The sequence below is a fragment of the Lycorma delicatula genome, chromosome 12, assembly GCF_047948215.1.
Source record: "Lycorma delicatula isolate Av1 chromosome 12, ASM4794821v1, whole genome shotgun sequence".
NCBI classification, from domain to species: Eukaryota; Metazoa; Arthropoda; class Insecta; order Hemiptera; family Fulgoridae; genus Lycorma; species Lycorma delicatula.
Window position 1 is genome coordinate 22029042 of NC_134466.1, and position 438888 is coordinate 22467929.

General features: G+C 31.9%; 2 protein-coding genes and 1 non-coding gene across 6 annotated transcripts in view; all 3 read left to right on the plus strand.

Annotated features, from left to right (window-relative positions):
- Positions 1-32762, plus strand: part of Abcd3 (ATP binding cassette subfamily D member Pmp70) — a 166556-nt gene extending 133794 nt beyond the window's left edge. Inside the window, exons 8-16 of the mRNA XM_075379646.1 lie at positions 193-405; positions 2862-2931; positions 8039-8136; positions 12630-12846; positions 16508-16719; positions 24697-24798; positions 27847-28020; positions 30242-30403; positions 32511-32762. Of these exons, the coding sequence (XP_075235761.1) occupies positions 193-405; positions 2862-2931; positions 8039-8136; positions 12630-12846; positions 16508-16719; positions 24697-24798; positions 27847-28020; positions 30242-30403; positions 32511-32588 (1326 nt within the window). The 3' untranslated portion in view covers positions 32589-32762. The remainder of the gene's footprint in view (positions 1-192; positions 406-2861; positions 2932-8038; positions 8137-12629; positions 12847-16507; positions 16720-24696; positions 24799-27846; positions 28021-30241; positions 30404-32510) is intronic.
- Positions 32763-48654: 15892 nt separating this feature from the next.
- Positions 48655-405519, plus strand: LOC142333004 (uncharacterized). 4 transcript variants are annotated; one of them, XM_075379771.1, is made up of 18 exons: positions 48655-48914; positions 134049-134130; positions 216552-216781; positions 220944-221245; positions 242597-243203; positions 251791-252351; positions 348581-348687; positions 352109-352238; positions 355842-355945; positions 359600-359780; positions 360940-361183; positions 363756-363812; positions 372880-373057; positions 376857-376983; positions 378118-378282; positions 381266-381348; positions 385549-385591; positions 403438-403573. In XM_075379771.1, the coding sequence occupies exons 3-17, from the start codon at positions 216599-216601 to the stop codon at positions 385568-385570; spliced, it is 3051 nt and encodes a 1016-aa protein (XP_075235886.1). In that variant the 5' UTR covers positions 48655-48914; positions 134049-134130; positions 216552-216598; the 3' UTR covers positions 385571-385591; positions 403438-403573. The 4 variants fall into 4 exon arrangements, with proteins under 4 accessions (XP_075235886.1, XP_075235883.1, XP_075235885.1 ...); XM_075379768.1 differs by lacking the exon at positions 385549-385591 and having other exon boundaries at positions 48656-48914; positions 403438-405519; XM_075379770.1 differs by lacking the exons at positions 363756-363812; positions 385549-385591 and having other exon boundaries at positions 48656-48914; positions 403438-405519.
- On the plus strand, positions 209082-209276 carry LOC142333523 (U2 spliceosomal RNA). The gene has a single exon (XR_012758624.1). It is a non-coding gene; the product is annotated as a U2 spliceosomal RNA (small nuclear RNA).
- Positions 405520-438888: the final 33369 nt, after the last annotated feature.

The window sequence follows — 438888 nt, forward strand, 5'->3', positions numbered from 1 at the left end:
TTTCATCCTGATATTTTTATAAAATTTTAAAATATAGAATACAAAGATAAAAACATATTCCATATACAATGTTCTGAAAAGATAAAATTAGTACCTGACATTCATTTTTTATTATGTATTTCTGTGTGCACTTTAAAGAAATTAAATTATTAATTATTGCATAACTTTATACATTTTTATATTCTGTTTCAGACACCAGGTTTAATGATGATTTATTTGGTTTTTGCTGGTATTTTCTTAACTTATCTTCGTCGTCCGGCTGGAAGGATGACAGTTGTAGAACAGAAATTAGAAGGTGAATTCCGTTATATTAATTCAAGATTAATTGCCAATTCTGAAGAAGTTGCTTTCTATCAAGGAAATAATAGGGAAAAATTAACCGTTCTTGCTGCATTCCAGAAGCTGGTAATTATTAATATTTCTTATTTTTGTTATATCTTTAAGTAAAGAAATTGTTGTTTTTATTTGTTGTTAGTTAATACATAAAAATAATATTTCTGTCAAATTTTTTTTTTTTTTTTTCTTTTTTTTTTTAAGTTTTCAGGCTCAATATTACTTGAGTGTGTACTTTTATTATTTCTGTTAACATCTAAGTTTAATATGGTCTCTATGTCATCAGTGCAACAAAGAATATTGAGAGATTATACATATTAAAATTTTTACTAATACCGTATTTGCCCAAATATAGTACAAGGTTTTTCCTACATTTTCTTCTATAAAATGGCGATTCGACCTATATGTTGGGTCGACTTATGTTTGGATTCGATTGGGCTCTTAAATTGTTCATAGTTTATTTTTGTTTCTATGTTCGTGATGGGGCACTTATTACAATTTACAAGTATATTAACAGTAATAACTACTTTCATTTATTATTATTACCTATTAAGTACCTAATTATTTTCTTATTTTCATAAAAATGTTGGATTTTTATAAGTCATTTTAAAACATAAAATAATTACACTTTAAAGAAAAGAAATTAACTTTTAAAGAAAAGTGATAATTAAATGACTCTAACTAGCGAGTGTTTTTAATTTTCCTAGCATGAAACCATGTCTTTTAATTTTATTTATTTTAAGTTCTTCTTGAATAATAGTTAAACATTAAATAAGTACGTATAATATTATAATAAAATACTAATATAAGAGTATAAGATATATATATATATATATCACACAGGTTCCCAATGGCATAAATTGATTACAAAATCTCTTCGATTCCAAGTACTTGCATCAGTAAATAATACTGACATAAAAGAGTCAAATCTAGAAAGAAGGATGATCACCTATCACAAAAGCTAAATCCAACTCCTTTAACCATTCATGCCCAGCTTCACTTACACTGTTCAAACAGCCAGTCCCCCAGAAAAGGCATGCAAAGGGCAATTATTAACTATATGTTCTACAGTTTGAGTATCAGCTCTGCAATCACATGGTTGATTACATGTCAGTTTCCATAATTTCCATGTCTTTTAATTTTATTTATTTTAATTTTTTCTTCAAATATAGTTAAATATGTATAACAATATAAAATATTATTATAAATTACTAATATAATAGTATTATATATATACCACTCTGGTTCCCAATTGAATAAATTGTGAGCATAACTGCTTATGCCGATTCAGATTTGGAAACTATTCATTACTTTCAAGGAAAGTTCATTCCACCTATTTCAATCATTGATTCAGAGACTAAAAATTTATTCCGTCCATCGAACATATCCCAGGGCGATGTACAGCTGGCTTTAGGTGAAAAATCTCTGTTTCAATCAATCGGCTGACCTCAAGGTGGGTTGCTTGACTTGAGCCATCCTTCTTTTAGCGGATGTCCTGAGGAATTTCTTGACCTGAGCCATCCTTCTTGGAGACAGATGTCCTGAGGAATGGGGAGATGCGGATAACATCTAATTATGTTGTGCTCTGAGCAGTGCTTCTTTGCATCGAATTTCAGGTGTAGCTATGTTACACAACACTGGGAGCTGTGGGAGAAACGTTGATCTCTGTAACATGAGCACTATTTAACCACATGGGAGCACAGTATTCAGTACAGAAATAAACCAAGTACAAAGCTGTGATATGCAGGATTTTAGCATCGATTACCCAAGTTGATCCAGTAAGATGCTGTACAATATTGGAACTGGTTTTTAACTTCACTGCAGTTTTTGAAGGTGGCCTCTAAATGTTAGAGAGTGATCTAGAGTAACCCCCATGTGCTGTGAGTATTGTCTATATTTAAGCCTTACACCATCAAAACAGTTAAGTTTGTAATTGAAAGAATCTTATTTCCATTTGTATCGGGTTGGATTTGTAGTCAGTTGCGTTAATAGTTTAATAAAAAGTATGTGTATGTAATTTTGTATAATATAGATTTCAAAAGTAATTTGTTACTAGTAGTAAAATTTTATTTGGTGGAAAAAAATAATTTTTACCAACTTTTTTTCTTAGAATTAAATTTAAAAATGGGGGGTTGATGTATATTCAAGCAAATACGGTATGTTATTTATTTATTCTTTATTATCTTACTAATTATAGAATAAGTAAATTACAATTCTCAAACAATAATTCTGATCTTGTAACAAAATTTACAATAACTGATGTAAATTAATACAAAATTATAACATTATGACTGTGAGATTTTACAGTTACAAAATTTATATTAAACTTTAAATCTAATTTCTTCCATTTATCCATTTTATCTATTTTTTCTCATTATTCCAAATTCCTAGACAAGATTTATTTAAACCTCATTTATTTATTTGTTTAGTGATACATTTATTATCTTTTTAATATTTTAATCTTTTTTTTTGTTATTTTTGAATGACCTGTTCTCTATTTATATTTTATTTTTGGCTTTCTTTTACAGACTGATCATTTGAGAAAGTTCCTAGAATTCAGAGTGTTAATGGGTACTGTAGACAACATAGTTGCTAAATGTGAGTGAAATTATTTATATATGTATTTTTTTTTCTTTTAGTTACAAAAATACATGTTTTTGTACCTCGTGTTAGAAGGCTCAGGAACATGTAGGATGAGGATAGATTGCTAGAATTGATGACGAGGTCTTGTAGTATGTTATCCTTTCCACTATATCTTTAGTATCAACACTACTTCTGACAGTCCTTGTAGTTCTTCTGCATACTGAAATGACTATGTTCTTTAGATTTTGACAAGTAAAACACATATACACATATTTATATACTGTGTGAGGAAGTTAAATCCAAACTGAATCAGTTCAGACTGCAGTTAATTTGATTGTCACCTTTAATATTTCTGCCATGGTTGCTACTACTTGCGACACTATTGGTTGTATATGTTACTACTCTCATCTGTTATCAGTTGTAAACTGTTCATGCTTCAGTTCAGCACAGTATCGGTTTTTGCAGTTTTAAAATGCCTTATTCGTTCAATGAAAGGGTTGCAGTAGTAGAAGCTTATGTGTTTTCTGGATGCTTTCAAAAAATCTATTCACGGAAAAATCGCTGAAGCCAATATCTCAGAAAAGAGTAGAATACATGTTAAAAAATGACATACAACCAAGTCTGTCAAACACAAAATGAAATAGGCCACTTTTCATTAGGACCACCTGAGGCCGTAGCCGAAGATCTAAGAATTTTTGCCAGTACAAAAAATCTATATTAAGTTATCACAGCAAAGCGATGTAAAATACACATCTTGCTGTAAGATTCTTCATGATTTAAATTTGAAACCAGATCATATTGCAGTTGTGCAATAAATTAAAACAACACACAAACCGAATTGTCTAAATTGTTGCGACCAGCTTCTGAAAAACATTGATGGACAAATTGTTGCGATTATTAGATGAGATGTGGTTTCATTTACTGGGTATGTTAAATTGCACAACTCCAGATATCGGATGACTAAAAATACTCTCCAGATGTTTGAGCATCCACTTAATTATGAGAAAATCAGTGTGCGCTGAGTCGTTTCTAGGATTCATACAGTAAGGGCCATTATCTTTTAACTGGACTGTCAAAAAATGTTTTTTTTTTGAAAAATTCTATTTTCAGTGTGTGAAAAAAAGTACGGCTTTTACCAACAAAATAAAGCGTAGTGTCACACATTAAAAGAATCACTAACGTGCATTCATACAGACTTTACGGAACCACAAACTGTCTGCAGAGGGCGGTGGCCTCTATGTTACCCAGATTTATCTAATTGTAATTTTTTCTGTACGGGCTATTTGAAGAACAGAGTTTATGAATCAAATCTCCACACTATGAATGAACTGAAGGTGAATGTTGAACAAAAAATCATTGGCATTGACAATGTTTTACAATATGATCTCTCAAGCACAAAAATTCTCTACTATGTAGGGCACCTACTTCAAACGTCATTTGTAAAAGTATGATAAATATGTAAACTTTTGCTAAGTGTAATTATAGAATTTAATTTTATTTTTATTTTCATTTCATTCATAAAATTTTAAATATTTAAAATTTTACATGTACCATATTTTAAAAAAAAAAACTGAAATTTTGTATTGATAAATGAATCAAAAGATTTATATGATTATGATGAATCAGAAGAACATTTTTTTTTTATTATTTGTCCTTAGACATAACAGGAAGATGAGATGAATGAAAAAAATACTAGATTTTAACTGGGGATCAAACGTGCCAAATGATCTAGAAGCTAGCTTGCTAATCATCACTATTCAACTGCTAATAAGAAAAAATATTGTAACAGATCAATATGTAATGTTTTTTACATTATTTAATGTTCTCAGAGTTCAAAAATGTAAATAAAAGTTTGGGGCAATTGTTGTGTGTGTGTGCGCGCGCACGCGTAATTAAACTCTTGCACAAAACTTTATGTAAGAATTATTTACTTTTAATATTTAAAGTATTTTATTACCGGAATTCGAACCCAGGACCTCCAAATGAAAGGCCGAGATTCTATCACACGTGCCACAGAGACCGGCAGCCTTCATGGCAGCTTCTTGTACTTAACCACAGACAACACTATCTCAAAACTGTTTGTCTGTGCTTACACGGATGGGCGGCAGTGATGAGACACCGGAACTCTCTCATCCCTTTGAAAAAAAGACCGAGATCTGGTGTGAGTGCCATACACAGGATGCTCTCACTAGAGGCATTGGCGTCAAGACCGAGTCCTGACTTCTGGAGTGGGGTCCAGGAACAACATAGTCGGGCTTGGATACCTTGCATTAGAGGTTAGAGGCAAATAATGAAAATATCTAATCGGCGGATTGATCTGTCGGACTAGACTTATGACCGGCGGACGGGGAGGCTCGTTTGAGTAGACAACCTCTGGGCTGCACTTTGTTGTGTATCCAGCCTGGAGAATAGGGTGGAAAAAATAAAAACACTATCCCAAAACGAAACACTCATGACGAAATCATTCATTTGTTTGTTACTGCATACTCCTCCAATTGCTCCTGTTCACTCCCTTCACATTTATCACAAACTGTACACATATTTATTGCACACAGTATTGAGCTGAAGTTCACTGGTCCTTGGCAGTACTTATACCTCCAGGCCTAGGGCTTGAGCTGTTGTAACAGCAGCCAACCCACCCTTTTGTTCATTCAGGTGTAGTGATTTCTGTTGTCCGCATCTTACACGGTTTTCTATAAATTCTTTCCAGAAAACATTTTTTTGGTTCTTCTAGATTTTTCCATTTTGTTCTGAAAAAAAAAAATATATATATATTACAGGGTGATAATAAAATATAGAAATATTTAAACAAGTTTTCAACAATTAAACATAGAAAAATTAAATTAAATAAATCTTCCTGCCTTGAAACTTTCCATGCTTTTGGTGTAAAATATATTGATATAAAAATTTAATACTTTTTGACTACCATTTTGTTTAGGAATTTTGTCACTTAGAAGCGTTTTATATCAATTTTTTTGTTTTTCAATACTCTTTAAAATATGTCATAGTCCTAAGCTTTTCAATACAATTTTTTAAGTTTCTCTCATAAAAAATAGTGATTGTATTGAGACAGGTGCACTTGCTAAATTTCATTTCTTCAGGTTTAACTGTTTGAAAGTTATTTAATGGTTCTCATATTTTTTTAAAAATGGGTGTATACGCACGCACGTGCATGGTTATGGGCGTGCAAGAAAATGCTCATACTCATTAGTAGATTTTTTATATCGTTCCTTTACTTTCCATTTCTTATTTTTATCAAAATGTTGGTTTCTCACCTGTGTTTTTTTTTTTAAAGTGGCTTTACCCATGTTTGAGATAAGAATTAATAATTTTAGATAAGATAAAAATTAAATTTAAAAAAATTATTTTGTAAATTAAAAGGCATTCTATAATGTAGACTGGAATAAAATGTTCAGCATTTTAAATAAATTAGGGTTCAAATATAGAGATAGGAGAACAATTGCTAACGTTTACAGGAACCAAATAGCAACCGTAATAATTGAAGAACATAAGAAAGAAGCCGTAATAAGAAAGGGAGTCCGACAAGGATGTTCCCTATTCCCGTTACTTTTTAATCTTTTCATAGAACTAGCAGTTAATGATGTTAAAGAACAATTTAGATCCGGGGTAACAGTAACAGTAAAAGATGCTACGATTTGCTGATGATATAGTAATTCTAGCCGAGAATAAAAGGGATTTAGAAGAAACAATGAATGGCATGGATGAAGTCCTACGCAAGAACTACCGCATGAAAATAAACAAGAACAAAACGAAAGTAATGAAATGTAGTAGAAATAACAAAGATAAATCACTGAATGTGAAAATAGGAGGAGAAAAGATTATGGAGGCAGAAGAATTTTGTTATTTCGGAAGTAGAATTACTAAAGATGGACGAAGCAGGAGCGATATAAAATGCCAAATAGCACAGGCAAAATGAGCCTTCAGTCAGAAATATAATTTGTTTACATCAAAAATTAATTTAAATGTCAGGAAAAGATTTTTGAAAGTATATGTTTGTATTTTTTGAAAGTTTATATGGAAGTGAAACTTGAATGATCGGAGTACCTGAGAAGAAAAGATTAGAAGCTTTTGAAATGCGTTACTATTGGAGAATGTTAAAAATCAGATGGATGGATAAAGTGACAAATGAAGAGGTGATGAAGAAAATAGATGAAGAAAGAAGCATTTGGAAAAATATAGCTAAAAGAAGAGAGAGACTTATAGGCCACATATTAAGGCATCTTGGAATAATCGCTTTAATATTGGAGGGACAGGTAGAAGGAAAAAATTGTGTAGGCAGGCCACGTTTGAAATATGCAAAACAAATTGTTAGGGATGTAGGATGTAGGGGGTACACCGAAATGAAACGACTAGCACTAGATAGGGAATCTTGGAGAGCTGCATCAAACCAGTCAAATGACTGAAGACAAAAAAAAAGTAAATTAAAACTTAAAACCAAATAAATTAAAAATAATTAAAACAGACTTTAAAAAATGAATTTCAAATCTAAAATGAATTTCTTTATAACAAAACTTTTTGAAATATGCCCTGGATTAAGATTTAGTTTGTTGGGGATAGATAAAAGTCAAAACTAAAAAAAAAATTGAAGAAGTATTTCAAAAAAGTACTTTTTTGAATTATTTTATTTATATCTTATGTTAAAATTTTAACTTTGGATTGTGTTTTTTTTTTAATTTTATTATTTCAAGTAATAAGAGTTTGCAACCATTTCCTAACAATTTATCATGTATTGTTTTACATTAATTAAAAGAATTATTTGTCTATAAGTTGCTATTTACTGTATAGTAAATGTTGGAGGTTGATAGTTTAAAGCTTGTTTAAACCATTTAATTTTAATGTTAATGACGCCTTAATACTGTTCCCAGCAACCTTTCTATTGTTCAGTTGTAATTATTAAAACATTCTGATCTGGTGATTTATGTACGTAATTCGCTATTGATACATTCATTGAACACAGAAATGGATCTCATATCAAGAATGTTACTGTAGATATTTGGAGAGTTCAGAATTTTACAAATTCATCATTCAAAAATGTTTTTAGGAACTACTTTGAATTAATCTTAGGATAAAGTTTAATTTTATAAAACTTATTTTATTTCAGATTTAGCTACAATTGTTGGATTTTATGCAGTTAGTATGCCTTTTATGGACCCGTCTCATATAGTTTTATCTGTTGCAAATAAGAATGAAAGGTTTAAGGTATGTATATAATCATTGTGTTTTTTTGTTTTTTTTATTGAATGCATGTATGTGTTGGTTATTTAAAAAGTCATTTAATATTTGTTTTAATCTTATGATTTCTTCATTATTACAATAATCAAATCTCATCAGTTGTTTAATTACATTTTTTACTCCTCCTTAATCCTTATAAACTATATAAAGTGTTTCAAACCAGTGCTTTCAACTGTTTCTATAGATAATCTCTTTTTCAAATGTACAAGATGTATTAAAAACAAAAAGACCATATTTTTGTAATAGTTAGTCGACCAATGGACAGAGTGAGTTCAAACAAGTGGTGCTAGTTAGTGGCACCTTTCAGAAACTCATCTTTGTTTGATACATCGCACTACCGTTATTAATGTTTAAGCTACAACAGTTAAACATGTGAACTAGTCTCTTATACTTTTAACAGACTGAAAAATTTTGCTTAAAACTCTGTAAAACATTCATTGAGACATTTAAAATTCTTCATTAACCATTTAGGGAAGACTATATAAGCAGATTACAATGCTATAAATGGTTCAATCATTTAATAGGGGATAGAACATTGACTGATAAATTTTCAGATCTGGATAATTTTCTGCATCAATAAGTGATGATAACATTGACGTAGTTCATGCTATGGTTTTTGAAGATTACCACTTAATTGTCCAAGAGATTGTTGAGAACCAGACATCAGTATAAGATCATGCCATACAATATGCGTGCATTCCATACTGCTGCATACAGCTACAAAGGGAAGGTATAGCCATTGGCCAAAAATTTTGGGTATCAGGGTTTTTGCAAATGTCTATGTTTCAAGACCCCCTTAGACAAAAAACAAAAAAATAGTAACAGAAATTTCAAAAATGTATATTGTGTGTTGGCTCATATTTTGGTTAATAGCTTTGGACTGGCTCAACATTAATTCATCAAAAATTACTCAAAAAATTTGTTTATTTCAGAGGGGGGCACTTATGAAGCTTCATTATATTACACAAGTATTATTGAAGACTATGTCGATGAGTTGTTTGATGGCAAAGTTATTGGAAAGCGAGGAGATAGTAGAAATGCCACTTAGATTACCAGAACTAAGGATATTAGTTTTTCGGTATACTTATCCCCTTAACAGTTCTTTATTTTAGCAGATAATCACATTATTATTATGCCCTTTTTTTTCACTAAACCTTTTTTATTTTGCCCATTTTTTTTTTACATTTTTTTTTATCTATGCAATGAAATATGACAAAAGCTAATTTAAGGACCTATTAGGGTAAGTCAATTATTATCCGCAATTTAGTTATATTTTTATTTATGTTGGTAGTACTGTTGTGTTGCGTACATGACACATGCGTGGTTTAATTGTTGTTATGTCTGTGCAGGTTTGATGCTGCTAGGTTAGTTCCATTATCGTTGACCTGTCGTTAACCATGGCTGCTCCGCTTTCTGTTTGCACCAAAGAAGAGTGACGTTCAGCAATTCGTTTTTTGTGGTCGGAAGGTGTATCAGGGGCTGAAATTCATTGCTTTTGATACAGTACGGGAACAGTGTGTTGTCGCAATGAAGTGTCAACAAATGGATTGAAAAATTCAGAAACGGTCGCACAAGTGTTACGCACGATGAAGGAACCGGACGACCGTTTACCGCCACAAATGAGGAAAACATTGAGCGTGCATGTGACATGGTTTTCTTAGACAGACAAGTAACTATTGATGAAGCGGCACATCGTCTGCAAATTAGTCACGGTTCTGCCTACGAAATCATCCGCAATAGACTTGGGTTTCATAAAGTCTATGCAAGATGGATCCCAAAATAACTCACACAGTCGCATAATCAAGCGCACTTGGACATCTGCCAAAAATATTTTGGATCACTATGGTAACGAATGGGACATCTTCTTAGACAGAATCATCACCGGTGACGAAATATGGATCCTTCATTATGAGCTGGAGAGTAAATGGCAGAATATGGAATAGAAATATCCAACTTCGCCATGCAAAAAAAAGTTCAAGACCCAACTGTCCGCAGGAAAACTGATGCTTACAGTTTTTTGGGACTCATAAGGCCCAATACTGGAACATGAGGAAAGGGGCATGACAATAAACACTGCGCATTACACTGAAATGCTTACTGCTAAGCTGAAGCCTGCAATTCGAAGCAAACGCCAAGGACTGCTGTCGAAAGGTGTTGTGTTGTTGCACAATAACGCCTGTCCACATACTGCTGCCTACACTGCTGAAACACTCCAGAAACTCAACTTTGAAGTACCAGCTTGTCCTCCGTATAGTCCTGATCTTGCTCCTTCTGACTACCACTTGTTTGGTCCACTCAAACAGGCATTAAGGGGCCGTCGGTTTACCTCGGACGAAACAGTGAAAGAAGCAGTGCATTCCTGGCTCACAACTCAACCGAAAATCTGCTTTTATGAGGGGATCAGGAAGCTTGTGCAACGATGGACCAAGTGCGTTGAAATGCAAGGGGACTATGTTGAAAAATGATGTATATGTAAGTTTCCTATTTGTAAATAAAATAGTTTCCTAATTATAAATAAAATTTATAACTACATTGTGGATAATAATTGACTTACCTAGTATTTATGTTCTATTCTGATCATGCAATGTAAAAAATAATAATAATTAAAAGTTGAATTATGTCACTATCATTTACACGTGATGAACAGGTCATTTGTACTATTGTACCATTATTATCATATCAGTAATAGTGTAAAACACTAGTAAGTAATTCAAGTAAGAACATGAATATCATTTACTCTCATAAAAAAATGACTAAAGTTAGGTAATAGTAAACAACTCTCTTATTTCTTATTTTTTGTGTTCGATCACATGCACAGACACAAACAGTTGGAAATAAAATTGTGACTAAAAATTAAGCGAAAATAATAGTAAAATTATGAAAAAAATGATAAAAGAAAACAATAAATACCAAACAGAAAAAATAAAACTAATTTATATGCAACTTAAGAACAATCAAAACAACAAAAACAAATGCATGGTAATAGCTGTTCAGAAAGAACAGATGATGTTAACTCATCATCTCAAATCAGCTGATTTCGAAGTTGAGAATTCTAAGGTTCAAATCCTAGTAAAGGCATTTACATTTATATGGATTTCTATACTAGATCATGGATTCTGATGTTTTTTGGTGGTTGGATTTCAATTAACCACACATCTCAGGAACAGTTAACCTGAGACTATAAAAGACTACACTTCATTTACATTCATACATATCATCCTGTAAAGTGTTACCTTACAGTGGTTCTGGAGGCTAAACAGAAAAAAAGAAGGATGTATAAAACAAGACATATAAAATAGAGAACCGATATGCTACTAACGCTTCATCATTAAATTAGAATAAACATGGAACTTGACTTACACACATTGCATTAACTTGTCAAAAAAATAAATAAAACTGGTCAATTCATGATGACAAATTATTTCATCACAGGCACTTTTTAGCTAAAAAGTGGATGACGAATTATATTGTCAAGGACAATTTTTATCAAGGTTAATGATGAGTTATCTTCTCAAAAACTGGTACAGGGTTAAAGATAAAGTTGTACCACAAATTCAGAAACAGTTAAGGACTTTATTTCTCATTTCATTCTGTACTGTTTTTTCTAATAAGCTTTTCTTTTAACAAGCTTTACACTCTTTCTAATAAGCATTTGGGTAGTGGTTGTTGGACTTTTGAAGATTGGTTGAAGTTGATTTTTTCAGGTGAAATGTATTTCTTTGCAGAAGTGAAGTATCTGCATTTTGTTCAAAGATGATCGGGACGATGTAATTCTTTCAAACATATCATTCAATCGTTTTTCTGACTTTTCTAAAAAAAAAATTCAATCAAATTTTTTATGTTTTTCTGTTGAAGGGTCTCATCGTCTTATTTCTATCAAAGGAATTATGAATGAATAAAGAAAAATATGTATAGTTGTTTTGAAACATAAAATTCTGCTTCTTGTGGAAATAAAAATATTCCATCAAATGATCTCACTCCCCGTCATTCATTAAAAGTGGTAAAAAAGATTACGAGACAATCATCCATTTGCTAAGCTGTGCAGGAAATTTACCTGATCTCACTTTCATTGAAAATTTATGGACTGTATGCAAGAGTGAGATGAGGAAGCTAGACTTGGACAACGAACAAGAAAATTGTTAACTCTGTTAATTGGTTTTGGGATAAAAGATTTTAGGAACAATATGTAAAACTAATTCAATTTGTACCAAAAAGATGATAAACGGTGTATATAATTCATATTAAAAAAATTGTACAATGGAAACAAATGTAAGTAAAATATTAAATTTGTTAACATTTAGAACTCCATTAATTTGCAAAACACTGTATTTATCATCCGATTGAAGAATTTGTTTTTTCCAATTAAGATGTTCTAATCATTGTGATTTAATTTAATTTTTCAGTTTATAATAAATATTATTTTTATTTTAATAAATTTCTGTATTATTTACCTTTAACAGCAATACTATTCATCAGGTCGTATGCTTGTGAAACTAGCAGAAGCGATAGGTAGATTGGTGTTAGCTGGACGAGAAATGACACGACTTGCTGGATTTACTGCTAGAGTAACAGAAATTATTACAGTACTTAAAGATATCAATCAGGGTCATTATCAAAGAACTATGGTTAATAAACCGATTGAAAATGGTAAATCATCAACTGAAAACGGGGAAGCAGGTAATATTTTTTTTTTTTTAATCATACTTGTACAGTGTGACCCAATAAAATGTGCGGCCGTCCAGAGCCAACTGTTATACCCAAGTTATACGCTAACCACAGTATTTTAAAGATAAAGAAATAATTTAAAAAATGCCAGTTGTGCTATGTTTTCTAAAATACAGGGTGACTTACAGGAAATGGATGTTTTCTGAACAGCCAGTGCAATTTTTTTACAGGTGGTGGGGTGATTGAGGTTAGGTAATTCACTTGACTGCCTACCATTTTAGTCACAATGGAGAAGTGGACGATACAGCATCGTGTTTTTGCATACGATACTTTTATTCGAAATAATGAGTCTATTGTCACAACACAGCGGATCTTTTATCACCACTTCAACATCGGTCAGAATGTCACAGTTCCAAGTCGAAACATGTTGTTAAGATGTATTGAAGCGTTCAGAACAACAGGGACAATAACAAAAAAAAAAACCACCAGGCCCTGCAAGAACCACAAGGATGTCCGAAAACATCACCAGAGTAAGAGTGAATGGGTATTAATCAGGAGTCCGAGTAGATCTGCATGCAGACATGCATGAGAACTAAACATGAGCCATGATTGTGGGAGGAAGATTTTACAACTTGATTTGAGATTCCATCCGTATAAAATGCAGGTGGTCCAACAACTCAAAATAGGGGATATAAACAAAAGAAAAGGCTTTTCACAGTGCATGTTCAAGTGTTGTTTAATGATAACCCTAACGCAATACTGTTAATGAGCGATGTAAATCATTTTCACCTAAACAGCTCAGTAAACAAACAGAACTCGTTACTGGGTCCCTCAAAATACCTGTAATGTTCATGAAAAACCTCTCCACTCTCCAAAAGTTACTATTTGGTGTGTGATTGCCTGTTTTGAAGTAATCAGGCCGTATTTTTTCGGGGAAAATGGTGTCATGGTGACAGTGAACTCAAAATACTATGTTCGCATGTTGAATACATTTTTCAGACCAGAACTACAGAGGTGAGGATTAAACATGAGAAACATTTATTTCCAACAGGATGGTGCCACAGCGCCCACTGCCCGCACATTGATGGCAGTGGTGAGAAACATGTTTCCTGGCCAGCTGATTTCGCGTTTTGGTGACATACCGTGGCTGCCACTGGATTTGTCTTCCTGTGACTATTTCCTGAGGATATTTGAAAGAACGTGTTTATGCTCACAAACCCCGTAATTTAATATACTTGAAAGATGCAATTACAGAAGAAGAGGTGCATTTGATTGAACAAGACATGTTGACCCGAATTGAGATTGACTTTCTAAAGAGGTTGGAAACCTGCATTCAAATGGATGGCCACCACATGAGTGACATAATTTTCAAAAAATGATTGTTTTTAATCAAATTGTATGTTTTGATGTTTATTTGTGTAACAGTAAAATAATATTATTTTTTAAATTAACTTTGTACTGCTCATTTGAAAACCATCCGTTTCCTATAAGTCACTTTTTATTACGAAATGTTGCAGTTAAAAATGAGAATATTATAGAATAAAATAAAATAAATAAAATTCAGTACTGCACAGTATTTATATTTTTATAGCTGGACTTATTTTCACGGTTTTTATCGGAACAGTAAATTACGGTAATTGTACAGACTTTTAATCACTTTCCTGTATATCCTAATTGAAAATTCAGTTCTGTAGTAATTGATTTGAATTGAAATTATCATAGAGATTTATTTTATTAAAACATATTACTACATTAACATAACACATCTTATTATAGATAATTTAATCCTTAGATTTAAGACAGTTATTTGAAAAAGTAGAATATTATTTTTGTTTGCTTGGAGTTCTTTTTTTTTAATTTTTATAGGATACTTAATATTCTGCAATATTCTGTGTAACAAATGAAAAAAAAATCACAATTGTTTTCACATCATTAAGCGATTTACATCGTTCAGAACATCACTTATTTTGAGTGCATTAACTGTAATAACCCTTGTTACGCATTAATTTTCTTTGTACGACATATCATTTCTTTGTGCAGTAACAGATTGAACAATTTCTTCATCAGTCATATAATATGCTACTTAGATTCTTCTTCAATCCTTATTTGGCTTACACCTTTGACCTAGATTTTGCATTGCAGTAATACCATTCACTAGATGCTTTAAGTCATAGCCATTGTTGTTTTGTGAACAGAATTTCAGGGCTTGAGTTTAAATAACGACCTCATAAATGGTATGCCTAACTTTATTAACAATTTTGAGCACTACTTTATTAGAACATATTACTACATTAATATAACGCATCTAAATATATGTAACTTAACACTTTAAGACACTGTGTAATCAAAAAAACACAATTATAACATTAAAAAATTCTGGGAGGATGAATATTTGTAGGAATATTATTGGCCTGTTTTTTGTTTGTCATCAAGAGACTGGATAGATCTATTTGGATAATATTTGCCATTGTAATGTCTATATATGGAGCGTAGGTGCCATTTAATTTTGATCACAATCAGTCAACGGGGCAAGAAGTACAGATCTCATTAGTACTACCATATCTCAATATTTTACGCAAAAGATAAATAACTCTTCTAACATAATTTAATGGTCTTTTATAATTTAGGTACTTTCTGATCGTGTTAGGTTTTATTCAAACACTCATAAACGGGTGGGGGGAAAAATGTTTTTTTTTCTTTTTTCTGGACTCAAAATCACATCACTTTGATTATATATGCTTGGATGATTTCATTAAGCATGGTAGATAATCACCATATTTTTTTTGGTTTTTGCTTTTTTCATTACTTATTTTTCTTAATATCTTCAGGGTAGATTAATCGATTCTTATGAACTCTGTATATTTTCTTCTAAATTAACTGGTCATTGATGCCAAGCAATTTTAATTTTTGTTATAATTGGTCAAGAGGGTAGGGAAATAAGTCAGCATGGATTTTGAATCTCAAAATTTGACTAAAAGACTAAAATAAATTTTTTGTATACAGTTCTTTACTTGATTATTTATTTAATTTAATGTTTATATTTAATTTTTGTTTCTAGTCATTGAGAATGAAAGCCTCAATAGAGACCCCAGCTCAAAACTGAAAAGTTATACAACTGTTTACCGTCTTTTTTTAATTAACTATTTTAATCTAAAGAATAAATTTTTCACACATTCATCTTGATATCATAAATTTTTCACGTTCTGAGATCTCTTTATAACTAATTTTGTTTTTTCCATTTCTTTTTATGCTGTTCAGTTTTATTTCTGTATCATTTTCTAGTCTTTTGTTATCAAAAAAGTAAAATAGAGAAACTTATCTGGTAAAACCTATAAAGGTAAAATTTATAGAATTTTTTTATATCAACCTCTTAAACCAAGATTATGTAAACATTACTTGTTTTTTGCTTGATGTATTAATTCACCACAAAAGCTTATGCTTGGACATAGGTATATGAAAATGTAATTTTGTAGCCTTACATATGAAAAATGTCATGCCTGACCAGGATTTGAACTAGGGATTCCTGGATGAGAGGCTGAGATACCACCGCTCTGATACGGAGATCGGCAAAATAAAAGATTACTTGTTTTTTAAAAAATATATTTAGTTCATGAATTTGAGAGATTCATATATAAAGAAAGATTATTTTGTATTTTTATTTTTTTTTTTGTAGGTAAAAGTCAAATATCTTTACCATTAATACCTGGAGCTGGTAAAATAGTATTTCAAGATAATATTATAAGATTCCATAAAGTGCCTCTAGTAACACCTAACGGTGATGTTCTTGTAAAGGAATTAAGTTTTGAAGTAAAATCTGGCATGAATGTACTTGTTTGTGGTCCTAATGGTTGTGGTAAATCTTCATTATTCAGAATATTGGGAGAGGTAAGGTTTATTTTGTATATTTGTAACTAAAATGTCCTATACTATTTTCATCAATTTTTCTGGTGAACATATTACTTTATAAAAAATCTTTTTGGACACTGTTTATTCTAGATATAATTCTCAACGGCTTTTAACATATTATTGTGCGTTTTCATATTATTTTAAATTGTTAAAATAATATGAAATCTAAGAACGAATCATGTTGATGCGATTACAATTACAACAATAATGAACATTATTCAGGGATTACTTATTTCTACTATTTACAAATGGAAACTAGTGTATTTAAAAAATGCTTATTTACAAACAGCTTCTCCTGCTTAACCACAAGAGAAAAAACCGTTGTACTTTTGTCGCAAAATGGAATAGACTCGTATACATTTTTCATATGCTCTGATTGTCATCGTACATAATTTTCCTGATTCAGCAAAGTCTAGAGGTTGTTGTACATAATTAACACATATTAAGCTGTTGCTTTGTTCATTCAAGGATAATAATGTTAAAAGAGAACGTCTATTGTCCCAAATATAATTTTATTTTCTAGAATTTTCTTTCTATTCTAATTCTAAATGTTGTTTTCACTCTTTCTTGAGTTTTCTTGATTTTTCTCTTTTTATATTTATTTGTCTGTTTACATTCTTCTTTTATTTTCTCAGTTTTTCTCATTTTTCTTTTACACTTTTCATTTCTACCCATCACAGAAAAGAAGTTTTTTTTTTCTACCCATCACAGTATATAAATCATATTATAAAATTAAGAGCATCTCCACAAAAATCTATATGTATATATATATATATATATACACGAGGTGTTACCCAAAAGTTCGGGGAATTTGAATTTCACATGCAAACCATTGCTGGTACGACCTGCTGCCGTTAGATGTGGCTAACAGTACTCTTTGTGAATCAGTGTTCCAACAGCTATGATGGTGAGAGGCTGCATTGTTGACTTTCATGCGATTGTGTTTTACTGCTTCAGCGAAGTTCTAAATGGCAGATTTTAAAGAGCAAAGAACCTGCATCAAATTTTGCTTCATGTTTAAAAAACCGGTGCAGAAACCCTTCAATGCTTGTGGAAGCATTTGGTGACAACGCTATGAGTAAAAGTAAAACGTTTTTGCGGTACAAACGATTCAAAGATGGACGAACGACAGTTGATGACGATGAGCGTTCAGGAAGACCATCAACAAGTGCAACACCGGAAAACATAGCAAAAGTGTGAGTGGCTATTGTTGCAGATCGTAGACAATCAATCCATGATGTTTATGCAATTGTATAAATGTCATACGGGTCTGTGCAACGCATCTTGTCGGACAATTTGAATGAGAACGTGTTCATTTGAACATGAGATGCATCGCTGCAAAATTCGTACCGAGGCTGTTGAACAGCGGCCAGAAACAAAATCGCATAGCTGTCTGTAGCGAATTGAAAAATTCAGCAAGAGATGACCCTAACTTCATCTCGAACATCAGAACCGGTGATGAGACATGGGTGTACGGGTATGACCCTGAAACTAAGCAGCAGTCATCGCAGTGGAAGTCACCAAGTTCACCGCAGCCAAAAAAAGCACGCCAAGTTCGCAGCAACATGAAGTCCATGATTGTTTTTTCGACATCAAAGACATTATCCGTAAGGAATTTGTTCCTCTTGGTCAAACTGTCAATGGGATATTCTATTGTGAAGTTTTGAAGCGGTTACCTGAAAGCATTAGGTGCAAACATTCAGATCTGTTGGATAACAACAGCTGGGTTCTGCACCATGACAACGCGTCCATGCACACATCAGAATTTCTTGGCTTCCAAAAAAAAGACACTAGTGATTCCCCACTCACCCTATTCGCCTAACCTTGCCCCGTGGGACTTTTTTCTCTTTCCTAAAATAAAATTTTAATTGAATGGTCGTTTTAACACAATTGAGGAGATTCAGGAAGAAACGCAGAACGTGCTTCGAACACTTACACCTTCAGATTTCCAGGGATGCATGGAATCAAGGGAAAAACGCTGAGATCACTGTATCAGTGCCCAAGGGGATTTGAAGAAGACAGTGGAAATTATACGTTATGGTAAAATTCCCCGAACTTTTGGGTAGCACCTCGTATATATAAAATAAAAATTATCATAAAAATGTCAAATTAGTACAAAAGCTTGATGTAAACTTAGCAATTTACATAAGGACTTTTTAAATCCATTTATTCAACATCATTTCTAAAAATTACAAAGCTAACCTTCTTATAACATAAAAATGTTAGTTCCTCATGCTTGACAAATATCTTTAGTGTATATATACAGAGTATTCTGGGATGTATTCACTAAACTTCAAAAACTGATTCAGAACACCAAAATGAACAAAAAAACTTCATATCGACTAAGTCCTATTTTGTTTTCCTTCTGGCTGCCATTTTGTGGTTATCAACAAAAAAATTATTTCTCAGGAATGGGTATACCTATTTTAATTTAATTTGGCAAAACTAAAACTAGTGTCATATTCTAAAAAATAAAAAATTTTGGAAACATCTCAACTTCAAAAATTTTAAAACAGCAGCCATCTTAATTCTTTAATCTTCAATATTTTTGTAATTATTTGTTTGATAAAATTTTTACTTATTGCGAAATTTATTAAGCTTTTTATTTTCAACAAAATATAACTTCACTTGTAAAAATCTGTTGACAAACAATCATTATTGCAGACAATTAACCCAGCAGTAAGTACCCTTGCTCACCATAATGCAAGGTGATAAATTTATGCCTGTTTTTATTCCCCCACTAAATGTAATAATAGTGAATTAATAATATTATTTACAGCACACTGGAAAACATCCGTAATAAAACAAATTCAAAAACTTATAATAATAATAATAAGGGTATATTTGTATATATAAATATGGTGCTTTTCAACAGTTATATGAAAAAAAAGAAGAAATTTAATGAATGCTGCTACAAGAAGCAACTAAAAAGTGTTGGAAAGGATTGTGGGATACCACTTTAAAGAACATTGAAAAACAAGCTTTTGACAAAAAAAAATGGCTAAAAAACAACCTTAACCAAAATGATGTCATTTAATATTTTCTATAGCTTGTTTCAAAAGTGGTTGCTTATAGTTCAGCCCAAGAATTGACCTCATACTATTTTTAAAAAAAATTATTTTCTGATCGGAGCATATGCTAAATTTTATTTTATTTTAGTGTTTCTTTGTTGAAAAGTAATTTAAGGGAAGCTATATTTTCTTTACACTATATATATATATATATATATATATCTCACAGAGAGGGTTCAAATACCTTTGTAACAATTTCAAAAGAAGTTTTTAATAATGCAGTATATGTGATCTGGTGTATGAATAATATAAATGTGTTTTACATTAGTATATCTGAGTTAACAATAGAAAGCAAGGGTAATAAAATTCTGTACTGGGAGGCCTTACAACCCTTTTTTTTCACTAGCATTTGTTATTTTAGATATAAAAATAATTTTAAAACATATTTCTGAAATGCTTTTTTAATAATTATTTCATAAGTGTAATATCAAACCTAATATAACAAACAAATGGAATTATTGGATAAAAATGATGCTTATAGTTCAAAGTTCAATTAGACATTTGTAAATATTATTCAGATTAGCCAGGCATTTCTTGAATTTTTAATAAACATTATTACAAACAAGCACTAATGTACAAACATCATGACATCCATTTATATTTATTTATCAATGTGTTGTATTTATGTGTTATATTTTATTTATGTATATAATAGTAACCACTTTATTTAAATAGAAAATATTTAATTATACAGAAAAATTGTATATACATATTCAGATTCAAGGAAATACTCTTTGTCATCAGACTGTTAGAATGAAGTACCTACCATAAGCAGAATAAAAACGAGTCCAAAATACATCTAATTAAAACAAATTTTTATACAAATAAAGAAAACATTAACAACTAAATTTCTTATTTATTGATATTGTCATGTGTTTGCAGTTCAACAAGGATATTGAGAGATAGCCTGTGTAAAGATTATTAAAAATACAATTTATTTACTCTTACATAAATTACTATGTATAAAATAAGTCAATTGTAAATCTAAAAACACAGTTCTGAAATTCTGATTTTGCTGTAAACTTTACAACTAATAACAGTCCTTGATAGTATAGAGTGATTTTTTAGTCCTGTTACGCAATTTTAAATGTAATTTAAGAAAGGGAAATTTAGGTCGAATAAAAAAATGTATTTTTTACTTACAAAAAAGATTTAATAAAAAGCTATTACTTACATAATTGTTAAAGAATATGTTCAAAATGCCCACCCCTTGCGGTTATACACACACGGACTCTTTTCAGCATATTAGCTAGCGAAACCTTTTTTAGAGTCGCATTGGAAATATTCATGATTAAGTCTGTAATATTGCCTTGTAGTTCATCAATAGTGTGAGGATTGTTTTTGAAGGCCTCGGGCTTTATATAGCCCCACAAAAAGCAGTCAGGAGATGTGAGGTCTGGGGACCTTGGAGACCATAAGCCCTTGTTTATTATTCGATCATCAAGGAACTCTTGCAGAAAATCCACGGTTTCTCGAGACATGTGGTATGTAGTTCCGTCTTGCTGAAACTGTTCTTGAAGTTCCAGGAGGGTCACAAATTGGGGCACAATATTGCTGTATACTTCACCGTTTTCTGTCTGTTCGAAGAATATGAATCCGACTATACTATGACGAGATATTGCACACCACACACCAGTTTTTTCAGGATGCAAAGATTTGTCTTGTAAAGCGTTATGATTTTCAACCGCCCAAATTCGACGGTTTTGACTGTTAGCATAACCGTCGAGATGGATCCAGGCTTCATCACTAAAGAACACTATGTTTAAAAATTTGATTCCGTTATCGTTTACGAGAGACCTAAACCGACGGCAATATTGCAATCGCTTGTTTAAATCTGGTGCCGAATGAAGCTCTTGGACTAATCGTACACGATACGGATAGAATTTCAATTCTTTAGCGACTTTCTGAACACTCGAATATGACAAACCGACTTGCGTAGAAAGTTTTCGTAAACTTTTCCGTGGAGAATTGAGCGATCTTGTTTTCACATTCTCTAAAACGTCATCTGTCAAGCGAGTCGGTCAACCGCTACGTTTTCTGTCGCAAACACTACCTGTCTCTCGAAATCGGTTTGCTAGCCTAGAAATTAACATTTTTTCTGGCGGAGGAACACCAACAAATTTTATTTGAAACGATTCTTTTACACTCTCTTACGATTTCGTAGCAAAATATTGTTCAAGAATGAAAACTCGTTCTACAGTAAAAGACATTCTGTTCGTAACACGACCGGAAATGGCACAAAAGTTTACACAGCTCAAGGAGAATCAACTCACACTGCCATATCTATACCGGTTGAGTAGTGCTACCAACTTTGTGTCACAAAACCAAATTTCCCTTTCTTAGAAAAAAATTACCAGACATTAACAATAGGGAAACAGGACTAAAAAATCACTCTGTATACCCCTGGGCCTAGGGCTTAACCTGCAGTGACAGCAGCTGACCCACCAGTTTGTTTGTTCAAGAGTAATGATTTCTGTTGTCTGAATCATCTACATTATTCTAGGAATTATTTTTTAGAAAGAATTTCTTTGTCGTTATTTCTTCCATTTTCCATTTTTTTCTCTCTTTTTTATTTTGGAACTTTCTGTTACCAAAACGTTACCCATTACAATATCTACACTTTCACGGTTCCTGACAATATTTACTCAAAAATGTCCAATTTATTGTACTGAAAAATCCCTTAATTCATTGACAGATAATATGTTTTTATTAAAGCATTTTAACTTGATTTCATATAATATTGGACAGATGACAATAAAATGTTTCACTTCTTTAAAATTACACAACTACACAAGTATAACAAACCTGTAAAAGAATACTAAAGTAAAGAATGGCCAAGTAAAGTATTAAGATGAATATGAGGGTTATTTTTAAGGTACAGTGTATTTCGAATTAGCCATTTATTTACGCAATGTATACAGATAGCGCTTGTGTGGCTCAGTTCTTTTAATCAATAGTTAGCTGTGAGTAATAATAATTGTGTTATTTGTGTATATTAATCCAGTTATGAATGTTACAATTCTTGATCATGTTAAGTGTGAAATACAAGGAGTAATCAAATTTTTGACGACAAAAAAATAACACCTGCAATTTACATGCAAATTTGTTATTGTATGAGCTGAATATTATGAATGATGCTAAAGTAAGATGTTGATGCCATTCATTTCAAGAAGGGTGAATGGAACATTCATGATGAAGAACGTAGTGGCCGGCCTTTGGTAATAATGGATAATTTGATTGAAAAGTTGATTAAAAAATTAGAGAAAACCAGCACTTCATCATGTCACAGTTCTCTTTGATGTTTCCTAACGTTTCATTATCCTTGATTAATGAAATTTTGACTGAAAAATTGGGCTATAAAAAATTACGTGCCGGATTTGTGCCAAAGATGTTAATTGACACATACAAGGAAAAACATTTTGCTGCAGCGCATGAAGTTTTGCAGCATTAGGAAAATGAAAGTGATAAATTGTTTGAATACATTGTTACTGGAGATGAAACCTAGATTTCTTATTCGACGTTGAGACCAAGTAGCAGCCGATGTTATGGTGGCATTCATCATCAGACTGAAGAAGTGAAAACAAAAACATTATTTGCTGAAGAAGCTTTATGGCTACTATTTTTTGGTACAAAAGCGTGTCTTGCTGATCGAATTTAGCGATCCTGGAACTATTGTGAATGCCAATACATACAGTAAAACATTAAAAATGTAAGACTTATAAAAACCAAACAACGTGGAATGGTATCGCCAGGATTTTATTTTTTTTTTATAACAGCATAGTTGGCCACACTTGGCACTTCAAACGGTGAAGCGATTGGAAAACTTTTGTTGGAAAATCTTCAACTGTCCACCCTATAGTGCTGACTTAACTTTCAGTGATTTTTTTTTCATTTTTACTTTAAATAGTTATAAAGGTTTGATGATGATGACAGATTGAAAAATATCATTCATTACTGCACGGTTTTAAGTCATCGGCATCAGAATTTCTTGAAGAGGAAATAAAGAAGCAGTTTTTTTTTTTTGTGAAAAATTTGTTGAAGTTGAAGGCAGCTATGTGGAAAAAAGATAGTAATAAATAAATGTAGTTTTTATGTATAAGTAATAAAGTTTATTAATATTTTTCAATTTTGTTTTTAGTTCAAAATAGACATTACTTTAAAAACACACCTTCTGTATGAATATATGTAAACAGAGTTCTTTTTAATGTTTCATCATTGGGAACTTATAAATAAGAAAAGCTGTGTAGAGAAGTTTCCTTTGTTTTCTGAGTGCATTAAAAATACCCACTTGGCATGTTTAAAATCTTTGCCACTTTTCCAATATGGCAGTCAACTTCATCTTTTTTAGATTGAAACAAATTTAATGGATATAGAATGAACCGTCAGTTAAAGAACATGCAACTTAATTCAAGCTCAGAAAATAAAATATGAAAGAAATATTTTTGTTTACAAAAAGAAACATTAAATTAAGCTAGCCTAAATAATTAATTGTGCATTATAAGATGCTTTTGATTATCTTATTCTATTGGAGAAATCAGACTGATATTAAGAAAATGTTAAAAAGAGGATTGAAAAGAGCGATCTGTGAAAGTATGGTAACGTAAACAATAAACATTACATACATTACCTATGGAATATATAACCTGATGAAAATATATTACAAGAATACAATATAAATAACCAGAACTAATGCATTACTTGCAAGAGTTCAGTGTGAAAATTGACAAAAAGTGGTATGTAACCTGGGTAGAAAAAAAAAATAATAATGGGGAAAATTTGGTTTATAATAATGATAATACTGTTTTTATATATATATACATACACATATATAATACATATATATATATATATATATATAAAGTTATTTTTTATAATTTTTTTTTAGCTCTGGCCATTATTTGGTGGTTGTGTCACAAAGCCTCCAAGAGGAAAATTATTTTACATTCCACAACGACCATATATGACATTAGGCACTCTACGAGACCAGGTAATTATAACCAAATTTTTTAATTCTGTTTTATTTTTCTATGTTTTAACTTTTATGGAATTTTTCTAAATAAATGAATAAAAAAACTGTCAATCTCTGCTGCAGAGTGATAGCCTCTCAGCCTTTCATCCAAAAATCCTAGGTTCGAATCCTGGTCAGGTATGATATTTTTCATATGCCACAAATTTCCATTTTCATAAGCTTCTGCGTAATTAATTTATCAGTAAAAAAAAAATTGTTATTTTAAAAGTGTATAGAATGAATTTATTAAGAGGAATACAGATTAAATAAACAATGTAAATATATATATATTATTATTATTATTATGCTTTTACGGCCAACATGGGACCACTTAAGTCAATTTTAGTTGGATCTTTTCTGAGAAAAGCATGTTATTTTACTCTTTCGAGCTGCCCAGTATTTCTTCATCCGTTCAGATCTTGCTTTCTTTTCTTCATCTGTAAACACCCTCTTCGTTGTATTTTGTAGTTTGTCTGTCTTTTGTTTAAATCTAATGCTCTTATCTTTTAGCTTTGTAATTTTTCCAGTTTTATTCTGTAAGTCAGTCAGGGAAATTCCCAATTCTTTCATATCTTCTCTAATTTCTTTGATCCATCCTACTTCTAGCTTTTGGAACCAGAGCTTTTCAATGATATTTCTTGACAGTCTTGTTTGCGGTGTCCTTATGAGATGACCGAAGAAAGAGATTCTTTTTTTCCGCATAGTATCAGTAACAGGCTCTATTTCTCGATACACCACCTCATTTGGCACAATCCACCATTGGCCTTCTTTTTGGTGTTTTTTATTGATACACGTTCTGACAATTCTCCTCTCTATTTTCAGAATTTTTTCAATTCGGTTTTTCTGAGTGATTTTGAAAAGGGTCTCGCTTCCGTAGGTGACTTCTGGCTGTACTACAGTTTTATAATGTTTAAGTTTTGTTTTAGCAGAAAGGCATTTTTTCTTATATGTTGACCAAGTTAATTTTTGGGATTTAATCATTTTATTTGTCCTGTTTTGCCATGTCACTTTTTCATTTAAATTATAAGTTATTATTTCCCCTAGATATTTAAATTGTTTTACTATTTTAATTTTCTGATTGTTTACCGTAATGTGCTCTATTACCAGAGGATCTATGGCCATTAGTTCAGTTTTTTCAAAAGAGATATGAAGCCCTATCTTTTGTGCTAGGTTTTGAAGGCTCATGATTTGTGTTTTGGCTTCTTGAATATTATTTGCTAAAAGAGCGAGGTCATCTGCAAATCCTAGGCAATTTAGTGTGATGGAGTTTTTCTTAGTACCCATTTTTATATTTTTGGGATTTATTTCATACCATTTTCTCATGACAAATTCGAGGGCGCAGTTAAAAAGGAGTGGTGAAAGGCCGTCTCCTTGCCTCAATCCAGTTTTTATGTAGAAGTAGTTTTTTATTTCATTTAAGGCTGCGAGAACTTCTTGAATTGTTGGCGGGTTGATATTTACTGGTGAAGTTTTAACTGGAGTTTCAGTGTCAATCTCAAAAAGCTCTGGGGGGTCGTCACAGTTGAGGAGTCTATTGAAGGTTTCTGCCAAAATTTCAGCTTTTTCTTTATTGGTGTGGGCCATATTTCCTTTTTTTCCTCTCAGCATAAGGGTGGGTGGTTCATATCTTTGAAGAGCCTGACCAAAAATTTTATAATAGTCTCGGAAATTAGTTTTCTTGGAACTTTCTTCTATTTGCTGAATCAAGTTTTTTTGGGCTTGTCGTTTGGTTCCTCTTATAATTTTCTGAGTTATTTTCCTTTGTTTGGTGAATTCATGGTTAGATTCTTCAGTTTTCTGGGTTTGGTGGTTGATCCAAGCCCGGTGTCGGTCTTTGACTGCTTTGTCACATTCTTCATTCCACCATTGGTGTTTTTTTCTTGGGTTTATAGGGGCTAGTTCTTCAGCTATTTCTTTCAGTTGGGATGTCAGTTCTTTTAAATTATTAGTTAATTTGATTTTTTTGTTTTTTCTTCAAAGATGGCATTGTTTATTAATTTATGTGGATCATAAGCTCTTTTGTTTTTAGGTTGGGATTTTTTCTTTTTATGCGGGGTGAATTTTATTTTAACTTTAATTAAGTAATGGTCCGATCCAGTATCTGTTCCTCTCAAGACTTTTACATTATAAATCTCCTTGTGATAATTTCGGTCCATGCAAACATGATCCAGTTGCCATTCTCCTTTTTTCCAATCTGGGTGTTTCCAAGTCTTCAATTTGTTTGGTTTTCTCATAAAATAGGTGGATTTTGAGATCATATTATGGTTTCTCCAAAATTCGACAAGTCTTTGGCTGTTCTTGTTAGTTTTCTTTTGGGCAGGCCATTTTCCGATAATATCACGATATCTTCGTTCTTTACCAAGTTGGGCATTAAAGTCCCCTATTAAAATCTTCGTGTGGGTCTTATTTATGTTGTTTGCAGTTTGGTCAAGAAGTTCCCAGAATTTGTCCATCTCTTCTCTATCTTTTTTAAGATTGTTTTTGTCATTGGTGGGAGCATGGACATTTATTATGGTGTAGAATTTATTGGCTGATTTTAGGGTTAAGGTTGAAATCCTGGGGGAGTAAGACTTAAATTCTACGACTGAGTCAATTATTTTAAGATTGATTCCAAATCCTGTTCCGAACTGTGGGCAATTCTTCATCACACGTTTCCCGGGGATTCCTTTGTAAATTCTGTAACCCTGAGATTCAAACGGCTCTCGATTGGTGTTTCTCATTTCTTGAAGTCCTGCGATTAGGATCCTAATCGCAGGACTTCAAGAAATGAGAAATTTGTCCTTTATGTCTGTCCATTATGTCTGTTAGAGTTTTTAGTTTGCCGGGTTGAGTTAGAGAATTAATGTTGTGAGTGGCAATGTAGTTTATTTGCTTGTGTCTTATCCTCAATTTTGAAGTTGTGTTGTTTTTGGGTGTTTCCAAACGCTCCGATTCATTGTTATCTTTTAAGCAAATATATATATGTTTTTTTTTAATTAGTGTTAATTGCATTAAAATAATTAATTTTTGTTTCATGAATTTTTCTAGGTTACTTATCCACACACAAAAGAAGAAATGTTAAGGCGTGGTAAAACAGATACTGACATAGCCAAACATTTAGAAAGAGTACAGTTGTCTTATTTACTACAAAGAGATAATGGCTGGGATACAATTGCTGACTGGATTGATGTTTTGTCAGGTGGTGAAAAGCAGCGTATTGCAGTAAGTTTTAAATCATATCATATCCCTTTTAATATGTTTTACGAGGTTATTTTTTTTTCAAGATCCGATCGGTCGCGAAATAAAAACCCACTCAAAAATCAGATGAACCTTTGCGGATATGTGTTGCGCAGCGTCTCTAGTATGGCCTTCAATCACACCGCGTTACTTCATTTAGTTCTGAACACTCAGTTAGCACATAAATATGTCTTCATCAATAGCATCTCCTGCCAAGTGTGAAGTGCGTGCGGTAATTTAATTTCTTCAGGCTGAGGGGTGTAATGCGGCTGAAATTCATCGACGAATAAGTAATGTGTACGGTGAAACTTTAATGAGTGACGGCAAAGTGCGACAATGGTGCAGGAACTTTAAAGCAAGACGTACAGATGTTCATGATGGAGGCGGTCAGGGAAGGAAATGAGTGTCAACCTATGATCTCGTTGAGCGAGAGGATGAGGCGATTCGAGAAAATCGTTGGTTCACAATTTCTGTATCGAGTGATTCGTTTCATGAAATTTCAAGGTCAGCTCTTTACACCATTGTGAGTAAGAGACTCCTACCGCAAATTGTGTGTGAGATGGGTTTCCAAGATGCTGTCTGACCATCACAAAACAATGAGAATGGACGCCTCCCTAACGTTTCTCCAGCGATACCGCAATGAAGGAGAAGATTTTTTGAACAAAATTGTCACAGGGGACGAGACATGGGTCTACTTCGAAACTATGAAACAAAAGAACAGTCCAAACAGTGGATGCATTCTCATTCTCCCAGTAAACCGAAGAAGTTCAAGCGAACCTTCTGCAACAGAAAACGTATGGCTACTGTATTCTGGGACCGGAATGGAGTTCTCTTGGTGGAATTCATGGAACGTGGCATGACCATCACTGCAGCCTCATACTGCGTGATTCTTCAACGTCTATGAAGAACGATTCAGAATAAGTGGAGATGAATGTTGTCATCAGGCATTGTCTTTCTCCATGACAATGCTTGGCCGCACACTGCAACTGTAACAAAGAAGCTCCTGCAGCGTTTTCATCGGGAAGTGTTTGATCACCCACCATACAGCCCGGACTTGGCTCCATCCGATTTTCACCTCTTTGCTCACATGAAACGCTGGCTAGGAGGATAACATTTTGGCACAGACATCGAGCTGCAGACCAGTGTAGAAACATGGCTGAAAACACAGGCGGCTCCATTCTATGACGAAGGTATTGGAAAGTTGGTACCCCATTACGACAAATGTCTAAATCGGAGTGGCGACTATTGTAAGTACTTGTTACAAATAAAAAATTTTAATTTTCACTGTGGTTTTAATTTCGTGACCGATCGGACCTTGAAAAAAATAACCCTCGTACTTTTTTTTATGTATATTCTCTCCATTATTATAATACAATTATTTGCACTAATAACACTTGGGAATTGCATGAATACCTTTAGAAAAAAATCTTTTAACTGGGACATTATCACTTTTGTGTCGCCTGTTTAGCTTTTCATCAGACATAAAAGATTTGACACCATTTGCCTTTTTAAGTAATCCAAATTCTTGATAATCATTGGCGGTGAGGTACAATGAATATGTTATAGGAAAATTACCGGCCAATTGGAAATTCTAAATATAATCTAACCAACAATCGCTTGTTAGTCAAGGTTAGCAAGCGTAGGTTAATTTTGGTTAAATTATATTTATAATTATAAGCAATAATGCTAATATATTATATTTCATTTTTCAGTTAGCCTGATTTTTTAATTCGTCTGTGACAAATACATAAGATGTGAAAGACTCTTGAAAGAAAGACAAATGGTAGTAACTGTTGAACATACAGAACAGTTGTTTGTTTCTGCAAACATTTTGTTTTTTGCGATCAACTTGCTTATTATCTTTCTTACAGATACTTTTGTTGAATTGCAGAATATCATAAATAAAATGTTATGCTGACCAATCAATTTGTACAGATGGGAAGATATTTAATTTAATGTTAAATGTTGATTTTCTTTCTCCATGGATTCAATTTTTGCTCTAGCAAACAGCATCACTTAACAGTAACTTAGTTTTCCTAAATATCTTTATATAAAATTACATACTACAGTATTCATATGTACAAGCTTTGCCCTTTTTAGAGCACACAGATACAGTAAAATATATTACGGTTAGAATTTGGTTTTATTTTAAAAATGAATTATACATAGATTTTTAGTTTTAATGCAATCTTGTGCTTTTTTTCAGATGGCAAGATTATTCTATCATTGTCCACAATTTGCAATTCTGGATGAATGTACAAGTGCTGTTAGTGTTGATGTTGAAGGTTCCATGTATCAATATTGTAGAGAAGTAGGAATTACATTGTTTACAGTTAGTCATAGAAAATCTCTTTGGAAACATCATGAGGTGGGTTTTTTAAATGAAGATTATTATTATTGATATATACTGATATTTAATTACATTTTGCTGTAATATTCATTAACTTAACTGGCTCAAGATGGAGAGCGCATACCTAACTTAGAAGTACCATGTACAGAAGGCACTTCTGTACATGGTGTATTCAAAAAAAAAAGTTGTATAATAAAAACTTTACTTATTTAGAACTTTATATAGCCTTGTGCCCATCAAAAAGTAGTCCCTGTTAATGGCAGAACACACAGTTTTCAACATTTCTTCTATTTCTGGAGCACGGCTCACAGTTGTTATATTTTTTCAGTTTTGTTTATGGTTTGAAAATAACATCATTTCTTTCAATATTACCTTCAATTTGGGAATCAAGTTAAAGTCTACTGGGGTAAAGTCTGAACAATAGTAGGGTGAGTGAAGTGCAGACACAGTAGCTGTCTTAAGTGCATTATTGTGCAACATCCAAATCTTTCTTCCCCGCACCTCAGGCCACTTTCTGTAATCGGAAACTCTTCAAATGTCATAAAACTTCTAAGTAGAACTCCTTATTTACTGTCTGACCATGTGAAACAGATCTATAAAGGACCAAAAATTTCCAGTTGAAAAAACCACCATCATCTTCATGTTTGACCTTGACATGCAGGCTTTTTTTGTCACTGAAACGATTGCATTGCAGTGGGAAGGTATGATTAAAAATGCTGTAGAAAAGGATAATGAAATCAGTGTAGGAAAAAGGAAAATTAATTGTATAAGGTCTCTGTAGAAATATTCATGGCACTCCCTTTTTCTAATTTTCCTTAAATGATCATTCGTTTCTTGGCAACTTCCTTTTAAATGTCACTGTCTTATTTGAGCAGCGTGTTTAGTAGGCCTCCCTTTATTTTAATTATATAATATATATATATAAATATTATATATATATATATACTAAAAATTGTGAATAGAATAATTTATAAAAAAATAAAAATATAAACCAACTTAGTATTTATAACAACAAATAACTATTTTTGTAGTCTGTGCCAGCCAACAAATTAAAATGTGATATACAAAAATGTGATATAAGAATATTTTATAGACGCTTAGATTCATATAATCACCAAGTATTTGCCTATTTTAGTATTTGCCTTAGTAAACTCAAAATGAGATATGATCGTGAGATGCTCTCTCTTATAAGTTCTTGAGATCACATTTTACATGTGGGAATCCTGTTTAGCCACCCAGTGATCTGGATTTTAAATGAATTATATATGGGGTGTTCAACTTAACCCCTTATCTCCCGCTGGTCACTATATTAACCACTGGTAATCAATTTTTCAAATTCAAATTTCTCACGAACCATTTAACATAGAAAAAAGATTTTTATATAGATTTAATCACATTGAATTATGAGAAAATGCAATAAGCGTAACAGTCATGTATAGTGTATATATTTCACAATGGATCAAACACATATGCAAAAAGAGGTTCATCCTATTTTTGCGCAGATTTTTATTTTGCGACCGATCGGACCTTGAAAAAAAAACCCTCGTAGTTTAGAAATTTTAGATATAAATAATAATTAACAGAGTAATTGATATATTAGAGAAATATTATATTAATAAATATGAAAATAAATACAGACTTATTAATAAACAAACTGAATATGATTTTTTGATTTACAAAAAAAAAAATTGGTCCGCTGATGATGGAGTAAAAACTTTGAAAGCACTACAGATAGGTCTAATTTTTTGTTTTATTGGATATCTTCAATATGGATTAATCAATTTTTATTGTACTACGATGTCTATAAATAAAACTTATTGATGCTATTTAATTTTGATTACCATCAATCAAGGGATTGAGAAAATAATCAAGGATTGAGAAGCGAAGGCGCAGAGCATAACATGCAACCCTGCTGACCTTTTTATTTGATTTTTATTAAAACTTTATTCTTATAATTTTACACCATCTATAAATGTTATTTTTACTAAATTAAAATAAGTTAAAGATTTTTATTATTTTCCATAATTTATCAGGAGTTTATTAAATATTATCATTAATTTTGTTTACTATTGTGCATGTTTTTAATTAATTATTCGACTTTTTCTTGATCTTTTGTTTCTTTCAGTTTTATTTACAAATGGATGGAAGAGGATCATTTGATTTTAAACAGATTGAAGCTGAAACAGAAGAATATGGATCTTAAATGATCGTTTAATGAAGTAATAATAAATAAATTTATTTGTGGTGTAATTAATTTTGTAATTACCACTACACTTACTATAAGAAAAAATAATAATTTTATTGTATATAGTGTTAAAACACTGTCTTGGTACTTGAATATTATTTGTACTTAATGAATATTATATATGTATTATAATAAATGTTGAATACATACATATATATATATATATATATATATATATATACATTTATATATACACATATTGATAAATATTTTATCAAAATACATCCTAGATGCAGAATAAATGAATTTTAAACACTTAACCCATTGCTTTTTTTTGTTACATTATTTCATCAATGACTTAAAATAACATTGTTGTAATTTATTTAAAAAAATTGGTACTTGTTTGTTATCACATCGCCACTTTTTTTTTTATACAACTTCTTCATATTTCATGAGGAAATGAATAACAACATTTATTTAAGACGGAAAAAGTACATTTTTTAATGAAAAATAAAAATGACAAAACACTACATTAGATTATATCGACTCCATGAAATGATGAATCGTATTTATATCTACATAACCTAACCAAACATAACCTATACTTCCCTCGCTGAGCTCATCTAATTAATGGAAATAAAGTTATAATGTGCTTATCTAATGTTAATTAGACAAGGTTATTAAACAAAACGAGCGTAGGTTAAATTGTAATACGTACGATTCGTCAGTACATGTTGTCAACATAATTTAAACAAGATTATGTTCGCTAACATACATCTTTTTTGTTTTAATACATGGTAACAAAACTTTTAATTCGTTGTTTTTTGACAAAAAAGTAATATCAAAAACAGTGGATGGTGAGATAACAAACAAGTACCGAAGTATTAATTATGAGTTAAGAGTATTAACACTCACTGTTATGTCTGATGTAAAATTTAATTAATTTAATTATTTACTTGACTTAATTTAAAATACATTAGCATTATTATTTTAACCGATACAACTTTTATTAAATAAATTTAAAAATTAAAAACTTTTATATTTTACACTTCGTACTTTTAATATTTAAAGAGAATTTCAACTTAATTAACACTATAAAAAACCTAACCTTTTATTAAATATGAGTAAAGAGCTGTGCTAAATGGTCTCTGAAATTGATTGGAAAATAGAATTACAAGGTGTGTTAGAAAAGTAATGAGACAGACTGACTTTTTACTTACCAAAGTTTTTATGTTTTTCATATAACAATATTATCCCCTTCAAAACAGTTCCCTGGGCAGCTATACATCGGTTGAGTTGTTCCTCCTGGTAGCAGCGCTAGAAGGCTTCAACTGGTAGAGCTTTTAACTGGTCAGTCACAGTCTTTTGAATAATCTCCAGAGTTCCAAAATGATGTCCTTTTAAGACATGTTTCAATTTTGGGAAAAGGGAAAAGTCACAAAGACTGAAATCAGCTGAATAGAGGGGATTGAGGAACCGTAGGAATGCGTTTTGAGGTCAAAAATTCCGTGATGGAAATGGCCATGTGACACGGGGCATTGTCATGATGAAGCATCCATGTGTCTGCAATGTCTGGTCTCACACGAATCACTCTTTTGCTGAGCCTTTCAAGAACACTTTTGCAAAACACTTGATCGACAGTTTGTCCTGGAAGAACAAATTCTTTACGCACAATACCCCTACTGTCAAACAAGCAAATCAGCATGGTTTTGATCTTTGATTTGCTCATTCAACATTTTTGCGGTCGAGGAGATGACGGAGTGTGCCACTCTTTGCTTTGCCGCTTTGTTTCAGGATCATACTCAAATATCCAGGATCATCGCCTGTGATCACACGATTGATAAATTCTTGGTCGTTGTCAATCCTCTCAAGAAGATCAATGCACACGTTTCTTTGATTGTCCTTCTGTTCTGTTGTGAGGTTTTCCAGCACCAATTTTGCACAAACCTTACGCATTTCGAAATCGTCTGTCAAAATTTGATGTATGGTGAAAGTGTTTAAATTTAACTGTTCACTCATTATCCTTATTGTTAAACGACGGTCTGATCTCACAAGAACTCTCACACACTCAACGTTTTCATCAGATTTTGAATTTGATGATCTCCCTGAGCGAGGTTGATCTTCAACGTGTTCTCGGCCTTGCAAAAATGATTTGTGCCAGCAGAAAACTTGTGCTCTTGATAAGCAATGTTCCCTGTAGGCCTGTTTCAACTTTTCATAGGTCACACTCGTGGATTCCCCAAGTTTAACACAAAACTTGATTGTACAACGTCGCTCTAAATTCTGATGCTCCATTTTCACACAACTTCACTGATGCCAAAACATTATTTTTGACAGCGCGTCAAAAATAATGTTTTGGCTGAACGGAGTTGAAACTCATACTGAGCATGTGGAAGGGATGAAAAAACCGGTCTAACACGGACCAGTAGACACAGCGTTGCCAGATCGATCGCAGTGTTACCAATCTCATTACTTTTCTTACACACCTCGTATGCTCAAAATATTGTATTCAAAAAATTTTAATTAGAAAGTAAATCTAAATGGCTGTTTGATAATTAAGTAATCAGTCATTACTAGAAAGTATTAAAAGTTGGTAAAGACATTTTTTTTTATAACATTTGCATCTTTGTCCTTAAGACAGATTTTTATTTCAAATTCATCATAAAATATTTTAATATTAATGACTGTATTATTATTCCACTATTGCTTGATTGCTAGTAAATACCAACATCATGCAAAGAAATTTTATCTATTCTTATTTAACTTCATTAATATATGTATTGATTTGTCAAATGATTTTATCTTTGCTTCACCCCTTTAATTTCCAGGATGTCATTCTCTGAGATGTTCCAGGTGTTGCATTACAGTTAGATTATAATGGATATGGTTTACTATCTTACCCAGGATAATTTTTTTCTCTTGTTTCATTCATTATTTTATTTTTTCATTCATTTAAACTCCAGAGCAGACAAGGATGGATAGCTAAAGACTGAAGTAAGCTTCAGAAAACAGTCCAGATGTATTTAAATGTATTTGAGAAAGATGGGTAGCGTGCTGTATAATAAGAAAATAGGTTAATAGGTGAAAGGAAAATTTTTGAAATTAAGATGAGGTTGAATATGATACATGGCTTGGAGGCATTGGTGGTGAGCCATCTACAACCAGTGAGTTTATTGGTAAAAAGACAAGATTATACAATGACATTATGGTTTTTACGTCATTGGAAAGCTACAGTGTGATGTTTGCTTTCAAGTCCTCTCCCAAAGAAAGCAGGCTATACTGATAAAAGTACACTTGAAGCATCTTATCTCATAGCATTACAAGTAGCTAAGGTATCCAAACCCTGTGCAATCGCAGAAAATCTCATATTGCTTGCTGCAGTTGATGTGGTCAGTGTTTTAATAGGCATGGAAGAAACAAGGAAAATTGAAGAAAATTTTGCTTTTTAATGACACAGTATTAAGGCGAATCAATGACATGGCTGCTGTTGTTTGTGACCAGATAATTCAACAAGTGAATTTTTTAGTATTCAGTTTGACGAATCAACAGATGTGGCAAACATTTCTCAGTTTACAACTGTTGTTTAGGGATAATTGTGAGCTATGATCTTGAGCACTTCTTTTAATGGATGACTGTGGAGAATCATCCAAATTCTTTAATATAAAATTTGTTTAATGTTATTAGAAGAAAACTAATGATATGTGAAATCAGGTACCTATTTGTTTGTAGGGAGCTAAAACTTGTATAATTAAGTTCTTAAGCGCAGAAATATAGTATTTAGTAGTTAAGCTGGTTAAAAATATTAATGAAAATCTAAGTAATATTATTTTAAATATGGTTCTACTGCATTACCGGATCGGGGCAAAAAATTAAATAAGTTAGAATGTACATAGACAATATTAAATAATATATCTCTTTCTGTAAGGACAATCATCAACTTAACATTTCAGTACTGTAAAGAATTTATGTAGTATTACCACTACACCGAATTTCAAGATCCCTATAAAAAGTTGTAGTTTTAAATACAGCAGCTATATTATAGCTTTTGCTAGGACAGTAAAAAAAAATATATATATATACATGAAAAACACTAAAATAAGCCTGGTTTTTAAAATAAGATAAAGTAAAAATAAAATATACAAATTGCTGTCGTTTTAAGGAAAACCAAAAAACTAAGCAAAGCAAAAAATTGAATCAGTTTAGATTACCCCTGAATTATAAGTTTTTAATTTAACCTAAATTTACCTTTTCTAATAAGATTGCCTAAAATGTCAGCATTTTGTATATATTTTTTTAAATTTTATTCTAAAAAACACTTGTTTTGTAAATACTGTTTAGTTGTCAATAGATTTTAAATAATTTTTTTTTAGGTATATTTATAAATAATTTTTTTTAAACTGCCTTTAGAAATTAATTTTGTTTTTTCAATTTGTAAAACCCCACTGGGCTAGTCTAATGGTAAATTTTTCGTAGCAAATCGCTTGTTTACTAGCTGATTTTCGAAGTCAAAGGTTCTCAGGTACAAATTCTTGTGAAAGTTGGTTATCTGTATATGGATTTGAATACTAGTGGATACCAATGTACTTTGATGGTTAGTATTTAATTAACCCATTAATGCCTCAGTTAATTTTTTGTAACACTTATTTTTTTTTATTTGACGCCATATATTTTTTTAATAAAATTTTCTACATACCTCTTTTTTAAAAGATTTAGAAGGTGAAATTTTCTCATTTGCGACAAATTCTTCGTCTGTAGAGTGAATAAACTGATTTATTGACAGAAATCAACCTCTCTTCTCATTGACCCGCACACAAATTCATTTCTTATATCAGAACTTATTTCCCAGTATCAACATTTTCCTGGCATTATATTGTAGTCAGAAACAATTAGTATACCAAGGAATACTTTTATTTCTTCCTTGGTAATGAAAGGATTTTGGTTATTTGTGAAAAGGGTGTAATGTTTAATCTCGGTTATCAATACATTTAGGACATCATCATTAAAAAATAATTTATAAAATGGGGGGCAGTTATAATTATCATTAATCAACTGTGAGTTATAGGTAAAACAGCTACAAAAGTTAAAGTAGATTATATTTTAAGCAGTGGGAGTCATAATTTTGGTTGTAAAAACTCAATCTTCTCCAACTGTTTACATAATTATAAACATCTTGCTATGTGTGTGTAGCAAACAGACCTATTATAATATTATTGTTGATTATTCTTGGTTCGTTTTGATTTTAAAATTTTGAATTTTAAAATTCAGAATTTTGATTTAAAATTGGGAAAAATGAGAATAAAATAAATGGCGTTAGTAATAATAACAATTGATAGTTTGTAATATACACTTATACACATCAAATTATTCATCATACTACTGGTAAGAAGAAGTAATATTTCCTTAATATTAAAATTAGAAAAGATTTTTTTATTGAAAAATTGAACTTTTCATTATAGAGTGAGCAACATAAAACCGAACCCACAACGTAACTGCAATCGGTAGGTTATGTTGAAATGAATTTTTATGGATGACAGATAAATTAAATAAGAAAAACATAAAGCGTAATTTAAATGTTGCATTTATTTACCTTTTTGTTACAAATAGATGTTAAAAATGACCACACTGGGCATTGTTGCCTAGGGTGTGTGTGTGTGTGTGTGTGTGTGTGTGTGTGTATATATACATAAATACACAAACACAAACAAGCACATAAAATAACATTCAGTCATGCAGAAAATAATATCTTTTACAGTTACTTTTTATATAAATAATAGACGTAGTTTTCATCATTTAGGTTACATTTTTACCATTGGTGGTTAGTTAGAAATTTACGTAAATTACATTTATGTAATTTATGTAAATTACATTAAAAATTGCATTTAATAAATTATATATAATCACTTATGGTTGAAATTTCAAAATTTCTGAGTAAACTTTTTATCAGAAACTGTAAAATGAACAAAAAAATATCAAAACATATTGAAGAAAAAATATATATTAAGTGAATTGTAATAAAAAGGAATGTAGCTATTTGAAATTTGAATTCAATAAACAATGTATAAATGTATAACTGAGAAGATAATAGAACCTAATAAATGATATCTTGCTATATTTTGTTCTAGCTGACACCAGAAGTTTCTGAAAATTGACAAAATAGTTATAAAATAATTATTAACTAAGTAATACCAAATTAAGCGAATGAAAGTCCTTGAATAAATATACTAATAGAAAAATTAAAATGTAAGTAAAAATTGTATTATCACGTAAATTTACAGGCAGTATGCTGTAAAATAACTTCCAAAAGATCTATATGGATTTATCTAAACCATCAACAACCAAAATAAAAAACAAAAAAAGCAAATGCTACACTTATATGTGATAATAATATATCCATTGGAAAAATATAATTCTTTTACAAGCGATAAACAAGATACAATCATAAAAAACATTAAAAATGAACAGTTGTCAATTCTTTGTTAAAGTACAGGTTGAAATGAAATGTATTTCATTAGAACTTATACAAAGTTTCCTTCATTAAAAGATGACAAATGTTTAATTATACAAGTATTCATTCATTTCTATGTAAATAGAATTTAATGATTACACATTTTTTATTTCTTATAAAAATTAAATAATGTATTATAAATAAATAAATTTTACCAAAAACAATGAAAAATATCACTCGTATTTAAATAAAAAATAATTTTAAAGTAAAAATAAAAGGCGACTTAAAAAAATAATAGTACTAAAAAGTTACAAATAATAATATTTTTATTTATTAAAAAATATAATTAATTACATCAAACTACTTTTGAAGTCTGTGCTGGCCAACAGAAGTTAAAAATAAAGTTACGAAAAATTAATAGCTTAACCGACGGCTGTAGACCATGGGTTTTTTTTGTTTATATAAACATGGGTCTGGAAACGCTTCGATAGCGAGTTACAGCTGGTGATTGATTTCACTATGATTCCTGGGCAAAGAGTGAAATAAAGCCAAACTGAAATTTTAGGAACCCAATTTAAAAGAGTAAGCGTGATAGTTTCTTATGGTTTTTGACCTAATTTAACAAAATAGGTTTCAGAACCATTTCTGTAAAAGTTTTTAAGAAAACTAGACTAGAACACAAATAATTGTGGTAAAAACCCCATTTTTTTATGTTTTATGAAAATAATAATGTTACATAGGTAATAAATACGTCAATACTTTGAAATACCTCGTAGAGAATTTAATTCTGAACTAAAATGATATAAGTAAACTCAACTACAAAATAAACACATGTTACAAAATATGAACTGTTATAATATCAAAATATCCAAAACGTGGCTGAAAAAATACATTAATTTTTAAACAGAAAAAATAATGTTTTTAACATTCGAAAATATGTAGAAATAAATTCATTTAACAAAAATAAAATCAACAGAAGAGAAGTAACATAAAACATCAGTTTAATAACCTTATCCACAGTTGTTGAAAAGAAAAAATATATTAATGGTAAAATAAATGTTTTTTTTTATTTCATAAGTTGGCAGTGTTAACAACAGCTGATCAACAATCACAATTTGTCTACACAAAAAAGTTTGATTTAAAAGTTGTAGTCCATTGTGCAGTGTGTGTGTGTGTGTATGAAGTTGAAGTGTGTGTTCCACGTTCTGAAAATGCCATTTCAGTTTTCAAATGAGGAATCACTGACATAATTTTTATTTTTGGTTATTGCAATGGTAACTTGGCTATAAAAATGCAATATCAAGAAAAATTTCCTAATCACAAATCCTTCACCCAGTTTTCTATTGTTTATGCATAAGTGATTCTTTTCCTACACATTCTTATACTGTTGAAAAACAAGAACAACATCGTGTCGCTTACGAGGAAAACATGATCAATGTAGTCTGGGGGCATTTGGATTTACTGGCATTTCTCCCGCCACCACCCAATTCAGGTGTTCTAATGTATTGATTCACACTAATGTATTGATTCACACTAATGTATTGATTCACAAACTTTTTTACTAAGATTTTCTAGCACCCCTCAAATTTTTAAAATTATTTATTAAAAATAATAATTGCAATTACTGTTTTTAAGATACGCTCTCAAAAACAACAATTAAAGGGTTTTGATCTAGCTTAATGACAAATTGTGAGGTCTGTAATGTAGCGTTGCAGTTTTTTCGATTTAGTTCATTTTGTGTACAGATATTGAAATCTTTAATGATTGAGACTATAACATGTTCTTAGGTTAAGCTGAAAGCGAATTATACATGTTGTGTATCTATTTTGACCATCCCTGAATCCATTTTGACTAGTATCTGCGTGACTGTACATATATATGTATGTATCTTGCATAACTCAAAAACGATTAGCCGTAAAATTTTGGATTTAGGAATGCTGTAACACCTAGTTGTGCACCTCCCCTTCTGATTGCAATCTACTAAACCAAAGGTGTCCAAACAAGCTCAAAATCAAAAAAAAAATCTGGATTTTGGATTTTTTCTAAACTACAGTAATAAGCCCTCATTGAGAATTTTTCAACGATATATCATAAGTGGTACTTATTTTCATCGGTTCCAGAGTTATAGCCAAATGAAGTTTTAATTAATGAAATATGAAATGGAAAATAGGGTTTCGAAGACAAAAAAAATCATACTTCCTTTAATAGGCGCAGTATTGAATTGGTTTAAAGTGGTAACAGCCCCTTTCGTCTGAAACAATTTTCAATAGGGATGGCCAAAATGTTGCTGGAAGTGTAAGAAGATGGGGCTTGTCGTATGCTAAAATAACACCTGAATTGTGACATTTTGTAATTATTTTTTATATTTAGTATTTTGATTCATTTATCTTAATATTATTTCACTTGTATATATTGTAAATAATTTATATATATATAAAATGTTGTTGTTTTTTCCAATCAGTTTTCCAGCTGCTACCAGGTCTGGGTGTGTGTGCATAGGTAATTGCAATTATCACTACCGGCTTGCCAGGCCTGATGTAGTGCAAATGTAAGTATAAATGTACTAGTAAACATGTAATCTGGAACAGATTCAGGTTAACTACTCCTGAAACATGTGGTTAATTGAAACCACAAAGAATACCGGTATCAGCAGTCCAGCATTCAAATCCATATAAAAGGAACTGCCTGTACAATGACTCAAACCTTAGAAATCTCAACTTTGAAAATCAGCTGGTTTTTGATTGGTTTTTGCCGGGTTAATCTAGTGGTTAAACTCAACCACTAGATTAACCCGGCGGGTTTTATATATATATATATATATATATATATATATGTTTAATCTCATAAATTTTTTATTTTATAAGAATTCTATTCTTTGATGCTTCTCTAATAAAGATTTTACCACAGTTTTGATGCGTACTGAGTGTAGAAACATTTTGATGCCAAGATAGCGGTTCTATCCTCACCCATCTCCACGCTAGGCACAAACATAAGTTACTTTTAGATCAAAATAGGACATTGATGAAATTAAATTTTGAACTTATTAATGGGATATTTATTCCCATTTAGAAATTAAAAATTTTAGTAGAGCCATAGTAGGATCTACAGTTTCGGTACAGCGCTATAAAAGTTGTTCACAGTACTGAAATTTTAAGTTGCTCATACTTAGAGGTGGGAATGTAACTACGAGTGCAATTATAATTAATACACCTATAACAAAATGAAAATGTGTATTAAGGAATTGTGGAAATCATTATGTTAGATAGAGATCAATGAAAATGATTGTTTTGAGACATATTTGCAGCTTACATGACAGGTTTAAAAATGAACCGATTACAGAGAAGATGAAACCCAAGAACATTCACATAATAGAATGTGCCAGGATATTAAATCAATGTCAACATATGAGGTATATCTGAAATGGAGACCATCCAAAGGAAGTTATATTGTTGCCCAAGACTTATGAAATCAAACACTTTGGAGCAATGTATAAATGACAAAAATTATTTTATAGGAATGAGGAAATGAATGTTTGGTTCAAAAAAATATTGCATTATATTTAACTTAAAAGAACTTTAAGTTGCATTATTAACTTAAAAGACTTTTCTGAAAAACAATAAAATAAAAAAATCTTAAAGATTTTTTTAATAAAATAATTAAATTAATATTATTAATTAATTATTATTTTATTATTATTAATAATTACAAATAATTAAATTAAAAAATCTTAAAGATTTTTTTTAAATTCACATCTTCAAAATTTTAGTTAACTTACATGTCTATCAATCGTCTATTTTCTATTCCTGTCTACTCACTGTCTATTCATTTTCAATTAATTTATGTTTACTTAAAAATTAATAGACAAAAATTTTGAAAAATAAACAAATAATATTAAGAAATTTACAGTCACTAAAACAGGACAATAAATTACAATCAGCAGTACACTCGATAAGTTGTCAAAATCATATTTATGCAATAATCAGTAATGAAATTCTTGCATTACACAAATTAAATAAAGAAATATGAAGTGCCAAATACTAACGCTTGTTTGATACTTTGGATATTATGGTCCATACTAAGTCGTTGCACTTGTTTTCACATATGTGCAGTGTCTGACTAAATGCAATGAAGTATCTTTGTCAGCAGTGCATATTGTTGAAATAGATCCAACAATCCTTTTATGTTGCATTAACAATGCCCAAAGTATTAAAAAAATCCCTGAATAATCGCCTTTATTCAGCGTCAATGTTAACATGTCCTTGTGGGATTTCCCAGACATACATAACTTCTTAGTTGTAAAATACAACTTTTAATACATATACTGGGTGGCCATAGTTGCTTTTAAGCGTTATTAGCAATCATCATACATTTTTACAGGATTAGTTGTGTAAAATATGAAAATGTCAAAGACATCTTAAAATATTCAGCTGCTTATAGCAGTTTCATTTATGTAAAAAATATTTTTTTTTATTTTTAGTGTATTTTATAGAAAATATGGCAATTCAAAAAAAAATTTCATATAAGTATTTTCTACAAATCTAAAGTTTGCCTTTTCTAATTTTGCGCCCTTATGATTCATGCACATGGAGTAATTTGCTCCGTGGTAGCCCTGGATTTTGTTTCCCTTTTAAACAATTGTACAATATCGTATTCTCTATAAGGAGTAAGTAACTTTACACATAAAATATTACCATCACCACAATTTTGCAAAATTATTAAGAATGATTTTTAGTGGAAAAAACAGATATAAAATTTCAAATTAATTTTGACAGAAAATCTCTACCATAATTTACTCAAATGCAACATTGACCCAAATCTATTACTTTTTTTATAATGATAACACAAACTTAAAACTGGTAAATGGGGTTTAGAATAGAAAATTTATTGGTTATGAAACATGCCAGATTTGACAGGGATTTGAAACCAGAGCCAGACGTATAGAATTTTTTTTTAAGTTAAAGGGATCCATCTCCACATTGAGGATGCAAATATTATTATGTTTAATTATTGTACATAACGATTAAAAATGTATCCCACACGAAACAAATAGATGTGAAATTACTGAGAGGTTTCAGATCATTTCTAGATGCTTTACACCTATGCTTATCAGGAAGATCTACCATCTCATTTGGAAACACCCCACCACAAATACGAAGAAATTTAGCCATAGAAGGCAAACAAAAGAAATAGACATCAAACTCTCGCTATCCTTTCTTTGTTCATGAAGAGCAACACATCTACCTAAGGTCAAGAAAGAGCTTTCTTCTTTTGTCAGAACCACTTCTTGTCTCTCTTGAGACATGAAGACATGGCAAAATCTACTTCCATAATTGCTTATGAACAGGCGCAACAAGATGCAAAACAAACCTTGTTAAGTAGGTATACATTGAAGGAAACAAGATGCCTCTGTGGATTCATCTAGGACTACAAACACCTCTCTCTGATGGATCACTCTTTTACCTACGACAATCTGAATAAATAAACAAGTCTATCTATGTAGGTGAATACTGGAAAGAATCAAATCTGTTGCTCTTTGTTCATGTAAACTATTAAAAACAATAGAAAACTTCATTTTATTGCTTGTTTTTTGATTAATTTATCATACTACTCAAAATTTCAGTTAGTACATGAGAGTATCTTCTAAAATTTGCTAATTAATCAAAACAAATAGGTTGACTAACTGATTTAAAGAACTGTAGTCACGATTTCTTTATGAATCCCTCATGTCTGCTAAGATTTAATACAGATGACTGTTTTGTTTGTAATTGCAAGTTGATTTATATTTTATTTGAAAAACAGAGATATTATGAAGAATCAAATAGTTTGTAAATTATGATTAATTCTGTTTTTCCTAAATGACATTATTGCTCTCATTTCAGGCCCTTTCAAATTTAATACCCAAGATAGTCAACTCAATTGCTATCCCTTAAGACTGGTTGTATTCTAAACTGGAGAAGCTTCTAAAGAAAAAGGCTGATATTTTACAATGTAAATATTACAGTGATAATTTTGAGTTTTCTAAAGAAATTTATCTTCACAAAAATAATAAATAAAGAAAATAAATAATTATTTAAATGTCACAGAATCAAAACTTTTTTATCATAAATCATTGAACATATAAATTATTTTTTTATGAATTGATTTACCACAGGAGCTTGCACCTGGAAAATGGAATTTTATAGCAAATGAAAAATGCCATGTCTAACTGGGATTCGAATTCAGAATTCAGGCCGAGAAGCTACCTCTCCTCCACGGAGATCGACAATTTAGTAAATTACATTGTTAATTTTATTCATACTAAAACAAAAAGGTGTATAAAAAATTATTTAATGTACAAAGATTCAATGAAATAGTTTTTTTCAAATATTTGAAAAAGCTAGTTAGTAAGCTATTTTAAATAGCTTACAATATATTAGCTTACTTTTTTCAGAAATGCTCCTGGAATAGACAGAATACCTGTAGAATTACTATGCAGTGCAGGTTAGGAAGCAATTGGCAGATTATACAAACTAGTGTGTAATATTTATGAAAAGGGGAAATTCCATCAGACTTCAAAAAAAAATGTTATAGTAATGATACCAAAGAAAGCAGGGGCAGATAAATGTGAAGAATACAGAACAATTAGTTTAACTAGTCATGCATCAAAAATCTTAACTAGAATTCTATACAGAAGAACTGAGGAGAGTGGAAGAAGTGTTAGGAGAAGATCGATTTGGTTTCAGGAAAAGTATAGGGACAACGGAAGCAATTTTAGGCCTCAGATTAATAGTAGAAGGAAGATTAAAGAAAAACAAACCGACATACTTGGCATTTATAGACCTAGAAAAGGCATTCAGTAACATAGACTGGAATAAATTGTTTAGCATTTTAAAAAAATTAGGGTTGAAATGCAGAGATAGAACAGTTGCTAACATTCACAGGAACCAAACAGCAACAGTAATAATTGAAGAACATAAGAAAGAAGCCGTAATAAGAAAGGGAGTCCGACAAGGATGTTCCCTATCCCCGTTACTTTTTAATCTTTACATAGAACTAGGAGTTAATGATGTTAAAGAATAATTTTGCTTTGGAGTAACAGTACAAGGTGAAAAGATAAAGATGCTAAAATTGGCTGATGATATAGTAATTCTAGCCGAGAGTAAAAAGGATTTAGAAGTAACAATGAATGGCACAGATGAAGTTCTATGCAAGAACTACCGCATGAAAATAAACAACAAAACGAAATTAATGAAAGTAGTAGAAATAACAAAGATGGACCACTGAATGTGAAAATAGGAGGAGAAAAGATTATGGAGGTAGAATAATTTTGTTATTTGGGAAGTAGAATTACTAAAGATGGACGAAGCAGTAGCGACATAAAATGCCGAATAGCACAGGCGAAACGAGCCTTCAGTCAGAAATATAATTTGTTTACATCAAAAATTAATTTAAACGTCAGGAAAAGATTTTTGAAAGTACACGTTTGGAACGTCGCTTTATACGGAAGTGAAACTTGGACGATCGGAGTACCTGAGAAGAAAAGATTAGAAGCTTTTGAAATGCGGTTCTATAGGAGAATGTTAAAAATCAGATCGGTGTATAAAGTGACAAACGAATAGGTGTTGCGGTAAATAGATGAGGAAAGAAGCACTTAGTAAAATATAGCTAAAAGAATAGACACTTATAGGCCACACATTAAGACATCCTGGAATAGTCGCTTAGTATTGGAGTATAGTATTGGAGGGGCAGGTAGAAGGAAAAAATTGTGTATGCAGGCAACGAATATGTAAAACAAATTGTTAGGGATGTAGGATGTAGGGAGTATACCGAAACAAATGACTAGCACTAGTTAGGGAATCTTGGAGAGCTGCATCAAACCAGTCAAATGACTGAAGACAAAAAAAAACTTTTTATGAAGTGTTTTGTTAATTTTATTAGATTAAAAAGAAACGAAAAACTATTACATGAAGATTTAAAGTAATTTGTTTTAAATAACCGGACAAAGTACCTTTGTAATGATTAAAAAAGAATAAAAAGTTTAATTTTGTTTAACAGTTTATGAATATTTAAAAATAATGGTCAAATGAACAGACTCAATGACATTTGTTTTAATAGATAGCGCAAATATATTATTCGAGCTTTTATTAAATTTTATTCGTAGTTCCTATTATTAGTTCAGATTTATTCGTCCAGATAGCGTTGACAGTATCAAATGTCTTACAGTATTACTGATTTGTTACAGACTGCAATATCGTATTTTGATCTTGTCGGACAGATCCCCGCTGGTTTCATGGAACAGCTACGCGCCATGTATCTTCTATTTTTAGCAGTCAGCATATGAGAGCTATTTGTTATATTTAATAAAAATTCTGCTTTCAATATTACATATGTATCTTTTGCTCCAGATTTGCGTAGTATAATCAAAAAAATTTTTAATAATTTTGTTAAAAACTTTCTTCAATTATACCGGCCAATATTAAATCTTTAATGTATTAAAAAAATTTTTCATATAACTTAATCGCATTTGTTTAATCACGTGATATATTTTTTAAATTATATTGTAGCAGTAAGTTTGAAATAAAAAAAAAAAAAAAATGGTATATTTTTATATGCATGTAAGAAAGTAAATATTTATTTTCAAATTTATAATTAAAAAAAAAAAAAAAATCAGCAAAATATTATTTTTACTGTACTCTTTCAAAATTAATAAATATTTCAGTAAAGAAAAACTATTTCTATAATTAAACTAAGAAATGCAAATTTATCTTACCTTCAAGTTTGTTCTTATTTACAGGAAATGTAACAAATTTTAAGTAGAATTTCATCTGGAAATAATTTCATAAAAACTGCAATTATATTACTCTAAAGATATTTTAACTTAATGAATAATGTAATATAAAATTGACAAGGGTTGTAGATTTATAAAAGGTATTATTAATTATAATATTAATTGTATATCTTAAAAGAGCGATAAAACTTTTTAATTTTATTTTCAGCTGCAGCTGATTTCCTTAGTGTACCTGCCTTGCTCAGTGTTGATATTAACTTAGCAGTTATTAAGTGCTAGTCTGTTTTAAGTGGATCTTCCCAGATAATTATTTATCCATCTAGAAAAACTGGTAGGAAAAAATAACAATATATTGGTTATCTTAGAGTAGATATTTTACTGTATATTATTTTGCTTGTAACTATTTTAGCTACAGTCTTGTTCACAATTAAAATCGATCGGTGGTTCGGTTTCTGTTACAAAAATTAATGAAAAGATAGCAAAATTTCAAGAACAAATCTGTGTTTAGCAAAGCATGTTATTATTTTTTGTTTCAAGGAAAAAAATGTTATTTTAGTTTTATAAAAGTGTATTTACAACGAATAACAATAATTAGAAGTTATTTCATAACGTAATCATTTTAAAACTGCTAGAGAAATAAACAAAAATTAATTTTATCATGATTGTTCAATGCCCTCCTGATTTTATACGAAGGTTAATTTATTATGGTTAAATACATACGGGAATGGGTTGCCTTCGTGTTTTTTTTAAAAGAATGCTGTTGCCGCTGGAATGTCACGTGACTTATAATTATCTGAATGTAGGCGGCTGCACTTCGGTTCCCCACTACTTCACCGCCAAACAAAATCCCCACTACATGCTGTTAGTAATAATAGGTCTTCTGCTATTTGCTCGTGTACTCCGTTTTGCTCTCGCAGTAGTTCTGTTTTGGTGCTAAATAACTACATTAATCTTTTAAGTGTGCCTTTTATTGGTTTATGTTAGTGTCTTTGAACAATTTTGTGCCTATCGGATTATTTTTTTGTAGTTTATATAACCTAGGCCTTGTTCTATATCGATTGAATTGTTTGAACGGAAGGACAGTTTTATCAAGCTGATATTTGTTTTGTCTGCTAAAATAATAGTTATCAAGGTAATAAATTTATTACTCTAAATTCTTAGTCTGTATAAAATTCACAGTTGCATTAATATTATTGTGATATTTGTAAATTTATTCGCGTATTGCGTTAATTGTCGTTAATATTATGTACTGTCATTTTTCGTAGGTTATAAACACGATAAAGATAACCTATTTGAACTTTATTCAGATTCTGCAAGTTTGTTTATTTCATATTATTATTTTGCTAATAAAGTCTATTTTTAAATCCGAGTGATAAGATTTTTTTTAGGTTATATCGTTTAATGTTCTGATAAATTATTATTTGATTTTTATTAATTTATATTTTAATTAAGATTTAGCGAAAAAGAGCACTTAACATTTTAAAAACAATTAGCACTCATCTTTAATTTTATTATCTTATATAACATTATTTTGTGTTAATGTTATCGGTTAGATTATAAGTGCAAAGTATTTTTTGTCATGATGTAACTTGTTATAATTGTATTAGTTCATAATCAAAAATAACTTGTTGCAGATCTTTGAATTGTTTTTTACTAATAAGTTTTGCAGTTAGATAATTTAATGTATAACAAGTGTGCGTGCAATTTTTTGGTTATTTTACATTTATTAATAATTGAAAATTAGATGCAATTTATTTCATTTTTTATATTTGTATAATTTGATTCATACTTACATTCCTTCTGTTTTCTGATTATATTTTAAATTCAACCTATTATTTTTATATCTATAGTTTTATGGTTTGCAGCTTTTGTTATTTATAAATTACTTTTTTTTTAACAATTTTTGTCATTTGATTTCACTCCAGAAAGAAATTAATTCCTGTAGATCGATTAATATAAGATCCATATTCTTGGTTATTTATTAATTAAATGTTTTATTCTGTTTAATTTTCAAAACTTCATTTTGAATATATCATTACTGAACATATTACGACCAGATTGTGTTCTAATAGATATCATTTTTTACTTCTCATCCCTTTTTTGCTACTATACCCCAAACAAACATTAAAAAAAAATTGTTATACTTCTTCAGTAGTTTTTGAAATCAGGACATTTCTGTGAATGTTGAAAAATATATTTTTTTACAAAAGAAAGCTTGTTAATATATAAAACTTATAAGCAGTTTTTTAATGATCTAAAATTACTCAGTTCCTTAATTATTTATAAGTAATAATCAGTTGTAAGTAGAAATTAAAAAAAAAATGTTTCATCCTCTTAATTATTATATAACATGACATCAATACCCATAATAATGAACAGTTTTTATAATTAATTTTTATTAATCAATGAAAATAACTATATTTATTCTAATTTGTTTGCTCTGTCTAAGTAATTATTAACTGTGAAAAAAAAAGATAATTTTTTTCATTTTTGTTCATTCTATCGATCTTGGAACTGAAATCATAATCTTCTAAAAATATTGTAATGTTAGAGCCTGATTCAAGGACAAAACTAGGTGAACTAGAACTAGATTTCAATTGTTAAGCAGTTTATTATTTTGGAATTAATAAGCTAAGCTAATTATTAATAAACTAAGTTACTGTAAAGTAATAAATTGACTAATTAATGGTATTGACAGTCAGATTGTAATTATGTAAATGCTGTGCCTTGCTGTAACTAATAACAACCTGTAAATCTGTAATCAGCGTACATAAGCAATACCCATTGTTGCCAAAATTATGTATATTTTATATATATATATATATGCGTGTGTATTGAATTTGTAATTTATTTACTATATATATATATATATATAAAATTGTATTTATAATTTATTTATTATATAAATTATGTAGTTCATTTGTTTTTGATTATACTTTATGATTACACTTGGAATTTTGTTCGCTATTGTTTTAGTTAGTTCTGTTGTGATTTGATAGGATATTAGAATATATACTGTAGATTGTGCTGCTTGGAAACTTAATATAAATATTTTTACCTGTATAAATAAATGATATATATATATATATATATATATATATATATATATATACATATGTGTGTGTATGTAATGTGTATGTTGAAAAATAAATAAATTATGAGTTTTAGATTGATTTTAGCTAAATTTGTCTGTTTTGTAAATATAGTCTTAAAAATTTGTGATGATCCACTGGTGGCAATGGGAGTTAGTCTCCCTTTCCTAATTACTAGGATTTTTTTATATAGTTTCCAAACATAATTGTTATTGTATTACAGCTGACTTTTATATTTTTCAAAGGATTTATTGTATGAGTTGAATTTTGTATTTCACATGAATTTTATTGAACATGTTGTCGTAGTGTGTTATAATTAATTATTAAAAAAAAAATTACCTCTCTTTTTCTGTTTAGTCTCCATAACCACCATCAAGTATTCCTTCAGAGGATGAATGAGGATTATATGTATGAATCTAAATGAAGTAAATCTTTACAGTCTTACGTCGATCATTCATGAGATGTGTGATTAATTGAAACCCAACCACCAAAGAACACCGGTATCCAAAATCTAATATTTAAATCCATATAAAAGTAATTGCCTTTACTAGGATTTGAACCTTAAAACTTAAAGACTTCAAATTTTGAAGTTTAAGATTTCAAAATTAGCTGATTTGCAAAGACAAGTACACAACTAGAACAGCCTGGTGGGATTAACTGCATGTGTCAGGAACAGTTGACCTAAGACTACAACATTACACTTCATTTACATTCATATATATTATCCTCTGAAGTAATACCGTATGGTGGTTCCTGAGGCTTGACAGGAAGAAAGAAAGTTGTCATGATCTAATGGTAACTAACTATCAGTTATTGATTCATTTAATTTAGATCATTTATATATATATGTCAATCAGGGTACAGTCATATTTAATCTATTTTAAAAAGTAGAATGAAATTGTTGGATGTTGATTAGTAAGCTACCTGTTTTTTTTGTAAGGCTTTACATGTTGACATGTAAAAATGTTTGGTTCTGAAAAAGTAATTCACTTTTTGTAGTATGCTTGGCATGAGATGATGTTGATGGCCATGCAGTTTGTGTGAGTGATTTCTCTCTTTTGTCATTACCTAGGTAATATGGTGTTCATATATATATATATATATACAGTATCTTTCATAAGTTTAAGGACAAGTTAAAAATAACCGAAAAATCAGTATTTCTTGACAAAATCTTTATTACAATCTTTATCTTTATATACAAGTAAATATTAAAAATAATACTTAACAATAACAGAGATAATGCTACATCATTTTTTAAATGTTTAGTATTTTGTATGACCTCCATACGATTTTAAGCATGCTGCTACTCTATCGGGCATTGATTCAATCGATTCCAGACATTTTTCTTTCGTCACCTGTTGCCACAGACTTGCGATTTGAAGTCGTAACTCAGCTTTATTTTTACGTTTTCGTTTAGCAAGTTGCAGTGCAATCCGATTCCATAAGTTCTCATCGGATTTAGGTCAGGACTACGAGCAGGCCAGTTCAAAAGTTCCACATCATTTGCATCAAAATGTGCCTTGGTAACTCATGATTTACGACAAGGTACGTTGTCTTGCTGGAAGATGAAATTCTCACCCGACAGGTTATGGACACTAGGAAGCGTGAATTCTTCCTTTGTTTTTATGTACTGTATGCTGTTCATTGTCCTATCCATTATTCTAAGGTGTCCAGCGCCCTCTAAAGTTATGCAACCTCACACCAAGACAGCATCTTCACCTTACACAGCAGGAATGATGCAGGCCGGTAGAAACTTTTCAGTTTTTGTTCGCCTGACCATAACTTTTCTGTTTGAATGCCACCGAAATCTGGTTTCATCAGAAAAGACAACCCTTCGCCGAGCTTTTTTCAACCGGTTCTTCGTTTGCTTGTAAAACTGACGACGTTTTGACTTGTGGACAGCGATTAAAAGAGGCTTTGCTAATGTGAAATGCAATTCCATTCCAGATTCTTTTAAACATCTAGAAAGAGCGGCAGTACTAACCTAAATTCCATGATTTTGTGCTACTTCTGTTCAGGCGAACTAGCAGACCGATAAAGTTTTGATACCTGTATAATTGCTCTATCTTGCTTCATTGACGTTTTTTGTGGTCAACCGGATCGTGGAAGATCAACGACAGTTTCTTGATTACGATATTTTTTAACAACTTGCTGTACACATGTTTTTGATATTTTTAATTATTCAGCAATGTCTATGTTTTATCTGCTCTTCAGAGACCGATTACTTGCTATTTTACTTCTATACTAACGCTTTTCTTACCTGTTGTTAATAAAAAACTTTTCACCGACCTAACCTCAAATAAATAAATGCTAATTCTTCACCATTTTGGTGGGAAACAGCTGATAATAGTGACAACTTGACATTTTTAATTACTGTTTGTATGCCTGACACTTTAAAGTGATTTGTAAATTTTTGAACATTACTCTCTTAAAAACATAAATTTCATGAAAATGTTAAAATCACTTAAGCCCTTTTAACTGAAAAAAAAAAAAATTATAATTTTTCTTATTACTCTATTGAAAAACTCTAAAACACAGCTTTAAAATGATAGCACACTCATTAGCCTAGGTTACATATTTTACGAGAAATAGTAATTTCTTTATAAAAAAAACAGGCTAATTTTAGTTCATTTAAAATATTTAAATGACTGCATAAAATTTGAAGCATCTAACTTAGAATAGAAGCTTGCAGTTTTCACCAAAAGATGTATTTTTTAAAGCTGTTTCTCTTACTTATATATATATAAGTAATATATATATATATATATATATATATATATATATATAAAGTATGAGTTAGTTAATGTAGAATGCAAAAAATAAACTTCAAATTAAAAATAATAAGACTGTTTTTGCTAAGAGTTTAAAAAAAAAATATATTATTTATTAGTTTTTAATTTTTCTCAATTAATAATTTATTTAATAAATGAAGTCATTGTACGTTATGAATGCGAGTATATATGTTCTATATCTCCTAAACCACAGGACCGATTTCAACCAAACTTGGGGACAATTATTACTTAGTTTAAATGAGCAAAAATACTGTGGGTGTTAGATATCCCTGTTGTAACGGCCGGTGGAGGGGTGAAAGGTGAGAACTCTATATTATATTACTATTATTTTTTAACGCTACTACATTTTTGGAAATTTGTAGAACTTCGTAAAAGTTTTTACAACATTTTCAAGCATTGTAGATCTTCTGAAACATTGTAGTACATTTTTTTAGCTGGAACTTCTAGAACAATCTGGAATTTTTTAAATGTTTATACTGAGCAACGCCGACCGATATACATTCATAAGTTAATATTTTATCCATCCCTGCTCTCAAATTTGTTATAGTTCTTGTTATTATTTATTTTAAATAAATTTTCCAATGTTATTTATTTTTAATTCTGGTGTTAATCAGTAAGTAACTGCTGATAAAGATTAACTTTCAAAATTAATTTGTAGCGTAATGTTTGTATTTGTTATATTAAATAGTTAATTTAAATCGGTCTGTTATTTTTATTTGTTCTTTCTTTTTCGTTATTGAACAAACATTTTATTGTCATAAAAATTATTTAATTTGTTTGCAGTAAGAAATTGCAATAGTAGAATTAAAATTGTTGAAGAAATTCCCTCATTATTCAACTGGCAAGAATTATAATAAGGAAGATGTGTTATTTTTTTTTTTTTTTTACAAGAGTCATAAGATAATTCTAATGTGTTTGTATTTATTTATTTATCAGGTTGGAAATCTACTAACCTGTTGGAATTAACATCTTTTATCTTGAAAGTTTTCTGTTTTATCCTGGAATAATGTGGTATTTGTATTTAATACCGTTATATTTTCATATACAATTTTCAAACTTAATCTGATGCATTAAATAATATTAAAAAAACTTACTTGCTAAGTAAAAATTTATATGAAAAGATAATTTAAAATTTGTATTGTAGAATATAAATGGGCGCATTTGTAGATTGTAAAATATAGTTAAAATTAAACCTAGCAGATTATGGATAAAATGGTAAACTGCTTCCTTTAGAATTGATATCAAATCATGAAACTTGTGTCAAGGAGTAATATACTGGAATTTGAAGGGTTTACAATTAAATTAAAATGCTAGTAGCTAAAATGATATTTAATAAATTGGTTTTTATAAAACATTGAAATTAAGCAGCGGTGACCGTTTTCACATCATATGCCAATACCATTTATTAATGGTTAATAACCGTATTAATCGATGGCACTTATTTATAATTAAAGAAATTAAAAATTTCGGTTGAATAGTGAAGTGACATACTGCTACATAAAAGTTGTCTAGATGGTTGGAGGGTGGAGATTATACAAGACTACACTTCATTTACATTCGTACATATCAACCTCTGAAGTAATACCTTATGGTGGTTCCAGAGGCTAAACAGAAAAAAAAAGAGTAGAGGTATTTACTGACTATCTAAAGATGAGTAAAATGTAAAATATCAGTCGATAGATATGTAGCTTGTAGTTGATACTGCCATTCATTTCTGTCGATGCTTTAAAAAAGCGGTGTAAGCCGTTGTTCTGGAAGCATGCCAGAGCAAGTTGACCGATAGCGAGAGTCCATATACGATTCTATTCCAGACTTTGGGGAATTTTAAACCTTTAAAATTAATACGTAAGAGCAGATTCATACATTTCTTGTAACAAGGATGAGTTTTCTCGATATTTAAATAGTTTTGGCCGCGGCCATTGATAAATCTTGTATCTGCAGAGGGATTGTCAGTTAAACAATCATTATGGTTTGAGGAATCTAGGGATTATATCAAGTCTGATCTTTTGTAGTCAAAAGAAAACTAATCTGTCATCAGTGGCAAAGTTTTGCGATGAAAACCAGAAGGTGGATGTGTCATGACATAACCTACAATAGATGTGCACACACATGTATAAGCGTAACTCATCCCTATAATCTAACTCTGAACTAAGGTATATTGATTTAGCTTGATTTATTCAATTATATTAGTTTTTCGACTTTATTCTCAATTGTAAGAGTGGCAAATGCATAATACAAGTAGGACTGAACAGGACTCTAATTTTTTTTACATTACGGTTTTATTTACTTTAATTGTAATAAATCAGTTGTTTTGCTAATTTAAATATTAGTTTCTATGTAACTGATGCTGGTCTTATGTCATTAGGCATCTAAGGGGGAGACTGATAGAAATCTGTTTTCAACAGTTGGGCACAGATCAGATTGTTACAAAAGGTCCACAGTTCTGCTATACATTATTATAATATAAATATAAAGAAATATTAATTTAGTGTAATAGTAATCTCCTTGATAACATGGTACCAATGCCAGGAAAAGATTTTTGAAAGTATATGATTGCAGCGTCGCTTTATATGGAAGTGAAACTTGGACGATCGGAGTACCTGAGAAGAAAAGATTAGAAGCTTTTGAAATGCGGTGTTATACTAGAATATTAAAAATCAGACGGTTGGATAGAGTGACAAATGAAGAGGTGTTGCGGCAAATCAACGAAGAAAGAAGGGTTTGGAAAAATATAGTTAAAAGAACAGACAGACTTATAGGTCACATATTAAGGCATCCTGGAATAGTCGCTTTAATATTGGAGGGACAGGTCGAAGGAAAAAATTGTGTAGGGAGGCAACGTTTGGAATATGTAAAACAAATTGTTAGGGATGTAGGATGTAGGGGGTATACCGAAATGAAACGACTAGCACTATATAGGGAATTTTGGAGAGCTGCATCAAACCAGACAAATGACTGAAGACACAACATGGTACCATCTGATTTCATTTTAATCCACCAGAGTACATATATTTTCCTTCAGTACACTGTTAGGACCAGACAGTCATGACTGTTTATACATTTTACCCTGTGATTTTTAAAATTTTGACATTAATGTAATATTTTTAATTCCTGATGATAGCTTATGTGCAAAGACCTCATCTCTAACTTTGGTCTCTGTGATACCATCTGTTGCTAAGATAGTCAACTTTCTTGTTTCTTATTCTTCACCGGTTCACAGGCAGTTAAAGTCTTCTACAAGAAATTGAGTGTGAATATGGAGATTTCTGTTATATAGCAATGTTTTATGGCTTAGTCAAGGTAAAGTTTTAATAGATTTATCTGTTTTCTTGAAGCTATACTAAGGTTTTTCTTGACGAAAAATAGAAAAATTTTCCTAAATTGAAAGATGAAAACCGATTGTTAAAATTGATGTTTCTGACTGACATAAACACACATTTAAATGAGCTGAATTTGAAATTACTCGGAGAGGGTCAAAAAGTACTTGATATTTTCTGCTGTTGGAAAGCATTTATAATGAAACTTCAAATTTTTTCACACGACATCAAAATCAAAGCGTTCAACTACTTCCCAAATGTGAAGAATCATTCAAATCAATTTGACATGTATGTAGATGAGAACTTCAGGAGTACATTGAAGCACCCAAAGCAAAATTTGATAAACTAAGTCAAGACTTCCAAATTCACGGAACCTTATTTTCATACTTCATTAAACTTGACATTCCTGATTTGACAATTACCCGATTGAAACTTTTTAGTTGATTAGATATTGGTGATTTTGAAATGCAACAGATTGAATTTTTAGGTCTTCAGAGTTATGGACATGAAAAATTTTTGAAGGCAGGAATTCGCTGGAAAATGAAAATTTAGAAAAAGTTCGCTACTATTTTCAACTTTTGGACATCCCTCCCGAGATCTTTCATCTGTTTGAAGAAAATTGTTTTTTTTTGCTCTTCTTTGAGCTTTTGGTTCAACTTATTTCTGTGAGCAAATTTTCTTTCATATGAAAACATTGTTAAGTCCACAACGAGGTTGCTTAACGCCTGAATATCTCGAAAATTGTGTAAATTTCAAAGTAACAAAGTATGTTGCTTGATATTGAGGAACTGGGTAAGACCATGCAACGGCAAGGCTCCCCTCCCATTAATAATAAACACTTAAAATCTTTTAAAAACAGTTTATTTCTTTCAATGTAGTTTAACTATTATTGTACTATATTGCTGTATAAATTATATTGTTGAACGGGTGTATGACATGGAATTGTATAAAAATACGAATGTTGTTGGCAGACCGAATGATTTTAAACCCTTAGTCGGCACACTGTTAGCAAAAGGTTGCCGACCTCTGCTCTATACTATTATATAAAAAGGAACAGGGGTTTTGTTTGTTCGGGATAAACAAAAAAACTACTCGATCAATCGCAACTAAATTTTTACCCGCTTTTCTTGGCATAACTGAGAAGGTTTTTACAAATATTTCATCTCGAAAAAATATATATGTCTATAGTACGGAATACCTGTAGAATTACTGCGCAGTGCAGGTGAGGAAGCAATTGATAGATTATACACACTGGTGTGTAATATTTATGAAAAAGGGGAATTTCCATCAGACTTCAAAAAAAGTGTTATAGTCATGATATCAAAGAAACCAGGGGCAGATAAATGGGAAGAATACAGAACAATTATTTTAAACAAGTGACGCATCAAAAATCTTAACTAGAATTCTATACAGAAGATTTCAGAGGAGAGTGGAAGAAGTGTTAGGAGAAGACCGATTAGGTTTCAGGAAAAGTATAGGGACAAGGGAAGCAATTTTAGGCCTCAGATTAATAGTAGAAGGAAGATTAAAGAAAAACAAACCGACATACTTGGCGTTTATAGACCTAGAAAAGGCATTCGATAACGTAGACTGGAATAAAATGTTCAGCATTTAAAAAAAATTAAAGTTCAAATACAGAGATAGAAGAACAATTGCTAACATGTACAGGAACCAAACAGCAACAGTAACAATTGAAGAACATAAGAAAGAAGTCGTAATAAGAAAGGGAGTCCCACAAGGATGTTCCCTATCTCCGTTACTTTTTAATCTTTACATGGAACTAGCAGTTAATGATATTAAAGAACAATTTAGATTCGGAGTAACAGTACAAGGTGAAAAGATAAAGATGCTACGATTTGCTGATATATAGTAAGGATTTAGAAGAAACAATGAACGGCATAGATGAAGTCCTACGCAACAACTATCGCGTAAAAATAAACAAGAACAAAACAAAAGTAATGAAATGTAGTAGAAATAACAAAGATGGACCGCTGAATGTGAAAATAGGAGGAGAAAAGATTACGGAGGTAGAAGAATTTTGTTATTTGGGAAGTAGAATTACTAAAGATGGACGAAGCAGGAGCGATATAAAATGCCGAATAGACAAACTAAACGAGCCTTCAGTAAGAAATATAATTTGTTTACATCAAAAATTAATTTAAATGTCAGGAAAAGATTTTTGAAAGTGTATGTTTGGAGTGTCGCTTTATATGGAAGTGATACTTGGACGATCGGAGTATCTGAGAAGAAAAGATTAGAAGCTTTTGAAATGCGGTGCTATAGGAGAATGTTAAAAATCAGACGGATGGATAAAGTGACAAATGAAATAGGTATTGCGGCAAATAGATGAAGAAAGAAGCGTTTGGTAAAATATAGTTAAAAGAAGAGACAGACTTATAGACCACATACTAAGGCATCCTGGAATAGTCGCTTTAATATTGGAAGGACAGGTAGAAGGAAAAAATTGTGTAGGCAGGCCACGTTTGGAATATGTAAAAGAAATTGTTAGGGATGTAGGATGTAGAGGGTATACCGAAATGAAACGACTAGCACTAGATAGGGAATCTTGGAGAGCTGCATCAAACCAGTCAAATGACTGAAGACAAAAAAAAAATAGTACTATAGATTTGCCGGTTAAAGGATAAACTTTTAATAAATTGTGAGTCTCTATCACTGTGTGAACTGGATTTGAACTGAATGATTCGATTCGATCGGAACGAATAATAATACAAAAATAGTTTAATTAAATTTACGTTAAGTAAAATAATATTAAGTAAATTAAAAAAATGTCTGTTTTAACGAAAATGGACTTTTCTTGGGGACTCCATGTGAGACTAGAGTGGAGAGGTATACGAGCACCTCGAGGGAGGCTAGACCGATCGACATCAAACGGGGTGCTCTTGGGACTGTTGTTTTGGGAGGTGCAGTGGGGTGCTCTTAAAATATCTCTGCAAATAGTCGTCCGATTTTCAAACTTCAACCGAGGTATTTGTTAGTAGGTTAAAGGCTAACTTTTGCACGCATCAGGTACACTTTGGATCTAACAGATCACGGTTATTCGAAAACGTATAAAGTTTGTTTGTTATCGCATCACGCGAGAACCAACCGACCGATTGCTTTGAAAATTCCAGGATACATTGGTATTATCCCAGGGAAGGTTTTAAGCCATCGATCGAGGCCCTAGCTCCTTTGAAGGTTAAGATATTAAAAATATTCATTATTTCTTCGCCCCCATGGAGGGTGAAGTTGTGAATTAAAGATATTCTTTAAGGAAAAAATAGATTAATTCTATTATTTCATTATTATATTTCTGCCCCCGCTGCAAAGAAATAAGTTATGAATTTTTCGCCGTCAAAGGTGTGTGTACTTTAGTTACCGAAGTTACTATTATTCTATTTTTTTTTTAATTTAGTTTCTTTTTCGGGTTTCTATAACGCCTGAATACTATAATTATTATTTATCAATATTATTCTCACATTCATGAGGATATCGTACGGTGCGGAGGTCCAGGGGGGGGTGGAGCCTTTTGGATAGATGGGAATGGCGATTGAAGCAAGCTCTGCGGGTGTCCAGGCAGCCGTTCTCCTTAGCAAATTGGAAATGGCGAGCGAAACGAGCTCTGCGGCCGTGGAGATAGGTTCCGAGGATTCCCCAAGTTGGCTCCGGGATTCGCCTGGGCTGACCTGTGCCCCGAAGGTCCACGTTTCGGCTAGATGGGCTGGGTTATAATAAAAATAAAAGGAAACTAAAAAAAATGTTTTACGGAAGTTTTCCTTGTATTACCGATAACCTTAAAAAACACAAGTTCATGAAAATGAAACGTATTAAATAATTACGTCTTGTTCCCCTCTTTATTCTACGGAATAAATAAATATTTTAAATATATAAAAATGTAATCGTGTGACATTGATTTCTTTACAAGGGTAAATAATACATTGAAATTTAAATCTCAATAGAAATTGTGCACGCAAACCTTAAATTTTTGCATTATTACGACCTCGGACATGAATTTACACGTGTGTTTTTATCGGGGTAAATAAGATTAATAAAATCGTCGGAAAAATATTTGCGTGACCCTTGCAAGGAAAATAGATATCCTAATTACAACGAGTGATATTGTTTAATAATAATAATATTAAATGAGTAATATTTATTTATGATATAAATAAATCGTAGAATTTGTTAGAAATATTTAAAGATTTTGAACTTTTTACCAGTGTATCTTATTAGATGTACAAACATTGCTTCTGTATGTTTTTGATTTACTTTTTACTGTTTTCAAGTAAAGTAAAAATAGCTGGCGGTACTGTTTTAATATATGCGTGCGATTAACAAATACCTATAACTTTTAATCTACGATAGATAATGCAAAAAACCAAATTGTCATCGATGAATTATACCTAAAGTAATAAGTTTTGGTAGATTTAAAAGAATTTTCTACATTTAGAAATAACATTTTTTCCCCTTACATTCCTGAACCGGTCATCCGATTAAGTATACACAGCCCAGGAGCGTGGCCATGCCGCATCCGAGTCTCCACGCCTATCGGCTGTATGTCCGGAATGCCAGGTCATCCCGGCGCAACTAGATCTTTTTAATTATTATTTCTTATAATTCCCTCACCCCTTTTTCTCTTCTTTGTTTTCCCATTTTTCTTTTGTTTCTTGTTCTTTTTTCCGTCTTCTTTTTCCCCACTACGTCTCACTAGGTCTCCCTTGGAGTCCCCAACCACTCAACGAAACCGACATGCGGTTCTCCTGGCTGGGGCTGACCAGTCCATACCCTACCTCGCGTCCTAGAAACCTTGTCGATGTTCTTTCTCAATCTTCCTTCTAAACATGGTTGCAGTAAAACCATCAACAACAAGCCAGTTGGATTCGGATGTTAGCGTGAAGCCAATCATATCGTCAGGCTGTAAACCAATCCCTTCGGTTTCCCTTAGTTGATCCCATAATTTACATATGAAGACGGAGCGTTCAACTGTGTCGATTTCCCGACAAAACAAGCATAACATATTACAGTATAATGTTGACTGGTCGAAGGTTTTTCACATTTATTTATCAAAGGCTGAAAATAAAAAAAACTCAAAAAATTGAAAAACTACACGAATATTTTCGTAAGGTGATTGATTATTTATGAATGTAATAAATTTTTCGTAGCAAAATTTATTGATGTTTTTTAAACGTTAGCGATTTTAAAATTTTCCAAAAAACCTATTTTGGAACTTACATTTAATACAAAAAACGGATCGTAACTTATTAAAATTTTACGAAATTAAATAGTTAGAAAAAATTATTTGCTTTTATTTGGTAATATCAGTTTTACGTAAATTTTAATTTTTGACTGAGTTTTCTGAGCACAATTTTTTTTTTTTAAATAGTCGGTGCGTACCAAACAGTGAAAAATAGCAATATAAATAAATGCTAGCAAAAAGTTAACATTTTTATGTTAATCTCGGAAAAAAATTATCCAGAAATATGAACTTTAACGAGTGTTAACCTTCGTTTTCATTCGTTTCATGATAAAAAAATTTAATTAAGTTAAAAAAAACTTTTTTTTTGTTTGTTTTCGATGTAACAATCACTCCCAAGTTCATGATCTGATGAAAATATTACTACAATTTTTTTTTGTGTAAAACTTTCCGTTGTACATCTTTTGTTTGAAATATTTTTCGATAAATTCAATATTTGTAACTAGTTAGTTACAACCGAAAAACGGGCCTACGACACGTTTACATCGATATAGAGGAGTGGGCCATTTTACTGGATCTACCCGGATATCTCAAAATTTATACAGATGTCGGAATGGTAGTGAGGCTCTAGACTTTTAGGACGTTAATTGAGTCATGCTTAGGAAACATTTCCACCTGTCTGATCGAAAGGAAAACTTTGCCTCTATATTCACGTTTTGAATCTAATGCTTCTACTCTAACGTCTCTATTGTTTCATTTATATTCAGTTACAGTATAAATTTGAAATACGAAATAACTATATTGATCGTGTAATAAATGTATTAGGTTAAAAGTTACGTTTTTGAATGTAGGTTGAGAATCGCTAATTATTATTTATATCACCGCTATTTTGGGTTTAGATTTACAAAATACAAAGTCGTAACTTTATATTTTGTGATTAAATCGAGGTTCCGGATATCCTAGGACTTTTCAAGATTTTACAAAATTAAAAAAGGTCTCTCTGTGGCTGCAGGGTTACAAAAAAATCCGGATTTTAAAGCTGTGTAATAATCTCTTAACCTTGATTTATAGTTTTTATTTGTCTTCAGTCAAAATGACTGGTTTGATGCAGCTCTCCAAGATTCCCTATCTAGTGCTAATCGTTTCATTTCAGTATACCCTCTACATCCTACATCCCTAACAATTTGTTTTACATATTCCAAACGTGGCCTGCCTACACAATTTTTCCCTTCTACCTGTCCTTCCAATATTAAAGCGACTATTCCAGGATACCTTAGTATGTGGCCTATAAGTCTGTCTCTTCTTTTAACTATATTTTTCCAAATGCTTGTTTCTTCATCTATTTGCCGCAATACCTCTTCATTTGTCGCTTTATCCACCCATCTGATTGTTAACATTCTCCTATAGCACCACATTTCAAAAGCTTCTAACCTTTTCTTCTCAGATACTCCGATCGTCCAAGTTTCACTTCCATATAAAGCGACGCTCCAAACATACACTTTCAAAAATCTTATCCTGACATTTAAATTAATTTTTGATGTAAACAAATTATATTTCTTACTGAAGGCTCGTTTAGCTTGTGCTATTCGGCATTTTATATCGCTCCTGCTTCGTCCATCTTTAGTAATTCTACTTCCCAAATAACAAAATTCTTCTACCTCCATAATCTTTTCTCCTCCTATTTTCACATTCAGTGGTCCATTTTTGTTATTTCTACTACATTTCATTACTTTTGTTTTCTTCTTGTTTATTTTCATGCGATAGTTCTTGCGTAGGACTTCATCTATGCCGTTCATTGTTTCTTCTAAATCCTTTTTACTCTCGGCTAGAATTACTATATCATCAACAAATCGTATCATCTTTATCTTTTCACCTTGTACTGTTACTCCGAATCTAAATTGTTCTTTAACATCATTAACTGCTAGTTCCATGTAAAGATTAAAAAGTAACAGGATAGGGGACATCCTTGTCGGACTCTCTTTCTTATGTTCTTCAATTTTTATTACTGTTGCTGTTTGGTTCCTGCACATGTTAGCAATTGTTCTTCTATCTCTGTACTTGAACCCTAATTTTTTTAAAATGCTGAACGTTTTATTCCAGTCTACGTTATCGAATGCCTTTTGTAGGTCTATAAACGCCAAGTATGTTACTTTGTTTTTCTTTAATCTTCCTTCTACTATTAATCTGAGGCCTAAAATTGCTTCCCTTGTCCCTATACTTTTCCTGAAACCAAATCGGTCTTCTCCTAACACTTCCTCCACTCTCCTCTCAATTCTTCTGTATAGAATTCTAGTTAAGATTTTTGATGCGTGACTAGTTAAACCAATTGTGCTGTATTCTTCATATTTATCTGCCCCTGATTTCTTTGGTATCATTACCATAACACTTTTTTTGAAGTCTGACGGAAATTCCCCTTTTTCATAAATATTACACACCAGTTTGTATAATCTATCAATCGCTTCCTCACCTGCACTGCGCAGCAATTCTACAGGTATTCCGTCTATTCCAGGAACCTTTCTGCCATTTAAATCTGTTAATGCTCTCTTAAATTTAGATCTCAGTATTGCTTCTCCTATTTCATCTTCCTCAACTTCCTCTTCTTCCTCTATAACACCATTTTCTAATTCATTTCCTCCGTATAACTCTTCAATATATTCCACCCATCTATCGACTTTACCTTTCGTATTATATATTGGTGTACCATCTTTGCTTAACACATTATTAGATTTTAATTTATGTACCCCAAAAATTTCCTTAACTTTCCTGTATCCTCCGTCTATTTTACCAATGTTCATTTCTCTTTCCACTTCTGATTTATAGTAATGGATCATAAATAAAATGAAAGAGTAATTCTTATAATGTTTTCCTGCAAGTGTTTCAACGTGGGCACTTTTCATCAGCCGGCACATATTCAGCCTATAGTAGGGTGCATCCTGTACCTTGGAATAATACAAGCAGTGATAATTGTTTCGATCCTGTATCTCAAATCGGGTAGATCAGTAAGAAGCAGTTTCTCATAAACAAGATCCTATATAAAATCTCAAAGGAAAAAATCACATAGGGGTCAGATCGGGTTATCTTTGAGCCTATCGCAAACAAGCTTTCTCAACGGGTAAATGCCGACCGATTCTAATCGTCATTTTCCCAAAGTTGTGGTTTCTTTCTTCGAAAAGCATCTCAGCCGACGAAGAACTGTTACGTATTACTATTTATTGACAATTTATCATTGAAGTGCATATTCGTGATTAACCGTGCCTTGATAATCAAAACATTCTGTCAGAATGAAGATCATCATGCTGTCGTAAATATTCATCACAATACTCCAGTCCATATATCAACATTTTTCCAGAAATTCTTCTTAACAAGACACGAATAAAGTCAAACTGTCAAATTCTTGATAAATCAAACAACTATAACCGGTTCCTTACTCAACAGACATGGCTTTCGGCAATTTTTTGGTTCTTTTCGCTTACTGTAGGAAAGAGATCAAAAGAAATGCGACCAGAGAACTTAGGATTTCACGAAAAATGATTTTGAAAATGCTTCCAACAATAGAAACATCGCTGGGCTAATTTTGTTACATCAGAAGGAAGCTTGTACTTTGAAGTGGACAAGTCATTGAACTAAATACACGAGGCATATTCATAAAGTAAGGGCCGTTTGGACATTAAAAATAATTAACTCGTGAGAAAAGATTTGTATTTACAGTTTTAGTTTACTATATATCTACTTTTCCACATAATCGCCATTCAGTTCTAAGCAATTTTCGTAACCAATTTCTTTAACCCCTCTTTGCATTGAAGTTCGCCGCATGGGAATTGAACCGGTTGTCAACGACAGTCTTTAGTTCCTCGTCGTTTAAAAACCTTTGTCCACAAAGTCACTTTTTCAAATATAAGAAGAGGAAATAGTCGCTAGGTGCAAGGTCGCAACTATATGCAGGGTGATCAAAAAGTGCCCAACGAAAATATTGAATCTTCTTCTTGGTTAAGGCAGCGATGTAAGGACGCGCGTTTTCGTGAAAGAGGATTATGCCGGACGATATTTTCCAACGTCTTCGATTTTGGATCGCACTTCTCAGTTTGGTGAGCGTTTTGCAGTACATTTCAGCTGTAATTGTTGGTTCACGTTTCATGAAATCAACCAAAAGTAGGCCCTTTTCGTCCCAAAAAAACGGTAGTCAACATTTTTCGACTCGAGTACGAGTTTTCGGTTTTGGGCAACTTGAATGACGCCATTGCATCGACTGTTGTTTCGATTCTGCGTTGGTATAGGATAGTCACGTCTCGTCGCTCGTAACAATATGGGAAAACAAATTATCTCCATCTTGTCGTTAGCGGCCCAATTACCGTCCGCTGCACGTTCTTTGCTCTTTGTGTTGGTCGGTGAGCATTTTTGGTTACCATTTTGCACACAATTTGTGATATCTGAGCTTTTCTGTGATAGTCGTGTAGATAGAGGTGCGTCCAACGTGCGAAAATTCTTTGATTTTCAAAGAATCATCGATTAGTCGAAATTGACTAATCGTCTATCGTCGATCACATCGCAGCTTTCGGTTCACATGTTCAACGATTTGGTCGATCTGAATACTGGGCCTTCCATTCCGCTCTTCGTCGTACACTTTTGTGCGGCCATTTTTTAAATCTAGACAACATTGTCTAACCTTTTCTTTACTCGTTACTGTAGGCCCATACACTAGGCACAACTCCCGATGAATTTCAGCAGCTGAAGATCTTGCACACAAAAAAATCGAATCACAGCGCGCAGTCACAACCGGCAAGAGAAACGATTGTCGTAGACAATCAAAACAACTTCAGTGACTTCTTAAATAGCCGATAGATGGCCCTGTAAGCGTGAAACTGTGTTCAGACCCGTCGACGGCCCTTACTTTATGAATATACCCACTATATATATTTATGAATATATCCACTCACTCACTCAAAATCTCTCTCTCTCTCTCTCTCTCTCTCTCTCTCTCTCTCTCTCTCTCTCTCTCTCTCTCTCTCTGGGTGTGTGTGTGTATTATGCAGTATAAGGTAATATTTATGGAAACAGCTTTATACTGCACACGGGAGAGGTATGTGGAGGGAGAAAAAAAATGGGGTTGAAATATCAGGAAAACATAATTTTTGCCTTTTTTTTAATCAACCATCGTCATCCTAGACGCCTGAACGCCCCCAATTTTCTGTCGGTCTTCTACCGCTTCCCTTGAAGGTCTCCAGCGCCCAAAAGGGGGCGTTATTGCCCAGTTTAAGAACGAATGATCTAAGGGGGCGGCAAATTTTAAATGAAAAATTTCCAAATCGCTGGATAGGTCGTAGTGAGTCGTAGAATGGCCTGCCACGTCCACAGACCTGTCTTCTCCGCGTTATTATTTTTTTTGGATTCCTGAAACATAATGTTTACAATCTGGACACATTGGTGAATCGAAAAAAAAAATTGACGTATCTGTTCGTTTAAACCGAAGTTATAAACAAATATTACTTGAGGTTAGCATACAGTAGAGGGGAAGCATTTTGAATATTTATTGTAGAACGGTTTGCTTTCAAAATTTATTTCGTTTGTAATTTACTATGGAAAACATTTATTTAAAATTTTAAAATAAATATTGTAATATTTAAAGTAAATAATATCGGTTGATATGGCCGTTTAATCTGTTGTTTTGTTATTATTATTAGTTATTGTTTATTATTATCAATATTGTAGCACTGTTTAAAGTTCGTTACTGTACGCATTATGAATGTAAAATGTAATCGCATTGTTCATACAGCGCGTTTTATCTTGTTTTAATGTAAACACCATTTTTCTGTCATTACAATTTTGAATGCTTATAACTGGATAACGAAGGCATTAACAAAAAAAACGCGTTGCACCATTGGGTTTCTTGTAAAATTTAAAATCTAAATCATGTGTCATATGTTCACCTTCCATTAAAAAAAATTAAATTTGATTCAATGTGGCGGACAAAAATTTAAAACACCGTAATGCAAGTTTTTTTTAACTATGTGGGACCCATTTTTTCTGCCTCCAAATAGTTCTCAGATATTTTGTATAAAGCTGTTTCCGTATTTAATTATATAAATATTAATCTAAGTTCGGATATTTTATTGATCAATCTTTTTTTGAATTTAACTTACTTTTATTAATTTTTGATGACTGCTAACTGATTGTTCGACATAACTCTTTCCTCTCTCTATTTGTGTTTGGATTTTTTATTTCCTTGTACGAAGTAAAGGAAGTATGTGATCGCAAAAAATTTCGGTTTTCAGATTTTGACGCAAATATTCATTTTGATATTATCCCTGAATTTTTGATTAGTTTCGATGGACGTCTGTAAGTACGTATGTATCTCGCATAACTTAAAAACAATTAGCCGTAGGATGTTGAAATTTTGGATTTAGGATTTTTGTAACATCTGCTTGTCCACCTCTACTGTTGATTGCAACCGAATGAACCAGAAGTATCCAAAAAAGTCCAAAATCCAAATCAATTTGCATTTTGGACTTTTTCTTAACTGCAGTAATAAGCTCTCATCAAGAGCTTTTCAACGATATATCGTATGTGTTACTTATTTTCGTTAGTTCCAGAGTTATAGCCAATTAATTAATGAAATATTTGGATCTTACAAGGGGAAGGCACGTCGGTTTGAATCAGACTTCAGCTCCTTTCTTTCTTTTTTAACTTAAATATATTGATTTATTAATAATTATTTACCTCTGGTTGTAAAAATATTTACGATAAATAATAATTCAAATTTTTTTGTTTTGTTTTCAGTCATTTGACTGGTTTGATGCAGCTGTCCAAGATTCCCTATCTAGTGCTAGTCGTTTCATTTCAGTATACCCTCTACATCCTACATCCCTAACAATTTGTTTTACATACTCCAAACGTGGCCTGCCTACACAATTTTTCCCTTCTACCTGTCCTTCCAATATTAAAGCGACTATTCCAGGATGCCTTAGTATGTGACCTATAAGTCTGTCTCTTCTTTTAACTATATTTTTCCAAACGCTTCTTTCTTCATCTATTTGCCGCAATACCTCTTCATTTGTCACTTTATCCACCCGTCTGATTTTTAACATTCTCCTATAGCACCCCATTTCAAAAGCTTCTAATCTTTTCTTCTCAGATCGTCCAACTTTCACTTCCATTTAAAGCGACGCTCCAAACATATACTTTCAAACATTTTTTCCTGACATTTAAATTAATTTTTGATGTAAACAAATTATATATCTTACTGAAGGCTCGTTTCGCTTGTGCTATTCGGCATTTTATATAGCTCCTGCTTCGTCCATCTTTAGTAATTCTACATCCCAAATAACAAAATTCTTCTACCTCCATAATCTTTTCTCCTCCGATTTTCACATTTAGTGGTCCATCTTTGTTATTTCTACTACTTTCATTACTTTCGTTTTGTTGTTTGTATGCGGTAGTTCTTGCATAGAACTTCATCTGTGCCGTTCATTGTTTCTTCTAAATTATTTTTACTCTCGGATAGAATTACTACATCAACAGCAAATCGTATCATCTTTATCTTTTCACCTTGTACTGTTACTCCGAATCTAAATTGTTCTTTAACATCATTAACTGCTAGTTCCATGTAAAGATTAAAAAGTAACGGAGATAGGGAACATCCTTGTCGGACTCCCTTTCTTATTACGGCTTCTTTGTTATGTTCTTCAATTTTTATTACTGTTGCTGTTTGGTTCCTGTAAATGTTAGCAATCGTTCTTCTATCTCTGTATTTGAAAATTTCAGTAATAATAACAAAAAATATGAAAAATTATTAGAAGTTATTAATGAAATCAAATTTAATGTACTGTTCATTTAAAAAAAATATGTATATTTAATTTAATAGGCGTAGAAGGAAGTCATATGGTGTCCAGATCAGATTTTTTTAAATGTAATTTTTTTCTCTTTTCTACTTTATCACGTGTTTCTGTAATGATCCATTTAAATCATTAAAAAGAGAATTTGATGTAAATGTTTTAATTTTTATGTTTTATTTTTAGCGAGTCTAGAATTTCAAGGTAATCCTCGTGTTACATTTAAAAGAGTAAAATCCGTTTTTACTTGATAATAAAAAAAAAAAAATTAAAAAAAAAATTTCCCAATCGATTAAATTTTTCTCTACTTACAGAAGTTTTATTGCATTGGTTAAAAAAAAACTCCTGCTCTAACCCTATTGTTGGTATAATAAGTTAGGTATCAGTTGTTGATTGGAGGGTTGATTGTATTGTAATGTTATATAAAAAGAACTGGTAGGGTATAGGGTATTCGACAGGGGGAATGTAGCGTGTCACGTGTGACTAATGGTGTGAAGTGGTAGAAGGCACAGAATTATCACACAACTTACAATTATTATCAGCCTCACACATCCCCTCTCTTACTGTATATACACACACACACACACACACACACACACACACACACACACAGACAAATCGATACAACGTACACATGTAGTACTTATATGTGTATTGAGCTCTAATTCCAAAGACATTTTACGAACACCGCTAACTACAAATAAACGTGATCATTTTAAATAACTTCCTTACACTCGAACAAAGACGGTTGTTTGCCTACACTCACACAGAAGTAGCTTGGGTAGTATTTCTATAGTGTATAATTAAGTAAATTTTTATCGTTTATGTAATAAATAATAATTTATTTTAGGAGTTTTTATTTAATTTTTCATCCTCTAAAATCATTTACTTTTCTAATCCCACCTACCTATTAGGTATTTCAGTATATACGGGTTGTCCCACGAAGAAAGGGAAAAACTTTCAGAACTTTTTCTACTGGTAAAAATAATGGAAAAAGTTCACATAAAAATAGGTCTGGAAACGCTTTGTTTTCCTGTTAACGGCTAGCGAAGGATTTCGCCCGGATTTCAACTGTACTAAAAGTTTTTACTTTTTATCGGCTGAATTGAAGTCCTACGCAAGAACTATTGCATGAAAATGAACAAAACAAAAGTAATGAAATGTAGTAGAAATAACAAAGATGGACCACTGAATGTGAAAATAGGAGGAGAAAAGATTATGGAGGTAGAAGAATTTTGTTATTTGGGATGTAGATTACTAAAGATGGACGAAGCAGGAGAGATATAAAATGCCGAATAGCACAAGCTAAACGAGCCTTCAGTAAGAAATATAATTTGTTTACATCAAAAATTAATTTAAATGTCAGGAAAATAGTTTTGAAAGTGTATGTTTGGAGTGTCGCTTTATATGGAAGTGAAACTTGGACGATCGGAGTATCTGAGAAGAAAAGATTAGAAGCTTTTGAAATGCGGTGCTATAGGAGAATGTTAAAAATCAGACGGGTGGATAAAGTGACAAATGAAGAGGTATTGCGGCAAATAGATGAAGAAAGAAGCGTTTGGAAAAATATAGTTAAAAGAAGAGACAGACTTATAGACCACATACTAAAGCATCCTGGAATAGTCGCTTTAATATTGGAAGGACAAGTAGAAGGAAATAATTGTGTAGGCAGGCCACGTTTGGAATATGTTAAAGAAATTGTTAGGGATGTAGGATGTAGAGGGTATACTGAAATGAAACGACTAGCACTAGATAGGGAATCTTTGAGAGCTGCATCAAACCAGTCAAATGACTGAAGACAAAACAAATAATCGGCTGAATTTACATTAATTTTCTCCGAATTAAATTTTCTACAATCTTCCGCACTTATTTGTCATTTAACAAAGCTTTTGTAATAAAATTAAAAAAAAAACTTTTTTTTCGACACCGAACTTTGTATTTTACGTCGGATATTTTAAAAACTACTGGAATTACAGGTTATTTTATCTTCTATTTCCCACCCCAACATCTAGGGGAAGACATCCGCCTTGTGATGCTTCCGGCCGGGCACACCACATCCCCCCCGTTCCTAGCCCTGATGGGTTTTAACGGGAGTTGTCTTTTGCCCATCTTTTACATCTCATAGTAATAAGCCTGGCCTTGTTCGGATGCCACCGATGCAAATGTCTCGGAAGACATTTGCATCGGTGATTTAATAACTCAGCTTATTGCCTTCGCTGTAGGTCTCGTCCGGACATCTTGAATGTCCTACGTCGTTTCCTTCTGAACTACCTAACCGAGTAAGCGGAAGCACGAATCCCGTCCCTAGTTCTACTTTTATTGAGTCCTTGTAAATGTCTCGAGATTGAAGGCAAATTTAACAACATATCACCAAAAAATGATATTCACAACAACGAAATTTAGTCCTAATCTTATTTCCCAGCTTTAACTTACATAAACCCACCGGGTTGGTCTAGTGGTAAACGCGTCTTCCCAAATCAGCTGATTTGGAAGTTGAGAGTTCCAGCGTTCAGGTCCTAGTAAAGCCAGCTATTTTTACACAGACTTGCATACTAGATCGTGGATACCGGTGTTCTTTGGTGGTTGGGTATCAATTAACCACACATCTCAGGTACGGTTGAACTGAGAATGTACAAGACTACACTTCATTCACACTCATACATATCATCCTCTGAAGTATTATCTGAACGGTAGTTACCGGAGGCTAAACAGGAAAAAGAAAGAAAGCTTTAATTACATAAGTAACCAAAAAATTTATTACTTAATTTTGGGTCCAAAAAATTACAGTAAAGCTTCTTTTTATTAGAAGAGCTGAAATCAGGGAGAAATATTACTGGAAAACCAAGCGTTTCCAGACCTAAGTTCCTATAAAATTTTTTCATTATTTTCACCAGTAGAACATGACCTGAAAGTTTCTCCGTTTGCTCGTGGGACAAGTTGTATAATAAAGGAAAATGGTGGTGATCCTCTAAAAGTTAACTTTCATAGGAACTTATGTTTCTTTGAAATAAGAAATTATGAAACATTGACTTTAATTTTTAAAAAAAAAACCTGGTTGTAAAAATTATGTATTATCTAATTTATTTACGCTTGGAACCGATTTAAAGATATCCACTGCGAGGATTAGTAAATATCGTGGGAGAAATACGACGCTTGCATAGCTCAAATTATTTCACTCGATAGTCAGCTGTTATCAGCAATAGTTTAGTCATTTGGTCTATGTTGTTTAGATTCATCCATTTTATAATGAGTGCTACAATTCATGAATAGCCGACATCTACTGTTCCACTAGGCATCAGAGCTCAGCGCCTTTTCTTAGCTCTGAATTACCATATTCTTTTTTTTCTGTTTAAAACTTTATAAGGTATTTTCATATTTAATATACGTTTCTGTGGTCGTTTTACTCTTTTATCTCCAGGACGGATTATACACAGTGAGCAACATAAAACCGAACCTATAATGAAACCGCTACCCAACACTATTTATGAAAGACTGTCACACCACTAGCGCGACTAGTGAATTTATATGTTACTATTGATTGTTGCTGCCGTTTGTCAGGTGGTTACGTGTCAATGCAGTATAAGTTTTGTTGCAGTACAGTTGTGTTTGTGTAAAATGTCTTATTCAGTCCAGTAGAGGATAGCTATAGTTGAGGGCTATATTTGTTCCGGATCGTTTGAAGAATCACGTCAAGTATTCCTAGGAAAATTTCCCAATGTTTGTATCCCAGCGAAGAGCAGCATACACGGTTTAGTTAAAAAATAGCGTGCAACAGTTTCGATTTCAAATGCCAAACGAAATAGGCAACCTTCCGTTAGGACTCCACAGGCCATTGCTGATATTGAAAGCAGAATTACTGCCGGTCCAAAAAAATCGCTACCCAAGTTATCCCAACAATCTGGTGTTAAATACACATCTTGTAAAATTCTTCACGAATTAATATGGAAACCGTACCGCATTACAACTAAAGGAGACAGATAAACCGGAACGACTTGGTTATTGCAATAAAAATAGCTGTTTTTAATTTTTACTAAATAAATTGTACTTTAAATAAAAATAGGTTTAGACATTTGAAAAGTAAAAATAATTTAAATTTACTTTTAAAAAATTCTTAATACAAATAATTCCTCGAAGATTCAACGATTGACATCGATGCACTTTTCAAGTCGTTTCCTTATATTTTCTGTCGTCAACCTAATGATATCTTCACGTTCCTTGATGAGGGCTCCCCTCATCAAGGAACTGCCGCTCTGGCAGTGAGAATACGAGCGATCAGTTCATCACGTGTCATTTACTTTTTGTTTGTGTACTTTGCATTCCATCCATCCCTATAAACAGTACTCTAATGGAATTAGGTCCGGTGATCTAGGTGGCCGTTGACAAAACTGCAGTTCTCTGGAACGATCACTAAGCTGGAACTTATTGAACACAACAAGGACGCTGTCCGTGAACATGTAATCTCTTTCGTACTGTACTTTGTGGAATGTTGGATCGTGTAGAAATCTTCGCGTGCTCGTGTAGGCGTAAGCTGTACCACCTGAAGAATTTTTTCCCTTTCATCGTCATCTACCGGTTGACGTTCAGATGAAACATCAGCGCTGGGAAGTATACCGTTCTAACGAAAGTTATTAAAAGTTCTGTAAGATACTTTACGTTTTGGAACTACTCATTCAGGATACCTTCGTCAGTATTCTCCCGCTGCAGCTTCAGCGCTTCAATCACAAAAACCGTACGGAAAAATCTTATCAGCATATTCTGCACTTCAGAGGATGAATGAGAATAATATGTGTGAATGCAAATGAAGTGTAGCCCTTGTACAATTTCGGGTTGACCGTTCCGAGATGTCTGGTTAATTGAAAGAACACGATATCTACGATCTACTATTCAAATCCGTATAAAAGTAACCGCCTTTGTCAAGATTTGAACCTTAGAACTATTTTTGTACGTCCTTTGGGGCTGATTCTTTTTAAATATAATATTTTACAACAGCTCGAATTAAAATTTTATCATTATTTCAGAAAACGTGAAAAAATTGTATGCTTCTTTCTTTTATCACAAACAAGCGAATAAACGGCACCCGTCTAAAATTTCACTGCACGCAATGTAATTTTCATACTTGACATATATATATTTATTTCTCCAACCAGATTTCCAGCTACTGACTGCCGGGTGTGCGTATAGGCAAATGCAATTACTGCTACCTGTTTTGCTTGTCTGATGTAACTGCAGATGTGGTGCAGTGTAAGAGAAAAATATACTGGCAAAACATGTAGTCTTGAATTGACTCATGTCGACCGCTTCTGAGACGCCTCGTTAATTGAAACTCAACCACCGAAGAACACCCGCATTCACAGTCTAGCAGTAAAGACATTCACAGTGATGTAAAGATTGCCTTTTTAAGGATTATATCCTTAGAATTCTCGATTTCGAAAATCAGCTGATTTTGCGATGAATAGTTTAACAGCTAGACTAACTCGGCGGATTTATACTTGAACAAATATTATTCCGTCATATTGCCCTTTGCGAGGTAGGCGCAGTTATCGTCTCATTATATCACAAGATCGATGAAGAATGGTTGTTAACTCGGCAAAAAATTACTATTAGCATTAAATATACGTCGGGTACCCTTGTACGCTGATAAAAAAAAATCTGATGTGGACACCACATGACTTCTTTGTACGACTATTAAATTACGTATACTCATTTTTAAAAAATGAAAAGTACATAAAATTTTATTTCATTAACTTATTGGATTCTATTTTTTTTTTTTTTTTTGTAATTAATCGTAAAAATGTCTTTACAATCAGAGGTTAATAATTATCAATAAATCAAACATGAACTTTATTTATACAATTAAGATTATTAGAATTGGTATACATTTATTGTAAATAATAATTTTTTAACATAGTTTTGCCTATATGTTAATAATGAATTAAATTGGACGATGAAGCGCATCGAACGAGTACTGCGATAGAATTTTACTCGACGAGAGAAGAAGACTAAGGAAAGAATAAAAAGATTAAGAGAGGATGATGAATATAAAGAGAGAGAAAATTTGAAAACTAGAGAACGAGTACACAAATTAAGATCAGAAGAATTATATCAAACCGATGATCGATTAAATGATCGGCAACAAAAAACAAATAAATGAAATGATGATTAACTCCGACTTAGAGAGAGAATATTGTCCGATAATATGAGAGGAGAAAGATAATAATTTTATTGCAATTTATTAAACATCGGGCGTGTGTGCCTCATTGTATATGTTCTTGTGAGAGTATTTTTGTTGTTACTTTGTAGTTAACTTTAATGTAGATAAAATTAAATAAAAACTAAACTAGAAAATCCAAACTTACTTTACTATTTCGTGTCCGAGTGATGAGACATTAAAACCTTTGCGACCGGATTGTGCCACCGAAACACCAGAAGCATTTCCTTGCCACAGATCTTCTAGTGTGCATTGGGTTGGGCAGAGGGTTCACCTTAGGAGATGTTCAGAGTCCTGAATCTCACCGCATTCGCAGTTCAGGTCGTTAGCCTCAATTTGACGCCATATAGCGCGGTTAACTTTGGTTGGTGCAACCCCAGTTCGAAGTCGGTTTAAAGTCACCCACGTTTGCCAAAAATAATACGATTATTACAATTGGTATACATTTGGATCGGTACAGAAAATCAAAAAATAATACGATTCTAAATTATAATTTTCAATTAATATTTAATAATCAGATTTTTCACCAAATCTATTATATATACATGTCGGAGAGGCGAGGAGATTTGTCAGGGATTCAACGTTTTGTGCTTCACTCATTCCCACCATTACAAGTGGAGAATATATAAGATTACAATAAAGTTCAATTAATAAAAATGAGTAGATAACTCGTACAATGAAATAATTACAAATGATAATTATCACTTATCAATAACTCAGTAGCACACGAATTACAATATAAGATTAATTCAATTTAGAATTCAAATAATATTAAAACAACTTGCGATAGATCGAGGCTCAGGGAAATAACGAATTCGCGATCACCAGGACGTCTGTTCGATCTGGGTTCCAAAGCAAGACTGCCTTTTCTCAATATTCTCAAATAATATGCCTACTGCATATTTCCTTTTCCTTATTAATTTTATGATACCCCTATCGTCCTGGGATCCCGACTACGTTGACAACCATGTGCCTACCTAGGCCTAAGCCTACCGCAATAAAACAATTTAAACCTTATTTTACAAAATATTACAAGTAATAGTACATTTCTTAAAACTACTAAAAATACAGATATTCTAAAGAATATTCTCATCGTTTTGTCGGAAGATACTCCACTGTATTTTATTCTCCGACATACATATATGTAATAATCCCTATCAAATTACATATACACATTTTTAAAAGTACATAAAATTTTATTTCACTAATAACTTCTGCTTTTTTCCTTTTTTTTATTGAATAATTATTTATTGTAAACGTTTTTTTTTACAGTAACGGGTTAGTAATTATTAACAAATCAATATGTTTAGTTAAAGTTAAAAAAAGATGAAGTCTGATTCAAATCGATGTGCGTTCCCGTTGAAAGATCCAAATATTTAATTAATTAAAATTTAATTTGGCTTATAACTCTGGAACCGATGAAAATAAGTACCACTAATATCGCTGCAAAGCTCTTAATGAGGGCTTATTACCGCAGTTAAGAAAAAGTCCAAAATCCAATTTTTTTGGATTTTGATCTTTTTGGACACTTTTGTTTCAATCGATTTCAATCAAAAGGGGTGGTGCATAACTAGATGTTACAACAGTTCTAATTCCAAAATTTCAACATCCTACGGCTAATCGTTTTTGAGTTATGCGAGATAATTATGTACAGACGTCACGTCGAAATTAGTTAAAATGGATTCAGGTATGATCAAATGGATATTTCCGTTGAAATCTAAATACAGAGATTTTTCGCGATCACAATGCATCCTTTACTTCGTACAAGGAAGTAAAAAGCGATTAATAAAATGAAAAATCCAATATTACAGTAACTGTCCTACATTTTTAATGTATTATGGGTTGATTGTAGTTCAATATATTACCGTTTTTGTCAACTTTTTAGCTGATATCTGTATCAGTTATTCAATAATTTACGCATTGTTTCGTGCCTTTTTGTTGAAAACAACACCTTTGTTTATATGATATTTTCTAATGTACGCTGATTGATTGATTTAATATAAATCAGAGATATCTCGTTGTTTATTCTGTAATAAAAATAAAAAATAATGTAAATTAATCATTGCGTTGAATACAGGAACACACTACTTATATAGGTTACATGCAGATTTATACTAGTTTCCAAACAATATATTAACTAACTAAAAAAGAAAAAGCCTATGTAAAAATGAACTAATTCGTGTGATACCATATACACATACATATATATATATATATATATATATATATATATATAGAGAGAGAGAGAGATTGTGTGAGAGGATTAGAGAGGACATAGCCTATTTACATACACACAAATAATACAAGACGTTCAGGTTTTTTAAAAATTCTTAAATACATGCTGTCTACGTCATTATGTCTATAAGATCTGGCAAAAGTTCAAAGTTATAACTGCTGGGTTTACCCACGTGTCTACTAAGCAGTTATATATCCATATATATATATATTTTTTTTTAAATATCTTCAGTGGCATATACGTGTAATTTAACCAACCAAAACACCCTTGGTTTATTTCGGAAACAAAAATTATTTAAAAATACTTTATTTTCTTAAACCCTTAAAATAATATCGATTATCTTGTACAATATTAAATAAAATAAAATATTCTGGTTATTTTGATGTCTGGCTTAAAAAATTTGATTGGGTTATAAAGATATGAAATTTTTTCTCTTCTTCTTTATGTAATTCTAAAATGTTCATCTAAAACATCTAAAATCTTCATTCTAATGGGAAATTAAAAATATTATTCGTAACATTCCTTTTCGAATGCAATTGTTGTTTTTCTTTGTTTGGCTGAACGTTCCCAGCATAGCCCTAGATTTATATTGCAAGAAGGTCAAAAATGGGGTGTGAGTGTTTATTACTCGACGTTTCATGACCCAGGAACCCTAAAAAAATAAAAAATAAATGGAGGGTAATGTTCGTACGTATGTTTGTGTGTTTGAAGCTTAATAAATTTTGAATGTATAAACTGCGTTTGATGAATATTTGTACTCGTGTATTTGAGACAATTTGTTGATAAAAATTTGTGGATAATATTTCCAGGGATTGGGGAAGGTTTTTGGGTTCAGTTTTCTCAAAATTGTACAAAATATAACGCCATTTTATATTACACTAAGCTCAATACATGCTTACTTTACCATTTTTAAAAAGCTTTCGGTACTTGCTGATTAAAAGGAGAAGTTTTCAGAAGGAAGAATGATATTTAAAAAAAAAAAAACTCAAACATTTGGTTAGATTATATATTTTTTCCTGTTTTGACTCCGGGAATCACCGTCAGGTGTTACGTCAGAGAATGAAAGAAGATGATATGTATGAATGTAAAGTGAAGTGTATATAATCTTGTACGGTCTCAGTTCGACCATTCGTGAGATGTGTGGTTAATCGAAACCCAACCCACCAAACACCGGTATCCACGATCTAGTATTCAGATCCGTATAAAAGTAACTGCCTTTACTAGGACTTGAACGCTGGAACTCTCGACTTCCAAATCAGCTGATTTGGGAAGACGCGTTTACCACTAGACCAACTCGGTGTGTTAGTTTATATTAATCTAATCAAATTTAACCTATTCTCGCTAACCTTCGCTCGCTAGTCAAGGTTAGTGAGCGAAGCGAGCGTAGGTTAACTTTGGTTAGATTATATTTATTTATTATATAAAAAAACTCAAACATGTCCCAACAGTATAGGCCTTTATTTATATCCTCAATCAAACAGTTGTAGCGTGTTTTGTTAGAATGGCCGCCTCCGTTTAATCAGAAACCACCAAACATTTTTCAAAAAAATTGTCCTCTTTTCCAGAAATCGAAAAAGGATTGTTTTATTTATTTATTGAATATTTTTTTTAACTGATCCGAAAAAAATACTAACATTTTTTTTTTAATTTTTAAAGAACGGTTTTGGTTTATTTAAACATGTAATGGTAATTTACAATAAAATTCATCGTAATTCACCTATCCCCGCACCACAAAAAAAGTAATTTTTATTGGTTGTGCATTTTTTTAGTGGAATTTATTCTAGTTTCTTCCATTTAACATAGTAATCGTAGAAAAATCAAAAACCTTTCTTGGTAGATGATTTTGGAGCTGGGGGAGGAGAAAAGAATAACGATTTTTGAATTTTAAATTTTTGTTGGTTAATTTCAACATATAATGAATGATAATTTTACAATAAAACTTCATCATAAATTATTCCTTCCCCAAAAAAGAAATCTTTGATAACTTTTTCAAATATCATTTCATCAGTACACAAAAAAATAATAACCGATGCCAGAAAAATATTACAACTTTGTCGTCAGATTTTTTTGAATGATCCGTTTGCTATTTTCACATTCTGTGTACGGTTTTTGACAGTGGTTATTTTTTCTGTATGAACGCTGTTATAGATTTCGTTGATGGGATATCGGGTGGCTTCCTTATTTTTATAAATCCTTTTTGACGTATTGATACAAAGCGTTACGTGCTTCGATAAGGTTATTCGTAATTCCGAGTGAGATTCTTAAAATAAGGAACATCCACACTCGTTCTATTCCATCCCGTAACTGTGATCGTCTAGATTTCCTGGAAAAAAGTTTTTCTTTATGGAAACGTTTGTTAGGTTTATGAACGTTACGGTAAAACGTTTATTAGGCAATTAGATAGAATATTCTGCCCGCTGACAGACAAAATTGGAGAGAAATTGAATCGTATCTAAAGTTATAGACTGGTATACCAGGTGTGTGAGAAAAGTAATGAGACTGACTTTTTCCTTACCAAAGTTTTTATTTTTTTCAAAGATCAATATTATCCCCTTCAAAGTAGTTCCCTTGGGCAGCTATACACCGGCGGAGTCGTTGTTTCCACTCCTGGTAGCAGCGATGGAAGGCTTCAACCGGTAGGGCTTTTAGCTAGTCGGTCACAGTCTTTTGAATGTTCTCCAGAGTTCCAAAATGACGTCCTTTTAAGACACGTTTCAATTTCGGGAAAAGGAAAAAGTCACAAGGACTCAAATCAGGTGAATAGGGGGAGTTGAGGAACCGTAGATATGCGTTTTGAGGTAAAAAATTCCGTGATGGAAATGGCCATGTGACACGGGGCATTGTCATGATGAAGCATCCACTTGTCTGCAGTTTCTGATCTCACGCGAATCACCGTTTTCCTTAGCCTTTCCTTGAAAGGCTAAGGAACATCTTTGTAAAGGAACACCTTTACACCTTTGTAAAACATTTGGTTGACAGTTTGTCTTGGAGGAACAAATTCTTTACGCACGATACCTCTACTGTCAAAAAAGCAAATCGGCACGGTTTTGATCATTGATTTGTGCATTCTACATTTTTTCGGTCGAGGAGATGACGGAGTGTGCCACTCTTCGCTTTGCCGCTTTGTTTCAGGATCGTACACAAATATCCAGGATTCGTCACCTGTGATCACACGATTGAAGAATTCTTGATCGTTGTCAATCCTCTCAAGAAGATCAACGCACATGTTTCTTCGATCGTCCTTCTATTCCGTTGTGAGGTTTTTCGGCACCGATTTCCCACAAACCTTTCGCATGTCCAAATCTACTGTCAAAATCTGATGTACGGTGAAAGCGTTTAAATTTAACCGTTCACTCATCATCCTTATTGTTAAACAACGGTCTGATTTCACAAGAACCCTCACATGCTTAAAGGTTTCGTCAGATTTTGAGGTTGAAGGTCTCCCTGAGCGAGGTTGATCTTGAACGTGTTCTTGGCCTACCAAAAATGATTTGTGCCGGCGGAAAACTTGTGCTCTTTATAAGTAATGTTCTCCGCAGGCCTGTTTTAACTTTTTAAAAGTCACATTCGCGGATTCTCCAAGTTTAACGCAAAACTTGATCGCACAACGTCACTTTAAATTCCGATGCTTCATTTTCGTAACGCACAACAAAAACACAACTTCACTGATGGCGCTGTCAAAAATAATATGTTGGCTGAACGGAGTTGAAACTCGTACTGAGCATGTGGAAGAGATGAACAAACCGGTCTAGCACAGACCGGTAGACACAGCGTTGCCAGATCGCTCGCAGTGTTACCAATCTCATTACTTTTCTCACACACCTTGTAACCGATTGATTTTTCCCCGTACATTTTTACGTTAAATTAGATGCAATAACCGGACAAATTTACGTGCGATAGTTGAATAATGTTTTATAGTTCTTGGATAGATCTGTAGGCAATTCTACTTATTGGCGGGGGGGGGGGGGGGAATACGAACAGAATTGTCGATTGTAATCGGTGGTGGGAAGTTTAACAAGTGCCAAAAATAATCTTACTCTGCGTTAGCTATATCGTACGTATTCTTTAAGGTAATATTTACGAAGTTATAAGTACAAAAAACATTTGCCAGGAGGTGATTCGGTGAGTGAGAGCTCCACGTAACTGTTGTATTTTTCTCCATTTAAACTGAAATTTTTGCGAAAAATTATTACACAATATATTTCAAAATTTCGTAAAAATTTGAGTAACTTCTCTAGCCGAAACTGCATCACGAAGATAACAAATAAATGAAATGGCAGAAGTTCGTATTAAATCACTTCTTTAATGATGTGTATATATTTCACTCCAGGTTCTAAAAGAAAAAAATTAAATGAAAAAAATAGCTTATCGAAATCTTTCTAGATCGTCTTAATACATTTTATTTAAAGTCGTGTAATTTTTATTCTTGGATGCAGCTGCGATAAAAATTTAGTTGAACAATTATTTTTAATCTATTAAAATTAAGTTTTTTATGTTGCAGCAGAATAGTGGCAGCGGTAATAGAATTCATGTCGAATTCCTTTTTTTTTCTTTATTACTACAAAATGTTTCGTTAAAAGAGTGAAAAGGTCAACTTTTAAATGACAGGTCGCGCTGTCAGTTTAAATCATTTTATACCTTTTTTTTAAAGTTACTTCGTTCTTTGTATGTTCTTACCTTTTTTTTTTTTTAATTTGAATTTTATTTTATTGTAACTGGTTTTTCTTTTTTTTTATCTGTTAACATATCAGTGGATCAAAAAACAGATTATTATTTATTTGAAAATAATTTCATCTACACAATAATAATTAATAACCAGTAACAAAAGTATTAACTGTGAATTACTGACAGAGAGATTTTTATCTTATAACATAAATATTGTAATTTTGAATTCAGATCGTTTAATATACGGAGTTTAATATAAGTATGGAAACAGCTTTATACTGTATGTTTGAGTAGTATTTAGTTGCAGAAAGAAATAGGATTCTACATAGTAAAAATGAATCTGTTTATGATTTTTGTCCGCCATTTTGGATCCGACATATTGAATTAAACTTATTTTTTTTAAATAGGAAGGTGGACTTATGACACGTGATTTTGATTTAAAATTTTACTAGAAAAACAACGATGAAACCCGTTTTTCTGTTAATGCTTTCGTTATCCATTTATAAGCATCAAAGTTGCAATGACGGAAAAATCCCGATTTTATTTACATGTAATACACATCACATTTACAGAAATAATACAATTATTATGATTATTCATTGTTTAATAAATAAAATCAGACCGGTAAGAGATTTGTAACAAATTTTTGTATTTTTTGTTTATTATTTTGAACGTTTAAACATTATTTATTATCTGTTATGGTATTTTTTTTTTGTCTTCAGTCATTTGACTGGTTTGATGCAGCTCTCCAAGATTCCCTATCTAGTGCTAGTCGTTTCATTTCGGTATACCCCCTACATCCTACATCCCTAACAATTTGTTTTACATATTCCAAACGTGGCCTGCTTACACAATTTTTTCCTTCTACCTGTCCCTCCAATATTAAAGCGACTATTCCAGGATGCCTTAGTATGTGGCCTATAAGTCTAACTCTTCTTTTAGCCATATTTTGACAAACGCTTCTTTCTTCATCTATTTGTCGTAATACCTCTTCATTTGTCACTTTATCCACCAGTTGATTTTTAACATTCTACTATAGTACCGCATTTCAAAAGCTTCTAATCTTTTTTTCTCAGGTACTCCGATCGTCCAAGTTTCACTTCCATATAAAGCGACGCTCCAAACGTATACTTTCAAAAATTTTTTCCTGACGTTTAAATTAATTTTTGATGTAAACAAATTATATTTCTTACTGAAGGATCGTTTCGCCTGTGCTGTTCGGCATTTTATATCCCTCCTGCTTCGTCCATCTTTAGTAATTCTACGTCCCAGATAACAAAATTCTTCTACCTTCGTAATCTTTTCTCCTCCTATTCTCATATTCAGTGGTTATTGTATATTTCGTATATGTATTGTCTATTACATATATTTAACATGAATTTTTTTTTAAAGAAAATTCTAAATTAATAACATTTTGATAATTGAAATGCAGTGTCTTACGTTTTTTCATATTAGTATCGTTTTGTTAAAAACAGTTCTTTTGTATTAACAGAAATTTTTGTTTTTTGAGCGGAAGAAATGATATCTCCGAGACTCTTACAATTTACAATTACAATTACAATTTACTTACAATTTCATCGTAATTTTTTTTTGGATACACTGCGTTTTGTTAGATTATTTTTTATTATTTTTATGAATTACTGATTATTATCTTATGGATTTATTATTAAAATTTATTGCGTTAGACAAATAAATTAAATTTCACGATCAATGTTTTGTTGATAGTCATATCATTCACTTGATACCGTATTTTTCCTTTTTTAATAAAACTAGTATAATGACCTTCACGAATCGAAGATCCGTGATGTATTATTGTACTGTAAGTGTTACCCTCGATTTTTATCGTTAAATTCGATTTATCAATCGGAAAAAAAAGTTTCGGAAACGTTTCGTAAGGAGTATTGGATGGTGAATAATTTCTCCCTGATTTCTGCGCTTTCGGTAAAATTTTCTAAACTATAATTGTTAGAACCCAAATTAAGGGGTAAATTTAGTATATGAATTCTGATCTGAAAAATTGAATAAAGATAAGTCCCAGATTTGTATTTTCGAGAAATCTGTGATAAGACACAAAAACTGGGAGTCGAAAAACACTTTTTTTTTTATTTTTGGCGTAAAGTAACGTTGTTAAACGGGTAATAAATAATAGTTTTAAAGAAAACTTGTAGAGAATTTGATTTTGAATAAAATGATAAGAAGAACGGTCACAGATACTAAGTATAAACATAAGAATTTCGAAGTTTATTAACAACAAAACATATTAAAACGGGGCAGATTTTAACTAGGTATTAAACGATTTAAACTTTAAATATTACAAAACAGAAGAGTATTAAATATTTTAGAAAAATAAACACTTAAAATTTAAATCGAATTAAAAATTAATTTTATCTAAATTTAGCGTTTCCGAATTTATGTTTTTTTTTTTTTTTATTTTTTATTTTCATCACTTCTGAAATTTATACTTTGTGAATCCTTTTGTTTATTCAAACTCCCAATCTGGTTACAAATACCTCAATTTCCCGGGGGACTGCGGGAAGAACGGATGTCTACTATCTTTTTAAAGGTGCATAAGGTATTATTTTTTTTGATAACACATTTCGTCTTGTGTCACGGTGGATTATCATTTTCTTTATATTTTTTTTCATTATACTACAACTTTTTTTTTCCCACTATTTCCTTGTGTGGTTTGTACATTAATTCCGTGTTAAAATTTACGGCAGTCCGGTTTATCTTTGTTTTATTGATATTTTTGTGGTTGTACGGTCGAGTTTTATATAAATTTTTATCCGGGATGTCTGTTTGTATATAATTTTTATAAAAAAACGCTCAACTTGGGGATGCAAATAGTTATCACTAACCGATCATCTAATTACTTATCATACGTACGAGTATATACATAGATACATACAAGGTAAACCGGTGGTGAAATGATATGGTTGCAAGAAACATATCCGCCTTTATTGTATGTTGCACATGTTATTATTAATAATTTAAAAAAATAAAATAAAATACTTGTTTGTATTTTTTTGCTTACGTGCGTAATTCCATATGGATTATTTTTAACCTCCCACGCGTAACTTGAAAATCTATAAATTGATTAATAATAAATAAATACAAAAGTATTTTTATTTTTTAAGTATTACTAGTGATCTCATGTTTGAAAAATGTAAAAGTTTGTTTACTGGAAAATAGAATAACCCTTTTGTGTAATGATTACAATATTTAAGTAAATTGACATGTTATGTGCCCTAAAATTGTTTAACATATTTAAAATTATAGAAAACTAGCAAACCCGGCAATGCTTCGCTATTGCTAGACCTGAGTATGTGTATATATATATATACGAGGTGTGATAAAAAAATACGATGAATGAATTTTTATAGCGGCAACTACCGACGCTACATCCATATGCTGTAATTTGTCCAATAGCGTGATCAACTGAGACAGGCAGGGACAAGTTGTAACACGTTCGAGCTTGCCAGTCAGCTGCCAGAGCCGCTAGAGTGAGGTTGTGTTTATCGTATCTGTCGCGCAACATGGATTTTCAAAATCGTGTGTCAATTTGCACGGAGTTGAAGGGTCGTCTTCATGCAGATCCGGACTTCATGTCCAAAATTGTAACGAGATGAAAGTTGGGTCTATGGCTATGACCCTGACACCAAAATGCAGAGTTCCCAATGGAAAACCGGTTCATCTACTCGCCCTAAAAAGGCACGTCAGTCAAAATCCAACATCAAGGTCATTTTTTTCGATAGTGAAGGCATAGTGCGATCAGAGTTCGTTCCAAGGGGAACAACTGTAAACTCTGAATTTTATAAGGGTGTACTGCAACGTTTGCGAAACGACGTACGAAGAAAGCGACCAGAAAAATGGACCGATGGCTTCCTTCTTCACTACGACAACGCGCCGTGTCACACCTCGCTTCTCATTCGCGAGTTTTTGCCCTAAAAAAGTGTTCTTGTCTGTCCACATTCGCCACACTCACCGGATTTAGCACCATGCGACTTTTGGCTGTACCCAAAAATTAAAACTGTGCTTAAAGGAAAACGTTTTGACACCGTTGCTGACATTGAGAGGGCCACGACCGAGCAGCTGAAAGCCCTTCCGAAAGACCCCTTCCAGATATGCATCCAGTCATGGAGTCAACGTTGGGATAAGTGCATTGCTAGATTCATTTTTATATATATATAGATGTTTTTAAGTTAATAATAATTACTTTTTGTAACGGTTACATTCGAATATAAACGTAGATTATTCGTTAAATAGCTGTGTCAAAAGAAACTCAAAAACGACTTAACCTCGAACAAATTCATTACAGCAAATAAATTATTTCAACGGGTTCGGAGAAATATGTAGAATAAAAGTGTACCCTAGCGGCTAGCGGACATGAGCGATTAACAATTTAATTTTGTTTGTCCAATAACGATTTTATTTTTAATCGCATACAAAAATAAAAAGCACCAATAGATAGCCGAGGAAATTTTGCATAAAAAACCTTTCGGGTACTTTTTTCTACGAGCAAAACTAAGGGCGCTAGCGAATTTTACAATAAGGACGAAAATCGCGGTATGGTAGAGTACCATGGAAACCGGATAACTTCTCGTATACACTAAGACTAAACGGATAAACTTATAATTTATCCATAATTTCTTAATTTTGCTCTAGATAAAAGTGTTGTGGAGCTTTTTTATCCAAAATTGTCTTATTTTACTACCTGTTGTATCTATTTTTTTGTAAGATTAAAAATAAAAAAAATATTGACGAAAGATTAGACATTTAAAAAAAATTTTTCCACGAAAAGCAAAATTAGCAAAATTTTATAAAATCAATCAAATCTAAGGTTAAATATTGATAGATTTGTATTTCTAAATATATCTACAAATTTGAATAAAAATATCTGTTTTCATTGATTTTTTATAGCGTCATTTTCATGTATTTACGAATGTACTACTTTTCGAAACTCATTTAAAAATTAAAGTGTTTGAAAAACCATTTCTGCCCCAAGTAGAGGATGATCAAAATAAAACCGAACCCAAAACCTAACCCCTGCAGAATCTGTAAGATATGTCGGAATAAAATTTTATGAATGATACGGATTAATTAAATAAAAAAACAAAAATGTAATTTAAACGTTGCATTTATTTACCTTATTGTTACAAAAGATGTTCAAAATGACCACCCTGGGTATCGATGCACTTTTCTCCTCGACTGATCATATTGAGAGTCATCTGACGCAATACATTAACAATTCCGTTGATTTCTTGTTGAATGTTCACTTTCAGTTCATCAATATTGTAGGGATTAGATGCATAAATTCTCTGCTTTAAGTAACCCAAAAGGAAAAAATCACAAGTAGACAACTCTGGGGAACGTGGAGGCCACCGTCCTGTGTTGACAGCCCCTTCATTCGTATGAACGCGATTCAGTGAACCGTTTGATGTGTGACACGTTGCTCAGTCTTGTTAGAAGAATCTGTATTCTTTTTCATTATCGGTTAATTGCGCGTTTTATTCTTCGAATATTGTGAGGTAAACTTGTGTATTGACAGTACCACTATAAGATTACCGGAAAAAGCACACCAAACACCAGTTTTCTCATCGTGAAGTGGGGGCTCGAATAACTCCTGAGTTTTCTTCGCCATCCAATTCCTGGTGTTCTGCGAATTAACATGGCCGGATAAATGAAACCGTCTCCCGTCTGATATGAAATACGACTGCGAGTTTATCTGACTACCAACAATTTTTTGAGAAGCCAGTTCCAATAATCAAATCGTTTCAGTTTGTCTTGTCTACTTCAGTTGCAACCCGGTACGGTTTCAATTTTAATTCTTAAATAATTTTACGACAAGGTGTTAAATTTTATTTAACACTAGATTGTTGGGATAACTGGGGTAGTGTTTTTTTGGACTGGCAGTAATTCTCCTTTCAATATCGGCAATGACCTGTGGGGTTCTAACGGAAGGTTGCCTATTTCGTTTTAAGTTTTGAATTTGAAACCGAACCTGTTGTACGCCATTATTTAACTAAATCGTGTACTCTTCACAGGTATTTCGGAAATTTTTCTACGAATATTCGACCTGATTTTTCAAACGAATATAGGCCTCAATGATAGCTATCCTCTCCTGGTCTGAATAAGGCATTTTACGCAAAAACAACTGCACTCACAATACTGTTCTGCAACAAAACGTACATAGTACTACACTGACACGTAATCCTGACAAACGGAAGCAACAATCATTAGTAAAATATACATCCACTAATCGCGCTAGTTGTGTGACAGAATGATAAATAGTGTTGGGTAGAGGTTTTATTTTACAGAGTGATTTTTTAGTCCTGTTACCCAATTTTAAATGTAATTTAAGAAAGGGAAATTGAGGTGTAATAAAAAAATGTATTTGTTATTTACAAAAGTGATAAAAAAATTAGCTATCACTTATATAATTGTTAAAGAATATGCTCAAAATGCCCACCCCTTGCGGTTATACACGCACGGACTCATTTCAGCATATTAGCAGAAACCTTTTTAAGAGTCGCATTGGAAATATTCGCGATTAAGTCTGTTAAGTTCTTCAATAGTGTGAGGATTGTTTTTGAAGGCCTCGGACTTAATATAGCCCCACAAAAACTAATCAGGAGATGTGAAGTCTGGGGACCTTGGAGGCCATAAGCCCTTGCTTATTATTATTATTATCAAAGAATTCTTGCAGAAAATCCACGGTTTCTCGAGACGTGTGGCATATAGCCCTGTCTTGCTGAAACCAGCAATACCGTTCTTGAGATTCCAGGAGGGACACAAATTGGCGCACAATATTCCTGTATACTTCACCGTTTACTGTCTGTTCGAAGAATTCGGGTCCGACTATACGATGACGAGATATCGCATACCACACACCAATTTTTTAAGGATGCAAAGATTTGTCTTGTTAAGCGTTATGATTTTCAACCGCCCAAATTCGACAGTTTTGACTGTTCGCATAACCGTCGAGATGGATCCGAGCTTCATCGCTAAAGAACGCCGTGTTTAAAAATTCGATTCCGTTATCGTTTACGAGTGACCTAAACCGACGGGAATATTGCAATCGCTTGTTTAAATCTGGAGGCTGAAGCTCTTGGACTAATCGTACGCGATACGGATACGATTTCAATTTTTTAGCGGCTTTCTGAACACTCGAATATGACAAACCGACTTGTGTGGAAAGTATTCGTTAACTTTTCGGTGGAGAATCGAGCGGTCTTGTTTTCACATGTCTGAAACGTCATCTGTCAAGCGAGTCGGTCGACCGGTACGTTTTCTGTCGCAAACACTACCTGTCTCTCGAAATCGGTTTGCTAGCCTAGAAATTGACTTTTTTTCTGGCGGAGGAGCACCCACATATGTAATTTGAAACGATTCTTTTACAGTGGCGTACGATTTCGTAGCAAAATAATGTTCAAGAATGAAAACTCGTTGTTCTACGGTAAAAGACATTCTTTTCGTAACACGACCGGAAACGGCACAAAGGTTTACACAGCTCAACTCATACTGCCGTATCTATACCGGTTCAGTATCGCTACAAATTTAGTCACAAAACAAAATTTCTCTTTCTTAGAAAAAAATTACCAGACATTAACAATTTGGTAACAGGACTAAAAAATCATCCTGTAGGTTCGGTTTTATGTGGCCCAATCTGTACATGTTTTCCCTTACAAATAACATTTAAAATATTTTTATATTTGAATAAAGCAGAATTAATACCAAAACATGCTTTTTCTAAAAAAATGTAATTTTCAGATGTCGATAAATAAGATATAGAAATATCCCTTTTGGAACGAGTAGGTAGAAAGCTCAAGAATAGAATTCTACATTGACGTTTTCATTTTATTCAATTTCTTGGTTTTTATCATCAACTTGTAAATTTCCATAGTAGATCCGTATTAACGGGCGATCAGAAATTAAAAATACTTTGAAAATTTGACTAATTTATAGCCTTGGGTCTTATGAATCCGTACATTTTTTGACTTTTTAATTATCTCTAATAGGAACAGAGTTATACGTGTCTATTTATTGCGCCCCGTTAAGTTACGCTATGTATGATAGCGCCCATTTCGGTGCTTATTGTAAAATTCGCTAGCACCCTTAGTTTTCCTCGTAGAAAAAAGTACCCGGTAGGTTTTTTATGCGATATTTCCTCAGATATTCATCGGTTCTTTTTGGTTTTATATGCGATTAAAAATAAAGCAACTATCAGCGAAAAGATATACATCGTTTCATAATTTGTTAATAAACAAATTAAATCGCTCACGTCCGCTAGAGCATACTTTTATTTTACATATTTTTCCCAACTCATTCTAATACTGTGATATAGTAAATTTTTTCGAGGTTAAAATATGTGACTCGCAAAAAAAAAAAATTAAATGAAAATGCACATTTTAGAATTTTCTACATTTTGCTGTTTAACAGTTTTGGATATTCCAAAAATGATCTAAGACAAACTTTAATTACTATTGTTATTTATTTATATATATAATCTTTAAATAAAATGATATCAACAAGCGGATAAAATGTTTTAACACAAATAAATAAATTGAGGTGATACGATATCGGAAATATTTACACTGCGAATAGAAGATATTGTTGAAAGCACCTTGACCTTGAGTTTTTGCAATAGATCCTTGATTAGGATATGACACAAAAAAAAAAACTGAAATCGATAAAGAAGGATGTGCTGGCTGTGCAATTTTTTTTTATTGTCCAAATAGCATAACATCGATCGGTTCGATTCTTGGAATTAATAAATTGCTGTACTGTCCCAGAAAAAACTTGTGTTTTTTTAGACCATCTAAAAAAACAAAATCCGATGTGTTTTTTTTTCTTTTTTTAATTGCTGATATAACAATATTTTCTACCGTTGAAAATTGTTTTTGTTGATGAACTGTGTGTAAACGGGGGTTTTTTTTTAATTGAATTAGTAGTAGCTGGATTTTTTGTATAATGAAATTTACGCGAAACGTTCAGAGTTATTACGCTTTCTCCGTTAAAAACTGCTCATGACGTCAAGACAACATAAAACTTGTGAGATCTTATTTTAGGTTTCCGTTAACGTTTATTTGCCGTGTTTTCACTTAATATAATTATTCCGATTTGTCTAATTAACATTATTTATTTACTAATCAGCAGAAAAGTAATCTAATCTATGCAAGTATCTTTTTAGATATTTTATTAAGTATCATTAATATTTTTTATTACCAAGTAGTAATTTATAGCGTTCATTATCATCGGTCGAAGTAATTATGTCATTTAACAGAAAATAGTTTTCTTGTTTGATGTTAATTATTATCGTAATTATAAATATCAATTTTTGTTTTTTATATACTAAAAATCGATATTTAAGTAATTTTTTATCGGTATTAAACTTTAGATCAGATTACGAGAATCTTCGGTAAGGTCGTTTTAGGTAAATTTCAAAAGAAAGCTACCTTTTGTAACGGGTACCGTGATTCGACTTCCGGAAAATTTCCACATATCTTTGCGTTTCAGCTCCCCCAGACCACAAAACCACCGTCAGTTCAAAAGTTTATATTTATCATATATATATATATATATATATATATATATACTTCACTTTCTTGTGGACATGATAACTGCCGTAATTTTTCGCCAATCACTTTCAAATTGATACGTAAAATATAAAGACCAAAATTCTTGGTCGAGTTTGTTAATGGGCAAAATCGGACCATGGGGGTGGAAATGGGAAGCTTTTTCGAAAAAAACAAAATATCGCTGTAACTTTCTTATCAAGTAAAATATCGAATTCGTTTAAAGTTCCTACTATTCTTTGGATAAGGGTCTAAAATGTATCTAAGTAAAGGTTTTTGACATCACCAACCACTGGCCCAAAAGGTGGTAAAAATGGGGTTTCGAACACCAAAAAATCATACTGTCCTTAATAGGCAAGTATCGAATCGGTTTAAATTAGTCGTTAATTCTGTAAAGATTACCAAAAACTTTTGTATGAAACAATTTTTGATATGACCAACCCTTACGGCAACGGATGACCAGAATGGTACTGAAATTGTAACAAGATAGGGCTTGTATGCTAAACGTATGAAACTTTTTTCACATGCAATCATTGTCGTATTGAGTATATTTGAAGTTTTTCTTAACTTTAAGGTGGAAATCTTTTTTTATTCCCTACTTAGCACCGGTGAAATCAACCTCCGCCTTCCGGCGTGTTGAAAAGGATTTTTATTGTTTTTATTTTCCTGTCATCATAGAGACATGCTAGAGATGTGCTGTGAGAAGTTAAGTATGGTAATCGGTTAAAAAAATTGGGTATGGGTTCTTTTTGCATTTTAGTACGTTGTAAAATCGTTTTTTAATGCGATCCACAGACGGTAAAAATGGAAAAAAACGATGAATCTATTTTATTTTACTTAAAAGCTTTAATCGGCATCAACTTCGATTGCCGTTAGTGCTTCTACTGTTAAAAAACTTTATACATGTGCGAGGCTCGGCTGATAAAGTTTGCAGATATATGCTTAGCATTGGAATGAAATAAAAAAATGAATAAAAGTACAATACCGTAGCTACAAAATGCAGTATTTATTTTTCAATGTAATCCACGTTTACACTGTGTGACAAGTTTTTGCATTCCTTCACTGAAATATTCTGGCGGTCTTTCTCGAATCGAGTGGCCACAGCTTCCTTCACCTCATCGTCGGTGGTGTAATGATTTATTACCCTTGAGATCCTCTTCAGATGTGAGAAGAAGTGGAAGTCGCACGGAGCCAAATCCGGCGAGTATGGTGGATGCGGAATAAGCTCAAATTCAACTTGCGGAGAGCCATCAGAGAGTTTGCACATTATCCATCGTGCACAGATTTTACGGTAACCCAATTGCTCGATAATACGGCCTACATGTAATTTAGATATACCTGAATGAATACCGATGCATTGCTGGGTGATTCGCCAGTCACTTTGAAATAAATCGTCCAACTACTTTCGATGTTTTTCGTCAGTTACAGAAACCGGTCGTTCGCTGCGAGGTGGGTCCTCAACGGTCGCTTTACCGGCTTTACATTTGCGAAATTTTAACGCCCACCGATTCACAGTACCCATGTCAACAGTTTCACTATCGTAAACCGCTTTTAAACGATGAAAAATATTCGTAGGATTCACATTTGCTGCTGTTAAAAATTCGATCGCTGAGCGTTGTTTTAACCGTGTTGAAATATTGGCCGTACTCGATTCCATTTTAACTTTTACTGAAAACAAACCGGTAAACTGATTTCAACGCATTTTTAGAGGACATTTTATCTATCATGGGCTGCCACGCCCGACTCGATAGTACCTTTTGTCTCCGTGTAGCACGCTAGTGTGCCAAATTTATCAGCCGAGGCCTCGTAAGTAGTATCCGATGAAACTGTTCCTATTTTTTAACTACGATGATAATTTTTTGTTTCACTTTAAGGTTATGCTGCGAGAATAAAACAAACAAAAGTGATGAAATGTAGTAGAAATATCAAAGATGGACCACTGCATGTGAAAATAGGAGGAGAAAAGATTATGGAGGTAGAAGAATTTTGTTATTTGGGATGTAGAATTACTAAAGATGGACGAAGCAGGAGCGATATAAAATGCCGAATAGCACAAGCTAAACGAGCCTTCAGTAAGAAATATAATTTGTTTACATCAAAAATTAATTTAAACGTCAGGAAAAGATTTTTGAAAGTGTATGTTTGGAGAGTCGCTTTATATGGAAGTGAAACTTGGACGATCGGAGTATCTGAGAAGAAAAGATTAGAAGCTTTTGAAATGCGGTGCTATAGGAGAATGTTAAAAATCAGACGGGTGGATAAAGTGACAAATGAAGAGGTATTGCGGCAAATAGATGAAGAAAGAAGCGTTTGGAAAAATATAGTTAAAAGAAGAGACAGACTTATGGCCACATACTAAGGCATCCTGGAATAGTCGCTTTAATATTGGAAGGACAGGTAGAAGGGAAAAATTGTGTAGGCAAACCATGTTTGGAATATCTAAAACAAATTGTTAGGGATGTAGGATGTAGAGGGTACACTGAAATGAAACGACTAGCACTAGATAGGGAATCTTAGAGAGCTGCATCAAACCAATCAAATGACTGAAGACAAATTGACTGAAGTCAAATGACAGAAAAAAAAGCGAGAATAAAAGTGTGGTAATCTGTCAAAAAATGTGATATGCGTGGGGGAGTAATGTTCATACGTATATACATGTGTTTGAAGCTTATTAAAGTTTGATTGGATAAACTGATATATTTACAGACAGGGAGAGAGAGAGAGAGAGAGTGAGAGAATGAGCGCGGGAGAGAGAGAGATTGCTTCCCTTGTCCCTGTTCTTTTTCTGAAACCAAATTGGTCTTCTCCTAACACTTCTTCCACTCTCTTCTCAATTCTTCTGTACAGAATTCTAGTTAAGATTTTTGATGCACGGCTAGTTCAGCTGATTGTTCTGTATTCTTTCATTTATTCGCTCCTGCTTTCTTTGGTATCATCACTATAACACTCTTTTTGAAGTCTGACGGAACTTACCCTTTTTTATAAATATTACACACCGGTTTGTATAATCTATCAATCGCTTCTTCACCTGCACTACGCAGTAATTCTACAGGTATTCCGTCTATTCCAGGAGCCTTCCTGCCATACAAATCTTTTAATGCTGTCTTAAATCTACGTCTCATTATTGTTTCTCCCCTTTCATCCTCTTCGATTTCCTCTTCTTCCTCTTTAACACCATTTTCTAATTCGTTTCCTTCGTATAACTCTTCAATATATTCCACCCGCCTATCGACTTTGCCTTTCGTATTATAAATCACCGTACCGAATTATTTATATATATATATATATATAAATGAATTTGTATGTTTGTTTGTTCCGTATGAGTTTCTACCGTTCATTCGATTGCGATGAAACTTTGGTGAGTTGTGCGCACGCTCGCGAAGGTTTCTAAATTAGGTTGGACCCGCTAGGTGGCGCCCGTGTCGAGATACTTACTAAACAAACAAATATACAAACAGACATTCTTCTTCTATAAATATAAAAGGTAATGTTCGTATGTGTGTCCGTTATAGACTAAAAAACTATTGGACCGATTTACACACGGGAAAAAGGGAAACAGGGAAAAGGGAAAAAGTGATAAGTGATAGCTTAAATTTTGTCACGTTCCCTATGTTCAGTTTTTTAATGTTTATCAAACTTTCAGTTGTGTTCATTTAATCTATACGTATACTCAAATCTAGTAATAGGGAACCATTGTCCAATCTGCTAATACTCTATAAATATCTCCTAGCGCTGGTGACGCCACTTGTTTTTGTTTCCAGGAAAAAACATTTAGAAAGAATAATACGATTTTCTGTCTGTTTTTTGGCATTTTGCTTCAATAAAAACCCGATTTAATAAAAAAGTTTTTTCTTTACTTTTTTTGGGGTTATTTACATTAGTTTTCTCAGAATTAAATTCTTCTAAGTTTTGTTAGTAGTAAATCTTCCGCATTTATTAGTCATTTAACAAAGCTATTGCAATAGAAACCTAAAAACAACTTTTTTGAACGCCAGTTTTGTATTTTACTTTGGTTATCTTAAAAACTACTGGAATTACAGCTGTTTTATTCTATTTCCCAGCTCAAATTTCATACGAAACTGTTTACTTTACTCCCTAATTTTTATCCCAAAAATTACAGTAGGGCCTTCTTTTTATTAGAAGAGTTGAAATCCGGGGGAAATCTTTTGCTAGCCGTAACTGAAAAACTTAGCGTTTCCTAGACCTATGTTTATATGAACTTTTATCTTTATTTTCACCAATAGAACGTCTCCTGTAAGATTTTCCCTTTCTTCGTGGTACAACTGTATTTTATATTTATTAATCGTTTGAAGTAATCTAAAAAAAAAAAAAAAAAAATAAATAAAAATAATGGAATTATTTAATTGAGGATATTTAAAGAATTGAAAATTTTAAAATTACTTACGTACATATTTTTTTGTCTGTTTTGTTTTTCTTAGAATTTAGGTCAAGGACGATTGTGTTTGCCAAATTATAAAAACATTCTAAGTAATCGGGAAGTGGGTCCTTTTGGCACGATTTGAGGACGTGAACTGGCAGCTCTAGGTACAATTATTATTGTTTTTAAAATGATTAATGATATATAGTGTTTCAGTAAGGGTTGTTACCCGTTCGTAACTCTTATTTATTTTGATGTTGCGGTTCGGAGAGGAAATATTCTTATTAGAGCTTGTTTTTACGTGTGAATTTGGAGTAATATAAATTGGTATCAACCCACATTTCATCCATCGGCATGTTCTTGTTCGTAGATAGATATTAACTTAAAGAAACTGCCCACAAATTATACTAGTTATGTATATCCTACGCTTACGCGAACGTAAGAGTTCTTGCATCTTTGTTCTAATATTTTTTTTCTCTAATTCTCTACTGTATGCGAGAGAGAGTGAGAGAAAGAGAAAGAATTTGTGTGCGCGCGTGCGTGTGTCTGGCCGGTCTGCACGCATTTTAAACGTAGTTGCGTGTTTTTATATAAGGAAACTGGTCCTTCTTTCGGTTGCTAGTTCAACCAGTTCAATTCGTTGAAGATATATATTCTTCTACGAGAAATTTTTTAGTATTGGTATTGCAGTAATGTCAATACAGTAATACTGTATTGTATTTTAGTAAATTATCAAAAAAAAAAAAAAAATTGTGTAACGAGAAAATAATTAAAGGTCATTGATTTTATTTCACGTGTTTAGTTTTATTTGTCCTACATAACTATGCAAAAGAGAGGGAGCGTGGTAAAGAGTCTATTTTTTTGATAAATATCTCTCTCAAAAAAAAAAATTCTATCTTATATACAGCCGATTCAAAGAAACGGGAAATTTAAAAAATTAAATAACATTAATGAAAAATATTTTTTTTTAGAAAATGAATTTTATTTCATGTAATTGTGCAAATGTTGCCATTTTAGGATACATACATTTTAGTTTATTTTCTAAAGATGACATCTTCCAGGTGACCTCCTCTTCTAAGTAAACACTCACGAAGTCTCTTCGTTAAATTGTTCACGGTTTGACGTAACATCTCAACTGGAATTTCCGCAATTGCTTCTCGGATCTCTTTGCCTTCGGTTCTTCCGCCGTAGCAGGTCTACTGCGGAACACTTTGCTTTTAAGGTGACCCCCACAAAAACTAATCGCAAGCTGAGAGATCAGGCGATCTGGGAGGCCATCAATGTCACCGTTTCGTGAAATGACACGTTGTCCAAACAATCGGCGTACAGCTGCCATCGATATTCGTGCAGTATGTAACGTTGCTCCGTCTTGTTGAAACCAGGCAGTGTTAAGAATCGGTGGAAATCTCTTTTGTTGTTCCACAACAAAGGTTTCAAGCACGGCTACGTATCGAGCCGACGTCATTGTTATCGCGAGGTGTCATCCTCAAAAAAATAAGGGCCTATAACACCGTAAGATGACATAGCACACCACACGGTCGCTTTCTGGCTGTGCAACGGACGCCGGTGTAGCTGCGTAGGATTTTCTTGCGCCCGGTATCTGAAATTTTGCTCGTTAACAAATCCGCTGAGATGGAAAAGCGCTTCGTCTGACATCCACAGTTCGTGAACAAACTCTTCGTTATAGTTTATCTTCTGAAGCATTACATTACAGAATTGTGCTCGCACAACTGCATCGTTCGATTTCAGTTCCTGGACGATCTGCAACTTGTACGGATGGTATTGCAAGTTCTACGCTAACGTTCTTCGAACGCTTGAACTATGCGATTGTAAAGATGCTGAGAGACGAGGGATTGACCGATGTAAACTTCGTGTGACAGCATCTTGTAAAGCTTGAACATTCTGTGGTTTGTGTACAGACGGTTCGCTCACGGCCTGGAGGTTTCTTTTTCATCGCCGAACCGGTTTCCTCAAAATTAGATATCCATGTTTTAATTGCACGTGTTGATGGAATATGGTCGTGTCGTCCCAGATTAAAACGGCGGCGAAATTCTGTACGCGCTCCCTCCACACTGTCATTGTTTTTGTAAAATGCTTTGATAGCAAATGCACGTTGCGCACCGCTCCAAGGATCCATTACAACTAAATGGCAGGTTAGATTAGAGAGGCTGGCGCCACTTATCAAGTGGTACCAATCGCCCACGGCTACCAACACAACTTTGAAAATTTCCCGTTTCTTTGAATCGCTCTGTATAAAAAAAAAGGTTTTTACGAGGAAAAACACCGGAAAAGTATTTAATAAAATTAAAACTAAACTGAATTTGTTTTACATTCAAATTTGTACCATTTTCTTAGAAAATATCAGATCTCGAAAAGAATTTCCGTTATTATAAAATGTTTTGTTTTTTAATATGTCGGCTACGCTTGAAGTAAAAAATATCCCTTTCGGCACGCCGAAAGGGATATTTTTTACTTCATATGAGGGATATTTTTCGGCATGCCGAAAGGCGGAAGTTGATGTCATCGGTGCTAAGTAGGGAATATAAAAGATTTCTATCTTAAAGTTAAGGAAAACTTCAAGTGTACTCAATACGATAATGGTTGCATATGACAAAAATTTTCACATGTTTACCATACGGTAAGTCCCATCTTCTTACAATTCCAGTAACATTTTAGTCATCCCTTGCTGTAAGGGTTAGTCATATCCAAAATTGTTTCAGATAAAGCTTTTAGGTAATGTTAGGAGGATTAACGACCACCGATTCGATACTGTGCCTATTAAGAGAGGTTTTTTTTGTCTTCGAAACCCCATTTTTTGCAGCTGGGCCAATGGTGGTGATATCAAACAATTTTACTTAGTTAAGTTTTAGACCCTTATCCAAAGAATGGTATGAACTTTAAACGAATTCGATATTTTACTTATTAAGAAAGTTACGGCGATATTTTGTTTTTTCGAAAAAGCCTCCCTCATTACCACCCCCGTGGTCCGATTTTGCCCGTTAACAAACTCGGACCGAGATTTTGGACGAGTTATTTTTAAGGAACAATTGAATTTTTAAGGAAAGTGATTGGCACAAAGTTACGGCAATTATCGTGTCCACAAGAAAGTGAAATATATATAGAAACATTTGGGTGTGGGGGGATGTGAAACGCGAATTTATGTCAAAATTTTCCGAAAGTCGAATCATGGTACCCGTTACAATTTATTACAAAAATCAGCGTGTAATATTTTTTTCTGAAGCTGTAAAACCGTTTAAAATTCGCTTACAGGTACTAAAATAGTACGGTAAAAAACGTATTTACAGTGGTAATTTATATAATTGATAAGTGGTTTTAGCTGTTCAAATCGGGAAGGACAAGTGTTCTTTTTTATCGTAATAAAAGACCGGTGGAAGTTTTGAATGGCGTTTTGCAAAATCGCTTTAATGATCTTATTTGCCCGTAAAAATTAGGGAAATCGCTGAAATTTGTAGTAAAAAGAATCTAAAACCACAAAATGTGCGGTTCAATCATACATATTGAAATGAGGTCGAGATCGGTGAATAAAATAGATTACTTCGTAGTTTACTTTTTGAAACAAATTGTTTTTTTTTTTTTTTACGCACGAATTTAATTATTGTAAGTAACCATTAATTTAGTTTTTCTTCCAATTTTGAATTCCATGTACGGAGTAAGTGAAGTATTGTGATCGTGAAAAATTTCGGTTTTCAGATTTCAACGGAAATATCCATTTTCATCATCCTTGAGTCCATTTTGACTAGTTTCGGCGTGACGTCTACACGTACGTATGTATCTCGCATAACTCAAAAACGATTACCCATCGGATATTGAAATTTTGGATTTAGGACTGTTGTAATACCTAGTTGTGCACCTTCCCTTCTGATTGCAATCGACTAAACCAAAGGTGTACAAACAAACCCAAAATCCAAAAAAATCTGGATTATGGACTTTTCCTTAACTGCAGTAAGCCCTCATTGAGAATTTTTCAACGATATATTATTATAAGTGGTACTTATTTTCATCGGTTCCAGAGTTTTAGCCAAATGAAGTTTTAATTAATGAAATATTTGGATCTTATAATGGGAAGACACATCGGTCAGAATCAGACTCATCTCCTTTTTTTAACTTTTTTTTTTTTGGTTTAAATATATCGATTTATTAATATCTTTCATAAAATAATTAACAACAATAGAAACAAAAGAAGTTATAAATATTATGTACTTTTAAAAATGTGTATATGTAATTTAATAGGCGTATATGGAAGTCATGTGGTGCCCGCATCAGATATTCTTTTAATTTGATGATGTTTGAAATATGAAGTATACTGTCAAAAAATAGAGTATTTATGTTTTAATTTTTTATTCGTCTCTCTAAGCCTCTTGCTCGCAAACTTAAAGCAGTTTGAATACAATAATCTTTCATTATAAAATGTAGGTGTCCCTTTAATTTTTTGAACTAGGGTAGTAGGTATTTAATTTTACTTTGAAAAATCAAGAAAGCATAGTTTTTGCCTTATTTTAAATTCAGCCATCGCCTTTCTAGACCGCCTGAACGCCCTCAATTTTCTGTGGGTCTTATACAGCTCCCCTGAAGGCCTCCAGCGCTCACAAGAGCGCCCACTTTGAGAACAAATGCTCTATGGCAGGGTCGGCAACGCGGGGCCCTCGATGAGATTTTTATACGCCCTCATTATATTACAAGCCCGATAACCGTATCGGCATCGCGCGTAAATAAGACAATATAATTGCGCATGCTCATTGTCAGCAAATAGCAATCAAGGTCGTACACTGACACAATTACTATTTAGCACGTAGGAATATTCCCGCTTCTGCTAAATTTGGTAGTATGTTACCGTATTCTGAACGCTACGTATTTTGAGTGTTATTGTTGACTGTATTTTATTATTTACTTATTATTAATAACCATATCTTTTGATTACAATCGACTGGACCAAAAGTGTCGAAAAAGTTCAAAAACCAAAAAAATTTGATTTTGGACTTTAACTGCATTAATAAGCCCTAATATAGAGGTTTTCAAACGTATATCATAAGTGTTACTTATTTTCATTTGTTCCACAGTTATAACCAAATAAAACTTTAGTTAATGAAATATTTGGATGTAAAGAAAGAATATATTGAAGAGTTATACGTAGGAAATGAATTAGAAAATGGTGTTATAGAGGAAGAAGAGGAAGTTGAAGAGGATGAAATTGAAGAAACAATACTGAGATCTGAATTTAAGAGAGCATTAAAAGATTTGAATGTCAGAAAGGCTGCTGGAATAGACTCGTGTAGAATTACTGCGCAGTGCAGGTGAGGAAGCGATTGATAGATTATACAAACTGGTGTGTAATATTTATGAAAAAGTGGACGTTCCGTCAGACTTCAAAAAAAGTGTTATAGTCATGATACCAAAGAAAGCAGGAGCACATTAATGTGAAGAATACAGAACAATTAGTTTAACTAGTCATGCATCAAAAATCTTAACTAGAATTCTACACAGAAGAATTGAGAGGAAAGTGGAACAAGTGTTAGGAGAAGACCGATTTGGTTTCAGGAAAAGTATAGGGACAAGGGAAGCAATTTTAGGCCTCAGATTAATATTAGAAGGAAGATTAAAGAAAAACAAACCAACACACTTGGCATTTATAGAACTAGAAAAGGCATTCGATAACGTAGACTGGAATAAAATGTTTAGCATTTTAAAAAAATTACGGTTCAAATACAGAGATAGAAGAACAATTGCTAACATTTACAGGAACCAAACAGCAACAATAATAATTGAAGAACATAAGAAAGAAGCCGTAGTAAGAAAGGGAGTCCGACAAGGATGTTCCCTATCCCCGTTACTTTTTAATCTTTACATGGAACTAGCAGTTAATGATGTTAAAGAACAATTTAGATCCGGAGTAACAGTACAAGGTGAAAAGATAAAGATGATACGATTTGCCGATGATATAGTAATTCTAGCCGAGAGTAAAAAGGATTTAGAAGAAACAATGAACGGCATAGATGAAGTCCTACGCAAGAACTATCGCATGAAAATAAAAAAGAACAAAACGAAAGTAATGAAATGTAGCAGAATTAATGTAGATTGACCACTGAATATAAAAATAGGGAGAGAAAAGATTAAGGAGGTAGAATAATTTTGTTATTTGGGAAGTAGAATTACTAAAGATGGACGAAGCAGGAGCGATATAAAATGCCGAATAGCACTAGCAAAACGAGCTTTCAGTCAGAAATATAATTTTTTTTGCATCAAAAATTTATTTAAATGTCAGGAAAAGATTTTTGCAAGTATATGTTTGGAGCGTCGCTTGATATGGAAGTGAAACTTGGACGATCGGAGTACCTGAGAAGAAAAGATTAGAAGCTTTTGAAATGCGGTGCTGTAGGAGAATGTTATAAATCAGACGGGTGGATAAAGTGACAAATGAAGAGGTGTTGCGGCAAATAGATGAAGAAAGAATAATTTTGAAAAATATAATTAAAAGAAGGGACAGACTTATAGGCTACATATTATCCTGGAATTGTCGCTTTAATATGGAAGGACGGGTAGAAGGAAAAAATTGTGTAGGCAGGCCACGTTTGGAATATGTAAAACAAATTGTTAGGGATGTGGGATGTAGAGGTATACCGAAATGAAACGACTAGCACTAGATAGGGAATCTTGGAGAGCTGCATCTTACCAGTCAAATGACTGGTAAGACAACAAAAAAGAAGGCACATCCGTTCGAATCCGACTTCATTTCCTTTTTTTTTTAATTTGTAATATATTGATTATTTAATAATTATTAACCTGTCATTGTAAAATAAAAAAAAAGTAATTCAATAATAACAATAAAAAAATATCAGAAGTTATTAATGAAATAAATCTCATGTACTTTTCATTAAAAAAAAAAAAAAAAAAAATATGCATATGTAATTTAATAGCCGTACAAGGAAGTCATGTGTTGCCCACATCAATTTTTTTCTTTTAAAAACATATTTACGTAATGAAATGAAATTTGATCGGTTAATAAATAAGTAACGATACGGTACAACTGTGTTTGTAGAAATAAACTCTTGGATTTTAAATCAATCCCGTTTAGAAACCAGGAAAATATACTTCTGGAAATAATTTCGTTTTCAAATGACAACCATTTCCATTGCTGTATATATATATATATATATTTTTTTATCAATATCAGTCTTGAGTTATACATTATTTTAATCGATTAACCGTAAATCTTGATTTTCCCCGTTATTTTTTCTTGATCTAATTTATTGCGAACTAGGCTGCTAAGTTGTAATTTCAGTTGCATGTTATATAAATTATTATATTAGGCCTGTAATAATTTCTCATCCCACATACAACTACTACTACTACCGTGAACTTCCTACCGTTTGATACAAGGTTATCATCATCAGTGCACCTTTTATATATTTCATATTTATTTTTCCTTTAAAATAAAAGTTAAAGTGTAAGCTATAATTTGTAAAATTTAATAATTTACATCCATTTTCTTATTTATTCGTTAATATAAACCTAAATTACGATATAAATAACATTATTTTTTCTGTTCATGTTTGCAACCTCTTTACCTCTTTTGTTTTCTTAATATTTCTTCATTTTTTCACTCTTGTTTTTCTTCCTCGGTCGACTTTCTTCCTGTAGTTCTCTTATCCTTCTCTGGAAACTTAGATTCTTTGATTAATTTTCTACGAGGGTAAGTCAATTATTATTCGCAATGTAGTTATAAATTTTATTGCAATACAAATAGGAAACTTACACGTACATCATTTTTCAACGTAGTCCCCTTTCATTTCAACGCACTTGGTCCATCGTTGCACAAGCTTCCTAATGCCCTCCTAAAAGAAGGTTTACGGTTGAACTGCGAGCCAGGAATGCACCGCTTCTTTCACTGTTTCGTCCGAGGTAAATCGACGGTCCCTTAATGCCTCTTTGAGTGGACCGAACAAGCGGTAGTCAGAAGGGACAAGATCAGGACTATACGGTGGATGAGCCGTTACTTCAAAGTCGAGTTTCTGGAGCGTTTCAGCAGTATGTGGACGGGTATTGTCGTGTAACAACACAATGCCTTTCGACAGCAGTGCTCGGCGTTTGCTTCGAATCGCAGGCTTCAGTTTGGGAGTAAGCATCTCACCGTAACGCGCACTGTTTATTGTCGTGCTCCTTTTCTCATAATGTTCCAGTACCGGGCCTTGTGAGTCCCAAAAAAATCGTAAGCATCAGTTTTCCTGCGGACGTTTGGGTCTTGAACTTTTTTTTCAGGGCGAATTTGGTTCTTTCCATTCCGTACTCTGCCGTTTATTCTCCGGTTCGTAATGATGGATCCGTGTTTCGTCACCGGTGATGATTCTGTCTAAGAAGATGTCCCGTTTGTTACCGTAGCGATCTAAATATTTTTGGCAGATGTCCAAGCGCGTGCGACTGTGCGAATTGTTTTTTGACCCACCTTGCACAAACTTTATGAAAGTCAAGTCTATTGTGGACGATTTCGTAGGCAGAACCGTGACTAATTTGCAGACGATGTGCCACTTCATCGATAGTTACTCATCTGTCTAAGAAAACCATGTCGAGTGCACGCTCAGTGTTTTCCTCGTTTGTGGTGGTAAACGGTCATCCGGCTCCTTCGTCATGCGTAACAGTTGCGCGACGGTTTTTCAATCCGTTCGTAGACGCTCCGTTGCGGTAACACACTGTTCCGGTACTGTACCGAAAGTGTTCGATGAATTTCGGTCCCTGATGCACCTTCCGACCACAAAAACGGATCGCTAAACGTTGCTCTTCTTTGGTGGAAACAAGGCCACGGTTAACGGCAGGGTAGCGATAATGGAACTAACACCGTGGATAACTAACATGGATAATGGAACTAGCAGCATATAACCTGCACAGACATAACCATAATTAAACCACGCATGCGTCATCTACGCAACACGACAGTACTACCAACATAAACAAAAATATAACTAAATTGCGGATAATAATTGACTTACCCTCATTAATTGGTCTCTATTTAAACAGGTTTCTTTGGAGATTTTTAAAGGTTTATGATCTTTTTCTACTTCTCTTTAAACCGATTACTTTTAATATTTCTACCGCTATAAAAGTTAAAAACTTGTTTCGTTAATCTGTTATTCTGTATAAAAGCCCGTAAATTTGGAATCATCTTCTCGTTACGGTCTTTTATATCTTGTGTAATTTTATAAATTTCTGTTTCACTTATTAGTTTAAAAATATCGTCCTGGTAATCGGGTTTCCTTTTATTTTTCTTAAAATTCTTTTTTTTATTTAAAAAAAACTTTATTCCAAAAATTTTGCAGACACTCAGCGCCATGTAACGCCTCCTAAAGAATAACTGTTTCGTAATATCGGAGTTTAGCGTTATTTGAAAACGATTTTTTTTGTTTAATTTAAATTTCGTGTAAGTTGAACGAACGATAATGCCATTTTCTGCGTTTGCCTTTTTAGCGCTTCATTTTCTAGAGCGTTTGTTACTGTTACTTCTCAGAGATATTTAAATTGTGATATCTTTTAATTTCCTGATTTTCGATAATGTTTGGTGTTTGTAATTTAGTTTATTTTTTATGTTGGAGAACCGTTCTGTTTCTCGAAAGAAATGTTTAAGCCTATTTTATTAGCATATTCGCTTAATTTCTGGAATTTAATTCGAGCTTCGTCTATGTCTTTTCCGAATATCGCGATATTATCTGCGAAGACTAATGAGGTTGGTTGCGTTTATAAATTTGTTTTTATATCCCGTTTTAACATTTTTTGTTATAGTTTTTCGAGTTCTTTCTCTATTTTCTAATTACTTTTTCTTGAGTGTAGTTAAAAAGGATCGAAGAAAGTCCGTCTCCTTGTCTGACGTTTGTTTTTATTTCGAACAGTTCAGTAAGATCTCCAAGAATTTTAACTTAAAATATTGTATTTGTAAGCGTTTCTTTAATAATGTTAATTTTTTTTTTCTATTTTAAATTCTTCTAATATATGAAATAAAGTCTCGCGATGTATGAAATCGTAGGCTTTTTAAAATCTATAAATATCGGTATTAATTTTGGGTTTCTAATTTTGTGGTAATGTAAAATTTGTTTCAAATTAAATTTGATTTTCCTTAATGCGATGAAAAAAAAACTTAAACGAACAAGCTTCATTTCCTTCTTATTTTAATTAATTTTCTTTATTTTAAAAGTACTACGCCGAGTAATGCTTTATATACATTTTAACGAGAGTATTAATTAGGCTTGATAAAATTGTAAGTAAAGAAATCTTTTTTCGGGAATCGTACACGATATCATTTAATAAATACTTTCCTATTCGTTTTAATGTTTTTAAAAAAAGTTTGAAAATTATATTTCCGTGATCCCTCCCACGATGTAATATTTTTATAATAGAAAATTATTTCCCCTTCTTAAGTCCCTGGAAAGTATTAAAATTTAGATGACAAATTTATTTGTGTATTTATTTTTTTTACCTTCTTTTTTTTAATTACTTAAAAAAACAAAAACAAAATGAATTCGATCCGTTTACTTACTGAATTTATTTTATTTTATTTCATCAGATTACGGTTATAATAATATAATTTTCTTATAAACACAGAATATTTTTAATTTAAAAAAAAAAAATATGCCTGTTTTAATTTTTTCATTTAATATTAGATTTCATTTTAATATTTCAGGTGGGGAATTTGCGATCATTTTTTATATTTCTTTCACGTTCGAATTAAGAAATCTGTTTTTAGATATTTACGTAAAAATTACACACATCTAATATAAAGTTGATACAGGGTGGTTTTTTAGTCCTGTTACCCGATTGTAAAGGTCTGGTAATTTTTTTCTAAGAAACGGAAATTTTGTTTCGTGACAAGAAGTTGGTATCGCTACTCATACCGGTATAGATTACGGCAGTGTGAGTCGATTCTCCTTGAGCTGTGTAAATTTTTGTGCCGTTTCCGGTCGTGTTACGAACAGAATGTCTTTTACCGTAGAACAACGAGTTTTCATTCTTGAACATTATTTTGCTACGAAATCGTACGCGAGTGGAAAATAATCGTTTTACATTGTCGGTGTTCCTCCGCCAGAAAAAATTTCAATTTCTAGGCTAGCAAACCGATTTCGGGAGACAGGTAGTGTTTGCGACAGAAAACGTAGCGGTCGACCGACTCGCTTGACACATGACGTTTTAGAGAATGTGAAAACAAGATCGCTCGATTATCCACGGAAATGTTTACGAAAACTTTCCACGCAAGTCGGTTTGTCGTATTCGAGTGTTAAGAAAGCCGCTAAAAAATTGAAATCGTATCCGTATCCCGTACGATTAGTCCAAGAGCTTTAACCTCCAGATTTAAACAAGCGATTGCAATATCGCCGTCGGTTTAGGTCTCTCGTAAACGATAACGGAATCGAACTTTTAAACACAATGTTCTTTAGCGATGAAGCTTGGATCCATCTCGATGGTTATGCGAACAGTCAAAACTCGAATTTGGGCGGCTGAAAATCCTAACGCTTTACAAGACAAATCATGGCATCCTGAAAAAATTGGTGTGTGGTGAGCGATATTTCGTCATCGTATAGTCGGACCCGTATTCTTCGAACAGACAGTAAACGGTGATGTATACAGGAATATTGTGCGCCAATTTGTGTTCCTCCTGGAACCTCGAGAACGGTATTGCTGGTTTCAGCAAGACGGCGCTATATGCCACACGTCTCGAGAAACCGTGGATTTTCTGCAAGAGTTCTTCGATGATCGAATATTAAGCAAGGGCTTATGGCCTCCAAGGTCCCCAGACCTCACATCTCCTGATTAGTTTTTGTGGGGCTAATATTAAGTCTGAGGCCTTCAAAAACAATCCTCACACTATTGATGAACTTAAAGTCAACATTACAGACGTAATCGCGAATATTTCCAATGCGACTCTTAAAAAAGGTTTCTGCTAATATGCTGAAAAGAGTCCGTGCGTGTATAACCGCAAGGGGTTATTCTTCGATGATCGAATATTAAGCAAGGGCTTATGGCCTCCAAGGTCCCCAGACCTCACATCTCCTGATTAGTTTTTGTGGGGCTATATTAAGTCCGAGGCCTTCAAAAACAATCCTCACACTATTGATGAACTTAAAGTCAATATTACAGACCTAATCGCGAATATTTCCAATGCGACTCTTAAAAAAGGTTTCTGCTAATATGCTGAAAAGAGTCCGTGCGTGTATAACCGCAAGGGGTGGGCATTTTGAGCATATTCTTTAACAATTATGTAAGTGATAGATTTTTATTAAATCTCGTTTGTAAGTAACAAATACATTTTTTATTCCACCTAAATTTCCCTTTCTTAAAGTATATTTCAAATTGGGTAACAGGACTAAAAAATCACTCTGTATCGAAATTAGTACACTATTTATTACCGAAAAATTAAAAAAAAAAAAATAAATTACATAGTTATTCCATTTTAATCATTTAACCTCAGAATTTCAAAATTTTTTTTTTCTGTTTATGTGCACTTACACCGTGCTGTCAGAACATGTATATAAAGTTTTTGCTAGACGTTAATGAGTCAGGGTATCTTATTTTATAGCTACTGATATGGAGTATTTACGTCTAGAATGTTAATAAGTAGGTATTATTATTATTATTACAGTTTTTGTAGAACGAATAATAATTGTTTTTAGCGATTATCAGATGAAACCGGTGTGAAATTTTCACGATTTTTATCATTAAATTGACGTTTTATAGAGACTGGTATTTCTTTATTTGTGTATCTTGATCCGTAATTTGATGTGAAAATATTTAGGCTTGTAGCCCATAGCCGTGTTTAGAGCTAGTTTAATATTTATTTCTTTCACTTTTTACATAGTTTGAGCTATTAGGTGAAATCTAGGAAAACAACCAAATCTAAACAGAAATAACGCTTTCTGTTGATTCGCAACATACACGTACGGAACGTTACACACGCGTACGCTCATACAAGAGCCGGTTCATTTTAAGAAATGTTCATTAATAACATAAATTTATTACAAAATATAAAAACAAGATAATAAAGTATACTCTTTAGTTTTTTATATATACACGCGCGCGCGCGTGCTATATGTAAAAACATATTTCGTTTTTAATTATTGCTATATTAAAAAAAATATATATATAATGGAAAATAAGGTCTTTTTTAATGCCATCATTATAGCATCGTCAATTCGTTCACCTTCCTTTCACATTCCACTGTTATCGTTTTCTTGTTATACATTTTCGTGTTTTTTTTTTTTTTTTTTTTTTTTTTTTTTTTTTTTTTTTTTTTTTTTTGTAAAATTACTAATATTTTGAATCCGGTTATATCAAAAGAACATTCTGTTCTTTTGATAGAAATGAATAAAGTATTAGAATAAATTGTAGTCGGCATCGGAATGGATTGGCTAATTACTTATACTTAAGAATAAAAAAAAGATAACGAAGTGTTACAAAAAGGAGACTCCCAGACTGCTCTTAAAGTCTAATGAAGTTCCCGAATGTAGGTCGAGGTCTTTTCTTACATTTTCTTTCGTAAAATGAGAGGTCGAATTATATGCGAAATTTTATTTAGATTTAAATTTGTATTATATTTTGATTCGACTCTTTAAGTTTTTCATATTCTATTTTTTTATATATATTCGGAACGGAACGCAAGAATGGCGGGAGTTTCAATATTTCTCCCTACAGATCGCAGAGCGTGGACGATGTCCCTTACTGCTGTATCTTTCTATTATCGGGCGGATTTCATCGGTTATTTATTGGCGGTTATAAATTTGGTAATTTGCGTTCCTATCCGTATGGACCATGGTGTAATTTATTTACCGGTTCTGACCGTGAGAGACTAAGCTTTCGAGCCTAGTAATCCCGGCGTGATTCCCCTATAGTCCATCCGCTGAAGTCCTTTCGGTACCAGCACCTATTGGCTAGCAGGAGTCCCCCTAACGGAGCCCTAGTTATTTGAAGGGAGAAATACGCCCCGTTCTCCGGAGTGAATCTATATTCTGACTAAATGAAATCGTGGTCTCTTCGTGGGGCGGTGTGGGGGGTTTTTTCTAGCTTTTTATAGTTTTAATAAAATTTAATTGGATAAACGGTCACTTTCGCGGCCGGAATTTTCGCGCGGTTTCCATTTATAGGTTACGCATATAAAGGCTCCTAAGCCTGGTTTATCTTATATATTCGTAACGGGGGACTTATTACAGTTTTTATTTATAGTAATAATTACCTTCAGTTATTATTATTATTAATATTAAAAGTACCTAATTAATGTTAAACGGATGAATCTTTGGTCAAAGATCGGCTAAAAATAAACCGGCTCATTAACTTAGGTCTTACAAAACACCGATCCGTGTTCGTATTAGATGCATTCAGGAGTCATTTAACAGAAAATATAAAATAGGAAGTAAAACAACTTAACACGGATTTAGTTATAAAATACATATTGGTATGATTTCACGGTTACGGGTTTTGGATGTAGTTGTAAACAAGGCTTTTAAAGATAATTTTAAAAAACTATAATTGTTGGATGCGAAGAGAAAATCATCGGCTAACTATTGCAGGAAGAATAAAAAGTTTTTTCACGAGCGTATTATGCGAGTGAATTATTACGCCGTCGAACTAGATAACACTAGTTAGAATTAGGCAAGGAATTAAACATTTTTCTATTAGCGATATATTAGATGGAACTGAAGTCTATATTCTGTGCGAAAAAGAATCAAATACGGTAGTACACATAACTTGCAGATGACAATAGTGGTGAAAATTGCATCGATTTAAGTGTTCATGTGTTGTGAGTGAATTTTTTTAATATAATTTCTTGTTCATGAAAATATAAAAACAGTTCAAATAAAAATTAAAAATTAACACTTATTTTTCTTTGAAAATATTTCTTACTAAAAATCTTGTACGCAATTTTACATTTTTGTAATGATGCTATGTAGATACAAAATTTAAGGTTGACTAATACAGGGTGAGCAAAATAAAACCTAATCCATAATGAAACCGTTACTCAACACGATGAAAGATTCTCACACAACTAGCGCGACTATTGGATGTATATGTTACTCTACTGATTGTTCCTGCCGTTTGTCAGGTGATTACGTGTCAGAGCAGAATACCTTTTTGTTGCAGTGCAGTATTGTGAGTGTAGTTGTGTTTGTGTAAAATGCCGAAAAGTTCGTGACGCTGTGTCACGAACAGAAAAGAGCGACACAGTGTCGCTTTTGGGGTGGGGGGGGGGGAGCGTGACTTCAGGGCCGGCGCCCGGAAATGAATCGTCGTATTTACTCTTATGATGACTTTAGGGTTTGTACAGCCCCGTCAAGGAGGTGAGCTGCTTACGTGTTCCACCCTCGATGATTGCCGAGGGACTCCTTTGTGGCTCGACAAAAGACCGTGTCCCGGCTGGCTGGAGGTAGTTTGAGGCGAGAGCAACTCAAAGCTGTGTTAGTGCTTAGTTGTATGTCAGGCTCCGGGGGGGGGGGGGGGGTAAGAGAATTATGCTCTCAAAAAAAGAAAAAAATGCTTTTCAATCCAGGAGAGATAGCTATATTCGTAATATGAGGCTTATATTTGTTCTGGATCCTTTCAAGAATCACGTATTATATTCATAGAAAAATTTCCGTTTACTTGTATTCCAGTGAAGAGTAGCGTACACGATTTAGTTACGAAATGGCTTACAACAGGTTCAGTTTCAAATGCGTAACGAAACGGGCAACCTTCCGTTAGGACTCCTCCATATTGCCGTTATTGAAAGGAGAATTACTGCCAGTCCAAAAAATCGCTACGAAAGTTATCCTAAAAATCTGGTATTAATACACATCTTTTTATAAAATTCTTCACGAGTTAAAATTGAAACCGTACCGCGTTACAAATGAAGAAGACAGACAAACCGAAACGATTTGATTATTGCAATAAAAATAGCTGTTTTTAATTTTTACTACTACAACTGGATTCTCAAAAACATCGTTGGTGGACAGATAGACCGGTTCTTTATTGATTTAAACAGTACATAACATTGTTTTATAACCGGTGGGATACATTTATTTAGGATTATCAATTAATCCTATCTATTAATTTTAGGATTAATTAAGGATGTATCAGGAAGTTCTCCTGGAACTTTCGTAACCTATTCTACTCGTGAAAATAATAGAAAAAGTTCATTTAAATATATACTTTCTAAATTGCTTCGTTTGCGTGTTACGGCTAGTGAAAGATTTCGCTCGAATTTCAGTTACCCCGGTGAAGTGAGATCTTACTGAAATTCCTAGGACGTTAATTAAGTAATTTCGTATGATTTTTGACTTGAAAAAATAAGATAGATCCCAGAACCATATCTGCAGTAGTTTTTCAGAAATGTCGGGTGAAAACAATAAATTGGCGCAAAAACCCTTTTTTTCTGTTTGACGTACAATAACTTTGTTAAACGGGTAATAAACACGTAAAACGTTTTTGGTTTTTATTTACATTAAATAAATAGTTTTCCTACATATATAATGGTGCTTCAAAATTCATGCAAGATTTGAATTTTCGCCATTTGTGCGGTAAAGTTTGCCAACAAAAAAACGATAGCGTGGCAACTGACAGTTCAGGATTATTAAAAATGGAGCGCTACACGAAAGAACAACGCGTTTTCATTGTTGAGCGATATTTTAAAAATAATGAAGGTTTGGCGGCTACAGTTGGAAAATTTCGTACAAAAATTGGACGGAATAGTGTGATTTAACTTCAGTTGTGAAGAGATTAATTAAAAAATTTGGGGTTCAGAAAATCCATGACAGTTGAGAAACAAATGCATCTACAATCACTGTTTGATACCGAATTTGGGCCGTAGGCATAATCGGACCATTCTTCTTCGAAAATGAGGCTGGTCAGGCAATAACAGTTTTTTGTACCTAAATTGTAAGATATGGTTGTGGACGACATGTGGTTTCAACAAGATGGTGCCGCATTCTATACAGCCCGAGAAACAATTCAATTACTGTACGAATCATTTCTTGGTCGTGTAATTTCTCGTTTTTTTAATTAGAATTGGCCGTCCAGATCATATGACTTAACGCCGTTGAACGTTTTTCTTTAGGATTTTTTGAAGTCTAAGGTTTATTCCAATAAGCCTACGAACATCCACGCCTTGAAGGAGGAAATTGAGCGCTGTATCAACGAAATTCAGTCATAATTATGCAAAACAATCATGGCAAATTTCGACAAAAAAGTGCGTATGTGCCAGCAAATTGATAAAAAGTTTTCAATTTTTAATTAAAAACCTATGTTTTCTATCAAAATTACTTCTTGCGTGAATTGTGAGATACCCTGTAGTAATTTTTCCTGTTTGTAAATAAAATTCTTTTTTTTTAACTTTTTTTGTGTTATTCAACTTACACCATTTTATTCTGAATGATATTTTCTACAAGTTTTCTTTAAAGGTTTTACCAGCTTATTATCCATTTAATAAAGTAATTGTACGTCAAACAAAAAGAAAACATGGTTTTTTACCCCTATTTAATAGTTTTCACCCCAAATTTATCAAAAACTGTTGCAGATGTGGTCCTGAAATCTCTTTTATTCGATTTTTCAGGTCAAAAACCATAGAAGTCACTATATCGGCCCCTTAATTAACAACAAAAAATTTCAGTACGATCTTATTTAACCGGGGTAGCTGAAATTCGAACGAATCTTTCACTAGCTGTAACTAGCAAACGAAGCATTTTAGAACATAAATGTACTTTTTCCATTAATTTTCACGAGTAGAATAGGTTATGAAATTCCCGGGAGAATTTCGAGTGACTGTATACTGGTTTTTTTTTCTCTTCAGTCATTTGACTGGTTTGATGCAGCTCTCCAAGATTCCCTATGTAGTGCTAGTCATTTCATTTCATTTCAGTATACCCTCTACATCCTGCATCCCTAACAATTTGTTTTACATATTCCAAACGTGGCCTGCCTACACAATTTTTCCTTTCTACCTGTCCTTCCAATATTAAAGCGACTATTCCAGGATGCCTTAGTATGTGGCCTATAAGTCTGTCTCTTCTTTAAACTATATTTTTCCAAACGCTTCTTTCTTCATCTATTTGCCGCAACACCTCTTCATTTGTCGCTTTATCCACCCGTCTGATTTTTAACATTCTCCTATAGCACCGCATTTCAAAAGCTTCTAATCTTTTCTTCTCAGATACTCCGATCGTCCAAGTTTCACTTCCATATAAAGCACACTTCAAACATATACTTTCAAAAATCTTTTCCTGAGATTTATATTAATTTTTGATGTAAACAAATTATATTTCTTACTGAAGGCTCGTTTCGCTTGTGCTATTCGGCATTTTATATTGCTCCTGCTTCGTCCATCTTTAGTAATTCTACATCCCAAATAACAAAATTCTTCTACCTCCATAATCTTTTCTCCTCCTATTTTCACATTCAGTATACTGGTATATTAGCTGAAATAAACCAAAGACCTCAAATCATATTTATTTTACATTCTTTGAGTGTAATGATTTTCAATTTTTATTGTTAACAAATTGAAGGTGTGCTTTTAAGGCTAAATCTACATCTTAATCAGCCCGATATCGTTGGTATAATTGTTACGCTTGAGAATGGGGTATGTTCTTTTTCGGGAATGTTTCATGGTAGGTTGCGTACAAGAATTAAGATTTTTTTGTTATTTAATATGCATGAAAATTTGCAGTTAAATTCTGTAGTGTAATTGGTTTTCATAATGTTTAACTCCAGTTTTTATTTTCGGTACGGATTCTGATTGTTTTTCTTTCAGTTGCGTTTCTTTTTCGTTAAACTATATAATTTCTTCCGTCATACTAGTTTTTATAATATATTTTCTATAAATTAGTAAGCAAATTTATTATTTGGAAATGTCACTTTATGTGTGTGTTCGCGCGCGCTCTCCTTTTTCTTTATATGTTTGTGTGTGTTTAGGTTTTTTTTTCTTTCAGCATATACCATATAATGTAAAGTAAGAATTTTGCTGTAAAATTCTAGAACAAAAAAAATATTGCTTTAACTTAGAACTGGGTCATTCTAGGTTTTTTTTTACGTCTAAATAATTTTTTTTAAGTAATTTATGACGAGCTTATTGCATTTTACTAATCAAGGATTTCTACTTACTGTAACTGTTGCAGACTTTGTTTATTTTAAAAAAAGTACGTAAATTAATTAATGAGATATTTGGTGGTATTTTTTAAAGTTCATTTTTACGAATAAAAAATGCAATAAATTTAACTTTTTTTACGTAATCATTTTTTTAATTTAAAAAAAAGAAATAAATAGGTTATTACAATAATAATTAGGCAAATATTGAATCGGGCTTAAATTAAAAATAATCCGATAACTCCTTCGGCCTCTCTGTAGGAGTAGTAGTGTAATTGCTTTTCGTTCGAAAGATTAATAATGTAACAAAACCTATATAACGGTCCTCAGTAACGGATTCCTGAAAATGAAGAAGAAAGTGATAGAAAATATAGTAATGGGAGGAATTTAGAAAGGGGCTAAGAAACCATTTTAGTAAAAGTGACAACAGGTCTGTTTAAACAATCGTCCTTTGTAATACTGCCCACTGACACACGTAAACAAGTTACCGGACCCAGGTTTGGAATTTCATGGGAAAATGTGAGATTGGACGATATTCTCACCCTTTGAGTTGGGTCCTGTCTTGTAGGTAATGAGGTAGGACTATAAATAATCCGGGGAAGATCAGTTGACAATCAGTCTGCGAGATAGTGCTAAGAAAGGAGTTATTATGCGAATTTGAAGCGAGAGTATTCTGTGAGGAGGTCAGTGCGTACACGTTTAACGCGATTAAGGTGATGTCACGAGTAATTCTAGCGTGAATAGTACATGAAAATAAGAAATGGTTCGATGAGTTACTGTAAGACGATAAGTGAAAGAGATAATGTACTAAATTTCATTCATAAACTGTTAATTAATAATTAAGAAATATAATTAATAATTTTTTTTGTCTTCAGTCATTTGACTGGTTTGATGCAGCTCTGCAAGATTCCCTATCTACTGCTAGTCGTTTCATTTCGGTATACCCCATACATCCTACATCCCTAACAATTTATTTTACATATTCCAAACGTGGCCTGCCTACACAATGTTTTCCTTCTACCTGAACCTTTAATATTAAAGCGACTATTCCAGGATGCCTTAATATGTGGCCTATAAGTCTTTCTCTTTTTTAGCTATATTTTTCCAAATGCTTCTTTCTTCATCTATTTTCCGCAACACCTCTTCATTTGTCACTTTATCCACCCGTCTGATTTTTAACATTCTCCTATAGCACCGCATTTCAAAAGCTTTTAATCTTTTCTTCTCAGATACTCCGATCGTCCAAATTTCACTTCCATATAAAGCAACGCTCCAAACATGTACTTTCAAAAATCTTTTCTGACGTTTAAATTAATTTTTGATGTAAACAAATTATATTTCTGATTGAAGGCTCGTTTCGCCTTTGCTATTCGGCATTTTATATCGCTCTTGCTTCGTACATCTTTTTGTAATTCTACTTCTCAAATAACAAAATTCTTCTACCTCCATAATCTTTTCTCCTCCTATTTTCACATTTAGTGGTCCATCTTTGTTATTTCTACTACATTTCATTACTTTCGTTTTCGTTTTACTTTCTATTTATTATTTTGTAATAATTAAAAATAATAATAAATTTAATTTATTTGGGTTTTATTTTATTTGGGTAATTTTATTTGTGAACAGTAAAGGTATTTGCAGTAAAAGAACTTTATACTTGGCTTATGTATTGTACTATTGTTGTTAACAATAGTAGTTAAAAGTGTTAAGATTAGCAATTTTGCTAATTCGTTTGTCAATAGGACTGAATTTTGGTTTTCAATATTTAACTACCTATGAATAAAAATCCTGGCGATTACATTAAATTCTGTTTTGTATGTAATCACTAGGTATCTTTTATTGTTATTGATGTTGTTGTGATTATTATTATTATTATTTCCTGTTGTCATTATTGTCGTTTATTATTCTTATTGTAATTGTTATTACTGATTTGTCTTATTTTATTTCCGTTCTTAAACTAATAAATTGTAATTATATAAATATTTTCAGTTTTCAGTCTCTCAATATTCTGATCGAGCCGCAATCACGCGACAGTAGTTTGAATTCCGATGTATAATTTCTTACACGAGACAAAATTAATTTTTCATTATAAAAATAACCGAGGTAAGGCAAATGTAATTAAGGTATAGCCTGTTACACGATGGAGGGAATAAAACATGTATTACAAAAAAGTAATTTACAAGTCAGAAAGTATATGTTTCTTAGCATGTTATAATAAAACACAAGACCTGCTGGACCGGCCTTTAATAATTTATTACTACTGTTTATAATATATTGGGTGTTTCATTTTAATCACTCCAGGCGATTTTCTCGTAAACTATGCACAATACAAAAAAAAAAAATGATTAAACAAAAGTTACTCAGATTGGACGGGGAGATCTCATATGGTGACCTTGGATTTTACCTTGAACTTGACCTTATTTCGAGTTTATATTGGTGTGTTGGCGTGTTTGAAGCTAATAAATTTTCACTGCATAATAGATTTTGATGAAATTTTGTTCAGAAAGTCGTATGTATGGGGCAATTTAATGGTAAAATTTTGAAGTCAATATTTTCAGGTGGTGAGGTATATAGCTTTTTGGGGTCAACTTTCTTAAAATTTAACACATATAATCCCATTTTACAATTAAGCTCCGTACAAAAAAAATTAACCCAAATTTCCCCTTTCCACAAAAATCGAAAAAGTGTTTTTATTTATTGCATATTTTTTAACCGAATTTTTTGTTTTTTTTATAGGCGTAATATTAGTGCAAGGAACCAAAAAAAAATTAAAAAAATTCGGGGCCATATTGTGGGTGAGGGAGCCGACCAGTGCTTAAAAATTTTGATTTTTTTTTAATTTTTAAAAAACGTTTTTGATTTATTTTCATTTGTAATTATTTTTCTATTATGTATGACTAAATAACCAATGCCAGGAAGGTACAGGCTGATTCAAAGAAACGGGAAATTTAAAAAATTAAATAATGTTAATGACAAATTTTTTTTAGAAAATTAACTTTATTTCATGTAATTGTACAAATGCTGCCATTTTAGGATACATACATTTTAGTTTATTTTTTAAAGATGACCTCCTCTTCTTCGTAAACACTCACGAAGTCTCTTCGTTAAATTGTTCACGGTTTGACGTAACATCTCAACCGGAATTTCCGCAATTGCTTCTCGGATCTTTGCCTTCAGTTCTTCTGTCGTAGCAGGTCTACTGCAGAACACTTTTCTTTTAAGGTGACCCCACAAAAATTAATCGCAAGCTGAGAGATCAGGCGATCTGGGAGGCCATCTAATGTCACCGTTTCGTGAAACGACACGTTGTCCAAACAATCGGCGTACAGCTGCCGTCGATATTCGTGCGGTATGTGATTTTGCTCCGTCTTGTTGAAACCAGGCTGTGTTAAGAATCGGTGGAAATCTCTTTTGTTGTTCCGCAACAAAGGTTTCAAGCACGGCTACGTAACGAACCGACGTCACTGTAATCGCGAGACCGTTGTCATCCTCAAACAAAAAGGGCCTATAACGCCGTAAGATGATATAGCACACAACACGGTCACTTTCTGACTGTGCAACGGATGCTGGTTTAGCTGCGTAGGATTTTCTTGTCCTTGGTATCTGAAATTTTGCTCGTTAACAAATCCGCTGAGGTGGAAATGCGCTTCGTCTGACATCCACAGTTCGTGAACAAACTCTTCGTTATCGTTTATCTTGTGAAGCATTACATTACAGAATTGTGCTCGCACAACTGCATCGTTCGATTTCAGTTCCTGGACGATCTGCAACTTGTACGGATGGTATTGCAAGTTCTTCGCTAACGTTCTTCGAACGCTTGAACTATGCCATTGTAAAGATGCTGAGAGACGAGGGATTGACCGATGTAAACTTCGTGTGACAGCATCTTGTAAAACTTCAACATTCTGTGGTTTGTGTACTGACGGTTCGCTCACGGCCTGGAGGTTTCTTTTTCATCGCCGAACCGGTTTCCTCAAAATTAGATATCCATGTTTTAAGTGCACGTGGTGATGGAACATGGTCGTGTCGTCCCAGATTAAAACGGCGGCGAAATTCTCTACGCGCTCCCTCCACACTGTCATTGTTTTTGTAAAATGCTTTGATAGCAAATGCACGTTGCGCACCACTCCAAGGATCCATTACAACTAAATGGCAGGTTAGTTTAGAGAGGCTGGCGCCACTTATCAAGTGGTACCAATCGCCCACGGCTACCAACACAAGTTTCAAAATTTCCCGTTTCTTTGAATTACCCCCTGTATATTCCGTAAAATTTTGATAGTAATTCTTTTGTAAAATATCATATTTTCGTGTTTTTTTTTTTTTTTATGTTGATCGTTGTTTACGTGATGATTTATTTTTTGTTTAAAAAAATAACATCCAACGATGTTACTCGGAAGTAATTTAATATGGAACTTCGTCCAAAAAAAAAAAAATAAAACGAAATCGGTGCATTTTGTGAAACGTAGATAAAAAAATAAAAATACTGTTGATTTGAGTTTAAACGTTTTTTCTTTCTGTCAATTAAATCGTTTAAATATTGATTTACTACGCGTAAAACATTAATTTTTTTTTTTTTTAATTGGGTATTACAGTTTTCTGTTATACCAGTACTAATAGGTGGTTTCTTTATCTTTCTAAAATAGAAGTACGTCAATTACTTTGTTTATTCAAATTTACGCTAATTTTATTTTATTTTATTTTTTGTCTGTCTTATTGTTTGTTCGGGATTACACCATCGATAATATAACTTGTTATAATAAAACTTGAAGTTTGAACTTATATTTTAAATAATCATTTTTCATTTTATAAGTTGTAAGTTTTAATTTTTTTGTTAAGTTTTTTAGTATTTCCATTATCCTCTTGAACTTTATTAATTTCTATTTTATTTAAATAAATATTATAAATATTTTATTTATAGCAATTTTCTATAAATTTCATTGACTTTAAAAAGGCATATGATTGTATTCATAGACCAACTTTTCTAGAGTCTTACGAAATTACGGGCTTCACCCAAAATTGGTGAAAATAATAGAATAAACATCAACAAACACACAGTCCAAGGTTAAATTTAGAGGGGAGATGTCTGAACCTTTCCCGATAAAGACCGGATTGAGACAAGGTTCTGGAGTTTCCCTACCCACTGCTATTCAATATTACACTGGACTACATAATTAAAATTTGGCAAAAGAAAAATCCCGTTAAAACAATGATAGGAACAGGTAAAAATTCAATAAAAACTAATTAATATATTAGGATTTGATGATGATTTGACCTTACTAGCAGTAACTATGGAAGAGGTTAAAAAGCAAATCATCAGTCTAGAAAAAATTTCCCAAAGGATTGGCCTTTTTTTTCTTCTTCCATCCTCTTCCCCTTGGGACCGAAGCTAGACCGGCGAAGCACGACTCAATCCCATGGGTGTCTTTGCCTCTAACCTCTCGAGTGACCATGCTGGACCCGGGTATGCCGTTCCCAGCACCGGATACCATCCGGTCGGATTGAAGTCCCCGTACACGGGACGTCCACCCGGGACTCTGGTTTTCCTTTATGCCTTGCCTCTAAGTGGAGGGATCCCTAGAGGATACTCCACTCGGGACTCTGGTCTTTTCATTTTAACCCCCTAAAAATTCCCCTGAAGTCCTCTTTCACTCATCGGCCGTGAGACACCTTGACATCCCACGCCTCCTGAAAAGGGCCATCCACCCGATCCCTAATAAAGGAGCGGCCTGAAAATTTCTTATGAAAAGACAGAAATAATGGCCATGGATTCCCTCTGTATAAGCAAATAAAGAAATAAAAATGGTTGAACAATTTAAATACTTAGGTGATATCATTCACTGCAGATTGAAGAACAAATGGCAAAACAGAATAACTAAAATTAAAAGAGCGCAAAATCTAACTTGGCAAACATACAATAAAAAATGTCTCGACAAAATCCAAAATTCACCATTATAACAGTAGTTCTTCCAGTGGCGATTTATGCTTGTGAGACTATCTTTCAGATTAAGAGTGATAGTAAAACGGACAATTACTTAAAGAAGAAAGGTGAATTATCAGAACTTTTTTAAATAAAAGTTACCAAAAGGACGGAGTCTGGGGAATTGCCACAAATGAAATAGTCTACAAAAAAGTCGAACCGATTCTCACTCAGTACAATGAAAAAACGAAGGATTTCCCCAATTTTTTTCACGTTTTAAGAATATTCGAGAACCGAATCCTAAAACAACCGGTCACAAGGAATATTAACAAAAAAACCCGGTGGAAAATACGTTTGAGAAATCCAAAGAGATCTTCAAGAAATTGGTTTGAGGATTGAGGACGCCTATGATAAATTGAAGATTAACTATGCAATTGAAAACAATAGATTCAACGTTAAAAAATTAAAAAGACATAACAAAGTGGAGGTCACAGACGTGGTCAGGAAGCAACGATTCGATACAATGAAGAAATACTGGGAAAATCAAAAGGCCAGACTAATACAGAAATTCAAAAGGAAGTGAAATACGGAGGACTAAAGTGGTCGAATGTGGCCTCAAAAAAAAAAAATTGTATTTTTACGATTATTTTTAATTCATATTTTACGGCTGTGATATTAGTTTTAAATTTTATTTAAGAGAAATTTTAGCTGTGATATTAGTTGTAATTTTTTTCTAGACCTATTCTATAAAATTTTATTCCGGGCGATAATAACGTCAAAGCGTTTTTCCCCCGTAAAAGAAAAACAACGGGTCTTTTTTTCAACAGAAAATATATTTTTGGATGTCTACTCGTTCAGGATCCACTTTATAAAAAAATTGGGTGTTTTTTAGCCACATTTTTTAATCGATGAAATTTTAATTAAATGAAATTCTATCTACTAAAATAAACGTTTTTGACATTTCATATAGGAATTTATTTCCCTAATTTACGTAGACTTTTGTTAGTGATTTATACGTTGTGGTTGAATTTTAGTCAAATATTTCAAGGGATTAGAATTAAAGAGTAAAATTGAAACGATTTTCGTACGATTTTTTGTTATTTAGATATTTCCCTTTCAAGAGGAAAGGGAAATAATTTGGGAACTGATTCTCAAATTATTTCCCTGAAAGCCTGTGCAACACATATGTCCGAAAACGCTTTATTATCGAGTTATCTGTAATGAAGATCTAAAAGCAATATTCTTGATTAAATGATTTTTTATTTATAAATAATTAAATATATATATATATATATATATATAAAATGTGTCCCAAGAAGAGCTATACGCCTTTCATTTAGTATCACTTGCCCATTCCCCCTTGAAACTTTACATACCTTTACACGAAGGTTCTAAAAGATTCTTTGAAAATTTCAACTTTCTAGGATTTATAGATTTATAGAAACAAAATGGCGGGTTTTTAATTAAAACATCAATTTCAGATAAACTACATGTTTTATTGGTTACAAAGTAGCTCGTAAAAAGAAATAAAACAATTACATATTTAGTCGTGGTTATGATTAATCAGTTTGAACTGCTGTTTAATACTTCATCTATTTTTAATCATTGTTACTAGATGCAGTAATAATTGAAGAAGATAAGCCCTAATAAAAAAGGGAGTCCGACAAGGATGTTCACTATTACCGTTACTCTTAATGTTTGGATAGAACTAGCAGTTAATGATGTTAAAGAACAGTTTAGATCCAGAGAAACAGTCCAAGGTGAAAAGATAAAAATGATACGATTTGCTGATGATATAGTATTTCTAGCAGAGAGTAAACACAATTTAGAAGAAACAATCAATGGCATGGATGAAGACCTACACAAGAATTAATGCATTAAAAAATAAACAAGAACAAAACGAAAGTTATGAAATGTAGTAGAAATAATGTAACCCACCGGGTTGGTCTAGTGGTTAACGCGTCTTTCCAAATCAGCTGATCTGGAAGTCGAGAGTTACAGCGTTCAAGTCCTAGTAAAGCCAGTTATTTTTACACGGATTTGAATACTAGATCGTGGATACCGGTGTTCTTTGGTGGTTGGGTTTCAATTAACCACACATCTCAGGTATGGTCGAACTGAGAATGTACAAGACTGACTACACTTCATTCACACTCATACATATCATCCTCATTCATCCTCTGAAGTATTATCTAAACGGTAGTTACCGGAGGCTAAACAGGAAAAAGAAAGATGTCACACCTAACCCACCGGGTTGGTCTAGTGGTGAACGCATCTTTCCAAATCAGCTGATTTGGAAGTCGAGAGTTACAGCGTTCAAGTCCTAGTAAAGCCAGTTATTTTTACACGGATTTGAATACTAGATCGTGGATACCGGTGTTCTTTGGCGGTTGGGTTTCAATTAACCACACCTCTCAGGAATGGTCGAACTGAGAATGTACAAGACTACACTTCATTTACACTCATACATATCATCCTCATTCATCCTCTGAAGAATTATCTAAACGGTAGTTACCGGAGGCTAAACAGGAAAAAAGAAAGTAGAAATAATGTAGATGGACCACTGAATATAAAAATAGGAAGCGAAAAGATTACGGAGGTAGAAGAATTTTGTTATTTGAGAAGTAGAATTACTAAAGATGAACGAAGCAAGAGCGATATAAAATGCCGAATAATACAGGTGAAACGAGCCTTCAGTTAGAAATATAATTTATTTAGATCAAAAATTAATTTAAACGTAAGGAAAAGATTTTTGAAAGTATTTGTTTGGAGCGTAGCTTTATATGGAAGTGAAACTTGGACGATCGGGGTACCTGAGAAAAAAAGATTAGAAGCTTTTGAGATGCGGTACTATAGGAGAATGTTAAAAATCAGACGGGTGGATAAAGCGACAAATGAAGAGGTGTTTCGCAAATTGGTGAAGAAATAAGAATTTGGAAAAATATAGCTAAAAGAAGAGACAGGCTTATAAGGCCACATCTTAAGGCATCCTGGAATAGTCGCTTTCATGTTGGAGGGACAGATAGATCGGAAAAATTGTACAGGCAGTTTTCTGGAATATATAAAACAAATTGTTAGGGATGTGGGATGTGGGGATATACCGAAATGAAATGAAATGAAAATGGGCACTAGGTAGGGAATCTTGGAGAGCTGCATCTAACCAGTCAATCAAAAATCATTTATGACTATGATCGGGTATAATTTTTCACCTAATCAAAATTTTACATTATGCAATATCTTAAAACGTCATTTATTCTTCCTTGGCATCAAAACTGTTTACCATTGCCGTAAGAAGGAAGGTATGATAATCAGACAAAAAATGGGGTATGGGTTTTTTCATTTCTCGACGTTCCACGATCAGGCGCCCCAAAAAACAAACAATGTAGGGGTAATATTCGTACTTAAGCATGTACGTACGTTGGCGTGTTTGAAATTAAATAACTTTTGTCTCTTTTTCCCTGTTTAGTCTCCATGAATTATCGTTCAGGTATTATTTCAGAGGGTGGTATGAGTGTAAGTGAAGTGTAGTCTTGTACAGTCTCAGTTCGACCGTTCCTGAGATGTGTGGTTAATTGAAACCCAACCACCAAAGAACACCGGTATCTACGATCGAGTATTCAAATCCGTATAAATGTAACTTCGACTTCCAAATCAGCCGATTTGGGAAGACGCGTTCTCCACTAGACCAACCCGTTGGGTAATAATAAATTTTAATTGGATAAACTGATTTTCATGAAATTTTGTACGGAAACTCGTGTATATGAGGCAGTATATTGGTGTCATTATATCCACGGGTGGCGGGGGGTTTTGGGGTTCAATTTTCTCAAAATTTTGCAAACAATATACTTTATATTAGGCCCAGACATTGTCCATGCTTATTTTACCATTTAAAAAAAAAACTTTTAGGGACAGCCAGATGGGAAAAATATTGCAGGCATAATTATATATTGGGAAGTTTGTGCGGGCATAAACGTTTGGAATATATAAGAAAAGATGTTAGGGATGTAGGGTATAGGGAGTATACCGAAAGTAAACGAGTGGAACTAGATAAGTAATCTTGGAGACGTGCATTAAACTAGACAAATGACTGAAAACAAAAAAAAAAATTATCAACTAATTTGTAATGAATAAAAAATTGGTTTATTTGAAAGCCGCCTTTGGTTTCTTTAAATCCTAGATGGTTAAAATTTTCAAAGAATATTTTTAGAACCTTCCTTTAAAGGTCTGTAGTTTCAATTGAAATGGTGGGGGAGTCATACTAAATCAAAAGCGTATACCTTTTGATTTTGTGGGACACTCTGTACACATATATATTTATATATATATTTTTTAATTTTTATTGAACGTTCTCTTTTGGATAATAAATAAAATTAGGTATCCGAAAGAAAACAGGGAGGAGTTTAGTTTGTACTGTAATAAACGAAATTATTGTAATTTTGGGTATCCCGTCTTATTTTCATTTTTAGACTTTTGTTAAGGTTTTCTAAGTACAAATGTGCAAAGCAAAAAGTTAAAGGCACAGTTTTGTACGTTTTTAACAAATTTGTTTCGTTGAGTTGTATATAGAGCATTTTGCTGTTAAATTATTATAAAAGTCGAACAAAAATTTGTGTTAGTTCCTCTAAACCATATTAGGGTTAAATACAACAAGGAAGAGTTGCCCTGGTTTTTCTTTTTTAATTCCATAACTTCGCAAATGTAAAAGAATTTGCATAATTAAAAAAATGGAAGGTAATTCTTAAATATCAACGAATTAAAAGAAAAAAAAAATGTTTATATATATATGCAAAATAAAGCGCAAACTAATTTTTTATATATTTTTTTAATTAAAAAATTGCTAAGTGGTATGATACAGTATTTAAAAATGAGTATAAAATAAAAATTAAAAAATAATTATTTTGTAAACAAATTTAAATAATAAATAAAATTAATATGTAATTTAAGGTTAAAGTACTTTACTGGAATAAAGGGCAAACCAATTCTGTCCACTGCCAAATTTGGAGCCAGAGCGATGACTATTCTTAGATCTTGTTTCTCTTTCTCACTCGTTTTCTCTTTCTCTGTCACTATCTCTCTCTGCTACTACTACTAACTGTCCTAAAAACATTCTGTGTTACTAATATTATTACCGTTGTAGGAACTATGTATTATATCGAACGGTGTACGCATTAACAACAGATTTACACATTTGCTGTGTACCCTAGATACAACGGATGTTAACGCACTGTTACTTTGTTTTGGCGTATTGACTATATCGTGTGATTTATTCAGTACAGCTTGCATAGAATATTATGTGTGATTATTTTACGTGCAACATTGGTGACGAGTTAGAAAATAAAGGCTAACCCTCTCTTCACTGCCTCCTACTTTCTCTCTCTCCCTCCCACCAATATCAAACCTATCAGTTATAAAAAAAATTGTTAACCTTATATTTTGTTTTTATTAAGTATTTACCTGTGATGTTGCTAAATCTGTCATTTATCTAATTAAAAATAACTCAAAACGGGTTTGCACCCCTAGGGTCATCAATCATTTAAAGTGTTAAAAGATTAAAATACACTTATATATAAAAAAAAACTTTATATTTTTCAGTTCTTTGTCTGTTTTTGAAATGGTTGAAATTATTAATGTTAATGTGAAAACTATTCGAAGGTATAAAATAAGCAGTTGTATTGATTAGTACATAAAAAAATGAGCACTCTCTTTGGTAAGTTAGGCGCATATCCGGATTAAACATCTTTTAAAAAGTTATAAATAATTAAATAAATTCAATCTTGTATTATCGCGACTGTCTTAAGTGAAAGTGAGCAGTAGTAGAAAAAGAATTAAAATATCAATTTAAATACGAAGGTTATTGTGAGGTGTTCAAAAGATGACGCAAACTTATGGGAAAATGGGTATGTTACAATTTAAAACGTGTTAAGTAATTGCAGCGACACATTCAGTTTCGTTCTGCGATTCGGGAACGGTGTGAGGATGAGTTTTATAAGCGGTATCCTTAAGGTATCCCATAAGAAAAAGTATGGAGGGGGTAAATCAGGAGACAGAGGGAGCCACAACCCCCTTCGAAATCGTTTATCCATGAAAATACTGATCCAAGAAAGTCATAGTGTTAGCAATGTCCTGCTGAAACCACGTGTACTCTATCCGATCTGAAGGTGTAGCGTTTACAAATTGTTACACTATGTGTATGTGGCGCTAGTTGTTCACTGTGCCGTGAAAGAATTTAATGAAGATTCGCCTACGTCACGTAGGCGAATCGCATACCAAAAACCCACTTTTATCCGTGCAAAGAAGACTCGTGCAGCTGATGTGAGTTTTTCGTACACCAAATGCGTGAATTTTTTACGTTCATGTATTTATCAAAGTGAAACCTTGCCTCGTTAGACCGAAATCAGTCATCGAGTTCTTCCCCGTTTGGCGTTACAGATGACATGAATCTCCGAGGGAAAGTTACACGTATTCCAGTCTCTGTTAGGTAACAATTCGTGAACAACAGGAATTCTGTACAGATGTATCTTTAAACACTTGCGCGATGCCGTGTGAGCATTACCAACAGAGAGGCCAGACCGGTAGATAGGCGTCGCATAGACTTTTTGGGACTAACCCAAAAAGTTTTGGTTGGTCTAGTGGTTAACGCGTCTTCCCAAATCAGCTGATTTGGAAGTCGAGAGTTATAGCGTTCAAGTCCTAGTAAACCAGTTATTAACGGATTTGAATACTAGATCGTGGATACCGGTGTTCTTTGGCGGTCGGGTTTTAATTAACCACACATCTCAGGAATAGTCGAACTAAGAATGTAGAAGACTACACTTCATTTACACTCGTACATATCATCCTCATTCATCCTCTGAAGAATTATCTAAACGGTAGTTACCGGAGGCTAAACAGGAAAAAGAAAAAGACTTTTTGGGACTGACTGATTTGGAAGTCGAGAGTTATAGCGTTCAAGTCCTAGTAAACCAGTTATTAACGGATTTGAATACTAGATCGTGGATACCGGTGTTCTTTGGCGGTCGGGTTTTAATTAACCACACATCTCAGGAATAGTCGAACTAAGAATGTAGAAGACTACACTTCATTTACACTCGTACATATCATCCTCATTCATCCTCTGAAGAATTATCTAAACGGTAGTTACCGGAGGCTAAACAGGAAAAAGAAAAAGACTTTTTGGGACTGACAAAATATGCAGCTTGCACGCCGATCAATTTTTTTGGTGTTGGCACTTTCGGTCGATCGCTTTTGGCTGCATGTGCCGCATTCTATTTTCTTGTAACTTCTCGTACAACCGCTTGATAGAGGATTTGTTTGGTGCATCCGTAACGTAGGATATAGTTTTCTCTATAGGCATACTGGGTCTGGGAATTATTGGCCCAGACTGTTCATTGGAGAATTAATATTTTCGCTGTATTGTGTAACCCATTTTTTCTCAATTAAAAAAGAAGGAAACTTTCTACCATCAGGTTGCATCACTCTTTGAACATCCTTAAAATTAAAGACAAATAGTTTTGGAGGTAAAACAGTCGGTATGAGGATTATGATACTTTCAGAAGTGTAGGTTGGTAACCTTGTAATTACTTTTGATCAGCTTTTTGAGTAAAATTGTTTTGTTTATAACCTCAAAATCTTATTTCACGATGGCGAGTCTTTTTGAAGTTTGCGATTTAGTTAAACAGCGCACAAAGATCGGATTTTTCTGCTTTCCGAAGGTGAGAAACCGGTTAAAATTTACTCTTCTACAACCAAACAATGCGCGTAGAAAAATTTAAAGACGGTCAAACTTCTTCAGTAACTGATGAACCACCGTTGTAGACGTCCAATTGAAGTTTCAACTTCACTGCTTGAAATTCACACGGACTTTCTCACGCAAACAGACTGATTACAGTTGACATTATAGCTTAAAAATTAAAATTGTTGTTACCAGTTCGTAATAATATCACCGAAAACCTCAAATATAGTAAAATACAGAAGATGGGTTCCCAGAATATGGTCAGATCATCGTAAAAAGATGAAACTTGTACACAGAGCACAACGATATCAGCAGGAAGATTATTGTTTTTTATAGTATTCTAACTCTCCTCTCAATTAACTTTCTCGAGAAAGTTAATTGAGAGGAGAGTTTTTAGGAAATTAATGGTTTTTTACATGATAAATTCAATAAAATAGGTTTTAGAACTGTATTTTTCATAATATCCGATAAAAAAATGAAAAATCTGTTGTCTGAAAACCTTTTTTTTATGTTTTCGGTACAATAACTTCTTGTTAAATGGGTAAAATTTATTAACAACACTTGTAGAGAATTTAATTCTAAAAAAAATTATTCTAATTAGTCTAATAAAAATCAAATAAACATTTAAAAAATCACTTTTTACTGAAGAAGAAGCAAAACAAAAAATAAATGAAATGACTTAAACAAAATAAAATTATTGTATTAATTTTGTTTTACTTTTTAAAATTTAATTTTCATACCTTGCACATACTTTTCAAAATGATCTTAATGGTTTGATAGTTTATGTAATAAATTTGGGAGACGTATAACATCTAAGGAATCTTTTCAGTCGTTCTTCAAACGCGTTTAAAATTCTTTTCCATAATTCTTCTTTCGAATTAAGTTTTTTTGCGTAAACATGTTTCTTTAAATGACCTTCAAAGGTAATAGTCCAAGGAATCAACGGACCTAGGAGGACAATTAATTGGCCCACTTAGACCGAAACATACTACCCGGACAAGTTTAACTGCTATCTAACGTCTTGTAAATAATGAAGTCGTGCACCGTCATGGTGAAACAACATTTGCTACCTTTTTTTTCTCAACAGGTGCATATTCTAGCAGAACTGGCAATTAATTTTGTAAAAAATCTTTGTTCAGAATTCCAGAAAGGAGATTTTGAAAAATAAACGGTCCAATTAATTTGTCCCGAATTAATGCAACATTTATCGAAAATCGGAAGTTTGACTAAATGCATTCGGATTTTCAGTTGACCACCTGTGACTACTTCAAATTTTTTATTCCGTTTCTTATAAAAATAGATCATCGGAGAATAAAATGAACTATTATTGTTTTATTAACTATGTTTATTATTATTTTTAACTGTCTCTTTTATACAAACGAATGAATTGTAAAGAAATAAGTCCAGAATAAGTCATTTCATTAAATTAAATTAAGTTAAATTCCCCACAATTTCTTTTAATAAATTTTACGCATATACGAGGTGTATGAGAAAAGTAATGAGACTGACTTTTTACTTACCAAAGTTTTTATTTTTTCAAACAACAATATTATCCCCGTCAAAGTAGTTCCCTTGGGAAGCTATACACCGGTGGAGTCGTTATTCCCACTCCTGGTAGCAGCGCTGGAAGGCTTCAACTGGTAGGGCTTTTAACCGGTCGGTCACAGTCTTTTGAATGTTCTCTACAGTTCCAAAATGACGTTCTTTTAAGACACGTTTCAATTTCGGGATAAGTAAAAATTCACAAGGATTCAAATCAGGTGAATAAAGGGGTTGAGGAACCGTAGGAATGCGTTTTGAGGTCAAAAATTCCCATATGGAAATGGATGTGTGACACGGGGCTTTGTCACGATGAAGCAACCACTTGACTGCAATGTCTGGTCTCACGCTAATCACTCTTCCTGAGCCTTTTAAGGACACCTTTGTAAAACACTTGGTCTACAGTTTGTCCTGGAGGAATAAATTCTTTATGCACGATACTTCTACTGTCAAAAAAGCAAATCGTCACGGTTTTGATCTTCGATTTGTTCATTCGACATTTTGTCGAAGAGATGGTCGAAGAGATGACGGAGTGTGCCACTCTTCGCTTTGCCGCTTTGTTTCAGGATTATACTCAAATATCTATGATTCATCACCTGTAATCCCACGATTGATGAATGCTTGGTCGTTGTCAATCCTCTGAAGAAGATCAACGCACACTTTTCGATCGTCCTTCTGTTTCGTTGTGAGGTTTTTCGGCACTGATTTCGCACAACCCTTTCGCATGTCCAAATCGTCTGTCAAAATTTGATGTACGGCGAAAACGTTTAAATTTAACCGTTCACTCATCATCCTTATCGTTAATCGACTGTTTGATCTCACAAGATCCGTCACACGCTCAACGTTTTTGTCAGATTTTGAAGTCGAAGGTCTCCCTGAGCGAGTTTGATCTTCAACGTGTTCTCGGCCTCCAAAAATGATTTGTGCGGGCGGAAAACTTGTGCCGTTGACAAGCAATGTTCCCCGTAGGCCTGTTTCAACTTTTCAAAGGTCACACTCGCGGATTCCCGAAATGTAACACATAACTTGATAGCACCAATTTACTAAATTCCGATGCTCCATTTTCGTAACACAACTTCACTGATGGCGCTGTCAAAAATAATATGTTGGCTGAACGGAGTTAAAACTCGTACTGAGCGTGTGGAAGGAATGAACAAACCGGTCTAGCACAGACAGTAGACACAGCGTTGCCAGATCGATCGCAGTGTTACCAATCTCATTATTTTTCTCACACACCTCGTATTCTTATTTATGAATGTAATAAGTTTTGTAGAGTCATGGCATTCAAAGACCGAGTCCCGGGTGCCTGGATGGTGTCTTGGGAAAGGCGTCAGCCGAGCTCAAGGTAACTGCCGAGGTAGTTTGAGGCGATGGAACACCCCAAATCTATGTTAATGCTTAGTTGCGGGTTTATCTCCGTATGGGGGGGGGGGGGTTAAATAAAAACGTAACTAAAAAAAAATCTTTCGAAAAAAATATATTTTCGTTTTTTAAATATTGGTAATTTTAAAATCATTATATTTCAAAAAGACGTATTTTGGGACCTTTCAATAAATCAGAAAAACCAATCGTAACTGATTAAAATTTTACGAAATTAAATATTAAATTGGGTGGATAAAGTGACAAATGAAGAGGTATTGCGGCAAATAGATGAAGAAAGAAGCATTTGGAAAAATATAGTTAAAAGAAGAGACACACTTATAGCCCACATACTAAGGCATCCTGGAATAGTCGCTTTAATATTGGAAGGACAGGTAGAAGGGAAAAATTGTGTAGGCAGGCCACGTTTGGAATATGTAAAACAAATTGTTAGGGATGTAGGATGTAGAGGGTATACTGAAATGAAACGACTAACACTAGATAGGGAATCTTGGAGCGCTGCATCAAACCAGTCAAATGACTGAAGACAAAAAAAAAAAAAAATTAAATAATAGCAACAGTTAGGCAAAAATATTTAATTTTAGTTGGTAATAACAGTTTTACATAAAATTTTAATTTTTTACTGAGTTTTGCGAGTTTTTATTTTTTTTTAAATGCGTCAACCCGCACCTGATAATGAAAATAGTAATATAAATAAATGTTTGTAAAAAGTTAACCAAAACGGACTTTTATGTTAAACTTGCTAAAATTTTCCAGAAGTATATACTTTAATTAACCTTAACCTTCGATTTCATTCTTTTTTTAAATTTTCAAAAAATCTAATAAGATAAAAACGAATTTTTTTGTTGTTTGTGTTGCAACTAATAGATCATTCCTACGTTCAATTATAATGCTATGATAGAAGGTTTTTATGTAAAACTTTCCGTTCTACAACTTTTGTTTGAAATATGTTTCGATAAATTTAATGTTTAACTAGTTACAACCGGAAAACCGAATTACGACACGTTTACATAGACAATATAATGGACCATTTTTCTAGATCCATCCGGATATCTTCCAAATTTTTTTTGGTTAGTCTGTCGACTTTTAGTCTGTTAATTGAGGCGTGTTTTGTTTGGGACCTTATCCACCTGGTCTGATCGACAAGGAAATTTTTGTCCTGTATTCATGTTTTAAATCTAATATTCCTACTGTATAGGCAGAACAGAAGAGAACAAAGAAACGGAACAGTAAAATTAGACAATTGATATAGGAATACTATTTACGTATATATTGTTTAAAAAATAACTGTTATTTTTCGTTGTTTAATATTTTTTTTTTTTTCAGGATTCGTGGAATAATTATAAAACAAATTTACAACTGTCAATCAACTGAAACGTGACTTTGTTTCAACAGATAAAATAATTACGTGAGTTTATTATGTAATTAATATTTATTTATTATTAATTTATTTATTTCAAACTTTTATTATTATCTAAATTTAATGATCACGCTTTATTATTTTATGTTTTTGTAACATTTGATGCTCCAATTCTGGAAATTCGACTGGAGAATTATATTATCTCTGGAAAGAAATAACATTAACGGATTTAAAAAAAAATCTCTTTCGGCACGATGGAAAACGGAGGTAGATTTCACCGGTGCTAAGTAGGGGATAAAAAAGATTTCCAGCTTAAAGTTAAGAAAAACTTCAAATTTACTCAATACGACAATGGTTACATGTGAAAAATAGTTTCACATGTTTTGCATACGACAAGCCGCCCCTTCTTCCTACAATTCCAGCAACATTTTGGACATCCCTTGCCGTAAAGGTAGGGCACTAAAAAAATTGTTTCATACAAAAGTTTTCGGTAATGCTTAGGGGACTAACGACGACTTTAAACCAATTCGATACTGTGTCTATTAAAGGAGGTATGATTTTTTTTTGTTTTCAAAACCCCATTTTTCCACCCCCTGGGCCAATAGTTGGTGATATCAAAAACCTTTACTTACATAGATTTTAGGCCCGTATCCGTAGAATAGTAGGAACTTTAAACGAATTCGATACTTTACTTAATAAGAAAGTTATAGTGATATTTTGTTTTTACTAAACCCTCCCCCCCATATCCATTCCCGTGGTTCGATTTTTGCCGTTAATGAACTCGACCGAGATTTTGGAACGAGTTATTTTTAAGGAACAATTTTAAAGTGATTGGTGCAAAATTACAGCAGTTACCGTTCCCACAAGAAAGTGTAATATATATATATATATAAATGTATGTATAAACTTTTGAGCTGGCGGTGGTTTTGGGGTCTGGGGATGTGAAACCCGAAAATATGTCGAAATTTTCTTGAATCCGAATCATGGTATCCAGTTTTCTTATGAAATCTTCCTAAAAAAGGAAAAATATTATGTTACTTTCGAAAACACATCCATAGTTTTATTTTCGTTTTAATCCCGCGTGACGAAATCTAAAACAAATTATGTAATCTTAAGTTTTTTGAGTCTTTATGGACCATGAAAGACGTGAATCAGTGCTTTCAACGACAACTCGGCGATTGAATGGACTTTTCTCCCTCAATCAAAGTTGATTTTCTCTCTAGAAATTGCTTTTCTATCCGGTAATAAATACAATATGGTTTTTTATTCAAAGAATTGGTCATAAAAAAAAATAATTGTATTTATTTTTTTGGAATATGTCTAAAGAGGTTACGGGCTGAGAAAAGGAAAACTTGTGGCAAAATTTTTAAAAAGCTCTATAATTCGGCCGGTATTTATATTAAGAATCCAGATTTATTTAATTTGATTCCAGAAGGAAGTGTGTACAGAGTTAAAATTACGACCAGATTTTTATTCCATTATTGTAAGTTAAGAAATAATTGCACCTACTACGTGTAAATTTTTGTTTCCTACTGTTGTTTAATAAAGGAAAAATAAGTATTTTTCCGACTTGAAAAAAAGAAAAACAGTATTACTTTCGGTCGGTAATGGTGGTAATGAAGGGTGAAAATGGATTTTCTTTACGTTATGTGGTATGAGCAGTACGAAAATACCATTCACTTAAATTGGGGTGTCCTTGCGCGTGTGCGCGCGCACACACACACATACGCATATATATATATATATATATATATATATATATATTTTATATATAAAAATTTGTGTCTCGAAAATCTCACATGTACTTGATTAATCTATTGAAATTTAAATATGTTCTACGGGTGTGTCAGAAAAGTAATGAGACTGACTTTTTACTTAACAAAGATTTTATTTTTTTCAAACAACAATATTATCCCTTTCAAAGTAGTTCCCTTGGGCAGCTACACACCGGCGGAGTCGTAGTTCTTACTCCTGGTAGCGGCGCTGGCTTTAAGTGGTAGGGCTTTTAACTGTCGGTCACAGTCTTTTGAATGTTTTCCAGAGTTCCAAAATGACGTCCTTTTAATACACGTTTCAATTTCGGGAAACGGAAAAAGTCACAAGGACTCAAATCAGGTCAATTGTGGGGGGAAGGTTTCAGAAACCGTAGGAATGCGTTTTGAGATAAAAAATTTCGTGATTGAAATGGCCGTGTGATACCGGGCATTGTCATGATAAAGGATCCACTTGACTGCAATGTCTGGTCTCACGGGAATCAAGCTTTTCCTGAGCCTTTCAAGGACACCTTTGTAAAACATTTGGTTGACGATACCCCTTCTGTCAAAAAAGCAAATCGACACGGTTTTAATCTTCGATTAGCTCATTCGACATTTATTTCGGTCGAGGAGATGACGGAGTGTGCCGCTCTTCGCTTTGCCGCTTTGTTTCAGGATCGTACTCAAATATCAAGGATTCATCACCTGTGATCACACGATTGAAGAATTCTTGATGGTAGTCAATCCTCTCAAGAAGATCAACGCACGCGTTTCTTCGATTATCCTTCATTCTGTTCCGTTGTGAGGTTTTTCGGCACCGATTTCGCACAAACCTTTCGCATGTCCAAATCGTCTGTCAAAATTTGATGTACGGTGAAACCGTTTAAATTTAACCGTTCACTCATCATCCTTATCGTTAAACGTCGGTCTGATCTCACAAGAACCCTCACACGCTCAACGTTTTCATCAGATTTTGAAGTCGAGTGTCTCCCTGAGCGAGGTTGATCTTCAACGTGTTCTCGGCCTTCCAAAAATGATTTGTGCCGGCGGTAAACTTGTGGTTTTGATATGCAATGTTCCCCATAGGCCTGTTTCAACTTTTCAAAGGTCACACTCGCGGAGTGTGACCCACACTCCCCAAGTTTAACACAAAACTTGACCGCATAACGTCGCTCTAAATTCCGATGCTCCATTTTTAGTAACACAACAAAAATACAACTTCACTGATGGCGCTGTTAAAAATAATGTGTTGGCTGAACGGAGTTGAAATTCGTACTGACCATGTGGAAGGGATGAACTAACCGGTCTACACAGACCAGTAGACGCAGCGTTGCCAATCTCATTACTTTTCTCATACACCTCGTATACTTGAAGTTGTGCGTCTGAAAATTTGTTGATAATCGGTCGTCATTCTTCAGTTACGTTAAACTGAAGATATGAAAATTTTATTGGTGGAATATCTCCAAAACTATTTGATTAATTTCATTAAAATCTAAATTTGCTGTAATAGTTTATCTGAATTTTTTTACGTAAAAATTTGATGAAAATTGTTTGTTTGAGTCGTTCTTGAGTTACGCTCAATCGTTGCAAAATATTTTCAAATTTGTGGCTTAAAAATTTCCAAAACTACTCGTTCGATTTCATCTAAATTTAATTACGCTGTAGTAATATATCTGAAATTGTGCGTGGTAGAATGTTTTATAGATTATTCAATTCGTTCTTCAGTTACGATTAATTTAAAGTCGATAGAATTTTAGCGGGTCATGTTAGAAGCGTGGCATCTTCATGATGCAGCAAGTTGGAACTTTGACGTTTCTTTATCTGCGGTATATGCTATCAATTTATTGTTCGGCGTATTCAGGTACCGTTTTCTATTTTGAGGATCAGAATAAACCTGGTGTGTTTTTTATCTAACGTTTTCGTATGTAGTGATGCATTTTTCATACGCGGTTATGCAGGGAGTCACGTTGTTGAGCGAATTTAATTCTGATGCTTATGTGTAAGGTCTACTGGTTAATCTAATATATGTAGTGCGTTGTAGTCTGAAAAATCAGCGCGTTTCTTATTGTGAAATAGTGATGGTATCGAAATTATCAACTTTTTACTGTTTTTCTTGTTACAATATATTAAAATTATTTTTTTAGTGTTATTTATATTTTTTTCTTGATTTTTTACTTATTTCTATGTCTTATTTATTTCTTAATTAGTTTTCTTTGTAAAATTTTATATTAGAATGAGTTGATACTTTTTTAAAAAAGAATCAAAATAAATAATGAACAGTCCGGCTTCTTGTAGATAATTATTTATCTAAAATTTATTATAAATTTTTTTTTTGTAGATAATTATTTACTTTTAAAAATATGAGAAATCTAATTATTTTGCTGAAAATTCATTAAAAATAGATGGAAATTTTGAAACGGTGAAAATATTTTTTTTTAGCTATAACTACTTCTTTTCTCCTTCCTTTTATTTTAATTTTTTAATGAAATTTTACCGTAATTATCTAGATGGCCTCTTATGAATTATTCGGATAATATCAGTTTTGTTAAATAATTTTTTTCTTTCCGTTGTGTTTTAATTTTTTTATTTTCAACTATGTTTATTACTATTTTTTTTTTAACTTCTTCAAGTTTTATTGCGGTGAATGACCAGGTAGGTCACCGCTGTTTATTTAAAAAAAAAAAAACTAGTTGGAAATTTTTGTTGTAGTTCCACTATATTTAATCGTACAAGTTTGTATAACTAGATTTTTTTCTCGTCTTAAATATTGTCATTTTAAATCTATTTTATAATTTGTATATATTATTACCTCGTTAAAAATATTTTAACTATTTATTATTTTTTTTGTTTTATTTATTTTGTAATTTAGTTAATTTATTTATAACGTTTCTTTCTTAATTTGTTATTCAATCTTTAATTACTTCACTAATTACTGGTAATATTTAAATATCTGAACGGTTATTATTTAAATGTATAATTGTCAATGTGTAAATGTTTTATGCTGTTTTATGAGTTTATCGTGTATCGCTCTTTTTATATGATAACAGTTTTTCTACTTTCAAAACATCCATTTCCTTCTTACATATTCTTAATGAACATATCAGAAATTTATATACCGATAAAATTTAAAATCCATGAAGGTCGTTTTGTAATTTAAGAGATAAATCGTTGTGGAAAAAATATTATTTATTCAATGACAATGAAATTTCCGTTACTTTTGAACGTAATATCTAATTATATTTGGGTTACTTGTCCATTTTTTATGTGAACTTTCTTCTTATTCTTTTTTTTTTTTTTTGTCTTCAGTCATTTGACAGGTTTTATGCAGCTCTCCAAGATTCCCTATCTAGTGCTAGCCGTTTCATTTCAGTATACCCTCTACATCCTACATCCCCAACAATTTGTTTTACATACTCCAAACGTGGCCTGCCTACACAATTTTTCCCTTCTACCTATCCTTCCAATATTAAAGCGACTATTCCATGATGCCTTATTATGTGTGGCCTTATAAGTCTGTCTCTTCTTTTAACTATATTTTTCCAAATGCTACTTTCTTCATCTATTTGCCGCAATACCTCTTCATTTGTCGCTTTATCCACCCATCTGATTTTTAACATTCTCCTATAGCACCGCATTTCAAAAGCTTCTAATCTTTTCTTCTCAGATACTCCGATCGTCCAAGTTTCACTTCCATATAAAGCGACGCTCCAAACATACACTTTCAAAAATCTTTTCCTGACATTTAAATTCATTTTTGATGTAAACAAATTATATTTCTTACTGAAGGCTCGTTTAGCTTGTGCTATTCGGCATTTTATATCGCTCCTGTTTCGTCCATCTTTAGTAATTTTACTTCCCAAATAACAAAATTCTTCTACCTCCATAATCTTTTCTCCTCCTATTTTCACATTCAGTGGTCCATCTTTGTTATTTCTACTACATTTCATTACTTTTGTTTTGTTCTTGTTTATTTTCATGCGATAGTTTTTGCGTAGGACTTCATCTATGCCGTTCATTGTTTCTTCTAAATCCTTTTTACTGTCGGCTAGAATTACTATGTCATCGGCAAATCGTAGCATCTTTATCTTTTCACCTTGTTCTGTTACTCCGAATCTAAATTGTTCTTTAACATCATTAACTGCTAGTTCCATATAAAGATTAAAAAGTAACGGAGATAGGGAACATCCTTGTCGGACTCCCTTTCTTATTAGGGCTTCTTTCTTATGTTCTTCAATTGTTATTGTTGCTGTTTGGTTCCTGTACATGTTAGCAATTGTTCTTCTATCTCTGTATTTGAACCCTAATCTTTTTTAAATGCTGAACATTTTATTCCAGTCTACGTTATCGAAAGCCTTTTCTAGGTCTATAAACGCCAAGTATGTCGGTTTGTTTTTCTTTAATCTTCCTTCTACTATTAATCTGAGGCCTAAAATTGCTTCCCTTGTCCCTATACTTTTCCTGAAACCAAATCGGTCTTCTCCTAACACTTCTTCTGTATAAAATTCTAGTTAAGATTTTTGATGCGTGACTAGTTAAACTAATTGTTCTGTATTCTTCACATTTATCTGCCCCTGCTTTCTTTGGTATCATGTTATCGTTGGATAACGATGCAATCTAATCTTTTACGATTTCTCAGGACCGTCCGTTCATATTCAAATATTTCAGTTTTCTGTAGCGTGTTTCACCTATTTATACCGTTTGACCTATAATAGATTGTAATTTTATCGTTTTAATTTAGGTTATTGATGTAATATTTGCATTGTGGTTTTATTTCACTGTGAGGTTTTAGGTTTTTAAATTAATTGTTCATTTATAATATTTATTGACGTACTATATGAATATCGTGTCCGGCCGTTGATAACGATAATTCGTTGTGCGCCCAGGAAAAAAATAATTGAAGTACATTTTAAATCATTTTTCTCTGCAATCCTTTCATCGTACCGGATTTTTCATTTTGGAATCGTGCATCCGTTCACCGATGTAATCTACCGAAAATGAATTTTTATATGATATATTTTTTGATGTCGGTTTTGAGAGAAATATTGGTTAGTTGTTATGTTGATTTCATGTAAATTACTCACTTTGGCGTCGATTTCAAATGTTAAAATAAAATAATTAAAAAAAAAAAAAAACAGTTTGTATGTTTTAATGACTTTTTAAAATCTCGATTTTGTTTTTTTAAACGATTCTGTTCACATTTTATTCTTAATTGATACCTTGATTTATTATTTTTGTTATTAAAGATAAATGTTTTTACGTAATGATAGGTTTTATATTATCGATTTCTTACTTGGATGTGGTTAACTTATTATCGCAAACTTTGACTCTGTAATAAATTTTACTTATTTTTTTATTCCTGTTTATTTTTAGTTAAATGGTTGCGGAAACATCGGAAATCCGAGTACTGTACGATTTCCTTTTCAAAAACAATAGTTTTTATTGAAACTAAAAAAAAAAAGTACTCTGCATACATTAATCACATTGTGGCGTTTGTGCACGCGCGATTATACCGGAAACTCTGGAACCGCTAGTTTGATCTGACTTGATTATTATCGTATTGAATTTAACTTCTTAAAGGGTTATAAGTATAAATTTATCAAAATAATTACCTTATTGAGTAATCAGTAATTTATATGAGAGCGTCTTGTATTTAATAAGAGTCATTTTGTTCAGTGATATTATAGCACGATGCTTAATGAGCTGCTCCGTGGTGGAATTTTCAAATGAATTAATTTTTTTTTACTTTTTCGTTTATAAAACCATAAATCGTTTTTGAAATAACAGCTGTTTAATAGAAAAACGTTACTATATATATATATATATATATATATATATATATATATATATATATATATATATATATATATATATATATATAGGCTGATTTTTTAGTCCTGTTACCCAATTATTAATGTCTGGTAATTATTTTCTAAAGAAGGGAAATTTTTCTTTTGTGACACGAAGTTGGTAGCGCTACTCAACCGGTGTAGATACGGCTGTGTGAGTCGATTCTCCTTGAGCTGTGTAAATTTTTGTACCGTTTCCGGTCGTGTTACGAACAGAATGTCTTTTACCGTAGAACAAGGAGATTTCATTCTTGAAGAATATTTTGCTACGAAATCGTACGCGAGTGTAAAAGAATCATTCCAAATTAAATTTGTCGGTGTTCCTCCGCCAGAAAAATGTCAATTTGTAGGCTAGCAAATCGATTTCGAGGGACAGTTAGTGTTTGCGACAGAAAACGTACCGGTCGACCGACTCGCTTGACAGATGACGTTTTAGAGAATGTGAAAACAAGATCGCTCGATTCTCCACGGAAAAGTTTACGAAAACTTTTCACGCGAGACGGTTTGTCATTTCGAGTGTTCAGAAAGTCGCTACAAAATTGAAATCTCATCCGTATCGCGTACGATTAGTCCAAGAGCTTCAGCCTCCAGATTTAAACAAGCGATTGCAATATTGCCGTCGGTTTAGGTCACTCGTAAACGATAACGGAATCTAATTTTTAAACACGGTGTTCTTCTTTAGCGATGAAGCTTGGATCCATCTCGACGGTTATGCGAACAGTTAAAACTGTCGAATTTGGGCGGTTGAAAATCCTAACGCTTTACAAGACAAATCTTTGCATCCATAAAAAAATCGGTGTGTGGTGTGCGATATCTCGTCGTCGTATAGTCGGACCCGTATTCTTGGAACAGACAGTAAACGGTGAAATATACAAGAATATTGTGCGCCAATTTGTGTCCCTCCTGGAACCTCAAGAACGGTATTGCCGATTTCAGCAAGAAGGCGCTACATGCCGCACGTCTCGAGAAACCGTGGATTTTCTGTAAGAGTTCTTCGATGATCGAATAATAAGCAAGGGCTTATGGCCTCCAAGGTTCCCAAACCTCACATCTCCTGACTGCTTTTTGTGGGCTATATTAAGTCCGAGGCCTTCAAAAACAATCCTCACACTATTGATGAAGTTAAAGTCAATATTACAGACTTAATCGCGAATATTTCCAATATAACTCTTAAAAAGGTTTCTGCTAATCTGCTGAAAAGAGTCCGTGCGTGTATAACCGCAAGGGGTGGGCATTTTGAGGACATTCTTTTACAATTATGTAAGTAATAACTTTTTATTAAATCTCTTTTGTAAGTAACAAATATATTTTTTTCCTTTTGTTAAATTGCATTTAAAATTGGGTAACAAGACTAAAAAATCACTCTGTGTGTATATATATATATATATATTATTTATATTATATTTGCTTATTATATATATTTACCCCCCCACACACACACACACACACAAATATATATATATATATATATATATATATATATATATATATATATATATATATATACCGAGAGAAAGAAAAAAGTCCCAGAACCAACAACCCCCATGGGGTGTTTTTTTGTTTACTTTTATTTATATATATATATGTATATATATATATATATATATATGTGTGTGTGTACACCGGGTGATATTTAAGCATGGAAACAGCTCTATACTGCATATCTGATAGGTATATGGAGACAGAAAGAAATAGGGTTCTACATACTTAAAAAAAAATCAGCGTTACGTTGAGTTTTAATTTTTGTCTGCCATATTGAATGAAACTTAGAAAAATGGACATATGACGCACGATTTCGATTTAAAATTTTACAAGAAAAACAACGGATAAATCCGTTTTTATGTTAATGCCTTCATTGTCGAGTTATAAACATTCAAAGTTGCAACGAACTTTGAAAAATCGTATTAACAATAAAACAAGGTAAAATATATTATATTCGTATTGCATGTAAAATAACAAACTGTGCTATAATATTCATAATTATAAACAACAACTAATAATTAACGATGCAACAACAAATTAAACGGCTATATCGACTGATATTATTTACTTTAAATATGAAAATATTTATTTTGAATTTTTAAATGAATATTTTCGTTCCTAAAATATTAATCAATTAATATTAATATTAATGAATCAAAAAAAAAAACCGAGGGACATTCGTCCCCTTTTGTTCTGCGGTTCAATTTTGAAAGCATACCGTTGTACAACAAATGTTTAAAACGCTTTCCCTCTACAGCTTGGCAGTGTGCTAACCTCCTCAAGTAATATCCGTTTATAACTTGTATCATGTCTGATGGTATACTGCAGACTCGTGAATGCCTGCAGGTTTTGTTTTGTAAACATTACGTTTCCGTACCCCCCAAAAAAATTAATCCAGAGGAGACAGGTCTGGAAACCTGGCAGGTCATTCTATAGCTCTTGTACAAACTATCTACCGATCTGAAAATTATTCAATTAAAACTTGCCGTGACGTTAAATAATATCAAGGTGGTGTTCCTCTCCTTTTCCTGTATAGCCTCCGGGAATTACCGTTCAGGTATTACTTCAGAGGATGATACGTACGAGTGAAGTGTAGTCTTGTACAGTCTCAGATCGATCATTTCTGAGATGTGTGGTTAATTGAAACCCAACCACCAAAGAACACCGGTATCTACCATCTAGTATTGAAATCCGTGTAAAAATAACCGACTTTACTAGGACTTGAACGCTGGAACTCTCGACTTCCAAATCAGCTGATTTTCGAAGACGCGTACACCACCATACCGACTCGGTGAGTTGAGGTGGTGTCCCATGTTGGTGAAACCGTACGTTATTATGTCATTTTTGTCCAACATTTTCCCAAATATTTGGTAAAATCATATCGGCTAAAAAGTCGCAGTAAGCATATCCTGTAAGATTGACATCTAAAATAAAAGGCCATACAATACAATGATCGATGATTTCCGCCGAAACGTTTACTTTCTGCTGTGTATAAGCTTCCGACATCCATCTGAGATTATTATCGCTTCATTATCGATAGTTTTGCTTTTTCACTTGGCCATTTAAGATAAAAGTTGGCTTCATCAGTATTATTGAATTAGATAAATTACGTGTACGTCTAATTTTTGCATTTAATATCTCAGTACTTAACTCGGGGGTCAAAACCATGTTTCACCAGGTGTAGCTTATAAGGGTGAAATTTATTTGTTTCATGAATTTTTTGAACTGAAAAATAACATGTCATGTTGGACAACAGCTTTCCGAATCGATGAATGAAGAATCATGGACAGACGTGTGCAATACATCTTAATGAATGACTCTAATGACTGACTTTGGTTGGATAGTTCTCTGTCTTCCGGTACGAGGACAATTCTTTACAGTATTGGTTTCTTCAAATCGCTTTCGGTTTACTGTCTTGATTACAGTTGATTTACCGATCACTTATTTATGTAGATGTAATAAATTACCTCATTTTTTGTTCACGATTTTTCCGTCATTGCAAATTTGAATGCTTATAACTCGATAACAAAGAGATTGACAGAAAAACGGGGTTTTCTTGTAAAATTTTGAATGGAAATCATGTGTCATTTGTCCATCTTCCTATTTAAAAGAATTCAATTCAGTTTCATTCAGTATAGCGGATCCACGATGGCGGACAAAAATTAAAAACCCACTATAATGTGCAAGTTCTTTTTCACTATGTAGAACTTCATTTCTTTCTTCCAAATATCTCTAAGATACACGGTATTAATGGATTGCCGTTGTATAATGAATTAATTATAAATATATAAATATATATATATATATATATTGTTACCTCATATTCGCCTAATTTAATATCGGCGGGCGAAAACGATAGCAACGGTGTGAGCTGGCGCACGGATGCGCAGATAAAAGCATAATTCCCATCGCGCAGTTCTCCCACCATAGCGGTGCTGCAGCCCCTCCACTCTCAGGCTCCAATAAAAGAGCGTGCGCAAGAATGAATTTTTCATTTCATCGTCGACGATCAGCTGGAGAAGACCAAGAATTAGAAGACGGAAGAAGTTCCCTGGCCGCCTGAGCGTAGGACCTCCCGGCGGATGCCAACATCCTCGCCGGAGTATCAGGCCTGGCCGGCCCGCCGACGGAGCCGCCGGACGCGGACGCTACCTTCCCGCTTCAGCTCCCGCTCGCCGGGCTTCAATCGCCGTGGCCGGCGGACTCAGCCGCAGGAGCCGGTCCAGCGTGGGATCGCTCGGGGAGAACGACCGACGCCGACCCGACACTGCGGGAATCTGGGGGCCACCACTGCTACGTTGTAATGGGGACCCAACTGCCGCTGAGGGAAAGCCCGGTCGGACTTCAATGGACGAGCCGTAACTCCCTGACTTCGCCGGAGACCGGCTTCCGGACCCAACAGCTCCTCTCAGAGCTAAATGAAAAAACGGCCCTTTTCAGGGTCACCACAAGGTTATGAATTACGAGCCGTCGAAACCATTCGACGACAACAGCCCTTATAGGGGCTACCATAAGGTTAGTTATTACAACGAGCTGTCGAAGCCAATCGACGAAAAAAACGGTCCTTTTCAGGGATACCATAAGGTTAGTAAGTGCTACGTGCCGTCGAAACAGTTCGGCGACATTATATAGAAGAGTACAAGCTGAATATTTCGATTTATTTTCATTACCTTGATCAGATCTATTTCTGTTTGTACGAAATTATCCACGAAACCTAAAAATAATCCACAAAACGTCCACCTTGCCTTGAGGAATCGTATTTAAACCTATCGAGGATATTTACGAAATTGAGATTTTTGTGGTTTTTTTTTAATTTTTCAATAAAAATATTTATCATAGTAGACCTTAATTAACTCAAAATTAATTTTTAGAATTTATATATTTAGAAAGCATAAAAAAATTTCGTTGAAATTATATTTCTATCAATTAAAATTTTTTTTTTTACTTTCTATTGTGCTTATATTCTACATTTTAAACAACTTCACTTACAAGTCTTCTTATTGATTTCTATTGGAAAAGTGTGAGGTTTTCCTTTGTTTTGTGAAAATCTTTTTTCGTATGATTTTATTTATTAGGATGAATTTTATCTCAATATTTCTAGCGATAATGTTAATGCGAACCGAATTTTAAAATACTTTAATGTTTTTTTTATTTTTTATTGCACTCAGGGAATTTCTTCTTTTATCTTACAAGAATATTATTTTCCATTCGTAGGGATGTATTTTCGTAAAATATTTCACAGGATACCGATTTTAATAAATTAACTTTGAAAATCTTTTTCCTGTGAAACTTCTCTGTGTTTTTAATTTTAACTAAGGATTAACACTCGATTAGGGCTTGCAAATACTTTTCGGATAAATATCTAAAAATCGTTTTCGGGTTTTTTGAATTTCGTTTTGTTAAGGGGTAGGACAGTGTACGGCGCGCCGGCACAACCATCACAATCGCTGTTACCGTTTGCTCAATGCGATTGGTTTCACCTACCTCCGGTTATTTGAATAAAAAACATAAGAAAAAACATTTTTTAATTTAAAAAAAGGAAAAATGAAGTACGGTCACTTCTTGGTGGTATTTATCCGGTCCGTTTGAGGCCTACGTGAAGGCGAAACTTGATTTATATTTTACTGATGCAAATGTCTGCCGAGGCATTCACATCGCTGGCATCCCGACCGAGGCCTGGCTGATGAATGTGCGATTTAAACAGTTACAGGGTCTAAAGACGACCTCCGGTAAAGCCTCTCAGGGCTCGGAACGGAGGGGGTGGTGTGTGACCGGTAAAGTCACAAGGTGGGTGTCTTCCCCCTATAGGGTTGGGATGATATTTATCGAGTAACGCTAAAAACCGGGTGAAACACTTTTTACCCGTATCAAGGACGGGTAACCAACTAAAACTACTATTTTTAAGATGGAGACCAACCGTTTTGAAACCAGTACTCTTCAGATCATTAAATGTTTCGGGTCCTGTATTGATCAATTTAAAATGGTCAGTAAATTCATCGGTAATTTAAATTACCGAGGGAAATTCCCCGCATCCTCGGTGGTGATAAGAATATACATATACATATGTACTAGACCGGCTCTTGTTATTTCTGCGAAGTATCAGTATACTTCATAAAATTTAATGTTATTCACCAATAATTTTGATTTTATTTCGTCATTACTGTTGTATATTCTATCCTCATCGTTACATTTCTTTTATTATTTTAGTTTTAATCTTATTTTATTAATATTTTTGTTATACTGGAAGGGGCCTTTTTTTGTTATAGTTTTGTCCCGGAGATGATAACGCGAAAGCGTTTTTCGCTCAAAAAAAAAAAATTACTGGCAAAAGTGTTGCGCTTAGAAATTACAACACGCAGTTCATTTTTATAAATACAACAGGCTTTAATTTTCATTTATCTTTATTATTCTTGCAAGGATGAATTTAATGAAATCAAGGTGGGGGGTCCAGGGGGACAGAACCCTGTACCTAGACGGGAAGGTCGAGTGAAACGAGGCCTGACTTGCTAGTGTAAAATAATACTTTTTTCTTTTTTTATGATTAATATACCACGTAAGTTCAAAGCTTTTGCGCAGTGGAAGATTTTCCATTTGACATATGAAATTGAAAGTTAATTAAAAATGATTCTACAATAGTATATGAATAAAAAATATTTTTAGGATAAAGAATAGGTTAGATGTAATGTCATCATTATCCGCTAACAAAAGCGCGAGGTAACTGTAGACTGTAATTACACTACACGATTTGGACGCGAAGTTGTTCGCGATGATGAGGTGTTCTGTATTGAAGCTAAACGATTTTTTTTATCATAATTTTGAAAGTGGGGAATGATATGCGGGTAGGTGATGAAAAAAGATAACCAATCATACTGGAGTATAGTCTGTCCTCTTTACTTTTTAGCATGTCTAATTTAGAAGAAGCAAGACTGACATTAATGGAAAATTTGGAGTGGATCAATTAAAACCAGAGGGAAACATTTTTAATTTTATTTGCTTATAACGTATGAAATTCTTTTGACAATAATAAAAAATGAGTTGGAAAAAATTTCAATTGTTATGGATAAATTTACAAGAAAGAAATCAAGTTAGAATAAAACAAAGATACATGACAGAAAAGGACAATGAGGAATTAAAAATTATGATAGGGTGTTGTAATAATCAGAATTGCAGAATTTTATCTTGCTAAACGAAGTTAGTTGTAAAACTAACTTTTACTCCTTATCTATGTTCTTCCAAACAAGGAAAAGTAAGTAAAATAAGATATCTTGGTGTCGGATAAACCCTCACCATAAATGGGACGCGCACATTAACAATATGTACAAAAGAATTAAACTCTTAATCCTTAAATTCCACCAAATTAATAAACTAAAGAACAACAGTATCGCTAGACTTGTATATTTTGCGTATGCCCAATCGATATTGCAGTATGGAATACGTTCATATTGTGGTGGGGTGGAAAACGTGCACTTTAATAAAGTGTATGCGCTTCAAAAACTCTTATAAAGGCAGCCTTAAATAGGTTCAAACGTTTTCCTACAATTGACTTACTCTGGGAATTTAACACGTTAACAACTCGTACGCCAAAAGCATTGTTTTAATATATTAACAAAAATAAAAAGTATCATCTCAATAAAAGTATCATCTTTACACCATGATGATAATGATGATGAGAGGAAGACACCCTCCAAGTGGCGGTTTCGGTTGCCACGCCCCCACCCCCTTTGTTCGTAGCCCTGATAGGCTTTACCAGAGGTCATCTTCAAAACCTTCGCAAAAGGCATCTCTCAGTCAGAATTCCATCGATGCGAATGCCACACGTGACATTCTCATCGGTATCGGTGGTATTACTACTTACTAAATAATCTTTAAAAATAGAACACAAGTCCAAGTCTCTAACAATGCTGGATAGACAACTAGAAGAGACTGAAATCACATCTACCTACCCGAAATAGCAAAAAAGTTGAGTTCAACACGCAACGTTAGTGCAAAACATAACAAGAAAACCAGAAACAATAACAAAATATAAAACCAAAAACAACAAAAACAGAAACCATACAAGACAAAAAAAAACCAAAACGAAACGTAGGATACGGCAGATCCAAGCGGAATCCTAAACTTCTTCGTCAATCTTTCCCTTTCAAGTAAATGATGAAATTCTTAACGATCGTCCATTCGGCCCGGTCTCCTCAAATTTACACGAGCTCTAACGCCGACCCGATAATATCGAGCCGGAAAATAGTCTCCGTGCGCTCGTTCTTAGGGCATACGTAAATACAATGATAGGCATCGTCCAGTTGTCCACATTGTGAACACATACCGGAGTCCAACAGGCCTTGTCTCAGTAATCTGTCCCTGAAAGCGCCATACCCAAAAGAAAATTGCGTCACGTAAACGGTATATCCAAGTGACTTTAATACCGCGATACGACCTATCGATCTGCAGAAGACGTTTCGTGTATATTTCTGCTAGACGAAGAATTAAAATCGGCCCGCCAACATGAAAGGAATCCGGCACGACGGTGCCTAGCAGCGAAGACAGCCTGAGTGAAGGAAGACTACAAACTTCAACTTCATCTCACCTGTCGTCCACCATCCTTTTTACCTAATTCTTACAATTATGGCCCCGGCCAGTACGTACGACTCCTTCCGGAAAGGGAGCCCGCATTACTTCCTTCAAACACTAGGGGCCCCGAAATGTATATTTGTATTAAGCCGAAAGGCGCTAGCATGGAATGGATTTCCGGGGTCGGACTGAAGGGGAATCACGACGAAGCTCATATACGCCTAGACTCCCACGATCAGACCCGTTTAATTATTTCTCATCGGTCTAAAGGATTGGAACGCAAATAACTCGGTCCATAAATAAAACGCAAAAATCTATAACCGCCATTAAGTAAATAATGAGCCGCCCGATAAACGAAAGACACAGCAGCTAGGGAGATTTGTCCAGGTTCTGGATTAGTAGAGAGGTAATAAACTCTCAGCTATCCTTGTGTTCCATTCCATCCCGTTTCTGGTAAAGTAATTCATTTTATTTCTGCTAATTTTATTTATAGAAGATTCGTTAAAGAAATAGATGAGTGGATAATGACAAATAATGTGTACCAATAATCACTATTTTAAACATGTTTTTCCCATCCTGTCTAAATGATACGTAATTAGTTAATCTTCTAATCCAGTCGTAATAATGTTTTGGTTTCTTTATATAAAAACGTATAACGGAGCTAATCAAAACTAAGGAAGGCAAACTTATTAAGGGTAAATTTATGATTATAATTACAGTCTTAATATTTATACTAAGATTATTCAGCATTATTTTTTATTATTTAATACCGTAAAAAAATTGTGTTAGCTGCATTACAGATATAACAACATTCATTTTACTCCAATTTATACAATTTACTAAGCATAAAAGTGTAAAATAATATAAATATTATTTACATCACCTTTATATTCTTAACTTCTTGATATTACTAAATCTAGAATGTTTTGAATTTTATTGCGTGGACGTTCGTTTGTTATAATTTTTTGGGGTAATAAGTATAACTTTTAATTGACCTCAGTATTTTTACAATTAATTGTTTTGTTTGTAAGAACTTCTATTTATTTATGTAGAAACTATTAGCTACTATTAATTTTAAAAATAATTTTACTTTTTATTCTTTTTTTAGAAATATTATATAAAGTGGCTCATACCTGCGCACAGGTTATCCTTAGCGGGTATTACGTTTCCTAATTATATTGTAACAAAACGGGTATAACGAACCTGACTAACGGATTCCTAATAATTAATAAAGAAGAAAGTAGTAGAAAATATAATAATTGGAGAAATCCAGAAAGGGGATAAAAGAAAATCTTTTAGTAAACGTAACAGGGTTAAACAATAATTTTTTGTAATACTGCTCACTGACACACCTAAACAGATGTTTCGTGAGAAGAATTACTAAACCGAGGTTAGGAATTTCACGGGAAAATGTGAGAGCGGTCGATCGTTCTCACGCTAAGAGTTAAGTCCGGTGCGGCAGGTAAAGAGGATAGGAATATAAATATTCCGGGGAAGACTAGTTGAAATCAGTTCTGAGAAATTAGTCTAAGCGAGAAACCCACCTGGTTGGTCTAGCTGGTGAACGCGTCTTCCCAAATCAGCTGATTTGGAAGTCGAGAGTTCCAGCATTCGAGTCCTAGTAAAGCCATATATTTTTACACGGATTTGAGTACTAGATCGTGGATACCGGTGTTCTTTGGTGGTTGGATTTCAGTTAACCACGCATCTCAGGAACGGTCAAACTGAGAATGTACAAGACTACACTTCATTTACACTCATTACATATCATCCTCTGAAGAATTATGTTAACGGTAGTTACCGGAGGCTAAATAGGAAAAGAGAGAGTCTAAGCGAGAGGTTAGTCTGCAAGGAGAGTCTGTGGGAGAGTTATTATGCGAGTTCGATGCGATTAAGGTGACGTCACAAGTAATTCCAGTACAAGAAAACAAGAAATAATTCGGTTAGTTACTGTAAGACTATAAGTGAAATATATAACGTTCTAAATTTCATCCGTAAGTGATTAGGATAGTTATATTTATGAACAGCAAAGGTATTTGCAGTTAAAGAACTTTGTACGTCTTATATATTGTACTATTGTTAATACGCGTACAAGACTAGCTGTTAAAAGTGTTAAGATTGGCGGTCTTGCTAATTGCTTTTGTCAATGGGACTGAATTCTGGTTTTCATTATTTATCTACCTGTGAATAAATCCTGAAGATTATTTTAAATTCTGTTTTTTGTGTAATTACTGTCTGTTATTATTATTGTTGTTGTTGTTGTGGTTGTGATTACTACGATTATTATTTGTTTATTAATGGCATTTAATCTTATTGTTGTTTGCTGTTGTCATTATTCTAATTATTATTGTGAGTTGTTTATTATTCTCATTATTATTATTATTATTATTATTATTATTATTATTATTATTATTTCCATTGTCATTATTATTGATTTGTCTTGTTTTACTTTCTCAATATACTGATCGAACCACGAGCACGCGACAATGTATTGTAATTATTTTTTATGTCATATTTTGTACCGGGGAATAAAGGTTCATTCATTTTACTATGTACGAGTATTCGTAGTTTAAATCCTGAGATTTCTTTTAATGCAACTTTATGTTGGTTTGAATTTCAAAATCTTTATGTGTATTTATTTTATATGCGTGTGCGTGACATGGGATTAATTTGATATCTTGTAAATAAATGTATATTTAATCGTTTCGATAACTAATTAACATAAATTAAAATATGCGATTAATTAAATTCATAACCATGCATATATATATATATATATATATATATATATATATATATATATATAGTACTATTTATTTGCTTTCTAAACCTAATTATTAAGTTGTTTGTTTTAATACCGGTTAGTATTATATTTTTAATTATGAATTAAAAGTCCAAAGTTATACACAAATAAAAAAAAAACGTTTGTATTAATAATAAAAATTTATATTTTTAGTTTATATACTCATTTGAAAATGTACTTATATTTTATAGATTATTATTGAAAACGTTGTAAAATCGATGACATTATGGTTTGAATATCCCGCTTTATAATTTTCGGAGCTTCAATTTATTAGAAAAATAATATTATTTCTTTCATTAGTATAAAAATTTTAAAACGTTTTAGATTTAATTTTTTTAAATTCTTGATTTTTTTCAAATTCTTCCGGGCGTTCACATCATTTGTGATATGGGTTTGTGTGCCGGCCTCAAAATCAAGCTGTCTTTAGTCTCAGTTTCTGGTATTTCGTTGATGTTTGTCCACCTAGCGATTTATGATATTCGATTAAGTTCATTCGAAACGTTTTTGAAGTTCTACCGACAAATCGTTTTTTTTATAGAATAAAGGATTGTGATAATTCCCGTTTTCCTACAGGCTTCTCATTAATTTTACAATCAGCATTATTGTTCATACATATTTATAATACACTAGATGATATCTTTATTAGATTTATTTCTATGTTCCCTAAGGTAATCGATAATGGATATACAAATAATGATGCTTCGTTTCCGAGTTACAGCTAGTGAAAACTCTCGCTCCGATTTCAGCTACTTCGATGAAGTAAGGCGTACTGAAATTTTTAATTATGGGACAGAATTAGTAATTTCTTATGGTTTTAGATCAAAAAAGTCGAATATAATAGATCCCAGAACCGTATCTGCAGTAGGCTTTAAAAAATCTGGGGTAAAAACCAATAAATTGGGGTAAAAGCCCCTGTTTTTTTATGGTTCATGTGTAATAACGTTGGTAATTGGTAATAAACACATAAAACTTTTAAACAAACTTGTAGAGATCTTAATTCTGAACAAAATGGTGTAAGATAAGTTGAATAAAACAAAGAAAAGTTAAAATATTCTAATTTTATTCAGATACAGTATATCAGTACATGTGTTAGAAAAGTACGTATTTAATGAAAACAAAAACCAAATTGCTTTTGGTTGATATAAACAAAGTTAAAAAAAAAAAAACAGAATTTTCTGTTAAAAAATAAAATATACGAGGTTTGTGAGACTGACTTTTTACTTACCAAAGTTTTTATTTTTTTCAAACAACAACATTATCCCCTTTAAAGTAGTTAACTTGGGCAGCTATACACTGGCGGAGTCGTTGTTTCCACTCCTGGTATCAGCGCTGGAAGGCTTCAACTGGTAGGGCTTTTAACCGGTCGGTCACAGTCTTTTGAATGTTCTCCAGAGTTCCAATATGACGTCCTTTTAAGACACATTTCAATTTCGGGAAAAGGAAAAAATCACAAGCACTCAAATCAGGTGAATAGGGGGTTTGAGGAACCGTAGAAATGAGGGCAAAAATTCCCTGATGAAAATGGCCGTGTGACACGGGGCATTGTCATGATGAAGCATCCACTTGTCTGCAATGTCTGGTCTCACGCGAATCACTATTTTCCTGAGCCTTTCAAGGACACTTTTGTAAAATAATTTGTTGACAGTTTGTCTTGGAGGAACAAATTCTTTACGCACGATACCCCTATTGTCAAAAAGCAAATCAACGTGGTTTTGATCTTTGATTTGCTTATTTGATATTTTTTCGGCCGAGGAGATGACGGACTGTGCCAGTCTTCACTTTGCCGCTTTATTTCAGGATCGTACTCAAATATCCAGGATTATCAATAGTGATCACACGATTGAAGAATTCTTGGTGGTATTCAATCCTCAAGAAGATCAACGCACGCGTTTCTTCGATTATCCTTACTTCTGTTCCGTTGTGAGGTTTTTCGGCACCGATTTCGCACAAACCTTGGCATGTCAAAATCGTCAAGTCAAAATTTGACGTACGGTGAAAGTGTTTAAATTTAACTGTTTACTCATCATCCTTAATGTTAAACGACGGTCTGATCTCACAAGAACCCTCTCACGTTCAACGTTTTCGTCAGATTTTGAAATCGAAGTTCTCCTTGAGCGAGGTTGATCTTCAACGTGTTCTCGGCCTTCCAAAATTGATTTTTCCCGGTGGAAATCTTGTGCTTTTGATAAGCAATTTTCCCCACGAAAAAACGTGGTTTTTCGGGTTTTTTCACCGGAAAAAATTGTTTTTCGTCTGTATTGCATTTGGAAAAGTTGTTAATCTCAAAAAAACAGACCACTTTTATTTAAACAATTTTCTTGTACGACTTACCGTTTTGAAGCTGTAGCTTGTGAAAGTGTGGAAATGTTGTGAATTGGGCACGTGCTCGAAACCAGTCTAGTCGTTTACAGCGTTTTTTACAACTTCAGCGCCACCTAGTATTTCAATTTCAAATTATACGGCATAACTTCAAAGGTATTAATTGTAGAGGAGAATGTCCTCTACATTTTTTGTTTGAAAAACGTTTCTCTTAAATGCATAGATTCAGAGAAAAACGCATTTCAAAAACTTTTCGAGTTTTTAAAAAATCTATGGGAGGGGGATGTTAAAAATCTGGAGTTAAGCTTCTCTCATCACCCCTAACGCCTGGACAAAAGATCAAACGGTAGGTAAGGATTTTCAAATACAGCCTATTTTGATAACAAATTGACTGTATAAATGATCATTAAGTATTTTTATTTCACCACTTTATTGGAGTTGGCAAGAAAGACATTCGGTTTTCATAAATAAATTACTTTACGTTTGTTTTGAAGGACTCCTTTCAATATTATGATTTTTTCCTTTTGGCATTTGTTAGGTGTCATTTTAAATATACTTTAGAAGCAAATTGCGTGTAGGTTTGCACCTATTATTTTATGGTCAATTTTAACATAGAGTGCGAAAACGAACATTTTCAAAATATTTTACTTTTTTATTTACGTAAAGTCAAGAAATGCTAAAGCTCACAAGGAGATATGAGAAATGTTGATCGCTTAACAGAATGCATGTGTCAGAATCGGTTTAGCAAACTACGTTATGAAGATTTTCGATGATGACCAAATCAAAAACCATAATTGAATCGGACCTTTATATAACTGTGCGAGAGATTGAAGCGAGGATAATTTATCACACGCAATTGAAATACATCGAATGTTTTTGGTTCGCTAAGAGGCCCGTTATTTGGATTCTCCATGAATCGAAAGAGATTTTAACACAACGAATCGATATCGATCGACCCCGTTTCTTGAAACGAATCATCACCGGTGATGAAAATTGGATCGCCAGAAATTACGTCACGGTCCAAGCGCGATGAACCGGAACAAGCAATATCAAAAGCTGAATCGTATCAAAAAAGATTATTATGTCAATCCGGTGGGATTACAAATGTGTTTATTTTCTTCCGAGGAATTAAACGGATCAATTTTAATGTTTACTGTCAACAATTAATGGAATTGGAGGGGAGGGTTTTCCTCAATCGAAGAAAAATTGTCAGAGTTGGCAAATCGCAAAGGAATCATATTCCACCAAGATGATGCAAGGTCTCACACATGTTCCCTGACATTATTGGAGCTCAGTAAAGGAAGTGATGTCTCATCCCCTATATAGTCTTGCATCATAAGATTTCCATTTATTTCGAAGTTCTCTTTGAACGGTAAAATTTTCACTAATGATGAAATCGCACTCTATACAATTTTTTTCTGATAAGGAACAGAGGTTCTATTTTCTAAAATCATAAAGTTGCCATAAAGATGGTAAAATGTTATCGGACAAAATGAAAAATATATAATCGATTAAAATTCATTCTTTGTATAAAAAAAAAAGATTGAGTTTTATTTCATACGACATAACCGAAATTATTTTTTTGTCAATTCAACATATACGTTATTTGTATTCATTCAGTAAGGTTGTTTTGAGGAAAATTGAGAAGAAGGATCGGACTGTTGAGGCGCATACATAAAAATAAAATAAAGGATCCTGATACGGGTACTCTTCTCACCCAAACGATCGAAAGTATGTAGTGGGGTTTGCTAAGTGGAGCAATAAGAGACATCGCGACATCCAATGGAAAGTTACTTGCTGAATTCATGTGGTGTCGTTAGACCGGAAACATGTAACAACAATCCTTTCTAGAAAATATTGATTGCTATAAAAGCGTATGACCGCCAGTAGTGAATATCGAATTAATTATGAAATTTATTTGTAGAAACAAATATGTTTGGGTGTGTGTACAAAAATATTTTTCAAATCTACAAACTTAATCTTAAAATGAGAATTAGTTCATGTGTTATAGTTAGCGCGTTTGGCTGGTCTAGTGGTAAACTCGTCGTCACAAATCCCTTTTTTAACGGTTCATTTTCAAGGTTCTCAGGTTTAAATCCAAGTAAAAGTTAGTTATTTTTATACGGATTTGAATACTAGATTGTGGATACCGGTGTATTTTGGTGGTCGGGGTACAATTAACCACAAATCTCAGGAAAGGTAAACTTGAATCTACAAGATTACACCTCATTTACATGTCATATACTCGTCTATATCATCCTCATCTAATCGGGTCATAGACGGGGGTTGTTTATTGTTCCCTAATAGAACAGATTACAACGTAACATTAAATATAGAAAAAGTGTTATACTTTTGAAATATGACGAAATAAAAGAGAAAGAAAACCCTTTTGCCTTCGGGCAGTAATGGAGTTCAGTTCCTTTCCATATTTTGTTTACTCAGTCTGGTTTGAAACTAACGTGACTTTTTTTTTGGGATAGTACACCGATAGAAATGTCACATGTTGCATTCGCATCGGTGGCATCCTAACTGAGGCAGGAACAAGGCTGAGAGATGCCCCGTTGCCGAGGTTTTGAAGATGAGCTCCGCTAAAGCCCATAAGGACTAGGTACGGAGAGGGCGGCGTGTGGCGACCGCAACTGTCACTTGGGGGTGTCTTCCCCTACGTGGTTTGGCAACTATTAACTTCCAACAGTTTTTAGGAAAAATTGGCTAACGTTGTTTTAACGGCGGTGGACTATGGGAACTGTTTTTATTTTAACATGAAAAAGATAATCGGCCTTTTACCTTTTTTTTTTAATACCCTTCAGTTTCTAGGTGTTACTCCGCTTGAAAGGTTCTAACCTTTCAGGTTCGTTTATCTGTTGTTAACGAACCATAACAGTTTAAAAGGACGTCGTTTACCGCCTTATTAGGATACAAAATGGCCAATTTACTTTCCTAAAATCAGAGCTCTACAGATCTGCTACATAAAGTAAAATGATTTTTTAAATTTTATTTTATTTATTTAGCGGTCTTTTTTTTACAGCCGTTACGCCCACTTCCTGGATCCTACTTTCCAAGCCTTCCTAACCTGGGTCACTTTGTCCAGCAAACCACGCTCCTCCATAGTCTTCACCACATCACATCATGACCCTCCCACATCCTCCGTGGCCTTCCTTTCTTTCTTCTGTTTGGTGACTGCCATTACCATACTATCTGGACCTATGCGCATACGACCATAATATAGCAGCCGTCTAACTGCTACATTCTTTATCAAAGATGATGTGACCATAGCTTCTGTTACTCTATCCTTCTGCTTAACTTGGCAACATCTCCTCTAGTACATCATCTGTACAGCCGTCAGTCTCTGTTCATCATTTCATGTAGAGTCCATAGCTTAGATCTAACCATAGTTTTAAAGATATTATGTGTAATTTCCACTATGGTTATTCCACCTATCTGTTTTCTAAGATATGCTAGTGTTATCCCAAAATATTTAAAATTCATCAGAACGCTTCACAGTATTTAACAACAATTATAAATCCTCTTCGTAATTCCTTAGGAAAGTATGGTAATCGGTCAGAAAATGGGGTATGGGTTTTTCTTTACTATTCTCAACGTTTCGTAATCCAGAAACCCCAAAACACAAAACAAAAAGTGGCGTAATGTTAGTACGTATGTTGGCGTATTTGAAGCTTAATAACTTTGGACTGGATTAACCGATTTTGATGAAATTAAAAACAGAAAATTTGTTGGTAAAAGTTTGCGGACGATATCTCCAGAGAAGAATTGAGAGGAGAGTGGAAGAAGTGTTAGGAGAAGACCGATTTGGTTTCAGAAAAAGTATAGGGACAAGGGAAGCAATTTTAGTCCTCATATTAATAGTACAAGGAAGATTAAAGAAAAACAAACCGATATATTTGGCATTTATTGACCTAGAAAAGGCATTCCATAAAGTAGACTGGAATAAAATGTTCAGCAATTAAAAAAAATTAGGATTCAAATACAGAGATAGAAGAACAATTGCTAACATTTACAGGAACCAAATAGCAACAGTAACAATTGAAAAACATAAGAAAGAAGACGTAATAAGAAAGGGAATCCGGCAAGAATGTTCCCTATCTCCGTTACTTTTTAATCTTTGCATGGAACTAGCAGTTAATGATGTTAAAGAACGATTTAGATTCGGAGTAACAGTACAAGGTGAAAAGATAAAGATGCTACGATTTGCCGATGATATAGTAATTCTAGCCGAGAGTAAAAAGGATTTACAAGAAAGAATGAATGGCACAGATGAAGTCCTACGCAAGAACTACCGCGTGAAAATAAACAAGAACAAAACGAATGTAATGAAATGTAGTAGAAATAACGAAGATGGACCACACTGAATGTGAAAATAGGAAGCGAAAAGATTACGAAGGTAGAAGAATTTTGTTATTTGGGAAGTAGAATTACTAGAGATGGAAGAAGCAGGAGCTACATAAAATGCCGAATAGCACAGGCGAAACGAGCCTTAATTCAGAAATATAATTTGTTTACATCAAAAATTAATTTAAACGTCAGGACAAGATTTTTGAAAGTGTTTGTTTGGAGCGTCGCTTTATATGGAAGTGAAACTTGGACGATCGGAGTATCTGAGAAAAAAAGATTAGAAGCTTTTGAAATGCGGTGCTGTAGGAGAATGTTAAAAATCAGATGGGTGGATAAAGTGACAAATGAAGAGGTATTGCGGCAAATAGATGGAAGAAAGAAGCATTTGGAAAAATATAGTTAAAAGTAGAGACAGACTTATAGGCCAAGTATTAAGGCGTCCTGGAATAGTCGCTTTAATATTGGAAGGACAGGTAGAAGGGAAAAATTGTGTAGGCAGGCCACGTTTAGAATATGTAAAACAAATTGTTAGGGATGTAGGATGTAGGGGGTATACCGAAATGAAACGACTAGCAGTAGTTAGGGAATCTTGGAGAGCTGCATCAAACCAGTCAAATGACTGAAGACAAAAAAAAAATTGTGGTAGGTAATTTTTTGTAATCGGTTTTCTCAAAAATATTGCAAACATAACCTTACTTTATATTTAGCTCAGCATATGCGTTTATGCTTATCTTATTATTTATTTAAAAAAATCCCAAAATTCCCTTCTTCTTTAAAATTGGAAAATTGTATTTCTACTTATTTAATATTTTTTAACCGAATTTTTTCAAATCTTCCTAGGCATAAAAGTAGCTCAAAAAATCGGGTGTGTGGAACCGATTAAAATTTAAAAATATCGATTTTTTTTAATTTTGCAAATTTTAGTTGGTTTATTTAAACCTTTTATCATAATATTACAATAACATTTCATCATAATTTACAATCCCTTTTCCAAAAAAAAAAAATAATAAATAAATTTTAGATAACGTTATTTTTTAATGGTGATTTTTTTTTTTTTAAAGATAAACGTAAAAATAATGAATCTTGGATGGTGATTTTGGAAATGGGGAGCAGAAAACTTTTTAGAAAATACCGATTATTTTAATTTTTAATAGTTTTTTTCGTAATAAAACTTTTTCATAAATTATACCCCCCCCCCCGATCCCTCAAAAATAAGTAGTAGGTAAATTTTTTCACGTATCGTTATTTTTCTTCTGCATAAGAATAAATAACCGATGCCAGGAAAATATAGCAAGTGTATTTATGTTCAGATTTTTATTTCATCGGATTGCGAAAGAAAATTATATTTTTATTTTTTTTTTTAATTTTCGATTTACAAATTAAAACTTCAGCCAAAAAAAAAAAAATATTTTGGAGAGCTTTAAGTTTAAATAATTTTATTATTACGTACTGTTATATTTCTTTTCTTTATTATAAAAAATTCCGTGTTGAAATTGCAGCATCTGATAACTATCCTTTCGGGTGCCTCTGTTACGTCTGCTGCTATTATTTTAGATAATTCTTTCAGATAGTTAGATACAATTGAAAGATGTCTTTTTGTTAGTGATGATGTGAGAGATGAGATGAGTTTATGAAGTCGGGCTGTACATGTTGTGGGTTAGGTTAAGTTAGGTTGGGCATAGAAATGGGAAAAGAGTTGTCCACCCTTTATTGTTTTGTTTATAATCAAGGTCGCCTTGTATAATTCCACTTAGTATACTTGTATGTGTGTGTGTGTGTGTGTATGCACACAGACAAGGCCATGAACAACCTGACAGATTGCTAGTATAATAAAAAAAGGTTAAAAAACATAACTACACTGCGTTTTGACTTTACCACCTACTCCTCCCACTATTAAAAAAAAAATTAAAAACAATAACATCAGTTAACTCTCCCTGTTTATTATTATTATTATTATTAAGATTCTGCCTGATAATACTTCTTTAATTATTATTGTTTTAATTTATCTCCTCCAATATTTTTAGATGAGCCTTGTTCATCCGAATTTCGATTTACGAGAATCATGGTTATCCTTGTACAAAGTAATAATCATTCAAAAGTTAATCAATATAATTATTCATTATACAGAGTAATTTTTGAGTCCTGTTACCCAATTTGAAATATACTTTAAGAAAGGGAAATTTAGGTGGAATAAAAAATGTATTTGCTACTTACAAATGAGATTTAATAAAAATCTATCACTTACATAATTGTTAAAGAATATGCTCAAAATGCCCACCCCTTGCGGTTATACACGCACGGACTCTTTTCAGCATATTAGCAGAAACCTTTATAAAAGTCGTATTGGAAATATTCGTGATTAAGTCTGTAAGATTGACTTTAACTTCATCAATAGCGTGAGGATTGTTTTTGAAAACCTCGGACTTAATATAACCCCACAAAAATAGTCAGGAGATGTGAGGTCTGGGGACCTTGGAGGCCATAAGCCCTTGCTTATTATTCGATCATCAAAGAACTCCACGGTTCTTTGCAGAAAATCCACGGTTTCTCAAGACGTGCGGCACGTTGTGCCGTCTTGCTGAAACCAGCAATACCGTTCTTGAGGTTCCAGGAGGGACACAAATGGGCGCACAATATTCCTCTATACTTCACCGTTTACTGTCTGTTCGAAGAATACGGGTCCGACTATACAATAACGAGATATCACTCACCACACACCAATTTTTTCAGGATGCAAAGATTTGTCTTGTAAAGCGTTATGATTTTCAACCGCCCAAATTCGACAGTTTTGACTGTTCACATAACGGTCGAGATGGATCCGAGCTTCACCGCTAAAGAACACCGCGTTTAAAAATTCGATTCCGTTATCGTTTACGAGAGACCTAAACCGACGGCGATATTGCAATCGCTTGTTTAAATCTGGAGGCTGTAGCTCTTGGACTAATCGTACACGATACGGATACAACTTCAAATTTTTAGCGGCTTTCTGAACACTCGAATATGACAAACCGACTTGCGTGGAAAGTTTTGGTAAACTTTTCCGTGGAGAATTGAGCGATCTTGTTTTCACATTCTCTAAAACGTCATGTGTCAAGCGAGTAGGTCGACCGGTATGTTTTCTGTCGCAAACACTAACTGTTCCTCGAAATCGATTTGCTAGCCTGGAAATTGACATTTTTTCTGGCGGAGGAACACCGACAAATTTAATTTGATTGATTCTTTTACACGCGCGTACGATTTCGTAGCAAAATATTGTTCAAGAATGAAAACTCGTTGTTCTGTGTTAAAAGGCATTCTGTTCGTAACACGACCGGAAACTGTACAAATGTTTACACAGCTCAAGGAGAATCAACTCACACTACCGTATCTATACCGGTTGAGTAGCGCTACCAACTTCGTGTCACAAAACAAAATTTCCCTTTCTTAGAAAAAAATTCCAGACATTAACAATCGGATAACAGGACTAAAAAATCATTCTGTATTATTTGAAGGCATAAGCGTCACTCTTCTTTTTTTTTCAAATAAATGAGCGTTCTCAGATAAACATTTTTACTTTCTCGGCTACGTGTTTTTACGAGTATATGCAGGATGTCTAACGAAAAAATGGAGAAACTTTCAGGACGTTCTACTTGTGAAAATAATAAAAAAAAGTTCATATAAACAATGGTCTGGAACGCTTTGTTTTCGAGTTAGGGCTACTGAAAGATTTCGTCCGGATTTCTGCTCTTCTAATAAAAAAAAGTCCTGGTGTACTTTTTCGGACCCAAATTAAGGAGTAAAGTTGTTTTGGTTTCTTATGTAATTTGATCTCGGGAAATAGGATAAGATTGGTTCTAGAACTGTTTGACACACCGAGCTGGTCTAGTGGTGAACGCGTCTTCCCAAATCAACTGATTTGGAAGTCGAGAGTTCCAGCGTTCAAGTCCTAGTAAAGGCAGTTACTTTTATACGGATTTGAATACTGGATACATCGTGGATACCGGTGTTCTTTGGTGGTTGGGGCTCAGTTAACCACATATTTCAGGAATAGTCAAACTGAGACTGTACTACATTTACACTCATACATATCATCCTCTGAAGTAATACCTGAACGGTAATTCCCGGAAGCTAAACAGGAAAAAAAGGTTCCAGAACTGTAACTTCAGTAGCCATTTTTAAGATATCCGACGTAAAACACAATATTCCTTGTTGAAAAAAAAGGTTTTGTTAGGTTTATAGTAACAATAAATTTGTTAAATGACTAATAAATGCGAAGGTTTGGTAACAAAACTTGTAAAGAATTTAATTCTTAGAAAATTAATGTAAATACAGCCGATAAAGAGTAAATAAATTTTTTTTTAAATCGGGTTTTAATGGAGTTTTCCCAAATATCAACATTTCGGGATTATTATTACACAATGAACATTAAATAAAAATTTTTCAATTGTAGGAATTCGACTGCTTTGTCCTTAAGAATGAATTTCTCCTGTTAACTGGGACAACGACAAGGTGCGTTATAAAACAAGACGAATAGAAGTTATATTCTACTACAGTCGATGAAGTTCAAGACGTTATTAATGATGTAATTATAGCCAGCAGCACACGCACAGATATAAACAATATTGAAACAGAATTATAATTCTGCGCTTTCATGTGCAAACATGCATTTGTTTCATCATGACGTAATTGTAATGTATATAAATAATAGTATATTGCTAGTTAATATAAAAATTTAAAACCAACAAATTATTTTACTTTTATTTACTTGGGGAGGGAGAAGAATTAATGCAAAACTCCTAAGTAGTTTTTAAAAACTTTGAAATGTTAATTATTTTCGCTGTAATTCTCGTAAAAAAAAAATAAAAAATATAATAATTTAGAAAATAATAATTGACGTCAAAAATAAATAGTATTAAAATGATATAAATAATTATATTTTTATTTGTTAAGTAAAAGTATTTACAACAAATAACTCTTCTTGACGTCGGTGCCAGCCGACAAAAGTTAAACAAAAAAATCTGATGTGGCACCACATGACTTCCTTGTACGCCTATTAAATCTTTTTTTTTGTCTTCAGTCATTTGACTGGTTTGATGCAGCTTTCCAAGATTCTCTATCTAGTGCTAGTCATTTCATTTCGGTATACCCCCTACATCCTACATCCGTAACAATTTGTTTTACATATTCCAAACGGTGCCTGCCTACACAATTTTTTCCTTCTACCTGTCCCTCCAATATTAAAGCGATTATTCTAGTATGCCTTAATATGTAGCCTATAAGGCTTTCCCTTCTTTTTAGCTATATTTTTCCAAATGCTTCTTTCTTCATCTATTTGCCGGAACAGCTTTTCATTTGTTACTTTATCCACCCGTCTGATATTTAACATTCTCCTATAGCACCGCATTTCAAAAGCTTCTAATTTTTTCTTCTCAGATATTTTGATCGTCCAAGTTTGACTTCCATATAAAGCGATGTTCCAAACGTATACATTCAAAAATCTTTTACTGACGTTTAAATTAATTTTTGATGTAAAGAAATTATATTTCTGACTGAAGGCTCGTTTCGCCTGTGCTATTCGGCATTTTATATCGCTCCTGCTTCGTCCATCTTTAGTAATTCTACTTCACAAATAACAAAATTCTTCTACCTCCATAATCTTTTCTCCTCCCATTTTCACATTCAGTGGTTCATCTTTGTTATTTCTACTACATTTCATTACTTTCGTTTTGTTCTTGTTTATTTTCATGCGGTAGTTCTTGCGTAGGACTTCATCCGCGCCGTTCATTCTTTCTTCTAAATCCTTTTTACTCTCGGCTACAATTACTATATCATCAGCAAATCGTATCACCTTTATCTTTTCATTTTGTACTGTTACTCCGGATCTAAATTGTTCTTTAACATCATTAACTGCTAGTTCCATGTAAAGATTAAAAAGTAACGGGGATAGGGAACATCCTTGTCGGACTCCCTTTTTTTATTACGGCTTCTTTCTTATGTTCTTCAATTATTCCTGTTGCCGTTTGGTTCCTGGAAAGGTTAGCAATTGTTCTTCTATCTTTGTATTTGAACCTTAATTTTTTTTCCTATTAAATTACATATACACAATTTTTTAAATGAAAAGTACATGAACTTTCATTAATAACTTCTGATATATAGTAACTGATACTTATTTTCATTGTTTCCAGAATTATAACCAAATAAACGTTCATTACTAAAATATTTAGATCTTACGAGAGGAAGGCACACTCGGTTCGAATCAGGTTTCATCTCCTTTTTTAAGTTTTTTTATTTAAATTTCAATATATTGATTTATTATTAATTATTAACCTCTCATTATAAAAAAAAATTTACGATGAAAAAAATTATAAATTATCAGAAGTTTTTAATAAAATAAAATTTTACGTAAAAATATGTAAATATAATTTAATAGTCGTACAAGGAATTCATGTGGTGTTCAAATCAGATTTTTTTATTTCTTTATAATTTTATAAAATCTCCTCCTTTTTTCTGTGCGAGCGGTCAGCGACTATGGGTGTGGTCGGATTTGGTTAAAATTTATAGGGGACCATTCCAAAAGTATACTGTTTCGTTTAAAAAAAAAATTATCAAAATCGGTTTACGAACATCGGAGATATTTCGTAACATACGTTAAAAAGGAAAAACATATTGTCGAATTGATAACCTCATTTTTTGAAGTGTGTTAAAAACAGAAAATATTAACTAGTACATTGATGGATTATTATTTTTTATTTATTTATTTTTTATTTTTTTACTTTTGATTTGTTGTTGTGGCTAATTACATGAAATAGTTGTCTGTCGAACTTATATGGATAATGGTTTTCTCAGCAGCCAATCATAAAAGGTTATATTATCCTGACAATTTCTTATATAATAAATGTCATGTCAATTAATTTTTTTTTTTCACTTAACGCAGTTGTAATATTTTATCTACATTTTTGTTTTAAAAATAAATTTATTATTACAGTTTTTTTTTTTTTTTTTTTTTTTTTTTAGAAATATGTCCTCCACTATTTTTTATTTATTACTAATTTGTTGAATATTAAAAAAAATGCGTTTCTTTTTTGTTAAAGAATCATTATGAGTAGTGATTATATAATTTTTTTATAACCAAAATTGGAATTCTGTTTAAACCAGTTCGATTTAAATGAAAACAAAAAAAGTAGTTTTTCCCTTTAATATATTATGAAAATTTTTTTTTTTGTTTTTTTACGTATTATGAATATATGAAAATTTTTCTTTATTTTTGTCATTAGAGGCTGTCCTGAAAGTTTGTTGCATTCTTCGTGAATCATTCTGTATGTATTGTTGTTTTCTGCGATCAGTTTTACAGTTACTGTCGGGTCTGGGTGTGTGTATCGACAAATACAATTATTTCTAACGGCTTGCCAAGCTTTATATAGCCGCAGTGTAATTGTAAATTTGCCGGTAAACATATACGAGGTGCGACAATAAAGTAATGAGACTGATGCAAAAAAAATGTTGCTTACCGTTTAAGTCATGTTTAGTGTTGTCTCCTTCAAAGTAGTTCCCCTCTGATTGCACACACTTATTCCAGCGCTTCTGCCATTGACGGTAACATTTCTGGAACTCATCTTCTGTAATATCCTCCAAGACCCTCGTCACAACTTTTTTGACATCTTGTGTTGTTTGAAAATGGTGTCCCTTGACCGCCATTTTGACTCTTGGAAATAGAAAAAAGTCGCACGGAGCGATATCTGGTGAATAAAAAGGTGGCTGCAGTAGTATACTGAAATTTGTTTTGAGGTTAAAAATTGTTGTACAGACAGAGCAGTATGGGATGGCGCATTATCTTGATGCAGAATCCAATTATCAGCAATGTTGGCACGGACACGAAGAACTCGTTTACGAAGTCTTTCTAAAATTTCTTTGTAGAAATATTGGTTAACCGTTTGTCCAGGAGGCACCCACTCTTTATGAACAATTCCCTTGATGCATTTCACTTTTGACTTTGACATGCGAGCTTTTTTTGGTCTGGGTGATCCCTTTGATCACCATTGCGAACTTTGGCGTTTTGTCTCTGGATCGTATTGAAAAAACCGACCTTCATCACCAGTGATAACACGGCTCAACAAATCTGGATCGATTTCCGTTTGCTCTAACAGATCTGCTGCCACATTTTTCCGTATTTCTCGCTGTTGTGTGAGATTTTTGGGGACCATTTTTGCACAAATCTTTCTCGTACCAAGATCTTCAGTTAATATTAGACGAACCGTTTCTCGATCGATGTCGAGTTCTTCTGCGATCATTTTCACGGATAATCTTCGATCAGATCGTACGATTTCACGCACCCTGGTCAAGTTGACATCTGTCCGTGAGGTTGACGGTCGTCCACTGCGGTCTTCATCTTCAACATTCGTTCTGCCTTCGCTAAAAACTTTATGCCGCCGAAAAACTTGAGCTCTTGACATAACCTCCTCTCCGAAAGCCTTCTGAAGTTTACCGTAAGTTGTCGTCGCGTTTTCACCCGATTTAACCCAAAAAGAAACGGCATACCGTCGCGCAATATTTTGCGGTTTCATTTCTGTGGCGAGAGACACAAACACGTGTTCACTTATTACAGCACGACTCATGACTGAGCAGTTGCATCAATATGCCGCTTGGACTAGAAGTAGCATAGACCAAGGTCAAAGATGGTGTGCCTATGCAAGCTGCAGGGTTGCCACATGTTGCAAAGAAAAATCAGTCTCATTACTTTATTGTCGCACCCCGTATATAGTCTGGATCAGATCAAGTGACCACTCCTGAGATGTATGATTAATTGAAACGCAACCGTTAAAGAACATCGTTATCCACAATCTAGCATTCCTATTCATATAAAAGTAATTGTCTGTTTAAAGACTTGACCTTGTAAATCTATATATTTCAAAATAAATATAGCTAAACGAATATTAAAAAATAATAAATGGGGATCGGTGCTGTTTCCATTAATAGTTCTCGACGTTATTTTAAAACTTAAAAATTTATAAAAACTCGTTGAAGACGTTTTTATTAGCGATGGTTTTTACTGCAAAAATTTCTAAATTATGGAAAATTTGGCGTGACGGAACAAAAATTAAAATAAGCCAATAGAAATTTTGTGCTCGAAAAAATTTACTACGAAAAATAAATTACTAGAATGGTTCGGAAAAAATATGTAGAATAAAAGTGTTCCCCAGCGGAAATGAGCGATTAACTATTTAATTTGTTAATAAATTAAGGGAAAATCCTTAGTTTTTCGCCAATCGCATGTAAAAATAAAAAGAATCAACAGTTAGGTGAGGAAATTTCGCATAAATAACACCTTCCGAGTATTTTTTACTCGAGCAAAACTAAGGGCGCTAGCGAATTTTACAATAAAGTAAAATACTATAGCTATAGTTATCCTTTCTTTCTTTTTCTGTTTAGCCTCAGGAACCACCGTAAAGTATTACTTCAGAGGATGATATGTATGAATCTAAATGAAATGTAGTCTTGTACAGTCTCTTGTCGACCGTTCCTGAGATGTGTGATTAATTGAAACGCAATCACTGAAGACCACCGGTAGCCACGATCTAGTATTCAAATCCGTAGTAAAAACAACTGTTTTTACTAGAATTTGAACCTTAGAATTCTCGACTTCGAAATCAGCTGATTTGCGATGACGAGTTAACCGCTAGACTACCCCGGTTGGCTGCGTTATAGCTATCCATACATAAGTAGCGTAACTTCGAGGGCGCGCTATAAATGAACTTTGTTAACTCTTTTCCTATTAGAAATAATTAGTAAATTCAAAAAGATATGGATTCATAAGACTCAAGAGTCTGATTTAATTAGTCCAATTTTCGAAGTATTTTTAATTTCTGATCTCCGGATCTTCTGAAAAAATTTGTTGGTTGTTGATAAAACGCCCCTAACAAGAAAATAAATTGCAAAAAATGAAAAAGTCAATATAGCGTTCTGTTGTTGAGCTTACTACTTACGTTTTTCGTAAGGGCTATCTATGTACCTTTTTTATCGACATCTGAAAATGCATTTTTTTTTTTTAGAAAAAAATGAGTTGGGGAAGAAAAAAAAACTATATATATATATATATATATATATATATAAAATTTAAAACATTTTTTGATTTATTTAAACATGCAATGACAATTTTACATTAATACTTCATCATAAATTACCCCCGCCCCCAAAAAATAGATTTTTGGTAAATTTTTTCGTATATTAATTATTTTTCCACTACATAAGAAAAATAACCAATGAGGGGAAAGTATTACAACATTGTTAAATTTTTTAAATGCTACAAAATTGATAAATAAATGGCAAAATGAAAAATTAACTGTATTTTTATTAAGGTATTTATTTATTATTTCTTTTTTTTTTTTTTGTTGATAATATGAATTGAATTAAATTTAACCTGTTAAAGTATTATACCGTGTTACGTACGTTAAGTTTCGACCTTCGACAAAAATAACCGCGATAAATAAAATTTTATAGGTCTGCTTTTTTTAAAAATAAATATATATATATATATATATGCTTGCAATTTTTTCTCATGTTTATTTGTTCACGTGTTGGATTCTAGTTGCAATAGTAACGTATTTGTGTGTGACATTTGTGAGGGATAAAATGTGTTTTCTCTTCATTTATTACATGTCGCCGATTTAGTGTGCATATTACTGTGCAAGTTTTTAAAGATGATTTTACGCACAATATGTAATAATAGCAAAAATATTTTAGCGCATGCGCAGACATACTCGTTTTACTACGTCCAAAGAGATATTTTCCGTTGTTTATAAACTACATGGTGTACCGTAATTTTCTATATATAGAAAAATAAATATTTTTATGAAAATGATAAAAAAGTATAATGTTTGTAAATATTTAATTAATTTAATTAAGACCATAATGTATCACTTTAGTTCATTTTTTTTTTTTTTTTTGGCAAGTACTTTCTTTTCTTGCTGATTTGTTGTTTTTCAGCTTTTCTTTTTTGCCAGTAATTTCTAAGGGTTTCAGATCTTCTTGTCCTTTCTTGTTCAGAGTACACCCGGCTTATTGTTTTCTTGGGTTTTGATAGGAATCTTGTTTCCTTTATTTTTTAATTTCTCATAGTTTCCGGTTTTCGTATTTAGGTTTTCACGGGTTACGTCTAATTCCTCCACGTCTTTCTGTACTTCGTATAACCGGTTCGGTCTGCTTTTCTTGTTCCAGAAAAGTTCGATTATCCGTCTGATAAGTCTGGTCTCTTTCGTTCTGAAAATATGTCCTGGAAAGGAAATTCTCTTCTTTCTAAATTTATTAGTTATCGGGATGATAGTTTTGTAAATCTCTTCGTTTGGAATAATTCTCCAAATGCCGTCTTTTTTTAATGATTTTCCCGATGCATCGTCGTAGTATCTGTCTTTCAATCTTTTCCAGTTTGTCGGTAAACCTTGTCTGGTACGGTCCAAATACGGTTTTGCATCCGTAAAGTATTTCCGGTCGGATAACCGAGTTATAACGTCTTATTTTTGTGTTTATGGACATGCATTTTTTGTTATAGATGTTTCGTGTTTTTATTGCGGCTTTGATGAGTTTATTTATTCTTTCATTCCAGTTTGGATTTTCTTGGAGGTTGTGTGCGATGTTTTCCCCCAAATATTTAAAGTTTTCTACTAGTTCTATGTCATTATTGTTTTTTTTACTTTGCTTATGCGTAGCGGGTCTCTCACCATAATTTTGGTTTTTTTGTATGAAATTTTTAGACCAATTTTTCCAGCAATCTGTTCCACTGTTGACAGTTGGTACCTGGCCTCTTCTATATTTTGGGCTAGTATGGCTAACTCGTCCGCAAAGCCTAGGCGATTTAATGAGATATCTTTTCCTATTTTAATGTTATCTTTAATTAATTTTTTCCAATCCCGTATTATAAATTCAAGGGCACAGTTGAATGGTGACAGTCCATCTTCTTGTCTCGGTCCTGTTGTGATGTCGGATGGATCAGATATTCTCCCCTGAATTTAACCTTGGATTTGGTATCCGTTAGTGTTAGTCCGATGATTTTGACTAGTTTTGGGTGAAGCCCTAAATTTCTCAGGATCTTTAGCAGGGATTCTCGATGTACACAATCATATGCTTTCTTGAAATCAATAAAAGTCACTACATTATATTTATTTATAAAATAATTTATTTAATATTTTTAGTTTCCCTTTGTTTAACTCTCCTGGAGCCGGATTCGCAACATTTATTAACTTATTTTTTATTTTTATTTATTTATATAATGTAATATTTATTTGTTATGAAAATAATTTTTATTTATTTAATATACTCTACATAACTACTACATTTCCTTGAAGACACATTTCCTTTTCCTTGCGTGTACTCTACTGCTGAAAAACACGTAACCATACAAGTTTCCATATATTGGAAAAATAAACGTGTTTTTATGAAGGCAGTGGTGTATGAGGAAACTATACATAAGATAAATCATCTCGAGGAATGTATCCTTAAGATGATTTATTTTTTTGTATCTTTTTCATGTCCTTAAAAAAATATTTATTTTCCTATGTATTGGGACAACTTAACGGGATATTCTGTATATCAATATTATTTATCTGGAAACCTTTCTTTCAATTTCAAACATCTTCTACTGGAAAAATAATGATTTTATAATATTAAACTTCGTACTTTTACGTTTACGTATTAAAAATTTCAATCTGAAGAAAAATTTATAAGAAAATGTATTTCGTTTCGTGGTAGTTCAATTTCAGTATCTAATAATTTTAGGGGTAATAGATTTCACCTTTCGCTACAGCTTTGACGTAGCGTTTTAAGATTTTTTTGTTAGAAAATTTTTACAAAATCGGTTCACTATGATGGGTATTTGTAGAAAAAAAGAATATTTTGTCTCTCTAACGGTAACAATTTTTGTCTAGTCTTTTTTTTATTGAACTGCAATGAAACTTAAATTGTTGTAAAAATGATCAGTCTGTTATCACTTAAAAATTCCCTTTACTTATCTGTTGATTATTATCACACAAAACTTAATATATTTATTAAACACATTTTTTTTTTATTTTTTTTTTTACTTCTAAAACCGCAAAGGACCACTTTAGTCAGAATAATTCAAGTCTTTTTGCCGATCTTTTGGCTTTTAAGTTCTTAAAACAAATTTTAATTTTTCGGATTTATTAAGTAAATCTTCGTAAGTCAAATTTAATTCTCGCATGTCTTCTTTAATTTCTTTGATTCAAAACGGCGGATTTTTAAAAGACCAAAATCGATCGATAATTCTCTTAGTAATCCTATCCTAAGGTAATCATAACGAGTGTGCGCAGAAAGAAATTCGCTTCTTTTTCATAGTATCGATTAATGATTCCAAGTTTTTGTACAGAAATTTATTACGCGATAATCTGTACCGATTTTCGTGTTTATATTTTTCGTTTATGCAGGTTCTAAGAATCCTGCGTTCAACTTTAAGCAAAGGTTCAGTCCTATTTTTCTGATTTAATCTAAATAAAGTAATTACCGGTTTAACCACAGTTTTGTAATGTCTAATTTTAGTGTTATCGAGAGGGATTTTTTGTTGTAAGTATTTTTGGTTACTTTTAGCACTTTAAATAGAGCCACCGGGTTGGTCTAGTGGTTAACGCGCCTTCCCAAATCAGCTGATTTGGAAGTCGAGTGTTCCAGCGTTCAAGTCCTAGTAAAGCCAGTTATTTTTACACTGATTTTAATACTAGAACGTGGATACCGGTGTTCTTTGGTGGGTTGGGTTTCAATTAACCACACATCTCAGGAATGGTCGAACTGAGACTGTACAAGACTACACTTCATTTACACTCATACATATCATCCTCATTCATCCTCTGAAGAATTATCTAAACGGTAGTTACCGGAGGCTAAATAGGAAAAAGAAAGAAAAGCACTACAAATAATTTATTAAGTCTTTCGGGCCGATTTTGTTTTTCGTTACAAGTAATGATCTCTCCAAGGTATTTAAATTTTTCTACAATTTCTACTTTGTTTCCGTTAATATTCACAGAATTAATAACAAAAGGATCTATAGCCATCATTTTAGTCTTTTCGTATGAAATTTTAAGTCCGATTTTATTCGCTAGTTCTTCTATACTTGTTATTTGTATTCTGGCTTCTGCGATACTATTAGCTAATAAAGCTAAGTCGTCGGCAAATCCTAGGCGATTTAAATTTAAGTTATCTCTTTTGTATCCTATGTGAATATTTTTTGGATTAATTTTAAACCGTTCGCGCATCAGAAATTCTTGTACACGATTAAATAATAAAGGCGAAATTCCGTCGACTTGTTTCAGTGCGGATTTTATGTAAAAAGGTTCGGAAAGTTCGCCACGAAACTTCACTTTAGATTTTCTATTTGTCAATGTTAAACCGATCATATTTACCAATTTTGGATCCAATCCGAGATTTCCCAGAATTTTTATCATCGCTTTTTTGAAATAGATAAAAGAAATAATCATCTGTTTTTGCTTTCTATTATAAATATAAGTAATTTCAAAGTAATAATTTGATCTGGACAACTGCGCCAAGGCCGAAAACCAACTTTGTAATCGCCTAGCTCGCTTTCTAGTCGGTCCTTAATTCTATTGTAAATAATTCTAGATAAAATTTTATACGTACAATCCAATAACGAAATTCCGCGATAATTGTCCGGATTTGTCTTGTCGCCTTTTTTTGTGTAAAGGATGTTTAATAGCTGTCGTCCAATGTTCTGGAAGTTTTTCGGATTCCCAAATTTTAACCAGAGAATTATGCAAAGATTTCTTAACCGATTCTCCTGCATTTTTCCAAATTTCTGCAACTGTTTGCTCTTCTCCGCTTGTTTTATTATTTTTAAGTTCTTTAAGTGCATTTTCTATTTCTTTATAATTAAATACATTTATATTATTTTTATTTATTAAACATAGGTTCCAAAATCACTCAGACGTTACCCGAGGCGAAGTGGTAGCAGCTCAGCCTTTCATACGGAGGTCACGGGTTTGAATACCTCTTTCAAGCACGGCATGTTTCATTTGCTACAAATTTCTATTTTCACATTCCAATGTACGAGCTTCTTTGTAAGTTTCTGTGGTGAATTAATTAATCAGTCAGAAAAAATAAAGTTTTTATTTTGGTACCAGAACATTGCATTTTAATTTTAGTATTTGTAATTATAATTGAAATCTTTCCTGAAATAATATTAAAAATATATTATCAAAGATTCATCTAAATTGAGCTGTTTTGTGCTCACGATATCATTAAAAATCAGGTGGTAATCGGGGATCCGATATGATAGCTGAATTCGACGTGAGTATGTTTACGAGGGTAAAAGAAATGTTGATCGTATGTTGTCTTAGCAAAAGATCTTCGATGGTTATTGCCGAGAAAGTAAGGAATGTTTTTTTTAGAAACGGAGAGCTTGGCGGAGGGTGTCTTCCCCTTCGGGGTCAGGTGCCAGACAGAAGCGCGCAACGTTTAATGCCTTTGATAATAGATTACATAAAAGCGGGATCGATAATTACTTCGAACGAATGACGGACATATCGGGAAATTTCAAATCTACCGGGAATCTATGTTCAAAAAAAAATTTGTACACCAACAAATGTTAGCCCGTACATAAACTGTAGAATATCCATTAAAATTAGTGAACCTTCGTATTAAATGCGCTATGGTACAGATATAAGAATGATAGGTATTTTCAGAGTTGATTTGGTATCACCGTCATACAAATCGCGATTTATTGAGGAAAATCCGCGCTCACATTTCCACTTATTAGCTTTCTTAATGAAAGATTAATCAATATTTAAAACAATACACTAACTGGTGAGCCATCCGTTTGGAATAGACAAAATCAATCGGCTGCTCTTATGAAGCTCGTATTAAAGGACAATGAATTTATCCGACCTTTGATGCGGTGTTCTCTAACCCGCATTTAAATCGATACCAGGAACAGCCGAGATCTACTGCTCCGCTAGGTATCGCAGCTTAGCGCAGTTTCTTAGCTCTAAATATGCAGTTACCTGTAGTACCACCTGTTACTCAACGTTATTACTCCCCCTTGGCGGCCTTCTCTCGTGAATTGTTGCGTTAGTCTTGGTGAATATAAAAAAAAGAACACGAATCCGGTTATATTACGAAACAAATTTTTAATATTGTGAATAGCGTGAATTGTGGTACTGTAGTTTATACAGGCGGCTCTAGACACGATAATTTTGTCGGTTGTGCTTTTGTAGTTTGCGGTAGAACATACACGATTGCGCTTCTAATATAACCAGTGTTTTCTGGCCTTAAAGGTATTTAGCCCAACATTTTGACACGTATTTGTCTGCTCAGATTCCACGAGTGCCTTATAGGCGATTAGTGACATATACACCTTATTGTATGAGTTCAGAGTGTTATTTCGCAAACGACTCGCGTAATACGAGGTGTGTAAGAAAAGTAATGAGACTGACTTTTTATTTACCAAAGTTTTTATTTTTTTCAAAAAACAATATTATCCCCTTTAAAGTAGTTCCCTTGGGCAGCTATACACCGGCGGAGTCGTTGTTTCCACTCCTGGTAGCAGCGCTGGAAGGCTTCAACCGGTAGGGCTTTTACCCGGTCGTTCATAGTCTTTTGAATGCTTTCCAGGGTTCCAAAATGACATCCTTTTAAGATACGATTCAATTTCGGGAAAAGGAAAAAGTCACAAGGACTCAAATCAGGTTAATAGGGGGGTTCAGGAACCGTAGGAATGCGTTTTAAGGTCAAAAATTAGCTGATGGAAATGTCCTTGTGACAAGCGGCATTGTCATAATGAAGCATCCACTTGTCTGCAATGTCTGGTCTCACGCGAATCACTCTTTTCCTGAGCCTTTCAAGGACACTTTTGTAAAACGCTTGGTCGACAGTTTATCCTGGAGGAACAAATTCTTTATGCACGATTCCCCTACTGTAAAAAAAGCAAATCGGCACGGTTTTGATTTATTTACTCATTCGACATTTTTTCGGTCGAGGAGATGACGGAGTGTGCCGCTTTGTTTCAGGATCGTACTCAAACATCCAGAATTCATCACCTGTGATCACACGATTAAAGAATTCTTGGTCGTTGTCAATCCTCTCAAAAAAATCAACTCGCACGTTTCTGCGATCGTCCTTCTATTCCGATGTGAGGTTTTTCGGCACCGATTTCGCACAAACCTTTCGCATGTCCAAATCGTCTGTCAAAAATTTGATGTACGGAGAAAGCGTTTAAATTTAACCGTTCACTCAGCATCCTTATTGTTAAACGACGGTCTGATCTCACAAGAACAGTCACACGCTCAACGTTTTCGTCAGATTTTGAAGTTGAAGGTTTCCCTGAGCGAGGTTGATCTTCAACGTGTTCTCGGCCTTCCGAAAATGATTTGTGCCGGCGGAAAACTTCTGCTCTTGATAAGCAATGTTCCCCGTAGGCCTGTTTCAACTTTTCAAAGGTCAGACTCGCGGATTCCCCGAGTTTAACACAAAACTTGATCGCAGAACTTCGCTTTAAATTCCGATTCTCCATTTTCGTAATACAACAAAAACACAACTTCACTAATGGCGCTGTCAAAAATAATGTTTAAATAGTGTTGGTTGAACGGAGTTGAAATTCGTACTGAGCATGTGGAAGGGATGAATAAACCGGTTTAGCACAGACCGGTAGACACAGCGTTGCCAGATCGCTCGCAATGGCAATGTTACCAATGTCATTACTTTTCTCACACACCTCGTACAACTGTAACTTTCTGCTGGATCCTTAGCCATATTGGAATTTCAGATATTGCGGCAAGAGGATCGTTTCCAGCCTCCTTTCACCAATTACGTTGTTTAGGACGATCTTGTTTGTTTTCTAAAGAGGGTGGTTCATGATGAGTGGCAGAATTAATGGAATGCTACCATCAATATCGACCGTTTAAGGGCGATGTGTCACCCTGGTGCTCTTTATGTAGGAATAACCGTCAATTGGAGGTTATTATATGGCGTTTGAAAATAGAGCACACTACTCGCGTATCCATTCACAAATAAATAAATATCTAATGACGAAAACAGATACACCCGTTTGTGTTCACAGCTACTGCCAAGTGACATTACACTACATACTTCTTGTGGACTCTGTATGTTATGCGGCATCGCTTCGCAAGTTTAAATTAGGGACTAACATACGAAGTATTATATATATAAAACAGCGAATCAATATTGTCATGTCTCTTAAGGCTGTATATCGGGATTCAAAACTTCGATTTATATTATAATAATTTAGTATAGTAATTCTGTGTTCGGGCGCTGATAACAACGTCTCGTGCGTCCAGGAAAAAAAAGGGATATTCCAGAAAAAACCATCATTTAATAAAATACCTAATGCACAACGGTTATTTATAAAGTCACAGAAGAAATTGTTTTTAATTTAATTAAAAATATAAATAAATTTAATTTACGAAATATTTATTTACTTTAAAAAATCATTCTGAGGGTTCATGATTTAATTTAAACCAGTTGAAAATTGACATTATAACGGAAGAGTAGACTGTTATTTTTTTTTTTTTTTAAATATATACTATTTATTGATGACATGCATTGTTGATTGAAAATTATTATAAAAGATTGCATGTATACAAAATAGCCGTTCGAATCTTGTTAACGCGTGCTACATAGCATTATTATTTGTTATTGAAAAGAAAATAATCCGTTAAATTTTATGAAAATGCTCTTCTCAACAGAGGTTTATGTAAATTATTTAAAATAACTGCTGCGTAAATAAAGTTAAGGGAAATAAATTTGGATTGGTAATAATAAAATGTTATATTTATCTACTATTAACATAATATTTTATTAAACTTAAAGTTCGGCAGTAACATTTAAATTAAAAATCTGATGTGAACACCACATGACTTCCTTACACTCCTATTAAATTACATATACACATTTTTGTTGCACTTCATTTAAACTTATTTCATTTGAAAGTGAGATATGATTTTCAATTCTTTAATCATCAATTTTTTTAAATTCAAAAAAAATTTTAATAAAAAAAAACGGAGAAGTCGGATTCGAACCGATGTACCTTCCCCTTGTAAGATCAAAATGTTTCATTAATTAAACTTTTATTTGACTATAACTCTTCTTTATTTTCCTGTTTAGCCTCCGGTAATTACCGTTCAGGTGTTACTTCAGAGGATGATATGTATGAGTGTAAATGAAGTGAAGTCCTATACAGCCTCTGATCGACCGTTTCTGAGACGTGTGGTTAATTGAAATCCAACCACCAAAGAACACCGGTATCCACGATCTAGTATTCAAATCCGTATAAAAATAACTGACTTTACTAGGACTCTTGAACGCTGCAACTCTCGACTTCCAAATCAGCTGATTTGAGAAGACGTAACTGACGTTTTAATGTCCTATACACCTGCATCGTTTAAACTGACCTGTATCGGGCACGATTCTGGTCTTACAACGAACCTGTTTAACGAAGTTTTTTTTTTTTATTTTTCACTGAATAATACTTTTAACTGGTGTTTCATTTTAATATTTCTGCCTTTTTGAACTTTCGTTTCCATCACGAAAACCCTTTTTTGAGCAGTTAACCGTATTTTAAAACAAATAACAGCACAGAATTACACAACCTTTTTTCAAAAGCCGATGGTCCACACTGATGACAGTACTGAAATATGCAGGCAATTAAGTCTTCCCCAATTCAGCACCAGACGTGTCAACATCTTCCACGTTATTTGACCCATCTCATACCGATAACAAAAATATTTATTTAGTATAAACTACTGAGCGATCGGGGTTCTTTTAAGTTAAACACTTCTTTTTTTCTTTTTTTTTGTCTTCAGTCATTTGACTGGTTTGATGCAGCTCTCCAAGATTTTCTATCTAGTGCTAGTCGTTTCATTTCGGTATACCCCCTACATCCTACATCCCTAACAATTTGTTTTACATATTCCAAACGTGGCTTGCCTACACAATTTTTTCCTTCTACCTTTCCTTCCAATATTAAAGCGACTATTCCAGGATGCCTTAATACTTGGCCTATAAGTCTGTCTCTACTTGTAACTATATTTTTCCAAATGCTTCTTTCTTCATCTATTTGCCGCAATACCTCTTCATTTGTCACTTTTTCCACCCATCTTATTTTTAACATTCTCCTATAGCACCGCATTTCAAAAGCTTCTAATCTTTTTTTCTCAGATACTCCGATCGTCCAAGTTTCACTTCCATATAAACCGACACTCCAAACATATACTTTCAAAAATATTTTCCTGACTGTTAATTTCTGATGTAAACAAATTATATTTCTGACTGAAGCTCATTTCGCTTGTGCTATTTAGCATTTTATATCGCTCCTGCTTCGTTCATCTTTAGTAATTCTACTACCCAAATAACAAAATTCTTCTACCTCCATAATCTTTTCTCCTCCTATTTTCACATTCACTGGTCCATATTTGTTATTTCTACTACATTTCATTACTTTTGTTTTGTCCTTGTTTATTTTCACGCGATAGTTCTTGCGTAGAACTTCATCTATGCCGTTCATTGTTTCTTCTAAATCCTTTGTACTCTCGGCTAGAATTACTATATCATCGGCAAATCGTAGCATCTTTATCTTTTCACCTTGTACTGTTACTCCGAATCTAAATTGTTCTTTAACATCATTAACTGCTAGTTCTATGTAAAGATTAAAAAGTAACGGGGATAGGGAACATCCTTGTCGGACTCCCTTTCTTATTACGTCTTCTTTCTTATGTTCTTCTATTGTTACTGTTGCTGTTTGGTTCCTGTACATGTTAGCAATTGTTCTTCTATTTCTGTATTTGAACCCTAATTTTTTTTTAAATGCTGAACATTTTATTCCAGTCTACGTTATCGAATGCCTTTTCTAGGTCTATAAACGTCAAGTATGTTTGTTTGTTTTTCTTTAATCTTCCTTCTACTTTTAATCTGAGGCCTAAAATTGCTTCCCTTGTCCCTATACTTTTCCCGAAACCAAATTGGTCTTCTCCTATCACTTCTTCCGCTCTCCTCTCAATTCTTCTGTATAGAATTCTAGTTAAGATTTTTTATGCATGACTAGTTAAACTAATTGTTCTGTATTCTCCACATTTATCTGCCCCTGCTTTCTTTGGTATCTTTTTTTTATGGTTATATAAAGAATTACGTAGATCCGCATGATTTCCTCGAAGAAGTAATGAAACCGTATCTGTTGAACGGTTATTCACAGCCGTCGCATTCATTACATCTGATATTCTGGCGAGAACATAGGAAGAATCGAATATCGTTTTGATATATCCAAAACTACCAGACGGGGACATTAAAATTTACTATACTCAAAAGGAAACCTTTCTCTCCATTTGCGCAATATATTATTTATATAATTTTTAGAATTACTCTTCCAACCCAGGAATAATATTTAACATCCTGTAGATTATTTTTCATACAGTACTGCACTGAATATTTAGTTATATCGTTTTGTATATAATTATTTTGAAGTAAAAATACGTTGTCGGTAATAAATAGCAAAATAACAGTTAATACCGTTTAAAATGAAATGAAAACCAGAAATACTTAACACACTAGACCTTCGTTTTTCTTCTTTTTTTTATTCTTCTACAAAGAAATAAACTTTAAACTTCTTGTGCTATATTATGTGTTAACTACAGGGTTTTGTTTATGTCTGTATATCTAGTTATTCCAGTTTTTTTTTTATCTTGTATTTGTTTATTTAAATTTCAAGCTTGCATTTTTAATCTTTGTTTTACGTCAGTGATTTATATATTATGTATTTATTTAATTTATACAGCATCTGTTTATTTTAAGACTAGTTTTTCGAAATAGAAATACGTATCAACGCAATAAAAAAACCACAAGTATGTAACAATGTTAATTTCTCTTTGTAAATATTGTAAAAAAAAAATAATAAAGTTTGATAAAGAAAAAGGAAAGAATGTTTTGCATGGAGAAAAACATTTAATAGTAGCAAGTAAATATTTAATGCGTTTTTCAACTGATAAACAAGTTATCACTACTAAATTGCCGATATCCGTGGCGGAGTGTTAGTATCTAGATTTTCATCCGGAAATCCCAGATTCGAATCCCGATGAAGGTATGGTATTTTTAAGACTGTTCTAGTCTTATGTTAGTTCAATATCAGATTCTAGCGGTCATTATAACGTTTTTAGTAAATTAGACTCTATTCTGGTTTTTGTAATTTAACTGTCTTTAAACAAATTTTGTACTCTTTATTTTAATTACAAATTTGTCTGGTATATTTTTTGTTCGTCCGGATCACGATTGCATAATAGTTTGGAACTTCTTTTGTTTTTCCAATATTTTTTACATTTTATCACCCTGTTGTGGATTTTCTTCCGCGGTCCACTTTTTTCCTATATCCTTCTTATCTTTCTTATTTTGAAAGTTAAATTATTTGATTAATTTTATAAATCGGTCATTATTTAAACAGGTTTCTTTAGAGATTTTTAAAGTCTTAAGATCGTTTTTTATTTCTTTAAAACGGTTAATTGTTCTACTGTTTTTTAAAGTTAAACATTTGTTTTGTTAATCTCTCTCTCTCTTTTTCTATTTAGTCTACGGAACCATAGTATGGTTCACAGGATGAATGAGGATGATATATATGAGTGTAAATGAAGTGTAGTCTTGTACATTCTCAGTTCGACCATACCTGAGATGTGTGGTTAATTGAAACCCAACAACCAAAGAACACCGGTATCCGCGATCTAGTATTCAAATCCGTATAAAAGTAACTGCCTTAACTAGGATTTAAACATTATAACTCTCGTCTTCAAAATCAAATGATTTGCGATTACGAGTTAACCAGTAGACCGACCCGGTCGGTTTGTTTTGTTAATCTGTTTCGCTCATTCTGTAAAAATGGCCATAAAATTACAATGCTCTCCTCATGGTATCTTTTATTTTTCCTTTATTTTTATTTCAATTTTTAGTTATATATTCTGTTCTGGTAATCGGATCCCTTTTTTTTTGTCTTCAGTCATTTGAGTGGTTTATGCAGCTCTCCAAGATTCCCTATCTAGTGCTAGTCGTTTCATTTCAGTATACCCTCTACATCCTACATCCCTAACGATTTGTTTTACATATTCCAAACGTGGCCTCCCTACACAATTTTTCCTTTCTACCTGTCCTTCCAATTTTAAAGCGACTATTTCAGGATGCCTTAGTATGTGGCCTATAAGTCTGTCTTTTCTTTTAACTATATTTTTCCAAATGCTTCTTTCTTCATCTGTTTGCCGCAAAACCTCTTCCTTTGTCACTTTATCCACCAGTCTTATTTTTAACATTCTCCTATAGCACCGCATTTCAAAAGCTTCTAATCTTTTCTTCTCAGATACTCCGATCGTCCAAGTTTCACTTCCATACAAAGCGACACTCCAAACATATCCTTTCAAAAATCTTTTCGTGACATTTAAATTAATTTTTGATCTAAACAAATTATATTTCTGACTGAAGGCTCGTTTAGCTTGTGCTATTCGGCATTTTATATCGCTCCTGCTTCGTCCATCTTCAGTAATTCTACTTCCCAAATAACAAAATTCTTCTACTTCCATAATCTTTTCTCCTATTTTCACATTCAGTGGTCCATCTTTGTTATTTCTACTACATTTCATTACTTTTGTTTTGTTCTTGTTTATTTTCATGCGATAGTTCTTGCGTAGGACTTCATCTATGCCGTTCATTGTTTCTTCTAAATCCTTTTTACTCTTGGCTAGAAGTACTATATCATCAGCAAATCGTAGCATCTTTATCTTTTCACCTTGTACTGTTACTTCGAATCTAAATTGTTCTTTAACATCATTAACCGCTAGTTCCATGTAAAGATTAAAAAGTAACGGAGATAGGGAATATCCTTGTTGGACTCCCTTTCTTATTACGGCTGCTTTCTTATGTTCTTCAATTGTTACTGTTGCTGTTTGGTTCCTGTACATGTTAGCAATTGTTCTTCTATCTCTGTATTTGAACCCTAATTTTTTAAAATGCTGAACATTTTATTCCAGTCTACGTTATCGAATGCCTTTTCTAGGTCTATAAATGCCAAGTATGTCGGTTTGTTTTTCTTTAATCTTCCTTCTACTATTAATCTGAGGCCTAAAATTGCTTCCCTTGTCCCTATACTTTTTCTGAAACCAAATCGGTCTTCTCCTAACACTTCTTCCACTCTCCTCTCAATTCTTCTGTATAGAATTCTAGTTAAGATTTTTGATGCGTGACTAGTTAAACTAATTGTTCTGTATTCTTCACATTTATCTGCCCCTGCTTTCTTTGGTATCATGACTATAACACTTTTTTTGAAGTCTGACGGAAATTCCCCTTTTTCATAAATATTACACACCGGTTTGTATAATCTCTCAATCGCTTCCTCACCTGCACTGCGCAGTAATTCTACAGGTATTCCGTCTATTCCAGGAGCCTTTCTGCCATTTAAATCTTTTAATGCTCTCTTAAATTCAGATCTCAGTATTGTTTCTCCCATTTCATCCTCCTCAACTTCCTCTTCTTCCTCTATAACACCATTTTCTAATTCATTTCCTCCGTATAACTCTTCAATATATTCCACCCAACTATCGACTTTACCTTCGTATTATATATAGGTGTACCATCTTTGTTTAACACATTATTAGATTTTAATTTATGTACCCCAAAATTTTGTTAACTTTCCTGTATGCTCCGTCTATTTTACCGATGTTCATTTCTCTTTCCACTTCTGAACACTTTTCTTTAATCCACTGTTCTTTCGCCAGTTTGCACTTCCTGTTTATAGCATTTCTTAATTGCCGATAGTTCCTTTTACTTTCTTCATCACTTACATTCATTCTTATATTTTCTACGTTCATCCATCAGCTGCAATATATCGTCTGAAACCCAAGGTTTTCTACCGGTTCTCTTTATTCCGCCTTAGTTTGCTTCTGCTGATTTAAGAATTTCCTTTTTAACATTCTCCCATTCTTCTTCTACATTTTCTACCTTATATTTTTTACTCAGACCTCTTGCGATGTTCTCCTCAAAAATCTTCTTTACCTCCTCTTCCTCAAGCTTCTCTAATTTCCACCGATTCATCTGACACCTTTTCTTCAGGTTTTTAAACCCCAATCTACATTTCATTATCACCAAATTACGGTCGCTATCAATGTCTGTTCCAGGGTAAGTTTTGCAGTCGACGAGTTGATTTCTAAATCTTTGCTTAACCATGATATAATCTATCTGATACCTTGCAGTATCGCCTGGCGTTTTCCAAGTGTATATTCATACACGGATCCCGTTATGTTTTTTTAAAAATTCTTTTTTCTATTTTAAAAGCTCTTCATCTGAAAAAGTTTGTAAACATTCAGCGCCATATAACGCCTCCGGAAGGATTACTATTTTGTAATGTCGGAGTTTAGCGTTATGCAAAAACGATTTTTTATTTTATAAATTTCGTGTTGAACGCTAACGCCATTTTCTGTGTTCGCTCTTTTAGCGCTTCCTTTTGTAGAACGTTTCGCATTGTTACATTTCCGAGATATTTAAATTTTGATATCTTTTAATTTCTTATTTTCGATCATTTTTGGTGTTTGTAATTTATTATTTTTTTTATCGTCCTACAACCGTTTTGTTTTTTTGAAAGAAATTTGTAAGCCTTTTTTATTAGCATATTCGGTTAATTTCGGGACTTTTATTCGAGCCTCGTTTGTGTCTTTTGCAAATAGCGCGATTTCATCTGAGAAGGCTAATAATAATAAGGTTAGTTGGGTTTATAAATGCGTTTTAACATTTTCTGCAAATTTCGTTTTTCAAGTTCTTTCTTATATTCTATAATTACTTTTACTAGAGTGCAGTTTAAGAGAATCGGAGAAAGTCTGGCTCCTTGTCTGTCGTCTGTTTTTATTTTAAACGGTTCAGAATGAACCCGAGAAATTTAACTTTATATTTGGAAATTGTAAGCGTTTCTTTAATAACGTTAATTGTTTTTGTGTCTATTTTAAATAAAATGCGAGATGTACGGAATCGTAGGCTTTTTGAAGCTCTATAAATATCGTAATTAATTTCGGGTTTTTATTTTTTTTGTACTGTAAAATTTGTTTTAAATTAAATATTAGTTCTGCGCAACTTTTTCCGGGTCTAAATCCTCTTTGGAATTCGCTTATCTCTTTTTCTATTATCGGCTGTACTTTGTTCAACAAGACTTTGGACAGAATTTTATACGAACTTGTAGAAGCGAGATCCCTCTGCAATTATTAATATCCGTTTTATTTCTTTTTTAAATGAAGCGGATGTATTGACGCGTTTTTAAATTTTGTCGGGATTTTCTCTCTTTTCCATGTTTCTTTTAGAATGGTTTCCAATTTGGAATTTCATTCATCGTTTAGATACTTTAGCATTTATGTAGGTATATTTGTACGTAGGTATTATTATTATTTTTTTTTACATGTCTTTACGTTAATAAATTCTATTTTTTTGTCTTCAGTCAATTGACTCGTTTGATGTAGCTCTTCAACATTTCCTATCTAGTGCTAGTCGTTTCATTTCGGTATACCCCGTATATCCTATATCTATAACAATTTGTTTTACATATTCCAAACGTTGCCTGCCTACACAGTTTTTTCCTTCTACCTGACCCTCTAATATTAAAGCTACTATTCCAGGATGCCTTAATATGTGACCTATAAGTCTCTCTTCTTTTAGCTGTATTTTTCCAAATGCTGCTTTCTTCATCGATTTTCCGCAATAACTCTTTATTTGTCACTTTATCTGATTTTTAACATTTTCCTACAGCACCGCATTTCAAAAGCTTCTAATCTTTTCTTCTTAGGTACTCCACTCGTCCAAGTTTCACTTTCATATAAAGCTACGCTCCAAACATATACTTTCAAAAATCTTTTCCTCACGTTTAAATTAATTTTTGTTATAAGAAAATTATATTTCTGACTGATAATTCATTTCGCCTGTGCTATTCGCGATTTTATATCGCTCCTGTTTCGTCCATCTTTAGTATCAAAATTCTTCTACCTCCATCTTTTCTCGTCCTATTTTTATATTTAGTGGTCCATCTACATTATTTCTATTATATTTCATTACTTTCGTTTTGTTCTTGTTTATTTTCATGCGATAGTTCTTGCGTAGGCCTTCATCTATGCCGTTCATTGTTTCTTCTAAATCCTTTTTACTCTCGGCTAGAATTACTATATCATCAGCCAATTGTAGCATCTTTATCTTTTCACCTTGTACTGTTACTCCGAATCTAAATTGTTCTTTAACATTATTAACTGCTAGTTCCATGTAAAGATTAAAAAGTAACGGGGATAGGGAACATCCTTGTCGGACTCCCTTTCTTATTATGGCTTCTTTCTTATGTTCAACAATTACTGTTGCTGTTTGGTTTCTGTAAATGTTAGCAGTCGTTCTTCTATCTCTGTATTTGAACCCTAATTTTTTTTAAAATGCTGAACGTTTTATTCCATTCTACGTTATCGAATGCCTTTTCTAGGTCTATAAACGCCAAGTATGTCGGTTTGTTTTTCTTTAATCTTCCTTCTAGTATTAATCTGAGCGCTAAAATTGATTCTCTTGTCCCTATACTTTTCCTGAAATTAAATTGGGCTTCTCCCTAACACATCTTCCACTCTCCTTCTCTTTATAATTTGTATTTATAAGAAACTTTTTAATTCTCTCATTATCCTGGTCAAACCACTAACACGCGACAATAATTTATCAGAATCACCAATTTTCCTCAACGAAGTGTATTCGTTTAGCGTTAAAAAATTTATTCAGATATTAAAAATTTTTTAGTAAGTTATTATATATAATGTTTTTTTTTCTTAAAAAAAAAAAACAGTAATCACATACACACATGTGTGAATGTGTGTGCACTTCCTTAAAGTTTCCTCCCCTCTTTCTCTTGTTTTTTTTTTTTCTAACTGTGGACCATTACTGCTAGCTCCGCACAGCTTTGTCAGTCTAAACTTAGATTGCACTCAGTGCTCGTTCTTATTATGTTAGATGTTTGTAAGGTTGTTCTGAGAAGAAACGTGTATGTTGCGTTGCGTTTAATCGTACCAGATTTTTCTATGTGCGCGTTTATAATTAATTTTTGTGTTTTTATTACTGTTATTTAATTTTTATTTAAATTTATTTTTTTGTAACTAATATATTTGTTGTTGTTATAGAATAGTATAGTTTATTGTTTTATTATATCGGTAGTGATTTTTCTTTCATTAATATTGATTTTTAAAAAAAATTAATTAAATTTTACGAAAAACGATTTTAAGAATATTTACAAAAATACATTTTTTAATCTTCTATTTATTGACGTAGAAATATTTTTACTAAACCGGTTCTAATAATAAATTTTATTATAAATATTTATCTTTTTTATGTTATAATATATATTATTAAAATTTAAATTAAAAAAAAAATTGCATTTTTTGTTTGATAAATGTGATTATTTGTTTAAACGTAAGAAAGTGTTGTTGTGTGTTTAGGATATTTATTTTTTTCCATAATTAAAGAAAAAAGAAACAATTTTATTGGGTGTGTTATTTTAATGTAAGTATATCAGTTTATTATTTATGTATATTTTTTTAATTATAAATATCATTTTTATTTATTTTTTTATGAAAGAGTGGGTATCAGCAGCTACGGTCTTAGCTAAATCGAAATCGGTTGAAAATGCCTGACCGGGAATCGAACCATGGACCTCTGCACGAAATGCCGTGAACGCTACCTACTCGGCCAAGGAAATCGGTCTCTGTGGTTAATAATATTATTGTTATTGATTAGATTAATTAAAAACCAAATTATATTACTCGCATTATGTGTTTGATATTTTGTAATAGGTTTGTAAAAATAATAATGCGTTTCATAATAACGGTAAAAAATATAAAAAAATAATTAAATTCTATTTTCCTTGTTTAGTTATGTAATTTAATTTCATTATTTTTATTTATATCTAAAAAAAAACTCCAGAAATATTAAAAAAAAAGTTTATTCGATTACGTTTTTAATTATTTTAACTCCACCTTACTTTCTAGTGAATCGTTGACGTATTTTTACCTGAAAGATAGTCTATTAATTGCGTAATAGCATTTTTTTTCATTCTCTTTTTCCGGGTTTAATGTTTCTAATTCCATAATTTTTTGGTTTCCGGTGATTTTTTTTTTAAATCGGCTATTACAATACAGATTGGGTGCTTAAAAAATCAGTTGTTTATGATGTATATTTTGGGGAAAAATATTTTTTTGAAATTTTAAATTCAGTTTTTAAATAAATGATATTCTTGAAATTAAAAAAAAAATTTTACTTTTTTTTTAACTTATTACAAGAAAAATTTAACAATAAATAAAACTGTTCTGAAATAATTTTTTTTTTTTTTTATAATGTATAATGAAAAATTATTATGGTAATACCTTTAAGCGGACAATATTCGAATACCGTTTATGTTTTTATTTAAATAGAATTAAAATCCAAAAATAAAGAGTAAAATAAATTTTAGTACAGTATAATTTTTTTTTTCAATCAATCTATTCGCGTTATTAAAAACGTTTTTATTTATTCGCACGTTTTTATTATATCGTCTGTGCTTTTTTAGTCTGCTATTTATTAAGTACAAGTTATTATAGTTTTTTTACATAGCCAAAGGCAAACCGTTGGTTTAATGAAATAAATTTGTTTTTTTATATGAATTTTACACTAGTATATTACCTTTTTGTGTGCAAATATATCATAACCCTTGTTTTTGTGCTCATTACCGTTCTTACTTTATATACAGGTAACTGAGAAACTTTCACGACATGTTTTATTGGGAAAATAATTTTAAAAACATTTCATATAAACATAGGTCTGAAAACGTTTTCTTTTCGAGTTAACGGCTAACAAAAGATTTCACCGGGGATTTCAGTTCTTCTAATAAAGAGTAGCGTTACTGTAATTTTTGGGACTCAAATTAAGGAGTAAAGTTTGTAATTTCTTATCTGATTTGAGCTTGAAAATAGGATAAAACTGGTCCCAGAATTGTAATTTCAGTAGGTTTTAAGATATCCAACGTAAAACACAAAATTCGGCGTCGAAAAAAAATTTTTTTTTAGGTTTGTAGTACAATAACTTAAATGGGCTAATAAATTCGGATGATTTAAACGCGCAACAAAAGTGAACTCTGAAAAAGAAAAAAATTATTATATCAAAGAAAAAATAACATGCCAGTAAGATATACTTGATAAATAATGATTTTATTTGTTGCAATATGTGATCCGATGTTAATTATATAATAATTATTAAGTCACAATCTAATCGTATACATCTATTAAAAGCGACTGTACCGCACCATATAATTATCTGTTTTTATCTCTCTTGCAAAAAGTAAACAGAACACTGCCGCGCCATCATCTGAATAAACGTTTCGCTTTCTTGGATTATATAGGGTGACTCAAAGAAACGGGAAAATTTTAAAAATTAAATAACGTTAATGAAAAATTTTTTTTAGAAAATGAATTTTATTTCATGTAATTGTACAAATGTTGCCATTTTAGGATACATACATTTTAGTTTATTTTTTAAAGATGACATCTTGCAGGTGACCTCCTCTTCTACGTAAACACTCACGAAGTATCTTCGTTAAATTTTTCGTGGTTTGATGTAACATCTCAACCGGAATTACCGCAATCGCTTCTCGGATCTTTGCCTTCAGTTCTTCCGTTGTAGCAGGTCTACTGTGGAACACTTTGCTTTTAAGGTGACCCCCGCAAAAAGTAATCGCAAGCTGAGAGATCAGGCGATCTGGGAGTCCATCTAATATCACCGTTTCGTGAAACGACACGTTTGCTAAACAATCGGCATACAGCTGCCGTCGATATCCGTGCAGTATGTGACGTTGCTCCGTCTTGTTGAAACCAGACTCATTTCACCGCGGTATCTGAAATCCGAGCGAAATCTTTCGCTAGCCGTAACTCGCAAACGAAGCATTTTACGAAATATGTTTATATGATTTTTATCTATTATTTTCACGACTAGCACAGGTTGTGAAAGTCCCGGTAGAACTTCGTGGTACATTCTGTATATTCCTGCACTTAAAATAGCTTTACTTCACGTACGATAACAATCTCTTTGTATTTCTTCTCTGAATTAATTTTTTTTTTCAACGCAATAAAAAACATTTCCACATTATCTCAACCGTGGTTCGCACTTTTTATTTCGTTTCTATGCCGTACTTTTTTATGTTCATTTTTTATTAAGATTTTTTTTTTATTACTGGCCTTTTGTACTACGGGCATTGTAAATTTTATAAATTCAAAAAAAAATTATCAAAAAAGCGGTGAATATTAATGAAAATTTGTTTTTTTAGTTGTTTAAATTGCACTTAATTTCCGCCTTTTAGACGCTGTAATAAATTATGTTTTGTAATTAATTGTTTTTAGTTTGTTTCCGAATTACATTATTATAGTTTTTCAATACGTAAAAAAACGCTTTTCCTACTCTTTTTAAATATTTTTTATTTTTTTTTTCATAATTTATGTTTTGTGTAAAATATAGTAGATCGGTTTATATACAAAATGTTACTTTTTTGAATGTAGCAAGACCGTTTATTGAAAAGGCTAAAGTGAGAAAAATCAATCTGCGATTCGTTGCAAACTTTTAGAGATTCTTTAGAATGATCTGGGACTATATTATTTTTTATCTTCAGTTTTACAACAAATTTTTTTTATTGAAAATTTAACATATTTTCTGAAAATGTACTTGAAATTCTTCGGAAATATTTTTTTAATATTAAAATTACCTCTGGCTATGTATATTTCAGATGTGTACAATAATTAAAATACATTGCGCAGTTCTGCACAAGAAAACCGTTTATTCGTTTTTGACATCCTATTTCGCAGTCTGAAATTCACGGATTTTTAGTTATTGCGCTACATACGTTAGATTAATGAGTAGACCTAGACACAAACATCAAGTTTAAACTCGTTCACCGCTGCATAAACGTGTATGAAAAATATACCAATACAAAGGCAACATAATCTCAATTTTTGAGGTCTTTTGTTGACCCTAGATTGAGCGTACCTGAATTTCAATGAAATTTATTTAGTAGTTTTTGGAGATAGCCACAAATTTTATAAATAGGAGTGTGTATATATATATATATGTATATATATATATATATATAAATAAAATAATACAGTAGAAGTCCGATAATCCGGCACGTTCGGGACCGGCTCGGTGCCGGACTACCAAAAATTCCGGTTTATCGGGCGGTAATTATAAGAAAAATTAGGTTAATAATTAAACTACAAATACAGTATGCAAATACATACAACAAAGTTTATTTTACATTTCATATAATGTATGTACACGTACTGTAAAACATATTTCACTTAGATTTAAAAAAGTAACGAATGTCTTTTTGTTTTCTTGACTTTTGGCGTTTAGTATAAAATTTATTTTTAATGATATGGAAATCAATAATTTCTGAAGCAGTGTAGCTAGTACTAGCCTCAGCAAAAGAGATAAAATTATTTAGTGATTCTGCAGCTTCTGCCCAACTGATTTTTTCCTTTTCTTCCGTTTCGGCATCTGAGTCACTTTCTTCAAGATTTTGAGTAGGCTGAGGGTTTACTACAATGTTGATAATGTCCTCATCGGTTAGTTTTTGTTCACTTTCAGCAACTCCTAAATCTTGGCCGAATTTCTTTGCCTTTTCAACAATCATTGGCCCTGTTACCGGCTTTCCTTCAGAACGTACTGCACTAAACCATTTGAACAATACACTATCTAGCTGTTCCAGTTTTGGTTTTTTTAATGTTTGTCTAGAAGCCAATTTTTCACTTGTTACCGATCGAGAAGCAAACTTCATTAGTTCATCTTTTTGTTTTTTAATGTCATAAATAGTTGATGAGCCAATATTAAACTCATTCATTAAAACATTTCTATTCTCGCCTTTTTCTACCCGTTTGATGATTTCTAGTTTCTGATTGAGAGTCAGTGTTACGTGTTTTCGTTTCTCTCCTTTTGAACTCGAAGGCTTAGGTTTTGAAAACACGGTCGCTGTACAGTTAGAACGAAAATCACTTTTTTTATAAACGGTCTCAAAAGTTACGTTTACTGCGATGTGAAAGGACACAAAACAACAACGCACAAAAAAATGGCGAAGACGCTTCGTGATTGATTAACGGAGCTGGAGTGCACCTGAATTTGTTGTGACAGCTGAGACTAGCCGGCCGCTAATTGTTTCCGAACAATACCGAGCGCTTCCGGATGATCCCGAACTACCCCGAAAACTTCCGAATAGCTCTCGAGCGTTTTTATTTGCTTTAAAGACACACTTTTAGAGAAAACCAAAATTTTTACAATTTTCCGGAGCGATGCCGGACTATCGGGCATTCCGGACTGTTGGATGCCGGACTAATGGACTTCTACTGTAATTAAATTCTATCCCTTGGTTAGACAAATATTAAAAAAAAACTAAATAAGTTAGAAAATTATCCAAATTAATAATGCAATTAATTAGGTCAACAACCAAACAAACAAAATAAAAGAAACAAAAGCAGAATTCTTGGACGAAACTTCCAGGTTTTCTCCTTCTGTTTTTGTTAGTTTGTTTGCTTTGTTGTTGACCTAATGAATTGCACTATTAATTTGGACAATTTTCTAACTTATTTAGTTATATATATATATATATATATATATATATATATATATATATATATATATATATATATATATACAGGGCATTTCATAATGTTCTTAGAAGTTACAAAAATTCAGTACAAAAAAAGTATTTCACTTACCTAAATGAACGTTGTACGATGTGACGCAGGATAGTTTTTGTTAAAATCTATAAATTTTCAATATGTGCTCCTCTGGTGACACGGCACACATCAACACGAAAGTCTAGCTCTTGCCAAACTCGTTCTAACATGTCATTTTCGGTAGAGTTGATCGCATCGATTATGCGATCCTTTAGCTCAGCGATACCGTGCGGCATCGGCGGGATAAACACCTTATCTTTCACGTAACCCCAGAGAAAGAAATCGCATGGCTTGAGTGGCCACAGCATAACGTGTTGGTCTCTTTCAGACGTACGACCTATCCGGCGCCGAGGTAATGTTGTGTTAAGGTACTGTTGAACCTCGTTATGAAAACGGGAAGGACGACCGTCTTGCTGGAAAATGAAGTCGTTGAGTAGCTTAGGCGTAAGCCATAATTGTAACATATCCAGGTATATCGTGCCGGTTGCTGTCGTTTCCATAAAAAAGAACGGTCCATACACTGCCTCACTAGAGATCGCACAAAAAACGTTTACTTTCGGAGAATCCCGAATGCGTTCCGCATAAACGTATGGGTTTTCACTTTCCCAAACTTGCACGTTACGACGGTTTACTTTGCCGCTAATATGGAAAGTAGCTTCATCGCTGAAAATTATCTTGTTTAGAAAACCTTCATCTAACAACATCTTTTCCTGTAATTGTAAACAAAAATCGAGCTTACGTGTTTTATCTCCATCAGAAAGACGCCGGATTAATTGAAAACTGTACGGTTTCCATAATAAACGTTTACGGAGAACTCTTCACAACGTTGTTTTCGGAATTCCTAATTATCTGCCTGCAGCCGCAGTCGATTTTGACGGGCTGCCAATGAAACTTGCACGCACACGTTCGACATTGACTTCTGAGGTCACAAGCGACCGATTTCACTGAATTGTTTATACCGTGCACGAATTGAATTGTCACTCGGTGGCTCGTTATGAAATTTCAACCGAAACGCACGTTGCACAGAAATTACTAACTTTGACAAGTGAAATTCTAACACGCAAAACGACTTCTCGATTCTCGTGGCAGCCATTTTCTCTACTGTCAACGCCTAGCGAGCAAATGGTTTACTAACTTTCTAGTATACGTGGAAAAAAAAACTATTTGAAGTACTCTTTGGTACAGTACTTGTTTTATTCTTATGAGTGAAATAGTTTTTTGTTAATGAATTTTCGAAACTCCGAATAACATTATGAAACGGCCTGTATATATATATATATATATATATATATATATATATATATATATATAAACAAGAAAACAAAATATTCAGACCCGAATACGTCACTACGCAAATAATAGAAATAAATATAAATACGCAAATAAACTATTTAAATCACAAATATTCCATATTATAATTCTTTAGGTAAAAACAACCATTTTACAATATTGCATTATTACCAAAATACAAAACAATAACACAACGTTTTGCTTTCAATTGGCCTTTTCGCCTATCTTTTAATCATAATATTGTAAAGTCGTTCTTTTTCTTGAAGAATTATAATGTGAAATATTTATGATGTAAATATTTTATCTGCGTATTTATATTTATTTTTGTATTATTTGTTTTGTGACTTATTTGGGTCTGAATATTTTGTTTTTGTTATCTTAACGTCCAACCGAGAAGTTATCGTTTACTATTATTATAATATAGATGTATATACAAACAAGGAAATTAGATTTCAAGTGAATGGTATTTTCGTTCTCTTCATATATCAAAACAAAATGAAAATTCAATCTCATTCCCCAATCTTATCGCGCGACCGAAAATAATACCGTAGTTTTCTTCGAACAGTCGTAAAAAAATATTATGATATTAAAAATAAACCTGAAATTTTCTAATATAGATAATTAAAATTTTATTTTAAAAAATACTCTGCATAAGTCAACTGAAGAAATTACTACCGAATCGTATGAAGTACCTTTTTACAAAAAGAAAGAACAGTTATCAAAATTATGGTAAAGAACAGGACTTAAACCATACATTAATAAAAAAATTAATATATAGAGGTTTCTCTGAAGTAAAGACAGTTTGATTGTAAAAAACTTTATTCGGAAAACTTTATAAATATTTTTTTATTTCTCTTAAACTACATACCTTATATTACTTCTCTGTATAATCGCTACATGAATTAAGACATTTATCGTAGCGATACAGTACCTTCAATATAACCTAGTCGTATTCTACTGCCGCCAGTCCATTTAGCCACTGATTAACAGCATTTTTAAAAGTTGATCGTCACCCGATAATCGCTTTCCACCAAAAAATTCTTTCAATTTCCCAAACAAACGGTAACGAGAAGGAGCTAAGTCCGGACTATATGTTGGGTATCGTAAATTTCCCATCCAAATGTTGTCAGTAAATCACGTGTCGGACCCGCAACATGTGGACGTGCATTATCGTGCATCAGGATGACGACGTCGGTCAGCCGACCACGTCGCCGATTTTGGATGGCGCGCCGTAATCTACGAAGAGTTTCGCATTAGGTTTCTGCATTTATAGTCGTTCCACGCGGCATGAAATCGATGAGCAGTTTGCCAAACCGATCCCAAAAGACTGTGAACACAGTTTGCGTCCAAAAGGCTGCGACTACCTTGTCGGTCTGTTTGGTGATCGAGGATGACGCCGTTTACCTGACTGCCGTTTTCTCTTTAGCGTGTAATACGAAATTCACGTTTCATCGCCGGTAATAGTCGAATTTAAGAACCGATCACCTTTTTCTGTGTAGCGCATCAAAAATTCCAAAGCAGATCCCTTTCAGATCTTTTTGTGACGTTCCGTTAAGACGTGCACAAATCTTTCTGGAGCCTAAATGGTCATAAATGATACGATCGATAACAGCTCTTGAAATGTCAGGAAAAAGAAGGGCCGGGTCGGAAATCGTTGAACGACGATCTTTTCCGATTTCATCATCGACGCGTTTAACAAGTTTTCGGTGATTATCCAGGGCTTCCCCGAACGTTCTTCTTCGTGCATATTCTGTTATTTCTAAACCTTTCACACCATTTTCGGACGTTTCTTTTTTTTATTACATCATCATCATACACAGCAACCAACTTGCCTATGAATTTCAGCCGGCTTAACGTTTTAATAGTTTTAAAAAACGTATGGCTCCACGTATTTCACAGTCGCCGGCAACATCAATTTTTCTATTCATTTTATAACTATCCTCAGCTGGATGAACTCGAAACATTCATCGACTTCATTTCCAACAAGATGGTGCTCCCCCGCACTTCAGTGCATCGGTCGCGGACGCTTTGAACGAAAAATTTGGAGATCGATGGATAGGCCGGCAAGGACCCGTACTTCGGCCTCCAAGGTGTCCAGACCTGACACCTTGCGAATTTTTCTTGTGGGGGTACATCAAAAGCGTTGTTTATACAGAAAATATTCGCGACCTAAACCGCTTAAAAAACAGGATTAATGAAGCGATGACAACCGTTAACGAAGAAATGTTAACTAATGTTTGGAGAGAAGTCGAGTATCGTTTGGACATTTGTCGAGCGACTAAGGGCGCACATATTGAAATTTATTAATTATGTAAAAAAATGTTTGAGATGACAAATTTGAAAAATAAAAAACAAACTGTAAGTAATTCTGTTTTAATTTAAACCATGTTCAAAACCGCACCATTCTTTTATGATAACTCTGTATTGATTTTGTTTCACTTCGCTCAAGTGCTTATGTGATACAAGAGAGAACGTGTCGGATCCGTAACCATGGACACATCGGTTCTATTCCGATTTTATATACATATTTTTTTAAATTTAAATATATTGATTTATTAATAACTTATTAACCTTTGTAAAAATGTTTCAATTAAAATGAAAAGTACATAAAATTTTATTTCACTAATAACTTCAGATTTTTTTCATTTTTTTTTTTTTATTGAATTAATATTTATTGTAATTTTTTTTTTTTTACAATTAAAGGTTAATAATTATTAATAAATCAATATATTACACAAGATAGGAGACAAAATAAACCCCGAAAACTACAGAGGAATTTCGCTATTGCATTACACTTATAAAATACTCTTAAGAATAATACTGAATAAAATAATAGATCAACTCGAAAATGAAGTGGGAGAATGTAGGAGGGGGATTTAGACCGTGGAGAAGCTGTCCTGAGCAAATAATCATTCTCAAATTAATGATGGATGTACACAAAATGAAACGAAGACAACTAGTAATATCATTCATTGATTTCCAGAAAGCGTACGACAGTATTCATAGATCATCAATGTTAAAAATACTAAGAAACCTAGGATTACACGCGAAACTAGTAAAAAAGGTAGAACTAACATTTACCGACACGTACTCCATAATAAAATTCAGAGTAGAAGTATCAGAACTATTCCTAATCAAGTCAAGGAGTTGGAATATCCCCACCGTTCTTCAACCGGGCCCTAGAATTTGTAATGAGAGAGTGGTACAAAAAAGACCCACCACACGTAACAATTGAAGCGAGGAAACATGTAAACCGTATCAAAGTAAACCGTCTAGGATTTGCAGATGACCTAGCGTTTCTAGCCAATAACATCAAAGAAGCTAGAATCCAAGTAACTTCATCGAAAGAACTAGCAGGAAAAATAGGCCTAAGAATACCTTATGAAAAGACTAGAATAATGGCCATAAATCCCCTGGTATTGAACCGCGTAATCGTAAACGGACATAAAGTCGAGCTAGTCGAGCGGTTTTAATTTTTAGGAGAAAATATCACACATGACCTCAAAGAAAAACTAGACTGGAAAGAAAGAACACAAAAGCTCAGTTATGCACAAAATACCACCAAAACAATATATAATAAAAGATTCATCTCAATAAATACCAATTTCAACCATTATAAAACTAATCAGACCCATAATATCATATGGAAGCGAAAACTCTTCAAACTAAGATCCAACATTTCCTACTCGGCAGAGATGCAAAGAATAGAAGAAGAATTCTAAGATCATGCGTAAATAAAAGACGACTTACTGATGGGGCAGAATGGAGACTCATACCAAATCAAGAGGTACATAAAGACGTAGAACCAGCTTTAGACTATTTTAGAAAGAAAAGGATCTCCTTCTTTGGATACTTAATAATAACAGAACCGAACAGGCTCGTCTGGAAACTGGTCGAGAAATACTGGAAATTGTCCAAAACACCGACCTCGATAACCGAAATTAAGATTTACGAAAAAAACTGATAATATAAAAATACTAAAAGAAGCAAACTCGAGATTTGAAATTAAATAAAAGAAAAAAAACAATGGTTTGTTCAAAAGAACCGAAAAAAGCAAGATCTGACAGAATGAAGAAGTATTGGGAAGCAATCAAAAATAAAAAGAAAAGACGAACCAGAGTTGACTAACGTGGTCCACTGACCACAAAACGTGACCTCAAAATCCTTAAAAAAAATATCAATATATTTAAATTTAAAAAAAGTTAAAAAATAATATAGGTATATGAAGTCGGATTTGAACCGATGTGTCTTTCCCTTGTAAGATCCAAATATTTCATTAATTAAAATTACATTGGGCTATAACTACGGAACCGATGAAAATAAGTACCACTTATGATATACCGTTGAAAAGCTCTCAATGAAGGCTTATTACTGAAGTTAAGAAAAAGTCCAAAATCCAAATGTTTTGGATTTTGGGCTGTTTTGGACACTTCTGGTCAGTCGATTGCAATTAAAAGGGGAGGTGCACAACTAGATGTTATAACTGTCCTAAATTGTCCTAAAATTTCAACATTCTACGACTAATCGTTTTTTATTTATGCGAGATACATACACGTATGTACAGATGTTCCTCCGAAACTAGTGAAATTGGATTCAGGGATGATCAAAACGGATATTTCCGTTGAAATCTGAAAACCGAAAGTTTTCACGATTACAATACTTCTTTTATTTCATACAAGGAAGTAAAAAAAACTGGTTATAAATCTAAAAAAATTGGTAAATTAATTTTATACAGAGTCCGTCATATAAATCTGACGATTTTGTAGTAATTGTTATGTTGGTACCACTGTCAATGAGAAGACGGGAGTGTTGTACATCCACAGGTCTATTCATGCTATTTCAGTAGCCAGTATGTCGTGGTCGGGTGAACAACGAGCGTTTTAAAAATGACTCGGTTACTGTAACAGAGCGTTTATTTCGCTGACGTTTCAATTTAAATCGACACGCGTCTGTTCCTAGTAGGAATACGATATTGTTGCGGATGAAGAATTTTAGGAACACATCGTGTGCTTTAAAAATGAAACCGACAGGACGAAAACGGACTGTGAGAACGCCTGAAAACATTAACGCTGTATGTTTAGCTGTCACGCGGTCTCCACGATGTTCAGCAGCGAGACGTGCTGCTGCGCTAGCCGTTTCTGATCGAAACGTACGACGAATTCTTCACGCCGACCTGAAATTCCATCCGTATAAGATGATGTTAGTGCAGCAACTTAACGCAAACGATCGGGCGTCTTGCAAAACAAGTTGCGAGGTCATCCTCGAAAATGTCCACAGGGATTCTATTATTCTTTTAAGTGACGAGGCGCATTTTCATCCGTCAGGACTTGTGAATAAACAAAATTACCGTTATTGAGATTCGCATAATCCACGGCAAATTCTCGAAAAACCACTTCACAGTCGATATGTTACAGTGCGGTGTGCGGTTTCAAAGTTCGGCATAATCGGGCCATAATTTTTTGAGGAGTTAAATCGCAGAGTAACAGTAACATCTCATCGATACGTAAACATGTCGAACGAATTTCTGCGACCGAAACCGAATGACTCTCAAGGACATGAAATTTAGTTTCAACAGGACGGTGCCACCGCCCGTACGGCGAGAATCGCAACGGATGTTCTGCGAGAAACCTTTCCTGGACGTTTGATTTCCCGATTTGGCGACATTCCTTGGCCGGCGCATTCACCTGATCTGGCTGTTTGTGATTTTTTTGTGTGGGGGTATCTCAAACATAAAGTCTTTAGTAGTCGACCACAGTCAATTGCAGAAGGAGGCTATTCAACGAGAAATTGAAGCGGTTCCACAAGTGATGATTGAGCGAGCAATGTCAAATTTAAAATGAGGTTAAGTGAGTGTGTGAGGAGTAATGGAAAACATTTGGACGACATAATATTCAAATAAAAAAAAAAATCTATGTAAGTAATTCACTATAAATTGCAAAAATTGATGTTTAATTTGATATATTAAATGTTTTAATAGTACGAAACACAGTTTAATTATTATCCCTAAAAAATTATCAGGTTTATATGCCGGACCCTATATTATCAAAAAAGTTCGATTGTAATTCAGTACAAAACCGAATACAGAATTATAGAATAACTTCGTATAAAGTTATTGATGTATACTTTAAAAAAGAAATTGCGGGTGCGTTTTGCAAATTAAGTATATTCGTTGGGGGTGTAGGCTTTTGTTACATGCCTCATTTGAAGTATCCGTATTACGTAAAGCCTATTAATTGGTAATCTCTTTTCATAGTTTGATTTATTGAATGCAATTTTTTCCTCTCTATCTTTCTCTCTTAATGTACTTCCTATTTATTGTTCTCATTGTATGTAAATTCTTTCAACCGCAATTATGGTACGTTTGTTCAGTGGAATTTTATACTCGTCCATATGTTCGTGCAATAGAATAATGTCTATTGTTATGATAACTTTAGTTTTTTATAATTTTTTCGTATTTGTTTTTTTTAGGCCAATAAAATTTCAAAAGTTTTTTATTTTCCACGTTTCAAACAAAAATGTTTTACAAAAAACAATCAAATGTGTAAAAAATTATTTACTTTAAGAATTATTAAACTATTATTATTAATTTTTTTCCGATTAGTTTAAATATTAATAACTCGCATCATTATATTATACAACGGAAAAAAAATTGGGGGAGGTGTTATTTTACACCCTCTTCATTATTTTTTTTTCAGCAATTGCGACTCCTCCGGAGTAAGGGGTCGCATTGCTCCCTCCTGATAGTTAGTGCCCCGTTGTGGCGTATTCCTGCTAGCCTATTAAGCGTTAGCACCGAAAGGACTTCAGTAAACGGTCTGAAGGGGAATTACGTCGGGAGGACAGGCTTCATAAGCCTAGCCTTCCGCGGTCGGCCCATAAAATGGGTTCGATAACGCTGGCTCAACAACGGATTGGAATTTAACTAAATCCGTCTTAAAAATACTAAATAATAAACAAAACTTGAAAAATTAGACCCGCCATTTAAAATAAACCTTTTTAAAACACGCCCGATTAGAATCATCTAGCAGCAAGGGACTCTGTCCAGGTTCTGCAATAAGTAGGGAGAAATTAACTCCCGCCAACTTTGCATTCCATTCCATTCCAATTTTTAGGAATAGTTATTATTACGTGTCCAAATCGCTGTAATGTTGTTTGTAATAGTATGCTTAGTGTTTACAAAAAAAGAAACATCTGCATTACACCTGTTTCGTATTGTAAGTGATTTACATTAAAAGAGGAAATTCAAATAATATTCTTATACCACCCGTTAATTTTTATTGGTCAAAGATTATACAGGCTCCACTTATCTTGTTACTATAACTACACCTTGTCTTATCTGTTCTCTTAGTGATCTGCAATCCTATTGGCTCCCCTCCCTTATTTTTCTATACGTCTCTTCCTATTTAAAACAAATCATTGTAAGGTTTTTTATTGTGTTAGATTAGAAATTGCTAAACTAAATAGTTTTCGGATATATCAGCTCTGACAACGAATTTTGCGTTTTTAAATGTATTCAAGGTGGATGTTATAAATGACCATTAATTATTTTTATTCCACTATTTTACTGTGGTCGGCAAAAAAGTCTTCTTCCATCACGGTATAGGCGATTCACCTGTTCCGGTTTCAAAGGGTTACCGGCACTTTCTTGGCCGTTCCACACTTCTTTTGCCTTTCGGTCGATAGTGTATTATTTCTTTGGGGAACCTTCTGTCTACCATCCTATTAACATGGTCCTTCCACCTCTCCCTATCCTCTACTCTTGTGTCGCACAAGGGTAGAACATTCTTGTCTAAAACGATCTTGTCTGGTACACCCCTTTAGGACGCAGGTTACTCATTTCCGCTGCCTGAATTTTACTGAGCTGCCTCTTTGATGACCCAATCCTCGGAGCTAAGCAACAGAGTAGGAACAGCCACCGCTTTATAAAACTTCATTTGTATCTCATTCAGCACCTTCTTGTGCAGAGTTTTCCTTATAGTTCCCCAAATGGCTTGAAATCTAAAGATCTTTTTATCGCAATCTCTATCGTTCTCGTAAGTAATATCACAGCCCAGGTGATTAAAACTAGAGACCTGATCAAGAATCTTATCTTGTAGAATGATTTTTGATCTAAAAGGAAACTTTCCCAGAAATGACATGACTTTCAAAAGGTTGGCAGGAAAGTAATTTCGGTTTTCAAAAATAGATGATTTTTACTGTCAATGATTTTTACTTCCTTGTACGAAGTAAAGGAAGTATTGTGACCGCGAAAAATTTCGGTTTTCTGATTTCAACGGAAATATTCATTTTCATCATCCCTGAATCCATTTTGACTAGTTTCGGCGTGACGTCTGTACATACATATGTATCTCGTATAACTAAAAAACGATTATACGTAGAATGTTGAAATTTTGGAATTTAGGACTGTTGTAGCATTGCTTGTGCACCTTCTCTTTTGATTGGAATCGATTGAACCAAAAAAGCCCAAAATCCCCAAACATTTGGATTTTGGACTTTTTATTAACTGCAGTAATAAGCCTTAATTGAGAGCATTTCAACTAAATTTAATGATATTTATTTTCATTGGTTCTAGTGTTATAGCCAAATAAAATTTTAATTAATGAAATATTTGGATCTTACAAGGGGAAGGCACATCGGTTCCAATCGGACTTCATCTCCTTTTTTTAACTTTTTTTTTAATTTAAATATATTGACTTAATAATTATTAATCTGTGATTTCGAAAAAAGGTTTTACGATAAAATAATTCGAACGAAAAACGAACATTTTCGACGTATTTTACTTTTTTATTTCCTTAAAATCAAGAAAGTTACTAAGACTCACAAAGAGATATGTGAACTTTATGGTGTTTATCGCCTAACAGAATTTACATGTCAGAAAAAGACGGTTGAGTAACTACAGGAATGTTTATCTTTGCCAAAAACTCATTAATTGAGAGTGCAGTATGACAAGGTGCACTGTCATGATGCACCATACAGTTGTCTTTGATGGCTGGTCTCACGCAAACAACTCTTTTCCGCAGCCTTTCAAGTATTTCTCGGTAAATATATTGATTTACAGTCTGTCCTGTAGGCAAAAACTCCTTGGACAATGCCATTACTATCGAAGAAACAAATTAGGATTTGATTTGTTCAGTTTTGCTTTTTTCGGACATGGTTAGTTTGAAGTGTGTCACTCCTTGCTCTGGTGTTTTGTTTCTAGGTCGTGCTCAAATATCCAAGATTCATCACCATTAATAACATTTTTTAGAAAGTTAGTTTTAATTCGCTTTAGAGGATCGCGGCACACTTCTACCTTGTTGTTTTTCTGTTCAACAGTGAGGTTTTTTGGGACCAATTTTGCACAAACTTTTTTCACGTCCAATTCGTTTGTCAAAATTTGATGGAATGTGCTACGGTTCAAATTCAATTGTTCTACAATCATTTTGACAGTTAATCGTCGGTCGTACCGTATCAAGTTTCTGATTCGCTCAACAATGTCGTTAGTTTTTGACGTTTACGGTCTTCCAGAGCGTGGATCGTCTGAAACTGATTCCCGGGGCCATCTGAAAACGCTTTAAACCACCTAAAAACTTGGGCTTGTTACAGAGCGTCATCTCTATACGCCCTTTTTAATTTTGAAAAAGTTTCAGTGGCATTCTCACAGAGTTTAACACAAAACTTGAACGTTGCTCATAATTAGTATCACTTATTTTTGAACGTACAACAAAAACTCGTTTCACGAAGAGTTTGTTACGTCTCATGTGGCAAAAATAGACTAAAAATATTAATACCTAATATAAATCAGCTGATCATATAACCATATGTTTATTAGTAATTTTACAGTGTTGCCACTTTGGCTGCAAAAACAAAACTAGTCTCATTACTTTATTTACAAATCTCGTATGTTAAAACAGAAATACATCAATTTATTTATACATGATAATTTTGTTTGGGTAAAAACACCTCTTTATCGTATATATATATATATATATATATATATATATATATACATTAAATAAAACAATTCATACATTAGGAAATATTGAGGCTGTCAGACAAGCTTTCTCAAAACATTCCCATAGTTTTAATCTTTGATATGCTACTATGCTAGGCATTTCTGGTAGTTAGTATATACGATGAATTTTGGGAAATAACCATCAAGAGGAGGTTATTATTTGCTGTTTGCGAATAGGGCACACTAGGCTAGACACATGCACCCGTTTTGTCCTCGCTGCGACTGCTAACAGTGTACCGCATTCTTTTTCTTTCTTTTTTCCTGTTTAGCCTTCGGTAACTACCGTTCAGGTAATACTTAAGAAAATTAATGAGGATGATATTGTATGAGTGTAAATGAATTGTAGTCTTTTACATTCTCAGTTCGACCGTTCCTGAGATGTGCGGTTAATTGAAACCCAACCACCAAAGAACACCGGTATCCACGATCTAGTATTCAAATCCGTGTAAAAATAACTGGCTTTACTAGGACTTGAACGCTGGAACTCATATTGATTCAACAATTTATTTATACGGATCTTGTTGACTGTGTATACCATTCGGGGCAAGCCGTATGGTCATTTTTATTCTTTTAAGTTGTATCCATTGTCATTTTTATTGTGGTTTTCATTTCGCTTTTAGCATACGTTACAGGGTTTTTCGTTTTATATAGTTTCACGTTGCTAGTTTTTAGTTTTTAATTAACTTATAATTGTCAGTTTTTAACATAATTTTTATAATAAATATATTATGTCCGGGTGATGGTAACGCAAAAGCGTTTTTCATCCAGAAAAAAAACAAAAAAAAAATACGACAAACTTTGCTCCGCCTTCTTACATTATGGTTATTCATCCGTTAATTGAATGCAATTGGACTGGCCGCAAAATTCCATTATTGATGGTTTAAATTTTGATAATCATAAATAAATAAATATTTTACTTTGATCGATTACATTATCAAGGAGTTCGGCAGAATTTCGCCGGTAAGAGTCCGCAGAACTGGACGGCACGGCGAAGTCAACGAACTAGATCTACAGTTTAAAAAACATGACCTAACCTAAAAGTGAAATAAAAATGGGGAAAAAATTTAAAAAATAAGCTTTAAAACATTATATTTCAGTTAAATTCGATTTCTAATAAAAAAAATTTCAAAAAAATACCTCGAATATTGTTAGATAACGTTTTTTTTCTTTCATTTGATGAACCGCGGTACTCGAATTTGTCACTTTCCTCAAAAAGGTGGATTTATGAATTGCGCCGCTAGATAGCAGTACTTGATTATGGAAGCGTACAAAAACTTGATAATGTACTTGAAATAATAAAATTTAAAAGAAAATATACTACACCTTGTTTTAATAGTAAATGGTTTTATGTAAATGAAGGTACCGAAGATGAAACTTTTTTTTAATTCCCATCATTTCGTAAAAGTATCAGTTTACAAGAGATTATAGCCGCTAATAAAACAGAAAAAAAAAACAAACTGTAGGAAGTGTTGCAAATGTGGCGACAAAGATTTGTTACATAAAACAGAAATAAATTCGATCAGTAAAATGTTTATTCTACAATTAGAACTATTTGAACTAATCGATGGAGAAATAAAAAAAAAAAACGTTTATTTAATAACAATTATATAAAAAGTGTGTCCACCGATACGATAAAATCGAGAGTTACACTTGAATTATGTTACAATTGAACTAATAAGTTCAATATTACACGGATCTTCGATTCGTGAAGGTCATTATAATAGTTTTATTAAACAAGGAAAAAAAATGCTATGAAGTGAATGATATGACTATCGCCAAAAAAATTGGCCGTGAAATTCAATTTGTTTGTTTTAAGGCAGTAAATTTGAATAATAAATCCATAACATAACAATCAATAATTCATAAAAAAATAAAATAAAACGCAGTAATATCAACAAAAAAAATTACAATGAAATTGTAAACCGTACGGTAAGAGTCTCGTAGATATTTCTTCTGCTGACCTGGAGAAACTGGGACGGTACTTCCGGAGATGGCGCCTCCAACCGAATGCTAATAAAACAGAGGTGTCATGTTTCCATCTGAGTAACAAGTTCGCTAATAGGGAGCTTAAAATTCTATTGGAGAATACATGGCTCTTTTACAATAAGACACCGAAATACCTAGGCGTGACACTTGATAGAACGCTTTCATTTAAGTAGCACCTAATGAAAACCGCAGAGAAATTGAGAGCGAGAAACAGCAATATACATAAGCTCTGTGGAACAACGTGACAACACTTTGCGCACATCGGCTCTGAACCTGGTCTTCTCGGCTGCTGAATATTGTGCGCTAGTGCGGCTTAACAGCCCTTATGTTCATAGAATTAACGCTCAACTTAATAACACTATGAGAATGATCGACGGGGTTATCAGGTTTACTCCCGTGGAATGAGCCCGGTATTGAGCCGCATACCACCCCCAGACCTGCGCCGTATGAACGCTCTTGTAAGAGAGTACCAGAAGATTTTGGACGATCGAAACCTGCCGATATATGAGAACATTAAGGATCCCGATCGTGGTCGCCTTCGATCTAAAAAGCCACCTATTAAAACAGCAATTGCTGCCACAGAAAACAGATTTAACCTAACTGAGGCATGGGATCTAGAATAGACCGCACAGCAGAATAACCAAATCCCATGTATTACTCAAAGGCCGCCGGGTTTTGACTTGCCACGTAAGACATTGTCAACGCTAAACAGAATACGAACTCGGCACTGTAGGTGCGCCTATTTCCTGTATAAATGGGGTAAAACACCGACGCCCCTTTGTGAGTGTTAAACACATCACAGAAGTTTGTCCTAGAACAGCTTATGAAGGGAATCCTGAAGAATTGCTGATGGCAACTCCAGAATCAGTAGCTTATATTAATTTGTTAAATCTTTGTTTGTAATTTTTGACTGTAATTTGTGTTGTGTTTTTTGGTATCATACGATAAATAAAATTTCTTCTGCTCAAATATTTAACATGATACTAGTCAGTATCAAAATTATACTGATTTCATTTATATGTAATACATTTATTTACAGAAATAATGCAATTCTTATGATTATTCGGTGTTTATTGAATGAAATCGGGCCGGTAAGAGTTTTGTAACAATTTTTTCTTTTTTTTTTTTGCTTATTATATTGAACAATTAAACATTACTTATTAACTATTGTTGTATATTTAATTTATTTAATATGTTTTTGTTTTTTTTAATTCTAAATTAATAACAGATTTTGATAATAGAAATGTAGTAGTATCTTACCTTTTTTGATATCAGTATTATTTTCTTAAAAATAGTTTTATTTATATTACAAAAATGTTTATTTTTTGAGCGGAAGAAATGATATCTCTCTCTTTTTTCCTGTTTAGCCTCCGGTAACTACCGTTTAGATAATACTTCAGAGGATGAATGAGGATGATATGTATGAGTGTAAATGAAGTGTAGTCTTGTACATTCTCAGTTCGACCGTTCCTGAGATGTGTGGTTAATTGAAACCCAACCACCAAAGAACACCGGTATCCACGATCTAGTATTCAAATTCGTGTAAAAATAAGTGGCTTTACTAGGACTTGAACGCTGGAACTCTCGGCTCCCAAATCAGCTGATTTGGGAAGACGCGTTCATCACTAGACCAACCCGGTGGGATAAAGAAATGATATCTGCGAGACTCTTACCGTACGGTTTACAATTCATTATAATTTTTTTAGATATACTTATTGAGTAATACATAAATCGCGACAGCAATGGGTAGAGGTGCGTACTGTTCCATAACATTAGAAAAAGGAACTACTACCCGGTCATTGCTTGAACTGTTTGAAGGATTACTTGTAAAACTTTAGGAAACTTTGAGGAAGTAATGTATTTTTATTCGTGAGTCTGTGGCATGGAATGCTTATTATTCTTGAGAATGAGTTTATTCTTTTTTGTCACTTCCTTCACGTCGCCTGCTACTCTTACGAGGATACATTTACAAATACATCCTGCCCTCCGGAGAACGGGGCGCAGCATTTTTCCCTTCAAATAACTTTCTTCTTTTTTTTTTTGCCCTACATCCCCGAGCCGGACATCCAATTAAGTATACTCGACTCGGGGACGTATCCTTTCCGGATCTTTTAATTGAATTGCCTGCCTCTAATCTCCGACGTAAGAACCAGGCCCGGCTATGCCGTTCCCAGCCCCCCCGCCGGAGACCGGGTCTCGGTCTTTCCTTTTGCCAGCCTCAAACCGACGGCGCAGGAGCCGAAGCCGCCAAAGCGTATCCGGGAACCCACACCGCCGGCCGGGTCTCGGTCTTTTCATTCATTCGCACCTAACGGACCCCAGGAATCCCCGCTCCATCACGGGAACCCACACACCAGGGCATGTAAGCCCTCAGGAACGGGGCTGTCCGCCCAGCCCAAAGATGTTTTGGCTAAGATCAAAGTGTAGTATCTGTTCTTATCAGCTTAATATCTGATACGCCCGGCATCGCTGGGCCAGAATATTAAACTGATTTTTGGAAAATGACGGAGTGCTAGGGGCTTGCTCCACCTCTGTCGCGGGTTGACCCGGTATTGCACACTTCAAACTAGGGCTCCGTTAGGCGCACTCCTTGCTAGCCCATAGGTGCTGGTACCGAAAGGACTGAAAGGGAATCACGCCGGGATTACTAGGCTCAAAAGCTTAGTCTCTCACGGTCAGAACCGGTAAATAAATTTCACGCTGGTCCATACGGATAGGAACGCAAATTACCAAATTTATAACCGCCACTAAATAACCGATGAAATCCGCCCGATAATAGAAAGATACAGCAGAAAGGGACATTGTCCAGGCTCTGCGATCTGTAGGGAGAAATATTGAAACTCCCGCCATTCTTTTTCTAAGTTATTTAAAGAAAAGGTTTTATCATTATTTTATTTTCTATTTTGATTTAATTACCTGTAAAGTGTTTCTTCGTACCCCCCCCCCCAAATGGGGGTTTTTATAAGTTTTTTTAGTTACATCTTTTGAACAATAAATTAGCTGTTTTAAAAACATTCTAATTTGCTTAATATATGTGTAACTTCTAAAATAAATTTTTACAAATCTTTGTACGATTACAAAAAATTATTTATTATTTTATTAGATTATTTATTCCTATTAATGTGAAGTTAGTAGTTACGGGAATATTTTTTTTTAATTTAATAAAATGAAATATCCTATAAAAATTGAATAGAGACGTTACTTTGAAACAAACAAAAATATTTCCACTAGTTTTTTTTTTTTAATTCTTGGCCCAGTCGTATTTTTTACGATTTATTGTTTCCGGTTTTATAAATAATTTAGTGGGATTTTACGTTCGTAGAACTCGTGTCACGTTTGAATAAATAGAATGTTTGTTTTTTCTCCTTCCCCTTTATACATTATATTTTTATAAGCGTTTCCCTACCGGTATCTGTTGTATGAAGTGTTATAAAAAGGTTTTTATATTCAGTAATTTTTTATGATTTTTTTTTTTGTTTTTTTAATTAAAAGAAAACTAAATTTATGTATTTTTGAGAATTTTTTTGTGTGATTTTTTTTTTGTCTTCAGTCATTTGACTGGTTTGATGCAGCTCTCCAAGATTCCCTATCTAGTGCTAGTCGTTTCATTTCAGTATACCCTCTACATCCTACATCCCTAACAATTTGTTTTACATATTCCAAACGTGGCCTCCCTACACAATTTTTGCCTTCTACCTGTCCTTCCAATATTAAAGCGACTATTCCAGGATGCCTTGGTATGTGGCCTATAAGTCAGTCTCTTCTTTTAACTATATTCTTCCAAATGCTTCTTTCTTCATCTATTTGCCGCAATACCTCTTCATTTGTCACTTTATCCACCCGTCTGATTTTTAACATTCTCCTATAGCACCGCATTTCAAAAGCTTCTAATCTTTTCTTCTCAGTCCAAGTTTCACTTCCATGTAAAGCGACGCTCCAAACATTCAAAAATCTTTTCCTGACATTTAAATTAATTTTTGATGTAAACAAATTATATTTCTTACTGAAGGCTCGTTTAGCTTGTGCTATTCGGCATTTTATATCGCTCCTGCTTCGTCCATCTTCAGTAATTCTACTTCCCAAATAACAAAATTCTTCTACCTCCATAATCTTTTCTCCTCCTATTTTCACATTCAGTGGTCCATCTTTGTTATTTCTACTACATTTCATTACTTTTGTTTTGTTCTTGTTTATTTTCACGCGATAGTTCATCCGTAGGACTTCATCCATGCCGTTCATTGTTTCTTCTAAATCCTTTTTACTCTCGGCTAGAATTACTAAATCATCAGCAAATCGTAGCATCTTTATCTTTTCACCTTGTACTGTTACTCCGAATCTAAATTGTTCTTTAACATCATTAACTGCTAGTTCCATGTAAAGATTAAAAAGTAATGGAGATAGGGAACATCCTTGTCGAACTCCCTTTCTTATTTTGTGTGATATCATCTAAATAATACTTTGTGTTCAGTGTTCATAAAGTTACTAGTCAGAAAAATTAGTTTGTTTAGTTAAAATAAGATTTAATATTAGATTTTGAACCGAGGAGGAGATTTCATTTATTTATTAAAAGTAAATATCTGGTTCTAGTTGTTTTAACGTAATAATAGGTTTATAATTTAAATATTTTTTCACCAAGAATAATATTTAGGGCTTAAATAGATAAATTTTGTAAACTGAAGCAAATTTCTAATGTAATGTTTACATTTAATCGAATTGTTTTCACTTGTCTTTACACCCAATTTTAATAATCATCTTCAGTGATCTCTCGATTACTGAAAAAATTCTAATTTATGTTGTTAAAAAATGTTATATTATTATTAAATCTGGTTTGATTTGTCGTAATAAAAACTATAGGAATTAATATCACGGTCATGTACTATGTTGTTTCCACATATTTTCCCTTTTTGTATGATCCCCGTTCATCATTTGAAATCTCTTCCTTCCTCTTCCTTTCCTTACGTTGCATGGTCATGTACTAAAGCATTCATTCATAGTGTTTTGTTAGTAGGGCAAGTCCTGACATGGCTGTTCCTCTCTGTATTCTACCGTTTGCTAATGTCTTTGTTTCCACATATTTTCCCTTTTTGTATGATCCCGTTCATCATTTGAAATCTCTTCCTTTCCTTACGTTGCATCCGCTAAAAAACATCTTCTTCTCATACAATGTCCTAGCCAGTTCCTTTTCCTATATTCATTCACATTTATATCTTACTGATCTCTTCGATTCTGCTCAATGCATCATTTTTTTTCATGGTCTTACCATCTGAAAATCATTCTGCGCCACACCCAAACCTCAAAAGCCTCAATTCATTTTCTGTCTGCCTTTCTCGTCGTCCACGTTTCAGCTCTGTAGAGCGTCACACTACAAATAAAACATTTCATTGACGCTAAGTTAAAATTTCTACGTAGCAGTCTTCCCTTCTTATTAAATGCCTGCTTACTTCTTGATATTCTTGTTTTTATTTCTACTGTACATATCAGGTCATCAGTTACAAAGCTCTGTAAGTACTAAATTTTCTGTACTAAAACAAAGCTATAATAATAATTGTTGATAAAACTTATCGTTGATTGATATAGAAAGAAACTTGCCAATACATTTATCATAAGAATAAGTTATACAAAATATGTTATACATTAATATCTAAAATTTACGACTTCATTATTAATTATTTATGAATTAGTGTTCGATTTAGACAGACATATTTTAAAAGAAATTTATATACTCATAATTATTATAATCCAAGGAATTAAACAAGTAGATTTATGGGAGTCTTATAGAACAGAATTATTTACTGTAAGAAAGACATTTTACGTATGATCAAAATTTATGGAAAAATTACCATATGATTTGTACCTTTGATCATGAAATTTCATTTTCCCTTAAATCATAGTGTAACTAATTGTCGATTTAGGATTAGAGAATTAAGATTTAAATTTAACCTTTGACTCACCGTATACTCGTAACTGAAAATGTATTAAAAAGGTTAATTTTATTGAATATTTTCATATTCTTAAGAATATGATGTTAGATCATTTAATGACATCATAATATTGAAGTTATGAACTTGATTGCAAACATGAAATTGCATTTTTATATCATTAATGAGGTAACTGGAATAAAAAATGTACTCAAGATAGAAAGAAATATTTTAAGAAGGATTTATGGTTCAACAAGGCTACTGACCGAGATCAAATAAAAGAGATATACAATAAAATTGAAGACCTGGAAGTAACAATAAGAAAACTACATATGGATACATAGTCCGAATGATTCAATCAAGGCTAAACAGTTTTTCAATAAACTCTGGAATTATAAAAGTCAACGTGGCTATGTTAAATAGATGGAAGAAGAGCTCAAAACATTCAACTTTACAAAAATTTGACTGTCGAGATTGAAAAGATAAAGAAAGAAAATTTTTTAATTACAGGTTCCTGTAGGTAAGAAGAAAAACTCAACAGAGAAGGATGGACTAAAGAAAAAAGCAGCTAAACAGTCTGGAATAATGAACTTTTGGAAGTGAAACAAAGAAACTATATGAAAAGATATTTGTGTGGTCCTTAAAGGCCTACCTGTGGAGAAAAAAAGATGACGTTACATTTTGTTAGTAATAAAAAAATTTCTGTTGGTATACCTGTAATGGTAAAAAGAAATAAGGAAATTTCATGTTTGTTTTTCCGTTTTAGTTTTTTTTTTATATCACTTGTGTTTTAGGTCTTATGTTTTTTTCTAAGGTAATTACTACAGGATTACCTGATGTACAGAGTGTTTCAAAACTATTTACATAAATGGTGGAAAATGATTTTTATGCAAAAATAATGAAAAATGTTTTAAAAATAATGTATATTAGTGTTTTGGAATTATTTTTTCAAAATGGAAAGAGCAGGTCATGTTAATTTTTTAATTATTAATTTGCATGTAAAGTCTTATCAAATTATCTATTAGGTAAAATTTAGAGAATTTTACTTTTAAAAAAAATATTACAATAGTTGTTAAAAAAAAAACACAGTTTAGGGGGTGAATTCCATAAAAATAATTTTTGTGCCAGTTTTCATATCCTCCAATTATATAAAAGTGTTATGATTTCAATAAATGATAAAAATTTATAGACTATTACTCTAATATAAAAAAAAAAAATAGTGCATAGAAATGAATGTTTTGCTGTAATTGTTGGATCTAATTAGCAGCAGTGGGTACATATATTAGTACTTTAGGAAGAGGAATGACTAAAGTAAATAGAATCTTATTGCTGGTTATAATTCTAAAATCATGAAAAGTGAGAAATAGTGCATTGGTTATTCTTCATCCTTGGTTAGTTTGGACATTAATCCCATAATTATCAAAGAACACAACTTTGGCTATGTAATTTTCCACTTTGACAAGTTGCAAATTCAGTTTTATTTAATCTAGATACTATTTAAAAAATACTTATAGAGAAAAAAGTATTTTTGTCAACATTAAAAATATATCATTTCATTGATCATCTTGGTTATTGGTTCACTCAGTCGTTATGATTATCCCTATCAACCAATCAGAGTTCAAGGATTTTAATAATTTAAAATAGATTTTGTTGGATTGGTTATCAAAGAATACAGTTATAACCAATCCTAATGTTCTATACTTCCCAGTCAGAGCACAGATATATACAGTTGCAATATATCCTTTATCTTTATTGCATTCCTTAATTTGAAAGTTTATTGCCTTTCAATCTTCTAATAACGGTTTTCCTAAATGATTCAGTTAGATTTACATTTATTCACATAATTTTAGGAATGGGCAAAGGTATTTTTTATGTAGAGAACCCTAGTCTGTACTAAGGTAGTTCTTTATTACGAGGCTCGGCTGATAAATTTTGTACATGTACATGGAGACAAAAGGTACTATCGAGTTGGGCGTGGCAGCACATGATAGCTAAAATTCGCCTCTACAAACCTGCGATAATGCGTTGAAATCCGTTTAGCGGTTTGTTTTCAGTAGCAGTTAAAATGGAGTCGATTACGTTCAGTATGTCAACACGGTTAAAACAGCGCGCAGTGATCGAATTTTTAACAGCAGAAAATGTGAACCCTACGAATATTTTTCATCATTTAAAAGCGGTTTACGATAGTGAAACTGTTGACAGGAGTACTGTGAATTGGTGGGCGTTGAAATTCCGCGAATGTGAAGCTAGTAAAGCGAGAATTGAGGAGGCACCTCGCAGCGAACGACCAGTTTCTGTGACTGACGAGAAACATCAAAAGGAGGTGGACGATTTGCTTCAAAGTGACCGGCGAATCACCCAGCAACACATCGCTATTCAGTTAAGCATATTTAAAAAACGAGTAGGCCATATTATCGAGTATTGGGTTAATTGGGTTATCTGTACACGATGGGTACTGCGTAAACTCTCTAATGGCTCTTCGCAAGCTGGAGTTTGAGCCTATTCCGCATTCGCCATAATCGCCGGATTTGGCTCCGTGCGACTTTCATTTCTTCCCTCATTTCAAGAGTGATCTCAAAGGTAATCATTACACCAGCAATGATGAAGGTGAAGGAAGCTGTGGCCATTTGAATCTGAGAAAGGCAACCAGAATTTTTCAGTGACAATGCAAAAACTTGTCGCACGTTGGGAAAACTATATCAGTGTAAACAGGGATCATATTGAAAAATAAATACTGCATTTTTGTAGCCAAGGTATTGTAATTTTATTCACTTTTTATTTCATTCTAATATCTTTTTCATTCCCATGCTACACATATATGTGCAAAATTTATCTGCCCAGGCTTGTATTTGGAGAAAAAGCAGTTTATTACAGTATATATTTGAGCTTGTTAATGTGAATTCTTCGATGAGTAAACTGTTATTTAAATCCAGGATAAAAACCTTGAATCAACTTAGAGATGTGTTTAGGATGGGTCTTTAAAAATTTCTGTGCACTAGTTTATCTTGTTTTTCCATTTCTCTTTGAATTGACGCCCTTTTAACATCCCTCCCTTTTAACATTCCTTTACCCTTTACCTTCCCTAGATGTATTCCCTTTTAACATCCTTTAACATCTACTCCTTTACCTTTTCTAGATGTATAGCTAGACTTCAACAGAATATCTGGTAAAGGTATGGGCACTTGTTTTATTTTGTGCCCATTTATTTATTTTATTTTAAATGAGTGAGTAGATCTGTTCTCTGCTTTGTTTCATATCTGACTCTTATGTAAAAAAGTCCACTTCTGGAGTCAGATGTTTGTTATATTTAGCCAAGCCTTCTAATACAACTATACAGCAGGCTGTGAATCCAAGATGCTTTTGAATCGGTCCTTTAACAAGTCAGACTAACTGCTTCTAAGTCAGTGCTATTAATTAAACATTTGTGCTGTTAAAATATCGTACTGTTTTTAAACGAATTAAAATACCCTGAATTGTTTATTCGAGCATTCAGTTACAAGCAACCTTAATATTTTCTGGTGACCTTTAAAGGCCAGCAGTTTTGTTCTATAAGAATGAGGGTTGGAATCGGCAGCAAAATATTGATGTATACTAGTTATAATTGAAGCAAATTGTCACTTGTGCATGTATATTTATTACTAGTTATAATTGTAATATAACATTGTCATCGGTATCATTAATTCATAATTGTGTTTAAAACATCATGTTTGGTATGTTATAATTCCCATGTTTTGTCATTGTCTTCTTTATTGTAATTTAAAATCAAAATGTTCAAGTATTAACAGATCGTGATTTAATGTTTCTTGTACCACTTTGTTTAATGAAATTTGTAATTATATAGTAGTAATATTAGATTGTCATTGTTTGGCTTTTGTCTAGTTAAAAGATATAAATGTAATATTTTATAAATAAGTACATAAATTTTTGTTTTTTGTTTTGCTTGTTACAGATTTAGGATTCTCATGGTTTCTGAAAGTAGTTTCTGGATCGGAGGCTATGAGGCCGGCAATACAAAGCCCGGCCGCCGCCTCTGAGCTCAGCGTGCCTTGCCGCCTCCAGGTGGCCACATCTGTTACAAGGTACCGCAGCTGTACCGTCGATCCTGGTCCTAGTCGTGTTGTACACTGTCCTGATTTAAACGCGTGCCTAGTCAACGAGGGTCGTCCTCCAAACACTCAGGTATCTTATTATTAGTATTTTCATTTTTATAATGATATTTAGCTGTGAGTAATAAAATAGTAAAGTTTAGTTATTACGTTTTATTTTCAGTAGCACTTAATAGGTTATACAGCAGCAGAGTCTTTTCCTCTGATCATCCTTTTCATGCTTGTTTATCCTTTTTTATTACTATTTCCTTTTTATTAACCTTCATCCTTAACTCCTCGTCTACTTTATCTGTGGTACCATGCTGGCACATTCTAGTAGCATTCAGGACAGTCATTATTTTAATTCAATAATTATAACGGCAGTTCTCCCAATCGGTGGACAGAGCAAGAGTTGGATTAAAAGTCTAAGTATTATTAATTATTTAAATGCAGACTGTCTAGATCTAATTTAAACCAATTGAATAATAATAAAAAATTATTTACAAAGTAGATGAAGTATACCTTGGGTAAAATATTTTTTAACGGTATCTAATTTATTAAACATGTTGGCAATTTACTTCATTTTACTCCTTCCAATTTCCAGTACATCACTCTGAAAAATTTCCAGTGTTTTGGAACTATCAGATTATAAGGAGATCATTTAGATTGTGTGGTAATTTTACATCAACATGTATTCCTTTTCTTTATAATGGTCCCTTCTTCCTCATTGTTGGTTGAATGGGTACAGAGCTGACCTTACTAAGTTTTTCGTGCTGAGGAAATAAAAACCCGAATTTCCAATGCATCTTTGGTTTCTCGTAACGGGGCTCCTGTGGATCGTTTCAAAGATGATCCACAAGATCGTCTAATCCACAGTATTTACTGGCTAATTAGTGCACAATAAGCTGAAGTTCCCATCAGGTAAAGCCATACCTTCCAGTTCACAATATAGTATCAATCTCTTCTTGTTCTCTAAGTCTTGATCAAATTGGCCATAACTGGTTCTGTCAGCTTAATATTTAATATACCTTTATGGGTCAAAAAATTAAACTAATTCTTGGAAAATGGTGGAGTAACTAAAGGGTTAGGTACATCTCTGTCAACGGTTGATCTGGCATTGGAAAAGTTTTATTGCCAAGTAAAAGAATAGTTTCCACAGGGAATTCTGAAATAAGATGTAAAAATGTATGAATGCGTTCATATGATGCATGCTGGAAGTTTAACTAAAATTTGCTAAATGTATTTTAATTTTTTTTTTAATCTTTTTTTTGCTAAAAGACAAGGTATTATTATTATTATTATTATTACTTTAAATAAATAATATTTTAATTAGACATTTATAAATTGCAGTGTTTTTCTAAACACTTTGACTAAATTGAATATTTAATGTACCGAAATATTTGTGTGCTTTATTTTCGTACTGTACTTGTTTATCAACATTCTTCTTGTATCATGCTTGATTAAACCTGGAATTTATGCAAAATGCACCAGGAAGTATGTAAACAAGATTTTAAAAAATATAACTAATCTTTTTTATGACCTGTCCACTTAGTCCTACAAATCTTTTTTTATTATTGTTTAAAAAAATATTATTAACTAAGCATTGTTAACCGTATGGTATTTTCAGTCTCTCACTAAATCACTCTTATTCTCTTCCCTCCCCCACCCCCTCTCTCTCTCTCTCACACTCATTCTCTCTCTTTTCCAAAGACTTTCAAATATATTGCCATTTCCCTTTAAATAAAATAATTGAAATAGTACACTTAGTAAATTTTATGTTCTCTCCTTGATTAACTGCGCTAAAACTCATAATTTACAATAATAATTAATCCATTTCAAATGACATACATCATTTTAGTATATTTACATTTGTTGAATCTGGTGAATTTTCAGTTCCTGTCAGATGTTTTACAGATTAATGTTGTATTACATTTTAATGGTATTCACTTGGATTTGAATTCTTGTATCTTTTGGATGGATGCTCTGTTGATTTATGTTTTTAATTAGATTTTTTTTTTGATTCTATCAACTTAAATGAGTATGAAGATTTCTTTTAATCATTATTAGAATGAAATAAATATGTTTTTGATTATTCTATCATATATGTAATGATTTGATGGTGGTATAAATAAGCATTTGCAGAGAGTACTGAGTTATTGCAGTCGCTGTATGTTTAATGCTTGACTTGATGATCTTTTTATATAATCTGTGTGTTTAAATATAATTACAATTGAAGAAGCAAAGATTTTATTTCATGGCTTTCTTTGTTAATAAATTAATTGTTATAAACAAGGTTATTTGCATTATTGATTCATCGTAGAAGTATTTGATCGATTAAAAATTTCTCTAAGTTTCTATATACAGAACTTTTCATCGTATGGTTCACCCTTTGCTGTTAAACAGCAAAACAAGATTATCTCTGCAATGGTTTCTTGTTTGTAATGATTTTTTTTTTGTTACATGTAAATGCTGTATGTTTGATATTTGATTTTATTAACATAAGTATTTCAAGAACAATGAATAAAAGAAATTAATAATTATATCTCATTTTTTCCTTCTTCCTTATCTTACTTTTTCTCTTATTTCTTGTTTTTTCTTCCCCGTTTAACCAAGTCCAACATTAATACCAATCAATATACCTAAAATATTAAATAGGTGCCAATCTCCATGGCGTGAGTAGTAGCATTTTGGCCTTTCATCTGGAGGTCCAGGGTTTGAATCCAGATCAGGCATGGCATTTTCAAATGCTACAAAAATTATCATTTCATCTCATCCTCTGAAGCAATACCTAAAGGTGTCCAGGAGGCTTAAAAAAAACTGATGTGTAAAACACATGACTTTCTTGTACACCTATTAAATTATTCATTTTTTTTTTTTTAATTGAAAATTGAATTGAATTGTTTTTTATCATAAATTTTTTTACAATCAGTGGTTAATAATCTGAATAAATAAAAAGGTAAATGTTCGTTTCTTCAAAGTATTAAATCTCCGAAAGTTCATCACCAATTACTTTGAAATTTTGACTCAACGTTACATTCCAATACGCACGTGTTTTTGTATACCTACTATTTATATACCTAAGATGTAACACCTGTGACAGGTAAAAACTTGCTTTTTTTTAAAAAACAGCTCTATCTGTTGGACGTAAAAGCAACACATGATATACTAAATATTTTACGATTCCATTTCAGTGTTTGTAATATGTGTGTCTGCTATAGTATAAAAAACTGCTGGACTGATTTACGGGCGGGGAAAAAGGAAGAATGGGAAAAATCGAAAAAGGTAAAAGGGAAGAAGGGGGAAAGGAAATGGAAAGGGGAAAGGAGAGAAAATAAAAGGGAGGACAATGGGAAAATTGGGTAGAGAATGTGGTAAAATGAAAATGGTGAAAGGGGTAAAAAGGGAGAGGTTAAATTTTGTAAAGTTCCATAATGTTCTTTTTGTTAATGTTTTATCCAACTTTCAATTTGTCTTCATTTAATCTATATATATACTTAAATCTAATAATAGCCAAGCATTGCCGGGTCTGCTAGTTATTAATAAATCAATACATTTAAATTAAAAAAAAGTTAAAAAAAAATTAGGTGAAGTCAGTTTTTGAGCCGATGTGCCTTCCCCTTGTAAGATCCAAATATTTCATTAATTAAACTTTTATTTGGCTATAACTCTTGAGCCAATGAAAATAAGTACCGCTTATGATATATTGTTGAAAAGCTCTCAGTGAGGGTTTATTACTGCAGTTAAGAAAGAGTAAAAAATCCAAAATATTTTTGATTTTGGGCTTTTTTGGACACTTTTGGTACATTTGAATGCAATAGAATCTTCAACAGTTTTGTCTGGGAGGAGTTTCAAACTACTATTTAAATATTGTTAAAGTTACCGTCCTCAGAAAATAATACTTTCTTATTATATTTTAATCACTTTATATCTGTTTTTATAAGTTTCTTAATTTTTTTTTTCAATTTTTGCCTTACCCTAAATAATATGAAGTCAACAGTTCCAACTTTAATTCTTCTGCGCCAGTCTTCTCTAAATCTATGCATGCATACTTCTCCAATTCTTCTGTCTGAATTTATCTTCCATCGTATCTTTCCATATTTATCTGGGTCTTTCTCGCTTTTATTTTCCCACCACTTCCAACGTTTGAATTTTTTTAAAACATATTTTTCACTCCTTTATTCTACATATCCAAACCGTCTTATCCTACATAACTTCGTTTTTGGAATCATTTTTGATTTTTAATTGTGTTGTTTTAGGTTGACTGCAATGCCGTCCACTTCGGTTATGCGATACCGGTGAAGGTAGTACCGACTAGTTCACAGTTAGCCGAACTTGTATTGGACGCTGATTCGGATCTTAGACCCGACGCTTTATCTTATCTTATACAAAGACATCCACAACTTAGAGAGATGGCGACAACTGCTGCTGAACCAGAAGAAGATATCGCAGCAATTGCTAAACAAATATCTGATCATGCTGAAGCTATATACCAAACTTGGAAATCACGTGGTCTTGCTCCGACTGAAATTCTTAACTGTCATAGTAGTGGTGCCGATAGGTATGTACTATATTTTCCTTTGATATATATTTCAAACTCTTTCTTGCTTCTCTCTCTCCCTCTCTCTCCCCCTCTCTGTTTCTCTCTCTTCCCCTTCTTCTTCTCTCAACTTACTGTTTATTCTTTCAGAATACTTGACGTAATTACGGTTAATGATATTGATGAAAGATTAATTTTGCTGAACGTGAAAAATACTAAACCTGACAGGGATTTGAACCAAACAACTTTCCATATAAAATATAGATACCTTGCTACCCGGGGTATCACAGAGGTTGGCAGAATGATACATTACACCTTCGTTAATAAGACAGACAAAAAACTCTTGTTATTCTTATGGTAGCTTAGTCATTTTTAGCAGTGACTTGTGATTTATATCAGGTTGCTTTTGACCATTAGTAGTTATAGCTCTTAATATACATACATACATACATACATACATATACAAAGCTAGTGTATTTCACTGGATCTAAGAAATGTCCATAAATCTTGTTTTGGAAAATAGTTTTATGATTTGTTGTTACATAATACTTTTCTAAGAAATTCTCTTGAATTTCCAAGTGAAAATAACTTAAATACCAAAATGATGGTAATTTATATGTTGTTATGCTACAATAATCAAATACTGAGCAGTGATGATGACTGAAACTTCTATTTTATTATAAAATCTGATCAAATTGTTATATTTTTATATATATTTATAAACATGCAACACATACACACAAACAGATACACACAATTTATATAATTACTTAGATATCAATAGATTAAGGAAAAACGCTATTATATTGTTACAAATTCAAAACCTTTCATTAATTAAGTAGTACAGCATAGCTTGGTACAATCGTGTTCCCTTGACCTGACCTTTTCCTATTCCTTTACTGCTAAACTTTATATCTAACATCTAGCACAGTTCATAGAGGCACGGTTAATTTACGTAAAAAGTTTCTTAAGTACACTAAAAAAGTTTACTTAGATTATTTTCAGTCGTATTTTTTTATGTATTCATGTTTCAAAATGAAATAGAAAACAATTTATAATGCCATATTATTTTTAGTTTTATTATTTTATTTCATATGTGAGGTACAGTGATCAAAACGTTGTCGAACAAGACATTAGTTACTCTCATAAATGTCATCGCTATTCTCAAGAACAATAAGCATTGCAGCTAGTCGTATTAAGAAGAGTGAGGAATAAAAGTATTTTCTAGATTCTTCCACTGAGCCAAGTATACTGTTGTTGTATAATAACATTAACATACTACGCCTAATGAAATTTAGGTAATATTCAGCCCATACGAGCCATCGCTCTGTTCACCATTGGAAATAACTATATAAGAGTAAAACATTATTACTCTTAGAGAAATCAATTCTGTTAGTAGTAGATGGTTTCATTACATCTGTGGCAACTATAAGAAAAGTCAAATAGTGTAAAGCAACAGATTAATGTATTTCTTTTTGTTGTAAACAATACATTAGATAAAGTGTGCGTGTATTTGTGTGTGTGTGTGTATGTGTTGGTTGTTTATATATGTGTAAAAATATAACAGACCAAATCAGATTTTATTATAAAATAGTAGTTTCACTCTGTCATCATCATAGCTTAGTATTTGATTTGATTATTGTAGCCTAACGACATAAAGATTAATGTCATACTGGTATATAGGGAATTTTCACTTGGAAATTCAAGAAAATTAGAAAGGATGGTAAAAAAAAATATACACGTTCCTCACATTCCAGAGAAAGTTAGATCACAATCATTAACATTCTGTTACATAGTTTCTTTTTTTATTAAGACATAGGTTTCTTGTTTTATTTATTTTATGAGCGACTTATTTTTAAATCAAGCACTATTTTTTGTTAGCCTATTTTATTATAAAAATGAATCTGAAAAGAATAAAATAAAAGTTAAATAATGAAGATTGTTAATTAAAAAAATACCGAGAATTAAAAATAATATTTGTTGAATTTTTTTTTAATTTTTGAAGTTTGTGTTAAATTGGTTTATAAATTTGACGATTATTTTTAATTTGGTACCACCTTATATAAAAATTGAAATTTAATAAAAAAAATGAATTAATATTATTATTTTTTGTTGAAATTAGTTTTATTATTTCAAATAGTGTAAATCAACAAATTTATGTATCACTTTTTGTGAGGAGGAAAGATTCTGTACATATTTTGTTAACATTCAGCAGAGAGTTTGATTTTAACGGAAATTAATTTTGTATCAGTTTCATTTTCAGTTTGAAAGTAGTTTTTGTTAGTATAGTTAAAAGAATTGGTAAAATCATTTTAAAAATGTTTGGCAAATTTACTCACCTCACTTAAAAAAAAAAATGATTTTATTTGTTACCTTTAAACTCTGGGAAACCATACTTGTAGTACAGTCATAAGTTGTGCTATACTTGTGTCGAAGAGGATTCGGTATTTTGGGAAATATGAGAAGCTGTCCCTCTGTTTACCTCCTTCTTCTTCCCACTGGTTTCCTTAACATTCATCCTGCCCTTCTTCAACAGGGAAACTCTCATTCTGGTGGGTAAATCAGTTTTGGTACCTTCTGGTGACTAGCAAGGTTCTGGTGTTTTTTTATTGGGTGGCTCAACGGATGGTACCTCTGAATATGATGCTGTCCATAGATTTAGTATTCGAATTGTCATTAACAAATTCAAGCCTTCTACTTCTCAAATTTAAAATCTCTGAGAGGAATAAAATTTTAATCTCGTTTACACGTTAGGTTTATTTGTAAGCTATTTTTAAAGCGATAATGGAACTTAATAAGGTGTAGGTAGCTTTTAAACTGGAGTATATAAAACAACAATTCAATTACAATAAGTAGGTGTGTATGGTTATTAACATAGGTAAAGAATAATGAAGGTTATTGAAGGGGAATGGCGGATCCCAACTAAGTGAATTATTACCATACATAAGAGAATTTTTTTTTTTAACTATACTTTTATCCTAAATTATTATTTTTTATGAATGTAATCTTTTTTTTGTAAAATGGAAAAAAACGTTTTTGATATAAAAATTATTTATTCAGGGTTTATTCATTTTACTGTTCTGTTTAATTATTACACTGTAATCAAATTAACATAATTTTTTTTACAGTTTCCTTTATAATTAAATTTTATTTTTATAAACAAATAGATTTTTCAAAATGTTTTAGATACCACTATGAAAAACGTTCTATCATTGTTGATAGTTAATGTAATATGTTACATTATTACAGCAACATAACTCTAGGAAGAATAAGTAATTTTTTTTTTTTACAAAAATGTAGTTAGAATTTGAAAACTAGTATAATTTTTAGCAGTAGAATTGTCTGTTAAGAAATTGTTACAAAGGTACTTCACAAATACCAATTAAAATTTAACAATTTCTTAATATTTTAAATAGATATTAGCCATAATACAATTAAAATATCAGAACAGCTAAAAGTTTATTTTAAAATTACTACCTTGAATTTAATTTGTACCCTTTAGCTGGATTATATATTCGGTTTTTCTGTTATGTATAACATTGAAAAAAAAAAAAATATATATATAACTTTTGGTGCAGGTAGCAGCATGTTTGCCTGCTATACTGAAGGTCTTGGATTTATTGGTCATTATAAATTTTTAATGAATTAATATCATCTTACTTTCCAATGATTAAATTGTTATTCTTCCATTTTAAAATGAAATAAAATAAATCATACCTATATTAAAAAACAGAACACAATTAATTCGTTATTTTTTTATAAAATTGCCAGTTGGAAAATATAAAATCTGTATTATAAAGAGTAAAAGACTACTGAATATTTTTATTATATACATTTTTATTTCTATTTAAATTAAAATATTAAGTATTATTAATGTATCTTTTTTTGTAAAATTTTTTTTTTAAATTCTACTCAATCATTCAATGGCCATTGCACACATGGTATTATTCCTGATGTGAGTAGTATGCAGGTTACAGAACTTGCAATTTTCCCCAATTTGCGGATTTTCCCCAATTGGCATGTTACACAGTTTGTCTGAACATAGTGCTTTTCAAGATAAGTTGGTCAAATTTGGTTTGATTAATTCAGGCTTGTGTTTGGAGTGTAGGGCCATTGATGATGTGTACCATATCTTCTCCGGTATGAAGCTGAATGTATCAAAGTAGCTAGATAGGTTTTGAGGATCAGTTCTGGTTTGGATCTGCAAGTTAATTGGAAAACCGCTGGATTGGAACATAATCGCTGGCTTCTTTAAATTCTTAGCCCTGCGGAGGATGACTAAGATGTGAAACAGACTGATGCTGTTAAAGATGCAAGGGTGGGTGTTTGGATTTATATGGTGGCTAGGGGCTTGCCTAGGTGCTTACTTCGGCAACATAGGTGTTTTGGCATCAAGCCCCAATTAGTCTATATATTTGCTGTTAGGATGAGAGTGTGGATAACTCTGTGATGGAGCTGCAGTGTGGGAGGGTATACGATTGACCTTGCTTCCGAAATTAAACCATAGTAGAGATATTTTCATTACAGGCTTATTAAATTTGTGAAGCTGTTTCTTGATTTTTAAGCAAATCAAGAGGATTTTGAACAGTGGCAGCTCATAGCTAAAATTAGGAGGGGTGCTGCTCTAGGAAATTTTTTCTGGGCCTTTTCAAGGACATGGTTAGTTTTCTGTAAAATAAAAGAACCAAACAAAAACAAAAAACAATGAATCAAATAGAGTAACTGGAAGCAGGATAATAATCTAATTCTACACTTTATCACATTTAAGGATATGGTTCATGGTTTTTAAGCACAGCACACACGGAGTTAAAAAATAACTACCTTCCACCAGCATCCCAGGGTCGCCACTGTGGAAGTGACAGTGCTCTCTTTCCCTTGCAGCCTTGCGTGCAGCTTCCTATGTGCACATGCGCACAATAGCCAAACATCACACCACTGGAACTGTGTAGTCCACAGTTCCATATGAAGGTTTTTGTATTTTTTTCATAAAAACTGGGTGATGGTTACTCATATTAAGCTTAAGGATTATATATTGTACAAATATAAAGAAAGAATTATAGAAAAAAAGACTCATTATATTAAATTTTATAATATCATGTGGAAATAGGGGGTGCTGCAGTTCAACAAGGCCTATATGCGAGCTGCCACTGATTTTGAGTAAATTGAACTGTAGGACAAAATTGTCATTGTTAGTATGACAACATACCAATCTTGTTTGTCGGTAAGGTCAACAACCTTTTGTTGGTATAAGGATAATATTTTTCAGGTTTAAAGACTCAATCAATTTATGATCTGAATGCATAGTCTAATCGAAGTTAGATATAAGAAAGAGTTTTTGTGTGAAAACTTTGGTGTTAGAGGAAGGTGCAAAGATCGTGCTTTCACAAATCGATTAATATGATAGTTGAGAGTTGTAAGACAGGTGGTTGTGGTTGGAAGAAACCGTACGGGAATAGTAAGTTGTGTCTATCTGCCAAGGCATTTGTGTCAGTGGTATCCTTAATAGGCCAAATTGATACTATGTTGTGTTGTCAAGTTTAGCGGATCTAAAAGACAATCTCCGGTAAATCCCAACAGGGCTGGAAACAGAGGGGGTAGTGTGGTGACTGGGGTCGTTCCTTACGGGTGGTCAGGTGATGAAAATATGTATTGATAACGTATCATTTTTTTTTTTTTTTTTTTTAGTAAAAATGTTTCTGTACTCCTTATTTTTTAATTCTACTTTTGAACTAAATTTGTAAGATCTGATGTTGGGGGGGGGTTCTTCTGAATTAAATTTGATGGAATTTATGTGGGTTTAGAGTATCTATAATTGGTAATTTTATGTTTACATAATTTATTGGCAGCTTGTAAAATAATGGTAAATAACCTGCCCTTTAGATATTATTAGCAACTACCCGGTGTCACTCACAAGTTGAAGAATTTCTTAACTTTTCCTGAAAATTTGTAATTTTTAGATTTAAAAAAAATAATTTTCCTTATTACTCATAAATTTTACATGTAGTCTTCCTCCCCCTGAGGTTATACTAGTTCAACCCCCTCTGAATAGTTCACTTTCAGAACAAATTAAATCATTTATTTATTTGTGGTTTCTTTTTTTCTGTTTTTCTATCTTCCCATTATCTGTTCACTCTTTCTGATATCTCCTTCCTTCATTTTTAGATAGTTCATCGTTGTTGTTCTTCTGTTTTAGCACTTCATGGAATATTTTATTTTCATCTTTTAATATTTTTTAATTTTTTCAGTTATGTAGTTTTTTATTTTTTATCAGTATAAATTTTTAATTGATTTACTAAAGTGTTTCCGAAGATTTATTTAAAATTGTCTATTCATTTTATTTCGAAATATTTTTTTTTCAGCAGTCTCCAACCTTTTTTTATTAGTGTTGGCAGGACTGTTTTATTATTATAGTTTTTTTAATATTTTCATGAAATGTTTTAATAATTTATATAATTTTTAATTATTTTTATGTTTAATACTTTTAGGTACTCTGTAATCTATATACTTCGTATTTTGGGAACTGTTTTTCAAACATTTTTTTTATACTTTGTTGAATGAAAATATCTTAAGCAAGCTACGTTATTTAAATAAAATTGCCAAATTTCCACAACTAGGTACGTAATGGATTTGAATTATTTGATAAATATTTCAAAATTGATGTATTTATTCCGAATGACACAGATGAATACAATAATCAAATGTACAATACAAACCTAACCCTCCTCCTGTCGTATCCATGTAAAAATAACATTTAACATTTGTTATGTCATTTATCAGATTATTTTTTAGCCTTGTTTATAGTATTTTATTTTTACTCTTACAACATGTGTGGTATTCTTTTCCTTATAATAAATTTTTATTTATCAAACTATTACATAAGAGTGATAAATCAGGTTGTGGCAATCAAAGTTGCAGATTTAAATGGGGTAGATGTTTTTAATATAGATTTACTCTTTGTATGGTGTTGACTAAAATGACAGCATTTATTTGATTTTGGTTTTTTTTTCTAAAAGCGCTTAAAATTCTTTTTTTATATGAATCATAAGTACTGTTCTTTTGTCAATTAATAATTTTACTTTCCTAATATCATACCTCTAAAACTGTGTTGCAAGAAGGAAAATTTGGTAATCAGTAAAAAAATGGGGTTTGGGATTTTTTTACATTTCCTGATGTTTCATGACCCACGAACCCCAAAACTACAAAAGTAGGGGCTAATACTCATACATATATACATGTGTAAGCATGTTTGAAGCTTAAGAACTTTTGACTGAATCAACCAATTTTGATGAAATTTTGTACAGAGACTCATGGATAGGAGCAATTTGTTAGTAACATTTTGAGATTAGTGTCTCCAGGGGGTGGGGTATATAATTTTTTGCGATAAATTTTCTCAAAAGTTTGCTTGTGTAACTCCACTCTATATTAAGGCCAGTACATGTGTGCATATTTATCTTAAAATTTGTTTTTTTTTTAATTTCTCCAAAATTCCCATTCCAAATTTCTCCAACAATCGAAAGAAACTATTTTTTTATATATTGCATATTTTTTAACTGAAGTTTTTTACTTCTTTTTTAGCATAGTACTAGTGTAAGTGACCCCAAAAAAAATTTGGCGGGACGTATTGGTGTGGGGGAACTAATCAGTGTTTAAAAATTTCGATTTTTTAGGTTAAAAAGATTTTAGTTTATTTAAACTTTTAATTCAAAGTATAATATTACAGTATAAGATCATAATTCACCTCTACCTCTGAAAAATAAATCTTAAGTAACTTTTTATTTTTTTTTACATCTCTCAGTAGAAGTATTTTAGTTTTTCCATTTAACATAGAAAACATGGAGAAATAAAAAAAAATTCTTTGAAAGTGATCGGTGATTCTTGGAAGGGTCATGAGGAGGTGAAGTAGAAAAAATAAAATATACTTATTTTTTTTTTTTTTTTTTTTTTTAACTTTTTGGTTTATTTAAACATATAATGATAAATTACTTCCACTCCAAAAAAGAAGTCTTAGGTAACTTTTTTCATGTATAATTTATTTTTATACTATATAAGAATAAATAAATAACCATTGCCAGAAAAGTATTACAACTTAGTTGTCAGATTTTTTATTACTATTAATTATGTTTTATTTCACTTATGTTTTATTTCTTGTTGATTATACTGAAGATGATTGTTTAACAATCGAAATGGCCACCTAGTTTTACATTATCAGTAGACTATTGTCAACGGTCAGTCTTGTTTACCACTTATTTTAAAAGTACTGCTTATTGCATCATTTGCAATCAATTGCGTTAATATTTTTTATACTGCCATAAAAATGATTGCAGTATATTTAAGCCATTGCTTGAGTACTTCTCAGACTAAAGTTATGGAAAAAATTACTTAATAACACATCTTTATTTAAAAATAAAAATATTTATATTGGATATTTCATGACCATTTAAAAAATGTTGATTTATTTTCTTATGTAATTTGATATAAATTAGTTGATCCATTTTGTTATTAGAAGACACTAAATTTAGTTCCTCCTTTTGAGAAACAAAATGTAGGATCTTGGAGATTTTTTAACCCAAAAAAAGTATAGACAAACTTCATAAAAAAATTGATTCTACTTCTGATTAAATCAAGTGTTAAAGAAATTACATTTTAATATATGTAACTGTCTGGTATTGTGTTCTACTAGATATAACTTCAAATCTATATAGACTAGATTAAAACTTAGACTATATATACTTTTAAAATTGATAACTGATTATTCTGTAATTTGTTTGCAGCATACATTTTGCTTATACTAGTTTATTACTGCAACCGAATTCAAATCATTCTTTACTAAAGATATACTCCCGTCATTTCTAATTGTTTACATATTACATGTTTATACGTTTATGATGCACGCTTATAACATACATTCTAATTCTTTAAGCTTAATTTTAGAAATTTTCTTTTGATGATGATTTACATTTTAGAATGAGGTCAGGGGAACAGTGTTTGCTTATCTTCTGTAATCGGTAGCATTACAGAACTTTTTAAGCTGTCTCAATTTACTCATTATTATCTCATATTGATGTTACAATAATTGTGTTTTTAATCTGTTGATTTTTTTTTTTTTTGTCTTCAGTCATTTGACTGGTTTGATGCAGCTCTCCAAATTCCCTATCTAGTGCTAGTCGTTTCATTTCGGTAATAAGTTGATAAATTAGAATAACGTAAAGTCTAAGCTTTGTATTATGTGAAAGAATGTATGACTGAAAATACACCATATCGGCAGATTTATCAGTATGATTTTTTTTAATGATTTATCAACTATATTCAATGTATTCAAGGCCTATTTTTAGTTGCACAGTTTCCCAAATGTGCCGTGTACTTTATTTAGCTTTTATAATTATCTATAGACGTGTAATGGAAAATAGAAAATACCAATTTTTGCGGCTAATTGTTGAAGGAAAGTTGCTGGGATTACAGTATCAAGTATTAAAAAAAAATCTAATTAAAGAATCTGCGGTAACAGAACTGTTTTTAACGAAACGATTGCCATGACTCATCAAAATTCAATAAACGAATACGGTATCGAAAGATGAAAAATCTACTAATAGTTTTCTTTATCGAATAGAAAGGTTTCTTTACTGATATCATACATACAAAAATAGCCTGATTGCCTGTATTTCCATGAGAATTAATTTTCTGTGTTTTATTTTGTATAATTTTTCCCATCCATTTTACTGATTAAATAACAAAATTCTTCAACTTTCAATTACTTTTTCTACCCGAGATTATTTACCTTCTAATATTTAATCTATTATTTTATTTTTAAATTATTTCTTCTTTATTTTTATTTTGTTCTCATTTTTTTCAAATTGATTTCTTTCATAGTGTGGAGAAGCAAATGTACATATTTATTTACAGATTGTATTTTTTTGCAGTTGGGTAAAAAAACTGAGATTAGTTTAATTATATCCCTTTTTATAAACCTGTGTTCTGATTGTTGTGTTTAATCTAGTTAATGTGCCATCATTATTTAGTAATTTGTACTTTTGAAAAAAGAATTTTATATCCTGTTTTATAAAAAGTTGGCTTAATGTATCTCTCTAGTGCTTTCAAGGCTTTCTGAAACAATTTATAGGAGCATCAAATAATTAAAATTAGTTTTGAGACAAAAAATATATACATATATAATGTAAACATATACACTTTTTTACTGCAGATATATAACTTGACAGAACTTCACCTGAAATTTTTCGTGGATAGAAAAAAAAATACCATAAAACATTTTATCTTAGTTTTTTTGCCCATTTTCATCTTTTTTTGTGTTGTAATAAACTAAATGAATGACTTTCAAAGTAGAAGGAAAATTTTCAAAGATGTTTTCACTTCTATTATTTTTATCTTTTTGACATATCCAATTACATGATGAGATGATATATATATTAGTGTTCATTGTCATGCTGTTCAATATTTTACAGTTTTGGAGATGAATTCTGCTACTATCCAACAAAATTGTGCTTTGGCAAACACTGTAAAATTGCGTTTGAGAACTTCCTGGTTGCGGGATTGCATAGTTCCAATCACTGTAATTACTACTGTAAATTAGTATAATTTTTGATTAACCATGAAGAGTGCTATATTTTACTGTTAAAAAAGTTTTTTTTGGGGCGCTTTGAAAGAATATCTGTATTCTCATTATCTGAATACCGATGTAGATTTCAAGAGGTTATTGATATTGATGAAATTTTTAAGACTTTTTTCCTGGCATATTTTGCTACATTTGTGAATATAGTTAATATTATATTAACCATAGATGGATGTAACTACAGGTGGACTTAATTCAGAGTAGTTAAGATTATTAACTTATTCGATTATAAGTAAAACAAGGATGATGGAAAATTATATAAAAAAGACTGGTGTTTAAAATTAAATCATTTACAAGAATATAGTAAAATAATTTAACAGCTCTCTGGTTAAAATTATATTTTTAGATCGTGTATGTCTAACGAATATATCTTCATTTACTTATTTTTTACTACCTGTATACTTTTCTATTAACGCATTCCTTAGTACAATTTGTAATTCATTCAAGTAACATCGTCACACAGTGCAATACAAATTTAATAATGTGTGTCAGCTAGTCAGTAGTAGCACATTTCTTTATTGTAAAATACTTATTATAACGCAGGATGGAATGGCATTTTGCCAATTAGATGAAGTCAAAGTTATAGCGTGCAACATGGCAACATCACAAATTGTGACAGCATACGAGTATAATGGAGTCCAGTTTTAAATAGTGAATGAGAATATATTAATGATTATTATTATTCTGTCTTTTGTTGAATTCTTTGTTTTGTTTATTTATTGAACAATTTAATTTTATTTTCTATATTCTGTTATTATATTTTTTTTTTTGTTATTTATACTTTATTTTTATTTATCGTTTACCTTTTTAATATGATATACCTAATTTTAATTTTATTTATATATTGTTTTATTTATTCGACCTTTAATTAAAGATACCGTTTTGACTATTTTAATGAAATGTTTGATATCAATTCGAAAGATAATTTTACTTTTTCAAGTGATAATATTAGTTGGTATATAATATATAGGTAATAATAAAAAATTGTACTAGGTTATGAGTTACTGATGAGATGACTACTTCCTTTCCTGTGATTAGTAAATACTACTCTGTATTAGTTTATTAACTGCATAAATTAATATTGCATAACTATTTCAGATAACTTATTTAATTTTTTTTTTGTAGAATCTACCCTGTTTTATAAAAAAATATTTTTCGGTTTTTTTTTATTACAGTTTCAAAAAAATTTCCATGAGAATGTTGTAAGTTCAGTATATTATGCTTATCATTGTATCAAAACCACTAATTTCTCTTTTATAGATTTCTTGGAAATTGGAGTTAGATTTATAAATTTAATTCTATTTTTATTTTAGTTTTAAGTGTACAAGTCGGCAGCAATTTGTATACCCATTAAGTATCTAGTTTAAAAATTTAAATGAAATAATAAATTAAGATTCCTGTACTATCGAATACATAGCAGTCTAGCATCAATTACAGTGATCATTAGCCATTAATAAATGGCAACCCTTCACGTGGTGAAACTGCACCCAATGTTGTTTAACTTTGGTAATCTATGGGGGAAACTGGAACTGGCAGTTCAACAAGGATATTGAGAGACAGCACACGTAAAAATTCTTACAAATACAGGTTTATTTAAAACCTAATATTCAAAATATATCAATTATAAATAGAAAAAAATACAATTCTAATATTTTTTTACACCCTACAATAGCTAATACAAATTAATATAAAATTTATAAGAGATTATAACAGTAAGATAATCAAAATATCTACAATTTACTTTATTCAAGAATTATTTACTTTCATTGTTTAAAAAAGGAAACTATACTTTTTTATAAATGAATAATGTCATCTCGGCCCCTGTTCATAAAGGACTCGCTGATTAGCTTCTTGTACTTAACCGCTGTCCAAAAATGGAATACTCACGAAGTACTCTTTGCTTGTTTGTTACCGCACACTCATTACAAATGTTCTTGCACATCGTGATCGCATTTATTGCAGACCTTACTTGTGTTTATCGCATGCTGTACTAAACTGTAAATTGTAACTCACTGGTTCTTGCTGGTCCTTTTGTTTGTTCAAGCGTAATGATTTCTCTTGTTTGCACCTTCCATGCTTTTCTATAATTTTTTTTTTCTAGAAAGAATTCCTTGGTTGTTTTTTTTTTATAGATTTTTCTTTCTTCATTTTCTCTTTCTTTCTTCTTCTGAAAACTACTCCATCCATTAAGGAAATATAATTCCATGAAATGTTCCAGGTGTTCCTGAAGATGTTAGAAATTTATCATCTTCCCCCCAGAGCATAACAAATCAGGCATTTTGACTAAATAAATAAAAAATATGTATATAAAATTAAAGAGAGTTAGTACTAAAAATTAAAGTAAACATTTTATTTATAAACATTTTAGTATATTTTGAAGAATTTTTAGAAATATTTTCCTATTATTTTTTAAGGTACGGCGTGAATCTTTGGACATATTTCTTATGTTTTCGAAGGAGATACACAAAATAATTTTTTTTAAATTAATTTTAAGGTTAACTTTATTCTAAACAGTATTATTATTTTAAAAAACAATAGTTAAAGAGTTTATTTCTCGAGTAACGATGAATAATATATAAAATCTTAGAATCTTTGTAAATTTATAAATTCTTTATTTGATAAATTGCTGTTTGTCTTTTCATTGTTTCTACTTACATCCATTTAAGGCTGTAATTCCTTACATTCTTTATTGATGAACTATTTTAAATTGTTGCTGTTTTACATCACATTTTTAATCCTATATTATACAATGATTGGTTTTTCAAGGTTATTTTTATATTACATTTTTTTATTTGTAGCCATTTATTTTTTTTTTAACTAATACACATGCAGATGTGTTAAAAGCATGTATAATATTGGAAAGATCTTACTTGTGTAAATTTTCTACTGACTTTTCCAAGAAAAGCATGGTATTTTCTTTCAGTTGCATGGTGTGAACATTTGCGTGGGGGGGGGGGGTGAGAATTAATTGTCTTTATGTTTTGAAGTAATGAGGAGTATGAAAGTACCATTTACTTAAAATTTGGTTTCCTTATTTTATATGTATGTATATATATATAATTTATCTAAATTAAATTTTTTGTAGTCCATATCACTTTTGTATGTAAAATCTAACTAATTATATAATATAAAACTTATTCCATTCCACAAAGTACAGAATTAAAAAAACATTATTTTTTACCTTCAAAGCGCTTTTGGGCCTAAGTCCATCTTCAGTAATGTTTTTTTTCTTTAACATGTTATTATATGTTAATACATTACTGTACTGAACAAATATTTTTTCTGAAATTTTAAATGTTTTTTTTTTTAATTTTATTAACAAACAGTTTTTACAAAATAAATGTAAAAAAAGCTAAAATTAATGTGTAAATCAAGAATTTATAAAAAAAGATCACTGAAGAAGAGCTTAGGTCCGAAAACGTTTTGAAGAACATAAAAAAGTAAAGGTAAGAGTGTTTTCTAATTCTGTACTTTGTGGAGACTGAAAAAAAATTATATTATATATAGTTATTTAATGTACAGAGGAAAAAGAAAAAAAAATGGATTATAAAAAATTTAGTCTAAATAAATTTATATATATATATATGCCTATGTATAAAATTTTGTGGCTCAAAAATCTCTAAAACTACTAATAGTTTCATTGAAATTTAGATATGCCGTAGTAGAGTATCTGAAGTTGTGTATGTGAAAATTTGATGAAGATTGGTTGAGTTGTTCTTCAATTTTGGTAGAGTTATACTCAATTTAACATCGACAACATACAACATAATTTAAAGTTGAAGTTATGTTAACTGTATAGCAGTATAATTTTCAAACGCGCTTATGCTGTAAATCACAGTGGTGAGTGAAATGAAACTTGAACTCATTGTTGTATCTACCGCTTAATTGAACATATTTAGTGTGTTTTACTCTGAAAATCAGTTGATTTCTGACAGTGATATAGTGAGGGTGTCAAAAACAAAAAGTCAGCTTTATTAGACAGAACTGTGCAATAGTTTTTATTTATTTCAAACTACGCTAATCAACCGTAAACCAAGGACTATATTAATTTTAATCTGCTTGTTAATATTGTCCTGTCTGTTATACCTCTTGGTATTTTAGTTTCATTAATTGAATTGAAATCATCAAAGTATGTTAAAGCGTCTTACCCTCTTAGCGTTCAAAGCAATATCTGTTTCGGTTCTGCCTGGCGGCTGATGAGTTGTGTGTCTGCGGAGAGGTCCAGTCGAATGAGCATACGATATTCAACTGCCCTGCTCTTGGGGGGGCCAGAGACCGAGCCAGCCTGGAACTTAGAGATCAGGGAACAACCACAGGGTATTTCATTTTAATCGCCCCAGCCGTTTTCTTGTAAACTAAGCACAATACAAAAAAAAAAACCTTAACAGAAGTTACTCAGATTAGAGGGCGGAACACCTCATGGTAACTTTGGATTTGACCTTGACCTTATTTTAAGATTAACACGGTTTTTCCAAATGGAATTAACTATTTTTCATCCCACGAATGAAAACAGCAGAAAATTTTACATTGAAATATGTTGGTCATACATGTGAACTTGGACCTTTTTTGAAGGTCATATGACTAACCATCAGAGATAGTGTTATACGATAATGTAAAGTCATTTTTAATGCTCTTTCCCATAGTTTGCGAGATAAATGGCCTGGAATATAAATATCCCAGGAATATTGTATAACCTCCACAACAACAAAAAAGGTTCAATGTCATATCTATGACCACATATTTCAATGTAAAATTTTCTGTCTTTCCATTGGTGGGGTTAAAAATAGGTCATTCCACTTTAAAAAAATCGTGTTAACCTTAAATAAGGTCAAGGTCAAATCCAAGGCCACCATGAGGTGCCCCATCCATTTTCAGGTAATTTTTTTGTATTGTGCATAGTTTACGAGAAAATCGCCTGGATGATTAATATTAACATTGATTAACAGAGCATTACGTATATAAATGATATTACAGCATTAAAAAACGAATTAAATTTAATTAAATATTTAGGTATCGGTAATGGGTACAATAATTGCTAGTCTAAAAAAGTAGCGAGTTTTTTGGGCACATGATATAGCGTTAGCGTCCCAAATCTCCAGGGTATATGAATCGCAGCGGGTCAGGCCGTACATCATTTAAGGACGAACTTCTTGGTTTTTGTTTTAAATTTGTTATAGATGTTGCGGATCGATAACAGAAATACAGCCCAGAAGAACACCTTTTTCGGCCTCGCGGTTCCCCCAAACCCTTCCTAGATGCACGTATGTCTAGAAGAAATTAAATTTTTTTTTTTCAAAATTCTACAGACGCTTCTTATTACAAATTAAAATTAAAATAAATAAAATAAGGCGTTCGCCGTCCCCGCTCGCGAACGCGAATTTTGCTAAATCAGTTGTAAGATCCGAACATCCTCTTCTTCAACCCAAGAAGGTGAAGAAGATCGCAGACAGATAGCGACGAATTATGAGGTAAGGGCTTTACCTACCAGCAGTCGCCTGACGGAAGAGAGAAGAGGCCTGCACTTCCTCCTTGTCGCCCTTTTCAGGACCGCTGGACAGTTCAAGGTTTGTAAATTACTTACAGCCGGTTTTGCGGAAAGGCAGGCTAAAGAACACAAAAAGAAAGATCAATGATGATCGACCCGCTACTACGGACTGGAATCTGACCGGACATGAATCCAGCCGAGATACAGTAATAAAGATGGCCCGAGTGAAGAAGTTTTCCTAACTTTACCTCACCACCATCACCATCCTCCATCCTAAATCTTACAATTGTATCTACGCCAGCACATGCAGTTCTCTCCGGAAACGGGAGCGTCGTATTGCATTCTCCAAACACTAGAGTCCCCGAAAGGCGCATTCCTGCTAGTCCGGAAGGCTCCCGTCAAACAACAATTTATTAAACACCCGTGTGATAATTCTCACACTTATCCCTACCGAGCGATCAAGGAGCTCTGTCGTTATTCTATCAAAGCTCGGGGCCCTGCCTAAACCATAAATAGCTGGACGCACTTCGGCCTCAGAAATCTCAAAATACATTGCACCGCCCCCGCGAAATAGAGCGATCTCAGAGCCTTTCCCGCAGATGGTATGCGGTCTCCCCCACTTTGTTGTCGTCAGGCAGCAAATCTTTTAATAGTCCGCTTAAAATTTCAGATCATCTTATATTACGCCATGTCGAATTGAGAGAACAGACAGAAGAACGTCCTTTCTACGTTGTGTGTCAAAACCCTATACACAGCACCTCAGGGATCCTTGTTCCCCTGTTCACTAACAAAGGAACGCCAGAATCCCTCTTCGCCGTGCGGACCTTTTGAAAATAATGAGATCTCCGATCTCTAATGAAGCTCTGCAATGAAGACTGCCCGTCGTTCCGGATAGATCACCCTCACGCTGAGACGCTCTCCGTAAACTACTGACAACCTGTTTCAGACTTGTTAATTCTCTATTCCATCTTGGGGAAATCCTCTCTGTATCTGAACTTCGGGAAACCAAATATTTAACAGCATCAATGAAAGTCTTGTCCTCTAAAGCTAACGTTTCCAAACTTTGATAAAGAACACAAAGTCTAGAGACTTCTTGGAGTCTGAAGACTGGAGATAAGAAACCAAGAAATCCAATCCGCATGCCTGTGGAGAAAACGACCCTGCTGAACCGGAACGTTACATCAGTAACGATCACTCAAGCTATCAACAATCTCATAAACAATCAATCACTTGGGCAATCATCAACCACCTTCCAGTCACTAACATTGGCAGTAATAAACCTACCAACGGTGACATTGATCTTCGTTATCAAACAACCGACGCTCATTCTACGTTGGTGGGCAACTCACCAGCATATTTAAAAAACTTAATAAACCTGAAACTTACAATGGTGCTGTTTAGCCCAGCATTGTAAGCTATGCTAAAATGCCCTCAATTAATTCACCGCCATTATCGGTGAACCCCCTATGCCATAGCAGTGACTTAAAAGCATTAACATCAGCATGAATAAGGATTGGACTATGAGATTGAGTGATCTTAAATCATTTTTCATAGCCCTAGTTCAGGGGTATGAAGTTTTAGTCGCTAGGGCTGCAGAAATGAGAGATGTTTTGGTTAAGGAAAAAGTTTCAGTTCCCGTGGTTGTGCTTCAGTGTAAGCCTTATGTTGAGGTATTGAGAGAAAAACAGAAGGCCAGTTTGACCCGCAAGGAACCGGAGATAGTTTTCATAAATTTAAAAGAGGGTGACAACTAAGACAAGTAAGGAGATGGACTAATTTCAGGTTGTCCTTCATGAAAAGAGGTCGAGCCTGAAAATTTGAAATATACTAGAAACAAATAAGGGAGTTTAAGATAAGTTATCAAAAGTAACACCCAAAAGATGGTTAAGTCGGTTCGCCCTGGAAATTCTGATGTCCAAGTTGCTCCTTTCAATGGGCGACCAGTCACAGAAAAATTGAATGATCAAAATTCAAAGAAGACCAGCATGTAAGCAGTCATGACATTGCCAATGACCTAAAAATTCATCACCAAACAGCGTTAAACTATTTGGAGAAAGTCGGCTACAAAAAGAAGCTCTTTTGGCGCAAAAATTTACTTAATCGAATATTTATCTGCAAATTTCTACCAAAACGTAATGAAATTGAGCTATTTCTGAAGCGGTTGTTTATGAGTGATGAAAAGTGAATAACCAATGACACCATGTGTGAAAAGATCATGGTCGAAGCGAGGAGAAGCAACACAGTCTGTGGCAAAGCCTTCACTGACAACCAGGAAGGTTGTGCTGTGCGTTTGGTGGGATCAGAAGGGCATCCTGTTGTCGCCAAGCAGAACGATAGACTGAAACCACTTGTGCTGTTTACAATTAGCGCGATTGCACTTCGCAATTCAAAAGAAACGGCCTGAACTGGTCAACAGAAAGCATGTTGTTTACCATGCTGACAATGCATACATCTTTAATGACCCGTCAGAAATTGAGAGAACTGACTGGGACATTTTAATACATTCACTGTATGTCGTACCTACCACTGTCAGACTATCATTTGTTTCAATCTCTGCAGAACTCCTGGAACGGTGTTAAGTTAGTTTCAAAAGAGGTTTTTGGAAACCATGTGTCACAATTCTTTGACCAGAAACCACAGAAGTTCTATAATGATGGTATTATGGTGTTGCCGAAAAATTGGCAGGTTATCAAAAAAATGGTGCATATTTGATCTCATAATGATAACAATACATGTATTATGAATTTTGGCCTCCAAAAGTTCAATTTGTTGTAGGCAACTTGATATAAAGACTATTAGTAATTTAATATATAAATTTAAAAATAAAACACGTTCTGCTCTTTCAAGTAATAATAATAAGAAATTTCTACCCGTAACATGTAATAATAATATATTTAATGTTTTTAAAAAAAACATCTTTCTAATTTCTGTAGAATAGATTCCAAAATCAATAATAAAAAATTAATAATAATAATATAGTTTTAAAAATATTTCCAGTAAATCAGGTGTATTCAGTATAAATTGTAGTGATGGTTGTAACAAATTTTATACAGGCACGACCACCAGAACATTTGATAAAGATTCAAAGAACATTTATAGGCTTTTAAGTATGGTAAACAAAAATCAAATTATGCAGACCATATAAAAAAAAAATAAGCATAAATTCATTAGTCTACAAAACTTTACTTTGTATTGTTTTTTTTACTTGAAAAAAAAAGCAGTAAGTGTTACATTTTTGTTATTGTTGATAATAATTTATTATACTCTTATGATGCTTAATTACAAATTCATAAACACACACACACACACATATATATATATATATATGGATGTAAAATATTATTTATTGTAATATGTCTGTCATGGCTTTAAGGAGAGATACACATTCATTATATAAATAAATAATTCTTATAGATAGAGCAAGAGAGAGATTTAAGTGATAAAATATGTACGTTAAATAAATGAATGTATTCATTATGTATGAATGAAAATTCTTCCTACATAAATTTTTTTCTTATACGATTTAAAATTTTAATTATCATAATGAAATATGTTATTATTTATGATTCAAGTGATTTATAGATTATTTTTTTATTTTTATTAATAGTTTACAAATTAGTCTTATGCGGTACTACTTTTCTCTTTTCATCTTTAAATTTTTTAAATTATTGATTACACAATTATTTTAATGTGTTTTTTTTATTATTTCTATTAAAATGTAATTTATGATTTGATTTTTATTTATTTTGAAGTATTGATCTTTACTACTTAAAGTTGTTCTTATATCCAATCCTTAATAAATAGTACAATTACCTTGTAAATATGTATTGTACCCAGCTTAACAATTAGTAGATACTTCAGCCTGTTATTGCTGGCTTATTTTGCATCTGTTGGTCAGGAAACATAGTCTCTAAGTCAATCCATGACCACCTCAGTTATAAGGCTAGGAATACATCTCTTGTTAGGTCCAGTCGTGTCTTGCTATGTGAAGTGACTAGCGTGTGGTTGAATCTTCATCTATAGAACTATTAAAATAAATGAAAGGATTAAGAATACACAAAAAGGGTGGATAGTGATAAAGGATGAATCGATATATGAAACAAACAAATTTTTCTACCCAGAGGAAACTTAAGGCCACATCCAGGCAGTGGGAATTTGTACTGCTTTCAACTCTAAGGTAAATGTTATTCGTATAGGAGCAGTCCATTATTAATCAGAATAATTTGCGTCGATCAATATATGCTGCAACAGGATTTTCTTTTCTCCCAGAAATTAAAGAGCCGTTCAAGAACAGGTTCAGGTTTCTAAAGGAAAATTGCCTGTAATTTACGGTGAACTCGTCATCACGAATCAGCTGATTTCGAAGTTGATAGTTCTAAGGTTCAAATCCTAGTATAGGTGTTTAGTTACTTTTATACGGATTTGAATACTAGATCGTGGATACCGGTGTTCTATAGTGGTTAGGCTTCAATTAACCACACATTTCAGGAATGGTCAGCCTGAGACTGCACGAGAAGACAATATTCATTCATTTATATTTATACATATCATTCTCTGAATGATATATGGTGGTCCCGGGGGCCAAACAGAAAAAGAGGGTGAAGATACATCGATTGATCTATAAACCTTTTAATCACATCAAGAATAAAGGTTTCCCTTTTAAAAACCAATATCATTAAAGTAAAGATGGTTAGGTACTTTTGTATAGATAGTATAATTAATGATTTTATTTTATCAAATCGTTGTACCTTAGCATCCATTTTTAGAATTGGTATAATCACTGCCACTTACGAAACATTTTTCATAGCGATCTGTGACCATCATAACTTTTACCACCAGCTCATTTAACTACTGTGTGACAGCTTCTTTCTGTTCATCATTACTCTTGCACCATCTGCTTTCCAAAATTCCTTCAATTTTTTTAATAATTAGAAGTTACTTAGAGTGTCACTGAACCGTATTGCGGCAGATTGTAAGCTTTATATAGCTGCAGAGAATGTGAACATATGTTATAGCTTACTTCCATAAATATCGTTCTATTTTTCAGCATCTATGGGCAGGTTGTCATGCTGTTTGCATGTACAGTAAAAGATAATGAACTCGCATGCATTATAGAAATCTTAAGGGATGGTGTCTTGTAAAATCAATTTAGCTTATTATGTATGAATTAATGAAAATTTACTTTAGTTATTTATATATAGTATATAATGAAATATAATTGTGATTATTATTTTTTAAATTAAATTTTTTTGTTGATAAACAGGTTCAAACCAGCTTTAACACCAACAACAAATAGACAACAAACGCCACAGCCACCTTCATCACAGTCACCGGTTGTCGAATTATTATCATCTGAACAGACAAACAGTCTTGAAAGACTTGTTAATAATTTTGTCGTCGAAGATAAAGCCCGTCAGGCATCGTCAAATAAATCATTACCGTCTTCAATACAGTTTGCTTTACAAAAATTTGAAAGAAAAGCAGCAAATTCCACTTCAGTCCCGGTTAGAAGTAATAAAACGAGTACATCATCGACACCACCTTCAAATAAATATCTTACAGATACAATCGATTCGTCTTCGAATAAATATTTATCGGAATCTTCATCAACAAAGCCATCTTCTGCGAATAGGTATCTGACTGAAACGATTGAAGCCACTTTTCCTGAAGATATCGATGCAACACCTAGTAAAATTAATAATACATGGCCTTTAAAAAGTAAATTAAACGATAATAATTCGATTGTGGGTTCTAAAAAGAATTCTCCAACATCTGTTGTGGATAGTTTAAAGCCAAAATATAACACATTGCAATCACCTTCATCGAAAAATCATAATTCAAATATGTCAGCAACTCAATATCTTGATGAGGTATGTTTATATTTTTTTATCTTTATTTTTTGTTTTCACACTTATCTTTCATATTTGTCTCATTTTGTGCATTAAATCATTTTTTAATTTTTTAGATTTTTAATTTTAATTGTTACTAATTTTTTTTTTTTTTTTGAATTTTCATGAATATTAAAAATTATAATACGTTTAGAAAATTACTCATACATATATTTAATTTTTATTGGAAGTAGATTAAATGTTTAAAGGTAACAAATAATTGTTTTTGTATTTACCTGACATATATTTAATCCTATATATATATATCTTTTTTTTTTGCTTATAATTATTTATAAAAATTAGTTATTTATTCATTCAAGTATAATAATTACACTATTACATTTAATTGTGATTTATGTCAGGGTTATGATATTCTCCAGATATATATCCCCTTATTCAAGAGACAAACAAGTTTTTGATAAGTCGTGTTTTATAAAGGATTCAAATGAGGGTATATCAATTTTACCCATGGGTGATGAGTAAACTAATACAGAATGGGCCATATTTATGGAACACATTTAAAATGCATTTTTTGAGCATGTTGAACACAACATTTATTACCAACTATGTGTAATACATTGCCAAACGATGTGTGTTTTGAGCTGTGTTCATTGTATGAAGATTACATCCTTTAGATGGCTACCATGTTGACGAGAACATTCTTTGGCCCTAACAGTCATGTTCAGCAGGATTTCGGCAGGGATGACTGCTATATCTCCCTTTAGATTCTGTCCTTCAGTTCATTGATGGTAGTGGACTTTGTGGTGTACACCTTCTCCTTTAGATAACAGGAAATAGTCGGGTGGAGTTAGATCAAGCGATCTGGATGGCAAGTGGATATCACTAGATGAGGCATCCTGGGAAGTGTCGTCGAAGGGTTGTCATTGGTATTACTGCAGTACGACTGGTGGCATCATCCTGCTTCATCCACAAGTCCCTTAGACCAAAACGTCTCATTTCAGAAATGAAAAATGTTCGTAACATTGTGTTGTACCGCTGTACTGTGATGGTGTGGTTATGTTCTCAAAAAAATAGGGACCTATCACACAGGTATGACTAACTGCACACCACACAGTAACCTTGGCACTGTGCGATAGCATTTCATGCAACAGTTTTGGATTTTGTCTAGCCGAGAATCGATAGTTTTGTTTATTGACATAACCACTGAGGTAGAAATGAGCTTCGTCAGATGTGATAAGGTGTTGCACAGACATAACCTTTGCTGATTGATTAGCGATTCACAGTGTGTGGTTCGTTGTACCTTATTTTGGTCAAACAATTTATGCAGTACCTGTACCTTGTTTGCATACAGTTGTAAGCCCTTTTTAAGGATTCGCCATGATACAACTGCCGAGTTTACTTCTTTGGACTTTGGTCCATTCCATTGGACACACGTTCAATGTTTATTACACTACACACGATCGAGGTCTCCCATGGGGGACTGTTTTTTGTTCACGTTTGCGATTTTACAAAAATTGTACACAGTATGATCTTTCAGGATGGTGTTACCTGTTTCTTAGAATGTCATTTGAAACGTCGTTGTACTGTGATGATGGAGCTTCCACTACTGAAGAACGCCTTCATGACATATGAAATTTCAGAAACATGTAATATGGCTTACTCTGTATAACATTTGTTCTGCTGGATATGAACAAAATAGTCATTATCATTTATCAAATGGTCACACTGAACTCAAAGTTTCTTGCAAGTAGCAGTTTAAATAATCTGATCATCTACTAATATAATTTTGGTGTGCTTTATATTTGTGTCAGTTATGTAGTTTTCTAAGAATAAATTTATTTTAATTTTGAAAATTATTTTATATATAAAACATTCAGATATGTTAAAAATAAGTGTCAGTTGAAAAATCTTTTTAAAATTGCCATTCAAAATAAATCAACAATAGTATAGTCGGTATGTAAATTCTGTGAAAGTGGAAATGTACATCATTAAAAGATATTTATGATCACTGTTAACTATAGAAGCTCTTGAGGATATGAAATAGCATTTAGATTACATTCTAACAGTCAAACATACATTTTTCATGAATAATTAGTATAGGATGAGCAATTTAAAATTGAACGCTGACTGCTGTTATTTGAGTGTAAACTTATATACTTCTACATCGTTGTTCTATTACTGCTACTTTTGGTTGTGTATATTTCTACTCTCATCTGTTGTGATTAGTTGTAGTATAATTTTATTCTTTGCAGTTGTATTTTTCTAAAAATGCCTTATTTGATTGAAGAAAGAGTTGCTACAGTGGAAGCTTATGTGAGCTCTGCATTCTTTCAAGAAACTCATCAAATAGTTGGAAAAAAATTTCTGAATGCTAATATCCTAGCAAAGAGTAGTATACATATTTTGGTTTGAAAAATGTTGTATAATGGAGTGTCGATTTAACATACAAAACAAGATAGCCAACCTTTCATTAGGTTAACGTAGGCCGTAGCTGATAATTCAAAGAAGAATTTCTGTTGGTCCGAAAAATCTACAAGATGGTTATCATAATAAAGTGATATAAAGTATACATCTTGCTGTTAGATTCTTCATGATTTAAATTTGAAACTGTATCACGCAACAACTGTAAAACCACTTAAGAGAACAGGCAAACCAAAACGTCTTAATTATTTTGACTGGCAATTCAGAATCATAGTCAATGTTGTATTTCATGTCAAAAGAAACATAGGTTCATTTATCTGGGCATTTTAATTTTTTAAAAAATCAGATATCCAAAAATAATTCACCAAAAATCCTCACCAGATGTTTCAGCATCAACTTATTGATGAAAAATCAGTGTATGGTGTGCTATTTCTGGTAATAATATTAGTGTAACCAATATTTTTTGACTGGATTGGTGAAAAAATATTTTAACATCATAGGTCACGTTTTGCAGAAAGCCAATTGGTCATTTGTATTATTTAAGAGCCTATTAAAAGCTTTTTCTGGTAACTGATCGAATTTTCTAGTAGCGATTGCCGAGTCAATTGATTATATACAATACTCTTATTATTTATTACAACTGATGATTCTTTTTTTTTATTTGATGGCTAGTGTAATATATATTTTTTATATAGTAAATTCATGATGTGGACAATCCATACAATAAATATTTCATCCGGTTATACTACATTGTGAGTTGAAAAAGTTAAATAGGGTAATATGTATATGTACTGTTATTCTACAGAATGTTCAGAAAGTGATTCAACCTTACAGAAGAATGTTTCCTTCTTTTGTTGCATCTTTAATTGAGGAAAACTGGGTTACACAAGGCAGCAGAGAATATTCATTGTCTCCCAATACTGGATGTGCCATTTATTGGCAGACCCAGAATGCCTTCACAGTAAGTTATGATGTGGATCCACCAAACAATTTCTCTATCAAGCAGCTGTATGACAAGTTCCAAGAGATGGGGTGTGGCAGACGCAACCGAAAGTGCTGACACCATAAAAGTTGTTCGACGTGCAAGCTGCATATTCTCTTAGTCCCTAGAAGTCACGGCTAGATAGGCGTTGCTTGTGCGACGCCTATCTAGCTGTGATGAGTTGTTACCTGCAGACACTGGAAAATGTGTAGCTTTCTGTCAGTAGTTCATGTCATCTGTAACGCCAGCTGAGAAAGGACCTGGTGACTGCTTTTTGGTCTGATGAGGCATGGTTCCATCTTGATGGATACATAAATGCACAGAATTCAAACATTTGGTGTACAGAAAATACACATCAACTGCACGGACAAAAGTGGGTGTTTGATGTGTAATGATCATGTAGGTTCTTCACGGCACAAAAAACAGTGAGCACTACATACAGATGGTATAGTAATTTGTAAAAACTACACCTGAAGACCGGCTAGAGAACACATGGTTTCAACAGGACAGTTCTACAGCTCGTACAGCTAAAAATCCTATGACTTTCTTGGATCAGTGTTTTTTAATGGATTAGTCATTTTGAAGGGGTTGCAAAAATATGAACAAATGTAATGAGTTTCGTCACTAAAAATTACCTCCTTTCGGTCATGAGCAGTCCATGATTTACATTTTTGGGCCCATGCTAAAGATTTTTTCTTCATTTTAAGAGTTAAAAATTTGTTTTTTTGTTGGTCTTCTTCCTTAAGTGAGATCTAAGTAACAGTATTTTTGGAAAAGTTGTTCGTGATTAATTAAAAATATAAATGTTTATTTTATATAAAATTTTCTTCGTAATTTGGTAGACTATGACTGCTATAACAGAAATTGGGCTTCACCAAGTGGAGCCCAAAGATGTTCATTAGATTTAGCTATTCAGAATTCAGTTTAACAATAATGGAATTATATATTAATACATCGATGGTTTATATGTATAAAATTAATTTTAAAAAATGTAACATTCTTAATGTATAATGCATCTATCTATTGATTCAGTATAATCATAAAATCAGAATGTCAGTTTTAGGAGCGACCACACCCCATTTTATGTATTTAATATATTTTTCCAAAATTACAATTAATATCCAAAAAATTAACAGTAATGAGAAACTCCTTGATTAAGAGTTCATTAACTATTTAATTGTTTCAGATAGGCTAAGAAGTTACTGAAAATATTGTGTTACATATTTATCAGTTTTATTGGTTGGGTAATTGTAAAACGTTTTGTTTTATTTTTCTCTTCACTCATCTTTTTGTTTTTTATATTTATTTGTTTTGGTGTAATATATTTTGAATATTAGTAATTAAAAGTTATATTGTTTATTTATTTATTTTTCATTTACTCTTTATTAATTCTTTTGTTTTTATATATTATTTATTTTGTAAATGGTAATTTTACATTTTTTACAAAATTTGTTTACGATTAAATTCTTTTCAGTCTATTTTTTAATTAATATTTAAACTTGAGTATTCACCTTCTTCTCGCAGACAGAGCCGAAATAAAAAAAAATTTTATTAGTATAACCATTACCTGATTCATTAGTATACCATTACCAGATAAACCATTACCTGGTTTATCTGGGTCCTGTTTTTTTTTTTTTTAGATATCCAGACTGTTTTAACGCTGGAATATTTTTAATTCAGTATTATTTATTTTTTTATGTAACTGTAGAATCCTGTTTCTTTTATAATTTTAAGCTTGATTTAATTTTAAGCTTAATTTCAAGCTTACACATAAGCTTGAGGCTTGTACGTGGAATAAGGAAAATGGAATTTTGTAGTATATGAAAAATACTATTCCTGACTGGGATTTAGATTCAGACCCAAATTTGGTTTAACTTTTTTAATTGTTTCAATTAGAAAGTATAAAGTTTTTATATATACTCATTTGTAAATTAAATACTAGAGATTATAAACCCATCAATTAATTGTGTGTGTTTAAATTCAAGTGTAAGCCTTTGTGCAAGAAGGTACATGTGCTTAAGAAGCACATTGAACTCTCCCATCCCTTATCAAAAAAAAATTTGAATTTGTTGACCCTATCTTCTAAAACAATTGTTCTTCTAAATCAGTCTCACAAGTTTGTTAATTTTTTATTGAAAATGATTTCAAGTAAGTTTTGTGTGTTACATTGCACACTGTTGCAATCCATTAGGCTGAATGATATTTCCAAATTATCTGAACGACATCCCATTTTAGTTTAGTTTAGTTGCACTTAGAGCAGTTTAGTTTGTACTTTATATTGAATAAATGTTATTTGTGTAACGCCTTTATCACATGCAACTTGGCAGCTTAGCTATTTTTACACGACTGCCCAAAAAGTTGTGTAATGTATTTACAGTATGTGTATGTATGTATGTTTGTTCACTGTAACAGCTCAATGGCTAAACCGATTGAGATGTATGACCCTAGATTGGAAACCTTACATTACCAGAATGTCATAGCCTGTATAAATATGTGTAAATAATTTTTAAAATTTGAAAAAAATCTATCAGATCAATTAGTCGTTTTTGAATAATTTTAATCGTTTCATTCTGAATGATTTGGAAACCTCTCAAATGTGTAAAGTTGTCTTCCTATTAGTGTTTTTACACGACTGCCAAAAAAGGAGTGTCATGTATTTAGGGTGTATGTATGTATGTATGTTTGTTTCACTGTAGCAGCTCTATAATTGAACCGATTGTATCGTGCATGCTCTTTAATTATTCTATATTAAAAAGCAATGTTTTTCAGCCATATTTATTTTGTATTCGTGTTTAATTTTTAATGTTTATCTTTTGTTAATTATCAAAAAGTGTGTTACTAAAATGTGAATTTAGGTAAATGTATGTAAAATTAATGTAGTTTTTTTTTTCTTTTGACAATTTTTTTTATGTCCTGTTCTTTTTTTTTATGTCCTGTATTTTAATAAAATTTACCTTGAAACTGCAAAATTTTAATTTTTCAACCCCTATTTAATTATGTTTTACTTCTAAAACCTATAGTTATATCGTAGAATTTACTTATACGAGTGAATAAATTTAATAAATGATTCTTTATTTTATTATAATACAATTTTTCTGTTTGTTTGTTGTATAAATAAATATTATTGACTCATAACCATATACCTCCATATTAATAAGGGATATAGGGTAATTTACTTCAAATTGTTAATGATAAAGGAAGAAATTACAAACAGTAACATTAATGATATTGTGCAAACAATTGAAGAAACAAATATAGTAAATTTTATTAAGTTGTTTACTTAATTTGATGTAACTCATTATTTTTTATCACTAATGTGAACTTTCTACGAGTATCCTCATAATTTTAACTGAATTTATAATAAATATTTAAATACAGATACTTTATGTAGATTGCTAACATAATTAGGACTATCTTATATTGAAAAAGATGGAAATGTGAAATTGAAATAAACGTTTCTGTTTTGAGCAGAATATATATGTCTTCATCTCAAGCGTTCTTTTAATTACCGGTTTTTGGCTTTTTGCCTGCATCCATTAACAAGCTCCATGTAACATATATAGTTAATTTTTTTCTTTATTTTCTTTCTGGATATTTGTATAAAAATAATTTTAATAACATCTAATTTATATGTATGTGATTGTAACATATTACATTTTTAAGGGTATATAAATTAATCAGTTATATGTAAAGGCTTGGTATGACACATTACTTCTGTATTCAGTTGTAATATAAATTTAACAAGTACTTTTGACATTTCATTATTAACACCACCCTCTCTGGATGATCATTATTTATCAAATAAATTATACAAAATTATTTTACAGAGTTTTTCAGTAGGTTCAAAATGATTTAACGCTTAAAAAAACTATGATTTTATTTGAAACAAAGGTGACAAAAAGTATTGCAGAAATATGTTTTAGTGTTTAATCGAAGCAAACATTTTTTTGATGTAGCAGAAAAATTTTAGAAACAAAATTTACTGCTAAAAATTTATGAAAAAATGTTTTTTAAAAGCTAACTTATAGTTACATAGGTCGTTCAAACTGTCTCCTGTCACGGTTTACTCAATACTCTGCTTGATCTAAAGCTTCTTGGGTGGTATTTTGTACTAACTTCTTTCTTAACTCATTTTACATTGTAGTTGTTCAGAGAACAAGAGACAAAGGATAACGGGTAGGATAGATCAGTCTTTCATGATGAATTATTCTGATCGATCTTCAACTTATATTTCTTAGCTAAATGACCGATCTGTAGAAGAGAAATTGTGAGCTCTTAAGAAGATCAGAGTAATTTTGCAAGCATTTTCCCAGAATCATTCCATTTGCGGGTAATTAAACATTTGCTTTGAATCATTTTATTTGCCAATATTTTTGTTCTGCTTATTCATTTGCGATGGCAAAGTTTATAATAATGCCATTCATTTCTGTAGTAATAGCTAAGATATATTACTGCTTGTATAAAAGTTGATTTCATAACGGTTATTAAATACTTGCTCAGGGACATCAATAAATCAATTTTGTGTTTATGTGATTAAAATGGGTCCTCGGCAAGAAGGTAAATATCCGATTTTATCGTGTTCAGAAGTAGTCCTTATATATTTTTCCCTAGGGTTGTGCTGTAGAAGTTTGGTCAGCTACTGTCTTCTGGTTCCAGTTTTGAACCTTGTAGCGGCTAGCCAGGTTGTCATTTTTTCATTCAATGAAATAGCGCGACCCTGTGTGTCGTATATGCTTGTTAAATTATTCAACAACTGCATTTCCTATTTGATAGTTGCACAAGAAACAAAACACTAATGGTTAACATACCTATTGAATAAACCCAGCTTCCTCTTCATCATAAAATTTAATCTTATCTAAATGTACAAATCAAGTTATATTTTTAACTTCAAAAGGCATAAAGGGGAAAATTATTTATTTATATATTGTAATTTATATATATACTGCACAATCAAGGTTTGAGTAGTAAATGGAATATAATGCTCAGTGTGACCATAATGATGTATTTTTGTTGTATGATGGTGATGACAAAAGTTATTAACATCTGATAAATATTCCCTTGGATTAAAACATAATTTATATTTAAAATTTTCTGGTTAAACAATTGAAGTTTTTTTTATGATTACTAGTTTTCAAAATGATTGATCGTAATTAATTTTTGTTTATATTATTATTTCAAATTATATTATGAATTTTTTTTTTATAGGTGGCCAAGGAAGAAGAACGTTTAATTAACGCGTTAAAAACCGGTATCATAATAGCGGAAGACCCAAGTTCATCATCTAAAAGAAAGAAAACTGTATTGAATAATAATACAAATAATAATACAAGTGTTGGTACCAGTTCGGGCGGTATCAGTAGAGAATCGGTTTCAGTTGTCGGAAGTGCCGGTAAGACATCGCCAAGTGTTATCACGAGTGTTAATATTAATAAAGAAAAGTCTGTTGATGTTATCGATAAAACTAACAGTGGACCGATTAATCGACGTATAAATTCTACTAATATTAATAATAATAGTAATAATAATAACAGCAATAATAATAACAATAATAGAAATAATCGTCATACAGAAAATGTTCCGCATCCTGCTATATCAAGATCATCGACACCTACTACCATTAATCCGGTACGACCGTTTTTAACAAGAGGTTCTGTTGCCGAACGTGTTCTTATATTTGAAAAATGTCCGACTGAAATTCTTGAAAAACGTGTGAAATCAGCTGCTCCGTTATGGAAGACAAATTCTGAAATTCAGTCTCGTGCACAGGTTAGTTATTATTACTTTTTATAGTAATTATATTAAACTGTAATATTAAATTATTGTTATTTTTTTTTTTAAATTATATCAGTCAGTAATAATAATGCAGTGATTCTCAGATTTGGAGGTTTACTTTCCTCAGATGGGCATAAAACGGTTGTGTGGAGTGTGGTGATGTACTGTTATGATTTCTACCGATTAATGATTATGAATTTTTATTACAAAAATCTATTGTTATTGTTACTACTATTAGCAAAACTGTTGATTCAGTTCTATTAAACTGAAGTTAGGATGATGTAACGTACATGGCATATCACATCATATGCGCTCTGTTAATTTTATTGTTCTAACTAGTTTATTATAATGTAAAAATGACATCTTTATGTGTTATTGACAAAATAGGAAAATGTACTTGTTTTTACATAGCAGTTCAATGGCCGAATCGATTTAGATGTACGACCCCATGTTGGAATCCTTACATTACAGGGAGTATCATAGGCTATATAAATAGGTATATATGCCTGCCTCCATGGCATGAGTGGTAGCATCTCGGCCTTTCATCCGGTGGTCCAGGGTTCAAATCCTGGTCTGGCATGGCATTTTTACATACGCTAAAAGTCATTCATCTTATACTCTGAAGAATGCCTAACGGTAAATACAGAAGTTAAAAATGTATATATGTTTGTTTAACTGTAACTACAAGGCCAAAAAAAAGGTCATTTATACAATCCTAAATGAGTAACAGTAGTATTTTCAATATTGATTTATTTGTATCAAAAATAGTTGTGTTATAAGATCTGCTACGATATTGAATGAATGTATTACGGTAGTAAAATTTATTAATTTATTTTATAATTATTGTTACTGTTGTTATTTATTGTTTGAAAATATTTAAGAAAAAATCTTGACTTTTTGACAGGCAGTATGTTTGATCATATGTTCTTTATTAGGATGTGTATGTATGTATGTTCCATCATAGCAGTTCAATGGCTGAACCGATTTAAATGAATGACCCTGCGTTGGAATCCTTACGTTTCCAGGAGTGTTTTAGGCTATATATATTTATAAAAATATATGTAGTAGTGGAGATTTGCCGGTTGAAGCACAAACTTTAATGAACTGTGAGCATCTATCATTGTGTTAGCTAGGTTTGAATTGAATGATTCAAATCAAGCGAATTAATAAAATTACAAAAATAATAGAATTAAATTAACGTTAAATAAAATAAATAATATTAAAAAATAAATTAAAAAAATTTCTGTTTAATAATAATAATAATGGGCTTCCAGTGGAAACTGCATGTGAGGCTAGAGTAGTGCGAGCACCTCGTGTAAGGCTAGAGCAATCTTCTTCATCAACTGGTAACAAATGGGGTGCACCTGGGGTGCTCTTATAATATCTCTTCAAACAATTGTTTGATTTTCAAAATTCAAACGGGGTATTTGCTAATTAATACAAAATGACAATGGAACCAAACCAGAACAAAAGAGCAATGTTTTTCAGTAATTTTTATTTTTTGGCAGTCTTTTGTCTCTTGTTTTTAAGTATATAATATTCATGCCATACGTGTATGCTTTTCAATTACAGATGAGAGTTCAAAAAACGTTTTTTAAAATTTTATTACTTTTGAAAGTTTATTACTTTATTAGTATTGTGTGATTATCCATCACAATTAAAATTATTCATCATAATACCTACTGTTAGGGCAGACCAATTCAATTCAACAAAAAAATTTTTGTAACAACAATATTTTAAGCTTGTTATTGGAAAATTTTTGATTTATAGTGTTCTGCTTCTTAAAATCTCTCCGGCTGGCACAGACACCACCATTTTAGACGGATCTTGAGCTTTCTTTTGTACAGAAGCATTGTTTATTTCATTAGTCCATCTGAGGTTAGATCGTCCTTTCTTATCAAACACCGGTTTTTCTTATCTTGATTCATTATTTCGTATTATTACATATGGAAGTATAGGTTTCCCACGCATAACCTGTTGAACTATTGTATCCTTGGTTTTGAACAGTTATGGAGATGCTTATAGATTAACTTGGGTACTCTGTTTCCTTTCCAGTGGCTACACAATAAATTAAATGGCTCAAATAAATATTTAGACATTCTAATCCTCAAATACAGATAATTTTATGATTACGTTCAAGTAAATATTAAACAAAGTTAACAATTGGAAATTATTCGTGGTTATTGAATAATTATGTTCATAAAACTCTTCTTTTTTTTTTGTCTTCAGTCATTTGACTGGTTTGATGCAGCTCTCCAAGATTCCCTATCTAGTGCTAGTCGTTTCATATAATTATACCCTCTACATCCTACATCCCTAACAATTTGTTTTACATATTCCAAACGTGGCCTGCCTACACAATTTTTTCCTTCTACCTGTCCTTCCAGTATTAAAGCGACTATTCCAGGATGCCTTAGTATGTGGCCTATAAGTCTGTTTCTTCTTTTAACTATATTTTTCCAAATGATTCTTTCTTCATCTATTTGCCGCAATACCTCTTCATTTGTCACTTTATCCACCCATCTGATTTATAAAACTCATAAATTTTGTTAATGATCATTTATTGTATAAAATATCTTAAACTTTTAGTGTATTAAAGTAAAAATGTTTTTATTTTATTGATTAATTTTATGAAATGTGTTAACAGAAGAACTACTGAAGTCATTCATAAAAAGCAAATATGCTTGTAAAAAAAAAAATGCATCCATACATCATTTCACTTGGTAAATTATGATATTCTACTCAAAATATCATGAAGTTCATTCAGTAAAAAAATAAATTTGTCTGTCGGGTAAATTTTTGGGCATTTGGAAAAAACTTTAATTTGACTAAATTAATTTAGTTTTGTTACAAGGTCCAACCGAATGAAATGATGTTTTACTTTGACGTGTCTTAGATCAGATGTTTAGATTGATATCATCGTTACATATTTATTATGCTGTTTGAAATACAATTCTCAAAAAGCAGAACAAAGGATAGAAGATGCAAACGGCTATTAGTTTCTTCTTCTTTTTTTTTTTGTACCTATAAATATGTTTTAATATGAACCAATTTTTTGTAAATTAAATATTCTCAAATATTAACTGTATTTATATTTGTAAATTCACTTCCTTTATTAATAAGTAAGGTCACAAATTCTTAAAAAATAACATTACTCACTAATTACAACATATCACAATGCAACTGTATATATGTACGACCCACCGGGTTGGTCTAGTGGTGAAAACACGTCTTCCTAAATCAACTGATTTGGAAATCGAGAGTTCCAGCATTCAAGTCCTAGTAAAGTCAGTTATTTTTATACGGATTTGAATACTAGATCGTGGATATCGGTGTTCTTTGGTGGTTGGGTTTCAATTAGCCACACATATCAGGAATGGTCGAACTGAGACTGTACAAGACTACACTTCATTTACACTTATACATATCATCCTCTGAAGTAATATCTGAACGGTAATTCCCGCAGGCTAAACAGGTAAAAGAAACAAAAGAGTTATATATATGTTCACATATTATGTGTATCAGTTCTTATTTTTAATAAATTAAATAAATATTTTCAAATCATTTTATTTAAAATTAAATTAAAAGATTTTTCTTTGTATATCTTTTCATATAATATAACTAATTATTTTATGCATAAATATACAAAAAAGATTATTTTGTGTGATTTTTTTGTAGTAAGTAATAAGACTTGTTTTTTGTTTTATTATTTTCTACTTCATAATCCTTCTGCAATTTAGTTTTTTTTTCATGACTTCCTTGATCCTTCCAGGAAAGTTATTAAACAATTTCTACTGTTTGGAGTATTATTCTTATTATTTGTGAGTCAGATTTACATATATATTTCAATCTGAATGAAATATTTGTTTAATTACGTCTTTTTTACGTAAAACTCTTATTCTTATACATGTAGTATTTTTCAAATAATTCATTATATAATAAGAAATGGTAAACAACTGATTGACCTTTTTATGTACATCTTGTCCTACTTGGATTTTCTTATAGTTTTGCTTCAGAAAATGACATTCAGCTGTAAAAATCTTGCCAAATCTCCCTATATCATCTAATAAAAAGTTAGTATAACATAATTTTAACGACATTGTCAGTTATTTATAGATGATCTAAGTATAACATTTATTTCAGATAAAATTTTGAATTTTTATGTTTGAATCGAATGTGAATATTTTTATTTACGTATTTATTGTAGTTACATAATTACATGTTAAATTTTCTAAATATAAATCTTCTTACTCTCTCTCCCACTTCCTCCCTTGACCACCCCCTCCCCCTCTCTCACTGCACGTGCGTGTGTGTGTATCTTCGTTGTGAATATTAATCTTATTAATCTGTGATTAATATTTTGCATAAGTTTTAATTATAAACTTTTTTAAGAAATGTTTAAAGAGGAAGTTGTCGTATTTTATTTATAGTAATAGATGAGTTACGACAGGTGTTTCCTAGAATAACTTATTTTAGTTACTTCTGATTAGTTTGTAACTAGTTTCTTTGATCCAAAAATAAAAGGAAGAAAGACAGACATAAAAGAAGAAACTTTCATTACTATATTTTATTTCTTTTTTAACCAAATTATTTGTATTTTCTTGTTTTTTATTAATTTAATTAATTTTCGTTTTATTTGGATGTGTAGTACAGTAAAAGAATAAAAGTATTTTTGACTATCAGATAATAAACTGTTTGGATTTTCTAATGTTTTGAGATAGATCCAATTCATTAAAAAAAAAAAAAAGTCGTATTTTTATTATGAAATTTTTTTATGTTTGTAGCAACTATTTTTGTTATCCTTCTCTTCTTTTTCTTGTTTTAGCCTCCGGTAAGTACCGTTCAGATAATACTTCAGAGGATGAATTAGGATGATATGTATGAGTGTAAATGAAGTGTAGTCTTGTACATTCTCAGTTCGACCGTTCCTGAGATGTGTGGTTAATTGAAACCCAACCGCCAAAGAACACTGGTATCCACGATCTAGTATTCAAATCCGTGTAAAAATAACTGGGTTTACTAGGACTTGAACGCTGGAACTCTTAACTTCCATTGTTATTCGTCTCAGGATTAGTTACACTTGTCTTTTATAGGAAATTCGATTTCCATCTTCCTGGCAACCTTCAATTCAATATTCATCACAGCCATCTTCATCTTCCTTTCTTTCTTTGTGTACATCTGTTACATACAAGGGTTTTTTCCTAATTTAATTGATTATTCGACGAGGTTTCTCGACTTTTTCCTTTTCTTTGTAGACTTGATTCACTCTTTTTCTAATTCATTTCTTCGTTGTTATTCTCTCTGTCATTTCACATATCTCTGAGTCCTACTTCACAGAATTTTGTAATACACAATATACTGAATGATTCTTAAATAATGCAACAAATTTTCAGAACATGTTCCACTGGTTAAAATATTGAAGAACGCTCAAAAACAGTTTAAAACATTTCCTTTGTTATAAATCTAAAATCATGTGGCCATTTTGATTGATAAATAATCAACCACATGCACTGAGGAAAGTGTATATATGTGCCTTTGCGTGTGTGTGTGTGTGTGTGTGTGTGTGTGTATGCACAGGTGATTCACTAACAGTGTTACAAACTTTCAGGGCATGTTCTAATTTTAAAAATAAAAAAGAAAGTTCATCTAAACATAGGTTTGGAAAATGTTAGCGATTGCTTCTTGGTGAAAGATTTTGCCCTTCTTTCTGCGCCTTCGAGAAAATTTGAAGCTAGATTGTATTTTGTAGGACCAATCTAGGAATAAATTTAGTGGTTTTGTATGAAATATGACAAGAAAAATTGAAAAAAATAGGTCCCAGAACTGTATTTTTAATAGTTTTTAGAAACCTGGGCTGAAAAGACACAATATTTTATGTTTGGCATAAGTAACTTTATTAAATGGATAATAAATACATAAAATATTTATACTGAATTAGTTGAAAATTTTATTCTGAATAAAGTGGTGTGAATAAACAAACTAAATATAGAAAGAATTTTGAAGTTTATTAAAAACAAAACGTAAAAATTATGGCAGATTTTATCAAGTTATTAAAGAAATGAAATGTTCAGTTTTTTAAACCAAAAGAACCTATAACCTGACATATGCCCTACTTCTAATGTTCTTGAATCAAAACAACAGACAGTTGAAAAGAATGGAGGATAATAGATTAACAAAATAAAGTATTTAATTATCTTTTAAATTGAACATTAAAAGCAACTGGTTACAAGAAAATGGGTAATATTTAAAAGAATTAAATTATTAAAGATAAAGAAATTTTGAAGTGAAATATTTTCAAAAATAAAATAAAAAAATTTCAAGAATTTTCATGGAAAACCAAAAACAAAAAGGGGAAGAAAATTTTCTCATAAATGAGAAAGATAAAGTTAGTCAAAGAAAGACGGAGTACTGGGAGAAAAGGAAACAAAATGCAAAGTAAAATTGTTTTTCAATCCGATTCACAGATGGTAAAAATGAAAAAACTATGAATTTCTTTTATTTTGCTTGAAATATTTAAATCAGCATCAACTTCTATTGTTGTTAAAGCATTAATAAATGTAAATATCATCCTATTTAACTGTTCTCACTTATTTCCAATTACAATGATTGTTTCTTTCATTTTTGTAACATCATGGCTGTAGGTTCTAGAACTATGCTGTGAGAAGGAAAGTATGGCAATCAGGGAAAAAATGGGGTATGGATTTTTTTCATTTTTCTATGTTTCATGACCCAGGAACTCCAAAAACAACAAAAAGAAGGAGAAATAATGTTCGTACATATGTACGTGTGTTGGTATGTTTGAACCTTAATAAATTTTGACTTGATAAACTGAATTTGATGCAATTTTGTACAATGACCTTTGTATATGAGGGAATTTATTGGTAAAACTTTGGGTTAATATTTCCAAGGAGAGGGGGTAGATAGTTTTTGGGGTCAGTTTTCTAACAAATTTTGCAAACATAACCAATTATATTAAGCTCCAGCGTAGAAATACGGCAGAAAACACAGGCGGCTCCGTTCTATGACGACGGTATTGGAAAGTTGGAACCACGCTACGACAAATGTCTAAATCGGAGTGGCGACTATGTAGAGAAATAGCGTAACTATGTAGGTACTTGTTACAAATAGAAATTTTTTTATTTTCTCTGTGGTTTTAATTTCGTGACCGATCGGATCTTGAAAAATAAATAACCCTCTTAATTCTTATCTTTATCGGGCACAAAAATTCCAACCAATCGTATTTGTTGTTTTTTAACCAATCATAAGGTTAAAGTAATTCTTATCATCATCAGGAACGCAATTCCAACTAATCATATTCTTTTTTTTTAACCAATCAAAAGGTGAGAGTAATTCTTATCATTATGAGACACAATATTCCAACCAATCGTATTCTTTGTTTTTTAACCAATCATACGGTGAGTAATTCTTATCATTATCGGGCACATAATTCCAACCAATCGTCTATTCGGTGTTTTTTAACCAATCATAAGGTGAGAGTAATTCTTATCATTATCAGGCCCGAAATTTCAACCAATCGAATTCTTTGTTTTTTTAACTAATCAAAAGGTGAGAATAATTCTTATCATTATCAGACACAATCTTCCAACAAATCGTATTCTTTGTTTTTCAACCAATCGTAAGGTGAGTGTTATTTTTATCATTATCAGATACAAAATTCCAACCAATCATATTTTTTGTTTTTCAACCAATCATTAGGTGAATGTAATTCTTATCATTATCAGACACAAAATTCCAACCAATCGTATTCTTTGTTTTTTAACGAATCATCAGGTGAGAGTACGAGGGTTATTTTTTTTCAAGTTCCGATCGGTCACGAAATTAAAACCACAGTGAAAATAATAATTTTTTTTATTTGTAACAAGTACTCACATAGTTACGCTATTTCTCTACATAGTCGCCATTCCGATTTAGACATTTGTCTTTCCAATACCCTCGCCATAGAACGGAGCCGCCTGTGTTTTCAGCCGTATTTCTACGCTGGTCTACAACTCGATGTCTGTGCCAAAATGTTGCCCTGCTAGTCAGCGTTCAGGGCCACCATGAGGTTAGTAAGTGCCACGTGCCGTCGAAGCCATTCGGCGACAAGTTACACATCCTGTATAGGCCTATGTATAAAATTTTGTAGCTCAAAAATCTCCACAAGTACTAGATTCAGTTTAATTGAAATTTAGATATGCTGTAGAATAGTGTATCTGAAGTCTACGCATGTGGAAATTTGATAAAGATTGATCGAGTCGTTCCTGAGTTACGCTCAGTTTAAAACCGACAACAGCCAGCATTGCCTGTCATTGATTATTTGAGGTATTTTGAATGAATTTCAGATATTAATGAGGTAATGGATGTATTTTAGATATTTTTCATGATTTTTTGGTTTTTTTTTTGGGGTCGCATGGTGCGTTTGGTCGGTGAAAATGAATTTTCTTTACGTTGTGTGGTTTACGCAAACACCATTCATGTATAAAGTTTTTTAGATTTTCGGCTAAAATCTAAAAAATTAAAAAATCTAAAAAATCATAAACTAAAAAAAAACTATCTAAAAAACTATAATCTAAAAATCTAAAAAACTATAAGATTAATTTCACTAAAATTTAGTTATGCTGTAATAGGATATCTGAAGTTATGCAAGTGAAAATTTTATGAATATTGGTTGAGTCGTTCTTCAGTTAACGCTCAAATTAAGGTAGACAACAGACATCATAACCTCAATTTGACGTTACCGTGACTGTGTAGTGGTGTATTTTTCATACGCGCTTATGCGGTTAGTCACAGTGGGGAGTCGGTCGAAATTTGTTGCTTCTGTGTTGGGTCTACTCGTTGTACGTTATACTCTGAAAATCATTGCGTTTTTGACAGCGAAATAGTGAGGCCATCGGAAACAAAAGTCGGTCTTCTTGCGCAGTTCTGCGGAAGAGGTTTTTATTATTAATTTAGTTGTTATATGATATTGTAAAGTGTTTTTTTAATGCAGTTTTTACTTCCTTGTACGAAGTAAAGGAAGTATTGTGAACGCGAAAAATTACGGTTTTCAGATTTCAACGGAAATATCCATTTTTACCATCCCTGAATCTATTTTGACTTTTATCCTGTTTAGCCTCCGGGAATCACCTTTAAGTATTACTTCATTGGATGATATGTATGATTGTAAGTGTATTGTAGTCTTGTACAGTCTCAGGTCGACAATTTCTGAGACGTGTAGTTAATAGAAATTCAACCATCAAAGAACACCGGTATCCACGAAATAGTATTCAAATCCGTATAAAAGTAACTGCCTTTACTAGGATTTGAATGTTGGAACTCTCGACTTCGAAATCAGACCAACCCGGTGGGTTGAATCCATTTTGACTAGTTTCGGCGTGACGTCTGTGTACGGCTTACCTTAAAAACGATTAGCCGTAGGATGTTGAATATTTGGATTTAGAACTGTTGTATCGTCTAGATGTATACCTCCCCGTTTGATTGCAATCGACAGAACCAAAAGTGTCCAAAAAAGCCAAAAATCAAAAACAAATTTAGATTTTGGACTTTTTCTTAAGTGCAGTAAAAAGTCCTCATTGAGAGCTTTTCAACTATATATCATAAGTGGTACTTATTTTGATTGGTTCAGAGTTATAGCCAAATAAGATTTTAATTAATGAAATATTTGGATCTTACAAGGGGAAGGCACATGGGTTCGAATCAGATTTCATCTCCTTTCTTTTTTAACTTTTTTTTTAATTTTAATATATTGCTTTATTAATAATTATTAATCTCTGATTATAAAAATGTTTTACGATAATTAATAATTCAATAATAACAATTTAAAAGAAATATTTATATATATATAAAATATCAGAAGTTATTAATGAAATAAGGATTTGCTTTACTTTTCATTTAAAAAAAAAATCTGTATATGTAATTAAATAGGCGTACAAGGAAGTCATGCGGTGTCCACCTCAGATTTTTTATCGTTAGACGCCATAAGTAATGTATGCATTATTCTGTTATAAACAGTAAAAGTTGACATCAAACAACTAAAAAAATCGACGATTTCTACAGCATTATGGTACTATTGATGTGTTACACGTTGTTACTGGAAGCAGATAGACTTTTTCTCCTTTATAGATTTCAAATAACGTTTTACAAAGCACTTTTATAATCGGAACTGGCCTTACGGTCTCTGGTCAACCTATGTGAATATTTCTTTTACCCGCTAAATCGGTTTGTTCATTACATAAAATTAGTATGGCGTTAAAAATCCAGTAGAAATTGTGAAATGAATCGCAATTACTAAGAATTGAGATTAACGCATGACCGAAATAACTTAATTTATTGCTTGTTGGTAGTTTTTTTTTTTTCGTTTTAACTGAGAAAAAAAATTCTTTTCTTATAAATAATGATGTCATATAAATTCGTTAAGGAATGAATCATCTGGTCTATTTTTCACGCATTTCTCATTATTATATTATGTCTATATAATTTTTTTTCACTGCTATATCGTGTATGTAGTGTAAATAGTGTGTTAGACACGAATGACCTGTTCTAGAATACAAGTGTGTTGTGTCTGTATGCGAACGTGCGCGCACCCTAGTAGCACTATATTTTGTATTCATGTGATAATTATGTTCGTCACTCAACGTCCATGACCAATATACTATTATGGTGGGTTTAAGATATATATATATCTTACACATACACACATTCTTTTTTTTTTGTAAATTACGCGTAAATGCACGCGCTTTCATTCGCTTATAATAAATAAATGTCCATCCGTATGGATGTATATAGAAGATTTTTACTTATTTATCGAGATTCTCGTTTCTATTGAATAAAACTCCCGGGTTCGATATTGATTTTTTTTTCATCTGTTATTTTATTAAGTAAAGATAAAGCTTTATATAAAATGCTTTAAAATTTTTTAAAATTCTTTATAAAAAATACGAGATAGATAAATTGAGTTTGGTTATTTATATTTTTTATATGCGTAATCGTATATTATATTTAATTACATTGATCCCAATATATCTTTGAAAAACCAAATTTTATTGAGTCTAGATACCATACCAAAAGGTTACTAGTTACCTTCTTCACTAAGTAAAACGTTCTTTTATATCAGTATACTAAAGCCGATCGATGAAAAACTTTTGATTAGATATTTAATTGATATATCATTACTTTCAGAGATATTAACTGTGATTAATTCTGTATTTACTTCAGCAGCTATTACATCACTTTTATAAAAAAAAAAAGATCGGTAAGTATCAAATTAGTATCCCCTTTTTTACTGTACCCTTTTTGAAAAAATGATTATGCTATATAAATTGTGTCTGTTTTTTCGACTTTCCCGGTTATAGCAATAAATGTTGCTATAGCTATAACGGGAAAGTATATACAGAGCGGTTCAAAAGTCGCAGTACAGCCTATTATTCCAGAAGTTGTAAAGAAAATTAAACATTTGGATTCACCAACGTAAATTAGGTATGAGAGCCCACCTTTGGGGCATAACACAACAACGACCGCCACTTCGAATCGCCGTCCATTTATTTAAATGGAAAGGGGTGATTTGACGTATCAAAACAGATTGAAATTTTACCAGGAATTCATTTCTGCAATCAGATTATACGTAACTGTTACGGTGTAGGAGTTATTGGCATCCAAAATTGACAATGGAGGGCTACATTATTCGTTCAATAAGTCGACCGTTTTGTTGAACGCATAACTCCAGTCGCTTAATTCAGTCGTAGAAGCACTTCTCGTGCCGTTTCCGCGCAGTACAGAGTAATTCTTTGTTGCAGATTGTAAACATTACGAATCTTCTCTGCGTAAACAAGTCGCTTCAAACGCCCCAAGAAATAAAAATCCGTAGGTGTGAGGTCAGGTAATCTTGGTGGCCACTCTACTGGGCCGCGCCGACCGATCCATTGCCCAGGCAACTGGACATCGAGCCTCTGACGAACATTTAGCCAAAGTGTGGCGGAACACCATCTTGTTGAAAAAACGAACAGAATGTTCCGTCTTTATTTAAAGAGGAAGGAAAGGCAGTTTCTCTCAGCATGTTCAAGTACCGCTTGGAATTAAGGGTTCCATCGATGAACCACACGGGTACCCCGTTTCCCACACCCACCATAACGTAATTTTAACATCTCCAACAACATGGATGGGTCAATCCAGTAGGGATTTTCATCACACCAGTATCGGTCGAGTGCTGCGTTGTGGGCTCCTCGCGAAGGCAGCCAAGATTATCTTCCAGGTTGTCTCATCAGTGGAAGATTTGGGACGACCCCTACCTCGCTTATCAGACACTATTTCCAGTTTCCTTGAATTCGGATTTGAGACGTGCAACATTGTTATGCGAAATCGTTGGTCTCTCTGGGTGGCGCCTGTTGAAATCTGCTGTAACGTCTCGACTGCTTCGTTCACCAGACCTCAGGATCATCTCAATTCGCTCTTCCTTCGTCAAAGCCGTCATATGTCACCTGCAAAAGAACAAGATTTCTAAATTTTTGGGTGCCAATAACTCCTACACTGTAACAGTTATGTGAAATCTGATTGCAGAAATGATTTCCCGGTAAACTTTAATCTGTTTTGATACGTCACATGACCCACATCCCATTTAAATAAATGAACGGCGATCCAAAATGGTGGCCATTGTTGCGTTATTTCTCAAAGGTGGGCTCTCATACCTAATTTACGTTAGTGTATCCAAATGTTTAATTTTCTTTACAACTTCTGAAATAATAGGCTGTACAGCGATTTTTGGACCATTCTGTAGATCGGTCAAAAAATAATTTAAAAAGATTGGTCTTTTTTAAGCTGTCTTTAAAAAAAAAATATATATATATATATTTAAATAGATTATAAATATCGGCGAAAAAAAAAGTTTATTCCAATGCTTTCCAAGTCCAAAAAAAAAATTGTTAGACGGACGTTTATGTATACGTACATTCATACGTTGGCCTATATTTGGTCTTATAACTCTCGACTCCGTTGACCAATTTTCTTCAAATTTTTTAGGTACAATCTTCGCGGGGAAAGAATGTATTAAATTTTTCTAAAAATTTGAAAAAGGGATAAAAGTGTTTTGGCCGAGATAAAATTTCAAATCTTTACTGGGGCACTTGAACAAAACGTTTTTCTTAAGATAGTTGAAGTTTTTTTTTTTTACCAAGATCACAGATTTTCAAAAAGATTATTTAATTTTCATCCCCCTCCCCAAAAATGACACATATATATTTTTTTTGGTCATCAGTCATTTGACTGGTTTGATGCAGCTCTCCAAGATTCCATATCTAGTGCTAGTCGTTTCATTTCAGTATACCCTCTACATCCTACATCCCTAACAATTTGTTTTACATATTCCAAACGCGGCCTGCCTACACAATTTTTTCCTTCTACCTGTCCTTCCAATATTAAAGCGACTATTCCAGGATGTCTTAGTATGTAGCCTATAAGTCTGTCTCTTCTTTTAACTGTATTTTTCCAAACGCTTCTTTCTTCATCTATTTGCCGCAATATTTCTTCATTTGTCACTTTATCCACCCGTCTGATTTTTAACATCCTCCTATAGCACCGCATTTCAAAAACTTCTAATCTTTTCTTCTCAGATACTTCGATCGTCCAAGTTTCATTTCCATATAAACCGACGCTCCAAACATATACTTTCAAAAATTTTTTCCTGGCATTTAAATTAATTTTTTATGTAAACAAATTATATTTCTGACTGAAGTCTCGTTTCGCCTGTGCTATTCGGCATTTTATATCTCTCCTGTTTCGTCCATCTTTAGTAATTCTACTTCCAAAATAATAAAATTCTTCTATCTCCATAATCTTTTCTCCTCCTATTTTCGCATTCAGCGGTCCATCTTTGTTATTTCTAATACATTTCATTACTTTTGTTTTGTTCTTGTTTATTTTCATGCGATAGTTCACATATATATATTTTTTTTCTTTTTTTAACCACATCTTTCTTCAGAAAATGAATTACAGGAGTTCCTGTATTCATTAGATTTTCTAAAACGTATTGACCCTTTCGAGGTCAAAATTGAGAATACATTTATTGTTACCGGACAATAACATTATGAGATCACATATGCACAGTTGTTCTCGATGACTTGCCATTTTTCCGGCAACACCATAATCCCGTCGCTATACAACTTCTGTAGTTTCTGGTCAAAGAATTGTGACACGTGGTTTTCACTGGCCTTTTTTGAAACTATTTTAAAACCATTCAAGGAGTTCCGTAGTGATCGAAACAAATGATAATCTGACCTTACCAGGTCAGGGCTATACGGTGGATACATTAAAACCTCCCGGTCAGGTTCTATCGATTTCTGATGGGTCGTTAAAGATGTATGCCGTCCGGCATTGTCAGCGTGATATACGATGCCTTTTCGGTTGACCAGTTCAGGCTGTTTTTTTTTAATTGGTAGGTGCATCGCGCTAATTGTCGACATTACAGGATTGAGTTTATCGTTCTGCTTGGTGGCAGCAGCTCGTGGTACAGGATCCCTTCGATTTTAATTTATTTATAATCAATTTTAATGAATATTTCAGTCAATTCAGTTTCGTGAATTATTAAAGGTAAAGTATGCACGTATATTTCAATTTAATGAATAAAAGATACATAACTTTCTTGAAATTTTTTTTTTTAATTTCAATCAGATATCTCCAATTTTTAATAAAAACAAAATTAAAACGTAAATTATAAATTAAATAAATTTTTAGAAATAAAAAATTGCTTTAAATAATTTTTGGTTAAATTTATTGTTTGATATTACAAAAAACGAGGTTGTGGGATTTTTTTGTAATTTAGCATCGATCTTTAAAATTTTCAATAGATTTTCTTAATTGTATTGTTTCATTAAAGTTTGTTTTACTTTTATTTTTTTTTTTTTAACTCTTTTCTAGGTTTTAATCCTGTTCCTGAAAGTGTTTTATTTATTTAAGTTTATTTTTAGTTAGAAAATTATAAAAAGAATGATTAATTAGTTGTAGGTGTTGCTTTCATTATATATATATATATATATATATATATATTTTTTTTTTTTTTTTTCAAACAAACGTCTTCTAATGTCGTCTGTAAAAGAATAGGCATCTACTAAAAATAATTATTTTACCCTCTTATGTTCAACTAAGTCTCATTCATGTACTATTTTTATACGTTTAGATTGTATGAGGGATTGAAATAACAATGTACTATTTTTAGCCTCTTGCGCCCGGTTATAAAACTACCCTTTTTTTATTTTTTTGGAACACCCTCTTGCACAGCAACGAATATGTATTATTCCATTCGCTTTTTTTTAGTTTTTATTTATTCCTGTTTATACTATATACATTGCAGTGTGTATGCATGCACACATTGTAGTATTCATCATGAAAGAAAACCTTGTCTTTCAGCAATTATATTACATAGTTGATTAAAAATGTTAAAAATAATTACGAAAAATAAAACTTTAGGTTTTACAGTAAATTACACGCAAAGAAAATTACCTTGATTTTCCATTCTTTTCCTGGTAATGAAATTTATAAACGTTCTATAACATCGTTTAAAGATTTTATAAATAAAAGGTAATCTGGGAATATATTATTTAAGATAATATAAAAGATAGAATTTTATATGTCATTTAGGATTTTTTATATATGTATATATCCAACGGTCTATTTCAGCATGTTGTCCAATTTTTCCCTTCAGTTTTGGCTCGCAGTAAAGAAAAGAACGTTTTTGCCATTGAATTATGTATTTTTAAAATGTACAAACTTGTTTGTCTTAAAATAATGCGCGATAGGAAAAAAGAAAAGGCTTTGAGAAAATAAAACTTTCATTGAAACGATTAAAAATCGCGGCTATTATTACTAATTAAGTAACAGTCTCATCTTTAACGAGTAATTCCAAAAATTTGTTTTTCATAAATGAAGAGTAGTTCACTAGAAAATATTTTTAAAAAACCGTATTTATTTATTTAAATTCCAAAACTTCGTTAAAACTACTTTTTTTTCGTCGATTCGTAATACCATATAAAAGATGACCAAACACAAATACAGCTAAAATTATTAGTAGTTATTTAAATAATGAGTTTTTATATAATTTTTTTTTACTTTCCGGACATCAGTTTTAGAAATGCTGCAAAAACTAAAGTATGGTAATCAGTAAAAAAATTGGGTATGAATGTTTTTGTATTTCTCGACTTTTCATGACCTAGAAACCCCAAAAAACAAATAAAAGAGTGGTTGAGAATGTTCGTACGTACATAAATGTGTTGGGGTGTTTTAATTTTAATAACTTTTGATTGGATAAATCGATTTTGATGAAATTTTATACAGAGAATCGTTTATATGGGGGTCATCTGTTGGTAAAATTTCTGGGATGAATATTCCTAGGATGAAGGATTCTTTAAGGGTAAATATTTTCACAATTTTGCAAAGATAACCCCGCTTTATATTAAGCTCAGTAGATGCATGCACGCTTATCTTACCATTTTAAAAAACTTTGCTTGAAAATTCATCCTTCAATAAAAATGGGTAAAAAGCAAAAAATAGCTTTTATCTTTTGTTTTTTTTTCTTTTTTGAGGTTTTTAGGGGCATCGACTACTTTGGTCATTAGCCCCATCCCACTTCAAAAAAAAAAACAAAAAAAAGGTTCATTTATTCACAGTTCTATGAATCAAAAATGTTCAAACATTTACGTTCTTCTAACTTCGAAACCAGAATATTACTTTCTAGGCTTTCCTTTCGGCAATCCTTTCTTGCACTGTTTCTCCATTCTTCTGACGGCCTCAACCTCTGATGACAGCGTATCTGAGGCTCCAGACATGGCATCGTCTTCCTCTATTTCGGATGCCAGTGACGTTCTGCGGCTGACGTCAGTTGATGAAAGTTTGTCGGTGCTGTTAGCATCTTTGCTAGGGAATCTAAACTAATAAGCGATGATGTCTCCGCGGCGGATGAGCCGGACTCTATCTCTACTGCAGTACTGGGTCCACCTGAAATAGATGCTCTCACCGAAGCTGATCTTTGCGCTTTTGGAGGCTCTATTGGTACAGGTTTTATATTCTCTACGTCTGGTGGTTTCTCAATAATAACTTGTACCTCCATTTCCGTAGGTTCAGATTTTCTTGTCACAATTTCTTTAAGCTTGTGACTAGAAGACGGAGTGATCCGTTTCTCTTTGCTAGATAAGTCAAGATTTTTTATTCTTACTTCAGTCGGTGGCTTAGTAATCGCAGGTTTAGCTGGTGATTTAAACTGTGCTGTCTCTGATGTCAACGGCGTCAGTCCGGGGATGAGCCTTCTCATCTTTACTTTGTTTTCTCTGATGAGTCGACTCAATCTTTAAATCAATGATTCTTTCAATCATTGTCGCAATACTTGGTGCCATCGTGTTAAGCAACTGCTCCACATTAATTTTAGATGTGGAAGGGGCAGCCGCTGCTTCTGCGTAAGAAGTCGATGGTCGTGGTGTACGTTTATTAACAATCTTCTTCGCTTCAGGATAACTGACCTTCTGAAGCGTTTATCTTTTTATTTATTGCGTTTTTTAATGTCTTCTTTTACATTTTTTTATGTTTTCCTAGGCGTAGTAACAGTAATAAATCTCCAAAAATACTTCGGGGCAATATTGTAGATGAGGAGTCGATCAAAGTTTAAATATAGATTTTTTTGATTTTTTCAAATTCAGTGCGAGAATTTTCATCCTGAAGAGATGTTCTGCAAGGCAATTATGACCCGTAATCATTCTATGCTACGCGGGTCAACGGTGCGTTATCGAGTTTTAGGAAACAAAATGTTGGTGTTCCTCAGGGAGCCGTACTGAGCCCGACCTCGTTCAACGACTTGCCAATTGCCCAACAGAAAGGAGAGGGGATGAATACACAACACTTTATGCTGATGACTTCGTTATATGGGTTTCATTACCGAAAAGCAAAATACATAGACTATTTACCAAAATTAATAGAACCCTTACCATTCTGGCAAACCGGTCCTATGAGTACGGCATAAGGGTCGGTACAAAGACGACCTTTTATAACGTATGCTCTTTTATGCGCTCTCTCCCAGAAATTAATTTGGTGTATGAGGGCGTACAATTGAAGAAGTTCGACGATCCCAATTATAGCAGAGCCGTTCTAGCAAGGCGTTTTTCCTCTAATTAATGCCGTGTACATCTACTCCGTAATCGCCGTGCTATAATTACTCACCGTACCTTGGTATTTCCTGGATACAAAGATGACGGGGAAGAAACATGTTAAAAAGACGTCTGAGAAAGTAAAGAATAAGATTAAATATACTTATAAAGATCGGCCGGGAAGCGGTGGGAATGTTCTTTATCGATATTAAAATTAACATACAAGGTTTATAGTAACACTTTCTTGCTGTACGGGTGTGACGTGTTGACGTCGGCAAACTTGATCGAGGCGGAACGGGTGCACAACCAGGTTATGCGTCTTATTACCGGGTCTGTAAAAATAACACCGATCCTGGAATTGCGAGCTGCTACGAATAATTCGCTATTCACAATGAAAATAGAAATATTTGGTGAACAATTCTTTAACCTGGATAAGAAACCTTACAGAAAAATGAGACAAATGCTTAAATTAGCCGGGGATTTTGTTGAATATTTTCATTGTCATTGAATAAATAATTTTTCTATAGTCATTTGTTCCTGTAATTATTGAAGGACCCTTTTTAATTGTTGTTTAATTAATATTTCCTTCATGAACGTAATTTATATTTATTTATTCCGTAGTTATGCGTACAAAAATGTTTATAAACTAATTATAAAGTATAAATTGATGGTATTATTTATTATGTATAATAATATTAAATATGCGGTACAATTATAAATATGCATAAGTTTTATTAAACAAGATAAACTGATAAGACGAAAATATTATAGGAAATTAGATATCTCAATAGACAACCGTGTGGTAAGGTTACTGTCACGCGTATTTTATATTTAAGTAAGAAAGGAGATAAGTTAACCATTTAAATTTACATTAAAGGTCATATATATATTTTTTAAATTGTTCTAGTATTTAAAAATTAGTTTTAATAATTAATAAAATATTGTAGTGTTAATGTATTTTTCTTTTACAATACAGTGACCAGTATTATTTTTTTCATTAAATTTTCTAACATTTTTGTATATTTATAAGATACAAAGTGTATCTAATAAATATTCATACATTTCGTAATTATCTGGAGGAACTTATTCCAAGATGTTAGTTCGGCCGTGTGATTGAGGAATTCATAATGTTGATACGTTGGCCACCAAGAAATCCAGACGTAATATTTAATGCGGTTTTATAAAAGGTAAGGATTTTATTCTCTCCCTTCCTGTAGATGTAGATGGCCTTAAAACAAATCACAAAAATTTTTGGTAGTGTTGAACGGTTTATACTTTAAAGTGTATGGAGTGAATCGCTGTCGATATCTTACTGCGTTACTCACGATCCACTTATACAGAGCGCATCACGAAGTTCTCCCGAAACTTTCATAACCTATTCTACTCGTGAAAATAATGGAAAAAATTCATATAAAATTATGTCCTAATATGTTTCGTTTGCGAGTTGACGGCTAGTGAAATATTTCGCTCGGATTTCAACTACCCTACCCTGGTGAAATGAAGTCGTACTGAAATTTTTAGGACGTTAATTAAGGGGACAGAATTCGTGATTTCTTATGGGTATTGACCTGAAAAATCGAATAAAATAGGTTTCAGAACCGTATCTGCCTTAGCTTTTGGGAAAAATGGTTTAAAAATCAATAAATTGGGGTAAAAAAGTTTTATTAAGATAATAATTACTATTATACAGAGTGATTCAGGAGGATAGGGCAATACTTTGACAACTCATTCTAGAGCCTAAAAATAAGAAAAAAGTTCATATAAACATAGGTCCGAAAACGCTTCGTTAGCGAGTTATACAGAGTGAAAGATTTCGCCCGAGTTTCAGTTCCTCCGGGTAAATTAAGGCTTTCTGAAATTCTGGGAAAGTCAATTAAGGGGGAAATTTAATTGTTTCTTATGGTTTTTGAGCTGGGAAATCGAAAAAATAGGTTCCAGCATTGTATCTCTCTTAGTTTTTGATATCCCATGTAAAACGCCAAAAATTGGGGGCAAAAAACACATTTTTTTACGTTTAACGTACAATAACGTTGTTAAATTAGCAATAAATCGTACATTTTTTAAACATAAATTGTAGAGAATTTAATTATAAGAAGATTGATGTAAATAATGTCAACGAAAAAGAAATAAAATTTTAAACATGTCGACTCTTATTGAACTCATTGATCTTATGGTGTGGTATAATTGGTGTTTTATGATTGCGGTTTAATTTCATTATTTTGATTACAGGAATACACCTGTGAAGTTTACAGATTTCATTATACGACATCCAGAATACACCACTTAATCGATTCTTTTAATTGTACTAATGCGTTCTGGAAAAGTTTTGCAATTTTTTTTTTTTTATTATTATTTTTGTAAATTTTAATTTTGATTTTATTATTTAATTCGTTTGGTGTAGAATTTTATGTACGTTAAGTATTGTGTTTATGAAAAATGTTTATTTATTATTTTTTTAATATAAAATAATACGTTACATATTAATTTTTTGTATTATATTTAAAAAAAAGGTATATATATATATATATATATATGAAACGTATTTTTATTTTTAATATAATTTAGTTCTATTTAAAGATGACAGTATAAAATGATACCTGTTGACCTTTGTTTATACGCATGCGTAAAGACATTTTTTTATTTCTTTTACATTTGTACTTACTTTGTTATATATACTTATGAATTTACTTATAATATACGCCAGGATGAATGTATACACGTGACTTTTTTTTTTATTAGAGTTTGTTATTGGGTAGAAAGGGAGGGAGATATACATTATCCAGGTCACGGCGATGTCATTGCCCTTAAGGCTATATTGCTGTTCTAATGTTTCATAGCTCCTGTAATTTTACTACTTACAATATTATAACATTTTATTTTGCGTGTGTGTGTGTGTGTGTATGCGCGCGCGTTCGCATATTCCCGTATCCAGCGATGATACGGGATAAAAGTTCCCTTCTTGGAATTGTAAATTATTTAATTTAATAACTATTGGTTCAACGAATTTTATATTACAAAAAAAAAAGTATTTTCTTTAAAAAATAATAGATTTATTGTATATCTTATCTTTAAAACCGGGGGTTTGTAAAGGGTTTAAAAACTTCGTATATATAAAAATTATAAAAACATTTAGCATTTATCTAGTCTGAATCAAGTTCCTTCCTACGAATCCAAGTTGGATTCCTATGTTACGAAGTCTTTTAAAGAATCCTGTACCGTGTGAAATCAAATGATTTTCTACCCCGTTTTTTTTTTTTAATAAAAATAATTTATGTTTTTTCTAAATCGATAGATGCCACGACGTAATTAACGAAAGATCGATACTGCAATCTCGAATTATCAGGATTTTTTAAGTAGAATAATATTGTACAAAATTAAAGCTTCTTCATTTTATTGGTTTAATGTTTCAATTCTTTTCTATTCCGATTTAATCTTATAACTTTAACATATATTACTATATATCCTCCGATCTCCGTGGCGGAGTGGTAGCTGCTCGGCCTTTCATCCGGAGGTCCTAGGCTCGAATCCCGGTCAGGAATGGCAGTTTTTTATAAACGCTACAAATTTCCATTTTCAAATTACCACGTACTAACTACTATATAAACTGTGGATTCATCAGTCGATAATAAAATAAAATAGATTGACGGTCTCCGTGGCGGAGTTGTAGTGTCTCGGTTTATTATCTGGAGGTCCCGGGTTCGAATCCCGGTCGGTCGTGGCGTTTTACATGCGATAAAAAATGTCCGTTTCATATTCCTATGCGCAAGCTTCCAGCTTATCTTGTGAATTAATTGAAGCAAAAAAAAAATTCTTACCGTTCTCAGTTGTACGAATTTGTTTCATAATGCCAGTCGTTATATTTGTAATTAGTTTTTAGCCTTTGTATTTATCTATCTCCAGATTAACTAAAGCTGGATCTTAATACGTAATCCAGGAATTCACTACATCTCTTTAAAAGATTCTGCTTTTAATTTCGTTCCTTACCTGTTCGTCCTAAGACCTTTTCATTTTGTATTTCATCAACCCGTTTTTCAATATTCTCATTTAATACTGCAATTCAAGGAAGTCTTTCCTTTTCCGTTCTTTTATTCGTACGTGTATGTTTTTTTATCGCTAAGCGTTACACTCGATACAAATATTTTTAAAACTTTTTAGATTCGTATTTTGTAGTAATAAATTTATTTTCGAATGAAAACATATCATTTCTATTACATTTCATTACCGACGATTTATTTTTATTATTTTTAATTTATTGATTTACTTAGCTTACAAAGAGAAGCTTGTTCGCAGGGATATAGAAATGTAATTTTTTTTTTTTTTTTGTCTTCAGTCATTTGACTGGTTTGATGCAGCTCTCCAAGATTCCCTATCTGGTGCTAGTCGTTTCATTTCACTGTACCCTCTACATCCCTAACAATTTGTTTTACATATTCCAAACGAGGCCTGCCTACACAATTTTTTCCTTCTACCTGTCCTTCTAATATTAAAGCGACTATTCCAGGATGCCTTAGTATGTGGCCTATAAGTCTGTCTCTTCTTTTAACTATATTTTTCCAAATTCTTCTTTCTTCATCTATTTGCCGCAATACCTCTTCATTTGTTACTTTATCCTCCCGTCTGATTTTTAACATTCTCCTATAGCACTGCATTTCAAAAGCTTCTAATCTTTTCTTCTCAGATACTCCAATCGTCCAAGTTTCACTTCCATATAAAGCGACGCTCCAAACATACACTTTCAAAAATCTTTTCCTGACATTTAAATTAATTTTTGATGTAAACAAATTATATTTCTTACTGAAGGCTCGTTTAGCTTGTGCTACTCGGCATTTTATATCGCTCCTGCTTCGTCCATCTTTAGTAATTCTACTTCCCAAATAACAAAATTCTTCTACCTCCATGATCTTTTCTCCTCCTATTTTCACATTCAGCGGTCCATCTTTGTTATTTCTACTACATTTCATTACTTTTGTTTTGTTCTTGTTTATTTTCACGGGATAGTTCTTGCGTAGGACTTCATCTATGCCGTTCATTATTTCTTCTAAATCCTTTTTACTCTCGGCTAGAATTACTATATCATCAGCAAATCGTAGCTTCTTTATTTTTTCACCTTGTAATTTTATAACGTATGAAAAATACCGTACCTGACCGAGATTCGAACCTGGGACCTCCGGATGGAACGCCGAGACGCTACTACTCCGCCTCATTTATTATTTACTACCGGACCCGGCAGTGCTTTTCTATTGCCACAGCGTTTATCGTAGTTCAAACCTCATCGATCTCAGTACTATATAAATTGTAATATAATAAAACGTATAAATAAATAACATAAAACTTCTTTTTAACGTCGTTGAATATATCGAAAAATATAATTTATATCGATTGTCATTGTGTATATTGATCGGTGTGTGTGTCAATATCGATTTCCTTAGACGGTTATTATTTTAGTAATAATATGAAACATGTAAGCACTCCGGGACAAACAGTAATAAATTGGGAAATTTTCAGCGAAATGGATTTTTTAGTTATTAGGGCACTCACAAAACGAAGATTGTCTTTTATATACATCGGTTAAATTCTTTCTTAATCATAAATCCATTGCATTAAAAATTTCTTATAATTGAATTTCAGTTTCTGTTAAAAAAAAATTAACAAACATTAAAATTTGTATTATTTTTTATTCACTTTTTGTTTTGCTATATTCAAATGTTTCTTTCAGTTCCTATATTGCGAATTCCTTGTACGTATTGATAAACGGGATGGATTGCTTTTTCCTTATTTTTTTCTGGATCGGCGCTAGAAAGTTTTTCACGTCGCTCCTATTATTATTATTGCTATTTTTCTCGGTTTTGCAAATTTTGATTTAAATGAATCAGTAGAGATTTTAACCTAGAAAAAATTTACTTCGACAAATAAATTATTGGAATACAGCGTTGCAAATTATTTTCGGTAAATATGACAAATTTGAAAGAAAAACACCTCGCTCACTAAGTAAAAGTGTAAAAAGTAAAATTTCCAGTTTTAATTTCTTGTACGAAGTATGGGAAGTATAGTGATCGTTAAAAATTTCGCTTTTCAGATTTTAACGGAAATATCCGTTTTGACCATCCCTGAATCCATCTTGATTAGTTTCGGCATGACGTCTGTACGTATGTATCTCGCATAATTCAAAAACGATTAGTCGTAGGATGTTGAAATTTTGGATTTAGAACTGTTGTATAGTTGTGCACCTTCCCTTTGATTGCAATCGACTGGACCAATAGTGTTCAAATAAGCCCAAATTTGGAATTTTGGACTTTTTCTTAGTTGCAGTAATAAGCCTTCGTTGAGAGTTTTTCAACGAGCGGTTCTTATTTTCATTGATTCAAGAGTTATAGCCGAATAGAACTTTAATTAATGAAGTATTTGGATCTTACAAGGGGAAGGTACATCGGTTCGAATTCGACTTCTCCTTTTTTGTAATTTTTTTTTTCTTTTGTTTAATTTAAATATATTGATTTATTAATAATAAATAATTCCATAATAACTAGAAAAAAAATATTAAAAAAATATCAAAAGTTTTTAATAAAAAAAAATTTTATTAATAACTTCTGATATTTCTTACGAAAAGACTAAAATGATGGCTATAGATCCTTTAGTTATTAATTCTGTGAATATTAACGGAAACAAAGTAGAACTTGTAGAAAAAATTATATATTTTGAAGAGAACATTACTTGTAATCGTAACGAAAAACAAAATCGGACCGAAGACTTGATAAATTGTTTAAAGTCCTACAAGTAACAAAAAATACTTACAACAAAAAATCGCTCTCGATTAACACTAAAATTAGACGTTACAAAACTGCGGTTAAACCGTTAATTACTTACGCGAGCGAGACTTTATTTAGTTTAAATCAGAAAAGTAGGACTGAACCTTTGCTTAAAGTTGAACGCAGGATTCTTAGAACCTGCATAAACGAAAAATATAAACACGTAAATCAGTACAGATTATCGCCTAATAAATTTCTATACGAAAATTGGAATCCTTAATCGATACTATGAAAAAGAAGCGAATTTCTTTCTGCGCACACTTGTTAAGATTACCGCAGAAGAGAATTATCGATCGATTTTGGTCTTTAAAAAATCCGCCATTATGGATCAAAGAAGACATGCAAGAATTAAATTTGACTTACGAAGATTTACTTAATAAATCCGAAAAATTAAAATTTGTTATTAAAGATCCGAATACCGACTTTAAAGTAAGAACTTTTAATTATACAAAAAGGGTTTATTCAGAAGAGGATCGTAAAGCAAGATCATTAAGAATGACTAAATACTGGGAGAAAGTAAAAGCTAAGATCTTAAAGGCCAAAAGATCGGCAAAAAAGACTTGAATTATTCTGACTAAAGTGGTCCTTTGCGGCCTTAAAAGTAAAAAAAAAATTTTATGTACTTTTCATTTTAAAAAAAATGTGTGTATATATATTATAATTTAATAGGCGTACAAAGAAGTTATGTGGTGTCCACATCGGATTTGTATCTATGAATTTGGAAAATTATCTTGTGGGAAAAATTGTTTAAGAATTTTTTTTATTTTTTAAAATAATCGTAACTCATAGTAAATTTTCATTAAGTTCAGTCGTAAGTGTGACGTGATTACTGATGCCATTCTCCTACTGATATCTATTTGCCCGTTTGAAACTCCGATTTAAAGTTTTAATAGGTTTAACGACCTATACATAGAAGTTAATATACCATATTTACTAGTTATTAATGTAAATATACGCCAAAACTTTCTTGCATGCATACATTCATAGATTTACGTACGAACACAATTTGATGCCCTTGCGGTTATTTTTTCTGGAAGTTTCATGAACTTTTGTTGGAATTTTCTTTACTGACCATTTCTAAATGTTGAAATTAAAGAAAGATTAACGCGATATTTGTTATATTTATCGTTTATCAATAATGATTATCGAGTAATATTTTAATATATGAAATAAATAAGCTTATTCTCATTCGTAATTGATAACTGTATTACGGGAAGATAAATTTAATATGGAGGAGATTACTTTGTAATAATTAAAATCGAACGATTTTAATATTAAAGTTTAAATGTGACATAATAACCAACCGGTTTCATTTTCGTTAACACTGGCATCTACAGTATAAACAACAAAAAGGCCTCGTACGATTAATACATTCACAATGCGCCGAGTCCTCCCATTCCAATCGGCTAGCGTACCACTCACTACTGACTACTTGTTCCTCCTTGCTCGCTTTGCTAGTTAGCTGGCTAATCGTATTATTATTATTATTATTATACGAGTCCATAATACTTAGTTAACAGATGACGATAAGCGTATTATTGTAGCTTAAGTTATGGCAGTGGGTGAGGAGTGTATTTTTTTTTTTTAATGACGTCACATGTATATGCGCAGAATAGCTGCGCAACTTGTGAAAGTGTTCTTCACATAGCCATTCCATTCCACTGGAACGTCATTGTGTGTATATGTCAGGAACATCGCTAGCTAATTTTATTCATGTTCTTGCCGTAGTCGTTATTTTATTTTTGTTTATTATTTATGTTTGTGATTTATTTGCGTTGTGATTTTTATTTTTTTGGTGTATAAGTGTTTTATTTTTTTTTTTTAGAAATTATTTTTAAATTATTTCTGCTTTATAAGTGAGATTTATTTTATTTATTTCTTATTTTATGAATATTAGTGGTATGATATATTTATCATTATATATATTTTTTTTCGTTATTTCTAGTTTTCATTTTAAATTAATATTTTAGCATTTTTTATTTATTTATTTATTTATTTTTTTTGACTGAAAAAACTAAAACTCATTTCATTATTTTCATTGTAATATATGAAATACCTTTTACGCTCAAAATCTTACAACATTAAGTTTTTTTTTTGTAATGAATTTGATTTAAATTTTAATGAGCACATAACTTCCAAATTAATTTTTTTTTTTTGACCGGTCAATTTAACCCTTTATTTGACTAAATTGTTAGCATTACCACAGCATTTGTCCTGTTATCCTTAAAGTTTCAAGTTTATATTGATTATTTCGATTTAAATAACTCTTTCTCACCGGGTTTTTGATTTGATCGTTATAGTTTAATTAATGACATTGTACCAGGAATATTTTAATTTTATCTATATTACAGTTAATATTAATATCAATTTTTCTTTATTCGGTATAAAAAAAAAAACACCAACGTTATTATTTCATCGACCTCCATGGCAGGTTTAGTTTCGTCTCTCTTCTTCCATCCGAAAGGTTCCGCATTCGAATCGCCGTCAAATAAAAATTTTTGAATTTTACAAACAAAATTTCACCGCTTATTTCAAGTGATCTGTTATTAATGTAATATCATTTTTGAATCCGGTTCCTATCGTCAGGCTTATCGTTTAACAGCTGTTACGTAAAACAATCGTTCATTTTGTTCGTATTTTATAATATAGATCGCATCAGGTACGGGTAGATGATTTATCGTACAGATCAAGAAAGAAACTATAGATCATTTGCTTGGATAAATTAAGTGAAACTTTGTAAAAATCGAACCGCGTCACAAAATACACATTTAATTATAACATAAGAAAGAAGTCTGTAACTTCGTACTGATGATCGTAGAATAACGGGAAATTAAATAAAATAGGAGAATAAACAATTGAAATATTATTAATGAAAATATATTAAAAGTACAGATTAAACGGAGGTACAGGAAATTCAGGGGTTTTTTTTTTGTTAATTACCTATATTATTTAAAGATTTATCGATCTCCGTGGCGGAGTAGTAGCCTCTTAGCTTTTCATCTGGAAGTCCCGGGTTCGAATCCTGGTCAGGCGTGGTGTTTTTCATACTTTTAAAAATCTCCATTTCATACATCCGCATTAAAAGCTTGTACGGTAAATTAATTCATCAAACAATCAAAAAACTCAACGAAATATATATAAATGCAAAGTTAACATTCGTAAAATTATTTTCACCAAACATAATCTGAACTGATCTGAAGAAGACAGACTGGTTTTTATGACGGTTATTGGACCTATCGTTTATTATATTTTCATATTTTATAATGAGGAAATAGCGTGATAATCAAAAAAATAATTTTTCAAATCCTGAGATTTTTTTTTAAGTTTACGTATCGATGTGGTTTACGTACGGATGAATGCACTTTCAAAAATTGTTGTCATGTTTAACGTTTTTTTTTTCACTTTTAACAGTTATTTAAAAATTGTCATCTATAATAATATTAATTTCAAACGATTAAATCAGTAATAGTTTTATTTTTTCTAGTAAAATGAATTTTCTTGTGCTTTTTAAAATTGTTTTTTATTTTTTTATGATATCCATGTAAATTTTTAGCCAAATCGCTGTTAAATAGAATATTCATAATTAAATTTAATACACAAAAAACCGTTTACCAACAATTGAATTTTCGAAGCGTTCAAGCGCTTTCGGAATTAAATTCCATCTTCAGAAATTCTCATAATCGTCCTATTGACAGGACGTTTACGTTGACATAATTTTATACATATGAGGGACCAACTGGTATGTTTTAAGTAAATATCACGATTTTTTATAATTTACATGTGAATTTTTAATTACTATTACAAATAGGACGAATATGAGAGTTCCTGAAGATGGAATTTTAATACCGAAAGCGCTTGAACGCTTTGAAAATTCAATTTTTAGTAAACGGTTTTTTGTATATTAATTTTACTTATATATTATACCAACGGGTCATGCTTAAAAAAAGTATTATTATAGAATATTCATAATCGATAAATGATTTAACCTCTTCCTAGAACTCAATCTAATAGGTAAATTTTTGTAATTTATTTTATTATCATTTACTGTTGACGTTAAATATATTCATAACTAGTAATTATTCAAACGCGTTTTAAAGTTATTATTTATATACTATTCATTTTTATTTATTTTTTACTTATGTTTAATACAGTTTTGTTTAAAAGGTCTTTTTTAATTTAAAAAATAAGATATATATATATATTTTATTTAAATTTGGTATGCAGTTTTAAATTTTCAACTGAATACTAAATAATAACTTTTAATGAATCGATCTATATTGTACGCTCGCGCGCGTCTGTAGTTCATTCATTCATAAACTAAAAAAAACGATTGGTTAATTTCTCCACGCTTTGGAAATATATATATCATCTGTCATACATATATTGTTATATAACTGTGTGTAAATCAATATCACGCGCCAATATTAAAGCGGTATAACTATTTATAAACTAGCATACCCGTCGCGGATTCCCCCGTGCTATATGGTTGCTTGCTTTTCCCGTCGCGGTTACGGGATATTTAGCCGGTCACGGCTCGCTTCGTTCGCTCTTCCCGTCTAGTCAGAGGACTCTGCTCCTTAGACCCTCGTTTGTTGATTAAACTCATTGCTTGTGAGAATAACAATAAAAAATAAAGCCTGTTCAATATATAAAAAATATTAACAATTTGGTCGGTACAGGACCCAACATTTTTGAATGATCTGAAGAATGCGGGTTTCAAAATAGTGGCCTTCATCTTAAAAATATTAGTTATAGCTGGGTTACCTGTCCTTCGTATGGGTAAAGATTATTTTGCTCGGTTCTTAGCGTTATCCGATTAACCCCGATAGGAGGTGACCGTGCTTTGCTTTTCATTTTTGTATCTTAATTTTTTAATTACTTTTACTTTATGTTTTTTTTTAATCAAGTAGCCAGGAATAGATGCAACCAGTTACGTCTCATGTACATTAAAAGTAGCTGTGTTGGTTTAAGCGCCGTGCCGTACACCGTTGTACTCTTTAAATAGTCGAAAATTTAAAAAACCCGAAAATCGTTTTTAGATATTTATCTTAAAAGAGTATTTGCAAGTCCCTTTCTAGTAAATATCTCGTTTAGTACAATCGAAAATGGGAAAAATTTCCAATCATTGTTCAATTTTTTTTTTTACCTTTGTTTTAGCTCTTTCAAGGTCGAATTATTGTTACCGGGAAATTAAAAAATAGCCGGGTTTCAAAAAAAAAATTAAAATTCATTTTAACCCTTTTAACTCGGAATTTCGAATTAGTTTTTAAATATTCATATGTACATTATACACATAAAAAATCAAGTTGATATCTGTATTTGTTCCCAAGAAATTAAAAAAAAAAAAATTGTAAATTTAATTTTTACTTCATTTTAACCCTTTAATCGAAATTTCAGAAAATCGTTTTTTTAGTATGCATTTCCACCGTAAGAAGAATATGTGTACATATTTTCATCAGTTTATCTTCAGTAGTTTTTGTTGGCTGTTTACTATGAATCAGTCAACACATCTGGTTTAAGATAAATATTTCAATGATTAAAAAAACCTTTTTTATACAATCTTGGTATATATATATATATATAAGGTGTGTGAGAAAAGTAATGAGACAATCTTTTTACTTACAAAAGTTTTTATTTTTTGAAAAACAACAATATCATCCCATTCAAAGTAGTTCCATTGGGCAGCTATACACCGGCGGAGTCGTTTTTCCCACTCCTGGTAGCATCGCTGGAAGGCTTCAACCGGTAGGGATTTTAACTGGTCGATCACAATCTTTTGAATGTTCTCCAGAGTTCCAAAATGACGTCCTATTAAGATACGTTTGAGTTTCGAGAAAAGTAAAAAGTTACAAGGACCCAAATCAGGTGAATAGGGGGGAATGAGGAACCGTAGGAATGCGTTTTGAGGTCCAAAATTCCATGATGGAAATGGCTGTGTGACACGGGCCATTGTCATGCTGAAGCATCCACTTGTCTGCGATGTCTGGTCTCACGCGAATCACTCTTTTCCTGAGCCTTTCAAGGACACCTTTGTAAAACACTTGGTTGACAGTTTGTCCTGTGGAAAGAAATTCTTTATGCACGATACTCCTACCGTCAAAAGAGCAAATGGGCGTGGTTTTGTTCTTTGATTTGCTCTTTCGACATTTTTTCGGTCAAGGAGATGACGGAGTGTGCCACTCTTCGTTTTGCCGCTTTGTTTCAGGATATCTTTAGCTTTGTACTCAAATATCCAGGATTCGTCACCTGTGATCATACGATTGAAGAATTCTTGGTCGTTACCAATCCTCTCAACAAGATCAACGCACACATTTCTTCGATCGTCCTTCTGTTCCGTTGTGAGGTTTTTCGGCACCGATTTCGCACAAACCTTTCGCACGTCCAAATCGTCTGTCAAAATTTGATGTACGGTGAAAGCGTTTAAATTTAACCGTTCACTCATCATCCTTATTGTTAAACGACGGTCTGATCTCACAAGAACCCTCACACGCTCAACGTTTTCGTCAGATTTTGAAGTCGAAGGTCTCCCTGAGCGAGGTTGATCTTCAGCGCGTTCTCGGCCTTCAAAAAATGATTTGTGGCGGCGGTAAAACTTGGGCTCTTGATAACCAACGTTCCCCATAGGCCTATTTCATCTTTTCAAAGGTCACACTCGCGGATTCCCCAAGTTTAACACAAAACTTGGTCGCACAACGTCGCTCTAAATTCCGATGCTCCATTTCTCCATTTTCGTAACACACAACTTCATTGATGGTGCTGTGAAAAATAATGTGTTGGCTGAACGGAGTTGAAACTCGTACTGAGGATGTGGAAGGGATGAACAAACCGGTCTAGTACAGACCGGTAGACACAGCATTGCCAGATCGCTCGCAGTGTTACCAATCTCATTTCTTTTCTCACACACTTCGTGTGTATATATATACATATATATATATATATATGTAGTCCTTAACAAATAATTTACATAATGATATTTTTACCATTATGCTACCAGCCCGGTTTTTCGCACTTCTTATACACATTACTCTTATTTCGATATGAGTAAACGGTATATCCATAGTTGAAAACGCCCAAACGTTTATGGAAGAGTTAAACGGGAGGGGAAAAAACAATCGGCAGTTAATGGAGCGTATTTTGATAATACGTTTTCATTTCCATACCGATTTAATTCGACGACTGAAAAAATATTATCTTTGAGTTTTTTTTCCATTTATCTTTGAAAGGTAGTAACATTAATGAAATTAAATTGTGTTGATTAATTATAAAAAAAAAATAAAAAAAAATATGAATAAAATTATTTTTACGCGTATTTATGAAGCAAAGTATTAAAATTCAAACTCCATTGGAAATAATGTAATATGACTAATATATTGTATAGAGGCTTTTACATCATTTAGATATGGTTTGTGAATTGTATTAAATGCTGTAGATTATTTATAACTTTAACGGATGTTACAATTTATTTGATATTGTTTCATATAATATTAAAAGATCTATTTTGGCAGTCTTCTCTTTTCATTTAGTTTAGTATAAGCATTGTTTTTAACCTGTTGTATTTGTCAAGGTCATTTTTATTTTTTGCTTTTCTCAGCTTTTTCTATTTTTTTATTTTTTTTTGCTCAATTTGGTTTTTTAGCTAAATAAATAAAAAATGAGAATTATTACTATTATTTGATCTGTTGTAATTATTGTAAATAAAGACACACACATCTTTTATTTTACCATATTATTTTAAAAATTAATTTTGACCAAAAGGAATTACTTATATTTTTAGAGCAAAAAATAAATAAAAACCGGTTTTCCTCGTTTTGATTTGTATATAATTAATTTTTTTTTTTTTAAGGCTTACAGTAAAAAAATAATCAGCGAAACAACCTGAACTTTTATGTAAGTAAATTTAACAGGCTTAAAAGCGTTGTTAAACTTTCCTAGTATCGGTCATTCTTTTTTATACAGTGGAAAAATAATAATACAGGAAAATAAACAAAACAAAATTTTTTTTAATTCAAAAAAATCGATATTTTAACAATGTAATCGGGTCTCTATTCCCAATATTGCTCTCAAAGTTTTTTTTTTGTGTCATTGCACTATGTCTAGGAAGACGTAAAAAAAAAATCGGTTAAAAAATATGCAAGAAATAAAAAGATAGTTTTTTCGATTTTGGTGAAGGGAGGAATTTTGGGGTAAACGATTTTTTTTTAAAAATGGTAACAGTATGCACCCAAGTACTAACCTTAATATAAAGCGGGGTTATATTTGAAAAATTTTGAGAGGATCTCAAAAAATATCTAACCCACTTCAGTGGATGTATTGATCCCAAAATTTGATGAACAAATTGTCTCGTATACACACGAATCTGTATATAATATTTCATCAAAGTCGGTTCATCCAAGTAGAAGTTGTATTTCTAATTCCATCCTTTTATTAAGTACGTAATTCTCAAGCATAATTTAATATTAAAATTTATTTTTCTCCTTTTTTCCTCTCCCTTTGGAGCCGGATCCACAACTAAAAATAAACTCGGCTCAGGGGTGATCCAAATAGAAATTATTATGATTCAAACACTCGTACGAAAACAAATTCGTACGTACAAACATTTTCCCCTACCAGAGTTTTTTTGTTGTTTTTTTTAGAGTCCCTAGGACATGAAACGTTGATAAAAAACCCATTCTCCGTTTTCTTTAATGATTGATTATTCGTTCTTGCAGCACAGCTGTAGAATTATGATGTGGAGAGTAAAAAATTACTTAATCTATTTTAACTATATCTTTAAAGAATTGTTTTATGGAGCTAGAGAATTTCACATACAAAAAAAACGATTTGCATATCAAATTCACCCGCATTTTTTTTTTTTTTTTTAATATAAACTGGGCTTTAATTTGACTTACATGAATTTATGGGGTTTTTTAAGCTTCTTCTTAGTTATAGAATTATAACATTTCAAACTAAGGTACATTTTTTGTTAGTCCGACCGTAATCGACTAAAATTCTACATAAATATCGAAATAAATTAAAAAAAAAAAACGTTCTATCTTAATTGATTTAAATTGGCTTAGTCGCTTCCAAATTTGCTATTATTCAATATTGTAATTGATTTTCGAAGAGCACAGGGCATCATTTTCATTAACCAATGACTAAAAGGTTGGTACTTTCATTTTATCTCAATGTTTTTTTTTTCTTTTGTATTGTGACAAATAGTACATTTAAAAAAGGTGGAGTAAAATTTGTTAAAGTGAAGTATCCGACGCGTAGCCGTTGACAAACAACCCACCGGGTTGGTTTAGTGGTGAACGCATCCTCCCAAATCAGCTGATTTTGAAGTCGAGAGTTCCAACAAGTCCTAGTAAAGGCAGTTACTTTTATACGTATTTGAATACTAGATCGTGGATACCGGTGATCTTTGGTTGTTGGGTTTCAATTAACTACACAACTCAGGAACGATCGAACTGTGACTGTAAAAGACTACACTTCATTTACACTCATACATTTCATCCTCTGAAGTAATACCTGAACGGTAATTTCTAGTGGCTAAACAGGAAAAAGAAAGAAAAAAAGCCGTTATGATTGGAAATCATGCGTGACGTCAGGAGTGGATCACTTCCCGAGTGGAAGAAAAAGCGCTTGTTGATATCTGGGGGAAGATCCTTTCCCCTTCAACACATTTCTCCTCCCCCTACTCTTTTTGCTCCCTCTCCCGCAGTCTAAAAACGAAATGAAACTGAGCATTTTATTGATATATCATTATACGAGGATTATTCTTTTTTCAAGGTCCGATCGGCACGAAATTAAAACCACATGAAAATAAAAAATGTTTTATTTGTAACAAGTACTTACATAGTTACGCTATTTCTCTACATAGTCGCCACTCCGATTTAGTACCAACTTTCCAATATCCTCATCATAGAACGGAGCCGCCTGTGTTTTCAGCCGTGTTTCTACGCCGGTCTGGAGCTCGATGTCTGTGCCAAGGTGTTGTCCTCCTAGCCGGCATTTCATATGAGCAAAGAGGTGATAATCGGATGGAGCCAAGTCCCGGCTGTATGGTGGGTCAAACACTTCCCAACGAAACGCTGCAGGGGCTTCTTTGTTAAAGCTGCAGTGTGCGGCCGAGCATTGTCATGGAGAAAGACAATGCCTGATGACAACATTCCCTTCCGCTTATTCTGAATCGCCCTTCGTAGACGTTGAAGAGTCACGCAGTACGAGGCTGCAGTGATGATCTTGCCACATTCCATGAATTCCACCAAGAGAACTGCATTCCGGTCCCATACACAGTAGCCATACACTTTCTGTTGGAAAAGGTTCGCTTGAACTTCTTTGGTTTACTGGGAGAATCAGAATGCATCCACTGTTTCAATTGCTCTTTGGTTTCTTCAGTTTAGAGATGGACCCATGTCTCGTCCCCTGTGATAGTTTTGATCAAAAAATTTCTCCTTCATTGTGGTAGCGCTGAGAAACGTTAGGGAGGCGTCCATTCTCATTGTTTTGTGACGGTCGGACAGCATCTTGGGAACCCATCTCGCACACAGTTTGTGGTTCTGAAGTCTCTCACTCAATGGTGTAGAGAGCCGACCTTGAAATTTCAGGAAACGAATCACTCAATACAGAAATTGTGAACCGATGATTTTCTCGAATTGTCATCTACTCGCTCAACGAGATAATCAGTTGACACTCACTTCCTTCCCTGACCGCCTGCATCATGAACATCAGCACGTCCTGCTTTAAAGTTCCCGCACCATTGTCGCACTTTGCTATCATTGCTCATTGAAGTTTCACCGTACATATTACTTATTCGTAGATGAATTTCAGCCGCATTACACTCCTCAAGCTGAAGAAATCGAATTACCGCACGTACTTCACAATTGGCGGGAGATGCTATTGTAGACATGTTTACGTGCAAGCTGCCTATTCAGAACTAAACGAGATGACGCGGCGTGATTGAGGGCCATAATACACACGGTGCGCAACACATATGCGCAAAGGTTCATCCGATTTTTTCGCGGGTTTTTATTTCGCGACCGATCGGACCTTGAAAAAAAAATAACCCTCGTATATAGATCGTTCCGCGAACTGTAAAATATAACTTTAAAAACAAAAAAAAAACGAAAACCGCGTTTCGATGTAATTACAATACAAACGTGGAAAAAACTCGTCAGAAAAAAAATCGTCGAAATCGGTACATTTCGTTGTACCGGTATGTAACTTTCATTTTTTTAATTATTAAAAAGAGTCGTTTGTTTTGTATTAGTTTAATGTTCATGCCGGGAATCGAGATACATTCCGATTTTCCTTCCATTTTCTTCCCTGCAACGTGTTAATATTACGAAAAAACAATTCCGAGCTGCAACTTCGGTTATATGAAGCTTTGTAGTAGTGGTATATATACTCCGTATATTATTATATATGTATGTATACCTATACTTCAAATATATCTTTATTCCAGTCAAGGTTATGGGAAAATAACTCTTAAGCAATGTCTTCTCCTATTTATATATACCGTATTTGTCAGATGTAGTTAAAAAAAAAACTTATGTAAAACAAAGGTAATAAATTTTTTTTTTATGAACAATAATAAATTTATATTTAACACACCTATGTAGACAAAAATATATTACAATAAAACAGATATAAAGTTACCGAATCGAGTGAAATAATATGAAATAGAATTAGACAAAGTGAGAAGTATATGAGAATATTTATAATATAAAAAAAATGAACTAGTATTTTCATGTATTATATTTTAATCCACGCAACCATACCTACATAATGTGTAATGAATGAATGAATGGAATAATAAAAAAAAAGTCACAAGCGTTTGTTACGCTGTTACAAAACAAGGAAGTTTAATTTATTTAATTAATTAACTGCATCGAGTTAATTAAATGAAATTATTTGAATACTTTGTAGTATAATAATTTTTTTTATCGTAATTTATAGAAATAATAAAATTTTTATGTAATCTGATAATATAGTTTCAATGTAATATTAACGGTATAATGCAATTGTGTTATTTGTTACTTAAATTTCATGTGTCGTATATAATTCATGACGTAATATAATACAGTATGCCTTAACCCGATACGGTTTTTGAAATCGATACATTTAATTTGCTAACGATAGTGTTTTTATTTATCTACAATAAATTTAGATAAAAGTATCAAGGGAATAGAATATGTCCAAACGCGTGAACGTGGTTCTGGGAAAAGTTTTACCGATTAAAAAAATAGAAATCATGACGTATTCACATCATTTTTATAATTATTAACTAGAATGATTGATGTTTTAACAAATTTGAAAACAAACATTCATTCTATTAAGTTCAGGCATAATGAGAACAAAGGTAGCAACTTCATTCCTGGTGAGCGATGACTCATAAAGTAAAATCGCGACAGGCAAGGGACGCATTACTGATAATAAGCATTGTGGTCACCATTGTGTGAGTGCGTCTCGTCTCCTCTCTACTACACTATTCGTTTAGTTGCTTTTGGGTAGGCAATAGTAACCACTGGGTTGGTCTAGTGGTGAACGCGTCTTCCCAAATCAATTGATTTGGAAGTCGAGAGTTCCAGCGTTCAAATCCTATTAAAGTCAGTTATATTTATATGAATTTAAATACTAGATCGTGGATACCGGTGTTCTTTGGTGGTTGGATTTCAATTAACCACACATCTCAGGAACGGTCGAACGAACTGAGACTGTACAAGACTACACTTCATTTACACTCATACATATCATCCTCTGAAGTAATACCTGAACGGTAATTCTCGGAGGCTAAACAGGAAAAAGAAAAGACAATAGTAAACCAACCCGTGGGGTTGGTCTAGTCTTGGGTGCAGTTTGCGAATAGATCATACTAGGCTCACTCGTAGATACCTCATGACTTAAGACACATGCACCCGTTTGTGCTCGCTGCGACTGTCAACTAACTGTACACCACATCCTTGTGCATTGTTTCTTTTGCGTGGCATCGAGTCGCAAATTTAAACTACTAGAGGCTGACACGGGAAGTACGTTGGGGATCAATGAAACTATGTTATTATAATCTTTTGCAATTTCTCAAGGTCTTCCCTTTATGTTCAGATATTTGAGATTTCTGTAGTATTTTTCAGCTATTTATAACAATTGGCGTTTAGAAAATGGTTATTTTACGGTTTTAATTTAGACTATTGATGTAATATCTCATTGTGGTTATACTTCGCTGTGATGTTTTAGGTTTTTGGACGTTTAGGACTACCTAATTAAAATTTGGCAAAACGAAAATTCCGTTAAAACAATAATAGGAACAGGTAAAAATGCAATAAAAACTTACTATATTAGGATTTACTGATGATGTAGCATTAGTTGGAAGAGGTTAAAATAAAAATCACCAATCTAGAAAAAATTTCCCAAAAGATTGCCTGAAAATTACTTATGAAAAGACAGAAGTTATGACTATGGATTCCCTCTGTATAAGCAGATAAAAAAATAAAAATAGTTGAACAATTTAAATACTTAGGTGAAATCATTCACTGCTGCAGATTGAAGGAAACAGAATAACTAAAACTAAAAGAGTACAAGGTCTAACTTGGCAAACATACAGTAAAACATGTCTCTCAATAAAATCCAAAATGTACCAGTATAACACAGTAGTTCTTAGGGGGGCGCTTTATGCTTGTGAGACTAAGGAGAGTAAAACGGACCAATTATTTAAAACAGAAAGCCGAATTATCAGAACTTGATTAAATAAAAGTTATCAAAAGGATGCGAATTGCCACAAATGAAACAGTCTACAAACAAGTTGACCCGATTCTCAGTACGATGAAAAAACGAAGGATTTCCTATTTTTTCTTCGTGTTAAGAATACCTGAGAACCGAATTCTAAATTAGGTATTCCAAAATCAACAGTTCACAAAGTTTTACGTAAAAAACTGAAATTACACGCTTATAAAATCCAGATACTGCAGGAATTGAAACCCGATGATGGTGTAAAACGTTACAATTTCGCTGTTGAAATGTCGGGACAGAATAAGCGAAAACGAATCGTTTTTAGACGATATCATTTTTACAGACGAAGCTACATTCCATGCGAATGGATGTGTTAACAGACACAATTCACGAATATGGGGGTCTGAAAACCCACACGCAATTATCGAGAAACAACGCGATTCGCCTAAAGTTAATGTTTGGTGTGGTACGATGAAAAATCGTGTAATAGGGCTTTTCTTCTTTGCTGAAAAAAACAATTAATGGAGTCGCGTATCTTGACCTGTTAACCGATTATTGCTTTTCTCAGCCGGATGAACTCGAAAACATTCATCGACTTCATTTCCAACAAGATGGTGCTCCCCCGCGCTTCAATGCATCGGTCACGGACGCTTTGAACGAAAAATTTGGAGATCGATGGATAGGCAGGCAAGGACCCGTACTTTGGCCTCCAAGGAGTCAAGACCCGACACCTTGTGATTTTTTCTTGTGGGGGTACATCAAAAGCGTTGTTTATACGCAAAAAATTCGCGACCTAAACCGCTTAAAAAACAGGATTAATGAAGCGATGACAACCGTTAACGAAAAAATGTTAACAAATGTTTGGAGAGAAGTCGAGTATCGTTTGGACATTTGTCGAGCGACTAAGGGCGCACATATTGAAATTGATTAATTATGTAAAAAAATGTTTGAGACAACAAATTTGAAAAATAAAAAACATAAACTGTAAGTAATTCTGTTTTAATTTAAACCATGTTCAAAACCGCACCATTCTTTTATGATAAACCTGTATTTTGAATACTTCATAATACAAGTCGTTTTTTTTTATAAATTAAAAATTCGGCCGATTTCAAAATATCAAATTTAAAACAGGATAATTTTTTTTTCTTTTTCACGATGTTTCAATAATTTTTAATTAAAACAAGTAATTAAATGAAAGAAAGAAATATTATTTCTCGAAAATCTTAATGTAGTGTTTGATACCTTACAAAATTACTTATTTTATTTTGTTTAGTACCTGAATTTCTATTGATTAAAATTTTATCTATCATTACACTAGAGAAGGAGTTTTGTCAACAAACTGGTTTACCCCCGCATTTTTTTATAGTAATTTTTTTTTTTCTTGATGTTTTGCAGTACAATCCGTGTCGGTTTAATCGTGTTTTTTTTTTTTATTACAGTACAAGGACTTGTGTAGGTTCATCCTAAAGAAAGGTCAAATTTCTTGTTTGTATATATTTTTATTATTCAGTATGTAAAAGACTTCAATGGGTTTTTAATTTTTAAATAATGAAAGGTTTTTAATAGTAATTAATATGATTTTTGTTTTATATGTGATTTTTTTTCTTTAATTAATAATTTATTAGATATAGTATAAAATAAATAACAATTTAGATTTATTAATATTTTTTAATCTTACTTCTAAAACTTTATTCCGTACTTTAATTATCAATATTTGACTAACATTCTGGCAATTTTAAGTTACGTACTATAAATTTTTATTTTGTTATAAATGTCATACCGGGTGTTTGTTTTAAAACTCAACATAAATAAATGTGATGTGGGTACCACATGACTTCCTTGTACGCTTATTAAATTACTTGTACACATTTTTTTTAAATATTACATTAAACTCTATTTCATTAATTTTTTTTGTCTTCAGTCATTTGACTGGTTTTATGCAGCTCTCCAAGACTCCCTATCTAGTGCTAGTCGTTTCATTTCAGTATACCCTCTACATCCTACATCCCTAACAATTTGTTTTACATATTCCATACGTGGCCGGCCTACACAATTTTTTCTTTCTACCTGTCCTTCCAATATTAAAGCGACTATTCCAGGATGCCTTAGTATGTGGCCTATAATTCTGTCTCTTCTTTTAACTATATTTTTCCAAACGCTTCTTTCTTCATCTATTTGCCGCAATACCTCTTCATTTCTCACTTTATCCACCCATCTGATTTTTAACATTCTCCTATAGCACCGCATTTCAAAAGCTTCTAATCTTTTCTTCTCAGATACTCCGATCGTCCAAGTTTCACTTCCATATAAAGCGACGCTCCAAACATATACTTTCAAAAATCTTTTCCTGACGTTTAAATTAATTTTTGATGTAAACAAATTATATTTCTTACTGAAGGCTCGTTTAGCTTGTGCTATTCGGCATTTTATATCGCTCCTGCTTCGTCCATCTTTAGTAATTCTACTTCCCAAATAACAAAATTCGTCTATCTCCGTAATCTTTTCTCCTCCTATTTTCACATTCAGTGGTCCATCTTTGTTATTTCTACTACATTTCATTACTTTTGTTTTGTTCTTGTTTATTTTCACGCGGTAGTTCTTGCGTAGGACTTCATCCGTACTGTTCATTGTTTCTTCTAAAAGCTTTTTACTTTCGGCTAGAATTACTATATCATCAGCAAACCGTAGCATCTTTATATTTTCACCTTGTACTGTTACTCCGGATCTAAATTGTTCTTTAACATCATTAACTGCTAGTTCCATGTAAAGATTAAAAAGTAACCGTGATTGACGAACTCCCTTTCTTATTACGGCTTCTTTCTTATGTTCTTCGATTATTACTGTTGTTGTTTGGTTCCTGTAAATGTTAGCAATCGTTTTTCTATCTATCTCTGTATTTGAACCTTAATTTTTTTTAAATGCTGAACATTTTATTCCAGTCTACGTTATCGAATGCCTTTTCTAGGTCTATAAACGCCAAGTATATCTGTTTGTTTTCTTTAATCTTCCTTCTACTATTAATCTGAGGTCTAAAATTGCTTCCCTTGTTCCTATCCTTTTTCTGAAACCAAATTGCTGCTCTTCTCCTAACACTTCTTCCACTCTCATCTCAAAAAAATTAAATTTTCTTAAATTATTTATAAAAATGATTTTCTTAATACACCTGCTGTTTATGTTTTTTTCTTATTTTTTTTTGTTAAACGCATTCGTAGAGATCTATGCTTCGTCAGAACGTATGTAAATGTAAATATATGATTAAAAATGCAGTTGTAAAGTTAAAATATTGAAATTATATTTACCGTGTCAGTCTTCCGCATAAATAACATTTTATTTAACTTTTGACGACCAGAGATCTCTACGAAGGCTTTAAAACTTTAAGTTTTAAATATTTTTAACTTAAGAAACGAAGAAAAAGTTATAAAATTAAGTAAACTGAACATTTTATTTTATTCATAAATATAAGTTATTTTTATTTTAAATATTACAATAAATAATGATTTTCCGATTGGTACCATATGATATTTTATTAGGTTCAACGTTTTATGTTTATACTTTTCTATTTTTTCTTTCTAATTTTACATTTCCTTTTAATATGGAAGCAGTTATTAATAGATATCATATATGGTAATGGATTACTGTATGTAAGTTGATGAACCCTTTTTATTCGTTTACTATTCAATTAGTATACGGCAGATGTTAAATCATTTCCGACCACGTACGCATATAATGAATCTTTCTTATTCCTTATACGATTTACTTTTTTTTTCTCGTTTCATTTCTTTTCCTGGCCTGCCTTTTGAATTTGCAATTTTTAAAAGGTTTATAAATATTTTCTTTTATGATTCAACGATTTAACCGTTAAAAGTCAACTGAATTCGTGTTTTCTTCTTATAATTACTGGTACTTTAATCGGTAAAACTTAGTAGATATGTTCATACGTTTTGGAAATGTCTCGAGAAAATATTGACGTTAGTTTTAGCTGTATAATAATGTCAAAGTTTATCGTTCGCCTATCTTACCTAGTTTTTGTGGAAGGTAATAATGTCTGTAGTTTCTCCCGCGTCAGTACTTACAACCTCTCCATTTTATAGCTTCTGAATCATTCATTTATTTTTTTTTTGTGTTGTATTTTTCCGCTTTTTTTCACTATTTGAAGACAATATATCTTCAAACGTTTAATTCTCCTACTGAATTAAAATGGGGTATAAAATAGAATTGTTTCATAACTAAAAAAAATGAAATTGTGTGCCTAAGATCGTACGGCCGGCCCAAGTGAAAACTTCTATGTCAATCGTAATCGTTTTCAAGTAATATATATATATATAATATATATATATATATATATATTATATATGTATATTAATAATCATAATATTATGGACGACATTATTTGGACGAATCAGGAACAACGCATAAATTATTTATTTTTATTCGTATAATAATTATACAGCGAACAACAATTAGAAATATATTTAGTATAAAACAAAACATAGCCAAGCATAGAGATGCGCACAACAATTTCACTTTCGCTCGGGTAAACTCGGCTCGCCCGAGTTTACCCGAATGAAGTTTTTACTTCAGAGACTGACTGATCAGAACACGTCGCATCCTTTTTCAATGTCCATCCAAAATAGCGTGAAAAATTCTTCACTTCAAAAATACTTTAATCTGTTGCTTTCCGTTATCTGTCTTCACTTTGTTTGGCTGTGTAAAGTACTTGAGGAGAACGTGATACTTTTTCTAAGAATAATTATGTTCATTTTTCAATTCCATACCATTGGAATTTTCCATTCGTATGGAAAATAGATTGAAAAAAGTTTCGTTTGTAAGGTAGAATATCAATTATATTTCAGTGGGTGAGGGATTACTTGCTAAACGTGCAACAGTATATTCGGTTCGTTGAAAAAGGTATCTGGAAACTTATTTTGCTCCTCAGTTTCCCTAAGAAGCCTGGCATCGGATGGTTGTTGTTCTAGAGAATAATTTTGTTGTAAATAATTGCAGTTTAGGTTTTAATTCATTAGTTCGATACAGAAGTTTTAAAAATTCTTTTTCGGAATTTCCCAACAAAAAAAAAGTTATAATTTGTAAACTTAATATTAATTAGGCGAGCGTAGGTTATGTTAATATAAGTACGTACGTATGATTCATCGGTACATGGAATCAACATAATCTAACCATAAACATAACGTACGCTCGCTAATCTGAGGAGGATGTTACTATTAGCAGAACCAACACTATTTCTGACACCCTAGGTAGAACTGCTGCACATCTATGTGTTGACGATTTGTTTTCGAAACTATCTAATAAAATATATATATATATATATATATATATTATATATATATATATATATATATATATATATATAGAGTGAGAAGTTGGTAATTATTTTTTGATACGATATCAATAATTTCCTTCTGTTATATTTTGTAATATAATAAACATGGTTGAATTGAGAACTTCCTCTTACTGACTTTTCGAATAAACGTACGGTACTGCATCTCATGGCTTGAGTGGGGTAGGAGATAGACTTTCTTTACGTTTTAAGGTATGAGGAGTATGAAAATACCATTTACTTTAAATCAGGAAGTTTACTTTTATATGTGTATATATATAATCGGGTGGGATGTAGGAGTACATCGCACTACAATTGGAAGTCATATCGAACCAGAGTGAATGTTGGGTAGCAAACTTGATGTGATTTTATATGAAATTAAACCCCACCCGAATCTGTAAGTTATCTCTATAAATTTTTATATGCGTTTTTAAAGTTGCGAATCCCTTTATGAATCATCCAATATACAGGGTGATTCAGGAGGATAGGGCAATACTTTGACAATTCATTCTAGAGGCTAAAAATAAGAAAAAAGTTCATATAAATATAGGTCCGAAAACGCTTCGTTAGCGAGTTATACAGGGTGAAAGATTTCGCCCGAATTTCAGTTCCTCCCGGTAAATTAAGGCCAATTAAAGAGCAAATTCAATTGTTTCTTATGGTTTTTGAGCTGGGAAATCAAACAAAATAAATCCCAGAACTGTATCTCTCTTAGTTTCTAAGATATTCCGTGTAAAACGCCAAAATAGGGTCAAAAAACATTTTTTTACGTTTAACGTACAGTAACGTTGTTAAATTGGCAATAAATCATACATTTTTTAAACGTAAATTTTAGAGAATTTAATTATAAGAAGATTGATGTAAATAATGTTAACAAAAAAGAAATAAAATTTTAAACATGTCGACTTATATTACGACTTTTTTATCTTGAAATTATCCATGTGAAATTTTGATGAAGATTGGTCGAGTCGTTCTTGAGCTACACTTAAGATGGAAAAAATTTGAGGTTATGTTGACTGTGTACTGGTATATTTTTCATGCGCTCTTATGCAGTGACTCACAGTGGTGAGTAAATTGAAACTTGGTACTTGTGTGTAAGGTCTACTGGTTAATTGAGCGTTTGCGGTGCGTTGTACTCTGTACTCTCAGCGCCTTTCTGACTACGAAGTAGTGAGAGCGTCGGAAACGAAATTTTTTTTTAATTTTTTTTTTGCAGTGTTTTTTTGACTTGAAACTATTTTTTATAGATCAAGGTTCTTTTTTGTAACTTTTTCTAAAGGAAACAAAATCACAATGGAATAACGAAAAGTTAGTGTTCTTGCGCAGAAGTGCGCAAGAATTTTTTAAATTATCACAATGTATTGGTTGAAACATTCAGAAATTATTTTTATTTGAATTGTTAAAGATTTCATTTAACAATATGTATATACATACGCGTATTTATTGGGTATTTAAACATTGAAATAAAAAATAGTTATACGAGACAAATTTATAATAATGTATCGATTTTATGGATACGACAAATGTAAGAAAAGGTTTTTCCATTGAATTTCATACACAATGCAAATAAAAAACTTATTAAATAATTTTTAACGATACTATCTAATTAAATCAGCAAACACATCGCGTCTGAATAGTCGCTAACTTAGCATAAAAGAATCTATATTCAATAATGAAGGAACTTTGTAAAAGGACCGTGTCGTTGAATTAATTAGCGAGTTCGATGCGCAATTTTTCCAGCAGTAAAGAATATAAATTATCTGACTGTTGAAATATTAAACAACATGTACCTAAATTATATCCAAAAATATAATACTTAATTTTTTCGTCCTCTACAGACAAAAACTTTGTGTCAAAGAAAAAATTTCTTTAGTAAGTTTTTCAAACGTTTCTGCATGAAAACTTCTTTATGAAGAAAACTTATCGAATTATTTTTCTTTGTCATTTTTTCTTATCACGACTGACGATTACTTTTATTATACGAGTAACGATACTTTCATTGATTTAACGTTATTAAAATTCAGAAATTATTATATCAAACTATACAGGATTATCATAAAAGAATGGTGCGGTTTTGAATATGATTTAAATTAAAACAGAATTACTTACAGTTTATGTTTTTTATTTTTCAAATTTGTCGTCTCAAACATTTTTTTACATAATTAATCAATTTCAATATGTGCGCCCTTAGTCGCTCGACAAATGTCCAAACGATACTCTACTTCTCTCCAAACATTTGTTAACATTTTTTCGTTAACGGTTGTCATCGTTTCATTAATCCTGTTTTTTAAGCGGTTTAGGTCGCGAATTTTTTGTGTATAAACAACGCTTTTGATGTACCCCCACAAGAAAAAATCGCAAGGTATCAGGTCTTGACTCCTTGGAGGCCAAAGTACGGGTCCTTGCCGGCCGATTCATCGATCTCAAAATTTTTCGTTCAAAGCGTCCGTGACCGACGCATTGAAGTGCCGGGGAGCACCATCTTGTCGGAAATGAAGTCGATGAATGTTTTCGAGTTCATCCGGCTGAGAAAAGCAATAATCGGTTAACATGTCAAGATACGCGACTCCATTAATTGTTTTTTTCAGCAAAGAAGAAAGGCCCTATTACACGATTTTTCATCGTACCACACCAAACATTAACTTCAGCCGAACCGCGTTGTTTCTCGATAATTGCGTGTGGGCTTTCGGAGCCCCATATTCGTGAATCGTGTCTGTTAACGCATCCATTCACACGGAATGTAGCTTCGTCTGTAAAAATTATATCGTCAAAAATTGATTCGTTTTCACTTATTCTATCCGACATTTCAACAGCGAAATCGTATCGTTTTACACCATCATCGGGTTTCAATTCCTGCAGTATCTGGATTTTATAAGCGTGTAATTTCAGTTTTTTACGTAAAACTTTGTGAACCGTTGATTTTGGAATAATTCGACGCTTCAACGGGGGATGAACTTCCCAGGACTTCTAATTGCCGATCGTCTAATTAGTTCAACCGTTTCGTCCGGTACACTCGGTCTGCCGGTTGATTTCTGTTTCTTAACCGATCCGGTTTCTTCGAATCGTTTGAACCGACGTGTTATGTTATTTTTGTGCGGTGCATCTCTTCCGAATTCACGTCGAAACGCACGTTGAACTAAAATTACGGATTTTAATTCGGCCATCAATAAAACACACTTTGCTTTGTCTTTATCCGAGAACATAGTAACTCGCTAAACTCACCGTAACAACAATACAAGAACTGACGTTGCAGTTACAACTGCTGATAAACAAACGTTTAGGTTGGAGGCTTTCAGGGATACCAATATAACATCTAGAAATTTCCCTACAATCTTCCTATGAATTATTGAAACCGCACCATTCTTTTATGATAACCCTGTATAATACTAAAGTAGATTTTTGTTTTACAACGGTAAAAATATCCTCATTACAAAAAAAATCCTCATTGCTTTTTTTTGCTTTCCTTCGATTTTTCAAAGGATTATTTCTTAAACGGAAATTTTATTAAAAATGTTAATTTTTATTTCTAAACATAGTATAATTAGAGATAAATTATTAAAATTCTTGAAAAAAAATTTTTTTCTCTTTGAACCATCAGTCAGTTTACTGTTGTTTTTCATTTCTTATTTACAGTTTTTACCCCTCTCTATGACAAAATTAATTAAACCTGATCGTCAAATACTTGATGTACAAAAAAGAATATCTGAGTTTTAATTTCTTATAATATCTCTTGAATGAGATGTGTATAGTCTTAGTGTAAGGCTAGAATCAAAGAGCAAAAAGAAAAATTTCAATTATTCGTAGATTAATTCCTGATTTTTCCACTTGATAGCGCTATTAACAAAGACGTCTACTCTTGAGCAGAAAAACGTTCTGTGTTTTACAGTTAGCTAAATGTGAATCTGTTGATGCAGTTCAACGTGCGTTCCGTGGAAATCGTTATAATTCAATAATCAATAATCATTAATCAATAATAATTCAATAATCATTCGTCGATGACATCATCGGTTTAAAACGACCGGATACCCGTGGAAACGAAAAAATACGGGACACCGAGGAACGTATCAGGGAGTCTTTCCTGCCGTAAGATTAAAAAATCTCTTAGGCTAGCCGCGAACTAACGATGCCGGTGATGAATGAAGAAATATATTTTGAAGAAACTCTTACCTATGCGTCCAAACCGTTTGTAGCTGTTAGTCTCGCGATGAAAGCACGGCAGCTGGAATGGGACACCGCGACTAAGGGAAGATCCTTGTATAACATTATATGGGATCTGTGGAGATGGTATGCCTCGAGCTCGTTTTTAAGGGCAGCGGGTCCCCGGGTGCTCACCAACCGTGTTAATATAAACCAATCTCTGTTTCGGTTCAGCTTGGCAGCTGAGGAGCTGTGCGTCTGCGGGGAGGTCCTGTCAAATGAACACCTGATGTTTGACTGCCCTGCTCATGGAGGGGGGGGGGAGAGACCGAGCCACCCTGGAACCTAGAGGTCAAGAGGAAAATTGGCTACTCACAAGCGGCGAGTCGATGTGGTGAGAGCCGCATTGTCGGATCGTATGGGAGTTCCTCGATGCGGTTTCTTTGTTCAACCGACATCATTAGTTTACCTAAGGGAAAAGACTCCTACCGCACTGCTGTGTGAAGCTAACCTAGAGATATATATGGCTGACCACCAGCCAGCCAATTAAGGCTCCAAGCTCTTTAATGTGGTGGACAGCTACTTGCTGGCATTCAGCGACCTAGGCGTGGCAGCGAATTGCTGTCTAGACGAAATAAATTTTAATTTAGGGATGTCATATATATTTTAATAGTTGACGGGGTGCGCCTACCTATTTTAGCAAATATATGACAAGTTAGCGGTTGGGATACGTAACCCGATGGTGTATGGTATCACGCTTAGTCTTCTCACGCTGTTATGTAAATTCTAGGAGCTATTTAGGATATTTGTTGCTAAACTGTTCGAGGCTCAGTTTCCGTTTGTGGCACAAAAATTCGGTCTTATACTTCAGGTCGATCGAATGGTGTGGTGGGGGGAGAAATGCAAAGCAAACCGATGTCCTCTTGGCCACACTTTTATTCTACATATCTTTTCGAACCTATTTCAACAATTTATTTGCCGTAGTAAATTTTGTCGAGGTTAAAATGTTTATTGACTCGGCTAAAAGCTTGTTTAAGGTATGTTAGGTAATCCGATTTGATCCCATATGACTTTTTCCGTTGGGATTTTATAAAGGATCTTGTGCACGTGCCTTCGCTACCTACAGATTAATCCGATTCGAGGCATAGGATTGAAACGACTGTCGATTCCATTATTCCAGAGATTCGGGTTAAAGTACGGGACAGATTTTCCTATCGGTTGGTTGTGTACTGCTTGACGAAAAGTGCTTTGGGAAACACCGTAAAAGTTTTTCCTTTTATTTTATTTGTGACTTATTTAATTATTTAATAATTATTTTTTATTATAGATAACAAAATCTGATCCAAAATTGTACCGGTTCTCGTTTCGAAATAGAGGTTATCTTCATTTAATACACCTAGATTAAATATACGTAGTTTTTAATATTTTCATATAAAATATCTTCTATATCGTTATTGATGAAATATATATGGGACCTAAATTTATTATTTGAGGTATACCAGAATCATTGTCAAAATTTTTAGTATCAAAAATTAGATAATTATTCACGTTAAATTCATATGAATAAAAAATATGAAATGAAGATTCGTCTGAAACTATTTCGATCAGAATATAGAAACCGTTTTAAATGTTAAAGCAATTATTGTTTTTTTTATGTTCTTTTACGCGTCATTGTATCACGAGTATTATAGTAATTAAATTTATATGTTTACATACTATTGAAAGGAATATAATAAATTCTTTATTATCATCAAATCTACCTGTACATTATTACTTGTATATTAGCTTATATAATGTATCCAACGTTTATTTTTTTATGTAGTTAGAGCTGTTTTGTTCCTTATTTTACATAAGCAATTTACATTTACTTGTTAATTGATGCATAATACCGTATTTAGAAACACTACGGTTTTACAACAATTTCACCTGCATTAAACAGATAACTTTTTGCCGGTTCGCTTACTACTACTGGTAGAAATTATTTTCAGTCCAGTTAATATAGGAATTGACTGCCTTATACCACAACAGCAAGGATGCAACGGCTCGATAAGTTCTGATATCTTCAGCTTAGATAAAACACAACCAGAACTAAAAATATGGAATAAAGGAAACAAACTTCAGGAAAATTGTAAGATTCTAAAATCGGATTGTACAAATCAAATCCCATTTGAAGTACAAATCAGCAATCCCATTCGCAAAAAAATTCAACGGGGGTTTTTAACTTTCTTAGCCAAAATTTTTTGAGAGATGATGATGGACAGTTTTATTCCTAATGGGGCAGAAAATTAGCGATTCATGATTTTGCATTCACCGGCTTAAAAATATGCTTCAGCAAAAATTATTAACCTTTATAGATTAAAAAGAACTGTCTGTGACCAGGTATGAGGGATAGGGGAACCCCAAAGAAACAAACTCCCATTTCCCAATCTGTAAGACATTTAGAAGTATTCAACTGATTATAGATCGCTCAAGCCAGTAGGTGGATCAGTATATAAAAAAAAATGTAAAAAATCTAACTTCTCTATCATTCTGTATTATGAATATGCACTACTTCATTTTTAACGATACCCACTATAATGAAAGTCGTTATCATAATCATTTTCGTATAACACAACATAGTTTTTCATCCTACGTGTTAAGTGATGTCAACCTTAACTCACCGGGTTGGTCTAGTGGTGAACGCGTCTTCCCAAATCGGCTGATTTGGAAGACGAGAGTTCCAGCGTTTAAGTCTTAGTAAAGTCAGTTATTTTACACGGATTTGAATACTAGATCGTGAATACCGGTGTTCTTCTTTGGTGATTGGCTTTTAAATTAACCACACATCTCAGGAACGGTCAAACTGAAACTGTACAAGACTAAACTTCATTTACACTCATACGTATCATCCTCTGAAGTATTATCTGAAAGGTAATTACCAGTGGCTAAACAGGAAAAAGAAATTGATGTCAACCATTTAAGCGTTCTTATCATCGTGTTAATAACGATTAGATTAAATAAAAAGCTGTGCAGATTTATCATTCCAAGTTCTTTGCAATTCAGTCATTGAAAGTCTTCTTTTTGTTTTCATAATAAACGTATAAATGAAAAAAAAAAATTTCTTCCTAAACCGTTCATCCGATTGCGATGAAACTTTGGTGATTTGTTGTGCGCACTCACGCAAATGTTTCTGAGTCAGATTGGACCCGCTAGGTGGCGCTGAGGTCGAGATATTTCGAAAACTTGGATTTATAGTCCGATTTGGCTCATATTTAGAATATATATTAGTGAAGTGAAAAGAAATATTTTTGCAAAAAAAAAATGGACCCGCTACGTAGCGCTGGGGTCGAGATATTTAAGAAACAAACAGACTTATTCTATAAATATATATATATATATATTTTTTTTTCTTCAGTCATTTGACTGGTTTGATGCAGCTCTCCAAGATTCCCTATCTAGTGCTAGTCGTTTAATTTCGGTATACCCTCTACATCCTACATCCCTAACAATTTGTTATACATATTCCAAACGTGGCCTGCCTACACAATTTTTTCCTTCTACCTGTCCTTCCTATATTAAAGCGACTATTCCAGGATGCCTTAATATGTGGCCTATAAGGCTGTCTCTTCGTTTAGCTATATTTTCCAAATGCTTCTTTCTACATCTCTTTGCCGCAGTACCTCTTAATTTGTCACTTTATCCACCCGTCTGATTTTTAACATTTTCCTATAGCACACCATTTCAAAAGCTTCTAATCTTTTCTTCTCAGATACTCCGATCGTCCAAGTTTCACTTCCATATAAAGCGACACTCCAAACATACACTTTCGTGTATGTTTACGTACTATTACAAAATTAAATTTTGTTTTGTGACACGAAGTTGATATCGGTACTCAAACGGTATAGATACGGCAGTGTGAGTTCATTCTCCTTTAGCTGTGTAAACTTTTGTGGCGTTTCCGGTCGTGTTACGAACAGAATGTATTTTACCGTAGAACGAGTTTTCATTCTTGAACATTATTTTGCTACGAAATCGTACGCGAGTGTAAAAGAATATGTTCAAATTAAATTTGTCGGTGTTCCTCCGCCAGAAAAAAAATGTCAATTTCTAGGCAAGCAAACCGATTTCGAGAGACATGTAGTGTTTGCGATAGAAAACATAGTGGTCGACCGACCCGCTTGACAGATGACGACGTTTCAGAGAATGTGAAAAGAAGATTGCTCAATTCTCCACGGAAAAGTTTACGAAAACGTTCCACGCAAGTCGGTTTGTCATATTCGAGTGTTCACAAAGCCGCTAAAAAATTGAAATCGTATCCGTATCGCGTAAGATCAGTCCAAGAGCTTCAGCCTTCAGATTTAAACAACCGATTGCAATATTGCCGTCGGTTTAGGTCTCTTTTAAACGATAACGGATTCGAATTTTTAAACACGGTGTTCTTTAGTGATGAAGCTCGGATCCATCTCGACGGTTATGTGAACAGTCAAACTGTCGAATTTGGGCGGCTGAAAATCCTAACGCCCCTGAAAAAATTGGTGTGTGGTGTGCGATATCTCGTCATCGTATAGTCGGACCCGTATTCTTCGAACAAACAGTAAATGGTGAAGTATACCCTCCTGGAATATATATTCCCTCCTGGAACCTCAAGAACGGTATTGCCGGTTTCAGCAGGACGGCGCTACACGCCACATGTCTGGAGAAAGCGTAGATTTTCTGCAAGAGTTCGTTGATGATCGAATAATAAGCAAGGGCTTATGGCTTCCAAGGTCCCCAGACGTCACATCTCCCGACTACTTTTTGTGGGGTTATATTAAGTCCGAGGCCTTCAAAAACAATCCTCACACTATTGATGAACTTTTACAGAATCACGAATATTTCCAATGCGACTAGGTTTCTGCTAATATGCTGAGTCCGTGCGTGTATAACCGCAAGGGGTGGGCATTTTGAGCATATTCTTTAACAATTATGTAAGTAATAGCTTTTTATTAAATCTCTTTTGTAACAAATACATTTTTTTACTCCACCTAAATTTCCCTTTCTTAAATTACATTTAAAATTGGGTAACAGGACTAAAAAATCACTTCTGTATAAAAGTTCGTAATGTATGGTTATCGCAATACACGTAAAAAAAGAAGTTAGTTCGATAATAAAATTAAAAACAATGACGACCATTCTACATATTTAACAACTTAAAAGTTGTTATTCACCCAAATTAATCTATTCTATCCAGTAAGTTGTGAATTTATTTAAGTAATTACAACCGAAAAACGGGATTACGACACGTTTACATCATACACAACGGGCTATTTTGGTAAATCCATCCGGATATCTCAACATGTTTTTTTAGTAAGGCTCTTACCTTTTACTAATGTTACTTGAGGCATGCTTAGAAACCTTTTCCGTCTGGTATGATCGATAGGAAAATTTTGCATCTATTAATCTAACGCTCCTACCCTACCATTGACATATTTTAAAAATAAACTAAATCTGTATCAGGGTCAAATTAATTTGAACTTCACCAATAAAATATACATAAAAGTTCAAAAGTGATGTCCAAAGAGATATACATATAATGTAACAGATAATTTTTTATTAAAAAAAAATAATAATAATAAATATGAATAAAGAATCAAGGAAAACTTGTACAAAAATTAACAAAATTGTGATAAAATATATAGTAAAATGAAATAAAATGTTTAATTATTTACAAAAAAAAGAGATAAAAAGGTTAATTAAAAAAAAAAAAAAAATACCAAGAAATTAAAGTGTTAATAAATAATTATCGAGAATCGAAGAAAAAACTGTTAACATTTTTTTTTATCGGTTTAACTTTATATAAAAAAAAACCTGTATATAAAGCATTAATTTTTTACACACACAAATATCACGTGCGCGCGGTTAAATAGGTAAAAGTGAATGCAATATAATAAAACCGTTTTCATCATACTGTTCTTTACTAATAATACCAAAAATGGTCATCAAAAATATTGAGAAATCTCTTTTAACATAGAACCACATATGTGTGTAAGATTGGACTATAAACGTATAAACACATCGATTATATAAATTAAGCTAAAATATTAAATTCAATATTAATGTTCCATAGAAAACAAAATTTAATAATTTATAATATCGATTAAACGTTACAATAAATTATAAACGTAATTTTAAAGTTAAATTTATAATATAAAATTATTAAAGAAAAAAACACGACATCTTTATACGTCTGTTTCAATCACTTTTTCTAATCATCCAACAAAATTCTACATTTTTTTCATCGTTCCATTTAAATATATATATAACTAGCAGACCCAACAATGCTTCGCTATTGAAAAACTTAACATTACGGAATTCACAAAATTAAGCCTTTCTCTATATACCTTTTCCCCCATATCCATTCCCATATTTCCTCTTTCTCAAATTCTCTCTTCCATTTTCTTGTACTTTCCCTTTCCCCTTCTTTCCACCATTATTGCCTTTTCCCTGCTTCCGTTCTAGTTTTTTAGTTTATAGGCGACACACATACAAACACTGCCTTATTTATATATATATATATAAAAACAATTTAGATTCGGAGTAACAGTACAAAGTAAAAAGATAAAATTGCTACAATTTGCTGATGATAGAGAAATTCTAGCCGAGAGTAAAAAGGATTTAGAAGAATGGCATGGATGAAGTCCTATGCAAGAACTATCGCGTGAAAATAAACAAGAAGAAAACGAAAGTAATGAAATGTAGTAGAAATAACGAAGATGGACCACTGAATGTGAAAATAGGAGGAGAAAAGATTAAGGAGGTAGAAGAATTTTGTTATTTGGGAAGTAGAATTACTAAAGATGGACGAAGCAGGAGCGACATAAAATGCCGAATAGCAGAAGCGAAACGAGCCTTCAGTAAGAAATATAATTTGTTTACATCAAAAATTAATTTAAAGGTCAGGAAAAGATTTTTGAAAGTATATGTTTGGAGTGTCGCTTTATATGGAAGACAAAAAAAAACAAATTAAATAGTTAATCTAAATTTTTTCCAGGTTAATATCTCTTTTGACTCGCTTATAAGACAGGTATCGAATAACAGCATAGAATTTTGTATTTCGTAATTAAAAAATCGATTCTTATTGTGAAATGTATTTTTTTTATTACAATATTGAGATTTTATTATCCTGTATTTGTGCTTTTTTTTTAGAAAGTTGGTATTGAAGTTTTTAAAACATTTTTGAATCTTATTTTATTCATCTTTGATTTTATTTTTATTTCGTATGGTTTTCAGTGTACTTAAACTTTTATTTTATTTTATATATTTATTTATTTATTTTTAATAGCATTATCGCGTATAAAATTTTTTTCCCGTTGGGTGGTTGGTTGAAGGGTAATTAGCACGTCCCTGTTTGATATGTGGTTGTTGATTATTTATATACGTACTTGATATTTGTGTAATCTAGCATTACGGGGCTGTATAATTATCTGCTAGTTCATTATGTTTTCATTGTTATTTTATAAACTTTTATGTTTAATATAATAGAAGAATGTAATTGATAAAATTTAAAGATACCTTTCAAGGTAAGTTTACTATTTTAACATTGTTATACATTCTATGATCTTTTGTGGTGTTTTATATGCTCTGTAGGTGTTCGTAAGAATATGCCGGTGAAAGTTGTAATTTTATTATTATTATTATTTCTTATCTTATTCTCTTATTATAAATTACATTTATTAGTATTATTATTAGAAGTAGAGTTCAAAGAAGTATTTTGCCTGCTCTTTTGTACTTTTGAAGGTATTCGATTTTTTTTTTGTTCTATTTTGTCGTCTTTATGTATGTGTATTGTTATTTTAATACTAATCATTCCTTTTACATGTAAATGAAATAATTTTTTTTTATCGTTGTGACCCTTATTTTATTGTTTTTATTTTATTCTAAATTCTGATTAAATTTAGATTTAAGTCACTCTTTTATTAAGTTTTCAATAAAAGATTCAATATATATATATATATATATATATTGTGAGAGTTGTGCGCACCTTCATACGGTATCATACTACTGTATGATTTTTTAGACCTGTTACCCAATTGTTAATGTCTGGTAATTTTTTTGTAAGAAAGGGAAATTTTGTTTTGTGACACGAAGTTGGTAGCGCTACTCAATCGGTATAGATACGGCAGTGTGAGTTGATTCTCCTTTAGCTGTGTAAACTTTTGTGCAGTTTCCGGTCGTGTTACGAACAGAATGTCTTTTACCATAGAACAACGAGTTTTCATTCTTGAACAATATTTTGCTACGAAATCGTACGCGAGTGTAAAAGAATCACTTTCAAATTTGTTGGTGTTCCTCCACCACAAAAAAAATGTAAATTTCTAGGCTAGCAAACCGATTTCAGGTAGATTTCAAACCGAGAGACAGGTAGTGTTTGCGACAGAAAACGTAGCGGTCGACCAACTCGGTTGACAGATGACGTTTTAGAGAATGTGAAAACAAGATCGCTCGATTCTCCACGGAGAAGTTTACGATAACTTTCCACGCAAGTCGGTTTGTCATATTCGACTGTTCAGAAAGCCGCAAAAATATTGAAAATGTATCCGTATCGCGTACGATTAGTCCAAGAGCTTCAGCCTCCAGATTTAAACAAGCGATTGCAATATTGCCGTCGGTTTAGGTCTCTCGTAAACGATAACGGGTTCGAATTTTTAAACACAGTGTTCTTTAGCGATGAAGCTTGGATACATCTCGACGGTTATGTGAACGGTCAAAACTGTCGAATTTGGGCGGTTGAAAATCCTAACGCTTTACAAGACAAATATTTGCATCCTGAAAAAATTGGTGTGCGATGTGCGATATCTCGTCATCGTACAGTCGGACACGTATACTTCGAACAGACAGTAGATGGTGAAGTATACAGGAATATTGTGCGCCGATTTGTGTCCCTCCTGGAACCTCAAGAACGGTATTGCTGGTTTCAGCAAGACGGCGCTACACGCCATACGTCTCGAGAAACCGTGGATTTTCTTCAAGGGTTCGTTGATGATCGAATAATAAGCAAGGGCTTATGGCTTCCAAGGTCTTGAGACTTCTTATCTCCCGACTACTTTTTGTGGGGTTATATTAAGTCCGAGGCCTTCAAAAACAATCCTCACACTATTGATGAACTTAAAAGTCAATATTACAGACTTAATCGCGAATATTTCCAATGCGATTCTTAAAAAGGTTTCTGCTAATATGGTGAAAAGAGTCCGTGCGTGTATAACCGCAAGAGGTGGGCATTTTGAGCACATTCTTTTACAATTATGTAAGTAATAACTTTTTATTAAATCTCTTTTGTAAGTAACAAATACATTTTTTTATTCCACCTAAATTTCCCTTTCTTAAATTACATTTAATATTAGGTAACAGGACTAAAAAATCACTCTATATTATGTTCCGATCTTCGTACCGGAGTGGTAGCGTGTCGGCATTTCATCCGGAAGTCCCGGGTTCGAATCCCGGCCACCGGGCGTAGCATTTTTATACGCTACAAAATTTCCGTTTCATATTCAGATGTAATATGTATATATTTTAACTTAACTTATATACATATTATTACACGTAATGCTTTAGTAGTGGTACACCTTACCGTACCATAATATTTGAATCGATTTTAAAAGTAATAATCACGATTACTTTCAGTGAAAGTAATTATTATTAGTAACATTTTTACATCAAATTAGTCATTAAAAAGATTAAAAAAATTATATAAACGATAAATTATGATATAGCCCATTCTGTTTTGAAATAATAGGTTACATACTGTTAGACCGTCTCCAGTGAATTTTCTAAACATAAAAGGCATAATATATATATATATTTTTTTTAAATTAAATTTTCATTTCCCTTTTCCTAATATGTAAGTGAGAATCTGTTCAAATTTTGAACAATGTAGCCCAATGAGATAAGGATGTGTATCGCGTGTAAAGGAGGTTAGTCTTGTACAGACTCAACCCGGTGATTCCTAAAATATGTCGTTAATTTAACGTCAACCACTAAATTACACTGATATCCCCTCTCTAGTATTTAACACCGTAAAAATATAACTTAATTTTACCATATTTTAAACCTCAGAACCTTCGATTTTTTGAAAAACAGTTGATAGCGACAACGATTGTACCACTAGACCAACTCGGTGGTCTCCTAATAATAATTAAGAAGCCTGGTATCTATAGGCAGATTTTCTTCTTTATATTGGGTTTGGTAAGAAAGTAATTTCGGTTTAAACAGATAGATAGTTTTATGTTTGTTTTGAACTACTTTTGTCAATGTTATGATTTTTACTTCCTCGTACGAAGTAAAGGAAGTATTGTGATCGCGAAAAATTCCGGTTTTCAGATTTGAAAAAAAAAACAACAGATGTAAACGTAACTTCAGTAAACATTACAAGATTTGGTTATGTAACAAAATTAATTTTGAGTACACTAAAATGAAGTTTCATCTTTACTCTTTCCAAAAAGCTTTTTTTGACCCTTTGTACGATGTAAAATAAGAATGCTACAGGTCATTTAAAAAGTGATGAAAATGGCTGTTTTTACCTGTTGGCAAGTTAGAAAAAAGTCTATTATTAAAGAAAATATATTTTCTTAAATAAAAAATAGTATTTTTTGGCCACTATAAGGTGGATACTTATCGTATACCAAATGTCATCAAAATCAAAAAAAATGATGCATTGATCATTTGTTGAATTAAAATTGAATACCCCACGAACCAAACGATTGTTTACTGTCAACAAATAATGAAACTGGAGGAAGCAGTCGAAGAAACACAACCAGAATTGGGGCAGATTACAAAGGAATCGTCTTCTATATATGGGGCTTTGATGCCATTAAATTTTCAATTTACATGGTCAAAGGTACCAGAGCAAGGTACAGGGTTTCCCATATAAAACGCAACCCAACCTTATATTGGCAGGTATTGAAATAATAAAAAGGCATGTGTAAATGTAAATGTAATTTTTATTATTACCATCCATTACCTTACATTTAGAGTAAATGTTGGAAGTGGCCACCATCTTCTTGATTACAAGCTTCAATTTTTTTTACAGCATTTCTTGGAACATTTTTCAAAGTTTGCGGCTGGATATTTAATACAGCTTGTTCAATATCGACTTTCAATCGTTGAAGTGTTCGTGGTTTGTCGGTGTAGGCTTTTTCTTTGAGGTAACCCCGTAGAAAAAAATCCGCCGCAGTCAAATCTGGAGATCTTGGTGGCCACAAGCCTCGACCGATAACACGATTACCAAAGAATTCCTCGACGAAATCAGAAGTTGAACCTGTGTAGTGCGATGTCGCATCGTCATGTTGTAACCGGCAGTGTCTGTCTTCCTCTTCCAAGAGTGCGATGAACCGAAATAAAATATCCTGATATCGTTCTACATTAACGGTGTACTCGAAAAAAATAGGACCGATTATTTTCTTCCGCGATATCGCGCACCACATGCCCGACTTCTGCGGGTGTAATTGTTTTTCGTGATAAACGTGGGGATTTTCAGCGCTCCAAATTCTACTGTTTTGGCTGTTTACGTAGCCGTCCGAATGAAACCGTGCTTCATCTGTGAAAAATAACGAATCCATAACGTTAATTCCCTCGACGGAACCGTTGACAATATTGTAGCCGTTTTTCTTTGTCGGGCTCAAGAAGTCGATGAACCGTTTGAACGCGATAAGGTCGTAATTGTAATCGTTTGGTCGCCCGATGAACAGTCGATTTAGACAAATTAATTTCAGCAGACAAACGTCTGATCGATTTATTGGGCGAGGCGAGTAATCGGTCATTGATTTCAGCGACTGTATCCGTATTCAACACAGACGCAGATCTTTTGTGTTCCTTGTTATTAACAGAACCGGTCTCTAAATTTTGCGACTGACCTTAATACTGATGTTTTGTTAGGAGCCGGTTTATCCGGGTACTTATGGCGAAACAAATCTTGCACTGCAACCGCTGATTTCGTACTGAAGTACGACTCGAAAATGAAAACACGTTCATCTATCGAAAACACCATCTTGTCTCTAGCAATACACTGAACGTTATGATCGCATTGTTGTTACTATCGGTAGTGTTCTACTGCGTCGTCGCGATGTTGGACGAGTCCATTTCAGTAACGAGTAGGGAAGTAAGCTTGACTTTTGAAATTTCATGGATGAGTGATTGATGGGTTGCGTTTTATATGGGACACCCTGTATTTACATTTAGTTGTGTGAGTAAGCTGTGCATCAGAAACAACCCACAGTTGTAAAACTTGACGGGAATGTCCTAAAGCTGACAACTAACTATTGTCAGATTTCTTTAATTACTTTTAAGTTTTTTTTGTCAAGTAACCGGTGGCAGATGCAACCAGTCGCATCGAATATAAAGTAGCAGTGACTGTGTTGGTTGAGCCGCCGTGCCATACATCGTTGCATCCCTTAAAAAATTGAAATGAAAAAAACGGGAAAGTGGTTTTTTTTAATATTTATCTGAAGAGTATTTTGTAAGCTTAAAGCTAGTGAATATCTGGTTTATTATAGTCGGGAATGGGGAAAATTTTCAATCGTTTCAACGTCTCTTTACTTTTCTTCATCCCGTTCAAGGTCGAATTTCGAAAAATTAGAAATTTTTTTTGGATATTTATATGAAGATTACACACGCATCAAATGGATATCTTCATTTTTTACCAAGAAATAGTAAAATTCAATGTTACTCTATTTTAGCTCCTCGAAATTTAAAAAAAAAATCCTTTTAATGTGAAATTTACTCCGAAGAAGAACGTAGATATAAATCTTATCAATTTATTTTCAGTAGTTTTAGCTGGGCGTCGATTATGAATTAAGCCAAGACATATTTTATCAGTTGAACACTGTAATAGAAATTAAATATATGACGTAGAAAAAATTGTCATAATAATCAAAAATAATCTTCAAAGGAGATAATAAATGAAAATAGAATAATGTTAACAGTTTTTTTTTTTAAATACAATTAAACCGGAAGTCGTTGTTTCAGTTTAACTACTAATATAGTTTACAATGTGATACACACTCACACATACATAATATGAAATCGAAAGGTGATTGACACCTGTAACAGAATATCGCTAACAAAACAAGGATGTTTTCCTCTTTACATAGGCACGTGGGATTTGTATACGTCATAGACAGTCGCGTGTTGAATATATATATATATATATATATACTTGAATATTTATATAGAACAGAAAGAAATGGAAAAACAGTTGAGTAATACGTATATTCAAAATTAATATTTTGTATTCTAATTGGAATGTTATAAAAACTTTCTGTCCGAAAAGTTTTATTTTTTTCTAATTCTTTTACTATAAATTTGATAATTCTACTTTGTACGATATGTCGGACCATTTGGTAATACCCCTCCTGCAAGTAACAGTTGTTATGTACTATCCAAACGACCTTGGTTAAAAAGAAAAAAATTGTAATTTTATTTATGTTTCATTGAATTTTTTATTTAATTTAATTGCGTGTTTGGCCAATAAATTGGAAAAATAAATTTTTTTTTTATTGATCTTTAATTTACCTTGTAAGTGTGAAGTTTGTGGGTGATAATACGGAATAATTTTTGCCGGCCTCCGTGGCGCGAGAGGTAACGTCTCGACCTTCCATTCGGACGTCCCAGGTTCGAATCCCGGTCAGGCATGGCATTTTTACACTCGTAAGGGGGTAGAGCCTCTAGCTAGTCGGGAAAATTCGAGCGAAGCGATCCCTGACCCTCTTTTTTCAACTCATTTACATTTCTTTTTTGCTTTTATTTCGTTTTAAAATACTTTGAAGTACTCGTTTTTTGTAACTCAAAAAATAAAATAAGCTTTGCGTTGAGGAATTAATTTTTGTTGTATTTATATGCTTACCCGATTACCGTACGCCTTGGCTTATTAAAGAATCCGACAGTTCTTTGACATGAATTTTTCACTCGGACTTATATAAAAAACTTGCTTAGCAGATTGTAGTACGGCTAAGAAAAAACCGTACCTTAGTTTGAAACGTTCTAATTCTGTAAACAAGAAGAAGCCTAAAGAAAAAAATCTGACGTGAACACCACATGACTTCCTTCTACGCTTATTAAATTACATATACACATTTTTAAAAGTACATAAAATGTTTATTTCATTAATAACTTTTGATATTTTTTCATATATATATATATTTTTTTTGTTATTATTGAATTATTATTATTATTATTATTTTTTACAATCAGAGGTTAATAATTATTAATAAATCAATATATATAAATTAAAAAAAAAAGATTTACAAAAAAAGGAGATGAAGTCCGATTCGAACCGATGTGCCTTCCCCTTGTAAGATTCAAATATTTGGATATAATATTTATCACAACTGGCCGTGTGACACGGGGCATTGTCACAATGAAGCATCCACTTGTCTGCAATGTCTGGTCTCACCCGAATCACTTTCCCTGAGCCTTTCAAGGACACTTTTGGAAAACACTTAGTTGACAGTTTGTCCAGGAGGAAGAAATTCTTTATGCACGATACCCCTACTGACAAAAAAGCAAATCAGCATGGTTTTGATCTTTGATTTGCTCATTTGACATTTTTTCGATCGAAGAGATGACGGAGTGTGCCACTCTTCGCTTTGCTTCAGGATGGTACTCAAATATCCAGGATTCATCACCTGTTATCACACGATTGAACAATTCTTGGTCATTGTCAATCCTCTCAAGAAGATCAACCCATACGTTTCTTCAATTGTCCTTCTGTTCCGTCGTGAGGTTTATCGGTACAAATTTCGCATGTCCAAATCGTCTGTCAAAATTTGATGTACGGTGAAAGCTTTAAATTTAACTGTTCACTCATCATTCTTGTTGTTAAACGACGGTCTGATCTCACAAGAACCCTCATACGCTCAACGTTTTCGTCAGATTTTGAAGTCGAAGGTCTCCCTGAGCCAGGTTGATCTTCAACGTGTTCTCGGTCTTCCAAAAATGATTTGTGCCGGCGGAAAACTTGTGCTCTTGATAAGCAGTGTTCCTCATAGGCCTGTTTCAACTTTTCAAAGGTCACACTCGGGATTCCCTAAGTTTAACAAAAAACTTCATTGCACAACTTTGCTCTAAATTCCGATGCTTCATTTTCATAACGCACAACAAAAACACAACTTCCCTGATGGCGCTGTCAAAAATAATGTGTTGGCTGAACGGAGTTGAAACTCGTACTGAGCATGTGGAAGGGATGAACAAACCGGTCTAGCACAGAACGGTAGATACAGCGTTGTCAGATCGCTCGCAGTGTTACTAATCTCATTACTTTTCTCACACACCTCGTATATCTATTGTCTGTTATATATATTTAACATGTATTTTTTTTTAAACATAATTTTTAATTAATAACAAATTTTGATAATAGAAATGTTGTCTCTTTTTTATCACTTTCTTAAATTTTTGAATGGAAGAAATATCTACGAGACTTACCACCGTACGGTTTACAATTTCATTGTAATTTTGTTTTCGGTATCACTGCGTTTTGTTAGATTCTTCTTTTTATGAATTACTGATTGTTATCTTATGGATTTATTATTAACTTTTTTTGCCTTTTTAGAACAAACAAATACACATTTTTTTTAATTTCGCGGCCAATTTTCTTTTGTTGATAGTCATATCATTCATTTCGTACCATATTTTTCCTTTTTTAATAACACTAGTATAATGACCTTTATGAATTGAAAATCCGTGATGCACTTTTTTCTCCCCTACATCCGGGACCCGGACATCCAATTAAGTGTACTCGGCTCGCGTAGTACACTTAATTGAGTACCCGGAGAACACTTAATGCCCTTTCCGGATCTTTTAATTGCCTGCCTCTAATCTCCGACGAAAGAAACCTGGCCCGGCTATGCCGTTCCCAGCCCTCTCCGCCGGAGACCGGGTCTCGGTCTTTCCTTTTTCCAGCCTCAAACTGACGGCGTAGGAGCCGAAGCGTATCCAAGAACTCACACTGCCGGCCGGGTCTCGGTCTTTTCATTAATCCACACCTAACGGACCCCAGGAGTCCCCGCTCCATCACGGGAACCCACACACCAGGGCATGTGAGCCCTCGGGAACGGGGCTGTCTGCCCTGCCCTGCTATAAACTAAAATCCTCAGTATCCCAGTCGTCTTGCATCATTTCCTTTTATTCTGAGGACTGTTCTTGCAAATATTGCAAAATTTTGCCGGTTCCCGGACATAGCCAAGAGCCACTCCGAGAGCTGCTCCGGTCGGGTATCCATCAGTCCTGCATTTATACGATGTTCCTCCCATCATCTGCACACGAAAATAGTGTGTTCGGCAACGTCAACCGCATCGCAATAACAGCAGATGGGTGACTCTATCCTGCCAAACCTATGCAAGTATTGCACTTATTAGTTTGTAAGTGTAACCCTCGATTTTTATGTTATCCGTGGACACGCTTTTTATATTATTACGAAATGAACTTTTTTTTTATTTCTCCATCAATTAGTCTAAATAGTTCTAATTGTAGAATAAAAATGTACTATTAAAACAAGCTGTAGTATATTTTCTTTTTGATTTTATTATTTTAAGTACATTATCAAGTTTTTGTACGCTACCTAGTACTATCAAGTACTGCTATCTAATGGTGCGATTCGTAAAGTCACCTTTAAAAAAAGAAAAAGTGGCATATTCGAGTCCCGCGGTTCATCAAATGAAAAAAAACCATTGTCTAAGAAAATTCGAGGTATTTTTTGAAAGTTTAGTTCAATTCTTTATTACAAATCGAATTGAACTAAAATATAGTGTTTTCACGCTTATTTTTACTCGTTTGATTTCACTGTTAGGTTAGATCATGTTTTGAACTGTAAACGTAGTTCATCGACTTCGTCGTTTCTTATCGACGAAGGTCTAATGAATTTCGTGATGAGGTGTGAACCTTGTCCTTCTGGTTATCTGCATGGACTTTCCTTTCCTATGGTAGGGGACACAAAAATTGATAATAAATAGGAGAAAAACAAAAATTACTGCCGCTGGTAGAAGATGACAGGGTTATTTTTTTTAAAAAAAAAAGCTTTTTTATATATCTTTGAGTAGTTTTTTTACGGCCGATTGTATTATATCGTAGGCGGGAAATCCTTTTGTTTGTATAATGTTATCGATTTTACTTTGTGTATATTTCTACAATGTATTTTAAACAGTAATTAATTTGTTAATTTATAAGGCTATACTAATTAGTTCTGAATAAGCACCTGGTACTTCTGCAGGTGGTAGAAAAGGTAACCTAAAGAACGATTTCAACCAGTCAGTCGTTCCTTTATTGCGATAGCTATAGATATCGCACAAACTTAAATTTACAATTTCTGTGTACAAATATTGTTCCAAATATAAAACTATACTCGCGAACTTGGGACATAGAGAAAATAGATTTAACTGCAAAATACTCACCGTACTTAAAATTTAAATTCACCGTGTTACGTTTTAATTGATTATCACAAATTTGATTTACAACGTTGCCAAATTTCTGTCAATTCGTTATTGTTCAACCCTATTTGAATATGCCCCAAAGCACAAATCATTTGTGTATTTACCCTTTTAAAATCCTATCAGAATTTGTGATTACGTTCCTCACCGCTTTTCTCTCTCCTCATAATAGTAATTTAAGGAAAATAAACTTTATTTATCCAAGTAACAGAAAAAATGTTTGAAATAATATCTGTATACAAGTATTTATTAAATATAAGACTTTGAAGTTTAAGGCGTAAAACCTTTGTTTCGTAAATTTTAATCCCTTTCTCTTACGGATTCGGTTCGTTATATTTTTATTGTAAAATGTTTCTTCTTTTTTTTTTTAAGTTATTTTAGTTAGATAGTGATGCTCAAAGTAAATGGCAGTTCTTTTGATCCCTGAAACGGTGATAGTAATCGCATTAGAACAAGAGTTGCTTCGGTATGTTGTATATTTTTAATATTATATAGCCTTGAAAAAGCATTGCTGCTACTGCCGCGCCCACAATTATAGTAGTGTGGTTCTTCAGAATGATTATTAAAAGTAGTATGGTATGCAGATGTCTGTGCGTGTTCACGCGCCTGCACGCGCAAAATAATGTTTGTAATAATATAGTAAAAAATTAAGAGTTTCTTTAACTCCTACATTCTTATCTGTGTACATAATATAGTAAAGTTCTGTTTGCTTATTTAACTGTAAATTATGTACATTATGTCGTATAATCTTTGCAGTTCGTAGAAAATTTACTTACAAATCGTCATTTTAATCTCGTTTCCTGTCTATTCTTGTATTATCGGAGAATAACCGAACTGGTTTTTAAAAAACTTGTTATATGAACTTAAGTAATTTTAAGTTATTTAAAAGGTTTATTTATTTTTTTAATTTTAATGTTTATTCCTCTCCTTACAAAAACTTAAGATTTTTATTTGCTCAGGATTTATTTTACGAAGAAAAATTGTAGTTATCCTAATAGCTTTAAAAAAAATTAAATTTTAAAAAAGTGAATTGATAATTAAACAGTAATATGATTTTTCTACCTTTTAATTTTTAAAAATAAACAACTCCTATTATTTAATCTTTAATTTGACGTCGACTTAAAAAAAATTATTTTTGTTTAAAAATTGGGTAGGTATATAAAAAACTCTATCCGGGTTTAAAAAAAAGAAAAACTCCTTGCGGAGTTCTGCGCAAAAAGGTTCGTGCTTCCGCGAACTCGATTAACTAGTTCAGAGGGCAACGATGTTGGACATTCAAGTTGTGCGGACGAGACCTACACAGCGAAGGCAAAAACTGAGTTTTGAAATCACCGATGTAAATATCTACCTAGGTATTTACAACGGTGGCATCCCAACGAAGCCTGGCTTATTACTGTGAAATGTAAAAACGACTCCTGTTAAAGCTCATCAGGACTAGGAACGGGGGGTGTGGTGTGCCAACCGGAAGCGTCAAAAGGCGGGTGGCTTTTCCTACAGGGTTGGGAGTTCTGCGGAAGAAGATAGATTTCTCATTTCCGATGCCCTCGCTATTTCGCAGTCACAAAAAAACTCACTGATTTTCAGAGTACAACGCACTACATACATAGCATTAACCAGTAGACCCTAGACTTAAGTGTAAGAGTAGGGATTAAAATAAACATCCATACTATCACTATTATAGTCGCGCAAGCGTACAATAGTTTTATTTAGTTCTCAGCATCTCATCCTGCGGCGCTGGTGCTTCAATATTGAACACTTACATTTGTATTTACTGTATTTTACACCATAAGGGTCCACTATCCATTTATACAGGGTCCGACATATAAACCTGACGATTTTTGAGGGATAATAATTAAACCGTGTTTCGTACTAATATATCAAATTAAAGATCAATATTTGCAATTTATAGTGAATTACTTACATAGATTTTTTTTTTATTTGAATATTATGTCGTCCAAATGTTTTCCATTACTCCTCACACACTCACTTAACCTCATTTAAAATTTGACATTGCTCGCTCGATCATCACTTGTGGAACCGCTTCAATTTCTCGTTGAATGGCCTCCTTGAGTTCTGCAATCGATTGTGGTCGACTACTAAAAACTTTACGTTTGAGATACCCCCACAGATAAAAATCATAAACAGCCAGATCAGGTGAACGCGCCGGCCAAGGAATGTCGCCAAATCGGGAAATCAAACGTCCAGGAAAGGTTTCTCGCAGAACATCCGTCGCGATTCTCGCCGTACGGGCAGTGGCACCGTCCTGTTGAAACCAAATTTCATGTCCTTGAAAGTCATTCGGTTTCGGTCACAGAAATTCGTTCGACATGTTTACGTATCGATGAGATGTTACTGTTACTCTGCGATTTAACTCCTCAAAAAAATACGGGCCGATTATGCCGAACATTGAAACCGCACACCGCACTGTAACATATCGACTGTGAAGTGGTTTTTCAAGAATTTTCCGTGGATTATGCAAAGCCCGATAACGGTAATTTTGTTTATTCACAAATCCTGACGGATGAAAATGCGCCTCGTCACTTAAAAGAATAATGGCATCCTGGTGGACGTTTTCGAGGATGACCTCGCAAGCCGCTTTGCGAGACGCCCAATCATTTGCGTTAAGTTACTGTGCTAACATCGTCTTATACGGATGGAATTTCAGGTCGACATGAAGAATTCGTCGTACACTTCGATCAGAAACGGCTAGCGCAGCAGCTTGTCTCGCTGCTGAACGTCGTGGAGACCGCATAACAGCTAACCTTACAGCGTTAATGTTTTCAGGCGTTCTCACAGTCCGTTTTCGTCCTGTCGGTTTCATTTTAAAGCAGACGATGTGTTCCTAAAATTCTTCACCCGCAATAATATCGTATTCCTACTAGGAACAGACGCGTGTCGATTTAAATTGAAATGTCTGCGAAATAAATGCTGTGTTACAATAACCGAGTCATTATTTTTAAAATAGGCTGGTTGTTCACCCGACCACGACATACTGGCTACTGAAATAGCATGAATAGACCTATCGATGTACAACACTCCCGCCTTCTCATTGACAGTGGGGCCAACATAACAATTACTACAAAATCGTCAGATTTATATGCCGGACCCTTATAAAGATCAGTGATAAACGCGTATGAAAAATAAACCACTGCATAGTCAACATAATCTTAAATTTTTTTCGACTTTAAATTGAATGTAAATCAAGAACGACTCAACCAATCTTTATCAAATTTTCACACGGTTACTACGGCTAAAATATTGTTTTACAGTATAAACTTTGTATTTCTTTTAAAATGATTTTCAGTAATTAGCGGATTTCTTTTTAAAAAAATGTTTATTAGGTACAGAAAAAAATATTATGATTTTCTGTCTATTTTTCGTCCGTTCTGCTTCAATTAATTTTCTCGGAATTAAATTCTCTACAAGTTTTTTTACTAAATCTTTCACATTTATTAGTCATTTAACAAAGCTACTGTTGTAAAATCCTAAAAAAAAAAACTTTTTTTGACACCGAATATTGTTATTTACTTTTGATACCTTAAAAACCACTAATAATAGTTACAGTCGGTATATCTTTTCTCTGTTTAGTCTCCGGAATCACCTTAATGTATAAATTCAGAGGATGAATATAGATCATATGTATGAATGTTAAGGAGGTGCAGTCTTGTACAGTCTCAGTTCGACCATTCCTGAGATGTCTGGTTAATTGGAATCCAACTATTATTAAAATTATTTGATTTACAATGACGAGTTACCCGCTAGACTACAGTCAGTACCTGATTATAGTGTCACTACTAGTACCTGTTTGATCCTATTTCCCAGCTTCCCAGCTCAAATTATATAAAAAACCATCGACTTTACTTCAATTTTGGGTCCCAAAAATTACAGTAGGGCTTCTTTTTATTAGAAGACATGAAATCCGGGCGAAATTTTTCACTAGCCGTAACTTGAAAACAAAGTGTTTCCAGAGCTATGTTTATATGAACTTTTTTCAGTATTTTAACCAGTAGAACATATCTTGAAAGTTTCTCTGTTCTTCGTGGGATACCTAAAACATATATTTTACTTAAAAATATTATCTTTATTAATCTTTTGGGTTAACCAGTCAACTGTACAAACTTGTAAATTAAATACACTACGTTTCACTTAAAATGTTCTCTGAGCTTCTTCAGTTGACAATACACATTCATACAAAATTCTCTTAAAATCGCCGATAGAAAAAAATCAGCAAGCCAACTACAAATTCCGTATAAAGATTGTAACGCGTTGTACACTGAACAAACATCTCAGTACCTTTAAAAAATGAATAGAAGCCCATACATATAGAAAAAAAAGGTGGCAGCGCTCATAAACCACAGTAGAACAGACACACATCGTTCGATTTCAACATCACTAAAATATTAGACAAAGAACAAAATACATATAAAAGAACCACTCTAGAAATATGCATCAAAAAAATACAAACGCTGTGAACAATAGAACAGACATAACCGGATTAAGCAACATATACGTTAATTTAATTTAAAAAATCATATTTATATTGTAAATTTAATTTTAAGGAAAATAATGTTTAATGTTTGTAATTTTTGAGAAAAATATGTCCATTGTAAAGGTTTCAACACACAGGAAATAGCAATCGGGTTGTATAAAGAGATAATATAATTATCTGAAGATAAGATGAGTCATGTATGAATAAGGGTATCTATTACAACAAGAGTGGGGATAAAATATTGTTATCTAGAACGGGTATACCAGAATTCATTAGAATGTAAGAGAATTTTGTATGATGCGTGAATGAATGTGTATTGTCAGTTGAGAAAGCTTAGAGAATTTTAACAGAAACGAAGTGTATTTAATATATAAGTTGATTGATTAACCCAATAATAAAGATAACATTTTTAAGTAAAATATGTCTTGTTATTTTATTTAATTCTGTCTAATCAAGAGGAAAATAAAATTATATTTAATATTCATATATATGTATATAGGGGGATACCCACTCAATACTCAGAAAACTCGCAGGCTTAAAACGTCTGGGAAACTGATGTATGTAGTTTTACCGGGTGAGCAACTTAAAACCGAATCGCTACAAACTAATTGCAGTTGTGACATGTCATATTTTATTAATGTAATTAAAACGTAGATTAAATTGTGTTTATATTAGCAAAAGTTTACAAATTTACCATTTTTGTGCTCAAGTTATTTTTTTGTTAATGATGAGGTGAGGGAATACCATTTACGTACGCCCTATGGGGGGAGGGGCAGTATCGGACTCGGAACAGGTTCCGCTAGATATTATTAAAGTGCGTATGTGTATCTGCGCCCTACCGACTAAACCTCCTACCTCACCAACACCACCTCAAGTGGCCAGACCCGCAATTATGCATTTACATAGCCCTGAGAAGTTCCTTTGAGCTCGGGGGATCCAAAGTCCTCGTGCATCATCACCTCTGCTCTTCCACGCAAGCGCGGACGAACGACGGCTCCGCAGGGGGCTGTCCATCACCCCTCGCTCACAGGTCCAGTTCTGCCTCATTTCCGAGAACTTCGCTACGATCTTTCTAGTTGTCCTGGCTTCCTGATCTTTTCTCTGTTACTAATCTTACCACCGCATCGTAGTTTGTCCGACTGTGTAACATTATCTGGACTATGGTTTCTACCTCCAGCTATCCGGTTATTGCGATGCAACCGCGGGCACCGAAATACTACATGTCCCGGCGTATCTAGCTCCTGGCAGTAAGGACAGTCAGGGCTGTCTGCCCTTCTACGTCTGTACAGATATGCACGGAATAGCCCATGGCCAGTCAGGAATTTCCTAATCCAGAATTCTAATTCTTCATACTCCTTTCTGGCGCTCGGCTCCACACTCTTTATCAGGCGGTGAGTCCACCTCCCCTTCGTGGACGCATCCCACCCAGCCTGCCAGTCTCTAAAGAGAGTTCTGTCAGCATTCTCTTTAGAGATGCCTTGATAGACTAGCGTTCGCGCCGTCGCCAGTTGCTGAAGTGGCGGCATTCCAGTCAGTAATAATATTGATGAGAGTCACCATACGCAAAATGTTACTGAATTACACTACTGATTTATTGTTGAATGTTCGCCTTCAATTCATCGATATTGTGAGGTTTCGATTTATAAACTCTGTCCTTTAAATAGCCCAAAAGAAAGAAATCGCAACCAAACAAATCTGAGGACGTCAGTGAGGATCTGTTAGCGAAGGGCAGTCCTCCGCTAAGGACTGCCCTAAGGACTCCTGCTCGGTTTGCCTATTTTCTTCAAGGTTTTGCACACAGTCTTAAATTTAAATCAAGAAAATGTAAAAATTTTACACTTTTTATCGTGATAACTTATAGTTTTTTGTTTTTTTTTTGGATCGGTAGACATTCTTAGAATATCCGATATAGCTGATATTACGGAAGGTTACCGGTTTCGTTTTGCGTTTGAAACCCACCCCTTTGTATGACATTTTTTAACCTAATTGTGTGTGCTACTCTTTGCTGAAATTCGGTAATTTTTTCGCGAATATTTGATACTTTTTTGAAAGGCTCCAGAATAGACATAAGCTGAAATTATAATGTTCGTATAAAGAGTTCTTTTTTTTTTGTCGTCAGTCATTTGACTGGTTTGATGCAGCTCTCCAAGATTCCCTATTTAGTGCTAGTCGTTTCATTTCAGTATACCCCCTACATCCTACATCTCTAACAATTTGTTTTACATATTCCAAACGTGGCCTGTCTACACAATTTTTCCTTCTACCTGTCCTTCCAATATTAAAGCGACTATTCCAGGATGCCTTAGTATGTGGCCCATAAGTCTGTCTCTTCTTTTAGCTATATTTTTCCAAATGCTTCTTTCTTCATCTATTTACCGCAACACCTCTTCATTTGTCACTTTATCCACCCCTCTGATTTTTAACATTCTCCTGTAGCACCGCATTTCGAAAGCTTCTAATCTTTTCTTCTCAGATACTCCGATCGTCCAAGTTTCACTTCCATATAAAGCGACACTCCTAACATATACTTTCAAAAATCTTTTCCTGTCGTTTAAATTAATTTTTGATGTAAACAAATTATATTTCTGACTGAAGGCTCGTTTCGCTTGTGCTATTCGGCATTTTATGTCGCTCCTGCTTCGTCCATCTTTAGTAATTCTACTTCCCAAATAACAAAATTCTTCTACCTCCATAATCTTTTCTTCTATTTTTATATTCAGTGGTCCATCTTTGTTATTTTTACTACATTTCATTACTTTCGTTTTGTTCTTGTTTATTTTCACGCGGTAGTTCTTGCGTAGGACTTCATCCGTGCCGTTCATTGTTTCTTCTAAATCGTTTTTACTCTCGGGTAGAATTACTATATCATCAGCAAATCGTAGCATCTTTATCTTTTCACCTTGTACTGTTACTCCGAAGGAGTTCTTATAGCAATCGAATAAGGTATTTTAGAACAATTTAACTGTAAAGAAAACTATTTCACCGAACGTGAAAAGTTTACAGCCGATTAGATTAGATAAGAGTAGTATCGTATACAATCAATAGTGGCGCTACTAGTAGCAGCGTTAAAGGTTATACTCAAATAATCCAGTTCGAGTTAGCTCAACCCACCGGGTTGGTCTAGTGGTGAACGCGTCTTCCCAAATCAACTGATTTGGAAGTCGAGAGTTCCAGCGTTCAAGTCCTAGTAAAGCCAGTTATTTTTACGCGGACTTGAATACTAGATCGTGGATATCGGTGTTCTTTGGTGGTTGGGTTTCAATTAACCATACATCTCAGAAATGGTCGAACTGAGAATGTACAAGACCCACACTTCATTCACACTCATACATATCATCCTCATTCATCCTCTGAAGTATTATCTGAACGGTAGTTACCGGAGGCTAAACAGGAAAAAGAAAAAAGTTCGAGTTAGCTCCGGTTTTAAGTTTCTCTTTTCGTATCATAGTACTTTCCCTAACCTCAGTATTTAATGAGTAGTTTTCTAATACCAGTTCGTCTTTTGATAATGGTTATTATTAATTATTATTTTTAATTTAATTAATGAAGGCGAACGCACCGGTTATTTTTAAATTAAAAAATTATAATTTATATTTTAAATAGATATTGTTTGAAATATACTAATATCCAAAAAAAAACCTAAAATGTTTAAAAACGCTAGATATGCTAAGAGTTTTAACTAATACTCGGTGGGGAGCTGATCGAGTATGCATGTTGCGCTTTTATTGAGCTCTAGTCCGTTCCCGCTTGGATTACGGCTACGTGGTTTATTCGTCCGTTCGGTCAACCGCTCTTAGATTGCTAGATGCAGTCCATCATTCGTTTATCCGTTTTGTTATAGGTGCATTTCGTTCAAGCCCGGTGGAAAGTGGTGGGCCATCTCATTGGTATAGACGAAACCAAATTATCTCCACTTATGTAGCTCGTATTAAAGCGCAACGAAATCATCCAACTTTTGATGCGGGGTTCTCTCCAACCAGCATCTTAACTGATATTAGGAACGACCATCATCTACTGCTTCGCTGCCTATCAGAGCTCATCGCCTTTTCTTATTTCTAAATATACAATTCCCTCCTGTTACCAAAATGTATTACCACCTCTCCTTGGCGGTCTTCTATCGTTAATTACGGCTTTAGTCTTGGTCAATGTCAAAAAAGGACAAGAATCGGTTACCTTACGATAAAAAGTTTTTTATTGTAAATAGCGTGAATCCAGATGTTATAGTCTACACAGACGGCTCTAGACACGGTAATTCTGGCGGTTGTGCTTTTCTGATTGGCAATAGGACATACATGTATGGCCTTCTCAGTATCATCAGTGTTTTGGTTACGGAGGTAGTTGCGATTAACAAGGCCTTAAGTGTATTTAGCCCAACATTCCGGTACGTACTTTTTCGTGTAGATTCCACGAGTGAGTGTCTTAACCCGTAATCGATATCTAATATAATCGATTATATCAATCGGTGATATAATCGATATAACCACATGTATTCCAGACACGCTTGAGATTCAGTGTGTTATTTCTTAAATGGCTCAACGTAATACAATTTTGAACTTCCGTTGGATCCCCACCAGTATTGGAATTTCAGGCGATGAGCGCGCTGATAGTGCGGCAAAAGAGGCTTGTTTGCAGCTTCCTGTCACGAATCGCGTTGTTTCGAATGACTCTTGTTTCGACCATTTAAGGACACTGTCACGCTGAAGCTCTTCATGTAGCAGTAACCGGTCGTGAAGAGGTTATTATTTGCCGTTTGCGAATAGGGCACACTGGGATCACTCGTGGATACCTGATGGTTCAGATGCACCCGTTTGTGCTCGCTGCGACTACCCGCTAACTGTACACCACATCTTTGTGGATTGTATCCGTTATGCGGCATCGCTTCGAAATGTTTGTTTCGACTTATATGTTTGGCCTGCCCGGTATTAGTAGTATGTTCACCGCAGAACTACTCGCTATAAATAGGGCTCTAAGTATCGTTAGCCCTAAATATAGGAGCATTCTTATTTGCAGTGACTCGTACAGTGCTCTCCAGGCGTTAGAAAACTTTTATTCCAAACATCCTGTCGTCATTGACATTTATGATACAATCGCTGAGTTAGATAAACGCAACAGAGAGGTAGGTTTTTGCCGGATCCCTAGCCACGTAGGGATTCTGGGTAACGAAAGAGCAGATTATGCTGCCAAAGAAGCGTGTATTCAACCTCCTTTCACCACCCGAGTTACTACCTTTGATTTTATCGATCGTATAAAACAATCACTGAGAGCAAGGTGGCAAAGCGACCGGGCGACTACCGTCGATAATAAACTCCGACGGATTAAAGATTCAGTGTTGCCATGGGGCTGCTCTTGCAGAAAATCTCGTCGTGAGGAAGCGGTCCTCTGCCGGTTACGGTTAGGACATACGAGGATCACACACGAATACCTGATGTCAGGAGAAGCTCCACCCCTATGCACACGATGCAATTGCCGCATGACTGTGCACCACATTCTCGTGGATTGCATATGTTATGCGGCGTTGCATTGTCAGTTTAATATACCTAGAAACATCCGTAATATCTTGTGTAATAATAACGGAATTTTGGACCGGATGTTTCTCTTTTTGCATAGTACCAGTTACTGCAAAAAGTTTAATATTATCATATATGTTTTTCTGTTAGAAGAGTTTTTTTTTATAATTTTAACCTTTACTTTCAATTTTGGTTTTTTGGTTCTATATATTTAATCTTGCTATCCGGGGAGGGGACTTTTGCACAACCCATCGGAATTAGGTAAGTTTTATATAGTTTCTTTATTCGATTATTTTAACTTTTATATTTTATCGACTTCGTCTGCGGTATTAGTTTTGAGTTTTATTTTGCCTTCTTGGCTTGTTTTAATAAATTTTTATTATATGATTAATATTACATTTACACCTTATAAACTTCATTATTTTTGAGTTATTTTGCCCTTTTCTTAATAAAATTCCGGGCGATGATAACGCCCAGGCGTTTTTCGCCCACAAACAAAAAAAAAAAAATTGCTTCGAAAGCTTAAACCATGCGAATTATGTTGGGAAACAATGCGATGGTGTTATTTAATGTCTTGCAATTTATAAAGACCGTGCATCTTGATTCAACAGTTTGATTTTTCGTACGGTCGTATGCTCTATGTATACCATTTGACGTATGCCGTATGTTAATTTTGTTCTTTTAAATTACGTTTATAATCTTGTATTCATTACGGTTTTATTTCGCTTTAAACATACGTCATGGATTCTGTCCATCTATGTTTTTATATTACTGTTGTTTAGTTTTTTAAATATTTATATGTTTTTTGTTAATTATTAGTTTTTGTTTTTTGTTGTATGTTTTTTCCGGGCGATAATAACGTTAAAACGGTATTCGCTCAAAAAAAAAAACCTATTCATATAAAAACGCTCAAATCGGTTGAAGATTTTATTACACAGATAATAGAGTGTTTCCAGGTTTTTTTTGCATCTTATAAGGGATGTAAATTTGCGTTAGATTAAAAGTTGTTTTAAGGGGGTACGGTTTTTTCTTACTTTCTTTTTTAAGAGTAAATTCAATTTATTCAATAAAATTGGATTGTTTAATAGAAAGAATATTAAGGAAGAAAATAAAAACTCTGAAATTTTTTTTTACAGTTACAGAAATTAAAGCTTCGTTTAACTGATTTTTTTTTAAGCTTTTTAACTGGGACAAAGCTGTAACCCGGCTTATATAATAACATTTTGTTCGCATTCGTGATCGTATTGTAGGAAATATGCTGTTGTTATTCATTTTATTAATGTTAATATGTCCTGTGGGATATTCTGGAAACTTTCCTAATTTAACTCCACATGATGAATTCAGTTAATTTAGTTCAACTCTACAGACATTATTTTTCTTTTCATAATAACTCGCTCTCTGTACTGTTTCTCTCCTCTCTCTTTCCCCCTCTCCGATTATTTTGTGTTGAGACTTAACTGTCGGTGTATTTTTATCACCAAGGCTTCCGGCTTTGTCTGCTAGTCTGCTACTGTCTGTAATTGTATTTATGTCTGTCGGATAAGATACATTCCTTATGTGTACAACGGTTCCTCAATTTTTATGATGTCTCCATAAAAGTCCTGTTGTCTTTCTAGTTGATTCTATTATTTAATTTTTATGCCATATTATAACCCAAATTATTCGAACTGTTAATGAAATTTTAGCTTATTTTAATTAATCATTCCAAAGAAAAAAAGTTAAAAGAAAAATTTTATTTCATTAAAAGTATATATTTATATATAGATAAAGTAATAGTACAATAATATATATTACTAAAATATAAAATGTATTCATCGTTACAACTAAGAAGGAAAAAAATAAGTTTTATATACAGTCTACCTAAAATGGTGGACTGTTTACATTTTGAGTTTCTATGTTTCAAAATGAACAAAAGATTTCGTATGAAAAATTGTCAATTTCTTTTCGTTTTCTTTCTGTCCTCCATATTGTGTTTATTAATGAAAAATTTATATCTTGATATCGGATAACACCAGTAATAATATTTTATATACATTTTTATACCGCCGTTGTCTAATAAAGACTTATGCAGAGTGTTCAAAAAGTGACACAACCTTATGGGAAAATGAGTAAGTTACAATATTAGTTGAAAGTGGCTCCCATTATGCGATTCACATAATTAATTACAAAGATGCATACTCTTAAACACATGTTGTAATGTTTGTTGAGGAATTGCAGTGACACATCGTTCAGTTCAGCTTGGCAATTCATGTAGAGTGTGAGGATGAGTTTTGTAAGCGACATCCTTGAGGTATCTCCACAAGAAAACATCAGGAGGGGATAAATCAGGAGATCAAGGTGGCCGCAACCCCTTCAAAATCACTTGTCCATGAAAACACTATCGAAGAAAATCATAGTGTTGTTGGCTGTATGATCTGTAGCATTGTTCTGCTGAAACCACGTGTATTCTAGTCGATCTCTCATTTTTCTGTTTAGCCTTTGGAACTACCATAAGGTATTACTTTAGAGATGAATGAGAATGATATGAATAGATGTAAATGAAATATAGTCTTGTACAGTCTCAGGTCGATCGTTCCAGAGATGTGTGGTTTAATTGAAATCCAACCACCAAAGAACACCGATATCCACGATCTAGTATTCAAATCTGTATAAAAGTAACTGCCTTTACTACGATTTGAACCTTAGAACTCTTGACTTTGAAATCAGCTGATTTGCGATGACAAGTTCACCACTAGACCAACCCAGTGGGTTACTCTAACCAGTCTGCAGGTATAGTGTTTACAATTTGTTGAACCATATTTATTCACCATTCACTGTGCCGTGAAAGAATGTCGTGAAGATTCGGCGATGTGACTTTGCAATCCAAACACCCACTTTTGTCCACGCAGCTGATGTGGATTTTCTGTACATCAAATAAATAAATTCTGTGCATTCACGTATCCATCGAGGTAGAACTGTGCCTCATCAGTCCGAAACCAGTTCATAGAGTTCTTCCCTGTATGGTGTTACAGATGACATGAACTACTGACAGAAAGCTATACCTTTTCCAGTGTCTGCAGGTAATAATTCGTGAACAATACAAATTCTGTACAGATGCATCTTTAAATACTTGCACAATGTCATGTGGGCACTACCAACAGAGAGATCAAACTGGCTAGACAGGCGTCTTACAGACTTCTTGGGAATAACAGAATACGCAGCTTGCGTGTCGATCAACTTCTCTGGTGTTATCACTTTCAGTCGACCACTTCTGGCTGCATCTGTCACATTTGTAGTCTCTTGGAACTTGTCGTACAGTCGCTTGATGGAGGATTTGTTTGGTGCATTCACACCATCGTTTCTGTGAAGGCATACCGGTTCTGAGCATAACTGGTACATCTAATGTATTGGAAGACAATGAATATTCTCTGCTGCATTGTGTAGCCAATTTTTTTTTTTCAGTTTTTCGCAATTAAACTTGCAATAAAAGAAGGAAACATTTTTCCATAAGGTTGCGTCACTTTTTGAACACTCTGAAGTATTAACATTCACAAATTTCAAAATGGTGATTATGTCTATTCTTCAATCCTTTATTTCTTGGTAATCCGTAATTTTTTCCTATCATGTTTTTTTTTTTTCAAAATGTTAACAATTTTATTATGAACAAAATGACGCATTAGTTTAGAAAATTGGTTGATAAAAATCAGCTTAGAAGATATATAACGTAATTTTCTGATTCATCTCCTCTTGTATCTATTTGTAACCGGTTTAAAAGAAATATTATTGAAGAACCCTTCTTCTCATTCAGCATTCTATTCACAGATTAAGCTTATTTCATTAGAAATGGTATTGTAAAACTTAATAATCGGCATATTTAGTTTAAGGAGATCCATATGCTTTCTACCAGCCATTAACAACAATTTTCCCTATACATACGGGCAGTATTAACGACTATCTGTTGTGTCGTGGTTCTACCAGACCATCTAAATTGAAGCAAATTATCTCAACTATTTAAAGAAAATCTTCCAGTTATGTTAGAAGACCCTATATGTGGAAATAAGAGTAAATATGTGGTTTACTGTAGAGGTGCTTCAAGACATTTCAATCAGTTGTTAACAGATCCTTTATATGAAACTTTCTTTGAAATATGGATAGGTCGCAGTGATTAGTATCATGGCCTGGCAGTCATCTGACTTTAACCCCCTTAACTTCTACCTTTGGGGATCATTTAAAAATAAAAACTATTATTTATTCTACTTAGTAGTGAATACCTAGATCTGAGAATACAGAATGAATTTAATCTAGAGCGAGTAAGATTATCTCTCAGAAGAAGACATGTGTAATTTCTAATGATGGTCACTTTGAATACCTCCTTTAGTTGACTTTTAATAATAGTTGTTACTATTTTAAAAATAAAAGTTATCTTAAAATGATGTTTATTATTATATTTTGAAAATAAAATTTTGGCATTATCTCAGTTAGTTATTTTTTTTACATTTTTCTTGAAAAAATTATTATGTTCTTTGAAGCTAATGAAATAGTATTAAATATTAATAATAAATCAAAATAATTAATAGTTTAATCAGTTAATAGCATAATAAATCAAGCACCTCATTTTATAGAAGAAATGAAATCTGGCTGAAAGTTATATCATATATTTTTGGTTATCAACCAGTTTTCGTAAGTTGTCAACTGATTTTCAAAACTAAGGAGTCATTTTGTTCACAATAAAATGTTTTACATTCTTACATAAAATGTAATATGATAAAACTAATGATTATCGATATATAAAGGATTAAAAAATTGACATCGCTGCGATTTTGAAATTTGTGAACATGTTTTTACTGTCATTTTTTATTTGTTGGATAATGCTGGTATAAATGTGTGTACCATATATTATTATGATTCCTCAAGCTGATCTGGAAATGTAAATTTTTCATTAATGAGCACAAATTTGTAGATAGAAGGAAAGTCAAGGTGAATCAACATTTTTGTTCATTTTGCACACAGAATCTGAAAATGTACAACCAGCCCACCATTTTAGGTAAACTCTATTATGTATACACATACATAATTTCACAAACAGCATTAAATTTACATAAGTTTTTTTTTTTTATTGGCATCTCTTGTATGATGTCATCACAACCTAAATGTCAAAAGTGGGATGAATGAATCAATCGCTACAATTTTAACAGATTATATATTAGATTAATTATGCTGTGATAATAAATTATCACATTCAAGCACTGCAACTTCTAATGTAAATTCTGATTTTTAATTGTCACTTTATCATCAGCTTAAAGAAGTAAAGGCAAAATCAAACAGTTGTATATCTGAGTTAAGATTTAATTTTCATTCTCTACGAGCATCGTCAGTATGAATATTAAAGAAAGGTTGAAGAAATACAACAACCTTCTTACACTCTCTTTGTATGAAGAAATTTACTACCGTTTCTTTTTCTTTTACCCTCTGTTGTGGAATAAAAATGTCTCAGTTTTTCTTTTAGAAGTTCCTCGGTTTGAAACGCGATAAGGCTTTGAGTTTTAAATATACTGCAAAACGTTTGCAACGTGTTCTCATTCATAAATTTTAAGTATGTGGTGTGATGAATCAATTGATTAAAGAAAATGCTTTTTTGGGAGGGGATAGGTGGTGCATGTTTAATTTTTTTTTAAATCATTTGCATATTAATAATTAACTTTTATTCAGATTTAATTAATTTCAAATGTTGATTAAATAGAATTGTTCATTTTATTAAAGATTTTTTTAAAAAAATAGACCAAATATACAGAAAAAATTGTGCTACTTTTATAAGCTAAAAACTTTACTAGAATTTTTTTTATCGATAGTTAAACCTGTTATTATTTTTAGTAATCGATTCAAAATTTCCTAAACTAAAATGACAATTAATACTTATATTGCAGTGGTCTCCAAAGTGGGATACATGTCCCCCAGGGGGTACACCAAACCGACCGGATTGGTCTAGTGGTGAACGCATCTTCCCAAATCAGCTGATTTGTAAGTCGAGAGTTCCAGCAATCAAGTCCTAGTAAAGTCACTTATTTTTACACGGATTTGAATACTAGATCATAGATACCGGTGTTCTTTGGTGGTTGAGTTTCAATTAACCACACATCTTAGGAACAGTTGAACTGAAACTATATAAGATTACACTTCATTTACAGTCATAAATATCATCCTCTGAAGTATTATCTGAAAAGTAATTACCAGAGGCTAAACAGAAAAAACAAAGAAAAGGGGTACACCAAATAAGTAGTGTAATTAATAAATAATTTTATTTTTGACTCCCCCCACACACACTCATGTATATATTATATTATATGGAGTACAACTTATAATTATTTTCATCTTAGTAGTGTGTGAAAAAAAAATTTGGAGATCGTCGATCTATTGTATTAATCCATGGGAAAAATTACAATTTATAGGGTTTCATTACCCTTCTTGAATGTTATATTCTTGTCTGCCTATGGTAAAGGTTAGTTTTATTGTTAAATTATAGACTTCTTTTCTAAAGTAAGGGCAGTTTATGTATAATATATTGTTTCTTGACAAGAGATATACAAGCATTAATTTATTGTTTTACACTATCTGTCACAGTCTTTCTTTTGGTTTTAATCCATATAAAGCAATCATGATAAAAAATAAAATAACATATAACGTAAAGATATATGCATTTTTGTATAAGTACGCATTCAACGTGCAGTGAGTGCATAGATAATTCAGGTTTATCTAATCAGCATTATTTAATAGCTCATTGTTGTACGTGTGAAATGAAATGTTTTAATTTAATTTTAAATGCGTTATTCAAAAGTTCTTTTAGATTATTAGATAATTTATAAAAAAAAATAACAGAAGCATTATGAAATCCTTTTTTTTACAGCGACGTGCTATACTGTGTAATGTGAGTATATTAAATGTTGTTTGTCTGATTTGATGCAAGTCTTATTGCTATTTAAAAATAAATAATTATATTTTTGGTAAGGTTGGACCTTATTAAATATAAACCCCTCAAAAAAAATCAGAAGTTTTAATTCACTAAAAATAGATCTACATAATTGATATTTACTTCCATTAAACAAAGATATGAAAGCACATTTCTGTGTCCTAAAAAAATACTTCTCTGAGTTTTTGAGTGAAGTAGCCTCAAAATATAATATTTACCAGATGGTGGGATTATTCGTAGTGATAATATTTAGTAACAGTTATAAGCTTAGCGATTTATTAAAGATCCATTAAACAGAAAGATTGTGGTATGATTTTTATTCATTAATTTCATAACGGGATGAAATTTTATCAGAGTTTCCTTGATCCTTTCAGGCAAATAGTAGAGCAGTTTTTTTTTTATTCATGGAAAATCATAGTTGTCATTCCTAACATGATTATGAATCGTCATGTATGCATATAATTACGCACGTAACTTAGAAACAAATAATTTTTCTTTATTATAAGGTGGATTAATTTACTTCAGGGAAGTAATAAGTAACATATTTTTTTGTTTTATATATATAATATTAATAATTTGATTTTTCCGTACACGTCTTTTTTTCTTTTTCTTTTGTCTGTAGACAAAAAAATACCATTGTTTTTTTTGTTTTTCATAGGAAGATGAGCTATTACAGGTGCCAAGTTAAAACTTGACAAAACAACTACGGTAGGCTGGATTTGTTTGTGTGTGTGTGTGTGTGTGTGTCCTGCTCTGCTGTCTGTATTCCTTGGCATCGTTTCAGTTTGCCCTCAAGTAGAAGATCGTTCAACTCTGAACCTTCTTTTTAGTATATGAAACAGAACTGTTATTATTTATTGCTTTAAAGGTTTATATAAACTATTTTTCTGAGGATAGTTTAGTTTTTTTAATAGAATATATTCTAAATGTCATTTTAAAAATTTTAATTCATTTTCAATGATGTTTTTTATAATGTTTTTAGCTTAAACATATGCATAATCATACTCAAATTAATCAGAAGTGATGTTATGTCTTCATTAATTGATGAAAAAATTTGTTTAAAAAAATGCATTAAGATTAACGTAAATCGTAAATGTTTCTAATGAAATAATAATAAACGAAAAAAATAATAAGTTAATTTTAAGTAATAGGCAAAACAGTAAACACCAAACTTATACAACCGACAATTTTTCAATATCTAAATCTTCTTCAGTAGTAATACGTCATTAATAAAACTTCAAACAAAATTTAAGCGGCAGTATTTGAATGTTAAAATGGTATTTAATAAACCATTTCCCAAAGCTCCGGCAAAATACCCATTATTTTAGTTTAGATAAATAACAGAGTTTTCCCCAGTTTGTCCTACAGACATCCTGACCTTATAGAGGAAGAAACCCACCATGTGACAGCTGTGGTCGCCACGCCACCCCTTCTGTACCTAGCCTTATGTGCTTTACGGAGATCATCTTCAAAACCTCAGCAAAAGGCATCTCTCAGCCTTGTTCTTACCTCAGTCAGGATGCCACTGATGCAAATGCCACATGTGACATTCCATTGGTGTACTATCCATAAAAATAAAAACAACAAAATTAAAAACAAAACACATCTCACATTAGTTTCAAACAAGACTGAGTAAACAAAATATAGAAAGGAACTGAGATCCACTACCTAACCAAAGGCAAAAGAGTAAATTCAACATGCAGGTTCAAAAAAATAGAATACGGGAAGGCTCAGACGGCACCTTAAATGCCCTCGGCAATACTTTCTTTTACCAAATATTGTATAAAAGTCTCAACTATTATCCATTCGGCCTGGTTTCGCCAATTGACATGGAGATCCAGCACAGACTCAATAATATCGAGTCTGCGAGTCAGATAGTCTCCATGCATATCAACTCATACTTTGAACAGACATACAGAACATGATGTAAATCGTCCAATTGTTCGCATTGCAGACACATTCCTGAGTCCACCGGCCGAACCTCTGCAGCCTGTTCCGGAAAGTGCCTTGCCCAGAAAGATATTGCATGATGTACTTATTCGGGCATACCCAAGAGGCACCCTGCAAACTAACATCAGGAAACAGACCATGCATACAACCTTGCTGTCTGCTCAATCCCGTCTGGCCTGGCACAAAGTGTTACCATGTTGTTCAATTTTCTGAACTTTGGCAGAAGTTAACTCACCTAATTTCTTTGCAACATAACATTGTTGTCGCTCTGACGCAATCAAGTCTATCAGTTTCATGCCTGCAATCACCAAGATTGCTTCCTGTGAAATCGTACGGTAGCCACCTGCTACTGTTAAAAGTGTAAGGCATTGAGCCTATAAGCTAACTTATAGACAAATGTTCTATTGGTTTATTAGAAGAACCATTTTATGTTACCATAAAATCCATTTATGGTAACCACTTGATTGATACAGTTCTAAAGGTGTTTAATCAAGGAAGAATATTTGAAGGATAAGGAAAATGGAACAATAATAGAAGAAAAGCATCAATTAATGGGAAGAACTGCCTTAAATTAAATTAATATACTGCCTTTCTCAAGACATAAGCATGTGCCTTATGTTTGTGGTAGCAAAAGTGCCACTTAAAATTTTATAAAATTAGATCTGATTTTATGAGGAATTGGAGGTCTGGTTTTACCTTACGTGCACCTCAAGTTATTAGCTTGGTTTTTTATGCAATTTATAAATTAGGAAGTAAGCGTTCTTGGACCATTCCACATGAACAGAGGGTCTTCATCCATTAAACATGGATAAAAAAGCAACTTCTTTGCCAGCTACTGGACGGTACCAGCATGATGATATTGATGGAGCTAGGACAGTGGCTGACCCAATTCTATTGGCACTCATCCAGTGAAAAAGATTAAATAAAACTGAAAGGGGTAGGAAGAAGAAAGGACGAAGCACCCAAAAAGTACTGTGGCTTCATTTGGGAAAATTATGATCTTTCACACTTACTTAAAGTTTTAACAATTAACTTTTATGAATCCTATAAACAATATTTAGCATATAACAAACAAAACTTGTTTGTATCTAGCAGGGGGTTGAATTGTTTATTATTTGTCTTACAATCGTTTTCTGTTATTGACCGTGAAAATCAACAAAATTTGATTTCAAAAAAAGGTGACATATTCAGTTGTATCAATTTTTTTTTTTGCCTTCAATCATTTGACTGGTTTGATGCAGCTCTACAAGATTCCCTATCTAGTGCTAGTCATTTCATTTCGGTATACCACCTACATCCTACATCCCTAACAATTTGTTTTACATATTCCAAACATTGCCTGCCTACACAATTTTTTCCTTCTACCGATTAGCCCGTACAATATTGAAATATTGGATTTAGGACTGTTGTAACAACCCAAAAAATTTGGATTTTGGACCTTTTGTTAACTGCAGTAATAAGCTCTCGTTGAGAACTTTTCAACGGTATATCCTAAATGGTACTTATTTTTATTGGTTATAGCCAAATAAAATTTTAATTAATGAAATATTTGGATCTTACAAGGGAAAGGCATATCGGTTCGAATCCGACTTCATATACATGTATTTTTTTTTACTTTAAATTTATTGATTTAACAATAATTTTAACCTGTGATTGTAAACAAATTTTTACAATAAATAATAATTCAATAACAACAATAATATTTTTTTTTTTTCTTCAGTCATTTGACTGGTTTGATGCAGCTTTCCAAGATTCCCTATCTAGTGCTAGTCGTTTCATTTCAGTATACCCTCTACATCCTACATCCCTAACAATTTGTTTTACATATTCCAAACGTGGCCTGCCTACACAATTTTTCCCTTCTACCTGTCCTTCCAATATTAAAGCGACTATTCCAGGATGCCTTAATATGTGGCCTATAAGTCTGTCTCTTCTTTTAGCTATATTTTTCCAAATGCTTCTTTCTTCATCTATTTGCCGCAGCACCTCTTCATTTGTCACTTTATCCACCCGTCTGATTTTTAACATTCTCCTATAGCACCGCATTTCAAAAGCTTCTAATCTTTTCTTCTCAGATACTCCGATCGTCCAAGTTTCTCTTCCATTTACAGCAACGCTCCAAACATATACTTTCAACAATCTTTTCCTGATATTTAAGTTAATTTTTGATGTAGACAAATCATATTTGTGACTGAAGGCTCGTTTCGCCTGTGCTATTCGGCATTTCATATCGCTGCTGCTTCGTCCATCTTTAGTAATTCTACTTCCCAAATATCAAAATTCCTCTACCTCCATAATCTTTTCTTTTCCTATTTTCACATTCAGTGGTCCATCTTTGTTATTTCTACTATATTTCATTACTTTCGTTTCATTCTTGTTTATTTTCTTTCATGCGGTAGTTCTTGTGTAGGACTTCATCCATGCCATTCATTGTTTCTTCTAAATCCCTTTTACTCTCGGCTAGAATTACTATATCATCAGCAAATCGTAACATCTTTATCTTTTCACCTTGTACTGTTACTCCGAATCTAAATTGTTCTTTATCATCAATAACTTGTATCAAATAGGTTATCATAACTGTTTTTGACGTTTATAGCATAATATTTCAGTCCATGAGAAAGAATTTCTTAGTGATCTAAAAGGTTTTCTGATCATTATTTAAAAGTAACATATTACTTTGTTGATAAATTTTTATATAAAATCTGATAATTTGATAAACCTGAATTTGCTGCATGTATTGTTCAACATGCATTTATATATGCATTCAAAATTTAGCAATTAAAACTTTAATTTTGTTGTTTACTGATTTTATTTATTATCTTTGCACATAATTAATACATTTATGTTTTTATAAGGCTGATGAATATCCATTGATATTTTTTATTAATTAATTTTGTATTTTATAATGCTGCTCTGATCAAGGCTTTTCTCAGTTTGCCTTGTTCCTTCCAGGCAAATGCTGAAGGAGTAACCCTTTTGTTATTGGTAGAATATCAAACCAGTAATATTTTTTATATGATTTATATACTGTATAATTACGTTATTATTAGAATACAGTATTTATTTATAATTTTATTATTATTGTAAATTTCAGTAACTGCACATTGGAAGTACTAAAATATGAAAATACACAAAAATAGTACCAAAAAATATTATTTAACCGAATGATAATCACTAAGTTCTAATTTACGATAATGCTTTATAAAACATATTAGTATATGTAAAGCAGATCGAGAAGTATGAAACACAATTTAAATGTTAAACATATTGTATAAAAATATTTATATTATAAAATAAAATTAAACTTTTAATTAACATATAGGATCGTTTGCTCATGAGTTAGGTTGTAAACCGGATTTCCATAAACAACTTGATGCTGCAGTACTTGCATCATTTTAGGTGTTTAAAGGAATGCTTAAAATTGAAAGATACGAGTTAATGACCGATGCCATTGTTTAATAAACTACTTGCCATAGATCACATCACCAAAGTTAAATATTATTGCTTGTACACTCACTGCTTGCCGTTAGTATATATTGTATATTTTCCTACACTAATCTTACCAGTTTTTCTTATTCCTCTGATATACGTAAAGTATGTGAGATGCAAACAACATTAGACTAAATTGTTGTCTTTGAGCGTATTAATGTTCATTATATAGATATCTCCTATATTGAAGAGAGTTGTCATTTACAAGGTTGCACAATTGAATTTTAGTTGATTCGACATGTTAATACTACAGTTTATCTGGAATATTTTTTTTTTTAATTACAATAATTTCAATTCTCCAATAATGGTAAATATTATATATACTTACTTTTGTTCCACTTCTCATATTAGGGAAGGGAATATATTCCCTTCTCATATTAGTTAAAAGTGATTGCAGCGTTAGAATAAACAATGAACAGCTCTGTTATTAAGAGGTGTATGTAATATGATGTATCCATAATGAATTCCTTATTAATCTGTTAATATAAAAATGATAAATTGTGTAACTATCAGTTGATTAATTTTATTTAAAATCATTTAAAGTGATGTTACACCATTTAACTATTTTTTTAATGATATTATTTTTATTATAATTATTTATTTAAAACTAATAATATGTTTTAAAAAAGTTGTATAATATTTTTAATTTAAACCATCATCTGTTTTATGACATGAGTTTAAGAACATCAACGTGTCACTGTACGTGTTCAATTCTTAAGGAGCAGTTTATTTATTATAAAAATTGCAATTATTGTATTTCTTTATGAGTTTAGTTTTTACTTGTTACGGTTATATCCAACTTGTAATCTCATCAACTATGTTGTAATATGTGCATTAAACTTGACATATAGTCATTTTAGTATATATATATATATATATATATATATATATATATATATATATATATATATATATAATAATTCCTTATAAAAACCTGTTTGTTTTTAAATTCTTTACCTTGTTTCTTTAACACATTCCAAACCATTTTAATAAGTTACACACATGTATGGTAGTTGATAATTTCAGTTCTATTTATTTTTTTCTCGTATTTTCTTGTTTTTACCATTTTATTACAAACAAATAATTTCTTCTTTTTTTTTTAATTATTTTTCACAGTTTTGTTTCTTTGAATGTAATGATAGTTCATTATGAAACAAGCTTCTTTAGATTAATAGAATAAAATTATTATTTGTTGTCAAAATTTCAACCATATTTCGTTTTGTTTTGCGCACTGATGTATGAGAAAAAGTGTCAGTCAGTATGGTTTTATGTTTTTGTACAACCCCAACATACTTGGCATTTATAGACCTAGAAAAGGCATTCGATAACGTAGACTGGAATAAAAAGTTCAGCATTTAAAAAAAATTAAGGTTCAAATACAGAGATAGAAGAACAATTGCTAACATTTACAGGAACCAAACAGCAACAGTAATAATTGAAGAACATAAGAAAGAAGCCGTAATAAGGAAGGGAGTCCGACAAGGATGTTCCCTATCCCCGTTACTTTTTAATCTTTACATAGAACTAGCAGTTAATGATGTTAAAGAACAATTTAGATTCGGAGTACAGTACAAGGTGAAAAGATAAAGATGCTATGATTTGTTGATGATATAGTAATTCTGGCTGAGAGTAAAAAGGATTTACAAGAAACAATGAACAGCATGGATGATGTCATGCAAGAACTACCGTATGAAAATAAACAAGAACAAAACGAAAGTAATGAAATGTAGTAGAAATAACAAAGATGGACCACTGAATGTAAAAATAGAAGAAGAAAAGATTACGTAGGTAGAAGAATTTTGTTATTTGGGAAGTAGAATTACTAAAGATGGACGAAGCAGGAGCGATATAAAATGTCGAATAGCACAGGCGAAACAAGCCCTCAATCAGAAATATAATTTGTTTACATAAAAAATTAACTTAAATGTCAGGAAAAGATTGTTGAAAGTATGTGTTTGGAGCGTTGATTTTTATGGAAGTGAAACTTGGACGATTGGAGTACCTGAGAAGAAAAGATTAGAAGGTTTTGAAATGCGGTGCCATACGAGAATGTTAAAAATCAGATGGGTGGATAAAGTGACAAATGAAGAGGTGTTGCGGCAAATTGATGAAGAAAGAAGCATTTGAAAAAATATAGCTAAACGAAGAGACAGATTTAAAGGCCATATATTAAGGCATCCTGGAATAGTCTCTTTAATATTGGAGGGACGGGTAGAAGGAAAAAATTGTGTAGGCAGGCAACGTTTGGAATATGTAAAACAAATTGTTAAGGATGTAGGTGGTATACTGAAATGAAACAACTAGCACTAGACAGGGAATCTGTATAGTTGCATCAAACCAGTCAAATGACAGAAGACAAAAAAAAAACAACCCCATATAGGAAACAAAATCCGCAGATAACCCCATTAGTAGAGTCAACACCCTACTTTTCATTCAGTAAAAGAGACCGTACCTATCGACATTCTATTAACTGAAAATAAATATATTTAAATTTTAAGTAGCTCTATTACAATTCCAGCTATGCTTAATACCCTCTCTAGGAATCTGTGTTGTATGGGTTGTATATGATTGCATAGTAGTAATATGATCATATCCATTTAGAAATATTGAAAAATTTTATTTATCTTGAATATGTTATTACTGCTAAAGTAAGAAAATTCCGCATTAGCTCAATGGAATTATTATAACTATCCAACTTTACGTACAGGTTACACCGTTGCGTTTTCCTTTCCTGTTACATGTTATAGCATTAACTAACAGGTAGAATTATTATTTGTTACAATAGTAGTGTTTCCATTCCCCAAAGCAGTATACAAATCTACAATATCTACAACTCTTTAAAAAAAAATATAAAACAAAAAACTTAGTTTTCAGTTACCACTTTGCCAACATATGTGATCAGATCTTTCTGGGTTTGAATTTAAAAACTATCCAGAACAATATTTACTTAAAGGTTTAAAATTTATGATCTTTGAAAATTCAAATAGTTTAACTAGAGTTTTTCTTGATAAAAATGAACATTGGAAGATCTATCTGTACGTGAAATCAATTCCCTTCTGCTACATTTATTTTACTCATCTACTATTCACATTCACAAGGCATATTTTTTCCTAATCCTTGGACTTTAGAAAGCAACCTACTCATGTCTACATCCCATTCAATTGGACCAACTCTGTAATATAATAACAAAATATCTTTTTGAGTGAAACAGTATTTTATGTAATCCAGTTATCTACCAACGATAAATTATTAAAACAAAAGAAAAAATTTAATTGCCTATCCCGTGTTCATGATATAAAGATGGAAAACATTACAATATGTTTGTATACGTTGGATTTATAAAACACTTATTAATAGTTTTGTATAATTTTACCTTTTAAAAATAAATAATAGATTTATCTCGTTTTTCCTCATTCTTAATAAGTTTTAGAAAGGGCATTAATGAAGTTTTTAACAAATTTTTTTTAGCAAGTTGTTCTCTTAAACAAGGTTTCGACTGAAAAAGTTTGAGAATCACTGCATTAAATGATAGATTTTATTATATATTATTAAAATAATAAAATAAGTAAGTGTGTAAAAGAATGCTTTGCATGAATTAAACATAAAGAAATAAACGTACATTCTCTTCTTTAAATAATATTTATTTTGATAACCTAGTATCATTACTTTATTAGTATGTTGTACTTATTGTACATTTTATATAATAGCGTAGCTCAATCTGTGTTAAAACAGTGTAATAAATTTTCATTTGTTCGAGTGTATATGTGAGTTTTTATAAATAGGTGTTTGTGTGTATAATGTGTGTTGCATTTTTTAATAATTAATACTACTGTTATAGATATGTTATATTTTTATGAAAATAATTATGTATCATGGGAATACAATTAAAAAATATATTTTCAAAAAAATTACGTTCAAATGAATTTATTTTAATAAAATGTATATATTGTGACATTTATGATGATAATAAATGGATAATTGTGTCATTACACAATATTATTATGCGATATTGTGCAGTTGTAAAGTGATAATAGTGATATTAACAGTAGTAATGTATCGTGATAAAAGTGTCGCTTTGGAATGGTTATTGTGCGATCGTGGTGCTATGCTTGTCAAGTGCTGTTTGCATCAGGGGCTAATCAACAGCCCACTGATCCTAAATTCCCATATAAACCATGGAAACATCCACGACCTAGATCTTATAATAAGGTAATTAATTGGTTATTATTGTTATTTTTAATTATTTTTTTTTATTTTCATGTTTTTTTTGTCATCTGTTATTTCAATGGTTTAATGCAAATCTTTTTCTATTCTGTACCAATCTTTTAATCTTAATAATGAATTATACTTTTATGTTTTTCTTTTATTTGTTTTTGTTTTTTTTTTTATAAAGTTAGTTACTCTTCAGTTATCAAAGTAACTAACTGTGAACATCTTCAAAAACTCACTTCCACCCTACTTTTTCTTTTTGAAGATATAAGAAAGCTTTTTAAGTTGACTATCTGACTTAAATGCCAAACCACTAATAAAGTACAATACATAAAGTCAGATAAAACTCTCACAGAAGTCAAATAAATCCAGGTTACCTGGAATCCTCTAACTGAACTAATTCTATTTAGACAGACAAGGTACAACTTTTCACTATGGTCAGGAGAAAATGTACTCTTAATGTGTTTAACTTCACTATTGACTACACCTTTTCTCATTGAAATAAGTCGTACATACCTACATAAAGAACAACTTGAAAAATTATACATGTAAACACTAAAGGATAAAATTTATGCACCGTTGAACAATTCTAAAAATACACACTTAAAAAAATTATTGGAAATACTCATCAGACAGTAGTCTGCATTCCTTACAACCTGATGGTTCTTCAGCATCTGGAATGTCTCGGAACAATAATATACTGGAGATAAAAGGTGTGAAGTAAAATAAATAACAGTTAGTTTTGTCTATAATTTCATAGATCACAGAGTAAAACAACATTAAGTGTCAACAGCCTATAATTGACTAATGACAGAGTTACTTAACGGAAGAAATACAAGTTGAATCGTTGTGTATTCTTTGAACACATAATCGACAATAAACATTTTCCCAACCCTAATTTTTTCAAGTAACCATCCCAATTCCGTAAGGGAAGACACCCATCTTATGACGTTACCGGTCGCCAAACCACCCCTTCCGTTCCGAGCCCTGAGGGGCTTTACCAGAGGTCGTCTTTAGACCCTCTAATTGATTATATCTGACAATCATCAGCCAGGTCTTGGTCGGGATGCCATCTATGTAAATGCCCTGGCAGACATTTGCATCAGTAAAATACAAATCAAATTTTGCCTTCACGTAAGCCTCACATCCAATGTAAAATGATTCCCTCAAACTAACTAACCGAGACCACGGAAGCGCACCTAGTCTAAATTTGACAACACCGTTCGTGACTGCAAATACTTAAGAAACAAACGAATTGTAAGTCAAATCAGTACTACACTCATACCAATAAAAATTATGTTTTACACAATATAGAAATTCAGACCTACACCCAATAAATCGACCAAATTAGGTCACCTAACAAGGAGAACGTAACCTCATTCCGGTCCGTGCAGGAGCCGGGGACAAACTCCGCTCTCCCACCCGGTCCCATCATGAAGTCCTTCGCGGCATTACCAAGTCACAATCAGGAACCGCCACCGGCGGAACGAAGCCACGCCCCCGATCGCACGGGCTACCCCCGCCAGTGGGAGCCCTAGATCGAATCACAACAATACTAATATAACCGTTGCATGATGTCAATGCGCCTACCTCCAACCAATCTAATGCCTAGACCGGAACCCTAGTCACCCAGGATCCACCATGATCAGATATCTCGATTAAACTCTCTCTGCAGACCTACACATCGCAAGGGCGTGAAGAAAACCAACCACTATAGACCACTCTTCGCAGATCATCCAGTTAATACGGAGATCGAGAAAGGAACGTATTCTCGCAAGTTCCCTAACAGCTTGTGAACGTTCAACCTCATATCGGGGACAGACATAGAGGACATGGTCCACTGTATCATCAATCCCACAATCCGGGCATTGACTTGAGTCCACCAAATGAAGCCTAGCCAAACTCGCTCGAAAGGCACTGTGCCCAGAGAGAAACTGTGTGATATACAGATTGGGGAAACCCATCTAATTGCAAATATACCATGTGTCTAGTGACCTGTAGGTGATTTGTCCCACCTGACCTGTCAAGATGCAAGGCCCTGGTCTTCAATCTCCTGCTTTTGTTCTGATCTCAATAGGTTATTTACCTTGAAAATGTAGTGTTCCTTACGCTCATTAGCCAAGATATCTATTGGTTTCACTCCGGCTATAACATAGACTGCCTCCGTGAGACTGTTCTATAACAGCCAGCAAGAGGAGTTGCTGAACCCACAGCAAAATGTCCGCATAACACCTAAAAGCCAAACAGTGAGGCCAGACAGGTGCAGCATATAACATAATAGCCTCACTGACACCTTTGCAAAGGATACCCATGGTACGGTAATTCAACTTCCAATCAGGATGAATCACCATACGGATTCCATAAAAAGCATCAGTGGCCTTTTTTACTACATATTGTATATGTTCCGCAACATATAACTGCATAAAAGACTTATATTTATTACTTCAAGTGGTATTCTTCAAAAAAGTTTGATAAAAGCTAAAAATTAAAAATAAAAACTAGTTCAAATGGGGTGAAATTATTCTAATTCTCGCTTTAAACTATAGCAGTCTGTTAAAAACTATTTCGTATTTCTTAAACATGTGTCATAGATGCTAAATTTCAAGTTTTTATACAGAAGTTTTTTTTCTTTGATTTCCATGAAGTTTTAAACTTCACAAGTTTTAAAGAAGTTTACAACTTTTATTACCTGAACTTTACTGAAAATTATCAATAAGCCAAAGTAAAGAGAAGCAAATGTATCATGGATATAACTCCTACAAATGTCTATGATATAGATATATTCTCTTTAATTGATGTGCCAGCAGTTTAAGTCATAGGTAATGAAAACATGTAGTTAGTAATTATGTCTGCTCCATATGTATGTCAGCAGTAGTGGTTTCGATTTTGGTAGCTTTCTCTAGACCTTATATCACTTATAATTAGTTCTTCAAATATTTTTTCTCAAATTTTCAGCATTCTCATGTTAAATTAATTTCAAATAATATTATTGTTATTTTTTCAGGTTGCCTTAAAAAATTATTGTCTTACATCTAAGTTTCTTTAATACAATAAACTTTTTTTCTCACAAGAAAATAATTCAAGACCTTTCCTTCTCTGAAGGAAAAATTGTAGATGTATATGTATATTTAGAAAATTGATAAAATTTTTGTTTTATTCATATTTATTTAAAAATTATTTAATTGTTCCTTTAATTAAGTTCTTTCAACTCTTATGTAATTTAACTTTCTGAAAGAAAAGAGTTTTTGTTGTATCATATATTTAAGCCAGTGTCAATGTATGTTTATTAATTAATAATTTGTTGCTCTTATCTTGAGTAAAATGTGCCAATCTCTTGAATATATGAAGAAAATATGTAACTTCTCCCAAATTAGGTTTTTTTGTTATATTGCAGTTCGTTCACAGGTAGGCCATCGCTTTTTTAATTTTCCTCATTTTCTTTCATTAATTTATTTTTCTTTCCTTTTCATTTTAATATAATTTATTTTATTTAAAATCTATTAAGCCAAATTCTATTTGTTATATTGATGTAAGTATAATGAATTCAGATTTGACTAGAGCCTAATAGATCCATATTCACCCTCTTAAGTTATTTTACATTAAAATATGTTTAGTTTTTAAATTGAATTTTAATGGTAAAATAATTGTTAACAAATATTACATTAGTACCTAGCGAAATTACTACCTATTACTCGTATAATATAATAATATAATTACTCGTACTACCTATAATTAGTACCTATTACTCGTACTAACGAAATATTTGTTAACAGATTCTCTTCCTATGAAGAGAATCTGCCAGGTCTGTATCATTGAGTGATCCAACATTCAGATGGCAGGATAAATGCCAGTTAACCAATATATCCTTCCCTGTTTTTGATTTCATGAAATTAAGTGAGATCTGCTTGTTTACGCCAGAGATAGCAGGACTTGCAAGGCTTGACATCCTTGGGTGTTGTTTGGTATAAAAGAAGCTGCCTGTTGACATTTCTGGGAATGTGCTTTTTTTGTTGGTGGCAGCAGAGTAATGCTATTATGTATTCTAATCCATATGTTTACAATGTGATCTATTATTTATTTTATGTTTTTGTATTAATTTTCAGAATTATTCTCGAGAATCAATTACCAGTCAAAAATCACAAACTTCACCACCACCTCATACAACACTTCAGAGGCACACAAAAGCTAATAGAAATCTTCTTATACCAAGGTATTTATATGTAATACATATTTTTTCTAATGTATTTAATTACTGTTTATGATTTTTGTATTTACTTGTAAAGAGTTTATAAAAATTATAATTTTTCTTGTAAATAATGTGATAATTAAGTTACAAGCATTATTCTTCTTTTGTGAGTACATTGGATCAATTATTTTTTTGTATTCTGTGCCTTTGATTTAGCCCATCATTGTTTCATTCTTTTTGATTTATTATTCTTCTTTTGTGAGTACATTGGATCAATTATTTTTTTGTATTCTGTGCCTTTGATTTAGCCCATCATTGTTTCATTCTTTTTGATTTTACTTTCCTTTTTTCATTGGAGAATTGGATCTTAACATTTGGTTTTAGCTTTGGCTTGGAACCTCATTTGCTTGTCCTTGTTGATTGTTTTGACGGATTGCCTAGGAGTATGCTTTCTGTGATTTGGAGTGTCATTAGATCATTTTCTGTTTGGTTGAACCAGAGTGGTTTGTTTTTTTGTTTTGTAAATAATTAAAAATTTGTTTGGTAAGTCTGCTTGCACACATTCTGAGGATGTGTCGCAGAAATTGATTCTTTTTTCTCAATGTGTCTGCCAAATTTCTGTTTTGTTTTTTTTTTATACAGGGTTTTGTTTTTGATGTAGATTAGTTTGTTGTTTTGGAATTTGGGGTCTATGATTTTTCTTAACATTTTCTTGTCTTTGAACTCCAGACTTTCGATTAGGCCGAAGTTGGTAATATTTTGCATTCCAGGATACAGATTTTTTGTTGCAGTTGTTTTTGGTAAGTTGAAAGTCTAGTTCGAGTTTTTCTTCTGGTTCCCATTGCCTTTTCTCTTAAGGGCATTCCAGCTTATCCATTCTCCGAGATATTCTTTGACTACTTTTATCTTTTGTTCTCCAATTCAATTTTAAGGTGCCTTGGTGGGTTTTTTATGTTTATCGGTCACCACCCACAAAGGAAATGGTTCTGTTTGAATATTTTGTCATAACGCCTTTTTTTTTAGTATAAAACTTTTATCAGGTAAAGTTTGGCAGTAAATTTCCAGGATTGAACCTGTAGCATATGTTAAACATAATAATCTAATATTTTAAAATGTATCTTCCTCCTTTCATTCTGGCTTGATCACTTTACTGCATATTTATTTTCCTTTGTTTGTGTAACAGTGTTGAAAAATATTTGGTTATAAGGCTGTTAAGGGATCAGTCATATTTTGTTATTGTATCTTCTTCCACAGATGCAAAACTAGTACCCTTGAATAATTTTTTTTATTTCTGGAGCAGTTGTTAATCATAGTTTATATTTTTAATATAAATAAAAATAATATATATATATATATATATATATATATATATATATATAAATGTGGTGGATAGGATGGATTTTCAAAGATATATTGTGTTTTCTAGTAAAAAACCTATTTGAAAACAAAGTTTAAATATGTGTTGTCTACATAAAAAACCCATTTATTTTTATTAAATTTGGTTACTTTCTTCTCATTCTTTCAAAAAAACTTTGCCAGTTCCTATGTGTAATATTGTTAACTGTTTGACCTTGAGAAAAAATTTCATTGATTTTTGAACATTTTCATTCACTTTTCATTTAATACCTGATTGTAAGTTTTCTCACCCTTCAAAGAATTGTTTTCCTGCTCAAAACAGCTGTACGTAACATAACCTATTTCATTGCTGAAAATACTTAATCCTGGCTTAACCACTAAAAATGGTTAAAAAATATTACATTGATAATTGCTGAACATTAAAAGTATAGTAACATCTAAATCGATTAAAAATAGATAACTATATGATTACAGAGTTGACTGCTTTTCTTTTAAACACTAATTTCATCTTTAATTAGTAAATTTACCATTACTAGTAATCATGTATTATATTGTTTTGATATCTTTAAATCCTACTCTCGCCTAGATGAGAAAGTTAGTTCTTAGACTATTAGAGCTCTATCAGTTACAAAAATAATTGCTTCTCTAGCTAATGACTTCCCAGCCTGGTAGATGGGATTGTTGTGGTAACTTTACTGATTCCAGATAATGTCTGTCTAAAAATAGATCAACCCTAAAGAGAGAGGTTAGAGAGTGTCAATAGTAATCCTTGTAGGGATAGTGAGCCTATTGGCAAACCAAAATCATTAAATGTCATCTTGTCCAACATCAATGGGTACCACATTTTCTCATCATTCACATACAAGAGTATAATCATAAAAATCTGGTATTGCTTTATTATTTCTCCAAATAATATTCTGCTTTACTGAAAATAGATTATAGTGGTGTAAAGAAACACAATAAAAAGGATAATCATCAAGAAAGAAACAAAAAACATCTATACAATTAATGATGAAATTTTTTTTGTCTTCAATCATTTCATTGGTTTGATGCAGCTCTCCAAGATTCCCTATCTAGTGCTAGTCGTTTCATTTCGGTATACCCCCTACATCCTACATCCTTAACAATTTATTTTACATATTCCAAACATTGCCTGCCTACACAATTTTTTCCTTTTACCTGTCCCTCCAATATTAAAGCGACTATTCCAGGATGCCTTAATGTGTGGCCTATAAGTCTGTCTCTTCTTTTAACTATATTTTTCTAAATGCTTCTTTCTTCATCAATTTGCCGCAATACCTCTTCATTTGTCACTTTATCCACCCATTTTATTTTTAACACCATCGCATTTCAAAAGCTTCTAATCTTTTCTTCTCAGGTACTCCGATCGTCCAAGTTTCACTTCCATATAAAGCTACGCTCCAAACATATACTTTCAAAAATCTTTTCTTGACGTTTAAATTAATTTTTGATGTAAACAAATTATATTTGTGACTGAAGGCTCATTTTGCCTGTGCTATTCGGCATTTTATATCGCTCCTGCTTCGTCCATATTTAGTAATTCTACTTCCCAAATAACAAAATTCTTCTACCTCCATAATCTTTTCTTTTCCTTTTTTTTACATTCAGTGGTCCATCTTAGTTATTTCTAGTACATTTCATTACTTTCGTTTTGTTCTTGTTTATTTTCATACGGTAGTTCTTGCATGACATCATCCATGCTGTTCATTGTTTCTTGTAAATTCTTTTTACTCTCAGCCAGAATTACTATATCATCAACAAATCATAGCATCTTTATCTTTTCACCTTGTACTGTTACTGCGGATCTAAATTGTTCTTTAACACCATTTACTGTTAGTTCTATGTAAAGATTAAAAAGTAACAGGGATAGGGAACAATGATGAAATAGGTATAAAATTGAATTAAATCATAACAAAACCAATCAAAATAGCAAAATAAAATCCAAGATCTAATCAAAGGAAAACGCAAAAATATTTCAATTTAAATGTTGTTGCATTAACTTTATTTATATTAGTGTCTTTAGTAAATAGAGATTTTTATTATTTCTTTTATTGTTATTGTTATGTAGGTTTCATTATCCACTTGGGAAACCAAGTAATCAGCAACAGTTGGAAGCAAATATTGATTCTATTAAACAGGCATTTATCAACTTACCAGGTCACCAGGCAACCAAAGAAAAATTTGGTGCTATTACTAAGGTAATAAATGTATTAACTTATTTAATGTGTGTGTGTGTGTGTGTGGGTGTGTGTGTGTGTGTGTGTGTGTGTGTGTGTGTGTGTGTGTGTGTGTGTGTGTGTATGAGAGAGAGAGAGAGAGAGAGAGAGAGAGTGCTTGCATCAAAAGGTTAACTAAGAATATGTATTTAAAAAAAAAGAACTGTAAGTTAAATAGTTTTACATTACATTATCTTCAAAGCAGTTTGAATGGAGCTTCACACTCCAAGTGTATTAAATTTTTTGAAGTATTCCTGAAACCTTCATTTGATTCATTACATCTATGACCTTGAATTACTTTTAAAATTTATTTGATATGAAGAATCTTGTAAAAATTAATTCATGTCATGTTTTGTAAATGCACTAGGCACAATACATTTTATTGAGCTAGGTACTTATTAATTAGCATGGATTAATGTGATAGCATTATTTTTGAAACAGTCTGTTAAAAAACACAATGTATTTTCAGATCATTGTATCGAATGATCACACTAGTAATGTACCACTGATATTCGAACTTCTGATTCTATTTCCCCAGTTTATTTAATTCTATTATTTTTAACAGGGTCAAGCATTTTCATCATTTGTTACAGTATACATTTGGCCCATTACTAATATCAGTATTAACACAAACCTGATTGTAACGCTTGTTTTATTCATATCATGTGTTTTAATTTTTTTTATTGCTCTTTCATCGTATACTTTTAAAAGCCACATTTATATCTTACTTGATTTGTTTTTTTAAGCAAAATGCAAAATTTGATATTTTTATACTGTTCAATGACGAAGATGTTAACCAGTGGTAGTGACAACATACTACACTGGCACACAGGCACTGTTATTATTGGAAAGGAAACAAAAACTTGGTGTTCATATTGTGAGTTGCATGAATTCTGCCAACTTATGAAACAATAATTTCCATGTCATAATTATTATATCAAACAGAAGAAAGTAATTCAGTGATGTTACTGAGCTACCCATCATTTGTGTGTGTATGTAGCATATGTAATATGTTTATGTGAATGCTTGTCTGTTTCTCTCTCTCTCTCTCTCTCTCTCTCTCTCTCTCTCTCTCTCTCTCTCTCTCTCTCTCTCTAAGGAAAATCCATGATTTACCTATACTTATTTGTAAAATTCTTTTAATAATTTTGAACTAGTTACAGTGCTGGAAATTTTAAGTACAGCTACTAACACACTGGGAAAAATTTTGAGTAGAAAATTTTTATCACTTATTTATGGGTAACAACTACATCTTAAGGGGTAACTCACTCAAGGTACAAAAAAAACTATTTCTAGTTTGTTCTTTTTATAATTGAAGAAAATGTCAACGGAACAAATTGTTTTGAGTGTAGAAAAGGACTTTCTATCGTGTAAATTCTTTTTTTTTGTACTTTCAGATGACCTAATTAGTTAAATTTTTAGTTCATGACTTCACTAAGGAATGTGCTGATAGTTCTGTAAGATCTTTCATATATTTTTTTTATGACACCACATCTATTATTACAAATCTTTTTGTCATTTAGCATTTAATATCCACTAATCCTTCAGAATATTTGCTCCATCATGCACTTTTTTGTGACACTGATAACATCTAATATATATATAAGGGGTACAGAACTACAGATATTATACAACTGTTTTAAAATTTTCATTCAGGTCCCACTTCTGCATACTTTAATTTAATTTAAAATTATTTGATTTTAATAATTGCATTTTTGGTTTCTTTGATATAATTTTCTAAATTATCTGAGTACAGAATTATTATCTTCTGTACAGAAGATTTGAGAGGAGTGAGGAAGAAATGTTAAGATAAGACCAATTTGGTTTCAGGAAATGTACAGGGACATTGAAGCAATTTTAGCACTCGAATTAATAGTAGAAGGAAGATTAAAGAAAAACAAACTGACATACATGGCAGTTATAGACTTAGAAAAGGCATTTGATAACATAGACTGGAATAAAATGTTAAGCATTTTTAAAAATTTATGGTTCAAATATAGAGACAAAAGAATAATCGCTTACATTTACAGGAACCAAACTGCAACATTAATAATTAAAGAGCATAAGAAAGAAACAGTAATAAAAAAGGGAGTCAGACAAGGATGTTCCCTACCCCCGTTACTTTTTCATCTTTACATAAACTAGCAGTTAATGATGTTAAAAAACAGTTTATATCTGGAGTAATAGTGCAAGGTGAAAAGATAAAGATGCTATGATTTGCTGATAATATAGTAATTATAGCCAAGAGTAAAAAAGATTTAGAAGAAACAATGAATGGCATGGATGAAGTCCTATGTAAGAATTACTGCATGAAAGTAAACAAGAGCAAAACGAAAGTAATGAAATTTAGTAGAGATAAACTAGATGGACCATTGAATATAAAAATAGGATGAGAAAACAGTATGGAGATAGAAAAATTTTATTATTTGGGAAGTAGAATTACTAAAGATGGACAAAGCAGGAGCGATATAAAATGGTGAATAGCACAGGTGAAACGAACTTTCCATCAGAAATATAATTTGCTTACATCAAAATAAAATTTAAACATCAGAAAAGCATTTTAAAATATATGTTTGGAGCATAGCTCTATATGGAAGTGAAACTTGGATGATCGAAGTACCTGAGAAGAAAAGATTAGAAGCTTTTGAAATGCGGTGTTGCAGGAGAATTTAAAAATCAGATGGGAGGATAAAGTGAGGTTTTGTGGCAAATTGATGAAGAAAAAAAGCATTTGGAAAAATATAGCTAAAAGAAGAGACAGACTTTTAGGCCACATCTTAGGCATCCTGGAATTGTCGCTTTGATACTGGAGGGACTGATGGATGGAAAAACTGTGCAGGCAGGCAATGTTTGTAGGAGGTATACCAAAATGAAACAACTGGCAGTAGATAGGGAATCTTGGAAGCTGTATCAAGCCAATCAAATGACTGAAAACAAAAAAAAAAAATATCTGAAAACTGGGATAAAAACATAGAAATTATCCACCAATTGTAATAATGTTAAACATTGCTCATGTTTATTAGATTGGTGTAATTTTTAAACGCTCTACAGTTTTGGTGTAATGCCAAGTTATCTGTATTCTTTGTAATGACATGGTAAATTTACATTGAAGTCATTTTTTTGTAGCATTAAATGCTTCTTATATTTATTTATGTTATATACGTATTTATTACATTGCTGTAATGTTGACCTTACAAATTAATCTCTTTTTATCTCTAATTTCTTACAAAGTTTTCTTTGTTTATTTTTTTTTGTTCCCCAGTGAAGTTTATATATAGTATTTTGTATTACACATGGTTAGTTAAACATTTATTTTATTTTTTTTTTTTTTACTACACAAAATTTTAATTGATATTAAAAAACATAAGAATATTCATAAAGTAACTTCTATATAAAGTAAAATTTTTATAATTTATTTATTCACTGATGATGGGATACTGTACAGTAGTTCTGGTATCAAACAGTATTTAAGAATTAATATACATAAAACTAGATTGATTGATTTTTTATGTATATTTTTAATTAGTTTATTGTATATCTCGTATCATCCTGCAGCTGTCATTAATTTTTATTTTGTCTTCATAGGCAGCTGGATGTCCTCTTTATTGGAAAGCTCCATTGTTTATCGCATGCGGAGGAGAAAAACTTGGATATGTCGAACTCAATTCATTTATCGAATACTGGAGAAAGTAAGTAATATACGAGGATTGACTTTTAATTATGTACTCTTTTGATATGTTCGCAGCTGTGCTGTTTGGCGCATGTACACTGCGTAACTACATCTGTTTGGCTTGCTACAGAAGCAATTACATGATTGATAGTTATTATTTACAATTTCCAGTGCTTGTTTAAAATGCTTAATTTTAATTGGTTTCATTTTAATTGATTTTGTGTTTTGCAAAAGTGTTTGTGGCAAAGTGTCACCGATTGTAAAATACATGTTGTAATTCACTTCTTAAATGTGCAAGAGATACAAAAGTGGCCAAAATTCATTGACAGATTAGTGTAGTACGGGGGATAATGCTATGTCTGATGGAACGGTGAGAAAATGGGTTAGGGTATTTAAATATTGTCATACAAATACACAATGTGACACGGAGTGGGTAACTGTCTGTCAGTACTGATGATCCACTGCAGAGAGTTAATGAAAAACTCTGTGGGAATATTTGGTACAATTTGATCATTATGTAATGAATTTCCTTTAATTTCACGAAATATTCTCTAATGAAACTGTGTTGGTATGCTTAGGTTATCAGAAGTTGTGCTCATGCTGGGTACCAAAAATGTTGTCTGAGTTGCACAAAAACAAACATTTAGCAAATCCTTTGAATTTTCTCTTGAGATATAGCAATGAAGGGAATTTAATTTAAGCCAAGTTGTTACCGGTGATGTAACAAAGATGTCTCGCATTACACCGAAATCAAAAGAACAGTCCATGGAATGGAGACCCTCAACATCTGCCAAGAAAGTGAAGTTCAAGCGATCAATATCCATCTGGAAAATCATGTGCACTGAATTTTGGGAAAGACTGGGATCATTGTTTGTTAATCCCTTCGAGCGAAATGATAAATGCAGAGACATATTGTAAGTCCTTCATTAAACTGCATCGCTCAATCCAAAACAGAAGGTACGGGAATCGTGCTACTTTATGACAATGCTTGGCCACATGCTGTTCATCACACCCAAGATCTCATCATATCATTTGGTCAAAAACAAATTGATCACCTGCTTTATAGTCGTGATCTGGCACTCTGTCATTAAATACAGGAACATGTCACTTGTTTCTGCATTTAAAGCAGCAAATCGGTAGTTAGCACTATGGTGATGATGATGACAATGTCAAAAAGTCGTTCACCAATGGTTATCTTGTCAGGCAACAGATTTCTATGAAACTAGAATGCAGGAGCTGATCATACGATATGACAAGTGCTTTAATATAAGCAGAAATTATATAGAATTTTTTATTAATATCCAGGCTTTCAGGTTAATATACATATATTTTTTTAATTTGCTTCTTATTTTTCATTTCAAAATTGTACTTGCTTAAAAAACCTTTTTTTCCTGTTTAGCCTCCGGTAATTACCTTTCAGATAATACTTCAGAGGATGATATGTATGAGTGTAGATGAAGTGTAGTCTTGTACAGTCTCAGTACGACCATTCCAGAGATGTGTGGTTAATTGAAACCCAACCACCAAAGAACACCGGTATCCTCGATCTAATATTCAAACACACAGGAGTGAAGAGTCACTTCATTTCATACCCCATAGATTAAAGTTATGGTCAAGTAGCAGTATTGTGCATTTATAATCAAAATCTTCTTTAAAAGTAGAGGTTTCCGTACCTCCTTTTTAGTACAGGAACCTCCTTAGTAGAGGAACTAAACATACCTGCTGAGATTTACCTGCTGTACATCTTGGGACATTCATCCTCCTCATATATTCTTTATCATTTTAAACAAAATAAATCTATAGGTTAGAAACTCTGTAAGCATTCTTCTGCATTGAAGTTAAAACCTCCTGGTTAGAACATTCAGTTTGAAAGTGAAAAAATATTGAATTAGGGTACCCATCTTAATAGTAGTCGTATTATTGCGAGCATCAGTCAGTTTTGTGACACTTTGAAAACTTTCCTAGATTAATGTTTGTGTTTTGCAAAAGTCATTCAATAAATTTTCATTACGTGTTGGAACTTTCAGCGGTTCTGCTTATGAGTGTTAAAAGCAACTGAAATTTTCACTCGTATCACTTTTCAAAAGTCTCCACAAACCTGAAGAACTTGTCTTCAACAAATTACTATGTAAGTGTACTGTAGTCAGTGTGAATAATAAACTAATTTTAATTTTTCATATTCAATAATGTTGTTGCATATTTTCTTTTTACCTTGAATATGGAAAGAGATACGTGAAAAACTGAAGCTGTTACACCTACATTAACAACCTGGCTTTGGAAGTATTATTTACGTAAATTAATTTCATGTTTTTTATAGCTTAACCACTGTGCTTTTTTTATAATCTGCAGGTATTTTTTGTGATGGTACTGTTTAAATACAGTTATTCTCTACGCATAAAAGATTATTTCAACCATTACACCTTAAATGCAACAACTCTCTTTTAGTTATTCTGTAGCCTTTAATATTAAGGCTTCTCTTCAATTTGTAATTCATTAAAATATAACATAAAAGCAGATTCTATTTCAAGATTTTTCATTTTCTTTAGATTTGAAAAAATTTTTTTTTTAATATTTTTCAAGAAGATAATTATTTTTCCTTAACACTGCCAATGACTCACATCTGCTTCATTTACTGTATAAGTTTTGTCAACTGTGTGATTTCTAACTTATTGACAATAAATTGAATTATTTAATTTTTTTTTATCACAAAAAATAAAAGCATATATTTAAATAGGTAATAGAATTAAACACAATTATGGTGTCATGATAGTATAGCATTAAAATTAGTCATAATCAAACACAGTAATGGAATAGAAAGAATTGCTTTGACAATATTATATAACGATTACAGTTATTATTTCTGGTGTCCTGAAGAAAGTTCAAAATATTTTAAGATAGTGAAAAAGTAGCATCAAGTATAGAACACCTAACCACCGGGTTGCTCTAGTGGTGAATGCGTCTTTGCAAATCAGCTAATTTCAAAGTTGAGAACAGTTCCAGCGATCAAGTTCTAGTAAACACAGTTTCTTTTATATGGATTTGAATACTAGATTGTGGATACTGGTGTTCTTTGGTGGTTGGATTTCAATTAACCACACATCTCAGAAATGGTCGAACTGAGACTGTACAAAACTACACTTCACTTACACTCATACTTATCATCCTCATTCATCCTCTGAAGTAATACCTTATGGTGGTTATAGAGACTAAACAGAAAAAAGAGAGCCTTCTTGGAACTAACAGAATATGCAACTTGCACATCGATCAACTTTTCATGAAAAATATCTTTTTATCTGCATATTTACTTTTTAAAGGTTTTATTAAAAACTTTTAAAAAAAAGAAAAAAGTATAAAATACCTGAAAACATCAAGCAAAAAAGCTTGAAGTCATATAAAAATTTCTCCAATGATAAATTTATAAAATAACATATCCATGATTGTGCATCGAAATTTAATGAAATCTATGATTTGCAAAACTCTAATAAAAGGTATAAAACTGTACTCATTATGTTTTTAACCAGATTATGTTTTACAATCAACACTTTGAATAGCTGACATTTAATCTGAGTAATAATTACATACTGTATCAATTTATTTAAATTTGTGTATTAATAAAGTGTGTGTATTATTATTTAATTAATGTTTTAATCATTTTTTTTTCTATGTTGTTTAGTGTTTGTTCAACATGCCATGATCCAGCATCAAGATTCATGCGTATCTTGACACGCGGTCAAAATAGAAATTACTTGTTACCTGAAGATTTTATGCCTCTAATACAAGATGTTGTTGATACGCATCCAGGATTGACATTCCTTAAAGAGGCTGCCGAATTCCACTCAAGATACGTTCATACTGTTAGTATTATATTATTTTCATATTTTATTTAATAAATATATTTTTGTACTTAATTTTTTTTAAAAAGTGGTAGTCGGTCAATTATTATCAATCTTGCCGCTCTCTCTGACATTATGACTGTGAAATTTTTAGTATCTCCGAATGCCGGTCTGATGGAGGTTAGCTTCAGTGTTTCCTGCACTCCAACTGCTTTTGAAATATCATCTGATCATACGTCCTGGCATCTATATCCTTAATATACACTATAGTCTCTCTGCTTTGTTTTTAAGACTCACCTCTATAACTTTCACCACATCTTTTAATATTGATTTAAAGACTTCAGAGCTTTGGACTCCCTTTAATTCTGATCTTCACCTCCTTCTTCTCACCCTTCCTCAACGACATAACCTCATCTACTTGTTCTTCAGGAATCTTCTCCTTCATTACTTTAAGCAAGTGATGATTTTAGCTATGATTACTTTTAGCTATGATTACTTTTAGCTATGATTTACCTGCAAATTTTCTGACAATTGTTTTACTTTCTGTTGCTGTCTGTGGAGCAGTGGCACCTTCTTGTCTTTCTCTCTCCTACACTGACGTTCACACTCCAAAAACAGATCAGTGGGCATGCCCTGCCTTCTTCCTGTGTATTTCAAGAGCCTCTTTAAATAGGTTCCAAGCATGTTCTCGGCTACACTGAAGAAAATCTTGCCTGCATTCAATGCGAAAATCTTCCCGATGCAATCCCTCATGTTCTTTTGTGACTTTCGCATCCACATGTGACGATTCTATCACCATAATATAAGCACTTCTGTTACGGCATCCAGTTCCTTGCCCATCTGGATCTGAGTTGAGAGTTCTCCCTGTTTGAGTTTTCACTCCACAGAGAGATGCGTAACATTGCAGGTGCACTTATAAAGGAATCATCTTCCACTGCCACGTCACATGTGATGATGACATCAGTGTCTTTTTCATTAAAAGCAAAATTCATCACTTAATCGAATGCGTTTGAAAACATTTTGAGATGATCTCATCATCATATCTATGATGTTGTCCTTCTCCTCTTCTTCAAGCCGGTGGAGTAGAGTCTCATTCCCAACCCTCCTGTCCATCTGACAGGCCACATTAATTGAGGATGTTTTTACCTTCTGAATCATTTTTTTTTTTGTATTTGTGCAGGTAATATCAAGAATATTTTATTGTGTTAACCAGTCGTGGAGTGGACAGATATCATTACCAGAATTACGACGGTCTGATTTCCTACGTGTCGTCGAACTTCTTGAAGCTGAAGATGATATTAATCAAGTTACACAGTATTTTAGTTATGAACATTTTTATGTTATTTATTGCAAATTTTGGGAATTAGATAGGGACCATGATCTTTTTATTGATAAGCAGGATTTAGCTAGACATAGTGATCATGGTAAATGTTTTTATTATTATTTATTTGCATGATATATGTATTTATTTTATTTTTTTATATGTTTCATGATTGGTATGCATGTATGTATTTTTTTTTAATTATATGTGTTAAAAACATTTGTAGCAAAATATGTGTATATCTTCTATAAGGCTTCTGTTTGCTCAGTAATAAAATATTTGTAGTATGTAATAAGTACCAAGCCTGACTAGGGTTCAAATCCAGAATCTTCCATTCAAAAAATAAAAATACCACTGCTACAAATGTCACCAGAATTTGGTATATGTGACAATAAAACTTCTTTCTAACATTACTAGTTTTAACTTTTACCGGTTGGATTTTTTCTATCAAAAACCCACCAGAGTAATGTTAAAATTTTACGCCCAAAATGATATTTTTTTCTCATGTATCATTTATCATTGCTTGACAAAAAGCTTGTAATAGTTCTTTTTCATAGTTTTCAGTGATCCATGTTGAATTTTTTATTTTATGGAAAAATAAAAGAGAATTAAGAGTATAGAATAACAAATTACATTAATGTACGGGTGTAAGTTCTTTATTATTCAGCAGTTGGCTACAGCAGTAATGCTTGGCATATAAATATTCTTCAGCATTTACGGCAAAAGTATTTGCATAAAATTTACATTTGAGGTTGGCAAATTCTATATTAGCTTTGATAGTTGGATCTGGATTGATTTTTATTTACGTTTTTATCTTGATTTATATAGCTTTACATATTGGCAGATCAAGTTAGTAAACTTACTTATCTCTGATAACCATTTTAATTTTGCATAAGTTTTCTGAACTACAAAGCCTGCAATTAAAACAATGCTGTTTAAGGTAAAGTAAACGTGTAGTTTTTACTAAATAATATCTGTTAAAAGTGTTATTTTCTTTAAATATTGGCATTTGCTTGCAATTTTTTTCGCTTGCTATTATGAAAAACAAAAACTTTTAGTGTGTTTGCATAATATAATTTCAGGCTTAGTTTTTTTTTTTTTTTTTTAATTATTCCCTTAACTTATTCTACTTTTTATACATTCTGAATTTTAGAAAATTTGTTATTCTTTTTACATCATTTCTAATTTCATTCACACCGCTTAAAAAATAATTTTTTAAAACGTGTTGATATTTATTCAATTATCGCTTAAAATATTGTTTACTTAATTAAAATGAGTTATTCTGGTACTTTAACTGTCAAATTGAACTGTGAATGCCTTACTTTGACTTTCCAGATATAATTTAACCAAGAGAGTTTTTCCCATCTACATTTTTACAGTTTAATTTATAAATTCACATGATCAACTCATCTGAAAAGTTTAAAAGATAGAATATTCACAAAGAAGAGGTCAGCCACAGCTCAGATTACGCCTTTCAAAGAATTCAAAATTGTATTGATTATTGATTTCCTTTCCTGAAAGCCATGCTTAAATAAGTATGGAATAAATCTATATAGGCCGGGGCTGGTCTTATCAAAATTAGATACAGACGATAGTAGGGAAACTAATCGAGTATGAAGTAGGAGAAACATTTTTCAGTCGATCAACAGTATTTGCTGTTCTTTTGTCAGTTTTTTAAAGATTTGTTTTCTTTTTTACTTTAATTTTACATTTTTTATAGTTCTATAATTTCTTTTATAATTTTCTCATTGCTAACTATATTTCTATTTACATTGTTTGGTCTTACGGCTTCGTTTAAAAATTCTGAATATATGTTTACGATTCTCCTTTAAATATTTAAATATTTCATCGGAGCCTTAAAGGTTAATTGTTTACTTAAAAAAATATTTTCAGACCTGAGAATTATATCAAAGATCAATTATTACCTCCTTATAAAAACAAATATCATAAATATGAATTTCTTAGTACATTATGAAAATATATGAACTTCAATGACAATACAGAACTGGCACGGTTTAGGCTTAAAGAGAGAGATCACAGTTGTTCAACTTCTTATAACAAATCTATTATACAGCTTTGCAACCTGTTTTCTTCATGCTTTTAATCAGTAAAAATTGTTTTAAGCATATTTTTCCATTTATTGCAACCATCATTTTTCAAAATGCGGTTAATAATGGCTTATGGTACTTTATAAAGCACTTTACTGACTGTGAAAAATCAACACCCCTATCTGCCTAACCCCAGATTGACTGTGAGAAATGAGTTTAAAAAGATAAAAAACTATCCAAATTCAATAACATTGGTGGTATATTGTCTGTTTTACATATTAGAACACTTTTAATTAATAGGTCATGATCTATATTCAACATACTGTTCTTATATCAGTACTTTTCATTTTTCCTATTATGATAAAATTTGTTCCTTTTTTTATATTGTGTTTTGTGCAATTGTTATTAATAAGTTATTGATGAATGATAAGTGTTATTATTATTTTTATTTGTTTCATAAAATTTTCTTTCAGTTATAGTATTTTTTTAAATATTTTTTTTTATCTTTATTGTTTTATTTATTTAAAATTTAAAAGAAAACAAAAAACAGAAATATATATTTTTTTTATTTATGTTTCTGTTAAATATATTATAGAGAATCAATTTTTTTCTCTGTGTTTTTGACAGAATTCAAAGCATTTATACGTCGGGTGACACATCCAACACAGAATCGTATTCTGACATGTACGTACAATTTATTAAAAAAAAAAAAATAAATATGTTGGAACGGGGAAAAAAGGCATGGGGTTTCTTTTTGTTATGCTGTCTGTTCTTTTACTTCATCTTGGTCCAAAATTTTTTTTTCTTTAATATTTTATTTTTAAGTTTTTTTTTTTACTAATGTGAAGCGTAATTAGTTACGAGTAATTACAGAGAGAGAGATTACAAATGAAATAGACATTTTAGATGGGTTATAAAAAATGTAACTTTTATTATAACTAATATAGTTGTACAAGTAATGTTTTTAAGTTTGTACAAATGCTGTCAAATTGATTTGAGATCGGTATTGATTATTATGTCATGCAGTTCTGGAAAGGTTGCTGCCACTCCTGTTGAAAAAAAATTTGTTTAAATTAGGCAAAATGAACTCTGTTAGTATCATACAGTAATGTTTCAAAACAAAATAACAATAAACAACCACTAACTAAGCAATCCATGTACAATTCTGAATATCAACTAGGAAACATAGAAAGTATTGTAAAAATAAAACTTTTAATAAAAGAACAAGTTGATTGTGTTCACGCCATCTACTGATGTAGTCCACGTAAATCAATTAGATCAACGACTTTAAAATGACAAATTCTGCAACTGACCGTGTGGAAAATTTTGCCTTATAAATTTCATTTAGTACAGACTTTAGGTGATGATAAAATCTTACTTTTAAGATTTCTGTGTAGGAACATGATGAAAAAGATTGTTTCTTTCATCGCCTAATTTTTGGTGATAACTGTACATTTCACTTTAATGGAAAGGTCAGTAAACACAGCCTAGAAACATGCAGAGTAGAAAATCTTAGAAAAAATGGACATGTTTTGTGCTATTTGCCACAAAAAGGAAAATGGACCTCTCTTTTTTCACAAACACACTATAATTTCATACAACTATAAACACACTATACCTTCATTGGTGCATATAGGTACAAAATTTTCTGAATCAATATCTTTCAAGGAATTGGATTGACTATGCAACAGATAAAAATGTGATAGTGATATGTACACGAAGAAGTCTAGATTTAATGTATTGTAACTACTTTTTGTTTATCCCTCCGCTTTCTGTTGATGTAGATGACATAAAACAACATATCACAAATGCTATTGTTAGTATTAAGCTAGATATGCTTGTGTGTGTTTGGGATGAATCGGTTAACTGTGTTGATATCTGTCATGCGACTCACAATGCACGTATGAAGCACTTTAAATAAAATTTAAGAAGTTTCCTGTAGAACCATGTAAGTTGCTTATCTCCATATTTTCAAAATAATTTTTTGCAAGTTATTGAAAGCGTCTATTTCATTTGTAATCGCCTGTATTATTTATGAAAGTGAAGTATTTTTTGTGTCAAGATACAATTTCATTGTTCGCCTAACATAATTAGGCAGGGATTTATTTATGGTTGTGGATTTTATAATATTAGTTAAAAATTATCTTCCCACATTAACCTGTAAAACTAATTACAAAATTTTTATATATGATGAAACATTTGTTAACTGCAAATGTTTAAAAGTACCTGACTAGTTGAAATTAAATATTCTTCACTATATGATAGCATGTGAAATATTGATTTGTATTTTTAATTTCAATCGATATATTTTCATTCAGAAAAAGCCATTAAAATTAGATTTTTGATGTCATTTTAATTTAAAGAACCAATCGAGTAAATTTTAATGGGTTCTATTATAAAAAATTTGCACCAATTTTTTCGTATTAAATAATTTCTGAGAGCAACAATATCCTAGTAATCAGTCTATGCCACATTTAATAAATCAATTCTTGTAGAGTGCTCTTAAACAATAGTGGGTACATTTTATTACGTAAACATAATAAAAATGTGAACATAATAAATGTAAACACAACTTGTTTACATAATTATGTAAACTTATCATGGCAGTCAGCATCATCTAATATTTTCATTTATAGTACAGTCAATTTGTATTTTTATTTGAAAATCCTTATCTACCGATTGATGTTTTTCCCATATGTTAGGGGTGGTGAGGGAAGCTTAACCCCAGATTTTTAACATCCCCCTCCCGTAGATTTTTGAAAAATTCAAAAATTTTTTGAAATGCGTTTTTCTCTGAATCTATGCATTTTAGAGAAACGTTTTACAAACAAAAAATGTAGAGGACATTCTCCTCTACAATTAATGTCTGTGAAGTTATGCTGTATAATTTAAAATTGAAATACTAGGTGACGCTGAAGTTGTAAAAACATGTTTTTTTCGGTTTTTTCACCGGAAAAAATTGTTTTTCATCTGTATTGCAGATTTGACGACTTATATTTAAACAATTTTCTTGTACGACTTAGCGTTTTGGAGCTGTAGCTAGTGAAAGTGTGAAAATGTTGTGAATTGGGCACGTGTTCGAAACCGATCTAGTCGCTGAACAATGCCGATCTCCCCGGCTACAGTAACAATAGGACTGCTGCGTTGCCATTGTACCGCTATAACTCTGGAATGCTAAGTCGTAAAAGAAAATTGTTTGAATAAAAGTTGTCTGTTTTTTTGAGATTAACAACTTTTCCAAATGCAATACAGATAAAAAACAATTTTTTCCGTTGAAATAACACGTTTTTTACAACTTCAGCGACACCTAGTATTTCAATTTCAAATTATACGGCATAATTTCAAAGACATTAATTGTAGAGGAGAATGTCCTCTACATTTTTTTTGTTGAAAAACTTTTCTCTAAAATGCATTGATTCAGAGAAAAACGAATTTCAAAAACTTTTTGAGTTTTTCAAAAATCTATGGGAGGGGATGTTAAAAATGTGGTTAAGCTTCCCTCCACCGCTAACGCATGGACAAAAGATCAATCGGTAGGTAAGGATTTTCAAATACAGACTATTTTGATGACAAATTGCCTGTACTATTAAGAAAAAAGATTATCTGATGTTTATGAGTATAAATTTTTAATCATAAAAACTGTTTATTTGGACCAAGGTGTTTTTACTGTATAGAAAAAATCCTACATTTAAAAATTGGTGGTTGTTTTTTTTTTTTTATTTAGTTGCATGATTCTATATTTAGTTTTGGTTATTTAGGTACATTTATTCTGAATAGAAATTTATTTTTTGTAAAATTTATTTTTACTTAAAAAATATATTTTACATAAGCCACTTTTCAGTATCAAATATTGTACTTTCATGTCAGCTTTTTTATTATATATAAATTTTTTTTACATAGGTAAAAAAGGAATTATTTTAAGATGGAAATAGTTTTAATATAATTACTTTATGTTTATTTAACATTTAAAATTTAATTAAATATTTATTTGTTGAAGGATAAGCCTGCCATTTTTTTTATGTATAAAAATAATTAATATTTCATTCATTATTTAAAAATTTTAAATGCGGTGACATCATCCTATGTAACATTCATTATATTGTCAAAAATTTGCAATGTTTTGTTTATGACAGTCAGCAATCAAATTATTTTAAAAATTATTATATTAAAAAAAAACAATTATTTTAAATTTCATTTTTTAAACTTATGTTTTTAACAATAAAAAATCCAGCTTCAAAACTAAGTCAATGTTACAATGTCATTTAAAAAACGTAATTTAAATTTGGCTTAGTTTTTTAAATTCCTAATTTTTCTGGATTTACAGTTACGTCATATCATACTTAAGAAATCATTTAGAATGTAATCTTTCTTTCTCAGTGATTAATACATATCAAATATTTATTGTAATTCTAATAAAAAAAAAAAGAAAAAACAGACAAAGTCAAAAAGCATATATACTTAAATTTCTATTTATTTGTAATGAAAGGTCAAATGAGATTAGATTCATTTTTTTTTTTGTGATCATTGGAAGTTTTGCGTCATTGGAACAAATTGAAATTATGTAAGATTATTTCTTTTATTAATACCAATTGATTTTATAATAATTATGCTGTTTTCTTTTTTATTTAATTATTCATGTGATTTTGTATCATTTATTACTTTGTCAGCAACAATTCATTTGTGGTTTTTTTAATATTAAAAAGTAAAAGAACAATACATTTGCTGCTAGCAAAGTAATGTAAACCCTATAAAAATAAAAACATATATATATATATATGTAATATAACAAACAAGTGGAGAGCAACCATGGCAAGACCTGCCCCATTGGTAGAACACAATGAATGAATGAATTAGGAATGGTTAGATATGGTACTCTATGGATAAACTTTGGATAAAGAATCTCTATGGAAACTTTCCCAGCATTTGCCTGGATGAATGAACAGAAACTGATAAAACTTTGATCAGAGCAGCATCAAAAATACACAGTTAATTACAAAATTAAAAATAGATGTGATAAAGTCAATATAAATTATTTTAAGGTAAATACATGATGATATTAAATATAAAAAATAATTCACAATTCCCGAAGGTGTTAATGAAAATTATTTGGACACATATTTATATGTACATATTGAATGAGATGGAGAAAATTCAGGGTATTTTTATTAAAAAAAGTTTGTAAAAGAGAATTTTGGTATTTGTATTTTAAATAAATTGATCAGAAATTTTAATTTCCTGGTGAATGTAGCTAGAGAATGGCTATATTAAAGGGGAAGGTATGATGATCATGTCAAAAATGAGGTATCGGGTTTTTACAAATTTTTATGTTTTAACTAGTTCATCTAGAATAAAAAACTTATCCATGTGTTGCACTTCTTTTGGGCATATGTCTCAGGATTGACCGAGCGGATTTTCTTCTAATTTGGCTCAAGTATATCTCTAATGAGATGTTTGTTGTATTTATTTTTTTTTTTTAATTGGAAAGGGGGTAGAAGGATATCAAAAATAAACCAGTTTCAATTTTCTTCAGAGACATTTTAGAGTAAGTTTTTTATTAAAGCAATTTTTTTATCTAAATGCACATATAAATAATTCAAATTTTTTGTTTCTTCAAAATAATCAATTCCACGTATTAAAATTGAAATATATATACAATGTTTCAAAAAAATGTATACACACTTTGAACTGTCATAAAAAATTTATTTTCCTACTTACAAGGTTAAATTTCTGGGAAAAGTAAGGCTACAGTCCAATTTGAAAAGTAAGTGTATTTTCCAGTCAGACTGAATATTCCAAATGGTGGTTAAAGTAAATCTTCAAAATGTTGGCCATCACGTGTCTATGAGATAATTCAAGGTAGATGTAATAGTGTGTGATGTGCAGAAAGGCCGAGCAGGGCAACCTTACACAGCTAAAAGGAATGAATCATCTGTAAGGCAAGGGTCATGTGAGAGCAGTAAGTGCTAGTATTATGCGACGCATTCTGAAGAAAGGCAAGTTGTGTGTTTACACTCCAAGGCTTATGCAACAGCTAATTGATGACAACCCAGATCACAGGGTACATTTTTAGTGAATGGATTCACGGGATGGTTACATGTGAACCGGGATTTATGAATAGCATTGTTTGGTCAGATGAAGCACAATTCAAACTTAATCGAACCATCAATAGTCATAATTATTGAATTGTGAATTTTCCTGTGAAAATGTGTGGTGCAGTTTGTCTTCTAGGGGTCTCATCAGGCCTTTCCATTTTGAGGATACTACAATATTCTCAAAATGGAAATTTTTCTCCAGTTACAACTAGAGAAAAATACCTAACAACGCCTACTAATTAAATTTTCCCTTCCATTCGTGCAATGTACTGTAATGACAGGTGTTATTACCAACAAGATTGCGTCTACTGCACTATAATAGGGATGTGCAAGCATACCTGGATCAAAATGTATCAGGTCAATGGATAGGACGCAGGAGACCAATTGAGTTTCTTGCATGCTCTCCAGACCTTACATCCTTCAATTTCTTTTTTATGGGGCACAGTAAAAGATGAAGTGTACTGTTGGAAACCACTTAACTTGGACACGCTTTGTGCAAGCTATGGAATCGGTTGTAACTTGTACTCAGAAATGTATCGATCCTGAAGGCCATCATTTTAAACATATACTTTATCCACCGTTTGGAACATTCAGTTTGACCAGAAAGTTGACTTATTTTTCAAATTGGACTGTAGCCTTACTTTTCCCAGAAATTTAATCTTGTAGGTAGGAAAATAAATTTTCTGTGGTAATTCAAAGTGTGTACACATTTTTTTGAATCACCTGATATTTTTTTTTACTTTCACCATATCTCCCTTCGGTTTAAATATTTTTCAGAAACATTTTGAAAGTTTTTACTTCATATATAGACTGTTCAAGAAATATTTCCCACCTCAAAAAAATATATATTCTAAGTTTTGTTTTTTGGTTCTAACTCTTAATATTTATTATTAAAAAATATTTTTTATCTTTTTTTATCCCCTAAAGGGCTATTAAAATTAAAGTAGCTCTGGCACCTACATTATATTCAAGACCCAAAATGAGAAGCAAATTTTTTCACTACTTTCATGAAAGTTATATTTAATTTTTTACCACTACTACTTACTACTTTTTCACCAGTGTAGTCAGGGAAGTCATCCAATACTTTGCCAGGTTTTTTTTATGTTTTAGTAATTTACTAAAATTGTAATGGAAACATAGTAATGTCTTTTCTAGTAAGCCACTTTATTTTATTGAGTTAAATGAAAACATTTCTTTTATCTGGTTTGATAGAGATGGATGCTGTAAATTTTTAAAGAATATTTGACTATTCTTTTTAACAAAAATTATTTTTGTTATTGTTTGAATTTTATATTTTTTTTTGGTAATAATCAGAGAACTTTTATATTTTATAAGAGTCACTGGTCTATTTTCTCTGCGCACACAGTATTCTTTACGGAATCTCACATAAGTAAAACCGCTAAATTAAGTTCTTCATCCCACTATCAAAGAGAAACCACAACAGCCATTTGAGGTATTGCTTCTCGTTGAGTAAACATTTCACATCTCCATTGTCGAATAGACCTGAACATTGGAAAATCTATGAATAAGTGGTTTACGAACCTTTTTGCATTGCACACCTCACAGTTCTGCTGAGAAGATGGGCATGGGTTAGCTTAGTGTGTCCACCCCTCATCCAAGTTAGATGACTTGGTCTCTTCTGTTGTTTGGGATAAAAGTTTTCTCAAATACATTTTCCCAAATGCCATGTAAGGTTGTGGGAGGACTTAGCAGCCACAATTTATTCCACTAAGTATGTAGTTTGACATAGACTGATTTCATGAAGTCACTCTCGTATGTTAATTCTAATCAGAGGACATTTGTTGCTGCTCTCTTGGCATCCTCATCAGTCCATTCGTTCTTAAGGATGCTGCAATGGCCCAAGATCCATACGAATACCAGTATTGTTTATTCTTGAGAGGGTATCAAAGATATTTTGTTTTTAACGTACTTTAAAATTTCTGAAAATGATTTTAAATCACTACATTAGTACAGGTTAAATTAATTCTTAGATCGAATGTTTTTATTTTCTTAACCTTATATAAATATTTTGTCTTGCTGGTTATAAATTTTATGTTTTGAAATGTACCTTGACATATTTCAGAAAAAGTACATTACTTACTGAATTTTAAAAATTTGATTACAGTTTTAACGAATATATTTGATTGTAATTAAAAGTAATTTTACCTTTAAATGTTTTTGATTTTCAATCGAGAACACTGTAAAACAACTGACTTTAAAAGATGGTTATTTTTTTTATTTTTAATTTATTTACCGTATTCATCCAGTATTTCAATTTTTTTTATTTGTATGTGGAATAAAAATGCTGTATATGATTTTTTCAATTATCTTTTATAAGTATGTATTATAAATTAAATAAATATTTATATTTCTCATATGTAAATTTGTATATTATAATTTATATATATAGATATTATATTAAAATTTAAGTAATTGTGGTGGTGGTGGTATGTTTGTGCATGATTTTTTTTCATGTGGATTATTACTTTATTTTATTCCTTTTTTATATTAATTCATGTTTATTTTAATAATATATTTCCTATAACTAATAATAAAACGCAGTGCCTTCATGTTGTAGCTTATTATTCAATATTATGTATCAGAATACTATAAGCTACATTGTTAGTTTGATGCAACTCAAAAAGGTAAAAGTTTGTTAAGACTGTGTCTTGCAGTTGTGATGGCTGTGCCTTCCATTTACATCATCCTATCCAGCACCATGTAAATGATCTATTCCTTAGCTCATGATATTGTTATAATGCAGAGAAACTTTATACATCGTATAGAAATATGATATTTTCAACCGTAATTTGGGTGACACCATTTATTATTTCAACATACTGGATAATTATGTGATGTGACAGTAATTTTCAAAAAGAAAAATGAGCTTATTTCATTCTTTCATTGATGAATGAACTTTGGGACTTTTAACATTTGTGTCCATTACTTAATATTATGTTACTGAATATGAAAAAAAAAAAAACACTTGATCTTTTTAAATTATCGAGTCTATCACATTTAAGATCTCTCTAGCAAAAAGCATATCTTTTAAGTTACTTTCAGTTAACTTATAGCCTGTTAGGACAATTTTCATTAATTATCTACCATTTTTTTAAGTTATACACTGGATTTTTTTTAAGAATCAAGTGCTCATGTCAAACACTAATCCTTTATTTATATTAAGCAAATCAGAGAATTGCTTTTAAACCTTCTGAACTGTCCACAACTTGCAGAATAGTGTCATCATCACCCCCGATTAATATGTATACATCTGAGAACCAATAACATAAATCAATACCTGCAGTATTGATTTATGTTATTGTTTTTTCCAGGAGCCTAAAATCCCTTTATGAACATTCTGTATTCTAACAAATGTTGAAAAAGATACTAATTTCAATGAAAGGCATTTTATTTATTCCAAAGTTGGCACATATGTAGTTAAATATACAATGTAAACCACCAATTTAAATATAATTAATCTTAATTTCATTAATTCAGTGACTTCCGAATAAATTAAAATTACAATTTGTAATATGAGAAATAGCTTTTCATACATTTTCAATTATATTTATTATTATTATTATTATTTGCAAACAATGTTATTAATTTTTTTTTTAATTATATTTTTTATATATTCATAATATTTTTATTATTTTCAGCATTATCAACACGTCTAATTGACAGAATATTTTCCGGTACCGTTACTCGTGGTAATAAACATCAACAGTCACAGCTTAATGGACAAGCAAATGCTAAAATGAGTTATACTGAATTCGTTTGGTTTCTTTTAGCAGAAGAGGATAAGATGCACCCTAGAGCAATTGAATATTGGTTTAGGTAAATATATCCTATGCAAGTCTGAATTTTTAAATTGAATGTTTAAAAGGACGCCTTAAAAAGAATTATTAAATACAATAATATGATTTTCTATCTACTTCTCATCTGTTTTGCTTCAATAAAAGACCAATTTTTAAAAGTTGCTGTATTTTCATTAATTTTTTCAGTATTAAATTCTCTAAAAGTTTTGTCACTAAATCTTTTGCATTTGTTAGTCATTTAACAAAACTGTTATACTCTGTTTCTCTCTCACTCTCTCTCTCTCTCTCTCTCTCTCTCTCTCTCTCTCTCTCTCTCACTCTCTCACTCTCTCTCTCTCTCTCACACACACACACACACTCTCACTCTCTCTATCTCTCTCTTTCTCTTCTTCTGTTTAGCCTTTGGAACTACCATAATGTATTACTTCAGAGAGAATGAGTGAGGATGATATGTATGAATGTAAATGAAGTGCTGTCTTGTAGTCTCAGGTTGACCATTCCTGAGATGTGTTGTGGTTAATTGAAACCCAACCACCAAAGAATCGGTATCCATGATTCTAGTATTCAAATCCGTATGAAAATAACTGCCTTTATTAGGATTTGAACCATAAAACTCTTGACTTCAAAATCAGTTGATTTGCGATGACGAGTTCACCACTAGACCAACCCAGTGGGTTAAAGCTGTTATATACAAACCTAAAAAAAACTTGTTTTTTAGCACCGAATTTTGTGTTTTATCGAATATCTTAAAAACTACTGGAGTTATAGTTCTGGGACCTGTTTTATCCTATTTCCCAGCTCAAATTACATAGGAAACCATCAACTTTACCCCTTAATTTGGATCCCAGAAATTACGGGAGGGCTTTTTTTTACCAGAAGAGCTGAAATCTAGGTAAAATCTTTCGCTAGCTGTAACTAGACCTATGTTCATATGAATTTTTTTCATTATTTTCATCTACAGAACATGTCCTGTAAGTTTCTCAGTTTCATTGTGGGACACCTGCATTTTATTACACAAACAATTTTAAATAAAATATATTTAATACACCATTTAGCAATATGGTAACTAAAACATTTTTAAAAAATAAATTTTAAAAACCTGTTTAAGTGTTACTTTATGTTTCCATGATACCTTTTGAGATCTGTTGGATAACAGATGGTGTGTAGGTGGTATATTAATTAACGATATCCATCAAGAAGTTTAATATGTGATTAAATAAATAAACATTTTATTCTCCTTGGTGCATAATTATGCAATATATAGATCATATCAGGAATACGTAGATGTGCTATTGTATGGTAAAAAAAGGAACTTTACTGGAATTTGCCTGAAAGGTCAATGTTTTATCTGTTGGAAAACCTTGATCCATTCGACGTTACAAAGTATAAAATTAATAATAAAAAAAGTGAAATGGAGGAAGTTTATGTATGTACAAATACTACATTTATGAAATAATATTAGATGAAGTATGTAAAAGTATTAAACCCATAAAATTAGTACGACATAAACCAAAAATTTAGAACACTTAAAAATTAGGTTTTTATTGTTTTTACATGTTAAACAAGGATACAAAAATTTATGGGTTTTTTTTATCACTCTTAAAAAAAGTAACAGACCCCCAGTACTATTGGTTGAGTAAAAGAAAATATTTTTATTTTATTTTAAATAAAACAATGAGAAGTACATTTAAATGGTCCAGTCATTTGTTTAAATATAATTAAGAATCATAATGTATTATTTAAATATATATCTTTTTTGTGCAGAAGTGTTTATATATATTTCTTGATTACTTAAATTTGAAATTTCTTCTTGGGCAGATCACAGAATATGTGAAAAATCCAAAACTAAGTAAAGACAAATGGGGAAAGTCACTGACTTCAAAACTTTAAATCTTAGTTGGTGGAGGCATTATATATGTTGTTCTGTGGCCTTCTTTTTAAAAGCTTTTATTTAACTCGCTTTAGGAATAATCAAATCTTGCAACTGCTTTGATTTATCGCATGAAAATTAATGAAATTTGGTACACGTATGTAACTTCGATGACAATACAGCACTACGGTGTCGGAATTTGATATGACCCATACTCCCATGCGCTAAATTCATGCATTTAGTTGAAAACTTTCATTTCTCATGAACTATCGTATGAAAATTTGGTACACGTATGTAACTTCGATCTGTAAAAATAAAGATTTTTACTTTTTTTTTGTCTTAAAAAAAAATACAAAAAAATTACAAAAATATATTTGATTACATATAAAAATTATTTTTTTTAAAAAAGCTTTTATTTAATTAATATTAACATTAATAAAAAAAGGAAACAAATTAGAAAAACTCTAAAAAGTAAAAAATAAGAATTAAATCAAATTGAGAATTTTAAAAAAAGATACGCAGTATCGCCAATTACAACTTATTTTTTGGTTGTAACCAACAAATTTTAACCTTAGAATATGTTAGATCATTTATTTATCTGCGGTTGTTTCTTTTTTCTGTTTTTCTAACTGCCCAGTACGTCTTCATTCTTTTTGATATCTGTTTCCTTCATCCTACAGAAAGTTTTGCTCTGTTGTTTTTGCATTTTGGCACTTCTTGGAACTTTTTATTTTCATCTTTTAATATTCTCTCTAAAATTTCTCTTTCTCTTATAATTTCTTCAGTTCTTTTAGGTCTTCTGAGACTTGTTGAACTGTTGTTTGGCTTTAGTTTTTTTTTACTTTGCAAGAAATAAAAAATCTGTTTAGTCGATTTATTGTTATTTATTCTAAATAAACAGGTGTAAAATACGATTCGTCGTCTGATAGTTTTTCAATTTTAGTATAAAGTTTATTATCTGGAATTAATTTTATTTGATTATTTTGAAATTTAGGACATAAAATGTTTCTTATAATTCTCCTATCTTGTTTTCTGGATTTTCTAGTAGACTTTTGTTGCACAATCTTAGGTTTTCTGCCGTGTAGAGTGCTTCCGGCTTTATCACAGTTTTACAGTGTCAAAATTTTGAGTTCCGTAATAAAGACTGACTATTATATGTGTTTTTTGTTACTCGGAAAGCTAATTTCATTTTATTAGCTCAAACCATTAATGTTTTTTTATCTAAAGAATACCAGTTGATCTGTTCTGGAGATATTTGAAATTATCCCTTTCTCTATTTTTTTATTATTTACACTAAGGAAATTCAGGCAATTTTATCATTAGTCAAAATTTTTGATTTCTCAAACATGATTTTTAATCTGATGTTAGCAGCTTGTTTTTTTAATTCATTGTTCAGCTTCTTTCCAGTTTTTAGCTTATAATGCCATATCATCAGCGAAAGCTAAACAGTTAATCTTTAGTCATTTAGTTGCCAGTCTTATTCCACTATTATTACTCTAAATTTTTGTTATTATTTTAATATTATTTAGTTTTAGTTTTATTTAAATAATATTATTTTGTTGTTATTTTTGCTATTACATTGCAATTGTATCCATATAATATTTCTTTAAGGTATTTTCTTTTGTTTCAAATAATAAAATTTCTCATCTAAAATTGTTCATCTATTTAATTAAAAAAAAGAGTATAAAAATACTGATAATAAAAATCATTAAAACTTATGATTTTTATGAATTAAAAAAATAATTCACTGTTTGTTTGGATTACCAAGAAGTTCGGATTACAGAGATTTTATTGTATAAAAAAAAAGAAAAGATTCTTATAAATTATTTTTAAATAAACATGTAATCTAAATAATTTACATGTTTTATTGTTTAAACTGTGATAGATGAGCACGATGTTGCATATACAACACTAGTTTAATCTTTTCTTTTTTTTATTTTATTTATAGATGTATGGACCTTGATGGTGATGGTTACCTATCGATGTATGAATTGGAATATTTCTATGATGAACAGTTACAAAGAATGGAAGCTATTGGTATTGAATGTTTACCATTTGAAGACTGTTTATGTCAGGTAATTAATTGTTTTATTTATTGTATTTAAGTTGTGAATGACCTAAATGAAAATTTAATTCTTTTTTAAGTTTTGCTATTTTTTGTACAACTATTTTTCTATCTGTGAATTATCTCTTCTAGATGGTACCGCATTTTAACTAATTTCATTAGCGTAATTGATTTGAATTCTTTTTCCTTTAGGATTATTTCTCTTGTGGTATCTAACCACCACTTTGTTCAGCAAATGGTGGCTTTGTGTTGGTCAAACCAACTTTAAAGATTGCTGATGATTTGAACTCATTAAAAAAAGTTTACTGGAAATCATGTATTTAAATATGAAAATATTTTCATATTGTTGTTAAGAATTAGTTAAACTGATGAAAAATTTAACCAGAAGAGTTCTAGATGTAAGATTTTGTAAATTTTTTTTTTTTTTTTTTTTAAACAAACCACACTCTTCGTTAATCTACTTGGCTGATACTAATGCAATAAATGTCAAACCATTTTATTTCACAGAATGATTTTAAATATAAATATTTGTAGTAAAAATGAAATGGTGGGCTTAGGAATAATCAATAAAATAGAAAATGTTTAAGGTACTGTTATGTATATAAAATTAATTAAAAAATTGTCTTTTATTTCTAATTTCATGTTTCTAGTGCTAGTTTTTCTGTTTAGAAGAGTTGATTGATTTTGTCTGATTCAGCCTAACCGGTGTCAGTTTAGCAGGATATAACAATTCCTCAATTTTGATGAATGTATTTATTATCCAATAGCATAAAGAGTACATTTTTAATCAAAGAACTCATTCATTTTATTATCTTTAAAAAAAATCATTTAGTTCTACTCTGTTATAGATTTTTAGGTGTAATTTTTTTTTTAAGCTGACTTTAAAGTCAGCTTTCTCATATTTTTGTTGTCAACTTTCTGATAGTTTAAAAGTAATTAATTAATTACAAATTAATCCAATGACAATGAGCTTATTGATTGCTATTTTTGACAACTGTGGGACTATCTTATCGTTATGAAAATTAGTATTCTTTAAACCTAGATGATATTTTATGTCAGTTTCCAACTTATTGACATCTAAATTAGTTATAGTTTATTTTTTTATTTTTGTTAATTAGTGAATATAAGAATTGATTTATTACAGATGCTAGATATGATACGACCAATTGTGCCTGGTAAAATTTCCCTTGGAGATTTAAAAAGATGTAAAATGACGCCAATATTTTTTGATACTTTCTTCAATTTAGAAAAATATCTTGATCATGAACAGCGTGATCCATTTGCATCTCAACGTGACCATGACACTGAGGTAAGTTATTTTTACTAGCATTACTTCTTTTTATATTTATTGAAACAGCTAATTTATTGTCTGTAGCTTCCAATCAAAAGCGATATAAGATTGCAGTTACGGATGGATTTGAATTTTGAAGATATTTGATTGATTAGCTATCCGTCATATGATTAACTCCAACGTGATTATAGGTAGTTAATGGTTACCGTATTTTGTTTTAAATTTGGAAGATTAGTGTAGTTAAAATGAATATCGCTTTAACAAATTTAAAAAAAAAAAATTGCATTTTCATACGTAATACCTTTTATTTGTCGCAACTTTTGTGAATAAGGAATTTTTACTATCCATTGAAACAAAACTTTTAATATTTCCTTATGATATTGCTCTTTTGGCATAAAACAGGAGATGATTTAGAAGAAATACAAAAAATCAAAATGAGTAGAATAAGGCCCTTTAAAATGTGATATTATAGGAAATTGTTGATAAATTTTAAAATGAAGAGGTATTAGGAGACAAGAGAAAGTTGCAGGAGAAGATTGAAGGAGATAAACTAGGTCCAATCATGCACTGGACATTCAGATTTAGTTAATCTGAAACTATAAAGGAAGATGAAGGTTGGAATATATAATTATATATAAGTAAAACAGATAATTAACGATCTAGATTATAGTAAATATGTTGAGGTTAAAAAATTAGTATGAAAGAGAAAGGTATGAAGAATAACTTCAAACCAGTCAGTTGATTGTCAAAAAAAAATTCATTTCTGGATTTCCCAGAATCTTGTATCATGCTAGAGACTAAATTTAGAAAAGTTAATCATTCATTCAGTTCTAGATCTGAATGAGAAAACTGAGCAGAGTTTCTGGTACCATTGACAACTTTTAACCCAAAGTGAAAAAAGTGAAAAGGAAGTTAATAGCATCCTTTATGTCACCCAGTGAGATTTTCTCATCTGCAGCCCAGTTCCTCTTTGTGCAGTATGTTTGACTGGAGTCAGATGGCTACAACAGGTTAGGGTTTGGCTAAATCTGTAGCCATTGATAAGCCCTGTACTATATCCCTAATGCTCTTGATCATGCTGTACCTGAAACAAGGCCATGCTGATTGTATGCTGGACATTGATTGGCATCTGTGATATCAATGAGTAAATAACACTAACTTATTCTGCAACTCAAAGTTGTGTTTGCAGGAAGGTAGCCTTCCAACATGATAGTTGATGCTTTGATGCTTCATTTGGTATAAAGTCACTTGTTTGCTGTCATTTGGCATGAAATTCAAGTATCAGATATAAAATTAGACAGCGATCATGCTTAGACAGTAATGATGCTGCAATCAGAATGAATCAGGTGGCACATGATGTGATAGACTAAGGCTGATAGGGTTAGGTGTATTTGATATATTGATATAAATTTGATAAAGTTCAAAATATTTTATTCAATAAAATAGAAATTAACATTTTTCGTTTGTAATTACCGTTAAAAAAAAACACTTCTGAGCTTTACTTAGAATAATATGTATGTGTATGTAAATTAATATGTATTTTACTAATATAAAATAATATTTTCATGCTGCTGAAAATATCAGGAATTTGAACGAGATCAGGTACTGATCTTAAATTATTTATTATTAATTTAAATTATAAAATTTATTTAATAATTAATATTTTGAATGTTTTTTAATTAATTTAATTATTGGTGTTTTTTTCAGGGTTTATTATGAGCTCTGTAGGTAGAATATATCCAGCCAGTTTTCCACTACAAAATCATTTAAATCATACACCCTCAAATTTGTTTTTGATTAAAATTATTTTCTTTTATGAAATATCTGATAGATTTTTAGTTTAATACTTTTCATTACTGATATAATTCACTAAAAAATATGGTCCGTCTTCAATGATCATGTGATTATTACTTTATGAGATATTTGAAACGGAATATTTTTATATTCAATTACCGATTTAAATGATTATTGCTTGGAAAGGTTCATTTTGTTTATACCCATAAATATATTTCAATATGTGATTTATTGTTAACAGATATTTTACTATAACTTTAATAATTTAGTAAATAATGTAAAAGTAACTTCTTTGATTTTTTTTTTGTCTTCAGTCATTTGACTGGTTTGATGCAGCTCTCCAAGATTCCCTATCTAGTGCTAGTAGCTTCATTTTGGTATACCCCCTACATCCTACATCCCTAACAATTTGTTTTACATATACCAAACATGACCTGCCTACACAATTTTTTCCTTCTACCTGTCCTTCCAATATTAAAGTGACTATTCCAGGATGCCTTAGTATCGGAATAGGAGTGGCCTATAAGTCTGTCTCTTCTATATTTTTCCAAATGCTTTTTTCTTCATCTATTTGCCGCAACACCTCTTGATTTGTCACTTTATCTACCCGTTTGATTTTTAACATTCTCCTATAGCACCGCATTTCAAAAGCTTCTAATCTTTTCTTCTCAGATACTCCGATCATCCAAGTTTCACTTCCATATAAAGCGACGCTCCAAACATATACTTTCAAAAATCTTTTGTTTGATAAATTAATATTAATTGTGGATAAAATATCAATAGTAAAAACCATATTTAATATAATAAGGTGTTTCTCATTAGTAATCAAACTTAGAACAGCGCTAGTTTTCATTTCAATGGATAATTGTATAATTATAAAGAAAAAAATGTTCATTATTTTTCAGTTTTCAAATGTTAATGATAATCTCTTTTTAATATTATCTAGCTTATATTTGTAAACAGATCATTTATTATTTTCTATCCAAAAGCTTTCCTTAATTGAATTGAAGTTAAAATGTATCGGATAAAAAATATTTTTTTATTTTATAGTCCTTAAATTTTTTCAGAACCCAAATGATTTTTAACAAATTTATACATTGTGATTAGTTATAAAAAAAGTAATAAATTAAGAAAAATGTTACTATAATTTAACATCTACTTGTGTAATTTATCAGTAAATTGATATTTTTGTGTTTTGTTTTATTAGATGTCTGATTGGGATCGTTATGCTGCAGAAGAATATGAACTATTAGTTGCCGAAGAAGGTGGAAATGACAACCAAAATGAAATGTAAGTTTATTCGTCTTTTTCCTTTACATTACTAATTGTATAAAATAATTATTATTAATTTTTATGTATATTTTTTATAAATTAAAATATGTTCATTGTAAAAAATAATATTAAAATGAAAGTTGTATAAAACTTTGAATGTGCTTGATAAATTGTGATGTTTAGAATATTAAACTTTTCAAAATCTGTAGCAGAAGTCTATCTTATAATGAAAACATTTGTATATTTTTACAAATGATTATATCATTTATAGTGAAACATTGTTTATTCAAATACACATAACAAAAAAGTATAGGATGTAAATACTCAGTGTAAAAATACCATGTGTTTCAGAATGAATATCAGCATTTTCAAGTTAAATAATATTTGTTAGATTTTATTTACATTGATAAATTATACATGAACTGAAAGAACAACTTAATAGTTTTTATTTCAAGTATTCAATGTGTTCACCATTTGTCACTCGGCACACATCCAGCTGAGTTCATCTCATACTTTAATCAACAAGTCTGCAGTAATTGATATGACAGCTGCTTCAATCCTGTGACTCAAGTCGGGTAGGTCAGCTTGTAACGGTAGCAGATACACTTGATTCTTTATAAACCCTCAAAGAAAAAAAATTGCACAGGATCAGATCGGGCAAACGTGGAGGCTACGGCAAACAAGCCATGTCATCTGATCCATAGCATTATGCCAGTAAGGAGGCACACCATCTTGCCAGATGAAGTTCTGTGGTTTGTATTGCAGTTTAAGCAAGAGCAACAGTTGTAGCATATCAAGATAATTCATTCCGACACTTGCTTAACCCACCCCACCGGGTCAGTCTAGAGGTGAAAGCGTCATTGCAAATTAGCTGATTTAGAAGACGAGAGTCATATCCTAGTAAATGCAGCTACTTTTATATGGATTTGAATACTAGATGGTGGATAGCAGTGTTCTTTGACGGTCGGGTTTCAATTAACCACAAATCTCAGAAATGGTCGACCGGAGACTGTTAAAGACTACACTTCATTTACATTCATACGTATCATCCTCTGAAGTAATACCTTACAGTGGTTTCAGAGGCTAAACAGAAAAAAGAGAAAAAGAGATACTTGCTTACGCGAAAAAGAATGGCGTGTAAACTTGCTATTGGATATGGCAAAAAAAATTATTCAGTTTTGGGGAGTCTCGTTCACACTGCAATATTCTGTGAGGATTTTTTGAATCCCAGATATACAGATTATGAATGCTAACTTTTTTATTAACATGAAATATTGATTCATCACTCAATACAATAAAGAAAGTCTTCATCGTCATGGTGCTTCATTTCATTTGCAAAGCTAGCATGTAAACTGTAATCTGTAGCCTTTAGAGTTTTTCATCGCTAAAATTGTTTGAGTTGCTCTTTCATTTCATGTATAATTAATAGATGTACATGAAACTTGAAAAATATTACATTACTTTAAAACCCCAATATTCATTTTGAAACACATGGTATATGTGAGTATTACATACAAACATATTATCTGCATTTTTAAACTAATTACCAAAGATAGTACTTGCATAGAAATAAACTTTAACTTAAAAGACATAAGCTGTAATAAAATTAGCACATTAATTAAACAAACTGACCAACATATGTATATTGTTTGATTATTTGCATACGTAGACAGTGTATGCAAAAAAATCATCTTATTTAGCATATTTTCTTTTTGTTTTCATTTTTTCATTCTGTTTTACTATTGAAGTATTACGATATGTTTTATTGATTTATTAATTTGAAATTTTGGGTGTTTTCATGGGTTTGTATTTTTACAGTGGAGACGATGCAAGCATTTAGCCTTGTTGAATTATAACTTTTGTTAATACTGCTATTGCAGTTAATTTTTTTAGGTGCAAAAACCTTTTGTTTTTGCTCCCTAATTTAAAACATGCTACTATCTGATTTGTTTTTACATCATGAACATCAGTGAAGTTTTAAACCGGTCTTATTGACCTAAACTGTTTAATTTAGTTACATTCTTGTTATATCATTTGGAATAGACTGGAATAGACTATTGCTTTAGCGTTGTATTACTTGAAAAGGATTTTGAAAACATATTTTGTGAGTAAATAGTATTTGTATAGCTGAAAGAAAAAAAAACGTATCACCGAAGTTCAAAGTACCCACTATATCAATTATTATTAATAATTTACTATTTACGTGCAACAACTTTATATAAACATGTGTATTGTATGTAACCTTTGTCTTGAATATAAACGAAAAAGGATTGTGCAATATAATCACTTATATTGCAGTTTTTCTCAGTAACAAGAGGTCAGAGCAGATATATTAAATTACAACTAGGATCATTGTGAAGTAATGTGTTCAGTGAGGCAGGGAAAACTGTGTGACATTTATAAATTGCTGTGCCTTCACCATAGTTTTCCAGGAATTGGTGATTTTTCACTAGCCAGTTTCCAGAAATTTGAAAAAGGTTTATGAAAGCTGCAAAATTAAATTCAGTGAAGGGTGACTAAGAATATCATAGGGATAGAAGGCAAAGCAGAATTTAAAGTGCATCGAAACAAACCAATAGTTGCTGAGGAAATTTTCCTGAAATAAAGCAAATTATTGAAAGATACTATAGTTGATCAGGCAAAAATTAATTTCATATTATCATCAAACCAATGAAATCAACACTGAGGATCAGATTTAATTTTTTTTTGTCAACTATGAACTTTTTTCTTTTTCCTGTTTAGCCTCTGCAATTACCATTAATGTATTACTTCAGAGGATGAATGGGGATGAAATGTACATGTGTAAATGAAGTGTAGTGTTGTACAGTCTCAGTTTGACCATTTCTGAGATGTGTGGTTAATTGAAACCCAACCACCAAAGAACATCGATATCCACGATTTAGTATTCAAGTCCATATAAAACTGCCTTTACTAGGACTAACTTTAACACTGGAACTCTCAACTTCCAAATCGGCTGATTTGGAAAGACGCATTCACCACTAGACCAATCCGGTGGGTTACGAACTTGGACTAGAAGGACTTAATGTAACTCCAAGTGCTAAATTCATTCGATCTTCAGTTTGAAGATCGAATTATCAATGTGTGGTTCTGGTTGGTACAAATAACATTTGGTAGATGAAACCAGATTGCATTATAATTTTTACTTATTTTTCAATAAAGAGAATATGTTAAAACAAAGAGGAATATGAGTCACAGATAATATTTAGATTGTAATTTTGAAAGTAAAAATTTTTTCAGTTCAGTGTTAATAAATAGTTCAGTATATTTCCCCCTAGTAGTAGAGTATGATTATTTTACTAAACTTAAATTTTTATTATCTTCTTTTATTTTTTATTCATTTATTGAATTAGTACTTTTCAGTGAGTTCTGTTTCTTCAAAACAATATATTATAAAATGTCAGTTAATCGTAAATTAAAAATATCAAAACTATAGAGATGTATATTTGATTGTCTTAGTGTTAAATAAAATTAACCACTTTGCAGAATAGTTTTATTTTATTTTTAGATGAAATTTTTTTCAGAGTTGTAAACATCATCTCCGTAGTTTTAATATTCCTGATTTATATTTTAATCGCATTTTATGAAGTTATCTAAGGAAGACATCTCCGTGAAATTACAAAATGAAGATAATAAATAAATGTATATCAATTAATAAAAATTAATTCTTAATAAAATAATCACAATTTTACAAGTTGTCTGTTACATCATATGGAACCCCATATTTCAAGACAACATAGAAATCATTGGATGACACTTGTGTTAATCTCTTTGGGAATTCTGAGTTATCTAGTGGATCTCTGATTAAATATATATTTGTGTAATGGAGATGTTCTAGAATACTGTGTCTCTAAAGGCTTAAGAATGTGGATGATTGTTACTTTCAAGATACTTGTATAAAACACTTCACAGTTCGCTTTCAAGTTGCTGAATAGGATACAGAAGATTTTATTGATCGCTTATTATATTGTTATTGTAAATAGTTGCAAGCTTAGAAAGAACATTTTTTTCTTCAGTAATAAACTAAAAACTATTTGTAACACTCGGTAAACAGTAAACAAAAAATCATCTTATTTAGCATATTTTGTTTTTGTTTTTATTTTTTCATTCAGTTTTACAATTGAAATATTACTGTATATTTTATTGATTTGTTTATTAATTTAAAATTTTGGGTGTTTTCATGGGTTTGTATTTTTACAGTGGAGACGATGCAGGCATTTAGCCCTGTTGAATTATAACTTTTGTAAGTACTGCAGTTGCAGTTAATTTTCAGCTATTATTGGTGGCATGTGCAAATATATTACCACACTTTCCACTTTTATTTCACTACCATTGTTTCTGTGTGCATTGTTTTCATTTATATTTATGTATAATTTTTTTTATTTAAAAAAAAATGAATGTGCAGTGTTTTTGTTTAAAATAATCGTATTACGCTTGTTTTCGTTTTAGTTTTTGCTAATATTTTTAAAAACCTCTCTAATGTTAGTAAATGAATATTTTTTATGCATGAATATACATATTTTGCAAGGAAATATGTATTTATTATGCACATTTAGTCGCTAACATATTTAGAAATGTTTAGGCTAGTTTAGATATTAGATTTTTAGATCCTAATTTCACTTAATGTTTTTTATTACTGAATTTATTTAACTAATGATGAGATGAATCGATCTCAGTAACTGTAAATTGATATAGATTGATTTTTTTTAGTTGATAGTGGTTTCTAAATTGAAAGTCCTACAACTGTGGGTTGTTTCTGATGCACGGCTTACACACACAACTTATTTAAAATATTTATCATTTTATTTAAATCTAATAAACTTATTTAATTCAGTGATTTTAATTAAAAGCGTGCACACATTTATTAAATTCTACTGCTCACCTATGATTTCGCAACATAGCAGACTACAACATCTGTACATTAGTACTACCAACCTTTGAAATATTAACGAAATTAAATAAAATAATTAGTATTTATTTAAAAAAATAATTTGGTTGGCAACCCTGTGGAATTTCAAATTTCCTGGTCCAAGAGGACAAGGGAAAGGGGAAATTCCTAGATAGCAGTCTATTGACACAGTATGCTCACTTAGCCATTAGTTTAGAGCATTTTTTGGGATGGCAGTGGAATTTTACAAAAAACGTTTTTACAAATATTGTTATTTTTTAATTGTTAATAAATGTGCCTAAGAAAAATATGATCTGAGACCTATATAGATACTGAGACCTTGCTCTACAACCTCACTCCCTTGACCTTTTAAGTTGAATATATAATGGGCATCAATTCCATTAGAACTATATAGAAGTACTCTGACCAAGTTTGGTTAAAATCATTCCAGTAGTTCTGGAGATATAAAGTGATTTAGAGGCCAATACCAAACACTTACATGTACATATGAACATTAACATCTGGAAAATTTTCATCTGTTTTTTGGGTTCCTTAGGTGACAAAACATCAAGAAAAATTCAAAAAATTCAAAAATTCAGTGAAAAATGCATATGTCCAAATTGGACCAATTATAATATTTTCCTTTCTAGAGCTGTAGCTCTGATATAGCGCTACAGGAAAGTAAAATTGTTTAAGTAAATCTGAAAAAATAGCCTGTTTTAAGGTAATAATAACTCTTGAATTCTATAATCAGATTGTTTAAAATTTTGAACAATTATTTAGCAAAATGGTTTTTGCTGATTCTCATATAACTATTATACTTTTTTTAATCCTTTTTACAAATATATATGTATGTTTATAAATATATATACAGGGCGTTTCATAATGTTCTTCAGAGTTTCAAAAATTCATTAACAAAAAACTATTTCACTCCTAAGAATAAAACAAGTACTGTACGAAAGAGTACTTCAAATAGTTAATTACCACATATACTAGGTAACTTAGTAAACCATTTTCTCGCTAGGTGTCGACAGTAGAGAAAATAGCTGCCACGGGAAGCGAGAATTCGTTTTATGTGTTAGAATTTCACTTGTCAAAGTCAGTAATTTCTGTGCAACGTGCATTTCAGTTGAAATTTAAGGAGCCACTCGGTGGCTCCTTATGAAGGAGTTTCATTCGCAGCCCGTCAAAATTGACTGCGGCTGCAGGCAGAGAATTAGGAATTCCGAAAACAACAGTGTGGAGAGTTCTCCGTAAACATTTATTATGCAAACCGTACCATCTTCAATTAATCCAGTGTCTTTCTGTTGGAGATAAAACAGGTAGACTCGATTTTTGTTTACAGTTACAGGAAAAGATGAAGATCAAGATAATTTTCAGCGATGAATCTACTTTCCATATTAGCGGCGAAGTAAACCGTCATAACGTGAGAGTTTGGGGAACTGAAAACCCACACGCTTATGTGGAACACATCCAGGATTCTCCGAAAGTAAACATTTTTTGTACGATCTCTCTTGAGGCAGTGTATGGGCTGTTTTTTTTTATGGAAACAACAGTAACCGGCACGATATACCTGGATATGTTACAATTATGGCTTACGCCTCAGCTACTCAACGACTTCATTTACCAGCAAGTTTGTCCTGCCCGTTTTCATAATGAGGTTTGACAGTACCTTAACACAACATTACCTCGGCGCTGGTTAGGACGTGCGTCTGAAGAAGAACAACACATTACCCTGTGGCCACCAAGATCACCAGACCTCACACTATGTGATTTCTTTCTCTGGGCTTATGTGATGCCGCACGATACCGCTGAGCTAAATGATCGCATAATCTATGCAATCAACTCTATCAAAAATGACATGTTAGAACGAGTTTAGCAAGAGCTAGACTTTCATGTTGATGTGTGTTTTGTCACCAGAGGATCACATATTAAACATTTATAGATTTTAACAAAAACTGTTTGAGTCCCTGCATCACCTCGTACAACTTTTACTTAGGTAAGTGAAATACTTTTTTTTTACTGAATTTTTGTAACTCCTAAGAACATTATGAAACGCCCTATATAATGTGTAGAATATCAGACACATTGTGTACACTTCTGTTAGAAATTAAATACTAGAGTTGAGTTATGATTAGCAGATTTTTTATTACAATTTTTTTTTAATTAATTGTTATATGGTGGACAGGAAGAGACATGCTATGTTGCCAGATTCTTTTCAGGCAACTAAATTTTATACTTTGTAATAATCTATGTACTTTTATATTCTAAAGTAATCTGAAACTTCTTACATGGCGATTTCCACCATTTGATAATAGATTTTGAAAAGTTATAACAAAAAATCTTCTCACGATAAATTCTTATTAATATTCAATTCAAAACATTGAAATTATAATGAAGTCAATACAGTGTTTTGCCACACTAAAAAACAGGCTACATTTCCAGATTTATATAGAAAATTACCTCCCGAATTAAATGTGAAAAAGTTTTAAAAGCAGTTAAACTTAATTTTGAATCAGCTAATTTATATTTTATGAAAATCTGATTGTTGATTTCCAAGATAAAATTGCAGATGCAGTCATTTATCCTAATGTTTGTTTCTTTTTCACTATTTTGCCATTTTTAGCATTGTTAGGGAGCATTTGAGAGAGTAATTCTCCTTGTCCTACAAGCAGAATAAAATATACTGGCCTATGAATCCGTTGATTGTAACTATCTAACTAGCATTCTTCGTGCATTGTTAGGATGGAGATATTTTATTCGCAAAAATAAATACCTTTATCCTTGAGATATACTTCAGTATGAGTGATTGGACATAAGAATGATCCTGTTTAGAATCATGAAATTGGGATTAGTGACAAATCCAATTTGTGTTTGTTTACAACATCGAATAGAAAATATATTGAATGCAGAAAAACAGCAAGTGATAACAAGGATGAATAAACCAGAAGCCAATAAAACTGATGATATACCACCCGATAAATAAACCTGTTAAACTTATAGTATTGAATTTTAGTTATGGATCGTATTCAGAAATGAATGGGTTTCAATTTACATGAGATATTTTATTATTTCATAACCACTAAAAAACTAAAGTTTGAAAACAGTTTAAAATAATACAAATCATTAATATTTTTATATTATATTATTCTATAAAGGTGGAATATGGTTAAACATCTTTAAATGTATTTAAACTGTTTTTAGACAATAAATAATGCACGGTGTAGGCTTGGCTTACTAGTAAATGATTTTTTACTAAGATTTAAAGAGTGCTTTTTTTCTAATCGCCTTCTTTTTATTCAGATATGATGTTTGCTTTTTTTGTTTTTATTTATTGTTGCTTTTTTCCAATATTAAATTTTCAATGAAACTCATTTTGTGTGTTTAATTACACTATTTAACAATAATTTGTTAAATGAGAGTAAATAACTGATTTTTATAGTATTTTTCTTGCTGATTTCAAATATGAATCCAGCAGTTATTCTATCAGGTTTAGTTTTTTTGTGACTACCATTCTTATTTTCATGCATGAAAATAAGAACGTGCATGAACCCTATAAGCATAGCATTTAGTGAACGTATTTCATTATATTATTTATCACATAAATAGCTTTTGTTTATTTATTATAGTCCCTTAATTGTTGTCACATTGATTTCTTTGGCATTAGTCATTATGTTTATTATTTACGCACTAATTAAAATGAACAATAATGTGACTCATTCTTCCTATTTTCATCTTATACTATAAACATATCACCAACTCGTTACTTATTTCTTTCATTATTATATTTACTTATAAACTGTCGTGCAGACTAGAGAAATATTTTTACTTTTGTTATTTTAAATTCAGTTTTGTTGCTGGCTTTCGTATTTGTGGGTATATGTTGTTCGATAAAGTGAGTGCAATTCCAATGGTTTGGATAAAACCAAAGAATCATACCACAGGCTATTATTTTTGTGTAATAAAGATATCTGGTATAACAGCTAAAACTAGACGTACTGTTAAATACCCTGATATTCCCTCTTCCATGCAGCCAGTGCCATATAACCAAGAGCTTCCAATTCTAGTACCACCAGAAACATGGAACTTAGATGAAGATGAAAATGTCAGATTTTGTGCTGACTTATCAAACAATGAAGAAAGAGATCCAAACCTTTTAGAAAATAGATATATTGAACCCCATTTAATTAATCAGTCAGAAATAATGATTTGATTCATGATCTAAATTTATCAAAGAATCAAACAGAAGTACATTTAGATTGAAAGGATGGCATCTTTTACAGTAAAAAAAAAAACATTAAAATAAGTTCTTTCCGTGACAGATAGTCAGAATTTGAAAATTTCTTCTCTCAGTTTGAAAACCTTAGTATACTGTAATGATGTGGACTCTTTACTGGAAGCTTTGGAACATACAAGGTGCTACCCAAAAGTTTGGGGAATTTAAATTTCAACGTAAAGTCCATGATGATTGTTGACATCAAAGGCATTATCCATAAGGAATTTGTTCCTCTTGGTCAAACTGTCAATGGGATGTTCTATCGTGAAGTTTTGAAGCGGTTACGTGAAAGCATTAGGCGCAAACGTTCAGATCTATGGGGTAACAACAGCCGGGTTCTGCACCATGACAATGCACCCGCGCACACATCGCTAGCCGTTCGGAATTTCTTGGCTTCCAAAAAGACGGTAGTGATTCCCCACTCACCCTGTTCGCCTGACCTTGCCCAGTGCAACTTTTTTCTTTTTTCGAAAATAAAATTTCAATTGAAAGGCCGCAGTCGAGGAGATTCAGGAAGAAATGCAGAATGTGCTTCGAACACTTACACCTGCAGACTTCCAGGGATGCATGGAATCATGGAAAAAACACTGGGATCACTGTATCAATACCCAAAAGGGGATTACTTTGAAGGAGACAGTGGAAATTATAAGTTATGGTAAGCTATTTTATTTTTATGGTAAAATTCCCTGAACTTTTGGGTAGCACCTTGTATGCACCATCCTGATGAATGGCGACTTTTTATTGACTCATCAAAGCTTAATTTGAAAGTTGTTCTACTTCACATTGGAAATAAATACCCATCAGTAGCATTAGCATGCGCTGTTCACATAAAGGAATCTTATGAAAATATGAAATTTGTATTGAGAAGGAGTATGAGAAATATTTATGGCATATTTGTGGAGATCTGAAAGTAATAGCGCCTTTACTTGGACTGCACCTTGGATGCACTAAGTTCTGTTGCTTTTTGTGCAAGTGGGACAGCAGGGATAGGAAAAACCATTACATAAAAGAGCAATGGCGAAAGGGAGAGGTTCTGACTATAGGAGAGAGGAATTTTGTTAGTCAGGGATTAGTGAAGGCAGAAAAAGTTTTATCTTCTGCCGCTACACGTTAATTTAGGTTTAATCAAAAATTTTGTTAAAGCAGTGGATCGTAATGGTGCAAGTTTTCAGTTTCTAAAAAATAAATTTCATAAGTGATACTAAATTCTAAAGGAAGGTATATTTGTAAAGCATGTAATGTATTGTCGTATTATGTTCACCATACATTTTTTATTTCAAAAGAAATTTCATTACAAAGATAGAAAAAATCTATTAACATATATGAAATCAGCATAAAAAATTCTGTAAGAATAAGCCATTCACTCTCATTTTACAAATAAAAAATGTAATTTTGTTTACCAATGTTATCAATGAAAGCATGTTTTTATTGTACTGCAGATTACAAAAACTGTTAATAAAGTGCTAATATTTCAAATATATATTTTTTTAACTACTTGAAGGATGTAATATTTTTTGTTGATATTGTTTACAAGATGATAAGTTCAGTGAAATATTTCAATGTGCATGATGGTTAAACTAGTTTCATTTGAAAATAAAAGTGAAGGAAATTTAAAGTAAATTAATTGTATGTATTCTGAAAATACATACAATTGAATGAATTTCACTTATTATAAGTGAAATTCAGTTATTAAAAATACTAATTTGTTTAAAAAATTTTATCAGTAGTAATTCTCACCACAATATCATTCTCTAAAAAGGAATCATTCACATAATTCTTGCTCATTTATAAAATGATGGTACTCGTATCTAGGCTTCGAACGGTTTAAAATTGTTTTTTGGTCAGTGTTTTATTTCGTTATGTAATCATGACTGCTGATATATAGATGATTTCAATGTCTTGCTCTATGGTTTCATAACTTTTCATTATTTTGTTGACTTTTTCTCTTATTAGCCAACCAGAGCAAGGTGTATTATTGACATCAAAATGTCCAGTTTGAACTAGCTTTGTACGTTCTAATGTTGCATCATGTCCATAAATATCACAGGTATTTTTATAAGCCTGAGTCACATTCTTCCCATTTTTTACTAATAAAATTTTTAAATAAATAAATTAATTAATATCATCATAATCTTCTAAAAATGACCTTTTAAGGGTTATTTTTTTTTAAGGTCCGATCGGTCGCGAAATAAAAACCCATGAAAAAATCAGATGAACCTTTGCGCATATGTGTAGCACAGTATCTGTAGTATGGCCTTCAATCACACCGCATCACTTCATTTAGTTCTGAACACGCAGCTAGCACATAAACATGTATACAACAATAGCATCTTCCACCAATTGCGGTAATTTGATTTCTTCAGGCTGAGGGGTGTAATGCAGCTGAAATTCATAGACGAATAAGTAATGTGTACGGTGAAACTTCAGTGAGTGACAGCAAAGTGCGACAATGGTGCAGGAATTTTAAAGCAGGGCGTACAGATGTTGATTATGCAGGTGTTCAGGGAAGGAAGCGAGTGTCAACCTATGATCTCATTGAGCGAGTGGATGAGGCAATTCGAGAAAATCACCGGTTCACAATTTCTGTATTGAGTGATTCGTTTCCTGAAATTTCAAGATCAGCTCTCTACACCATTGTGAGTGGGACTTAGTACTGCAAACTGTGTGCAAGATGGGTTCCCAAGATGCTGTCCGACCATCACAAAACAATGAGAATGGATGCCTCCCTAACATTTCTCCAGCACTACCGCAATGAAGGAGAAGATTTTTTGAACAAAATTCTCACAGGGGACGAGACACGGGTTCATTTCGAAACCGAAGAAACAAAAGAACAATCCAAACAATGGATGCATTCTCATTCTCCCAGTAAATCAAAGAAGTTCAAGCGAACCTTCTCCAACAGAAAGTGTACAGCTACTGTGTTCTGGACCGGAATGGAGTTCTCTTGGTGGAATTCATGGAACGTGGCACGACCATCACTGCAGCCTCATAGTGCGTGACTCTTCAACGTCTACGTAGGGCGATTCAGAATAAGCGGAGAGGAATGTTGTATCAGACATTGTCTTTCTCCATGACAATGCTTGGCCGCACACTGCAGCTATAACAAAGAAGCCCCTCCAGCGTTTTCGTTGGGAAGTGTTTGATCATCTACCATACAGCCTGGACTTGGCTTCATCCGATTTTCACCTCTTTGCTCACATGAAACGCTGGCTAGGAGGACAACATTTTGACATAGACATCGAGCTGCAGACCAGCATAGAAACATGGCTGAAAACACAGGCGACTCCGTTCTATGATGATGGTATTGGAAAGTAGGTACCACGCTATCACAAATGTCTAAATCGGAGTGGCGACTATGTAGAGAAATAGCGTACCTATGTAATTACTTGTTAAAAATAAAAAAATTTTTTTTTTCACTGTGGTTTTAATTTCTTGACTGATCGGACCTTGAAAAAAAATAACCCTCGTACTAAGTGGTGATATGTCATTTATAAAAAGTATTGAAATGATTAATATTACAATCCTAAAGCCATCTACTGGTAGAATACAAAGAAATGTTTCTCCAATCCAAATATTTATATGAAATTATAATGAAAAGATTTTTCAGTATATTTTTACGATTTGTTATATGATGAATGAGCAGAGAAGGTGACACAACATTTCTAAATCTCTTTTATATATAAAAATAAATAATAATAATAATAATAGAAAATAAAAAATTAGTAATAGCAGAAAATATGAAGGAAAACCACCCTGGTGAAAGTAAATAAATAAGGTAAATTTACCCTTTAACAATAAATAAGTAAAACGTTGTAGTAAAACTTTACTCATCATACTGTAACTGTAATCTGTAATGTATAACTGAATTCATAACAAACCAATGTAATGTTAAAATTTATTTAATTTTAATAAAAAATTGTTCAATATCATTTTGATATCATCAAATAAATGATTAAATGAAAGACCTGAATATTTTTTAATGAGGTTTAACTGGAACCAATAGAGAGTTAGAATAACTTAAAATGGATAATTGCAATTCACTGCCGTACGTAGTCTTGCTAGATTCTATCCACCGATCGAAACACATGAAATGACAATTGCCAAAACTTGAATTAATTTTGATTATTCATTAGTCACATTTTGCATGTACATAAGATTTTTTAAAAATCACAAAGAATTCAGATATTATTTAAATCACTTATGACCCACAAACACATCTGCATATTATTCCATCTCGGTACACAGAGTATGTTTAATTAAATGTTTGAATATATATATATATATATAACTGATTTAATATTGATCTACCAGTGAACTGGTAATATTAGAAAGAAAGAAATTTGTTTGGCCAGGTTTTGATTAATCGCCTTTTGACGTGGAAAATCTAGAAGTTAAATATCTTAAATCCTTAATTTATTATAATCTGTTTCAAAATAATTGATGGGTTAAGGTCTTTTACTATTCACTTTTTCCATACTTTCATTTTATCACAATTTCATTATTTTATTGTTTCAATTTCATTTCTTATTTTAATGTTAAATGTGTTAATCAATGCCGAATTCAGTGGCAGAGAGGTAGCATGTCATCATTTCTTCAGGTTAGGCATGGTATTTTTCATATGCTACAAAAATTTTATCCCATTCCCTTCACGTAAGCTTACTCTGTTTTTGTGATGAATAAAATATCCTTGAAAAAAATTATTCTTTTTTATAAACATATATGTTATAAGAGATATAAACCACCAAAACACAGTAATTAGATTAGTTAAACTTACCTAATTACTCTGTTTTGGTGGTTTATATTTCATATATCAAATTTTGTTATTAACATAGTGGTCAAGATGTTAATAACCACTTATCATATATATGAGGTCTGTAAATAAAGTAATGAAGCTGATTCAGAAAAGCTTTTTATTTACAATCCTATTATACATCACCTTCGAAATAGTTCCCTTGGGAAGCCACACAATAATTTAAACAGTTTTCCCACTCTTGGAACTCAGAAACCGGAATATCCTTCAGATGGTCAGTTACATTTTTTAAAATGTTTTCTACTTTTCCAAAATTGTATCCTTGAGGTATCTTTAAAGTCAAGAACAGGAAAAAGGCGTAGGAACCAAGTCAGGTGAATAAGGTGGTTGAGGAACTACAGAAATGTTTTTCTTTGACAAAAACTACATAAGTGAGAGTGCGACAAGCTGCATTGTCATGATGCAGCATCCAGTTGTCTCTGATGGCTGGTCTCACACAGGCAACTCTTTTCTGCGGTCTTTCAAGAATTTGTCGGTAAACATATTGATTTATAGTCTTATCTTGTAGGCAAAAACTCCTTATGGCAAATGCCATTACTATTGAAGAAACAAATTAGCACAGTTTTGATTTTTGATTTGCTCATTTTTGCTTTTTTGGGACTTGGTGAGTTTGAAGAGTGCCATTCCTACTCTGGCGTTTTATTTCTCGGTCATACTCTAATATCCAAAATTCATCACCAGTAATAACATTTTTTTGAAAATCGTGGTAAGTTTCAAATCTCCCTAGAAGATCACAGCACACCCTATTGTTTTTCTGTTCAAAATTGAGGTTTTTTTGGGCAGCAACTCTTTTCATGTCCACTTCGTTTATCAAAATTTGATGGACTGTGGTACAACTCAAATTCAATCATTCTGACAGTTAATCATCGGTTATAGTGTATCAAGTTTCTGATTCGCTCAACACTTCATTCTTTTGTCATTTTTTGATGTTAATGATCTTCCAGAGCGTGGATCATCCGCAACTGATTCCTGACAATCTGAAAATGCTTTAAACCACCTAAAAACTTGGGCTCATAACAGAGCATCATCTCCATACACCCTTTTCAATTTTCAAAAAGGTTCAGTAGCATTCTCACAGAGTTTAACACAAAACTTGATTGCACAACATTGCACATAATTATGATTTATTTTTGTAATGCACAACAAAAACTCGTTTCACAAAAAGTTTGTTTACGTCTCTTCTTATTAACAATACTTAAAAAATATTAATATGTAATATAAATCAGCTGTTCGTATAACCATATGTTTACTAGTAACTTTACAGTGTTGCCACTTTGGCTGCCTAAAAAACTAGTCTCATTATTTTATTTATAGACCTTGTGTGTGTGTGTGTAAAGATGTAAAATGAAGTGTGTTTAATTTTAATTGCAAAAATATAAGCATAATATTTAATAAAATGAGCAAAAATATAAGCATAATATTTAATAAAATGAAATTGTAAAAATTATTCAATTGATAAATATATAATTTAATTGTCTATATGTGTGTGTGTGTGTGTGTGTGTGTTAAAAGCATATGAAAAAATTTAACTTGAAGAAAATTTATACAAACCTACTTTAAAAGGGGTAAATACTGATTAAGTAAACTATTTTCAAAATTATGAATATTGTTCTGTAAAAGACAGTTGAAAATAGGAAAACTGAGATTATCTTTTATTTTAATTAAGTGATTCTGTTGCAGAGTAATATTTCTTTTCAAAGTATCCTTATGTAGATAACTTCATTATTTTGAAATACAACACACTTCTGGTTTTTAAAATTATTATACCCATTATAAAGTTAATTAAAAAGATTTTAGAAAAGCAAAGTTAATTAAAAAATATGTACGATGTACCGTAAAATAATAGATGATATTTACGATCTTTATATGAATATTTGCCATTAGTTCCTGTATTACTAATGATTTTTCTTTAAAAATAGTATTAAATTTATTCAAAACAAGTTTCTTTAAATAGATGTATTCAGAATGAAATAGTATTTTATATTGATGTTGAACATCTAGACTATTTTTCTTTTCTTTGAAACTGAAAAGCAAAAAACAGACAGCTTTTTGCAATAACAGACTAATCGAAGTAAATCTGAAATCACAAGTGATTGTAATTTATTTAAATTTGTATTTTATATGCACTTCAATAGATAATTTTTGTTTAAAATTGTAAATAAATGTACATCTAAATTTTAAAAAAGCAGTTGTCACACAATTACACTTCAGATTATTCATTCTTATTCCTGTTTTTACTATAAAAGTAATCTCTTTATAAAATAGTGTATTTTATCTCTTCATAAAATAGTGTATTTTATTTAATCTATTACTTCTAATAACTGGGTTTTGAATCGGTATTTTATAAAACATAAGCGCTCAAAAAAAAATTTATTTATATATAGAATGAGCAAACATTCAGAGTACAGATAATATAAAGCAATTACAAATGATAATGCAGAATCTATAGTAAGAAGTGCATCCAAGGGAATTATGCATCATCCTCCTATAGTATTGTTAGAATAGGTGAGATGAAAAAAGTATCCGACTTTCATCTCCAACCGATTTAAAGAGTACTTCAGTTTTATGTGGTTTTTCTTTTTTAAAAAACGTTAATTGTGAATTCAAATTAAATTTATAAATTTCTTGAGCTTTTTAAAAAAATCACAATAACAAACATTTTCGCTTGTGTTATGTTTGTTTTCTTGCATGATTTTTTCCTACGTTATTTTTATTTTATTTTAAATTAATTTTTGCATATAAATATTAACAGTTATATTTTTATAAAATAGATAAGTTTAAATGATTATTATAATGTTTCAGTTTTAATTTCTAAGTGGCATCAGAGTGATTTTCTGTTTCATTTAATACCATCGCACAATTTCCATTGTGCATTTACATTTGAGGTGATCCTCTTTAGCAGTTTGTTTCAATTTGAATTTTTTACGGGTTTTTCTAATACCTTTTGAAGAAATTCAATAAGGTTTTGACTTCTCGTAGAAGGGGTTATGGATTCAGTGATCCATCCATTTGTTTCAAAAATAATTATTTTGAACAAAGTATTTAATAGAACCAAAATAAGAAAAAATATCGTCTTGCAAAAAAATTTTTTACATTCTTCTTGTATGTATATATATATATATATATATATATATATATATATATATTAATCCGATTAACCTAAGTACAGAATTAATAAATATAATTTATTATTATTAATTAATTATGTATTATTATTTACTAATTCTATACTTAGGTTGATTGGATTAATATAATTTGTATAGTGCATAGAGGAATATGATTCTCAAAAGTATTGACTTTAAAATATATATATATATATTATAATAATAATAAATGATTGATAACTTCTAGGTTGGATATTAAAATAACAGGAAAACAAAATATTCAGATCCCAAATAAGTTACTAAACAAATAATAGAAATGAATATAACTATGCAGATAAAATATTTAGATCACAAATATTCCATTTTATAATTCTTCAGGTAAAAACCATTTTACAAAATTATGATATTATTACTTAAAATAAAACAAAATGCAAAACATACCATTTGGCCTTCAATGCGAGGCTTTATCAAGTGCAACTAAAAAATATAACCTAATCAATCATTGTTCAACAATATTGGACAAGTCCATATACAGAAATACATTGGTAAATACATCTAAACCACCCACCATCAACCACACCGAAAACCAAACAACAAATCTTACAACCGCACACCCACAAACAAACTCCACCCCCACACAGCAATCATTCATGACACAAATTAAATTAGATGAAATATTATATTACACTAGCATACATCCACTTAATCCGTTAATTTTTACGTTTAATAATATAATCATTTCCAGCACTAATCTTTTGGTATTATGTATATCACAATCCAAAATTTTTACTTGCTCATAATTAAAACTATTTATTTTCTTTTTGGTGTTTTGATAAGACTGTTATTTCACGTTTCTGGTATTTATGCACCAACAAAGGCTGATGATTTTCAGCCCAGAGAAAACCACAATGATGTTGCTTAAGAGCCGATTGGCTGCTTCCTGACGAATCCGGGTTTGGATGGCTGGTCTCCCCATTCGGTATGTTACAACTCAAAAATATTTGGGTTGTTACAACTCAAAAATATTTGGGTATTATCCTTGTTGAAAATTTTCTGTTCAAGAAACATCTACAGTATGTGGCAAAAAAGGTCGCTGATGTTTTTTATGGAATCCCTAGAGTCATTCATCCCGATTGGGGGTTGAATTACCGTACCATGCGTATTCTTTACAAAGGTGTCAGTGAAGCTATTATGCTATATGCTGCGCTTTTTTGGACTCACCGCATGGCTTTTAGGTATTGCGCTGACATTTTGTTGTGGGCCCAGTGATTTCTCTTGCTTGTTGTTATAGGTCGTTATAAAACAGTTTTGCAGGAGGCAGTCTGTGTTATAACTGGAGTCAAACCAATAGATATCTTGGTTAATGAGCGAGCATAGGGAACTCTAAATTTCCAAGGTAAATAACCTATTGACGTTAGAACGGAAGCAGGAGATTGAAGACCAGGGCCTTGCGTCTTGCAAGGCCCCAGTGGGACGAATACCCCATAGGTCGCTACACGCATGGTATATTTCCTATAGTGTCTGATTTAGGTGCGACTAGATGGGTCTCCCCCAACTGGTATATCACACAGTTTCTCTCCAGGCATGGTGCCTTTCGAGCGAGTTTGGCTAGGTTTTGTTTGGTGGATTTGAGTCAATGCCCGAATTGTGGGACTAATGATACAGTGGCTATGCCCTCTACGTCTGTCCCCAATACGAGGTCGAACATTCACGAGCTGTTAGGGAACTTGAGAGAATACATTCCATTCCTTTCTGGATCTTCGTAACTGGATGATCCACGAGGAGTGGTCTATCTCAGGAGGCTGATTTTTTCTATAGGTCTGCAGAAGGAGTTTAATAGAGGTACTCAATCGTGGTAGGAACCTGGGTGGCTAGGATTCCAGCCTAGCAGCCTAGGCACTGAATTGATAGCGCATTGGCTTCGTGCCACAGTTATATTGGTGTTGTTTGTGATTCAATTTGGGGCTCCTGCTGGTGGGAGTGGCTGTGCCGCTGGGGTATGATAGCCCATGCAACCGGGGACGTGGCTTTGTTCCACCGGTGGCGGTCCTGATCATGACTTGGTAATTTAACCACACAAGACTCCATGATTGGACTGGATGAGGGTACGGGGTTTGTCCCTGGCTCCTGTGCAGACCGGAATGAGGCTCCTCCTTGTTACATGACCTAAATTGGTCGACTTATTTGGGTGTAGGTCTGAATTTCTATGTTGTGTAAGACATAATTTTGATTGTTGTGAGTGTAGCACTGATTTAACTTTCTACTCGTTCAGTGTCTGAGGCATTCACAGTCACGAACGTTGCTGTCAAATCTGGACTAGGCGCGAGTTCTTGCTTCCGCAGTTTCAATTGTTACTTTGAGGGAATCATGATAAGTTGGATGTGAAGATGTCCGTTTGGGGCCTTTGTGAAGGCAAAATTTGATTTGTATTTTACTGATACAAATATCTGCCGAGGCATTTACATTGGTGGCATCCCGACTGAGGCCTGGCTGATGATTGTGAGATGTAATTAGTTAGAGGGTCTAGAGACGACCTCCTTACATTGGTGGCATCCCGACTGAGGCCTGGCTGATGATTGTGAGATGTAATTAGTTAGAGGGTCTAGAGACGACCTCTGGTAAAGCCCCTCAGGGCTCGGAACAGAGGGGGTGGTGTGGCAACCAGTAATGTCACAAGGTGGGTCCTGCTACAGGGTTGGGATGTATTAAATATTCCATGGTTTGTCCTATATATTCTCCCTGGCAGTCATTACATTGAATGCGCTGTACTATGTTAGACTGTTAAGATTCCAAATTGGTGATTTCAATTTAGAGAAAAATTTGTTAAAATTGTTGAAGTTTTCAAATGCTACTTTCAACTCTTGTTTCTTCCTTAATAACTCTCCTTCTGTTGATTGGGTCAGTAAGCATTAGAATTCTCCTTGCTAAATTTTTTACCACAGACTTTTTACATGACATTGGCTGGGCTGACAGATAATTTAAATATCTACCAAAAGAAGTCTTCTTAGCGAACCAACTAGTTATTTTCACATTAATATATTATATTAATATTTTCACATTCTGATGGAATGTGGTCATATTAAGAAACACCAAACATTTATCACAATCCACGTCTCATGTGAATTTAATGTCCTTATTATAGTTGTTAAATTATCCTAGATATCGTTAAAGCTACCTTACACCTCACTTTGGCCATTATTTGGGATTCACAAAATTTTCATATTATTTTATCTGCGTATTTATATTATTTGTTTGGTGGTGACTTATTTTGTATAAGAATATTTTGTATTTATATAAATATATATTTTTTTTTAATTTAAATTCTGTTGCTCCAACCTGAAAATTATGTAACTGTGAGATTAACAAATTTATTTATATCAGAAGTCACTCATGATTTGAAAGATAATAATGCTTAAAAAATATCTGTTTCTATAATATCATACAACAGGTATAAGATAACCTATTTGTTATATTACTGATCTTCAGATGGTGTGGTAGTATCTTAGCCTTTCATCCAATAGATCCCATATCTGTATTCTAGTCAATCTTTGAATTTTTCATGGTATTATAACATTTTTTATTCCATTCCCACTTATAAATTTGTAGCATATCAATGAATTAATCATAAAAAAATAAAGACTATGATAGAAGCATTATACTTTTTCTTTTTTTTTTTAAAGAAAAATGTTACATTTCATAAATTTCTGTTGTATAATTTATGCGAGTTAGAAACTGTTACTTTTTTTATGAATAAGTCATCCTTTTCTAATTCATTCTTTTCTTTATTTCTTATTTCTTCTTTGTTAGATCAGTGCTTTGGAAGTTGAATTAATTTCCAATGTGGTTGCATTTTTGAAATGCTAGCATAATAGCTGGCTGGTCACACATTGTATTATTAGGGCTGAGTGGAGATGACAATCCTCTATGGCTGTGGAACTCTCCAGGAACTCCTTTTTTTTATCAAGGGGGTTGCCTAAAAAATCAAACTGGCACTTGAAATCCCTATAGGTAAAGACAAGATTTTCTGCAATATAATCAAATTAATTTAATTAATTAATCAAAATATTTTCTTATTGTTTTGAGCTAAATCTGTGAAAAAATATTTAAAATTAAAGCTTAATTTATGTTTTTTTGTGTTCATATCACAGCTAATTTGCAGTATATGACTCAAAAATTGCAATTTTTTGTTCACCGTTCCAATTTTACATTTGCCACATCAAAACTTGGTTCAGAATTTAAGGTTGGTGTAGGGTCTTCATGAATTGTTTATAGTTTAGTTGAATATTTCTGTTTGCTATGAAATTTTGCAGATGAATAAGTGTGATTCTTCCGGATCTTGAATACATCGTAGACCTCATCCACGTTTAGAAAATCTGAGCCTGTTTTGAACAGCTCTTGAAGTTTCTTGAGAAAGTAAATGTTACAGATTAAAATATCTAAAATATCTATTAAAATATCTACTTCCATCCTAGATTAAATTCTCCAATTTCCTGAATGTTTGTGAGGGACCAGTGTCAAGGGGAAATCTTCTTGAGTGGAATGATTTGATTTGTCTTGTACTGGTACTCCTTTAAATAAATCATTCTCATCTTCCATTTACTCTTATTTCTTGATCTTCTGTACTGGTTTTTGGTTCTGCAGTTCAGCATCAGATCTTTTCTGGGGCACAGTCTCATCAGTAATACAGACCTACACCTATATAGATTTGTTCACGGAATGATATTGATACAGGCTTACCTGTAGATCTGTTCAAGAATTGATGTTTGTTTTTGTTGTACTACCTTGTTTAAACAGGGATCAGTACAATGAAAAACAAGCCCACTGGTGTTTAACTTTGATGATCTATAAGGACTGGATAATTTAATTAATTATCTTCTCTAGTGGCTTTTTGATAAAAATTATTTTTTAATTATTAAAAATGTTGTTGTTTACTAAGGTATTTGTAAATTTTAATTTTCTTTCTTTCTTTTTTTTTACTTTTTATTAACAGTAACGAACTTTTGTGTTATAGACCTTATGATGATGATGACGATGATGAAAACGGTGATGGCGATACTGAAAATGATGAAGATGCTGATGACGATAATGATGATGATGACGATAATGATATTTTATCGCCAAATCTTGATCGAATACTAAGTTCGCAGACGTATCTTAATAATAATAATAATAACAATAACAACAATAATATAACTAATACTAAACCTCGTCCAGTTGGCCACCGTTCAGAATGGTTACAACCTAGTGTTACTGTATCTGATTTTGATAACGAGTATGATACATCTTCCGACTACGCTGCTGACAGTGATGATTGTTCACTCTAGTCGTCTTTTTTTCTATTATAATTATTATTACAAACATTATTTAATTTATCTTTCCTGTTATGTCAGATAGACTAAAATTTTTAGTTTTTTAAGGTTTTAGTTTTCTCTTTTTTTTACTTTAGTTAATATGTAATATTGTTATCGATACAATTTGTGTGAAGGTTTTTTGTTTTTTGTTTTTTTTATGTATATATAATTTAAATTTAAACAAAAACTCGTATGTTATACATATTTTTGTTTAATTTCCTGACATCTATTTATAGGGCTTTTTTCTCAGGGGGAAAATATGATGGAACTCATTAAAAGAAAAAGTGGAGTGTTTATTAATCTGTATTTTATTGAGAGTTAATCAGTATTTTTTGGCGATTTATAAAAAAATAATGTTTAAAAAATCACGTGATCATATTGATTATGACTCGATTTTTGGGATAAATGTGCTATTTGCTTATGAGGTAGAACATGATAAGCACCTTACCCAACAACATTTTCTTTTTTCAACCTTTTTATCTGGGTAGCCCACAATCAGACTCACAATCTCAATAAAATAGTATCTGCTCTAGGTTTTGAGGGATAACGGATAGAGACAAGGCAACAGCCATCACAATTTCTGTGATACCTGTTCAAAAAGAACTTAATAAATTATAAACTAAATTACTTAACATCACCTTAGTCTTCATCACCGCATTAGTTCCTTAAGACCTTCCCAAGATATGTAAATATATATAGCTAAATATTGTTAAAAATGACTTTGGTTGATGTGCATTTTATTCACTCAAATCTCCTTCCGAGACATGATTTACAGATTTTTCATCCAAAAAAAAATCTTTTTTATGGTATGTTATATAGTTACACTAGGAAAAATTCCATAGTTTTATTAATAAATACTTTGTGCGTATATACCAAGAGAGCAAACCGTAAGTTTGTCATGTATATTTCAATAATTAACTAGTTTTTGTTTTTTATAATGTTTTATTATTATTGCTACTAAATTACAAAAAATCTATCTACTTAGAAGAGAAATATTTATTTTTAAATATTCTTGAAATATTTTTATTAAATAATAGAAATAATGATTTACTTAACCAAAGGATATACTTCCCAGAAGAGCTTTTTAATATTTTAATATTTTCGCTTCATGGTTTTTAATAATAAGTAATTCATTATTATTGTACGTTGTTGCATCAACATAATTTCATCATATAATCTGCAAGAAAATGAACACATTTATTTTAAGTTTTGTTTAGTTTTTTTTTTAAATTAAAAATTTAATTTCAAATTTAATTCTTCACTTATTTTTTTAAAAATATACAGCATGAGTTCTGAAACGCTTACCAGTACATTCCACTAGAAAAAACCCCTATATATAGTAATATATATTAAAATAATTACGATGCATATTCAGTTAGTTATATTATTAATTAATGTTATTTAACCACTCCAGTCATGAAGATTTAAGTACAAAAATAATCCTTTAATTGGAAGATTTTTTTTTCTTTTAGTTGAACAAATAATTCTATAATTTAATTCATGTATATAAAATATTCCTAATAAATAAGGAGTTATTGTTTAGAAAAAAAATTATAAATATGAAGAGGATTGTTTGGAAAGACAGATTAATAATTAATTATTTGTCACTTTACCATTAATTTATTTTATTGCTTCCTTCTACCAAAATAATTAAAATTATTTTACACTTTTATACAATTATAAACTACCTTATTCAAGTTTTTCTATTTTTTATTGATAATTTTTTTATTTCTGTTCTTCAATAAACCAATATATCGAACAGTTTTTTTTTTTTTTTTTTTTTTTTTTCGCTCAACTCAACTCAAGGTATTTTATCCTGTTTGTTATTTATTTCTTACTTCTTAATTCAAGCTTCCAGAGCAGTCTTCAGAATTCTGTCTCAGATTCTGTCTGTCAGAATCTGTTAAAATTCTAAGTGAGTCGTAACCTAAGTGAGACCTATTCAGCTAGGCCTGGGTGATAATGTGACCATGCAAGCAAACGTTGCAGTTGAAAATACAACATCTCAGTACAGTGATGAATTGTAAGACTTTCTCTGAATCTTAAAAACAGAACATCCTTATGCACTGACCCTCCATCACTCTATCCAGATATCCACAAATTTCCTTCTAACTTCCCGCAGACACTCACCAACAGATGTTTATCTCTGGGGGGCAGGTTGAAGTTTTGCTGCACGGTTGGCCAGGCGATCAGCTCTTTCATTGCTAGGAATACCACAGTGACTAGGTATCCACTGGAAGGTAATATTTTTCCAGATAATCTCCCTAGTATTTATGAATGAATTTCCTCGGTGCGGAAATGGAATCTTGTTGGCCTTTGTTTTTGTATTATTTGTAGTGCTGATCTAGAATCAGTAAAAATGCAGATACTCACAGAGATGGTGTGTAAGCAGGTCATAGAAGGCAGCTTCGGCATTCCCCTTTATTACCTTCAGCTGATCCATCTGTCAAAATCCACTGGAATCCATAATATCGTATGCCGATATACTCCAAGGTTGTCTACAAGAGGAACTCTGGAATTTCTTCATCTTTATTTACAATTCCAGTGGTGGTTAGTTCAATATTAATGTTTCAATTAATCGCGGAGGAGAGGAGTTAACCATCAGAAAAATCTCTGGTGTACGTTATGTAGACTGGTTTTCCATGTTTGATATGATACATTTGAAGGAGTTGCAAACCAAATTTTTTTTTTCTAAATGATGGGAGTGGCTGGTTTTGTGGGAGAGCCTGGACAATTTTAATGGGTTAATTGCCGGTTCAATCTCCATCGATAGGATGCTGGTTGTTCTAGGACATCCCAGACATATCTTCATAGAGATGTTCTGAATTGCTTGTAACTTCTTGAGATGAGCAGCAGACCCCATATGTCATTTTTTATCTAATGAATGTCAGATAAAACTGTCTAATAAGAGTAGCAGTATCTGCACCCCAAACTCTACCTGCTACCACTTTCATAGCATTCATTCTTCCTATACGTTGGCTCTGTACATTGGCGACATGTGAACCCCACAGCAATTTAGAATCCAAAATGATACCGAAGATCTTTGGATTTGGATTGCCCGCAGGATATGATCATTAATATATATCGTTGGTTTAAAATTCTTGAGAGAGTATCTTGTAGTAATCTTTAAATTCCACTTTGTTGTCCACTTTGAGCACCAAGTTTATGACTTGCTGCACTTCAAGAAGACCTTGAAGTGCATATGTGCACACCTACATCATCTACGTGTATGATGTAATCTGTCTTTTGAAGTATTGGATGTAAATGTCATTTACCTTTATATTAAATAATGTGGAACTTAGAACTGCTCCCTGTAGTGTTCCATTGAACACTGCTCTTGGTTCATACTCAATATCATTTTTCTTTGATTAAAAAATTGTAGAGAAATTTCAACATTCTGCCTCTAATGTCCAGTTTCATGCACTGGAGAATAATGAACTTGCTCGTCACTCTGTCAAATGCCACTTCAAAATCGATCATTACGGCAACTGCACACTGTTTCTTGTTGAAGGCAGTATTTATTTTATCAGTTAAGTACAGCAAAGAATCCACAGTTCCTCTTCTTGTTCTGAAATCAAACTGCTTGTCACTCAATAGATCTTCAGATTCCTATTTCCATTAATATGCATACACATTATGTTAGAGATATTGGGCAGAGAATTGAATTTTTCATACTGTAGTGGCTACAGTGTGTTACAGTTCATTGAGTTCACAGATGTTTTCCAGGACATGTTTTTAGCCATCATAATGACTACCTTGCTTTTGGCAGCTGCTTATATTTTGTGCGGTTTTCTGGTATATGGCTGCTCTTCCAAATTCTCCTGGCATTCTTCCTATCTGTGATCAATTTTTAAATATCTTGTGTTCACCAGACATTAAGTTTATTCCCAGTACAAAATTCCACTCTAGCTATGCTCTTATTTGCTACATTAATGATCACCTGTTCCAAGCTCTCCAAAGTACCGCACATGTCTGCATTAGTCAAAGCCATTTCCTCTTTGAAGAATTTCCAATTGGCTTGTTTTATTTTGTATCTATTCTATAGATTCTGTCTTGCATTAGAGTTGTTTGTAGTAGAGAAACCAAGCTTGCAATACACAGGCAAATAATTGCTTGAAAATCATTTCCTAAGTACCAAACTCTCTAACCAAATCTCTAAAAAAGAGCTGGTGAGATCAGTGAAAGGTCCAATGTGCTTGTAGTTCTAGAAGAAGGGGATTGTTAAGTAGGCTCCCATGGCAAGTTAAAAGCACCAGGTCATTTATCCTGTCTCCTATTTGTCTGTTACATTAATACAATTAATTAAACTCCCTAATTAAAAATTCATTATAACTTTTTTATTTGTATAATAAAAAAGAATCACAGTTGACAACTGTAATTTTATATATATATCAATGATATATATATCATTGACTTGAAGGATTCATTCATATTTTTTTATGTTGAATTTTCAACCCTTAACTGTACAACTTGCAGATTTATCACAGTTAAATGAAAGTTAATTGGAATATTATAATTTTGAAAGTTCTCATACAGCTGAAATCAGTTTTTTATACATTAGACATTTATTACAAAACCATTATATATGAATGAATACAGCGTCATAAAAACAGTAGTATGGAGAGTGAATTTTTGAATTAGTTACTCTGATATAATTTTAAATTTTTATCTATGATGGTCAGCAATTCATAAAAATCTTTTTTAACAATAAATTTTTTTTTAACAATAAACCGTATTAAATTTTGCAATAGAATGTTTGTCGCTGAAGATTTCACCATTACCACAAGATGATTAAAAATCATTCTATAAAATTCGGTTCACTTTGTGACTACAATGGTTTATATTTTTAAGTTATTTTTATTTAAATTGTTTTTTTTTTATGTATATTTATAATATACATTGATATATTTCTGTGTTGAATTTTTGTTAAGTTTTAAAATTAATACAAATACCAGCAAAGTTGAGCAATATTTCTCCAATTGTTGTTTAACCATGTCTTAATTTTCTCTACTATTTTTAATATTTCTTAAATTCCTCAAAATACAAAATAATAATTATACACTTACATGTTAATAAAGTAAAAATATAAATATAAAATGTAAAAATATGTTATTTATTCAATATGAAAGTAAAATATTTTTGAGTAAAGTAATAAAATTTCTTTATTACTGTTAATTTATTAAGGCTCTACATCACTACTACTTATGTTGCTAAAACAAATATATTTGATTTTGACAATTATTTTTTTTTTATTTAATTTATGATTACAAATGTTTTCATAAAGATGTATTTGTGTTAATATTTTATATAATTTCTTTAATAACCAATTTTGAGAAATGTACTATTACTATATATATATAAATAAATATATAGATAAAATTTAATATCGATGTTATTTAGTTAATAATTATTACATTAATTATTTACTGATTAAAAAAGGTTATAATTAATGAAATTTAACGTTTATTTAGGGTTACAATATTTTTAATATATTCAGTAGCATATAAAGGTATCATTTAGTGATTTGATGTAAATTTATTTATATATCATAAAAAACATAAAACATGTTTAATTAGTTTTTTATTTTTATTACATAATGTACCACCTCTTTCTACCATATGAAAATAATACATATATATTACATTGTATAATATTTCTTTATATCATCTTATGAATGTAATTATTTCTTGCATTTTTTTTTCATTAGTGTTAAAATTAGTCACGTTTTAATTTATTTATTTACATTTTTTATATTATTGTAATAGTTATCTATAAACTATTACAATAATATAAAAAAATTTTTGTTGAGGTTTGGTTAAATGTATCGATATCTTTAGAACGTCAAGAATGTATGTACAATCAATTTTTTGACTCCATAGTTGCAAAACAGTTTAAATAATAGAACTTTTAATTAACAATCCATCCTTTCCACTCTCATCAATGGTTATGCCTTATAAACAGATTCAGAGAAAGTTAGATAATGCTGCATGCCAGATGAACTAACTACTTGTAATGATAAAATGCTGAGTTTTGTTGAAAAGTCAGTGCAACAGTTTCTTATGATTGATGTACTATTAGTAGTACATTATGCAACAGGCCTATTATCAACAAGCCGTTGATGCACAAGAACAAAGTAAGTTATGACGCAAGAATACATTAATGGCTGTTGTAGAGAACTGTGTACCATATTTTTTCTACGGCCGAGAAAATATTGGGATTACTGATTAAAGTCAATGTTATGTTTACAAAATATTTTTTTTTTAATTTCTCAAAAATACATTAACTATACATTACTGTGGCAATAAGTTATTAATCATAAGTTCTGTCTTTTCTTTAATATCAATTGGTGTTTAAGACATTTCTTCCACACAATCTAAACAGTGTAATATATAAGTTTAGTTACCGATCTGTGTACTTTCAAATTAACCTCTGCTTGCTAACTACCAAATCTGATTAAAATCAAACTAAAAAAGCAACTGATAAATTAAACAATACTCATTTCTGATTGATCAGAGGTTGAAAAGAGCAAGCTTGTAATAGGTTAAACACTTGTATCATAATGAAAATTTATTTCATTACAATACAGGTTTCAGCCAAGTAATTCAAACATTTTATATACAGCTTTAAAAAATAATTTATTTTAATTATAGATTCCAAATTATTTTTAAAGAATAGTAAAGCAGTACCGTACGGGTTTAATGAAATAATTATAACAATTTTTTGAATTGGGTCTTGTGAAAACGTCAGTCTTTTTGTTAGTTTAAATAGATATCGTGTAAAAATATATGCAGCACCAGTGCTAAATTATCATTGTTATCAGCCTTTTTATCCAGTCCTCTTTGTAAAGTTTTCAATATTTGAGCTTAAAAATTCCCTTGTAACATTAGTGTTACAACAGTTTTTTCTTTTCTTTTTTTATCGTACTAGAATAATCTTCAAAATTCCATACTGAATCAATTATCTAGACATAACAATTTAAGTCTGTAACTTTGAAACTCAAATAATTCTTAAAGAGTAATTTATAATTTATTATGTTTATGTTTTTATGATTGATTACTTTTTTATTGCCCAGTAACATGGTAAGAATAATGTATATTAATTTAAGTTATTAAAGAAGTGTGCAGTTTATTTTAATAAATTGTTTATTAAAAAAAAAAAAACAATTATTCTTGATTTATTTTATGATAAACATTTGACAAAGATATATTAATAATTTATCTAAATATTTTTTTTTTCAAATTATTTATTAGTGAACTATTAATTTTGTGAATCTCAATTATTATTTAAGTATACATATATATATATATATATATATATATATATATATATATATATATATTTATTATTTATTTATTTATTCCATTTGTGTATTTTCAATATCTATAAATATTTTTGTGTTAACTTTGTACAATACTAAAAGTTATGAGAGTATGTTTTTTTAACCTTATAAAATTATAAAATACGTTGAATTACTTCTTTTAGTAAGTATTGTATTGTTTATTTAAATTTTGATTATGTTAAATGTGTAAAATAAAAAAAGACTAATGATAATAAAATATTACAGTTTAGAAAATTGTTTTTTTTATATAATATTATAGCCCAATTTAATTTACCGTTAAGTAAAATTATTACCACATTAAAAATATATTTTTATGAACGGTTTACTTTTTCTTTTTTTTAATCATTATTTATTTTTAATTGTAAAATTCAATAACATGCATTATCATTTATATAAATTATCTTCTAGTTTATTTAGTTTTAAGAAGGTACCTCTTGCAAGTGGTCATTTATGAAATGAAGTTACTTAAAAATTGGTTAATCATTTATTTGTACATAAAAAACATTATGATGTGCACGGAATAATCAATTTAAAAATAAAGTTATATGTAAATAAATAAAAAATAAAGTAAAAAAGTAAGGCCAAACAGGAGATATCATTTACAATAAAATATTTTAGGCTTAGACATTTAACAATATTTCGTTAACTCTTTAGTTCAAAATATATTCTTTTTAATTGTGTACTAATTCATGCAATAAGTACATGGCATTGCAACAAAAAAAAAATTATTCAGTAAATCTCTTGTTTATAAATGTAAGTATTTATGAGTTCGATAAATTCATTTTTTTTAAACATAGTTTCATCCTTTGAACACATTTATTTAATGTAAAAACACGATTTAATGTATACATCATTAACAGATAATTATTTTTTTTGTATGATTGGTAATATCACTCTAATTTATAGTAATTATGTATGAAAACTGAGCTTTATTCTGTCCAGTTGATCAGGTGCAGTAATTCTTAATAAAATACAAAAAAAAAATGGATAAAGAAATAAAATTGCAGAGAATTAAAAAAGAAAAATCTAAAAATATAAACAGGAACTTATTCAAAATGAACATCACTAATTTCTGATTTTTGGAATGGTGCTAAATTAAAATGTAAGAGTTGATTTAACCTATTTTTTGTTAAATATTGAAATGTTTATATCCATAAGATTTTAGCTTTTAAATACTGTTTTAGTAGATTATGTTTTAGTAGATTATATTACAAAACATTCTTGGTCCATGCATGCACTAGTATTTAAAGAACTCATAATTTAATACCATGAGCGTACATTATAATGTTGCCTGTTGTATGTAAGAAGTTATAGAAATAAATCATTTGATAATTTATCATATCACTGTACACATTAGCCGATATAGGATGATCAGCCAAATGTTTAATTTGATATTTTTTTTTTTTTTTGTCTTCAGTCATTTGACTGGTTTGATGCAGCTCTCCAAGATTCCCTATCTATTGCTAGTCGTCTCATTTCGGTATACCCCCTACATCCCACATCCCTAACAATTTGTTTTACGTATTCCCAACGTAACCTGCCTATACAATTTCCTTCTACCTGTCCTTCCAATATTAAAGCGACTATTCCAGGATGCCTTAATATGTGGCCTATAAGTCTGTCTCTTCGTTTAGCTATATTTTTCTAAATGCTTCTTTCTTCATCAATTTGCCGCAATACCTCTTCATTTGTCACTTTATCCACCCATCTGATTTTTAACATTCTCCTTTAGCACCACATTTCAAAAGCTTCTAATCTTTTCTTCTCAGATACTCCGATCGTCCAAGTTTCACTTCCATATAAAGCGACACTCCAAATATATACTTTCAAAAATCTTTTCCTGAAATTTAAATTAATTTTTAATGTAAACAAATTATATTTCTGACTGAAGGCTCATTTCACCTGTGCTGTTTGGTATTTTATATCGCTCCTGCTTCGTCCATCTTTAGTAATTCTACTTCCCAAATAACAAAATTCTTCCACCTCCATAATCTTTTCTCCTCCTATTTTCACATTCAGTGGTCCATCTTTATTATTTCTACTACATTTCATTGTTTTGTTCTTGTTTATTTTCATGCGATAGTTCTTGCATAGGACTTCATCCATGCCATCCATTGTTTCTTCTAAATCCTTTTTATTCCCAGCTAGAATTACTATATCATCAGCATCTTTATCGTTTCACCTTGTACTGTTACCCCGAATCTAAACTGTTCTTTAACATCATTAACTGCTAGTTCCATGTAAAGATTAAAAAGTAACAGGGATAGGGAACATCCTAGTCAGACTTCCTTTCTTATTACGGCTTCTTTCTTATGTTCTTCTATCTCTGTATTTGAACCCTAATTTTTTTTAAATGCTGAACATTTTATTCCTGTCTACGTTATCGAATGCCTTTTCTAGGTCTATAAATGCCAGGTATGTCGGTTTGTTTTTCTTTAATCTTCCTTCTACAATTAATCTGAGGCCTAAAATTGCTTCCCTTATTCCTATACTTTTCCTGAAATCAAATTGGTCTGGTCTTCTCCTAACACTTCTTCCACTGTCTAGTAAAGATTTTTGATGCATGACTTTTGATGATATTTATAATAAATTATATTTGCTGACCTTTCTTCCCATATTATCACTGGTGGATATCATGGATTAAAGGTACTTAAATATCTTTAAATAATAATTACTGAAATTTTAACATACAGAACTTCAAGGTTTCTCATTAATGTACAGACCATGTTGATTTTTAATCGCAGAAAACAAGATCTAAGGAAAAAAATTATTAATTTCCATAGAATTGAATTAAATAATTTTTTTTAGATACATTTTATTTTATTCCATATCTCAATTACTTACTTATACATAACAATAATAATTTCATATTGGATTATCATTGGGAAACGAATGAGTGAAAGAAATATTGCTACTTTATTACAAGAGTGTTATGATGATCCAGTTGTTACGTATATTATATACATAATGTGCAATATCGAAATGGATTTAATAATACTTGAAAAATTTTTTTTTAAATTCAAACTACAGTCAGTGTTGTTGTCATTGTGACTATATAGACCACACCTGAATAAATACCTCATTTGGAATAGTATATTGTAAGGTTTTTGAATATATATTATTTAGGTTCAGGAAAACGTTTCTTCATATATTAATGCAAAAGTAAATCTAGGATATTCTATATTTCAAATGAAGTTAATTTAAACCAAATATGTGCAGTTTTCATCGATGACTTTTTACCATATTTGATGTAAAATCAATTTCTTGATGAAAAACTGATGTGATTATCACAGACATCTTTTGAACCCAACTTTATATTATAGAGTTCTGTAGAGACCAAAACAAATGGTAGTCTGATAGTACAAGGTTCAGGACTATTTGTTGGATGCATCAAAAACTTCCCAGCCAAGCTCAGTTTTTGACAGATCAAAGATATGTAGGGTGTGGCATTACTGTGATTGAATATAATACCTTTCTCATCAATTCTGGTTGCTTTGTCCCAATTGCTTGACATAATAATCTTTCCATTTGTTGATAGTAGAAGTTAGAATCAATTGTTTTACTGGGCATCAGCAGCTCGTAGTGAACAATTGCTTTCCAGTCTAGCCACTCACACACAGACAAGGGCATCAATCCTGGCTTTACCGCCATTTAACAGAGTTTACTTTCTTCAACCTCAATTTTTTCCACGCATTATTTGTCTTTTGTGATCCATTTTTTATAGTTTGTAACAAGCCGTTTCAAAAATGGTTTGATTTTATTCTGTTTTAGTCATGATTCGCAGATAAAAATCTGATCCATTAAATTTTTCATTGTTAGATCATGCGGCAAGCAAACATTAAATTTGGTTTAAACCTGTTTTGTTGTCGATATTTAGTTTGTTATTGGTATCACAATTGCAATTGTAATCATACTCCTGATTGCAATTACGGAATGGAATGGGACAATAATATTTGTGTAAGATTTATCTCCTACTGTTTTTGCAGAGCCTGGACAGTTATCATTTGGTCCTGAATTTTTCTTATGCATAGATAGATTTGTTTTTAACACATTAAGTGCTAGTGGGGTATCAAGAAACCGATCAATGTGGCTGAATTTTTTTTTCATCATTTTTTTTTTAATTTAGTAAAACTTTTTTGGCTGGAAACCAACCAAATATTTAAGACGCTACAGTGATATCGCCATCACAGAATACAGTCCTAACACATCACCTGAATAAATATCTGTTCTTCTGCTGTACAGTCTGCTAGTATTTGTAAATAATGAAATATCTATCGCATCAAAATAATTTATATTCCTTATCAAAATAAAGGCTTGTTTGTATTTACATGTAAATTTTCATGTTACGGGTTATTTTATAGAACATGAGCAAACAAATTAATTATTCTTATATTTTCATTAGTTTTATTCATACTGCACAATCTATAGCAATAGAAGCGTATTAGATATTATGAACTTTATAAAGAAAACAGAGTGTAAATTGTTACTCAAGGTGAGACATAAAATAAAAACACAAATATCAGAATGGATAATTATTAATTTCATTACAATCAAACAAAACGTTAATATTTTATCAAATACAATCATAATACAGTACAGTACTAAAAAAAAAAGTTCAAAGGAATAACAGACAGTAGAAAATACAATACGATACTAAAATGGAAATAATAATACAACTTTTGCATACCATCACAAAGATTTCCTTACCCAGTAGAGGGGGGGGGGAATAATAAGCAATGAGTTGATCTGCTCGATCAATTCCACCCATATGTTCATTATATTTTGCGATAGTCTTGGGCTTATTTTTTACTTTTCCAGATCTGATTTTGACTGTTTTCATTTGTGCACTGTGTTGAGAAGAAATCATACTCTGGCCCTTGTCGAACCACTTAAATACAGATACCTTTCTTGGTATAATAATAATATGTACTAAATTTCCATTATGGTTTGCTTTCAAGGTGCCCTTTACATAAGTTTTTCTTCCCAACAGTTCATCGGTCAGAGGTACACTATTATAAAATTATCCATATACACACATACAGATGTTTACATGCTTTTCTACATGACCCTTACCACCCAGTTGATTATCTTGGATGAGATTCTGTCTCCTGCAGTAACTGATGAAGGGCCTAGCAGTTCAGAATTGTCTTCATGTTTCTAAAAAAAGGAGGTGAAATAATCAGGAATGTTAATCGAAATAATTGTATAAATCTTTATAAGAAATGATTACAAAAAATGTTATAAATGATTTTATAAAAAAGTGAAATGCATTTTATGAATTCAGAGAAGAATATGTAAAAGTGATGAATCAATTAAGATAAAGTAATATTTTCAAAGAAATTTAAATCATCTACAAGATTATCTGACCTAAAATAAGACTATTCTAATTTTGTGACCAATTTTTTATAAATTTCAAAATAGTACATAACTAGTGATTATGTGAAGTTATGTGCTAAACAATGTTACGTATTAAAATTGTTTACTATTAATACTAAAATAATCAACGGAAAATACAACCAAAAGATGAACTTACCCTTTTTGATGTCATTACTGGGTTGATTTTCAATGAAGAACTTATTCTAAAAGAAAAAATTGAAAAAAACAAAATAAAATAAAAAACTGTAACAAAAATGGTAAGAAAATTTGGGTAGTGTAGAAAAAAAATTTTTAATTTGTAAAATAATTAAGAAAGGTGTATTAAACTAAGCTGTAAATATCTTAATTCAAACCTTCCTTGAGGTGGTAGTGAATAAATTGTTGCTTGATCCCATATCACTTAAATGATTACATATAAAAACTTATTTTTTAAAAAAGGTTTTATTTAACTAATCTTAATATTAACATTAATAAAAAAATAAATTAAGAAAGCCCTCTAAAAAGTAAAAAATAAGAATTAAATCAAATTGAGAATTTTAAACAAAAAAATATAATGTATTAAATATAAAAATGTACTGAAAAGTAAAAAAATAAATTATATAAATATCTAATAAATAACCAATAAATAAATGTATAAATTTCAAAATTAGAAGTAATGAAAATATTTAGTTAAATAAAAGCGTGGTGCAGTTTTTATAATTTATTTAAAACAACACAACATTTATTTTTACAACAATTAATTTTCAATTTCAATAACGAAGCGAGGAGGCGGAAAGGTCTGCTGGAACCTCTCCAGTTGAGACTGACTAGCTACAAGTAACAATCTGGGAAAATCCACCCACTCGCTTTCTTTGTACGTGTTCTCACATAATTGAAGTTCATCTTCGAATTCTTGTAATCTAAGCCAAATTGAACACACGCTTTCCGCTAAAAGTTTCATTTTAATTGATTATGAATTTTTATTTAACGAATTCATAATTATGATTACAATTATAATAACGATAAAAATTAATTTTTCAGATTACCGTCATAATGTAATAAAGTTTGTGCAAGATTTCTAAATGTAATTTTTATTTTTAATCTTATTAACCCTTAAAGGTCATCTCGGTTCAAATTTGAACCGTCAAAGAATTAAAACTTGAGTTATTTTATTATAGATAAATAAAGTATATACATATAATAAACAACCTCGTTAAACAAATTTTATATCAAATTCCGACACCATAGTGTTGTATTGTCATCGAAGTTTCATACGTGTACCAAATTTCATTGATTTTCATACGATAGATCAAAAGATATAGCAGTTGCAATTATTCCTAAAGTGAGTTAAATAAAAGCTTTTAAAAAGCCAAACAAGAGACGTCACAATAAAGTTGTCGGGCCTGTGACGACCTTAAAGAGAGGTCCGTCATCCACATTGAACATGTTACCAGTGATGAAATTTTATTGTGTTCTTCCATCCTTTTGAAAAATTTTTACTTGTGTTATCCTATATAAATTTATATATATATATATATATTTTTTATATGTATATATTTGTAAAATAACATTTTGTGAATGAAATGAAAAAATTTCATTTTGCATGTGAAACCGACCCTGTTTAATTCTGTTTTTACCAAATTGTGTATATTACTCTTTACTGGGATACTGATTTTTGAAAATTTTTCTGCGATTATTTGATAATTTTTAAAAGGATCTGTAATGTACAAAAGCTTACACTGTAGCTCCCTTTCCATGATAAAATAATTTTGGTAAAGAACAAACTAGTACACTGAAACATGAACAATTTACAGTTGACAACGTTAGATGGCAATATTAACATACACAACCAATAGTGGTGCTAATAAAATAGTACCATTGAAGATGACAGTCAAATCTGCAGTATGAGCCAGTTCAGTTCTGTTTTAAGTCATCCAGAATATTAAAAACCTTTTCTACTTTTCTATTAATTCATTTAAAAAAATATACAATAGCGAAATCAGATGTTTTTAAATTATGCAGCCACAAATAAATGTTCTACTCATAAATTTGTAAAAGTTCCTCTTTTATCTATCTGAAAATAAGATAATTATTGGAAAGCAATAAGCTGTTTGTAAATATTGTATTTTAATCAGTGGTTTTGGTTCTCATATAATTATAACAAATAAAAAATTTTGATAAATGTATATGATGACAAATTAATAAACAAATTATATTTCTTAAAATAAGATCTTATTTTAACATTTGATAACTTACGGCTTTATTTTTTTAAATCTTACCAATACAATAATACTATGTGCAGAAAAGTTGGCATTAGTTCATGATCACTTTATTAAATAAGAATCCTTTGGACTAGGATTTGCTATAAATTAAAAATATTTGTATATATTAGAAGGCCTTATTTTACCTCGTATAAGCATCTAAAGCCTAAATTGGGTGTTTTTTGTGTAGCTATTGGACAGGAAACAAAGTCCAGGTCTATAGATAGAACCTTTAAATTCTTCATTTTATCTCAAATATAATATGCGCATCTAACTAATAAACTGTAATGCTTCCTGGAGGAAAGTAAATCAAGGATAAGGAAAAGGGGTGATGGGTAGTGAGAAAAGAATAATCTGTTCATGGATCGGCTCAAAAATGAAATTTGTGTGCTTTATGGTCCCTCAAAGTAGTAGACACAGATTCCATCTACTATTCATAAAGGAATTTGGTATATTTTTACCCAAAATCCAAATAGTACATTCTTAATTCTCAAATATAAGCAGCTGCAAATTATATTTTTCCAGGAAATGAAGAGATAACAGACTCAGATTTACTTAAATAAAACTAATATAAATTGTGGAAGGAAAAACATGTTAAAAAGTAAGATTTTGGTGAGAGATGAATCGAGTACACACAATAGGTTAACTTTTCAGCAATCTATTAATACAAACAGTGATAGAAACTTCAGCCCTCTTATCAAAAGTAGGTTTTGATACATATTGTGAAAGATTCGAATTTAATGTTATGAACTTCTTGCTTACTAACCGTTTGTATACAGGCGGAGAATTTCTTGAATGTAACACTAACCGGTATATAAATCATTTCTTTTCTTTTCTTATATAGTCTTTATTATTTCATAATTAATAAAAGTTAATTCTGTTTTTTATTTTGGCTCATATTATACCTTTATTCTAAATATTGTAAATTTAATTTGCTTATATTTGAGTTGTTGGTTAGAGTAAATTTAACTATTTAGTTCATTTTGAATGACGTTTATTTTACATTGGTGTTAATATTTCTGTTATAACAACTCAGTTAAATTAAATATCATTTACTATTTGTAATAAACCTTAGGTTAGGTAATGTTTTTTAATGTTCTCTCATAGTTATCCATCCATTAATATATATTTTATACATTTATAATGTTTTATTCATTTCATCTTAATGCACGAGGATTGTCTGAAAAGTTTTGAGCTTAACATAGAAAGATGTATTCTTTCTGTCAAATTTAGTTTTATTTTTCAACAAAGTCTCCTTTCAAGTCAATATACTTTTTCTAGTGATGGTCTAACCTCTTTTACCCAAATAGTAGCTGGCATCTTTCTCAGCAAAACAGGCATTTACATATGCAATAACCTCTTTGTCTGATGAATATCTCTTCCCTCTAAGCAAACCAAAGTTAGGAAACAAGAAAAAGTTGCTTGAGGCCAGATCTGGTGAATACGATGGGTGATCACCAATTCAAAGTTAATTTATGAATTTTAGCCACGGTGACCATCGAAGTGTGAGCTAGCACGTTGATTGAAAAGCACTTTCTTCTTCAGATGAAGTTGTTTTTTTGCAATTTCTGCCTTCAGCTTGTCAAGTGATGATGCGTAATACTGTCTCGTTATTGTTTTACCTTTTTGAAGATAATCGATAAATTCAACAAAATTCCATTACTATCGTAAAAAACAGTTGCCATCACCTTCCCAGTCGATGAAATCGTCTTCACCTTTTTTGGAGCAGGTTCACCCCTTTGCAGTTACCATTTTGACTATTGTTTTATTTCAGGAGTGTAGTGGTGGATCCACGTTTCATCTACAGTTATGAATAGACTCATTTTGCTTAAACTGCTCCATCAGAGCCTTGGAAATGTTCATTCAAATGTGTTCTTGGTCAAAAGTGAGCAAACGCAGCACCCAACACTTGGATAGCTTACGCATATCCAATTATTCAGTTAATTTATGACAAACACGTTCTTTCGAAATATCCATAGCCTCTGCTATCTCTCTAACCTTAATTCATCGGTCGTCTAGTACTGTCTGGTGAACTTTTTCGATGATATTGGTGGTCGTTGCAGTTTTTGGCCGAACCGAACACTCATCATCAACCAAGCTGGTATGACCATGTTTAAACTCAGCTGCCCATCTTTCCACAGTGGCAAGCGATGGGACAGAGTCTCCCCGTAAACAGCATCCTAATCGGTTTTAATTTGCATAGTCATATTGCCTTTCAAATTCAAGTATCTAATCACGGCACGATATTTGATTTTTTTCCATTTTCACAAAAACACTTACAATGACTTAAACAATTATGAAATAGCAAATGAGTGTCCAAAATGACTGAAATTTTAGCGAGTACCTTTCAACATATGCACAAATACATTCCATAACTTTTGTTGACTGCTCATCAACTTTTATAACTTTGTATATAGCTGACAATTCCCATTTCATGTATCTACTGAATTAGTGATGAAGGATAAAAAAAGGGGTGGTCAGATTTCAGAAAAGGGATGGAGAACAATCAACCCACATATTGTTTTTAAATATAATTTTTTAATAAATTATTCAGTAGAAAAACACATTTATAATGTATTTCAATAGTTTGAAATTTTGTAACATGACTAAATATCTTTAAATATATTCCTTCAAAATAAAAGGTGAAAAAACATATTAGTAATATTATTTAAATTAGTACATAACAATTTAATATACTGTTATAATTATTTTATTCTGGCTTTGAGTAGTAACGTCGTATTAAATTATTCTCACAAAAAACCAGAAGGCAGTTTCTTATATAATTTTTTTTTTAATTATAAATAAAACATTTTTATTTTTGTGTAGTATCCTATTAAATTTTTAGTGACCCATAAAAATCAATATCTAAATCATTCATACTTTATTATCTGTAAATGATAATACAACATTCATTAAAAATGTATAAATCGCCTATAAAAAGATAATTAAAAGATAGTATTGAAGTGAAATGAGAGAATGATATGGTGACAATTGTAAAAAATAAATTTACCCGACTCAGCTATTAGTTGAGCCTTTGTATAACTCTGTAATAGCAAATGAAAATCTTCAAAGAAGCCTTCATGTAGATAACTAACCATCAGAAAGCTACTTTAGGAGATAAAGATAATTTTAGGAAGAACTTACCAGTATTTTTTTTTTAATGATACTTTTATATTTTTTCACAAATGTTTGATAAAACATATTAACATGCTGGATGTTAAAATTAATTTTACAAGTTGTTTCATAACAGTCTAGGGATGAGATTATAATACTTTTTTTGCTGATTTTCCTAGAAATACAATTGACTACATGAGATCCCAATAACTTATATCTTTTTTTTTTTTGTTATGAAAGAGGAGGCATCAACAGCATGGTCATTAACCCTGGTAATTGGTATCATATGAAAAGATGTCATGCCTGACCAGGATTCAAACACGGGACCTCCACGCAGAATACTGAGACAGCTACACCTACTTGACCATGGAGGTTGGCAACTTATATCTATTTCTCCCTTAGTATCTCTTTTTTTTTCATGTAAAATGATAAATAAAGCACGTTTTAACATTTTAACTTTTAATGGTTGATTATACCTTGATGAATAGTGTGTTTATAGATTAGTCTACCTATTACGTGTGTATATGTTATACACACTAGGTAAAATGTTGTAAACATATTTCAATCGATTTATATCAAATTTATTTTTCTCTAATTTTGAATAACTAATTTTTTACAATAAAAAAGGCTATTTAAAATATGTGTGGAATAGAATATCAAAAACTTTTAAGGTTCCAGTTTTATATAAATAAAATTAAATAAAAATTCTATTGATTTTATCAGAAATAATTTTAAATATTACATTATTTTGATTAATTTTTTTCTTTGAATTAACAACAAAAGATTGTATATATGTATTTATCAGTTTATATTGGCAAAATGAAACAAAACTGTTCTGCTTTTACACAATAATTTTACTGGATTTTATTTGGTAAGTGATAATAAAAAAAAAAAAATGAAATCATTTTGTATCAATAAAATTTTATTTTTTTATTCTTTTGCTAGAATAACTTGATAATTTAATAATTCTCAAATGAAATCTTTATTAATAAGAAACTGTAGCTACAACTTGAGAGCGATTCATATCTGTTAGTGATTTATTTTTTTTTTATTTATTGTAATGATTTATTCTTTTTCTTTAGTATGATAATCAGACTTAAATAATGAAAACTCAAATATAAATCCTCATTCAACTAATGTGCATTTATAGAATTAAAGAAAATATGTATTTATTATTTTTTTTTTTAAATACTTTGAAATTTATTAATATACAATATATCTGATATTTTAAAAAAATAAAATAAAAGAGTGTTCCATAACGATCTGACATTTTAATAAAACACATTTTTTATTTGATAATTGATAATGTTTTGCTTTATTAGAAAGTAGTGATGTGAAGGTTATTTGCAATACAAATCACTTGATAAATGAGCGCGATAAATCTTCACATGTTCACTCTTTTGACAGAATTTTCTAAAACATGTTGACGTAATTGCCAAGAAAGATCGGCAATGATGTATCGAATCTATCCTTTGAGGTCTTCAATTGTTTGTGGTTTATTGATGTACACGTTATCCTTAAGATAACCTCCAAAAAAAAGTCCCACAATGCTAAGTCACATGATCTTGGCTGCCGATTCATATCGCCTCACTGCAAGATAACATAACTATTAAATTTTTCTTGCAATAATTGCACAGTTTCATGAACAATGTAACATGTTGCACCGTCTTATTGAAACCACATGTTTTCTGTATCCATATAATTAATCTTAGGCCATAAAAAGTTTGAAATCATGTCATGATATCAAGCTCTATTGACAGTAATGGCATTTCAATTTTCATTTTTGAAGTCAAGTCCAATCAATCCCAAAGCCCAAAATCCCTGCTAAACTATGCCCCATCGAATATATATAGGAAGTTCTTCAATCTTTTTAGATTTTCTGATCCCCAAATTTGACAATTTCATTTATTGACAAAGCCAGTAAGAAGAAAATGTGTCTGATCGCAAAAGATGATTTTTTCAAAAATTCATTGTATTGATATTTTTGCAATTTCTACGCGCTGTTCAAGTGTGTACTTTTCCATAAATTAACCTTAATGTTTAATGATAATAGCATACAAGAATCTCTACTCTGGTTTTTCCACGAAAAAATAGTCGGAAATTTAAAATATCAGTTTATTTTGGGACATTTTTATAATTTAAATTCAATATTTAGTGAAATTCACTTTTTAAACGATATGAGAATTAAAAAAAATTAAAATATAGCTGTAAATTTTGAATATTTTTCTCAACATGCTTATAAAAACTGATGGCGGAATTAAAGTAATGTTAAAACAGGAAATTAGAATGACATGCCATGAGCCGATTCAGAACTGTTAAAACTGCTTGCATACATTGGATAAATTGTAGAATTATTAATGCAAGGATGTCTTGTAATTCTCTATTTATGTTGAAAACAGTATGACATTACGATAATTGAATGCCCTTATGCTAGTTATTTTAACAGATTTTAAATTAAGACTACTGTAATAATTTTTATACTGTAGACCTCGCTCATTTGCAGTGAATTTAAAAAACTGAACACTACTAGTAGATTGAAATAAACATAAAATGAATTGAAAAGTGCACAAATAGAATAGTCAATCGTAATTAATTGTGGAAAGTTTTGCCAGAAGTACCCAAAATAATTTTCACTGTATTAGCAAAATCAAAAACATTATTTCCAAGGGCATGGAACATCTTGGTCCCATGCCCTTGGAAATAATATAAGACTGTTTTAAATTAATGATTAATTAACGACCGTCTTAAATTAAATTTAATGTTTTTTTGTATTTTTAAAATTTTTTATCTATTATAATGCAATAAACATACAACAAAGTTAATATTTACAAAGAGCACCTGTCGAGTGGTATGACTCTGAATGAGATCTAACAGTTGGCGTACTTCCTAACAGCTGTACTAATCATTTTATAATGGCATAATAAAAACGATAGGCTTTATAAAATATTATTTTACATATAATGTTCCACTTAATAGCAAAACCTTCCTCAAAATTTCACTCCCTCGCAATCAGATGAAACAAAAAATATTTAGTTAAAACAGGACGTTGCTTCATTCAGACAACAAAGCTGTTACCATAGGGTTTTTCTTTAATTTAAAAATATGTAGTAGTAAACTTAAAAAAATAATAATATCTGTACTTTTGAATTTTACAGTATAAAGTTTTTTTCATCTGACTGTGAAAGAGAGAAAAAAGACTAACTTGTTTTATCCTTTACATATATATGTAGTTTAGTTTTTCATATTACTAATATAAATTTAAAAAAAATTAAAATCAAAGATCTTTTGAGTATATAAAATACAACTGCAGTGTACAAATATCATAAAATTTTACATTTGGCATATAAGAATACTTAAAATATAACATGCTTGAATATTATTAATGTTATAGATAATTTATTCATATTTGATAAAAACAAAAAATTAACAAATTCAAATCAAATATATTACTTCACCGTGTACTAAAAAGATTCCATACTCACAAAAAATGAGTGCCATCAGCTATTATATGACTGGTACTGGAGTTTAAAAGCTTCAAAATAAATTTAAATTAGTATATTTTTCTATATTTAAAAAATGGGTCATCTTTCCCTCAACAGTTGATTTATTTTATTCATATGAAACTCCGAATCCATTTAGTCGATTCCATTTTCCTTTTATTATATGCAATTTAAATCATTTAGGTAACTTAAATCAGTGGTATATTACCAAATTTTTGGCATTATTCAGTTGTTAAATAATAGTTTAATATAAGTTTATTCTATTTCTTTAATAATATTTATTTATTTGAACTGTACACGCAAGACCCGATTTACAGTATACAATATTATTTAATCTAAGAGTAAAAAACAATAAACTATAGCAAAAAAGAAAGAATTATTATAATGTACATAAATATATAAATTATGAAAATTATTTAAACTACAAAAACTAACAAATAATTTAAAATCACAAATAAATATTTTATTCAGATTATAAAAAAAAAAATGAGATGAAAATAGTTTTGTTGTCTGGTTTAATGAAAGTGAATATTGTTATTATTATCAGGTAATAAATTTAAATGTATTTGATCTAACGGGAAAAACTGTAAAATTAGGGCATATTTTCATTTCCTATGGTGAATGGATGGTGAAAGAGTTTTCTGTTTGCCTGATTTTTTTTTTTAACGTAAGAATAATTTTTCACCTTAAAAGAGGATAAAGGGTAAAAATTCCTTTTGCAAGATTTTTTCTTACAGGCAGTCATACTAAAATGTTTTCAAAAATGTTAGTCCCCTGTAACTTAATAGAATTATTGAAAGAAAATTCATGGAACTTTTTTTACATAAATTCAGTTTCCAATAGTATAGAAAATGTTAATACATTTACTAAATAATTTTATAGTTTGCTTTTAACTTTGTCATATTCAGATTGATTTTTCTTATAACCTTTCATCTCAAAAATGAGTTACATTTACCAACAAAATTCTTCACTCTCTCATTTATCTGGATAGAGATTATGTGAAGAAATACTGCATATTTAGAAACACTCCTCATTCGTAATTCTCAGCAGTTGATATTTTCAATTTATGTTTTATTACTTTGCTCTTCACTGAAGCCGTATCTGCTGCAATGTAATGTAAATCCTCTGTCATCCAACAGGTTGAGGTTAACAAGAATTAGTCTTCTGATGGTTCTTCCTTCATAGATCTTAACAACTTCTACCTGACCATTCATAATCATCAAACTACATTTTACGCCTAAAAAGTAGATTCCCTTCACTAAATTCCTATTTAAACGTTATTCTCCACTGTTCTTCACCTGATATCGGTACAAACATTTCCGCAGTGTAATTAACTAGGCGCATAAAATAAAATCGTTCCTTGTTCTATGTAGTTCTTAAAAATTTTCAGTAGTTTCAGAAATACCAGTAGTGTAATTTCTTTTAATACTCCGACAATTTTTGTATGTTTTTATATTAATTATTAATAAGAATAAATGGCCTATGAATAAGCATCATGTTACTTTAAGATACTTGAAGATTAAATGGACATGAGAGTGTAAGTTTTAATATATTATTAAACGATGATAATGATAAATAAAACATAAATTTTATATTAAAATATATATTTTAATTAAATATGTTTAAATTTTTATACGTAAAAAATAGTAAATAATTCAAAACCAACAAATAATTTCTAGAGTTCCTCTCATCGATAATAATTGCTTGTAATATGGAGCATATAAACAATTTAGAAAAAGGCTTCTTTTTGTATATTTTTCAATAATTTGCCTAATAATCGTACTTACTGAATATTGCTGGCTCCTTTAAGTGCAACTATTTTCCTGTAAGTAATTATTGCGATCATTCCTAAAGTGTTATTTACAGTAAAATAGCTTCATTTAAATGTGTACAATACAGTCAACAGCAATAATGTGAAATTAAAAAAGGTAACTCGAAGAAAAGTACATATTTATTGTAATAAATAACCGTGTACATATAAGTTTATTTTATTGCTGTTAAGTTACGACTTTATTAGTATTAAGTAATGTAATAATAATTAATATTGTGTACTGTTTTTTAAGGATAATGTAGGCAGTTAATAATATGTCATTTCTATTAGTAAATAAATTATATGTTATTCGTAATATAATCATGAATCTTATTTACATTAATGCAATTTAATGTTTTAGAGTAATATTTTTTATTACCATAGTATTAAGTAAATTTTAACTTTAGTCAAAATGAAATAAACTCCTAGAATTTAAAAAAAAAATGTATAATTTACCTTCATTCAACATTTGTCTTTGTCGGTATGTCTATTAAAATGTCATGTTTCAAAAATATATGTTCTATCATCAGAATATCATTCTATGAAGGACATCGCAATATTAAAACTTAAAATATGCTGAAATAAATAAACATATAATCAGCTTACAGTAAAATTTAATATTATGAAGAAGACGGCAATGTCACAGGTGTACAACACCTTTCTTTCTTTCTTTTTTTTTGTAGCCTCCTGGACCACCATAGGTATTGCTTCACAAGAAAATGAAATGCTAATTTTTTAATGTGTGAATATATATGCCTGACCAGTATTTGAACCCGGTAGCTGTGCATGAAAGGTTGAGATGTTACTGTTCATGTCATGGAGGTCTCCATGGCAATTTGAGAGCACTGATCTATTTATCCTTGTTGTTTTTGTTTTGAGTATTAATCAAAAATGTTTGATTTATTATTATCTACTGTGATTAAATTACTGGAATTTTCTATATTCCAGTGATGATATACATACTAATCTACGGATTTTAAAGTGTGCACTTATAACATGTATGTAGTTATACTAAATTGTACTGTGAAGATTATTTATACATTTGTTTAAGCAACAACCCAAGAGGAATAATATTCTAATAAAAGTGATGATGGAACATATGTTTAAAAAATACATAATTTTAATAAAAATTTAAAAAAAAATTTATATGAATTACAGTATCATATAGTTTTTTACTGATGCGGGTCGATAAGGTAGATATTTAATTCAAATTTAACAGTTTACTATCTGTTTACATCAGGCATAAAGTAGTATATTACAAATTTGTATTAAAAAATAAATAAAGTTAATTATTGTTTTTATTAAGCGATTCTTAAAGACATCAAACTGTAAAATCAATAAAGAAAAAAAACATAAAAATGTCTAATTATGTAAATATTACATCATGTTACTATCAGAATAAAATATTTTTTCAAGTTTAATTAGGAAAATAATTTAATCGAATAGTAAGCTATGTGAAATTAACATTTATATGAGAACTGAATTAAATATTAAAAGTATTTTAAAGTGTCAATTTTAGTCGGTGATAATTGATAATCTTTACTACTGCTATCTGTATTTCACTTTGATTCGAGGAAGTTATTACTGACAGTTTCTTTAGGTTGATAAAATAGGTCATTTAAAAAATAGTGAAAAACTATATCAAATTTCAACTGTATCTTTCAAAGATGAGTGTAAAAAATACTTAGAGAAGAGTAGGATTATTTTTTAATATTTTTATTTTTGCTGATCAACTAAACTATTCTTTAGGTATTGCAATATGCGTATTTACAAATACCTATTTAATTAACATATAATATTCTCAAAATTAAGTTCATAAAATAGAAGTACCTGGTAATTATGATGTAAGGATTACTATGGAGACTTGTCAAAATCACTTAAATGCTAACGTATTCTTGGTGAACAGACATATTTTGTCCTTTTTCTATAATTTTTCTACATTCTCTACAGTATGGACTTTGCTGTCAATTTAAATAAAACATATTGTTGCGTGTTTGCGGTTCGACCAGGATATTGAGAGACTAACAATTAAAAATTTCTTATATATACAATTTATTAAAGACATATAAACAAAATAAATAATAAAAATAATAATAATATTAACAGTAATGAATATATGACATACAAAATCGTAATTCAAATAAGGACAAGATTTATTTAGACAGTTAAATTATAAAAAACATTATGACAGCCAGAACCTGATATTGCATTAACAACAAGATAACACTAGAAAAGTCTAAAGTTCATACAATTCAGTTTCTACAAATATTACTTTTACTGTTTACACTAGAACTACTCTACACTTTATGAATGAATATAATATTGTCACTTTTGCTGCTGTTGACCAATAACTCACCGAACAACTTCCTGCTGTTCACGATGGAATGCTCGTGATGTACTCTTCACTCATAGTTACCACACACTTGCTGATATCGCCGTCACCAGAACCTCATTAAACTCAGGCTTGCGAAACTACTCTGTTAACCTTTGTTATCACGACAATTTTGAACACAGCCTTGCAAAACAGCTACTGACCATTCCTGCTGCTGGTCCCTGACAGTATTTATATCCTCTGGCCTGAGAACCAGTACCCATCTCATCCCATCCTTTTAATTGTTGGAGCATAATAATTTTCATCGTTTGCACTTTTACATTTTTCTATAAATTCTTATTCTGGTCCAGTAACCCTTCTGGTTGAACAAACCTATTGGAGGTGCCACTGTCGGTATTACAAAGAAAGATTGTTTAATGGACCTGTTACTTTGAGAAAAGAATTCCTTTTAATTCCTTCTGACTTCTTTTCATTATTATTTTCTCTTTCTTTCTTCATATTTGGAAAAAATCCATTATACTGATCCTGTTACAATTTGATAGTTATTGTTATATATGAAAATTATAGTTATCTATTTGCATTAGAAGGGAGTAATGTTGATTTTTATTATCACATCTACATTTGCATCTTTATACAGTAAAAATAAATAAGTATCAGACTTTCACGTTATATTTAAATAAAAACGACATCCATTTCAGAAATTACATCAGACAGTAAAATAAACTTCCTGGACTTAATCACAAAAATAGGTACAAAAAACAATTTTAATATTTATTTCAATACCATCTTGATCAAGAACAATATAAAAGACAATATTAACAGAAATATATTAATACAAGCCAATAAAATAGTTTCATACACTCATATTCATTAAGAGATTAGCCAAATATTATGTATGGACTGTCTTGTTCTATGAAAGTTAAGCACAGATGATGAGGAAGGGAAGCTGAATTGAGGCTTTTGAAATATGAATATGAAGAAAGTACGATTGTTAGATGAAGTAAGGAATGAAAAAGTAATGAACAGGATTAAAAAAGGAAAAGTATTTATACAAGAAATGCGCAAAAGGAAACGAAACTGGTTAGGACTTAAAGGAAGTGGAATCTTAACAACTGAATTGGAAGTCAGCATAAGGAGAAAGAAACAAGGAAGAAAAAACAAAGTTAGTAGACGAGATGAAGATTGAAAACTACAAGGGGATGAAGGAGAAGGCTTGTGGCGGGGGTTGGATTGAGACATCAGTAGTGTAAGGGACCTGCTGCCAGATATAGTACCTGATGAGGATGTTTATAAACAAGTACTTACATAACAAAACAAATAATTGTGTATAAAATTGTAACAAAAAAATCCCATAATTCTTTCATATCGTAACTGAAATCACGTTGTAAATTCTTCATCTTTCAGGAAATTAAGCTACAAAATAATAATTAAAATTCATAATAAATCTCATAACTTCTTTGTCTAAGTACACACAAAACAAACAAACATCACACCAGATTTTATATGATTACATGTAATGACTGCCATTAATTTTTACATTAAGTAAACAGCTGGGTCAATTCACAGATTTTTTGTGATACACAAAAATGCTTAAAAAATCATCACGCAAACATTAAACGTAGACACAAACTGAAAGAGCCCACATTCACCACACAAAGGTCAAAAATTCATTACATTAGAAAATTCTGAAATATAAAATCAACAACACCATAATTTAAATCGCACATCTCTCTCCATTCAATAATAAAATGTTAAACTTTCTTTCAATTCTGAAAATTTGATTTGTGTTTTCTTATATTAATTTTGTTTCAAATTATTTAAGAATTACATTGTGAATAGGAAGTCTGTAATGCTGCAATTAATTTGTCATGGCTTAAAGAGTATAAAAACATAAATATTGTTTTCATAAAATGGCAATTCTCTCATCATACAGGTAGTTTAAAGGGCTAAGTCAGAGAATTAGGAGTAAAGGGCTAAGTCAGAGAATTAGGAGTAGTAAGTACCAGAGAAAAACCTAACTGGTAATCAAAAACATGATATTTCAACAGCAGAAAATATTTTTATTATTACACATCAATTTTTGAATTTGTAGTCAATACTTGGATATATAAACTAACTGAAGTAAGCAAGATTATTATTATTGTATTTTTAATTTTCTTCTGAATTCTTTAGCAATTTAGCTGAACTTTTTTTTAAATAAACGTTTTTGTGTAATTTATTCATGAAAATTAATCAAGAAAAAAAGAGGCATGCATTTTACTACAAGATTGTATATAATAAGAAAACAAAAATTTTTTTTAAAATTAAAGGCTAATAGTAGAATTGCATAGGACCACCATTTACCTTATGAAAATACGAAAACAAAAGTAAATCGGTATAAATAAATAGAGAAAGAGTTATTTAAACTAGAAATTAAAAAATAAGAAAAACAACAAAGACCTTTTCAGAATAAAAAATAGTAAGAAATCCGAGGTAATTCCAGAATGAAACAACAAATAACAAAATAAAAAAGACAGAGAAAAGAAGAGAACACAGCAAAAAGATGAAAATCAACTTGAAAGAGAGAAAACAGTCCAAAGTGAATTAGTTTTGTTTATGTTTAGCCCCCATCAGCTTATAGTCTATAAGCCACATATATTTAATATGATGTATAAAGTTTTTCTTTTGTTGTTTAAAGTTATCTTTTCTTTAAAAAATTTATCAGTTCAAAAATAGTTTGCGCATAATTTCACATTCTGCAATTTACTGCTTTTTGTTATGTAATTTTTTTAAAATAGATATAGGAAAGTATTAAATAAACAATTTTAGTTTAATTGATAGTAAAACAAATGGGACTGTATTTTGTGTGTGTCAGCGCGCGCGCGCGCGCGCACGTGTGTGTGTCTTTTATTTATAGAATCTTCATTTAACTGTAAATTGGTTATATAGCATTTAATTCCTAACCCGTATTTAATTTCTCCACTTTTTAATTAATAATTATTTATTTTTATCTTTATTATTATTTTATATTAAATATTATTAGGAAATGTATCATATAGATTGTTAAATGAAAAGCTATTCGTAAGATTATTATTCTTATAAGATAAATAATCTAAAATTTTATATTAGAAGCTAATGTAATTAATTTCTTGTGTTCTACTGGGTTGATTTTTTATTACATGTCTGTTATTAGAAGTATCATTTTTTTATTTAAGTATTTTGCAAAAAAAAAATTAAATAAAAATGTTTTACTTTAATATTTATTTTAATTTCATGAAGTAAAATAATTGCTGATAAATAGATTTGTGAAGTGTTTATTAAATTATCTATCTTAGTTGAATTTTTACAGTTTTATTCCATATACGTTATTTTATAGCCTATTGCTTTATTATAAATATTAGAATTAGATTTGTTATTGATTTTTGAAAATTTTATGTGTGAAAAAATGTTTTCCATTATATATAAACAATTCCTATGACATTAAAATGGCGATCAACTTAGGGAAATAATACATTTAATTTAAAACGATTTAAATATTTATAATTTATATAAAAAAATATATTTCAAATTTAATACTGAAATTTTAATTTCATTATCAACCGGTAGATTGTAATACAGAGTATTATGTATTTATTTGTATCATTTATTCAATATTTATTTAGAAAAGAGAACAGAATCGGATATGGCACAACAGGCCTGCATTAGGACATAACTTTATAATGATGACCATTTTCTTTTTTTTTTTTGCAATGGTTTATAGTTGGGCAAAAGTTTATATATAATGAAAACAGAAGCTGTTAGTAATATACTTAATTAAATTGGAACTAAATCTCTCAACCCAGCAATACTGTCATTATAATATCATGTCCTCAGGAAAGTTTATTTTATTTATTTAAATCGTGATTGAAATAAAATCCAAAGAATTTGTACAATCTATGAATATAAAAGCAAAAGTACATAATATAAAATTAAGTTCATAAATTAGTTCATAAATTTTAAGTAGTTATAGAATATTAACATATACTTATTTATTAATGTGTTTTGTATATAAAATTTAATTTGGTGTATAATTATTATATTACAGTTAATTTTAGTTGTCATATGAAATAAATATATGATTGTTACTGTTATTTTTTATTATTATTAATTAATTTATTATTAGTTTTTATATTTATTGCTAAAGATTTATTATAATATTAGATTAATTAAATGTTTATTATTATTATTTGTATAAATGTTTTTAATAATATTTGAATTATATATTATTATTATTATTAATTCTTGAAAAATAGTTAAACTAACAATTAGTATTAATAATCGTTAGTATATTTATATTGTATGAAATGATGTTTTAACAAGTCTGTTTATACAATTTAATGTGTATATATATTTTTTTTATTACATAACCTTTTTTCTAATTTTCTTTTAGTTTATATATTCATCCACTGAGATAAACACAGCGATGACAATGATTTAATGGATCTATCATTTATAAAACAACAAAAATAAAGAAAGCTAAATGCCTATTTGACCAAATAAATTGTCATCGTTTAGTACCTCCCCTGCATTTTATCCATTTGTTTTTTTAATCGACACCAGTCTCTGTAGGACTACAACAGTTAATTTAACTTATCGACATCTCTTTTCTTTCATTCCCAGTACTTTCTCATTTGACGTGAATGTTCTCATTTTTGTTTTCCATTCTATTTTTGTTCTTTTCTTCTGGAATCCTTTACATGTTTTTAGTTTTTGTCTAAATATGTCTCTGGCTCTGATTTCATCTAAGTTCCTACCTTTGCTTCTTTTAGATCTTTGACATATTTCAACCGTTTAGTAGTTGTCTTTCTTTGCCTTAGTTTTTCATTCAATTCTCATTAAGTTTCTGTAGCAGGTAAGTCTGTATTTTCTAATCACATCTGATAGTTCATCTACCTTTTGGTAAAGTTTATCATTTTTTTCTGCTTTTTTGAGACCTAGTATTTTCCTCAGTATTCTTTTTTCTATCTTTTCAAGTTTGTTTATTTCTCCCTGGTTTAAGGTTGTGCATTTAGACAGGTATAGTATCTTGGGCCTTACTAATGTGTGGTAACATAGTTTCCCCATCCTTTCGAGATTCGTTTCTTGTTATATGTATCCTTTGCACTTTCATAAGCTTTTTGGGTTTTGTGATCCTGGTTTTAATTGCTTCTTTGTCTAACCCGTTGGACTGTTTTACTTCTCCAAGGTTCTTGAAGATTTCAGCTTTCTTGACTTCACCGTAATAGTGTTAAGAGTGCATTTTTTTTATTGTTATGAACTCTATTTTTTGTTTTGAACATCAGTTTTTTAGGCCCATTTTTCAGCCATTTCCTTTAATGTGTTGATCTGTTATTTAGCTGATTTTAAACTCTATTTAACTTCACCTGATAGATTCTTGAATCGTTCAAATTGTTATGTTTTCATAGGATACATAGTCTCTAAGTAGGTTCATAAACAGCTCTTCCTATCAGCTACCAAGTTTGTACTAGCTATTCAGATACTGTTATCTTAAAAGCATGGAGAACCTAACAAGGTCAAACCTGAATCCATGCAATTGAAAATCTGTAAGAAGGGATCAAAGAATAAAAAAGAGGTAGGTGGTGAAAAACTACGATTTATGCCTAGAATAAATCAGGGTAGTGTATTGATTTGCCCAGGACCCAAAATATGTATGTAGTTAGTTATACAGAACTGTAAATGCAATATTTTACCCAAAGTAAATTATTCATCCCAGCTTACCTGGGAAATTTATGCAACTTTGATTTTTGGAGGCTTTCCCCTGAAAATCCTACAATTTATGAGCAAAAATTCATAAAAATCAATCCAATCTGAAGGTTATCAATGATAACTGATGAAAAAAGCAAAAAAAAAAAATTAGGTTTATTATCCCTCACACCTGAATGAAATTGCCCAGATTTATAACTGAAGTGATATGCTAATATAATGGAACTATATAATCAGTACAATAATGTAAATTTTGAGTCCAAAAATTACAAAAGCAAGAGGATTTTTTTTTATCTTCACTCATAATTTTGAGGGTTTGAATTAAGCCAGACACCATCAGAAAATATCAGTTATTGGTACTTATGTATTAACGCCACCGCAGGTACAGCTTTATTTAAAAACAAAGTAGTCAATCAGATTTCAGTGGAAGATGAACAGTCTCTTTATTAATTTTAATAAATGGTTATTTTTATTCATTTATTTTATAAATATAATTTAACCAAACCTAACCTACGCTCGCTAACCTTGATAATTAACACCGTAATTTTTTGCGTATTTATTTAAAAACACTCCTGTTAATTAGTCAAGGTTAGCGAGCGTCGGTTAAGATTGGTTAAATTATATTTATAAAATTAATAAAGAGACTGTTTTGAATCTATGTTAAACTCTATATCGGCCCATTTTCCACCGAAATCCGATTGACTACTTTGTTTTTAAATAAAGCTGTAGCTACAGTGACGTTAATACATAAGTACCCAGTTATTTAATTGATATTAAATTATTTGAAAAATCTACTGACCGTTTGATAACATTGTGATATATGGGACCTGAACGTGTGTATCTCCATGCCCCCCTAACCAATTACGACTAAAATTGAACAACATCGATGCTCCAAATACCCAAATCGTGGTGCCAAATTTCATCGAAATTGATCTATTCGGTCTGCAGATACAAAACAAAAACACAGACCAACATAAGTGTGCTCTCATACATACACATATGCGAAAACATTGTATATGTTTAAATACAACGTACAAAAATACCAACATCTGTAAAAACCTCAACATGCAAAGTTTGAATTAACAAACTTTCCTTTAAATTGTGTGTTTTACAGTTATATGATAATACTAGAAAAGTAAAAGAAGAATTTTATAAAAATAAAACAACAAATTTTAAGCATCTGTTAAATAGTAATTCACATTGTTGGACTTTGAATGGAACGTAAGCTAAAAAAACAATCTACACTTCAGTGCTTATTGTCCAATTTTGATCAGATTCAGTTCTGTGATTGGTAAGGTCATTGATTAAAAACTTTTATCAGTATCGTCTCAAATGTAAGTTGTATCTATTAATATCTGTCAGTGGTGATCTTCAAAAGCGAATTTATTAAACATCGCTTTAACCATCATACTTTTTATTTTTTATTTATATAGGTTTGTTTTCTAGCTGCTTCAAAAACTTTATTTTAAGTGTTGTAAAACCATCAGGTTTTAAGAGATGCAGTTCATAATTTTGTCTAGGACCTAAATTCTTACAATGCACGAAAGCTATTTTCAAAAAGAAGACTTGATCTGGATCAGAATAACTTTGTTCAGAGATGAATATTTGGTACAAAGTACTTAATATAACACGGATGATGCTGTAGCTGATGAAGAAATAGCTAATGTTATGTACATTTGCATCATTATGTACATCAGGTATGTGGTGGGAAACTAATATTTGTCTTAGATTACTTACAATGTTGGAAAATAATTATTAAAAATATTTGCTAGACCACATTTGATGTAAGATCATTATTTCTGTACCTTCATTCCATTTTAAATTTTGCCTAGTGATTTCACTTATTACTTGGTATTGCCTTTCTGCATATCCTTTACATTTATCAAACAGATTATTATAGTAGTTTAGAAGAACGTAATGCTAAAAACTACCTGATAACAAATAAATCTCTAGATGGCACACTACACTAATTGACACTATTCTACACCAAATAAAAAATAAAACAAGGATAAGAAAGAGAAAGTGTGTTTTATTAATGCACATAGACAAGATTCAAAGAAAAAACTTAGAAATTTAAAATAATTTGATACAATCCAACCTTTAAAACAATAAAAACGATACAAGATTGTTACACACAGAACATTAACACAACGCCCCTGAAATACATAAACTATTCAGATTATATAATGTTCATCATTGGTCAAACGAAGTAAAGTTTCAAACAAAAATGACACAAATCCACCAGCATTGACAATAACCTAGAAATTCAACGCATGCACAAAGAAAAGTATCATGTCTTAGTACATTCAAACATTATGAAATATAAAAACAACAATATACCAAATGAATAGAATATCTAATTCACAAAAACTTTTCAGTCACGTTCTTAATATAAATCTGTCTAATAAAAAATAAGAAAATACTGCCATCAGTCACAACAACTGTTTTTTTCAACAGCAGCATCAGTCTATATATCTTTTGAGTATGTTTTAAGAAATGTTTCATTATACAATTTGGTCCAGTCTGTCTATCACTATAAAAGTTTAAATTACAAATTAATAACATCAGCTGTCATGGACAAAAACATTAAAAATAGAAATGATTTTTCAAAGATGTTTACCTAGCATATAGAGCTTATCTTTAGATTACAAGAAAATTGCTATAGTTTTAATGTTTTTTCGATTTTATACATGTTTTATTATGTATATTTGTTACCAACTATAGATGTTGAAATAGCCCAAGTCCTCATTCATTGTTTCTAACAGATTACCAAAGATAGACTTTTAAAGTTATCTGCGACAAATTTAAATATACTTTTTAAATAATTTAAAAGAAGTTGTGAAAATAAATTTCTACACAGTTCAAAATACAAAATGTTGTATAAGTTAAGTTTTTAGTTCCGTAAGTTAGGTACGTTAGAGTGACGGCCTCCGTGGCACGAGTAGTAGTGTCTCGGTCTTTCATCTGGAGATCCCAGATTCGAATCCCAGTCAGGCATTCAAATCATTCATCTCAGCCTCTGAAGCAATACCTAACGGTGGTCCTAGAGGTTAAAAAGAAGGTATGTTTGAGATGAGATTTAATAATAAATCGCCTTTTTTTTTCTCAGTAAAACAGAATATCAGAACATATTTCAGAAATAACATATATTTTAAGCATTATTATAAAATAAAATTACTTATCTTCAAAAATAATGTTTCACAAGCATGGTGGTCTTCCTCTTTGCTCTTTTATTTTCACCGTATTAGTAGAAACCTATTTACAGTATGTACAGAACAAATTCTTATATTCACAAACAGCAAACATACCTGCAAAATAACGTACTGATATAATATATTATTGTTACTGGCACTGTTTATTGTTGCAAGGAAGAATAACTCTTATTCTACCATAAGAAAATTCCATTTTCTTAATTCATGATAAGTGTATCATGAATTAAACTATAAATTTGAGTTTGGACACAGACAAATAAATTTTCTTAATTTTACTACCACAAAAAGAAAAAGCTTAATTTCAAAATAATTGTAGATAAACTTATTTGCAATTAATCAAACCAGTCATCCATATATAAATATTTCATTTTTAGACTTCTACTCAGACTACTCAAATCATCAATATCACCTGAAGATAAGACAGAAGGGCTAGACATTATAAAATATCTAACATCAGGGATAAACAT

Bases quoted from the DNA above. Each gene is read 5' to 3' on its own strand.
- LOC142333004 (XM_075379768.1), top strand. From the start codon at position 216,599: ATGAGGCCGGCAATACAAAGCCCGGCCGCCGCCTCTGAGCTCAGCGTG. The intron at 355,946-359,599 runs GTAAGTAATATA...TATGTTGTTTAG, and splicing joins TTTATCGAATACTGGAGAAA to TGTTTGTTCAACATGCCATG. The intron at 376,984-378,117 runs GTAATTAATTGT...GATTTATTACAG, and splicing joins TTGAAGACTGTTTATGTCAG to ATGCTAGATATGATACGACC.